Source organism: Prionailurus bengalensis, chromosome A1, assembly GCF_016509475.1.
Source record: "Prionailurus bengalensis isolate Pbe53 chromosome A1, Fcat_Pben_1.1_paternal_pri, whole genome shotgun sequence".
Lineage (NCBI taxonomy): Eukaryota > Metazoa > Chordata > Mammalia > Carnivora > Felidae > Prionailurus > Prionailurus bengalensis.
The window spans coordinates 72,308,233-72,795,819 of NC_057343.1; the positions used below are offsets into that span (position 1 = coordinate 72,308,233).

A 487,587-nucleotide genomic window follows, 5' to 3' on the forward strand; every position below is an offset into this window, starting at 1 on the left:
CTGGGGCCTTTGGGAGCCACTATTCTGCCTCTTATGTGGACTGACAGTGGGTCAGAGCACTTGCTCTGGACCAGAGGCTGCTCTGTGTTCTTTGTGTGCACTGTCGCACTCTGCCTGTCCAGTGCTGCGAGGCGGGACTGTGGTGTCCTTGTAAGCAGGTGAGGAAATCAAGGCTAAGAAAATGACTAGCAAGAAACTGTGGCAGGCTTTAAACATACCTTTTGCAGTGGAAAGAACATAGGTTTTGGAACAGAAAAGGCAAAGGTGTGAATTCAGGTTCACATCCTGCTTACCTGTGTGATACTTGGCTCTTCTGAACTTCAGTTTTCTTACACACACTATGTCTGCCACCGGGCATGTGGCTTTCATTAAGAGAACAGTGCCAATTAAACAAAATTGAGATATATTTCCAATTAAAAAAAAACTGGAAAAAAAAGCCAAACCCAAAACAAAAACCTGAATCTACCCTCCCCCCCAACCCCCCCTAGTTCACTGGATGCTGTGCTGGAAAGAACACAGGATTTGGAGCAAGACAGATTTGGGGTTGAATCCTGGCTCTTAGCATGCAGCTGGCTCACTGCTCCTAGACTGATATGGTTTCATTAGCTAATAAATATAAGGGACCTTTTTCTTCTGTTCATTCATTAAACATGTTTACAGCAGCAAGCTGAGCCCTGGAAGGTATAAAGATGGGCATGACTTTCATCCTCATTGTCTAAAGGAGTGGGCGCCTATATTTCCTGCCAAGTCTGTACCCCCTCACATTTTTAAAGGTTGGGACTATGGACCAGAAAAGGCCACATCCTAGTTAGCTTCCATCATTTCCTTCTCCTCTCTTCAGGAGTTTTCTCTGGTGCTTGCTGTGCATGCCCCCTTTATCCTAGTTTGCAAGACCATTACTCTCCCCCTGCTCCTAGCATCTGGCCTGTGTCATTATTCCCTGTGGAGTCTACCTCGTAAATGTTTCTCCTCCTTCCCCTCCATGCCCACTGTCTTAGGTCGCCATCCTCTCTTAACTGGGTGTGAATCCTCCTATGGAGTTTCCTGCCTCTGGGCCTGTCCCCTGTAGTCCATGGTCATACTTTGAAGACTGCTGGGCTCTCTAAATGAAGTGACACCCCAGTCCACCTAGAAGATGATAACAGAGTTTCTTGGTGAGGGGGATGGTGAGGAGGGTTATTTGGGTCTTATGCTCCCCCTCTTGTGTCCTAGAGATTTAGCCTCTCCATGGGATTGCCGTCAATCATGGCTGCTACCTTTCCTGGCTTTTATAGCTCTAGTTTCTTATTGCCACTTTGGGACATGGACCCTTTGTTTAATTTTCTATCTCACAGCTGAGACCAGCATTGACATGGAAGCATTTAAAAAGCCTTTTCTGCCCGTGAGAGAAACAAGGAATGACAATACAAGGAGCCATTTTGTATTTGTTATTCGGGATACCTAGTAGCCTCTTTGAGACCTGTAGTTGCTCTCTGTTGGCTTCTGCACTCCTGAACTAGGGCAGAAACCACATTTTCCCTTCAGGCAGGGAGTCCCTCCAAGCTTCCAGAATCTTCTTTCCCTTCCATCCCACAGCAAACAAACCTTTCAGAGCTCAGTTTTTGCTCTGGAATCTCAGTCTTCCCAAGAGAGCTGATACAGGGGCTCTACTCCGTCCAAGGCAACTGTACCCGTCGCCTAGAAGGGCATGGCCTGTCTCTGCAGTCTCAGCATGAAAACCACATCCAAAAACGATAGTCTAAGCCCATGACCAGAGCAACACGGAAAGTAGTAGGGACACTATTTTCTTAAATCCTCCTAAAATGCAAATCCAATCAAGTCAGTTACTATTAATGATCTGTCAGTATCTCTCCATTGCCTTCTGAATAAAGTCTCATCGCTTTGATGTGACTTTCATATATTGCTAAGAGGCTTTCCAGCATTTCGCACATTCTCTATCCATATTGAAATGCTTGATGCTTCCCGAGGACATTCTGCTCTCTCACGCTGCTGTGCTTTGCATCTGCTGTTCCTTCTGCCTGAAATTCTTTCCACCTGGCAAACTCCTATATTATCTTCAAGACATAGCATGGGCATCCCCTCACTCCTCCACGAGTCTGTCCCTGACCTTTCTCCCCTCTCCTTTCATAAAATAATCGCTTTCTTCTCTCTGTTCCTAATACCTATATACAGCTCTGTAGGGAAAAAAAACAACAACAAATTTGCTCTACTTTCTCAAGTTCAGTGACTGGGGACCTGTGAATTAAATTGAAAAAAGACAGATTAATAGGAGAAAAGGCATGTGTCTCTTTACTGATGTTAGTATTTTTACATGCATGGAGGCTTCACAGGAAAGAAGTGAAAACCTAAAGAAGTGGTTAGACTTGGAAGCTTTACATACCATTTTATGTAAAAGGTAGGGTAGTACATTGGGGGAAAGTGACTGTACAAAGGAAAGCAGGGTGTGGGATGCTAGGATGGTAAATTATGGGAAAGTAAATACATGGGGAGACTAATGAAAGATAAGGGGTATCTTATTAAGGCTCGTGTTATGCAGACTTACCTTGGTGCCGACTTTCCATCTTCTTCATGGCCGTAAAACTCCTCTGGGAGAGTTTTCTCAGAAGTTTCTGCTTTTAGTCAAGTAAGGAAAAGCTCTGAGAAAATTTGCATGTGTGGATTCTCAGGTAACTTCAGCTCAAAATAATCCATATGCCAAAGTGGCATATTTGGGGATGGCATTTTCCTTTTCAGCTTTCTAATATGGCCTAGGTCACACTGTTTGCTAGTCTGCTTATGTGTTTCCTCCTCTGGTTGGCCATCCAGAACTCATCCAGCACCAAGCCTGTGAATTATCTATTTTGCATCCAAATACCTACTGAGGCTTGAGTCTCACAATCCCAGATTCTGATGTAATTGATCTGGGATTCTGCCTGGGCACTGGGATATTTAAAAGCTCCCCAAATGATTCTAATCTGCAGGCAGGGTTGGGAACAACTGCCGCTGACTGTATTTTAGATCCTGCCGTTTTCCTAGCATTCTCCCAAGCTCTTGGGGAACTTGCTCTCAAGGGGTGTCAGTGATGGAGAGGTGGATGCTGAAACCAACCTCTGGCTTTGGTTTTGTTGTAAAATCAGAGTATATGTGGGGGAGAAGGTGGGGATGCTAAGTAGAGACCTAAAATCATATGGGTGTCATAGTAGAACTACCATTGCATTTGAGGCCTCATGATGGAATGGATTTTATGGTGTTGTCTACATCAGACTTCTGGCATTTTGGGTCTGAGATACTCAGGGGTGGGGGGAGACACTCCTACTGAAAAACGACTAGATTCTAAATAACCCCCTCCCCCCCCCCTTTTTTTTTATGAATTGCTTAGCTTGAAGCATGGAGGGGATTTTTCCACCTTGCTTTCTCCAAAGGAGGAAACTATGAGTGAGGCTGGGTAATAAGTGAGCAGGGGAAAAGGTTATCCTGGGAGCAAATGCCAACAGCAGCATCTTGATTGAATGACTGGATACTCAACTGAGGACCAGAAGCTGGAGGGCAACTAGCTTGGAGACTTGGCGCTGACTCATTGGAGCAGTGTTTACTGGCTAAAATGCACAGATTAAAGGTAGCACAGAGCTAGACATCACAAAGGGGACCTTGACCATGGGCTGTGGAGCTGTAAGCTGCATGGTTCAGAAAGAAGCACAGTAGCAATATGATGTGGCAGAACTTTGGCTTCAGCGCTGTTCTGTCAACTCCGTGTTCATGGATGAGGAAGTGCAGACCATCCCGTGGTATGGTCAGAGGGCTACAGGCCAAGCTTTGAGGCTGACTAGGATTGATTACCATATGCATTGAGCCATGGCTGGTTTCCACATTGCTTTGTAGGAGGCCAAGTCCTCTTTGAGGAGGCCAACCTTCAGGGACTCTGTCTTGGACAAGTTAACTCTTGCCACTCAGAGAGAATGGAATCACAGAGATGAATGAGTAATAGGAGACAACAGGAATGACCACAAAGGTTCAGAAAAGAGCATAATAACACCTCTAAAATGAAAACTATAATTGTTGGAATAAAAAAAAGAAAAACTGGGGCATCTGCATGGCTCAGTTGGTTGAGTCTGACTTTATCTCAGGTCATGATCTCATAGTTCATAAGTTTGGGCCCCATATTGGGCTCTCTGTTGTCAGCACATATCCTCTGTGCTAGAACCTTTGTCCCCCTCTCTCTGCCCCTCCCCCACTTGCTCTTTCTCTCTCTTTCTAAAATAAATAAACAGAGAATAAACATTAAAAAAACCTCAGTGGGGCTAAAGAAATAGTGAATTAGATACACTTAAAGAGTGAATTATTAAAATATGTATTTAAAATCATTACAGAGTACACAGAGACAAAGGAGATGGAAAGGAGATGGCAGAAAACTTAAGAGGAAGCATGAAATGAGAAGTTATATGAAAAATCTAAGAGATTCTAGAAAAAGAGAATGAAGTGAATCCAGTGAAGCAATGTTTAGAGAGACAATTGCTGAGAATTTTGCAGCATATTGAAAGAGATGAATATATAGATTCTATACCTAGACAAAGCATAGTGAAACTTCAGATACTAAGGACAAAGAGAAAAATTTAAAGTTGCCAGAGGAAAAAAAAGATCACAAATGAAGAAAGACAATTAGAGAATAGATTTCTTAATAGCCACAATAGAAGTTATAAGACAATAGAAAAATAGAAAAATAGCTTCATGAGAGAAAAATAAATGTCTTAGAATTCAGTACATAGCAAAATTACCTTTTATTTATTTTATTTTGTTTTTAATTTTTTTAATTTTAGAGACAGAACATGGGCCAGAGGAGGAGGTGGGCAGAGGGGAGGAGAGAGAGAATCTTAAGCAGGTTCCATGTTCAGTGTGGAACCCAAAGCAGGGCACGATCCCACAACCCTGGGATCATGACCTGAGCTGAAATCAAGAGTTGGATGCTCAACTGACTGAGCCACCCACCTGTCCCCTAGCAAAAGTATCCTTTTAAAGTATGAGAGAAATAATGGTGTTTTCAGTTAAAAACGTGGATAGGATTTACCACTACCAAATTAGCATTAAACAATCCACTGACAAGTTTATTTCAGGAAGAAGAAAACTGATCAAGATGAAGGTATAAGAGGCAAAAAGGAATGATGAGCCAATAATATGGTAAACATATACATTTAAACAAAGAGTTTCTAGACAAGAGAATAATGGCTAATTTTTGTTCTTAGAAAGACACAAAATGAAAGCACTTTTAAAATATGAGCTTGTAGGGGTGTCTTGTGGCTCAGTTGGTTAAGTGTCCAACTTTGGCTTAGTTAATGATTTTGCGGTTCGTGAGTTCAAGCCCTGCATTTGTCTCTGCACTGACAGTGTGGAGCCTGGAGCCTGCTTCAGATTCTCTGTCTTGCTCTCTCTCTGCCCCTCCCCTCTTACTCTCTCTCTCTCCCTCTCTCTCTCTCTCTCTCTCAAAAATAAACCTAAAAATTTTTTTTTAATAAACGAAAAAATATGAGCTTTTCAACTATATTAGGGAAAGGGTAGTAGCTATGTAAAAGTGCCCAATGTTTTTGTATTTTTGGTAAGAAATTTAAGATATAATCTATTATTTGACTTTGTTAAGTTAAATGTGCAATAAAAAATTGCAAAGGAATTACTAAAAGAACAGGTTTAGGATGCTTTAATTTTCCATCCAGTAAAGAGAATAAATGGAAAAATAATATGAAAACAGACAAACAAAAATCCTGTCAATTCAAAAAGAAAACCAAGAAAGAAAAAAGAGGAATAGAAAAGGAGAGACAAATAAAAATTATTTGGTAGAAGCAAGTTTAAGTGTTTCATTAATCTCAATGACAATAAATAAACTGGATTTACAATTTTAAAGAGATTACCAGAAAAAAAACAATGAGAATGGGAGGAAAATAACAAAACTAATGCAGTGCTATGATATTTCCAAGAAACATACTTATGAGAACAGAAAGCTTGAAAGAGGATGGAAAAATATATACTGTCAAATACAATTAAAAAGAATACTGGAACAGCCAAATTATTATCAGACAAAAGTAGACTTTAGGAGAAAAAGCATTACTAAGGAATGAGAAGGTCACTTCTTAATGACAAAGATTCAATTCACCAAGAAGATTTAATATTTTAAATGTGTATGTACATAATAAAATATCTTCAAAATATATAAAGCAAAAATTGTTAGAACTAAATTGAAGAACTAATTGACAAATGCACCAGCACAGTGGGAGATTTTAACACGTCTCTCTCAATTATTGATACGCAAGCAGACTAAAATACAGTAAAGATTTGCCTAACACAATCACCATGCTTGATTTATTGAACATATGTAGAATTCTGCTTCAAGGTGCATTCTTTACAAACACAAATGGAACATTTACAAAAATTGACCATATAACAGGTTTTAGGCAAGTCTCAACCACCTTCAAAGAACTGGTTATATTCAGACCACAGTTTTCTTTTCATAGTGCAACTAAGTTAGACATGAATATTAAGATTAAATCATAATATATCCCCACACATTTAGAAATTAAACCACATGTCTGAATAGCCCAATGGATTAAAGAGATCATAATACAAATAAAAAAAAAAGATGACCCATAGTTGGGAATCATCCAATCCAGTATTTTCTTTTTTTTGTTTTTAAAACTTGTTTATAATGCTTATTTATTTTTGAGAGCGCGCGCGAGAGAGACAGAGTGTGAGCTGGGGAGGGGCAGAGAGAGGGAGAGACAGAATCCGAAGCCGGGCTCCAGGCTCTGAGCTGTCAGCACAGAGCTTGATGCGGGGCTCAAACTCATGAACCATGAGATCATGACCTGAGCCAAAGTTGGACACTCAACCAACTGAGCCACCCAGGCACCCTTCATCCAATCCAGTCTTATATGCCCTTGACCCATAGAACAAAGTGGGAGGGATGACAATGGCTCTAGAGCAGGATAGATACTGAAGTAAGGCAAAAGCAACCAAATCTCTAACCCGTGGTGATTTAGTTCTCTTTATTGATTGGTCAAATGGTTAAAATTTCCTAGCTTGGGTTGCTTCTTCTCTAGTTGAGGAAAACAGTGTTTCTGTGTTGTATTGCATGATGCTGGGAAAATAGCCCATTGAGCAGACCATGCAGATGTTGGAAGGATGGTCTTACCTGGCTTTTGGGATGCCTGCTGGACTCTAAGCCCCAAGAAGGCATCCATTGTTTGGTACAAGGCTGCCAACATGTAGGCAGGGACTTCTGGGCACCACAGGAGAGGGCATTTGATGCTTGGAGGCAGCTGGCTATAATTTAATTATCAAAAAGATCATCCTCCACTCAAGTGTTCAGACTCACAGCTGAAATGCCTTTGGACTGGCAAGCTAAAGGAATTGACTGTACCCTAGGCTTTTCTTACTCTCCTTCCAAATTCCACTTTTAGTTCCTGCTTACGCTGGAGGAGGGCAGGGTAGAGAAGTCCACATTTGTTTTCCTGCCTTAACAGATCACAAGGAATGAGGGGCATGTCTGTGCCAAGCACTGTGCAAACTAGCAAGTTCAGAGAGCACCTGTCATTTCAACTGTAATCTTTTCATATGTTGACTAGAGAAACTCAGTGCTGTTTCTGTGTTCTAACACTGACCCATTAGTAGAATACTAGAGTAGTAGCCACCAATCTAAATTCTTTTTCAACTTGCTAATATTAGAATGCAAATCTGTAGATGATAGAGAATCTTTCATTTGCTCAGTTTTCTGACTCCAATTCCTTCATATTAATGAATTGACTAATCCTAAATGATTAATCCTAAAATTATAATGGAAATAAGGTCAAATCTCCCACTTCGCAAAGGCAGCAAACTGCCATATGAGCCAAAATGGTGAGTATTTCAATCATTTGTGGATGGTGCATAAATATGAACTCCTTAACCCAAAGTTTTGTGCAGATGGGATTGGATCTAGTAAAATATCACAACTAGAAAGCCTTTTCTTGGCTTTCTTACCTGAATTTTGAAGTACAACTAAATTTCCTAGAAATGTAAATTGTGTTGTCTGCCTTTTCCAGGTGGTTAGTAGCTGGCATTTACTGCTCAATATGTAATAAATTTATGAGCAAACAAATTACATCTCTAACCAAATCTTGCAACCAAATTAGAGCAAATATGCTCTTGCTGTACATTTCATTCGCAGTGCAAAAGAGGCAGAGAAAGAGGCATCTTCCTCTCCTAAAAGGCAATTTTAAAAAATGAATTGCTTTGAATAATAATGTCTGAATAATATCAATAAAAAGAATAGCCACAGGACACCCTATAAGTAAATGGAGACGTAAGATTACCATGTGTTGTTCAAGCAATAGCTGGGTCTAGAATGAGGGTGGGAAAACACACACGCATTTCTTGAGGCAAGAAAATGATGTGAACGGAGACTATTCTTTCCTACCCCTGACAAAATTGATATTATTTCCCTGTCTATTTTCCTGCTTGCTCCTGGCCAATACTATAATTAAAAGGCCTCCCTCCAAGGAGCTCAAAGTGCTTTGAAGACATGGTCTAATTAATCCTCCTGTAATGTCCACAAGCTCCAGACCCTACTCTGCTGGGAGAACCAGGCAGCCCCATCTAGGTTCATGCAGCAGCTCTTCTTGAGAGGCTTATGGAAAGTGACAGCAGCTGTCGAAACCAGCCTCTTTCCCAGATGCTGTGAACACAGCCCCTCTTCAGTGTGAGTGCCACTGTATCAGCTGAGGGGCTACAAAGCCTGCAGCCAGCCCCTATATGTGTAATCTGCACATTCATCCTTCCACGTAAATCTCCAGTTCCAGAATTCCTTCTACCTTATGCAGACCATCTGATCATAGCCCCAATCACATAGGACTGCATCAGTCCTTTAGATGTTGCCTCGATTGTGGCTGGAGCCAAACCTGTAAAAATGTAGTGGCGTGTTTTAGAGACTTTCAGCCAATTTGTCTTCCTAAATGATCCTTTTTTGACCCTAGATGTTGCTCTGCTCCTTATTATCACTTATCTGACTTTCTCTGCTTCTTTTCCAGTTTTATCTGTTGGGAGGTTGGAGACACCATTACTGCGTTGGCCGTGTTGATGATGATTAATGGTTCTGTTTTCTGTACAGTTCTAATCCTGATAGTGTTAAATATTCTCTTGGCCATTTCAACCCTAACAACATGTTGGGGTGATGTTTTCAGCAGCACTGTCAACTACAACTCTAGATTTGCTTTCTGTCCTGGGTTGGGTGACCATTGCAGAACCCTCAAAATGCGGTCTGTCTGGTAGTGAGTATGAATACTTAATAGGTGGATTTTTGATGAATCTCATCATTAGGTTGGTTAGTTTTCTCCTAAATACTTTTTATTTTCCCATCTGCCATTTTTTCCCTCTCTTCCATATCTTTGTCTGAGGTCTGTAAGAGTGATAAAATATTGGGACAGGCTTCTAATGAAGAGTTTCAGAGACAGTGCTTTCTAGAATCCCAAAGAATATTTTTCATTTTATTATTTATTCTATCACTTGATAGATAGCACTTTGATACACTCAAAATGATATTTTATTTTTTAAAGTTTTTTATCTGAGAGAGAGAGAGAGAGAGAGAGAGAGAGAGAGAGAGAGAATGTGAGTGGGGGAGGGGCAGAGAGAGAGGGAAAGGGAGAATCCCAAGCAGGCTCCACACTGTCAGTACAGAGCCAGACATGGGGCTCGAACTCACAAAACTGCGAGATCATGACCTGAATCCAAATCAAGAGTCAGATGCTTAACTGACTGAGCCACCCAGGTACCCCTCAGGACGATAAAGAACACTGTGAAGAAGTACAATGGTAAGAAGCATTGGTCTCATGTCCCATAGTGAAACAAAACTCAGAGAGGTTAAATAAACTATTTTTAAGATCAGAGAAATCAGATTCAGATTTGCTTCTTACAATATCAATTTTCTTTCCACTCTCATCTGTCAATATTCACTCTCTCTCCATTACCACCCATTATTTATTCAATGATTGTTTACTTTATGTCATTTTTTGGTGGCAGACACTGTGCTAGAGCCTAGATATACCAAGATGGACAAGATATTGTTACCCTAAATAATCCCATCAAATGTGGGAGTCGTTTAGGGATTGATGCAGTCCTGTGTGACTGGGGCTGTGATCAGAGGGTCTGCACAAGGTAGAAGGAATTCTGGAACTGGAAATAGAGTAATAAGCATAAAAGGGAAGAGTATATGCAAAACAGAGATGTAAACCAAGATGCAGGGTCTGAGGAACTCTAAATAGTTCAGTTTCCAGGGCTGGGTTGGGAAGCAATGGAAGAGAAAGGTGGAGTGACCTTTAGGACCACATCATGGAAGGCCTTGTATGCCATTCTAAGGAATTTGGACTTTGGTCTTCAAGGCCATGAAAAGTCATTGAAATCTTGTATGCAGGAAAGTCACATGATCAAAAATGCTGATTTGATCAAACTGTGTTCTTCTTGGAGCCTCCCCACTGGCAAAGATGGAGGAAGTTGCCCATGTTTCATGTCAGCGATGGGGCATAGACATGGAATTTCTGACAAAATGTTAGTAGAAGCATCTAGTGATGCATGATTACTGGAAAGAACTTTGGCAATATGTGCTAAAAACCTTAAAAAATTCATTCTGTTTGACTCAGTAGTTCTGCTTCTGCAAATACATTTTAGAGAAATTATCTCAAAAAATGAATATTTCAGGGCAAAGTTGTTTGGGAGACTATGTTTTCATAGCAAGACACTAGAATAACATAAAATGTCTAACAATGGGGTAGTAACTAAGAATATAATATAGGCCTCTATACTGAATCTGATTAAAAGTTTTAAATATAATGATGTAGTGGACAGCTGCCTGATGTTTTTGTTGCCCAACACCCATTCAAGCTTATTTTTATTTAATTTTAGTTTATTACTTTTTAAGCTTTTATCTAACTTCCAGTTAGTTAACCTACAGTGTAATATTAGTTTCAGGTATACAATATACATGCTTATTTTTATAAAAGAGTTTTGCTTTCTATCTGGCTCTAGGGGTAGATTATCAGGTTAAACCAGTCAGCACTCAGCACTTCATTTATGAATTAAATGAGTGAGCAGACAAAAGATTTATATGGGGGAGATTCTCCTCCTACCTTAAAACATGACTTTCCCATGTAATATACAACATTGAGAAGCTGGAACAAAATATTAAACAAGTTCCCAAAGATTCAACATTAATCCCATTGTCACACTCCAGAGTAACCTTTGTTAATTGAAATGGAAAAAAAAGTCACTTTCCTTTGAGCCTGGCTAAGCTTCAGTAACCAAAGCTCCAGGATTGTGGAATATGAAATTTAGGCAGCAAAATGTGGTCTCAGAGTATGACTTTGCTGATTTCACTTGTGTGACCTCAAGCAAAGTCTCTTAAATTTACCTCTTACCAAAGCATAGGTTGATTTCCAAATCTTAGTCACTTCAGGCTTACCATATAATGAAGAACCAACATATGTGGCACAAAATTAAGGGAATAATGTAGAAAAAATGTATTTTCCTGGGTATGCATTTCAGCCTCTATTTGCTCAGGAATATTTCGTTTGGTCATTTGGGGATATTAAGGTTGAAGGTGACTGGCACTACTCAAGGTCAACGCTGTTCCTTGCAAAACACAATAAAAGCTTGCAGGAGGCTGAGGGCTGTGTGAGAAAATTAAGTATTGATTGAGGAGTAGATATGATGTTGTGCAATGTAGTTATTAGGCTCAATTCAGTGCTGTTAATTGGAGGTCTCTCACTTTCTCAGAAGATTACATCAGTTAACAATACATTATTGAAGTCTGGGGAGCTTTCGTTCTCTGATCATTGCATCCTCTTTTCTCAGCTGTGGAAGACTATTTTACCAATCGATATGCTTTTATTGAACATAGGTGCGTATAACCACTCAGCTCAAATATGATCACTTTCAGGAGTTTGTGACACTTGGCAAAGTCAACTTTTCTTTCAAACACTCTCTTCCTATCAAGAAACCGAGAATTCTGAACTTAATTGTTCTCATTTACAGTTCCCATGAATTATAAAGGGACCCCAGAAAAGCAGAAGAAAGAAAATTCATGCTTTTAGTGAACCTCCCTGCCCTGAGTCTATTTAGGTCAGTACCATTTCCAACAAACCTGGACTGGACAAGGTCCCTGAACATGGGAGGGGGTTTGGAGTATCGGCTGCTCAGAACAGTGGATGGAAAAAATCCTCCATAAAATCTTAGAACTGGAAAGAGCCTTAGAAACCACCTAGTCAAGTTCTTTCATTTTACAGATGAGTAGTCCATATCCTGAATGGCTGTGACATGCTTAAACTCTGTAGCTAGTTAGTGGCAAGCCTAGGAGAGTAACTCAAGTGTCTTGACTCTGCATCTGATTCTTTCCACTGTGTATTCTGTCTGCACAATTGTCTTGATTATGGACAGGGAGGGGATCAGAGTCAACAATCCCTTTATGAACATTTACATTTATGAAAATTTAGATTTACATTAGATAACTTTCCCCCAACCCTTAAATGCCATATGCAAATGATATATAGACTTCTGATAGACTTGTGTATGGTTTTATTGCATTTTCTAATGATTCTGTTTAATAGTGAGGCTTAAACAAATTTTTTTAAATGTTTATTTTTTTGAGAGAGAGAGAGAGAGAGAGAGAGAGAGAGAGAGAGCGAGCTAGTGGGGAAGGGTCAGAAAGAGAGGGACACAGAATCTGAAGCAGGATCCAGGCTCTGAGCTTTCAGCACAGAGCCTGATGTAGGGCTCGAACTCATGAACTGTGAGATTATGACCTGGGCCATCTAGTCACCCCAAGAGTGAAGTTTTTAATTGTCCTCCACTCCTCTGAAGACAAAACTGAGGCCCAGAAAAGCTAAGTGGCTTATCTCGCATGGCGTAGCCATTTAGGGTAGACAGGTAGATTCTTAAGCATGAATCTTTATACTCTGAATTCGGTGCTCCTTCTTCCATTCTAGGCTGCCTCCATTGCTTACTCTAAAAGGATGCAGGTACTTTACACTTCTGTGGTTATTCTTTCCCCAAGCTGTATGCTCTGGAAGAGGCTATGTGTGCTCAGTGTTTTAGCATATACTCTGACTTAATGCTCAAGGTTGGAATTGAGGAGAGAACTATAATATTATTTCTGGCTTCTCTGGGCATGGCATATATTGTGCTGATCACCTTACTAGGTATTTGCAATCGTATTCATTATGCTTAATATGAGCATGACTTAACAGTATATGAGTCATTTCTTAACCTCTCTGAATTTACATTTGGTAATGTTCCTCGCAGCCTGTGCAGCGAATACATCCAACCTCAGTTGTGATAGGAACCACAGTCTCTTACAAACACTGTTCCTTCCTCTGCCGTCGTCTGTGACCAGCTCTTTCCTTTCCAAGGAAAATCACTCTGGTTGACAAGGGCTTCCAATGTGGAGCTTCCTTTTGAAGTGATTGCAATTTATCTTTTCTGATCAAATGGGAACAATTTGTTCTTTCTTACAACTCCAGAGCTGCCATAAATTGGGGTAATAGATTTTTCAGTGCCTAGTAAGATAATTGCACTGGGGAGAAGATTAACGTGGAGGCTGGGAGCTGTGTGAATGCAGTGCCCCTCCATCCTGTTCCATGTGGCTTCCAGGACGACCTAGAAAACAAGGCTGGAGGAAGACAGCTTTACGTTCCTCATGGTAAATTAGTTCTGAGCTGCTTCTGGGCAAAGACTGCCAACTGAACTCTGTTTTGACATTGGAAGTATTTATAATGAAACATGACGAAGTAAAATTTAAGTCCCAAATTGCCCCAACACGGCGGCACCGAAATTACAATTCTGGTTACAGTGACACCTCCAATTACTGAAATGTGAAGTAATTCTCTTTGGAAAATGACTTCACTTTGAGGAAATGAATACTGAGTAAGGGTTATGACACACACATCAGGGGCTTCAAATCCTCTCTCTGGTGCTACTGCCGACCTCAGACAAGCAAATTGGACTCGCCCTGTCTGTTTCTCCCTCTAGAGGCAAGAAAATTACCAACAAGCAGTGTTCTGGGGCTCATGTGATGGCTGTGAAGCACCGTCAAACAACTCTAGAAATGAAAGCACTGGGTACAGATGGGAGTTTTTGCAGCAATCCTAACAATTGATAGGATGTAATTTTCAAACCCCAATGCTATCTCTTCCTTTTGTAGGCAGTGCTCATTTTTGACAAAGATCCTCAGAGCCATTGCATTGAGACTGATAGTCAAGAGCAAAGAATATTTCTGATGCAAGCTGATGGTTGCTTTATTTATTAGTGTATGAATTCATTTATCCTGTTATTCAACAAATATTTACTGCACACTTACCGGTACCTTGAGACTGAGGATGTAACAGTGAATATGGCTGATGTGGCAATTTCCCAACCAGATATTAAAGAAATACATAGTTGATTTTTGATATTCAGGGTAGTTATGTTCTGTAAAGTTACACTGAATTAGTGGATACTGAACCATTGCTCCTAGGGGAAATACAGCATTAGGTTCCTGTGAGCCTCTGGTGTCAACATTTTTGTCAACTTATCAATACATAACCTTGTTTTATGTGTGTTTCTGTTGAAAGATTGTCACTCAGGTCTGAATGAAGCTCACAAGTATTTTTTCGTAAGGCTCATTGCAACTTTCTTTCTCTTGGGAGCACTGGAGAAAAATAGCTGAGCAGAACCAACCTGACCTCTGACAGATTTCTTTGGGAAACATAACTAACTCCCTGAGACTTGTAACATCTCAAGAAACTCCTTCCTGCCACTGCTCACAGAATGACTGAGACTTGATGTCTATCCACTGTAGCAGCTTAGAGCCAAGTCGCAGTCTAATTTCCCCACTAAAAGAAAGATATCATTTCCTATGCTTTAATGTTGTAAAGCAAAATCATACTGGCTCTCTAGTGAATTGAGCAAGAATCTTGGTTTTATATATTCAGGGTTTTGTTTTTTTTATGATTATAGAATGTGTCTGCTACAGTATTTATGACATTGTATTTACTTATTTATGCTGGCATAAATGATCAGCCTTCAACTTTTCTTACAAGCCTTCTGATTACCTTAAGAGGAAATTTCCAGTTTTCAGTGGTTTTATTTTATTATGGCAAAATACACATAATGTAAAACTTGTCATTTTAACCATTTTTAAAGTGTATGATTCAGTAGCATTAAGGACATCCACAATGGTGTGCAATCATTATCACTACCTATTTCCAAAACTTCTTCATCATCTTGAATGGAAACGCCACACCCATTAAACAGCAACTCACCATTTCCCCCACCCCTCTACTTCTGTCTTTCTAAATTTGACTATTCTAATGGCCTCATATAGGTAGAGTCGTACACTATTTGCCCTTTTGTGTCTGGTTTATTTCACTTAGTGTAATGTTTTCAAGGTTCATTCATGTTGTAGTATACATCAGAACTTCATTCTTTTTAAGGCTAAATAAAATTTCGTTATATGGATATACCACATTTTCTTAAATGTTTATTTTCGAGAGAGAGAGAAAGAGCACAGGGGAGGGGCAGAGAAAGAGGGAGATAGACGATCCAAAGCTCGCTCTGTGCTGACAGCAGAGAGCTCAATCTGGGACTGGCTGAAACTCATGAACCACAAGATCATGACCTGTGCCAAAGTCGGATGCTTAACTGACTGAGCCACCCAGGGAACCCAGATATACCACATTTTTAATCCATTCATATTATATTGTATTTTTGTTCTAATCCCCTACCATACTCTGAGTCTCTAGAGGTCAGAGAAAATACATAGTGTATCTTTGTACTCCTGGTACCTAGCAGAGTTGAAAAAAAGGACAGATGGTCTTTAGTGATCATTCAATGGTAGGCAAGGAGTTATAGCTCCTTTATCACTTGGAGGCACTTGAACTTGTCAGTAGACCTAGATCTATAGTCCTGAAAGATGATGCTGTCAACTTCAGCCGTGTCCTCATAAGATAGCCCTCTGGGGACCAAATGCTTATCCCACTTCAGTGTCTTGGAGGAAGAGGACAGAATACAATATATTTGTTTAGTCTGGGGCTTTGACTCACACAGAGGCAAACAGGAAGGAGTTGGGGGGGGCAGACGGAATTCAGCTAGAGAAGCCTCTGACTCACTGCTTGACAGTGTTAGGCAAAATGTAAGTGCATACATAGCTTTTGAAGGAAAATTTAATTTTTTGCCTCATCTTGCATTTTGCAATACCTGTTTCAATCCAGGTAATCAAATGTGACCTTTGGAACTGATCCAGTATTGAATGGAATGAAATAAAAATTGATCCTGTCAACTTAGTCAAAGATGGCCTAGTCAATCATATGCCTCAGACTTTAAAAACAGCTTAGAGAATTTCTACAAATACAGAAATAGCTAAGCTGCTGTGCTGTATGACAGAAGATATTTGCTTCAGTGCTGTAGTTCACTTGTGCTTTTTATCCTTTCCTGCCTGGGACCTGCATGTACATTTATTTCAAGTTTGACAACAGTCACATATGGCTTTATTAATGCCCAAGAAAGAAAGTCCTGGTGAAGGGAATTGAATGTGCGGACAGCGAAATCAAGAAACTTGTGAAGGAGCAGAGGCCGTGGCCCCCAGTATCTGGAGGCAGACAGACCTAGATTGGATTTTCAGCCTTCATTTTAGTAGCTGGGTAACCACAGGCAAGTTACTTTCTAAGACTGAATTCTTTCCTTGCAGGACCGATTGGGGGATTTACATATAGGTAGGAATCACACATGAAAAGTGGTTGTCATACAGTAGCTTTTAACATAACTGGTAATAATTCTTAATATAGTTTTGGGTCTGTATGATGTGGTTCTCTATTATACCAGGGAATGATGGACCTTGGAAATATGTCTGCCCTTTGGAGAGGAGGAATATGGAGCTGCCAAGATACTATAATTTAAAGAGGTTCTAGTACGTATAGTTGCAGACCGAGCTAATAAAAATGAAGGGTGCACAATTAAATATCAACTTTAGATAAGCAACAAATAATTTTTTTAGTTTAAGTATATTCCATTCAATATTTGGAACATACTTACACTAAAAACAATTGTAGTTTATCTGAGATTCAAACTTAACTGGACATCCTCTATTTTTATCTTGGAACCCTACAGGTAAGGCACCTTTTCTAAAAGATCTGTTTTAGATTCATTTCTGTGGTTCTTAGAGAGTTTTTAAATTTTTTTTCTAGAGCGTTCCTTTCTTTATTTTTTTAAAGTTTATTTATTTATTTTGAGAGAGACAGAGACAGCATGAGTGGGGGAGGGGCAGAGAGAGAGGGGAGAGAGAGAGAGAGAGAGAGAGAGAGAGAATCCCAAGCAGGCTCCATGTTGCCAACACAGAGCCTGATGCGGGGCTTGAACCCATGAAACCATGAGATCATGACCTGAGCAGAAACCAAGAGTCAGTTGCTTAACCTACTGAGCCACCCAGGCGCCCCTAGGGTGTGTCTTTATTAACGTGCCAGTTTAAATTCAACAATAGTAATAGTTTGGTGACACCTAGTTGAGAGCAGGCATTGTGAGAATGAGGCCCTATCTTTAGAACCTGTTCTGTGGCAAAGAAGAATTAAGGTTGGTAGAATTGTTTGCTCATCAGCTGACCTTAGACTAGGGGGGTTATCCTAAATTGTCCAGGAGGCCTCCACAGAGCCACGAGGGTCCCTAAAAGGGAAAGAGAAAGGTAGCAGAGGATCAGAGAGATGACAGTGGGAGAAAAACTCAGCCTGCTGTTGCTGGCTTGGAGGAGCCAGGGAGGGTGAGCAGCTTATAGAAGCTGGAAAGGACAAGGAAATGCATCCTCTCTGAGAGCTTTCAGAAAGGAAGGCAGCTCTGTCAGTGTCTCAATTTCAACCCCGCGAGACCCACTTCAACTTCAGAACCACAGAACTGTGAGATAGGAAATGTGTGTTGTCTTAGAGTGCCATATGTGTGCCACAGAGTTTGTTACAGCAGCACTAGGGAACTAATACAGGGAGCAAAGTGAGAAAAGAAGTGGCCTATGAAGTGGCTCAAAGTGGCTCTAGAATTGGGAGCCGGGGGTGTGCACAGGTGTCTTAAAAGAAAACCCTACTGGGGCACCTGTGTGGCTCAGTTGGTTGAGCATCAGACTTTGGCTCAGGTTATGATCTCACAGTGTGTGAGCTTGAGCCCTGCACTGGGATCTCTGCTGTCAGCACAGAGCCTGCTTCAGATCCTCTTCCCTGCTCCCCCTCCCCTCACCCTTCCCCACTTGCTCTCTCTCTCAAAAATAAATAAACATTAAAAAAATATTAAAAGAAAAGAAAACCCTAGTTGAGTGAATTGTCTACACCCAGAGAGTAATGGATTGAATACATATCCTGCCCACACAGAACCATCAAATAGAAGCCAAAGAGAGGTAGAGCCTGAGGGAATCCTAGAAATCCTCTAGTCTGGCCTCTTCGTTTCTCTGATGACACATCCAAGGCTCAAAGAGATAAAATTGCTGGAGTTCACAGAGTTAAGTAGGGAATGAGCCAGAATGACAATTCTGTTTTCCCGACCCTTTGGCCAGCACTCCCTACATCACATCACACTCGCAACATTATTATTTTATAGATGAATGGGTTATCTATTTAAACTTCAAAGAAATCTTTGAGAATATTTTTGAACCCTCCAGTGCTAATTAGTGAATTGACTCAGAACAGGAGAGGGGTTCTGCCTCCTAGACTCCTTACGGCTGTGTCTCTGCCCATAGGGCACTCTCCCTACTTCTTTTTTAAAAATTTTTTTTAACGTTTATTTATTTTTTAAAAAAAAAATTTTTTTTTTCAACGTTTATTTATTTTTGGGACAGAGAGAGACAGAGCATGAACGAGGGAGGGGCAGAGAGAGAGGGAGACACAGAATCAGAAACAGGCTCCAGGCTCTGAGCCATCAGCCCAGAGCCAGACCTGGGGCTCGAACTCACGGACCGCGAGATCGTGACCTGGATGAAGTCGGACGCTTAACCGACTGCGCCATCCAGGCGCCCCGAACGTTTATTTATTTTTGAGACAGAGAGAGACAGAGCATGAACGGGGGAGGAGCTGAGAGAGAGGGAGACACAGAATCGGAAGCACGCTCCAGAGCTATGGCCCAGAGCCCGACGTGGGGCTTGAACTCACAGACCGTGAGATCGTGACCTGAACTGAAGTCGGACACTCAACCGACTGAGCCACCCAGGCGCCCCCACTCTCTCTACTTCTTATTTGGACCCACAGCTGCGTGTGCTCAGGACTCTGCTCACCCAACTGTCACCTGCTCAAGGAAATAGAATATGGCATTAAGAGAGCATGTGTGGGTATTGGATTCAGATAGGCCTGAGTTCTCGTCTTGGTTTTGCCCCTGACATGATATCGTGTATCTCTTAGAGTAATGTGGGTAATTTCTTGGAGACTCAGCATCCTTATCTATAAAATGCAGATAATGATTGAATTTAATAGCATTAAATAAGATAACTTCTTATTGAATGGTATCTCACAGACCTGTAACTTACTTGAATTCCTCCCTGTTCTAGACCTGTGAGCAACAGAGGATCTATATTCATGGCTTCCTGTGTTTATATTTCCCAGTACCATGTACATACAGTACCTGACTTAAAATTTGACCAAAAAAAGTGCTCACATGTATTTTGTACTTATCACGTGCCACTGTTCTACATACTCCACATGTAAGAATTCATTTTATCCTCATGGTACATCTGAAATGTAGGTACTGACATACCCATTTTTTGGAAGGGGGAACAGATCTATCAGTTTTCCAGCGTTTTCTTTTATTCCCTCCTTCTGCATTTGTCAAGTTGTCTTTCAGATCGATCACTTCATCTACAGTTTCTATAGAAAGAAGCATGGCGGGGAGTGGCTGCTAAGGTTGGAGAGGCCAGTTTGCCAATACAAACTCCAGGGGGCTTATGTGCAGGCACACAGAGGCTTGAAAAATGTCTGTTGTATGGATTAATAAATGAACAACATATACATTTGATGAAAACAAAACAAACCAATCAACTAAACAAACAAAAAACAAATAACCTGGGGCAGCTTCCTTTACTACTCTAAAAATAGCTCAGTCTTTAATGTGGCCTCATTTGAAAATAAAGTACCAGTGTGAAATCTCCTAGTGTTTCTGGTTGGTCTTTCAAGCATAGCAGACAGGTAATGACTACTAATTAGTTAGCTATTGATTTTTTGGATTTGCTTTCCCAGTATGGGTAAATGAAATTCTCAGCGTGGACAGGAAGGAGGTGATGCTTGCTTTGATTTCTATAAGTTCTCTTCCAATTCTAAGAGCTTGCATGGTTTGACATTTTTATATTATACTTGTGTTTAATTGGAAATTTGCTTTCTTGCTACTACTTATATTCTATGCAGGATTAGATATTTAGTGAGGAAATATTCCTATGAGTACATGACACTTGAGGCGGGTAACTGACAGTTCCCAGTAGACTCTGGAATGGTTATTGCTACTGAATTCCCTATCAGACACACACCATAGTCCTCCAAGTGGGATAGGTATTCACATACTGTAGTTTTATGGGGAAATTTGTTTTCAAATGAACTCTGAGACTTGGAGAATATACTGATCCTTCATGAGCTAGAGAGAGTGAGATCTTTATAGTTTTGGGCATTGCAGAGAACTCTGAAAAGAAGCACCTTCACTTCCAAGTATAAAAATTAGCTGATACCAACTAAATTCCCTTGAGTTTTCTTTTGTCTAAGATTTCTAAGTCTGAGATATGAGGGGAATTTCATTCCATCCTCAAAGTGGGAGGCTTGGGATGATTAAGCCATTGGACTTGGTTTCAGATGGAAATACAGTGAAATAACCTTGCCCTGCTCTCACTGTGTGGTTCTGGACCTCTGGTTCCAGGAGCTGCCTGGAAGGGTTTACCATCAGCTAAAAATAACTAACATGAGGGCTGTTTTAAAAACATTTGTCTGCAAACTTATGAGTAGCTGGAAAGGGGTCAGAGAAGAATTACAAAAGGATTAAAATCTTGGAAAAGGAGATTTATTAGTAAGGATCTCTAATTACTCATAAGACAAGACCAAAGAGTTGAAATAATACTCCTAACGTATACTAAGAGTGGTTTGGCTCACCACAGTAGATAAGTGGGCAAAGGACAGGAGACGATTTTTCTCAAAAGAACTGATGGTTACTCTACTTTATTAAAAGATAGCATAATGAGCACTAGAAGATGAAAATTAAAGAGCAAATGTGGAATCGTTTTTTATGAATAGCACTGGCAAAGATTACAAAGATTTGCTCCCACCCAGGAGGCTAGGGTGAGGGAGGGGATTCCCTTATTTTCATACATTATAGCAGTTCATGAGAGTTTGTCTTAGTCTTCTTGGGTTGCCATAACAAAATACCACATAGACCTAGTGGCTTAAACAACAGAACGTTACTTCTTACAGTCCTGGAAGCTGGGAAGTCCAAGATCAAGGTGCTGGCCAATTCAGTTCTGAGTGAGAGCTCCCTTCCTGGCTTGCAGACAGCCACCTTCTCCCTGTGTCCACACAAGCCAGAGATTCTCTCTCTCATTCTTCCTTTCTCCCTTCTTTTTTTAATGTTTATATTTATTTTGAGAGAGAGAGAGCGAGCTAGCAGGGGAGGAGCAGAGAGGGGAAGAGAGAGAATCCCAAGCAGGCTCTTTACTGTCAGTGCAGAGTTGGAGGTGGGGCTTGATCTCATGAACCGTGAGATCATCACCTGACTGAAACCAAGAATCAGATGCTTAACCAACTGAGCCACTCAGGTGCCCCGCTCCCTCTTCTTTTAAGGGCATCAGTCCCATCAGAGTAAGGCCATGTCTTATGATCTAATCACCTCCCAAAGGCTCCACATCCTTATACTATCACTCTGGGGCTTGGGGCTTAAACAGGGCAATATGTATCAAAAATGTTAAGAAAGAGACTACTTCGTTCCAGCAATTCCAGTAATAGGAATTTATCCTAAGGGGAATTTGGACCAGTGTTCAAAAATATATCTACAGGTTGCTCTCTGCAGTGGTGCTTATCTTAGATGTTGAAGATGCCACACATATCCATTAATCTGAGATGAACCATGTGATTTATGATATATTTATACCAGAGGTCAGCACTTTTCTTAAAGTGCCAGATAAAAGTTTTAGGCTTTGGGGTCAAGAGGCAAAATTGAAGATATTATATAGGCACTAATACAATAATTTGAAATGTAACCATTTAAAAATGTAAAAATTATCTTTAGCTTGCAGGCATATCAAACCAGACAGTGAACTAGATCTCTGGTCTATACACTGGAATACCTTTTACAGCTTTATAGTATTCCAATGTATAGACCAGAGCTGTTGAAAATAATGATGTAGATCTAAATTTATTACCATGGAAAGATATGTACAATAAATTAAGGGAAATTAAGGGAAAAAAGCCTGTATAGAATGACTATGTACTATAACATGTATGTATACATACAAAATGGCACATTATAACTCTATTTTTGTGAAAATCAATTTTTGTGTACAAGTATATATGCATACAAAGTCTAAAAGGCCACAAACGAAAACATTCCTCTGTGGTTAGCTCTGGGTTGTGGATTGGGGTGATCTTTATTTCCTTCTTTAAAAATTTCTGTATTTTCTTATTTGGGGTAACCAATGGGCATATCTTAATTCTAAAATTCTTTTTTTAATTTTTATTTATTTTTTTTATCTTAGAGCACACACAAGCAGGGTTGAGGGGCAGAAGGACAGAGGAAGAGAATCTTTTATTTGTTAAGTTTACATTTATTTTGAGAGAGAGAGAGAGCACATACAGGGGAGGGCCGAGAGAGAGGGAAGGAGAGAGAATCTCAAGCAGGCTCCATGCTGTCAGCATGGAGCCTGACGGAGGTCTTAAACCCACAAACCCTGAGATCATGACCTGAGCTGAAAAGAGTCAGATGCTCACCCAGTTGCCCCTAAAATTCTAAAATAACATAGAACTATTATTATTATTATTATTATTATTATTATTATTATTTTAATGTTAATTTTTTGAGAAAGAGAGACAGAGTGTGAGTGGGGGGGGGGGGTGCAGAGAGAGAGAGGGAGACACAGAATCCAAAGCAGGCTCCAGGCTCTGAGCTGTCAGCCCAGAGCCCGACATGGGGCTCGAACCCATGAACTGCGAGATCATGACCTGAGCCAAAGTCGGATGCCTAACCGACTGAGCCACTGAGGCGCCCCAACATAAAACTATTATTTATGAATAAAATTAAAAAATTCATAAGCACCTCCAAGAAACAAACATAAAGTAAGAAAACAAAATGCCATTATGCAGAATATTGCTAATTGCTAAGTATTTTGCCTGAATTTGGAGGCAGGAAATAAAAAGAACTCAATCTGTTTCTCAGATGATAGATTTAAGATAATGTTTGGACATTGAGAGGATTAGGACTTTCCCCCCTGCATTTCCTAGAAAGTTATAAGTGCAAATTTGAAGAAGGGAATGGTCTGATTAAACCCTCAATACTTTTCCAAACATCTAATCATTGCTCTTGCTTATGTTAAACACAAGTTTTACAATCTACACCAAAATAAAAGTCTTGTAAGACAATCTTGGTGGGAATGGAAGACATGTTGATATTTTCTACCATAATGAAATTGGGAAAATTTTAATTTAACCATAGCTTTCAGTTTTAACATGAGAACATTGCAAAGTCAGTAAAAATACAGTTTTCTAGCCAGAATGAGAATGTGGCTAGGGAACAGAAATTTCAGAAACATGACACTTAGCTATTTAGCTAACACCAGTAAGTAACTTATTTTTCATCTTAAATGAATTAATTTCCCAGTGCTTGCAAAATATTTCTCTTGGATACACTCTTTAAAATTAGCTTTTCAAATTTTTCTTACCACCAGTGAAAGAAATTCCCTCTATGAGTGGATTCTTTGAATTGTCGATTATCCCTAATGATGGCAGCTCATCTTGTGTGGGAAATGCAGGCGTGTATGTATGCCCAATAAAAATGTACTGAATGAGTGGTGGTCTGTAACTTTGATGAGCTTTTAGTTTGGCAAGGAAATAGATGTTTAAATGTTTTGAGCTAAATAGTTCTGATATATAGCAAAGCCAAATAATGATAACCATGATAATAGCAAAAGCTTTGATTTTTCAGATACTTAATAGGCCAGGCACAATATGAGATCACAAGTCTGCTGGGACACAGGTGTTATTCTATTCTTTTTAAGATGTGGGTTAATGTTCAGAGAGGCAAAATAACTCTTTGGAGGTCACACAGCTCGTAAGTGATAGGGATGTAATTCAAACACAAACCTGATTTAATTTTATCCACTTTCTGCTATGCCCATCTGCCCACCATATACTACAAATATAAACTGTAATTGTATTATTTATTAGTATGTTATTGTTATTCTTTAGCACACCTAATGCCTTAGTCAGTTTGGGCTACTATAAAACAATACCATAGACTGGGTATTATTTGACTCAAACAATAAACATTTGTTTCTCACACTCTGGAGTCTGGAAATCTGAGATTAATTGAGTTCTTAGTGAGGATCCTCTTCTTGCTTATGTCCTCACATGGCCTTTCTTTGGCGCATCCACTTTTTATAAGGGCATTAATTCCATCAAGGGGCCTCCATCCTTAAAACCTCATTTAAACCTAATTCCCTCCAAATACCATCATATTGGGAGTTAGGGATTCAACATCAGAATTTGAAAGAGACACAATCAGTCCATAGAACATAATAATGAGTTAGTTACTTGTTTAAAACCATATCTGAGAGGAATATTATGAATCTTCTGAAACCATTAAGAAACTGTTAAATGCAGAAGGGACCCAGTCTTGATTATTAAAAGACAGCAGCCACATGCATTGCCTCAGTGAACATGTGTAGTCATCAATCCCTTTTCCTTCTCACAGAAATATGCCCTTGCCATCCTGTAGTCCTTGCTAATGGATAGCTGCTCTCAGACCCTCAGTTCTCTTATAATATGTGCTGCAGACTCAGGTCTTAGGGAAGTCACATGCTTGTGTTTCACAGACTGTGGACTCTGCAGCAACCCCTACTGCTGCCTGATATATGGTTAATTGCTTCTTAGATAATCCTTTGTTCCAAAGATATAGCATTTACAAAAAATGGACTAAAAAGAAATAGACATTTGAACATGCAGTTTCTTTTTTTTTTTTTTAATTTTTAATTTGAGAGAGATTGGACATGGGAGTGGGGTAGAGGGGCAGAGGGAGAGACAGAATCCTAAGTAGGTTCCATCCATGCTCAGGGTGGGACCCAACATGGGGCCCAATCTCATGATGCTGGGATTACAACCTGAGCTGAAATCAAGAGTTGGATGCTCAGTTGCTGGGCCACCCAGGCACCCTGAACATGCATGGTCAGAGGGAGGAAGAAGCCCAACAAACAGACAAACAAACAGAACTCCTCTCCTTTACGCATAAACTCTAAAATACACCCCAAATTTTGCCCTTGAGTTTTTAAAACCATTCATCTCTCATATTTCCTTGATTACTTTTCTTAGCCAGGGGCAGCATTCATTCATTTATTTGTACATTCCCTTACTTCTCTCTCATTCATTCATTCCACCATTATTTACTGAATGGCTGTTCTGGGCTAGGCATTGTCCTGGATATAGGGACAAATGAAATGGAAGAAAGCCAAATGAAAGAGGGCCCTGCCCTCCAGGAACTTTTGTTTTGTGTTATACAGTCCTAACATTTATATTGTGACTAGAAGACACTGTAACATGGATGAAAAATGGAAGTCTATATGATGGTTAGCTATTAATCATCACAGTGATGCTGGGTAATATCCCACTCCCAAGCTCAATGGCTCCAAGCAATAATCACTTACTGTCACTCATGGGAGAGTGTTGGGTAGTGTGTATTAGTTTCCTAGGGCTGCCATAACAAAATACCAGAGACTGAGTGGCTTAAACAACACAAATTTGTTTTCTCACAGTTCTGATGGTGATATAAGTCCAAGATCAAGGTGTTGGCAGGTTTGGTTTCTTCTGACACCTCTCTGCTTAACTCATAGATGGCCACCTTGTGTTAACTTGGTCTTCCTTCTATGCATTCACATGTCTGTGGCCTAATCTCTGATTATAAGGATATTAGTCAGATTGGAATAGGGCCCACCCATGTGAACTCATTTGGCTTTACCTCTTTGAAGGTTCTATCTCAAGATGTAGTCACATTCTGAGGTACAAGGGGTTAGGAATTTAACAATAAATTTTGGGAGGACATAATCCAGCCTATGATCAGATGGGAGTTTTAGTTGATCTAAGCTGGGTTCCAGTGGTCTTGGCAGGTCTCATGTCCCTCAATCTCCTGGAGATGTGGGTTAGCTGGGGCACATTCTTCTAGTGGCACAAGATGGAAGCTTCTAGAAAGGTGAGCAGAAACTTGCAGTGTCTCTTGAGGCCTTGGCTCAGGACTTGCACACGATCACTTCCACCCATATTCCATTAGCTGAAACAAATCCATAGTGAAATCTAATTTTAATGGGGTTGGGATTACACTTTGCCTCCAGTAGGAGGAACTGCAGAGTCACAAGACAGAGTGTGAGGACACAGGGAGAGCTGAAGAATGGGGAACAATAATGAAGTCTACCCCCAAAATGGAATGTATTAATTAATTCTGGAGTTTTCTCTACCTGACAAGAACTGAATATTTATTTTGCTTCTGAGTATTCAGCACTGAGTAGTTTCATTGAGATTTTAAAATGTGTGACAGTATGCTTGTACTGTTTGGGTAATTTGAAAATTATTTTCTGAAACAACTACATTAGCCTTCATCTTAGTTGAGTAAAAATGATTACAATCTAGTATCCAATTGTTTCCCTCAGTAGATAGAGCACCATCCATCCAGATACAGAGCAATGGGCTGGTGTCCCAGGTCTGATACACACATAACTGCTGGTTTACAGCTATAGATTGTGCTAGAAGGTTCTCCATCTGATGTATGGTGTGAGGAGAGACCAGCAGATGTTTGCTGTCATGATTGAAAACATTTCAAATTGGAGTTTCCTGATGAGGGGTCAGTAATATTTAGACAACAAGAATTAGGTCATAATGTGGTATAAGTCATTCAAATACCCTGTAAGCAACCTAAGTGGAAGGAACAGTATGAAAAAAACAGTATGAAAAAAAGTATGCATTTTCTGAGGGAGAAAATTAGAATGGCTCCTCTTATAGTTACCTAGTGGGTAGCCTTGGCTTTTTACACTCCTCAGCTCAGCCTGAGCTCCACCAGAAATAAGCAGGGAGGGATGGATAGGTGGGAAATTAGTATCTGTGGGGTTTGCTATTAGGTAAGAGAGAGGGGAGTAAAACAGACTAGGCTGCTTTACAGAAGGAAAGTAAATTTATGGGAACAAAATAATTTCAGCAGCTGATGTTGAGAAAAGAAGGTAGAGAAATGAAAAAAAAGCTAGATTAAAAATGTCCCAAATGGCTTTCTGGCCCCTGGGGCTTATGGTTACATTCTCCAGGGTCCATGAGTTTTGTAAAACTGTACAATCTTTTTACTTGCATATATTTTTGTTTAATAGCAAGCTAAAGAAAAATTAACTGAAGAATATCCTGAATGACCCTTATGATTATCTTTTAACTGAGTGCTGTTGGGAAGTTTCAGGCCAGCATTTTCTGTCTGTCACTACAGAGAACTGAATTATACTGTGAACTAGGTACAGTAGACAGGGAGGAGCCTAACAAGGCTTGTTTGATTAAAGTCCTCTATGTCCCATTGTTTCTTTTAAAAATTCAATAGGCGTACATATGGGAATCCACAGACATGGAAATTCCAAAGACAGTCAGGCAAAATGAGGTATATATGTAAGAAAGGGGTAGGGATCTGGGATTTCAGAGGAAAGGAAAGCATTTTACAGGGTGATGACAAGAGCAGCTGTTTGGTAATTAAATGTTTGCCCTACTATGCCGATGGGTCGCTCAGATAAAATTCATCTCTACCCCTTATTCTGGGAAAGACCCCCAATTTCGATTCTTCTATGTAGTTAATGGAGGGGCAAAAGTTTGTCTTGAGCCCTTGGGGTCTCAAGGTGCCTTAAGTTCAAAATTACCCACATGCCAAAGTGGCATATTCTGGGAAGGGGGAAGAGGGACTGTCCTGAACCCCTTCATACTTTCATAGGGATAATTGCCTTCTTGGTTATTTTCACAAGGGAAAAATTTCACAACTTTACTTTTGGACATCTCCAACTACAAGAAAATTCTTATTCATTCTGAAATACAGAGAAGGCCTTGCACACAGGGATACTTATCATGGCATCATTTAAATATATGAAGTGTTTGAAACAGTCTCAATAGCTAAGGATTGTGGTGGTACATCTACCACACTGTTATATAGTTACATAAATTACATTTATGAAGATTTTAATAATGTAGAAAAATTTTTTTATAATGTAAGTTATAATACAAAATTATTTACTTAGACCATGTGAAAAGTGCAAAAGACTTGAAGGTTAATATGCTAAGATATTAATAGAGGTGATCTCAGGGTTAAGGGTAATTGTGTTTCTTCTTTGTGTTTTTCTGTGCTTACTGAATTTTCTACAATCACCGTAAATTATATTAATAATTTAAAAAGGTAGATGGAAAGTATGTCATGTTATCCAATAAATATTTATTGGACACCTACTATGTGCTAGCTACTGTTCTTGGCTCAGGTAGTGAATAAGACTGAGACCTTGCCCTCATTTAATTTGTATTGTATAATTCTTATTTTAATAATTCTATTATATTTAATAATGTTATCATTATTTAGGCATCCATGCCAAGTCATAGACACTCTTGGATTTATAGGCAACCAAAACTTTAGTGTGTTTGTGTGTGTGTGTGTGTTCAATGAACTGTTAAGTCAGTCGTGTTCTTAGAAAGTTTTTTCATCAAATAAGCTCAGTCTCTTGAGTTGTTTTTACTTCAGGGGTTTTGATTCTGACAAAGAGTGTATCCCTTCTAGGATTGAGACATTTATATATTTTTCAAGCACATTTTCTCTGACTTTTGTAGGGGAGGAAAATCTGTCCTCTACCAATCTTAGGTTCTCTATCTGGGGCCCTTAAATTAGACCAATATAAGACAGATTATTATTAACTAGAGAAAAGCAAACAGGTTTATTATCATGCCCACCCCACCATGTAACACGTAGGAGCAGCCAGAGATGTGTAACTCAAAGGGTTAGTTAGAACTTGAGTTTATATAGCATCTTAGTAAGGGAACAGTAAGTTTTTAGAGAAGTGACAAGACAAAGAAAAAGGACCCAGTGTTGAAGGCAAACACATGGGAAACTAATGGATCAAGGCTAGTTGTAAAGTTTGCTGTGTGGATTCCTCTGGTGCCATCTCCAGGCTGATGAGGGTCCAAAGTTGTGTCTAGTGATTAACTTTTGTCTTTCCAGGTAGAGAGGGGAAGAGGGACACCTTTGTAAATTGATATCCTGCTTTTAGCAAATATGGGGAGGATGGGAAGCTTTTCTTGTATGTGCTGCTCCTTAATTGTCCTTAGCTCAGAACAATCCTTCTGTCAAAGATGCATATTTTGGGGGTGACATATTCTGGTTTCCTTCACTTTGTTCAGCACTAGAAATAATAAAGGGACAGTACCAAATATGGAGTCAGAGCTTCCCTAAAAGTCCCATCTTTGAGTCTCTGATAGTCCCATAAATTCTAGATGTGGCTATTCAAACAGCTGGCTCATCTGCTAAATATGTCTACTAGGAAGTCATGAAAGATTTTTTCCAAAAATCTTTGAGATATATTTATGGAATGCTCCTGTTAAGCCAGTTTGGAATTCAAAGAAGGAAATGACGGCAGTCGGGCATATTTCATTCTTAGAGAGCCCACACCACTTCTTAGGGTCTGTGGCCTGTGTGCAAGGTATTTTCTGAATACCTACAAACCATCTGTTAAGTAATTCGTTATAGAATTTCTCAGTGAATAATATTAAGTTCATCTGTCTACGGTTTGGGAATTTGCATTTTTGTAAATCAGAACAATATTTTCCCATAATAAAGTCCTTGATGGGCTGAATGGAGAATCACAAATACCTTGATAGGTGGTCCTTGAGATGGAAAATAGTCTCTAATCCTGATTAGCCAGAAGACCGTAGAGTATCTTGGCCTCCCTTCTGTGGTCCTGAAGGTCCTCTGAGAGAGGTGAGCTCTGTTAATTAAACACTCTTCATCTAAAACAAAGCTTGCCGGCACAGGGAGATTTCAGAAGAACCATAAATGTGAATTTCATTTTGCATTTAAAAAGCCACGCTTTATGCCATTGACATGTTGGAGAAAAGATTGATAGGGGAACTTCTTAAGAACACGAGAGGGCCTGGCAATTTGCATATTAATTTATGTACCCAAAATGAATGCAGACAGCCATAAAATGCACTTGTAATAATTATACTACCATTGAACTGTGGGCTTTTAATTAAATGGAATGTTTTTATCTTGTGTTTTTCACGTTAGCCACGTTGCTATGGGTGTCAAGCTGTTCTTGCAAATCAAAGCATTGGAGATGCCTGATCCTGGGCTTTCATCGCTCTGGGCCCGCAGTGGCCTGCATTCCAGGACTGTGGCAGCTGGGTCTGGTGCTCTGGGCAAGCTCTGGGCACCTCTGCTTTATGCACACTTTAAAGAAGGGCGCTGGAGACCTAGCTCAGTCACACTGGCACAGGACAGGCATGACAAACCCCGGCTTTGGAAATGAGAAAGAAAGGAGGCTTGCAACCTGTGAGCCTTTTAAATAAATCAGAAAACGAAACCATGGGTGTTCTTCTTGAGACCCTTTTGCATTATTTGTTTGTCTGTGCTCGCTATTTTGATCTCCATCTACATTGTGGGCATATCAGCGTTCAAGGCAGAAGCTGTGTTATACAAATGATCATTTTCACACTTTTCAATGCCGCAACAAGAATGCTCTTTTCTCCTCTTTTTTTTTTTTTTTTCCCTTCAAAAAGCCTGTTAAGTGGAGCCACTTGTGACTGATGTAAGTGATTACCATTGTGTTTTGATGTTCTGGGCTGGACTCTGCTGAGCCCCTTGGTGGTTTTTTTTTTTTTTTTTTTTTTTAAATCTGAGTTGCACTGTCCCAATCCATTATCATAATGACAACAGAAGAGCCTGGGCCTATCCCAGCCAATGACAACCAGCCTTGTTTTCCAGGAGGGCCTCGAGGGCACTTGACTTGGGGCTGGAGAATGTCTGTTGATATACAATGAGTGGCACACAGGCATTGTTCGTATGTTACAAGGAAATTCACAGTGGGAGTGACATCGTATATATGCAAGACTTTAGTGTTTGTGTGACTTTTTGTTTAAAAAAGTTTGTTTAAAACTTTTTATTTATTTATTTTGAGAGGGGTAGAGGGAGAGAGAATCCCAAGCAGGCTCCGTGCTCATATGAGGCTTGAACTCTTGAACCTTGAGATCATGACCTGAGCTGAAATCAAGAGTTGGACACTTAACCAACTGAGTCACCCAGGTGCCTGGTTCATGTGACTTTTTGCTACAACTTACACACCTAGGACTTTTTACAACAGTTCTGTACTGTACTGGTTTCTTGGTTTCAAGTAACAAAGCAACTTAACTTTAAAAGGGGGAATTAATCATAAGGGCACAGTGTTCAATTAATTAAATAGGGGGAGGGGCATTAGACTACAGTGACTCTAATGGCTTAGTAGCTACTTAAGCAAACAGAATCTAAGCCTGAAATGCCTAAATTGAAACTTAGGGACAACTGATGGCCAACGAGGCTTTAAGCTGTAGCCAATCAATCATTTCCTGGCTTTGCGGCTGCCTTTTCTCCACCGGCTCCTGTCAGTGGAAAGCTCCTAACCACTTCTGGTTTTCTGCTGCCTGATTCAAGATGATCTTTGCTTAAACAAACTTAAAAAATTTTAAATATGCCTCAGCTTATCTTTTAACAACCAGTAGATATGTTTAATAGAACTTAAGGGCAGGGATGGGGCTGAGATTCAGAAATGATCATTATAGGAGCCAGAAATTTGGCCAAAACCCAGGGAATGTTCTGCCCATCTCTTGTCTGTGTTTCTGTCTGTTGTTAGGTCTTCATTCTTTTCTCTTGCAAGACTGGGTCTTTCTGCTGCTCTGTCTACAGGGCAAGCCAAACCAGGGACCACTGAGACCACCCAAGTGATGATCCAGCCTCAAACATATTTCTATGTCATTCTTTGTCCAGAGGAGGGGCCCTGGCCCAACCTGCTTCTAGTCTAATCATTGGAGCCAGGGGTGGGGGAGGCATGAGCAAGTGTGAGTGTGTGTGCATGTCTGCACACAGAAGCAGGCCAGGCTGACCAATATGATTGTGACTGGTGGAGTCACCAGGTGCCTTTGTCTCTCTGCCTCTGCCTTCTTTTAGTGTGACGTGCTCATTGATTCCATCTAAGGGTTTTCCTAACATGGTGGATAATGAAAAGCAGGAACCATGATGCTGAGGTTTTGGCAACTCATATCTTTTCAAAGCTAAGGGAGCTGTAAATATGTGTCTTCAAATGAATCACTTAGGGGAGCATTAGTATAACCACAGTGTGGTACCCAGAGTTGACAAGCTTAGAGGGAGCAGAAAAGGATTGTGACCTCTCAGGCTGAGTCCAAGATGCTTTTGATAGTAGACCAATGCCAACACACCATTTCTCCTACATAAAAGAAGGATTTGGTCAGAGAGCTCTCTGAAATTATGTGCATCATATACTGAGTGGTCCATATCAAGACAGTCCTTATCACAGTAATGATGAAAAGTTTGAAAGTAAGGCCACAGATTTTATCTGTGACTCCTGCCATCTTCTAAAGTTTAGTTTCTGCTTTGTCCTATTAGTATTTCAAGCTTTCTTCTTCCTCTTTTTCAGCATCCAAATTTGTGGTGACAAAGTTGCATATTCTATGGCTTCTGCACCATATTTTTCTCAAAAATAATTTTCAAAAGCTGTACACATCCTTTTTAGGCTGTGAAATTAAAAACCGGAGAAGAAAAAAGCAGCAACTGTGAAGTTCTAATTATTGCTATTATGACATGAATTATCCGGGAATAATAAAAACATAAATTTCAGTCTAATTTAAGAAACAAGGTAAAATAAGAAACCACAATGGTGCCATGATTCATTAGGGAATTGGGAGTTATTTTGTCACCCCTGTCATTATAAATCCTGAGCGACATTGTCACAGAAGGTGCATAGACATTGTCAAGGAAGCACATACCAAAAGGGGACTGATCGTGTGGTTTGGTTTCTGTGTTGGTTACACATCTGACTTTCTGTCTCTGTCCCGTAACACTTTCTATCTCTATAGTACCACAGTCTGTTGTGTACTAAAATTATGTGTGCTTGTGTCCTATGTTACAATCTTAAAGATTGTAATGTCATTGAAGGTAGGGAATGTGTCAAATTATATAATTTGTGACTACGTAATTAGGTGTTGGCTTACCTTTTTTTCTTCTGTCTCTTCCGTTAAGACTCTGTGGGCATCTTTGAGGGAACCTATGATCCTTTCATATGAGTCTCATATACCATCTTTTCAAGTAGTTCTAATTAGTTCATTGTTTTAAATTCAAACCTAGAATTTTGTGCAGGTACTGTGTTAGGTGGGTGGTACCAACTGTTCTCCTGGCCATGAAAGAGTTGACTGGTTGAGGCAGGCCAATCACTCCTGAAATGGAGGCACTTCCTTTGCCCAGAAGAACCCCTCCAAAACTCGGGGTGTAGTTAACTTGTTTCCAGTCTCATCTTGGAATATCAAATAGAAAGGCATTAAATGCATCCCAGGCTCAGTTCAAGCTTACTGCAGTCTCAGAGGACAGTAAACAATTTTCCTATTTGCTTTTGGCACCTGCCATGTATGTGAGTCAGGAAAACTGAGGCCTGATGTGACTGTCCTATTTAGGGAAGCAGTTTTTCTCTCTTCCTCATTTTACTGAATATGTTTAAAATGAATTGTTGTGGGTTGAACTATGTCCCCCCAAAAGATATATTGAAGTCCTAATCTCAGAGGTGACAGAGGCAGAGATTGGAATGATGTGGCTGTGAGCTGAGGAAAGTGAAGAATGGATGGCCTCCACCAGAAGCTGGAAGAAGCTAGGAAGGATACTACCCTTCAGAATTTCAGAGGGAACATGGCCTTGGCAACACCTTGATTCCGGATCTCTAGTCTCCAGAACTGTATGAGAATAAATTTCTGTTGTAAGCCACGAGTTTGTGGTACTTTGCTCGGGCAACTGTAGGAAATGAATCCATAAGTATTCATGCCTGTGAAGTGATTCCTGTTGCTTGGTGCCTTGAGATTCTGAAGGTCTAAACCCTCCAGATCCTCTTAACAAATCCCATTTGCAAGTCAGGAAATTCGAGAGTCAGAGTCATTAGGTGTTCTTCTCCAGAAGGTTTGTCTGAGTGCAGAGCTTGTGTGCCATCCACTCTTCATGCCTGTGTGGCTTGACCATCTGTGCTCTAGGCTCTAGTTTGACACACTTGCGTGGTGGAGACAATCTGTGTAACTGCACTGGCTTCTCCTTTAATCATGTCTTTAGTGGGTGGTTGATGCCCACACACATGTGATGTCCTTCTTCTGAGTACCCCATAGGTGAGTTGTACCTTCAAGCTTGCTTTTGTAGCAGTAGTGATGTGTGATGTCAAGTTATTCACACCAGCCAGGAATGCCATGTGCCACTATCTGCAGTGGGACCACCAAGAGGTTGTAGGCAAACACCTCGGGCTCTAGGGCAACTAAGATTCTGCTTTTTGTTTTGTAACTAAATTTTCTTAGTAAAGGACATTCTGTTCTCCAGAAGAATCCAAGGAGTAAGCCAGGTAGTTATCCAGTGCTTCTGATTTCCACCCACAAAGATAAAGGGGAGGGTTTGGTGTGGTTAAGATAGCGAGCATTTCCTTGGAGCCTTTGGATGTTACACAGGACCCTCTGGTGTCATGAGGATGGACCACAGGAGGGAGAAGGCATAGTTCCTTATTCAGGCCTTTACAAACCTAGTCAGAGTGGGAGTGGAAGTAAATCCTGGCTGTTTCTTGTATTAATGTTTTCCCTGCATGTATTTGTAATGGCTGTTGTCACAAGGTATCACAGACTAAGCATAAGTGGCTCAAACAACAGAAATTTCTTTTCTTACCGTCTTGGAGGCTAGAAGTTGAGATCAAGATGTCTTCAGGGTTAGTTTCCTGTGAGACCTCACCTGGTGTGTAGACGGTCCACTTCTCCTTCTGTCTTCACGTGGTCTTCCTTCTATGCATTTCCTTCTATGCATGTCTTCTGTGTATGCATTTTCTCTTCTTATAAGGACACTCATCATAGTGGATTAGGGTCCACCCTGATGACCTCATTTTAACTTAATTACCTTTTTAAATAAATACCTTATGTCTGAAAACATTTTTTTAATGTTTATTCATCTTTGTGTATGTGTGTGAGAGAGAGAGAAAGAGAGAGAGAGAGAGAGAGCGAGAGAGAGAGAGAGAGAGAGGAGTGGGGAGGGGCAGAGAGAGAGAGGGCAACACAGAATCTGAAGCAGGGTCCAGGCTCCAAGTTGTCAGCACAGAGCCCAACTCAGAGTTCTAATTTAACTATGAGATCATGACCTGAGCTGAAGTTGGATGCTTAACTGACTGAGTCTCTCAGGCACTCCATGTCTGAAAACATTTTGAGGTACTGAGGGTTAGAATTTCAACATGTGAATCTTAGGAGGGCAAAATTTAGCTCCTCACAGTCTCCTTGACCAGGTAGGACCCCTTGAGAGCATGGACTGGTCTTGACACATTTTGATACCTCTGGATCCTCACATAGAACCTGGCCCCAAGTCACTGCTTAACTCTTTTGCTAAGTGAATGTGTTTTGATTCTTCAGGAAGAAACAAAAATGAAAACAAATCTGGTGTTTGCTTCTGTGCTTGCTATACGTAGCCCCCAGTCCCAAACTGAATTCCACATTACTTGTTGAACATGTACATACGGGAAGAGGAAAGCCAGGAGGAAAAAGAGACAGACATGGCAGATGGGCAAGGTATGCCAGCGCATAACAATAATAATAATGGCATATGGCTTGTTGTTCTCAGTACAATACTCTTAACTGGATGAGAGTTGCAAAATGAAAATATGCCCTTGGATAAATTATGAGCTTTATTTCGTAATCAAGATCATGAGGCGATAGAAAACAAAGAGAGAAGACATAGTCCACACCTGGGAGTTGTTGTTTTTCTCCACTATGTCCGAGCAGTGCCAGCTGGGCCCAGTTGCTCAGGGTTTTAAAAGCATCTCTCTTTTCCACCCACTCACTTGCTGGTTGTTCTAGTCCAGCCAGCTCTACAGAGTTGGTGGGCCAATCTCTGGTTATCCTATTATTAGAATAGCAAACTGCTTACACATTTGATTTCTTCCCTCCACCAAAATAGATAGAAGTAGGTGCAGACATGTTTGGTAACTTATGAAAATACGGGATACCTCCATGAAAGCAATGAATCCTTCATTCATTTGACTTCTTTCCTTCCTTCATTCATTCATGCACACATGCATTTGACATATCAAGAGCCTACATTATGTGCCAAGTACAGAGTTAGGCACTATACATCTAGAAGATTTTTCCTTCTTCTAATGTACCCACTCTTCCCTTTACTTGGTTTCCTTTCTGTCCAGAAGCAGGTTATTGTAAACTGTAAGCCAATGCTTCTTATACTTTTCTGTGAATGAGATTCTCCTGGAGAGCTTAATAAAAATGCAGAGATTCTGTACAGGTTTCCAGTTTTGGAATGAATAAGTCATGGGGATGAAAGGTACAGTGTAGGGAATATAGTCAGTGGTACTGTACTAGCATGTATGGTGACAGATGGCAGCTGCACTTGTGGTGAGTACAGCATAACGTATAGAGGTGTAGACTCACTATGGTGTGCACCTGAAACTGATATGACATTGTGGGTCAACTATACTTTAATTTTTTTAAAATACAGGGATTTCCCAAATATTCTGATTCGAGGGGTCTGGTGTGGAACCTAGGAATCTGAATTTTTAACAAATACTCTGGGAGATTCCCTTACAGGTGGTCCGTGGACAAAAGCCCTTTGAGAAACTCTGCTCCAGGACTGGAAGTATAGGTTGAGGGTGTGCAGGCCTGTAGCCACAGTAACTCCCTGCTGTCAGCACTGTAGGTGGCCCCCTATGGAAGAATGTGTGTTGGGATGACACCTGTGGGGTGTGTCCAGGGGGATGGAGCATGCGTCTGTGGGCTGGAAAGGGGGCTGGGCAGGGAGAAATGAAAGGGGCCTCCCCCAGCTGAGACCCACCTTCCCCTGTCTCTGTTTCCTCTGAGAAGTCTCAGGTTCCAATGGTCGGGCCACACATTTCTTTCTTGGCTGCACTTTAGTCCATGCAGCTCACCAGAGTCCAGCATCAAATTGTTTTCTTTAGTAATGGAATTTAATTTTCAGCTTGTGAAAATATAATCAAGTTGCATGGCCCTTTGACTTGGGCCTTATAGCAGCTTCTCATCGGTTTATACTAACTTGTCAGTGAGAAGATTCGAGCTGTCTCTGGAATTTCCATGGAGAGTTTTCCTTGGCGGCCCTGAGAAGCGATCGTTTTCACACCCATTATTTCCAGTGTAATTTAAAATGTTTGTTGTGGAGGGAAATAGCCTTCGCTTAGTATGCTGGGAGGTCTTTTGCTGAGATCTGAGGCGTCTATGTTTATAGAACGAATATTCCAGCTTGGATGAATAGTTATTTTTATCCCCTTCCTATGTTGAAAACTAATGGGAAATATACCCGTGAGAACTAATAGGGAACTGCACCACCTCTGGCAACTCATTTCAGCATATAAATTTGTTTTCTTTTACCTTCAACATAAAAATCCTTTGTAAGTCTCCCTTGGTAATATCCAAAATTGCATGTCTGATCTTTTATGCGCCAATCACTGCCGAAAATATCCCTGCAATTTCAATGCTATCTGGAGCAGTTACTGTCCATATTCTACGTAAAGGTCTAATGGAGGAAGAGGAATAAATATTATGGCAATTATTACTATGAGACTTTATTTTAAGAGGCAAAGCCCAAGATTTCTATGGAGATGCAAGTATATCAAACTATATTTTTTCATGGTCACATCTAAACTGGGCAATAATAGCATATCAATAAACTTCAATTACACTCAGGAAAATACCAAAAGTGAACCTTCAGTGATGCTCGATAAAGCGTACAGGCGCATTAGAGTTATATAGAGCAGTGACATCCATCTGGTATTTCCTGTGACTTCTAGTCAATTACTGCATTTCATCATGTGTAATCCTCTTTTATCTGCACTTCCTGCTGGTGCAGTAATTCTCACTCTGCTACATCTGTGGCTTTACTGTGAATTTTTATCGCCTACGAGACAGTGCGTCCCTTCCCGCTCCTGGATGTTGTTGAACTGTATCTGTTGAAGATTTAATTGCAAGGTGGTATAAAATATGGATTTAGAGACACATAGGAAGGCTGGAAAGCAATTGGTAACATTAGAAAATGGGCATGCTTTGAAATACAAAAATGTATTACAGGCAGAGTATGGATTCCACTGGAACAATTGGACGTGGAGTTTGCAGTGTTGTTTTTAGAGGGTGAAAAGTAAGCACAAGAGAACAGAAATAAAGAAGCAAAATCAACCCTGCCCCATGGTGGTCTTCTGGAGAAGAGATTTTGTATACATGTTTTACATATGTATGTAAAGTGTTCTGTGTGTATATGGACATGTACATGCGTGCACATGTTAAATGCATATATTCTTTTGTATAATTGTTTAAGGCATATTATTTATATTTTGGAAAGTTGACTGTGTGTGTGTGTTTAGTAAATTTTAGTTTTCAGAGCAGTTTTTGGTTCACAACAAAACCAAGAGCAGGATCCAGACAACTTTCACATACCCCCGACTTCATGCCCGTATCTTCCCTCACCGTCAATAGCTCCCCCCTGGGTGGTATGTTTGTTACAATAAATGAATTTACTTGCCAGAGTTATCACCCTAAGGGTATAGTTTATTTTATCATTCACCTCTGGTGTTTTGTATTTGAAGTGTTTTGACAAATGTATAATGATGTGTTTCCACTACTATAGTATCTTATATAGAGAGTTCTCAGGGCCCTAAAACTCCTCTGTCCTCCACCTGTTCATTACTCACTGCCCCAGTGGCAAAGTTTATTTTCCTCATCCTGTGATAGTTGCTGTATCATAACACATATCCATCTCTTCTTCCTTCCCTCTCCTCTTCTCCCTTTCCCCCCCCATTTTCCTTTCTTCGCCACCCCTTCCAAAGCGATTCATTATGCATCACCTAGTGCCATGTTCTCTGCTGGGCATTGCAAATGCAAAGGAGAGCAAGCTAGACACGGTCTCCGTCCTCATGGAGCTTAGAGCATGGTCAAGGACACAGATTTGAAACGGTGCTTACCAAATAAGGGCGTAGTGACATAACTTCTGGGAATGAGGAAAGGGTGTGAAGAGAGGTAACAAAGAAAAGACCCAATTTGGGGATTAGGAATAGCTTGGAGGAAGTCCCATCTCAGCTGAGATCTGAAGGAAGAATTAAGAGCTCACTAGGAACATAGTGTTCTCAGCAGAGGGGTCCATTCCCTCTGGATTGAGACCCACAGCCCCAAGATTTCCTTTTGTTTGTTTGCTTTGAAATAAACTTTTCAATTTAGAAATAGTTTCAGATAGTACGGATAGTTTAAAGATAGTACGGAGATAGATTTGTAAAGATAGTACAGAGAATTCCCGTGTACCCCTCATCCAGTTTCAGTAGGATGATGTTATCGTGTGACATTACTATAGTTCATTCGTCACAGATAAGGAATCAACATTGGTACGTACTCTTAAGGAAACCTCAGACTCTATTTAGATTTCACAGCCTTCCCTTAATGTCTGTGTTCTGTTTTGGGTTCCAGTCTGGAGCACCACATTGCATTTAGTCATCCTGTCTCCTGAGCCTCCTCTGGTCTGTGACAGTTTGTGACTTCCCTTGCTTTTCAGGACGTTGGCAGTTTAAGGAGTGCTAGTCAGGTAGTTTGTCATATGTCGTTTGTAGAGTGTAGGTAGTTTGTAGAATGTCCCTAATTTTGACTTTTATGTTTTTATCTTAGTTAGATTAAGGTTATTGGTTTGGGGGAGAAAGACAACAGAAGTCAAGTGTCCTTCTCACACATCCTACAAGAGGACGTGTGTCATGCTACCCACGTGACTTATCACTGATGACATCACCCTTCATCACCTGGCTCAGGTAGTTTTCATCAGGATTCTCCAATGTACTTTGCTCCCCTGCTTGCCATTTGCTGCTCACTGGAACCAAGTCCCTAAGTGCAGCCCACACTCAGCTTCCTTGAGGAGGGAGTATTTACATAAATTATTTGGAATTCTTCTGTATGGGAGATTTGTCTCTTCTTCCACATTTATTTATTTAGCCAATCATTTATATTAGTATGGATTCATGCATATTTATTTTATACATTGGGTTACAATCCAGTACTTCAGTATTTATTTTGTTGCTCAAATTCTTCCAGCTTTGGCCAGTGGGAGCTCTTTCAGGCTGGCTCCTGGATCCCTTTTACATACTTCCAATAGTTTATTTTTTTGAGCACTTCCTGACTTTCTGGCACTACAGGATGCTTGTTCTGTGTAACCTGCCCCAGCCCTAGAATGAGACATTTCTCCAAGGAGCCCTGGTTCCTTTTATTGGAGAATGGTATTAGAAACTGATTTGTGACACACCTACTGGAGTGTCATTGCTTCTAGATCTGAGAGAGCAAGGAAATATATGTGGGTATGCTAACCTGTATATATACATGTGTCTATAAATGTTTCCATATGTATCCACCTGTCTCTGTATTATGCTGAACACGAGTTCATATTCGAGTCTCCAATTCTCATCTATCGCTACATGGATCATTTTAGCCTTCCTTTGCTTGTTTGTAACCTCCTTTCCTACCATGGAAAACCTGCTCCCACCATCTGCTATCCATTTACTTACTTGTTCAATTCTAGGATATGGATCTTCTTTGACTTCGGATGGGGTTACATCCCCATAAGCCCATTGTAAGATAAATATCATAAGTCAAAAATGCATTTAATACACCTCATCTACTGAACACCATAGCTTAGCCTACCCTACCCTAAATGTGCTCAGAGCACTTACATTAGCCTCCAATTGGGCAAAATCATGTAATACAAAGTCTGTTTTATAAGAAAATGTTTATTATCATAGAATTTATTGAATACTGTACTGAAAGCAACACACAGAAAGGTTTTATTTTGGACAGAAGGGTTGTAAGTATATTAGTTGTTCACCCCTGTGATCATGTGGCTGCTGGGAGCTGCTTGCTGCTGATCAGCACCATGAGAGAGGGTCATACTGCATATCGCTAGTCCGGGAGAAGATCCCACTTCAGAATGCGACATGTGGTTTCCACTGAACATGCATTGCTTTCTCGTCAATGTAAAGTCAAAAAATTGTAAGCTGAAACATTGTAAATGGAGGACCATCTGCACACGTATCATGGTTTCAAAATTGTTAGCCTGTTTTCCTCTGGCAAAAGCTTTCCCAGCTGAAGCACCACGCCCATGTGCGGTTCCTTCCACCTGTAGTCTTGCAGCCTCTCCTCATTTCCAAAGTTACAAGATCAGCACCTTTCCCTCTCCCACCCCTTCGATGAAATCATTTCATACATTTGTGATAACGTTAGATTCTTTGGTCTCCATTCCATCCCAGGAAATCCTGACTTCCTAAGTAATTTTTAAATTTGTTTACGCTGAGTTTCCCTCTTTGTGCTGTAAGGTTTATGGGTTTGACAAACGCATAGATACACGATGTATCTACCACTGCTGCTCCAGGCAGGTTAGTGACATGACTTTAAAAAGTGTCCCGTTCTCCCACCAGTCAAACATTCCTGTTCAGACTCCTGGCAACCACTGATCTGTTTTCTGTCCTTAGATGTTCCCTCCTCCCCCAGAATGTCATACATGTATATACATAGCTATTCAGAGTAGTTTTTTTCACTTCACAAAATGCATTTAAGATGCATTCATGTTGTGTGAATTAATAGCTTGTTCCTTATTATCACTGAATAATATTCCATTTTATGCATGTGCCACAGTTTGTTTATCCATATCGCATATTGACGGACATCTTGTCTCTTCCAGTTTTGGCAGTTATGAATATAAAGCTGCTACAAACAATCGTGTAAATCTTAGTTCAGGCTGCTATGTAACAAAGTACCATAGGTGAGATGGTCTACAGCGATTTATATCTCACAGTCTGGAGACCGGAAGTCTGAAATCAGAGAGCCAGTATAATCAGGTTCTTGGTGAGAGCTCTCTTCTGGGGTATAGACTGTGACTTCTGTTGTGTCCTCAAACGGCAGAGTGCAGAGAGGAAAGCAAGCTTTCTTGAGACTGCTGTAAGGGCACTAATCCCATCTTGAGGATTCTACCCACATGACCTCATCTAATCCTAATTACCTGCCAAAGCTCACACCTCCTAACAGTATCACACTGGAAAAGGGTTGTGTTTCAATGTATGGATTTTGAAGGGAAATGAAGAAACTGCCAAACTGTCTTCCAAAGTGGCTGCATCATTTTGAATTTCCACCAGGAATGAGTAAGAATTTCCGTTGCTCTGCATCTTTGTTAGCATTTAATTTTGTCAGGTTTGGGATGCTAGCCATTCTACTAGATGGTAATCATTTTTACAATCTCCGTGGCCCGCATAGGGCATGCATTGTTGGAATGAATCAACGAATAACTGAGCAGAACAAGAAAATGTGATTTTATAATTTCCATCCTAGAGATTCCTCTGTTATGAAAGGGGGTGCATTTGGATAGGGATTATATTTGGGAACAGACTGCAAGCTCAAATGCTTTACAAAGTGAAACAGAATGAGTGTAAGGATGATACGGAGCATAGGGACTGTGGCATTGTGGAGACTCTAGGAGAATCCATGGATCTGGGTTTGCCAGATTTTCCAAATTTTTAGGTTCAGACAAAAAATCAAATGTATGAGAAATCTCACCATTTTTATATGTTGGTAAGCAAGTAAATATCAGATTTGAACAGTGAGCTATCAGTTTTAAACCTATGTGTGTGTGGTTTTTTTTAGCCTATATAAAGGGATGTGTTTAGTCCCTTATCATCAAGATAAGTGTCCACAATGGCCTAAGATTTCAGTCATTATCTGAGCAGTCTTTATTATTTGCAAGTAATTTTATTTGAGATAATCAAAAGGAGCTTGGGAATGTGGGCAATAGAACTGAGGAGGAGAAGAAAATCAATGTGAAGATTTCACTGTTAGAAGGGGGGCTAGAAAATGTGACTTTATGCCCAGTTTACAATTACAAGCTTATATTGAGGAGCACGATTTAATAGTTAATTATTTGAATCTTTGTGAGTATGAGAATTCTGTGTCTGGAAGTCACCTGGATCAATCACTTTTATCTTGGAATGTGAATATTTCACTTAAGCTCCTGCCTTCCAGAATTTTGAGAATCTCTTTCTTTCTCCACAATGGGGTTTTTGGTGGAGAAAAGAATCAGGCAGTCCCCGATGTGGGACAGTCATTTTAACTACCTGTTTTGTTCATTGTCTTCCTACACTTCCCTACCTCGTGATGTATAAAATGTGAAGATATTTTATAATTTATGGGGAGAGAGAAATTATATGTCACATGCAACAATCTGGTAAATATTTATGAATTTTCTGCTTCTTAATATAAGGATGTGAAAATAATTCCTGACTGCATATTAGCAGTTACCATAAGTCTGGAGAAGACAAGAAACTCACAGTCCTAAACAGGGTCTCTGTGTTTATAAAGAAATGTTCCTGTTGAATAGTCTCTCCTTTTTGACATGCCTGACTCCCTTCTGTTCCATTACTGTTCTTTCTAATAAACCCCGAAGCTGTGTTTCAATAGAACCAATACACTGTCTAATCAGAATGATGTTATACACAGTGAAATGGTTTCTACATTCTACATGGAATGGACAACAAGCAAGTAAAATACCCCCTCTCTAATTTTAATTAGAATTAGAAGGCTCCCCAGGCTGGTTAGCTGATTTAGTGAGAGCACCCTGCAGAGGCCACGTTCTGACCCTCCCATGGGCCAGTTAATTTTGCCTAGTTCAGTAGCCACAGCTTGTGGCTCTGACTGTGCAGTCATCTGGAGAACACGTCCCTTTAATCATTTAGGAAACAGAGTGCGCATGGAAGCATTGCCATTTCTGGCAAAACCACTTAAAGTGCAAGCCCTACTAATGTCTGTGGTCAGTACCATTATCTCGATAGCCAAAGAGGAGAATATTATATGGAGAGAAACCCACTTATTATCTGTGTGGTAATAGCGTTTCTTCCTTGACCTTTCAGAGCCTCTTCTTTCTTATCAGGAGGTTGGCAGTTAGGATTTAATGATATCTTGTCTGTGAACACCCTCAAAGAGCTCAATCCAAAACAGGATTGTTAACTATGGTTGCTCTCTATGGAAAAGAATCTCCACTCATGGCAGTAGCTTTAAGTGGAAAATCTGCTATTTCAAGAAATAATATGTTGATCTCATCCCAGTTCAATGGTATGAACAAGTGGAGGTGTTTAAGAGCTCACTTTGAACAGAAATCCATGCTTATGTATTAATTCTCCACCCGAGAGTTGTTCAGACCCAAGGCCCCACAGTAATTGTGGTGCAGCACCCTGTTCTGGTAGGGTAGATAAGGGTCACATGTGGCATTTCCGGCTCTCCCACCCTGCTTCACTCTGATAGGAAAGCCACACCTTCCTGTGATTTATCCACAGTGAATATTACTCACATAGTATTTTCTTTAAAAAGAGAGTTTTGTTATATTAAAAAAATCATATTTAGAAACCACCAAAGAAATTCTAAGTTATACCACGGAAATGCAAAGAGCAACATCCAGACTGTGGGAAACTCTATGAGATGAGTGATCTGGTGTTTTCAATAAATATATCCCAAGGGGGAAAAAGGAGGGGTCCATATAGACTACCTTCTCTCCATCAATTCTTTTCTCTCTTCTGCAAAAGTTGGTTTTGATCCATTTCCTCTCAGATTGTTCCCATCAATATGCAGGCATGTTATTATTTTTCCCATCTTGAAAAAAAAATTTCTCCTGGCCTGATTGAGACCATCAGTGCAATTCCTTTCTTTGCTTCCCTTTGCAGCAAAACTCTGGATGTATTGCCCATAATTGCTTCCAATCTTTCTCCTCTCATTCTTTCTAGAAAACACTCCAAATAGGGTTTTTTCTTTCATTACAATTGCTCTTATCAATGTCACCAAAGTCCAGTTGACATTACTGATTCCAGTGATCAATATCTGGTCTCATTGCACTTGAACTATCAGCAGAATTTGACAGTCTTTCCTTCTGGAAACAGTTTTTTCACCTGGCTTCTGGGACATGCCCCCATGTGATTTCCCTCCTATCATTCTGTTTTCTCAATCTTTTAAGTATTTTTCCTGGGTTCTCTTTCTCTTCCTGACCCCTAAATGTTCTTTGTCTCAAGGCTTAGTTTTTGGACCTCTTTCTGTTCTGCACTACTTGCTTCGATGAGTTCTTGTCTTTAAATACTGTCTCTGTGCGGAGAACTCCTGAATGTTTATCTCTAGCCCTGATGCCTCCCATAGCTTGGATGCATAACAGATATCTCAAATTTCATCACACTTGGATGTATAGTGGATATTTCAAATTTAACATGTTCTGGACTCAATTCCCAATATTTCTCAATAAGACTCGCAGTAACCAGTTTTTCCCACCATTAATGGTGATCCTTATCCTTTAGTCCTTCAGATGAACCATCTCAGTGTTATCCTTGTTAAAGAAAAAAAAATTCTGGGGTGCCTGGGTGGCTCAGTTGGTTGAACAGCCGACTCTTGATTTCGTCTCAGGTCAGGGTCTCATGATTTGTGAGTTCAAGCCCCACATCAGGCTCTGTGCTGACAATGTGGAGCCTGCTTGGAGTCTCTCTCTCTCTCTCTCTCTCTCTCTCTCTCTCTCTCTCTCTCCATCTCTCTCTGCCCCTTCCTGCCCCTCTCTCTCCCTTTCAAATCATATGACTTCACTCATATGAGGACTTTAAGAGACAAAACAGATGAACGTAAGGGAAGTGAAACAAAAATAATATAAAAACAGAGAGGGGGACAAAACATAAGAGACTCACAAATATGGAGAACAAACTGAGGGTTCCTGGAGGGGTTGTGGGAGGGGGGATGGGCTAGATGGGTAAGGGGCATTAAGGAATCTACTCCTAAAATCATTGTTGCACTATATGCTAACTAATTTGGATGTAAATTTTAAAAAATAAAAAATAAAAATAAATAAGTAAACTTAAAAAAATTTTTGGAAATAAAAAAATGAAAAATAAATTTAAAAATAGAAAAAAAATTATTTAGACCCTTGTAAAGACAGTAAGGCTGACTTTATTCATGGGGCCTACTACAGCAGTGTTTGCAGTAGGGGAGAGAGGCCAGACCCAACTCTGAATACAACAAGGAAAGTGGGAATTTATATCTAAGGAGTAGGGTGGGAATCTGTGCGTGGAAATTGCTAAGAGGAAGCATCAAGGCTAAGAGGATTCGTATTCAAGCAGTTCAACAGGGATCTTGCTAAAGGAAAGCCAGGGTGATAAGATACTGTCTTAGCTCAGCTGCTATAACAAAGTGCCGTAGACTGGGTGGCTCGTGGACAACAGAAACTCATTTCTCACAATTCTGGAAGATGGATGTCTGAGATTAAGGCACCAGGATGGTTGGATTCTCATGAGAGCTCTCTTCCGGGTTGCAGATTGCCAACTTCTTCATCTTCACATGGTGGAGAGAACAGAGAGAGAGAGAGAGAGAGAGAGGAAGTAAGCTCTCTCATGACTCTTATAAGGTCACAGACCCTCTTCCTGAGGGTTCCAGCCTCATGTGTTAATCATGTCCCACCACAATGGAGATTAGATTTCAACATATGAATGTTTGGTTGTGGGGGAGGGACACAAACATTCAGTCCATACAGATGCCCAGGATGAGGTAGTTTCATTAAACAAACCCAGCAGAATTCTTGCTGAAACTGGTCTAAATGGGCCAAGGGCAGAGTCCAAGGGTGGGGCTTTGGGGGCTGAGAGGAGCCTACTAGAGTCAGGTCAAGGAAAGCATCTTTGTCCTCCCGTCTCTTCTCTTTCACTGATGCCACAATTCTGGTTTGTCAGCAAACTTGATTTTTGGCCCTATCTTTAAAATATGTCCAGAATTTGACCACTTTTCGTCACCCCTGCTACTCCTCTGATCCAAGCCACCATTATATTTCACCTGATTTTTGCAAAAGCCTTCTGCTCTTCTGCCTTTGCTTTCCTTCCTTAGATTGTCAACTGCAGTCAGAATGACCCTGCTTAAACCCAAGTCAGAGTGCTTCTCTCCTCTGATCAGGACCTTCCAATGGCTCAGAATTGACTTGGTGCAAAAGCTGAGGTCTTCACTCTGACCCACCTGGCCCCCATCACCTCCCACTGCCTTCCTGTCTCTCAGCAGCCCCCTTGCTGGCATAATCACCCACTGTCTTTATTGTCACTGTTGCCTTCCTCCTCCCACCAGAATGCAAATTCCATGAGATTATTATTCATTCTCTGCAGAATCCCTACTCTCAGGACAGTGCCTCATCCAGGGTAGGCAGGCATCGAATGTTTGCTGAATAAACAAATAAATTAATTTTTAGTTGTGGAAAATATATTTAAAGATGCGTATTAAAAATTTAAAGGTAGTTATTTAAAGAATAGCACTAATACAGGTGATTTCCAAGTAATTAGAAAAGAAAAAGAGCATTTTGCCAACAAGAGATCAGAAAAAAAGAGGACTAAAAACTGGGCACACTAAACAGAAAACCGAAACAGGATAGCAGAAAGGAAAAACATGTCAGGAATCACAATCTTATTTTAATGACACAGACTCTCAGATTGAATTTAAAAATCCAGTTATGAACTGTTTACAAGAGGCAAATATAAAACCAAATGATGCAGAAAGTTTGAAAATAAAGGGAAAGAAAATTATATGCCAGGCAAACGTTAATAAAAAGAAAACAGGAGTAAAAAATGTTAAAATGACAAAATATAACTCAAGGGTGAAAGCACTGAGAAGGAAAAAGGAAAGATGCATTATATTAATAAATCACCTACCAAGAAAGAAGAATCATAAAGCAATTTACAATTTTCATCATTGCTTTGAAATATAAATAAAGCCAAAGAATAAATTGCAAATCTACATTCATAGTGAGAGATTTTTAACATCCCTTTCTCAGAAACTGGCAGATCAAATAGACAAAAAATGAGGACATTTGTATAGTCCGTTACAGGTTTTCTTGAGAACTGGGTGAAAATTATGGCACAAATATATATCTGGAGGATCATGGGGGTTTAAAAAACAAGGAGAGATATATGAGGATGATGAAAATAATCATATGTTGTATATACATTGTCTAAACATAAAGAGTCATTTGAGAATCCCAGTCCGTTTTCTTAATCTTTTGACACATCTGGATCCTCACATGGCATGGAAGAGTGATTCTCAAAGCAGGATCCCTGGATTAGCAGCATCAGCATCATGTGGGAGTTAGCTAGAAAGGCAGATCCCTGGGTCCCAGCTCCAGACCTTCTGAGTCAGCAACTCTGAAGATGAGCCCAAGTGTAACGCACACTCTGGGGGGCTCCTGATGCCAGCTCGAGTGAGAACCTCACTCACAGATCTAACCTCACAGATCTAACCTCAGAAGCCTTCCTGCTTTCCTCGGTTTGGGTATGCTCAGGGCAATAGAAAAATAAATGCTTACACATCGTTTGCATTTCTATTCCATAATTTTACTGACGGTCTGTTTCATGGTAAAGCTCTGGTCTGGGACTTCAGGTCTTAGATCATCCTGACAGTTTCCTGGGTAATTATGGCTCAAATCTTTATATTTTATTTAAGTAAAAACAGGCAAAAAAAATAATAATAAGGAACTCTCGTGCTGTGAATATTAGAAGTGTAAAGATTTTTAAAAAAAGAAATGGAGCAAAATCAACCTGTTATGATAATATGTCATGCCTGAATTTTGTGCATGGATTAGGGACATAGTTTTCACCCTTACCCATCACTGGCTTTCCAGTGGCTGTGTCTATACTCATGGAAATCTCTATGAGGGAGAACATCAAAAAAACAGGCAAAAGTGTGAATAGAGAGAAATTAATTCCCTTGGCCCCCTTCTCTTCTCCACCCCTGAGTGGCATCCCTTCTCTGCTACCCTTCAGGTACATGCTTTCCAATTAACATGGCTGAAACTGCTCACAGGGAGCATTTGTAGGAGTAAGAAGGGCATGTTCTTTGGGGAATGTTTTTTGCAAAAACGGAACAGTATAACATATGCAAATTTAAATTTTGCACATGGCTATGGACTAGTTGTGTCCACCCTAACTCATATGTTGAAGCCCTAAGTTCAGATGTGGTGGCATTTGGAGATGGGGCCTTTGAAAGGTCCTTAGGTTTAGATGACATCATGAGGGTGGTGCGTTCATGGTAGGATTAATGTCCTTATAAATGGAGATACCAGAGAGCTTTCTCTTTCTTTCTGCCATATGAGGACATTTTGAGGTGGCTATTTACAAGACAGTAAAAGAGCTCTCAACCGAAACTGACCATTCTGGCTCCTTGATCTTAGACTTCCAGCTTCCAGAACTGTGAGAAAACAAATTTCCATTGTTTAAGCCACCCAGTCTATGGCATTTTATTATGGCAACCTGAGCTAAGACAATTTTATCCAAGATACTACCCAAGATGCATATCAAACACATCACCCTGGGCATCCTTGGAGGAGAAGATAGGAATGAGGGTTGGGGATAACACAGAAAGAAAAAAGCCCAACAAAAACAAAAGAAAGCAAGAGAGGGTCCTTGAATGAAATCACTGTTAAAATATGCTCTGAATAAAGAGGTATGATTAATTCAAGTCTATGTATCTATGTACTTAAGATCATAAAAGAATTAGTTAATGAATGGCCTCGAACAAGTCCCTCATCTGGTCCTTCAGAGACCCCACCTGAGACTTGATTTCACTGATGGGCCATCACTGTGCCTCCCCCACAGGAAGCCTACCCAGTCTTCTCTCGCTAACTATGCCCACCCTCAGTTCTCCTTATTGTTTCTGTGCTTCTGCTGCAGAATGTTGTAAAAGGTGAGGCTTTTCACCAGAATGGTCTATTTATGCTCTCAGATGATGCAAGCTAGTGTATGTTCACTGCTGGGATCACTGAGCACTTATCTTTTAGATGCCACCCATATTATTTTTCCCACTGACCCTGCATTTTCAGACATGCAATGATTCCTGTTCTCTCTTCCTTTTATACCCACCTTTCATGATAAAGTGGACTTCCAGAATTGATTTATTCACCAATTTTGAGGTTGATTCCTGGTAAATTTAAAATTCTTATCAACCGTCACAGAAAGCTATTTAAGCACTCAAGTATGTAGGACATTTTTATGAGCTGGGGATTTGAAAGGTGTAATTGGTTTACTCCTTATTAAAAACTTAGCTTATTGAAAACAAGCTGAGAAAATGTGGGACAGGAAGTTTCTTTTAGAAATAACTTTAGCTTTTGAGAATGGAATGTATATAAACTTGGAGGCTAATTGTAAGTTGACTTAAGCTATGGCCTGATATGATTTTAGGATTAAAAACAAAGACATAGCTCAGGGTTTGAGGTAGGCAGCCATGAATTTGAGTCTTCACTAAGCCACTAACTAGCTGTATTAGCACAGACTTGGTACTTAATTATTTCAAATTCACTTTTCTTATCTGAAAAACTGGGATCACTCCATTTTACAGTTTTTTTTTTTGCAAGAATTAAATAGGATACCATATATAAAGAAACTAGCAGTGTGTTAGGTACAGAAAAGGTGCTATTGAGAAAGTCTGTTTCTTTCCTCTTTGGTGGAGAGACTTTTATTAGACAATAAGCATGGGATCTACACACATTACCTAGTTTTTCAGAATGTGATAATATTATTTACAAAGGAAAGTGTGGCTAGAAATGACAAAAATCATTGTGGATTGATTATTTGATTGGAAGCTAGCTCGCTCGGTTCTTTTCACATTGAAACTTTTTTCAATGTTTCTTAAAGCTGTGGAGCATTCTTCTTGTCTAGTACAGTTGTGCAGACATGAAAGAGACAAAGCACCCTCCTCCTTTCCTCCTCTCCACCCCCACCCAGCCCCAGCCCCTCTCCACTCCCCTTCATCACAGTGCACACACTTGTCTTGCTTTGCATCAATTGGGATCTGTGTTTTTGAGGCTGTTAAAAGGACTTCCACTACTCTGTAATGTGACTGTGGGTGAGTCCCCTAAACATTCTTTTTTCTTTCTTTTTCTTTCTTTCTTTCTTTCTTTCTTTCTTTCTTTCTTTCTTTCTTTCTTTCTTTCTTTCAGAGAGAAAGAGAGGGGCTGGGGGAGAGAGGGGAGAGAGGGGAGAGAGAGAGAGAGAGACAATCTTAAGCAGGCTTGATGCTCGGTGCAGAGCCCAATGCAGGGCTTGATCCCACGATTCTGGGAATATGACTTGAGCTGAAATCAAGATTCAGATGCTTAACTGACCCTCCCTTAAACATTCTTTAAACATGAAGCTTATTCTATGGGGTATCTGGGTGGCTTAGTTAGTTAAGTGTCCGACTTTAGCTCAGGTCACGATCTCAAGGCTTGTGAGTTCAAGTCCTGCATAGGGCTCTGTGCTGACAGCTCAGAGCCTGGAGTTTGCTTCAGATTCTGTGTCTCCCTCTCTCTCTGCTCCTCCCCCACCCCGCTTGTGTTCTGTCTCTCAAAAATAAATAAACATTAAAAAAAATTAAAAAAAAAATTTTTAATGTTTGATTATTTATTTTTGAGAGAGAGAGACAGAGACAGAGTGTGAGCAGGGGAGGGGCAGAGAGAGGGGAGACACAGAATCCAAAGCAGCTCCAGGCTCTGAGCCGTCAGCTCAGAGCCAGACATGGGGCTCAAACCCACAAGCCATGAGATCATGACCTGAGCGAAAGTTGGATGCTCAACCAACTGAGCAACCCAGGCGCCCTCCAAAAAAATTTTTTTTAAATGAAGCTTTTTCTAGATGATTTCTTAGGTCTCATCTCACTCTTACACTTTCCAATTCTGCATTTAACAAATATTATCCTCTATCAGTCTGAAGCCTAAAGATTATTCTTTGACTGTGGAGAATTAATGTGCTACTTAACTTTGCTACTGAAAAGGTGGTCCATAGATAGGCACCATCACCATCACGTGGGAGCTGGTTAGAAATGCAGAATCCCAGGCCTCATCCAGAGTCAAAATTTTAACAGGATCTCCAAGTGATGTGGTATCCCATTAAAGTTTGAGAAGCTCTGCTGTAGAGGGCCACAACTCACTTTTATTTGTTCACGTGAATTCACTGCTTTGATCTTCAAAGTATGTCTCCAGGAACCACATCAAATCCTATCCAATTCCCATGAGGAGGCTCACATTTTTGACCATTTTTATGAAGAGAAATGGAGTTGGAGAATAAAGGGGGCTTGCTGAGGGACTGGGGATGATGCATGTCATATAGAGTATGTGACTGCAATCACATTTAGACAGCTGTCATGGGCTCCCAGCTTGTTGGATGTAATATGGGGATTCCCGTTGGAGCCACATCAGCCTTTTGATACCTGAGTTAGTGAAACAAAATAGGGTGTGTCATTTGCACAACATGATCCCCTTTGGAAGTTGCCGAAGTTCCTTTGAAATGAAAGAGATGAATTTGTACACTGGTATTTTTAATACTTGATTAATGTCATTGTATTTATTTGGCCACCCCTGCTCTTTAATTATAAAATTACATGGTTTGTAATGAGACTGTTGGCTCTCCACCTGTGCCAAGTTTAACTGAACACGTTTCTTTCTGGTCTCTTGTTGTGGCGTGGGCTTCAAAGTCAAAAGCAAACTGTCTCACTCTCAGACTCTTGATTCTCTTTGGCAGTCTTGGTTTTTTTAGAGACAAACATTGATTGCTGCAGCTGTGGCCAGCTGCTTATGCAGACATTTCAAAAGGGCCGTGGAGGGAGACAAACTTCATTTGGCCACTAGGTGAGTAGATGAGCCTGAGCTTCTTCTGTCAGGCCATTGGTTCTGCACTTCCGTTTTCCTTGGAATGTGAATTCCCCCTCCGAAAAAGGAATTACCAGTGGGCCATAAGTAGTGTGTCCACTTAAATCACCAAGAAATGCACAGGGAAAATGGAAGCTTCTGCAAATCTAATGAAGAGGTGGGAAATCCTATCGTGCAATTTTCTCTTAAAGACCTTTGCCTTATTCTTCATGTCATGTGTACTTTCCCAAGCTGACTTGTCATCATCTGGAGACTCTTATGGCTCACAATTTTAAAGGGGTTGCCCCTGTCCCATCTTGTGTCCATCTCTGATCCCTAAGGAAACCACAATGATTTTTTTGAGGTAGAAGTAATGGGAAGTAATACTTGGACAAAGTCCTTTGAAATACTTCTGGAACCAGATGGTAGTTTTTAATGATACATTTCCTGACATGGTTATGTCAGATATCTTTCTGTCCTATTTGTCTCCACTGCCCCCCACTCATCATTCCTGAGTTTATTTGAAACCAAGCCAACCCCATAATCTTTATTGTATAGATAGTTTTGGTTGTGCATTCCTAAATCTTCTAAATAAAATTTCAACATGCTTTTTAACGTTTTGTCTCTGGTGAAAATTCAATGTTGCTTAAAATCACACCATGGCAGTTTTTTGCAGAATATGAAGCTTTCACACTACTTGATCCTATTATAAATCATTCATTTTGAGTAAATGTCAAAAATGACTAGGATTTAGTAGCTTAGGTAATAATATGCTTTTTTCTCCCCACTCTTATCCAAAGAATTCTAATGTAGTTTGAAGATGTTGAGAGATGAGTTTAACTATTGTATGATGATGGAGATATTCTCTGTTTGGGAGGTCCAATATGGCAACCACTGGCTGCATATGGTCATTGAGGACTTGAAATGTGGCTAGCACAACTGAGGAACTGAATTTTAAATTTTATTTCATTTTAATTAATTTAAATTTAAATAGCCTCATGTCACTAGTGGCTACAATATTGGTTTATATCTGAGGTTGAGCCAAATCCAGGCTGCTGCCTGTTTTTGTAAAGAAAGTTTTATTGAAACTTAACTACACCCATTCATTTACATGTTGTTTTTGGCTGCTTTTGAACAATAGCAGAGTTGTGTGTTTACAACAGAGACTTCTCCACAAGGCCTAAAATACTTGTTATGGAGCCGTTTGCAGAAAAAGTTTGTCAACTCTGGTCAAGACCAATGTTGAATGGAGGAGAATCTGTAGGGCATTAAGAAAAGCAGTCGTGCCAATCCAGAGATCTCTAGATCTAGGCACCAACTGTAGTCTTGAAAATTTTGAGATTGGTGATTTCTTAATTAGTATTTTTTCTGTAAATGTAGTTCATGGTTATGGTAAAATTTTAGGAAAAGAATGAAAAGAGAAGGTAAAAGTCATTTTCCATGCATAGATAAGTACATGTGTGTGCTATAGAACATATAATATCATTTTGAAAGGTAGTATCTTACAAATTTCATGTAAACCCCTTTTGACACTTTATCTTGACAGTTTAAAGACTTCAGACATTAATCTGTCCACTGATATGGCAAAAACTCACTTCAATGATTATTTCCTTTTTTTACTTTTTTACTCTCTGAGTGGGTTTTGTAGTATTTGTGTGCAAATATGAGAAAGGGAGTTTCAAGCTTTTGGCTATGTTTGAAGTCTCAAGTAAAGTTTTATACCTGGATGTTTGTGTATTCCAAATTTCAAAGGTAACCGTTTGATGATATTTCTTATTAGTAAAGGTTAAATGTGAGGAAAAATTTAAATTTACTATTCGCTCCTGCATCTAAGAACAATCAAAGTAAGAAAATTGACAAGTTTATGATGAGATTTTATTTGTACCTTTGGGAAAAAAATATGCAGTCTCATTTTTCACATAGTGGAAACTAGGCTCATTGTATAAGAAAGACACTGATTTCACCAAATTCTTTAAGCACCAACTCAGTGATGGCTAGTAGGGTTATAATATAAATGGAAGATATGGTAGGGTCTTGGTTTATGGTATCTCTGAAAATGCAATCATACAAGGGTAAAAAGCAAGACAATACATAATCAGAAGTCATTTGGGTAATATAGTAAATGTTAAGGAACATCTACTGTTGCTAATTTTAATCTGTGCTATGGCACATAAACCTGAACTGGGCACTTTTATGGGAAGTTCTAGAAGAAGAAATGAATCTTGCCTTCCAGGAGGTCAACATCGATTTGATGTATGGGAAAGATGTACAGTGGAGGATAATGTACAAGAGAAAAAAAGCGTAAAAGACTGTATGGTAGAAATGCCAGGGGGAGGTTCAAATGATAACTCTAAACATACAGAGACCATATATTGATGGGAATACTTCAAAATTTTCATTTTTCTCCATAGTCCTTTTTTCATAGAACACACACTATTGAGTTAAACTATATTGGAAGAAGAACCTTCTGAGGTTGTCTGAAATGCAACCTATTTAGGAGAGGCTAAAGAATCTGATTATGTCCAGGATAGAGAGATGAGAAAATCTGGAGGAGGCAATTAGCAGCCTATATATACTTAATGGGCTGTTTTAAAGGGTACTGGTGACGATTAGCCTGGTACTTATACTGTGCCAGAAGGAAGTCATTTAAGTTAACACCAAAGTTGCTTTGTGCAGATTTGCTATAAATAATACTTTCCTTTGGCTGGAAATGACTCAGCAATGTCCTTCCCCAACCCCATTAAGAGGTTGTCATTAAGAGGTTGTGAAGGAAACTTATTCCAGGTTCCCTGGGGACAAGGTGAGCAGGTAATGAAGACAGAGAATGCCTTTACTTGGGGACGGAAGAGCCTCATGAGCAAGATATGGCTGGCAATGTGAAGACATCAGTGTTCTGTGTTCTTGGGTTGAGTACCCACTGTGTGTTTTGGGGAAAGAATCAGAGAGGCTTGCTGAAAGGCCTAGACCCTGCTCCTGTGGCCTTGAGCAAGCTAGGCAAACTTTGTTTAGATCAGTTTTCATTTCATTTCACTGCCCCACCTACCTCACAGTCAATAAGAGGAGATGATGATAAAGAATACATTGGAAAAGTAAACAACAACAACAAAAAACCTATACAGATAAGAAGTCATCGTTATTCTACAGAAAGGTCTAAAAGTGAAGGTCAGAATTGGGTATGACCTTAGGGGAAGAAGGAGAGGGAGGTGTCACTTAAAACATGGATCTATTGTATTCCATGGCTCTATTGTATTGACCTACAGAGTGTTGACCATGAGTCTATAGAAGGTCCGCTGGAAAAGGCCCACCCTGGGCTAACTTAAAAAAGAGTCATCATCTCAGTGTGTCAGTATGAAGGTATATGCAGTGCTCTGTGAAAGATAAACATGAGTTGCTAGTTGTGGAAACAGACAAAGACCAACCTAATGAGAAAAGCGAAGGCTATTTATTCAGAGTGCTGTGATGGCAAGAGAGTCAGCCATTGCCACTTGTGTTTTGCAGAGACTCGAGAGAGCTTCATAGAGGAAATAAGGGAGGGCTCCAGGTGTGCCCTGATTGGAGGCCCTTGGCCTGGGGAAGCTGTAGGTGGGCCAAGTACGAGTGGGGTCCTATGTGATAGGTTAGGGTGTATATCTGGCTTTCAATGGTTGGCACTAAATTGGAAGCAAGGTCAAAAATTTGGAAAACTAAAAACAAGCAAATAAACCAAAAAACCAGTTAGGAAATTTGGCACTTATTAAGTCCTGGCCATTGGGGCCAATTTTTAGGGAAGTTACTGGTTAGCTTCCTGAACTGTCACTAAAGATAGCACTCTGGCTTCCTGCAAGTCTGGCTTACAGCAGGCTGGCTTCCTGGAATGTTTATTGCAGATAGGGGATTGGTTTCCTGGGCAGGCCGCTGCAGGTTTTGGGTCTAAGGTTCATTTCTCATATATGGTCTGGCCATTGTTTATTTTATATTCAGTCTCTCATAGTTAAGCCCAAACACTGAAGAATGTCTCCCAGTTCATGTTTTGCTATGATTTGCATGACCTTGAGCAAGTCAATTAACTTCTCTTATATAAATGAGATCAGATTACCTGCCCCAGCATAGCTCACAGGTTTGCGTGGGGGTCAAATGTGATAAACTACGCAATATGGTAGCCTGTTTTCTAGGGTGCTGAATAAATTCTAATGATGACAATGATAGAGACCACTATGGGGTAATAGCTGTCCTCTTTCCCCTTCCTTGCTCTATGATACATGAAACATATTGTTATTGATTGGAAAAGGCTAATTCATATTAACTTAGCCTTTTTTTTAAGATTGAAGTTTGTATTTATTTATTTTTTTATACATTATTTATTTTGAGAGAGACAGAGACAGCATGAGCAGGGAAAGGGCAGAGAGAGAGGGAGAGAGAATCCCAAGCAGGCTTCATTCATGCTGGCAAAGCAGAGCCTGATGCAGGGCTCAAACTGACGAAGCTGTGAGATCATGACCTGAGCTGAAACCAAGAGTCAGATGCTTAACCTTAGCACTCCTGGCACTCATTAAATTTTGAACTACTTCGCCCATGAGTCTCCCAGTTACTAAATAAGTAAGATGAATGCATTCTTTTTTATTTTATTTGTATTTTTTTGAGAGAGAGTGCAAGTGAGGGAGAGGCAGAGAGAGGGACAGAATCCCAAGCAGGCTCCACACTCAGGGCAGAGCCAGACACAGAGCTCAACATGGGGCTTGATTTCATGACTGTGACATCATGACCTGAGTCAAAATTAAGAGTCAGATGCCTAACCGACTGAGCCACTCAGGTACTCCAAATGTATGGTCTCTTAACCTGGCCTATTATTAACCACTTTTAAGATAACAGATCTTTTTGAGAATTTGATGAAAGTTATGGGTCCTCTTCTAGGAAGATACCTATATGCACAGACACCCAATTTTACATAGAATTTCAGAGGGTCCATACATGAGGAATCCATTCATATAGATGTTTTGAGGCAGAGATTCTCAACTTGGGTTACATATTAAAAACGTCTGGGTAATTTTTTAAAACCTTGGGAATTTTTAAGCAAACTACACTCCAAGCTAATTAAATCAGAATTATGGTGGGTGTGGGGTGGTGGTGAGACCCAGACATCAGTCCTTTTGAAAACTCCTCAGGTTTAAACTCTTCATCAAAGTCAGTGGTTCTCAAGCTCTAATGGACATTCTAATAACCTGGAGGGCTTTTAAACCTGGTTGCCAGCCCTCACCTGTGGAGTTTCAGATTCTGTAGGTCTGGGGTGGGACTTGGACATTTGTGGGTTAAAAAAGCTCCCGCACGTGATTCTGATGCTAATCTCTGAGATTCACAGTCATTGTGGAGGAAGTCCAGGTCCAACCTGGGACGTGGTATTAGAGTAGCTCAAAGGTCAAACTAATGCATCAACATACCATTCTTGGCCTCGAGGGGTCAAGGCGGCATCTTGACTTCATTCTCTTGGAGGAACAACTAGATGCTTGTGTCTCTCCAGGGCTCACCAGCTCAGAGGGGAGACCAGAGGATGGAAGCCACCTCCAGAGCTCAGTTCTTTTTTTTTTTTTTTTCAATATATGAACTTTATTGTCAAATTGGTTTCCATACAACACCCAGTGCTCATCCCAAAAGGTGCCCTCCTCAATACCCATCACCCACCCCCCATCAACCCTCAGTTTGTTCTCAGTTTTTAAGAGTCTCTTATGCTTTGGCTCTCTCCCACTCTAACCTCCTTTTTCTTTTTTTTCAGAGCCCAGTTCTAATGGTGGTTTGCTAGGCCTGTTCCCTCCCCTGAGCCCTTCCATTCCATGTGGCCTGTTGTCTCTCAGGCTCTGGACAGGGTGTCCATATTGCACTCTGATGGGGAAATAGAATTTAGAACAAAATCTCCCAATCCAGAAGTCCTCTCCACAAAGGTAGTAGAGAGAGAACCTGCTTTTATTATTAAGCATTAAATCAGAATGTGATGTGCATCAACGTGAACCTTAAAAAAATTTTTTTTAATGTGTATTTATTTTTGAGAGAGAGAGAGAGAGAGAGCGAGCGCAAGTGGGGCAGGGGCAGAAAGAGAGGGAGACACAGAATCTGAAACAGGCTCCAGGCTCCAAGCTGTCAGCATAGAGCCTGACGTGGGTCTTGAGCTCATGGACCGTGAGATCATGACCTGAGCCGAAGTCAGACGCTTAACCACCTGAGCCGCCCAGACGTCCCCAAGGTGAACCTTTAATATTGTAAAGACAGAAAGCAATCTCACGCTTTTATAGCCAAGCAGATCCAACTTGTTACAGATTTGTTCTCAAGATAAACAGTAACTAGTTCTCAAGTAACAGTACTTTCACATCTTTAGGACTGGAGGTAGTTGTGTAGCTCAGAGCCAGGCACCCTCAGAAATTAGGTTCCCATTCCCACCATCCCAGGAAATGGGAATAGGGGTGCTATCCATATATACATTTGCATTTCAAAGAGTTGACTCCCAGGTCTTTGAGAAAGACATTTCTAGGTTGTAAAACTGACAAAAGACCTATCTAGTTTTCAAGAGGATTTATCTACATTTTAAAGAGAGGAAAATTACTTATAGTTTTAGGTTTTTGAAAGTAAATGCTCTAAGAAAAAGGAAGGGAGGGGGATATTTTCTATTTTCAAAAGGGAGAGGGGCGCCTGGGTGGCTCAGTCAGTTGAGTGTCTGACTTTGTGGGCTCGAGCCCCGCGTCAGGCTCTGGGCTGATGGCTCAGAGCCTGGAGCCTGCTTCCGACTCTGTGTCTCCCTCTCTCTCTGTCCCTTCCCCGTTCATGCTCTGTCTCTCTCTGTCTCATAAATAAATACTCGTTAAAAAAAATTTAAAAAAGGGAGAAATATGGCTCTTATTTTAAATTAAATTAAATTAAATTAAATTAAATTAAATTTTTACAAGCTGTCTAGTTGTGGGCTGTCATAACAAAATTCCATAGACTGGGTGGTTTAAACAACAAATATTTATTTCTCACAGTCCTGGAGGTTGGTGAGTCCAAGCTCAAGGTGCTGGCAAATTTGGTGATTGGTAAGAACCCACTTTCCAGCTTGTAGATGGCCACCTTCTCCCTGTCCTCACAGGATGGCAGGGAAAGAGAGAAAGAGACAGACAGACAGCAGAAACTCTGGTGTGTCTTGTTGTAAGGACACTAATCCTATGATTCAGGGCTCCACCCATTTACATTAATTACCTCCATATAGGCCCTATCTCCAAATACGGTCATGTTGGGGAATAAGATTTCAACATATGAATTTTGGAAGGACGCAATTCAGTCCATAGCACATGCACAGTCCAAGGGCTGTGTCCACCCCATTGTGGGAAACTTTTCAACGTACCTTTCTGTGGCATTAACACCACTGTCAGTTGGGCGAGCATCTGCCAGGCCAGATCAATCCACTGGAATTGTTCTCTCTTGCCTGTCATGTCCCTCCCTCTTCTTCTTCCTCCTCCTCCTCTTCTTTTTCCTCCTCCTCCTTGGATAGCAGTCTTTTCTGCCTTTCCTTCTCTTCATCACTTAAGGATTTTAAGGGTTTTGAGGGGACCTCAGCCAGACTTTATTTAACATCCCAGATGAATTTTGAGAGTTCTTTTTGGTCCCCACTGGAGCATCCAGTAAGAATTCACGTATGGTGCATCATGCAGCAGGTTTACTTCTACAAGCCCCGCTCTTTGACATGGTACCTGGTCTCTCTGGATTAAGGGAGAGGACAGATAGGCAGTTTCTTGGGTTCTAGAACCTCAGTGGAAATGTAAGAAGATTCAAAAACTGGTCCTTACTAGAACTTCCCTCAGTGCATTTAATACTTCCGTGGGAGTAAAATTGAGACCCCCTACAGTACATACTTTAGTTACAAAAATAGGCTATAAACTTTCCTTAAAAGATGTGCTTGGTTAGCTGTAGGGAGAGTTGTTTTGCTAGTGAAGAGAACCCATCAGAGCCCCTATTCTCCTGCCTCTGAAAGCTGGTGCCCATTCTCTCTTCTGAGTAAGTGATGAACAAATATTTAAATATTTGGAGGCTTCCACATTATGTGTCTTTCCACCCCCTACCCACCGCCCCCACCCCCACCCCTGCCAAGCTTACCCATATGTCTCAGTCTGGCCCTTTACCTCTCTCTCTCCCCCTCCAAGAAGTCATCTCTCTCTCCCCCCCAAGAAGTCATCTCTCTCTCCCCCTCCAAGAAGTCATCTTTCTCTCCCCCTTCCAAGAAGTCATCTTTTTCTTGAGTTGACTGAAATCCTGTACTTTTTTAATATAAACTTTTACTATGCTTATGTTAGTAATGTGTTTAAGACTACCAAAATCATGACATATGGCAACATTCTTCAAATTCTTATTCTTTGTGTTTCTTTAGCCAGAATCTCTCTATCTATACTTTTGTTAACCTCTTGGTCATCTAGCTCAGTCCACATTCCCATCCCAGTAGGACACCAGAACTTCCAAGGTCGGGCAAGACTGAGCCTTGCCCCATGTGTTCTTAACAATATTCCTCTTCCACACATTTAAAAATGTGTAAGATAGTTGTCTTGCTACTTGACAGGAGCAAGGCAGAACCACCAGAATAGTATAAAATGGGGAAAAGAAGGTTTTAGTATATTGTTTTTTCCAGAGGTAATAATAGAAACAGAAAAATGACTAAGAGACATGAGAGTTCACTATGGGACAGCACCATACTTCACTATGCAATCTCACTTAATCCTCACTGCAGCCCTGTGAGGGGCTTCCCAATGAAGGAAGCACAGTTATGACCTAGGTTTTACAGATGAGGAAGAAGAGGATTAGAAAGGTGAAGTACCACGTAAAGGTTGGGGAATGTAGAACACCAGGTGGAGGCATTACCTTGTTGAAATCTCTTTACCCCAGAGCTTGGAGTAGAGGCTAAAACAGTGCCGTCTAATACAAATATAATGAGATCCACACATGTGATTAAAAATTTCCTAGTACCACATTTTTTATTTGAGAGAGAGAGAGAGGGTGTGCAAGTGAGTGAGAGGAAGGGACAGAAGGAGAGAGAGAGAGAGGAGAAAGAGAGAAGCTGGGCTTACCCAAAGTGGGGCTTGTGTTCACTTGAAGGAGGGCTTGAGCTCACCCAATGCGGGGCTCGAAATCATGAACCATGAGATCATGACCTGAGCCAAAGTCAGATGCTTAACCAACTGAGCCACCCAGGTGCCTAGTACCACATTAAAAAAGGAAAAAGAAACATGTGAAATTAATTTTAATAATGTATTGAACCCAATATATAAACAATGTTACTACTTTAAGATGTCATCAATATAAAATTATACGTGAGATGTTTTTCATTTTTTTCATACTAAATTTTTGAAATCTGGTATGTATTTTATATTCACAGTGCATCTCAATTTGGATCAGCCACAGGACAAAGCACCCAATAGCCATATGTGGCTAGTGGTTACCACCTTAGGTACCATATTACATACCATATTACAGTGCAGGTCTAGAATCCAGTAGGTGATTAGAGAAGAGACAATAGTGCTCAGCAAATATTCCATGTGCTCCACTGCATTTCCCTCTTGCACATAGGAGAGCACATCATTAGTTCTAGTCAATGGGCTGTGAGCAGTAGTTACATGTGCCATTTTTGGGTCAAAGCATTTAACTGTCCGTGACCCCTATCTCCTCTTAGGTTTTTCCTTTGGTGTAGCAACTGAGGAGGCCTGTATTATGTTGGTGAAGGCACAAGTTGAGGTAGCCTGGATCTCTAAGTTGCCACATGGCAGTGGTTGCCCTAGACACACTGGACTTTGCAAGGGGGAAAAATAAACTTCAGTTGTGTTAAGATACGAAGATGTTGGAATCATTTGTTTTGACATCAGAGCCTAGCCTTATCTGACTAATGAAATGATCACAGATTTTGGTGAATTAGTGAGTGAATGGACATAATGAGAAGAAGAACCGTATTCCTCCAGGGGCCAGAAGAACAGGGAGAGTTTGGACCAACCAGCTAAGGTGACCTTAACCCAGAAATACTGGTGTAATTATAGACTGTGCTAGACCTGGTGATGTCGTCTCTGCTGGATACAATGGAGCAATCCAGAAGAGGTCCAGAACACCAGGATCCTGGCAACTTAGCACTGATGATCTCACTTGAAGAAAGTTTGTGCCCTGACATTTCCTTTTCCTGTAGCAACATTTACTCCTTTCTTGAGTATCCTGTTTGCTCGAATGTACTGTGTAAAGTATAAAAAGACGAAAGCATCAAAAAAGCCATAATGTGAAGAAAAACTCTTAGACAAGAACTTCTCTTGTAGGTGAAAAAATTCTCCACTTTTGATAGAGGAAGCTGAAGAGAAATCTGATCTCATCCAGTAAACTATAAATAACAATCCAATAAGGTACAATGTCTAGGGTTCTAAGACCTAAATGGTTTTGCAATTAAAGGCTGCCCATCTCAGTTTTTAATATCTCTTGGAAAAGTTGTAAAAATTTATTGAGTCCATTGGATCAATTTATTCCTGAAAGTATCATATTTAACTTATGAGGCTGTCAGCAGAACCATTCATAATTTATCCAAGATACCTTCAACTCATGATCACTGGTGTTTCCTTGATGTTGAGCTGCTTATAGACTACAAAGATTGATGTTTTCAGCATCCAGAGAGATTATTTTATTAATGTCATTGCCGTTTGTAGTCATGTCCTATCAAGGTCAAAGACTTGTGAAGCCATCAATCCCGAGTCACTGTTACTGAGCACTTACCGTGTGCCCAGCATTTCATGTGCAGTATCTCCTTCAGTCCTCCGAATAGCTCCATGACATAGGCATTATTATTCACATTTTACAGACGAAGAAATTGGCCCCAGAAATATGAAGTACCTTGTCCAAGATCACCCAGTGAGGAAGAAGTGGTACAACAATTCCAACCAAGCTTTGTCTGATTCCCAACACATACTTCTACCCAGGGAACCATGCTCCTCCCTAGTGTGGAAATGGGCATTGCATTAGCTTGCTGGGGCTGCTGTTATAAAGTACCACAGAATGGGTGGTTTAAATGACAGAAATTGATTGTCTCACTGTTCTGGAGGCCAGAAATCTGAAACCTAAGTGTCAACAGGGTTGGTTGCTTCTGAGGTCTTTGAGGAAAGTATGTGTCCCTGGCCTCTCTCCTTGGCTTGTAGATGGCCATCTTCTCCCTGTGTCTTCACATTGTCTTTCCTCTATACGATGTCTGTGTTCCGATATTCTCTTCTCATAGGGATGACAGTCATATTGATTAGGGCCCACCTTAATGACCTCTACAAAGACCTTATCTCCAAACATAATCACATTCTGAGGTACAAGGGTTAGTATTTCAATATGCGGGTGCTAGAAGGGACATAATTCAGCCCATAAAGATATGCAGTCAATTTGTTTTTCTAAGAAGTTATACTACTGTCTACTTTAGGGATGTGACCTTCATTTGAATCCTTATGGCTGGAATTTCAGTAGCCAAGTCAATTTGAGTTGTGTCTGATTTGTATTCATCCTTCTTAAGGCTGAACTTGGAAGTGCCACCTAGCTGTGGCATGGAGGCATGACTGTCCTTTCTTCAGTGTGCAAAGGGATACATGGAAAAGATTGACTTAGGGTATTTTGGTTTATCAACTCTTTGAGTCACTGCTTCCTCCTGCTTCAAAGGACTATTTAGAGATTAATTGAATAAAAATTGCAACATGAGTGGGTAGCTGGGACTTGGAGGCAGTGACTCATATTCTTCACAGGACCTGGTATAAATTATAAGCGAAGGCTGTATGCTTACCCTTTTGTGTCACTATCTATGTGGAGGGCACATTTGATTTTGAGTGAGTTTGAATGGAAAGAATAAAGGATTTGGAACAGGTTTTGGGGTTTGTGAATGTGTGTGTATATACGTGTGTGTGTGTGTGTGTGTGTGTGTTTGTGTATGTGTGTTTGCATGAAAGTGTTTGAGATGGGCAAGTCAAGAACACAGAGATAATGAATGACCCAAGAGGAACAACAAGCCTGAGGCGGAGCAGGGGTGGGGAAGAGGACTCATTAAAGGAACACCAAAGACCATCTCTGTTGACCCTACTGACTTTTCCAGACACAGAGGTCTAAATCTAAGTCTCTGAGAGCAGTTTTAGGTTTCCAGAAGACAGAGGTCCCAAGTTGGCTTCTTTCCTCCTTTTCCTAAAGATGGAACTTTGGAACATTCTGAGGCCTGTATTCTCTTCCGTCACTGCTTCTTTCTAGTCTGAGATTTTGCAAAACTGTAACAAGGGGCTCATCTATCTGTTTCAGAAATGGACAAGCATCCTAATGGTGGCTGTCTCAGCTCTGTGCTGCTCACTGGATAGGAGTTCTAGAAAAAGTCAAGCTGTGTTATGCAGCTTACTCAGTCACCTTTTGTGTCCTCAAAACATAAGCACGTTGTGTCTGAGAGAGGTCATATAATAATCAGAGTTCTTTTGGGAGGACAGAGTTTCCTGAGTTATCCCATGGGGATGCAGTGCAAAGGAAGGAGAATTCTGTTTTATATCATTTTCAGAGTAGCCATCTTCTTGCTCTTGTTGATGGCTCACAGTGGCTCTGTGTCTGAACCATGCTTGGGGTATGGAATATGACAGAGTATGTAGAATTGTTTATTATTGTTAGGTAAAAGACATTCATTTCTCAAAAGGAAACCTTACTCTGTCTCTGTGTGATTCTGCTCTTGCATGAGAGTATCAAAGCTGTAGTCCTGTGCTCTCGTGAAGAGAAATCTTTGTTTTCTGATCTCTGGCTGAGTAGGCTGAGTTTAGCTGAGAGGAGATTCCAGCTTTTTCTTTTGTCATAGTCAAGCTTTTCAGAATGAAGCGTTAATAGATGCAGAAACACTTTTACATGGTTGGAGAATTGTTCTCATAGGAGGATGCTATGTAATGATCCCCGTAGAAGTCAGACTAGTCTTCAGGATGAAACCTGTCAACACCAAAGCTCCACACAGTGTAAACACCTACACCTTCCTCACTTGCACTCTTCCTGAGGTGCTGTCTCTTTGCAGTTCACTGTTTTCTCCTTGTTATGTATGCATGGGGGTTATTTCTTTTCTTTTTTCTTTTCTTTCTTTCTTTCTTTCTTTCTTTCTTTCTTTCTTTCTCTTCCTTTCTTTCTTTCTTTCTTTCTTTCTTTCTTTCTTTCTTTCTTTCTTTCTTTCTTTCTTTCTTTCTTTCTTTCAGAACGTGAACTCAATGAGTGAAAACAATGGTATCTTTCTAACATACTTGGTTTTGTGTTTACCATAGCACCATAGAAATGTACAAGCATGTTGACTGTGTATTTACCTTCATGAAAAAGTATCAGAAAGCTTCAGGGAATAGAATTTGAAACTCTGTAGACTGATCTGGCAAAACAATTAGCCATCCATCTGCTATCTGCCTTAGAAATGCTAAAAAGAACAGAAGATGGGTTTAAAATCTAATTCTGTATGAGTAAAATAGGAAAGAGTAGGACCCTAAAAATTGACCCAGGCACTGGCCACATGGTTCCACTATCCCTGGAGGCTGGACTAGCCCTGGAGTCTGGGAAGTGGCACCAGAATCTTGGTTCTGCAAGAAACAAGGAAGGGCTATGGTCACTAGTCTGCTGTGCAATGGAAGTTTCCTTGGTCAACTCCAGTCTTTCTGAAGGACAGAATAGTACTGGGCTGCCTGTTGACTAGCCTATACTGACAGCTAGAATAAGGTCAGGGCTGGAACAGTGAGAAACCTGTGTTTTGGGTATAGAAAGAGACAAGGACCACATGTATTAGTCATCTATTGCTATGTAAAAAGTTACCCCAAAATGTAGTGTCTTAAAACAACAAAAGTTTACTATATCATAATTTATATGGATGAAGCCTAGTTGGGTGTGTCTTTCTCTAGGTCTCTCTAAAAGCTGCCATCTAGGTGTCCCTTGGGGCTGCCATCTCATGTGAAAGCTTGGCTGAAGGAGAATCTGCCTTCAGGATTGCTCTCACCTGGGATTGCTGGCAGGATTTCAGAGTTTCTCATGGGCTGTTTAACCAAGGACCTAGGTTTCCTGCTGGCTGTTAGCCAAAGATCTCTCTCAGTTTCTTACCACATGGGCCTCTCCATGCAGCAGCTGGTTTCCTCAGAATGAAGAAATGAGAGAGCAGTAGAGGGTGCCCAAGATGGAAGCCAGTGTTTTTGTAAACTCATCTCACAAGTGGTATCTCATAACTTGTGCCATTTCTTTTCCTTATAAGTGAGTTGGTAAGTGTAGTCAGACTCAAGGGGAGGGGATTACACAAAGATTTGTGTACCAGGAGACAGCATCATCGGGGTCTATCTTAGAGGATTCCCACCATATCAAGGCAGAACAAGATAGGAATAGCAGAGTCACATGAGAAGAAATATGGAGAATTGAAAGCCTAATAATGAAAAAAAAAAACAACCCAAAAACCTCACAGGAGTTTGGGCTTTGCACAAACAGCCAAAAAGGACAGACATGAAACAACGAGATCTTACAAGCTAGAATAAATTTTGCTAAACTCATAAAAAGGGCAAAGAACATAGTCTTACACATATTCAGATTTCGCATAAGGCTAAAAAGAAAGTACAATGCCTTATAAATATTTGTTGAATGGATGAAGCAGAGAATTTTATATTTTTCCTTATAGTGCTTGATCTTTTTTGTTTCTTATAACGATTTGAAGAATTTGAGTCTCTTATAGATTAAACACAGATAGAATTAGCAGTTCTCTCATTAGTACAATGGCAAAATAATATGTTGCCCAAATATTTTGCCTACATTCACTTCTGAGAGTAAAAGGGGGTGCTATTAATGACTTGGCAAGGTCTGCTGATGTACATGTATGGCTTCCTGGAAACTAGGATATATAGTCCGTTTAGATGTTATCTAAACTCCCTCAACAAAATATCCAAGGACTTGGGACAGCCTTGCAATGACTCAAGAATCCTCTGGTTTGGGGAAGATCAAGGAATACCGGGCCAAAGAAATTCTCAGGAGGACCCTCTTCCTCTGGTCTGGGCCATGGCCACCTTGTTTGTGGAATCAGAAAAGAGTGAGACACTGTCCCTTTTCCCTTGGGAGTTGACCCTATTATGTTCTCCCTTCCTCTGGAGATTAATACAACTTTGGGGATCTCCTGGGTAACTAGCATATCAATCAACTAATGAAAGTGTGGGTGAGCATCTGCCCAGTCCAAGATCAAGTTCTGACTTTGAGACCGCTTTACTCTGATGGCTCTTGCTTTTCCTTTCCCTGTAATATTTAAAGGAAATCTCCTTGTTTGGTAAATAAAAGTAAACAGCTTATATCCTATGGTGATGGAAATAAAGACCCTAATTGTTTTAAAATATTTTGTAAATAAAACATATGGTACAAATGACAATTTACCCTCACCATTTATCACAATATTTACAAAGAGACCTAGATTCTCATCTCAAAATCAATACCTTTTGATGATCAGTCATTAAAAGCTGTGGGGTTGCTTTTTCAGACTAAGGCTGTGTCTCGTGCCAGAACTGCCCCTGATAAGGCACCGGCATCATGTGAGTAAAGCCCAGAACTAACTGAGATATTGGCAATTATAATCTTGAATGTAACATTGAGGAGAAACTACTCTCAGATGACATAAGGCTGATGCTCTGAACCATTTGATTTTCATTGGCCAGTGGCTTCTTGAATTTTCTGGAGATCTCTGAAGTTGAATCTGAATGTGTGTCTTGTAAAGCATTGATCTTTTCTCCCATGTGGAGCCAACCAACCTTAACAGGAGGGGAAACACGGTCATGTACCCACCTTAGTCTTTTTCCTTAGACAGAAGTATGAAATTATGAATTGTGCTACTACTGATCTAACTCCATTGATATTTCTAGGAAGAAGTTCATCTTATTTATAAAGTTGGAAGGAGATGGAAACCATGGAGAAAGACAATAGATTTTTATGGTACAGCCATGGCAAAATGACAAATTTTACACTTAATTTCGTGTAATGGAAAGAGACTCTTGAACAGAGAATCTTGAATAGAGTAATTTCTTTTAGCCCAAATTACGCACAGATAGATAAATGGTGCTTCTCTAACAAGTACAAGTAAAGTAACCATTTAACCCATACCGTTATATTCAACACTGTTGATATGAAGGTGAGAACAATGGGCTGAAAAATGCAAAGCTTCCTTAGGAAGGAGCTCTGCTGGATTTGGCCAATTTCTTTTGACATGCATCAAGAGTCGTATTTCCATGGCAGGCTCAGAATTTCACAGCTTTTGTGGCTTGTGACATTCTGATTTATGTGGAGATTAAAGAGGAACAACACACCAGACCAGAAGAGCATGATCACAGAATGAATGTGGCACAATTGAAATCCAAGATGCTTCTTTCTTTCTGAGGCTCCACAGAAATCTCTGTGGCTTATACATCATATTTGTGTCTTACCCACACGATAGGGCTTTGTCAGTGTTTTCTTGATGGACCTCAAAAAAGTCCATCCCATCTTGGAGAGTAGGCTTGCAGTGGGTACAGAGCCTGGCCTCCATTTCTTTGGAAGAGAGATTCCTGAAGGTTGGAGGCAGTGCACTGTGGTGGAGAGGGGCAAGGCATAAGCTACAGAGTTTGGGAGAAATGGGATTTAGACCCAGCCTTGAACTTTCTGGTTGTGTGAACTTGGCCAAGTCAGTTATTTCTGGAGATGGGTTTTCTTCTCTGTAAACAGGGAACAATAATTAAACCTATCCCAGACATGTGATGGAAAGTGAAAAGATTGCTTATAAACTGTGGTAATTACATGAAAGAACACATAAAAGCACAAGCACCATGGAGTCGTCATTAGCTGTTATTATCAAAGCATTCAGGGGGCATCTTCCAGATGGTTTTGAGTTGGTCTTTTGAAGGATGAATATTTACAACGTAATAATAGTTATATCCTTGTTTCCAGACCTAAAACTTGTATCACATGAAAATGAGGGAAATTATTTTCATCAATACCTCTGATTTGTGGGGGGGGGCAGTCGTAGGTGGAGATGAGAAACATTGAGGGAATCTCAATGTGGATTAAAATAATGCAGAGAGTTATTGCTTACTTTGGAATTGATGCAGTGTTCTCCCAATCTGTAGGCTTCTGGAGGCTGGGCTGGGGTTGGAGATCTTCATTACTTCCTGTACTTGGGAAGTGGGGAAGTTAGTGCTGCTTCCACTGCCTCTTATAATGCTTTCTTGGTGCACCATTTCAAAAACTTTCCTCCTCCAACATGTTAAGCAATAAAAGAATTGTCCCCTCCAAAGACTGATTACTGATCTTCCTCCCTCCTAGCTCAATTCTCAGATGTCCTTCATTTATCCCGTTAGTGCTGCCTACTTCCTGAGCTAGTTCTGACCAGCAGAATGGAGATGAAGCCTCAGTTCACCAACTTCAGCCCACTGAGAGCTTCTTCCTGGACAGATCCATTCATAACATTAGGCTCTTTCATTTTTCCTGCTCATTCTCCAGTTTCTTGTGGGTACCCCTGGAGGTTGGCACCCATGCTTCCTCTGCCCCTCAGCTGCTGGAGACCCCAAAGTTACCATCTGACGTACCATATTGCATGCTGCTGGTCTGGTGAGGGTAACTACACATAGTGGCTCCTTGAGACTTGATTTAGTGATGCCTGTCTGTTCCCACTTGAGTTGGGTCTTTCCTCTTCATCTTCTGTGCCAGGCACTGAGCACTGGACAAGAGTAAGTCTTCTGTGCACCTGGTAGTTTGTTCACCTCCATCCAGCATGATCCTGGTTTCCTCTCCATTCTCTTTAAATCATAATTCTGAAGCTCTTGCGTGCCTCATGCTTGAGAATGTCCTAATGACTGGTAAAAATTAAAAAAATGAAAATGGAGTCCTGTTTCTTTAGCCAGACAAAGGTTTAGTTACCAGCGATCAACTGGAACATCAACATAGAAGCCCGAGTATAATGGAATGTATGTAAACTTTGGGTCAGACAGACTTGGGTCCAAATCCCGACTCAGCTTTGTGCCCTTGAGCAAGATACCCATTCTCTGTCAGCCAAAATTTCCTCACTTTCAGGTGACGATAAGCATACTATATTTTCAGGATTGCCATAAGGGTTAAGTGAGACAGTGCAGGTATGTAAATTAGCTGGCACTTAGTAAATACACAGCAAATGTTAGATGTTATTGTCATTACCACATTAATAACTAATTACCATTGAAAAGAATTTAGATACATAACACCACTTTGTAATACAGTTTCTAAACTGGGTTTCTAAATAATCTCAGCCAAGGGGAAGGAACACATGGAAGGTTTTCATACAGAATCAAAACATTAAGACACTGAGTAAAATTTATTAATTCTTTCTTGAAGGAGAATAGCTCTTTATTTCGTTGGGGGGGGCATTGGAAACCCTTGGAATTCTCTAGTTGCAACAGGTTAACAAATTCTGATGAAAAAATGTAAGATTACAGACTATACTATGGCATCAAATGATAAATTCTGAGTAAAAGTTAACAGATGTTCAACAAATCAGTGATTCATTTAAAAGATTGTTCTATTGCTTTGTCACTATCACTCATCAAAACTCAAAGTAGTCACAGAAAAAAAATCTAATGTGTGTAATTTATCTTTGAGACACTTTTGTGTCTAATAAGTACACAATGTCTGGGTCCTCAATGGTGCAGTTTGTTTTTCTTCTTACAAAGTAGACAGGTTGGTGTAATGACTACTAAAGGAATATGAGACATAAGGAGGGATGTGCACCCTACCAATCTGGTAGAAACATCTGGAAATACATAATGGAATAGGTGGGGACCATTTCCATAGCCTTATCACCTATTTCCTGAGGAGAGAACCCACCTGTCTGAGGATATGAGTATCCTTACAGCTGAACTGAATGGTTCCATTTGGCCGCTCACAGTCAGACTGTGTCAGCAAAGGAAGAGGTATTGCTTTTTGGGAAAGTCAGACATTCCATGAACTGAGAACAAAATATGAGATCATTAGAAGTTTGTAATATGTCACATATATTTGAATACCTACTTCAGAAATATGCTTATGCTAAACTTGACTTCGCTTCTTCTAGCAAATAAAGGTAACATAGTTTACTTACACATCAAATAAACATCAATGTAAATGTGATAAAAAATACATATGTACAGATTAAAAATAATAATAACATGAATACCTGTGTACCCGTACCTTAGAAGCTTCTCTGTGAGACCTGTAGTCTGACAAAATCAGGTTCATTGGCCCCCTCCAATGAGGGAAACTACACACCAAGAATCATTAGGTGTCTCACGAAACAAAGGAAAAGAGTCTCATGAGTAGAGTGTGGAAAATGAGCTGGAAGCTGGCTGGAAGGGATGGGAAGTATCTGGAGTAGTGTGGAGCCCATTGTGGTATATCAGCAGAGCGATAAAGATGACTTGGCCAAGGGTGATGCACTGTGCCAAATAAAACAAATTCAGATAATGGAAGGAGAGACGTGACTGGAAAGGATTGTTTCAACAGGGAGAAAAGGGACTGCTTGCAGTAGGGCAAACTCTTTGGCTATTAGATCTCCAAGCATTTCCAAGGTTAGGCAGAAAAGGCTTCTCATATACAAGATGGGGTGCATAAGGCTGGGACCTACGACTGAGGTGGAACATCTATCCAGAACCAGGTCTGGGCCATGGAGTGAATAAGGAGGGTGGGCTGATAGGACAGTAATACAGAGAGTAATTCACCCTGAGGTTTGCCTATTTGGGGAAGGGGCCTGTACAGAAGGGCTATATGCTGACTCAGGCTGAGTCCAAGATCAGGGACCTGGAGGAAGGAGAGAAGCTTAACTAAAGTTTGATCAAATCATATCAGTGGGCATTTTATTCTGATTGATGAGTGGGGACAGACAGTTCATCTAATTGTTTATGAAGCAAAGAACGGGAACTTGGAGAGTTTGTGTCTGGTCTCGTCACAGGTGAACAAGGGGACATCCATGAGTCTTGTCTACATCATATGGAGAAAAGGGAGTTCTTTGCAATAAACTGTGTCCTAGAAGACAAGAGGATGGGGGAGGTTGTTAATCATCAATAATACACATGAGCACAGGGTTCAAATAAAATTCAAGACTGTCAAGTGGGTTGGAAGAAGTAAGCATATCTAAGAAATAATGAGCAGTTGATTTCTTAGGATTTGCTGATAGATTGAGTGTCAGTGTAAGGAAAAGAGAAGAATTAAGAATGTCTCCCAAATTTCTGGCTTGGGATTTGGAAGAGTTATAGTGTACGAATGCTGATAGTGACAGATAAAAGCAATTCAATGTGATGGCAAGATGGAGACATTGCCCATGGGATATTTTCAATTTCTTTTCTACACATACCCTCTTGGTCATCAATTTCTTTAATATTAAGTCTTAAATACATCTTAAAGCCAACTCCTCTGCTGCTGCCTTAATTCAGATTTCCATCATATGTTACCTGTACCATTAAATTAGCTTTCTAAACAGGCTCCTTGCACCTGGGTTTTCTTCCACACTCACAAAAATGTGTTCCACGTTCCACTGGGATAATATATCCAAATAAATTATAGCATGCTACTCATGCTTTCAGTTTCCCAGTTGCACATGTCTTTGGTCCTGGAATAAATGTTCTTTCTTAGTCAATGGCAAACTTTCATTTATCATGCAAAACACTTCTTACCCTTTTGTGAAGCCCTATCTCACCATACTCCCAACTCAAGTGAGTATCTCCCTGTTTAAAAATATATCTTCACATTCTATTCTCTTAAATTATTTGTCTAGAAAAGCCCACAGCTAACATCATCCTCAATGGGGAAAAACTGAGAGCTTTCCCCCTGAGATCAGGAACACGACAGGGATGTCCACTGTCACCGCTGTTGTTTAACATAGTGTTGGAAGTGCTAGCATCAGCAATCAGACAACAAAAGGAAATCAAAGGCATCAAAATTGGCAAAGATGAAGTCAAGCTTTCACTTTTTGCAGATGACATGATACTATACATGGAAAATCCGATAGACTCCACCAAAAGTCTGCTAGAACTGATACATGAATTTAGCAAAGTTGCAGGGTACAAAATCAATGTACAGAAATCAGTTGCATTCTTATACACTAACAATGAAGCAACTGAAAGACAAATAAAGAAACTGATCCCATTCACAATTGCACCAAGAAGCATAAAATACCTAGGAATAAATCTAACCAAAGATGTAAAAGATCTGTATGCTGAAAACTATATAAGCTTATGAAGGTTATTGAAGAAGATATAAAGAAATGGAAAAGCATTCCATGCTCATGGATTGGAAGAATAAATATTGTCAAAATGTCAATACTACCCAAAGCTATCTACACATTCAATGCAATCCCAATCAAAATTGCACCAGTATTCTTCTCGAAACTAGAACAAGCAATCCTAAAATTCATATGGAACCACAAAAGACCCTGATTAGCCAAAGTAATTTTGAAGAAGACCAAAGTGGGAGGCTTCATAATCCCAGACTTTAGCCTCTACTACAAAGCTGTAATCATGAAGACAGCATGGTATTGGCACAAAAACAGACACATAGACCAATGGAATAGAATAGAAACCCCAGAATTAGACCCACAAATGTATGGCCAACTAATCTTTGACAAAGCAGGAAAGAACATCCAATGGAAAAAAGACAGTCTCTTTAACAAATGGTGCTCGGAGAACTGGACAGCAACATGCAGAAGGATGAAACTAGACCACTTTCTTACACCATTCACAAAAATAAACTCAAAATGGATGAAGGACCTGAATGTGAGACAGGAAAGCATCAAAACCCTAGAGGAGAAAGCAGGAAAAGACCTCTCTGACCTCAGCCGTAGCAATCTCTTACTCGACACATCCCCAAAGGCAAGGGAATTAAAAGCAAAAATGAATTACTGGGATCTTATGAAGATAAAAAGCTTCTGCACAGCAAAGGAAACAACCAACAAAAGTAAAAGGCAACCAACGGAATGGGAAAAGATATTTGCAAATGACGTATCAGACAAAGGGCTAGTATCCAAAATCTATAAAGAGCTCACCAAACTCCACACCCGAAAAACAAATAACCCAGGGAAGAAATGGGCAGAAAACATGAATAGACACTTCTCTAAAGAAGACATCCGGATGGCCGCAGGTACATGAAAAGATGCTCAACATCGCTCCTTATCAGGGAAATACAAATCAAAACCACACTCAGATATCACCTCACGCCAGTCAGAGTGGCTAAAATGAACAAATCAGGAGACTATAGATGCTGGAGAGGATGTGGAGAAATGGGAACCCTCTTGCACTGTTGGTGGGAATGCAAATTGGTGCAGCCACTCTGGAAAACAGTGTGGAGGTTCCTCAGAAAATTAAAAATAGACCTACCCTATGATCCAGCAATAGCACTGCTAGGAATTTACCCAAGGGATACAGGAGTACTGATGCATAGGGGCACTTGTACCCCAATGTTTATAGCAGCACTCTCAACAATAGCCAAATTATGGAAAGAGCCTAAATGTCCATCAACTGATGAATGGATAAAGAAATTGTGGTTTATATACACAATGGAATACTACGTGGCAATGAGAAAAAATGAAATATGGCCTTTTGTAGCAACGTGGATGGAACTGGAGAGTGTGATGCTAAGTGAAATAAGCCATACAGAGAAAGACAGATACCATATGGTTTCACTCTTATGTGGATCCTGAGAAACTTAACAGAAACCCATGGGGGAGGGGAAGGAAAAAAAAAAAGAGGTTAGAGTGGGAGAGAGCCAAAGCATAAGAGACTGTTAAAAACTGAGAACAAACTGAGGGTTGATGGGGGGTGGGAGGGAGGGGAGGGTGGGTGATGGGTATTGAGGAGGGCACCTTTTGGGATGAGCACTGGGTGTTGTATGGAAACCAATTTGAGAATAAATTTCATATATTAAAAAAAAGAGAAAGAAATTGTGGTTTATATACACAATGGAGTACTACATGGCAATGAGAAAGAACGAAATATGGCCCTTTGTAGCAACGTGGATGGAACTGGAGAGTGTGATGCTAAGTGAAATAAGCCATACAGAAAAAGACAGATACCATATGGTTTCACTCTTATGTGGATCCTGAGAAACTTAACAGAAACCCATGAGGGAGGGGAAGGAAAAAAAAAAGAGGTTAGAGTGGAAGAGAGCCAAAGCATAAGAGACTGTTAAAAACTGAGAACAAACTGAGGGTTGATGGGGGGTGGGAGGGAGGGGAGGGTGGGTGATGGGTGTTGAGGAGGGCACCTTTTGGGATGAGCACTGGGTGTTGTATGGAAACCATTTTGACAATAAATTTCATATATTGAAAAAAAATTATTTGTCTATTTCATTGGATTTTTGTTTTATTTAAGGAAGAGGCCAGTATTCTTAATCTTTGTCTCCCCAATGCTGATAGAAGTGCTTGACATATTGTAGATCCTTAATAAATGTTTGCTGAACTAGTGATTAAACTAAGTACTTGAATGGAGTCTCCTTGAAGCTGTTTCATTTGAGCTTCTTTTTTTAATGTTTATTTAATTTTGAAAGGGAGAGAGAGAGAGCAAGTGAGTGTGTGAGTGAGCAGGGGACCAGCAGAGAGGGGGGGCGCAGAGGATAGAAGATCTGAAGCAGGCTCTGTGCTAAGAGCACAGAGCCTGATGTGGGTCTCAAACTCATAAACTGTGAGATCATGACCTGAGCTGAAGTCAGATGCTCAACTGATTGAGCCACCCAGGCATTCCTCATACCAGCTTATTAAATTCTACTTATCCAGTAAGTGAAAGCAGTCTCTCCTGTAGATTGTGATTTGTGGAGAGTTGTGAATTTCCTCACTACTTGGTATCTCCAGTGTCTCATTAGATGCTTTACTTGCTTGTTTTCATGTTTACCCTTTTCCTCTGGTCTTTCTAGAACTATCATGAAGGGGGTGAGCCATGACTCCTCTGCACCTCAGTGTGAGTGGGTTCATCTGGTGCCCTTTCTCCTCAGCAGCAGACATTACTCTGTGTTTGGGGAGTGGGTAAAGGAGCAGAAGAAGAGGTGGAGAGTGCTGAAGGCTGGCTTGATTTGAGTCGTGGTCTCTCTTGGATAGCCCTGCTTAGAAGCGTTCTTTCTTACTAGTAATTTAGTGCACTAATTATTATTATGGGCATCAGTGTTGAAGGACCAGTGTCCAAATGTGTTCTGTGGAGCCTCAGCCTTCTGTAGAGGGGCTTCTGAGACTTCAACTCTTGTTGGGTGGGGACAGCACATGACCAGTGAGTAAGGTCGTAGGCCTCTTGCCCTCATTGAACCAGCACTCTGACCTGGATTCAAGCCTGGATTTGCACCTGTCCCATCTAAGCCAGTTATCCATCCATAACTGTTTTATTGTTATTATTTTTTTAAATGTTCATCTCTTTCCTGGGAGAGACAGGTCCTCCTTTTCCCTTTAACTATTTTTGCCCATGGAGTTCACAACTTATTTCAGTTAAAATAAAATGGGAAATTTTCAGTCTTCATTCTCTTTGCTTAGTCTTCCCCATTAGGCTCCTGATTCTGAAGACTGACAGGAAAGGCCTGATTCTGTTTCCCGAGATGTATAAGGAATCAAAAGAGGCTCAAGAAATCTCAGAAGCCAACTAGAGAAATACTTCTCAAACCAGGCTCTTTTGAGATCTAGGGTATCGCAAAGGCACTTAGGGCCTCCCTGGAGGGCTGAGAGAATCCTTTGCATCTGTGTTTTGGCTGAGCAGCACTACTTTTAATCTTTTTTAATTACTGGGACTTTGTGGAATATTTCACTTGAAAACAGGGTTCTGCTGCTTAAAGGGAGTTTGAACACCACTGGTCTACAAGATTAACAGAAGCCTGTTTCAGCTAAAATATGTGCATGTTCTTTCCTATGAGGCAATGATGGAGGGGAAGTCATATTCTTTTTGTCATGTAGACCATAAACTATGGCTCACGAAGCACAGAGGTTGAGCTCTGATGGCTTTGACCCTGAACGGCAGATCCAAGTGTCTCGTGCATGAAAGAGGAGAAAGAATCTTAGTTTCTGGGAATGCATGGTGCACTCTACCAGTGTGCATTTTAATGCCAGTGTCAGGGCAGACTTCCACCAGCTGTCTAAACATTTACTGAACCAAATAATAGCATGCAAGATATGTGGGTTTCAGATATTTGCCATCTTAAAACAGCACTTAGTCATTAACTTAATCACAGCTGCTATATGCCAGCCAATGTATTTTGTTGGTAAACAATGCATTTGCTCCAGACAGCCATTGGGAGCTTTGTTATGGTAGGTATAGCAGGCTGGTTAATGCAGAGGTGAGCATTCAAACACCTGTTGGGAACAAACAGTCCCGTCTCCCAGACTGAGACCGTTGGTTCCAGGAGGGAAACAAAAACTTGCGGTGTATTCCATGTCAGGTGCTGCTGTCACAGTTTTACTCTGAACAGAATTAGACGTTCAGTTTGGAGAAACACCCTGATGTCCATGATCATGTGTTCATTTGAAATGGGACATATCCCCTAAATAGTTCACTGTTTGCCCTTTGTTATGGATGGAACGTTTGCGTCCCCTGTCCAAATTCGTATGTTGAAGCCATAACCCCCAATGTGATTGTATCTGGAGACAGGGACCATGAGGAGGTGGTAAAGGTTAAATGAGGTCGTAAGGGTGAGGCCCTCATCTGACTGGGCTCATGCCCTTATAAGAAGAGAAAGAGGGGTGCTTGAGTGGCTCAGTCGGTTAAGTATCCAACTTGGGCTCAGGTCATGAGCTCACTGTTCGTGAGTTTGAGCCCCGCGTCGGGCTCTGTGCTGACAGCTCAGAACCTGGAGCCCGCTTCAGATTCTGTGTCTCCCTCTCTGTGCCTCACCCCCACTCATAGTCTGTCTCTCTCTCTCTCCGTCTCTAAAAATAAATAAACATCAAAAAATTAAAAAAAAAAAAGAGGAAGAGACACCAGGGCTCCCTCTCTCTCTGCCATGTGAGGACACAGTGAGAAGGCAGCTGTCTACATGCCAGGAAGAGAGCCCTTACCAAGAATCCTGTTGGCTGGTACCTTAATTTTGGGCTCCCAGCCTTCAGAACTGTGACAAAAAATACCTGTTGTTCAAGCCATTCAGTCTGTGGTATTTTGTGATGGTGGCTTGAGCCGACTAATACACCTTTATGTTTCCTTCTTTAAATTCTTCATCTAACTTGTTTCTTAATGTCGATGCATAGCTCTGGGGCTTCCAACATCTTGACTCTTGCTTCTTACCACTCATTCTCTTCCTTTGGTACAGAATGAATTTCTCAGTGTCTGCCTGAGAGAAAATACCGTGACTTCTTGTGGGTCCTGCAACATGACTTAGGCCATTTGTTCTTGCTGTCTCTTCCCAGACTAGGCCCAAGGGAGTTAGATTAATTTGTTTCCACTTTGAAGTTGTATAGCTGACACTGCTAGTTGTCTGCGAGGTATCCATCCCTCCTGTCTGGCTTGCTGAAAGAGCTCTGATTTTGCTCTGGGTGGTAATACATCATCGCGCTAAGAGGAGAAATAAAAATTGGTCGAAATCAAGATTGATAATTCTCCTTTCTGGCTTTTATTGGGGTGGCTATGTGAACTGGTTCTGGCAAAGCATAAGAAAGCCAAAAAAGAGTTGTGAAGTGGAAGTCTGATGAGAAGTGGACAGATGGGACTGGTGTTGTCCTAACCCCTTTCTCTTGCCCTGGACATGAATGTGATGTGTGGAGCTGTAGCAGCCATCTTATGACCATAAGAATGAAACTCAGGATGGTAAGGTCAGGATGGAACAGAAAGAGGGAAAGAGCCTGGGTCCCAGAGGCACCACTGAACTATTGAACAATATCAGAAACTGCCTGCTCTGGACTCCTTCTTCTCGACATAATATTTTGGAGACTTATCTACGTTGCGGGAGGGTTGATTTCCTTTTATTGTGTATATTCTATTCTGTAGATATATCCCCACAATCCATTCTCCTGTTGATGAAAATTTGAGGGTTTTTTTCCCTCCAGTTTTTGGTTATTATTAATAAAGTTACCATAAATATTGGTGTACAAATCTTTTCTAGTCATCAGTTTTCAGGTTTGGTGTTGGTGGTGGTGGGGTAAATGCCTAGGAGTAGAGTAGCTGTGTTGCAAAAGAAAGTGTATATTTAATTTTATAAGAGATGGCCAAACTGGCTCTTCCATTTTCTGTTCCTATCAGCAGTGTATGAGGATTCCAGCTGCTTCACAACATCTGTCTACATTTGGTATTGTCAGGCTTAGTCATTTTAGCCTTTGTGTGGGTGCTCATTGGCATCTCATCTTCCTGTTAATTTGCATTTCCCTCATGCCTCATAATGTTAACCACTTTTTTCCCATGATCACTGGCTTTTTGTATATATATTGTGTGATGTGCCTGTTCAAGGCTTTGCCCTTCAAAATATGTTGGCCTGTTAGTCTTTCTCTTATTGAGTTGTAGGAGTTCATGATGCATTTGAGATACAAACTGTTGTTCGATGTAGGTGTTGCAAATATTTCCTCCCACTCCCACTCTATGGCTTGCTTATTCCTCTGCTCAAAAACTTTCTGTCATGCTCTAATGTCTGTGGAAAAATTTTTTTGCCATTCTCCAACATCTCTTGCCCCCATCAAGTTGGTTTCCTCTTCAGCTTTCCAAAGTGCCATGCTCGTTCCATGACTTCACTTCTTTGGACGCCTGGCTACCCCCACACCTGAAGGTCTCTCTCTTCCCTGAATGGCATCTGTACTTGTTGCTTATAGCACTTGTCTTTGCCTGCCATCAGATACCTCATTTATATTCATGCTTTAAATGTGTATGTTTTGTCTTACCACTTGGATGTTAGCTCCTTGAGGGCTGGACATGCTTCTTATTTTTTCCTTACTACATATAGAACAGTGCTGTGCAAATATCCTTGGAGTCCTCTATGTGCAAATATTTCAAGGTAGAAATCCTCTAAACAGGAGGCTTTGGAGAAGATCCTTGTTCAATTTCTTTGTTCAGTGCAGTTGGCTATTTGCCAATTTCTTCCTTCCATTTTAGATGAGATGTTGAGTCAGTTTTATACATCTGCAGAATTTTTCTACCAATTCATGATGCCTTTTTATTTTATTGCTCTAAATAGTTCATTAAGTATGTGCAAATTTGGAAGTACATATTACCTTTTATGAGACATTATACCACTATATTCTGGCTTTAGGGAATTGAACAAATTGCATACTCTCAAAATCAGAGTTTCCAGAATATCACTATAATAAATTTTTAGGAAATAATGGGAAGGAAAAAAACCCCTTTACTCATCTTTTTGTTGTTAATTTAAGGTGTCTAAGGGTGCTAGGTTAGGTACTTAGAGGCCATACTGACACCTTAATCAATTAACCAGGCAAGAACGTTTGGAGGAAATGTTACTGCTTTTTTTGGGAATGGAAAATTTAAGAGTAATGTAAGATGCTCTCGCCTTCTTGGGAAACTTATAATCTACTTACTAGTCCAGAATTTTTTTTCTCTCATCCACAAAACAACAGTAATAACCAAAACCCTCTTATAAAGTGATGTATTTCTTTGGTTCCTTGGGTTTCTTTTTTTTTTTAATTTTTTTTAACGTTTATTTATTATTGAGAGATAGAGGGACAGAGAGCAAGCAGGGGAGGAGCAAAGAGAGGAGGAGGCACAGAATCCGAAGCAGGCTCCAGGCTCCGAGCTGTCAGCACAGAGCCTGACGCGGGGCTCAAACCTACAAACCACGAGATCATGACCTGAACTGAAGTCGGACGCTCAACTGACTGAGCCACCCAGGTGCCCCTGGTTCCTTGGGTTTCTTATCCTACATAGCCACATTAAGAATTCTGGGCTATGAGTGATGATCCACTGGAAGAAAGAGTGAAAAAGTTGTCAAGAATTTTTCAACTATCTATCCATTAATTTATTCAGCAAAAGTTACTCGATCATATACCATGACTGAAAAGATGAAAGCCAAAGAGAGAGTTATAGATTCATGCTATGGATGATCAGGAAGCATAGCCCTAAATGTTGGAGATCATTTCACGAAGAGCAGCTATGCTGTCCTACGAAATGTCTAAACGTTTCTTGCTTTCTCAGAAACAACTTGCTGAGATTAGTGGAGAATTTGTCCAACTAAGCACAGCATTTCCTATGTTTTTTCAAAGTGGTAAGATATGAACTGGGTTTGTATGTGCTCAGGGATGCAGAATATAGATGTGACAATTTGCTTTTAATTTCCATGATTACAGGTTCATAGAAATCAGTAACCTCATTACAGGTTACTTTCCAAGTATACATTCTGGGAGCTTTATCTACTTCCAGGAGGTAAAATACCTACATGAGTGCATAATTTCTACCCGTTCCTCTAGATCTGTTCTCCACTTAGCACATGTTCTCTGCCTTGGACAGTTGGCCCATGGAAATAATATCATGGGCTTCCTTATCATCGGGCTTCCACTTGAGTTTGACCAATGGAGATGCTGGCAGGTCATTGGAAGGAGCAGGATAAAGATGTCATTTAAGAAAAAATTTTTAAGTTTATTTATTTATTTATTTATTTATTTATTTATTTAGAGAGAAGGAGAGGGGCAGAGAGAGAGGGAGACAGAATCTCAAGCAGACTCCTCACTATTAGCACAGAGCCTGATATAGGGCTCAAACTCACAAACCATGAAATCATGACCTGGGTGCAAGTCAGACACTTAACCCACTGAACCACCCAGGTGCCCCTAGGTCATTTTTTAAACCCATGGCTTTCTCCCTCTGAGATCATTCTAGGTTGGCTGTATCCCTTGATTAAAGGTCATTGCTCAAATCAAAGTGGATTTGAGAATCAAAGTGGATTCTCAACACATCTCTCACCTTGTGAGTGCAGGTGTCTTCTTTCTCCACTCATGCCTTTGGTCTAGGTGTGGTAATAGCTCTGGGTATTAACACCATGTTACTGTACTATTCCTATGTTCCTGGCCCAGACCTTTTTTTGTAAACAGACTCCTCCTAAATAAATCTCCTCAGATTATCTTGCTATGAGTGTGCCATCTTGTTAGTATCATGGTCGATATGTCACAGTATAAAACTACATTCTATTTATAATTATTTACTTTCTTTTTTTAAAAGTTTATTTATTTTGAGAGAGAGTGAGTGCATAACAGTGGGGGAGAGGCAGAGAGAGAGGGAGAGAGAGAGAGAATCCCAAGCAGATTTGGCACTGTTGGTGTGGATCCCTTCCTGAGGCTTGATCTCATGAACTGTGAGATCATGACCTGAGCTGAAATTAAGAGTCAGATGCTTAACCACCCCGGCACCCCAGTTACTTACTTTCTTAAACATGCAACTAAACTCATTGTGTTTAACTTCTGGCATCATTCATCCCCTTTGGCCCATCCTGTAGATCCTCTAAAATGGCTTTTCAGAGTCTCTGAGGGAAGTGAGAGGTAATTAGTAACTCAACCTATACTAGAGACCTTCACGTGAAGTGGTTTCTGTTATTTTAATTCAAGAGATAAATGGGACCTTGTGGCCAGTAGGGAGGTCTGGCATAAAATAAAGGCCCGTCTTCCAACAACATATAAAGATGCTGCATAAACTAGGGCAATGGTTAAAAATATGTCCAACCATTTCACACTCATGATGGCAATTATCAAAACATGGGAAATAGATGTTAACAAGGATTCAGAATCCTTGTGCATTGCTGGTGGGAATGTAAAATGCTGCAGCTGCTATGGAAAACAGCTTGACCATTCTGCAGTGAAATGTAGAATTCCCATATGACCCAGCAATTTCATTTCTAGGTATACACCTCGAAGAATTGAAAGTGGGCACTCAAACACATACTTGTACACCTGTGTTCATAGTGATATTACTCTTAATTGCCAATGATGGAAACAATCCAGTGTTCATCAACAAACAAATAAATACAATGTGGTATACACTAATAATGGAATATTATTCAGCCATAAAAAAGAAAGAAATTCTAATAAATACTATAGCATGGATGAACCTTGAAAGCATTATGCTTAGTGAAATAAGCCAGACATAATAGAACAAATATAATTCCACCTGTATAAAGTCATTAGAATAGGCACACTTGCAGAGATAGAAAGTGGAGTGGAAATTATCAGGGGCTAGGAGGAGAGGGCAATGAGAAATTTTTGTTTAATGGGTACAGAGTTTCTGTTTGGAATAATGAAAAAGTTATGAAAATGGATAGTGATAATGGTTATATATAGAATGAGAATATACTCACTGAATATAGCCACTGAACTGTATGTTTAAAAATGGTTAAAATGGCAAATTTTGTGTTACGTATATCTTAACACACACACACACACACACACACACACACACACACACACACACATCTCTCCCACAATGTGTGCAGCCTGAAAACAAGAAAGAGAAATCTGCAGGTGCCAATTTTTCTTTAATGTTTATTTATTGTTTTGGAAAGGGAGAGAAGGGGGAGGGAGAGGAGAGGGGAACAGAGGATCTGAAGCAGGTTCTGTACTGACAGCAGAGAGCCTGATGTGGGGCTCGAACTCACAAACTGTGAGATCATGACTTGAGGTGAAGATGGACACTTAACTGACTGAGCCACCCAGGTGCCCCTGCAGGTGCTAAAATTGAAGACAGATTAAGGAGCAGGGAGCCGGGGCTGAGTGCAAATGCCTTACGAAGGTCGTGAAGGCAAGATATCAGCTGATATTCACTGTAAGCAGTGGTGTCAACCTTGGCTGCACAGTGAAATCACCTAGAGAGCTTAATAAAGTACTGATTCCTGGGCCCGGCCCCCAGAGACTCTGATTTAATTGTCTTGAGAGTAGCCTGGGCTGCCTCTCTAACCAGGTGCTGGGCATTTCCTTGGAAATGAATCTTCTCTGAATATGAATTCACAGCCCAAATTATGAATCATATGAAGAAAGGAGGGAGGGTCAGCAGACATAAAACAAAGGGAGTATTTTCCCATCCAAACAAAAGATAAAAGAACAATATAAAAGAGATTTTAAAATAAATGTACTTTAAGGGACCAAATATTTAAAGAAAGGAATAGAAATCACAGAGTAGAAACTTGATATCGTAATGGAGAACAAGTTGATTTGAAAAAGGAAACAAACAAAAATTCTAGAAAGTCAATGAGAGAGACCAAGAGATTGAAAATTTGAAAGAGAACCTATGAGGCTTGAAAGGGAACTTCCAGGTAACAAGCTCCAACATAGACCTGATAGATATTCCTGAATGACAGGATAAGAAGAATGGAGGAGTGGAGAACATTATATATTGAGGACAGATACACATTCTCAAAGTGAAGAAATACACAGTGTTAAGAGAAGAATAATAATAATAGTAATAAATTTGCACCCCAGATGCATCAAAATTAAACTGTTAAAAAAACCAAAGACAAAGAGAACATCTTATACTCTCCCTGAGAAGGAGGTCTGATGACTTGGAATGGACAGACTCTAGACTGAAAGATGCTTCCCACGGCAGGGGGAGGTGCCAGGAGATGGTCTTCAAGACTGAGAGAGTACATGCATCATGCCAGTCATTCAAGGGTCAAGGCAAAATTCACATTCAGATTAGACAAATTCAGATCTACAAAGGAAAAGAAAATGTATTGCCTTCAAGCCTCCTCTGAAGGAGCTGCGAGGAAGGATTCGGCAGCAGGGACATCACATAATTTTTTCAGTTCAGTTAAAGCACTATCTGTCAATGCTTGTGGGCAAGCTAAAGCATATACTTAGGGAGATATTTGTAGCTTTGTATGCGCAAATTAGAAAATAAGAAAAATAGAAAAACAAAGTGTCCAAATCAAGAAAATGACAAAAAAACCCCGGAGTAAACCAAAGTAGAAGGGAAAATATAATAAAGATAGAATCAGAAATTAATGAATTAGAAAACAAAGAAATAATAGACATGATTAACAAAGTTATCTGGTTTATATAGCAGTCAAATGATTGCAGAATATCTATCTCTATAATCTATGTATCTGTGTATGTATCTGTCTCCTCCAAAAATCAGTAAAAAAGCAAGAGATAATCTAAAAGCACGAAGGTTATGAGCAAGCATTAAAAACGTAAAGCAACATATAAAGTGGTGAATCAACATGGAAAACTGCTCACCCTCACTACTAATTAGGAAAATGCCAATTAAACATTTGATGTAACATTTCACACCCATCAGACTGTCAAAAATTAAATGAAAATCTGTCAGAGCAAGTAAGGGCGTGGGGAAGCAGGAACTCGGATCCACTGCTAGTAGCCATGTAAATCGGTTTAGTGATTTTAGAGGGCAATCTGGCAGCCGTCTGCTAAAGCCGAAGGTGCACACACCCAGCGTTTCCACTGCGAGGTGAATTCCCTGATACTCACTGCAACACTGCTTTTGTTGTAGCAAAAAAGTTCAAAATTTAAATTTCCATCTCTAGAAAGGGGTAAATTATTGTTTCTAATGAACTAGAATACCATACAGTATTTAAGATGACTGACCTTGATGTGTATATATTGATATGTGTTGATTTTGAAAACATAATGTTGATTTGCTAAGTGAAATAAGCTAGTCTGAAGGACATATACTGTTTGATTCCACTTACATGAGCTTTCATGGAGGATTCATGGAGACAGAAGGTACAATGGTGGCTGTCAGAGGCTAGTGTGAGGAATTAATGTTTAATGGGTGCAGAGTTTCTCTTTGGGATGATGAAATGGATACTACAATAATGAATTAAAAATCTGTAATGTTGAAGAAAATAGTCTATAGAAAAATAGGTACATGTACTATTTAAAGACTTGTAAAATTGTTTATGATAACATGCATATGTATTAAAAGTATAACAAATAGACAGTATTCGCACCAACTTCAAGATGAAGGTTTCACCTAGAGAGGGAAAGTGCCGAGTGGGGGGAGGGGGGGCTCAATTGTATCTATGATATTTCTTTAAAGAATAAAAATTCTGAAGGAAACAACAAATGTCGACCCTTAACTCTTAGTGGTGATACATGCACATTTGAAATATTTACATTTAAAAAATACCCAGAAATACAGTTTTGGGGGGCTATTCTGATCATTTAGTTGACTATTGCCAAAATTTACAAAACAGAATGATGTTGGGGTAGAGGGGGTTGGGGGAAGGGAAATGTCAGAGTCCAGGTCGTACATATCTTTCAAACATCTGCTCACATCTTTCTTACTCCAAAGAATTTAATTACTAGACATTTCCATGTTTTGTGGTAGACCAGGGATGACAAGCATGGTGCCTGTATTTCAATAAATGAAGGCGAGCCAGTCTTTTGTGGAAGACCTTCCACACGAGGTCCTCGAGTGACGGGAAATCATCTGGCGCCTTCTGGCTGGCTGAATTGTACATGGATTCTAGCTAACTGTAAATAACCATGAACAAAGAGTATCTCAGTAGCCAATATTTTTCTCTGCTGGTATCAAATGAAATTCATTTGGTATCAGCTGGAGTTTTTATAGTGCTAATGGAAGTTATTTTCAGTTATCACGTCAGTCCATAAGTATACAAAGGCAGCAATTTCACTGGTAATCTGGAGATCAGTTTGTATGTAGGGGGTATGCTTTAGACTGTTTCTGCAGTGTAAGCTTTTATCTTAAGAAATGTGGGGGAATCATAAATAAAAAGGGAATGATGAAACAGAACATCCAACAAGGGCTAAGGTGGGGCTTGGCAACATTTCATAGCGTGAACATCTGAACTCCAAGATGTGGTGATGTCCAGGAAGCCCTGGGCACAATGGGGAGCTTGCGCATCTGAGAACTCATTCCACCAAATGTTAGTTAGTTAGCTCCCTCCCCTCATTCCACTGATAGCTCTTTAAATAGTGACGGTTCTTCCTCTGTGCAGCCGCTATTTGATCTCATTCCATGGGGTAGAGGAAGGAAGCTGGAACCATCAATTTTTGTTTTTTAATAAACTCATGTAATTTTGCCATCCTCCCACCAGGTACAAGAATGACAATAGAGCCCTGTAAATAAAAATCTGCTCTCTGCAGGATTTTAATTATTTATATTTTTTCAGCAAACAGAACCCCCATCCTTTGTGATGATAGCATATATGGAGATTGGAGGATCAAAATGCAGTGCCAAGGTTGTTAGCCCAGAGAAGGGCAATTTAATTTTTTCCCTTCTGAAAATGGACAGGCTGAATGCCTGAGATATTTGTACCAAATATCATAACTGTTAGCGTTGCATGAAAATTTTTTTGTACTAGGGACTCTGGAGCCTAAGGGATTTTTTTTTCCTTTAAAGATCAAAGGCAGGGTCATCTCATTCCCATTACCATGCTATGTATTCAACTTCTTAGAAGAACACTGCTTTTAGAAGGAGTAAGCAAGAATTGTACACCAAAAAATGGTTTAAATGGTAAATTTTATGTTATATATATTTTACCACTGTAAAAAGAAACAGGAAAAAATGAGTAAGCAAGTGAAAAAGGGTTAATAAATATTGGTTAGGCAAACACACTATGCCAGGGATTGTAGGGGAATGGTAAAGATTCCCTACAACAGGCATGCTGCCTTAATTCCCTTTTAAACCTGCTTTCCCTTACAATTCTTTGTTAGCTGTGAGTAGAGTGCCTGGCTAACAATGGGCAAACACATATTTACTGAATGAAATAAAAGATGGGCTCTGTGTTCTCAAAGAGCAGGGCAGAAAGAGCACTGTGTTTTTGTTGTTGTTAAATCTAAGAGGAATTATTTATCTATATGTATGTATTCTTTGTTTGAATGCATCTAGAAGCACGGGCTGGGTCTTAAGTTTGCACCCTCAACCCTTAGTCCAGTGCATGGGTGTGCACTGGGTGCTACTGAGACCCCACCTAGACCTCTGTCCCAAGCTGGTGCACCTGTACCCCAGCTGCTGGGATGTTTGGCACTTACATCTCATAACTTCCCTTGGCCAACTGATAGCCACCTGTCCCCCATCTGATGGCTGCATTCTTGCTTAGTTTTGTTTTTCTATCTTACTCTTCTCATTCTCCTTTGACATCTCTCACCCAATAGTGGAGCTTCTTGGTAGATGGTTGAGGTGGGTTATGGAAGTGGTCTCAACTGGAATATGCTTTTCGAGGAGTATAAGAGCCTGGAAAATTTTCAGGGAATCCGTGTTTAGATCCTTAAATTCTATAGTTCCTCTTTCCCACAACTCATTCCTGGAGCAATTGTCTGAGTTTACCACAGTCCTTTGACTGATAAACCAAAAACAGATCCCTAATCTATCCCAAATCTTACCCATGGCTTGTAAGTGTAAAGACCTCTTGGGCTTCCAACAAAGGGAGGACTTTTTAAAATGTTAACAAAGGTTCAATAAACCCATAGGGATTCTTTATTTCTCTATCTTAGTCACTATTCTATTGAGGGTGAAATTTCGTGGTTTAGACCTGGATTGGAATGTTCTGATTCAGCTATAGAAATAATGGGAGTTATGACAATTTTTGTTTATTGACTTTGTCTTTTCCTTTTGCCAAAAAGTGTAAGATTCTGTGAGAGCAAAGTAAAGCGCACTTTAAGATCTACTGAGTGGGGCACCTGGGTGGCTCAGTCGGTTAAGTGTCCGACTTCGGCTCGGGTCATGATCTCACGGTCCGTGAGTTCGAGCCCCGCGTCGGGCTCTGTGCTGACCGCTCAGAGCCTGGAGCCTGTTTCAGATTCTGTGTATCCCTCTGTCTCTGATCCTCCCCTGTTCATGCTCTGTCTCTCTCTGTCTCAAAAATAAATAAACGTTGAAAAAAAAAAAAGATCTACTGAGTGCTAAAAATGACCTTTCTTGTGTACTTAAGTGTAAGCGATTCTTTGTGGATATTCTTAGGACTCATCCTTAGTCTGTTTTATTAGCTAAAAAGAAGAGACCTTTGAACAGCCCAACAGTATATTGATGTTGCGGAATCTTTTCGATATAAGTGAAATGTTTCTAGAACTACTAAAATTCTTAGGATACATTACATAGGAACTTTGGGTAAAACTTTTACACAGCCTCCTTTAGATTCAAGATATGTTTGATTAGATAATTAAAAATGATTTTATCGCATCATATTATAAAATATTTAGTCTAGGTATAGTCAGTCTTTTTTAGTTTAGTTTGAGAGAGAGAGAGAGAGAGAGACGGCAGGGGATGGAAAGAGAGAGAGGGAGAGAGAATTCCAAGCAGGTTTTGCGCTGCCAGCATGGAGCCCAATGCAGGGCTTGAACCCACGAACCTGTGAGATCATGACCTGAGCTGAAACCAAGAGTTGGGCACTCATCTAACTGAGCCCCCCAGATGCCCTTAGGTATAATCAGTCTTAATCTTACTTCATGTTATAAAATGTTTAATATTTTCAACTTCTTGTTAACATCAATTATATATAGTATAATGTATTAATTTTTAACAAAATTGCATTAACAGATGATTAATTTCCAATAACTTTTAACAATTATCCATTATTTTTTTCAAATGTGAAATACATTTACATTTTTGATCTGTTGTTTGATAATAGTAATTTTAATGATTATACAATGTGGAGGAATTTTATTTTATTATTTATTTATTTATTTTTGTGTGTGTGTGTCTCGATTTTCTTTTTTTTCTTCAATATATGAAGTTTATTGTCAAATTGGTTTCCATACAACACCCAGTGCTCATCCCAAAAGGTGCCCTCCTCAATACCCATCACCCACCCTCCCCTCCCTCCCACCCCCCATCAACCCTCAGTTTGTTCTCAGTTTTTAAGAGTCTCTTGTGCTTTGGCTCTCTTCCACTCTAACCTCTTTTTTTTTCCTTCCCCTCCCCCATGGGTTTCTGTTAAGTTTCTCAGGATCCACATAAGAGTGAAACTATATGGTATCTGTCTTTCTCTGTATGGCTTATTTCACTTAGCATCACACTCTCCAGTTCCATCCACGTTGCTACAAAGGGCCATATTTCATTCTTTCTCATTGTAATGTGGAGGAATTTTAAAGACTTAGAACATTATGATCGTAGGAAATGAATCATGTTTTAAAAACTTAATTTTTATAAATATATTTTTGTTGAATAAAGAGCAATGGTATGATCAGTAAAAGATTTCCAAGCATTAAGCTCTACTACATTAGGGTACCAATCTAAAGGAAGCGTAATGGAAGTAGAAATAAAAGAGAGAAAAAGAAATTTATACATTTCTGAAAGTTTAGAAGCCTCATTCGTGTATTGTTAAATTGATAATAGCAGTGTCAAGAGCTGTGAAGATGCTATCCTTACAAGCTAGCAAGTTAGCCTGCCACAGTTTTATGGATGCTGGTATAAAACATGAAACTCTCAGGTCAGAGACAAAAGACTTAATTATTCAAGATACAGCAGGCTGCATGTGCTTCACGTCTGGACTGGCACCCCATGACTGACAAGGGCTATGGCTTTGTAATGTGCCTACTTGCCTAAGCTGAACCATGTCTCCCAGAATTCTCTATCTTGTATGTTTCTGGTTAGAGTGGGAGATTGCAGAGCTGAAGGGAAGTAACAGCCATTTTGTGTTTCATGCACATTGTTCCTGATCTACTAATTCACCCTGATGGCAGGAAGCAGTAGCTATGCCTGCAGGTATCCCACCTTGCCCTGGATCCTCTTTGGCTTCTCTGATTCCTGGGCCAGGTTTCTGTGTTCATCTCTGTGATAAAAGGCCCTGGCTTCTGCGGGGTACTTTTATCACCAGGGTCAGTAGCAACAAGAAGAGGCCACTGTCTCCCAACAGGTGGCTTTCGAACCATTATGAAACTTAGATTTCATTGCATATATTTAAAAGGATGCCATAGCTTTCATTTTTAAACTTCAGCATTTACAATGTGCTAGAAATCACATTCTTTACAATTATTTAAGCTTATGAAAAAAGAAGTTTAAATGTCAACTTCAAAGTGTGCAAGAGGGCACCTAATTTTTGAAAATAATTTCAGAAGGTGTGTTATAATTCATAATATTTAGGGCAATCAAGTTTGAGACTTTTGGTTTATAGGATGTTTTGGCTTATAGGATGGCTTTTGGGACAGCCAGATTCAAGTATGTGGATCTCTGGTGTTTCTGGTGCCCCAGGTGGCATCTGGCATCATGGTAGGGTTGGGGTCATCCTGAACTGCAATTTCCCTTTCCTAGAAACACTTCTGTTAGATGATCCTTAGAACTTTACTTTGAGAAGAAAATAATTTAATATAACGCTTTCTCATGTAAGCAAGGAAAACCAGTTTGTTGGTGATGATGATGAAAAACATTCCCCACAAAGGACATGGTTAGGAGTGTTGTTACAGAGCTTCCAGGGTGGTGAACCCATGGCAGTGTGGGGAAAGTGGCGTCTTGGAGGGGACAACACCCCTTCCCACGCGCTTTGCCCTGGGCATCTCTTCTATCTGCCTGTTTCTAAGATTTATCCTTTTATAATAAACCTGTGGTGTAGTGAGAAAAAAAAATAAGTGGTGTCATAGTAACAGGACCACATAATAATTTTAAGAAGAGCAGGTGAGATGGTGACAAGTGTGCCAGCCATTTGGTTTGTCCTAATCATGTTTGTGTCTGCAGAGTCTGCTCCAGGCAACTGGACCAGGGTGCACACTGGGTCAACTGGGACAATGAGAATCTTTTGTCTGGGGAATCTCTAGCAGGGGGTGTGGAGTTAGAAGACCTGATGTGAGTTATACTTCCTTTGTGCCCATGGGCAAGTCATTTAGCCTTACCTTTCTAGCTATCTACATCTCTAAAATAGTGAAACTAACAGAGCTACTCTGAGAATTAAACCAAGAATTTGTAAAACAAAAAGAGCTGCAGAATTTAATCTGTGATTCCTACCCAAGGTCTGTATTTGTCTGCATCCTTGCTTAGGGTTTGCTAGAATATGGACTTGTGCATTTGGCCCATCTGTGACCCACAGCACAACATTTATTAACGAAGTACAGGTGCTGATGGCCAAGCCATTGGCATGTTGATCTGTGTATAGCAATCAACTATAAGGTGTGTGGTTCTTTTCGTTTTTGTGTCCAGATTATGTTCTTAGTATGCGTGTTTCCGCGTCAACACCTGTGAACAGGTACTTGTTTTAAAGGTCTTTTCCTTGTTCTCCTTACCAGTTCCTGAAATAATTTCCCTCAGACTTCCCTCAGACTCCCGTATGTGAGCCTGAAAAGGCACGAAGACACTTAGGTTCATTACCCTGTCAAGTGGCTGTCCCTTATGGCCTCCAGCACGAGGATAAGGAAGCACAGGTCCCCCCGCTACCTCAAACACCAGGTCTTGCCTCCTGCACTTCAATCTAGAGAACTTAAAGCAGATACCATGAATGACTTTAGCCCTGGAGGATAAACTTTGCAGGGAGAACATTTTCCTTTCGCCTGTTTCTTTGAGAACAAAGGAAAAAGAGGTAGATTCTAAGGCTCCCAGAACCTAAGCCTCCTGCTTGAATTTATAAAACAGCAAATTATTGGTTAATGCAGCTTGTAGAATGTGGATACAGGTTGAAATTCTGGGAAGATAAGCTTCCATGTTTCAGACATCTGTATTCTAGGGCTGTCCTCACAAAGACTTAGAACAACAGAAATTAATTCTTTCAGTTGGCTCCTATTGGAGGCTCTGAGCTAGGATCTGTTTTGTGCTGCTCTCCTGGCTTCTGGAGGTGCCTGGGAATCCTTGGTGTTCCTCAGCTTTTGGACAAGTGACACAAATCTCTGCTTCCATCTTCATGTGGACTTCTCCCTGCAGGTCTCTGTGTCCAAATTTCCCCTCTTCTTTTTTTTAATTAATTTTTTAATGTTTATTTATTATTGAGAGACAGAGAAAGACAGAGCATGAGCAAGGCAGAGACAGAGAGGGGGAGATACAGAATCCGAAGCAGGTTCCAGGCTCTGAGCTGTCAGCACAGAGCCTAATGTGGGTCTCAAACTCACAAACCGCGAGATCATGACCTGAGCTGAAGTCAGACGCTTAACAGACTGAGCCACCCAGGCGTACCCCCTCTTCTTATAAAGGCACCAGTCATATTGGGTGAAGGGCCCACCTCACTCCAGTCTGACTTCATCTTAATTTAACTAATTATATTTTAATGACCGTGTTTCCAAATAAGATCACATTCTGAGATTGCAGGGGTTAGGACTTCCACATATCATTTTTGGAGGACACGATTCAACCCACAAGAATATCTAGGTGTTTTCTGTTTGCTCAGGGCAGGGGGTGGGGTTCCATCTGTAATATTCCCAAACAGCCGAGCTTTAGGTCCGAAGTCACATGTTACTATTTCTGCCACAAACTTTCGTATTCCACAAAGCCTTCATTTTTGTTATTCCTTTATTGGGAAAAGTTAAGAAAGAATTTTTCAGTGAAGATTTAATGATATTCATTCAATTTAGTCATGATTTTTAAACTCATAAGGGAAAGCACTGATCTCATAAAACAACAAATTTTATTTTAATAATGTTTTTTAATGGAAAGATTTGGGGGTTTAAAGCTCAGTGATTATAGTCTGAGGAGATATGATTGTCTCCTGTTAATTCCTTTAGGTGAGTGAGAGAGCTCCTCTAAGGCCTTGTATGATGCATTTTATTTTATTTTTTCTTCTGTAAGATTATCTCTTAAAAGCAGTTTGAGTTTGCGCTTTTTGCAAGCATCAGGATTTTTGGATTCCACACTTTAAATCTGTGACTATTGATCTCAAAGATATTTTACTTTCAAGACACATGATCATTGAGCTTTAATGTCTGGAGATTGAATTGCTGGTAAGAAATAATTTACAGAAATGTTCTTCATGTTTTTTGTTGTTTTTCAGCATGGAATAGATGAACATTAACATAACCATTTGGCTATAATTATAAATACATCAGATGTGATGCAGTTTTAATTATACAAGGCCAACTGAAAATGCAAAACATGAATATGTGATTTTAATTAAGATACATGCATAATTACAAGGGGACTTCTTACAGGGAAGAGCACGGGAAAGTTCATTTTCCCTCCTCTCTCCCCCTCTTCCTTTAAATGCTATTCTTGTTCATTAAATCCCCTAATATCCTCGGAAATGTTCTGCTCTACTTTTCCTTTATTGCTTATAGACACTAGGAGTTAAAACCCAAATCCAACTGGAAGCCAGTGTGAGAGGCTGAGAGCTTCACTGTTCTAAGGAGAATGGTAAAATAGCCTTACCTTTTTCATTTGTATTGTCACCAAGGAAAATCTTGACAGAAATGGATTTCTGGCCCATCAACAGTTTACTGAAGATATTTACAGGAACATATACATAGTAGGAACTATCTTACACTATAAATTCATAAGAGCTTTATACTTAGTTTAAAGATTGAAGGTAGCCCTTGTTGTGTATATGTCTTTATTAGTTTGTGTGAGTCTCAATGTTTACATCCTCAAATAAATGCATGAACTTTGCAGACAGTGAAGAATACTGAAGGCTCCCTAAGTACTCACATACCGATAACATTTCAGTTAGAGTTACCTTTATTCCCTTCAAATTGAGTGTGATTAAATATCTGTGTACTTTGTTATTAAGTAACACGAAGGGTGTGAGTTTCTCATTATCAGCTGTAACTATCAATAATACAATTAACCTTTAACAAATATATAAAAACTTACAAACCAATGGAAGGTGGTCTCCTTCAGTGTTCTCCTTGGAGACATAGGCCAATAATGATGCCACTTCTCAAGTCAAGGGCACCCAACAGCTGGTGCCTTGAACCATGAATCTCAGCGTTTCTGGAGATGGTTCAGATTTTCTTCCCATTCTTTCTTCTTCCAGGCTGATATCAGAGCTACTTTTACCTGCAATGTTAGCATAATGCCAAGTGCAATCATTGTCTTAGATCTGATTTCTAGGCATCGTAACAATAATTATTCATATCATTAAATATTAGTCAGTGTTGAGATAAGGTTTATTTATTGCCACACAAAATTCTATTCTCATATGATTGGTTCACATATTTTGCAGCTCAAGCAAAAACTGTGATTTTTGGTGAAAAAAACAAATCAAGGGGGAACACTTTCATCACCCTGGTAAAAACCTGATTTGGGATGATTCTTGGAATTGCTTAGCAACAAAACACTTTCATTTTATAACACTGGGTGCAATTTGACTGCTCAAAACACAATGAGATGGAAATTTTCATTCGTCCACTTAAAGATTTTCCACTGTTATTGCAGATGTTTAAGTGGATTTCTCAGAAACATGCTGGAATTAAAAATAACAGCTTCCTTTTGAATTAGTGCCTTTTTATCTTTTGGAGGCATTTTGGGGGAGAAACTTTGTTTTTCAACACCATTTTAACCAATAACACAATGATCATCATGAAGATCATTTACCAAAAGCATTTATTAAAAGCATTTTCCTGGACTGAAGAGGTCTGTTGCTATATGAAAGAAGTATTTCATTAAAGACTACCTTAACACTGCAGGAGCATCTACGCAGTCTTCTGTGTTATTTTTTCAGGAGTGTCAGGAGGCATTTCGATGAGCAGGTAGGGAGGCTAGTGAAAAGTGGTTTGTAGTTAAAATCCTGCCAAATTTGACTCCCCAACATTACCTCTCTCCTTAATTACAAACCACTAAGATGATTATCCTGTGTCAGTTTGGCATACAGAAGATTCTGGGTGTGTGACTGTGGGTGTGCATAGTTCAGAGAAGGATAAAGGGGAGAATTATTGCTGTGCCCAGAAAGTGCATGGGCTTCTTCTGGGTTGTGTGAGAAACCCCAGTTTGCCACTAACTGGTATGTCTCAGAGATGCACCTGGTCTGAGTACCAGCTGTGAGATCCTTAGAGATACAATTTTTTTTAGGTTTATTTATTTATTTTGAGAGAGAGGGAGGGAGTGAGAGAGAGAATGACACAGGGAGAGAGAGAGAGAGAAGGAGAATCCTTAGCAGGCTCCATGCTGTCAGCGCAGAGCTGACCACAGGGCTCTATCTCATGGACCCTGAGATCATGACCTGAGCCGAATTCAAGAGTTGGAGGCTTAACCATCTGAGCCACCCAGGTGCCCCACAACTTTCTAACCTACATGCAATACATGCTTGTTTAAGTGGAATAGATGGGAATTGAGCACTCTGTGTAATTGCCTTTTTTTAATTAATAGGAAATTACTAAAATACTATTCTTGCCTTACTAGTTTTCAATCACTAATTTTCAAACAATTAGAAAAATATATTTAGTATTAAAATGACAGTGGACATAATCTCAAGCATCACCCCTCTGGAAAAAGCCTTCCCTGACTTTCCCACCTGGTTACATCCTGCCCCCATTTTAACCAATTTCTAATCCCAGAGTGGGTTTTGTTTTGTTTTGTTTTGTTTTGTTTTGTTTTGTTTTGTTTTTCCCCAGAGCATTTAGCACCACCAGAAAGGATCAGAAGGGTGTTGGGTTACATGCCCACTGTATTTTCTCATCTAGAAAACAAGTTCTCTGAGGACCGAGGCACTGTGCCTGTCTCGTCCACCACAGCATTCCAGCATCTGGACAAGCTCCTGGCACATAGTGGGAGCTCAGTGTACTTGTTGACTGAAGGGATAGACTTCAAAGTATCTTGGAGTAAGGGTTTCCGAACTGTGTGTCAAGGAAAATGATTTCTGTGGAATTTTAGTAAATATTTCATGATAAAGGGGACCTGAGGTAAAATAAATTTGGGAAATGATGAGGTAAACAAAGCTAAACAGATGTAGTAAACATAGGATTTCTCAGAATCTTTGCAAATCCTCATTATCTCATCACAGAGCCCTCTTTTGTTGAGGAGCATCTTAACCAACATTCAGAGCACCAGACTTTGGGAAATGTTGCTGAATAGAAAATGAAGACAGCTCTGTTACTTGGGATTAGTGGTGACTTGGAATCCATATATACATAGGAATACAGTACAGGAGGTTAGATGTGCCCCTTTAAGTGAAGTAATCCACATCAAATGGCCAGTAACGTTGGGAAGAGTGTGGGGGAAAAAGGTGGAATTGTGGTATGGGAGCCTTGGGTATGGTTGAATCATACATCTGACCAACTTGTTCATTTCTTGAGCCTAATGATTCCCTGAGAATAGCTCAAGGTCATATGGCAAAGCACGAAGACAAGAGAAGCCAGAGCAATAGTTCTGTTTTTATGTCGTGAACTTCTGTGACCTTCATGTATCAGCAGTGTATCCATTCAATAAGATGCCTTTTACTTTTTTCTATGACAGTCCCTTTTACTTTGCTTTTTAATCACAATGCTTTCTATTTAAGAACCACCTTTTGACCTTGATCTTGGGTGTACATTTTTCTCCTGGACTTTCAATAAGTTTTTTAAAATGATCTTTTGACTTCTTATGGGATTTTTTTCTTTTTTACTTTTTTCAGCTATGCATTTGATATTATTTCCCTAACCAATGCTATTATTTTACAATGGCACCTCTTCCCAAAATTGAATAATCAAATGGTTTTTCTCCCCCTGGTCATGTCCCTCCTGATATTATTATGTTAAATTTGATCCTATGGTGGGAAAATACCACAGAGTTGTTCTACCTCATATGTTCTCTGCATCATTTTTTATTGCTCAAAGCCTAGTCTAATTTATTTCTTTCTCTTTGGTGTATCAAAATTACCTATTCTATGGAATGGTAACTTACCAAAAAAAAAAAAAAGCTCAAGTTTTGCATTTTGTTCCTGATGGGTTATTTGGCCACCATGTAGAAACCTAAGATGGTCCTTACCACTACATGGCCTAATTTTACCTCTTTCTCAGTTTGCATAAACATGTCCTTCTAGTCTTAATGGTGGTAGGTGGTCTATGTCTGAGGTTCCTCACGTGCAGACCATGAATTCAAGTGAGTCACTGAGTGAATTACTTCCCGAGTCTGAATAGCCACTAAACATGTCTGTAAGCTGAATAACGTCTTGGATGTGTTTGGATGAGTATTTTTCAAATGTAAGTGGCACTTAAAATTAATTAAGGTATTTAAAAGCATTAATACATTCATAGGGGTTTGTTTTTTGATGTATTTTCTTAGTAAATATTATAAAGTATAAATACTATCTTATAAGAGACTAGGAAATGTTTTGGTGTTAAAAGCATCCTCCATGTGTCTTCCCTCTTCCTGTAAGATGTTTACCCTGTTACAGTACATGTTGTTGTCCCTGCACATTATGCTTCACATAATTCTACATTCCCTCCTATTCCTCTCTTGCTTTTAGATTTTATACTCAGCAGTGTATCAAATGTTTGTAAGAGTGTGGTACCCCTTTACTTTAATAATACCTGTTCATTCATTTTTCATACATTGAAAAATATGCATAGGGCTCACACTGAGTGGTTCTCACCCCTGGCTGCCTATGAGAATCACCTGCAGGGCTTGAAACACTACAGAGGACCCCCATCCACTGGATGAGCATCTCCTGGGAGGAGAGGGTAGTTGGGCACCTCTGGTTTGGGAGGTCCCCAGGAGATTCAAATGCATAGCAAGTGGAGAGAAACAACTGCCAGCTGTGGGCCAAGTGTTGTGCTTGGTGCCCAGCTTCACAGGAGTGAAAAACGTTAGACGTGGGAATCATTTTGTTTGAGAGCCTGGCCTTGTGGGAAGTCTCCCAGCAACTTCTCTTTGAGTCCAGTCAGCTTGTCCACAATTGTATTGTATTGCAAGACCCTGCGATTATTGCACAGAAATGGTTTACTTAATTAGAAAATGCCAGATAGAAGCATTTGATTCTTGGCCTTAAAAGCTCAGATACCAGACTGCCTGGCTCTAAGCTGCATGCCTGGCAAAGTGCATGCACAATGCCTGGCACATAGGCATTAATAAATACTTGTGATGAATGAACAATCGACTAAAAGAGCAATGCTTGGTATAAAGGGCTTGTTGGCCAACTTCAGAGTTTCAGTTTTTCGTTGTGGGGGAAAAGTGCCCAGAAGAAAAATTCCTGACTCCTAGAAAGTGGTCACTTACATGCAAGGCTGTTTCTATTACATATCCCAAGCCTATTAAATTTCAAGCATATGAGAGTCCTTACTGCCAAAGATTACAAATTGTCCTTAATTCCCAGCAGAATAAACTAAATTGAGGCTTCTTTCCTCTTGAAGCATTTACCAATTTTTTTTTTTGGTTGCTGATATTGTTCTGTTTGGTTTCCTTCCCTCCCTCCCGCCTGCCTGTCTTTCTTCCTTCCTTCCTTCCTTCCTTCCTTCCTTCCTTCCTTCCTTCCTTCCTTCCTTCCTTTCCAGGCTAAGGAGACTTTAATTCTGCTACTTGCCCACTAGATGACTTTGGGCTATCTAGGGAAGCTTTGTCCCTTGTATTTCCTCATCTGTAAAGTAGAAATAACAACATCTACCACATCCTGTTTTAGGACACTAGATAACATATAAAAACACATTTAACATGATACATAGAAAGTGCTAAATGAATGTAAATCGTATTTATGCATACTCTAATCCCCTCATTTTACAGATGAGGAAAATGAGACCCAGAGAGTTTCACCAACATGTTCAAGGTCCCTCAGCTACTTAGGACTGGATACATGCTTAGAATGTGGTGGCAGAGGTAGATGCCTTGGGGAGGACTGTACCTTGATGATAGAAAGCATCTGTAATAACAGGAAAATGGCCTAGGTAGGACTCTGTAGGAAGTATGTGTAAATCTGTAACAAAATTCCCGAGAATAGAAGTGAGGGCGATGATGAAAATAATAGAAGAGGGTGACTACAGGTAAGAGGCACATAGGGACTTTGGCCACATGAAAGGTAAGTGGAACAAGCAGGAATGGTGTATCAGGTATTTATTTCAGAATCATACTGCACAAGAAACCACTCCAAAACTCAGTGGCTTAAAATAATAAGAATTTATTGCTCACATGTTGGAGTGGTTGACTAACTGCCAGCTGATCTGGGGCGAGTGCAGCCGGGATGACCAGGGCATCTCTGCTCCACTCCATACATGTCTTGCATCAGGCTGACCCAGGCACACTCTTCTGATGACGGCAGAGGGCAGGAGTGAGCAAGCAGTGACGCACACGTGTTTTTCACAACTGTATTTGCATTATACCTGTTAATATCTACTGGTCACAAGGTAAGGCACAAGGCCAAACGTGCTTTGGGAGTGAGGCATGTGCTTGATAGGACCTAGATTCTGCTTTCTAAGAGTGGTTCCTCAGTCTGCTGTCCCCCATAGCTCTTGTCTCTGCCTGCTGAGTTGTCCTCGGTTTTGTTTTCCTTCTTGGCTGTTTCTGAAGAGGGATTGGAAGATCTACTTTTGAAGGACTTTCTCAGCCTGCTTCTTGTGTCTTGAATAATCTTGGTTTCTTCTAAGGCATTCTTTGTGTCAAATACCAAACTCACAAATTTTTGTTAACATTTTTTATCTTTATTTTTAAAAATTATCAATTATTTTTTTAGTTTATATCCAAGTTAGTTAGCATGTAGTGCAACAATGATTTCAGAAGATCCCTTAATGCCCCTTACCCATTTAGCCCATCCCCTCCTCCCACAACCCCTCCAGCAACCCTCTGTTCTCCATATTTATGAGTCTTTTATGTTTTGTCCCCCTCCCTGTTTTTATATTATTTTTGCTTCCCTTCCCTTATGTTCATCTGTTTTGTATCCTAAATTACTCATATGAGTGAAGTCATATGATATTTGTCTCTCTCTGACTAATTTCGCGTAGCATAATATCCTCAAGTCCCATCCATGCAGTTGCAAATGGCAAGATTTCATTCTTCTTGATTGCCAAGTAATACTCCATTGTATTTATATACCACATCTTCTATATCCATTCATCCATTCATGGACATTTGGGCTCTTTCCATACTTTGGCTATTGTAGATAGTGCTGCTATAAACATTGGGGTGCATGTGCCCCTTCGAAACAGCACACCTATATCCCTTGGATAAATACCTAGTAGTGCAATTGCTGGGTTGTAGGGTAGTTCTATTTTTAATTTTTCAAGGAACCTCCATACTGTTTTCCAGAGTGGCTGCACCAGTTTACATTCTCACCAGCAGTGCAAAAGAGCAAACCCACAATGTTTTGGAGACATGCTTCTCTCTCTATGCAATTGTTGATGTTTTCTGCATTTTATATTGCTGCAGAACAGTGCCCTTAACAATTTTGAATGCCCATTTGTTGAGTTTAGTGAGTCTGCAAGGCACCACCTTATTTATCCAAGAGGTCTTTTTTTTTTTTTTTTTTTTTTCAAATTTTTTTTCAACATTTATTTATTTTTGGGACAGAGAGAGACAGAGCATGAACGGGGGAGGGGCAGAGAGAGAGGGAGACACAGAATCGGAAACAGGCTCCAGGCTCTGAGCCATCAGCCCAGAGCCTGACGCGGGGCTCGAACTCACGGGCCGCGAGATCGTGACCTGGCTGAAGTCGGACGCTTAACCGACTGCGCCACCCAGGCGCCCCCAAGAGGTCTTTTTTTTAAAGTGTATTTCGTTTTGAGAGAGAGCCGAGAGAGAGTGCACGCACGAGTGGGGGAGGGGCAGAGAGAGAGGAGACAGAGAATCCCAAGCAGGCTCCATGCTGTCAGTGCAGAGCCCAATGCAGGGCTCAAACTCATGAACCGTGAGATCATGACCTGAGCCAAAATTAAAAGACACTTAACCGATTGAGCCACCTACATGCCCCAATTATCCAAGAAGTCTTAACAAAAGATCTCACAGACACACCTTGATTTGTCTTTACCCATGGCCATGTCTTAATTTGAGAATCTTTTCTGGCTTGAAAGGTTGAGGATGAAAACAGTCTTATTTTCCAAGTTAGCAGAGTATGGCACATCTATATTCCAAGTTCAACTTGCAAGTTGTTCAGTTATTTTCTGGGTTCATCTCTTTCTTGTAATACTTCATTATATACAGCTAGTTCGAAACAGCTGACACAGTATTCTGCCTTAAACTTTCTTTGCTGAAGTCTAAAATTTCATCAGCAACATTTCTAACTTACATTACATAGTTTGCCACTATGATAACATGAGTCCCCAACTTGCCATTCTCTTAAAACAGTTTTCTTACCACTTTTCTAGGTTTCTACAGCAGGTTTATTTCCATTTTTCTAGACTCTACCTACCACCTGGTCAGAAAGCCAATGCCATTTACCTTGGGTTTTTGTTATAGCAGTATCTGTGCACCTGCCTACCAATTTCTGAGTCAGTTATTTATTGCTACAGTAATGGGACACAACCACCAGCCCAAATTCCCTGGCTTAAAATAATGTGTTTATTAGTTATGCCTGTAGGTTCTTGGGTGGACTTGTATATCTGGAGGTTGGTTGACTGTCAGCTGCTCTAGCTGGGATCACTGGAGCAACTTAGTCCTGCTCCATATGTCTCTTGTCTTCCAGCAGGCTAGCCTGGTGATGTTCTCATGCTGGTAGCAGTGCTGGAGAGCACGCAAGCACCACATGCAAGTGCTTTTCAAGACTCTGTGCTACACTGGCTAACATCCCATTAACCAAAGTGAGTCACATACCAAGTCCAGGGTTGGGGAATTCTACCCTGCCCACTAAAAGGTAATGATATAGGGACAGGCAAAGAATTAAGGTCATTTGTGTAACTGATACAGATAGAAAGTGAGAAAGGACGTTACCTCTAATGCTGGCCCGTGAAGGACACTTGGGGTCCAAGATCTGGTGTTCAACTGGGAATCAACAACGACTTTGCAAATCAGAAGAGACAATCGACTTTTTGTATCAGAGGAGAAAATGAGGGTCTAATTCAGCAGCAGGGCACCATGACCATGATGGAGACAGGACAGACAGCAAAATGAAAGTAAGGAGGGTGTTTGATATTACAACTTTGGTAATTTGTATATTTATTTTCACAGAAAAGATCTCATCCAGTAGGTAAGGGATGTTAGGAGCAGAATCTGGTGTTCTAGGAAAAGGATTAACAAGAACTAGTAGGGGCTGAAGGCTCTAGTCATGCTAGTTAAGAGTCAAGGTTATGTTTTGTCCTATGGCACGGGGGAGATTAGAGCACTTGGCAGGGAAAGAGTGGACTCTTGAAAATGGAGTCTCATTATCAAAGAAGGGGTTAAGGATGTGGAAATTATGGGAATCTGTGTAGAAAGCATTAAGTGTGAAACTTAGAGGAGTGTGAGATTTCACCCTTCTTTACAAGTTCACAGGTCAGCCTGCCACACTTATATATATACTGACAGGAAGCAAGCGTGAGGTCCCTGGATCAGAGACTGTTTATTACTCACAGAGCCTTGCGCATGGATTTCGAAGCCCCAATTCCTACAGATCTGCAGGAGAGCTACCTAGAATGTTGTAGTTAAAGCACTACAGGCCAGAGGAAATTGTTCTTCTTTCCCAGTGTGGTCACGGTAGCCCGACTGACAGAGGAGTGTGTGTGGGATTAGGGGCTTGGAGGGCAGAGGGAGGTGAAGTGGGGAAAGCAAGGATAAACTGGGATCCACGGGTACTAGCTGGGATCCAGGAGGATGGACTGCAATCTGTGTTGGTCTCTCCCTGCCTTCTAACCTCCAACTTTGGTGATGGATATGTGGACCTGCAGCAGTGGGCAGCCTTGGCAGCAGGGCTCCTGGCCTCGGAGTCACAGAGGTTGAAGCAGGGGATTCAGCAGGGGCTAGAGTTGCTGTAGGCCAGCAAGGTGAGCAGGCAGACCAACAGTGCTTCCAGCCGTGCTCTGACCTTCAAAGCCTTGAAAGCAATGTGGCTGCTACTTCACTGCCATCTTCCAAATCGCCCGCAAAATGTCTCTTGCCCTCCCTGCAGAATTACACACACACACACCCACGTGCATGCACACACATACACACACACACGTACTCACGCAGGAATTCTGGGAAATGTAGTTTGAGCTTATCTAAATTGATAGTCCTTATCCCCATGCCCTGATCTGTGTTAATTAGACTCAGGAGACACCTCTGATTCCTCCTTTCACTCTGGTCTTACATACGGGCTTTCAGACTGTTTACAAATCTTTCAGCCTTCTCTGCACTGTGCCATCCTAAGCCTCCGTCTTTTCCTTGTATTTTTGCTACTCTTGAATCATCCTCTTTCTCTTATTTGTATTCTCCTAGACTCCCCATCACTCCGTAGATGATGTGGCTGTGTGCCAGGTAGTACCCTGGCAAAGCCCCAGTGAGTCTCGGCTTATAGGAGTGAGAACCTCATGGTTCCCATGCTTTGTTCTATTTCCTTATGATTTTGAAGCTGTGTTTATGCTGAGCTAGGTGTGCATTGTGTTTCTGCAGTCAAGTGTGCCTTGTTAGGAAGCCTGTCTTCCATACAGATTTACTGAACCTGCTGCCGACTGCATGCCCTGATTGCGAGTGGGTCAGAGTGTTTTTCCTAACAAAGAAGAGCAGTATGCTTTGGCACAGCTGCTTGGTATTTTTCCTAGAATGCTAGAAGGAAGCAGACATTCATTTGGTTTTGCCAGTCTCTCTTTGTCTAAATTGTCCCGTTTGGCTTAGCCTGTTGGCTTTAGTCTATTAGAATAGCGATGTAGGAAACCATTCCTCTTGGTTTATGAGCTTGAACCCAAGTGCATCAACATGTGCCTTAGCAGGACAGAGATTTACATAAATATTTCTGGGCTATCAGATCTCTGTGAGGACCATTTCCACGTTCCAGATGTAGGGTATGAATGTGCAAATCCCACGTGGAGATCACAGTTCACTAACTTGTGGATGGCCCCGCAGAGTAAAGAAGTGATTCAGTATAATGATTCTGCACGCTGTAGATGAGAGACCCAGAAACCACCGTTCTTTTGGCGCTGTTTTAAAATTTGGGCAAGGAGCCACATTTCTGAGGGAAGGAAAACTGCATTTTCCTTTTTGTAGTCATAAAAAAAAATCTTGAGCATTTCGGAATAAGCAATATTCATCTCTCAATTAGTATTAACAGCTAATCAGGGTGCAGCAGGATAGTAGAGCTCTCGTCAAACAGCAGGCAGCTTGTTTTATTTTTTCAATGCCACTTAAAGATTATTTGAAAAATCTCCTTCAGAGACCAGTGTGTGGGGAGCCATGTACCCTCAGTCAGAATTTAAAGTGATCCAAAATACAATATTAATGATTGATGCACAAGCTCACAGTTTGGTGCTGGGGTTTAATTAGATAAGCATTGCAGCTGTTTTCGGGTGCAGGCAACTTGATGGGGAGCAAAGCTGTTATGTGACTTCCCATCTACAGGGTATCTATTGAAGCGGAAACAGAAGCAAGCTACTAGGAATTATGATGATGACATTCTTTTGCAGAGCTGAAACGAGCAGACATCCAATTGTGGGGGAGGGAGAAGCATTTTGTAATTAAAAAGGTGGTCTTGGATCTTCTATTCAATTTGTTGCTGAACTGAACAGTCATAAAAAGCAGCTCGTGTAGCCAAGCCATGATCTGGCGAGACACGTGCAAAGCTCTTGCATGTGTGGCCCCCTTGGTCCATATACCACTTTGCAGCGTACAAAATCCTCTTGTCTCAAATCCATCCTTCACCTTGTAGGCATCCCAGTTGCCATCAGGTCATCTAGTGTCTCATTCATGCAGACATATACCTGCAGTAGCTGCTTTGGAATCACTCGATCTCCCTGAAGACTTGAGAAGAACTTAAACTTGGTTCAATAGTGTTTCATTTCACTGAGTCAAAGAGATTGTCAACATCTAATTACTGTAAATTTGGAGTCGTCTGTGTCTCATACTAGAAATGACTAGAAGGTGCTGGATAGTGTCTGTCTGCAACTAAGCTTCAGCAGGTGTGTGTGACCTCTATCACGTGAGACAGCTAAAGAGTACAATTTGTTGAAGCTCATTGTAAATTAAATGTGCAAGACTTCAAGAATGCATCCCACTGGACTGAGGCTCGGAACTCTCACACTGAAAGTAGTATTGTTAAATTGATCTTTAAAACCTCTCTTTCCAACAAAAAACGAGCCTGTCTAGTCTAGGTGTTCTATGTTGTGAAATAATTATAATAGCCACCTATGAAATAAATTCTTGATGGCTCATTGTCAATATCTACAAAATGTGTGGTTACATATGACCGCTAAGTATTTTATTTTTATTGTGTAGTGAATTTTAATGAGCCTTCTCCTGATTGTTTTAAATCAATTTATGAAAATGTAGAATGAACCTCTTTCAATGTAAGTCAGGGAGAAATGAATCTTTTGGGAGGTACATTAACTCTCTTGGGTCATTAAGCTGTCATTCCTTGAACTGAGAAGGGATATGTGCACTGCTTTGTTCCTTCTTGTTAAAGGTGTCACAAGGGGAACAACCAGGAATTAGAAAAGTTAAAAGGTCCTAGTTTGGCCATTTACTAGCTGAGTGATCTTGGTCTGTTTGCTATGCCTTGAGCCTCTCTTTCCTCATTTGCAAATTAGGAAGAATGACCCCTTCCCTCCTTATATTCTGGGGCAATATTGAGTATCCAATTGGATGGAACGTGTCTTTAGGTTTAGACCTGAAGCTGAGTGTTTCTAATATTCTTCAGATGCACTTGTAATCAATTAATAGTGGCTTCTGTGAGGCAGGTCTCCACAGTCCACACCATAAAGCTACTGAGAACAGATGACTGTCTCCTAAACTTTCCACTGAGAAAGGACAATGGCTGTGCTTGGATTTCCAAAGCTTTTCCTAATGGTAATACTTTTACCACCTGTTGTTGGAGGGAGTTTGGAAGGAGAGTGTAAGATCATTCACACAGACACAAAGATGAGGAAAATCAGATTTTGTGCACAATTGATTAAATTATAAGTTAAAACCTGGACCCATGCCTTCTGGTTCCAAGGTGAGTGTTGTCCTCTTTCTGGTGGATTGTCTCTGCAGACAGCCTGCAGATAAATGGAAATGGAGAGGTGGACTATAGAGGAAATGTGTGTTTGACTTTGGAATTGAAGAGTGCAGAGAACAACAAAACAGTAATTCATTAGAGAAGGTCAGTAAGCTTAGCAGCAAGCTTGTCAGAAGCACACTGAGGATAACTGCCTTGTGTATGCATGACAGTTGGCTGTATGGAGGATTTTTTAAAAAGTAGAACGTACTCCACGAATATTCTTGTTCTGATTTTGTAATAATCAGGGGAGGCTAAACATTCGCTGTATTAAGACCATGCATGTGTCCCAAGATCTAGTTCTTTCCCTAGGTCTGGTTTTATCAATGCTCATGATAAACCAAGTCTGATTTATATGATGCATCTTATGTGGGAAATGTCTGTGACTCCATCTATATGATCGTCCTTGGGAAATGACAGCACAGCTGGTGAAATAACTTTTGAAGATAAACATTGCTAATTTGATGATTACCAGTTACTATTAAATGAATTGTAAAACTATTGTATTTTATTTTTTGAAAAAAGAAAAGTAGAACGTACTCCTCTTAGTGCATGAAATAGTGATTGTTGAACAGTTGCAAGTGATGCTTCTATACTTGTTCCCTTGATAAAATAATTGATAAAGCTATGGTTCATTTGTGTCTCTTCTTTTTTTTAAAAAAAATTTCTTTTGAAAGAGAGAGAGAGCAAGAGGGGCAGAGGGGGAGAGAGAGAGATTGAGAATCTTAAGCAGGCTCCACTCTCAGCGCAGAGCCTGATGCAGGGCTTGATTCCACAACCCTGAGATCATGACCTGAGCCAAAATCAAGACTCAGACACTCAACTGGCTGAGCCACCCAAACGCCCCCTTTGTGTCTTTTCTAATTGATGCTGATGGAAAGGTTGACAATAGTAAGTAGTAGGAATATTGCAGTACTCCATTATAGAGATGGATTATAGTGCTTTAAACATTACCATACATCGTAAAGGCAATCAGTAAAAATTACTGATGCTGGATTGAATTGATGGACCAAACAAAGCCTGGTGGTCTACTGAGTGAAAAGTAGTCATGAATATTCTGGGTGGAATGTAAGAAGTGCTATTAAAAAGTTAATGTGTAGGTAGTAAACACAGATCTTGAAATATACAAACAAGCACTTACTTGTTAAATAATAGTAATGGTGATGAATGATAATAGCAATTGCTTTTACTTGGTGCTTATTCATCTTCCAATCCTGTGAATATTTTTTCCCAGAGTTCTAGTTTAGATTCTCTTTTCTCTCTATATAAATACTCTCCTTGGGCTTCATTATCTGCCCTAAGGCTGAATTTACCATCTGGGTAGCAATGACCCAAGGCAAGCAACCTCCCATGTGCCTCAGGCATGCACACCTCTGAACACTCTGGTAGCATTTTTCACACGTCTTCTATATCAGGCAATTGCAACCATGGATCTGAATAAAATGGCCTATAGACACAAGATAAAGTAAGAAGGGTAGAAGGCCTACAATCAAGGATTAAGGAAGCCCAACATTTTAAAGGCTAAGTAAATGAGGATTTTAGAGACAGAACAAATGGGTGGCCAGAGGAGTGTAGGAACACAAACAGGAGAGGGTGGTGTGACTGTGGAAATCCAAAGGAAGAAAGTGTTTCACGACAAAGGTTGGTCAGTAGGACTGAAATGTCAAATAATATAAAGGCTGAAAATGCCAATAGGATCCAGCAACATGGAAATCACTAGTGGACTGGGCCAGACCTATTTGAGTGAAGTGCAGTGGGTGGATATTAGTTGAGGAGTGGGAGTTGAATAAAGGGAAACAAAGTACAGGCAACTATCTCACCTAGAGTTATTTTAAAATCAATGATGCCATTTTCCATTTATTCCCTCAGAGTCACAGTTAAGACAAGCTGTAAAGGATTCCATCCAGAAAGGCCTCCCATCAATCTGGAGCTAATGCTATTTCCAGCACTCAGTGAGGCTCCTGGGAACCAAACAGTCTTGTTGCCAGCCCACCTGGTCTAGGATTTCCAGGAGCAGCTGGCTTGTTCCAGAGAGGTCCAAGTCCTTCAACCCATCAGAGACCTCAATCCATCAGAGACTTACTTCCAGGCTCAGTTCTGTGGAAATTTCTAGGCCAGTTATTTTCCCCATGACTCATCCGTGTTTTTCACCCAAACTGAAAAATGCTCCTCCATTCATCATCCTCTCCAAAGTCCCAGTCCCTGTGGCTCTGTTCCCTTCTCTCTGAACCAGATGTGATTGTTTCCCTCCTAACCTTTCCCACTATACTCTTTGTAACCTTTACTTAATTGCAAATAACTTCACATTCACTCTTAATCTAGTCACAGATGCTTCATCCATTTCCTCCTGGCTCTCAGTGAAAACTTCCCTCTCAAGTGACACTCTCATTTGGGTTGAAGTTTTCCTTGCTTCCTGAGTAACTTGCAGATTTTTACTCCTCCACAGTGCTTGCTGGTCACTGCCCTCTTTTGGAGAACGTCTGGTCTCACTGTCAATCTTTTCATCTTAGGTGTGTAGAATCCACCCTTCATCCTAGGCTCTTAGCTCCTTTTCTTCCTCAGCAGACCAGGAACTTGGTAGAACCTACCATCTGAATATATCCCGAAGCTGACCGCTCCTTCTTCTGCCTTGACTGCTTCCACCTAGTCCAGGCCACCACGGTCTTTTACCTGGGCTGCTACAGCCTCATAAATCAGCTTTTCGTTTCTCCTCTTGCCTCCATAGTCATGCAAAATTGGTACTTTACTCTGTGGAGCCTTGGGCAAGTAACTGAACCTCCTAGTGCCTCAATATTCCCACCTTTGGAAAGGTGATGATATCCAAACCAGAGGGGCTGTGTTGAGGATTAAGTGAAATGAAGAACATTAAGCTCTTTGCATATGCTCTGTAAGTGTACCCCTACCTGTTAGGCCCTAGAGTTAGCTGTTTATCTCTCATTAGATGGAAAGCTTTGTGTGGACAGGGGTAGGATGATGTCCTATCAATGTCATCCCCCTGGAAGGCCTAGTACAACGTTTAGTAAGCGCTTAATAAATGTTTAACATATTAAGCCTGATTTTCCGTGTTACCTACCATATTTGTTCACCTCATGGTATTCGTAGAAAGCGATATTGGTATGGAACACTGGGGTCACCTGAAGTGCCTTTGGAGGCATCAATATGGGCTTGGTGCAAATATTACATACACTTCCTTTATCTTACATAACTATGATAAGGAAAATTAAACATTTAGAAATATATGAAATATTTTGTTTGCAAAACTTTAAAATTCTATCTCTTTAAGTTACTGGACTTGGGGGATTTATAGAGGATGCTATCAAAATAGAATTAAAAAAGAAGTCTGAGTGATTTGAAAATATTGTCAGTAACTGTAAAATATTTATACACATTAATAACTGCCAGGACACTGGTAGTCTGTTCTGGGGATCACCCAAACAGAAGATCAGCTTTAGACAATGTTTTTCCAAAGTTCCAGACTCTTTAGTAAGTAAGGAAAGTAGCCACAAGTGGTGCCCTGGTAGAAGGCCTCCAGGAGCCAGTGCAGGGGCAGGAGTGAGACGGCATGACCTGTCTGTGCCCGGGCACTCAGCCGACAATCAACAAACAACATTGCCCATTTTGACTTTCATCTGAGCCCAAGTTCCTCTGCTTTACTCTAAAAAGGAACATTTGATCAACTAATATACTTTGTTAAAATGAAGGGATAACCTGTCAAGGTCACTGATGTGTTTTTTGGGCATGGCTCATGTCTGTAACTCTGGGCTTCTGATTCTGGGTAGCGTGTAGGTTGGCCTCGATTACTGTAGCATTCTGGAATGACTTTGAAGGATTCTGTTGATTCCAAGGGACCCACTGCCTGCCAAAACCATGTTCCAGGAAAAGAGATGGAAGGGAAGCAAAGAGGTACAACCTCAGGGATTGGAAAATTAGACAGACATCGCCATCTGTTCGTGCTCCCATCTAGTGCATGGGCGGCTGTTATTACAGGGCTATTTTTATAGGTGCATATTTGTGTTCTGTTTGCCCTCCGCTTGTCTTTCTGGGTTCATTTTCAAGCACTTGAGGCAATGCAGGGTGCAAGCAGCAGGATGGCTCAGAGCCCTGCCTGGTAGGGGAAGATCTGTCCTAACATTCTGGTGTACTTCCACATCCAAGGATGAGAAGGGCATTTGGTGGCAGAGGTGGGAGCAAAGGCTCAATGGGGGCACCAGTTTGGTCAGATGAAAGATACTGAGCAGACATCTTGGGTTTTCTGCAAGATAATTTCAACTCCCTTATATATATGCCAGAATTAAATACTTGAGGACCATGCTAAGTCCAGCAAGGCAGAGTATCTTAAGAATAAAATGAACTCACATATACACAGGCACGTAAATGTCTCTACCTTTATAATCTGACCCTACAAGTCATAATGGGCCAAATCACCTGGGCCTCAACAAAACTTCTTTCCCAGTTACCCAGTTATGGCTTCATTTTGCTTTTGGAAGTTTCCATTCAGAGGAATGCTCAGGTTATAAAATCTCAAGAGTTCCAAGTTTCTTTGTGTCTGGCACAGATTTTTAGCATTTGTTTATGTTCTTCTTGTATTAAATGCAACGCAATTATTAAACATCTACTTTGAACCTAGCATTCTGGTAGGTGTTGGGGACATAGGGCTGGATAAAATGGCTGAATGGGGGAAACAGACACTTAAGGCCAATCCATCCAGTATGATGTGTACTATAATAAAGGCAGTGGAGTACCAAGGAAAGAGAAAAGATGGTTATGAAATCAGCCTGAGCTGTCAGAGGAGCTTCATGTAAGAGGTCGTGCTTGTGCCTGAACTGCTGTCTCCAGGAAGGAGTAAGTAAATATTAGGTGGCTGAAGGACATGCAGAGAATAGAATTGAGGTCAAAGCAGATGGAATAGCACATGCAAAGGTCCTGAGATATGAAATAGTCTGGCCCAAATAGGCAGTTTGATATGGCTAGAGAATAAGTGATGTAGAAGGAGGAATGACAAGTGAGCCAGGGGGTGTAGGTAAGTACTAGACCACCAAGGGTCTCATGTAACAAACCAAGGACTTTTTCATGAAAACAATGAGGAGCTGGAAAATAGTGTGAGTAGATAGTATCATGGTTATGATTTGAGGCAAGATGACCAAGAGATAATGAGGGCCTGAATTACGAAGGTGGTAGCAGGGATGGAGAGGAGAGGATTTTGAGAAATATTTACAGAAGACAGTATAGATAGGAGATAATGTCTGCTTAGATCAGGGACAAGGATATGTTAAGATGACTCCAAGTTTCTATGTAGGGAAACTGGTGGGTGGTGTTATTAAGGGCGATATGAATCAATGGAAGAGGATATGGAATGGGGAGGGAGAAGAGAATTCCAATGGGGCAACTTGGATTGAAATTGCCCAATGAATATTTCTTCAATTCTACTTCCTGCATGAAGAACCCCACTGTTCACAGAGTGGGCCTGGCATTTTGCATCTTTGGGAACTGACTCCTGACCTGCTCTTCTGTTCTCTGTCCCTCTGCTCCTCCACACGAACCCACTAATCTCCTAGGGCGATCCTCATTCTTCCACCTTGTCTGTGAGTACTTTAAGGCCTATTTGAAGGCCTCATCTCTATGACTTCCCTTGATAACCAACCTAAGGTTAATATCCCCTGAGCAGCTCCATGTGAAATTACATGTTATTCTATGTCTACGTCCTACCTTCTCTGATGGAGCTGGGGGTATCTGACATGAGAGGTGGCCGTGTGTAGCTGGGGTAAACATGGTTGGCTGAATGGAAAATGGTTCATGTCAGAGGACGTCGGAGGTTGCTGAATATCTGTTTGCAACATGAGATCAAAGTAGTGATGTGGGCTGGCCTGTGCAGGTGGGGAGACTCACTCTTTTCACACTTATCCTCTTGTTCTGGCAAAGGCACTCTCAGTGCTTTGGATCTTTGCTTTTATAAGGAGTCTGGATCTTTGCTTTTGGTTTGGTATATGGCTTATGCCTGCAAAGGGAAGACCAGCAGCTGTCCTTCCTCCCCTTCCTCCCAGCTGGCTGCCCGTGACCTCATCCAAGAACATACTTCTTCACCTTGCTTTTCCTTTGCTTTCCCTCTGTAGTAAGTAGTAAGGCTGAGCAATCTGGGAAGCCTATCTTGGCCTTGGAAAATTAAGACCTCTTGGTCATCAAGTCCTCCTTCCAGTAGGGGGCAGCTCTGCACTTCCACAGTCTGACTCACACCTTGGCCTGGGTGCTCTGGCCTGCTTTCAGGGTTCTCCCATCCTCCATCAACTGGGATTTTCACTTGTGCACTTGACCTTGTTAACAACATATGAGGCTTTGGAGAGTTAATATACAAATATTTCAGGTTACATCTAATTGTAGGGTAGAGATCTTGCCGTATCCTTTTAGTACCTAGCATTTGGCATATAATGATGCTCAATAAATGTATGCTGTTGTAAGGGTATGTGCCTAAGTAGGCTTCCTTGAAACAATCACTAATAAGAATATTTTGTATAGATACATATAAATAATACAATCCTATTTTCATTTTATTGGTTTTTTTTCAGTACTTATTGTGTGTCAGGCATTATTCCAGGCACTTTCTCTGCACTATTTCTAATCCTCAGAACACTTTCATTAAGTATGTTCATACTGTTTTAGACGTGTATTTATTGAGACTCCATGAGGTTAAGTTATCTGTCCCAGAGTCAAACAAAGTTTCCTGACATGAGGTTTAAATATAAGTTTATTTTTAGCCTCGTTCATGATCTTTCATGAGCTCATTCTTACCAGCAAATAGCTTTGACAATAAAGTCTGTATGTAACTCAGCGCCATCACATTCTCTGTTTGGCTTTATCTATGTTTCCCACCATATGCACCCACCAGCTCTGAGCACCCGCACGTGTGTACGTGCATTATGTATGTACGTGGGCACGTGTGTGTGCACACGCGCGCGCGCACACACACACACATATACTTCTCTCTGCCTCTCACTCACTCATACTCTACATTCCACTGGGGATGGGATCTTCACTCATCCATGAGATGTTCAGTGCTTTCTTTCCTCTGTGCTTTTTCACTTGTGCACGCTCTTCTCTCTCATTAGGGTTCTTGGTTAGTCAACAGTCTTCAGAAGAAATGCTCATTAATGTGTGAAATGTTAATAAATTGCTTTTTGCTAGAGTTAAATATTTCAGCTATTCTTTTAAATATTTATTTTTGAGAGGGAGAGACAAAGTGAGAGCAGGGGAAGGACAGAGAAAGAGGGAGACACTGAATTGGAAGCAGGCTCCAGGCTCCGAGCTGTCAGCACAGAGCCTGATGTGGGGCTTGAACTCACAGACCATGAGATCATGACCCAAGCTGAAGTCGGACGCTTAACCGACTGAGCCACCCAGGCGCCCTTAGTCCAACTATTTTTTGAAGAAAAGAATGTTGATTGTTCTCTGATACAAATCAGTTGGGTTTGCAATTTCTTTCCCTGATATGTTAGTCTTTATATTTCTCCTTCATTTTTTTTTCTCTTTAAGGCTCCCTTTCCTCAATATTTTCCTTTTGCATCTGTTGGGATGTGAATACTGAAGTCTCCTTGGAGACTTCTTACTGTAAAATACTGAGCCATTTTATCACAGGACTGGGTAAATACTGTGACTTATTGTGGTAAGACCAGTTTAATGGCAAGGAAATGCTTATGTTCCAAGACCAATAATTACAACCCATTCCTCACTGGCTTCCCTGCTTCTAGCATGGCTCCCCTGCAGTCAACCCTTTGTGTAGCTGCCAAATTCATTTTTCTGACCTGCTGCTCCGACAGTGCCACCTCTCTTGTCAAATCCCCATGGTGGCTCACTATTACCCTTTGTGTCCATCCATACCCAAAACTGTGCCCTTAGCATCAAGACCCTAACTCTCTCAGGTCTCCCATATTCTAGACCTACCCAGTGTTCTGCTGTGCATGCATTCACATTAGTCCTAGTGCCAGCCCTCCATGTGTCCCTAAGCCACTGGGGGCATGCCAATGAACTCTGAATGGATTTCTGAATGCTGCTGCCTTTGCTTTGAAATCCCTTCCAAAGACTCCCAGCCCCCAACCCCACTCTTTGTCAAGGATTATCTCCTGAAATTTCACTTCCTTCTCAAGGCCTTTTTCATCTAATAAATATATTGTGCTCTGTGTATTTCATTGTTTTAATCGTGGTAAAATACATACAAAATCACCATCTTTGACCAGTTTTAAGCGTACAGTTCACTAGTGTCAAGTAGGTTCGTATTGTCATGAGTTGAATCTCCAGAACTCTTCATCTTGCAAAACTGAAACTCTGTGCCCATTATACAACAATTCCCCATTCTTTCTCTACCCTCAACCTCCGGCAACCTCTGTTCAACTTTCTGTCTCTATGATTTTGACAATTGAAGATAGTTCATGGAAGTAGAATCATAAAGTATTTTTCCTTTTGTGCCTGGCTTATTTTACTGAGCATAATGTCCTCAAGTTTCATCCATGGTATAGAATGTGTCAGAATTTCCTCCCTTTTTAAGGCTGGATAATAGCCTAGAGGTATATGGCTAGACCACATCTTGTTTATCCATCCATCTGCCAGTGGGTATTTGGGTTGCTTCCATCTCTTGGCTATTGTGAATAGGGCTGCTGTGAACATGGGTGGACAAATATTTCTTTGAGAACCTGCTTGCAACTCTGTTGGGTATATACCCACCTGTACATCTTTAAACTTAAAAAATAGTTTTCGATATTTGCTTAAAGTGGGTTTAAGTAGAACAAGACAAAAGCAACTACTTTTAACTGAAGGGATTTGCTAATATTAAGACAGATGTCTCTGCTCCAGAGCCCAAGGGGAATAAATGAATATTTTATAATGAACTATGAGTGGCACTTTTAGAAGCAGTGGGAGGGATGCTAATCTGAAAACCTGTGGAGTGTAGTAAACCACATAAGTGATGTAAAGTAACTATACTTTAGGCTTTAAGTATTTTAATTCTTAGTCTTTATTTTTATGTCACTTATCGTAGTTTGATGATGTCAAAATAATATGTGTGTGGTAAAAAATTGGGAAAGCATAGAAATCTGTGTGTATAGCCAGTTTGCTAGGTGAAAAGTACACATTGCTCTCCTTGCCAAGACAACCCCCTCCCTCACCCTAGAAGAGGTGTGACTGCCTCTCCTGCCCCTCAGGGGTTGCTCCAGGTATAGAGAAAGCCCTGGGGAGCAGGGCTGGAATACTGTGAGTTACATGGAATACTTAGAGGATCTCTGCTAATGTGGCTCCTGTCCTCTCTGTTTACACCAGATTTTACCTCTGACTGTTAGTCCTCTGAGGACAAAAAGAGACTGGAAAGAGGACTCCAAGGAAAACTGAACCAAGGGCAAAGATTCTTCTCTAAGACTCCTGGCAGGGCTGGCCAATGTGCCCTTTCTCTCTTCCAGGCAGGAGGCCACTTGAGGCCATGCGTCAGAGGCAGAGGCCTTTCCATGTAGAGACCAAGTTTCCAGCATCTCCTCTGGTTGCTGTTAAGCTTCAACACTTGCACCATAGCTCTTTGTCCTTGACCTTGACTCTATTGCATGACACTACTCCCCAGGTGTGCCTGCAGTTGCATGGCCTTGGGCTTTTATCTACTCTCAGCCTGTGCCATTGCATGGGTCACGTGAATGTCTTCCTAAGCCTACAGCATTGGCCCCATATTCCCCAGTGAGGTTTGCCTGGTGTAGCTCAGATTTAAGAAAACAAAAGCACTTCACATTCAACAAGTACACTGCAATTTTGTACTTCTCTTGTCTTTCTTTAGCTCTCCTTATACAGATGCTAATATAAACCTATTTTTTGAGATGATTTTGTTATGCAAGAGAAGACCAGTATAACACATTTGAAGAAAAGTCCTCCCCACCCCCTTGCTTATTATTTCTTATATCTTCTTCTGGCTCTGATGGCAAATTCAATTGAAAAGGAGCTGATCTACCCACTTTTACTTCTAAAAGTGCCATAGAATTTCTCACAGAGCCAATCTGAAAAACCCAATCGATATGTGCTTACACAGCAAATGAGAGGCACGGTTCTCATTTGAAAGTTAAGGTCCCTGTGAGATCATATTGGAAAGCCAAGCTTCCTTCCCTTTCAGCCTACCTCCCTTCTGTCTCCAGGGGTTAGTTCTGGTCATTTCCCCTTCCTGCTTAATCCCCAGCCTCCATATGCCATCCATTCTCCTGAACTTTTTATTTGGGATCAGGATTTGGAACTGGCCCTCATCCTTACGGTTATTCACAGCAGGTCGAAGAAAATGAAAATAATAAAGGGATTCTGATTCCTTACGAGTCAGCAGTTTTGCTGAACAGACCTCTTGCTCTCTTTAATATGAGGCCAGATGTATATTGATAGGAAATTGTTGAAAAAAATATCTTCTAGGTTCTTTACAAGAATCAAGATGTGTTTTTCACTCCTATATCTTACTTTCTAGCGTAATTATTTTGGTGGCTTTTAAGTGACAGGGCTACAGCTTTTGAGATAAGCTCAGTAAACTGAATGAGGAGACCACAGAAGAGGGTCTTGGTGTGGCTGATGTTATACTGTAGCCACATTATACTGATGTATACTGTAGAGGGGGGGATCTCTGCTGCATCCTGTTTATCCTTTCAAGTATCTGAGCTCTTTATTTTAAGTGTATTTATTTATTTTGAGAGAGAGAAAGTGCACGGTGCATGCAAGCAGGGAAGGGGCAGAGAGAGGGAGAGAGAATCTCAAGCAGGCTCCATGCTGTCAGTACAGAGCCCGATATGGGGCTTGATCTCACAAACCATGAAATCATGGCCTGAGTCGAAATCAAGAATCAGAGGCTTAACACACTGAGCCACCCAGGTGGCCCTTGAGTATCTGAGCCTGTGAATCAATCAGACCCTGTATGGCATCTTAGTAGAAGTGACCAGTGCTCTTTCTTTGATTATCTAAAGCATCTGTGTATCCTAATGAATAGTTCAGGTACCTTTCACGTCACATCCTCCCCTAATGCCCCATTTGTAATAAAGTTCGAGCTAAGCTGGGCTGTGTGTGTGTGTGTGTGTGTGTGTGTGTGTGTATGAATACAAATAAAATCAGTTCTCACAACTACCTAGAAACTATCTATTGTTGTCCTCCTTTTATAGATATAAAAACTGAAGGTCAGAGAAGTGACATCGTTAGTGTGACAGGTCTCACAGTAAGAGACAAAGCTGGGATCTGTGCTAGGGCTCTCCATTGCAAAGCCATTGCTGTCTCCATTCACTATCATTCTGTTGTTTTCGGTTGTAAAAACAATGATTATCAATCAATCTCTCGCCCCACCATTTTCTCTCGAATAATGTGTGGCTGATAGTAGTTGCCCAACAGTTGTTAATTCCATTTCATTCTTTTCCTCCCTTTCCTATCTTGCCAATTTTCTTTGTGGAAAGCATTCACAGGCTATCAAAATTCCCCAAACAGTTCAAACAAGTTCTGTGTATGAGCAGAATATAGTATCTGTCATAATGTTGGCCACCCCCAAAATTATGTTTCTATACACTATGCTTTTCAAATTGGGGCCAATCAACTTGTCATTCATTGAAATGTTTTCAGCTGAGCGTATGCTGATGCACAGGGATGCATATGTCACATTTATAGGAAAAAAATTTTAAATATCATTCCACTGGCATCAATTCATTGTTAACCAAAGACGAGGTTATTTAGATGCATTGAGTGTGGCTTTTTTGGATCACTCAGCTACTTATGGTTTTCCCCAGACTTTAAAGAAATTCTCCTACAAGAATATATTGAAAAATGGATCCTTCTGGTGAAGTAGGGAAAAATGATGAAATATACTACAGATATTAGAGAAATGATGCCATATTCAAGAAATTACAAAGCCAAAGCCAGTTTTTTAAGTTTCATCTTACACAAAGTTGCATCTTTTGCCTGAAGTTCTGTAATGGGGTCTCTGCTATATGACATCAGGCAAGGAGGTCCTTGATTAAGAATCCCTGTAGGTAAAATGCAGGATTACTGGTTATGTTTCTTGGAAATAAGGACAGTACAGATTTTTAATTGTTTTTGTAATTCTTTTTTTAATATTAATTTATTTATTTTGAGAGAGAGAGAGAAAGAGAGAAGAGGGAGCATGGGCAAGGGAGGGGCAGAGATAGAGGGAGACAATCCCAAGCAGGCTCTGCACTCACAGCTTGAACTCATGAACCGTGAGGTCATCACCTGAGTGGAAATCGAGAGTCAGACACTTAACCGACTGAGCCATCCAGGCACCCCAGGCAAGTACTGATTTTGAGGGCAACAGGAAGGTACTGAAGATTTAACCTGACTACTGTGTTTCTCATCCTGGAGAAGTCCAAGCTGTGGAAGTGGGATGGACATGAAGCTGGGATGAGCACCCGGAGTTCATGTCCTAACCAAACAGTGTCTCCTGAAGTCCAGAGTTGTAGTCCTACAGACTTGTCGACGTCTCCTCCTGGGGGACATCTTTCACTTAACTTGTCTAGACTGACCTCCTGTCTCTCCTCCCCAGACCCGTCTCCTTAGTATCATTTCCCTCAGTGCTTGGCAATCCCATGCTTCCAGTTACTTAATGCTACCCCTGATTCCTCTCTTTCTCTTTCTCTTACACCACATACACAACCCCTCTTTTACACCACACATTTGACCCCTCAGCATATTCTGTTGGCTTTGTCTCCACAATACATCCAGATTCTGGTCCTTGTCACCATCTCTGCTGCCAACACCTTGGTCCAGGCCATCCTCATCTCAAGCCTGGATTACCACAATAACCTTCTGCTGGCTTTCCTATTCCATCCTTGTCCTGGATAGGTTATTATCAATCTAGCAGCTTTATTAAAACCCAAAGCAGATTATTCTCCTCCTCTTTTGAAGCTGTCTACTGGCTCCTCATCTTCCTTACAGTAAAAGCCATAGTGCTTCTCATGATCTACAAGGCTCCACAGTCTCACCTTTGTTCCCCTCTGGTCTCTGTGACTGCCACCTCACTCTGCTCCAGCCCAAGATGATTCTTTACTCTTTCTCTCAGCCATAAACCCAGTGTTGGTCTGAGTCTGGATTCATTGCTGATGTTCCATCAAGTGCCCTCAACTAGTGTCTTTTGAATCTGTTCCAAAAATCATCTCAACACCTTCTGGAGAAAATGTAAGTCATCCATCCAATTTATCAGTGAGATAAATCAACTCTACTTCCAAAATATGTGTTAATGGGTTATTTTTTCATCATCTTCGCTGCCTACCAACCCTCAGCCCCCCACCAGTATTATTTATTTCTGGACTAGTGCTTTCCAGCTCTGTCTTTTCTCTCTGACTGGACTCACGTCCTAGAGATATTTATACTGCTGATTCCCTCACCTCCTTTCAAGTATTTACTCAAATGTTTTCTTCTCAAGGAAGCCTATCTTGACTACTCTATTTAAAATTATAACCAGTACATTTTTCTATTAGAGTATAAACTCCATGGAAGTGGGCATCATTTCTTTTGTTTTTAAATTGATGTATCCTAGGAGTGTAGAACAGTGTCTGACAATAGTAAGCACTCATTGCATATTAGTTTAATGAATGATTAAGCTAGAAAGTCCTGGTTTTATATCTGGATTTGATATTGTGGGACATTGGGCAATACACTTCAATCTCCTGAAATCTGGATTTTTCACTTATGGAGAAACTATGGTATGCAACTCCTACTTCATGATTTCATGGTGATGCTCAGATTTTCACAAAAACATTTAAAAATACAGTCATCACTGTGCAGTTGTGATGTGGCTAAAGATGCAGAGGTCATGGATGGCACATTGAGTTCATGGATGGCACGGTGAGGTTATGGATGGCACGTGGGCTTATGCCCAGCCCAAGAGCTGCCCTGGCTGTTGGCCCACATGGTTCATACTGATCCCTGCAATCTTGAAAGTCACATCCCAAGTTATCATGTGCTTTGTGACCAATTCTTGTGTGAATAATTGTGCTCTGGACTTCAAAAATACTGTTACCTGGGGTTTACAATTTTAATTTTAAGTAAGTTCTTTATTAAACATACTTGTGTCAGAAACATTTGTCATTTTCTGAAACTGATGATTTGTAATTAGAGCAGGTTCACTGGTGCCTAGAATTTTAAGAATCTTGGTTTAGAGAGTTCTTGATCATTTTTAATGAGTTTCCTACCTTTGGGCATTGTGTTACATGCCTTTATTCATCCTAAGATTTGTTAGCAGCTTAAAAATAAAATTTTTAATTTTTAATGACAAAAGTAGTAGAGATTCAGCCATAAATCTAAGGGTTTTCTAGAAAGGAGAGATGATTTTGCTCATTCATCTTGGGGACTCCTAGAATTGTTTAGGGATATGTTGTAGGGTGGCTGGAATTTCTGTAATTATTGGTAGAGATGGAGGCAAAATATTTTGTTCATATTGCTTCTCTAATTTTGTTCAGAATGTTGTACTTGGGAAACACATAGTATAACACAAACAACAGCATTAAAAGACACCAACATGAAGATAGCCAACAATTAAGTGTTTTATGACTAAGGAGACCATATCATTTCATAGGTGAATGACAACTTACCGTATAGCTGTTTATAGAATAACTAAGTATTATTTTTACTCTGATCAAAAATAGGAAGTTTGGGGGGTTTGGGTGGCTTAGCTCAGTCGGTTAAGTGTCCAACTCTTGATTTTGGCTCAGATCATAATCCTACGGTTTGTGGGAGCCCCCCGTTGGGCTCTGCGCTGACAGTGTGGAGTCTGCTTGGGATTCTCTCTCTCCCTCTCTCTGTCCCTCCTCTGCTCATGTTCATGTGTGTTCTCTCTCAAATAGAGAAACTTAATCAATAGAGAGCTCAGTACATTCCCACTTAAATGTTTTCTGTGTGATGAGACTGGTATTAAACTTTCTTCTCTCCTACCCATGAGGTTTTTAAAAAAATTATTTTATTGTGTACATAGCAGAAGATTTACCATTTTAACCATTTTTAAGTGTATAATTCAGTGACATTAAGTATATTCACAGTGTTGTGCAGTTATCACCACCATCTGTCTCCAAAACTGAAACTCTGTACCCATGAAACAGCTCCTCATTTCCTCTATCCCCAGTCCTTGGTAGCCGTTATTCTACTTTCTGTCTCTATGCATTTGACTATTCTAGCTACCTCACATAAATGGAATTGTACTCTACTTGTCCTTTTGTCTGGCTTATTTTATGTAGTTTAAATATTTTTAAGATTCATCCATATGGTAGCATAAATCAGAATTGTATTCTTCTTAATGGCTGACTAATATTTTATTGTATGGATATACCAAATCTTGTTTATATATTCATATGTTAGTGGACACTTGAGTTACTTCCACCTCTTGGCTATTGCGATGAAAGCTTCTATGAATATGGGTGTATAAATATCTGTCCCTGCTTTCAATGCTCTTGGGTATATACTGAGAAGTAGATTTGCTGGAATATGTGGAAATTCTATGCTTAATTTTGTTTTTGTATTTGTTTTGAGGGACTACCATACTCTCACCAGCTTTTAAATAAAATTTCATCCTCCTCAACCTCTAAAGAGTGCTTGAGCTCTGCCTTCCCAATTCCCAGACTGATTATGAAGTAGAAGTAGGATCATGGGTTGAGAGAATTAAATGGTGGGGAAAGGGTCCCTTCATGTCTGGTGAAGCTCTCCATGTCCTTTTGTGGTGGAGAATGCAGATAATGAGCCAAGACAAGTAGAAATAAAGCCAAGAACTAAGATAATCACCATAATAAGAAAGCTGGGGTAGGAGAAAGGAGGTGAATGTCAGCAACTTGGCAAGGAAGAGGCATTGGCACAATTGCACGATTGACAGAAGACAAGGAGGAAGGAAGCTTCTAAGAAGTGTTCCTGCTGTGAGTTGTGAGTTGTAACTACTAATTGTTCTTAGATAAACCTAAAGTTTGGAATCCCTCTCAAATTTTCTCTTGGCTGCTGAGTTGGGTTCCTGACATTTGATTCTCTGCAGAGACTGAGTCATATGAAGCCCATAGATACATGAGACTTACACCTGAATTGGCCAAAGTGGCTAAACTTTATGCTATTATAATAGCCAAATCTTTAATACTTAGTAAATGGAAAAAAAAAAAAAAAGAAAGAAAGAAAATCACTAGGAGCACCTGGGTGGCTCAGTCAGTTAAGTGTCCATTTTGGCTCAGGTCATGATCTCACTGTTTGTGAGTTTGAGCCCCGTGTTGGGCTCTGTGCTGACAGCTCAGAGCCTGGAGCCTGCTTCAGATTCTGTGTCTCCCTTTCTCTCTGCTCCTCCCCTGCTCACGCTCCGTCTCTCTCTCCTTCAAAAATAAATAAACATTCAAAAAAATTACTTTTTAAAAAAAGGAAAAATATCACTCCATTAGAAGCAAAGCAACAAGGTAATAATAAAATATTAATTCTTTTTTCTTTGGCCTTCAGGCTACAACTTTTTACTTAAAATAAATGTAGCTTTGAGAAGATTATTTTTGTTGCCTGCAGCACAGCTTTTCAGCTCTGACTTTAACCAGAATTGTGCACTTGAATATTCATAAGTACAAATTGCAAACTCAAATCAGAATTATTTTTATAGGATACCAGCTAGAAACAATGTCACCATTTATTTGGAAAAAAACAATATGGTGAGTGGGATGGAATGAAGTTCTGGTAACAAAATTTTCCTAACCCTAAATTGGGCTGTGTTCTGACACATGGTCTGATAAGGCAAAATATTTTAAATCAGTAGAGTCCTGGAAAACCCAGGACATATGGCAGCCTTAGTTTGGGTACTAAAATAAGATCCCTTACTCAGACATGATTTTTTTCAGTAAATTAAACAGCAGTACCCCACTACATTTATGGATTTCTTGACTTATTGATTCAGTCTCTTCTTAGCAGGGTGTAGACTCTCTTCAATGTATGTTTCCAGTTTTATCTTTTGATGCTACCCTCTCTCATGGTCTACCCTCCACCCATCTGAAATTACTTAGTTTCACTGTATATGCCATGCTGTCCACGCTTTGCATGTGTTCGTTCCTCTGTATGAAATACTTTTCCCTGTACTTTTTGCCCAGATAATCTCTGCTGATTTCTCTAGTTTAAGCATATCTCCTAGGGGAAGGTGTCTTATGCCACTTTGTACCCTTATCTTTTTTTTCCTGATGCTTTCTCTATGCCTTCAAGTATTCCTGGTAAACCTCTATCACAGTGTATTGCACATCGGATGAGAAATGTTGGTTTACTTTTTGTCGTCTCCCTAGGATAGTAAGCTGTTTGAGGGTACATTCGTTTGCTAGGGCTGTCATTACAAAATAACCCAGACTGGGTGGCTTAAACAACAGAAATGCATTTTCTTACAGCTCTGGAGTTTAGAAGCCCAAGATCAAAGTGCTAATAATGTTGGCATCTCCTATGGCCTCTCTCCTTGGCTTACAGATGGCTACCTTCTTTTTGTGTCCTCACATGGCCTTCTCTCTGTGCACAACAGCATTTCTGGTATCTTTTCCTCTACTTATAAGGATACTAGTCATGTTGAATTAAAGCCCCACACTTATGACTTTATTTAACCTGAATTCCCTCTTTATAGATCCTATCTCCAAATAGCACTTTGGGGAGTATGGCTCTAACATATGAATTTTGGGGAGACAGGCACACAATTGAGTCCAGCTAATGAGGACAAAGTCCATTTCTTATTTGAATTCGTATCTCTGCTTCCTACCAAACTGCTTGATACCCAGTAAGCAACCAATCAACAAATACGTACTAAAAGATCAGTAACAAGTGGATGAATAAATGAATAAAGCAACAGAAGACTGCCTTGTCAAGGTTTGAAGGAATCGGGACTTAAGAGGAGATATTCACAGAGGCGACAGCCAGAGTTGTAGTAAAGGACATGATTATAAAGAGAGAGAGAGTTTGCAGAGAAAAAAAGAGCAATGCTGCAAATAGGGAGGGGTAAACAAGAGAAGGACACAGCAGAAGAGACAAGGCGCAGCATAGATTGAACCTGGAAGAAAAGAGTTCGTGAGGTAAGGGAGGACATCCGCAATGTTAAATATTGAAGGAAGATGAGGTTACGGGATCTCATAGATAAAAATCATTGGTGCCCACCCCCCAGGATGGCTAAAATAAAAGAGATTTAAAAAAAATACCGAGTTTTGGCAAGGATATGAAACAACCAGAAACTCACACACTGCTAGTGGGATGTAAATTGTTACAACTATGACAGGAGAAGATAGGATTCAGTAGGCAGAAAGGGAAAGATTAGCACCCGAGGTCCCTGGGTGGGGAAAATCACCTATTTTCGAACAATGCTGGGAGTGTGTGTGTGACAACAGCAAACCCCCTCAGGTGTAAGTTTCCTCTTAACAAGTAACAGACCCCACCTACTACCCCTCAGGTTTCCCTTCAGGAATTTGACAAAAGACCTAAGTATGGCCATAGACCACCCCTCGTGCAATGAAAACAAGCCAATCAGGAATGGACAACCCAGCACCTAGAGCTATCCAGCTAATAAGGGTAGAATTTGAGAAGGAACAAGGGGGAAAGGAAGGGGGAGGGCTGACCAGAGCCTTATAAAACAAGGACCCTCCCCTATAGTCCTCAGGCATTCACTTTCTAATGTCCCCTTTCTGTAAGGGGAGCTTTCCTACTAGTCTTCATTTCTAATCTTATATTGTAATAAACTTTTGCCTACTGCTCATTTTGTGTCCACCTCTTCATTCTTCGAAGTGGCGAGACAACGATTCCCAGGTATTGTGGTGAAAAAAAAAAATCCTGCAACACAACTGCTCTGGAAACTGGCAGTATCTATAACATTACAACTGAAGATATGAATACTCTGTGCCCCCTGCCCCGCCATTTATTTCTAAATGTATACTCAGTAGAAATGTGTGCGTGTGTTTATTGAAAGATATATACTAGGATGTTCATAGCAGCACTATTCATAAAATCTCTCAGATTGGAAGCTACTCGAATGCCCATCAAAAGTGAAATAGATAACACCTTGTAACATATCCACACAATGATAAGTTACAGGAACGAGATGGATGAACTACAACTACGCTCAACGTTATGGATAAACATATAATTCCAATGTTGGACAAAAGAAGACACATGCAAAAGAATACATATGGTATGTTTCTTTTTATAGGAAGTTTACAAACAAGCAACAGGACTGTATGGCTTCAGAAGTCAGGATAGCAGTTAACTTGTTGAGGAAAGGGGCAGTAAGTGACAGGAAGACATGAGTAGGAAGTCTGGAATTCTGCTAATGTTCTGTTTCTTGGTCTGGGTGCTGGTATATAGGTGTGTTCAGTTTGTATACATTCAATGAGCTTTTCATTTATGATTTGTCCACTTTGTGTATATTGCTCTTCAAGAAACATTTAAAAAGCAATTAAAATTCAGTAAGTAATGAAGTGACGTAATATTCTGATGATCTGACCTAAGCAAAAAGAAGTTTTAAAGTTTTGGTGTCTAAGAAAGCATTACTGAAGAGAGGATAACTATGAAATTTTGTTGGTGGAATGAAGGAACAGATTATGAGGGTTTTTGTCTGACTTAAGACATTTGGCAGCAGGAGAAGTAAACCCAAGCTATGTAAGCATAGCTGGAGCAGAGAAAGAGATTTTACTTCATTTCGGTTTTTTTCTTTTCATTTAAAGTAGGGAAGAACCCAAGAATAGAAAGGTATTGCAGGGGAAGGAAAAATATTTTCTCTTTTCTTCTAGGTTCTTGGCAGGGGCCCCTGTAACAAAAGACAGATTAATAAAAGAAAAACAAACAATTTTATTAACATGTATATGTCATAGATATGAGAAATAAGTGTGGTTAAAGAGATGGTTTAGAATTCAGGCTTAAATAACTATCTTCAGCTAACTCAAAGAAAGAAGGGTGTGGGGAAGGCCACTTAAGAGGAGGTGACCAGGAAAACATAGTAAACAAGGGAAAGGTTGGTTATGATTTAAGTCTTCTCCATTGATAAAGAGTCTCTTGTGACTTGGACCTATTTTCCTCTTTCTAGTACTGAAAGGGAGATACCCTTACAGATGGAGATTTCCTTTATAAATGTAAATTTCCCTTACAAAGGATAACTTATACCATTTTCAGAGCTTCTCCTGTGCCTGCTGTTTCTCAAAAGCAAATCTTAACTGGAGAGGCATATTTGGGGTGGCATACTCTGGATTCCTATAGTATCAAGGAGGGGGAAATTTGAGGTATCACTGAGGAGGCATGTTGAAAGTAAGTCTCAGAGAAGGCATTGATGAGGGAGCGTGGGGCAAGCTGAGGGCAAAGTACAGGCTAACAGCACCCCCCCCCCCCCCCCCCCCCACCAGGTAGGTTATGTGTGATATTCTTCAGACACTGGTGGCTGCCCAAGAACAGGGAAAAGGAAAGAAAGCAAATGGTTGGCTGATAGAGATCACAGTCCTACAGGACAGGAGTCTTCTGCAGTTTACAGATAATTTAGTAAACTGCAAGAAAAAGGCAATCTTATCCATAGTCTAAACTCCAGAAACCTATAGACTCTGTTTCGTAGAACCCTAATACCCTCATCAAGATGGAAAGGGGTTTAAGTGCCTGCCATTGTGATGTGGGGAACTAAGGCAAATGAAAAATTAAATTCCCTTACTGCCTATGGTCCATTGAGAAGTCCTTGAAACTGGCAGAGTGACCTCCCTCTGGGAGCTCAGCTGCCCTGATGATGACACTTTGCTATGGGCAAAAGGGAATCTTGGCTTTATATTTTTCCAACCCCCAGGATCTTGTAAGTCTATTTTAACATACAAAAATTCCTTTGGAAACTTCCTTTATCTCAACTTTCCCAAGATACATGCTGACAATCATACTTCAAGCTTATGGCCTCCAATATACATCTGAAGGGTCTCATGACTGAGATTTTACTAAATGGTAACAAATGGTGTTTCTATAGCAAAGGCTAGCCCCTCAAGGTCCCGGGAACCTTGCTTCCAAAATTCCTCAAAGACTACTCTATCCCTGACCCCCTCCCAACCTGAGGGTATGTAAGGAGTTATCTGTCACGACCCTAGTGCAGCTCTTCCTGCCCATAGGTCCTATCACCAGACTTTAATAAAATCACCTTTTTGCACCAAGACATCTTCAAGAATTCTTTCTTGGCCATTGGCTCTTACCACCCTACCATCATCCCCCAAAACATCAGCGTGAAGATGGGATTAGGGACAAAGGTAGAAAGTGTGGGTCCTTGGAAAAGGATCAAGCCCTCTTCCTTAGGTATAGGATGGCCAGGCAGCAAGGAAATTGAGGCTCCTGGGCTCCTGTAGGTGTCTGAGTCCAGTCTAGAACATTAAATGTGGGAGGTGGGTGTGAAGATGGGTCTTAAAAGAGTGCAAGATTAGCAATCATGTCAGCAGGGAACATACTGGTGAGACAAGAGAAGAATGCCTGCTTTGCATGACTCTGGAGGGATCCCATGAGCCTCCTATGCATTTTGTGGTACAATGGTGTGGAGTTCAGGGTGAAATGGAGAGACAGCGGTCAGAAGTGTTGCCCACACAATGTTGGGCATAAGTAAAGTTCTAAAAAGGTGAGCGGTTCCAGAAGGATCTTTACCAAATAGCTCTGCATGGTCTTCAGAGTTGCTGTTTGGCAGGGGTCAGTTGGAGTGTCCTGGGAGAGAGGGTCAAAGGGACTAGGGGTTGGGGAGTGCGTTCAGTCCCCAGAGGGAAGGGGGGAGACGGCAGGCCAGGCCTTTTCTGGCCTCAGGAGAGATTTCTTGTCCTTCCTAAATTTCAACTCTTTCACCCCACATGCACCTCAGAGTGAGCATTTTATTGTGGTCACAACCTCTTTATATAAAGCCCCTTAATAAATGGAAACTCAGGATAAACATTTTTTTACATAAAGAGATGAATCCCTCACATTCCGTGGCAGTGGTCTTCGTGGTTGTTTACAGATGGATTCACATCTGGAGATCCTATCAGCCCCAAGAGGCCCATGACATTGTGTCCGATATTTTTTTTTAATGTTTTTATTTATTTTTGAGAGAGAGAGACAGAGTGTGAGCAGGGGAGGGGCAGAGAGAGAGAGGAAGACACAGAATCCAAAGCAGGCTCCAGGCTCTCAGCTGTCAGCACAGAGCCCGACACGGAACTCAAACTCACAGACCGCAAGATCATGACTTGAGCTGAAGTCGGACGCTTAACCAATTGAGACACCCAAGACACCCAGGTCTAATATTCTAATGTAAGAAAAGGGTCCCTAAAATGTTGGTGACTCCAAGCGAAAGGTCCCTGTGCCACGGGAGAGCTGCAGATAGAATGGATTTCTTAACCCAGAAGCCAGGTCCCTCATTTATAAATAATACCATCAGTTATGTATGCTCTTTTTGTTTTCTAAAAAGTACACTTGAAAATATACTCTTTTTACTCACAGAGCCATTAAATAGAGGCTCATTTTACCACCTGGGTTATTAGCCCTGACTAGCCTTCGACACGGAGCTAGGTTTTTATCCACATGAAACCCTCTGTCACCACCATCATTATCTGCTGCTTCTACCCCAATTTCTCATATTACACACTATCTGCCTCATTACCCCAAATTGGAGAATTTTAGGCAGAATCATCTGAGAAAATATCGGAGGTAAAAAGAAGCCATTACAGGCTGTTGATGTCTTGTTTGCTACTTTTCTGCTCATTTTACTGCTCTTAACCCCCTAAAAAAGGAACTGAATTATAATCAACTGCAATTTATCAGTGCTAATGGAGGGGAGAAGAGACACTGGTAACACAAGATTGCAAGTAATGAGAGATAAATGTAGGGAAAAGACAACATATGAATATGTGCTTTTTAGGTATTATAAATATCTGCCCTGATAACTTTGGGATTCAACTAGAATGTCTGTGGCCTGGGATGGGGAAGGTGGTGGGATAAGACTAAGTAGGGCTAACGCAAACTTGATCATTGGCAGAGGCAGGGCGAGCCGTGTGGGAGAAAACAACAAACAGAAAATTGAGAGCTGATTTGCGGCCAACTACAATGGAAAACAGACGGTATATCTGAGCCAGGTTGGCATATGCCATTCATTTTCTCGTTTGAAAAAATTGCCACATTACTTTTATTCTATGATTGGTGTTGCTATGAACCACCTGAAAGTAGACCTTTCTTGTTGGTGAACCCCAGGGAAAATTCACGTGCAGTATGGCTCTCAAATTTTATTTCTGTAGAAATGGACATACAGCGTGGTGCATGTCAGTCTGATGAAGGGGCCCCAATCTGGACTGTCCTTTGAAGCATGCACATGTGAAATTGGAAGACCGGCTGTGGCTGTCTGTGGGTAGGACAATGTATTCTTACCACGCTGACATCTCATTTCTATAGGAAGGCAGGGATCATTTTGCTGGATTCTGCACATAAGTCAAAATAAATCAAGATCTGCATTAGAACTGAAATCTCGATTACTTTTTCCATTAGATTTGCATGGGCTGTCTATGCATTAGAAGGAGAGAAGGGGCAGACACAGAGTGGCAAAGAAACCTTTATTTATAATTTATTTTTTGCATTTTAATTCTAGCCAAAAGAATCAGCCATGTCAGAACTTAGGGTTTTAATGACTGAATGTGAGACAAATCTAAGCATTCCTACAATTGTTTCCCTTTCTAAAATGTTGTTTTCTGTCTTGTCCTTAACTGTCACCTATGGGGTCATGTCAATCCATGACACATGAGACACCCTTCATCCTTGAAAGCTCATACTCCAGAGTCACAGTTTCTTAATATTTGTTTGGTTAAGTGCCACCTTTCAAGACCCAGTTATTACTGTAGCCAATTAACTAGTTCACTGGCTCATGAAAGCTGTAATGCTTCTGGAAGCAATAAAATTAAAGCTCAGAGCTCCTTTAAAAAGGCAGAGAGAATTGGCAGGGCTTTCTGTTGTTGTTGTAGGCATTGTTAGCTGTCCTTCATGTCTGAGAAGGCTGAGCTATCAAGAGTTTTACTGTATCCTTTGATGTATGAAGAATCCAATTCAGAGCTTACCCTGTGTACATTTTGCTGAGACCAAGCCAGTATTCGGGTTAGAGAGTAGGTATTAGCAAGGTCTTCACAGCAAAGGTTTTTTGCCCTAATAAATGCCTGGTTAGCTCTTTATTTCTCTTTCCTCTGAGTCCAGAATTAGATCACATTGTCCAGCCTCCTCCCCCTTGAAGTAGGAGTGTCCCTGGGATCGAGATCTGTCTGATAGAATGTGCTAGAAAAGTAATGTTCATACCTGTAGGCCTGGCTCCATGGTCTTTCTGGCATTATACAGACAAACGTGGTAACTTAGAGAATCTGGTGTTGAAGGTGATGGAGCCATGTGGTAAAAGGAGCCTGCGTCCTTGAATCATTGCTCTGAGGACAACTGTCCACTGGTTTGGAGGAATCTTTATCGAGAAAAATAGACATCTGTTCTCTGAAGCCACTGAGACTTAGGTTTTATCTGTTAAATCTTTAGTTTCTCCTTAGCTGGAACTCTAGACCAGCATATGTCTAAATTTAATGCATGTTGACATTATTTTGGCCCCCTATGACAAGCGATTTTAGATTCACTCTTGTTACATGAAGGTCTGTGTATCTGCCAGAATTAACTATTCCAAATCCTTGTAAGACAGAAGTTTTTTAAAGATCAGTTAAAATTAGCGATCAGAAAGCCTCAGTATGCAAAGCACTCTGGAAGGTGTTGGGTAGGGACAATGGCTATGGAATCAATATGATACTGTCAGAGCACACGGAAACAAGGGTGACCTCATACGGTGCACACGCTCTGTAACTGAATGTTCAGAACTCAAAAACAGTGGTTACTAGAAGGGGTGGGGGGTCTGAGGCTACACTAAGCTGACGAACCAGTGCTTGAACTCTTGGAGCTGAGTTGGTTCGGGTTTCCTTCTGAGGCTGCCTCAGGCCCAGGGACACAGATGGAGACAGTCATAGCAAGAGTGACAGTGCTTTTCACCCACGGTCCCACCCACGAGGTTTTCTTGCACTCTTGCCAGAGATCTTTGTATTAGGCTCCCCAGACATACCTTAGCCCTTTCAGGCTGTTTTTGTGGAAATAAACAAAGACGAACCACATGAGGAAAAACATGCTGTTTATTCTGGGCTTGTTAGAGCAAGAGAGGCAGTGATGGTTGCTTGCATTTGGCAGAGATTGAAAAGCAGGCAGAGGATGGGACAGCTTCACAGAGGAAAAGGGGAAGGCTCCAGGGGTGCCCTGACTGGAGGCTGCCGGCCTCAGGAAACTAGAGGTGTGTTAACTAGAACCAGAAGACCTATGCCATTGGGTTAGGGGTGCGTATGTGGCTTTCTCTGGTTGGTCTAAGTTGGAAGTGAGGTAAAACAGTACAGAAGCTGTCAGTTATGAACTAAGACCTGGCCATTTGGGGTAGGTTAGCTTCTTGCATTGTTTCTAGAGATAGCACTCTGGCTTCCTGCAAGGCTGAGTTGCAGCAGGCCGGTTTCCTGGGCTATTTACTGCAGATAGGGTGTTGGTTCCCTGTAGATGGGGGGTAGGAGGGCAGGTTGCCATGTGTTGTGGGTCAGAGTCTATTTTTTACATATGTTTGGCCGTTGCTTGTATGTATATTCAGTCTCTTATTTGTTTATTTATTTTAACAATTTATTTTTAAACAGACCTCTTTCTTCCTTGCAGAGGACAGCTGACTGTCCCCTTCCACTGTCATATTAAAAACCTGCCCACCCTGCTGACCATAAACCTGTCCCTGAGGTTGAATCCCAGGAAATTCAATGCCCTCCCTGCCTGGGAGCAAGTCTCCTTGTCCTTCTTGGGAACCTCTCTCAGAAAGATTTGGCAGTAAAATTTATCTCATCAGTTTTAATCTCATTGGTCCTCAAAAACTTTTTTCTATTTCTGTTTCTCCTGGGGGCTGTGGCATCCTCATGCAAGCTGGTCTGTTGGTGGCTGCTCACTGTGGCCGCTCCTGGGTGGCCAGGCAGGGCAGGCCTCCCATTGTGTTGCATTTAAAAAAAAAAAAAAAGAAGAGAGGAATTAATGTAAAGAGCTGTGCTAACAAGTGGGTAGTACTATTGGGTGTGTATAAATTCATGCATATTTTTCTTTTTAAGCCTATTGGTTTATTCTGTTTTTAAATCAGAAATGGATCCAGTCAAAAAGAAAAAAATAAAATAGTTTGCATTTCCTTCTCATGCTCCCCTTTTAGTGGCTCAAGGCTAATGACAGAAAACCCCCCAACCCATTTAGCATTCTCTGTGTTTAAAAGACTCTCAAGTATTAGCTCTTGGGAAGCCCAGCATTTTAAAACTTGCAAAATAGGCAGGCAGGGCAAGATGCCATGTTTCCAACTCCCTGGGACTCATTTCAGGAGTTTGATTAACTCTTTGGTTCAAAGTATCTGCTTTGAAGAAGAGGTAGGGGGCATTCAAATGAGGGATGCTGTCTGCCAAGATCAAAGCGGCATTGCACATTTTAAAGAGTCTAATTCACAGACCCTTGGATAGTTGTAGCACCGACTTGAAGCCTATTTGGTCAGAAGTGGCCACTTGAGCAGTCTTGGGGGTGGGCGAGGGCTTCTTTGTTTTGGAAAGTGCTTCCCACCCAGAGGAAGGAATGTGAAGTGAGGGAGCCCTCTTTTGGACAAAAGCTAAGGAGGAAAGTCAGGGACAGTGGGAAAGACCCAGTCAAGGCTGGGGAAGAACACATAAGCTAAGGACTCTTGGTTTGCCTTATATTGGCAGGTAGCTCCTCAGGAGAAATAGTCTGAATTCAGATCATGGGAAAGCCAACGTGCATTTTTAAGACAGAAGGTAAAGGGTATACTGCCTACAGGGAAAAATCTTCCAAATATATCTAGACTATAGGTTACAGGGTTAGAATTTTTTTCTTCTTGTTTGTTTGGCTAAGATGAGGAACTTTAAAGGTGGGAATAGGGTTGGTGGAGGTGTGTGTGTGTGTGCGTGTGTGTGTGTGTGTGTGTGTGTATGTGTATGTGTTTTAGGGAGCTGGCATCAGGTACTGTCTTCTGTTGGGGCATGAACATAGGAATGCCATTCAAATGTATCCCATTGTGGTCCTGGATCCACTTTCTTTGCTTTCCTCAAGACCAACTGGCACAGGTGATCCAAGTGGAGATAACCCATGACTGTTTTGAGTACTAACTTTGATGAGTGTGGTCAGTGGCTTCTGATAGGGCCACCAAGGATCCCACCTCCTGGAATTCATACCTTCACTTAATGCCCTCCCCTTGAAAGTGGGCTGCATGGAGTGACTCACTTGTAATGAAAAGAACACAGAAAAGGTGTCGGGAGGTCACTTCTGGATAGGTTTATAAGAGACTGTGACTTTTATCCTGCTCACACTTCTTTCTCTCTTGTCCTCTACCTTGCTTCCCTTGTGCCACGGGGAGGCCCACATAGCAAAGCAGCCTCTGGCTAATGGCCAGTAAGGAGCTGAGGCTCTCAGTCCAACAGCCTTTGAAGTGTTGAATCCTGACAGTAACCATGCAAGTGGATCCTTTCCCTGGAAAGCCTTGAGGTGAGTCCAGTCCACTGTTCCCTTGACTTCAATCTGTGCCAGGCTGAGAAGGAGAGGGGACAGCTACACTGTGTCTGGGTTCCTGAGCTACAGGAAATGGGACACAGCAAATGTCATTTCCGCAGCAAGAGATAATGAATACATCGGGGTATTTCGCTCCGTCAATCTGCTTCTCCCTGACCCTGTCCATCCACATAGCTGCCAACTTCTGAAAGGATTTATCTTTCTTTAAAGTTTTTACCTCTTCCCCTGTCTCTGGTTTTACAGCCACAGCCCATTCCAAGGAAAGATTTAAAGTTCTTGGGGGAATTATAGGAAAATAGATTAAGAGCCCTGACATTTGCAGAATGTCCTCCAGCCACTTGTCCTCATTACCCACCCTTGGTTCTTTCGGTTCATCAAGTCTCATGTAGCTGTGCACCAATGAGATTGCCTTCGGCTGCAAGAGACATAAAATCTGGAAAAAAATATAGTGGGTTGTATGAGTAAAGGGTTTATTTTTCTCACACAACACAAAGTTTGGACTTAGGTGGTCAAGGATGTTATTTGAGCAGGGGTTGGCAAGATTTGTGAAAGACCAGAGAGTGTTTAGGCTTTGCAGGTTGTATAAGCTCTGTTGTAGCCACTCAAGTCTGCCCTTGTAATGTGGAAATAGCCATAGACGATAGGCAAATAAATAAAAGGCAAATAGATGGCAGCCATAGACAGTGTAAACAAATGAGCATGGCTGTCTACCAATAAAACTTTATTTATGGACCATAACATTGAGTGTCATATAATTTTATGTTTCATGAAATATGCTTCTTCTTTTGATCTTGTCCCAACAATTTTTTGTAAATGTGCATTTATTTTTGAGGAGGGTGGGGAGAGCGAGCAGGGGAGGAGAGGGGCAGAGAGAGAAGAGGACAGAGGATCTGAAGCAGACTCAGTGCTGTCAGCACAGAGCCTGACATGGGGCTCAAACTCATGAACTGTGAGATTATGACCTGAGCCGAAGTCGGACACCCAACCAACTGAGCCCCCGGGTGCCCCAGATCTCTTGAAGCCTGATTATGTAAAATACTTCCTCCCCATTTTTTAGCAGTAATTCATGTTATGTTATGTCAGGGCACACTGATGAGCTTCAAAAATTGGGATAAGCAAGTATTTCACAAATTTGACTCATGATTTTTATTTTTGCCCACCACGATTGCAACACACAGGCGTATCCCCAGGATCTAGTTAATGTGGGCACCTTGCAAGTCCCAATGCCACTTTAGCTAGTATGTCAGCACGGTTCTTGCCTTGGACAGCTTGTTATGGCTCATTTTATAAAAGCAGCAACTAAAATGCTTGCTGCAGTAGTTTCTAGTTCTTTCCTACTTTGAGTCCTTAACTTTAACAGGTTCCCTCGAAATGGATTGCCAGCGGGGAATTGAAATAATTCGTTGTTGTTGTTACGTTTTATGCTGGTTCCACAGAAGTATCTGTTTTGGGAAACCTCTGGAGAGACTGACTAACCCCACAAGACAGGGGGAAGTTAGCCCTTCACTGTATGGAGGGCTACAGAAATCTCAGGGTCTCTGCCTGTTGGCAATGTCTGCATGGGCACAGAACACCAGACTCTGGGGTCTACAGCTAGGACACTTTCTAGAAAGGGGAGATCTTATGTGGCATATTAAAAGAGATGGGCCTGGCACATTTACTTGGATTTGGACATTTAAAAATAAAACCTCTGAATAAAATAGCATGACAAATGTGATACTCACTGCAATACAACCACTACCTTCTGGCTCTCTGACTAGCTGTGGCCCTTAAAACAAGTCAGTCACTTCTTCACATCTCGCTCGGTTTCCACTTCTCACAACCTGCTCCCATCTCGCTTTAAAAGGATATAAAATAATGTGTAAGATCACAGGCTTTGGCCTCAGACAGACTTGGGTTCAAGTTTCGGCTCTGCCACTTTCAGTCTGGGTGAGCTTGGACAAGTTGCTTGATCACCAGGAGCCTGAAATCCTTCTGTAAAATGGGACTAACATGATCAATTTCCTACTTTGTTTTCAGGATAAAATGGGAAAATATATGTAATACTCTTAGTGTAGTCCTTGACAGCTAGTTTGCACTCAAAAATTTGTCACATACCAGGAGTCTTTTGGTAGAATCATGTGATCCTTTTACTTACTACTTACTAAGTCCCTTTGTGTGATACACTCTCAATTTAAAACTGTATTGAAGTCTTTGTTCTGAGAGTTTACTTCATTAGACAAGCCTAGTCAGCCTGTGTGATATTTTGGAATTCCTTTTCCAAAGAATAGCTAACATTTATTGAGTGCTTATGACAATCCAGGCACAGTTTTAAGCACTTTGCATGTATTATTTTATTAAAACTCACAATAACCACATAAAGACAGGAGTGTTGTTAATTCCCACATTAGGAAGGAGGGACTGAGGCATGCTCACCTTGTCTGAAGTTATTCAGCTGGTAAATGGTAGAATGGGTAATGCCACTAGGGTCAGTGGTTCCCAACTGGTGGGGGTCAGTGGTTCCCAACCTGATCCTCCCCACGGAACATTTAGCCACGTTTTCACAATTGTCCTAACAGTCAGTTGGGTGCTACTGACCACCCCAAAAAGAATTTTCTGGCACAATTGTCAATAGGGCCAAAGTCGAGAAACCTTTCCTGGGCTGTCTGATTCCTGAGTTCATGTTCTCAGCTATTTCTTTATCCAGTTTCCATATATTTTCTACAGATCACATAAGGACAACTTGAATACAAAGTGACAACTCCTGGGTCTCCTCGGGTTTTATGTGCCCTTCTGAAAAAACTTTAGGAGTAATTAAGAATGGCTATGATTTGGTTTTGCAAAACAGTTAATTGTAGAATGAATAATGTTAAACATCCAGATGTAACAGAGTACCAGAAAAAAAATTAAAAAAAAAAAACATCCCCCTCCTTCAATTCAGAAAGAGCAAGTTTCTGTGAGTAACACACTGAAGTGATGCTTCAGTGGAATTGCAGAATACTCAGGGGGTGGCCCCTTGGGCGGTGACAGTGACTCCAAGCAGAGGCTTGCCCTCCAGCTTTCTACTGAAGCCTAAAGAACTAGGCAACAGGTAACAGAATTTGTGACAGCCCTGGAAAAAAGCCACAAATACTTTTGAGGTAGAGGCATGACCACCAAAGAACACCAGGGAGAGAGGTAAGGTCCTGCCCTCATGAGGCTTGTACTTATAGATGAGGCAGAAAATAAACAAATGAACAAGTAAATATGTACTTTGATATCTGATGCTGACGAGTGCCAGGGAGAGAATTATGGCAGAATGGGAGGGCTGGTACTGTTTTAGGCAGGGTGTTTGGGAAACCCTTTCTGTAAAGATGGCGTTTGAGTAGAAACCCAAATGAAGTGAGGGAATGAGCCACACAAGGCATAGGGACAGGTGTTCCGGAAAGCGATGCAGTCTGGGGGCAGGAAAGGCTATCTTTTTTCGCTCCAGGAAGAGCAAGAAGCCCCTCATGGCAGAGAGAAGTTGGCAAGGAGAGGCTGAGAGAGGGGGAAGGTCAGAAGGGCCAGGCCAGCAGGGCCTGCAGGTGGTAGTGAGAGCTGAGGCCTCATTCTGTGTGAGGGAGAAGGGGTAGGTGGTGGTGGGCAGGGATTTGAACGCATGTTCAAAGTGCAGTTTTCCAAAAGAATCACCTTTGCTGCTCTGAGGAGAACCAGCAGGAGGGGCCAAGAGTGGAAGCATGGTGGTTAGTAAGGGGTATTGTTTGGTTACAGTTATTGTGTTGGATCCCTCTTTTGTCATTAAACGAAAAAGCATGTCAAAGATGGACTTTGGTTGCCCTTCAGTCCTGGGCCCGGATCTTGGCTCTATCATGCCACTTTGACTTCCATCTGTGTCACAGAGATAGTTATCTCACATGACTATTGAGAGAATTGATGGAGAAGTGTTATATCGAGCACCTACCGTGGTTCCTGGCATTAAATGTCATTGGTGTTTATTAAATGTTCCTTTCATTCCTGCAATGGATTGAATGTTTGTGTCCCCTCCCAAATCCATGTGTTGAAGCCCTAACCCCCAATGAGATGGTATTTGGAGATGGGGCCTTTGGAGATGATTAGGTCATGAATGAGACTGGTGCCTTTATGAAACAGACTCTACAGAGTCCCCTCACACTCTCTACCTCATGAGGACACAGCCAGAAGACCACTGTCTGCAAACCAAGACATGGCTCCTCCCCAGACACTGAATCTTGTCTTCATCTTGGACTTCCAGCTTCTAGAACTGTGAGAATTAAGTGTATGTTGCTTAAGCCATCCAGTCCATGGTATTTTTGTAATAGCAGCCTGAAAATACTGAGATAGTCATTTTGACCAAGAGGACAGCTCTAATCGCTACATAAAATGGCAACATCCCCCCCTTCTTCCCCAACACCAGGCTCCCCAAATGTCCCACACCTAACTCTGTTTCTCTGTCAGCCCCATCAGGAATGGGAGTGCCATGAAGGCAAGGGCTCTTATTTCCTTGGTCACTGCTTTCCTACCACCCACAGTGGTATTTGACATCAGTACTTATGCCTCAACTGATATCTGATGAATGAAAAAAAATGAATTTGTTTGAATATTTATTAAAATGAGGACCTTGGGCTTGGATCCCTGGCAGCTCCATATGTGGACCACATCAAAAGCCCCAACTACTATCCAGTCAGTAGTCAGGGTTGATTGGGCTAATGTGCACGATTCAGACTTATTCATTACCTTAATTATATCCTTCCCAAATCTGAATGGTTTAGCTGGGTGGATGATCTTGCCTATAGATTGTTCTTCAAACTAGAATAGACAATAACATTTACTCTCTTTTTAGTATCTCTGAAACTGTTTTGAAGAGATATTTTAGATGAGAAAAAAAAACCCCTCTCCATCCTTTACTGTCTGGTATGTGAATTTGGGCTCAGAAATTGATAATCAGAAGCCATTTCTGCCAATCAGCTTGACAAGAGAAAAGAGATACAGGAAGATGCTGAAAGTGAGATTCTTAACAGGACTTGATGATGTCACACCTCCCAGAATACCCCTATCCTCTGACAGTGATAGAAAGCAATGTTTCTTGGAGTAATTGAAAATAAGATGACATTGGCCTGCCTGAAAAATAGGGTATTAATAACCTTGAAGGACTGAGGTTATTACATGGTTAATGATATTCTTTCCCCCCCTCCCCCCCCCCCCCACCCCCGCCCTTGATAGGTCATCTTTGCCATTAGTAACTGGAACAAGAGTTAAAATGCATGTGGCACTTCTAAAATGCCATTTCTTGTTGAAAGGTTAGCACCATAATGAAGTTTCAGGGAAACTATGAGGCCATCTCTCTTGTTTTCTTATAGTATGTATAGACAAAAGTCTCGTTATCAGCCAAGCCAAAGATTATATGATTGCAAAGTTAGTAAAAGCTTGGTTTCTAAACCTTCAGTGAATTGATATCATGAATGGTTGGGGTGTTAGAAGGATGAGTTATTCTTTTTGCATGTGCATTCCAACTGTAGGGAGCTCTTATACAAGATGTATGTGGGGGGCGGTTCATGGTGATTGACATAATTCTCTTGAAACTTCAAATATATGTCAAAATATCAGAAGTCCAACACTTGAGGCATATGATACAAGTAATCTGTTCAAGAAAAATTTTGCTTGGAATAAGGGTAGTCCTTCAAATTGTTTCCTTTGACTATAAAGAACTCATTATAGAAACTATGTTTGCCAGAAACTGGAAGAAGATGAAGTTGGATTCGAAGTGTCACAAAATGACCGATAGGACCCTGTCATACCCGAATCAAAGTTCAAGGCAAGTGCTGCTTTATTTTAACCACACACCTTCACCAACAGTTATGAAGAATTAAGAAGGAGTAAAACGTATAGAATTTATGGAGTGCAGAGCAATGCAGTGGCATATGAAACGTAGATGTTTAGCACCTTTTCCTTTACAAGGTCCTTCCTATCTTTTAGCTTATTGAACACTCAAAACAACTCTCAGAGTGGCTGTTTATCTTCTGCTCATTTTACAGGTGCTCAGGGGCATTTAAGAAAGTATTCCAAAATAGTACTCTTAGGTGGCTGAGCCTGGGATCCCTGTGTTTTTTAACTACCACGTCATGCTGCTTATCTAAGTCTGGTAAGATTTTGCTTTGCACGGACATCAGCTGCTCAACGCTGGGTGTTGCAGATGTGTAAATGAAGATGGCAAGAAATGCTCACGTTACTGCAAGGAGGTGATAAAATAAATGTTTAAAAGATTGTCAAAGCCACTATAGGGAATGAGTCCTGCCCCAAAGGCTGAAGAACAATTGGGTATAATCATGTGCCGTTTACTTGAGCTCCTTTCTAGGCTGAAGTGGGCATATTTTGCCTACATTTTAAAAATCACTTATTCTGAAGGCAACTAAAAAACCAGGAGAGTATAAAGGGCTTGTCAGGAAAAGTAGTGGTTCCTGATCACAGTTTTCTCTGTATTCTCCTCCTGCCATAACCTCCTGATTTTTGGAGCTCGGCATTTGCATGAGTATTGCCAGCTTGCTAACCTCCACAGTCTGGGTTTTAACAGTGGTTAAGTCTCCCGTGCTTTGGACACAAATGATTAAAAACAAGAAACTGCAGTAGCTTCCTAACTGGTCTCTCTGCTCCCACCTCTGCCCCTTCTAGTCTCTTCTTTTTTAAAAAAAAATTTTTTTTTTCAACGTTTATTTATTTTTTGGGACAGAGAGAGACAGAGCATGAACGGGGGAGGGGCAGAGAGAGAGGGAGACACAGAATCGGAAACAGGCTCCAGGCTCTGAGCCATCAGCCCAGAGCCTGACGCGGGGCTCGAACTCACGGACCGCGAGATCGTGACCTGGCTGAAGTCGGACGCTTAACCGACTGCGCCACCCAGGCGCCCCTTCTAGTCTCTTCTTGATGGCACAGTCTGAGTGATCTCATTAAAGATCATGTCACCCATCTGGTCCCATTCCCTGCAGTGGCCCCCCTGTCACTGGGGGTGAAAGCCAAAGTCCTTCTAAGGGCCTGGAAAGCCAGATACAACTGCCCACCTCCCTCTACCCCACTCCCTGCCCACCTTCCAGCACTTTCTCCTTCTCATTTGCTCAGGATCAGCCAGCCTGGCCTTTTTGCTGGGCAAGAAAGCCTTTCATCAGAGGTTTATTCTTCACCAGATTCAGATCTGTCTTCAAATGACTTCTTCTCACCCAGTCTTAATATGCAATTTATTTCACAGTCCACACCCTATCCCCCTTGGCCTGTTCTTTCATTTCCCCAGTGCACATACCCCTACATAATTTCCTCAGTGGTTACCTATGATATATTATCTGTTTCCTCAAGGATGTAAAACACATGAATGTAGCTTACAATGGGAAGGCTCATTTGTTTTGTTTTCTGTCCTTGTTTGTCGATCTAGCCCGTGTACCTAGATGATGCCTGGCATTTAGCAGATACTCAGAAAACATTTGTTGAATGAATAAGTAGAAATTTCTATTCTTAAAACAATTTTTTAAAATGTTTATTTATTTTTGAAGGAGAGAGAGACAGAGCGTGAGCAGGGGAAGGGCAGAGAGAGAGGGAGACACAGAATCCAAAGCAGGCTCCGAGCTGTCAGCACAGAGCCCGACACAGAGCTTGAACTCATGAACCACAAGATCATGACCTGAGCTGAAGTCGGTCACTTAATTGACTGAGCCACCCAGGTGCCCCTAGAAATTTCTATTCTTAATGATTATATAAACATTATTTATTGAGAATTAAGGAACTTCTGATTACATTTCCTTCTCTGCGGTTCCAATGTCATTACCTCCATGCAACTTAAGGACAAATGTTCAATTGATTTTGCTTTCTTGTTCTCTTCTGAAGCAAACGCATAAAATAGAAGTAGGCATGGTCCAGATGTAAGGCAAATTGAAGGTGACATTATTTTAAGCAATTGTTCTTTTTTCATAATATCTCTCCTCTGCTCTATTGTAAAATGTCTTTAATCCAAGCTATTTTCTGACCAAGCTTGTGTACATTCCTATAACCCTTGTGACTATAGAAGGCAAGAAGTAGATGGTAAGAATATTAGCTACCTGCTTTTGGGTACCTACTGTGTGCAAGATTCTATGCGTAAACCAGCGTTCCAGCCCCTTTCATTTACTATGTGGCAGTCAAGTGTGAGCTCCTGTCCCAAATGATTGGGAAGTCACTCTCTCTCTCTCTGTGTGGTCTCTGGAGGGTCCTTGGGACTGGCTTGCATTCCACCAGCTCCCAACACCTGACTAATCCAGTTCCTGGTTTCTCTCCAGTCACCAGCAGCTTTCTCACCACACCCAGTGGTGGTGTAAGGAGATTAGACATGGAAAAGAAAGGGAAGCTCTCAGCATCATATATCATTGCATCTTGAGTCTGTACACCGTATTCCCACATGCAGTTTCTTTCATTGACTGAACCTCTTGCTGGGGCCCATTCCTGCTAAACGGACCCCTCTTCCTCATTCTCCCCCCTAGGAATTCCTGGACACTCTACTTGTGATCCTCTCTGACTTTGTGAAGTGCTTATTTCAGGCTTTTGTCCAATTTTCCATTAGTTACCTGTCTTTTTCCTTATAAGAAAGACAGGGTGAGTTATAGGGCCCACCATAACTAGCTGTTGGGGCCCCTCCAATCTAAGACAATCAACATTTATCCTGCAACTAATAGAAGAAATTAGAGGAAATACAGCAGATATTCAAAGTCTGCATTACTTCAGGTCTGTATTACTCCTAATGTTAAGCTCTGGGGAGTTAAGGTATTATAGACGTTTAGAGTTAATTGCATCGCGTCGTATATCTTAAACTAATTTGATTCTTTTTCATAAGACTGACTAGTTTTCAGCTTCATAATACTGCTTAAAATGAAACTGTTTGGAGGAACATATACAAGGCCTATCAGATAATAGCTTCATTAATAGCATCCCATAATATAAAAGTAATTTCTATTTCTGTTTACTATTCCCCCCCCACCCTGAAATCAATATAAATATCATTAGTCTGCAGGAATCTACCTTCTTTGTTTTAAATATCGAAACATAGTTGCCATGCATTCCTTTTCTAAAATAAATTTTTAAAATTGAAATACAGTGTACATGTAGAAAAGCATCCATGCTATAAGCACACAGTTTGATGTGATCCATAATTTATATAAAGAAATAGAACATTAGCAACCAGAAGCTCTCCTCATACTCCCTTTTAATTATTATTTTCCCAAAGATAACCACTGTCCTGATGTCTAACACCAAAGATAATTTTGCTTGTTTTTGCACTTGATATAAATGGTATCCATAGTATGTGATTCTGTGTGTATGTCTACTCTTGCTTTTGAGATCCTCAGTGTAGTTAAACACAGCCGTGTTTTCATTGCTGCATACAACTCTACTGAATGACCGACTGGACTACAATTAAAACATTCATTCTAATATGAATGGAGATGTTTTTTGTTGCACATGTGGATACATTTCTGTTGAGCATATGTATACTTTAAGCTTCAGTAGGTACCACCTAAGAGTTATCATAGATGCCCTGACCCCCAGAATGAAATGATAGTTCTAACTGCTCTATAGTCTTGCTAATAATGTTTACTATTCTTAGTCTTTTTTAAAAAAAATTTATGTTATTTGAGAGAGAGAGAGAGAGCATGCGTGTGTGTGTGAGTGGAGGGGAAAAGCAGGGTAGAAGAGAGAGAGAAAGAGAGAGAATCTTAAGCTGGCCACACCCTCAGCACAGAGCTTGACTTGAGGCACTATCTCACGACCCTGGGATCATGACCTGAGCCAAAACCAAGAGTTGGATGCTCAACTGACTAAGCCACCCAGACGCCCCTATTCTTGGTCTTTAAAAATTTTACTCATTCTATCAAATGTGTGGTGGTGCCTCATTGTAGTTTTAATTTTCATTTTTCTGATGACTAGTGAGGTTGAGGACCTTTCCCTGTTTATTGCCAATTTGGATGCCTCTTTTTGTGAAGTGCCTATTTAAGTCTTATGTGCATGTTTTATTATTTATCTGGCTATCTTTGTAAGAATATTTTAAATAGACAGGATATAAGTCTTTTGCCAGTTATATATATTGTAAATATCTTCTCCCTTTGTATTTTGTCTTTTCATATACTTAATGTTGATTTTTTTTCATACAGGAGTTCCTAATTTTAATAAAGTCAAGTTTATCAATATTTTCCTTTGGAATTAGTGGTGTAAGCACCTGTTAAGAACTTCTGGTTACTCCATCATCATAAATATATTCTCTTATGATATCTGTAACAACTTTGAAATTTTACTTTTCAAATTTTGATCTACAGTCTAATGGGAATTGATTTTTGCTTATGGTGTGAGTTAGGGGTGAAGATTAATGTTTTCTTCTATGTGGATATCCAGTTGATCCAGTACTTAGCATAATCTGCTTGACTAATAATAGTGGATTGATAACAGTTATGATAATGAAAGTCGAGAATTTGCAGGATGATACTCAGAAAGCCATATTACAATAAAAACAAACTAAAATAAATAAAATCCAACAAACAGCAAATACTGGGTGGTTGTCTATGAATGTAGGCCGTATTGGGGCATATAATAACATACCTTCAAATTTATTCCCCCTGTGGCTGGGAAATGAACATAGAACTTGCTTTTGAAAAATAACCTGACTTAAAATTTTTTTTGCATTTATTTATTTTTGATAGAGTGCAACAGAGCATGAGCAGTGGAGGGGCAGAGAGAGAGGGAGACACAGAATCCAAGGCAGGCTCCAGGCTCTGAGCTGTTAACACAGACCCTAACATGGGGCTCGAACCCACGAACCATGAGATCATGACCTGAGCCAAAGTCGGACACTTAACCAACTGAGCCACCCAGGCACCCCTAACCTGACTTTTTAATTTATCACACCTGGTACCTGTGAACATGACATCTACACAGGTATTCAGAATTCCTAACCATATATAGCCTCATTCCTTCCTTCCATTATATACTTTTACATTATATATCTTTCACATTCATGTAATATGAATTATTTGTTTCCAAGACTCATGTAGAATCAGATAATTTATCCTTCTTTCTATCCTATTGTGGGAGGTGAAGAAAAAAAAAAAACCTCTCATACAAAAATGCACAAAGAAAAAACTTTAAATTCTACTTGTTGATTAGTTCAAGGGAGTGCATCTATTTTCTTTTTTAATGAATTTGGAATTGCTATTGTGTAACACAGTAGCCCCCCTTTTCCAGAGAGAATACTTCTCAAGATCCCTAGTGGATTCCTGAAACTGCAGATCGTACTGAACCCTATATATATACTAGGTTTTTCTTATACGTACATACCTATGATAAAATTTAATTTACAAATTAGGCACAGTAAAAGGTTAACAACAATAACTTACAATAAAATAGAACAGGGGCGCCTGGGTGGCTCAGTCGGTTGAGCATCCGACTTCAACTCAGGTCACGATCTCACAGTCTGTGAGTTTGAGCCCTGTGTTGGGCTCTGTGCTGACAGCTCAGAACCTGGAGCCTACTTCGGATTCTGTGTCTCCCTCTCTCTCTGCCCCTCCCCTGCTCATGCTCTGTCTCTCTCTGTCTCAAAAATAAAATAAAAACATTTTTAAAAATTAAAAAAATAAAATAGAACAATTATAACAATATACTGTAATAGAAGTTGTGTGAACGTGGCTTTTCTCATATCTTATCGTACTGCACTCTCTTTTGTGATGTTGTAAGATGATAAAATGCCCCATGTGATGAGATGAAGTGGCATGAATGACATAGGCATTGTGACGTAGCGTTAGGTTACTACTGACCTTCTGATGATTCACCAAATGGAGGTTCATCTACTTCTGGGCCACGGTTGACGCCATGGGCAATTGAAACCTTGGTAAGCGAAACTACGAATAATAAGGGTGGGGGAGTACTGTGCATTTAAATCCCCCAGCATATTATTAGAACAGTCTATTAAATTGTGCTTCTATGAGATGTATCCATCCTTTTGCATATGAATATTATGTAAAACTATGGTCATGCATTTCATTTGCTCACCACACCATGACTTGTGGGGGTACAGTTTGTCTCCTGAGCACTTAAAAACTAGTTACAGGCTGGTGGATCAGATCAGAGAACAAAACATTTGATAACTTTTACTTTTTGTTAAGGATAATAAATGTAAATGCATGTTTCAGAAGTATTAAAGAGGAGTATCTTCTTGCTTCTGTTTATCAAGGGACTAGAGGAAGCTTACATAGAATTTAAAATGAGAACTATTGACTTTATAGGAAATGTCCTTCAGGAAGTGGTGTTGGTATGTGGGTGTATGGTGCTTTGCCATGGAGTCAATGGGGCTGGGGAACCCAAGGGTGAGGATGTGGAGTTTTAGCTCCACTGTAAGTGAAGCTGAGCTAGACATAATTTAAAAAAATGCAGCTTTTGCCATCCAGTGATTCTACAGTGACTTAGGAAACCTGCCCACCTGGACAGAATTCAGGCATTCATTAACAGAAAGACCAAAAAAGGAGCTTGTAAAGGAGGTGGGAGAGTTAAACAGGAGGGAGGATCTTGTTTCTCGAGAGATTTCAGGAGATGTGTCTCTGTTGAATGGCATGTTTTGAATTTAATTCAGTTTTTCTGCTGTCTTTGCTGGAGCAGACATCAACACGGAGTGTAAAATTGGGGATGACATCGGTCTTGGACTCGGCTCATATACACATCAACCGTAAAGTCTACCACCTACCACAGACAGAGCTCCAACTAACTAAAAGCAAATAAAAAATTAACTCTGTTCAGGAAATCTTCTCTGTAATCCATGGCCTGTAGTTTTATCTGGCCAATGAAATATTCAAGTATTTGGTTCTTTTAAAGTCCTATTTTGTGTTTGAAGTTCCTTTTACCTTTTTAAAATTCTTGCCTTGATCCCACTTCTCTTTGCAGCTGTGACTCTTTCCTAAGTTGACTTTCCAATTCATTAAAAAAATGAAACAAACAACTCCCCCAGCAAGAGTCATATATATTCCCCAAATGTGCCATTGCTTTATTTTTGCTTAATTTTTTTATATTAAATTTATTGTCAGATTGGTTTCCATACAACACCCAGTGCTCATCCCAACAGGTGCCCTCCTCAATGCTTAATTTTAATTTGTCCTGCTTTGTAGCAGGACATACAACTCTAGGTGTGGCTAGAGTTCTATTTTCATGTAGAATTGTGAGCTGACAGATGTTTATCATAGTATTAAATTTTGCAATTGCTTTTTCAACTGTTTCTTTGCTGAATAGTATCTTCATGTGAAGCCTTGAATTCTTCTGCTAGCATTTCACATATAATTATTTTAGTTGTCTCTGAAATACTATGCCTAGAGTGAGCATCCCTTAGACTCCTGGGAAATATATACAAATATTTTTTTGAGGTCCATGTCTAATATAACTGCAGCTGTCTCTCTCTTAGAAGAAGGAAGGGCGACAGCTCTTGAGTAAGAAATATTATTACTGAGGAATAAAAATACTAAAAAATATTTGTTATCTGCATTCAAAATATGGTTATTTAGACAGAACCTTTAGACAATGTTTTGGGGGTAAAGAGAAAAAAAATTGGGAGACAGGGCTTTCTACTGCTTTCTCCCTGGATGAGATCTATGAATACATGAAAATACTTTGCAAGGACACTAACTCTGCCTGTGAGTTTCACTGGAGAGCCACCAAATCAACTGCCAATGGGGATGTATTTAGTGATATAAATCCAATAAGGTGCAATTTGATGATTGAATGATAACAGCAGTATTTCCCCCAGGGAAGATTCAAATCAGACAATTAAAACAGAGCTCTTTAAGTTTTTGTATGTTTTTCTTTCAAGGAAAAGGGATATTAAAATTGTATTGTGTCCTTTTTCACATTCTTTGTTGTTTAGACCAAAACTGTGGTCCCAAATTGGTTGACCCCCTGCCTCTAACAATATATGGAGGGTCCAGCTGTAGTGGAAACACAATGCCATTTCCCAAATGGATTTTATATTGTCCATCCAGCAGCAACTAAGTGACAGAAAGCTAGCTTACTGATGGATATTTTGGAATATTCTAAGTCCTGTTTCTCAAGGAGGGGAAAGAGAATTAGTGAAACAACAACAAAAAGCTGTAGACCTTTGTCACCTCTTTGCCTCTAATTTCTTAAGCTCTGATGATGTCTCATTGATCTCCCATGTGAAATTAGGGTGAAGCTGCTGCCCTTGGGCTCACCTTCCCAGAGCCCCCTGTGCAGACTGCTGGCTATTAGCAAGAGGGGATTTGATGTCCCTCTCATCTTGGGATACAGGTAAGAAATTTATGAAAACACCGGGTCCTGAAGCCTAAAAGAGGAAATGATAGGTAAAAAACAAAGTAGTCTAGCTGGCTAAGGACTCTGTTCTTTGTAGGTGAGGGCTAGAAATTGTTTTTGAGGGTGGAAATGGCTGTAATACCTCCAAGGGAGGTGCCCGTGTTCCAACATGGAACTGGACATGACTGGGATTGGCTTAGGGTGAAGGAGATAGAGGACACCAGCCTGCCCAAGGAAACTTTCTCCTTGTAGAAGTTGGAATAACACACCAAACACCAGAAGGAACAACCGTCGAGGGCTGTCTTGAGACAGGAATGAGTACTGGCTGCATCCTTTTAGATATCTTATCATTTCCTCTAGGACATTATGCTTTCTCTCCCCAGATCTTTAAGTTGTGTTTTATCTTCAAATAAAAAAGAGAAACTGCTTCCAGAGCCCAGAGGGACCACTGTAACCACAGGATCACCATGACCATCTCTTTGGCCCCAGGAAAGGGCCCACTCAGATAGCATCAGACTGGATGAGGGACTTCCAAATGGAACAACATGTTGCTACTGTGTCCTGGAAGGTCCAACTGTCTCCACTTACAAGGGTCTTATGTATCTCCATAAGGTTTGGTAAGATGCCCACAATGCCTGCATTATTCTCTTCTGGCTATGAGAATTAGGAAGTTTTGCTGTGTGAATGTAAGGGTTTGTTTACGCCTCAAGTCTTACAGAGGATTAGAAACCATCATTCTTTAAAACATTTTTAAGATGTTATTTATTTTTGGGAGAGAGAGGGAGAAAGAGAGAGAGAGAGAGAGAGAGAGAGAGAGAGAGAGAGCGAGCCGGGGAGAGGCAGAAGGAGAGAGAGAGGGAGACAAGAATCTAAAGCAGGCTCCAGGCTCTGAGCTGTCAGACACTTAACCGACTGAGGTACCCAGGTGCCCCTAGAAAGCATCATTCCTAAGCACTTTTGAGGAAACCTGCTGTCCCCACTGCTTACTATTGAAGGACAAGGCGAGATGGGGACATCCTGCTGACCAGTATGAAACACAGTGAAGTTCACTGGAAGAATGGGGAACGTTCAGAAATAGGATCAATAAGAAGTGGTCGCCAATGATACAAAAGAGGGAAGAATCAAAGGTGATGTGGAGATTTGTAGCTTGCTCAAGTGAGTAAATGATGGTTCTTCCTTCTCATCAGAGGAAGACAGAGTGTGGAGCTGCTCAGTTGTGTGGATCAAACAGGCTGATGTCCAGCTGGTTTGACTGGAATGGCCATAGAGGTTATGGAATACTGAAATATTTCCATAGTAAAAATTTCCATTAAATTCCCCCCTTTCCATTCAATGCCACTGAAGCCCCACAACCACTGTCATCTCCTCTGGGGTCCCTTGATTTGCTTACCATTTATGAATAGGCAGCTAGTGATGGCCCCACTGCTATAATTGGAATCTGTTCTGGTTGGGCAGTGCCCATGCTACAACAGTTTTAAAATGTTTTGGATATCACCCATGGGCCCAAGGGTGGGGGCATTGTGGGGAGGGTATCCATGCTTGGTCTAGGAGAAGAAAAAAAAGATTAAAAAAATTGAAATTTACGTCTTAGAAGGCTGTCAAGATATATTAGTCTGCTTGGGCTGCCATAACAAAGTCCCACAGACTAAGTGGTTTAAACAGCAGAATTTTGTTTTCTCAGAGTTTGAGAGGCTAGAAGACCCAAATCAAGGCATCAGCAGTATGGACTTCATTCTGACGTCTCTCTCTTCGGCTTGGAGATGGCTGTCTTCTTTATCTCCACGTAGTCTTCCCTCTGTGTCTGTGTTCTAAGCTTCCTATAAGGACATGTCATGTTGGATTAGGGTCCACTTTAATTACCTCATTTAATCTTTATTACCTTATTTAATCTTAATTACCTCTAAAATAAAGTCACATTCTGAGGTCGTAGGGGTTAGGACTTCAACATATAAATTTAGGGGGGACAGAATTTAGCCCATAACGCAAGGCAAAAGACTAGAATGTAAATTCAAACCACATTGGCAAAAATGGGTTCAAAACCAAAATGCAGCATCAGGAAAGATAAGAAGGTGGGTAGGTGGCCAGGAGGAGTTTACCAGCTAGGGTGCCACCTGGAGAGTTTTGACAGACCCTAAGTAGTTTCCCTGATTGTAGAAAATCAAGAACCATTTGAACATAGAACAACTGAGGAGCCAGGCTTGATGGCTCTGGATTCCGTTAAGGGAAAGATATCTTTAGGATTTACAGTTGGAGATTTCCAGAAAGCCGTGGGAAGTCAGAGTTTGATCTGAGAAGGTGATGTTCCCTAGAGTGTAGATTTAGAATTCAGCCACTAGGGTGGGGGTCTGTAGGGTGGGGGTCTGTCTCAGGGAAGTGGATCACTTCTGGCTTGCTCCATGGGCTCTTGTCAGCTGCCATAAATATTATGCTTATTGGGGGCTCGTTGTCAGTCAGTTGGTGTCACCCTGAAATAACCAGCTGGGCTTCCTATGAATCAGCCATAGCCACTCAACTCAGAGATGCTGCCTGAAGGGTCTAAATTCAGAACCATTAATTAATTCCTTCCCAGTGTCCGGGGCGTGGGGAGCTCAAGCCCTTCCATTTCCTCTTATTGCTGCTGGCTGGGTAATGTCATGCAGGTCTCTCTTTTAATTTAGCAATGTCTTATTTGACAAGCATCTAGATCACCCTGACTCACCCTTATTTTCTTGAGCAAAAGAGACAAAACAGGAGATCAAGGTACTAATGCATCAGCCCTGCAGAAAAATGGCAAAGATTACAATACGTTATATTTAGATCCACAATTTACCTAAGGAAGATGATTGGGAAATTAAGTTGCCTGATTGGAAAGTCAGCAGTCCTTCTGTTTTTGTCTGGCTGTGCAGTCTCGTAAATGTTCAGGGCTTCAATACCTTCAGGCACTTTTAATTAATTTTGAAAACTGGAAGATTGTGTGTATAAACTGCCTGATTTAATGAGATAAGTCAAAAGGGGAAAAGGGAGGCGGGAGTTTCTTACGGTAATTGGTTGTTACATTTTTCACATTGCTTTTCTAATCCATTCTGTTGGGAAAAGCTAGGTTTTCAGATTGTAGAAGTCCATGGAAATAGGTACTATTTAACTTAAAGAGACAGAAGTAACCACTGCACCCAGGGAGGTCCCTGGGAGGTCAGCAGCCTCTCAGCTGGCCCTATTTTGTGGGTGAGAGAGTTTGACTCCCAGAGAACAGTTCCTGATGGCAGACCTGAAGTTCTGGAGTCACAGACTAGGGAGGAAGTCTTAATTGGAAGTTTCCAGCATTAGATTTTTCTGGGGACTCCGTTCTGCCAGCCCTTCAGCAGGGAACCAATCCTTTCTATACACAAACTAAAAAAGAAATGTCTTCTCAAATAAGGTCATCTCTGACTTTGAGAACCCTTAAGATGAAATGTTTTAACACTTTGCAAGGGCAGCCCTAACAGTGTACCACAGTCTGGGTGGCTGCACAGAAATTCATTTCCTCATAGTTTTAGAGGCTGGAAGTCTGAGATCAAGGTGTAGGCAGAGTTAGTTTCCTTTGAGGCCTCCCTCCTTGGCTTGTAGATGGCCATCTTCTCTCCCTATACCTTTACGTGGTCTTTCCTCCATGGGTGTCTGTCCTAATCTCCTTGTAAGGATTAGGGCCCATCCTTGCGACCTCATTTGACCTTACTGACCTCTTTAAAGACTGTGTCTCTAATACAGTCATGTTCTGTGGTACTGGGGGTCGGGCTTCAACATCTAAATTTTGGAGGACACCATTCAGTCCATAAGAGATGTGTATCTTATTTTCCAAAATAAAATTACAGAGGCTTTCCCTCTTATTCCTTATTTCCTTTTTCATCATCTCTGCATTTCCTATGTCAGCTTAGATAATAATTCAGATTATTAGCTGTCTCTCTCCCTCCCAGTTTTACACACACACACACACACACACACACACACACACACACACACAGTCTTTCCTACCTTCAAGCCATTTTCTGATTATTGAAAGAAAAAATGCGATCTTCTTTCACATACACCTTTCTACCATTTCTGCTTGGGTGCTGTGATCAAAGGTGGGCCAAACAACTTTATTAGGTCATGTCTGAATATAGCAAAATCCCTAAGTTCCATAAAAGATCTCTTTTGTTACCTCCCTTAGGATATTTCATGGAAGAGAGGCCCTGGGGAAGGTTGTGGCTCCCGCATCAATGACAGAGGTAGCCAGGTCCCAGGTTACTGCAAGAGCCAAGTGACCGTGCAATAAGATGCTTCTGTTTCTCCTGCTTTGGAGCTGTATTAAGTTGGGGACAACAATTACCAGCTGGTCAGGTGTTTCTGATGTCACCTCAAGCCTATTCTTGCAGATACACACAGTGAGGGCTTCATAAGTTTTGGTGATGTGGAAGTGGAGGTAGCGATCAGGTGCCTGGCGGTCTGTCTGATGTACATTTTAGAGTAGTCTGTCCGTAGGTGCTACTTAAAGCATAGACATACATAAAAATTTCTCCAGGGAGAACGTTTGGAGTGAGAGGAACATCATTTCAGATTCAGAAAAGGAGCTTGCAAAACAGCCAAGAAAGCAGAAGCCAGAGAACTGGGAGGTGCCATGGAGGTCCGGAGTGGAACAGGTTTTCAAGGTGTGAGTGGCCAAGGGTGGTTGGGGCTACTGAGAAGTCATGCCTATGCTTCCTGAGTAGCCAGGCCCATGCAAGGAACTCTAGAACACTTCTTCTACTTTTCTCTGGCCTCACTCCCCAGGGACATTCCTAGGGCCTCCCCTTGGGGAGGGGCATTTCCCTTGATGCTTTTGTCTAATTGTTGGCTCATGGGGAATGATGGGCCTCTTGGCCTCATCTTGTATTTTGGCCACTGTGGGGCAACCTGCTGTGCACCAGTTCCAGCCACCTTGAAGCCTGACTGTCCTCACCACAGGCCTCCATACATGGTCCTTGCTTTGTGCCTTGGGCCTCTCCGTTGTCCCAGCCTGTGGGGGAGCCACTAAGATCTAATCAGCTGAGTCAACTCAGTGTACTGAGTGATCACCTTGTGGGGAGCCTGTGATCAGAGGGGGCTGGATGGGCAGCAGCCGACGGATAAATGCTTCCTCCCTTCTTCCCCTGGGACAAGAGCCATACAAAATTAAGCCACCAGTTGCCTACAGTGATGGCCAACTTGAACTCTAAAAACACACCGGTATGTTGAATCACCCCTTCTGTGCATTGTTTACTCTTTTCTGGGTCCTTGGATCACCCTCCCCAGTAAAGTTCTAGCACTCAGCTTTGCAGGGAAGGGGGGGGCGGAAACTGAGGCTAAAAGAGTCAATCTGGGAAGAGCAGGATTTCTCAAGACAGACAGAAATAAGGATAACAGGTGATAAGAAGAGGGGTGATAATCCTTGGTGGGCAATAGCTTCACATTACCAAGGCTCTCACCTTAGCCTTAGCGTGGTTGAATGAGATGTGCCACACATGAAGGTGAAGCACTGACTTAGGTCAGGGGTCGGCAAACTGTAACCTATGGCTTGTTTTCCTATGGCCTGTGAGCCAAGAATGATGTTCAGATTCTTAAAGGGTATGATAAATAAAGAATATGCAATGGAAACTATGCATGTCCCACGAAGCCTAAAATATTTACTATCTTGCCTTTGCAGGCAAAGCTTGCTGATCCCCGGCTTAGGTGCTAGGGTGCTGCTTAGACAGTGAGAAAAAACAGCCATGGCAGCTAGCACATGACGCTACCAGTGGGGATGAACAATGCTCACAGAATATAAACAATATTTAGACAAGGCCACTCCGTGCTGTAGTAGAACGAAACAGAGACAAGAACACTCCAGGATTGTACAAAAACGAGATAGAGGACAAGAACACTCTACAACTCACCCCAAACAAGTAAACCTTCCTCTCTGCTCTTCCAACTAACACAAAAGATTGTTACTTCTTACTGATTGTTACCTGGTCTCTGCTTCAACCCTCCTGCCTCCTAATTAAAAATTACCAAGGCACCCAGTCACTGAATTATGCACCTATCCTGGTAGCATTTGGTCTCAAACCACTTTTGCTTCCTCTTTTGAATCCTCCAGCAGTGGCCAAATCCTAAAAGAGGCCCCTCTCAATTTTCCATCACTAAGATACCCATGCATCTGTGGAAATAAACAAAGATCACCCAAATGAGGACAAGCAGAGACTATTTATTCAGAACCCCCTATAACAAAGGAGTCAGCTGCCATCACTTGCATTTGGCAGAGTTTACGGAAGGCACGGGAGTGGAAAGCTTTATAGAGAATAAAAAGAAAGCTTCACATGTGCCTGATTGGGTCTTGGGGAAGCTATAAGTAGGCTAATTAGAAGGCATCCTATGTGATTGTTTAGGGGAGAATATTTGGCTTTCTCTGGTTGTTCCTGAGTTGGCAGTGGGGGCAAAAATCAAGGAAGCTGCTAGCCATTCATCAAGTGTTGGGTGTTCTGGGCTGATTGCTACATGGGTTGTGGTTTGGCTTCCTGGGCTGGTTGCTGCAGAGGTGTGGGTCAGGTCTGTTGTGGGTAAAACAACACCCACTAAGTTTAAGTTGATTTGTTTGACCACAACAGATCCCTGGTGGTTGTTGGTTACTGGACTTGGACAACTGGATGAGTGCATCTGGGTTTTGTTAAATTCATTGAAGCCTTAATAGAAGAAAATGATATACTGGTATCAATCAATTGTGGAAAGGCGGAGGCCTCGGAGGCGGGGGAGCTCAAGGGACCCATGACCTTCCTCAGCCAGGGCAGCGTGGAGATCTACGATCTCCTCAGGGTGATGCTTGTCCTCCTGGAGGCCTGCCACCTATTACCATCTCCAAATCAATGACCAGGATCAGGTCTCAGGGCCCTGCAAACACAAGGACAGAGCAGATCCTGGTCACCGTTCAGTTGAGTGTTCTGTACCCTTTAAGTATGCATCAGCTACTTCCAAACAGCTGGAATTTTGCCTTTTCTTTCACTAAAGGTGATTCTTTAAAAAAAAAATGTTTACTTTATTTTTGAGAGGGGGGAGGGGCAGAGAGCGAGGAAGACACAGAATCGGAAACAGGTTCCAGGCTCTGAGCTGTCAGCATAGAGCCTGAAGCAGGGCTCAAACCCACAAACCGTGAGATCATGACCTGAGCCAAAATCAGATGCTTAACTGACTGAGCCCCCCAGGTGCCCCTCACTAAAAGTGATTCTTACAGCAGGGGGAAGCAATTTTTTTCCATAAAGGACCAGGTAGTAAATAGCTTGATCTTGGCAGGATTTGAGCTTGGTTGCCCCTCCTCAACTCTGCCACTGAGGCAGCCACAGGCAACACATCAATGAATGGCTGTGGCTGTGTTCCAATAAAACTTCAAACAAGCAGTGTCCAGATTTGGCCCACAGGCTGTGGTGTGCCAATCTCTTAGATAATCATTCTGCCTCTGAGGTTTCATTTCTCCACTGAGAGAATGAGAGTGTTGATTTCACGTAATGCTTCTCACACTGAAGCAAGCATTAGAATCATCTGGAAGGCCAGTGAAAACACAGATTCTTGCACATGACTCCCAGAGATTCTAATGCAATGAGTCCGGGGGAGAGCTGGGGATTTGCATTTTGGACAGACTCGCAGATGAGGCTGATGCTGCTGGTCCCGGGACCATGCTTGTAGCACAGGTTGGAGACCATACTTGTCATCCCTGCTGCAGAGAGGATTTTCCGTAAGAACTGATGCCTGAGACCAATTGAGTTAGAAGTAGAATCAAGTTTCTGGGCGTTTTAGAAGTCCCCCCCAAAGATTCTAATGTGTAGTCAGGGTTGAGATCCACCGGTGGAATGGGTCTCCAAAGCTCTGCACTCCAATTGTGGCTCCCCAACCAGCAGCATCAGCATCACCTGGGATTTGTCAGAAATGCAGAATCTCAGGCCCCTCCTTGACTGAATGAATCAAGAGTTTGCATTTTCACAAGATTCCCAGCTGATTCATGTACACACTGACGTTTGAGATATGAAACTCTAAAGGAAGGGACCGGCTTACATTTACAGGTTTCTTTTTTCCTGCTATGTGCCAGGCACTGGGTGGCCTCTTTACCTCACTTTCTCCTAAACTTGCCTGTATTCATTTTCCACTGCTGCCCTAACAAATTACATGGACTTAATGGCTTAAGACCATACCCCTTTATTATCACACACTTCTGTAGATCAGAAGTATTTCAGAGGCAGTTGAGCTCTTTGCTTAGGGTCTCCCAGGCCCAAATTGGGGTGTTGGTGGGGTGGGGTTGGGGAAGAAGTCACTTCCAAGCTCATCCCAGCTGTAGGCAGAATCTAGTTCCTTGTGGATGTAGGATCGTGGTCCCTATTCCCTTCTGGACTGTTGGCCAGGAGTTGTTCTCAGCTTCTTGAGACCACTCTGAGTTCCTTTGTATGTTGCCCCTTCCTCTTGCAAGAGAGCAGCTATGCATCAAAGTCCTTCTTATGCTTCTAGTTTCTCTGATTTCCCCTCTGTTACCAGCTAGAGAAGATTCCCTACTTAAATTTAACAAACTCACATGATCAAATTAAGCTTACCTGGATGATCTCCATTTTTAGTAACTCAAAGTCAACTGATTAGTAAACTAAATAACATTTCCCACATCCCTTTTGCCACAGGCATGATATCCTATCATGAGTCACAATCCGGGGTGTTAGGGCTTAAGATCCAGGGGGTCAGTAAACAATTCTGCCTTCTACCCTGCCCAGACCACATGGCTTACAAATAACTCTTAGAGCTAGGATTTGAATCTAGGTTTGTCTGACCCCCGAACTCATAGTAACACTGTTTTGTAACTTGTCTCTCAGTGGGGAAAACAAATGTGTTGCAGAGAACTTTATAGTTAACAATGAGCATTCTCATTTATCGTATTGTTTGGCCTCATAAGAAACTCCAAATGGGGCACTGTTATTCCTTTCTGTGAATGATGAGACTGGGGATTAAGAATGCCTATTTGTTCAAGACACTATAGCCAGAAAATAGCAAATTAAGGACTGAAGAATAGCTCTCTTGATGCCAAATCCCATACTTTTACCTTTAAATCATCACAATCCCTTAATTTCTTGTTCAGATCATTCTCATTATCTAATTGAGAAACAAATTTACTGGGGCAGAATAAAGACACTAGAAGAGCACTTCCAGATTGGATGCAATGTTTGAATGATACAGTGGTTCTTGTGCAGAAAAATGGGCCCACCTGTTAGGCTAATTGAAGATGAATTCTACCCAAATGCAGAGAAATGCTCCATTCAAGTCCTAAAACTTACCGTTCTTAAAGAAGATAGTCGATGAATTCTCAGACATAATGTAGAAAACAGTCAATTCATGAAACAAAAACCTTTTACTGAAATTGCAAGCCAATCAAGTGATTGTTTGTGAGAAACAACAGGATTTTGGATACATCTCCTTAGTGATTAGGGAGTGGGCCCCTCCACAGAAAAAGCTTAAGAAGAGATCATAGAAACATCCTACTGCCAGTGACTATCTTCATTTCATTCCCTTGTTTCTAATGCAGAGAAAACAATGTAGCTTGAAAGAATGGAGCCACAATTAGAAAGCTAGGACTCTTTTGGAGGTCAGAAGGATGGTACGTGTTAAGCTTTTCCTGGCAGGGTCAACTAGGACGCAAGCCTACAGAGTATCTCTTAGCTGAGCCCCCATACACTTTAATCATTTTTTCATCTCCTCTTGGGGCAAAATTTGTATCTAGTGAGAAACTATCCTTACACTGCCAGCTCAGAAGTTATTTTATGTTAAAGAATGGCCGATCATTTGTTCAAAAAAAAAAAAAAAAAAAAGAGCTAGAAATTCAATTGTATCCTGGGCCGGTTTCCTTGTCATCATTTACAGATGCAAAGAGCTTTGTTATAATCTGGGATTCAGTCTATGATTTAAACAAATTATGAAAAGAATTAGGCCTCAGTCAGGTCAATTTTATTAAAAGCCTTCAGATCTTGGAGGATCAATGAATGTAAGAGATAGGTTAACCCCAAGGGCTTCTGGTTGGTGAATAAACACATCAAAGGGAAATCACATTGTTCCCTTGGCCAACTTCTGACATTGCTCTATTCAGTTGATTTCAAGAGATGTGGAATGATAAACATGAACAGGTTACAAACATGGAACTCTTTCATTATATCCATTTAGCTGGGAGTTTTATCCCTTTATTTTTCATGAGGTGGGTTATTTTAATAGTAAATGCTGATATCAACAGTCAATATTGAATCTGTAATCTCCAATACAGTCTTTCCTAAGAGGATATTTCTAACATATTTGATAGAAAGCACTATCTGTCCATGATTTACATAGACCACTGTGGTCTCATGGGAGAAAAGGTGGATATAAGGAAGAGTTGGTAAGTCATTTTGGGCTCTTATGTTGGTATGAGAGCATTTGGTCTTTTCCAACCTTTTTTTTTTTTTTTTTGGAGGGAGAATTGGTTGTGAGAACAATGTGGATACTGATGGAGAAAATACAAGGTGGGCCAGAGTGGTGAGTATCTATGTGACAAATGGTGGTGGAGATATCATTATTTGAGAATGTGCATATTCATGCTTAGTAGTGGATATGCAAAGATAATTGAGACGTGGTCCCCTCCATCAATAATACAATACTGATGAATTAACATTCTGGAATCAATATTCTAGATTTGGTCATTTAGGGAAGGCCATATGTACCTCCAGCGCAGTCATTTAAACAAACGCACAAAGTGGGCCCTCTCTCTAGGATACTTCTGATGAAATTGCTTCTGAAGGTTGCAAATTGGTGCTCAAGACCCTGCTTAAAAAACAGTTTCGGACATTCATTCAGGAAATCAAATGCAAAAACTGTCACATTTATTTGGGTTTTATTTATAGCAGGGAGAAGAACTAATAAACTGACATAGCATTTGTTCCAAATCTAAACCTGATGTCCCATTTGGGGAAGATCTGCGTCAACTCCACTCTGATAAATCAGCGAAAACAGAGACAAACAAAAAACCAGCCCAGATACCAGCAGTGGCCCGTGAACCAGTGGCCAGTCAATATAAGAATCAGCTGGCTCTTCCTCTTCCTGGATCAGCCTTCCCCTTTCCAACCAGGGGTTTTTTGGTTTCAGTCTCCTGAGTCAATTGCTTTGGGGGAGGGGAGGTCTTCAAATTGCATTCTATGTCACTCATTTCCCTTTCATATAGATTTTTCTCTTCTCTCCCTTCCAGGCCATTGATTTTCTTCCTTGGGTTTCTGAGAAAGCTTTGCTCCCTAGGCATCTTTATCCAGCTTGCTGACCGAAGCATTATTCACACTTCTCCTGTGGCCATGAGGGTGAGACACCTGCTGCTAGGGACTCCAGGCTCCTACCTCTGAAGGACAGTGGACTAAATTTCTGACAGGGGCCATGAGACACCTTTGAGGGAAAGAGATGTAAGAGCTCTGATCTCTGAGGACATAAAGGCTCTCACAGGTGCTTGCTTTAGTTATCACTGCCTTTTAGATGGCATTTTCCTTGAGGTTCTAAATTCTTCATCATTCTTCGCAGACTGGGAATGGGCTCAGAGGGGAAGTCATGCCCCCTTGTGAAGTGTACTAAGGGGTCTTCAGAAGGTCCCACCATGGCCTCCCACACAGCAAATGCATTACCTCTGTCTGTGAAGAATGGAAATGTTATGAATATCATAACATGAGGGTGAGGGTGATCTCTGAAATCCATTGTGAACATAGAACTCAATGGCCATTATCAGAGATAACAATTGTTGGCATTATTCACATGTGCTTTACGGGCCATAAAACACACTTGGCAACACATCTCATTGGATTCTCACACTCTCGATGAGAGGTAGGGAAGGCATGTATCATTCTAATCTCATTTTACAGAAGGGAAAAAAGAGGCCCCAGGAGTGAAGCAATGAGGGGGACACCTTCATTGCTATGCTCCTGGAAAATAGGGGTGTTCTAGGAGCCTCACCCTCTTGTATTCTAACAGCTGACTGAAAAGAGCCATCTTTCCCCTGTGACTTACACATGACTCACAGGTGTCTCCTTGTTTCCCTGTGAAAGAGCCAGACACAGACCCTCCAGATCCCTGCCTCATAAGGGATTAGGTATTTGACCAGTTGAGACAAAATACCTGCTAACTTGACTTGGTCACACTCTTACAGATTTCTCTCCTTCCTGGTTTAACCTTTGAACTTTGATCTCCTGACCTTGAGTCAGCATCGGGGTGTGGACCAGCTGCTCTCTGAGAGAGGGCTGATTTCAGGGAAAGACATTTCCTGATTAGCTATCTGATCAAGCCATCCATTCATACCACTCCCCACTCCTGGTTCTTCTAGACCAGCTTACTCCCCCCAGGAAAGAAAATTCCTTTTTGCCCAACCTTTGAGAGGATCTTAGGTCAGAGTGTTGCAACAGTCTTTTCGAGTGAAGTCCCCCTTCATCTAAGTCTTTGTATGTGATGTGGCACAGGCTAAGGATCAGAGAAAGCTTCCTGCCACCCAGTCTTGGTCACCCTCATGGTCTGACTATTGCACCTGCCGGGGTGGGTAGTTGAATTGTGGCCCTGACTCTGGGCCCTGCCTACTCCAAACTTGGTTCCCATGGCTCACTTGGGAGTCTTGCAGCATGGTGCCTTGCAAAGGTCTCTGGAATACAGCTCTTTCATGAGAACCGAGGAGCAATCTCAAAGGACATGGGTCCTCCAGGGAAGACTTATGCTGCTGTGTTTATATGGGTGTCTTACGTGAACCTGAGAATAAGTTGTATGTGTCCCATTAAGAAGTGAGTTAAAGGGAGGAATGGACAGGAATTTGGGATGGAAAAATGAGACATCTTTCCAGTGGTTATGTTTTGTTTGAGATGAATACCAGGGATGTCAGGCATTCTTATTTGGAGATGGGTTTAAAAACAATCCAAAGCAACACTGTTCTGTTCAGCTCAAAGAGCAGTGCTGGAACCACATGTGCGTCAACATGCCGTTTAGAGATGCCAGAGGTACAGAGATGGACAGACCATCCTTGCCCTCAAAGGCTTTATGGTCTCGTGGAGGATTCATACATGGCCCGGACTGGAGAAGCAAATGCATAATTACCCGCAACCTGGGCTTTGGTACTTGGTACTTGGTACTTTTTGGTACTTGGCTAATGGTCTCATAACTGTGTAGCTTGTTGGCCTGCTTTTTTTTTTTCCATGACACCAGCTATAGTGGAAGGACTTCATGTAGAAATTCTGAATTTTATTATTGTATCACTTTATAATGAGGATAATCTGTGGGCTTTGCAGCCAGTAGTTCTTTAGCTTGTTGATTCATGTGTGTGGCTACAGGTCACCACCTGTCCTGTACTCTCAAGTTTGCTCTGGAGAAAGCTTCTCTATGAGCCACCTGCAACATTACCTGCTTTTGTGGCTGGATTCCTTAAAATTCAATATATTCTGAAGGATGTGATCAATAAGCAGATGGTTCAAGCCCATACACATGCCAAGAAATGAGGCATCTAATTAGCGGTTAGACCAGGGTGTGAGGCAGTTGCAGAAGGGGGGGGTGGAACCCCTGCCTGGGCTGGGAGACCCCTGGATAAGACAATCAGGGCTGGTGGTGTGACATGTCAACACAAGGTAGTTGTTGGAAGTGAGAACACAGCCTGGACCTTCAGGCTGTGCTCATTAGGGCTTCGCAGAATTCCCAATTATCTTTTGACCTGGCCCTGAGCTAGGCCCCTTTTCATTGCCCTGAAAAAGGAGTCAATGGATCAAAAAGAACACCCAATTTGAAATTCTACATTGGTTTGGCTCTGAAGCTAAGTTGGTAGAACACAGAAAAGGGGCATTGTCTGCAGCCAGTGACGGTAGCAGGAGGAGGAGAAGCAAGATGGAGGCAGAGGCAGGTGTCCGCAATGGGGCAGTTTGGGGCCCTGCACAAAGGTAGGGAAGAGACAGTTTGGGGGAAGAAGCCAACATACCCCCTGTGATGAATCCCTGAGGGATAGATATTTCAGTTAATCTATGAGTCCCACTGAACATGTCAAGAGAGTGATGACTCCTTTCCATTCCCATCCTGTTGTCTCTTGGCTGAGACAGTAACAGATAAGGACTTTTCTCTCCTCTGCACCTGGGAGAACCCACTGCTGAGTGTCGCCTGGCACCAGAGGAGAGAGCTGAGCTCACTGTGAGCCTCTTGTGACAGGTGGAATATACTACTCCCCTGTTGCCAGCCTGATGTTCCCTAGTTGACTTTTTTGTTGTGTTTCCAGTGTTTTCCCAGGTAGAGCCTACATGATGTTTCTAACATGAAATGCAGACTCTGAAAGAGAAGAAAGTATCTGGAGTCTGGTCTATCCTATGACAACTGTCCTAAGGCTCCAATTAAGACAGAGAAGGTTAAGACTGTACCTGTGAGAAGGGATGTATCTCTCAAGTCCATTGACACAGCCTTGTGAACTAGGGTGAGCACCTTGACAACAAATAAACATATTAAAAACAATGTCAGTGCAACTTTTCTCTTTTTCAATCTGCTTTCCTTTTTTCCTTGTCATGCAAGAAGCTGAGAGAATAAAATCAACATTCTTTGGTTCTTGGGCTGGGGAAAAAAGACAATTGGTTGGATTCTGGAGGCACACAAGTGACTATATCTAAGGTTGTACTAACCAACTACAGGTAATAAAATTATATTCGTTATGATGGTTAAATTTATGTGTGTTGACTTGGCAAGGCTATAGTGCCCAGTTGTTTGGTCAAACACTAGATATTGCCATGAAGGCATTTTTTTTAGATGTGATTCACACTTAAATCATCTTTGAGGAAAGCTGATTACCCTCTATAATGTGAGTGAGCCTCATCCAATCAATTGAAGGCAAGAGTGAAGACTCAGGTTTCCAGAAGAAGGAATTCTGCCTCAAGACTATAAACATAGAAATCTTGCCTGAGTTTCTAGTTTGTAGATTTTGGAATCAACATTATGACATCAACTCTTGCTTGAATTTCTAGTTGCTGGCCTGCCATTTGGATTTTGGACTTGTCATCAACCCCACATAATCCCATGAGCCAGTTCCTTAAACTAAATCCCCCCCCCCCCGCCCCTCTATGTATATCCTATTGTCTCTATTTCTCTGGCAAACTCTGACTAATACACTCATTCTGTCTATTCCAGATGAAGTGCTCTCGCTGGCCAGACCCATTGGCTAACATTCTACTCTAGTTGCCTGCAAACATGAGATAGTACGTTCTATTTCCAAGAATGGAGTAATAGAGACTACTTTTCCCCCTCCACCTCCCTGTTCCCCTATCTTCTGTCCTTATTTTAATCTTTCCAACCTCCTCTTATGCTCCAAGAATGTTACCTACATTATACTGTTATCCCTATAAAATTAAATAAAGAATGCCTAAGAATATGCAGATAGTTCAAATCAAAAAGCTACCTTTCTTGGCCGTAATTTATGGGTACAATTCCCTTCCTTGAGATCTTTACTAAAGACTTTTCTGGAAAATGTTACCCTACTATTCCTGACAGCTCTTGGCCAAGTTGCTGATTTATTATTCTAGGTGGTTTTGACATGGCTTAGAATGTAAAAGTACCATCTTTTAATATGTGCTTATTTGCAGAGGGCCCACAGGTCTTAGCCCATTTCTATACCTACAGTTGGGTTTGCTCTCATTTAAATGCTAAACATCTCAGTGGCAGTCAGGCATTGGGAACACTGTAAGGGATGATGTATCAAAACAAGGGGTTCCACTTAGTGTGATTTTGGGGTCACTATCCACATCATAGAGGAAATGGAGTGACATACCCATTTGTGGAAGGAACACAATGAAGCTATATAATTCCTCTTATAGGTTGGTTGGTTCTGTAACCAAGCCTTAAAATTGACATTGACATTGAATCACTGCCCACGAAAGGAGAATGAAAAACCACTTAAAATCTCCCTCTAACAAACCATCCATGTCTTAATTCAATGGCCAGTGATGCCAGCCCTTTAAATGTTCAAATGGGATTCTGATAGTTACTAGGCATACTACAGGGAGATTTTTAAATTAAATGAGTGGCGTACAGCATTGGGGAAAAATATAAAATATTAAATGTAAACCAAGTATATGGATCAAATACAGAAAGCAAGCAGATATGAAAGAATAAGTGCAGCATTGGAATTGTTTTGCTATTTCAGTTTGGTCATTTAGCTTTTGGGATCAGATAACAGGATATATTAATTTTTTTTTACATTTTAATTTTTGATGGAATGCATATGACATGAAATTTTCTGTTTTAACCATTTTTAAGTGTATACTTTAATAGTGTTAAGTATATTCACATTGTTGTGTAAACAATCTCCAGAACTTTTGCATCTTGCAAAACTGACACTTTATACCCATTGCACTACAATTTCTCTCCCTCAGTCCCTGGCAACCACCATTCTACTTTCTGTTTCTTTGAGTTTTACTACTTTTGATACCTCATATAAGTGGAATCTTACAGTATTTGTCTTTTTGTGACTGGTTTATTTCACTTAGCATGGTGTCCTCAGGGTTCATCATATTGTCACCTATGTCAGAATTTCCTTCCTTTTTAACACTGAGTAATATTCAATTGTATGCATGTACATTTTTTCCATCCATCCATCCATTGATGGATATCTGGGTGCTTTCACTCTTGGCTATTGTGAATAATGCTGCCATAAACTTTCTCCATATCCTTTTTATTTTCTGTTTTGTTTGTTTGGATAGCAGCCATTCTAATGAGTGTGAACTCAAAACACACTTTTTAGAGGTAGTGGTATGGGAGTGATCTTACACTGAAGTGAGTTGCTGAGCTGGGATGATTGGAGACGTTTTCTAGCTGTGAGCTTCCAGGCTGCAAACTAGGATTTAAGGTGTCAGTGTTTTTTGTGCCTGTGTCCTTCCTTCCACAAACTGATTCATAAAAGTGGACCTTCCTGAAACTCTAGAAACAAATCTTGTGTGTTTCTGCACTTCTGGAAGGGAGAATACTCAGAGTTGAGTGTCCTGGTTAGGGTTCAGGTAGATTCAGGGCTCAACATTGCTGTTCCATGAAAGGCTCTTCTACTGTGCCCCAGTACCAGGGAGACAGACTCTGTTGTGGATTGGATTGTGTCCTTTTAAAATTCATATGCTGAAGTCCTAACTCCTGGTACCCAAAAACAAGACTGTATTTGGAGGTAGGACCTTTAAATGGGGGATTAAGGTAAAATGTGGTCGTATGGATGCACCCTGACCCAGTAAGACTGGTGTTCTTATAATAAGAGATTAGGACACAGGCACACAGAGTAGGAAGATATCGGGAAGACACAGGAAGAAGACTGCCATCTATAAGCCAAGGAGAGAGGCCAATATTTGCTGATGCCTTGACATTGGACTTCCAGCCTCCAGAACTCAGAGAACATAAATTTTGACTATTTAAGCCCCCAGCCTGTGGTATGTTATGGCAGCTCCAGCAGACTCACACAGACCCTCAGACTTCCTCTCTTTGCTCCTCTCTTTACCTCCTTAGGTTGTCTCATCCAGTTCAGGAATTTAAATACCATCTCTATGCTGATGCTTCTGGATGTGAATCCCTCTCTGTTGACCCTCAGGTTTTTCTATTCAACCACTGAATCTACGTGTTCCCCTTGGAAGCCTAAAAGACATCTTTTTTTTTTTAAACATTTATTTATTTTTGAGAGAAAGAGAGAGAGAGAGACAGCATGAGTGGGGGAGGGGCAGAGAGAGAGAGAGGGAGAAAAAGAATCCAAAGCAGGCTCCAGACTCTGAGCTGTGAGCACAGAACCCGACACAGGACTCAAACTCACGAATGGTGAGATCATGACCTGAGCCGACGTCAGATACTCAATTGACTGAGCTACCCAGGCACCCCAAGACATGTAATTGGTATATCAAACAAGCCCAGTGCAGGCCATAGTTAAAGCAGATGTCACTTTTAGTTTTCTACCATCCCTTTAAAATTTATTCAGCAACCTTCCCTTGGTCCTAAATATAAACTCCAGCACCTTGCAACTTTTCTGGTCATCCTTATGTATTAGAAATGTTCAGTGGTCACCTTACATAGCAGTACAGTCTTGAATCAGAAATTAGAATGGTCCAATTTGAGCTTGATCTAATATCAGATCTTTTCTCTTCCACAGACTCAGGCCTGCTTCAAGCTGGAAACCTGAAGTGGTAGACAGAAAAAAGGCTGGTCCGACAACTGGCCAACTGAGGATTCTGGTAGGGAGGTCAGACAGCTAGTTAATGATTTAGATTATGATGCACATGTGCTCAGAGTAAGCCCACATGGCAGATTTCATGAACCTGTTAGGTAAATTAAGTGAATAAATTCACATCTCCTGCCTTTTAAATTTTATTTACTTATTTTTATTAAGTAGGCCCCATGCCCAATGAGGGGCTTGAACTCACAACCCTGAGATCAAGACCTGAGCTGAGATCAAGAGTTGGATGCTTAACTGACTGAGCCACCCAGGCACCCTTCTTTTTTCCTACCTTTTGGAAAAGTGAGAAGCTAAATTTGGGCTCAGGCAGGGTATGAAACTCATCGGAGACTAAACAAGGAATAACCAGTAGATCCAGGACTTGACATGTATGTCAAACTACAAACTCAGAATCTTTGATCTGTACTAGTGTTTTTCCAATTAGGTTCTCCTTGGAGCACTGGGATGGTCGAGGGCACCTTTGGGACTGGATTGGGTTTGGGGGTGTATTAGTTTTCTAGGGCTACTGTAACAAAATACTACAAACTGGGTGGCTTACAATGACCAATATTTATCACCTCACAGTTCCGGTTTGGAGGCTAGAAGTCCAAAATCAAGGTGTTGGTGGGGCCATGCTCCCTCTAATGCCTCTAGGGGAGTATCCTTTCTTGCCTTTTGCAGTTTCTTGTAGCCCTAGATGTTCCTTGGCTTGTGGCCACATCACTCCAACCTCTGCCCCTGTCTTCACATGGCCATCTTCCCTCTGTGTTGTGTCTTCACATGGCATTCTCCTCCCTGTGTGACTCTCTCCTCTTATAAGGACACCAGTCATATTGGATTCCGGGTCTGCCCTCCTCTAGTATTACCTCTCCTTAACTAATTACATCTGCAAAGATTCTTCCCCCAAAGGGTCACATTCACAGGGGCCAGTTGTTGGGATTTCAGTGTATCTTTTTTTGGGGGGGGGGCACAATTCAATCACTATCAGGGGATGAGAAGAGACCATGTGAGTGGGGTTCTCATCTTCACCCCAATTTCAACTAGGGATGTTTGGCTTTTGCCTGGTTAATATTTCAGGCATTTTTGAAGGACTCTGAGAAAGAGTGCCACTGCCAAGCAGTCTATTGAAAGCCACCTATCTATAGTATGCCACTTTCTACAAAGAAGCAGGCAAACATGTCAATCAACTGGCTTTGAAAATGCTTTTGCTTAAGGCTTTATAACTGGTTTTTCTTCTACATTCCCTTATCTTATTCAGCTTGGACAGGACACAAATGGCCAGTCGCTGAAGATGGGTGTTACTCTCAAGCTACCACTGAGAATAGAGTGAATAGCACTGGTCTGGCCATTCTCTCCCTCCCTGCTCCCTTTGAGTCCCCTTGAATTGCCATATGTGCAATGCATGTGTGGTCTGTTCCCCTTGGGGGCTCTGTGTCAACTATTCTGCCCCTTATGCTTTCTGGTGTGCTTGGAACCAACAGCGTCCTTTAATTAAAGGCAGTGGGTGGCATGATGACAGGATTAGTATCAGTGTCTGGCTCCCTAAGGACCAGGGAACATTGTGGCCGAAGTTTTCCCATCTGCATAACTGGACTGTTTATATGTTGATGAAAAATCTAAGAGGGGTAGCACTTACCTTCTCGGCTTGCTGTCTGCTCTACTGGCTTCAGGAAACAGTAGAGAGGAGTCCCACAGGAACTGCTTGGCTGTCTCACTTAATTGAAAATGTAGGGTGCTATGGCTTTAAATGCATTGCTATTTGGCCCTTTGCTTCACTGCAGAATGAACAACGATGTTCTGCTCAACACCAGTTAACAGACGTTGTAGGAAGGGCTCAGCAGTTTTGTGAGAATGAAGCTGTATTACTCAAGTGTAATGAGCCAAAAAATAAAATCTCGTTTTCATGCAGCATGAGTACAGGCCCATGCCCCAGCCATGTAAGATCCTTTTCTGTTTTATTGTTGGCTTGGAAGGTATTCACTCAGCCTTATGGACACAAACGTGAAAGGAACATTCTGGCTTAGGAACTGAACTGAAATGAATATCAGGGACAGAGCTTTTGCCAACTAATTATAGACAGAATATTCAAATACAGAGTCTGCAAGTGCCTGCTTCCTAATGATCCCACCCCCAAACCCCCTTCCCTCCTTCCACACACGGGGAAGGGTTTGGAAATGATCATCAACTCAGAGTAAATTCTTTTACAAAGTCAGTATTTATTTGATTTTCTTTATGTACAAAAAGTAAACTCCAACTGAATGTAAAACCAAATAAAATCCTTTTGGCTTCACTGACTTTAATTACCCATTATCCTAGAGTCACAATTAATCATGTAAACAAGAGATGGTATCACAATGTTAAGTTTGTTATACAGACAGGATTTGGCTATTTTAAGGATGTTAAAAGAGAAAATAGATTATAAAGCAACCCGGGTGTCAAAGGACTCTGAGATAATTGCTGCATTAAAAGAAATCATCTAAACAGCAAATCTCGCCAAAAATAATGTAGGTAAGGGCCTGGATGTGCTTCTACTTGGCTGACCCAGTATAAGGCCCAGGTACTGTGTAATCGCTTTGCATTTTACCTTTCTCAGAGCACATGGTGTGTGGAATAAATACAGCTGAGTTGTGGGGTCCCTCAACTGTGAGTTCTAAGCACAATTCTACAAAATTACCATTATTTCCATAGGAGAATCTGGTAGGAGGGAGTCATTTTGAATTGAACATGGCACTGATGTGTTGGAATCAACTCATAATGTCTTCGCCAATTTACGGCAAAATCAACATACCCTGTGTAAAAAATGAAGCCAATGATACATCACGCACGTGATTTTTTTTTTTTAATAAGCTGAATCATGTAGTTTCACTCTTTTTGCTAAACTTAGTTATTAAAAGGCCTTCACAGAAACTCAACATCTTCAGGTAACCACGTGCCTAAAGCGATCTACGTGCACGTCTGTTTTAAACTTGTTGCTCCTTGGGGCAATTTCTTAGCCTGGTCCCTGCACACACAATTCTCTAGGAAGCAGGCAACAGTTTTTATTAGAGTGACTGAGTACAGAAACTGACTTGTTATCACTCGGAATATCTTTTGCCTATTTTTAAGAATACCATGAGAAAAGGATTATACTTTTAAAAATTCAGAATCTGTAGTTTGTAAAACTACTATCATTTTAGTATGAGCTCAGTGCTGACCTTTTCAGATCAATCATAAATAATAATTTTCCCAAGGGAAGTATTTCTAGTAGAAGTGGGAAAAACAGGAACTAAGACTATAGCTACCATACCATAAATATCAGCCACTTTGGGCTTAGCACTCTTTCAGGGGGTGATAATACTGAGTAAGAGCATTTATGAATATACACCTTAGTTTACAGACAGGATATATGAAATCTTTGAGTGATCTACATCTGGTATTGGGATAGTTCTCTAATATTACAAATACAACCATTAGGCAAATTTTCTCAAAACACGGTAATAACTCCCTGTATACACAACAGCCACCGACCAAGTTTTAGGCCTTCCTACGGCAGGACAAAAAGCAACTTAAAGACCTCTTGTGACGAGATAGAATTAAATGATTATCTTAAGTATAGACTGCTCGCCATGGTCCATGGTCCATGGTCCATGTTAGACCATAGGAGGAAAATGCTAGAAAACAGTGCTCCCCATTAAACCTTGCACTGCGCTAATTCCACCTAAACGTCCAGAAGGTCATCGCTGCTTTCATCGCTCTCCACCGTCAGCTGCCGGGTCCACCACTTCTTCACCTCGGAGCCACACGACGCCGTGTCGGTCATGGGGTTCATTTTGCACACTACGGATTTCATTGTTGTGCGCCCTGCAAATCGTAAGTTGACCGAAGACACTGAGTGGCTTATTGGTTTTGGTGCTGTGGAATTGACAAAAGTCCTATGAGCAACGTGGAGCTGTTCACCCCTTTGCAAGCCATTCCTGAAAAGCTGTGATAGTCCCAGCAGTAACAAGTAAACAAGTCCCCATAAACACGTCCTATCCATAGATGTTAAGTATGAAATCCTTCCAGCTCTCGGTTCTTTATATTCATCATAGACTTTAAAATTCTGTTCAGGGACAACTAGTGATACCATTTGAAAAACTGCTACTTGCCAGTTGCACTTTGAGATAACCACAAAAACTAAATAAGATAAGATACAATAAAATAAAACATTCCAGTCTGGGCAAATATAAGTGTCATAGGAATATGGGTGAGTAGGTGTTTGTTAGTATATACAAAGAAAGAAAAACTACAAAGGAAAAGGGCAGATAGTGTCAGCAATAGCGAAGGGAGTCTGTAAATCACTTTAGGGGTAGACTTGAATTTGAAATCTGAGACCCAAAGCCCACAGGGTGTAGACACCTCTAGGACCTGAATCAATGGAGAAAGGACTCGGGGCACACACCTGAGGGCAGCCGCCACTGCCCGAACTTCCTTTGGGGTTTTCCGGGGTCTGTGGAGTCCTGCCGACTGCCCCCTCTGTCCGACAGCGTGGGGCTCAGAAGCTGCTGCTGGCTGCTGGTCTGCATGGGGGAGAATAAAGCAGTTACTGGCTCTTTGTTAACGCTGTGCTCCCCTCCTGTCCTCTGCACCAGTCTGGACCCTTATTTTATTTTATTTTTTATTTATTTATTTTTTAGAGTTTAGAGTTTATTCATTTTTTTAAATATGAAATTTATTGTCAAATTGGTTTCCATACAACACCCAGTGCTCATCCCAACAGGTGCCCTCCTCAATACCCATCACCCGCCCTCCCCTCCCTCCCACCATGGACCCTTATTTTATTTTAAGAAAGAAAGAAAACACAATAGGAAAAACAGTACTGGAGCCCCAGAGTCCACAATGGGGAAAGGAAAAGAGAAAATGGGTTCAGAGAGTCCAGGAAAGTGAGATCCACCCCTGCACGCGGTGAAGGGAGGGGGCACAATTCTCCAGGTAGCACCTCCTCCAGGTATCCCTCCAGGACTCCTCCACTCCCACAGCTACCTCCCCTCTGCACCTGGGGTGTAGCTATGGACCAGGAAGGAAGCGGGAGGCAGCAAGGACTGCCCGGTTTCCTGAAAGTATATTCTTGCCAACCTATAGGTCAGTCCTAGCACTCCAGAAAGAGAGCTCAGCAGACAACACTCTCCAACAGCCCCAGAGGAGAATGAAGCTTATACCAGCCAAGACTAATGTCAGAGAAGAGCTGAGACTCTCCACACATTTTACTCAGTCTCTGGTGCCCCTCCCTTTCCTATCAGTGCCTCGGACCTCACATCTCTTCAGTATCCCCTCTTGGTTTTTTGGTTACCTCATGGATTTTTTGTTGTTGCTGTTGTTTTGTTTTTGGCTTTGTTTTTTTACCTGAAAGTAGACAGCTCTGCAATCATCACTTTGCCAGCCTCATCAGCCCTGCCTGGCTGGCTGTCCTGATCTTACCTTGGCCCCACACATGAAGCCTCTATGTCTCTGCCCTTTGCTGACTGTCCCTGCACAAGTCCCTGTTGTCGGTGGCAGTTGATTCCCACATGTTGGGGAGCCGACAACATGAAACCCACCCCAAACTGGGCTGTGGAACAAGGAATTCCCTTGAAGCATCTCGCTGGGCCATGGAGCCACAGGCTTCGGTATTTACTGCCAGCCCCTGACTAGGCCGCTACACATCACAAAGCCTTACTGTGCCAGGGGCTCATCTCAGAGTGCTGGATCGACTCCAGCTCATCCACAACTGCACCCTCCTAATGGGGAGGCCCCCTGCCAGCTGCTGGTCACAGAGCAAGGTTCTCCAGGGTGTCCATGCTAGGCTTTTTTATGGACACGTACATTGAGTCTGGAAATGGAAATAAGCTTTGCCCTAGTGAAGAAGGTCCTCCTGAATTCCATATGCTCTTCCAATGGCCAACTAAGGGAGGACAAAGCCTCAATGAGTCTGAGTGTTTAAGGAAGGTGGTGGTCAATTACAAACATTTTCACTGATTCTACTGCAAGTTCCTGTGACCTGGTAGAAGAAAGCATTTAGGGCAGCGCTTCGGGCAAACCATGTTCTAAGTCAAGTAATATCACTGGACTCCGTTAAACCTGTAGAGATGCGATATGAACTCTTTAGACAAAAATCAATAGAATTAATGCGTTCAGAGCATTAACTTTTTTTTTTAGTATTCATACAACTCAGAATCAGAATCTTTTGAAATAACCCCAAAGCATTCCAAGTTGTAAAGGTCCAAAGATAATCTAGATCAATATGTTCCTTTTTTTTTTTTTTTTTTTTTTTTTTTTTACTTAAAAACTTCCAATTAGAGATACTGTCACCTTGGGGTGCCTGGGAGGCTCAGTCGGTTAACCGACTCTCCGACTAACCGTTAAGCATCTGACTCTCGATTGTGGCTCAGGTCATGATCTCACGGTTCATAAGTTCAAGCTCCCTGTCAGGCTCTGTGCTGACAGCATGGAGGCTGCTTGGGATTCTCTGTCTCCTCTTCTCTTTCTACCCCTTTCCTGCTTGCACTTTCCCTCTCTCTCTTAAAATAAATAAATAAACATTTGGAAGAAAAAGAAATACTGTCACTTGTTTGAAATGGCTATGTGAACAGCACTGTTTTATTTTTTATTTTAAAAATGCACATGGGGCGCCTGGGTGGCTCAGTCGGTTAAGCATACGACCACTCCACTCAGGTCATGATCTTGTGGTTCGTGAGTTTGAGCCCCGCGTGGGGCTCTGTGCTGACAGCTCAGAGCCTGGAGTCTGCTTCAGATTCTGTGTCTCCCTCTCTCTCTGCCCCTCCCCCACTCACGCTCTCTGTCTCAAAAATAAATAAACACTAAAAAAAATAAATAAATGAAAAATAAAAAATAAAAAATGCACATAATATCCTTGGAGGAAGGATGCCTCATACACATACCTCAGGTTGCATATTATTATCCTGACTGTTAGCATTCATGTCCTCACTGGGCTGGGTGGTCTCGATACTGGGGGGATTGAGGAACCGGCTCAGCTCCTGCTGTTGGCTCTCCCTCAGACTGTGGATGATGCTGCATGACTGCTGCTGTTTCTATGGAAATATGATCATTCTCTCGGTAACGGAGAAATCAACCCAACATCCCCCTGTCCCCCAGCACTCAAATTGTATTTCCTTCTCTCCTCTCCAAAGAACCTGTATGCTCAGTGACCTCTTAGGAACTTCCAAATGAGGATGTTTAACTACTTCCCCTAGTTAAGTATCAGACTGCTATAAAGGCAGGCTTAGAGACCTCCCAACCCACGCTTATTTGCATAACAATGGGAATAAATATGTTCATTGATGCTAGCTCCTGTTGTATTGAAAACAGAATTTTTAAATCACTAACTTGGGTGTTCTATATTTTCCCTTCTTATTTTGCTCTGTGCTCATTCAGCCAATATGGATCGCCCTTTCTTTCTGTGTTGTTAGAGGCAGAGAGCTTTGGATAGATGAGTGAAACCCTTGCTCTTGTCTTATTCTGGATAGAGGCAGGCCTGTCTGTCTTGACACACACTTGGGAACATGGTCTGGTGCTGAGCCAGCTCCCTGTGCCTTCTTGGGGTCTGGGGGGGGGGAGGTTGGGTCCCCAAAGTGAACAGGGCTATGATATAACTATTGTCTTGTTATAGGAGGTTGGAGTGTTTTGTTTCCCTGGGGACATTTTCTCCTCCAACAGATATGTTTCTGCTGTTGATGTTGTTCTGAGAAACAGGATTTAAAAAGTGTATTATATATAAATGTTTAGTAATTAGTGTGATTCTTTCATCTGTGTGTGAAGTGTAAGTCAAAAGCATAATCATAAAAATAATTATCTAGTAGAAATGCCTAGTGTAAACACAGTGTATGCCAACACAGTATATGTTCATTGATTTATGAGTCAGAGAATCCTATAAGCTTATAAGTCTAAAGGCAACAGACAGATCATTAAACTCCCAGGAGACGTGGCCTTTGTTAAAGACCAAACAACATTATCAATGGAATGGTGGAATTTTTAGGAGCGATTTAAAAGTACTTTTGTAAACTCGGTTGCCAGTCATCGTATAGAGATTTGGGCATTTTGAACAGTTGAGTTTGATAAATGGAGATCACAAATATTTTAATAAATATTTGTTCAGTAAACTGCTTTTTAAACATCAATGTTCTGTTATAAAAATGTGATTCCATGGCAACGCCTTATGGACTCTGCTAACGAGGGCGCAGCTGGGTCTGGATGAGAGCTCAGGTGCGAACCAGGTGGCCATCACGAGGGGATGAAGCTGACACAGTTGAGGGGCTACGAGGCTAATCACAGAGCATCTCATTCCGCTGTTCCTGAAGCTCTTTTGTCCCTCCTCCTCCTTCTCCTTTGACAGGAGGAAAGAAAAACCCGGATGCTGCCAGTTGACTCACAGCTCTGATGCGCTTTAAACACTTTTTCAGCCACATGCGGATGGTCTGTTTGGCCACCTCCTCCTCGATGGTGTACTCCAGCTGCTCCCTGGCCAGCAGCTCCTCCAGCTGCAAGCTCTTCCGGATGTCAACCGACCTGTAGGACAGCATGCTGGGGGGGGGTGGGGGGGACACACAAGAGCATTCCAGGTCGGACTCATTTGGGACTCTGGTGGAGGTCTCAACTTTCAGAGAGGACACCACTCAGTCCAACCAAGGTACTGTTCCTGTGCCACTGGACTAGTTATGTCATCTCCTCTGTAAGATGGGGACAGTCATGGTCCCCACCTTATTAAATGACTGAGTTAATACTTGGGAGGTGCTTACAGTAGTAAGTGCCATATAAGTGTTTGTAAAACCGAAGGCCTAGGCTGGTCCCTGATCTACATTACCAGCTGCTTAAGGCTCTGGAATGTTCCCTGTAGAAGGAAGACTGCTCAGTCTGTATACTTCCTTCACCTTCAGTTCCAGGTGGGGATGGTCAGTAAGGGTTGGCTAAGGTCAGGCTTCCTGCCCCCCGCCCCTGCCATTTCCCTCTCCATCGATCCCATTTGTGCCCCTGGATCTTCCTCATTAATTCTAGTGGGTGAAAGGTCAGGGTGGAATACTCGCTCCCATTCTGCCCTAGGCGCAACAGGTTCAGGTGGGGGCAAATGAAGCCAACACAACCAATGTGTCGCCTCAGGGCCCCTGGGCAGTAAGGCAACAACTCACACTGCATCCTGGCTGAGGGGTCTACAGCCAAAGAAGAACGCAGCCCCTTCTGCCCCTGGTGCTTGCCGGTGCTGCCACAGGACCCCTGGTTGGCCCTCAGCCCCTGCCTGCCCCTCCCGTGAACTCAGTGCTGCCTCCACCGCCCACATCACAGCACGGAGGTGCTCGGGAGTCCTCCCCATGCAGCACTGGCACCCCGACCTTCTCTTCTTTGCTAGCGCTCTTCCCTCCTTGGAGGAGGGAAATGTGTCTGCCCTTCCTCTCTTCCCTGCCTCCTCCAGAATCTCATCAGTGCCAAACTGTTTTCATCACTTCCTGAGCTGTAGGGATAGGGAGGGGCAATCCAGACCCCCATTGGCTTTGCTGGGGTCCATCTTATCGGATGCCTCCCTGTGTTCCAGAGAGGCCGAATGAGAACTGCTAATGACAGCGGGTGTCTACGTGTCTCCCTTCGACCTAAAAATATTTGTCACCAGGAGGAAAGATTTGGTGACATTCTGAGATGGCGTCCTCTGCTAGTCATATGTATTTTCTGCCTCTTCTTTTTCTGCCCTTTGGCATGCTCCTGGAAGAAGGGAATAGCGGGAAGTAAACTGGGAAACTTGAGAGAACTTCTCCCGGGTCCTTCCTGTTCTTATTTTCAAATTTCAGTCCCAAGCATATTTCTGTATACCTGAGTGCTTCTGAATGTGTGACACCATACCCAGCCCTTCACCAAATATTTGCCACATGATGAAAATAGCCACTTCTAGAAGAGGGCCATGACTTTTCCTGCGGACAGACCTCTTTGAGAGTGGGGCCCATGGGACTTTTCATAGAATAACATTTTAAATGCATAAAACAAAATATCTCTTATTACCAAGGAAAGCAATTATATTCAAATACAGTGCTCATATTATTTTCTTTAAAAAGGTGATGATAGAACGGATAAAGAAGATACAGTATATATGCAATGGAATATTTCTCAGCCATAAAAAAGAATGAGATCTTGCCATTTGCGACAACATGGATGGAGCTAGGGGGTATCATGCTAAGTGAAATAAGTCAGACTGAGAAAGACAAATACCATATGATTTCAATTACATGTGGAATCTAAAAAATAAAACAAAGCAGAAACAGACCCATAAATACAGAAAACAAACTGCTGGTTGCCAGAAGGGTGGAGGGGAGGAGGGTGAAAGGGAGAGGGAGGGTACAGGCTTCCAGTTTTGTAATGAATAAGTCATGGGGATGAAAAGTGCAGCATAAAGAATATAGTCAATGACGCCGTAATAGTGTTGTATGGTGACTGATGGTGTCTACTCTCGTGGTGAGCACAGCATAACATACACAGTTGTGGAATCACTATGTTGTACACCTGAAACTAATATAACATTGTATGTCAACTCTATTTTAATAAAAAAAAGAAATGAAATTAATTTTAGAAATTTTTAAAAAGATGGTGACAGAGTAACGTAAGTGCTTCTTTATTAATGCATTAAATAATATCTAGCTGAGGTCAAAGGACTACTGTAATTTAGAAGCAGTGGTGAGTATAGAGGATATTGAAGATTATCGGCCATGTCAGCGATGCCATCTGAAAATATCTATGATTTCTGCTGGTGGCAGAGATGCAGGTTATTATTAACACTGTGGGGCTTGCTGCCTGCATTCATCACTGAAGAAAATGCTGCATTTCAGTGACTGATTAATGACAATAGAGATGTGATTGTTTCCAAGCCCATTGACCTCTGGATTTGATCCATGGATTCCTGTTTAAAATTTTTTTTAACGTGTTCATTTTTTGAGAAACAGAGACAGAGAGAGACGGAGCACAAGTCGGGGGGGGGGGCACAGAGAGAAGGGAGACACAGAATCTGAAGCCAGCTCCAGGCTCTGAGCAGTCAGCACAGAGCCTGACATGGGGCTCGAACTCACGAACTGTGAAATCATGACCTGTGCCGAAGTTGGAGGCTTAATTGACTGAGCCACCAAGGTCCCCCTATAGATTCCTGTTTAAAAAGCTGTTATGGATTGAATTGTTTTCCCCCTAAAAAATCTTTGTTGGAGTGATGACCCCCAGTACCTCAAAATGTGATCTTATTTTGAAATAGGTTACTACAGATGTGATTAATTAAGAAGAGATAATACTGGACTGGGGTGGGTCCCTAATCCAATACGAATGGTGTCCTTATAAAAGGGAAGATTTGGACACACATGTGTAAGCACACACGCACATGCACGCACACATGCGGGAAGAATGACACGTGAAGGTGAGGGCAGAGATTGGGGTGATGTTTCTACAAGGAAGGCGGCCAACCCCTAGGAGCTGGCAAGAGGCTGGAAGAGTCCCTCTCACAGCCTCAGAAGGAACCAGCCTTGCCGACCCCTTGAATTTAAGCTTCTAGCCTCTAGGACTGTGAGACAATACACTTGTTTCAACCACCCAGTTTATGGAATTTCGTCCTCCTTGTCCTGTGTGGGGTCTCAGTGAATGTCTGGAACGTGTGGTTTGCCAGCCAGCTGGGGGCAGAATCATGGAGCAAATGAGAAGATCTGGATTGGACTCCAGCTGGACCACCTAGTCACTAAACTCCCCCAGACCAGCTCCTCCCTCACAGAACGAGGGGAAGCTGTGCTCCCCAAAGCCCCTCACCTCTCCCATCAGGATCTCCTCAGTCATATGGGGCACCTCTGGGGATGTCAGGCCACTGCATCTACCCCCTCCTGTGTGCGGCACTCAGACACGGCCCTTACAGGACAGCGACAAAGGCCATGTGGAGCCTGAGCAGTGTGGCCTCACCTTATAATCTCAATGAGTGTGGCATCTTGGGCTGTGAGCCCACTTGTTGGTTGTATTTCACAAGGTCACAGCTTTGGTTTCTGCACTCACTCCAGCTCTGTGACCGAGGGTTGTATAAACTCCCTCGTACCTTAGGACATCATGGAAAGTGACGTCCCCGCCATTATGCAGTCTCTCCATTTCATAGCACATGTGCTTAAACAGAAGTTTGTCTTTGTCGAGATCCACCTCCAGCCTCCCCCGCAGGAGCCTCAGCAGGAACTTCACACGGAAAGTCGGAATCACCCCCTGGGGGGCAGAGCACAATAACTGGTAAATGATCTTTAGGCCATAACGATTCACTTGGGGTTCTGTTTTCACAGAAAAAAAAAATCACAAAAAAGAAAAACGACACCAGATCTTTTTCTTAAAAGATAGCATAATTGGCACTGGGAAGTAGTTGTCTGCCTCCCTGGAGGCTGGGTCAGGAGGGTGTTTACTAGAGAAGCACCACATTGAAAGGCGAGCACTTAGATTTTCCGCTGGTGCTTCTCTGGTTCTGTGGGATCTTGTAACCTGGCAGCATTGGGAGCCTAGGAGGCTCTCTGCCTCCCTGGCCCCAGCCCTTGCTTTACCAGGGTTTTCCTCTCCTGGTCTGTTTCACTGACTCAGCCTCTGCTCATCTATTTCTCTAAAACACACGCTGAGTGGGTTGCTAATGCATTATCGCAGAAAGTACAACATTCACATGTACATGATCCTCCTCTTCACTTAGCCTGGATGCTACAAACTTCTAAACATTTTTTATAAATGGTTCTTCTAGGGAATGATCACTCCTTTTCAGGTCTTCCCAATTATTAGCACAATTACATACAAGAGAATTTGGTCAGAGCAGCTCCAGATTCTGGAATATCAAACACGTGTCGCTCCCTTACGGGCAACACAATCTACCGTGCCAGCCTGGCTCTGTCTTTGAATTAAGGCATTGGGCTAAAGGCAGGGACATGGGTAACCATGTTTTCCTGTCAGTTAGAAACACCTTAACATGTGACTCATGGTGCCATCTTTGATGTGTGCATCCAAGGAAAGCAGGTTCCCACAGGCATTGGTCTTGGAGAGGCAGGTGGATCAAGGGGAGATAGGAGAGCTAGGCCAGATGGCCACACGTGCAGGTCACTGTCTCAGAGAAAGCCCCCCTGAGACTGGTGACTGCGGAAGTGGGGGGTCTTAGGGAGAGGGGAACAAAGGCGGTGAGGAAAGCCAGGCATTACTGTGCAGGCCCTAGCTCAAGATGCCCCCTTCCTTAGCTTGTTCTGGTTCTTTGGTCTTCACGCCCTCTGTGAACTCTTCCTGCAACTGTTTTTGAACCTACCCATGGTAGATTTTCCCATGATAGAACTTCCTTGTTTTTCAGATGTCGGGTTTAACAACACCTCCCCAGCCAGACCGTCATGGCCACTCGCTAAAGTAGCCTGCCCTCCAGTACGACTGGTGTCTACCATATTACCATCTGCAAAGTGCTTATAGCTTCTTGAGATAATAATGATTATTATTATTTCACGTTATATTGTTTGTCTCCCAATATTAGAATAGAAGCTCTGTAAGCATGGGTGACTTTCCGTTGCATTCACTGCTGTATCCCCAGCACCCAGAACTAGGTCTGAGTATTTGCTAGGGATGAAGAAAGGGAAAAAGAAAGAGCAGCAGCAGCAGCTAGAGAATGAGATATTGTTGCTTTGGCTAATTCCAGGAAATCTTGGGAAAGTTTTATGGTTAAAGCATTCAAAGAATAAGTCCAAAATAATTAAAAAAATAACCTTCAGAAACCACTAAGTAGTTCCTTTGCACTTCTAATCAGGATTGCTGTGTGTGGCTGTTTGTGGCTCGGTATTACACCATCGCTCTGGTGATTTGAACTTCACTACTTCTGCTGCTCTCATCCCAGAGCTGGTTTCCTCAGAGCTTCCTTGGTTTCCTCTCCTTGATGACTTTCTGAATGTCCAAGAAGAGGGCATCCTCGGTTGGACAGGGGACCATTCTGTCCCTCTCCCTTCCTAGCATATTTTGCTGAACGGTCAATGATGGCTTTCTATAATTCATAATGGCCATTCCAAATTCAATAGATGTCTACTGGTGACAGCAAGACTACTTAAATGTCTGCAGCAGGGCAGGGAATCTCTTTGGGGGTGGGCATGAAGTAATGGCCCCCTTTCCTACCTCTCGTTTATCATCCACCATATTCCATATGATTTGAAAGTGGCGAAGATCGTTGTAACTTAGAAGCTGGTCCTCCTCCGTGGAATAAAACAAAGAGAAGTTCTCCACAATGATGGCTAAGAAAAGAAAAAAGAAAAATGGAGAAGTTAGATAATTATGCTAATCTGTCATTTTTTAGAAAAAGTAAAACATCTATTATAAATAATGGATTTTATCACCTACATCACAAGCCAAATTTTTACAGTGTTTTTTAGTGTGTTTTCCAAGTTGGCATATCTTACTTACACTTGGATTAAGCTATTTATCCAGCTCCTGCCTTTCCAAAACATGAGGGTCATGAGCATAAACACACATTCTGTGTGTGGAGATATCCATGCCAGCTGGCTTTCACTCTTAGTTGACAGTTCCAGGGCAGTATTTAAAGGTCAGATTGGGTTCTGGGTGGCCCCACACCTGGGTGAACACCATGTATCTTTCAGAAACATAACTGTGATGTTTCAAGGCCATAAAGGTAGCCCTCTCTGAGATTTCTTCAACTCAATCCATGAGAAGAGCTCTTTTGAAATTAATGATCATAATTAATAGGACAACTCTTGAAACTGCAATCAACTGTCATTTACATGCCTTTCAAAGGTCTTTTCAGCTTCTGGATCGAGAGGCAACAATTTATAATTAATGCCATGAAATACCCACCCCAAGCAATCTGGGATAATTACTTGAAAATTGTACGTAATTATCTAAGTACCTGGGTTTAAAGATATTAAAACATATTCAGTGAACATCACTTACCTACAAGCAGATTTAGCATGATGTAGGCAATGATGACATAAAATGAACAGAAATACATAAGTGCCCCAGCGTAATTTCCGCAGTCTGTTGCCCAGTATGTGAATTCATCTGGAGTACAAAAGGGAGGCTGGACCTGCGGGCGATGGGGGAGAGGGAGGAGGGGTCAGAGTGAAGAATACGAATTTGTGCACATGCTATAGTTTGTGAACTATCCCTCACCATATAAAACATAATTAACTTCAAAGTTAATCTCCCAAAAGCCACGTACATTGAGTACATCATCCGTGGCAAAAATCAAAAAGAATCTTTCCTTTATTCTACACTTCTAGTCTCAGGGAATCTCAAGTTCAGTGCCATTTTAGAAGCACAATGAAAATGAACTCCTTTCTTCCAAGAGACATTCTTTCTGCCACCTGCACTAGTCCTGAATGGTAAGTAGTTCTTGTGATGGGAGCTGCAGAAAGTCAAAAAAAGCATGTAAAAAATTTCTTTGACCTAACGAATGGGTTAAGCTTTATGAAGATTTGTTATACATAGCAAATTCACATTCAAATTGTGTAAGAAGAAACCAGTAATCTTCATTCTTGGGGCACCATTATGGGACTTTACAGAAGAGCACTAGACTCAGGTTATCAAAAGTCCCCCCACCCCGTCTTTAGTGGCCCAATAAAATGCCGGCACCTCAGAGAAACCTGGCTTCTTTCAGCCAGAGAGACTAGCTCTTTCTTCTGCAGAAGAAGCAGTTGTAGCACTCTGCTTGTTGTATATTTAGAATCTATTTAATTCTGCTTCATATTATATTTGATTTGGTAAATTCTGTCCCCATTCATTCATGCATAGAGTTCTTTAGCTCCTACTATGTGCTGGATTTATACCCAATGTTGGAGACAGACAGGTAAGCAAGACATAGAGTCTGTCCCTCCTTCATGTTGCTGGCGGTCTAAAGCTATACATGGGAGCCAAGGACTGCATGTGGCTATTAAAATGTAAATGTATGTTAATGAACATCAAATACAGTTTGATGAAATTTAAAATTCAGTTGCTTAGGAGCACTAGTCCCATTTCAAGGGCTCAGTAACCACATATGGCTACTGCATTGGACAGAGCAGATTGCCATCATGGCAGAAATTTCTTTTGGACAGTGTTGTTCTGGAGGTTGAGAGAGAGGAAATAGAGATGGAATAATCAAGCCAGTAACTCACTATAGCTGTGATACATGCTACAAAGGAGAAACACAGAGTACTGTAGGAACATGTCACTGCAGTCTTAGTGTGGGGCAGGATTCCTGATGGAGCCGATGATTTAAGGGAGATGTGAACACAAGGAGGAAAAGGGAGGACCCAAAGGGAGGGTGTAGCTCAGGGCCTTGCCGTAAGCACCTTGAGCATGCCTTGGAATCAGGGAACACCGAGCTCCTAGCATATGGCCCAGTATAAACCAGGCGCTCAGTGAATATCTGTTGAATAAATTCAATTAAAGAAGAGGAACTCCCCTGTTTGTACTTGACTGCCAAAGTGTTAAAGGTGGGAGGGAAAGAACAATGCCAACAGAATGCGTATCTGCCAGATGGAACCACAATAGCTCAAGCTGGGTTCACTGGATATTCTTCCTGCACATGGCCATATACTGCAATGTAAAAGGATGCAACTTTATGGACTAAATAGCCAGGATAGGTGTTTTGTACACAAAGTCTTGATGCTAACGAGGATAAGGCTGGTGATATACTGCACTGCAAAGAGTTTCATTTGGTTCTAAGTTGATGTACTGTTAGTGATGAAGAGAAGTTTACCATACAGTCATGCATAATCTTATTCCAGTCTTCGCCTGTGACGATTCGGAACAGTACGGTGATGGCTTTGCCAGCTGAGGAAAAGTTTGCATGCCTAATCAAGGAGGAAAAACCAGAATGTGGGTAATATAGTTGGTCATGAAGTAGTAAGGTGTTACCACTAAAGCAGGTAGATTTTGGAGCAGATGTGGTTGTTAAGTCACCATGTCTGAAGGTTATATCTTCTTAATTTGTTATTCACACTTGCCCTCAAGCATAGCCGTCTAACCCAACCCTAGCATGGTGCCACCACTTTGTGGCCATGCATCTTGAGTGGCTAAGGGTTCCAATTTTGACAAGTAAAAGTGATTCCTTCTTTCACATGGATTTTGCTATAAAAAGTAGAGCTGCCATGTATCAAATAAGCAATCTCTGCAACAAGACACATCTGTATATAATGTGTTGTATAATTCCTTTTTAAAAAACTATGAAGTGCTTCCCAAAATTAAAGATAATCTCTGAAAAATGCTTTTCGTATATAGTAACCATTTTGGGAGTATAGTTTCCCATGTTCTGCTTTGTTAAAAAATAAAAAAAGAAAACCCCAAATCAGTTCAAAGTGTAATTTAAAAAAGAATATGTTGTTTTTTGGCAGTAGGTGGATAGAAATTCACCGGGAAATTACAAGTGGTTATTCTTGTGTAGTGGTAGATTTGGAATTATGGGTTCCCATTACATTTTGGTAATATTACGGAGACAAGGTTTCTAAAGTAAATGTGTAGACTGTTTTTAATTAGAAAAATGTCATTTAAAATTTGGACATTTTGTTTTAGTTTCCAACTCATTGTTTCCCCTTCCTCCTGTCTTTGATAGACAAAAGTCATTCAGGTTTTTATTCCTGATTTCATGACTATAAAAGTTTGCTTGATAAATGAATAGAGAGAGAAATCCACACCAACCTGTTAATGTTCTCTCCATACTTCACAGTACCAAATAAAACAACTCCAGCAAAAGCATAACACAATAGCAGTAGGAACATTCCCACTATGATAAAGAAGCTTTTGTACATGCTGACGACTACCGTCAGGAGAAGCATCTTTAGTGTTACCTATATGGAGATGTGGGGAGACAGAAATGAATATTTAATTCACTTAGCCATGGGGAGCCTGGGAAGTAAGTAACAGGTAAGCAGGTGGCACGAGAGTGACCCTCATTTTAAAATTGCTTTGAATTAGTTCTTAATAAAGGGTATTAATCTAAATATTATTCAAAAAACATTAGAGAGAAATTCGACTTGTATTTCCAACTGTTCAGCCTTTTCAGCCAAATTAATAAAAGCCTCTCCCTAAAATTCCTTGCTTCTATTTTCTCTTCTCTTGTTCCCCGAGTCTCTATGATAAGGGCTATATATTTTTGGCCTATTCCACCAAGTAGGCTCAGGATTCTCCCACAAACAGATGTTCACAAAAACAAACCTAACCAATGGCAAAATACTAAATACCATCAAATAGCACGTATTGAATACGTGAATATATGGAACGTATATGAAATAGTGTCAGTAGCGAAAAAGGAAATTACATTAAAAAATGAAAAATATATGCAATATATGCAATAACAAAGAATATAAAGAAATCTGGGGTCACAGAATCACGAATCTTCACTAAAGATGATTTTTCTTTCCAGTAAAGTAAGCTTATTCAGATAGAAACAATAAAAATAAAGAAATATTAAGAAAGAGCACTGGTTTTCGCTTTCATGCCTGAGATGTTGTCTTTAGTTGATGACTGAGTTAATTTAGCCAATATGAAGAAGAAATAAAAGAACAGAAATGTCAGGAGATGTATCACAAGATAACTAAGCTGCCGATTCATTTTAATATTTAATATTTGCTCATTTGGACTTAGGATGACTACCAATTTGTTAACTTCCGCCCTGAAGACCCAGATGGACAGCTGAAGTCAATCAGGCATCGCTCCTTTCTTCTGTGCATATGCAACCGTTGATAGTATCCTTTACAACATACTCACATGCTTTCCACAGATAGAGAAAAACCGGAAGACAATCACGCAGGCGCCCATCATGTAGGTATACGCGTTCTGAAATTTAAACAGAAGACAGCCACTCGCCATGTGCACAGGAGATCTTGTTACAATTCCAGTTTTCATTTTAAGTCTTCTGTGAAGTCTACTGAGTAATTAGTTTAATAAAATGTGAAAATTCTTATAAGAAATTTATCTTTAAAAGGTGCTGAAAAGGTCACTGCCAAAACTCATGAATAAATATTAGCTATAAAATCAAATCTTAAATGAAACTTCAGTCTCTGTTTTGCTCAGCTGAATTCTGTATTTTAAAACTAAAATAAGTTTTACATAAAATAGTGACCGGCTCCTTTGAGGAGCAAGAAAAACTCAGGGTAACAGTGCAACATGAGGATGTCAAGTGAGACCAAAAATGCAGGAACCCTGGCAAAGAAGGTCTAGAGTTGGAAATGATTGCAGGAGGTCCGCTTCCTCCTCTCAGAAGGTCTCCGGAGACTTTGGAGACCAGCCGGCCACATTCGTGTAAGCTGACTGCAGAGAATGTCTGTCCAGCCCAGAAACACATCCAGCTCATTCTTCAAGTGTGCAATGGGCAGCGAGAGATGACTGGGTGCACTTTATGACTAAGAAAGCTTCATCTCGGAAACAAAGATCCCACCAGCTAGAGCTGCAATAACAACTGTGGCATTAAACTGATGCCAAAGCGTGACTTTTCTCAAGGAGTCTCGCCTCGCCAAATGACAACTGTCACATATGGGCCCCCGGGAAGGGGGTCCGCTGAATATCCTTGAGGTACAAGGAAATGAATGTGTCTGCATAGAAATAGCTTAGATGGGAACAAATACTGCATCTCCCTTCACAATAGGCCATAGAGAGTGCAAAGTAGAGTGGAGGATGAGTATTTTTCCAGGACGGAAGCTTCTTGGGAAAGAACAAAAGCAGCCGGGCAGAATAGGCAAGTTAGTCTTTCCCGTGTGAGATGTCCTCTCTGGGACATCTAGGATTAGGAAGCCTGCCCTACTCTTCTTTTGGACCAAGTAGTTTTTGGCTATATTTGTCTAGGGAAAGCTAAAAACATGGACCTTGCTTCCCCTTTCTATGTTAGTTCCAGATTTGCTATAGAGGCTTTCTCACTTTGCATTCTGGAAGTGACAGCACCCCCATCCTTCACCTGGTCCTGAGAGGTCCCGTCCAGACCTTGTGCCATGTGTCCCTTGCTCCTTCTACTCCAGGCACACTATTTCCCTCCCATAGCATCCCATCACAGGGACAGCCGCCAACATACTCTCATCCTACAGGCTGAACCCAATCGTCACTTCTGCAGGGACATTTTCCAGGACCTCTCTGACGCAGCCACCTCCCACTCGTTTGTGTCATTGCAGGAATACGTGTCTTTCCTCCATCCGCCTCACTATGGCTGCAACTCTCATTGACTTGGGAGCGTTCCATGAATGCCTACTTGTCCCAAACCACACCTGCCCTCCCAGCCTCTTGGATCATGATGAAACATTCTGGTGTAAAACTTTGAAATGAAACAAAACACAAACTTTCCAGGCTGTGATGTCCATGAGAGCAATGACTGCCTTTGTTTTGATCTGTGCATTCTTCTCAATCTCCAGCATGGTGACTTACACATCTTTGGTACTCAAAACCACTCATTATTCGAGGAAATGGATCAGGGTGACTGAGAGCCCACCTAGGCTTGGCACAGCCCCTGATGCTGACGGTGACAGTTGTTTTAAGAAGGACACTCAATACCTATCTGCCTGAGCACAGAAATCTCATACTAAAGCACACCCTTTGTGAGGTACAAATGGGTTCTCTGTTGTTTTTTTTTTTTTTAATTTTTTTCAACGTTTATTTATTTTGGGGACAGAGAGAGACAGACCATGAACGGAGGAGGGGCAGAGAGAGAGGGAGACACAGAATCGGAAACAGGCTCCAGGCTCTGAGCCATCAGCCCAGAGCCCGACGCGGGGCTCGAACTCACGGGCCGCGAGATCGTGACCTGGCCGAAGTCGGACACTTAACCGACTGCGCCACCCAGGCGCCCCACAAATGGGTTCTCTGTTTGATGGAACTTTTCTGGCATGACTGTAACACTGGGGAGGATGGAAGAACAGATAGAAGAGAGCAGGAAAATCTGATAATATTAATTTTGGCTGGCGTTGAGGAAGACTAACAAAAAAGAGAAGGTATTGATAATGTGTTGGGGTGTTGTACTTTTTACAGTTAGAAAAATTTCACATGTTACGGGTGCCTGGGTGGCTCAGTTGGTTAAGTGTCCGACTTCAGCTCAGGTCATGATCTCATGGTTTGGGAGTTCAAGCCCTGCATTGGGCTCTGTGCTGACAGCTCAGAGCTTGGAGTCTGCTTCAGGTTCTGTGTCTCCTTCTCTCTCCACCCTCCCCCCTTGCACTATGTCTCTCTCTCTTAAAAATAAACATTTAAAAAAAGAAAAATTTCACATGCTTTATCTTTATAATGCCCATGTAGAATGGATAGATTATGAATTTATATCCCCAAGTTCAGAGCAGGGAGCAAAGGATCACTGAAGACAAATAACTTGATCAAGCCTGGAAAATGGTGGAGCCCAGAGTAGGGGCTTCTAGAACTCCACTGAAAACTCCATGTGGTTACTGAACACTTGAAATGTAGTGAGTCTAGATTAGGATGTGCTGTAAATATAAAATACACATTCAATCAAAGATTTAGTACCAAAAAAAAGGATGTAACTTGTTTTCTTAATAATTTTTATATTGCTGACATATTGAAATGATAGTACGTTAGATATGGTAGTTAAAATACATTATTAAATTCATGCCATCTGTCCCTTTAAAAAAAGTATTTATTTATTTTGAGAGAGAGAGAGAGAGAGAGAGCCCATGCAAGTGGTGGAGGGGCAGATAGAGAGGGAAAGAGAATCCTAAGCAGGCTCCCCACTCTCAGCACAGAGCCCAATGCAGGGCTTCATCCCATGAACTGTTGAGATCATGTCCTGAGCCAAAATCAAGGGTTGGGCGCTCAACTGACTGAACCACCCAGGCACCACAACATCTGTTCCTTTTTAATTTTTTTAATGTGGCTCCTAGGCAATTTGAAATTACATCCGTGGTCACATTGTATTCCTATTGGACAACACGGCTCTAGATCTCAATCAGGCATACCCACGGGTGTAGGTTTTGAGCTGGACCTCAGACTAAATGGAAGTTGGAGAGGCTCAAGGCATTTTAGGCAAGCTAGCGAGAACTCAGGTATAAACACAAAGAACGATATGCTTTAGAGAAAAGGCTGCTGGATGTTTAGTAGAAAATAAGGCTTCTAAAGTGCCTGAGAATCCCACTGTGAAATACTGATTATAATGTAGTCGCATTGATGCTACATTTCAATTCAAAAGACTGGGTTTGAGTTTTCTGATACCAGCTTGCATGTGAATTTAGGCAGGTCTCGTAATCTCTGTTTCCATTTTTTTTTCTCTCTCTATTTTCATCCTTTGGGAAAATGAGAGTTAAACCAGACATTTTCAAGTTTCTCCTTCTGATTTGCACACTCTAGGACTCTGAGGGGCCAGATTTTGTTTGTGTGAAGAGTGTAGGGGAATGTACATGCAAGCATGTCTGAGGGCCTATCACGGTCAAAGCTGGATGTAGGGAGGTTAATCAGACACCTGAGGGTAGGCTGACACACAGTGAAATGAGACTGGAAACAGGGTTACCTGAACTGAAGTTATTAGCTAAAATAAACTTTTATTACATGCATACCAGGAGGGCAAAGTGAAGTACCACCCAGACCACACCAAGCGATGTCACCAGCAGGTCGTATCGGTTTCTTCTGCTTTGCCAGAAGCCGGCAGGCGACATTGCTATGATCTTCATTGTAACCTGGGGGAAAATAATGTAGATAGTAAATAGAGGCTGAGTGTTCAACATATATTGAAATGTGTTAACTTGAGGCACATAATTTTACATCATTTTAAATTAATGTAAAATTTTGTTTAATGTTTATTTTTGAGAAAGAGAAAGAGAGAGAGAGGGGGAAAGAGAGAGGGAACGAGAACAGGGGAGGGGCAGAGAGAGAGAGAGGGAGAGAGGGGAGAGCTGTCAGCGCAAAGCCTGACATGGGGCTTGAACTCATGAACCATGAGATCATGACCTGAGCTGAAATCAAGAGTCTGATGCTCAACTGACTAAGCCACCGAGGCACCCCATTGAGGCACACATTTTTAGAGGATGTAGAAACCAAAGAGAGAATTTATTATTAAGAGATGACAGATGATAGGATAGATAGATAGATAGATAGATAGAGATACAGATATAGATTGATCCACTATCTAAACTTTAAAGTAGGATAGGTTACAAATCTGTATCTCCATGCTCTTTTCTCCTTGTTTTATGACTAGTTCTGAGAGCAAGACATTTTTCTTTCTCAAGTAAAAGACCATAGATTTTGGGAAACATCAACCAGTACAGGGTGAAATAAGAATCTGCTTGTATTTCAAAGAAGATTGTGCTGGAAAGTGATATTATGTGGACTATATATTAAAATAATCTTGTCTGGGCCAATTCCCTTCACCACCACATTGCAATTTGAGTCCCTGAATTACAGTGGTTTGTGCAGTTCGCTACAAATATTTGAACTCACATAACCAGACAGGCCAACATTCAGATACAACAATCAACAGCAGTTAGCAATTCCTGTGGTTAGAAAAATCTGAAATATAAAGTGAAATCTTTGTTCAAGTTAAGCACAACAGCCTAAAAAGGAAAATATCCTAAGAGCACGCTACCCCTCTCCCCAAAAAGACTTCAAAAGCAATGGAACACAGAGCTGAAAGTCAGTGCTATCAAAGGAGGGCACTGTTTTACTTTACAATGTGCACCACAGCCCCCAGAGCCAGCTGGCTCATTACCGTACCTCTAGAACAAAGATGAAGGTGAAAACAACTGACATTGTTGCCAAAGGAACGGTCACTGGGTCCTCCACATCCCACTGTAAGAGAAACAGCATCCAGGTCTTTGTCCATATCCATCAGACACATAAAGACCTTCCCCTCCTTTTCTCATTTGAACATGACTATGAATTTTAATTTTTTATACTAAAGAACGTAGACTGTGAATGGATATGGCCCCTTGCAATATTCTTGGATACACCAATGAACGAAAAAGTCCTTCTCAGAGCTTCACTGTGAAATAAAGTACCTTGACGGACAGCAGCACTGACTGGGCCAGGACAAGCAATGCAATTGTCCTCTTAAAGAATGGATGCTGGGTAATGTCATACATCTTAGCTCTAAAACCATCATTATCTGCAAAAGAAAGGTTGAGGCAAGGGCATTTCAGACATAGGTCACATTTACTTTCTTGTCTTTCATTTCCTTTAATGCTCATTTTAAAACTCATTACCTTTTTCCCCCTATAGTTCAATCTATTGTGTAGTGTTTTGCAGGAATGGCTGGTTCTGAATATTTAAGACGACGGTGCATGACGCCGTCTGTATTGGAAGGAGAACCGCATCATTCAATTTCTGTCAGTTTAATACATTTCACTCATATGTTTAAGAGCGAAGCACAAATATATTTTATTTAAAAATTCATTTTTTCATTAGGGCTTATCCTGAGAGCACTGAAGCACAGCCTTTGGGTGGTTGATTTTAATAGCCTATGGAGAGATCTGTAGTTTGGAGCCTGTTTCTATATTAACTTATGCACAACCGCCTAGTGGCCTCACGATTATTATTTTAATTGAAATCTTAGACTCCTGGGGAATCACGAACACTGGTGCCCAACATGAATAAAATCAGAGCATCTTTGATACCCGGGCGAGGTGGAAGATGAAGAGGCTGTGCTATCTTCAGTCGGCTCTTCAGATCTTCCCATCTTCTCTGATCTACAGTCAGCAGAGCTGTCCCCTTAATAAACAAAGGAAAGCAGAAAAAGGCCTTATGTCGTCTACTCCACACCAAGGTCATTGCAAATGGGGTGGTGGTGATACCAACAGGACTAATTTGGGAGTATATGATAAAGATATTCTTCAAATACCATGGTGGTTCGATAGACATGGTCACAATTCTCAAATTTGGTCTTTAGAGGGGTCCCAAAAAGGGTGGCCACAAGCCTCAGAGAAGATCCAGCAGCCTTCAGCTGGTATCTTCGAACATGTATAAATTTCAGGTTTGGGAACATCTAAAGAAGGTTCCCTACACAATCAAATTTTCAAAAAGGGATACCCACTCTAATAGTGGTTAGTTTCCCTTCATTTTGTGGGGAAGGCTGCAGTAAAATTGTAGCTTGTCAATCTGATTGTGTCTTTTAAAAAATCATTCTGCTATACACTGTCGCAAAAATTGTATTTATTTATTTTGAGAGAGACAGAAGGTGAGTGAGGGAGGGGAAGAGACAGAGTGGGAGAGAGACAATCCCAAGCAGGTGCCACGTTGTCAGCAGAGCCCAACACGGGGCTTAATCTCACAAATTGTGAGATCATGACCTGAGCCGAGATCAAGAACCAGACACTCAACCGACTAGGCCACCCAGGTGCCTCAATTGCAAAACTATTTTTAAACAGTATGAAATCACAGAATTTGAATCTTTAAGAATTAATGCTGTGACAAATGGCTGAGTGAGATCAGATATTCTTTACCATATATATATGAGTACTTTATTAAAATGCATATAAATATATTACATGACATTTCATGTATTTATACATGAAATTATTTGTATATGTATAATGTATACAAATTATACATTATTTACACACTAATTTATAAAGGCAGAAATTTATACATTATTTATACACTAATTTATAAAGGCAGAAATATAGTTTAAGAAACTGAACCCCCACCCCACTCCCATTCTTCCCTTCTTTCGACAGAGCTGAAGACTGTCCTTTAAGGATGTGTCCTCCCCACTGCTTTCAGACTTTTGCTGTTTGTGTATATATCAATACATAAGAACATATTTGTTTTGAATTTTAAAAAGTGATATAAATGGTATTCAATATGGGCTTCTTAATGCAGTTAGTTGTTATCTTCATTGAACACTATGTCTTGCATACCACTAGCCACCAGATCTAATTGGTTTAACTGCTCATAGAGTATCCCACTGTACAAATATATCAGAAGTTATTTGCTTTAGGTTTATGTAGTATAAAAATGCTGCAATAAGTACATGTCTACAGTCTCATGGTGAATACCTACGAGATTTCCTTAATAGCAAATCTCTAGGAGAGGAATTGCTGGGGTTTAGCAATTTACACATCTTTATGTTTACCAGATATTGTGAAGTTGCTGTCCAAAGAGAAACAACCAAGAAAATTTGCTGCTAGCCATCTCCAAGTGTTCCAATGTCTTAATATTCTTGCCAGTACTTGATATTGTTAGATATTTTAATTTGGCCATGATGGGTGGGAAATGTGTCCACTTTAGTTTTAATATCAATGAGATGAAATGTTTTTTATATGAGTAAATAGGGGTGATGATTCTTGTATCTTCCTATGTGAATTGCCTGTTCATATTCTTTGCTCATTTTTGTATTTGGATATTTACTTTTAGAGGTTTTATAGAAATTCTTAATATATTCTGGATATTAATCTTCTGTCAGTTATGTGAATTGTAAATATTTTCTCTTAGTCTTAGCTTGCTTTCTAAAAAAATTTTTTTTTGCCTTATCAAGTCTCTTATGTCTCAGAAACTTTTTATTTTAATGTAATCTAATCTGTAAATTTCTCTCTTTATGAATTCCACTTTATGGTTAAAGTCAAGAAATCCACAACTCCTCCAGGGTCAAAAATAAATTCTACAAGGTTGAAAATGGATTTTCACAGCTAGGTCTTTCATCCTTCTGGAATTCATTTCTGAGTATGCTGTGAGGTAGAAATCTGTTTAATTTCTTATATCTAGACAATGACCCCAGCACCTCTTATTGATGGTCTCACCCCCTCCACTGATTTGTCATGCTACTTCTCCTTTATATATACCTGGTCCTCCTGGGGCTTTTAGCTCTGTTCTAAATCTAACTTTCTATCTCTGTAACATTACCCATCCTGTTTGACTCACCATAGCTTGTTTACTTTCCTTTTCCATACTTTTGTTCATGCTTAGCCTTGAGAGAGGTTTGTCAATTTAATTTTTTTTAAAGAATAAGCTTTTGTCATTCTTGAATCTTTTATAATATCTTTGTTTTCTATATCATTAATTTATGTCCTTATCTTTTTTACTTTCTTCCATTTTACTTTGTTGATCTTATTATAATTTATTGATTTGGACATCTGACATATTACTAATTAATCTTTGAATTTTCTTGAACATACACTTAAAGTTACAAATTTCTCTAATTGATTTATCTATATCTTGTGAGCTTTTATATGTGATTTTTATAAATGATTTATCTGAATGTCTTAAGAGTTTCTATTCTAATTTCTTCTGTTACTCATAAATTATTTAGAATGTCTTAATATTTCCAACATCTGAGGAATCTTTTGTTATCTTTTTTTATTATTGTAGAGAATATGTTCTGTACATTACCAATATTTTGGTAACTATTTTTTATGATCTCTGGGCAGTACATTTTATACTTGAAAATTGCTGGACTCTGGGTTATTCATATGTACAGTAGATCAAATGTTTGTATTGTGCCAAATCTCATATTTTCTTTTTTTTCTGATTTATGAGTTTCTTAGGGATATATGTTAATATCTTTCACTATGATTTTGGACTTGCTGGCTTTTTAAAATAATTTGGTTAATTTTTGCTTCATATATTTTAGGGTTCAGGAGTTCTATACTTTGTTGGTAATTCATTTCTTCTGCAATTATCTAATTACACTGTTTATTCCTAATAATGATATTTGTTTTAAACTAATTTTTCTGATATTGATATTGCTAAGCCATTTTTCTTACTATCTGCAAACAAATATTTTGGTTTCTCTGGGTGCTAGAGATATTGATATTATTTCTTTATTCTACAAAACAAAATATTTTAGAAAGTTGAGCTCTGAAATGAGCCAAAAGAATAATAAGCGTGGTGGTATCATCTGATCATTAATATCAGAAAACCTCTGGAAGTTTATTATTGTGACATTAAGTTTATTAATCAAACTGTTATCTCATAATTGAGAAATTAAATATATATATATTACTAGTATAAACTTTGAACTTTTTTAAACAAGGTTCCATTTTCCAGGGAAGACATAAATTTGCATGATTCAGAATTGTGCAAATGTTGCCCCCAAAGCTTGCCTTATGTACTGTATCTTTATATTTCCCTATTGCCTATATATTTGGAAATCTATTTACATACTTTTGGGTTTGACCATTAGAATGTGAGCTCCATGAGGGCAGAAATCTTTATGTGTTTAGTGTTTAGTTTGTGTGTTTAGTTTTTATGTTCCCAGGTCTGGCCCCAGTCAAGTTCTCAAAGAAATCTGTTGAATGACTAAATAATAAATCAATAAATGCTGTTATACAGCAGCTCATGTGCTACCATCTGAAAAGCTTACTGGGAAAAAAAAATCCCTCCTAAATGGTTCATATAACTCATAAATTTGCATTGTCAATTAAATAATCAAGTTTGTCATGTTTTCTTCTACTTTTCCTCTTTCTGTAAGCACCCAGCACCCACTTGAGCTTAAGTCCGTGTTCCCCTTCTCAAGGCCAAGATGCTTCTTTCTTCCCTCAGCACATTAATACAACCAGTACTGTGAGTAGACCTCCTGATACTTGTCTTAACTTCAGCCAGGCCTCCAAACTCAAGAGCTGCAATTGATTATATATTTGTCTCTGGTTGCTGAACATTTTATGTTGCTGCATTTATGTCGCTGATTTGTGAGCTGCCATAGGACCTGATTCTCCTGAAAACAGGTGTCTGCTCAGAGGACCTATCATGGTGTTTTGAGCAAGCAGGGCCTAAGCTCTCTACTTGGCTGACTGGCTTCTGCTCTTGTTCAGGAATCTCCATTGTCTGCTCCAGTGCCAAGGCTCAATGGCATCTGAAGAGACCCATCTTCCTCCTTCTGCTTGGTATCAAATTGAACACACTTTAGGGCTTAGAGACACTCATTTATGAATCTGTTATAGTAAAATAGGGGGCTGGGCAATATGATCTCTCTCTATCCTTTCTTATTCTAAAATCCCATGTTTCTGTGGGTCAGAGTAGTGTTGGGGCCCAAAGTGGAGATTTTTAAGCCACACCCTTTGAAAGCCCGCACCAAATAACATCCTCATTAGGCACACATCAATGGTGGCCATCAACTGGGTAGCTGGAACCACACATGCAGAGCCCGGGGAGTGGGAGTGTGTGTGAATGATACAGTCCCATGTGCAGCTGCCCTAGCCAGTGGGTTCGGATATGCTTGCATGCGATCCTGTCCTGGTCACGAATCACAGGAGCGTCATATCTAGCTTTAATTCAGTGCAGAGTGACATTTTTATATTCTCGGAAGAATTTCAGACTCTGCAGAGTGGGCATCGCTTCTGAATTGTGACCCCATTTTCTACACCTTAAAAGCCCCAGAGAAGTCATGTCACCTCCATAAGCTCTGTGTTTTCTTCCACTGTGCATTTCAGAGTTGTGAGAACTGAAAATGGCATATGTAAACCTTAGTATGTAGTAAGTGCTCAAAAGCTGTATCCACCAGGGTACCTGGGTTAAATGTCTGACTTTGGCTCAGGTCATGATCTCACAGTTCATGAGTTTGAGCCCACCACCAAGCTCTGTGCTGACAGTTCGGAGCCTGGAGCCTGCTTTGGATTCTGTGTCTCCCTCTCTCTCTGCCCCTTCCCCCACTTGCATTCTGTCTCTCTCTCTCAAAAATAAAAAAACATAAAAAATTTTTTAAAAAGCTGTATGCACTTCAATTATGATTCCAGAAGACAGATCCTTACATACTAGAGTGCACATCAGCCACGGACAGAAGAACGACATAGAATGTTCTCTCCCAAACTCACTCTTTGACAGGAAACCACACTTGCTGTTTTCCCATTCGGGAGCTCTTATAGTGATTGTTAGAGTTGCTCTGAACTTAGCATGCTTCCCGAGTTCATAAAGTATGTAAAGTTTTTATATGAAATTAGAAAATCTTCTTTATATTCAATGAATTAGGATTTAACATTTCTACTGCACCCCAGCCCCATCAAAATTCTGAGTTCACCTATAGCGTTACAAAGAAGCATCCAATTTACATTGTGTGAAAGTAATATTACCTGCAATCAGTACACAGTTAGTTCAGCTATTGTATTTTAATAACTTGCTGCACATCCTTTCAATTTGAACAATAGGAGATGTGCCTTTCAGTTGTCAGCGAATTAATGACACCATCCCCAAAAGGGGAAATTTTGTGAGGGAACTGTGCTCTTAAATAATGTGCCTGAAAGGCAGCGATGAGGTAGCTTGTAAAATAGTTATAGAGATTATTTACACCAGTCACATTATGGTTTAATGCGACTTCATGCCGTGTGAGAAAAAGAGAGCTCAAAGCAAGTGGCTAGAAAAGAATAAACCCTGTGGTATTCAAACCAAGAATTCTTACCTTGTTTTCATTGAAATTAGCAATAACTACTCCAACAAAAAGGGTCAGTCCAATCATGCAACCCAGGAATACAAACACATGAATGTAGATCCCGTGCATCTGTATAAATGAAAAATACGGTTATTCATCAAAGCAAATGAGAGCAGCTGTTGACACATTCAAAGGATTCCGTGTGCTTGCTTACCGGCCCCACACGATGAATAATAACATCCCTCACTTCCACCCAGCCTTTCAGGGACAGAACTTCAAACAATGCCAGCATGGCATTTCCCACATTGTCAAAATTAAAATTCCGAGGATTTGCCCTGCAAGTCAGAAAGAAGAATGTTCTGTGAAATTCCGATGAGAAGCACCCTAAGGCAAATATCTGTAGTTCTTTCCAATCTTGGGTGCGGGGTGTACTTAGCATTTGGAAGGCAGGCTAGCTGGCATTCATTTGCTAAATCAGAAAAGTGCATGAATATGTTATTATTTCTTAAAATTTAATTAATTATTAGGTAATCATAGGGTGTTCTTAACGAACAACAAAACACAACAGTTCAAGTTCTGGCTCTAAAGGTTCCTTAACGTTTCTGGCTCGTCCTGATTCTATGGAGGGCTGGAAGTATGCTTTCTGGTTATAAACTGCATAGCATATTCTCACAAAGGGGCGCTGGAGTTTGGATACAAATTTTGCAATAGTTTTAAAATTGAAAACTTCTCTAAAGGATAAATTACAATTCCTGATGTTAATATAGCAAGTATAAAAAGAGTAGAATCTAGCCACTTTCTTTAATTCTGTGACATCATGGGAACATCACTTTGTAAAGTAGTGATGCATTTGGAAGTCCCTGAGCGGCCAGAGGTGTTTGCTGGTAGCCTACATGTTTCCAGATCATTCTCTCCCAGTTGGATTTTTTTCTCTCTCACTAACTCTGGGTGTTCTTAACAGAGACTTCTTGTAGACCCCAACATTGCAGTATGCTGTCTACATCCACACTTGATTGCTGGTATTTAAAACACTTTGGCTCCACTATTATTTTTTGTTTGTTTGTTTTTGTTTTCGTTTTTTTTTTTTTGAGGGGGCATATTGCATTTTTTGTTTTTTACTAACATGTTTTTACTTTTTTCTTCCCACGAAAGGAAGTGATTTTTTTTTAATATATTACATCTCCCTTAGTCATTATGGGTCTTGTCTAACATTTTTCTTGTCCATAGAAGATTTCACTGTTTTCCTTTTTCCTCTTATTAGACTATTTAAAATAATTACAAGACCTAGACAACTACACACTGCAAAGTCATGACTATCACTGTATTTCCTGAGTTTGATGGAGAATTGGTCCCAGGACTACTAAAAAAAGTGGCCCTATAGAAGCATGGCCAAATTATATTTTGATCATTTTTTTTCCTATTAGCTCATTTATCAAAATTTAACCTTCACAGAAGGTGATACTCTGGAGAAAATCTGGGTTAGTATTTTTCTACACCTTTTTTTTTTTTAAAGTAGGCATCGTGTACAGCACAGAGCCCAATGCGGGACTTGAACTCATGACCCTGAGATGAAGACCTGAGCTGAGATCAAGAGTCGCCCACTTAACCAACTGAGCCACCCAGGTGCCCCTCTACCACCATATATATATATAATTTTAACATCATAGAAACAATCATGCAATACACCTTTATAAGTTTTCTTTTTTAAAGCATTAAATAGATGGGGATCTAATAAGAAACCATACAACTAAACTGACTTGCTCCTAAGGTTTAAGGATGATTGGTAGAAACGTTTTCCACATAGTGCAAAAGCCCCACTCAGAAATTCCTATTTTGGGATTCTGATTTATATTTTTTACATATGAAAGTATAAGCATATTCTCTTGGATTTTTCCACCATTTCTTCCTTTGGGGTTTCAATTAAATTTAATATATTTTACAGCAGACAGAAGCTGTAAGGATTCTGCAGATGCCACAGTTTTCTTGAATAAGGATTTTTTTTAAAGCTAAGCAGGCCAGCTCTCGGATCTGATGTTGAACTTTCTTACCCATCCATTTTCTTTATGTAAAAGTGCTTTTTTAGCTGAATATGCAGCATCCCAAAGTACTTTCATGTTCCACATCCTTTAGAAGTTAGAATATGTTAAAAATACACTTTTAGGCTAAACCAAGAAAAATAAAATGGAGAATCACAGACTTAAATAGTTGGAAGAGTACATCACATTAAAAAAATAAGTATCAGTTTTAATCATCTAAGATGTTCATGCTATGTTCATGCTACTAAAATTGGAAAGTTTTAAACTTTACCTATAACTACAGAGGACTTCAATAAATCCCAAGCCTAATCCATTGTTGTAATTTTCCTGTCACCCTTCCTTGATGTGGAAGCCTGTATATAATATATAATCATATACATATAGTATAATATATAATAATATATGTATATAATGTTGTATATAATCTTTTCCAGTTAATTAAAAAATTTTAAAAATATCATAATCTTGTCCATCCAATTGAGAAAACTAAGACATTGGTTCTAACCTTACAGTTTTGTTAATCTTCTACCTCCCCGTGAAAAGCTCCCCAAGATCCCAAGATTGCGATAAAGAGGGTTGTTCCTTTGGGAAGAAGGAGCCCCCAGGAGGAGAGGAGCTCAGCCTGAGCCCTTGGATGTAGAAATACAGGGGGCAACACTATCCAAAATGGCCCTTCCAAGATGCTGGAAGTAGTCATGTTTCTGTTAAACTTACAAAAGTGAGATAGATTTATATTCTTCTCCTTAAAGAGCATACTCAAATTGTTTGAGCTGTAGACTCAACAAAAATCTGATCTTCTGCCTAGAATGTATCACACTATAATTTAAAATTACCTAGAATTCAACTCCAGGTAAGCTTCCAGTGAGCTAATTTGATTTATGTAGCATCAAAGCCTTTAGAAAATCATATTACATTATTTGTAATATTATCTCCTGTTCTCTATTACATTTCAAGTTCCTAGGGCTTGGGGGCCCTAGCTTGTCCCCAGTAATAGCGCAATGTCTGGAGAATAGTAAGCACTCAATGAATATATCTATTGAAACTGAATACTTTTTTTTGATATCTATTATGCATCCCATTTTCCTATGTCCCAGACCTCTGCTTAAAACAAAACACACAATATTTGTAATATATATATTTTATACTTTTTACCAAGGTAATTTTTATCTCATCAAGTCTGAGTGATTCAGAAGAAGATGAATGTACTCATCTGAACAAAGAATATAGAAGCCTGACTATCTCCTGAATTAGGTAGTGCATATTTATAGCCTTCCTAATTATAATTATCAAAGCATTCCCTAATGCCAGTTCTCCAGATATGTTATTTTCTTAATCATAAATTTGCCAATATAAAACTATAACATCTTGGCTGCTAACTCTTGATGAGCTTACTAACAAAGGAAAATGTAAAAATTATCATAGTTATAGCTGGTGTTTATTTGACAAAAGATTTTTATTTTACCAAAACTAACCCAAGTCATGGTATTCTGGACAAATGGACAAGCATTATTGTTATGGTGTTCAAGTGATGCCCCTCTATCAGCTTATGCTTTTAAAGTGCCATTGAACTTGAAACACCAAATAATAACTTACATGAAACATTGCATTTCAGTTAATTTGGATTTTTATGGAACAAGCTGAATGTCAGAGGGTACAACTGGCAACAGGTTTACTTTTCTCCCAACACTGCCTTCCAGTGGGTTCTAGCTCCCTTCCTGACATCTTGGAGATCCCAAAGCTTTTTTGTCACTTTCAGTTATATGAGTCTCATTCTGAAAAGTCCACTTTGTTCTACATCAAACCCTTGTTCCCATAACCCATTTAAGGACCCTATCCTCAGCCTCTCAGCCTGACCCATGGTTTGAGGAGGGAAGAAGAGGGCTGACCACTCTGTTCCCTCTTCCTCTTCAGGCCACCATCTGATTCTTAACAAGATGGCAGTGGGATGCAGTTGGACGTAGATAAATGAGGTTAAATTCCACATAGCTCACACTGCTGGCCACTGGCCACTGTTGCTCTGGTCATAGCAACTATTCTTTCATGGAACCCACTGCCTGCCATGTTCCTAGTTTCTGTACACTTGATACTTTAATGTCTGTCCTCCATGCATGTGTTGGACACACTTTGCTCTGGACAACCTGATAAAATGACTGAATCACCCTGCCTTGGCCTCTTGTCTCTCTCATCACCCTCCCACCTCCTTGGAAGAGTCCTTTCTAGGGCTTGCTTTTCTTTTTTTCAAAAAAAAATTTCTCTCTTTGGAGAGAGAGACCGAGAGCAAGTGGGGGAGGGGCAGAGAGAGAGAGAGAGAGAGAGAGAAACACACAGAATCTAAAGCAAGGTCCAGGCTCTGAGCTGTCAGCACAGAGTTCAATGCCAGGCTTGAACTCATGAACCGCGAGATCATGACCTGAGCTGAAGTTGGACACTTACCCGACTGAGCCACCCAGGAGACCCTAGGGCTTGCTTGTCAAATACAGACCAACCAACCCAGAGTCTACAGCCCCAACTACCTCCTTTATCAGGCTTCCACCCTTTGGGTCACTATCCACCTGCCCTGATCACCAGGTAGCAGAGCACTAGGGAGAGCCCTGTGTCTCAGAGCCCATTGAAGTTACTCAACTAGCTAATCCTAAGCCTGCTTGCCCTGACTCACCCATTCCAACTCAAGGAAACCACAATAAAGGCTCTGGTCCACAGTTCCCTTTTTCCCTCTGCCTCATGACTGACCCTGGGGCTTCCCTATGTGGCCTCCTGTGGTGTGGTTTGCCCCATAGTGGGAACTATGAGTAACAAACCAGCTCTTCAATGACAATTGTCTTTCGATCTGTTGACTTTATTATACCTCAAATTTTCTATTAATACACTAGATTCTGAAACATCCTCCAGCACGAGGGTGCCCCATTGTGTCATTCCTGCTGAGAGTAGTCTTCAGGTGACTCTCAGTTCCCATTCCTGGAAACATCCCCACAGCCTCTCCAATAGGAGCACCCCCCTCCAGCACATAGCCCTTTGGAGCAGAGTTCCATCACGATGGCTCAGATCACTGGCCTGAGGCAGTGATGATTTGGAGCCTCCAACACTGATAACTCCCCTGTCAGATGGTGAAGAGCGCTTGCCTACATGAGTGTCTCTTCTTGCCTCATCAATCTCTGATATCACGCAGTCCCCATGGGGACTCACTCAGCTGGGGAGACAAGCACCCTTGACCTCTTCCCATAGTAAAGCAGGAGCGACCACAGCACCGTCTACTGAATTCACTCAATTTCACGATGCTGTCTCTGAGGATATAGTGTTTTCTTTTCCTGGAGCTGGGTGATGGAGGTGGATAATCTTTTAGGAAGTTCAGCTGGGACTGGCAATGTTGCTTTCTTTGGAATATAATGAAATTTTATCTCTTAGTGACCTCAGCTTTGAAGCTTTTGCCAAAATTCTAAAACAGCAGGAAAAAAAAACCATTTGATGTCTTGATATAAATAAATTATTTATGGTATAATAATGCGTTTTCACCTCACAAAAAATAAACTTTTTATGTTTCTTTCATATTTTATTTTAATATAAATTAGACTTCTTTTATAGTTAGCACTGGGATAAGGATATCTTTGTGTGTTATGTACTTCCTGCTCCAGCTGAAGCCACACAGTCAAATTCATCTTTTTTTTTTTCATAATTCTTTGGTATTGAAAAAAATAAAAACCCAGTATAAGTTGTACTGAATTGTTTTTAAAAGTGAATTTCACAACAGTGAAATGCCAAAGCTGGTAGCAATGGGTCCTAAGGGTGCAACTGGGTGAAATGCAATTTCTTTTAAAGAGTTTTGACATTTCCTAGAAAACATCAATTGTGACAAAAGCAGAGTCTTTGCTGTGGTTCACTTGTTATTCTAAGAGGTAAAATGAAAAAAAAAAAAGAAAACAGATGACTATTTAAAAGGACAAATGAAGTTAATAGGACACTTAGTTCATCAATGAAGCCCACTGAGAGATTTCATTCATCGCCATTAGTAAAATGGATGAAAAAGAAGGTACTAGGCACTTCTAGCTTTGATGTAAGTGCTTTGAAAACTCATTTTCAGGAAAAATGAATTTTAAAGAGAAAGTTAGATATAATCATTTGTGTTACTGATTACTCCTTTCCGGCGTTTCAATAATGGAAATCCTTCCATGTAAATGCGTTTTAAAATTGAAACAGCTTTCTGATTTGGGCTTCTATACAACTGTTATGAGGATATCAGATTCTCCCTTAAAGATATAAACTCAGGACGAGTTTGGTTTTAATTTGATAGAAAATCTTTGTCTTTTAAGCCTCACTAATTTTTAATGCCATGCGAATCGAGTTACATACTTCAAAGTATTAGAAAAATAGAGGGGTGATAATCCATTAGTTACATGAAACAACATGGGACTCAGTGTACCACTTGCTCTCTCATTTACTGTATTTTTGCATCCTGTTGTAATTCAGGGCTTTGCCTTGTATTATTTAAAATCATTTTAGCACCTCTGGCAAAATTACTTTTCATGCCAAATTTTATTGATTTAAAACCTTATACTGATAAATATCGCATTCTTCAGGATCTTTTTCTGAAATGCTTACCAAACACGGGGCACCCAAAATCCAGGCTTTTTCTCTCCAGGTCTTAATTTTAAATTTAAGTTCTTGGACACGCTTACATTAATTCTGAATATGCCGTTACAATCCTCCTAAAATAGAAGAAAACAGGTCAGGGGGAGCCTGGTCAGAAAATGAACTCCAAAAAGATAAAGGATAAGAAAGCACATTTTAACCTAGAATAACAGGTTTTTAAAAAAATATTTATTTACTTATTTTTGAGAGAGAGAGAGCAAGACAGCGTTTGCACATGAGCAGGGAATGGGCAGAGAGAGGGGAGAGACAGAGTCCCAAGCAGGCTCCACGTTGTCAGCAAAGAGCCTGGTGAGTGGTCCCTCCCACAAACCATGAGATGATGACCTAAGCCAAAATCAAGAGTCAGAAGCTTAACCGACTGAGCCACCTAGGCACCCTGAATAACAGAGGTTTTTATGTGATAACAGTGTTGTGGGCAGCTATCCAGCAAACAGGGACAAGGACTGCAGAGATGAGTGGTAAAAATTTACGCTAGAAACATTTGCAAGTAGGCAAAGGATCTGAACAGACATTCCTTCAAGGAAGACATACAAATGGCCAATGAGAACATGAAAAGATGCTCAGTGTCATTATTCAGCCAGAAAATGCAAGTCAAAACCATGATGGGATAACACGTGCCATCCACTAAGAAGGCTATCATCAAAAATCAAATAAACTTTGACGAGGTTGTGCAGAAATTGGAATCCTCCTACTAGAACCCTTACACACTGCTGGTGTGAGTGGAAAATGCTACAGCCACTTTGGAAAACAGGTCCTCAAACAATCAAACAAAGAATTACTTGAGAACCCAGAAATTCCACCCCTAGGTATTTATCCAAGAGAAATGAACACAGATATCTACATGAAACTTGTACATGAATGTTTATGTCATTATTATTGTAAATAGCATTAATTATAATAGCCAAAAGGTGGAAATGATCCAAATGTTCATAGTGGATGAATAAGTTACATCAATAAAATATGGTGTATCCATGCAATGGAATATTTTTCAGTCCTACAAAGGAATGAAGCACTGACCTACGCTACAACATGGATGAACCTCGAAAACATTATGCTAAATTAAAGAAGTCAGCCACTAATGATCACATGTTAGATGATTCCATTCATAGAAGAGTCAAAAACAAGGAACTCTATAAGGCAGAAAGTAGTTTTGTGGTTGTTTTGTGATGGGGGTGTCAGGAGTATAAGGGTGAAACTTAAAAGATAATGTTTCTTTTTGAGGTGATAAAAATGCTCTAAGCCTGGGGCACCTGGATGGCTCAGTCAGTTGAGCATCCAACTCTTGATTTCAGCTCAGGTCATGATCTCACGTTTCATGGGATCAAGCCCCACATCAGGCTCCACACTAGAGTGTGGAGCCTGCTTGGGATTCTCTCTCCCTCTCTCCCTGCCCCTCCCCCATTTGTGCTGTCTCTCTCTCTCTCAAAATAAATAAACATTTAGAAAAATGTTCTAAGCCTGACAATTGTACAACTCTGGATATGCTAAAAACTATTGAATTGTACACTCCGAGTGGGTGAATTGTGCGGTATGTGAATTATATCTCCAATAACATTGTTTTTAAAAGACTTTAAAACTAAAACATGAGTAAGAAGATTTTCACTCATTTTCTGTCTTTATTCTTCTTTTTGTTTTATCTTTCTTTCTTTGCCTGTGATTGTCATGTTTTGAACCTAAACCCCTTTCCTGGGTATAATGTGTATACACTTGGGATATTTCAATGGAACTTCAAAGTCTAACCTAGTTAAAGTCACCTTCAGCCTTCAGCCTTGCGTCCTCCCAGCTTCCCGGTTTCTGTCCGTGGGCCAGCACCTTGTCGGCCCCCAGCATCAAGATGCAGAATTGTCTATGGCTTTCCCCATCCCGCTTGGGCCTCATCTCCATTCTTATTTCCACTAGTTTAGTGAATACCAATATTACTTCTCTTTGGATTGCCAGTAAAATTCCTTAGAATAAAAAGCCTTCTTACACCAATGATATCCCTTTAACTTAAAAAGCGTGGATAAACTTACCTACAATAACCCAAAGATAAACACAGTTGACATTTTGGCATATATACTTCCAGTTTTTTTTTTCCTATGCATATATGTGATCGTACAGTTTTTACTCTTCCATAGCCCACTTTTTCAGTTAAAATATATTGCAGTTAAGTTCTCATAGTAACCCTACACATTCATCTACAACATTATTCCTGTTGGCTGTGCTGTGGTGTATCAAATAGAGGCCCCATGATATATTTGGCCTCTTGGGCCTCTTCCAGTTTGTCTTTCTGAGCCCATGGGAGCCCAGCTTTGAGTGGGTGAGGCTGTCTGGCATCCTGGTGAAAAGCAAGGAATTTGGGGCCATGCTGCCTTGACATGAATCTTAGCTTCCCCATTTATTTTAGGGTGACCTTGGACAAGTTCTTTATCCTCTTTGTACTTCTATCCTTAGCCAGGTCTGGGTATGAGCAGAGAGTGTAAAATCACAATGCTCTTAAGCCGTTATTAATATACTGAGTCCTGCAAAATTCCTCGTAGGTTTCATCTTGAAATGTTGTTGTCATCTTTTCGGCCTCTATTCAGTGGGAATCTAAACTAACCCTTCTTGGCTTACCTGAGCTTGTGGATTAACGCATCAGTTCTTTATTACCTCCTTCGTTAGCTAATTTGATACATCATGACCTTTATGCCATGTTCCTTGTTATGTCTTCTCAGGTTTATCGAAGTTCCTGGAACGTCTGGAGACACAGGTGGTGTCTCTTCTGCTCTGCCACTTACTGAAATCCTCACTATTAACATAATTGATAATGTACTTTGGGCAAAGATGCATTTTATAACCATCAGAGAATGAATAATTTTTACAGTCAGTAGCTCTGAAAATGTAGAAATTTTCATACTGATGTAAAATCTGTATTAGATAGCCATATTTGTTGGAAACATAGAAATAGGTATTATAGTTCAGCTGTATTAGGCCTTTTGAGTATGTGCGTCTTAATGGACTTAAGGCATTATTTTACCTGGATGAAAGAGGAAATGCTTTCGCTGTTTGTACGTTAGCAGTACTTGGATCACTTCATGAATCTACTTGAATATAGGGCAGAATCCTAAGGGAAGGCACACTGGATAGTGTAGCAGTGATGGCTGATTGTAACCACACTCATCCTGTTTTTCTGCAGGACACATCACTGAGCCACCTGTTGCATTCTCCCACCTGCCTCAGGAGGCCAAGCTCTTGCTGGTGAAATGTGTGTTGAAGTGAGGTGTGCTGCTTTTGGCCCTGACCGAAACCCTCAGGCATGGAGGGAGTTCTATGCTCTTCTCTGCCAGCTGAACAGAGAAGACATTGAAGACAGCAAAGGGTGGACACACAAAGAAGGAAGACAAAAGGAACTTGAGGCTCTGACAGGTATTCAGAGGAGAGCTGTCCACCTTATTCAAGATGCAATGTATTCACTCCATTATGTTCAGCAAATAAAACCCTGGGGTCACCCAGGAGCCGGCCTCCACTTACTAACACTGACTGAAGAAAGATAAGGCAAAGGGCAGTAGCGGAGGAAGCAAGCTTGGGTCTTTGTTAGCTGTCTTATTGGGGAAGATTCTGGACTTCCCAATGAAGAGAATGATGGAGTGAGAAGTAATGAACAGTGGTATGACAGTTAAACTTTGCCTCTTGTCCTTTCTGGGGGGCTGTTTGCTGATATGTGACAGGATTAAGTTAGGGAAGTCCAAAGGGAGAGTGTCCGAGCCTCACAGCTACAAGCATCTGGAATCGTAAGTGGCTATTCCAAAGGTGTCAACAGAGGTTCCACACTGAAACAACAGAAGACAATAGAATAATCTGGAATGTGCTTTTAATCCCACAAACCTGTGCTAGCCAGAAGAAACAGACTGCCTCCTTTAAGCAGAAGGGGTTGGTGGAGAGAGAATTCTGAGTCTTACGTGGGGGTTATCAACGTAGTGTCAGCACATGTGTACCAAGGGGTGGTGAACTACTCAATTTTTTCTCCCAAAAGAAGGAAAGCAGTAACTTACCCTTCTAATAATGTTAGGATCATTGCACTTGGCCAGTTTTCCCGCAAAAAGCTGAACTCCAAAGCTTGCAAAAACAAGCATTAATGTCAGCAAAAGAATGGAGACCTGAAAAAAAAAATTGGTGAGACATCATATCTCCTGGTAAAAAATTAAACAGTAGGCTTGATTTGAACAGTGATAGGGACACAACTTTTTGGAGAACATGGTATGAAATTCTTGGTCTTTTCATGATATTATTTAACTTCTCCACCACAGGTCATTCAATTAGCCTTGCTGAAATGTTAAAAGGAGGGAATTAACAACAGGTTTTGGATTTTCAGAATAAAAACATATGACTTTCATGTAGGAAAATGGGCTAAGGTATTTTTGATATGGCTTAGGGTTTTCTGATTTTGAAATCTACATTAGTGGAACAAAAGAAAAATGTTTAAATAATTATATTTCCCCTATTTTCTCAAAATGAATTCCTCTCCTTATAAGCAGAGCATAAATTAGAGACAGAGAGGTTTTGCTTTCTTGTAAGCAATGAGGGCACACAAAAGTGCTATACACAGAGGATTGAGGTCATGGAGTCCTAAGAAGTAAGTCTGTTAATTGGTGCTCCCTCTGCTGGATGGTGCCTTGGTCTCAGCACAGAAGAGTGGCAAAGAGTAAAACACTGAACGAACCATTGATCTGTGCTGGTTGAATAATCTAAACATATATCTTCAATATACTAAAATGCTACAAAAACATCATCAGGAGAAAGGCACAAATAAATTCTCTGCTAAATTCTATCAGGGCTCCACGATGCATATACATTAGCTGTCAGGTGATGACATCCTTTTTTCCTTCATTTCCAGCTGTGTGAAAAGCCACCATGTTATGGCTTTAGCACAAAGAAAATGTGAGATTTCAAATATGTCTTTTAAAAATATCAACAACTCTATGCCTATGGAAACATCGCAACCTGTCTTTAAAATACCTCAGAATCAACTGTAACTACAACTGTTCTCTCCCCATAGGTGTGTTTCTAGAAAGCACGATGTAAAATAAGCTTATGTAAATTAATTCAGGATTTCCATGCATGAGCAGAACTCATCAATAATAAAAAGAACCCTTTGATCACTCCTTTGTAAGGCACAGATCCTTCTGTAACAGATTGCGAGCAATGAGCCTCCTACTCATTGCTTTTCTGCAGCCCAGCTCTTCTAAGGCCCTAAGTCAGTGCTCAACTAACAAGGTTTTCTCCTTCGATCACATTTTTAGTATTATTACTGTATCCTGAGGTTACTTAAAGTGGGGTATACCTGTATGTTACTTTTTTTTTAAGTTGTTTTATGTTAACACTCCAAAGATCAGAGACAGCGTCTACACTGTTAGAAACTAGGGACATACAAAATGAAATAATAAGCCCAAATCTATTAACTGCTAATATTTGTACAGTAGGTGGTGTTGAATCTCACCTTTAATTTCTAGATAAGGAAACTGAAACTCAGAATAAAAATTAGGGTCACGAGTTAAGAATGGAAGTATTAGCAAATTCTACCTCTGGGATTCTTGCTTTCATTATACTTTACTAAAAACGTTCATTGAATAAGTTATATCAAGAAAATATACTGACCAGTCAGAGCATCCATGGGTAAAGTTTCTGACTGTGTGTTGTGTTTTGTTAGTGCCTTTCTTGTCCTCTGGCAATGAATAAGATTGTACTTACCCTTGGCAAGCGAGGGTGTCCCCTCATTCACTACATTACAGCGTGGGGCTGTGTGAGTGGGAGGCAAAAGGGTAAATGTAACACACCAAGAAAATTTCCTTGAAGCCGCTGAAAAGTTCTCGAACAACTTTCCTCATCTGGGGCACCAGTTTGAATATCCGCAGAGGTCTCAGGCACCGAAGAACCATTAAAAGTTGAGCTCCTGATTCAGCAGGCACATTTTGAGGCATCCAACAAAGAAATATCAAACTCACCTGGGAGGGGAAAATAATCCCTAGAATTAATCCCTAGAATTAATATCTTTCACTACCTACACTTTCTGAGAGCCAAGTGCATACAACTTTCCTTGAGCAGAGATTCCACATAGCATGTAGGACAAGCTTTCACTACCTATATATGCAATCTCTTAACTCTGATCTCTCAACCCAATATCGACCTGTTAGTGGCCCCACAGGAAAGTCATTAGCTGTACACAGAAATGAAAAGCGGGTGTCCACACTGTGGGTGCATGTACCCCAGTGCATTCTGCACCTTATTTTAACTTACACATGGGAGGCTCAGATTGAAATTCCTTTGATCAAGGATACTAAACTTCATGCTTGACCTGATTCTCACTATTTTACTGATGATCTAAAGATACTACATGTTAACGGTCACAATTCTCCTTGTTATGTTGGAAAAGACATTGATTTTATGCCTTCTTGGACATACAGAAAAAATGAAATTTCTTTGAGTTCCCTTCCTATGGTTTCCCAATTTAGTTTAGCTGAACAGTTGAATGGTCATCTTGTCTAGGCAGATATTTTGTGTATAGGAATTGAAAGAAATTGGAATTGAAAGTGTCCAATCATACTCACATTAGGTTGCTTTTAGCAATGAGGAGCTCATCAATCAATTATATGGTGTAGATTTTTTTTCCTTATGGGAGCCACAAGATTGCAGGGTGCGAATAAGATTTCTTAGACCTTATTAATGTATGTCTTACATGTGTATTAATGTGGTTGATGTATGTGAACCATATCCATGGACATTTTTAATGCTTTTTATTTAGACTTTACATGCATGCCCTTCATTTGCCTGCAATAGATGACCTAAGAACTCAGTAATGACATCTAAACCTCTGGGACTCACGTATCTTTCTCTGGTACTGAGAAATGCAGGAGAGTTCACAAAACCATGACATCTTACATTTAGGAAATAACTGGAGACTTACAAGATATATAAATATGTCCATGACTCCACCAAAGTCCCTGATGACAGCAGTTGGAGTGAAAAATAAGCCATCTGCCATAATCTTCAGATTAAGCTCGATACTCATGAATATCACAAACACGTACTCAGCAATCTGAAATGGGCAAGAGGCAGCTGGGTCACCAACAAGGGGAAAACTGGAGCCCAGTTGTCTGCTGAGCTGTGGGCTGAGATTTGGCAGCCGTACCTGCAAAGTCGGGGCATGCATGACTCTTCGAAAGGGGGACTCAAACATCATAGAAATGCAGGAACAGATGGTTACGATGATCATGACCCAGTCCAGGTAAGTCACCAATCCCAGCAAATCACTGCCAAAGACCAAACAAAACCGAGAAACAACTGTTCTAGGGAAGGCTGTGCGAGTCAGAGATGATCCTTCTGTGATTCTATAAGCAGGACTGGCGTTTTTTAAAAAGCAAATGTTTATTTATTTTTGAGAGAGAGAGAGAGAGAGCGAGAGAGAGAGAGCATGCGCATGCGTGTGTGCATGAGCAGGGGAGGGGCAGAGAGAGAAAGAGGGAGAGAAAATCCCAAGCAGGCTCCACACTGTAAGCACAGAGCCCGACGTGGGGCTCAGTCCCATGAACTGTGTGAGATTATGACCTAAACTGAGATCAAGAGTCAGACACTCAACTGACTGAGCTACCCAGGTGCCCCATGACTGGCATTAAAAAAAAATCCCTAATTATCTATTTCACAGCACGATATGGCAAGAAAATACAGGTAATCTTTATATTTTTATGCAGCATAAAATAGTACATTGAAATTTCAAATGTGCACAGAAAACAGACTTTGTAATGCTTACTAAAGTTGATGGTACTTTGTATTTTTCACAGCTCCTGTGACAGGATCTGTTTTAGATCTGCAAGAGAGAACAAACACAAAATTCTGCAGCATAGCAAGCATAATTTGGCAGCATGGTATTTATAAACATCGTATCTACCTAAAATTTCTTTTATATCCTCTATAAAATTACATTATACAGGAACTGTGCCTTTGGAAGGCAGAGAGCATTAGATGAAAGAAAAAGCAGAAGGGTTTGCAGCTGATGTTTGTGAAAGTAATTGAAAATTCTCAAAATATTTGATTTTAGAATTCATGACTCCATTCAACAATTTCTTTTTTTAATGTTTGTTTATTTTTTTTGAGAGAGAGAGAGAGTGAGCGAGCAGTGGAGGGGCAGAGAGAGGGAGACAGAGAATCCCAAGAAGGCAGCACACTCTCAGTGCAGAGCCCGACGTGGGGGTCTATCTTGTGAACCTCGAGATCATGACCTGAGCCGAAATTAAGAGTCAGACGCTTAACCGTCTGAGCCACCTACATGCCCCTCCTCTGTTCAACAACTTTTTTTAAAATGTCTATTTATTTTTGAGAGGGAGAGAGACAGAGTGTGGGGGTGGGGTAGAGAGAGAGAGAGGGAGACACAGAATCTGAAGCAGGCTCCAGGCTCTGAGCTGTCAGCACAAAGCCCATGAACTGTGAGATCACGACCTGAGCTGAAGTCGGATGCTCAATCAACTGAGCCACCCAGGAGTCCCTCAACAATTTTTGACATGGATATGACAAAGTAGAATTTTGACTTCCATTTAAAAACACTCAGTTAAAATCTCGGCCTTAGCAGTTCAAGGATTTTCCTCATGATTATTCAATTAAATCTCCAGAAATTAAATTGAGCTCTTCCTACTGTATTTAACTGTGATCTTGTTGAGTGATTTACGTAGGATTTCTTGGTGTCTCCACTTTTAAGTTTTACTTTCTAGAAGCCCATAACCAACTTCAGTGAAGTCCCAGACAGTGTGTGTGTGTGTGTGTGTGTGTGTGTGCATGTGTGTGTGTGTGTGTGTGTGTGAGCTCCTGATTAACAAGTCTTTCTCAGTCCTTATCAGCTGCTGTGCTGACAAAAGGAGAGTCAGTCCACACTAAATGAAGTGGAGAATTAGCAATTAGATGTTAGCATGGAGGCAGCCAACAGGATAATTCCAGATGAAACACTCACTTGGGGAACTGATCAAATCAACTCTAAACTACTGGCTTCTTTCTTTACTTTGTGAACACTCAGGGAAGTATTTAATCATTATCATTCAGGTGCTTTAAACTGTGAGGGTCTTTCTAGAACAGCAGAGAGAACACTAGATTGGTAGTCAGAAGAGAGCCTTGCACTAGCTCACGTTCCCAAGAAAAGCCCTTAACCTCTACTGCCCTAAGTGCTCTCCTCTGTTGGAGGGGGGTGGGTACAAATGACACCAAATGGTTCCCGAGGTGCCCTCCAGCTCTGAAATATTACCACACTGCATTAGTTTCCTAGGGCTGGTGTAACAAAGTACCAGACTGAGTGGCTTAAACAACAGAAACATTTTCTCTCAGTTCTGGAGGCAAGAAGCCTGAAATGAAGGTGTGGGCAGGGTTGGTTGATTCTGGGGGCCGTGAAGCAAGGACCTGTTCTAGGTGTCTCTCCTTCGATTGTGGATGGCTGTCTTTTCCCTGTGTCTTCACATTACTCTCCTCTATAGGTAGTCTGTGTCCAAATTTGCTCCTCTTTTTTAAAAAAAAATTTTATGTTTATTCATTTTTGAGAGAGACAGACAGAGCACGAGCCGGGAAGGGGCAGATAGAGAGGGAGACACAGAATCTGAAGCAGGCTCCAGGCTCTGAGTTGTCAGCACAGAACCTGATGCGGTGCTCAAACCCATGAACTGTGAGATCATGACCTGAGCCAAAGTCCAACTGAGACACCCAGGTGCCTCCAAATTTCCCGCTTATAAGGACAGCAGTCATATTGGATTAGGGCCCACCTTAATCATTTTATTTTAATTTAATTACCTCCTTAAAGAGGCTGTTTCTAAATAAAGTCACATTCTGAGGTACTAGGGGTTAAGGCTTCAATATACAACCTTTTTTTTTTTTGCAGGAGGATACACACAATTCAGCCCATAACACATAATGATTATCATATGTTACTAATAATGGCATCAGGGAAGTTACAACCACTTAGAGGGAAAGCCTTCACACTTCCTCTGGGACTCTTAAGGTCTTCAGGGTATTTACTAAAGTTACGCAGGACAAAAATTCCATTTTATCCACTAGGCTGTCTGCTAAAATTGGCTTGGGTCCTCACAAATGCAGTGTCCTCCGTGTTGACCACACCGACAGACTCTTACACATTTCTTCCATGTGAGTAGGGACAGAGACATCAGCCAGCGGGTTTTTATCTCATAAGAGTTGGTAATGGAAGTACTCGTCAACTTTATTTCTGTTTACATTATTCTAGAAGAAACTAATTAGGGTATTTTGACAACACAGAAACTATAAGTCTAAAGGTGTGGGCAATGACCTTCCTTGTGTCATTCAGCCTACCCTTTGGTTCGGTATTTCCAAAACAATATATGGAGTTAGTAACGCTGATATAAACATGAACAAATAAAAATGGCTCTTCAGAGCTTTACAAACGTGAGTTTTATATAAATGTGAACTACTTGCAACCTTTGTTTGTTTTCCACCTGGTCGGCCGCTCAGCAAAGAGGAGCAGCATGATTAATTAGCCCACAGTTTATTTTGTGACCCCATTAGGATTACATGTTCCTTCTTCCTTGTATGACAACCCCCCCTGCTGTTTGTACGACTCAGGCCAACACCTGGCTGAAATGGAGTGTACTTACGCATTGAAGCGTGCCCGGACCACCACCCGGCAGAAGTTTCTGAACCTGTGCTCCCGTCCAACTATGAACAGTGGCTTGTCGAAGTATGGATGATTCTCTCTCAGCTCCTCTTCCTGCACTTTCCTTGAAGGGGAAATTGATGTACAGTAAGGCTAAGGGAAAGGCTGCCATCCAGAAACGAGAGATAAGAAACACCGTAGGACCCCGTACCTTTTCATTTCCGCTTGTTCCTTTTTTTCCTGGATCATCTTTATTTCACTGTCTTCTCTTTGTGCATTTCTGTATCTCACTGTATTGGAATGCTAGAAATATAATAAAAGGGGCATATAAAAATGGAAGATTTTTCTGAAGGCCTGAAAATATCACCTATAAGAAACTGAAAGAAATACCTTTATTTTAACATATACATTTTTAGTGGCCACAGTCATCTTAGCAAGGGTATTTTTTTTTCCTTCTAAAGGGTATTTTTTTTAAAAATAGAAATATTTATTGAGAACCTATTATGTGCCAGGCCCTGTTGTAGTGCTGGGGGTATGGCAAAAGGCAAAAATAAAGGATAAAACCCAGCTCTGTGGGGCTAATGTTCTAGTCAGGTAAGACAGATAAAAATTCAAACACAATATGGGGAGAGTTAGAAAATGTTTGGTGTTATGGTAAAAAGCAAAGGGGACAGAGAGTGCTAGGAGGCTCCAAGTTTAAATCTTTTTTTTTTTTTTTTTTAAAGCTTGTCCATTTATTTAGAGAAAGAGTGTGTGGGAGGGGCAGAGAGAGAGGGAGAAAGGGAATCTTGAGCAGGCTCTGCCCTGTCAGCACAGGCTCGATCTCACAAACCATGAGATCATGACCTTGAGCTGAAACCAAAAGTCAGACGCTCAACAGACTTAGCCACCCTGGCGCCTCTAGAAGGCTCCAACTTTAAACAGGTCAGAGCAGACCTCAATAAAAAGATGTTATTTGATTGTAGGCTGGAAGGATATGCAGGTCGCTGTGTATCTGCAAAAATGTGCTCTTCCAGAGGAGAGGTGGGTCTGCCTGTGTGCGGCCCAGCCAGCGTGCCCTGTGGGTGAGCGTCCACATGGTAGGAGACAATGAGGCCAGAAGGGTGGGAGAGGGCCTGGGCATGTAGGACCCTGACTCTGATTTTCACTCCCTGGGAGATGGATGGCCATTGCTCAAATAACCTGATAGATATTATCACAACTATTCCTTAGATTTAATTATCTGTATCTTCTATCATTTGGAATAAGTGAGACAACTGAAGCTCTGTTTTAAATTGCTTCTGTTATGGAGGAAATGACATCAGGGGGGATTTCTTAGGAAATTAGCAGAACTTCATAACCTTTTGCTGTGGAGAAGATGGGAGATGGGTTTTCATTATATGCCTGTGTAGAAAAGAGCATAAAAAGTCTTTGAAGAAGAACTAAGCCTCTGGAATTGAGACTATTCAGGGCCTTTTGTTGTGTATATTTAAACACATGTTTTCAAAGCTGTGCTCTAATTTGGTTCTTAAGTAGACTATATATTTCTACTGAATCACACTGAAGGGAAGTGCTTTGAACTAGTGTTGCCTCTCTGAATTCTCTCCTAGAAATCTTCTCCATGCAACGTGCCTGGTCCTCAAATTAAATGTATACAGGCCATGTGTTGGATCCGATCACAATTCCATGCAGATAATATGGTAGATCATATCAGACAGAGCTCTGCCTTAAAAATCATGGCGCTAACAGATGTGTCTGCCAATTAGAACCTTGTAAATTGGGTAATGATGGTATCAGGGGTTCTCATCACCAACGTCTTCCATTGTCAATTGTGCCTGGAACACTTAAGAGAGTTTAAGGCAGAAGTTTCTACAGATTGAAAGCAGTTGGATTATGCTGGAAACTCCAGAAAATCTTAACAATAAGAGATAAAGTGGTAAAAAAAAAAAGACAAGCAAAACCCCAAAACCCCTAAGGCTTGCTACCTTTCTCTTTCTAGACCTCCTTTCTCAAACACCATCCTTGGCTCTGAACATTCAGGACTCTGCCAATTTAGCCAGACTCAAGACCTGTATTTTAATGAGGACTCCAGTAATGATAATTACTTAATGTGTACTTTTCAAGTCTCTTTTAGAAATCGGCATGATACAGCCGCTTGCAAGTCTAACCCAGAGGTTAGAGTTCTGGTTGCGTGGGTTTCCCTGGGTTTTCATGTGGCTTGTTTTTTCCCTTCGTTCGGGTCTCTGGTCTGATACAGAGGCGCCAACACTGACCATCTTCTCTAGAATTTCCTGCCCCCAAATCTCCATCTTTGGTTTCTATACATTATTTGATTGTTCTTTATAGTACAGAGCAAAACTGTCACAGCAATGAAGACATAATGGGCAATAAGTTAAAAACACCCCCAGAAATGATTATATATTTGTTTCCTTGTTTAGTTTTTGTCTCTTTTCCTGGAATGTAAGCTTCGGGAAGGCAGAAGTTTTGTCTTCTTTCCCCACTACTCCTCATCACTTAGAACAGGGCCTGGCACGTGATAAGCACTTGGTAAATATTTTTTGAGTCCATTAATAAATAAATGAGTGACATAGTGTCGAAGAACAAAGAAATTCTTGGGAAATATTATGCAGTCTTTGACAGAAAAATTCTTCTATAAATCACATTTTATTTCTTAGTATGTAAAGCCCTGAAATTAGACACTGGCTCTAGATTCTGGAATATTTGGGAATCAGTAAATGTTTAAAGTTTATGATGCAAATCAATTCTATAAAATGCTTTAAGTGTTTTTAATGTCTGTTAAATGCAACTGACACATCACTTTTGTATTGTCATCTTTATTATTTATATTTTTGAATTTTTAAAATTTTTTATAATTTATTTTGGGGGGGAGAGAGAGAGAGAGAGGGAGAGCATGAGTGGGGGAGGGGCAGAGGGAGAGCGAGTGAGAGAGAGAGAGAGAGAGAGAGAGAGAATCTCAAGCAGGCTCCACACTCAGCATGGAGCCTGATAGGGGGCTTGATCTCATGATCCTGGGATCATGACCTAAACTGAAATTGAGAGTCAGATGCTCAACCGACTGAGCCACCCAGCCTATCTTAATGAAGACATGTGTTTTGTGGGATGTCTGGATTTTTGTACAGTTAACGGTCACTCTTCTGTACTGTCCATTGAATTTGCTTCTTGAGTTTCCTGATTCCCTCTGGCATAAAGTCTTATGGAGACAGGACAATGTGACAGAAGGACACAGGTGCTGGAATTGTCTAAACAGTCATCGAAATGAATTTTCATAATCATGCTTCCCAAATCCAAAGCATTGCTTAGAACTTACATCTTGAGTCAGGGTTTCAAGAGATTTCCCCCTGCTGATCCTCTGGCTGTTGGATCCATGTCTTAGTGATCTAAAACAACCACAACCAACAGAGCGATACATCTAAGACCAAATTTTGACTTTCAAGCAATGACCATTATGAGAACAAAATAAATCAACTTTTCTGTTGATAACACACATCACAATGACACACATCACAAATACTTATTATCTCTTTTCAGCAGAAGCTTTAGTTTATTCAAATGCTTTTGATCCCATCTAGAAAATTTCAGAATTTTTCCTTCTGATCTTAAAAGCAAGAATTTGGCCATCACCAAGGAAAAGGTTTTTGCGAGATTTTTTTGAATCTTTGAAACTGATTGTGAGTTTCATCATGGTTGCCATTGGCAAACAGAACAAAGTTCCTCACCCACGCCTGTCTGCTAACCAGGGCTGCGCACAGAGAACATTTCCTGTAAAACTCCTTTCCTTGGTTTCTCTGCAGCCTTGTCTCCCAGTATATTTACCTGCGCTCTTGGCGGATATGATGCTGCACACTGAGAATTGACCTTTCCTTTGCTGGCTGCCCCTCAAATGATCCGCTCAGCATGCGCTGTCGAGTGCAAGCTCTAGGAAAAAAAAAAAGAAGGAGCCCGAGATAAATGCATGATCTGTACACTTGGGATGAATAATACATAACTGCTCATTATTCTTATTATTTTTAAGGAAACACCAATGATAAGGCAAAACACAGCAAATGACCCATAACCGTAAAGGAAAATGGGCTTGAGGCTCTGTGTCAAGAACACTTACAAAGCAGAACTGTCAGAGCTTCGCGGTGGTGCTAGAAAATAAACAGAAATCTCCTGCCCACCACGACCTGCCTCCCCCTACCCAAGGGGAGAGCTGCCATCAGGATTCTGCTAGTGGTAGGGCCAGCCTAACCATAGGTAGGCATGATGTTGGTTTTGCATTTAGACAAGGAGGTTTCTAATAACAGCCCTCTGGGGAAGGATTTGTCCACCCAGGCCTCTGGGATGATAGAATATATGTTCCAAGGAGATTTTGCAGAACTCCAGGACAATAGGAAAGCATAAAGTTAGAGGCAAAAGTTAGTGGTAAAGACAAGCAATTACAGCTGTGATTAATACCTAAAGAAACCTCAGTCTAAAGTCTATGGCTTACAGGTAACCAGTTACTACTTTCTCTGGAATCATGAAACTCTGATGCTTTTTTAAGGCATTCCCTCTTTAAACCATACCTAGGCTGGTATAGTTTCAGATTTGCTAATGAGGGAAGACAATGGGGTGACTCGACACTTGGGGTGTGAATGATTTGAAGAGAAAACAAAATTTCTTTTCCAGAAAGTTCTCTCCAACTGGAAATTACAACGATTCCCTTGATGTAGCAGTCAAGTGGAAAGAAAATAATACAGGGGACTCGGAGGCCTGTGTTCCACAGGCGACACGGACTAGTTGAGTGACCTTTGGGCTTAGTTTTCTTATTGGTAAAGTGAGGACATGACCCTGATCTCAAAGAAAACTCACAGACCTCCAATGCAATGATTTTATGATATGCAAATCTTATGATGCTGTATTTATTCAACACTTGAACACATAACTTCTGTCATTGCTTTACATAAAACTTTCATATTTACGTTTCCTAAAATGTGTATCTAGATTGACTTTGAATTATATCATCACTGTCTCGGAGTTAAGATCTTCAAGAAAAATATCCATTTCTGTTTAGCATACTTCTAAGCAGCTCTTATGATATCATGTGTATATTCAAGTAGCTAAAAATGCTTTTGATGCCAATGAAGGTAATTATGGTAAATACCCATGAAAATCATGCAAATCCGATGAACGGAAAGGAGTTACAGGAAGCAACTCCCACCCCCTCCCCCACCCCAAATCACTCTTCTTAGTTCAATAAGCACATGGACCATTTTGAGATAAAATCCAGAGTCAAAATCTTATAAAAAACCAAGGATTTATGGCAGTGATAGACCGTGCTTAGTTCCATGACTAGAATGGTGTCGCATAGGAAGGTGCATTTATAAGTTAGGCTGAATTCACAAAGGTTTAGCACGATCTCATATTATGTATACTAAGATTTATTTTTCGGACTAAGGACTGCAAATCATGAAGCATCCTGAGCACATCCATTTGGAGAAGAGTGTTATCCTGGCATAGATCTATAGATCCCTCCTATTTGTGTAAACGTCAAGGCTTAACCTATAGGCACTGTCTTAGTAACCTTTATTTTTTGTCACAAGACTCCCCGCTAAAGCAGTTGAGCCCTTAGGCCTTAAATACAAAACACATACAACTTGATTACAGTATACAAGTTTGAGCTGGCCGTCGTCCGTGCTACGTCTGAAGTGGAAGAACTTCTCTGGCCTTGAGCTGCCTGTGATAAGGGACTGCTGGTGTCTGCCCCACAGCCCAGTGTGAGCAGGCCCAGGCATTCTTGCCGGGAAAGAGTTGGGAATGCATCTACTGACTCCAGAACCTCACGGATGTCCCAGCACCCAAGTCATCTTAACACACCCACGCCCACTGGGGTGGCTCTGTGGATCCTACTGAGACTCCCTCCTCTGACTGAACAAGACAGGAAGGTCCCAACGGAGGGTGGAGGTGTGCTCACCATTGGAAAGACTCCGAATCCCATGGGGTCTCTTCCATCCCCTCCACCAACAGCAAGGCTGAAGTGTGGTGAGAAGGCAACCCCCCTTTCCTTTCTGGCTCAAGATCAGTCCTTTCTTTCCCACTGGGGTCTATCTAGAGAATTGAGAACCTAATCGTAAAATGGGCTGGAATTTCAACCATACATGTGACATGTGAATCTTTGTTCTCTGTATGAGTAACTCATTGAGTTCAGGGTGAGGGGGACTGGTTTTTAGCTCGACTCTGCAACCAGAAAACATGTGCTTCATCAGACTAAGATAGCCACTTCTATGCATAAAATATATAAAAGCATTGGCTTCCATTTCCTCTTCCTATCACTTTCTTCTGTGTATATAACAGTGTTTGTTAGTACAATTTCAAACCAGATAGTGATGAGAAAAAGAACACTGGGCTCACCAACTCTGAGCCAGTAAAATCGCGTTAACGAGTGACTTCAGAGTTCTGCTCGAGCCAAGGCTACACCTTGGTGGTTTTCATTTCTTCACTCAGGGGACTCTGCCAGAGCCTTGTGTTCTCTGAACAGAGGAATTCTTACCCACTGCCTCTTTTCCTGGAACTCCAAACGTACCCTCGTGACCTGAGCAAAGTGAAATCAGGCAGACGCAGCGATCTTTCCATGGTGTGAAGAGGTCGCCTTTGGTGCCTCAGGCTTAGTGTGACTGTCTCTGACCCCTATGCCAGCCATGCACCCCAGCACCGCTGCCATGTCTGGTCCAAAATAAAGGTCAACAACCATCTCCATTTTCTTTTAGCAGCCCTCTTGTTGAGTCTCTTCTCAGACCAAATGCTCTGATAGCTCACTCTTGCCTTTGCATATCCAGTGGTTTTTGAAGTAGGAAACTATAGGTAAATGCTAGAGTTTCTTAGCTGAAAACTAGGGGCCACATTCATCTAGCAAATGGCTATATAAACACTTGGGTTAAGGCAATTTGCAGGGATTGAGGTTGGGCACGTGAAAGGCAGTTCATCTGAAGGCTCTTGAAGGCTTTTATTCCTCTTCTAAGGATGGTGGTGGATGTTACTTACGTTAAAATTCAAAATCCTCTTGTTCACACTGTATCCATTATAGTTAATAACTAGCTATTTGTCTATGATAATTTTCCCATAAAAACAACAGGTAATAGTATAGAAGAAACAACTTTTCTACAGATACATAAATCTGTCTAAAGGAAAACAAGGGAAAAATCTAATTACATTATACAAAAAAGCTAGCTGCCCAAAATGGGTTTCCTACGGATGAAAGGAGGAATTCATATGGAAAGACATAAATCTGGGATAGGAGAGGAGATGTAGGGAGGAAGGAAAGAAGTTGCATAATAGCTCTGCCCTGAGGACATCTGGACATTGAAGCAGGTAGAGAAAGAAGGTCATATTATGATGTTTCTGCATAAAGAAAACAGCCTGATACATAAGCCATTATCACCTTCTTTAATAATGTACAATATTTTGTTATTTTGGAAAATAACAGCCTTGGTAGAAAATTATTCACTTCAATCTGGCACGATCGAATTCCATGAAGACGTTACCCATTCTCTAATACAATGTGCCAAGGTTCACACGGAAGTATGGTAGGAGTTTGTTTTATTATTTTCAAAAGGAAATACAATTTTATTATACACAAGCATATATTGTAATCCAAACTACGAACTACCAAAAAGTATTTCTGACATGTGTAATATAGTCACAAACTCAGACATAAATGAGTCCTGATAAGTAACATAAAGTGAGAAATGAATATTCACCCACAAGAGAAATGTTTTATGTTCCATGTTTCTGTAGCATGTTATTAACCACACTTGTTCAACACTTATGGCATTTGGTCATCATTGGTCACCTCCCTTATTAGGCAGTGAGTTCTTTAGGGGGCCGTTTGATCACTTGTCCTCGTGTTCTAGGAAATGCAGTTGCTGGCACACCCATGAGCAGAGCCAGGGGACAGAATGGGTAAGTGCAAGGCGGGGAGGTGAAGGTATAAGGAGAGCACAGGACGCTGAGGGAGGTGTGGGACTGGTTCTCGAACTTGCTAGTCTCAAGGTTCAATTAGCACATCAGGTTAGTACTTTCCTACCCAGCATCAGGGCTTGAACAGAAACTTTTGCCTTGGACTGAAGACTAATGGAGGAGTCGATTTGAGAACACCAAGGTTTAGGACTGCGCAGTTCCGACCTCAGCCTTTGCTGGCTGTGGGACCTCTGGCAGGTGATGGGCATTCTCTGAGCCTCCGTGTCCTATATGTAAAATGGGGAACAAGAACACCTCTTCCAGCAACTTCATAGGGAGTGAGTTGGGAGGACCAACTATGATTATGAATGTGCCAGTCTTTGGAAACACTGACACTCTGTTTACATTTTAGTTGCTATTATTTACTTTTCTGTCTCGCCCCATGCCATGGTTGGTATTAAAACGTTCGACAGAGGGTGGAGGACAGAAAAGCAAATGTGATAGAGGTTCACACTGGGGGGTAAGTCTCCTCTGTTCTGACTCTGCTCAACAGCGATATATGTTACGGACTAGAGCTGCAGCTTCTTAACCTGTCTCTATGCATCCACGCTCAATAAACATGTTGCATTATTATCCCCAGCCACATGACGTCTGAAATGAACACCTGCAATGTTACTGTGTAGGTGTTTCTCAGATGGCCCTTAGTGATACCTCCTCCCTGGTTTTCATGCCCTTGTGCAACCCAGAAATGTGGGCAACTTGCTCCTCACCGATGTAAGGCAAATGGGATGGGATAGGTCACAAAAGACCTGCCCAAGCAGGCTGCCATGTCGTGAGATGTTCTGTGGAGAGATTCCCTTGTTATGGAATGAGGGTGGTCTTCCATTAACAGAGCATGAGGAATCAAAGCATTTATTTAACTGCTAGTGAGGCACTAAATCTTATTAAGAACCATGAGAGGGGTGCCGGCGTGGCTCAGTCAGTTGAGCGTCAGACTCTTGGTTTTAGCTCAGGTCATGACCTCATGGTTTCATGGGTTTGAGCCCCACATCAGGCTCCGTGCTGAACAGTGTGGAGCCTGCTTGGGATTCTGTCTCCCAATCTCTCTCCTCAACTGCCCTCAACTCCTCAACTGCCCTCCTCAGGGCAGTTGCCCTCCTCAACTCCTCAATCTGCCCCTCCTCAACTCACCCCCTCTCTGTCTCTCTCAAAATAAATAAATAAACTTAAAAAAAAAAAGACCGGTGACAGTGAGCTAGTTAGGGGATTCTTCCCAGGCAAGTCAAAAGGCCTGCAACCTTATGAGAGACCCAGCTAAGCCACACCCATGTTCCTCACTGAGGCTGTGAGATTAATCTGTGTTATTTCAATCACCAACCTTTGGAGTCACTTGTTACACAGCAATTGGCAACTAAGACAGTTGTCATTGTTGTCTTAAAGTCTTCAACAACCCTATTGCTCTTCAGAGTAAGACTAAGACAAGAAGCTCAGCATGACTTCAAAGTCCCATAGGACCTGCCTCATCTTTTACCATCAGGGACCCCCCCCCCCGCTCCGGCCAGTCAACCTCTTTGGTCTTTCAGTTCCTTGTGTGGGCCTCACTCCAAAAAGCTCTAAGAGAGCAGAGGTTGACTTAGTTACTGCTCACTTGTTACTTCGCCTTGTACACAGTAGGTGCTTAATAAATATTTGTGAAATGAGTAAATCGTGAAATATTGCGAAGATCAAACATTTTAATTTTTTTTTGGATCATTTCACGCTTATGAGGCACGGAAATAATCACAAATAGCACACACCGCATGTGTTTGAAATATGCTTTTCAAAGGGGAAGGTGATTTTATCTCCAGTTAGAATACTGTGCTACTCAAGAAATGGGCTGCACACCTATAACAGATGAGGCCCTGAGAGAGTAATAAAAAAAAAAAAATCAGACATTGCTTCTTGCAGGTAGAAAATTTATAAATCTTTATCTATAGTCTCTGTGACTGTGAAGGGAGACCTTCAAGCCTACATGAGGCAGAGCTGAACTCATTTCAATTTCTTAAATGGGAGATCTGATCTGTCCCTGGGAACATGGTCCCCATACACGGTGTCTTATATGAATCTACTACCGAGCTGAAATAGTAAATAAGTAAGGATTTTGAGACTTTTACAACTTTACCAATAAGAATGCACACATCATTAAAATTCCTCAGTAATAGACCTAGTCAGAAGGAAAAGTATTTGAATATTCAATTAAGTTATATTTTGCCACTTTAAATTTTTCATTAGAATTTAGATGCCTTTTGGTCTCCCCTGAAGGTAAAAGAAATACATTTTCAGGATGAAAACATTCACTTATTTGTTGCCTAGAGAAAAAGCAAAGCTGATAGATAGTATTGAAAATACACACCACGAACTTGAGGGACAGTCTAGCTTTCCTTAGGGGAAAGACCACAGAGTTGTGGTATTAGGATCTCATCATCTTCCCCATATCTCTTCATGATGGCAAGTACTAGCAAGCCAGTTTCTTAGAAACTCCATCTAGTGGTCTGATACAAAACAAATTGGTCTGCCTGCTTGTCTTCTGGAACTGGGACGCACAAGGCTTCAAGTGTCTGGTGAAAAATAATGAAGTCTTTTGTCTTGTCTGAGTGAGGAAATTCTCCATTATGCAGGCATGTGTAATCCCTTTATTCCTGCTCCCTGGAGGAGAATTACAGTGAGGCATTTTCCTTTTCCCAGTTGGGGTTAATGTTATGCCCTCTCTACCTTTGAAAGTAAAACAAGACTAGGACCCCTGACGATGATTCAAATGTGGGAATATTCTTCAGCAAACACACATTCCCAGTTGCAAAAATATTACCCCTGGTTTCTTGCCAAGCCTTTGAAAAAAACATATGAAAGATTGATTCTTTTTTTCTTCCTCTCTCTGCATTGCCTTTGTGCTGTGGAATTTCAATTGCCTCTTATATGACAGCTATATATATATATATATAGTCTTTTATGGAGGTGGAGGGAAGAGAATCATGTCTTAAGAAATTGTCTCTATTTTTCTTGACATTTCTCCATCACAAATATTTTTAAATTGGCCCAAAGATTATGGTTATAAGAGAGATCTTTGGAGCTTTATTAGCCTTTAAACACCACTAGTTGTTTATAGAAATAGTAGCAGGGGGTCCTCGGTTTCTTTCTTCTCTCTCTCCATATCTTCTTTCTTAATGTTCCAGAACAAGGGTGTGGGAAAAGCCTGTACATTCTGTAATGAAAGAGAGAGGCCTATGAGTCTTCAAATTATTTTCATTCATTATAGAAAAGTTAGATTGCATGAAACCATCTGGTATTAAGCGTAATTACCATCTAAAGGAACTGCAGTGTAAATCTGCAGAGCATTACATTGGAGGGATTTTACTCCAACCTTGGGCTCCACAAGTTAACACACTGCAAAGTATTATCAGATGTTGGTCAATATAATGTAATCACATCGACAGAAAACAGGAAAACAGTCCTTCTGTGGTAATTACGGAAACCGTGGCTGTAGAATGGTGTAAGAGAATGGGGGATGAGTATTTCCTGGAAAGGGCTCTCACCTGCCTCCAGGAGAGTGACAATGAGATCCTCCAAAGTGAAGACAACAGCGGACATTAACAGGTGAGCTCCTCTGTAATGGCCTCTTGCTGAGGTGAGGAAAAAGCTGCATTTTTATGGAGTGACTACCCCACTCCTTTGTGAATGGGCCCAGTCCCGAGTAAATGGATATGGCTCTTTAATAGCAACAGCAGATTTGTTCTTTCCAGTCTTGTGCTATTCATAACAATGTTGTCATAAGCACACATGTAAACATGTGGGCAACCAGAACCTTGTTGTAGACTGAAACATAAAAGAAGCCTTAGTGTCTTATCGTATGCAGGTATGATAAATAAAAAAGACAATCAGCTAGTGGGCAATCCATGCCTTTAGTGCATCTATTAAAATTCAGCAAATAGAATGTCTGAAACCCCACACCACACTAGGGTTTAAATTTGGTAATGCTCCATCTGTCTCAGAAAAACGTAAATTACAATGTAAAGATTGAACTTTTTATTATAACAAAAATGAAATTTTGCAAATGTTGCAGAAACCATATGAACCAATTTTTCTACTGAGATGAATTTTCTTATAGTACTTATTGCCAATGATAAAAGAGTAAAAGAGAAACCCTGTTAAAATAGTTTGCTGCATCTGTTGGGTAAAATTTAATAGTAGCTCTCCTGATCCATAGCACAATTATAATCACTTTGTAATAATGTACAAATCATGTGCAATCTCAACGAAATATAACATATTTTGATTACCACAAATCAGGAAACAACTAGGAAAACGTCTTTGAAATATATTACTTTACTGTGTATGATAATGGATGTTAATTAGACTTCTCGTGATAATCATTTCATAATACATACAAATCTCCTCGAATTATTATGTTGTACCCCTGAAATTAATACAGTGTTATATGTCAATTATATCTCAATGAAACTAAGAAAAGTTCAAGGAAAGTTTGATTTAATTAAAAAAATTTTTTTTTAGTGTTTATTTTTGAGAGAAAGAGAGAGCCAGAGCATGAGCAGGGGAAGGGCAGAGAGAGAGAGGGAGACACAGAATCCGAAGCAGGCTCCAGGCTCTGAGCTGTCAGCACAGAGCCCAGCGGCCGGGGGTGGGGGGGTGGGGCGGGGCTTGAACCCGCAAACCCTGAGATCATGACCCGAGGCAAAGTCAGATGCTCAACCAACCGAGCCACCCAGGCACTCCGGAAAGTTTGATTTTAAAAAAGCAAAAATATATATATTATTTTGCTTAAATGAAGTTCTATTTGGCCTCTTTGCCTCTTTATGTTTTATACAAATGCATATACCCACAGATCTTATCTTCTCATTGCTCTCTGAATACACTTAAGTTCCATATACTTAACTTAGTCTCTGTATCTCCAAATGGTCTTTTTTTTTTTAAATTTTTTTTTCAACGTTTATTTATTTTTTTTGGGACAGAGCGAGACAGAGCATGAATGGGGGAGGGGCAGAGAGAGAGGGAGACACAGAATCAGAAACAGGCTCCAGGCTCTGAGCCATCAGCCCAGAACTCACAGATCGCGAGATCGTGACCTGGCTGAAGTTGGACGCTTAACCGACTGCGCCACTCAGGCGCCCCTCCAAATGGTCTTTCAACTAGTCTACAAGAGTTTTTAAATCTCATAAATAAGAAAAACCAACAATGAAGCAGCCTTAATAGAATCACAGATAAATAGTTATGAAAATATCTAATATTTAATTACATATTTGATTAATATTCAATGTTTTGATGGTAATATATTCAATATTAATAATTAGTATTCAATACGTTAATATCTACAAATACATTACATATGTTAACAGAATCTTTAATAAATTAGATGTTAATAATTTAATATTTTATTAATATTGAGTATATTAATACCTGATACTCTGTTTCCCAAAAACTTTGGGTGATTCTTACCAAATGTTTGCCATAAAGAGTTATTGCTCTGTCAGGAGGCTGACCAAAACTCAGCTTCATGGGTACCTGTGCTTCTTCTCACCTGCAGGGTCCTTCTAGCATCCTCTCCTGTGCTGGATCGCATTCCACTGAGCGGTTGGCAAGTCTAACGGGAAGATCTGTGAGAGGCTACAAAGCACTCAGCCCCTGCAAGCGGTGCTAGTCGGGCCCAGAATGTGGGGCTGCAGGAAACTAACATGACCTCATCCAAAGCTGCTGAATTGCTAGGCTGAATGATGAAACAAGAATTTGAAAAGGAGAGCTTGTCAGATGGGAAGGAGCACTCGCGGGGTAAGATGCTAATGCTTTGCATTATTAAGCTCCCTTAGATTTCCATTTAATTGGGCCAGCTTCAGAGAGCTGGGAGCTCTGGGTCTAGACAGCGGAGGACAGAATAAGAATGAAGAGGGCCGTTTGTCCTTTCCTCAAATTTCCCTTGTCATATAGCTAATGATGTGCACAGGAACAGGTGGCCCCTTGGAGGGCTTCACAGGGGGTTAATTTGAACTCCTTCCTCTAGAAAACTCCACCATCTCCTCAGTCTCTGTAATATCAGGCTCATCTGTCTTCCAGAGGAATGTGACCTAGATGCTTCTGTTCTAGAGGAGAGCCCAGGTGTCAGTTCATCTGTCCTGAGCCCCAGGGAGGCAGCCGTGGGAGAACAGGACCCAAAAGGCCAGAGGACAAAAACACTCTCATTCAGCCTACAGCCTATGAAAGAGGAGCCCTAGCTAAGTCCTCACCGCCTAGAAGTTGCGGGGCTCCAAAGTGATGCACACACCTAAGTTCCAGGTAGGCACTTACAACCCATGCAGAAGACAATGTCACGCTTGTCTCCACCATGGCAGTATTGTTCTTCTGCTAATGGTGCCTCTGAGGGCAGGTCTATGTTCTCTTCCAGCCATTCCTCATGCCCGAATCACCAGCCTCTCTTATCCTGCAGAGATCTTGATTTAAATCCTACTCTCACTCTTCCACCTGCCAAGTCAATCAGGCTCACCTTTACCAACACCTGTGACCATGCCCTCAACGTCCCACTCTTCCTTTTCTTTGCAACATGCTTGTCTCTACCTGTTTGGCTAGGTCTCCCAATTCTGAGATAAGACCATTTTTTTCCTGGCCCATCCAAGCAGAGCAGAGAATGTCATAGTTGCACTTGAGACATTTCAAAGACCGTGGGTCTCCATTCCCAAGACTTTCAGTCAGTTACAGGTGATGCCAACTCTGGTTGATGAGTCTATGTTATTAGTTTGGGAGTATATCCACCAAATGATGTGAACAAATGAGCTGATGATGCTTTTAATGTTAGCAAGACTAGCACAAGGGTGGAGCCAGAATGCCAACCCAGACTGGCTACTGAGCCACTGAGTAAGTGATAGACACTGCTCATTTACTCCTATGAGGTTGCTTATACCTCCACTTGAAAGGCATAAGAAATTGAGACTTTCCAAGGACTTAACCATGACTCAGAGGATTCAAAGCCAAGCATGGCTAACTGCAAAGCCTGTCCTCTTTCCACTTCTACTATACTGCCACAGCATACTCTATGTGACTATTTGGATTTGAACAAGAATGAGGTGACCTTTGTAGCTCAGAGTCAAGAAGGCCACACAATTTCAGTCCAGATATGAGCTTTCCTGAGCTGACTTATCCATCAGGGCCCAAGGTTGGAGTTGCAACAGATACCCAGCAAAAGATCTTCCATGAAGACACCTCTATTAGCCCCAGATGGCTAAAGCTGGTTCCTCTCTACCACAGGAAGTTTTATGGAGAATATGGAGGGAGAGGAATGAGATTGGAGACGGTTATGGTCCTAAATACTTAAGCTGCCCCAGACAGCAAGGATGCCTGTAGACCACATAGTACCTTTGCATAAATTGGGAAAAGAGGCCTGTTCCTCTGGAGAGATGTAGTCCTATGCCAGGGTCACTGCCTGGCAAGGAGGGTGTGCCTTAGCAGGTACAGTGGGGGCTAGATTTCAGCTTCTAATTTCCCCTTGACCTGGCAACTCTGTATGATGCATAACATGTTTGTACACCCTGAGAAGCACTCATGAGTATGGGAAAAACAAAGGCCTTAGGGGTTGTCCATAGAGTGGATGAAAACAAAGGATCCTCTATAATTTAAAAGCACAGAGTCATAGTTAATACATGGATTTTGGAGTTACACCGACCAGGGTTTGATTCCTGGTTCTCTGGCTCCCTGATTCATTAGACAAGGTGATTTAGGCAGGTTAGCTAAGCTTCCTGAGACTTAATTTTTCCTCTCTAAAACAGAGCTAATAGTCCTTCCTTGTCTTTCAGGGTTTGCTATGAGGACCTAATGAGACAGAGGTTGTAAAATAGTACAGTGTTTAGTGCACAGTCATCTTCCAGTAAACGGGAGAGATTAGTTTCATAAGTTGTTGAGGACACATAAATATGGCTGCCTAATTGGGAAATCAGATTGTAGTTGGTATCGATGTGATACCCAAGACCATTTCTATGGTTTGTGATCTTGGGAGAAAGTACTTACCTAGTCTAAGACTCAGTTTTGTCACGCATAACATAGGGGTAATGATAGTATTTTTCCTAAATAGGTGTATTGTACAGATTGACTGAGATAATACGTGTAAGATCTTAGCATCATATGTGGGTCTTAAAAAAATATTCATTATTCATTCTTTTCCCATTTCCCTTTTCCTACTCCTCTATCTTCATGTTGGGAAGGCATTTTCATGCCATAATGTAAACATAGTTTAGGGGACAAAACACTTTATTTTATGAGACATTTTAGATAAATGATTTCAATTATTAAAGTCACTCAGTAAGGGAACCATGACTATGCTCTGTATGAATTTTCTCGTCACAGTTGTGTTCACAGAACTAGAGATATTACTGAAGACTCTTCCATCTGACTAGTGTCATAATCATGTGCTCAGGGCAAATATGAACTCTTTGAGGGAATAATCTATGTGTCCAGTATCTCGGAAAATGCCTGGTGCATAGAAGATGCAGCAGAAGTATTTCTTGAATGAGCAAGTCCTTTCCTTCCGGAAGAAAATCCAGCTAATGTCATTTGAAAATCTGTTTCTTAACAAATGTGTTCTGATTTTATTTATATTTAAGTAGTATAGCAAATGTATTTGTACAATTTGTACATTTGTACATAAAAACGATTCTCTTAGAGAAAAAATAACCCCACATATGTCATTAAATAGACTTAAAATTTTTTTGTAGTAAGTAGCATTCAACTAAAGGCTATTCCTTAGACTTTAAAGAATTATTAATATGAGTGCACGGCAAGGAAGATTTGGTTGTAGATCCAAATATCAGAATTCAAATACTATGCTAGGCTGATAATTCAAAAAAGATTATAAAGACACTTCCTAACTAGTGAATTACTGATGGAAAACCACAAAGGGATGGAATATTCTAAAGTAATATAAAATGTTTAATTATTTTATTCTGACATTTCTCTATGCATTCAGCCTAGCAGGAATGATAATGCATTTTTGCTCAATTTCAGGGCTCTGAATTAGAGAAATCTCAGTAGAGGCAGCGTCGCTTTTGAAAGCACACTGCTATTTGTTTTGATATCTTCTGATGTAGTGAAAAGGTCACTGCTTTTTGAAGGAAGCTTTCTTTAGTGGAGCTGAACAGTACAGGCGAAGTCAAAACAGAGTGAATTTAACAGCAACCCTGGATTTTACAGTTTAGGTGGTGGAACATCCTCTTTCTTGCAATCCTCTCCAGATAAGTCTTGAAAATAAAGAGAGTGAGAGAGAGAGAGAGAGAGAGAGAGAGAGAGAGAATACAGATGCCCATTTGCGCCCAGTGAATCCCCTGCAGGCAAGCAAGGGACCATTTTCTCAAGTTCTGTAAAAATGGCCCACTTCTGTCTCTTTCACAGAGTTCCCATAAATATGGAGAAGTTCCTTTCTATTTCTTACAACATAGATTAATTTTCAAAATTACTACCTAGGAGAACACAAATGAAAAAATTAGAGATGACTATGCGGAGACGGCACTGGTGACTCCAATGATTCAAATACCTCAGACTCTGGGCCCCTTTCTCTCTGACTTTTCCCTTTGTCGGCTTGAATTTCCTGTTCATAGTAAAGGTATAGAGCATACTTTTTCCTGGAATAACGTGGATCCTGTTTCAAACGGAAACACGGATCCCCTGAGAACTGAGACCCCGCAGCCCCGCAGCTTAATTATCAGTACTAAGAACTCAGGCCTCTCCATCAATATGACTTTACTATTCACTCCAGGAATTTCCTGTCTCAGAATGTAAGGCCGTTAACCAATAAGTAATTTCATTGTTAGCTTCAGGAACTTTCTGAAAATCCATTTGTCTGAGTTATGGGCTAATGGACCAGCCCCGGTCTCTAGATAATATGTCACTCAACTGGTCAAACCAATCACCTAAAAATAATAGGTACTCATCAACACTTAGGCCAAGACCCTGCCCAGCGGGGTCCATCAACCCTAAACATTGTTTTTTTAAATGCTGTTTCTAAAAATTAGTTGTATTGGGGCGCCTGGGTAGCTCAGTTGGTTGGGCGTCCGAATTCGGCTCAGGTCATGATCTCCCAGTCTGTGAGTTTGGGCGCCACGTTGGGCTCTGTGCTGACAGCTCAGAGCCTGGAGCCTGCTTCAGATTCTGTGTCTCCCTCTCTCTCTGCCCCTCCCCCGCTCATGCTCTGTCTCTGTCTCAAAAAATAAATAAAAACATTAAAAAAATAAAAAAATAAAATAAATAAAAATTAGTTGTATTTATTTTTAAAGGTAATACATGTATATGGCTAAAAATCCAAGGGTAGAATAGAATTGATTTCTGGAGTGAAGAGGACAGCAGAAACTCACCACTGATTTCTTTCTTTTCAGAAATCACCCCACATCAGGAAGGAAAGTGAAAAACAGACATGCAAACTCCACTGAACAACTGACAAATGAAAGGTGGAGCCAGAGGGGGTGGAAAGAACACTGGGGCACAGAGTGGCAAAGGGATGCCCTCTCTACTGTGCCCTCACTCCCAGTGCCGCCCTCCCCAGAAAAGTAATGGTACCTATCCATAACACGTACTTGTTACTTGTGTATCCAGGAGAGTCCTACACTCTTTTTTTTTTTTTAATTGAGGTATATCAGGGCACCTGGGTGGTTCAGTCAGTTGAGTGACTCACTCTTGATTTCTGCTCAGGTCATGATCCCAGGGTTGTGGGATTGAACCCCGTGTCAGGCTCCACGCTGAGCACACAGCCTGCTTAAGATCCTTTCTCAGGGCTCCTGGGTAGCTCAGTCGGTTAAGCATCCAACTTCAGCTCAGGTCATGATCTTACGGTTCATGAGTTTGAGCCCCAAATAGGGCTACGCACTGACAGTGCAGAGCCTGCTTGGGATTCTCTCTCTCCCTCTCTTTCTGCCCCTCCCCTGCTCGCTCTCTCTCAAAAAATAAACTTTAAAAAAGAGAAAAAAGATTCTCTCTCTCTCCCTCTGCCCCTCTCTTCCACTTGCATTCTTTCTCTAAAATAAAAAAAATAAAAATAAACGAGGTATAATTGACATATAATGTTGTATTAGCTTATAGCACACATTACAGCATTACAAAATAATGATTCGATGTTTTGTATATATTGTGAAACTGTCTAAACTCTTACATCAAGAATTCTGCCCAATATCAATCACTAACAACACTTAAACCCAAACCCCAAACCCTACAAATATCCACTCCTGACCTATCTCTTGTGAGGTATTATTAAGAGTGCTGCAGTGGGAGTCTGCCTCACTGTGATGAGTATTAAATTTTGCTCTGATTGACCAACAGATTATTCAGGTGACCATTTGGGGCAGTCTATGCTGCAAAGGCAGCAGGTAAGTGAGTGGCTTAAGGTTATGGAGGAGCAGAGCCAGATGCTGGTCCAGGCCTTCTGACACCAAGTCTAGTAGCTTACGTTAGAATTAGGTGGACCCTGAGGATCACCTCCTGCAATCTTTAAATTCCTGGAAAATCAGGGATTTAAATAATTAACCTGTTTACACAGCCTGGTCTTGAGATACCTTAGATCAGGGATTTGTTTTGTATTATTTCCCCCAAATATTTGTTATTTTTAAAAGTTATTTCTAAGACACTAATATTTCATGGTATCTTCTTAAATCACACTGGATTTAAAGTTTATGTGACTTATCTCTCTGTGCACCCAAATCAGCACAAATGCCCACCTGTTGCCAAAATGATTTGGCTGAGGTCTTCTTTCTGTGTCTTCCTATAACCTTCTGCCTACCTCCCTGAAGAGGAACCTCTTAGATGAAACTAAGGACAATAAGGCTATGAAAATAGAAGACTAGGAAAATCGAGAGTGACAGAGCACTAAAACAAGTCTCTGCTGCACTTCTTTTCTGTTGTATCAAGGCAGACCCATCCATTAAGATACAGAATCTGTACCTCCTTGTCCTTTCCTTCTTTCAAAGCCTCCTTCCAAAATGCAAAGGGTCATGGGAGTGGCCATTTCCCCCCCCCAGCTTTACTGAGGGATACTTGACAAATAACGTTGTGTAAATATAAGGTATACAACATGATTCGACGTACGTATATATTGTGAAGTGATCGCCACCAATAAAGTTAGTTAGCACATTCATCTGCTCCCATAATATAGGGTAGGCCTATTTAATTGCTTACCCTGAAGTGACTGCAAATGTTTTCCTTTTCTTTCTTTTTAATTTCTCTTGTCCCTTCTTCTTTGTTTTTCTTTCCATTTGTTGTTGTTGTTCATTGAAAAATAGCATAGAAAAATGCCCGTGGACCCATAGGTATTGACCCAATCAGTTCTTGACCTTCTTACATTATAATGCAGGTATGACATATTATTATTATCATCGTCATCATCATTACTACTACTATACAATTAATGAAAAAAGGTAAATACACCCAAAGAAACTGTCAGTTTGACATCTCGCCCTTAATTCTTGCAGAGACTAATGTAGCACCAACAAGGAAAACATTTTCACAGAAAAAGAGCTAAATGGCTTTTCTAAAGATCAAATTTGTATTCTTAAAAAAGTCTTCATTTTTTTCTAATTGTAGCCTCTTATTCCTGAGATTGACTAGGTAGCAGCTCTGGGAGCCTACAGTTGCCTCTCAGTTTGTAGTATGCTGGGCTGTAGTAAAATGCTACTGGATCTGGGTGTTCCTCAAATTACACAATTATTAGGCAAGACTGAAGGCATCCCTATTCCCTAATAGTCTTAAACATTTGGCTCAGGTAACTCCACAAATATTCTCTTTTTAAAACCACTTCTGCACATTTAAAAATCAACAGCTAAATCCCTCCCTGCAATGTTATTTAGCGGTAAAGGATGTGACGTCTAGCACAATTACATCTGTGCTTTAATATGACTTTGAGAAAACACCAGAGAGTTCTATCCATCCAATAAATTCACTTTTATGATATTGGGCACCATGATGTTAGCTTTCATTATCAAGCAGATGAGCCAAATCTGTCAGAAAAAGTCTGACTTTATTTTTCAACTCCTATAACATATTATTATTATTATTATTATTATTATCATTGCTACTATATTATGAGTGAAAAAAGGTAAGTGCACCCAATGAAACTATCAGTTTGATGTATTGACCTTAATTCTTGTAACGTCTGTGTTATTTCTAAGGCCCAACCCTAAGGTAGATGAATTCTTGGAAGGAGGTTTTCCAAAAACTTGTCACCTAGATAGACAATAAGCTGTTGCCCAATGGGATCCCCTTTCTGGAGAAACTTGCGTGGGAACAGTCACTGTGTTTGGCAACCCAGATCAATATGCACCATAGCTTCACCTTCCTTGTGCATGAATTACAGTCTCACTGTGTTTTTGTGTGTGTGTGTGTGCGTGTGTGTGTGTGTGTGTGTGTGTGTTTTGTAAACTGGGAGCAGGTGAATAAGGAAAAGGTAGTGGAAAAGAAAAACTGGAAGACCAAATTTAAGAAAATTCACAGAGAGGTGAGGCTCTGGAAGTGGATGCCTGTCTGTGCTCTGAAGTCTCTGGGAGCCCCAGGGTACATTCAGGAAGGTAGTTACTCTGGGTAGGTGAGTAATGTCGTTTTGGTTCCTAATTTGGTAAGTAGACTCTGAATACAGGCTCAGAGTATTACAATCCCCTCATGGGTCCTTTGGATTGGAGGCTGAATTCTCTTCCCCGTCAGTGCACGGCATGGTCTGTCTTGTGTGAACAGAGGAGCATCTTCAAGACGCTAGGGATTGATCCTGCCAGGAATTCATCTAGTATAGTAGTTACAGCTTGATAAAGACCCTGGAGTACCATGCAGCATTCAAGGCCGGCCCCCCATGACGTTATCTGATGGCAATGCCAGGATTGAGCCAATTGGACTCAAACTGAAATTGGGACGCAGGTTGTTAGAGATTTGCTGCGAAAGCTTTCCTTTCTCTATTTCAACTAGACCTTTTATGATCATCTCATCATATTTTGTGGTGATAATGCATAATAAGCCCAGAAATGATTGTTCTCCTCTCATAAAAGGCACTGCAGCACATACTCATATCTGCGCACGAACTGTCAGCAGATAAAAGACTGAATACCAGAATACTGTCTTGACTAGTTACTAGGATTGTTTTTGGCACACAAATTTCAAGTACTGTTATAAACTCAAAATAGTGTCTCAAACCATATATATTAGCCTTATTTCCTCATTACAGTCATCCAAGTTGTGATATACACTCTGGCAAAAACTCTTTAATGACCATTCCTAGAACCAAGGTAGACTAGAAGACAGTCTAACTCCTTCTTCTCAGCATAAGTTGGGAAGGGTCTTCCCAGTATAAATTCATCCATTCACCTTGTCAGCCATTCTTCTTCTAGCCTCCAGTATTTAGTTGTATTGTTACATGCGTCTGTGTAATACGTGCACCATAAATAGCATTCCGAATGCTCGTGCATTGTTATAAAGATCATGCTCTTTCACGTTATGACACAGTCTTGTAAAATACTCTTAAGTAGCTAGCCTGATTTTCCTTTCCGATACTTCATCAAGGCAGGTTTAAGAAACCACTGTTGAAATTACACATTTTCATAAGCATTTTAAAATGGATATGCTTTTGATTCTTATAGGTTTTAAATACATTTACTCTTAATAGGTTAATAAATCATAATTACTTCTAAAAAGCTTACCATTTCCCCCTTAGATTGTGATTTGTCCCTTATATATCACACAAGAAATAAAACATGGAAGAATAAAAGTAAGTTATAGTCATCTTTTTGTAAATGTTTATACTTAATGATTTATGTGTATGGGCATGAAAAGAAAAATGCATGACTGAGCTAATAAAATATTATTTTTCCAGGAAAGATATAAATGATGTATTTGACATTATTTGTAACTACATAGTTACCCAGACCTACTTTCTAGCAGAAGGTGCATATTGATACTCAGAAAATTAGTCCATTAAAGAGAAAAGAGTTTTTTTGCTGGATATAATCCCACTAGGGTTAAATATGTATCAGTGTTTAATGGTGTTACCTTAAGATTTTAGTGACGGCAGTCTCTTTTTCTAGAAGATTCCTTGCCCTGATGCTGAAGACAGACTTGCGAAGCTGAAAAATTGTAAGTGTGGGTTATTAGTTTTGGAATGTGAAGGGACAATATAATGACAAATCATTACATACATTATATAGAGAACAGTATTAAAACATCAAACATAATTTTTTTTTTACTGACGCATCTTTATATGAGTGATTCTATTCTTTAATTTTACCTTCTATTTTTACTTTTATTTGGGCAGAAATGCAAACAAGCTTGTGGGGCCACACGTCACAACTATGGTGGTGATACATTGGCTGTGCTTGTTAGTAATAATGTCTTACATCTGAATAGGCTTTTCAGTATCCAGAGAATGTATCATTGAGACAAATATTGGACTGCTTCTTGCTATCGTCCAGCAAACTGTTCTCTAATCCACTTTACACCTGTTTCAGGTTCTTTTATTTTTTTTAATGTTTATTTATTTTGACACACACACACACACACACACACACACGCACAGAGTGTAAACAGGGGAGGTGCAGAGAGAGAGGGAGACACAGAATCCGAAGCAGGTTTCAGGCTCCAAGCTGTCAGCACAGAGCCTGACATGGGGCTCGAACCCATGAACTGTGAGATCAGGACCTGAACCAAAGTCAGATGGTTAACTGACTGAGCCACCCAGGCATCCCCTGTTTCAGGGTCTTAGCCTGTGACTTGGTACTAATCTGAATGATGAGTTCAGGAGTTGCTTTGCCCACTGACATGGAGACAAATGAGATGAGCTTTCAAGGTTGCTTCCTAGCTGGCAATGATGAAATTATTCCAGGGAAAAGCACTAAGATAAACAAAACCCTGGAGGTTGCCTATAAACCAGAAGATTCCTCAAACTCAGCTCTGTCCTGCCTGGTAGTTGCAGAAGTCAGAGGGGTGACAGGTGCGCAGGAAACTCAAGTGGGCAATCAGAGGGCAGAGAAAGAACAGGGAAGCATGCCAACCTAGGCAGATTCATAATAACAAATAACTAGGAAGGGTAACTCCAATAGTCAGACCAGAGATAACACTTGGACAACATCCTGCTCATCTTTTTTGTTTTTTTTTCATCTTTTTAAATATTTATTTATTTTCAAGAGACAGAGTGTGAGTGGGGGAGGGGCAGAGAGAGAGGGAGACACAGAATCCAAAGCAGGCTCCAGGCTCTGAGCTGTCAGCGCAGAACCCGACACGGGGCTCAAACCCACCAACTGTGAGATCATGATCTGAGCTGAAGTCGGACAACCAACTGACTGAGCCACCCAGGTGCCCCACGACATACTCATCTTGATCAGTAGATCAGGTTAGATTTTCTAAGCACTTAGTATGATATTAGTGACTATTAGAGATACAGCTTACTCACAAATCAGAATTGTTTACCTGAATTGAAAAGCTTAGTTACAAAGGCAAGGCTATGATGCATGAGGTTACCAGTAAAAAGTAGACAGTAAGGTGCTGGCTGCTGTGTCCAGCAGAAAAGATGAGAAGGCTGCATGACTTCGGGTGGGCACAAATAGCTGTATCTGAAATAGCAAAGATGTCACTGAAGAAGTGGACACTGCACTAGGCCTTGAAGGATGGTTCAGATTTCCATAGCAAAGGAGGCTGTGAGCAAAGGACTGCAGTTGGAAATGCACGCGTGGGGCAAAGAGATCCAGCGCAGATGATATGCTTACGTGCTGAGCTCGGTGGAAGAAACACTGTAAGGCATACTGTGTTTCCAACAGATTTGAGGGAGGAAAAAAATGAGCAGGAGACAGAACAACTCTGTATCCAGTAAAAACAGACTGTCTAATTTCTTTTAAACAACATAGTGACTTCAGGTACAAAGTCACAGAGCTCCATTCTACAACAAACAAGCCTATAAACAAATACTGTACTGTCGACCGACATGTCCATATGGCCACAGCTGGAGAGGAAGTGACAGGCACAAACTGGTCTTTTCAGCCACACCTGACAACCTAGATAACACCATATCCAGCAATATAATTTTTGTATTTCACAGCAGATCTGCAATAAAGGGAAAGATCATTGAACACATTGGCAATTTCCCTCATATGAAGAAAGATGGAGCACTCATATATTTTCAATAATGAAAAACTGAATTGGTTTTTTTTTACTCATCAGAACTCATGGAAGAATAAGTTAATGTACACACAAGGAAATAAGGGTGGATGCCATTTTTTTCAGAAGTTACATTTTTAGGGTAGTGCACGGAAGGCTGTTTACCATGATGGATCCTAAAACTTTCTTAAATCTCCTCCCCTCCCCTTGTGAGGTGACTTTGGGCATGGATTTAACCTCCTAGAGCTGACAGCCTATCTCCCAAGGAATGTTATTTAAAGTCATTTGCAGAGACAGAAGGGTCTCATCATGGTGGTGCTTTTGCCCTTTGGTTCCTAAGCACACACATTGTCATGGGAAAGGCCCGGCTACGGAGGCCCCGAGACTGCAGGTTTGGGGAGAGGTCTGGACCCCACTGCCCTTATTTCATCTCTGAAGGACACTGACATGCCTTAGTCATCTTTCCCTTAGTGAAGGTGATGGTCTGAATTCAGTCACCTACCTACTGCCCTGTAATTGAGCAGCTGACACTTAACACAGAGTTCTTCATGTTAGAAAAAAACCTTTGCAGAAACTGGGGATAATATTTATTATATTGATTCCAAAATCATTTCTGTGCCATCTAAGATCGCTAAAGGGCTGCTGGATCTCCTTTGTCCTAAACCTGAACTAGTTAAAGTGAAATACACTATTAATCTGTACGAGGAACTTCCTGAGAACTGATTTTATAACAGCAGAGGTAGCAAAAGAATAAATACTCTAAATAGAATAAATACTCTAATAGAACTTCAGATTCAGCCTCAGGATCTACTGATTGATCGATTGGCTGATTTTTTAAGTAAGCCCTATGCCCAACATAGGGCTCAAACTCATGACCCCGAGATCAAGAGTCCCATGCTGCACCCACTGAGCCAGCCAGCCAGCCAACCAGCTACCTCTAGCTTCAGGATGTTTTAAAAGAAGAAACATTGACATCTACATCTATCTGTCATCTATCTATATCTAAACATATGTGATAGCCCAAATATGTATTTAGTTATATATTTTAATGGTTCTTTTTTTCTAGTAAATAAAGAAAACCTATAGTGATTATCTAGTACCCCTCCCCTTTTTGTTATTTCTGTAGTAGAGCTTTGCACATTTTTTTTTTTTTTTCTGCAAAGGACACTGTCTGCTAGTCCCAAGTACTCAGAGCTATGCTGCTCTGCAGTGCCCTCTTCTGGCTCCAGAAGATACTGACAGTCACCTGAAATGATCAAAACAAGGAATACAGAAATCAATCAATTTCAGGATAAGTAATTTTAGACCTGAAGTTTAAATTACAGGTAAGGCAGGTGCCAGTAAATGTTTCTTCTGGATGTAAACACATCAGACATGTAGGACTTAAAGGGAAGGGTATGGATGACATTACATGGAGTCTGCACTGAAGAAAATAAAAGATTAGTTGAAAAAGCCCTTTTTGGTGATTTTCTTTTGTTTGTAAATCTAATACATCCAACTCCAGAAGACAAACATTCTGTGACTGAATTACCAAAAATACATTTAAACATTCAAACAAGAGACCCCTGGGTGGCTCAGTCAGTTGAGCATCCAACTCTTGATTTCGGCTCAGGTCACGATCTTAGGGTTTGTGAGTTCGAGCCCCACATTGGGCTCTGCACTGCACTGATGGTGTGGAGCCTGCTTGGGATTCTCTTTTTCTCCCTCTCTTTTTCTGCCCCTCTTGTGCATGTGCTCTTTCTTTCTCTCAAAATAAATAAACTTAACAAAAATTAAATGTTCAAGCAGCACAGAGATTTTTTTTGTCTTAAAAATTTTAATTTAAAAGGCATTTCCAGAACTATGCACTTTAACGTGAAATTCAGGAAGTTCAAATTTGCAGTTATTTGTGGTTGAATAATTCGGAGCTGAAGGACACAGCAATGGATGGATCTCGCTGATTTTCTGGCAATTTCTTTAACATCTTTTAATCTACAGGTACACCTCCTGCCTGCCGCCCCCCTCCCCCAACCATATTTGAAGGACCGGGGGCATGTCACCTGGAGCTTCCAGGAATGTGGATTTTCCCAAGTGCACATTCATGCCATAGTTCACATGCTCCTCTGTCTTCTATACCTCTTGCAAATTGGTAGTTGAACCCAGAGTCTCATCTGGCTCATACGTGATGGTTTTGGCAAGACCACAGGTGGTGGTGTAGCTTTTCATCAGAAGGTGCACAATGATTGTTCCTCTTTTTGTGATGTTAGTAGTATTGATGTCTATTGCTTAGATCATTGATTCATTCAGTTTCTAAAATTGACACTTCTTTCTCATTTATTAGTTGGAACACCTTTATAATGAGTTACTTCCTCTCATGCACTATTTGGTTACTCATTAGTACAGTTCATATAGAAAAGGCAAAGTAAATGTTGATTCTTTACTTATTCATTTTTTATGTAATTAATTGGTTTTCTATCATCCTCTGAAGGTGACCAATTAGTAGTTTCAAAATGTCATTATTGGGGCACCTGGGTGGCTCCATCGGTTAAGTGTCCAACTTCGGCTCAGGTCATGATCTCGCAGTTTTTGAGTTCGAGCCCCACATCGGGCTCTGTGCTGACAGCTCAGAGCCTGGACCCTGCCTCAGATTCTGTGTCTCCCTTTCCCTCTGCCCCTCCCCTGCTCACGCTCTGACTCTCTCTGACTTTCAATAATAAATAAACATTAAAATATTTTTTTTAAATAAAAAAATAAAAATGTCATTATTGACTTAAGGACTTAAATATATTTGGTTTCAATCCATTACAATCATTATCCTCATGTGAAGTCAAAGAGCATTGGGAGATTTTTCAAAATGGCTCATGGGTTCTTTTGGCCTGACTTTAGTAGTCTTTGTCTAAGCTTCCTTGTTATTAGTATGGCCAGATATCCCTAGCTCATCTTGTATATGCTTCCTATTCCAAATTACCATTTTTCTCCAAAAAGCCTTGGTTTATTTATTGAGAAATGGGTTTCAAGAACACAATTTAGTGATACTCTTCGCTACTGAGTGGGTCACTGTTTCGAGGGCTTGGCCTGATTTTATTCTGATATTTTCTATTTAAATTCAGGACTCTGGGGCGCCTGGGTGGCGCAGTCGGTTAAGCGGCCGACTTCAGCCAGGTCACGATCTCGCGGTTCGTGAGTTCGAGCCCCGCGTCGGGCTCTGGGCTGATGGCTCAGAGCCTGGAGCCTGCTTCCGATCCTGTGTCTCCCGCTCTCTCTGACCCTCCCCCGTTCATGCTCTGCCTCTCTCTGTCTCAAAAATAAATAAGCATTAAAAAAAAAATTAAAAAAAAAAGAATGTTTGCCACCTGTTCTTATGTTAATGTCTTAGAGTCATTATTGGAATTCATTTTGGTTGTTTGAAGCAGGTTTTTTAGTAATTTCCTCAGGAAAGACTCATAGGAACAACATTACTTACATTCTTACATCTTAATAGTAGTTGTTTTCTTTTCTCCTTTAAACTTGAGAGGTGGTTTTCCTAGACATAAGAAAGCTGGATGACATATTCTTTTCCTGGGTATCCTATATATGTGATTCTAATTTCTTCTGACATAAAACATTCCTGCCAAAAAGTCTGATGGTAATCAAATGTTCTTCCCTTTATAAGTCACTTATTCATTTTGAGCTGATACCTATTTTTGTTTTATTTTATTATTATTATTATTGGTTTTAAGTTTTTATTTAAGTTCCAGTTAGTTAACATGTAGTGGAATATTGGTTTCAGAAGTAGAATTTAATAATCCATCACTTACATATAACACCCAGTGCTTATTACACCCTCCTTAATGCCCATCCCCTAACCACCTCCTCTCCAGTACCCCTTAGTTCTCTATAGTTAAGAGTGATATATTAAAGATATATGTTAAACATACATATGTATATATAATTTTAAGTTATTACATTATATTATTATATTATAATTATAATACTAATTGTAATTAGTATTATAATACTAATTATAATATAATGTTATAAAAATATAATATATATAAATATATAATACATAAAAATATATAATATAATAATTAATTATAATATAATAAAATAATATATTAAATACATATGTATATATAATTTTTTAAGTCCTGTAATTTGTCTGCAATATGTCTTATTTTTGGTCATTTGTTATTGATGTTTTCAGTTCCAATATATAGCTTCAAATCTTTTTACATTTCAGAAAAGTTTAATGCTATTCTGTGCTATGGCTTTTGTTTTCTTCTTTCAGGATCTTTATAATACAGATCTGGGACCTTCACTGAAATTCTTTGATTTGTCAGTTTCTTTCAAGTAATTTTCATTTCTTTCTTCATTTCTTTTTGATGTCTTCAAATTTCCTCTTTTTTACTTTCTAGTTTTCTAAAGGCATCATCTGATGTATGTAATCACTTTATGTTCTGCCTAGTTTAGTCTTCATTGCTTTCACTAATATAGTTGACCCTTGACCAATGCAGGGGTTAGGGGCACTTGACACTCCATTCAGTTGAAAACACACACATAGCCTTTGACTCCCCCCGCCCCAAACTTAACTGCTAACAGCCTACTGTTGGCTGGACACCTTACCAATAACACAGTCAACTAACACATTATTTTGTATGCCATATGTATTATATACTGTATTATTACAATACAGCAAGCTAGACAAAAGAAAATGTTATTAAAAGCATAAAGAAAATACATTTACAGATAGTACTGTGCTGCATTTATCAAAAAATCTGCACGTAAGTGGACGTGCACAGCTCAAATTCATATTGTTGAAGAGTCAACTGTACTTCTTTCCTGAATTCTAGCACCTTATGTATGAATTTCTTACTTTTGTTGCTATTCTAGTCTTATGTAATCTGTATGTCTTTTTAAATTTTATTTATTTATTTATTTATTTATTTATTTATTTATTTATAATTTACACCCAAGTTAGTTAGCATATAGTGCAATAATGATTTCAGGAGTATATTCCAGTGATTCATGCCCTATGTATAATGCCCAGTGCTCATCCCAACAAGTGTCCTCCCTGATGTTCCTTACCCATTTAGCCCATCCCCCCGACAGCCCTTCCAACAACCCTAAGTTAGCTCTCTGTATTGAACAGTCTTTTATGTTTTGTCCCCCTCCCTGCTTTTATATTATTTTTGCTTCCCTTCCCTTTTGTTCATCTGTTCTGTATCTTAAATTCCACATATGAGTGAAGTCATATGATATCTGTCTTTCTCTGATTGACTTATCTCGCTTAGCATAATACCCTCCAGTTCCATCCACATCTGTCTTTTAACTCATTTTCCCATATAATGCTACAGTTTGAGCCATTGGTAGGTAGGTCTTTAGGGTAAGTTTTACTCTATTGGGACAGTATTCTGCTCCTTATTCTTTGTCTCTTACAATTCTTGTAAGGAATTTGGCTGTGATAAATTTCCATTGCTCATGCTTACACACAGTTTTCCTGAACACCTTAGTATTTCCTTCTAGCTTCAGAGTGTCTTCTTCTGTGGTTTTAACATACTGAACCATATGGCAGCCTTCTTTCTGAGATTTCCTGGCTTTGTTATAGGGAGCAGACACCACCAATTTTATCTGGATCTACTTTTCCCCTCATCACTCTTGTCACTGGCCTGTCAAGTTTGTTTCCACTCCTAGATGTTTTTCTTTGTGTGGAGCTAGGCAGGTGTGGTCCAGTCTCAAAGACATTACATGCCCTGTAACTAACTTGGCTTCCTCCCCAACAGCACCAATACTATGTCTTATACCCCAGATTCATGTGTTGAAGCTCTAGCCCCCCAGTGTGAAGATATTAGGAGAAGGGGTCTCTGAGAAGTACCTATGTTTAGAGGAGGTCATGAGGATAGCGCCCCGTGATGGCATTTGTGCCCTCATAAGAAGAGGAAGACACCAGAGCCCTCCCTCTTTCTGTCATATGAACACGCAGCCAGAAGGCAGTCATCTGTGAACCAGGAAGAAGAACCAGACACAAATCTGCTGACACCTCGATCTTAGGCTTTCCAGCCTCCAGAGCTCTGAGGGACAAACGCTTGTTGTTGAAGTCACCCAGTCTGTGGTATGTGTTGTAGCATTCCAAACAGACCAAGTCACCTTGCAAACCATGTGGCTATTGTTTTGTCTGCAGCTGCTTTTACTTGTGGTTTGTGGATTACCTAATTTTGTTGTAAATATTGTCTATGGAGTTTGGTTGTTATCTAGGTATTCTATTTACTTTCATGTTATCTAGGTATTCTATTTACTTAATTCAAGGAGATTAAGAAAACTATGCCAATGCTTCTATCATTATGCTGGAAGACTCCTTACATATTTTTTGTTGAATTTTAATGCAAATTTATCATTTTTATTGGTCTTTTCAAAGAACAAAATGTTAGTTTTACTAATATTACTTATTGCTTCTTTTTCCCCTATTTGATTAAAATATACTTATTTTCCCCTTCCACTGTCTTAATATTTTCTTGGTTGGTATTTTTATAAATTCTTGAGTTAAATATTTGGATGATTAGTGCCAGCCTCTATTCTTTTGCTAAATATGCACTCAAGGGTATAACTTTCCCTCTAAAAATGCCTTTGGTTGCTTCTCATAGGTTCAATCTACATAGTGTTTATTAGTTTTCAGTTCTAGAAACTTTTTATTTCCATGTGGTTTCTTCTATGCTGTCTAAATTATTTAAAAGTGATTTTTAAATTTTGAAAAGTGTTGGTGTTTTCTGGTTGTTATTTAGTTTCTAATCTTACTATACTTCCCCCAAATAATGTCTTCTCTAGCATAGTGATTTGGTTCATGTTTAGAATTCCTTTGTGGTATGTAAGTGGTCATGTTTTGTAAATCATTTAGGTGTGCCTCAATCAAAATATGTGCTCTTGGAGGGCCTGGGTGGCTCAGTCAGTTAAGTGTCCAACTTCTGCTTAGGTCATGATCTGAGCTGGTGACTTCGAGCCCCATGTCGGACTCTGTGTGGACAGCTCAGAGCCTGGAGCCTGCTTTTGATTCTGTGTCTCCCTCTCTTCTGCCATCCCCCACTCATGCTCTCTCTCTCTCTCCAAAAAAATAAATAGAAAATTAAAAAAAAAAAGAATGTGTGTTCTCAAGTCGCTAAATGAAGAATTGTATAAATGCCCACTACGTGAAGCTAGTCAACTGTGTATTTCAAATATTCTAAATCCTTACTAATTTTCTTGGCTCTTTGATCATGTGCTAATGTATCTTACACATATTTGTAATTTAATTTTCAAATTAATACTCATAGGTATATGTTATTATCTCTTTTTCACAGGTGAGAAATCTGACAATCATAGAAATCATGTTGTTTAGGTCACTCAAATTATAAATTAAAATATTATAATTAAGTCTAGATTATATAGCTCAATGTTCAAATCTCATCATTAAACCATGTGTATCTAAAATGTCACAAGGCTTAACAGTATAAAAAAAGGATTTTCCAAACTATACTGTAATACAATGCTGTTTTTTCGACATGAAAGTTTTGGTTTATACACATAACTTGCTCTTATCCCAAATCTTATGCAAGATCTAAACTAGCATGTTTTTCCTTTGTTCCGCATGTATATGCATACCTGATTTTCAGAATAATGACCCTGAAGCACTAAAGGAGATCAATAACTTTTCTCACCTATTAATACCAGTATGATAAGAGTATTTATATTTTACATTTACTGATTGCTGAAATCTGGGATCCTTCACAACTTTCAATTAAGTAGAAAATTAATTCGTTTATTCAACCACCAGGGAGTAACCCTAGACTATAAGGGAATAGTAGCTTCCTTTGGAATGCTGCTGTGCTTAGTCTGAACACTTGTATTCTCTGGTAACCTCCTTCAAAATGAAGCCATTAGTATTTAGTATTAGACAGAAAACCATAGCTATTCTAAGTATTCAGCTCACTTTTTCTGATTTACGGAGTTGTTAACAACGTATTTCTGTTTGTAACTGAGAAAAAGTTTGAGGGTCATGTTTTTCCTTTTTTCATTTTGCAAATATTAACAGGCTGACAATAAATGGAAATGCATTTATAAAAACATATGACCATAAAGCACAAAACCATGGTCCAATGAACAGGGCTTGATGAATGTCATTTCTGCTGGAAAGGTGTAGTGTAATTATTGTAATTAGCTGCTTTATTGAATAAGTCTCCCACATAAAATGTCATAATTGGAAATAAGCAATTACTTAAAATTACATAGGTTGAAGGTGGTAGGTACATCATTCAGCCGTATTTTAATTTTTCATGCACCTGTGAACTGAAAACTAATCCCATGGCACATAGGGCAGATCATGTGTACGGCAGGATGTTTCTATAAAATCAACTTTTTATAAAATTGACATTATGCTTGGATAGGAAGAATTTAAAAAGGTTATTAGTGTAGGCAGCAGCAAAATTAAAATAGTCACATTACAATGTATGCAAAGGTGAGTACTGTTATAATAGCATGTTATGAAGCTTTGAAATATGCCTTAGAATGTGGATTTTGTGAAAAGGGAGTTTTAGATGATGGGTCAAGAGTTTTGATCTTGTTATTTCAACATTATAAATTCTGAACCCTGAAAAAACACCAGACATAAAAATTTAAAAATATATAAATAGGTACACACACACACACACACACACACACACACACACACCCTTCATAGTCGTCCTTTGGGGCCAAGGGCACCCATACCCATTGATTTCTGCTCTATGTGTGAAACACCTTTTTATCTTTCTGTGAATTCCACCAGATCATAGGCTCCATATGGTAAGGCTGGTGGATTCTTTGTCCACTACATTTCTCTCCACTGTCCAGTACTGCCTGTAATTTGTTCTTGAAATGTATTTACAGAATGAATTCATTGCTTAATATTAGAGATGACTCTTTTCTGTACTACATTTTTTTTCTTATGAAGTGAATCCTTGAAACAACAAATGTGAATCAGGTAAAAATTACAAAGGAAGCCTATTTACTTTGAAATGCACCAATTCACTTGATAGGAAAATCTTGTGAAACTAGAAACCAGATGATTGGAAACTTAATTGGCTTGACTGTTTTTGCACTAGATTGCATGACAATGCTTTAGTCACTTGAGCTTGTGGTGTTGGAGATTTGGCTGAATCTCCAACAACTTACACATCAGCTAGACCAGTGTAAGGATGCCGATGATTCAGAAGATGAGGGAGAACCAGTATCGTCAAAAACAGGTATGCTCAAAGTACGCTACCTACTGGTGGGAAACCATAATATACACTATAATATATACCTAAGCATATCACTTCATGCTTAGAGCTCATATAGACAGAAAGACAAAAACCAAAAACCTGCAGAGATTAAAAAAAAAAGAGTGGATTTATGATTCTGGGAGAAAATGCCAGATGCTTTTAATCATGCAGGTGTTTGTGAATTTAAAATCCCAGGCACTCTGGGAGCAGTGCTTGCTCTCCAATTATGATTCAATTGTATTTGAACTTTAGATCCAAATATACCAGCCCCAGCAACAACTGTAACACATTAGGATCGGTATTACACTTAATGGAAAGTAAAACTTAAGAGTAAACTATACTCAAAAGAGAAGAACATTGAGACAGGGGAGTTAAATGTAACTTTCACAGATAGGCTTAGTTGCAAAGTCAGCTCTGATCATTGCTTTGGAGACAGCACCAAAAAATTGTGGTTAAAAGCCTTCTGTATTATCTACAGATGATGCTTGATCCTAGATGCATTTACTTTTGCACTTCAGTGGGTGTACACCTAAGGAATGCAAAGTACTTATAATCCCAGACCCAAAATGATTATACCACTAAATATTCTGCAAGAAGAATCACTGACCGGGAATTTCTCTTGTGTTAGCTGACGGCAGGACGTGATTTTTACCTGAACCCCAGCTCACTGTGTGCATAGAAAGGGCCTCAAGAAATAACTGAAATGAAAAGATGTGCACTCAAACTCAGCTGTACTTTGATCTCAGCACGAAAACATACTGCAAAGGCCAATCAAAATGAAAGAAAAAGTTTTCATTTATATTTTGTATCTTTTTGTTTCCTCCCCATTATTGTGAATAAATGAACAATCAGTCACCTACTAATGCATTTGTAAGCTAAACACGGAAGTCCGGAAGTCCAGAGAGTTTTCACATTCTGTCTGGTGGCTTCTTCCCTCCCCCCCGACCACATGGTTTGTAACTCTGCTATCCGGCCCCTGGTGAGGTGGTGATGCCATGTAATCTCCCACTGTCCTCCTAGAGATGCGTCTTGAATAGCACCGCGGAGATGCTAAGCTATTATTTTAGAAAATCCTTTCAGAAGAGTAAAAGCCCTAAAGATGAAAATAGGCTGTTCTTCTGCACCCACCCCCCCCTTTTTTTTGGTGAGTAAATGTTCATCCTGAAAATTATAGATCAGTTAACTTGCTCTATATGTAGTTACTGGAACAAATCATCAAACACTCTATAATCACACAAAAAAATACAAAATGCTGTCTGGCAATCAACAAGGCTTTGTGAAGAGTAAATCTTTCCAGAGCAATTTAATTTACTTCTTGAGAATCTGAGACACTATGTAGGCAATGAGGGTAGTAACTGAAATATCACAAAAAATCAGACTAAAAAAAATCATATTCATGAGCAATAAGGAAAATAAATCAATAATTAATATATTGTGCTTAACTAGACTGTTAGAATTGGAGGTTAATTTGTTTATGTAAAAGTCCTTTGTCTTGACTGATGAATGTAAGTCTATTTGCTTAGTCTGAATTCATGGTATGGTTTAGTATCGGTAATCTTTTTTATCTGGTGTTAGAGCACGTGACATAAGCTATGCCAGTGCAATGCTAGGCATTTAACATATTATAATCTATTATTTAATCCTCATGACAAACACTGAAAATAAGAATTATCTCTAGAGATGAGGATCGGAACCGACATCACTTATGACGGTGACTGGTCATAATCACCATTCTACTCGGCTTCTCATGAAGTTATGTCAAGCATCTTCGGCGTCCTGTGCTTTTCCACAGGCTTCCCTCTCTGCCTGGAGCACCTTCCTCCTACAATGCTCAAGCTTCCTGCTCCTGTAAGGGATCCTGTCTCAGGTTCCTGCAACAATTTTTATCCCCCTGCATTTACACGTTTGTCCCCACGAGACTAAAAGCCTCTAAAGGGCACTGTTCACATTTTGCTCAGTGTTGAATTTTCAGGGCCCCAAAAGAGTGCCAGAGGAACAACAGGTGTTCCATAAACGTTTGCTGAATGACTGAGTGAACCTGAAGACTTATGGAAATGAAAAGGGCCAAGAAAACATAGTAATTACTTGTATCACTTCCCTCACTTTGTACATGTGTTAGCTGATAATTGTGGAGGCTTACTGTGGAACTTGCTGTATATGCTTAGCAGAAAGGAGGCAGGTAAGCAGAGGCAGATGTTGCCCTATTGTCAGAGAAATACTCTCTATTTTTTTTTAACTTTATTTATTTATTTTGAGAGAGACAGAGATAGCATGAGTGGGCCAGGGGCAGAGAGAGAGAAAGGGAGAAAGAGAGAGAGAGAGAGAGAGAGAGAGAGAATCCCAAAGAGGCTCCATGATGCCAGCACAGAGCCCGATACGGAGCTTGAATGCACGAAACTGTGAGATCATGACCTGAGCTGAAACCAAGCTCAGGCTGATGTGAGTGTGTAGTTCCCTCATGTTCTCCACATGCTGTGAGGTTTTGACCCCAGAAAGGGCACAGCAGCCAAGACAGCAGGGCAGAAGGATTGGCGAGCTCAGCTAAAGGGCAGAGAGAGTCGCCAGTTCCAGCCACAGTGCAAACCTTGACATTATGGAGACGATTCACCTGTGAATGGGCTGCTTTTATTACCAGGGCTACTGAAAAAGCACGTTCACACCTCACTTTACTAACAAACACTCTACTAAAGAATCCCAGGGTTTAGTTTCAATAATCTGGACAAAAAAATGGGTAGAAAACCATTGCCCGATTTCCTTCTGCTTGGAAAGTACAAACCTCCTCTCAAGAGATGCAGGTTTATCCTTTAACCATGAGAGGGAACCCCTGGCCGACGCCCCAGGTGTGGGAGAGTAGGAGGAGAAAGGAATGAGGGAATTAGCCTTGGGAATGCCATTTTCTATGGAGTCTGGAAGGGCAGCCATTCACCACAAGGGAGAGGTTGGAAAGCACTGTTTCCTGTCTTTTTTTTTTTTAAGTTTATTTATTTATTTTGAGGGGGAGAGGGGAAGAAGGGGGGAGAGAGAGAGAGAGAGAGAGAGAAAGAAAGAGAGAGAATCCGAGCAGGGTCCACACTGTCAGCGCAGAGCCTGATGAAGGGCTTGATCCCACAAACCGTGAGATAATGACCTGAGCTGAAATCAAGAGTCGGACACTCAACCACCTGAGCCACCCAAGTGCCCCTCTGTCTTTTTCCTTTAGGATCTGCAACAACAACTTAAAGATTTTATGTTTTTGTTTGCTTATTGTTTATGGGGAGAAGGACAGGTATTTTAAACTACATGATAAAGGTGATCAGGTCCCTGCAGCATAAGATTGCCATGGAATTATTTATGGTTGTTCAAAGCCAAGGTCATAACTCGGACAGTACCCTGCCCAGCATGTGCCTTTGTGCCTTCATGTTCCTCCAGTTGCATAACCAAAACCACCCCCACTGTTCGTTGTCGTGTTTTCTTTTTTATCCCTTAACTTATGATCTTCGTGTTCCTGGGGACTCAGTATTTTCCTTGACACGAGGTCAGCTTTGCGGGACTCAGAAGTTTCTCCTTACAGGTCAGCGTTAATGGAAAAGTTTTACTTTAGTGATCCTTTTTTTCATGTCATGGGAATCACTGTTAGACTGGCCTCACATTTTCTTTTTATTTCTTACTACTCTTTGAGGAAAAACAGCCTCAATCTGTGCCGTACCACGCTGGAGAGTTTCTTCATATAGAGAGAAAGCCTTTGCCATCCACTGGACACTGCCAGGCATTTCCAAAGGCAGCTGAGGTTGTCACAGAAATTTCCAAGTGCTCGCCAAAAAATATTTTATCACAAGCTACGAGGGGTATGGTCTCTGTTCAGGATTTTTGTCATGTGCTTATGTAATTTTATGTGGCTTTAGGGTTTTTAAGTAAAAATTTTAAAAAGGCTTGGCATGTTTACAAATACAAATACTAGACTGCTTCCTCTTCAATTTCTGCTCCCCTGGGGCATCCTCATGCTGACATTCGTTAAGCGGGCTTCTCTGTGTCGGGTTTTCTGGGCTAATGGCACTCAACACAGACAACAAATCCCAGGTACTTCTGAGGATGGCCAGGAAGCGATGGCAGCTGAAGCTGCAAACACTGGAACGTCAAAGGAGGGAAGTTGACTTTCCCTGCAGCCTAAATAAAGCCAAGGCTTTAAGAAGCAACAGTAGCGTGGGTAAACCTTCTTGCTGCTGCCATGCTAGGGTAGTGGCTACTGAGATGAAGAGAAAATATGTTCTCTACACCCCACCTTCCCAACTGGAGCATGTCTCCAGAGAATGGAGCTCACGAGGAGGTAAATAATATTCTCCCAATTGTAGATTATCCAGATATGGGCCAACGAAGCTTGCCTGGGGTGAAGGATAACCTAACCATCTCTATAATTTTCCTGGTACAAGATCAGATATTGTGTGTTTGAATCAACCAAACTTATAGACTGGGGAATGCCTGTTGTCATCAAAAAATTCTAGTATCTTCTATTAATTTTTTAAAAAATTTATTTATTTATTTTGTGAAAGACAGAGAGAGCTGGGGAGGGGCAGAGGGAGAGGAAGAGAGGGAGAATTCCAAGCAGGCTCCACATGGTCAACGTGCAGAGCCCAAATTGGGGCTCGAACTCATGGAAACCGTGAGATCATGAACTGAGCCGAAATCAAGAGTTGGATGCTTAACTGACTGAGCCACCCAGGTGCTCTAGTTCTGGTCTCTTTTACAATGCTGAGTGATTTAGATACCACTGAGGAGCAGTGCCTGTGCTAGTTCATTATATTTTAGGATATTATGAGAAAAGCACAATTGTACGATAATGGAATAAAATTGTAATTGTTATCTTACTTTCAGTTAGTTAAAAATAATGTGAAATGAGAAAGTAGACAGAAGCCACAAAAATATAAGGACATTGGAGAAGTCAGAAATGGCATCTGAAATTCTCAGACAGTGATCTAGCACAGGGATCGCTAGGGGAGGGAGATGGTGGGCACCCAGAAGGGTGATAGGGTGTGCCCCCCTTGGACCTCCACGCACCTGCCAAGAATCTTTATTTTTTCCTCACCAATTTCAAAATATTTTGTTCAGAAAGTGTGAGAAATGTCGTGTTTGCTTTCAGAGAGAAAATAAATGATCAGGGACTAATTTCAATTTTGTGTTTCCAGTGGAATAATGTTATTAGTGACTTAAAAGAGCATGTTGTGGATTTATGCCCACTTGGGGCATAACGGCCACCAGCTCTCGGCATTCTTTGTGGAGATGGCTGGTCACGACAACCACAGCCCAGGCTGGGGATTCATTCCATACCTCTGGCTTAAAGTCTGCATTTGAAATAAGATTTAAAAATAAACATTCTGTTCTAGTATGTAAAATGCGATTTCACACTGAGTGGCTGAAACCAGGCCACTATCCCTCCACTTGATTGTCCACTAACACATGCAGTTCCTCGTGTATGCCCTGGACACAGTATTGAATGAAATGTAACAACTGTGGACAAGAAATGTGACAAATTTAATATTTTTAAAAAAACAGTCAAAGTCTTTAATGAGGGTTAAGAATATTGCTTGTATGTGTACACATGCATGCAAACGCACATTTTGTGGGTTTTTTTTCCATTCAAAATTTAAAGGCAAAGAAAAATCTCAGTTGAGATCAATTCAGTGGCGTGGAAGATATAGTGGAATAAATATTTCAAAGCACAGAAGAAAAGCAGACCGACGGCAATCATGAGGGAAAAAGTAAGAGGGAAATAAAGGGCCAGATGGAAAAGTAATAATTGAACAAATAGTAAATGAAAATTTCCCTGACAAATATCTCAGTCTGCAAACTGAAAAGACTCCCCATTTGGGGCAGTTCTGATGAGAAACGACATACAAAGTATATCCTGGTAAGGCTTCTGAGCCCCAGGGATACGTAGAAAGTCTTAAAAGCTCCCCCAAACCAGAAAGCCTACCTGCCAACCACCCAACCAACCAACCACCAAAGAAAAAACTAATTATATTCATATGAAAAAAAAATGACAGTGGCATCAGACTTGTCATCTGCAACGTTGGAATCTAGAAGAGAGAGAAATAGCATCTGTAGGTGACTGAAAGAAAATAAACAGGAAGAGACATTGTACAAGGAGTTCATTATTGTAACTGAGAACAAAATCACCGGGCTGCAGCACATGATGAGTGCTGGGAGAGTTAGAGGGGAGAGGTGGGGAAGGGCAGGAGAAAAGCAGCAGAGGGGAAAGGCACTCTGTGGGGAAAGGCTAATCCTCGTGGGATGGGAGAGCAGGGGAAAGAGGATGAAGGGGCTGGTATTTTATTTTCACGTGATAATGAGAAATATGTATTTGATCCTAAGCAACAGAAAAAGGGTGGCCCCAATTTAATGGAATAAAAAGTGAGCCAGGACTTTCAAAGGAAAATGCCTGCAAGTGAACCCTAATGTTTAAGATCTGTTACAAACTCTGTAACTGGTCATTGATTTTCTAACTGTGGAATCCAAGGGAAAAAATTCCCTATCAACTATTGAATGACAGATAGATCACAACATGATTAAGACAACACATAGCGATAATTGCCACCACATACTAAGCACTTAATAAGCGGTAGTTATGTTGACTGATTTTTTTTTCTAATGTTTATTTATTTATTTATTTATTTATTTTTCAACGTTTATTTATTTTTGGGACAGAGAGAGACAGAGCATGAACAGGGGAGAGGCAGAGAGAGAGGGAGACACAGAATCGGAAACAGGCTCCAGGCTCCGAGCCATCAGCCCAGAGCCTGACGCGGGGCTCGAACTCACGGACCGCGAGATCGTGACCTGGCTGAAGTCGGACGCTTAACCGACTGCGCCACCCAGGCGCCCCTGTTTATTTATTTTTGAGAGAGAGAGAGACAGAGTGCAAGTGGGGGAGGAACAGAGAGTAGGAGACACAGAATCTGAAACAGGCTCCAGGCCCTGAGCTGTCAGAGCCTGATGCATAGCTCGAACTCATGGACGGCAAGATCATGACCTGAAACTTAGACACTTAACTGACTGAGCCACCCAGGAGCCCCTTGACTGATTTTTATAGGAACCTCCTCTGGTTTTTCTCCCTAGTGTAATAACTGGAATAAACATGGTCTCTTGAAAAAGCAACACACAAGCCACCCTTAAACCGGGCTGACCGCTGCCAATCAGAACCCTTCTGCAAGTAAGAAAATGCAGGGTTGGGACGGTCTCTACCCACCAAAGTCACAGGGCTGCTACCTGGCACGGCTCAGAAACTGACGTGTACAAATGCAAAACTGAAATTCATAAATAATACCAATGTCAGGTTTAACAATTTCTTCTACAAATAAAATCATTTTCTTCATTATTGTCCTGAGACCTTCGATTTCAGGACCCCATAGAGCCTTGCAATTATGTAAAACATACGTGCTTAAGAAAACTTTGGTAATTTGAAGCAGTGGATTCTTACTTTTTGGTCAATGTATTTGTTGTCTTCTATTGCGGACCGTTTGGAGTGATCACAGGACGAGGAAGAGGTGGAAGGGAGGCTCCGTAACAGGCAGCAGGTGTCCTGTTGCTGGCGATCGATGAACTGCTTCATGAAACTCTCCCTTTGCAAAGGAAGTACAGACACACACATGTCAAGCATTGTTAAATAAAATGGAGCACGTGGTGGCGTTTTACACCTGTGCATTTGCTTGAGCTATGATAGGGTGACAGAAGTTCAGAGAAAAAAAGACCCAGGACATTCACTTTCTAATGTCCCCTCTTTGTAAAGGGAGCTTTCCTACTGTTCTTCATTCCTCATCTTATATTCTAATAAACTTTTGCCTGCTAAAAAAGAAAGAAAGAAAGAAAGAAAGAAAGAAAGAAAGAAAGAAAGGAGACACATCATGCCAAGAACAGTGTTTAAATTTAATTAGCAAAATAATTAATTTATAGAAAGCTTCCTGAATCTTCAGTAGTTTTGTTTAAAAAAGCAATGTCCCTGAAATAACTTTTAAGCAATAATATTCAGTCATTGACGGTAGTTTTTTGAATCTCATTGTGGTAATAAGATACTTCTTTTCCGCCTCTAAGACTTAGAAGAATTAGTTCATCTCTCTGAACTTCCACTCATCATAAGAATTATTGAGAGATAATTTTACATTTAAAGATTAAAAATAACTCAAAGAAACTTGCTTTATCTCATCTCCAAAACACGGTGAGAATGCAAATAACACCTTTCATACAACCACTAATCTTGAATCTAATATGTGGCTCTTTTATACTTCCTATTTTCTTTTTCTTTAAAATTTTTTAATATTTATTTTTGAGAGAGAAAGAGAGAGACAGAGCACGAGTGGGGGGAGGAGGGGCTGAGAGAGAGGGAGACACAGAATCCAAAGCAGGCTCCAGGCTCCAGGCTTCTCAGCACAGAGCCTGACGGGGGACTTGAACTCATGAGCCTCAAGATCATGACCTGAGCGGAAGTTGGACGCTTAACTGACTGAGCCACCCAGGTGCCCCATACTTCCTATTTTCAAGTTAAAAAAATATTTTAATCAGAAATGCAAATATATTTCCATTTGAATTTTAAATATTATGGCACCATACCCAGTCTCACATTTTTATAACCCCCCCCCCACAGGATTGTTTTTAGAACTAGTTACATAAAAATGTCAAATTTCATACTATTCTGGTTCTATTTGTGATTTTTGAGCTACAACTGAAATAAAATCCTTTGATTATTAAAAATAAGGGTTTGAACACATCCTTTATGCAAATGCTTAACTGAAGGGCAAAGGGGTGGAAGATAAAATTAGTGTAAGTGGGAAATGCCACATTTCTTCTTTTAAAAGAGGAAGACAAGGACCCATTAGAGCCTAAGGTGAGTGTGCTGGGCAAGCCATGTCACCAGAATTTTCCTTCTAAGGTTGTGTCCATGCTACATTAAGGACAGTTTAAAGATTTGGAGGAACGACATACCATTCTCTCCCGCAATAGTTATGTTGGTTTATGATGCATAAAGAAACAATGGCAACACACTTTTGAGCAGGTCTTTGTAATGCACTACTTGTTCTCTAAGATGCATTAAAGAATTTTTAAACTTGACAAAAGCGTGAAAGACAAATTATACTGGAATCAGACATGACGTTCTAAACAAATGCTGTCACAGCAGGACAGAAACCTGGCTGGTGGCATTTCTCTACTTACTTGAAAATAAAAGGCTTCAAGAGGTAAGTTTATCCTTATATGGTTGAAAGTCAGGGGTTGGTGTCTACCTGCAGCTGTGAGCACCCGTGCCGTTACCTGGGGAGTCGAATCCCTGAGGAGCATCTCGGGAAGAAGCAGGGGGAAGCAGCCTAATGCCACCATCAAATGACTGCTCCGAATATATCGCTTAAAGGGGTCAATGGCTTTTAAAACAGAGGTAGAGAGAGTAGAAACATAAATAACTTAAAAATAGAAAAAAATACCCTTCTTTTAAACATGAACTTGAAAGAAGGACTGATGCAGATTCAAGATAACTCTTTGACAGTGTATTTGGCACATACGCTGAAATAAGTATATTAATACCTGATTTTAGGAACTGTAAAATCTGAAGGAAGCTTTGAGATTTTCACCATTTGCGGTCTGTTTGGAAATTTTTCAAAGATTCGAAGTCGCAAAGGGAGCTTCTCTTTGGTGTCTGCATTGGCTTCACTTTGCTTTAACTAAAGAAAAAAATAGAAAGAAGACAAGGGGGAACTTGGCTTACTGCAAGTCACGGAGTACTTGAGTTTTCGAATCAAGGAAACGGTGAGTTGGTGCACGACGGACGGTAGATGGCAGCAGAGACCCATCAAGTGCGTTACTGTCTCCCGCCATCTACCGCTCTCTCCGTGCACAAACTTGAAAACAAACCCAAAACTAAACCAAAGCAAAAAACTAGCCCAGAAAAAAAAAAAAAAAAAAAAACAAAAAAACAAACAAACAAACAAAAAAAAAAACAAAAAAAAACAATGAGAGGAAACACTTATTGTTATTTTATTCCCAAATATTCCCGTTAATACCAAACATCACTTTTTATTGTTTACTTCTTTATTATCACTAGCATATCCAATAACCTAACAATAAAATTTGTTTTATAAATATGTGTGCTACGGCAGAAAATCAAAAGAATACAAATAAATGAAACTCCTAAGTAGTAATAGTTGTAAAGAGGGAAAATGTCAAGAAAACGCATCATTTATTTTAGCAGATTAAAAAGAAAAGCTCAAACTGGAAACAACACATTTGGTACCTACAGGAAGTTCTCTAGTTAGTTGTAAGGATAGATGCTTGAGAATGATTATATTATATGCCATAAAATATCTTTGCAAGAAATGACAAGCAAATGGTATCTATCTATCATCTATCTATCTATCTATCTACAAGAGGGCTTTTAAATTTCTTTTTTTTTAAATTTTTTTTAACGTTTATTTATTTTTGAGACAGAGAGACACAGAGCATGAATGGGGGAGGGGCAGAGAGAGAGGGAGACACAGAATCAGAAGCAGGCTCCAGGCTCTGAGCCATCAGCCCAGAGCCCGACGCGGGGCTCGAACTCACGGACCGCGAGATCGTGACCTGGGCCGAAGTCGGACGCTTAACTGACTGAGCCACCCAGGCGCCCCATGAGGGCTTTTATATTTCTACAAATTAGGTCTCAGGGAGACTGAGACTTGAGGTCACAAACTGGAACCAGTGCTGAGCTAAGGAGCCGTCCTAAGGATGGATTTGGCTAGGAGAACTCTGGCCTGAAAAATGAAGAAGTGTGCTTCCTCCCCTTCTCAGAACGCACTGTCTTCCCAATCCAAGGCTGACTTCTCTTGCCAACCTGCCTTACTTCTTCTTTTTTTTTTTTTTTATGTTTTATTTATTTTTGAGAGCAAGAGAGACAGAGCATGAGTGGGGGAGGGGCAGAGAGAGAGGGAGACACAGAACGCGAAGCAGGCTCCAGGCTCCGAGCTGTCAACACAGAGCCCCACATGGGGTTTGAACTCAGGAAACGTGAGATCATGACCTGAGCCGAAGTCAGACGCTTAACCGACTGAGCCACCCAGGTGCCCCCCCTTACTTCTTTTTACTACTGCCTCCTCTCAGACCTCTCTGTAGACTGGGATGAACCTCTCTATGTCCACCCGACTCGTCCCCCTCTCCAGCCTGCATCTCGGAACGCCGATCCTGTTCAAAGAGTCCATCAAATTCGGGCAGTTTCTCTGCTGGGCTTAGGGAAGCATGTTTCAAAAGCCATCAGCTTCTTCTCCCTTGCTGGGTGTGCTTTTACTTTATAATTACAACCTGTCTCCAGTCTGTGGAAAGATTAGCATGGGAGGCTGAGAACAGTTTTCTAAGTCAGAGAGGTGCCAACTCTTCCCTCCTCCCTGAGTGAGGGTATCCACACTGGCCAGAGAGAACATGGGTGCTGCATTTGGGGGAACATACAATTTCAATACAATACACGGTTGTCCAATTGGCTGTGAGCTCATCGTGAGGTTATATGTCTTATTTCTAGTTCAGAAAACGTGCCTCATTTCTCATAAACTTCAGAAACTGTTCCTACATTTTTGTTGTATATAATATAAATATTTTGCCATAGCCATCTGTACATCTTAGTTAATTCTGGGGCCTGTCTGTGGTTTTTCTGACGGAGGTGGTGACCTCATTTAGAAAAGGGGCCACTGTTCATGGCTTTCCTCCCCTTCTACATGGAATGCAACACAGCATGCTCTCAACCATTTGATGGTTATGATGGTGACAGTGATGAAGAATTAGCTCTCAAAGGTGCAAAGCAAACATGGCTAGCATTTCCATGAGATGCAGGGAATTAGAAAAATGGCCCCACATGTAAACACAGAAATTCACGAGGAAGAGACTCGTTTTCCAAAAATTTATTGGGACAACTGGTATAAAAATATTTGTCAGTGGTAAGTAGAGCACACAGAGAAAGAAAAGGCAGTTAATATGTTAAGTCAGACCAGAGAGAAAGGCAATTATGTAGGGCCAAAGACAGGCCAAGAAGACAGAGCAGAAACAAGGTATTTAATGCATGTATTTGCTGACTCACTTATTTATATATCAATGCAGCCACTTATAAATCAAATCCCAGAGGCCAGATTCCATGCAAAGTTCTAGGGATATAAAAATAACTAAGACACTGTATTTGCTCTCACGGAGCCCACATTATAACCGATAGATGGTTATACAAACAGATAATGACAAATATAATAGCTCTTCTAGCTGAGATCTAAACAAGGTGCCAAGAGCTCAAGGTGAGGAGCAAAGGGAGAAGCTTTAAAAAATGACGGTGCTACTTTTATTTCCAGAAACTTCTCCTAGTATTCTGGAGGCTGGGAGACCTAAATCAAGGTATCAGCAGCATCATGCTCTCTCTGAAAGCTCTAGGGAAGACTCCTTTCCTTGACTCAGCTTCTCAGCAATCCTGGTGTTCCTTGATCTGTAGCTACATTGCTCTGTTATCTTCCTGTGAAATTATAAGGCTTCTTCCCCATGTGTTTCTGTGTCTATCTGACTCTCCTTCTCTTTTCTTACAAAGACACCAGTCATTTAAATCAAGGCCCACCCTAACGCAGTATGATCTTAATTGATCATGTCTGTAAAAATCTAAGTTCCAAACAGGTCCCATTCTGAGGCTCCAGGTGGACATGAATTTTGGAGGGACACTATTAAACCCACTAGATACAGTAGTTGAAATTCTCAACCACTGTTTCTCTTTCCGCTGAGCCTGTAAATTCTAGGATGACAAGGGTCCTCAGAGGACAAGGATGTTTGCAGGGGTTGGGTGTGTTTCCTTATTTCATGTTCCGGGGCTGCCACAATATTGACACAAAGTAACCGACACAAATATATGTTGAATGAATAATTATACAATCACCAGCAGAACTAATCTCTAGCAGATAACTTGGAAATAAAAAAAGGATTGTAGGTATATCCTTAAGGGTGGAGAGATAAGCAGAAAGTATCAATTTACTGATTGAAAAAATTTGTTGGTGTAGAGTGTAAGTATCCCTAGATTCACAGAATAGAATAAAATTAGACTCTGTGGCATTCAACCTGAACTTACATCTACCATCGATGAGCCCATAGATGTTTAGAGTAAGTTTAGGTGTAAAATTAAAGAAAAAGTTTTAACATTTATTCGTTTTTGAGAGACAGAGAGAGACAGAGCACAAGTAGGGGAGGGGCAGAGAGAGAAGGAGACATGGAATCTGAAGCAGGCTCCAGGCTCTGAGCTGTCAGCACAGAGCCCGACTCGGGGCCAAAATTCATGGACCATGACATCATGACCTGAACCAAAGTCAGATGCCTAACCAACTGAGCCAACCAGGTGCCCCTAGACAAAAAATTGTATAATATTTAATTAAGTACCCTAGCCTATGATGTTTGGCAAATGTAGGGTACCAGTATTGAAAAATAGTCACCTTGCCTGCATGTTTTTAAAATGGAACACACCTCATTCTACTTAGAGTTATTTATACTTCCCCAAACTTGTAAACTCCTCAGGGGCAAGATTCTGTGTTTTTTTACTTAAAAAAATTTTTTTAGAGAGTGAGAGATTGTGAGAGGGGAAGAGGGGGAGAGAGAGAGAGAGAGAGAGAGAGAGAGAGAGAGAGAGAGAGAAAGAGAGAGAAAGAGAGAGAAAGAGAAAGAGAGAAAGAGAATATCAAGCAGGATCTATGCTCATCATGGAGACCAGCTCGGTGCTCCATCCCACGACACGGGGATCATGGCCTGAGCCCAAATCCAGAGTCAGACACTCAACCAGCTGAGCCAACTAGGCACCCCAGATTCTGTTAAAAAATATTTTTAATGTTTATTTTCTTTTTGAAAGAGAAAGAGAGAGAGAGAGAGAGAGAGAGAGAGACAGAGCGTGAGTGGGGGAGAGGTAGGGAGAGAGGGAGACACAGAATTTGAAGCAGGCTCCAGGCTTAGCTGTCAGCACAGATCCCGATGTGGGGCTCAAACCCACAAACTGTGAGATCATGACCTGAGCCGAAGTTGGACGCTCACCCGACTGAGCCACCCAGGCACCTCATGTTTTTAATTTACTTCTATAGCACCTTGTAGAGAGTAGAAAAATAATAACTGCTTGTGAATAAATGAATTAGAATTTAGCATGAATTGATCGTGGAACCGTAAAACTACAAATGAGAAGCTCTTTCTGATGACTCAGAAGGTTCTTCAGGATCCTACCAATCCTCTTAAATGTCAGGCATCATGGCTCCACAGAAGGGCCAGTTAAGCCAGAGAAGGGTGGGTGGTTGCATGGGGGGCAGACATATCAGATCTCACCGCAGAGGCGCTGGACAGAATCTTCTACAAGCGGGGGAGGGGCCTCTTTCTGGACAGCACCTGCCACATGCTCTGTCTGCTGTTCACAGTTAAACAGCATCAACTACAGGTGAATATACACACATCCAGCAGCTCGGCACCTACCAGAAACATGTCCACATGCACACCACAGCCACGCTCACAAGCCCGCAGCCACGCTAAACCATAAGCTCCTCAAATGCCCATCAGCAGTTGAATGGAGAAGTAAATCGTGGTTTATTTATGCATTTGAGTCAATGAACTACTTCCAAGCACAAGGATTTGGGTGAATTTTACAAACTAACGTTGAATGAAGGAATCCCGACCAATGAAACAAGTACATCCTGAATGATCCCATTTATATAAAGTTAAAGAGCAGGTGACGCTACTCTATCTGGCTGAGCATCTGCTGAGTAGTTACCCCGGGATGGGGTGAAGCATCATGACTAAGAGGACATGTGGGGAGGGGCTTCTAAGGACAGCTGCTCTTGGTCTGGGTGCTGGGTGTGCTCGGTTTGGAAAAGTTCAGCAAAATCATCTAATCCTTACTCCACTGCTATTAATCTCCAAAACCTGGACCATTTCTCCTTCCCCAGTCCGTGATGTTGGTCAAGATACAAAATGAGGAAGAAATACAAGAGGACGATGGGACCAGCTTGCCTACCGAGGGGTGCAGGGTGGGATGAAGGTGAGGCAGCCAGAGCAAAGAGAAACACTGCATGGTACTTGGAAACCACAGTCAAGTTTCCTGACACACAATAAACCCTATTCTACCTTTTATCCAAATTCTTCCCCCTTCTTGCATTTAAGGACAGATTTCCCCAAGGTTAAACTTACTTTGATGCAAATGGGTGAGTAATATGGATTACATTGAAAATACGGGATGATAATAGAAGATCCTTATACTATACCACAAAAGCAGACCTTCTAACGTACAGTAATTGTAATTGTAAATGTTCGCTTGGAAATAATTTCAAAGATTATAACTCTTGGATGGAAGGAAGAGAATGCAGAATGCAGAGAACACAAGATTTCAGTCTTTATGTTGGAAATCTAATGTAGGGGCACCTGGGTGGCTCAGTGGGTTAAGCGTCCGACTTTGGATCAGGTCATGTTCTCGTGGTTCGTGAGTTCGAGCCCCGCGTCAGGCTCTGTGCTGACCGCTTGGAGCCTGGAGTCCGCTTCAGATTCTGTGTCTCCTTCACTCTCTGCCCCACCCCCACTTGCACTCTGTCTCTCTCTCTCTCAAAAAGAAATAAACATTAAAAAAAATTAAAGAAAAGAAAAATCTGATATAAAGAACAGTAACAAAGGAAAGAATTCCTAATGGCTTCGACTGAGCATGACGTGTGGCTGTAACAAATAGATCAGATGATAGATTTGTAACAGACTCACATGGTTTTAAAAAAACACATTTGCAAAGAAGAAATTAGAATAAAATAGAAAGATTCAAACCTTGAGCTTTAAAGTATATAAATCATCGAAGCTCAGGGCTATTCTATGGCTCAGCATCTGTCTTGTGGAGATATCATTACACGTCGGGCGGCTGAAAGCCTTTTGCTTTCTGTGTGCTTCTCAAGAGACTTGGGTGTAATCGCTCTGCATGACACATACCCTGTTCTGCCTCATCGCTTACATCTTCTGTATTCCAGCCTGTGCTTTCTTCTGTTAAAATATTCAAACATTATTCAGTTTCGGTTCCTTTCTAAATGCTGCGACAAATAACTGAATTGAAGGATTATGTTAAATAAAAATTTTTGTAATTTTTGGTGTGATTTTTCTAAAAGAAAACAACTTAAAAAGTATTCAGACTTGGGAATGATTCTCATTTTAAAATCTAGTTCATGCTAGTTTGAAAAATGTGCACAGACCTGTAGGTCAGTGTAGCTGAGGAGTATTTTTCTGGCAGTTCAGTATGTGAAAAACGGCCACATTATGCTCAATCTGGAGAAGGAAGTTTGTCTACGTTATCTGAGTAAATTAAGGCCGAGTTCTCTTTTCTTCTTTAGACAATGGGTTTGGCCGGTTTTCCTAGATCTATACATGACGCAGTAATTCAGAAGTGAGACTCTTCCTAAAGCATAAACTGTTATTTTTCAAGCAAGTTTCTCTTGCTATTTTGCATCTGTGATTTTTACAACCCAAACTGCACGGCTTCTGGGTTAAAACAGATGGGATATCTGGAGTAATGATCAAACATGTTGGTCTCTGTTAATATCTCTGTGTCCCAGTGTTACTATAAAACCTTGATATAAAATATAAAGAATATCCTTCACTAGGCTGTTGAGTCCAATAAGGAGTTTCTTAGAAGGGAGAATATTTTCTTTCTTTCTTTCTTTTTTTTTTTTTTTTTTTTGCCCTGGGCAATGGGCTTTCAGCCACATGATTGAATATAAAACAGCACTACCGTATGCTTTTAAAAATGCTTCCCTTAAAAAGTGTTTAAGTCACCTACTCTCCTCCGTTTTACAAAAAATCTGGAATACATCCAGAACTTCCAAGGTCAAATTGGGGTTTTATTGATACAAACCGGAGGGCTCTATTTCTTGGCTTCTGGGCCATAAATGAGACATTTTAATATGACAGCTGGCACCTCCAAATGTTCAAAGTAGTTTTATAACATCAGTTGATTCATGGCACTTGGTGTTTCCTTTCCTACATCTCTCAACAGACTCTGAGGGGTTCCTCATTCCTCCTTACAGCATGGCCCTGAAGAAAATGGGGAGCCGAGGTGTGTTCTCGGAGGAGCTGGTGCACTGGGGAGTTAAGTGGCTTCTGCACTTCCTGGTTTGGGAGGCCCAGCAGAGCACTTAGGAAGCACTCTGACATTTATATCGTCTTGTGCCATCCCTTGGATGTACACAGCACTGAACCTAAGATCGTACCGGCTTTAAGTGTCCTTCAGAAGGTGACTTTGTGAAGCAGTGTGAAAAACAGTTGCAACAAGGCGAGGCTAGCAGAAAATGCTAACAAGTTAGTAAGATGAAAATAAAAAAAAAAAACTATTCAAAACTAGAATGCTGAATTATGTCGAATGGGTAAGTTTTCCTCATATGATTGTCCCCTGAAATGCCATGAATGGAATTAATGATTTCTTTGAGACAGAAGTAACGAACAGTTTGCTTTCGCATGTTTTCTCTTCTAGGTCCCAAACACCTCTATTTTACATTCTATTTCTCTTGTGTTATTCAAGCGAGACGCAGTTGTTTCCATTAGGAACCTTACTGAGTCATAGAAACATGTTCATTATGATAAAAAATGCGTTTTTTTTGCTCCACTTCAGATGAAATTATATTAGAATTCTATGTAAACTAGATAGTTGATTCTTGTTAAGAGATGAATATTCAGTAAGTAATAGGATAAAGCCCACAACAAAGGGAATTCAGAATATATATATATATATATATATATATATATCTCCACACGTATATATATTACACTCACATAATTGTCCTCCCTGGTTTGATTTAGAAAACACAGGAGGGGGCGCCTGAGTGGCTCGGTCGGTTAAGCGCCCGAGTTCAGCTCAGGTCACGATCTCGCGGTCCGTGAGTTCGAGCCCCGCGTCGGGCTCTGGGCTGATGGCTCGGAGCCTGGAGCCTGTTTCTGATTCTGTGTCTCCCCCTCTCTCTGCCCCTCCCCCGTTCATGCTCTGTCTCTCTCTGTCCCAAAAATAAATAAAAAAAGTTGAAAAAAGAATTAAAAAAAAAAAAAAAGAAAACACAGGAGAAAACACAGTCTAAGTAAAAACAGTAAAAAAAAAAAAAAAGTAAGAAGATGTGGATTTAAAATTTTGTTCGGTTTTATAATCCCTTAAGCACTTTGGATTTCAATGTTCTCAAATGAAAAATGAGGATCTTCCCTCCTTTATATAAATGCCAGATATATAAGTGAGATAGCATATTGTCTGTAATTTGAATTACTCAAGGGAAATGTGCTATAAAAACCAAAGCTATCACTATGCCACAGTAACTGCTAGTTCTGCCTGAAAATGCTCTCATCTCAGCGAGTGGGGATAAATTCTGAGGACGCTCACATGCTGTGCTGTCCAAACCCTCCCCTCCATCCACGCTCCAACTTCTGCCCCTTTGATTGACTGATTTTCTCAAGACCCTTGATTTTAAAAATGAAAATGAAAAGAGTGGTGAACATTTCTCCTGATCCGATTCCTTTCCCTTTTCAAACTTCCTTCTCCAAAGTGTCGTCTATACTTGCTATACATGCGGCTTACCTGCACTAACTTCCTCGCATCTTCCACCCTCGCTGTCTCAGGTCTCTCCCCAGCACCTCAGGGCTGCTCTTAGCAGCCACCAACATTTCCCATGCTGCTGAAGCCAGCAGCCACTCAGGCATCCTGGTTTTACCTCACTGCCTCTACTAACCCACCTGCCCCCCAACTGGGTTTCCATCTTTGTCTTGCCCCTTGAAGCCCATTTTTCTTTATAGAACACCTGAAAAAGAAACACCATTGTGTTCCTGGTCTTTAAAGTAATTCAAGGATGTTCATTTGTATATAGAAGAAATTAGAATCTTCTAAGATGGCATAAACGACCCTTCGGTGCCTTGCACCTTATATTCCAATGATAGTGGTTTGCAGGTCCTTCCCACAGTCTTACTTCATGTATTTGTGCCTCTGAACATACTCCCTACTGCTGCCCCCTCCCCCCCCCCCATCGCTTGCAACACACTTTCCTTCTACACTCAGTTAACTCCCTCAAAAATCATCTCCTCTAGGAAGATTTCTTAGAATAACAATAATTGGTAAGTTGAAGTAGTAAACATGAGTGCTAGACTCTATGCTGAACACTTGGCATTGCTAATATTACTTAATCCGGTTTAGCCCATGAGGTAGCTCCATGCTCTAGCATGTTACAGATGAGGAAACTGAGGTCACAAGAGCTTAAGTCAGCCGCCCAAGGTCACACGGCTGGAAGTCATAGTACTGGCATGTGGAATCTTTCTGATTCCACAGCTTGAGCTCCTAAACACTGTTTTATATTGCCTCATTGAAACAACATTTTCAAGCAGTAGATGGGTTTTTACTTCTGCAATTTTGTACCTGCTATTTCTTTAACATGGAACGTCTTCTCCTATTTTGCTAACAACATTCCGGGTCATCGTTTCTAGATACATCTTCCCCACCTGCCTGCAATCCGAGTTAGATATATGTTCTCCTATGTTCCTTCTTCAACCTTAGTGCTCAGGTCTTTATGCCATAACTTCCTAATTATGTGTATCTTCCCCCCACTAAGATGACACATTTTAAATTAAGTGTGGGACTCTTAGTGCCCCATGGCCTCATACCATACGTTTACATTCACAGGACAAAGATAACACAATGATGATGAGATGGAGAATAAAACAGGCAGACTCAATGTGGTCTCATAAACAGGTGAAGTGACCCCTTTGTGGTATTTGTCAGCATTTTGTTATCCTTTTCTTAGGTTCTTTACAATGTGGAAGCAGCTATATTAACCAGCACAAACAAGTCTCCCGGTTTCAGAATGAGTTATTTTACTGATTAAAGATGAAGAGAAATGACAAGTCTCATCAGATTTTCTATTAGAAACAAAATCATAAAAAGCATTTGGCTCCTGATGACATGTATGCTCTCAACTTCTTAAGATCAGAAAAGCATAACGAACTATAAATTCTATACAACGTATTCATGGTATAAAGCTTCGCAGATGTACATGTCTTTGAACAAGGCCACATAGCAGCCAATTTATATGTTGTGTTATTGGACTTTACCATAGGAAATTCTTATCCCATTTTTAAAAAAACAACACTTTATTTTGAAATCATTTTAAACTTACATAAGAATTGCAAAGATAGTACAGAGAGTTCCTGTATGCCCTTGACCCAGCTTTTTCTTATGTTAGCATCTTACATAACCATAGAACATCTATCAAAACTAAGAAATTAACCTTGGTCGAAATACTTTTAACTAAAGCACAGACACTGTTTTTTTAAAAAAAAATTTTTTTTAACGTTTATTTGTTTTTGAGACCGAGAGAGACAGAGCATGAACGGGGGAGGGTCAGAGAAAGAGAGCGACACAGAATCTGAAACAAGCTCCAGGCTCTGAGCGGTCAGCACAGAGCCTGACGCGGGGCTTGAACTCACTGACCGTGAGATCATGACCTGAGCCGAAGTCGGCCGCTTAACTGACTGAGCCACCCAGGCGCCCCAGACACTGGTTTTTGTATCAGTGTCTTTTTCTGTTTCAAGATCCAGTCCAGGTGCCACACTGTATTTCGTTATCATGTCTTTTTAGGCTCCTCTAGAGCATGTGACAGTTTCTCGTACCTTCCTTGTTTTTAAAAGACCTTGGCAGTTTTAAGGCATACTGGGCAGGTAACTTGCAGAATGGCCCTCAGTATGGGGTTGTCCAATGCTTTCTCAGGATTTGGCTGACGTTGTGGATTTGGGGGGAAGAGTATTATGGAGACGCGAGGCTTATCTCATCATATCAGGGGGAACATGACACCAATGTGCCTTCATGTTGGTGACGGCGACTGTCATTACTGGGGTAAGGTGTCTTCCAGGTTTCTGTAACTGTAACGTTACAGTCTCTGTTTCCTTACACTACCAGGTAGAAGTAAATCACCAATTCCTGCCCACAGTTAAGAAGAGAAGACTTAGGCTTCACCTCCAAGGAGGGGGAAGTATCAAAGAATTTGCAGACATATGTTAAAAACCATCAGAATAATTTAAAAAAAAAGTTTTGAAGGAAGAAACTTTGAGGTCACGTAAATATCTATTTCTCCTTAGAGCCTCATATTGATTTTAGCACGCAGCAGTAGGTCCTGCTTATAAATATAATGTTCTAATGGCGATTTTCTATTTCCCTCATTTATTATTCTATTATTTCTATTTCTCTATATTGCCTCTATATTCACTCGGGATTATTCTGTAAGGAACAGTTGTCACTTCTCCACTTTTAAATTCGATAATTTATGTGTAAGTATGGCTTTTTGGCTGTTTATTTTATTCTTTGGGTTATAATCTAAGACCCTTATTATTTATTTGATTGCTCAATTTGTCATCGGGGGCTCTTTCAGGTGGCTTCTTACTCTTCCAGTTACCCTTTTCTTTTTCTTTTCTTCTCCTTTCTTTTTAAAAAGTACTTCCTTACTTTCTGGGCTCCACAAAATACTTAAGTCTTATCTTCTATTTCCCCCGACTCAGCTTGAGAATCAGCCGTTCCTCCAAAGAGCGCTGATTTGCTTTACTGGAGAATGGTATTTAGAAATGAAAATCTTAGGGGCGCCTGGGTGGCTGGCTCAATCAGTTGAGCGTCTGACTTCAACTCAGGTCATGATCTCCCCATCCGCGAGTTCGAGCCCTACATCAGGCTCTGTGCTGACAGCTCAGAACCTGGAGCCTGCTTTGAATCCTGTGTCTCCCTCTCTCTCTGCCCCTCCCCTGTGCATGCTCTGTCTCTCTCACTCTAAAAAATAAATAAACACTAAAAAATTAAAAGAAATGAAAATCTTAGCACCAGGTTTGCTTGTTGTTATTGACAGGTCACTGCTTCTAGGCTCACTCAGAGGAAATAATGTATGTATATAAAACAATGTATATATGCGTACCTATATTTAACACCTGTGTATGGATGGATAAGTCTTATGTAACCTTAGATTATATATATGTATCCATCCATGTATCTGTGTATCTGTCTATGTATCTATCTTCTATCTTAAAATAAACTGAGCTTATACTAATACTCCTACTCCAATCTGGTGCCATAGGGTTAATTCTGGCATCTCCCCTTCGTGTATTTGTAACTTCTTTCTCTGACAGTGTGACATTATCTACAGTAAGTTTTCTTATCTGTTCCAGCTTAGTGTACATATAACTAGTATCAGTGAAGGTATTTACCGCAAAACAAATACCACACTTTAAACTGGAGGTATGGAAGACACATATTTCGCAGTCCCCACACTGGCCTCGAACCTCAGCCGTGTTCTGTCTCCTTAAGTAATTCCTTTTCAGGAAATAAGCATGCATTTTCCAAGTACCATTCCTGAGTATGCTTATGGTAGATTGTAGAGTTGTTCAATTTTGCAGACTTTGATAAAAACGGCTTATTAGATGCACTATGAAGATTCACATTAATCAACATATTTTATGCAAAGCAAAATGGAAATAGGAATAACATCAAAACGAAATAGCATGCATGTACATTTCTCGTTTCCTAGAAATAACCTCAGTCACTCTTTTGTTCATACCAGAGTAGGAACTATTCGCTAGTCATACGGCTGTGTGTGAGAATGTCAGTCTCACCCCATCTCCCACTATGCCTACTGTTGAGCAAGCACCCGGAGTAGAATATAAGGAAAGGCCAATGATGAACTCATTAACTCTCGAGTACAAGGAAGCAGAATTATTAATAAAGAGAAAGAAGACTGGTTATTTTGATAAAGTCCATAACTCTCTGGCCACCTTTTATTAAAAATCATTCCAGTTCAATCCAGTCTCCTACGTGATTCAAACCTTCCCCAAGCCCCTACCTCATAGGGCTACAAGTGTGACCTCAGGTCTGGAACTGGGGAGGGGACACGCTCCCTTCCTTCACTGCTCCACATTTCCTTCTTTCGGGTCTAGCTTCTTGAGAGCAGAGGCCAAGGTGGAGGGTTAGGAGAAGAAAGGATTGTCTTAGGAAACCAGCCACATTTCAGGGTGGCCCCCTTTGTGTTTTGGTCTGGATCTAGACCTGTTGAAAGCTGATGACTTTCTGTAGGGATGACCAACATTGTAAGCAGTCATAGACATGAAATTCTGGCCTAAAAGGAGTGAGGTTGACTAGCTGGGCCAATCAGATCTTCTCTTGTTGGGAGTTTGAATTTGAGACAGAGTGTTGATTATTTGTAACAAAACCAAAAGTCAAAACTTACATGGAGAAAAATGAGATTATTTGTGTTGCCTTAAGGGTAAAGCACTTGGAGTTACTAAACATTTTTCTTCAACGTTCTAGTAGGTCTTTTCTTTCCATTCTGTATAATCTCATCCAGATTTACAACTTCCAGTATTATGTCCGTATAGAAAACCTCACTAGGACTGAAGAATCAAAGAGGGAGAGGAGTTTTGTCTGGTTTCTTCCCTGACTTACCCCATGTGCCTAGGACAGTGCCTGGCACATGGTAGGCACTGGCTAAGTGAAGATTACCTTGAACATCCATATTTGTATCTCTAGCCAGCCAGCCAGCCCTCACCCCTGAACTCTAGATGTACACATGCAGCTGTTAGGGGTCTCCACTAAGTCCCAAACTCATCACAGTCACAACATGCCCAAGACTGAATTGTTGATCTTTTCCCTCCAATAGGTTCCATGCTAATGTTTCCTGGCTCAGTGGATGTTACCATCGTCTATTCAAGGAGATGAACCTGAAACCAAGAGTCATCCTTGAGACTCTTCCCTTTCTGCCCTTAAATCCAACCCCTCACCACGTCCCTGCTGATTTCACTTGCCAAACAGCTCTCCAATTTACCACTGCCTCCCATCTTCAAGTCTTCTGTGGCTTCCCATGTTCTTAGGTAAAACATAAAATTCTTGGCTTCTCGAAGTGCTGCGTGGTCTATGCCCAGCTTGCTTGTCTACACTCACTTTATACCACTTGGCCCTGGGCTTTCTGGTCACTGTTGCTCATCCTTCAGAACTTAGCTCCAGTGTTTCTTTCTCCTCCCTCACTGCCCTTATCTCCACGTGGGTCAGAGTCTTCTATGAACTTCTCACTCAGAAAAATGTTATTATTTAAAAAAATTTTTTTAAACGTTTTTAAATTTTATTTTTGAGACAGAGAGAGACAGAGCATGAACGGGGGAGGGGCAGAAAGAGAGGAAGACACAGACTCGGAAGCAGGCTCCAGGCTCTGAGCCATCAGCCCAGAGCCCGACGTGGGGCTCGAACTCACGGACCGCAAGATCGTGACCTGAGCTGAAGTCGGACGCTTAACCGACTGAGCCACCCAGGCGCCCCAGAAAAATGTTATTTTCTAAAGGAAGTTCATCTCGGTTTGTAAACATTTATTCATTGGTTTGGATATTTGATTTATGTCCAATTTTTCCACTAGACCATAAAGTCCATGGAACAGAGAATTTTATTGTTTATTCCTGTTTCTTTAGTGCCTGGCCCAGTGTCTTACACACAGTAGGGACTCAAAGATTTGAGAAACAAATGAACAATCAGATAGTAAAAATGCTTTGGGAAGAATGAAAAGATATATGGACTGAGACTCAGAACAAGCAACAGATGGGCTTTGTAAATGCATTGACGTTCGCGTTTAGGTACACACGGGGTAACACTGATTATAATCTTAACTCCTTATAGTCTTAACAGTTACGAAGGAGTCTTTTTGCAACGCAATGACTGTGAGACACTGAATAAAACTGAAAACCAGTTGTCATGCTTTTCCCTTAGAACCATAACAATCTACTTTCCCATTGCCTGTGAAAGGATCTAAAGGAAAAAAATGCTGTTCACTTAAAAAAATTTTCTTCTCTTGATTTCAGAAAGCAAATGAGACAGGGCTGGGAATGTGGAGTTGAGGCAGAGCTGAAGGGAGAGCTTCTTCCCCAGTTAGGGCATGTTTTCCCTATGTACCTTCTCATTTTTTTAAAATTGAGGGGTTGCCTTACAAAGTGCTGTGGGAAAAAACGTAATGAAAGTAATTCTGAATTAGCACAATTGTAGAATGATACAACCAACAACTGATCAATGTAAACTTGAACAGTCTTAGGCAAGTCATTTTATGTTTGTTCAAAGGCAAGAGAGTCAGGTAATTTATAAAAAGTCCCAAGTGCCAGTGGAATGAGGCAAAGAACAAGGTTTCTGAAAACGAATCCTCTAAAAGTGATCTGGTTTGGGTCACTCATTCATGGAATGAAAATTTGAAAGGGCTTAGAGGAAACCCTTCTTCCAAGAGAGTCTCAAACTTATAAAACTCACTTTTTATGGGACTTATGAGATTAAGGGTGAAGGTAAATGATTCCACCTGCTGAGAAAGCTGCTCTTGGTCGATGACAGTTGGTCTGCATCCTGAGTTGCACCTGTTGTCCCCCACTGGACCACGATCTCAGTGCCAAAAGGGAAGCACTTCTTCTTGAGGCCAAAGAACATGACTCTGGAGGTTGTGTTCATTTGTGAGGGCACTGGGTAGCTTAAAACAACAGAAATTTATTGTCTTACAGTTCTGGAGGTTGGCAGTCCAAAATCAAGGTGTCTTTGGGCTTGGTGCCCTCTGGGGGCTCTGAGGGAAGGTCTGTTCCATGCCTCTCTCTTACCTTCTGGTGATGGTCGGCAATTCTTGGTGCTCCTAAGCTTGTAGACACCTCACAGTCTCTGCCTCTGTCATCAGATGGTGTTCTTGTATATCTGTCTGTCTGTCTCTTCTTTTCATATAAGGACACCAGCCTAAGCGGATTAAGGTTCACCCTAAAGATCTCATCTTAACTTGATTATATTTGCAAATACCTCATTTCCAAATAAGGTCACCTTCAGAAGTATTAGGGATCAGGGCTTCAATATATCTTTTGGGGGGACACAATTTAATGCACAACCAAAGGACATAAATTCCAAAAGGTACCTCCTCTGCTTGATGACTATCACCGGTTTAACTCCGAAATTCAGGTGGGCTGTTTCCCTTTTGGCACTGACTTCTAGATTTCTAGGCCATATCTAATGCTGATAATTGATATCCCCAAACTCTGAGTCTCTGTTGTAACCTATCGGCTTGAATCTTGATCTGAATTGTTTTCTGCCTCAGTCACTTCATCTCTTAGAACTGATCTTATTGCAGTCCGTGTCTTTATTGACATAAGCATGTATTAAGCAGAAGTCTAACAATGAAGCAATTTCAGAAATAGCAGAGCAAATCTTATATAAGATGACCTTCTGAGATTTAAATTATGGAAAATTATGGGTATTAATATGTGAATTGACAACTGAAGAGTCATTTCTGACTAAAAGATGAAGAGTGGCTTCAAGTGGAGTTGAGTAACATCAAAGGCTTCCAGTAAATACCACTTCCCAAACCCCAGTTGCTAATGATTTGTAGTTTCTTTAGGGTATTGAGGCTCTGGCCCCTGGGCAGCTCAGTGTTTCCTGGAGCAGCAGGAATCCTGGATCTCATGACTCCAACTGCCTGAGATTCCCAGCTGTTGATCCAATGTGTTGTGCAAACATCACTCTCTAACATGCCACAATGGAAAAAAAGGTTGGGTAGTCCTATAGTAAATAGTGGTGACATACTTAAAAACATTAAGAATCATCCAGTAACTAGTGGTCTGTCTGGAAGCTTAGAATATGATAAATCTAAGAAGAAAGGATCGGCAATTCATCCTCACTTCTTTAGCTGTCATTCACTGCTCATGTCTTAGAACCCAACTTCCACCCGAGTGCCTGAGCCCTACTGTCATCACCATCACTTACCACCTCCTTACTGCTAATATCATCACCATTTTTTTATTTTTAAAGTTTATTTACTTATTTTGAGAGAGAGAGAAACAGAACGCATGAGGGGGGAGGGATAGAGAGAGAGGAAGAGAGAATTCCAAGCAGGCTCCACACTGTCAATGGAGAGCCCAACACGGGGCTCGAGCTCATGAAACCATGAGATCATGACCTGAGCTTAACTGACTGAGCCACCCAGGTAATCCTACCATTTTTTCATTAAAAACTTTTTTTTTAAGTTGTGGTAAAAAATACATAACATAAAATGTACCATCTTACTCATTTTTAAGGTACAGTTCAGCAGTGTTAACTACATTCACTTGTTGTGCAAAAGATCTCTAGGACTTTTTCATCTTGCATAATTATAACTCTATAGCCATTGAATGACAACTACCCTCTGCCCCCTCCCCCTGGCTCCTTGCAACCACTAGTCTGCTTTCTGCTTCTATGAACAAGTCTACTCCAGGAACCTCACAGAAGTGGAATCATACAGTATTTCTCTTTTTGTCACTGGCTTAAGTCACTGAGCCTAATGTTTTCAACGTTCATCCATGTGTAACATGTGTCAGAATTTCCTTCCTTTTTTAAAGCTGAATAATGTTCCACTGTATGTGGAATATACATTTTCATTATTCATTCATCTGCTAATGGGCATTTGAGGTGCTTCCACCTCTTGGCTATTGTGAATAACACTGCAGTAAACATGGACTTGCAAATATCTCTTCAAGACCCTGCTTTTGATTCTTTTGGATATATACCCAGAAGTGGTATTCCTGGATCATATCTATTTTAATTTTTTGAAGGACTTCATACTGTTTTCCACAGTGGGTACACATTCTCAGCAATAGGGTATACGTGTTCCAATTGCTCCATTTCCTTGCCAATGTTTTTTTTTTTATTTTCTAGCTTTTTAATAGGGCCATCTTAATGGGTGTGAGGTGGAATCTCATTGTGGTTTTGATGATTAGTGATGCTAAGAATCTTTTCATATGGTTTGTGGACATTCTTATATGTTCTTTGGAGAAATGTCTATCCAAATACTTTGCTACTTGTTTTGTTGTTGAGTTGTAGAATTCTTTATATATGTGGATATTAACCCCTTTTCAAATACATGATTTGCACTTATTTTCTACCATTCCAGACAGTGCCTTTTCACTATGTTGATTATTTCCTTTGATTCACAATTGTTTTTAAGTTTGATGAAGCCCCGTTTGTCTATTTTTGCTTTTATTATGTGTACTTTTGATGTCATATCCAAGAAATCATTGCCAGTTTCAATGTCATGAAACTTTTTTGCAATGTTGTCTTCCAGGAGTTTTATAGTTGTAGGTCTTACATTAAGTTCTTTAATCAATTTTGAGTCAATTTTTGTATATAGTGGAAAGTAAGGATCCAGTTTGCATGTGGACATCCAGTTTTCCTCATTGTGTGGCTTTGACATCCTTGTTGAAGATCATTTGACCATAGATATGAAGGTTTATTTCTGGACTGTCTTTCTTCTGTTCCACTAATCTACGTGTCTGTCATTATGTTAGTACCAGGTTGTTTGATTACTGTAGCTTGGTCATATATTTTGAGATTAAGAAACATGAGGCCTCAATTTAGTTTGTCTTGTTTGGGGACCTTTGAGGTTCCACAGGAATTTTAGGATTTTGTTTTTCTGTTTCTGCAAAAAAGTACATTGGGATTTTGATAAGGATCGCACTGAATTTGTGGATAACTTTGGGTGGTATGAACATTTTAATAATATTCAATCTTCCAATCCATGAACACAGATGTTTTTCAATTATTTGTATTTTCTGTAATTTCTTTCAGCAATTGTTTTGTCATTTTCAGTGTAGAAATCTTTTACCTCCTTGGTTAAGTTTATTCCTCAGTATTTTATTCTTCCTGATGTTCTTATAAGTAGGAGTGTTTTCTATAATGACAACTTTTGACCTCTCTGAAGTCTTTCACATTGTTAACCATGACCTCTTTCTTGAATCACTTTTACCTTTGGATTTGACAACAAATAGATTCTGGATTTTGCTCCTATGTTTTGGGCTGTGACTTCTTGTTCATATTTTAGGCTCTTCCTCCTTGGCTTATATGACTCATTTGTTGTTCCTCAGGAGACTTTCTTCCCCTGGTAAACTCAGAACTTCTAAAGGCTTAAATTACCACTTGCATGTTGACTCTTGCTCCTACCCAATACCTATTTCAGTCCCAATATTCTATCTAAGCTTTAAACCTTCTAGCTACTCATAGAAATTGTCTCATAAATATCTCCTAGGCATCTCATGGAAAATATGACCAGCCTCTGTCCTCCAAAATAAAACAAACAAAACCCCATTTCTTCCTTCTACTGTGATCTCTGTCTTGGCACACCTTGGACAATCTAGAAACCTGAGTGACACCCTGGTCTCCTGCCTTTGCTCTGCTCTTACTTCGACTGGTCACCAAATCCTACCCACTGTATTTTCTCCTCTGTATTCCACCACCTCTGTATGTTCCCTGGTCTCAGTTTCATTTAGTTGAGGCCACGATCACTGTCTGACTCAGCAATGGTGCTCTTATCATTAGGTCCCTTCAGTCTATTCCCCATGCTGATGCTGGAATGTAGGGAACATTATGTCACTCTTGGGCTTAAATGCCCTCAGGATAATACCTAAATGCTCAGCACCGCTCACAACTTTTCACCTGCAATTTCCTGCTTACTTTTCCAGCTTACCATTTCTCCCTTGATCAACACTTGAGTCAGTGAACACAGTGAACTTCAAGTGACTTCCAAAAAAACACTGTGCTTTTTCTTGCCAAAAGAAAAAGCCTGCTGTTCTTTTGGTCCTGAGTGCCCTTCCTCATGCCACTTTCTCCTAACCCCCTTCACCTGGATAGGCATTACTTGACCATCAGAGTTTAGTCTACACCATACTTGTGAGAAAATGTCTCTGATCTCATCATCAAAATTGGGTATGGCTCCTATGTGCTCCCCAATTCCCTCATAACATCTATTTACATGTCACTTTCTCCCACCACCTCACAAGTGACTTAAGGCAGGAACAGTATCTTGGTCATCATTATGTTCCTTGACCCTAACATAATGTTTGAAGCATAATAGGTGAGTACTCAGATCTCCAGATTACGAAGTAAGTAGATACAGTCTCTGAGCAGTAACATCCTATCTATAAAAGGGATACCTCATACAACCTTAGCCTGATGCCATTACATATTTGAATCACACAGCCCTCCTCCCTCACCACCCCCCATACCGATTCCTGGCTTATTATGCTATGTTCTGATTATGATTTGACCTTCAGTGTATACACCCACAGTGAGAGAATATGCTAACCCATAGATGTAAGTACATCATCTAACCCACTTTCTAGACTCACATCTCATAATGAATGAATGAACTGCTTCTCTGAGCAGGCATCATGACGTCCTTTGGTGAGGACATTGGATTAGAGTGAGAGAGCCCAGGTCTTTTCCACTTACAAACTGTATGAAATTAGGCAAGAAATATACTCCTTTGAGTGTTAGTTTCTGTGTCTGTAATCTCCAGCATAAAATGCAATAATTTAACATGCAGTACCTTGCACGAGGTAGTTTTCAGTACGTGATATTTACCAGCACAGCAGTTATGTCTCTCTTTTATGTTACACTTGTTTAAACAAATTTACTCATGGACCCAAAACCAGGAAGACTGACGGCCTGACCCAGATCAGGAGACAGCAACCAGTGCTCAGCCGAATCGCACACTCCCCAATACCCTGTCTCCATGCAACTGCCCTCCATCTGGAAGGACCTCAGTATGGACACAAGGCAGACATGAAAATGAAAGCGCCCAGGTACAGCTAACGAGAAACATGACCCCAGAGCTCACATTTAAAGAGAATAAGTTTTTTTTTTTTTAAATCACACTTATACGAGAGAAAAGCTCCTCTACACGTCCATCCCCACTATGCAGTGGACATCACCAAAGACCAAACAGCATCAAGTTTGAACCAGAATTCAAATGAGACTTGATACCACACTGGGGAAACAGTTTTGATTTCAGAGGATGGAATTTTATCTAAATAGACTATCTATACTTCCCCTTCCAATGATTCTTTCCCTGAGGCTTCTCTGTGGGTTTTTTTCCCCCTCATAGTTGAATGAATTTTATACTGCTTGAAAGAAAGCCCTTTATACCTGTCTTGCACTGAATTTGCAAAAATCATTAAAGCTGTGAGGAGCCTCCCCATTTTCAAAGTTTGCAAAAACACCTACAACCTCTAGTGTCTTTGCTGCACCACCGAGGATCAAAGTCATCGTCTCCTGGAACTACTGTTCAGAGGACAGCATTGGGTCAAGGAGATTTTTAGCTTCTATGCAAACTGATTTGGCTTCTCAGCAGCCCAATTACACATTCATGGACAACCCCATTTCTAGTCAATTTTCTGGTCTTATATAGAAAACCATTACATGTCTATATCTTTATTTATATCTATACCTGTATCTGTATCTGTATCTGTATCTGCATCTATATCTATCTCCATCTCCAGGGTCTGGGCTGGGGTTCAGGGTGGTGATAAGAAAAGCATGGTCTCTATTTAATTAGGTATGGGAGCTATGAAAGGATCATTACTGCTATATTGCTTCCAGGAATCGGTTGAGTCTTATATGCAACACACAGGGAAAGCAAAAAATGAGTTTCATATGGAGCATCACTGTCATGACTTTTTAGAACATTACTTATTTTGAAGGGGGAAAAAATAAAGCTACCTTAGTGGCTATCAAGGCACAATGTTGGTGATACCGTGGAGAGGAGGTGTGGTGGGAATGGGTACTTACATTAGAGCCTGTCCAAATGTGTCCCCAAGGGGCCTTTTAGTATATTGCTCTGAATTCTACTAAAAAAAAGACACTTTTCTGTTTCAAAATACCTTTATTAAGTAATAAATAATTCAATGCTTTCTCCTTTCCCTTAAAAGAAGGCATATAGGGGGGACACCTGGGTGGCTCAGTCAGTTGAGCATCCAACTCTTGATTTTGACTCAGGTCATGATCTCATGGCTCATAAGATCAAGTCCCAAGTCGGGTTCTGCACTGACAGTGTGGAGCCTGCTTGGGATTCTCTCTCTCCCTCTCTGTCCCTTCCCCTTCTCAAAATAAATAAATAAACTTTAAAAAAATGAAGGCATGTATGAAGAGACTTCAGAGCATTAGCATTAGGGAAGCTTCACTGCCACCTAGAATTTGATTTGCAGATTTCCAACTAAAAGTATTAAAGTTGGCATTTGAGTTAGCACATCTGGTCTTACATTGGGTGCACACACAACTCTCTCTCGGCTTCCTCAAGTGTTAAAAATGGTGGCTGGCTCCATACTTTCTCCTGAAGAGTTCTCCTCCTGAAGATGGTCCCTAAGTGGAAGCCACTGTCTCAAAGTCCAAGGAGGTGACCAGAAAGTCATGGGGAAAAGAGATCTAGGATGCTTGTACTTGAGAAGAATGTGATTCCAGGATTCCACCAACAGTTGGTTGTGTTGACTTGCCTTCCCTGAGCTTCTCCCCGAAGGGTTCTGGTGTCCTTTGCCATCTGGCAATTTGACTTTATCACTTTCCTAACTCAGGGTTTGGCCCCATTGCTCCCCCTTCATCCCTGTGTTATATTCATAATCTGTGTTCTTTCCTTTGATTTCATATCTTGAATGATTTTATAGCACCTTACTTTACTTCTTCCTTCTTCTCTTCTGTTCTAGTTTCTTCACCGTACCTTTTAGCTTTCTCCTACCCTGTCCACCTTCAAGGTCATATTTCCTCTCCCAAGCATGAGAACAGATTTTCTCTTTCTAATAGCTTTGTCTAGTGTTTCATATTTAGCCTCTGTGTGTTAAAGGTGACTCACACTTGTTTCTATTACTCTTGAAAAATGTCTAGGAACCAGCATTTACATTTTAACACAATTGTTTTTTGACCACAATCAGAATAAAACACATTAAAAATCTCTAGAGGCATTGCTGAAATGTAATATGCTGCAAGCACACTGTGTCTGTGTCTAAAGAGGATCGCTACTCCAGAAGGTCACCGAGAGAAGAGGTGCCTTGGGCAGAGTCTGCCGTCGCGTGTACCGAGTGGTAAGCCTCTGAGCTCTTACCTGCTGCAAAAGTCCTAACTCCTGTGGCTCTGATTAGATTGTCTGCTTTCCCAGGGAAAACAAAGAATTATTTTGGATAGTTTTAATGACTGGGTTGCTTGATTCACTTCCGTTCCTCAGAAAACTGCCCCTCACACCAAGTTATTTCATGAATATATATTGATGTTTCTGCCATCTAAAACATGATTATTTATAGACGAGTAATTAACATTCCACAACAGGCATGACTCATGTTTGGCATTGACACAGCTTTCCTGTGACTCAGTCATGGAGCCTGGGCTTTAGGTCTGACTTGCCTGGGTTCAAATCCTAACTCTGCCATTTATTCGCTGTGTGACCTTAGGCAAGTTACTTAACTTCTCTGTGCCTTAGTTTCCCCATCTGTAAGATGGATATATTAATGATACCTACATCACATGGTTGCCATGAAACTTCAATAAATGAACATACACCGCCCCTGGAACTGAAAGTGTCCGACAAATGTTACTATAGCTATAGGAACCTACAGATTAGTGGCAGAAAGGATAAATGATGAAAAAAGGTTTGTACTGAACAAAGGCAGATTAGGGAGTATGTATGCTTTCTGGAACTTAAAACATTAAGAAAATCAAACATTTTTTACAGATTCCCCATTCTATTCTCTATCTGGGAATACTAAAAATAGAGCATAGGAATTTAAACCCTTGAAGGCTGAGGCTACACACAGAAAACGAAATCGGGATTTCAGGGAACATTTGTAATGGAGTTCTGTAAGAAGCTTGGAAAAACAGGCTACCATTTCAGGTATTCACATAATTACATGCACGTGTGTGTGAAAGTACATACAAGTGTGTGTACATTGGGGGGGGTGTGTGTGGGTGTACGTGAGTGTATTCTTGAAACTATGTAAATAAGCCTCATCTCAAAGACCAAGATGACTGGAAATAAGGGGGGGGCGTATAAAAATGATGTAATTTGTAGAAAGTAATGAAACACAAATATTCTTATACAAAATGGAAGAAAACAGTAAACATTTTAGTTTAGTGCGATAATCTTTGGTCCACAGCAATTAGTGTACGAATTAATTGATAAATTTAATAGGTATGTAGTGTTAGTCCAGTCATGGCCAAAGAACAATGTGAAAAGTACTAATGAAAATGAGTTTGCCGTTTTGTTTATGGTTGGGATTTTCAATGCTCGAATATCTCTAAATATTCAAAGAAGATACTTCAAATTGTAGGCTGGTTCAATCCGATAATTAGCTCTGATGTATAGGATTTCCAGAAATACAGAGCATTACTAATATATAGCAAGTGATTAAACAAAAACCATTTTATAACTAATGATAGCTCCTAAAGCAAAGCCCCGTGTAGTTTACTAAAACTGTATAAACGAAGAAGAAAGTCAGATGTCAGTTAAAATCCTGGTTTTTTTATTGTTGTTCACTTGGGGTCAGATAAAATGTGTGTGTATATATATATATTACGCAAAAATATTAGTAGGTTTGAATTTTACTGCAAAAATATTAGTAGGATTGAATTCACAAACTTGAAAAGAAATTGCCTACAGATTTATTTTACTTCTTTCTAGTAAAAAATGTGGGCTGGAATTATATGGCATTTTAATTGGCCAATGGTTATTTAAAACCATATTGAACCTGGCTGTAGCACCAATTTGAAGAAAATAGAATAGTTTTCATTTTATCTATAGACTACACATATTTATGTCGTCAGAAAGAGGACATTAAAAATCTATGTATAGTAAGCAACGTACACAGGAAAATCCACATCTAAATACCAGATTTGTAAAGCAAGGACTGAGGTGGCTATCCAACAGCAGATTTTCACTGGTTATGTCTAATGATATGGGTCAGTTTTCACTTTTGAACTCACTAATTACATGTTTTTTCAATAACTAGAAGCTGCGTAAAGCATTTGCATCAGTGGCAGAAGAGAAGTTCCCAACTCTCATTTGAATAATCTGTCACTGTTGCTGCAAACTGAAAAGATCTGGAAGAAATCATTTCCACTATGCCCAGAGGGCCATTTTGCTTGTGTAGCTGAAGCACAGGAAAACACTTAAATCCTTCCTTGATATGCTCACAGTGGGCATCCTTTCTATCAAATATATATATTTTTTTCTTTTGTTGACTACCCTTGGTTAGAAGCACAGACTTTGGAGATAAACAAAAGTAAAAGGATGAAATGCCTAAAGTGATTTTAGGATATGCAAATGACAAGGAAACCTTTTAAATAGGTTCTGTCTTTGCTTTTGTTAAATAAAAAATAAAACCCAGGGCACCTGGGTGGCTCAGTCGACAAGTGTCTGACTTCGGCTCAGGTCATGATCTCGCGGTTTGTGGGTTTGAGCCCGGTGTCGGGCTCTGTGCTGACAGCTTGGAGCCTGGAGCCTGCTTCCGATTCTGTGTCTCCTTCTCTCCCTGCCCCTCCCCTGCTTGTGCTCTGTCTCTCTCTCTCTCTCAAAAATAAACATTAAAAATTAAAAAAAAAAGACAAGTCAAATGCAATTTGAAAATTCTGAATGTATAGGGCCTTCTTATAATTCCAGGTAAGACTTGTTTTCTAGCCTTAGTTTTTCATTAACATCTCAATTATTATTCTTGCAGTGCTGGGGAGTGTGATCCAAGAATATCTTACCTCCCTCCTCAGGCAAGGAAAAGAAGAGCAAAGATAAACTATTGGACTGCATCAAACTAAAAAGTTTCTGCATGGCAAAAGGAATCATCAACAAAATGAAAAGGCAACCTACTGAATGGGAGAAGATATTTGCAAATGATCCATCCAATAAGGGGTTAAACATAAAATATATAAAGAACTTCTACAACTCAACATCCCCTAAAACCGAACAATCTGGTTAAAAAATGGCCAGAGAAACTGAATAGACATTTTTCCAAAGAAGACATCTAGGTGGCCAGCTCATGAAAAGATGCTGCACATCACTCATCATCAAGGACATGCACAATGAGATACCACTTCACACCTGTCAGAATGGTTAACGTAAAAAAAAAAACACAAGAAGCAACAAAGTTGGAAAAAATGAACCCTTATGTACTGTTTTTGGGAATGCAAACTGGTGCGGCCACTCTGGAAAACAGTATGGAGGTTCCTCAAGAAACTGAAAATAGAATTACCATATGATCCAGTAATTCCACTACTGGGTATTTTCCCAAAGAAAACACAAACACTAATTTGAAAAGATGTACGTACCCTTATGGTTACTGCAGCACTATTTACAAGAGCTAAAATATGGGAACAATCCAACTGTTCATCGATACATGAATGGATACAGAAGAGGTGGTATATATATACAATGGAATATTACTCAGGTACAAAAATGGATGAGATCTTGCCATTTGTGACAATATGGATGCAGCTAGAGGGTATTATGCTAAGTGAAATAAGTCATACAGGGAAAGACAAATACCATATGATTTCACTTATACGCAGAAGCTAAAAAAGAAAACAAATGAACAAACAAAAAAACCCCAGAAATAGATTCATAAATACAGAGAACAAACTGGTGGTTGCTGGGGCGGGGGGGAGGAGAAGTTAATAAAGGAGATTTAGAGGTACAAACTTCCTGTTATAAAATAAATAAGCCATGAAGATAAAAGTAGAGCATAGGGAATATGTTCAATAATATTGTAATAACTTTGTATGGTGACAGATGGTAACTACACTTGTGGTGAGCATTGCATAATATATAGAATTGTTGAACCACTTTGTTGCACACCTGAAATGAATACAACATTGTATGGCAACTATATTGCAATAAAAAGAATATCTTATCCACTGACCTTCACTCACACCAACTCTACTTTTCAAAGGGTCTCTACTTTTTGATAGAACCATATATGTATGCCAAGCATCTTCCATGTAACAGAAACTATGAGAATGGTCCATCATGCCTGTCATCTTTCTGCCATCAGCCATATAACCTTCACACATTTTCATTTACATTTTTGGGGTATGATTATCAATGCCATAACATCCAATCTGTTTTCATACATAACTGGGCACACAGTTGATCATTTATTCTATTCCATTTCTTATAATGACTATGGGCACCAAGACTAAATTCTCTTTTAGTGTCTAGAGGTCAGGCAAGTTGATGCTTAATATTTTTATGATGATGTTCAAGAGTATTACACACAATTATGCAAAATGGCAATCTGGCCCTGAAGCATTTCATTCTCAAACAACCTTTATGTAATGACAGAAGGGGAACAGTCACCAGTCCAATTTCCTATACTATGTGCATCTTACTTTTACTCAAAAGAGTAATTTAAAAATATTCCTAGGATAATTCTAGAGCCAAGAAAACTTTTTTTTTTGTGGATAATGGATAAAAGTCAAACACAAGAAAATTCTGCCAACATAGACTGCCTTAATTTATTAAACTATTTTTCTTACTTTGAAGCTAGCTCTATTGATAACATTATCTGTAAGCACATATTTTACCCTTATTTTTTTAAATTCAGAGTTAAAGAATTCCCCATACATTACTTACTTGTTTAAGCTTCTTAAGATCTTCATCAAGTTCTAAGTTGTCCAAAATAACGGCAACAAACAAACTCAGGAGGATCTATAAAATGGTTAAATAACAATGAAAAAACCCACATGCCGTAAGTATCAAAATACTATATATATATATATATATATATATATATATATATATGCTATAGAATTTCTGCCTAAAAAATACCCTATATAGAATGCATTAAATGAAAAATGAACATGTAGTTGTGAAGCACTGCATAAGAATTTTAAGGTATTTATCATGAATATGTTAAAGGCAATGCATATGCTAACTGAAATAATATAAAATATTATTTTGTTTTATGAAACCAATTTAAAATGGAAATTAAGAAATATTTTTTTATAACTCAACAGTCCCACTTCTGAGACTATATCCAAGGAAATAATTTGGAGTATTAATAAAAAGCTTTATATACAAAGGTGCTTGACAGACAGATAATACAATTATACAGGTCTCTATTACAAAAATCACACAACCATTAAAAATTCCCATTGTGGTAGCTGGTCTCTAAGAGGACCCCCTGGTGTTCACACTCTTGTGAGCCTCCTCCCAAGCTGAATATGGTTGGTCTATTGAATATGTTACGGAAATGATTGTGTGCGATTTATTAATAAGACCAGGTGATGAAAGACATTGTGGGTTTCAGTTTACTCTTTGTTGGATCACTCACTCTGGTGGAAGCCAGGTACCATGTTATGAGGACACACAAGCAGCCTAAAGAGAGGTCCATGTGGTGATAAACTGAAGCCTCCCACCATGTGAGTGATCCATCTTGGAAACTGGTCCTCCAGCTCTTGTCAAGTTGTTGTTCAACTGCAGCCCCATCAACATCTTGACTCCAAACTCATGAGACTTTCCGAGCTAGAATCACTCAGTTCAGCCTGTTCCAGATTCCTGACCCATAGAAAAAGTGAGAAATAAATGTTTGTTGCTGTAAGCTCTTAAATTGTTCATAACTTATTATACAGCAATAAATAACTAATGCACTCATGAATTTTAATAGTATTGAAAAAATGCTCACATTACAACACTAAATAACAATATACATGGTAGAAGTGCAACAAGAAACAAAGAAGAAGAATAGAGAAAATGCTAGAAGGAGGCACTTTAGAGATGTTAATGATGCCTGCTTTTGTGAAAAACAGTCTTTCCCCTTTTCTTTGTATTTCACCACATTTCACAAACTTAAAAAAAAAGCATATGCTTCTTTTTTGGAATGGGTAATTAAAGTAAAAGAAAGCAACAAAAAAGTAGAATTTTTAAAAATATTTAATATTTAGTCCCTTTTCAAGTTTGAATTCTCTAAAGTTCCACATTCATTTGATAATCTTTTTCATCCCTAATTTATGTTCCTCCTTTCAATTTCCCTCTTAAGAAATTATTCCCATCTGTTAATACTGGAGGGTTAAGCAAGAAGGTAAAAAAGTTAAGGCAATTCAGTCATGACTTTTAAGTACCAGAGAGATTTATTATGCAAAATTTAATAGCTAGCTCTTTTCCAAGTTCCATGGGTATATAACAAGGAGAAAAAAGCTTCCAAATATTATTAAATTTTGACAGTGTATGCTTGGCTTGGGAGAAGTGCCAATATATTTCTGTTTAAAAGCCATGTCCTTTGGGATCCTACCAGAACTTAAGGAAGATACAGAATCATCTAGATGACAGATTTTTACTGATGTCACCATGTCTGCCACACCATAGGCATCTGGGCACAGATATATTAGTCTTTCTCTAACCAGACATTATTCTCAACAGGACCATTCATAGTTCCCTTGAAGTGTAGTCCCCTTGCCTGACCTTGATATTCTCATCAACAGCAATATCAGAGGAGGAATCTACCTTCCCCTACAATCTCACTCCAAATTCAGAGATGTCCACCAGAGGGTCTCCTGACTCGAGGAAGTGCCATCCTTCACCATTTCTATTTCTCATCGGGCACTTAGGCAGGCGCTGCTGTGTCTAATTTAACCAGTTTTCCTATCTCCCCACTAAAGGACAAACACGAATCTAAAAAGAAAAAAAATTTCCTCCATGATAAAAGTGACTGCTCTCCTTCCTTTTCTTAGAGCATTTCCTTTAGAAAACATGACTTTGTAGATTCTTCGCCTCCCCCCTTGATGTATACACAGCACTTATTTTACAACCCAAGAATGGTTTTCTTGGGAGGGGGGTGACCTCTTTGATATATAAACACTAGCCAAACAGCACCCTATCTATCATTCCCTTCTCCCTTCTTCTGGGGCAGGGCAGGGGGGTGGGGCGGAGAGCGATGGGAGTGTCACTTAGCAACCTGGCTCCACATTCCAAAAGTACCTACTTGTCTTGAAGAGATGAGAAGTTTTCTTTTTCTTCTAGATAAAGGTAATTAGCTACCACAGATGGCCACCCCAATTACCAGGTGAATTTAGGGGGAACTCTATTTAATAAATGATCCTGTCAAGTCTTCTTATGTGAGGCCTAGCTATTTTCGTCTTGAGAACACAGCTGTAATATATATACAAGGTGAAATTGCTTTGTCTTTGTGGTCTCTTTAGTGGGTTGCCTGTGATGCCCACTGCCGTCTGGCATAGTGATTATTCAATAATAAAACTGTTTTCTTTCTCGTCTACCTTGATGGAGATGTTTTCTGGGTTGGCAGGATATTTTATTTTTAATGATTTTCCTAACACCAGACAGATGGCAGGCTACTTAAGGACAGTGAGGTTATGTTATTCGATTAAATTCGACAAGCAGTTGATTGGGCTCCATCGATGTGTCAGACACTGCCTGGTCAGGAATATAAATATGATATTGAGCTCACTGCTATGAGGTTCACAGTTCAACTGGGTTGCTGTAGGTGGGCGGCCTGGGAGAAAGAGCACTGTGGTGGGAGACCTCAGTTAGCGACCAGACACTGAGTTTCAGGGCCCTTGTCTGTGAAATATTATGGATAAAACAACAAAAGCTCAACGAATTGCAGCTATCGCTTTTCCTGTTTAATCTTCTCCCAACAACCCTGTGGTTTGGTGCAGCCTGTATGAAAATATACAGTCATAAACTTAGATATGCAAAAACTAAAATAATTTTCTTGATATTTCTACACATGAATTGAATTTAGTCCATAAACCCTCCATTTGTGCTGATGGCTGAAAGCTACATCTTGCTATATCAATTCAATTTAGTCTTTCAAAACTCAGTTACATTTGAATAAATATTCCTTTTGTTGGTCGAAGGTCAATGATGTGCTTCTCATCAGGTCTGGTCCACTGTGGCCATGTGGCCTGTCCTCTGTCCACCTTTGGGGACAGTGATAGTGCTTGTTTTGGGGGCTTCTGCTGAATTGGTCACCACCTCAGCTCCTGCAGCTCCTACTAAGATCTGATTCTCAGTGACACCCCTTGTGTTAGTTTCCTAGGGCTGCTGTAATGAGTTGTACAAGCTTAGTGGCTGGAAACAACATAAGTGTATTCTATGATTGTTCTGGAGGCCATTGTCCAAAATCAGGTTGTCAGCAGGAACACGCTCCCTCTAGAGACTCCAGGGGAGGGTGAACCTTGCCTTCCATCTTCCAGTGGTGCCAGGTGCTAGTTAGCTTGTGATGGCATCGCTCCAGCCTCCACCTCTGTCTTCATGTGGTCTTCTCTTTCTTCCTGTGTCTTGTCCTTATTTTGTTTCTCGTAGGGACACTTGTCATTGGATTTAGGACTCACCTGGATAATCTAGGATGTCTCATGTCAATAACCTTAATTTAATTACATCTGCAAAGGCCCTTTTTCCAAATAAGGCCAAACTCACAGGTCTGGGAGTCAGGATGTGGATGTATCTTTTTGGGGGTCTCCATTTATGCCCTTCTACTCTCCATCTAGTCTCCAGCTTGGGACATTGCTCTTATACTAATGCTGTTCCTATGCACTGGCTCTCAACTCTCAGGAAAGCTGAGAAGTTCTTCCATTCCAGGTGGGAACAGAGAGAGATTTGTTTCTGAGGCTCTCTCAGGCCTCCCCTCTCTTCCCAGAACTTCCCAGACCTCCAACTCTGTGCGGGCCACCCGCTGTCCATGCAGGGCCTCCAGCAAGGCTACCTCTTGCCAAGTTCTGGTGAGAAGTGGGGGCCAAGTCATGGATGCTGAACACGCCCAGGTTGGCACCACTACTGCTGCTGCCCCTGAGTGTGGCCGCCGCCCTCTGCTGCACCCCCCTGCTTCCCTCAAGCTCCATCCTGGAAAATGTCATTCCTTGTCAGAAAGGAGGAATGTGAAGCAAAGTTGGAGCAGGGGTTGAGAGTGAGGCTCATACCAATGTGAAGACTGACGACCAGAAACTAAGCCCAATCAGAGTATCACACATTTAGTTCTGTGCCATCTGAGCATTTAGATTTCTGAGAGCTGATCTGGGACAATAGGCCTCGGTGTGTCTTCTGAGTGCTACTTATTTAAGATTGTGAGGCACTGATAGGGTCCAATCCTGTGCTACTAAGATATCAAGATACTAAGGAGAAAAGATGATTTTCGCAGGAAGAGAATTATGAGAACGGATTTCCAGGTGGCATGAGCAAAGACAAGGCCTTGGGAACATGTGGCTTATTAGGGGCCAGGTGAGCAGTTAAGTATCACAGAGCACTGCCACCAGAGGCCAGAGAGGTAGGATGGAGGGGTGGCAGTTGGCCCAAATGCCACCAAGGGAGGCTGGGAGGTTGGCAGGTATGAGAGGGAGGCTGTAATAATCACTAAGCGATGACATTTGCTTCCTCTCTGTTAAATTTGTCCTCCCAAATGTAATTTTTAATGCATAATGTAGTTATTTTAAATTGGTTCACTGAAACAGTAACTACACAGCATAAAGTACAGTTTGACAAAGGGCTATTAAATATATAAGGTTTTGGAGCGCCTGGGTGGCTCAGTCGGTTGGGTGTCCGACTTTGGCTCAGGTCATGATCTCATGGTTTGTGGGTTCAAGCCCCGCGTCGGGCTCTGTGCTGACAGCTCGGAGCCTAGAGCCTGCTTCGGATTCTGTGTCTCCCTCTCTCTCTGCCCCTCCCCCACTTGGGCTCTGTCTCTCTCTCGCTCTCTCAAAAATAAGTAAAATGTAAAAAAAAAAAAAGTTAAATATATAAGGTTTCCCATGTAGCTGGGAGTTTGGCTTTCAAGGTAGAGAGAAGGCAAGACTCCAAAAGGAAAAGGTTTGGCTTTGCTAGCAAACTCGATGAAAGGGCTCTGAGGATTGAAAGGCCCACACCCACAGGACGAAGCAGCTGGGAGGGGTTTGGACAACAAATTCAAGAATAATGTAAAAGAAAGTTGAAAGCTTGCTTTCAACTGTCATTAAACCTAAATTCATTCAACAAATATCTCTGTTTAGGTGTTGCTGCTTAATTAACCTGACAACATGATGGCACATGCAGAATCTGTATTGAAAAATCTGTGTGGAGCTCTCATTTCCTCCCAAAACTCCATTTGGATATGGACTTTTAGCCTGGTCCTTGTTGCCAAGCACTGTGATAAGGTGGCACCTTGGCACTTAGAGTGAGAGGTGACCGACGACGTCTGGCTTTGATTGCCTGTTTGGAATGGAAACAGAAGGTGCAGGAGAGGCAGGGCTGAGCTGTGGCCGATTGCAAGGAGGTGAGAATTACTTTGTGGTTCTTTTCTCAGACTCGACTAAGGTGGCAATAACCACTGTGATAAAGAAATAGAAGTGAAGGGAGGGTGGCAGCTCGGCTCCTGTTTTATTTAATTCACGTTGTCAGTGAGACACTCTTCTCCTACAGACCCGGTGCTGTGCACAGGTGGGCTGAGTGGGACGCTGATCTGGTGTAGGCTATTCCAAAACCCCAACCCCTCCACCGCCCTGACAAAGTCATAGGAATGGGGGACAAATCCTAGTTCTGAAAGCAAGAACAGTTCCCAGTTCTCCCAGTTTCCTTTTGCACTTTTTTGTTCTGTTTTTATAGAAAGCTGAGGTGATGCTTATCGGAATCTGAACCCATTACATTGACGTCTGAATCTTATTTTCAGTCAGTGTTTACCCACAGGCGCCACATGTGTGTGCCAAAGGGTTTTCCGTAGCCAATATGTGTGATTCACAGGTGTATATTAAAATGTTATTGCTAGAATAAATAGGTTTTTTACAGGGACTCACCACATTGATTCACAAGAACTTCCTCATTTCCATGGAACGCTTTTACCTTTACACTTGGCCAGTTCTAAATTATGCAATTAACCTGCTCTGCTTTATTTACTTTTTTTTTTTAATATTTGGATTTACATAATACTTGGATTTATAATGTGGCACAGAATACTACATCACAATTTTTCTGAATGATGTACTTTCAGGGGCAAAAGAGGCTAATGGTCTATCCTTTCATTTTCTCTTGAGCTTTGTTAGGGCACACATATACTTTCAACACAGTGGTATTTAATTTGTTCAATGCTTTAGAAAAAGAAGTTCATCTGTATATTTTTGGGCATTGGCTACTAGTCACTTTTTAAGAGAGCTATATAACTTTCCATTATATTAATAAGCAACACAAGTATTTGTTCTACTATGTAATATACAACTGATGTAATACATGTACCTCCTTATTTTTGAGCAACACTGATACACTACAAATCACCAATTTCAATGAAAAAAGTGTAGAATAACTATTAAAATATCACAGGTACCAAATTCTTCTAGTTTGCTCAAGATATTTTTAGCATTGACAATACATTTAGTGGGGAAAATGCCATATTAAATCTCTGGGGGGCCATCCAATCTCGTTCCTAGAATTTTTATGAATGACATACCAACATACTAGTGAGATTTTTGACCTTCTAGCTTAGTGGATTTCAAAGCATCCATTTCTGGGTTCAATATGGCTCCTGTCCCAGTGTCTTAACAGGTGTTCAGCTACCATTAAATCCTATGGCCTCTCTATCCTTCTCTAACTGCTGTTCTCACTCCTTACATTGTACTGAAAAAGCCAGATTCTCCTGAGCTAAGGGTTTGCTAGGTATTTGCTATGTTTTAAGTTTTGTACATTCAACCGTAGACAATCTGTTTTCCTTCCTTTTACCCAGAACACATTTTAGCACAATTTGACAAATTACGGAAGCAGGTGTGTTCCCCAGTATCATTATTGCCTCCAGTTTTCTTGTGACAAGACCATTTTGCTCAGCACAACAAGGTTCTCCTCTACCGAAGACTCAACTTTTGGGGCAGCATGACTCAGACTACTGAAAGTCATGGTTTATCTTGAAAGAGGGTGGCCTTACCATTTTTTGAGTGGGTTTTCTTGGCTGAGAATGTCTACCTCTATTTTGCATTCTCTCTAACTCTGCATATAGTCTTGTCCTTGTCCTCCAAATCTTCCCCGTTCCCTTCCCACTTCTTCAAAGTGAACTTGTACTACTTTCTTTTCCCTCTGATGCAGCTTAACAATAGCCCATTAGCTGAAATGTCACCTTTAGTTTTATTTCTCTCTCTACAATGAGCTTTATTAATAATTCCTTTTTAAAAATTATTTTCAAGCATACAACAGGAGCACAGCAGGCACCTGGTCAACACCCCATAATCCCGTGTTTTTCTTTTTCCTTTTCACCATTTAGAATCACACTATCCTAAGTTGTCTCACAAGCTGTGTTGGAAACAATCTCGTTTTTTACACAGGTCAACAAAAAGTCAAATGCAATCAGAGCAATGTAAAATGGGGTATGTTCAACACAGATGCACTTTTAAATGAATTCTATAAAATCAAGTTATTTAATTTACACTTTGGAATGCCATTTTTGTCAGCAAAATATGACTATTCTCAGAAAACTGCCACTACAGAAGCAAAATCAAGAGATTGCTGTGTTAATTTAAGCACTTCAAAGGTAACAAAAAGACTATCCACAATGAACGCTTAATTACATTTTCTCTCTTTCAGTATTCACATCACAGGGCTTTCCTTTGAAACAATAATAAAGGGAAAAACACTGAGCAAAAAAAAAAAAATAGAGTCTTTCAACTGGGTAAGTCTTCAATAGCCCTTATCGCCTAATCATTGGCAAAAGTGGGGGGTGGGGGGGGGGGAGACGAATTTCACAAGCACTGGGCAAACCGCAATCAGTCAGGACAGAAATACAGAATAAATACCTGGTGGATGAGAGAGACATTTTAAAGAGACAATAGATAATGGTTATGAATATGCATTTGCTATACACTTAAGCTTGATTTTCATTGTGGGCTGACAAATTGGTGCCCCCAGGGGGCGATGGAATAGCCTGCTGTTTTTTATTCCAGAACAAACTGCAGCCAAACATTTTTTTTTTTCTTATTTTGCTGCCTGGCATATGCCTGTCCTTGAAAAGACTAAATCAGGGACTCCCTGGCTTGTGCAGCGCGACTTGGCCAGTGTGGATAAAAAACAAATCAGAGCTTGTATATTTATGTGGACTTTTTTTTTTTTTTCATTTGGATTAAAATGCTTTGTAGTATTTTGCAAAAAGAAGCATACAATTTAAGAAAAATGCTCATTTTAATTAAGTTCAAGCCTAAAGACAGGCTTATGGAATGGAGATTTTAACTTTAAGGGGATGTGATGCATATTTAACACAGGCCTAGGGCCTCCATCCACATATTTTATCTGTCAATCCACAGACTGTCTCCAGCTGTTTTACTGCCAATATTTTAACTATTTCAGATCAGGTAGGGCTGGAATGAGCGGGAATCAGAAGTATTATGTGGGCCCTAATAGAAGGCAAGCCACAGCCTTTTATCACTTGCGTCAGTAGGTCTTAAATCACAGGTTTTATTTGTTTGTTGGTTGGCTGGTTGGTCTGTGTTTACTTGTCCTACTTCTGTACTAGGTACAGACTCAAAAAGGGGAGGGATTGAGCTCTTTGCCAAGCTGGCCAGGATGTAGGTTAGTACTTAGACACAGCAGTTGAGATTCAGGAAAACTGGGCTAAATCAGATTGGGCTAACATTGTAGAGCCTGTCATAGTGACTGTGGGTTGGAGGATGTCCAGAAAAGCAGAGCAACTGCTGATCACGTTTTAGGCAAAATCTCAAGTGAACTGGCAAAGTGACTTTGGTCCCAAGACTTTTTGGGTAGTATAGTATGAAAGGGACACTCAGATTTCATGTCTTGTGGAGTGCCTTCTTTCAGTGAATTAATTAGGTCTCATTAAAAAAAAAATCATTTATAGGGGCGCCTGGGAGGCTTGGTCGGTTTTGGTTTCAGCCAGATCATGATCTTGTGGTTCATGGGTTCGAGCTCCACACTGGACTCCATGCTGACAGTGCAGAGTCTGCTTGGGATTCTCTCTCTCTTTCTCTGTCTCTGTCTCTGTCTCTCTATCTTGCTCTGTCTCTCTCAAGATAAATAAATAAACTTAAAAAAATTAAAAACATTAAAAAAATCATTTATAAATTTAAAAAATCTGAGTAGTTGTCCTTTTGGCTTTAGATTTCATAATCAGAGAACCCAACCAAATATCTCAAAGCTTAAAACACTTCACATAAGTCTGGTTAAGAAAAACCTTTGAGTTTTCTTGCAGCAGTGTATTTTATCTGGCTCACACTATATACAAGCAGTACGTTAAGATTCCTTAAAGACCAGAAATTTAAAACAATTAGAAGACAGAGGAGAATATTTTTCCCACATCAGGGTGGGAAAGAATTTCCTAAGCATGAATCCAGAATAAATATTGACCGTAAGTGAAAAACGGATGGTTTTGACCATGTCAAAATATAATGTCAAAAGCCATCAGAGGCAAATTGAAATAACAAAATGCTGCCTAACAGAGGAAATTTGCAACTCCTACAGCAGTCACGGGACTACTATCCCACAGGATATGTAGTACTCCGACAAATGCATTGTAAGAAGACCAACTAGCTTTTAGAAAAACAGGTAAAGCTTACAATATGATTGGGTGGGTCACAAAGATGGCCAGTAAGCATATGAAGAAGTGCTCCCTTATCAACAACTACTGAAATGCAAAAATGCAAGCTAAAGGCCAAGTGATACTACCATCCAACTCATCAGACTGTCATAATCTTAAGCCTAACCACGTCAACTATACATGAGGAAGGAAGAACATGGGGTTCTCAACTGCGGCACTTGGGAGGGTGAGCTAGTATAGCTTGCCCATTGAACAGGGCTCAGCAAGTGTCAGGTCCCTACAGTGAATATTTTAGGTTTTGAGGGCCGAGAGGCAACACTGATGATATTCTATGCGTACTTATATAGTAATTTTAAAATGCACAAACCACTCCTGTGCATTGCTCAAGGGCTGCATAAATAAGCCCGTGGACCAGATTTGATACATGGGCTTGCAGACCCATGCTATAGAGCCATCTGGGCAGGATCCAGGATCTGGAGTTCTACTTTCTGGCATATAACCTAGAGAAACACTCACACAAGTGGACACAATGTATACATGTATTAGTTGCAACATTGTGAGGGCAAAACATTGGAATACAACTTAAATATCCACCAGGAAGGACTGATAAACAAATATGACAGTCAGTCATATTCCATATATTCATGATTATATATACTAACGAACTTTATGTACATTAGGATAAAAAGATTTCAAAAACAGTATTTGGGGAATGTGTGTGGAGTTTGATCCCATTTACCCTGAAAATTGCTGCTACTAATGATCTTAAGGAGAGAAACAATGATCAAATATGACTTGGCCTCAGCATGCTGTGTGGCCATAGCAGTGAGAAAAGTGTACAGGGACATGCCTCCCAGGGACAGCCATCAGGGCACTGGAGCATAGCTTCTCAACTGGAAAATTAATATAAATCTTAAAAACTAATGGTATAAACTGTTTGTAGGTTATAACTTTAAATTTAAAACATTACATATTTTTGATGGATACATATATATGTGGGAAACTACTTCATTTCATGGATTTTTAGACACACGTTTATTTTTACATTTCAACAGTCTAAAACTGGCATGCAACTTATCTATGTGTGTTTGGTTTAATTGTTGTTTCTTGTTAATGTTAGCCAAAATAAGAGTCTTCCTATAGTTAATAGCATGTTAAATTCAGTAAAATATGATTTAAAACTGGACGATAGATTCATACCAAATACATCCCAGTCATTATCTGGGAGACATGGTACGGGCGGAAGAAGGAAACATTAAGGCAGAGAAGGACTCGGTCTAGGAATGGGCATCAATGATGCTTTAAATTGATCAGTAATACTTTACTTCTATAAATTAAAAGCATCTGAACATATTAAATGTTTAGCCTTTATTAATGTATAGCTTTAAATGCACACAACATCTTATTTAAACTCAGTGTTGGTGGTAGCTGTGATCACCCTCTTATCCCATGGCTAAAACATCCCCCAAAATACAGCTCCCATGTAGATGGCATCTTGGAAAGTAGGTATGTGGGGCATCGTTACCCTCATTTTCAGATACAACGCAACAGAGAGGTTGCGTTGGTTTGGTATAAACAGTTTACTAGGCCGAATCATTTTTCTTCTTGCTTTCGTATTGCGTGAGACTTTCACCAAAGGATCAAATTTGTGTGAAACATCTGCCATGAGGATAGCAAACAAATATATTGTTTTAATAGAAGAACAATTAGATTATTACTATACATAGATGATTTCAATCATATCTATCCTACCTTTAACTATGATCAATAGTCTCCAAGCTATTTCATAGTTATAAAGGAACTTAAACAGAGTAGGTACTTAATAAACATTAGTTGAATTGACAAATGGGTGTGTGGATGGATGAATGAATGGATGGATGGATGAATGAGATAGACTTAAAGGTCCCAGAAGACAGGATGCAAAGCCCTCAGGGCCAATGTCATGAGGCGCAGGTGGATTTGGCTCTGGAAACCAGGCCTCCATTCCTTCTGCAGAAGGTTCTCTCCTTTTGTGCATATTTTAAAAGTCACCCCACGTAAAAAATGCCAAAACTATTTCTATGTGGTTCTACGGTTTGAACCTAAAACGTTACACCATGTAACAATGTATTCCTATACACTTTTTGACCTATGTGCTCCCTTTGGAAAGAAAGGTTCTGCCTATAGCAAATGCAACCTTGAACACATCTAGTTTCTGAAGCACCTATTTAGTTCACATTTAGAATTGGAAGGAATCTTAGTGCCCATTTGTAATTTGTCTTATTTTAGTGACTCTTGGAGAGAGGTTTGATTCCAGGAAGACATTTTCAGTGATAATGCTAAACTTCACAATCTTAGGAAATAACAACGTAGCTGCCTGACCACAGGCTATGAGACCAGGAAGACATGGGAACGTCCTGGGTCTAGCATTTACACTGTACATGATGTTGGGTGTGTTTCATCATCTGTAAGCCTCAGTTTCATCATCTGTAAAGTGGGAACACTGCCTACCTTGGTTGTTCCAAATATTAGGAATGAAATTATGAAACGTTCTGCTTTTTAGCAACAGCAGGGCTTTTTGTTTTTTGTTTTTTTAATTTCATGTGTTTCTGATAAAGGATAACATTTTGGGTCCTTACACTAGAACTTTTAACATAATAGAGCTTAAGTTTGCTTCTTAAATACACACACATTTATTATAAGGGGATGTACTGTGGCCATTAGAAAGATCTGAGAATTGCATCCCTTACTATGTCAAGGCCATATTTCACAACCTTTTTCTTTCTGTTTAATGCACATGCATTGAAAAGAAAATTCTCTTTGTGTGATAGAAGTCAATTTTTCCCGGGTTTTGGTATTTTGTTTTCATGATGCTTTTTGCAATATTTGTGACTCTGTGTTTTAATTTTTTCTCATGTGTTTCTTTCAGCCACACAGCCCAGAAACACAGAGCTGACTTCTAACTGCACCCTAGAGTCAAGGTCTTCAGTTTAATCTCAGCTTTGGAATGGAAGCAGTGAAACTGAAGAGTGTGTCCCCACCTTATAAATAACAATAATAGCAGCAGCAGTAATAATGACATAGTTCTGGGAACACTTAGAGATGGTTAACCATGTACTTGAATATGGGATTTCATTATGTTTTATCTCGTGTTCCCTCAGGCAGACATTGGAGTATAGGATGGAGCCCTCCTCTTAGTCAAATTTGGAATCTAGTTCCTCAAGCAGTTGGAGTCATAGAAATTTAGACTGGAAGAAACCTCATGTGCCCGGACTACTCTACACTGGTTCTCCGACTCTCGTTTTGACATTGAAAAGAGGCCACAGAAACCGGTTGATGCTTACCCCACTACGGTACTAAGATATAATTGACAAGAAATGCTAAACTCACCAGAGTGGCAAAGAGGTGATAGAGAATGAAATAGATGGCTACCACAGGTGCCCACATGTGTCCCACAGCATTTAGGGTTTGGTCCATTACGTCTACCCATCCTTCCTGGGTGAGGATCTGGAACATGGACATAAACGCCTATGGAGGAAGAGAATGGAGGCATTAAACACCAGTTCAGACTTGCATGCAGTTTAAAACTAGTTTGTGGTGTTTGAGGACTTCGATCTCAATATTATTGATTTTTATCTGATTGATTGGGAGAACAGCCTTAATTCCACAGAGGGGAAAGAGCTGAGAATTAAAGATCCTTAAGGCTGATATCTAACTATTCAGTGTGGAAAACTAAAATAATCACCCTGAATTATTATTAATAATAATTACCCTGAATTAATATTAGCCTTGTTGGTGGTAAATACTGTTGAGAAAATAAAATAAAATAAAAAGACATCTTTTTATTTGACTTTCTTTTTTTTCCTCGAAGCAAGCTAATGAGTTGCTTAACATTTCCTACAAATAACTGTATTTTTTTTCTGTTGCTAAGTGCAACTTATTTTTATAGCGAATTGCATTTGATTGTCTACAGGCATATGAGAATAATAGCCTTGATTTTACTTTTATAGTACCCATCCATCAAATTATTTCAGTTATATTAAAAACACAAGACTCATTAAAAAAGAAACATTTCTAAATGGTATTACCATACCAAGAGACTTAATAAAGACAAACATATTTTCATGATTTTATTTATTATTTTCAGGGTGCATACTCAAGACCATGAAAGAGGCCAAGACCTAAATAAATAAAAAAAAAATGAATAAATAAATAAAATAGAGCATTCCCACAAAATCTAGCCAAGCTAAAAGACTCATACTTTCTCTGCAAAGACTTTGGCTAGTTCTATTCTTACAAGTTTTTCTTATTAAATATATGATTACATGTACATCTCTGACTCGTGTATCTTACATACATTAGTGAACAATAAATGCTTCTTAATGAGGATTTATTATGATAATGATGTCTGGAGAAAGTGACAATTGTAATCCAGTGACTCTTTAAAAATGTCTTTATAGGCTTTAGTACAATGAAGATGTAAATTGGATTCTCAGATTCCAAGAAATAAGGTCCAGGATAATACAGAGATGGACAGGCCCAAAATAAAAAGCCCTGTTACACTGATAGGATCTTAGAGACAAAATGAACCCTACAGAAAATCTACTCTGCCCTTTTTTTTTAGAAGATAAGGAAAATGAGGCTTAAAGATGATTGGTGATTAGCTCAAAGTCACTCTATTAATGTGTGGCAGTAACAAGTACCACTGAGTCATTATGACTCCAAAGTAAGTTCTTTTCCAAGCACTGCAGTCCATGTTCAGTGAGGTCTTGAATCTACTAGTTTCCAGGCTGCACCCCACACAGTACACACTCTTGGCAGTTTCCTTTCCTAGGGACACTTAAATTTTAACTGTTTTAGAAGTACGACATTCAATCCCAGCACAAAGCGGACTCATTTGAACAAAGGAGCAATTAATTGGTAAGTGATTCTTTTACTAGGAGATAAGTTTTTCCACCTATCCTTTGTCTATGTGTGAAACACTTAACATCTCCTTGAGTTAATTTTTTATAACCTCATTACCTACAACGTGTTTTGTTCCTGTAAGCATGAAGTAGGCTGTTATTGATGCTTGAACTCAGCATCGCCAAGGACAGACAATATAATACTTTCTTTGCCAGGGCGTCTAAGAGAATATTAGTCCTAACTCATCCGAAAAATGCTTCAGATTTTGCAATGCGTCATTTAACTTCTTAAGAATGCCAAAACTTATTGAGGACATTACTTTTTCCCTCTGTGTATGTTTCTGTCACATATTTATTACATCCAAAGACAAGGAACACAAATTTCAAAGACAATTCACATAAAAATATCAGACTGCTGTATTTTCTTCAATGAAGACGTCACCAATGTGAAAGTGTGTGTACATCCTCAAGACTCAACAGCACAAGGGGAAGAGTCAACACATCTACCAGTATAAACAGAATTTCACCCGACATGAATTCCTTTCCCCCAAAATGACAGGCCAGCTTGTGATTAAATCCAACATTTATTCTTGGTACCTAGAGACCAAAAAATGCAGGTGTACCTTTCAACTGCCTTGGGGACCAACCAAATTAATTTGTTTTCATCCACTGCATTAGCTTTCATGAATACTCAGCTATTATACATTCAGTAAATGTTAGGGAACATGGAGCAATGGGATTGTAACCTGTTGCTGGCAGATAAGCAATGTGGGCAAGAACACAGGGGTTATCTTCCACTCTTTTCAGAGTCTCAGAAGAAAAAAAAATCTCCTTTCTGCACAGCTCAGCCACCTGAAAGTGCATGTTGTAAGATGCTGTGAATTATATTTGAGAGCAATGCTTTGTTACAACGCGATTCATGTGTTTCCAGCTGCTTCCTTGAATAAACCAACAAAAAGTAGCGCCATGAAATATTTCAATCACGGGCTGAAAATTAATTTGTGCCTGGCATGAAGGCTGCTATGTCAGTTTTGTTGAAATCTTATCCAGAAATTAAATCCCAACGACTGGGAGATGTGACTCAAGTACACTTACTTATATTTATATTGTCAATGGAATCTGTGTCCCTTGAAGAGCCTGCTTAGTGTATTTATTTAAATGTGGGTTATTGGTGGTTACTGAAGGCTTGATGTGTTGGGGACTGAGATGAGGAAGACACAGTTTCTTCTACTGAGAAATTTATAATCAAGATTAGAGAAAAAGATGAAAATGACCAACTGTAAGAAAAGGCAAAAGGGAAAACATGGTATATAAGAGAATTGTGGTAAAGCTATCATGAGCCAGTTAGAAGTATCAATGTACTCCTCTTGGGTGAGGCAAGACTGTTTGGGGAAAATGATGGCAAGTGATTGTCATGATGAAAATGAGAAGGACTTAAATGGGGAAGAAGGGGGCCATGAACAAAGGGCTGGAGGAAGTTGTTTTCTCTGAGCTCCTTGTCTCTACTTAACGTCATTTTCCTATCCTGTTGACCTCTTGTCCCTCTTTAATGGCTTCTACCAGCTCTTTATAAATTAAGAAAATGGATCTTTTATCTGTTATATATGTTTAAAGTATTTTCCTCAATCCATTTGTGGTATTTTTGTGAACATAAATTTTACATTTCTATGTGGTCTAATTTGCTATTCTTTTATCTAAGGTAAAAAACTTCTCTCACTGGATGATTGGACGTAAATGCACCCATACTTTTATGAAGTAGTTTTAGTTTATTATGTTTAACATGCTTAACCAGAAGTCACATTTAAATCAGTTTGTATCTGGAATTTATTTTGGTATAAGAAGTGAGATAAGAATTAATCTTATTTTTTCTTTTAATAGATGATCAGCTGACTCAGCACATATAATTGAAAAAAAATTTATCTTTTCTTCACTAATCTGAAATACCTCTTATCATAAACTGAATACTCAGACAATTTCAGCTCTATTTCTAAATTTTTATTCTTTTCCATCAATCTATCTCACTCCAAATTGCCTAACAACTGTACATTCACTTTAATAATGATTAAAACAAATTAATAATTTGATTAATGAATTTAAAACATCGTAATGAATTTAAAAAGCTAGGGTTCCTAGCTGTTCCCCATAAACTTCTGTTTTCAGAATTCTTTTATTTACTTTTACATATTAACTCCTCAAAACATCCTCTTGTTTTATTTGTTGAGATTACATTAATCTAAGAAAAACTAATATTCTCCAATCTCATAGAAATGTTTACCTTTCAATTTATTAACTTTTTATTCATGATTCTGAGAAAATATTTCTACTTATATAGTTTCCACACACTTCTTGTTAAGCTAATTAATATTACCTTTCAAAAGCTTAATCAAGGTGATGTCATATCATTAAAATACTGTATAGTAAAGAAACCTGATGATGAGTTTCTTAATGGGTGATAAACTGCAGACTACAGCTATATGCCTAAGCACACTTCTTAGTCCTAACTGGTCTTTCATGCTTGCCAGTACATTTATAATCAACAGATTGATAAACTATAAGTTGACTATAAAAATATTGTTCACTGTTGAGTCGGGTAATGCTCTCAGATCTTACTTCCTTCTCCAGGGCTCCAGTATTATGAGGTATACGGTACCAGAAGGTCAATGCTCCAGGTAAATGCTCCCTTTCTCACTTTCCACTAATTGCTCAGAATCTGATTTAGTTTCATGCATTTTATTTGAATCTTGCTTTCTTACACAATTTTCAGTTAAGTTTAGTTTTGCTTGGTTGAGATTTTCTGATTGGTTTTGACAGATTTTGTTGGAAAAAGAAATACATACCTCCCCCCCTTCTATTTCCTATACTTTCCAAATTCTCATGAATTTTATCTATTGTTTGGAATAAATTCCACTCTTATGCTGCTGTAGATGTTCTTCCCAAAACCTTCTGTTACTCCAAAACCATTGGATTCTTGCTCTCGGATATTTTTCTTGGAGTCTTCTTATCACCTGTTTTAATGTGGACTAATTGCTTTCTAGATTTGCTCCATGGTGGTCAGAATCTTTGCTTTGAACTTTCTTCTTATTCTTTTTAAAATATAATTTATTGTCAAAATGGCTAACATACACTGTGTAAAGTGTGTTCTTGGTTTTTGGGGGTCAGTTTCCATGGTTCATTGCTTACATACAACACCCAGTGCTCATCCCAACAAGTGCCCTCCTCAATGCCCATCACCCATTTTCCCCTCTCCCCCACCCCCCATCCACCCTGTTTGTTCTCTATATTTAAGAGTCTCTTACGGTTTGCCTTCCTCCCTCTCTGTTTGAAATTATTTCTCTTCCCTTCCTCCATGGTCTTCTGTTAAGTTTCTCAAGATCCACATATGAGTGAAAACATATGATATCTGTCCTCCTGAAATACAATTAACTTTGTCTAGATCTTTTGTTCTATTACGGTGTCAGAAAGTGACCCCAAATCTCAGGCCTGGTTGTGAGTCCTGTTTCACTGTCAGCTGGGTTTTCTTCTCTCTGCTTTGCTGTCTCAGTATGAGAAGAGGGGTTTGCAGGGACAGAAGTATTAGCTACGCTATGGGAAGTCATGCTCGAAAGATCAGGCTTCAGGTATTTCTTCAGTTCAGTTATTCAGAAATCCTTATTGCTGCCAGAGCCTGTCAGTCTCTGGTGTTCGCATCCTCAGATCATGGGCTCTTCCAGACCTCACTCTCCCAGCACTGGCTCCAGGGGAGGACAGACAGGCTGATTCTGCCATTTTGGGTTCTCTGTGAGGAGAAAGAATACAAGAGGGGCTCTTGCTCCCAGGGCCGCCTGTCCCCTTGTGGCTTCTGTTTTCTTCTTTTCTCCTCATACTCTCACTATGCTAAATTTTTGTGTATCATGGGAGACAATTCGTTTCTGGAAATCATGATTATTTTGCTTTCACTCTCAAGCTTTCTTTCTGTCTTGGAAAAATAAAATGGTGAGATCTAGCAGTTTCTTTTGCCTCTTGTAAAAGGGCTGGAACTAGTCACTTCTACACTGGGGGGTTTCTCGTCTTTTTTCAGGCTTGTGCATGCTTCCGTGGTCAAGTCTCCTCAAACAGAAGGAGAGGAGGATGTGTTTTAAGATTTGCTTTTCCAATTTATTTTCTTCTCAATGTCTGGAAAACAGGCTTAAGGCATGAGCTTCAAGAGTGAATCCTCCCTCTTTGACTCTCTCTCTCTTTCTCCCAGCTTTCCTCCCTCCTTAGTAGCTGCTATTCAAAGATAATGGTATGAAACTGTGGCTTTGCCTTTGTGTGGTTGTTGCTGTATAATTTTTTCAGGCTGATAATTAACTGTTTCATTTGTTTCCTTAGGTTTTAGGGACAGAAGGTCTGTGGTTTTGCGATTTTACTCCTCAAGTCCAAACCTACAGATGTAAATAGGGGTAAACAACTTTGTTTACAAGTCCTCTTACTTTTTTTTTTTTTTAAATGACACAATCACATGTTAAACACCACTATACAGGTCAGGCCCTGTTCACACTGAAGGTGCCTGGAGGTACTAACTGGATCAGGGATGAGCAGTTAACTAAAGAATGGCCTTTGAGGTGATCAGGAACAAACAACTCTGCTCCATCAGGGAAGAACTAAACCAATCAAAAACATCTCTAATGAACCTCTAGCGGAAGGTACAGAGAAAAATCACAATACTGGCAGTAGCATCTGGAGGTGAACAACTGAAGACAAGCTGTGCAGGTCAGTAGGAACAAGAGGGATCATTAAAAAGTCAGAGTTATGAGTATGTTGATAAAACAAGGAAGCAAACGTCTCCGAATGAACAGGAATTAAGAGGGAAAGAAAACACACTGAGTAGACATGGCAATGATATTCACCAAGTGGAGAAGGAAGGTCTTGAAAATCACCAGCTCAGTGACCACCTTTTTCTAATTGGAGTGCATCACATCCCTCAGGTGTGTGGGAATAAAACAAAGGGTGGGACCAGAGCAGGGGGAGAAAGCCACAAGGCAGGATTGTGATGAGGAGAGCTGTTCCAGGGGTGATGCAGGAGAAAACACGTCTAAGCATAGAGAACAGGGTCCTGGAGTCACTGAATGTCCTGAGCACTGCAGGAGAGAGACACAAAATTCACCATCAGCCCTTCTCAGTTTCCTTTGTTGGCATCTTCTCACGTAATCTCTAAATGCTGCAGAGCCTCAGGGCTCAGTCCTCAGATCTCTTTTGTGCCTCTCAACACTTAACTAACTAGTTCAACTCACTCATCCCAATGCTTTAAATACCATCTATATACTGATGGCTTCAGCCTCACATCCGGAATCGACTCTGCTTCTCCACTTGAATGTCTATCAGACAGGAATCTCAAGCATTAGATGTTCCACATCAAACCCTTCATGCTCTATTCCCCAAATCTGTTCCCTCTGTCTCCTTCCCATCTCAGGAAATATCAGCTCATTCTCCAAGTTACTCAGGCCAATGACCTCACAGACATTTTCGGTTTCTGCATCCAACCTGTGAGGAAATCCCGCTAAATCTCACCGTGGTTCTTGGTCTCAGTTCCACATTTATTCTCAATATTCCCGGATATTACTACTAACACAGCTAATAGTTTCCCTGTAAGTAGCCCTACATTTTGGAGCTATACTTTCCTGTCATAAACTGAGACTGGGGAACTTGAATAAAAATAAGACCAAAGAGGGAGGAATAAGAAAGTATTTTTATAACTTCTCTTTTGTTCCAAATAATGCCCTTGAATGTCAATCACAGATGGGGTGAACAATGTCTCCTAGACCAGCTGCCACCAGGGCCACCAAGGGCCCATGCCACACTGTTGGTGGCAGAGATAGGTTTATCAATGACAAGACATCCTTTTCTCTCTCAAGGTCCCAGGGATCCCTTGATCTTTCTTTTTTTTTTTTTAATTTTTTTTTTAATGTTTATTTATTTTTGAGACAGAGAGAGACAGAGCATGAATGGGGGAGGGTCAGAGAGAGAAGGAGACACAGAATCCGAAGCAGGCTCCAGGCTCTGAGCTGTCAGCACAGAGCCCAACGCAGAGCTCGAACCCACGGAGTGCGAGATCATGACCTGAGCCGAAGTGGGACACTTAACCGACTGAGCCACCCATTCGCCCCTCCCTTGATCTTTCTGACAGACCTACCTAGACTTAGGTGAGACAGCAAAGCAAGGATCACCCTATGCTGAAATAAACAGGCTACAAGTCTTTGTCCGGGCCTTGCAAAGCAGTTCATAACCCTTTCAAAAGCATATCGTGGATGCCCTTTGATAACTTGATGCCCCAGTGCATGTTTTGGGTTTTGAGTAGGTGTGAATATAAATTTAGGTCAAACAATATTTAAATATTTTTAAAAAGTAGGATGGGTAAACACCTCAGGTTTTAGTCAACATATATCGAGCAGAATATACAGTATGATCCCATTTGTAATATACAAACTAGATGTGTTCTTGTGGGCCTCAAAATGCTTGAAAGCCTATAAAATAAACTTGGTACTCTGAGGACTGGAATGTAGAGGACAGAATGCGGAGGAAGTGGGGGGGGTAGATACTCAATTTGAACTTCTTAAAGTAATAGCTTTACTGAGATATATTATATTTTGTGTACCATAAAATTCATCTTTTAAAGTCTACAATTAAGTGTTTTTAGTTTATTCACAGAGTTGTATGACATTACCCCTAGTTTAAGAACAGTTCATTACCTCCCCCTCCCCTCAAAAACTATGTGCCCATGAGCAATCACTCCCCATTTCTCCCTCCTGCAGCCTTCAGGAACCACTATACTTTCTGTCTCTCTGGATTTGCCGGTTCTCAACATCTCCATCATACAATCCGTGGTCAGGGTTCATGCATGTTGTAGTATGCATCAGCACTGTATTCCCTTTATTGCCAATTGATATTTCATTATAAGGACATACCACAGTTTATCTATTCATTAGTTGATGTATATTTGGGTTGTTTCCACCTTTTTGGCCATTATGAATAATGCTGCTGTGAACATCCTCATACAGGTTTTTGTGTGGACAGAAAAATTGCTTTTCACTTAACATGCCTTTTATCTTTTGTATTCAAATACATGTAAAACAGATATTCATCTTTTTAAAAATAGACACTTAAAAAAATTTTAAATGTGGTGAAGAATACAACCCATATTGACATACAGCTTTCATTTTACAATATAATTTGCATCTACTTTCTCTAGCTCTAGCTGGTTTCGGGAACTCTTTCTCTACAATAGATGTGCTTTCAAAATGAAATCCACTTGACAACTTATATAGTGGCTCAACCTTCTTATTGAGAGTGTCCCTGCTGTGTCTTACTACCAGTCAGCCCTAAAATAGAAGACTTGGCTTGATGTATTCACTGAGTACAAAAGTGACACCTCCTTTGGTTTTAATTGCCTTAATTAGTCACCTACTCAATCTCCTTGTTTCTTTTTTCCCCACTCAAATAGCAGTAATAGGTAGAGGAGTTTTATCTTCTAAAAAATCTACTAGCATCATGATCCTTTAATACTTTGTGGTATAGTTCTTTTATTTAAAACTTAACTACTCAAAACTTTAATATTTAAAATGACTTCAATCAATAGCAAATGTTGGACTTATCTCATGTTGGCTGGCAAAATCATGACTGTCAAGATCGAGGTCTTATGGAGAGTTCGGTGGGGGGTGGAAAAAAACAATAAGATGACATTAAATGTACTTAAAAACCTAGAGTAAATTAAAGTTCTAAGAGCCACCACTTACTGTGGCTATACTAAGCTGTCCATAACTCCAAACTGTGGGTTTGAAATCTGGAACATAGCGCTGTGACGTTAAAGCCACTGGCGGCAGCCATTTCTTTACCTCCAATTCCTCTTTAATGGTTTAGATGGAATTCGATGGTCCATCAATTCAGTTACACTTTTTCCAGTTCTCCAAACTCCGATTGTCTTTTTTGGCAAACTCTCAGGAAAAATGCCTACTCCTAGGTGAATCTGACGTTTCATGGCTGCGCTTACCCCTCCATGTGCTCTGAAGACGGGGCTTATAGCAGAGGAAGACAGGCTCCCTTGTCCCAGGCCTCCAAAGGGGCCTCAACACTGTCTGGCAAGCCCCTTCCATGTTTTTGGTGAGTCCATTACCAGCCACAAGCTTTCCCAAACTTTTTGTCATCTGTCACCTGACTAACGACATCCACTTCATCTCTGCCCTCACCCTCAAGAGATGACCTTCCTAGATGGGGGAGCTAAGAGTGCTTTTTAAATTGGAGTTGCATGAACTGAGTATAAAGACCTTGACCTTCTGTGAGCGGCAGAGCAGTGAGGCAAAGAACACCTAGCGGTCCTGATACCCATCTTCCCCAAATGCATGATAGCAGCACTCTGAAGACTGTTTTGAGAATCAAACTAAATTAAGTATGTGTGAGTACTTTATAAACATGAAAGCACCATACAAGAAATATTAATAAAAATGAAAAAATCTCTTTCAAGGAAAAACTTCAATTACCCTCATTTAAATTTCAGAGTTTCTATACAGTTTCTATGACTTAAAACTCTTTATGCCATACACAGTATGATTCCATTTTTATAAAGCTTAATATTATATTGGATAAACCATTCATATTTTTTTAGAAGATATTTCCTTTTTGGGGTGCCTGGGTGGCTCAATTGGTTAAGCGACTGACTTCAGCTCAGGTCATGATCTCACAGTTTGTGAGTTCGAGCCCCGCATCAGGCTCTGTGCTGACAGCTCAGAGCCTGGAGCCTACTTCAGATTCTGTGTCTCCCCCTCTCTCTACCTCTCCCCTGCTCATGCTCTGTGTCTCTCTGTCTCTCAATAATAAATAAATGTGAAAGAAAAAAAAATTTAAATAAAGAAAAAGAAGATATTTCCTTTTAGATATATGATTTTGAAAGTGTGGTTATTTTTGATGGCATCATTTTGTTTCATCTTTGAACTAAATGATTCTCTAGAGAACCTCTATAGCTCTAAGTGTCTCTATTTTATGATCTATTAATTGGTACTAGCAGTCAATTGGAGAACTTTGTTTTCATACAGTAAATTTTCCAGCCCATTTTCCCAGACTATCTCTTACCTATAAATTACAGGAAAAGGCTGCGGTAAATGTTTTGTTCCTAATAGATCCGATAAATTACCTTCTGGTGCTGTCGATTCATCTGAGTATTTGTTGAATAAACAGTAAAAATCCTGGTGTTAGCAAATGGACTGATAATAGAGAGCTAAATAAAATAGGTGCTGTGCTCAATGTTATCACATACACTGGGATCTGAAAACAAAATGGAACAGTGGCTGGATTTTGTTGTAGGGCCCTGGTCTGGAGAGTTTAGTCGCTAGCGACCTTTAAATGGTAAAGGTTTTGAAGGCATGTCTCTCTTTCAATATATGAACTTTTTGGAATTTGAGATCTGTTGAAATCAATTCCCTTTGTTGTTAATACGAAACGAAACATTTAAAACATTAATCTCTCTGTAAAATGATTATGCCTTATACCTTGTCATTTAGAAAGAAATAAAGTTGAAACCAGGGGTTTCAATTCTGTGACTGCCTTTTATACTGTCCCAAAAGACCAAGCAGTTCTTTGTTTTTTTTTTCCAAAATGAACCCACATTATTTATTTCATTTCTATAATTCCTAAAATGTGCTTGTTGCCAAGCATTCCATTTAAATGAATAAAAAGAGAGAGAGGGAAAAGCCTGTTTACTGGTCAAATTTTAGACCACTATGGAAGAGCCTTACTGAATCGAGACTAAAGTAATTGGGCTTAAATGTCAAAATGAGCTTGAATGTAATTAGAAGCAGAGCAGACATCAGAACCTGATGCCTACGCCAGCAGCAAATTACTTTCGGTAGAGCCTACACTTAAATATAATTTCAGGAGTAAAAGGAAAGATGGCAGAAACTCATTTGCAAAAGCCAATGAATCCTTTTCTAGTCCTGAAAGTGTCTGGAGGTGTATCCAAACATCTCTTTTCTTTCAAATGGCCATGCTTGGGTTCACTTTTACATATAACACTGTAAGTGACAATACAGGCAAAAATCATGGATTTGTGCAGTGTCCTAGGATTTCTTTCAGGGTAATTGTCCTTAAAATGACATAAGGAGAGATACTGAGTCATGACTAGCATTTTACATGGTGCTTTACAACCCCTGAAGCATTTAATTGTCCATTATGCAGAGGAACTTGAACAATAACCCCGCGAATTACTACTGTACATATTATACTCCGTACGGAAGTGCAGAGGCCTTACATGATTAATCAAGGCCTGCAGGAAAGCAAATGGTGGGGCCAGGTATCTAGGCTGGTCTTAAAATTCCTGCTGTCCTTTTGAATATTGCAGGTAGTATAAATCTGAAGAACTAGTAATTGCCGACTTCTTTTCACAATCTAAATTAGTAAAACAAACAGTATAATATTCAACTTTTATAAATTTTGAAAATTTTGTAGTATTTAAAATTTTTACCTTCTTTGTCTTACATAGTATCGGGTACGTATCAAGAACCGCAGGTTAAGCTCAACTGATTAATGGAAAATAGGTATCTGTAGTATTTTCTCCTCTTTGCTAAAATAAACTCCACTCATTAACATTTTTCCACATGGAAAGGACATAATGTTTTCATTTTCATGAGAATCTAAAATTACAGAATTTTAATTTGTTTTAATAATAAAAATATGTTAATCATTTATGACTTAAATGTTAAAGTGCCCATGTTGGAAACATTTATCTTAAGGGAAAAAAAAAATCAACATGAACTGACTGAACTTAAATTTTTCCCCTAACAGTCTTTCTTGAGGAGCATGATATTTTTAGTTGAAAGGTATACTTCCCACCGATTATGTTAAAATAATTTTGAAATGCAGCCATCTCGCTGACAGAACAAACAGCTGTGAAAATGAGACCTGGAGGTTTATGCAAATAGGAAACTTCTGAATTAATTTTCTTCATAGAACAGACTGTCAAGTTTCTGGGAGTATTTATGCCCTATTTCTTAATTAGTGATTTTGCTAATGTCAGTCATATTAAATTTTCATGATGTAAATGATGCATTTCATTGGCAAATATGCGCTATAAAATTGCAGATGAAAGTTGACGTTCTACTTTTGGTGCAATAAAGATCTTGTAACATATACAGAAGAAACAGTGCTCCTGAAAACACAGCTGTGTGTCCTGTTGTTAAACAAGCAGAGGATTTATTAAGAAAACTTCTGTAACTAAAGTACCATGGAGTCTACCTAGGAAATTTCAGTGTTTCCTGACTATCGGTTTGTAAAACAATGCTTAAGAACGAGGTTTTTCAGGGCACCTAGGTGGCTCAGTTGGTTAAGCATCTGATGTCAGCTCAGGTCATGATCTCGAAGTTCATGAGTTCTAGCCCCATGTGAGCTTTGTGCTGACAGCTCAGTCTGGAGTCTGCTTTAGATTCTGTCTCTCTCTCTCTCTCTCTCTCTCTCTCTGCCCCTCCCCTGCTCACACTCTGTCTGTCTGTCTGTCTGTCTCTCTCTCAAGAATAAACAAACATTAAAAAAATTATATATATAAAAGAACCAGATTTTTCTATTTGGTTTCAAACAGAAAGCAACTCTGGTCAGAAAAAGCTTAGGGGTTTGCATTAAAAAACCAACCAAACAAACAATAACCCTACATGTTAGAAATGGAGTGTGCCACTGTTTGCTCTCTTTGAATGGGATTTGATGCTCATCTTTCTTCACTAAGTCCACAAAAAATGAGCTAGCTTTACCGCAAATTATATTGTCTACTCTTCTATCACACACATAAATTTCCAAGTTTTGCTTCTAATCTGATAGTGCTTATTTAGTTCTCTAATACCTTGAAAATAGATTTGATAGTTGTTTACAAATAAATATTTAATTGAAATGATTTGACGTTAATAAAGCTGATTTTACAAGTCATGAATTAAAATTAGTCTTATTATATGACTAAAATTAGTCTTGTAGGATTTTTTTTTTCTTAGGTAAGAGTAGATATATAAAGGGAAGCATTATATTCTACCATTCTTTTCTGGGTGTATATATGTATTTGAAATAAAACTGAACTCAGTTACAAATATAGTTTCTATTATGCTTTTTTAATATTTTATCATCACAATTAGTGTCGCCCATGGCTTACCTCATAAGTTAGGCTGTAAAAATACAGTTTTGATGACTGTATGATATGCCACCACATTTAAAATTTATTTAGACTTTCCAGATGGTTGGACATTAAAGTTGTCTCAAAATTTTCACATTAAATAATGCCACAAAGAGCATTTTTTGAAGATCAGTCTTTGTATGCATCTCTGGTTATTTTCTTGGAGTAGATTTCTAGAAATGCAACCATTAGATCAAAGAGTAAAAATGCTTTTTAGTGTTTTCATATATAATGAAAAACGGATTTCCAGAAAAGTTACACAAATGTTCACCACCACACGCAATGTGTGAGAGGGCTTTCTGCCAGCAGTGCACATGACCATTAGCCAAAAAATAAAAATAACAAATAAATCTTGTCCATTCAACACTTTCTTCCTGACATGCATTATAAATTAAGGTTGTATCTTCATGTTTTCCTTTGATCTGAAAAATTATTTATAGTGGTTATTTTCGACTTTTTTGAAAAGTCAAGTGTGTTCTGCTTTTAGGCCTAGAAATTTCTTGATCATCAAGAAAGATGAAAGATGATATTTTCTTTTTGTTTTCTACATTTTCACACTTCACATTTCCTTGCTCTAACTCATCAGGAAGATATTTCGATACATAGTATGAGGAGACTCTGGTATCGCCCATATTGCTTGTTTGAGAACAATTTGTCTTGTAATTGTGATGCTTTCTTTGCCAAATGTTTTTTAATGCATGTTTGTCCGTTCATCTATATGTTAACCCTAAATCACATTCTATTATTGTAGCCTTGTACATTTTCTTGTTAGTTCTTACAATTTTTGATGATGTTCCTTACTGCTTTTTTTTAAACAACATCTATAATGTGGGGGAAATACTTCCTTAATAGGTTGTTTTGGGGATTACATTAGATATATGTGGATATCTATGTGTGTATGTATATATCTCTCTTTTTCCCTATGAAAAGTTCTTGTTCTGAGGGCCTCACATGTAAAAAGTCTCATATATAGTAATTATTATTATTGATAAATGATCCCTGGGGAAACGTCTTTCTTGACTTAGTTAGGAATAATTATGCTTCTCTAGGAAAATAGTTCATTTTCATCTCATAATCATCTTTCATCTATCTAAGTCTACTTTTGTTAGAAAAACTGGAGTCACACTTGTGCCTGAACTCCAGCAGATATGGATGTCCTCATGATTCACTTTTGTGATTTGAATTTCGTTTTTGCATTCATTGTAATTTCAATTTTGTTTTCCCTTTAGATTAAATCTCTTAAATTTTGATTAAATTGGATAAGGATTATAGCCAGGTCAAATAAAAAGGTCTTCCTCAAAAGAGTGCCCTTCTGGGACTCAGGCTTGGACTCTAAGGATGTTTTACTCAAGGAATAGTTCTGGTAACTGCAGTTCAGTGGACCAGTGATGGTAATACACAACAGGAAAAGACAGCTGTCTGTGAGTGATTCATACTGCATTAAAACTGCCCTTTAAAAAGAAGCGCACCAGATATAATTTTATCATTATGCCAATGATGAATCGCCACACAAAGAAATTCAGCTAGAAGCAAAAACAAACAAAAAAATCCCAACAACAACAATAAAAACAAAGAAACTCAAAAACCAAAAAACAAGCCATCTGATTTTATAGCAGGAAGAAAATAAAATTAATTTTAAAACTTTTTTGGGGGGGAGATGGTGACATTAAGCTATGTCACTAAATTACTCTGGATTTTAAAACAAGGTGCTAGTTTCTATCACAGCGCCAGGTCCAGACATGGATGAAGGCCTTGGATGGCCTAAAGCCTTTGATGGGACCAACTTTAAGAGACTGTAGAAGATATGACACAGTAATGGCCACACAGAAAAAATGAAACTTACCTCCCTTCCTGCCCTGATGCTGCTGCAATTCCTCAATCATAAATTTTTGTCTTTGGTCAATAAAAATGAAATTTTGTTCAGTGAAAATACCTCCTCAGAGAAATAACATTTCTTCCAGTGTAACTAACCTTCCTTAAAATAGCTCATCTGCTCTTCTCCAGGAAGAAAATAAGAAAGAGTGAAATCTTCAACAGCTTCCCTCTGTCACGATCCCAACCTCTGAAAACACCCTGTTGTCTGGCTCCAGACCAACACTGCAGTTCCTTTTTCATCCATCCCTCCATGCCAGTGATTCTCCATGTCTCTGATTTACTCATTCTGTCTTCCTGAAATGGGATATTCTCATCTAATGCCGTTGCCCAAATTCTGATCTGTGGAAACCACATGCACCCCTGAAGACCACTCTTCAGAAAGCTTTGGAAGCAGACCCTTCCTCTTATTAAAACAAGTGATTTTTGGAAGCTCTGTGCTTAGCACATAGTAGGCTCCCAGAATTTTAAAATATTCTCCAGATAATCTTTGATGTCATATTTCACCTTTTGGCTTATTTGAGTTCTTTCTTATGTGTCTACTATGGGATAAGTTGACTTCTTCCTTATGCTCTTGACTATGTTACAAGTTAAAGAGGGCAGTTGGTATGTTTGTTCATGTGTGTATGCCTCATGGTTCCATTATATAGAGAATGTGGGCTAAATTACAAACAGCAACAAAACACATACACAATTTCGTTAGTCTTCATTGTGAATGGATGTATCTGGTATTTTGTGGAAAATGGATTTCAATGGTGTAGCAGATTAGGTGGACACAAAATGAGATTGTGAGAATCAATAACTAAATTGCAACCGAATGCAAACAAATATGAGGCTTCAGATGGTGGCCTAGCCTCAGGGTGTATCTGTAGAAAAAAAAAGAAACCTATCCATCTGAAAGATAGTCACTGGAGTGGGTTTTTTTAATTCTCAAAAATATATTAGTGAGCCTTAGTATCTGATCATATATGGAAAAAAAAACCTGATTAGCCCTCCCTCCCCAAATTCTGTATAAAATGCAATAAGCATCCTTTTAAAGGCCTACTTAAGATCCCAAGACAATAACTGAAGCCCTAGTACCAAAAACTAATATGCAGCTTGGGTCAAAAAAAGACAATCTTAGAGGATTTACAGTCTGTGGCAGACTTAGGTTTTTCATGTACTGTCAGGCATAAGGGGCAAAGTCACAGGCCCTGGAAAGATGGAGGTTGCTAACTGAGATCCTTGAGTAAGGCTGGATATTCACTGGACTTCACCAGAGATTGACAAAAAAAAAAAAAAAAAAAAAAAATTCCATCACAAAAGGAGATGATGGAAAGGAGCTTGTGTGTCTTGACCAGGATACACACATGTGGAATCCTATTACGACACAGCCAGCACAGCAGAACCATGGGGAATGGATAGACTAGTCAATAAATGGTACTGTGACAATGGGTTATCCAATGGAAATAAAATAAGATTGCTCCCTATCTCACAGAAACCACAAAAATCAATTCAGGTTAAATGAAGAGCTAAATGTTGAAAGTAACACACAGCCTGACAAGACCAAGTATGGCTGAGTTGTGAAGCAGAGAACATTCCTATGTCCTGCTGATAGCATATACACTGGGGAAATTGCGTTGGAATGCAATGCGAGTTTATCAATACCTGCTGAAGTTGGAGGTATCTTTATTCTAAGACTCAGCAATTCTATTCCTAGCTACATACCCCCCCAAATGTTCACATGTGCACAAGCTAATTTGCAATGTTCAGATTAGCATTATTTGGAATTATAAAATATTAGAAACAAACATCCAAAACCTGCATGCATTCATTTTCTATTTCTGTGTTACAAATCATTACAAACTTAGCACCTTAAAACAATATTTATTTCTTATTTGTAGTTTCTGTAGGTTAGAGATGTGGGCACAGTATAACTGGGTTCTCTGCTCAGGATCTCAGAGGCTGAAATAAAAGTGTGGGCTGGGCCGTGGTCTCATTTGGAGCCTCATTCAGATTGTTACCAGAATTCAGTTCCTATGGCTGTAGGACTGAGGATCCTGTCTTCTTGAAGCACACAGTCCCTAAAGGCCACCCACAGGTCCTAACCACATGACCCTTTAACATGACAACTTATTTCTTCAAAGCCAACAAGAGACTCTTGCTTTAAATGCCTCTTCAGAAGAGCCCAGTCCCTCCGAATAGGTCAGGCACACCCAAGATAATCTCCTTTTTGATGGATTCCAAATTAACTGATTAGTAGCCTATTCACAGATGTGAAATTCCATCCTATTTGTGAGTCCTGCCCAAACCCATGAGGAATTCACTTACCATGCAGGAGAATGGGAAAACAAATTGTCAAGTGTTTATATAAATAGTGCATTATAAATATAATGCAATATATAGTTGCATATTATACTGCAAGGAAAATAAATTTTATTTTTTTTAAAAAAAAATTTTTTTTTTCAACATTTATTTATTTTTGGGACAGAGAGAGACAGAGCATGAACGGGGGAGGGGCAGAGAGAGAGGGAGACACAGAATGGGAAACAGGCTCCAGGCTCTGAGCCATCAGCCCAGAGCCCGATGCGGGGCTCGAACTCACGGGCCGTGAGATCGTGACCTGGCTGAAGTCGGACGCTTAACCAACTGCGCCACCCAGGCGCCCCAAGGAAAATAAATTTTAAAAAATTACATGTACTCATCGGTAAATCTCACAAACATAGCAAAAAAAGCAATTAGCAGAAGAAACAGTATAATATGAGACCATAAAAGGCAGGTTTAAATTATGCAAAAAGATACGTGATTTTCAGTTGATGCTTCTTTATGCATTAAAGCATAAAGGAATGCACTAAAAGCCTAAACACAAAATTCAGAAAAGTGTTTCTCTATGAGCAAGAAGGGAGTGATGAAGAAGAGGCATTCAAGGCCTTCAGATGTGCTCTAATGTGCTTGTCAAGCTGTGTATGGCTACAGAAGAATACATTTTATTATTCTTTGCATGTCTGAAACATTTCATGAGAAAATAAAGTCTGAACTAATAATTCTACTTTTGAAGATAAAATGTACCTTGACTTGAGGCACCTGGGTGGTTCAGTCAGTTAAGTGTCCGACTCTTGGTTGCAGCTCAGGTCATGATTTCATGCTTGGTGAGATCAAACCCCATGTCAGACTCCACGCTGTCAGTATGGAGCCTGCTTCAGATTCTCTCTCTCCCTGTCTCTCTTTGCCCCTCCTCTGCACACTTGTGCTCTCTCTTTCTCTCAGATAAATAAACTTTATATATATATATATATATATATATATATATATACACACACACATATATACATATATATACACATATACATATATATGTGTATATACATGTATATATGTGTGTATGTGTGTATATATATATACATATACACCTTGACTTTATTAGAAATGTAATCAGACTCTCTTAACTACATCTGGCAAAAAATGCAAAAAAATTAAGGAGCAAGTTGTTTCTTTACATTTCTCAGTAATTCTTTCAGTACAGTTAAAAGCCATTTTGGTGGCGAGAGAGGGAAATTAATTTGTAATTAAGTGTTTTATCTCATTTACTGCTTATATTGTGTAACTGCATTGGATATGGTTTTATAAGTGAAAACTCAACAGAGCAAGTCATTTGCATTTAGAGAATGCAAATTAAGAAAACATACGAAATACATAATATTAAAATACAAGTACCTGCTCTCGTGGAGGGTAGTTTATTGCTTCTGAATAAAAACTCCCCATTGGAGGAACTGAGGAGCAAATGAGGCCCATGGATTATGACTTTAGTGAGAGTTTACAAGGAATAGAGATACTGAATTGGTGAAAGATGTACAGTGGATATTTACTGCATGTGTTTTAGTAACTTAGAGGCAATTTGTTTTGTACAATAAGTGGAGAGATAAACTGAACAAAGCCTTAGTGAAACTGCGCGCATAAGCTTTTGTCAGGCAGCTTTGGGAAACACACAATTTGTTTTTGTTTTTGTTGAAGAAAGACTGGTGGCTCTTTCCTGTGCCAACCGGTGGTCCTTAGGACCTGCACAGGCTGTTCCATCATGAAAGGTTAATCTAATTGTCCTCCTTCTAACGTAAGTTATTAGTCCCAACAATAGTCCAGAACTACAGGATCCTGCCTCACAGCAGGACTTGATCTTCCTTGGGAATTCTACTTAGCAGTGAAGTGTCTGTTTGGTCCAAATTAGAAGAGAAAGTTATTGGTTGAGATGACAAAATGGTTTTATTAAATTCTATCAATATATCTTCCTCCCCCCCCCCCCTCCATTAACAAATGTCAAGCTTCTCTTCTCCATCTCATGGGACTGTATGCTGAGGCTCCACTGGTTGTTTCCGCCCTGACCCTCCCAATGACTTGGATCCCAAGGCATTGGCATCAGCATCGTGGTACATGCTTTGGGAGAAGAGAGCACGGTGCTGCTACCCTCAAGATACTTGAGGTCTAGCAGAGGCAACAGGAGCTTGCACAAATATTGATGGTGTGTCACAGAAAGTGACAACTGCCATAAACAGAGGGGGAGCAGGAATCCACTCTGTGCCAGGCCTTGTGCTGGCTTCTCTGCAGGTACTATTTGGACATCTTGGGAAGGAGCTGAAGCCCAGGTGCTTCAGGTGAGAGAAATTAAACACCAGTCCTCCTCCTACCACGTGTCTATTTACATGCCCACAGGGTATATCAAAGCTTTAGAGATGAGAGATGCAAGAGAGAAACCTTGTCCAAACTCTGGGTCTGACCGCTGTAGTATTGTGGTGTTTCTCCAATAGTCATCTCTTCCCACATGACTCATCTAAGCCAATCCTCTTGGCTCAGCCATCTTGTGAATGATTCGTTTAGGAACAACCAAGTTACCCAATCCTGCCAATGAACAGTGACAGCAAGTGTGCTGGGGGAAGTAGAAAATGGTACCAGGAAAAAGTGTCCTTGCTCCTTGAAGATGACCCTCTTCTTCCTCAAGATTTTATCACAAATTCTGGAAATATTGCATCCGTTTTGCTAACATACTAAGACAACACATGGAGAAAATAACTGCAGTAGTTTTCTTGGGCTGCTGTAACAAAGTACCAAAAACTAAGTGTCTTAAAGCAAGGGAATTTATTATCTCACAGCTCAGCAGTCTGAAATCAATGTGTTGGCAGGACCATGCTCCCTCTTAAGGATTCTCCCAACGTTTTCTAGCTTCAGGTGTTTTCCAGCAATCCTTGGAGGTCCTTGGTTTGTAGATGCCACTCCAGTCACAGGGCTGTCTTCTCCACATGTGTTTTCATATCATTTCCCCTCTGTGTGTGTCTGTGTCTGTGTCCAAATCTCTTCTTTTTATAGAATATCAGTCATATTGGATTAGGGCCCAATGTAATGACCTCATGTTAACTTAATCACCTCTATTTCCAAATAAGGTAATATTTTGGGTTACTTAGACATATATTTTTGGGGCACATAATTCAGCCCACAACAGAATTTCAGTGAAAGATTCAGAGTCTTGGCTTTCTGGTTTACCTAATCTCAAGTTTTGTGAGAAATTTCCTAATTGTTCAAGTTGATTGGGGTCAAGATTTCTGCTACTTCCTGCCAAAGCATTCTGATAGAATTATGCAGACATTTCAGATGGGATAAGGGTTAGGGAGATGGAGAGTAAAGGGGTTCCCAGTGGAAGGGGACAGCAGTGGAAGAAAGAATCTGGGATGTTGAGCCTGATACAGTGTGGAAGGATCACAGAAGTTTTCTTTGGTCTAGCATTGTTATTCATTCCTCAGTGAAAACCTATTCACTGGGAAGTGTTGTGCGAAGCATGGAGGATTTAATGAGCAAGATAGATGCCCTCTCTGCCTTTGGAAGATGTGATGGGGGAAATCCAGAAATATGAGCCCAGAGAGGTAACTGGTGATAGAGAAGAGAAGATACTGAAAACTCTAGCAAAATGTGTGGTATCGTGAGGGAAAGATAGACCTTGAAACATTTTAAATAGGAGAGTTCCAGGAAACAGTTTAAATTTTGCTACAAATGGAGATGGGTTGAGAAGTGGCCAACTGAGGCAGAGACCCATTAGGGAACTTGTGGAATAACACAAGTGAAAATCCTTTAGGACCTCTCTGCCTTCAAGTGTTTCAGGAAGTAGCTGGGGTCCTTCAGTGTGGCTGGAGCTCTGTCAGAGGGTCAATGCAGTGGGCAATCACTTTGTGTGCCCAGGCTGCTGTTTTAGGAATTCACATGTTCCTCTTAGGTCCTCCTAGAGGGTTTCACAGTGGGCTGCTGGGCCCAAGATACAAATCCAATCAAACAGTGTTTAATTTCATAATCAGTCCTATTTCCTTAGAGAGAATATGCCACCCAGATGTCTGGGTCAAAATCTGGTTCACGAGGGGTGCCTGGGTGGCGCAGTCGGTTAAGCGTCCGACTTCAGCCAGGTCACGATCTCACGGTCCGTGAGTTCGAGCCCCGCGTCAGGCTCTGGGCTGATGGCTCGGAGCCTGGAGCCTGTTTCCGATTCTGTGTCTCCCTCTCTCTCTGCCCCTCCCCCGTTCATGCTCTGTCTCTCTCTGTCCCCAAAATAAATAAACGTTGAAAAAAAAATTTTAAAAAAAATCTGGTTCACGAAAGAGCCACAGAAAAACTCTTTGCCAGGCACAAAGACTGAGGCTGCTTTGCCAAGTCAGGCTGGCTCTGCCTCTGTTGGATTCCTTCAAGATGGGTGTTCTCCCAGCATCTCTCATGGGCACACATAGTTTATTCTGCATTCCATAGCTCTAAGTATGTATAAGAAAAATCACATGATGCATCCCAAAGTAAAACAGGAACTTGAAGACTCAGCACTTGTTTTTATTATCTTTACTTGACTCCCACCATCTTGGAGGCTGGTGCCTGCTAACCATGTCTTGTGCACTTTGGCTAACACCATAATTAACCAACCTACCACAACACCCAACCCGTGGATAATGAGGGAGATGCTATATAAGAAGGGAACAGAGTAAGACCCATGGATGAGTGTCTGAACAGAAATCTACCATCGACTATCATGTGTTTTTAACCATCTTTTCTGATGATTTCCTGTCAGGCAAGTGGCACCAACGGATGATGCTTTATGTGACTGGGAATGATAATGACTACTTTTTGTAGCTGCAATGTTTTCAACATTTCTTGCAAAATTTGATTATTTTTCAGGAATTTAATGCATAATGCGTTCATGTGCGAGGAAAATTCTACTCCTAGTCATTTCACACATTTAGGCTGTCAACCCTGTCAGCTGCAGAATCACTGATTAGGGGGCCCCATAGCTGCCTGGCTGCTTTCATTAAGATGGTCAAAGTAATCAGGCAGAAAGGCACAATTGAGTAATTGGAGACCTGAAAACGTAATGCTACTTGATTACTATTATGGCTGGAAAATAGAGCAAATCCCAAGGGGCTAAGTCGGGTGGCTCTGAAGCAGCCTGATCTTTTATACAGAATCTAATATACCGACTTCAAATATATTGTATTATATAGAATAAAACATTTAAAAATGCTTCTAAGAGTTGGACTTTGTATATTTTGTATGTATGGTATATTATTAAATCCACATAATGGTATGAGGAAAATGCTATTGTTACCTACACTTTAGATGTGAGAAAATAAAAGCTTAATGACTAATTTGTCTAGTATCATATAGCTAAGAAGTGAGGGAGCAGTGATAAGGAATCAGATCTGTATGACAAGAAGTGCAAACTCTTATCTGTGATGCCTTATTATATTCAAAAATTCTTGAAAATATCTAAAATTTCTCTTTCTTTTCTTCTTCTTCTTCTTCTTTTTTTTTTTTTTTGGTAGCTCATTTAGTGGCAGAAAGTCAATCTGACCTAAGACTTATTTATTGTCCTTATTTATTCGTCTTTGCCCAAAGGCTGATGTTTTGCTAAAGAAACATTTGTGTATTGATTACAGAGTGCTGACTCAAACAAATTAAACCAAGAAGGGAGTGATATCACCCTTGTAATATCTAGAATATTCTGAACTCCAAAAGCCATCTGGCTCCAAGAGGCTTTGGCTAAGAAATATAAAATCGGTGATGTGAGATTAGAGGAGACAGTAAAAGATGAAGATAAGATTTGACGTTAAGAGAAGACTGTGTACATAAAGAAGGGGACGGGGGGCGGTTTTCTTTTTAGGATCCCCTGTTCCTAGAACAATGGCTGGCCCTAAGTGGGCCTTCAATACTGTGTGCTGAATTAACCTGGGCTCAGAGATGGACTGTGACAATGACAGTCTCAGTGTCATTCTGAACGATGGCGCTCTGCAATTTTCATTTCCCCAGTGACGGGGCACACAAAGAGAAGGTGGGCTTAGTGACATCACTGTCATCTTTGCTTGCATGCCCCCAACCCTGAAGAAGAGCTGAGCCTCTTGTTGAAGAGTCTGGCTCCAGGACAATAGCATCCTATGTGGCCTGACCCCAGGCACCGGAGAGGCTCTGCCCCACAAGCTCGCAGGGTGGGCTGCCATCCCCACACCACATTTGGTGCACAGTCTGTGTCTGGAGGGAGATTCAGGCAGAAACTTGGCACCCCCCACTTCAGGTGGCCATGCTCTTAGGAACAGCCACATTCCTAGCTTGGGTGCTTCTGTTCTGAGAGTCACATCAAGAGGCCTCAGCTGAGGCACTTTTCCCTATTCTTCCTGCCACAATACACTCACCCATCTGACACTCACCCAGTGCTGTTCAGTGTGGAAAATGGAATGTTGGGAGCCAGTGGCTTGTACTGTGGTAGTAGGAAAATAAAGACTGGCTGTGACTCTCAGTTTGGCTTGCTGTCCTACATCACCACCTCCACGCAGGACGTGTCAACACTTGTCTAAGAGCAATCCTTGTGCCTATGCTCTGGATACCCTCTTCAAGAACCCTTTGCTATTGTCCTCTGTGTCTCCTACATCTTCAACCTCACCTTCTACTTGCTTGTTCTCAATGAACGTTTAAATACAACCACACTTTCATCCAACTTAACCCTTCCTTGGTCTTGTATCTTCCTCTTACCATTGGCCTTGCTTTCTCCTTTACCTTCTGGAGCAAGAAAGGCTCACCGCAGACCTTTAGCATATTCTGACCCCAAACCCAGGACACTGTGTTCCTCCACTTTGATTGTCTATGTACAACTGTTCTTTAGTGACTGTTCCAAGAAGACTATTTGGACGTTTCCATTCCTGGTTACAGATCTTAGTTCTGGGTTCTCAGAGCACCTCGTGCCTGCCTCTATCATGCTTTGCATTTACTTACTTGGCACGCCCTTCAACTGAGAATTTCCTGAAGACTGGGGATATAGTTGTGTTTCTGCCCTAAGATCACCAAAATTGCCTGGCTCTTTATACACACTCAACAAATGCTTGGTGATGCATAACAAATTTAGCACGAGGTTAAAAAAAATAATAACCAGCCTATATAAGACTACCATTTTGAGTACAGACACTTTTGCCTTCAAAGCTTAGTTTTTTTTAATGTTTATTTCATTTTTGAGGGAATGAGCATGAGCAGAGGATGGGCAGAGAGACAGGGGGACAGAGGATCTGAAGTGGGTTCTGTGCTGACAGCAGCGAGCCCAATGCAGGCTCGAAATTGCAAACCATGAGATGGTGACCTGAGCTGAAGTCTGACACTCAACGGACTGAGCCATATAGGTGTCCCACAAAGCTTATCTTAAAAAAATGAATTAGGGGAGCCTGGGTGGCTCAGGTGGTTAAATGTCCGACTTCGGCTCAGGTCATGATCTCACCATGCGTGAGTTCGAGCCCTGCGTCGGGCTCTGTGCTGACAGCTCAGAGCCTGGAGCCTGCTTCGGATTCTGTGTCTCCCTCTCTCTCTGACCCTTCCTCGTTTATGCTCTGTCTCTCTCTGTCTCAAAAATAAATAAAACATTAAAAAATTAAAAAAAAATGAATTATATACTGTTGTTACCCCAAGATAATTCTTCCCATATAAATGGGTATTTCAGCTTATGGTGAAAAAATACATATTTTTTTGTCTTGGTCATTACATTTTTTCATGTTTTTAATTCCACATGGAGTTAAATTTCAGAATCCTTGGTTAGGGGTTATATTTTCTATTTGAGTTCTGCTTATGATTGATTTTTGACTTCCTTTTTTAGCCTAAGTGAATTCCTGATGATAATGCAGAGGCATGAACTAGAGAATTTTCCAAAGACATTTCAAATCTGAAGAGTTTATAAATTTTCTTACATTGAAAATCAAAAACTTCCTTCTAGATTATGCTTGACATTAAAATCTATGAACTGTAGGGGCGCCTGGGTGGCTCAGTTGGTTAAGCGTCTGACTTTGGCTCAGGTCATGATCTCACAGTTCCTGGGTTTGAGCCATAGGGCTCTGTGCTGACAGACAGCTCAGAGGCTGGAGCCTGCTTCAGATTCTGTGTCTCCCTCTCTGTATGCCCCTCCCCCGTTATCACTCTGTGTGTGTGTGTGTGTGTGTGTGTGTGTGTGTGTGTCTGTGAGTGTCTGTGTGTGTCTGTGTGTGTCTGTGTGTCTCTCTCTCAAAAATAAATAATAAATATTTAAAAAAATTAAAAAATAATATATGAACTGTGAAACAGATTTTGAAATGTCAACTTTCACAGACACAAAAAACAAATTTTATTTTAAGATTCTGCTAGGGGCACCTGGGTGGCTCAGTCAGTTAAGTGTCTTGACTCTTGGTTTCAGCTCAGGTCATGATCTCACAATTTCATGAGTTTGAGCCCCATGTCAGGCTCTACACTGCCAGTGTGGAGCCTGCTCGGGATTCTCTCTTTCTCCTTCTCTCTCTGCCCCTCCCCACTTGTGCTCTCTGTCTCTCCCAAAATAAATTAATAAACTTAAAAAAAATACTCTGCTATAATTTCATCTATAGGTACTAAGAACTCTAGCTTTCAACTGGGCTGGTTTTAGCATCTCATTTTATCAGACTATTTCCAGAATTTTACAATTGAGGTATAATCTAACAGTGTTGAAAACGGGCTCAAGTGCCTACACCCTGCAAAAGAGACCATTTTAAATATTAAAACTGAATTATTCCAAGTTATCAAAAATATGCCAGTATTTTTGATCCACTGTTAAAGGGATATTATTTTGATGTTAACCATTATTGCTAAAATGGGAATGATGGATTAAATTGACTGCAGTTTTTATCCTTACCCTTGGAAACGTTGTAAACCTGTCCAGTTCTTCAACAAAGCAGAACATCTGAAGACTAATTGCTGACATAACAATCAAGAGGCTGGCAGTAAATACGACCAAACTCCCAAGCTTTTTTCCAGGACCAAATATCTTGTACACAAAGTCTTCTAATGCAGGTGAAATCTTAATAAGTCGAACTACCCGAAGAACCTGTTGTGGTGGAGGAAAACATATGTACTTGATCATTTACTCACACTGAATCTTAAACAAGTTCACACTAAAACCTCATTTTTCACAGTACTTCATAAAATCACACTTTTCCATGTGAGTAGCTACAGACAAAAAGTAACACTACAATAACTAAGATCTTGGTGTATCTCAGTGCCTGCCTTTCTGCCTTTTAGCCAGAGCTCAATAAATCCTGAATGAATGAAGGAAAATGGTGGTAACAAAAACTTTTTTACATATAATGTGATAATTCAAAGTGCTATTACATTTTCTTTCTTTCTTTCTTTCTTTTTCTTTCTTTCTTTCTTTCTTTTTAGAGAAAGAGAGAGGGCATGCAAGCTGGGGAGGGGCAGAGAGAGAGAATCCCAAGCAGGCTCCGTGCTGTCAGCACAGAGCCCAATATGGGGCTTGATCTTACAAACTGTGAAATCATAACCTGAGATGAGATTAAGAGTCACATGCTTAATCGACTGAGCCACCCAGGCACCCCTCAAAGTGCTATTAACTAATACATATTGTTGAAATACAATTGATATTTTTCTTATGTTCAAATGTAGATGAAAGGCTTAATCCAAGATTAGCTATATGTCTCATAAAACAAAGCTTCCTATATAGTATTGTACATATAGACTTTTTTTTTTTAAGAATCTACTATCAAAGAGTCCTTACTTATGCCTGAGAGTGATGCCATAATATCCATTCTATCCTCTCTTTAAATAATAGAACTATCAGAAGTTTAGCCTAACAAGTGGCTAGCAAGGACTATAGACTACATTTTCCAGCCCCACTTATAGCTAGGTGTGGCCAGTTGACTAAGTTCAGATGTAAGGAACATGAAAAGAAGTAATTTTTGCAACTTTTGGCACATTTAATTAAATAAACTTGCCCTGGATACTCTTTATGCTTTCCTCTGGCAGGGAAATTGAAATGAATGGAGTAGCCCCTTTGGACCAGAAATGGAAGCCTTGTATGGAAGCTAACAGATTCAATCCACCTCAACAGGCAGGCTTCCTGCATGACTGTGTGGAGCAGAGCCACCTACTTTTCCTGGACACCCACCAACTACTGGAGAGAAACAAACTTCTGTCTTATGTAAGACTTGCATTTTTAGATCTTTGTTATATCTAAATACACACACATATTTAGATGTTTTGCATATATATAAAGGCAACTCTCCATAGCTTACTGATTAATAAATTCACTTGCTCTTCACTTTAACAAATACTGATTAATTATTATGTGCCAAACATTGTGTTGGACAAATAAGATTCAATGTTTATAAATTACAGAGGGAGTATAATATAAAGGCAAAGCTCCTAAGGGCATATTTATAAGATTAAAAGTATAATTTAGTATGTAATTCAAGGTTGAAATATAAAACATGGAAAAGTAGCAATTTTTCATTAAGTCTGAGACGTCAACATTTTTATATGTGCCTCTGAAAAATAAAAAGTGCTCCCAATTAAAGAATGGCATACCACTGATTATAAGACAGATTCCAGGTTTAGAGATAGGAAATAGGAAAACAGGAAAACTATGGTCTTGGCACAAATAAACTATGGTAAGTGGAAAGGTTGTCCAAGATGGTTTGATGAGAGCTTAAGGTGACTGTGAATGCTTTTTAGTAGCAGAAAATAAATACTCTTCAACAGAGTAAGAGCAGGAAACGCTTTTAAAACCTAGTTTTTAGGGGTGCCTGGGTGGCTCAGTTGGTTGAGTGTCTGACTTCGGCTCGGGTCATGATCTCACAGTTAGTGGGTTCGAGCCCAGTGTCAGGCTCTGTGCTGACAGCTCAGAGCCCATAACCCGCTTTGGATTCTGTATCTCATTCTCTCTTCACCTCCCCCGCTCATTCCCTCCTTCTCTCTCTCTCTCTCTCTCTCTCTCTCTCTCTCAAAAATAAACATTAAAAAAAATTTTTTTTTTCTAATTTTTTTTTTTAACGTTTATTTATTTTTGAGACAGAGAGAGACAGAGCATGAACAGGGGAGGGGCAGAGAGAGACACACACACAGAATCTGAAACAGGCTCCAGGCTCTGAGCCGCCAGCACAGAGCCCGACGCGGGGCTCGAACTCACGGACCATGAGATCATGACCTGAGCCGAAGTCGGACGCCCAACCGACCGAGCCACCCAGGCGCCCCAACATTAAAAAATTTTTAACCTAGATTTAATTTTTACACATATAAAATAACATATGTTTGGATTTTTCCAGCATCCCTAGCTTCCTACTGTTCCTGATTTTCTTTTGGCAAATCATTTCTGCTCCACTCTTGGTCCATGAGGACCAGAAGAGACTCTGTGATGTCCACTATCCAGGCCGGGAGGGAGTATTCACAATGACCTGAGTCATCCTCAAAACTTTTGTTGGACCTGTAAGAGGTGTGCCATTGTTCATTCCCAATTCACATTACTGTGAGCACCACAGAAATCTTGAGCTCTGGGAGCCATCTTTGCCACTACATGGAGCAAAGCTAGCTTAGGAATAACTGACACAGAAGAAAAGTGAGTGAGGAAATAGACTGAGCCCCTGCGATACCATTTTAGCCTCTGCATCATGCCATACTTGAAGCCACTTTTACTTCCTTAGACTTTGAATTAACAGAATATATTGTGGTGAAATAATAGGAATGTCTACAGAATCCAAATGCAGCCACATGACTAGTAAACTAAATGGACACACATGTAAAGAAGTTGAGAAAATGTATATTTTCTTGTTGCTAATTTTAATTCCTCCCTGCAATACTGAAAAAAGAAAATTTATGTGAAAAATCATGTTGTTCCGAGTAAACATTATGCTATATACATGGTTAAGCTACCAGTTTTCTGTTTGAATTTATATATATTCCCAAATCAGAACATATTACACTCAGGTCATCTTTCCAAGTAATAAGCAAATAGCTTTATCATAAGAACTATTAAAATATTCGCATTCATATTAATATCCTGAATAATTATATGGAAGGATTTCACATTCTTATCAGATTTGTTATTCTCAGATATAAATGATTCAGTATCTAATTGTTAATAGCTAAAATGAGCAAGTTTACAGGAACAATTTAACTGGCTTATAGCTCAACTTTCAATACAGTGTGTTTTCTCCACTTGTACTAAAATCATATTTAAAAGATTGTCTAGGGGCGCCTGGGTGGCTCAGTTGGTTAAGTGTCTGATTTCAGCTCAGGTCATGATACCGCAGCTCGTCAGTTCAAGCCCCACGTCCGGCTCTGTGCTGACAGCTTGGAGCCTGGAGCCTGCTTCGGATTCTGTGTCTCCCTTCTCTCTCTGCCCCTCCCCTGCTCATGCTCTGTCTCTGTCAAAAATGAATAAACTTAAAAAAAAAAAAGAAGATTGCCTAAGTAATTTTGAGCCCTATCCCAAATTCTAATAAAACATCCTATGCACATCTGTGCAATTTTGATAAATTAAAATTTCATTAGTTGGAAGAAGCAGAACTTAACATGATTCCTACATGGCCGATTTGATCAGCATTTTCAAAGGGGAAAGGCTGCATCCTTGCAAAGGCAAAGTCCTTATCAGTGACTCTAGTTACGCCTTTTCATCTATTTGGGGATAAATATGCTTTTCACTCTGTTTACCCAATAAAGCCTTTTGATTTGGTGCTTCCGCAGACAGGAAATAAAGTAAACCATACTCTCAAAGATAAGCACTGCAGAACATTTTGTGGTTATTTCCAAAGGATATTTTCCTGGTCACATTTCTAAGTCTGTCTCTTCAAGATCACTCTGCTAATTACAAGTGAGATACTTCAGAAATTGTATGGCCAAGAATATGGACTATGAAATTAAATTTCTTAGTAATGCGTTTCCATCACTTGTTTGTTATGTGGTCTTGAGCAAGTTATCACGTGTCTTAGCACTTCAGCTTGCATGCATGCTCTCTGTCTCCCAGGATTGTGGTGCCTAACCAATAATAGCATGATGCTCTCGGCCCAGTGCCCAGCACATAGTAAATGCACAATAAATCCCAGCTGATATCATCATAATTATCCGGTACATCAGAGCTGTAGCATTTTGTAACACTTTATTTCTTCCTACAGGACAATGGTGCCCTATGCTCATTCCAGTCCAGCCATGCTGGCCTTTGTGCTATTCTTCGAACACAGCAAGCATGTTTCTACCTCAGGACAGTTGCCCTGTGGTTCTCTTGGCTTGCCATTTCATTTCACTCAGTCGCTGCTCAAAAGCAACTTCTTCAGAGAGGGCTGCCATGAGCAACCTATCTAAAATAGCTCCTCACCCTCAATCTCCATCCTTTTCACCCTTGTTTCTCCTTTACTGAATTTCCAGAACTTTATTCCACTTTCTTTTGTATCCTTGTTTGTGAACTATTTGCCCTCTAGAATGTAAGCTTACTGAGCTAGGGCTCTTCCCTGCATATTTACCTCTGTCCTCCGTTTCTGGAACAGTGCCTGGCACATAGTAGGTGCTCAGTAAATACCATTTGAATAAATAGATGAAGAACACCAATGATTGCTCTCAGAGATAACTGATGTTATAAAGGGAGTCATTTTGTACTAAACTGTTGACTTCACTTAAATACGAAAATGTGAAATTCACTAATGGAAGCCAGGCCGCCAACACGATGAGGAAAGGCCATGTCAGATGAGAAATGTGAGGACCCACAAGGGAGATCAAAGTGGACCCACGAAGAGCCAATCTGCTCAAGACAGTCAGTTCTTATATGTGAATGCGCAGAAATCCTTGTGACACTTAAGCTTCTCCACAAAACAATCCAGGCAGTGTTTAATTATTTCATTAGGGAAATATAAACATGGTCAAACAGAGAGAGATACAAATGAAAATCACTTAACCATTAACATAAATTAAACTGTTATCGATTATAATCCAGAATCAAAGATAACATTAAAGTTGCGGACTGGGGGCACCTGGGTGGCTCAGTTGGTTAAGCATTCCGTCTCTTGATTTCAGCTCAGATCATGAAATCACAGTTTGTGAGTTCAAGGCCCACATCGGGCTCTGTGCTGACAGTGTGGAGCCTGCTTAGGATTCTCGCTTTCTCCCTCTCTCTCTGTCCCTCCCCTACTCTCTCTCTCTCTCTCAAAAAATAAACTAAAAGAAAGTTGCAAACTCACTGAGTTGCGTACTGACTATGTCTATATATATATAAAACTATTAGAACCTTGCACACTAATTTTAGGTATTTTGGGAAAAATTGACTAATATAAAAAAACTAGACATAATGACTTAATAATCTGTAATAATTTGGTTTATTTCTTTCCTGTCATTTTTCCATTTATAGGTATTTTACATATAAATATATAGCTATAGATATACATACATATAACATATATATGTTATATAATTTTATACTGCTTTGTGTGTAAATAAAATATAATCATATTATTTTAATCATGTCTCTGAGTAATTACAAATTCATCATTGTCATTATTTTTGTGGTCAAATTCGCATATGACTTGCTAAGCTATTCCTCAAATGTTTACCATTTTAAAAGTTCTCATTTTTTTAAATCTCGTAAACAATTCTCAAATAAATATCTTTAGATTCAAAGATTACTCTATTTCTAACTTTTCACTAAAAAATTATCTGTGAGAAAGTATAGAAATTTTAAAACCATGAATATATTTTGTATATGTATCCTTGCTGAAATAGGGACCAATATATTTTTTTAAATTTTTAAAATGTTTTTATTTATTTTTGAGACAGAGAGAGACAGAGCATGAATGGGGGAGGGTCAGAGAGAGAGGGAGACACAGAATCTGAAACAGGCTTCAGGCTCTGAGCTGTCAGCACAGAGCCCAACACGGGGCTTGAACTCACAGAGTGAGAGATCATGACCTGAGCCAAAGTCAGAAGCTCAACTGACTGAGCCACCCAGGTGCCCCGGGACCAATATTTTTCTTAATTTGGTTAACTTAATAGGTCTATAAAAGATATTTTGTTGTTTTGATTATCAAGCATATTTCCTATAATTATCAAACATATATATTAAATACTCATGTTGATTTTGTGAATCTAGACAGCAGTGCCCAAGAGCATACAAAGGCATGATTGGGAAGTACATTTTGTACCAAGAGTTTTGAACATGTATATATCTCTTGCCCTACTCATCTCACTTATTATAACCAAGCCTAAGGATATAACCCAACAAATGACAAAGGGCTTATGTCAAAAGATGTTGATGTACTGAAAGCTTGAACCATATATCCTTTGTGATTTCAGTATGTTTGGCAATGATTATTAGAGGCCTAGCTTTTAACCCATGTGTTTACAGGATATTTGTTATCATTTCTGTGAATTATATTTTCATGTCCTTTCCCTAGGTATCAGAGGTATAGAGTTTCAGGTTGCAGTCTGGCAGCTGAAGTTAAAACTGCTCTGAAAATAACAGCTTTGGAATCTCTAATAAATAAAGTCAGTGAAGTTGGAATGCATCTTTTTTCATCTTAGGAGAAAATTTCATCTAAAATATCTCCACTGTGAATTTTCAGAAGTTTTAAAAACAATGTTATAATTTATGAATGCACTATTTTTGGCACTGAAGATGTCGCCGGGCCTATCTCAAGTTTGTGTTTATTATATAATAATTGTATATAACCATTTAATATAATTATGTATAGTTATTATTACATAACTGGTATTTCCTCTGGAAAGAAACAAATTCTACTGACAAATAGACATTATTCATATTACCTGAAAGTATGTGAACTGAGAATGATAAAGATCTGGATATACATGAAGAGTAGTTCCAATTACTAGCAGTAGCTCAAATTTGTGGAGAGATGAGCTAATATATCCAGTAAATCCCAAACACCATATCTTCAGAAGTGCTTCCAAATCAAAAAGTACTGTAAAAGCCACCTGGAGGAACAAAGAGACAGGGAAATTGGAACGTAAAACTGTAATTTATTTCAAAATGCCTCATACATTTGTTAGTGTGTAAATCTCAGCTGCTGTTATATAAAATGAAAAGCCCACAACAATCTACAATGACATGTTATAAAAAAAATGGTTTTGAAAAACACCAACTAGAACACAGAAGACCAAAAACATCTAAAGCAATCAGTAAAACGTGTTAAAATGTTAAATGTTTCTAAGTGGTATTATTTCTTTATTATTCACTATCTGATATTATTTAAAAGTCGTCATTTATTAAATTCTGTATACACAGAAAGTCTGCATTTTCCATACTTTATATTTTCTAAAGATAGTTTCTATAATGCATATGGCATATTGTAAAATGACTTGCATCTTACTAAGCATCATCAAACTAAAATAAAAAAGTGTAGATCTAATTTATGTTTTGGGCCACATAAACAAGCAAAGAAATATGGATTCTATATCAAGCATTATGTGTGTGTATATGCACACATAAATTAATATATTAATATGATTTATGCCCAGAATATTAATTAAGAAAATTAACAATGCATATTACTGTATTAATAAATTAGTATAACCATTTAATCTATCACATTAATTCTATGAATTTGCTATTACTAATACCAATATTATAAAAAGTACTCATAAACACAGCATGTTATTTTTCCTTTACTTGTCCAATGGGTAAAAAAACTCATTTTATAAAAAAGTTTGCAACTGGAATGAAAGTGTGTAATATAAAATTAACTTATAATTAAAGAGCACAAGAGTGGGTGTTGGAATTAGTCAAACATACCCTCTGAGAAGATACCAGAATATTTACTGGAAAATAGGAGTAGTGGAGAGCTCCCTTCTCTTATTCTTGGCCAACACAGAGTATCAGAAGGGATTTTTTTCTTACTCATATTACATAATAAAGCCATATGTGAAAAACCTACAGCTAACATCATATCCAAAGTTGAAAAGTGGAAAGTCTCCCCCTAAGATCAGGAACAAAACAAGGATGTCCGCTCTCACCACTTTTATTCAACATAGTACTGGAAGTCCAAGCCACAGCAATAAGGCAAGAAAAAGAAATAAAAGGCATCCAAATTGGTAAGGAAGAAGTATAAGAACTAGAACAAACAACCTTAAAATTTTTATGGAACCCAAAAAATCTTGAATAGCCAAAGCAATCTTGAAAAAGAAAAAAATAGGAGGCATCACAGTCCCAGATTATAAGATAGACTACAAAGAGGTAGTAATCAAGATAGCATCATACTGGCACAAAAATAAACACATAGATCAACAGAACAGAATAGAGAGCCCAGAAATAAACCCATGATTACATGGTCAACTAATCTATGACAAAAGAGGCAAGAATATGCAGTGGGAAAAATACAGTCTCTTTTCAACAGTCTCAATTGTGTCAGAAACTTGGATAGCTTCCATGTTGGATACATAAATATCTACGATTGTTATATCTTCTTGTTGGATTATTCCCTTTATGATTCTATAGTGTCCTTCTTTGTCTCTTGTTATAGTCTTTGTTTTAAAGTCTATTTTGTCTGATATAAGTACTGCTACCCTAGCTTTCTTTTCACTTCTATTTTCATGATAAATGCTTTTCCATCCCTTTACTTTCAACGTCCATACGTCTTTAGGTCGGAAATGAGTCTCTTATAGGCAACATACAGATGGGTCTTGCTTTTTTATCCATTCTGTCACCCTGTGTCTTTTGATTGGAACATTTAGTGTATTTACATTCAGAGTAATTATTGATAGGTATGTACTTACTGCCATTTTGTGACTTGTCTTATGGTTGTTTTTGTAGTTATTCTCTGTTCCTTTCTTCTCTTGTTATCTTCTCTCAGTTTGCTGGCTTTCTTTAGTGACATGTGTGGACTCCCTTCTCTTTATTTTTTACATAGCTATTACTGGTTTTTGGTTTTTGGTTATCATTATGTTTGTATCTAAAATCTTATGCACATAGCAGTCTATATTAAGTTGATGGTTGCTTAAGTTTGAACCCATTCTTTACTCTGCTCCCTTACACATTTTTATGTGTATGGTGTTATACTTTACATCCTTTTATTTTATGAATCCCTTGACCAATTTGTATAGATATACTTAATTTTACTGCTTTTGTTCTCCCTAATTTTTTAAAAAAGTTTTTAACATTTATTTATTTTTGAGAGACAGAGAGAGGCAGATCATGAGCAGGGGAAGGGGAGAGAGAGAGAGAGAGAGAGAGAGAGAGAGAGAGAGAGAGAATCTGAAGCAGGCTCCAGGCTATGAGCTGTTTTGTTAACACAGAGCCTGACGTGGGGCTTGAACTCATGAACTGCGAGAGCATGACCTGAGCTGAAGTCGGACCTCAGCGACTGAGCCACCCACCCAGGCACCCCTGTTCTCCCTACTTTTATTACTCCTACTTAGGGTCTTATTTTTCACTCAGAGAATCCTTTTTAACATATCTTGTAGAGCTGGTTTAGTGATCATTAATTCCTTTAATTTTTGTTTGTTTAGGAAACTCTATCTTTCCTTCTACTCTGAATGATAGGTTTATTGGATATAGTATTCTTGGCTACAGGTTTTTTCTTTCAGCACTTTAAAGCTATTAGGACACTCCCTTCTGGCTGAAAAGTTTCTGCTGAAAAATCATCTGATATCCTTATGTGGTTTCCCTTCTTTGTAATGCTTTTCTTTCACTGATTTTATAGAGTTCTTTATTTGTCACTACTTTTTTGCCATTTTAATTATTATGTGTCTTAATGTGGACCTCCTTGGTTGATTTTATTTAGGGCTCTCTACCTCCTGGATCTGTATTTCTGTTTCCTCCTCCAAATTTTCAGCTATTTTTTTCTTCAAGTAAATTTTCTGCCCCCCTTTCTCTCTCTTCTTCTGGGATCCTTATAATGCAAATGTTATTATGTTTGATGGTGTCATTGAGTTCCCTAAGTCTATTTTAATTTATTATTATTTTTTCTCTCTCCTGTTCAGCTTGATTGCTTTACACTCCTGTCTTTCAGGTCGCTGATCCATTCTTCTGCTTCCTCTAGTCTACTTATTCCATTTAGTGTATTTTTAACTTTATTTATTGAGTTTGTTATCTCTGATTGGTTCTTTTTATGTTTTCTTTCTCTTTGTTAGGGATCTCCTCACTGAAGTCTTCCATGCTTTTCTTAATTCTAGTGAGTATCTTTATGACTATAAATTCTTTATTAGACATATTACTTATCTCCATTTCATTTAACTCTCTTGCTGTAATTTTGTCCTGTTCTTTCATTTGGAACATATTCCTCTGAATCCTCATTTTGTCTAACTCTCTGGGTCTGCTTCTATGTGTTAGGAAAGTCAGCTACATCTCTCTTGGAAGTAGTGGCCTCATGAAGAGTTCCTGTAGTGCCCTGCTGTGCAATGTCCCCTGCTCACCAGAACTTGGTGCTTCAAGGGTATCTCCTATTATGTTGTGTGTGCCCTTGTGTTATGGCTGAGTCTTTTTTGCCTTCAGTCTAGTCATCTCCAATTGCTCTTTTTGCCTGTTTTGGGCAGGGTTGGGTCCCTGTGATGTTAGTGGGCTGGGCTGGGGCCGCCTTGGACTTGAGTTGAGTCAGACCAGGTTTTGCCAGAAATGCAGTAGCACCAAACTGTAGGGTCCTTCCCCTGTCTTGTACCCCTTAAAGTTTTCATTGATGGGTAGGACCAGCAGTCAGAGAGGATGTCTGCCCTTAACCCAGTGCTGGTGCCACAGTCAGACTGGTGTGTGTAGTTATCTTCCCCTCTCCCCAGGGTAGGAGTCACCTTGGGGTGGTGCTGGCCCCTGTTGGGGCTGTTTACATACTGCCAGGCTTGTGGCACTGCTTTGGTTGGGCTCCAGTCAAGAGTGTATTGAAGGGGGCAGGTCTACAAAAGAAGCATGGGTGGGGCACACTGTTAACAAATTAGGTAGAGAGTGTTGTCCCACAGGTATACAAATGCCTAAGCTAGGGGGTGGGGGAAGGAATTGGTGCCTGCCAGCTCTTTTGTTCTTGAAGTCTCCTAAAGACCCCTGCCCCTCTAGCACATGGTCTGAGATTAGTAAACAAATGTCCCTTCCATAAATCCCAGATGTTTTTCAAACTGCTGCTTCTATGCTGTATCTCCCTGGGGCTGTTTGTTGTGTTGTCCTTTTAAGGGTAGGGAGTCATTTTCCTATTGCCTTCCAGGCCCTCCCAGAGTGGGGCCTATTGACTTTTAAAGTTTCAATCCTTACACCCTACTGATTGTAAGAATTACTGAAATTAGGCCCCTCTGGTTCCCAAAGTCAAATTACAAAGATTCCTCTTCCTATGCAGGCTCCCTGTACCTGGGATGCCCGGTGTGAGGGTCTGTTACTCTTTGCTTTCCATGCCCAGGCATCCCTCCCTCCCATGGACAGTTCTCAAGGTCATTTAGCTCTTGACCATGTCTCTACCCTTCCTACTCTCTTCAATATGGCCTCTTTTTTCCATTTAGTTGTGGGGACTCTGTTCTGCCAGTCCTCAGGTTGTTTTCTGGATTATTTACACTGATGTGTGTGTCATCTAGTTGTATCTGTGGGATCAGGTGAGCCTAGGGTCCTCCTACTGTGCCATCTTACCCAGAAATCTTCAGTGTTTACTTAATTCAACATTTTCCTTACTGATTTATTGAAGGGTGGTACTTCCTTGATAAGGAATCATCAGGAAAAATGGTTAAGCACTTTGCTATTTCTAAAACAAGACTGCACTAACTATCCTTATGCAATACCAGTATTTTATTGGGCTTTTATGTCTATGAATAGATTCTCAAAGCTGGCATTGCTGGGGCAAAGGACAGGTTTGCATATTTGATATTTTAGAAAATATTAAGGGATTATTTTTAAAATGCTATAGTAAGTCTTTTGCCTTCCAGCAAGGTAGGAAAGGGTTTCTTGTCCTAAATCTGAAGAATCACCAGATGTAATCAAACTTAATCAAACCTTTGCTTATCTGTTCATATATGTATTGATCATTTGGATTTTTCTTTTTAAAACAATTTTCCTGTTCATAACCTTGCCAATTTTCTATGGTGGTGTTTTGTCTTTCTTATCAGTTTTTGGAGTTGCCGATATTAAGGACATTAATCTTTGCCCACTATATGAACTGCAAATATTTTTTCTCTAGTCATTAGTTTGATTTTTAACTCTGGTGGCATTAGTTCTACAAGCACTTTAGATTGTATATGGTCACATATATCTATATTTATCTTTTTAAATTTTTTCTTTACCTTTTAAAACAAAAATGGACTTCAGAAGGATTACTATCGAGGCTTCATATCCAAGAACACACTGTTTTCTATTCATTTGGACTGTGTTCTTTGATAAATCTGTGTTCTTAATTTCCCCCACAAAGATGTTATTGTTTGCTTGTGAAATTTATTTCTATGAATTTAATATTCCAATAACTAATTCAAATGTGGTTTTTTTTACCTTTTTTACTTTTTATTTTTTTACCATTTCCACCTAGTTGTTCCAGTGGAGAAAAAAGATACTGATTTATCTATATTGATTTTCTATACCTGCCATACTAGATTCTTCTATTAATTCTAATATTTTAAATATTATCTCCTGGATTTTACAAAAATATGTACATTTTACCTGCAAATGAAGATAAGATTTGTTTTTCAAGACTTATTCTGGAGTTTGCATTAATTCATTAGCTATAATGGTACAGCTGTACAGTTATACACTACCCAATGAAGTGGCAAAAAGAATCTATAATGTGCTCCTATTTTCAAAGAAAGTTTTCCAGCATTCATATATAATGGTTGCAGTGGGTTTTGGTAATTAATTGCTACCATGTTTAAGGACTTCCATTCACTTCCTGTTCTACTTACAGGATTTTAGCTTTTAATTCATTGAGGCAATGGGATATATCACACAAGTCCTTGATGTTGACCATTTATGTATTCCTGGAATAAATCTTAGATGGTAATGCTAACCTGCTGGACTTTATTGAATAACACTTTATTTATAATATTTGTAGCTATTGTTATATATGAAATTCGTCTATAATTTTACCTGCCTTACCATTATCAGGATTTGGTTAAGCTTATGGTAGCTTTATCAGACTTAGTGTGGAGTTTTCCATCTTTTGCATGATTGATAATTTCTTAAATAAAATAAGAATGATCTCATCTTTGAAAGTAGGTACAACCCATGGGAACTCCAACTCCATGTGAGGGCAGGCTTGTGCTGACTCATTTACAGTGAAGCTTATTCTTTTTTCTATCCATCTGGAGTCAATGTCAAGATTGAAGTTTTCCTCATCACATCCTTCTGAGGATGGACTTCATCCTTTTTTCATTGAAGCACAGACTCCATGTGTCCTATGTTATGTGGGGGTCTCTGTTCTGGCACCTCATGTTCACAGCCTCTTCTTCTACACTGGTTATAGCTCTTAAAATGGCAAGTTTTAGGTGACAAGGATATGCAAATGCCTAGAGGGTAGCCACTGGCATTAGTGTCCATCTCATGTTCCACACTCAAATCACACATAAGTTTTTGGCCTTGAGAATATTCCTTAATCTTTTGCATGTTCTGCTAAGCATTTACAATGTTTTAATATTTTAGATGTCACTTTCACTTGTTTCATAGAGACATGATTCTCAGCCACCTTTTAGGGCCACCTTGTATGTGTTTCCTATTATCAATATACTATCTGAGTTTGTGTTTAAGCTTTATTGGATTTTCTATGTCTTTTGATAAGAAAATTCAACCTGTACACATTTAATGTATCAAAATTAAACTTGGCCTTTTTCCAGTTTTTTTGTAAGTCATTGCTATTTCATCTTTTAACTTTTTCTTGTCTTTTCTGACCTGGTCAAACTGTTGCTGATTTCTTTCTCCCCATTGTTAATTTGGACATTCTACACTGCTTTTCTAATCCCACGGTTCAATTCCCAACTGTCAGAAATCAATCTATCTTTTTTATTATCGCATTAATATGAAATAATTATAAGCTCCTCTCTCTCCCACATAAATCTGCTTGCTCACCCATCCCTCACACCCCCACCCATCCACAAATTTCATAGCATGCTTCTATCACCCCACGCTCCATGGGTGTCATGCCCCTTCCTAAATCCTGCTTTTGCTGAGATTGTTTACACATTTACTTTTAGTTTCTTGAACCATCATTATTTCTTTTTTTTCCCTCAAAATTCTTATTTGGCATCTTTTTAAAAATCATCTTTCATTTGGATCTAATGCCTACCTCTTTTCTTTCCTTGTCAGCTTCTCTGATCTACCTTTCCTTTTCTATTTCTCTGATACACTTGGGATTAGCATACTTGGGAGTAGTTTGGTCAGATAAATATCACAGGTTGCATACTCTCTTAAACCTTCTCTATCCAAAATGCGTTTTTAACACGGACATGGCAATTCTGGCTGCATACAGATTCTTTCCTCTTAACGGTCTATACAAATATTGTTTCACTGCCTTCTATGTTCCAATATTATAGATGAATCATCTGATGCAGTGTATTTATCTTGTTTTCACATGTTATTTAAACTTGTTCAGAGGCTTAAAAATTTTTTTGTTTAATGTTTGCAACCAAGGAAGGTCACCAGCATATGTCTAGGAATGTTATCTTTTTTTTTTTTTTTCATTTCATCACCCTGAGATTTAGTGTCTCTTTTTGGTCTACTGATTTATGCTTTTCCTCAATTGAGGAACATTTTTCTATGTCATTTATTATTGCTTTTCTTCTATCCATTCTCTTTTTCCTCCAGGGGCTAATATATTAGTCACATTGAAGTGTCTAGTCTCTTTTGCTTTTTCCCCCTCATGATTTTTGCCATTTCCTTGATTGTTCTCCCCCACTTGATCTCCTGTATAACTCATTCTTTTTTGGGGCACCTGGGTGGCTCAATTGGTTGAGCATCAGGCTCTGGCTCAGGTTATGATCTCACGGTTCATGGGTTCAAGCCCCATGTCAGGCTCTGTGCTGAAAGGTCAGAGCCTGGAGACTGCTTTGGATTCTGTGTCTCCCTCTCTCTCTGCCCACCTCCTGCTCACATTCTGTCTCTCTCTCTCAAAAATAAATATTTAAAAAATTAAAAAAATAATTCTTTCTCAACATCAGCCACGCCCTTTTTCAGTTCATTTTTTGAAAATTTTAGCCAAAGTGTCAGAAAATTCATTTTGTGCCTCAATTGCCAGTGCTTGAAACATTTAAAAAACAAAACAAAACAAAACCCTGCTATGTTTTCCATCAATTGTACTTGATTGGGAGACTCTTGTACTGATTCATCTTGGATTTCTGAGTTTCATCTTCAGTTTCTGGGTCCCTTTTATGAGAATAATTTTTCTTTGCTTGTTCATGACTACATGTTTGGCCTTTATGCTTTCTTGAGCAATGATAAATGAGGAGTAGTAGGGGGCACTGCGGTTTTTGTGGTAAGTGACTTAACAACCCATGGCCCCTCTGATGGGCATCAAGGAGGGAGTTGCCCCATGTCAGGACTCTCATGGGCTGGTGGAATCCATTTCAAACCCCCTCTACCTGGAAGTAATACAACTTCTAGCAAGGCTCCTTTTCTGGCTCATCAAAGTCAGTGGCATTCTTCTGGCTCTCTCTGGACTACAAGTGACTACAGTGGGCAGGTATAACTTCTTCACAGGGTCAGGCCCAGGCAACAGAGGACCCAAATCTCTGAAATAAGTCCTAATAAATGGACGAGTCTTTTCCAGCCCAGGCTTGTAACAATATGAAAAAGTCCTCCAGACACTCGGGGGATCCCTGGAGAAACTGAAACACAGCCAGCGTGCAGCCTGACCTGGCTGTCGTATTAGCAGAGTGAGCAGTGACAGGCACCCACACATCCATCTCTAAGCTTCACCTGCATTTTCAGAGTTTCATTCCAAAGGAAAGAATGAAATCCATATCAAAGTGTTTTTTTTTAAAGTAGGCAACTAGTAATAAATACCTGAAATATGTCCAAATAGATAATCAAATTATATATAAACACAATTAATCACTTTAGTAACTTTGCATTTGCTATCAAAAAGACAGATGGTATGATCTCTTTAAAAGATCCTAATTCATAATTAAATATGCACCCGGATCCATTTGGATTATTATTTGCTTAGTGGGGAAACTTATATGCTTTTCAAACCTACTAAGAGCCACTAGAAAAAGATTTAGCAAATTGTTATGTGATTATATGTAAGTACTATATTCCCACTAATTTTCCTACTAGAGTTCCTGATTTCAATACTCACAGGATCAATACCTCATTTTTAACATAATTTGTTAATTATTATAATCTAACATTCTAGTTCTGAAAAACAGTAATCCCAAAGTGGTAAATTTTTGTGAAAAATATGATAAATGAAAATATATGTAACTTGTAACTATGGGTTATTCTGGTATAGGCAAGAACTACGTCAGGAACTAAAAGAGGGGTTTAGAAAAATTAAATTAGCTTACATGCTCATTGGCTATTTTAGCTAGAGGGTTTAGTGCCAAGATTTCACTTCAGAGGAATGTAACAGTTTAGTGGTATCAGAGGCAGGGGAAAGCTATAGCAACCCTTCTCAGTGGATGGCACAAGCTTGTGTTGGTGAACTGAGCCTTGACAATAGCCGGACAGGGGAGGAACTTGCCAGGGTCATGCTGTTGGCCATACAAAAGGGCTTTCTGCAGAACCCAACTACTTGGAAGAACTGCCCATAAGAATCATCTAGAAATGCGTCCAGCCTCGGACTTTCTATAAATCCCAGGCAGTCAGCACTGCAACCCATGGAAGGGTGGGCCCCCACTTGCCATTCCTGGCCGGGGGATGCACTCACTGTTGCTGTGGCGCCTCGCTCTGCAGCCCCCACATGGACAGGGCACCCTGGGACCCTTCCTCTGGCTCTCATCTTTGCAGTACATTACACAATGTGTGAGTGCTTACAAGTTGAAACTCACCTTCTTTTTTAAGAGGGAAGGTAAGACTTGTTAAGAGTGTGATAAACTCTCCATAAACATTCTTGTCAAATTACTTGAAACAACTTGGAAATAATGCATGAAGAAAACAAAATATTTCTTTCTCCTTATAATTTTTTTAAATCAGTGTTTTTCAATCTTTTTTTCTAATCACCCCCTACTCCCCAACCAGGAGTCATTTTAGATATTTTCTTCCCAATCACCACCCCATATGGAATTTTAATATCAAAGATATATATACATATATATGTATATATATATATGCATATAACATGCATATATATATATACATATATATATACACACACACATGCCATGTACCTATATCTGCTCTATAAATAGAAAATTAAGAATTTTGGGCCTCTCTAAGAACCAATTTTTACCTCTTTAGAGGTGTTTTCACCCCTGTTGAAAATGCATACTCTATAGATATATCTGGTTTGATGTCACCATGGCAGAGTTTAACTAACATTTTCAGGAATGCAGGTTATATGAGTTCTTTAAGCATCACATTCCATCACTTCTCCAAATTTTCATTTTGTAATAATACTTATGGAATTTAATATGTACTGTAACAAACCCTCTTGTCCTAATGAATATTACCAATAATGGAGTTCAGATTTAAAAATTAAAAGAGTTGTTTTAAGAAACAGTATTACATTTGTTTCCAGGAAATATTTTTTTCGGGTGAAAAGTAGGAGAAATTAATTTAAAATGCTTGTTTTCTAAAAGAAGTTGTAATTGGATTTGTGAGACTAGCAGGTAAAACAGGAAGATGACTGCCAAATTTCTGAAGCTAAGGAGAAAAGTAACCACGTGGAAAATGACATGTATAATATAAATGCAACAATAGAAATCATTTTGCCCTTTTAATTCGATGAATAATGTATGACCATTTATAGGTGACAAATTATAAATGAGCTGATGGTACCGTACAGGTCTGAGAAGATAAAATGGTAGAGATACCACCCACATATAGGAAAGATATTTGAAATATATCATCCAAGATTTCTGTTGTGGTCTCTATTTCATACTTTCAAAGAAACATAACGGATATTATGAGAAAATGAAGGCAAATTTGTCACAAAAAAGATTATAGGACAAAAATGAGAAATTCAATTCAGGTAACCTATTCTCCTAAATGAAATACAGATTAAATAACACCAAAATAAAGGATTATTTGCATCATTCTACAGGTGTCTGTAAATCACCTGCTCTTAGTCTACAGTGTTCTTTCAGTATTCTATATAATTAAAGAGCAAACTTTTGAAAAGTCACTGAATAGTAGAAAATGTCATTATTATATGATTTTTCACCTAAAAGGGTACTTACTGTCCATGTCCATTGGAAAAAAGGACCACAAAAGTTATTGCCAGCAGAAAGTTATTTAATGAAGTTTCCAAAAAGGAAATTAAACTTCACGATAATCTGAAATCATAACTGCTGTTATGGCAATGAGTTACTTTCTTAATTTGGTCATTTCTTGTGATTAATGAGCTGAAATATGAGTGTCAGATTTTGTTGGAACTAAAACAAATGGCTCTTTCATTTAATGTCATTTTAACAAATATCATAAAGCCAGATGTCCTCAGAGGGACACAGAATTACTTTTCTAGAAAGTGTGAGTCCACACTTTACAAAAGCCTTTCTGCTTCAAGCACACGGCTGTCATAGGAAAACAGAAAACCGAAGAGATATCCCGGAGTTCTAAACAAGGGAAACGTCTCTCCTGAACAGAAATGGCAACAGAGACTTCACTGCTCACTTCATTGTGCTTGCTCTCCCATCAGTTGGTGACTTTCTTAAGAGAGGAATTTTGTTAAAATTGTTAATCTTCTATGCATAACATTGTGCTGATAAATTTCTATTAATGGTACAGCCTAATGGATATGCAGATATGTTTATGTATTTTTACATAACGAGGAAAGTATTGTTCAAGTTTTATTACTTGATGAGAATATCCAATTTAAAATATAATTACGTTTATTATAAAAATGTGATTTTACATATAATATGTATTGTGTTTGGTCAGAATTAAAAATGAAAACTCTTACAGAAGAGAGTAAATTTACCTTTTTATGTTTATACATAGCCTAACAAAGAAAGAGACTTTTTTCCTATTTCTTAACTAATTTTAAATTTAGGCTAACTGGTCCAAAATAGCAAAACTGGTATCCAGCTATAGAATGGAAGCTGAGGAGCTTAATGTATGCTTAAAAGATATTTTGTAGACTGCAAGTTGACTTTCATGGGTACAATGGTTCATTTTGGATTTTGGAAATTATCCTGGATTATATGGGAACTTGAGAAATTATTTCTCTGAAAGCTCAGGGCCTTTTCTGATCTATTTTAAAAACAAACTTTCCAACACATTACATAACGCTATTGCCTTAAGTACTGGATCACTATAAGTCCATAAACTTGAATTTCTGTTATTATAGCTATTTTAAGAATCAAATGGGATAATGAATTCCTTTAAAACGGCAACATAATAGAATCTCCCTGAAAATAGCGGCTATTATTGTTGTTAGTATATTTAAATTTAACACATAAAGATGTCAGTTGACATACTGTTTCTATAGCTTAAATGAAGACTGAGACCACTGATTATTTTTGTAAATACAGTTTTGTTTTGTTTTGTTTTTCTCAGAACACTACCATTCTGAGCCCACACTCACTTTTGTACAATAATGGTAGAGTTGAGTAGTTGAGACAATGTGTGGCCTGAAAAGCCTACAGTGGTTACTATCTGGCTCTTCAAGAAAAAGTTTGCTGACCCGGACTTAAAGCCCCAACTGTCCTTGTAAACTTTTTTTAAAAAAGAGTATTTTATTAAAAAAGAAAGTAATTTTGATTAAAATAACTTATGAACACTCGTTTGAAACAAATGACTTTGATTCATGTAGAGGTTTCTGATATAAGAAGAGATCCTACAATTTGAATAAAGGCCAAACATGCTTTGGGGAAGTTCAGATACCCAAAATCAGTCAGTAGAAGTGGAACAAATTCTGAATGCTTCAAGTTCAAGAATAAAGCAATGTCTACATGGTTTTAAAGTGAACTAAGTCACCACTACCTAGTTTACCAAAATCAAATTTATTTTCAGTGGTTTGGGAAGGGGGCAACAATTTGTAGACACATAACAAACAGATTCTGCTGTAGAATCCTACCCGGCTGGGTTTTTTATTTAAAAAAAAAAATTTAATACTATATACAAAAAGCAAATGACAAGGATTTACCAATTAGACCTGGGCTCTCCCAATGCACTTAAATAGTATCAGTGAACTCTATATTAAATTATTTGAAATTTTGTTGGCATTTCATGATCATAAATTAGCTAACACACATAAATACATTAGGGAAGAGATCAAATTTATATGTGGAAAAATTAGGTAAAATTTACCAGAGGATTCTGTTCTATTCCTATGTTCCCAGGGGATGGCCTAGGTGTTTATCCTACGGGGCTGATTTAGCGACCAAGTTCCAACCCTGGGCTACACAAGAAATGTTAATGTAATCTCCAATATCCAGGACTTCTTCACCAGCAGATACAACTCACTCCAGAATGATTAGCATAGTCCCAATCACCGGTAGCCATTTCTGTTCGGATTCCCAGGTGTTTTGTCATCAGCCTTTTAACCTCTGGTTCTAAGACTATTGTGTAGTTCTTCCACCTCACTTATCTTCCTACCTCTCTCCAGCCAGAGCCTTTAATTAACCTTTGGGTCTCATTCTATGTTAAGCAATTTCTTCTACATTCTCTTATCCCCTTTCACTGAATTCACTGAATCTGCTTCCTATGTCCTTGCCTCAGCTGGTTCTGTTACAAATGTATGGCTTTCTCCACAACCCTTTCCAGAAGAGGATGCTCATGCTCCAATATCCCATACAGCCCAGGTAGGATAGCATATGGATGATGAAGAGATGCCCAATCCATTACCCTTTAACACTCCTTTGAGGTGTATTCCAACAGGTTAAGATGTCCTCTCACCTGACTCTCCCTGTGGCTGCTGTCCATTAATTTCTCCATCAGTCCCTTCTACATGCCCCTGCCTACACTCCTTCCCCAAGAACTGGTCTCACACTGAATGACTTCAATGTCATTGTGAAGATTCAGCCGACACCTTAGTTTGATAGCTCCCTGCCATCTTGCCTTAACTCCAACATTATGTTTGAGCCACTCATACCCATATAACACTCCATATTTTGTATTTAGTTTTCCAGGATTATTCTGAAATCCTAAATCTTGGATCCCACTCTATGATCACAACCATACCTTCGGGCTCTCTCAGTTCCACCAGCCTGAAAAAATTCCAAAGCTGGTTCAGGCTGAGTGTTGCCTTTCTCCCCTTTATGCAAGACCTTAAAAAGGGACAAATCTGTCTATATTGGCATCATTATGAATTTGTAGCCTCAAAATTCAGCTGGGTCTTCAGCACTGCAATTGATGTATCTTTAATTTACTTTTCTTTTTTTTGCATTCTCCACAGTATCCACTTCCTCTTTTTTTCCTTCATGACCTTCCCATTTTATAGTCTTGTTATAAGGCTGGACACAGACCTTGCTTCCTACTTCAGACAGAAGTCACTTTGTTGGGATTCCTTCAATGTTCGATCCTTGTGTTACAAATTCACCTGCAAATATTATTATTGGTCCATGTTTCCCTGTGCTTTTAATGACAATCCAATCTTTGTGTGCTGGATATGTAGCAAAATTATACCAATTTTTCAGGTGTCAGGCTGGATATCATTTCTTCATGCACCTCTGTCATTGGTACTCCACAGCATAAAACAGTTACTGCTTATTGTCTATATTTCTTGCTAAACTGTAAGCTCCATATTCCACACAGCAATTAGGCAGCATCAAACCACAGTGAAAGTTTAATACAAATGATATTTTGTTACAGGCAACAAACCTCCATGAAGAGGGAAATTCATAAGTGACTCCTTAAATGTTTCTTGATACCCAAACAGATATTACCATTCAATAGGTATACGCCATCAATTTTTTCTGAAAAGTTTACGTGTGGGGGGGATTGAATTTGTATTAACAAAATCCATTTTTAAATGTTCTGGGAGAATTCTGGTATCTTAGAGAACTCAACATATGGCAAATTGATTTTTTACATGGAAAATTCTTTTATAATAAAAATAATCAAATTACTATTTTTCTGCCTTTTAACTTTACTTTTTCATATACTGGATTTCTTGAAGTGTAGTTCAGGTGTATATAAATACCTCACTTAAAAAGACACATGGATTCTAAAGAGTTATACGTCAATCAATTTTTCCAAAAATAGGTAATCATTCAACTCTGAGATGTATTTTAGAAACAATTTTTCATAATAAAAAAGTAGTCTCTGGACATCATTAAAATGTATTAAAATATTAACAAAGTTACTCAGTCAATAAGAAGTACTATTACAGGGGCAGCTGAGTGGCTCAGTCGGTTAAGTGGCCGGCTTCAGTGCAAGTCATGATCTTGCACTTCGGTGAGTTCGAGCCCCTCATTGGGCTTTGCGCTAACAGCTCAGAGCCTGGAGCCTGCTTTGAATTCTGTGTCTTCCTCTCTCTCTGTCCCTCTCCTGCCTGCGCTCTGTCTCTCTCTCAAAAATAAATAAATATTAAAAAAAAAGAAAAGAAGTACTATTCCAAAACTCTAGTGTATGTAGTATGTAGGGTGCTAGAAAATGCTTATTTAATCACTAAACCTACCTGCTCCTGGCTTGACATCATTAGTGCAAGTGGGGACTCCTCAGTTTCTACAAAAGTTATCTGTGTTATCAGAATTTCCCTCCTGCCCTCTCCTAGGTATTGTTGAGCTGACTTGCTTATTTACAGTCTTCTGAATCTGTGCTTGCTTACACCGAGTAGGGAACAGACTAACACAACTTGAGAAAGGGAGTGACAATGAGAGGTGGATATGAAAACAGCAAGTTCCAGAGAGTAAGACACAGGGCAAAGGCGTTACCTCGGCAATGTGAAACTGTGAGCAAGATTACTCGGTCTGAGGGCAACACAAAATGAGTCAGGCAGCATGGTGACCAAAGAAACACGAAGAACACAGTGAATCAGCTTTGGCCAAAGTCAAGTAATTCACAAATGGCTTTTCCTTTTCAGATTTATAAAAAGTGCTATCTGAGATTCACCTTTACCTTGAAAAGTCATCTGCGTCCAAGTGAGCCACTTACCTCTGCGAGATAGAACTCGTCGTACTGCCTCCTGAAGCTTTCCCCTTTGTGGTAGTTGCTGGCAGCAACTATCACATCCACCGTCACCATGCTCAGAATGAACATGTGGAAAACTGATGACCGCATCATTTGCTGAGGAGGCAAAACAGATAAACTCTTAACAAGGAAAGCAACCGCTCTAGGAAGTCGCCTCAGTTTTATAGATTAGAAAATCGAGGCTCAGTGAAGTTAAATAACTTTCCCACTGTCACACAGTATTGCAGGTGGTGCCGTGATGTGGACCCAAGTCTACTGCCTACACTGAGATGAAATAATTAGGCATTCAAAGCTAATGACTGTTATGATAATGACTGTCATGAATTGAACGCTTACTATGTTCCAGGCCATACTAGAAGTGTGTTATTTACTTTATCTCTTTTGATCTCCACCATAGCCCTACACAGCAGGATATATTACTTGCTTTTCCCAGTGATTTCAGACAGAAAAAGTCATTTGTCCAAGATCACACAGCAAGTACACAGTAGAAGTGGGCTCCCTATCCAATCAAGTCTATGTAAAGTCCATTCTGGGACCCACTGCCCCCAGTGGGGTAGATGATATATGAAAGGAGAGAGTACAGGCCGAAGGCCTTGGGCAACAAAAAAGGAGAGAGAAGCTGGCCTGTGGAAAGGACCTGAGTGCAAAACAACAAACCACTAAATCCCATTCCTTGGTGCCAAATGCCAGAGACGAGCACCACCATGTGTTAAGGCCTTGTTGCTTCCTGGCATGTTAGGGACACAGATTCTTACATTCGACCCGACTTGAAAAGTCTTCAATCTTTGGAACTAAAATAACCTAACCAGAGCACAGCCTGGAGATGGGAAAGGAGAAACAGGACTCAGGACTGCTTCCTCTGAGTACTGTGAGTCCAGCTGCTGTCTTATGCATCCATATATGTGACCGTACACGGCCTTTGTCACCCTATGCTTGTCTATAAGGACATGGGCTCCCAGCCAAACTGCACACAGTGGAAATTCCACCACTTACAAGTTCTGTTGCCATTGGCAAGTTAGCTAAGCCTCTCTGTGCCTCAGTTTTATTATTAGTCAAGTGGAGATAACAGTGGCCAGTAAAAAGGTTGTTACCGTTTTAAAGGAGTCAATGTTGGTAAAGTGCTTAGAGCAAGTGCTAGCATATTATAAGTGTTCCATAAAGACTTATAATAAAAATAAATGCAGTTCTGTGAATCAGGCATTTTTCTGTCCAGGAATGGGAAATTAATTGTCTAAAGTCAAAGAATTAACTATGTTGTGTATTTGACTGAGTCCAGGACCAAGAAAGATAAACAAGAGTGATAAGATCTATTAATTTGAGAGATGTCAGAGCCACGGGAAAAGCAGATATTTCGTAAGGTTTTGTGTCCCCATGACTTTGGAGGCATTCTTACATCCATGTGACTTTGACTTTATCTTATAGGCAATACAAAATCAAATTCCAGAACTGACAACCAACATATGTAAGTGCACATCAATTTGCTTGCAGGAACTCCTGACCTTCATAACACAGATAAGCAAATCACTTGGCAAGTTTCTATTCTCACCAGTATTTTTATTGTTATTTTGTCTTTCTTGAATTGTGAGACTTAAATTCCATAACTATTATTCCTTTTCTATATTCTTTTCAACATAATGTTCTATTAAAAACATTTCAACGGATTTCTACTTTATCCGCATGACAGAAAAGCCACAACTCTCTCTTTCTATTTTCCTTAGCTATGGATTTGTGTCTTAAGTAAACTGTTATTACTGAAAGATCCAAACAAAGCTTTTAGCCATGGCTGTCAAAAAACTTTTAAATTGGTTTTGTAACTGTCACAGCTTCACTTTGGTGCTGTCATTATAATTAGGTTGTTTTTTGTCTGAGTGTCTACGTGTCCCTGTTGGTACAGAGTCATTAAAATAATCACTTACAATGGACTTTGATACACTATAATCACCATTGCTTAGCTGACTTTCTCCAAAGTAATGACTTTCAAATATTAAATAAGAATTAAGGTGATCTGTATGTGCGGTAGCTAAATCTGAGTATTAGAACCAGCGGCTCTAGCTTTGAAGTGAGGGCTGGTGACACGGTCCACTTCAGCTCAATTCAATCCAACCAGCATTTGAAACTGGCTGTCACTTTCCTTAATGCAGAGGCCTGGAAACATCACATTTAGACTCAATGCTTATATCTATAGGACACTCCAAATTTATGCTCTTCATTTTTTTTTCTTTTTTTAAAAAATATTTATTTTGGAGAGGGAGAGCACAAGTGGGGAAGAGGCAGAGAGAGAGGGGACAGAGGATCTGAAGCAGGCTCTGCACTGACAGCAGAGAGCCCGACACAGGGCTTGAACCCACAGACTGCAAGATCATGACCTGAGTCAAAGTCTGACACTTAACTACTGAGCCACCAAGGCACCCCAATTTTTTATTTTCTTATAAAAATTAACGTAAAGGGAAATGTTAAAGTTGAGTCAGAGCCACAACATATTATGTAACTTGAAATTTTTCAGAATTATTTAATATGGATGTGGGTATATATACATATATAAACACACATATACATGTGTGTATATGTTTCTATACATGTATGTATGTATTTTTATATATAATAAAAGACTCTTTGGATCATGCATACACATTCAATTTTTTAAGGTTCTCTTCAATTGCAATGTCACCTTGGTTTATATTTTTAAAAAATCATACAGGTTTTCCATATATTCTTAGCTTGGCTTTGATCCAAGAAATACAATTTCTGTATGCAACAATTGGAATTACCAAAATACAAGTAAGAGACTATAGTAAAACCGTCCCCAAGGCAGCAGTATCTGGCAGTAACACTCAGGAGTCTTACTACCCAGACTGTGGTCCCTGAACCAGGGGCTTCCTGGGAGCATATTAGAAATGCAGGTTCTCAGGCCCATCGCAGACCTGCTGAATCAGAATCTGCATTTTTAACAAGGTCGCCAATGATTAATGTGTGTATCGAAGTGTGAGAGGTTCTGTTGTAGAGGATCTCCTTGAGCAGCAGTTTAAACTGGGTGACCTATATTTTTTTTTTTTTTTTTACAAATTTACAATTTCATGACTCTAAAAAGTCTATAATCACTGATTAGAATAGAACACATACTGGCTGGAACATTATGGTAATATGTTAGGATACACCATCACATCCCCCCTCTCCAACCCCAAGATCAAAAACCAACTAAACCAGGTTCATGAAGACAAAAGTATGTGTTGACTTTTCAACGATTTGTGGGGAGTATTAAGAAGACACCATCACAGACTCATAAAGTCTAGGAATGCAAGTGGTGTCTAGAGTCTGGAAAAGGCAAGAAAGTGCTTTCTTCCTTGTATCTCCAGAAGTAATGCAGCCTTCCTGACACCTTCATTTTAGCCAGCTGAAACGTACTTTGGAGTTCTGACCTATAGAACTGTAAATAATGTGTTGGTTTAAGTCAATAAATTAGTGGTTATTTGTTACAGCAGAATAGGAATCTAATGCAAATATTGTTCATGACTTTGACATACACCAGTTCAAATTGTCTCCTATGGCATCTGATTGTAGAGAACACCAGTGCTACAAAACTCTACTGCACCAAGGAGTTGCACCCAAGGAGATATGCCAGTAGGGGTCTCTGTAAAATTCATTACTACAGATTTAAACTCATCATGGCAATCAAAGTTTACGTTTTGTTTGTAACGCGTTTCAGAAACACAGAATGAGACAATGGGTCTGCAGCAATGATACTGAGTCACGCCTCAAGTGGAAGGACAAGAAAGGTCACTTTAAATTATTAGTTCTGAGTCCTACCGTGAAAGGAATGTTCTCAAGAGACTGAAGTCTACCTCGAATATGAATAGGGATCCGCACTCAACCAACAAGATGTATTAACAAGGGCTACCATTTGGGTGCTTGGTTAGTGGCAAGTTTTGGTGCAAGCATATTGCACACCTCAATGCACTGCATGTAAAAATTTCATTTAATCCACAACCCTGTGCAGTAGGTGTTTCGTTATCCCCTTTCACATACAGAGAAAGGATAAGGGAAAGATAAGTAGGCTTCCACATTCCTAGAGGTAGAAGGTAGTCTCAGATGTTTTGAGCCCAAAGTAGGTGCTCTCTTGCCTTCTAACAGGCAGTCACAATGCCTCCGACGCGGCTCTACATACTCCAGAAGAAAGAACAGCAGCTCTCCCGCTAAGTGTTTGTGATTAAATAGAGGGAACAAGTTTGTGAACCTTATATTTGAAAGCTGAAGATGATCTGTTCCTTACAGAAGGGTGTAAGATCGCCAGTGTGGGAAAAAATGTTGGTTTTGCAGACAGGCTGAGCTGAGTTTGCATCTGGGCTCTGTGCATGAGTAAACCTCTCTGTGACTCAGTTTTCTTACATGAGAAATAGATGTCAGAGCACCTACATCTCCAGGTTATAACATGACTATAAGAGAGACTATTTAGTATAGAGTCTAGCCTGAAGCAGGCATCTTGCACTCAGGATTCTTGTTATTTGTAACTGTATTTGAAAACACTGGAAGGATCTAAAGGTAGAGATACAATTAATCGCTTGTGGTGAAAGTGAGAAGGTACAACATGAGAAATCAAGTGGGGGAGAGAACTAATCTTCAGAGGAAACATGGATGTGTATAGACTTTCGAAAAGGTCTTATGCTATCCCAGTTTTTGGCTTGACTACTTCATAGGAGCTATTTCTATTAATTTGTTCAGGAATTTTGCTTATAAAATAGTGCCATAAAGATTCTGAAGACTGTGCAGGCAAACATCCAACAAATCAAAACTGTGGCCTTTGAGGCCGCAATAAGGATAAATTAGGATAATGAATAGTACAGCTCAGAAATCAAATCTTTCTTTAAATTGCTGCTTGAGAGAATAAAATATACTACTTGGTAAACACATTTCAGGCACTGAACATTGCATCAGCCATGTACTAAAAACTGTGTTTTAATTAGATTTCAAAGTAAACATATTTGGAGAACAATGCAATTACCAGATGAAATTCTCAGAAACCATCCTGCATATGCAGCCATGAGCATATGAACAAGAACATAACGTAAAAGACCAAGTGCATAATACATCTCTCCTGTGCGTGCGGTACATTTTTTGCTTCCTGTATTTAGAAGACATCTGGATATATGTTACTTCTATCATCAATATACAAAATAATGCTGTCCGATATAAAGAATTTGTATTAAAAAAGCAAATATATTTATATCAAGACTGAAAACAGACCCAGCAGATGTCCTTAGAAACTCTGCCTTTCCCATCTGCCTGCCCCTGGCATGTCCCTGGAGAGCCAGATGATAGAAGGAAATCCACTAGTGACTTCTCTCAAAGGTACTAAACATCTGTGATACCTGTGAATACAGGTCAAGTCCTGACTGGGCTGCTTTCTTTCCTGGACAGTAAGCTGGGTAAGAGAAGCTCAAATATGGAAGCCAAATTGTGGAAAGAAGGAAGAGTTTAGTTTTCATCTCTTGGCCAGCATGAGTATAGCTTTCCCTCTACTCTGTAAGAGTAAGGTTAGATGTTAAATCACTAATTGCCACACAAATATCTATTACTGTAACTGACATTTTTCAAATGCCAACTCCAGGCTGTATAACCCAAACCAGATTTTGACGAGAACAAATACATGCCCAGTAGAAAAGGAATGCCACTAAGAGGAACTATAATGCTAAGCCAGTGACTGAAATTTCTTTTCGCCTGTGTGGCAAAGCCTGAAGTTGAACCTACCTCCTGCATCCACAGCCTTGGTAGCGCCCTCCCACTCTGACTCTGGACTTAGGCATGTGACTTGGTTTATTAGTAGGACAACAGCAAAGGTGACATGAACAGAGACTTAGAAAATAGCTGTGGGTTGAGACTTACTCTCGCAGCTCCTCACGCTCTCCAGGCAGGCCTGTTGCATGGTGGTCATGGGCCCTGTCTTCCCCTTTGCCCCAAAAGTCTCCTGCGCCCCAGAAGCAGAGATGCTAGCTCATGAGTTAGCTGGGGGTGCTGGCTGACTGCAGACACAAGATGAGCCTGGCTTTGACCAGCCGAGAGCTCAGACTAGCAGCTGAGCCACAAATTTGTGAGCAAAAATTAGTGTCTGTTTTATAAGCCATTAAGTTTTAGGGGTGGCTTGTTGTTTAGCAAAAGCCAACTAATACACCCATCAGGCCTGTTGCCTCAGGCACAGAGCTAGTGACATTACTTAGTCTATTAGCATCGAAGTGGGGCCAATACGAGTGGTTCTCATTGCTGGAATAGAAATGTGTCATTTTGAAAAGGGCAATCAAGAAAGCGTGTGGCTTCTTCAAACTCTCTCTGTCTTCCCCCCTATAGTGACCTTGGAAACTAGGTGCTTCAGATGGGATTACCAAAAATTTTACCATATATATATGTATTTATATACCACATATATATAATATATATATATATATATATATCAATGTCATGTTGTTAATTTGAAATTGGACATAGTGGGAACAGGTAACACCATGGAAACTAGCGAATGCTACCAATCCGGACTCTCCCACTTCAAGATGGCTGTTAAACATTTTAAACATTTGCAAGCATACCACTGCCCCTACACCAAGCTGCCCGAGCCCTCTGGCACCTCCTCATTGCTCTAGGCTGGAAGGGATATATATTGTGTCATTTTGATACTTAGAGACCCAGCATGACCCATAATGCCAAGGGCACTCACATATACCCTCTCACTCTTGATCCTATTAAGATGTGTCAATGCAAGGTAAGTAAAACAAATTAGGACACTTAAGTTCAAGTAATATAATCTTGTTTCAAGTAATACAATTGTCTATTTGCATATTCCAAGGAGCTGCACCATTCTCTCCTGGGCACAACAGGACCCGGGGTAATGACCGGCTGGGGAGGTACCGCACATATTCCAGCAATAGCCTCCATCAGTGATGGTCACCTGGGCCATTCCTTCCTCACAGTCCTCTGATTCTGACTCGCAGCCAATTGTAAGTGCAATGCCAGAGTGCAGAAACTAACATTTTCTAATTTCTCACGAGTGCTACACAGGCCATATAGTTACTACACAAGTCTCACCAGATGTGACAAAAGGTGCTTAGCCATCAGTAGGGTTGTGAATTTCTCTTTGTCTTCATGAGTACTCTAGTGAGAAGTTAGGAAGGTCCACAACAGGGCCGCTAGATAGGGGACACTTAAACTATGTCAATTTTAAGTTCTTTGGGCACTTTCATTGACATTCCCATAGCTAATTAAAATGTCTATATGTAGAATCACTTGAAATTTACTTGTGTATGTTTACTTTTATTTTTAGTATTAAATGGTGGGTAAATGAACATAAAACTTTTGTTTTAAATTCAAAATGGAAACCACAAGGGGCTCCTGGGTGGCTCAGTTGGTTAAGCGTCTGACTTTGGCTCAGGTCATGATCTCGCGGTCCGTGAGTTCGAACCCCTCATCGGGCTCTGTGCTGACAGCTCAGAGCCTGGAGCCTGTTTCAGATTCTTTGTCTCCCTCTCTCTCTGACCCTCTCTCGTTCAAGCTCTGTCTCTCTCTGTCTCAAAAATAAAAATAAACGTTAAAAAAAATGGAAACCACAAATTCAACAATGAATTTAAATAGTGGTCATGTTAAATAAACTGCAGATTTAACACAGTGAAGGGCTTAGGTTGGTACATTTGATGAATGCAGAATTAAACAAATATTTTTGAGCTATATAGTATCTTGAAGTGGGAGATTCATTTTGAGATATCTAAATTATTTAGGGAAGAGAGCAAAACAAATTTGAGGGATTGAAAAAATACTAAAGAATTATACCAACTATGAAATGACAAGTTTTTTTTACTCTGTCCAAACCTGTCGCCAGCTGTAGGGTAAAGAAGGATCACGGGGCTCCTTCAAACCCTTCAACTGCACTCATTGTGCTGAACACTGAGAAAATGCATAGCAATTTAAAATCCCAACTGAAGACCTTATGGACAGGACTGGACGGTTGCTTATTTAACCCCAGAAATCAAGACTCAGAAGAAGAACAACGTATCCTTCATTTCTTCTAAAAGTAACAATGTAACAAATATATGATGGAAAATTGTCTCTAAAGACTGTATTATGAATGCCTGGCATAAGTTAGTAAAGGTCTCCCAATTAATATAAATGTAAATACTGAAGAATCATGGGACTTATTCAAACTGGAAGATGAAAATATACAACAATATAGGAATTTAGTTTGGAATAATCTGAAACACAAATAATTTTAAAGATGTTTTGAATATTTCTTTCTTCCAGTGAGGCTCAAAAATCAAAGAGGCAAAACCATTTGGTCAACAGAAGGTAAATAAGTAAAAATAGTATTAATGATTTTATCTTATTTTTTATTATGTCTGGTCTCTATTCTGGATATGATTATTATTTGAAGTACATCTATAGTCTATTTATGTATGTAAATATTAGGATATCTACTTAAATATATATAAAATATTTAGAATTGAAAATCTGCACAATTGCCTCCCCTCTTTAGTTAATTTGGCTATAACTGATTTCAAGACTATAATCAGACTCTCAATTAAATTCTTTAAATGTTTTATTTATTTTGAGAGAGAGAAGGAGAGGGAGCAAGCAGCAGAAGGGCAGAGAGAGTGGGAGGGGGAATCATAGGCAGGTCACACACTGTCAATGCAGAGCCTGATGCAGGGCTTGGTCCCACGAACCATGAGATCATGACCTGAGCCGAGATCAAGAGTCTTAACCCAATGGGCCACTCAGGCACCCCTCTCTCAATTAACTTCTGAGCTACCTTCTTTTACCTTTTGTTTGTGCTGTTTTGCCTTTAGCTATTTTATTCTCCCTATTTTAATTCTCATTCCAGGTTCTCAAAGAATAATTTTTTATTCCCTTCTTTCTCCCAAAACTTGCCTTCCAAGCCCGGTGTTTTATGTTCTCCTGTTAGAACTGAAGGTGATCCTGTGTGTGCACATGCCAGGATTTGGGAGAGATGTCACTGGCATCTGCCTAACGGGGGAGTAAGAATATGTAAGGCCGTGTAGCTCTGTGCATGAAAGCACCTCTATTTGTACACTCACATATAATCCCCCAAATATGTGCCTAACACTTATCATGTGAGAGCTGTGCTGGAGGAAGCTGGAAGTCGAGAAGAAAGTGACCAAACTTTAATTGAGGAGTCAGAGATCACTGCATTGAGGAAGTCTTGTTTGACCTGATTTTGAAGGTAGGGGCATTCGATTGGGGTGGAGGGGATGATTCAAAGAAATTCAAAAGACGGAATTAATGATAGATTGAAGATAAGTTGGATTTGGGGAGGATGATGAGGGTGCATCACAAGTTCTGGAGATGCAAGAAAAGTCCTGCTTATAGGTGGGAATGGGGCAGGGCGTGGTGTGTTTGGTTTTTCAAAATGAGAGGGGTAATGTGCTCATGAGAATAAGCAGGGGCATGTCCATTGGGCTCTCAGAGTTCACTCCTAAGATGCAGACACCGGGCTGGAGCAAGGCTGTGAAGGCACTGGCTTGCAGGTGTGCATGAGAACAGGCTGCCCGGAAGTGCACAGAGCGTGCTCACAGCAATGACAGTCATTTCTACGACCTTGTGACCACAGCATCCCACACACTGGCTAGGCACTTTACGTACGACATTTGTAATTCTTATAAAACCCTCAGAGCTGGTATTAGCCCCATTTTTCAGGTCAGGGAGTGAAGGCTCCGGGAGATGCAGTAAACTGCCCCAGGTTCCCCCCGGGCCCGTCTCAGCAGGACACACTGTCTTGTCACCTTGGTCTATAAGTAGAGCAGAGGTTTGCTTGTGGATGGAAGCTACATTCTCCTGGGTTCAATCATTCTTGAGATTGTCTGCCAGTTTCCGGGAAGGTTCATTAAGAAGACAGACATCTGAGAAGTGCCTAGGATGTCACTTCATCACTTGAAATACACACATCACATGGTCTACCCTCTCCCCCCACACTCTCTGCCTTCAATGGAAATTTTCTCAAAAAGCATTAAAACACTAGAGTAATAATTTTGCCACCATTTGACCTACTTATGGTAAGACCTATTATCTCTGTTCTTTACGGATGGAGGCACACGATGCTACCAGAGAGAAAGTGAGCTTGAGCATGTCAGGTCTCATGCATACTTTCATGTTCTTGTCAGTGACTTCCTTCATGGGAATAGATCACTGGGTGTGTTTTGGAAGATGGCTCAACTGTGCAGCCACATCTGTCAAATTGTCAGGAGATGAAAACCCCTACCTGAGAGGCAGGGGAAAAATGGCTTGTCAGTGCAGAAGCTGAGGACTGAGGCTCCAATTTAACAGAACTTTTAATCATGCGTTATAGTGACCCCTTCATGCAGCTGTTGCCTATGCTAGAATGGAATTTAAACAGCTAAGCGACTGGCTGATGTTAAAAGGGTCTATTAAAAGTTTTCACTTTTCTGAGATGCACCATTAAGGACACACTGAAGAAACTTTCTAAATGGTTTTAGTAATAACCACGTAATGAAACTGCACTATTGCCTGAAGAGGGTGAGAGGTGTGCATTCACAGGCAAGCCCTAATATTTTAGCTGTATCTTTCTAACATTTCAATGTCTTCTCAGAAGTGATGCAGAATTGCACAGAATTCCTGGGAATCATTTGAAAAAAAAAAAGCAACAAACAAATGGGCATATCTACCAGATGAATAAGAAATCAACACAAAATATTAGTAGCCTATGACTATATATAAAAAACGCTCTGGGCACCTGGGTGGCTCAGTTGGTTAGGCGTCCGGCTTGTGTTCAGGTCATGATCTCGCAATTCCTGGGCTCGAGCTCCACGTTGGGCTCTGTGCTGACAGCTCAGAGCCTGGAGTCTGCTTTGGATTCTGTGTCTCTTTCTCCCTCTCTGCCCCTCCCCTGCTCATGCTCTGTCCCTCTCTTTCTCAAAAATTAATACACATTAGGGGCGCCTGGGTGGCGCAGTCGGTTAAGCGTCCGACTTCAGCCAGGTCATGATCTCGCGGTCCGGGAGTTCGAGCCCCGCGTCAGGCTCTGGGCTGATGGCTCAGAGCCTGGAGCCTGTTTCCGATTCTGTGTCTCCCTCTCTCTCTGCCCCTCCCCCGTTCATGCTCTGTCTCTCTCTGTCCCCAAAAAAATAAACGTTGAAAAAAAAATTTTTTTTAAAAATTAATACACATTAAAAAATTGTAAAAAATGCTCAACATTCACAGGCTGTAATTAGGGAGATCTAAATTTAATGTTCTATCTTCACACCATCAGGTGTAAAAGTCCAGTAACATCAATTGTAGACAAGGATGCGAAATGAGATTTCTGACAAGTTGCTGATAGGAGTAAAAAGTGGCACTGGAATCCAGGGGGCCATGAGGCAATATCTCATAAAGCCTAAGGTTCTTCCTTTACTCCAGCAACTGCTCTCCTAACTATGTACACTCAGATACTTCTCACCTATGTGCACAAAAAGTCATAGATAGGCAGTGAACTAGAATGTGTGCAAGAGAAAAACAGTGAAAAATGTCCATCAATAGGAGAATGAATGAATGGATGAACAAATTGCAGTGTATTTTTATAGCAGGATAATTCCCCATGTGAAAATGAAGTGGTTAAAAATATGACATAGATTGTGCAGGGCAAAGTCCCTGGTCAGCAACCAGCTATGTGGCTTGCACCAAATGACTTAAGCTTTCTGCACCTCGATGTCATTTGTTCAATAGATGTCATGATAGTACCTACCTCTGTGGCATTGTTTTGAGCATGAAATAATTTCACGCCTCAAACACACAGCATGGCTGACACATAGGGAGTGGTCCATAAACGAGAGTTGTTATTATTTCTAATGGTGGATACTTAACTATTCTTCCTATCTGTGTTTTTATATGACTTCATAATAATTTTTATGCAAGGAAGTGATTGAGTATGGTATTACGAAATGGTTCCAATTCACAAATTATTCACTTGCAAATACATGGAACCCAGGTGGTGTTTCTTCAAAGAAACTATCTTATACAGAGTGATTTGAACATCAGGTCAGACCGTTAACAATCTATTTAGCCCTTAAATTACTTCTCAAATCCTGTGAGGCTTAAAAGTTTACTAGTGAAACTACCTCTGGGTAATACTACCAGGTAGGTAAACTACCTCTGAGGTCAAGTCCTACTACTCACATGGCCAAAAAGACAGGTCCCTTCTCCACCAGCTCCATGAAGCTCACGGTGGTAATGAGTAGTGGCTCTTGTAGGTGGAGGTGAGACAAGGTTTTCAGAGGGAATGAAGGAGGGAAAATTACTTTGGGTTCCTACTGTGGGAAAACTTGGCTTAAGTGGACTTGCTGCTTTCATTCCATTCCCATGACCTACTGCCTCTGGCCAATTGCCCATTTTGGGTGGCCAACTAGGAAACGAAGGTCTCCCTGCTTCATGTTCATCTTTGGATGTTTTCCAGTGAGTCTCTTCAGGGCTCTTGAGTGAGAAGTCACCAAACTCAGCTGTAAGCAGCCAAATTTTGGCACTGTGCAAGAAACAGAATAAAACCAGTCTTCGGGGAGAAAACAGGCAGGATGCACAGACAGAAGCAAAGATGCAAAACTGTGTGGCCTCCAACAGAGAGTGAGAGAAAGACAAAGAAAGCACAGCTGCCTGGGGGGCCTGATTATATGCAAATGCCCCCTGTGAGCATCACGTCTGTTCCTTGCAACTAAACAATTCTTGAGTAGGACATAAATAGTCACTTAATCCTCATGACTGAGGAAGGAGACACTATCCCTATTTTATAGAAATATGCCCCAGGTCATACTAATAAATAGCATAGCTGAAATAGGTCTGTCTCCAGAGCCTACTCTCTAAGAGGTATAACAGGGTGATTTGTTCTCCTTTAGGAACAAGGCTGTACTGGGTATTGCTTCATGGATTACCTGGGAAGGCAGGTGTGAGAGGGAAGGGAGTCAGGAGCCATGTGCTGGAGACAGGTGTAGCACAAAAAGAAAAGGAAACCAGGTCTAAGTCTTGGCTCATCCTTATTCTCAGGCTTTTCCTTGTCATTTCCAGCCATCTTGTTCCCATCATAAGAACCAATAGCAGGAAGATGTGGGACCTCAGATGACGAGCAAGGCAGCAGTGCCCAGGGAAGTAGAGAAAGAAGCAGAAAGACATTCCAGGCAGCACCAGGGTGCAGAGAGGGAGTGTTTCAGGGGCTAAAGGAGGTTCGCTTATTTGTCCTTCACTTAGGAACGAATTTATAAGGAATTTGAGGTTTCCTATGGCTAAGTTCCTTATTAAACCTGGTATGAATTTCATTAATAAGTGGCTAAAAATGAAAAATGTCCTAGGAAAATTAAGTTAATTAAGTTAGCACTAAGTTAATCCATTGAAAATTTCAACAAGTGTTATCACAGAGCTCACCACACATAACCTAGCAGGTTTTGCTCTGAACTTGTGGTTTTGCAATTAAATTTAAGAGCATATATGCATTTTCGTTTATTATAAAAACAGAAAAGACCACCCTAAGGGTGCCAAATTGAATCCTTTCCCTGTATGCCTGGATATGACTCTCATTATGGTTATAATTATAGCTACGATTACACTTAAAATTTGTGTCTCACAACACAGAGTGGAATTTCTAAGTTTCTAATTGCAGATCAAAGGTGCCTATTTTTTTCCTCTACAACTGGCTCTTTAAAGCCCATTATTCTTTAGAAGAGTAAGAAGAACTCTGAGTTTCCTAACTCATTTGAAAGCACCATAATCAATATATGGAAAGAGGAAGCAGGGATACCATAATGATTGCAATGAATATGAGGTAAAATATGTATGTGTGTACATAGTAATGTAGGAAAACAATAAAAAAAAACCCTGTTCCTATTGCTCAGATCCCATCACTGCTCAATGGAATATATAAAATCTTAATAGATTTATTTCTGCAATGTAAAAACAAATGTATGTATAGATATACAGATGCATATATTGTATGCATATATATGCATGCATGCAGGTATATACACATATTATGTTGTATGTATATACATATACATAAATACGCACATATTTTTTTACATTGCAGGAATACATATGCACATATACACACACATATATCTTTTAGATACATACATACATACATACATACAAAGAGACAAACTATTACACATCAAACACCCAGAATCACAGAAGGATCAGTCTACTATGTATTTAGTTGAACAGTAGTAGGGAAGATTAAGCCAAATCAATCAATCTTATTTTATTAAATTATTTAATTACTTATGGTTAGCAGGAAATACACGTAGATGTTCATACCAATAAAGTAGACTAGCATATGGAAAACAGAATAGAAAATAAAAATATAGGGAATAATACCAATGAAGAAAGTAGGCAAACCCAAAGCTATGTCACAGGAAACAAGGACGGATATGGTTTTTAAATGTCCTTCACTTATAAAGGCATTCAAGTCAGTCCCCATTTACATTGTAGGTGGTTTTAAAATTTTGAATATTTGAAAACAGAATTTATGGAAAGGCTGTTTAGGAGTAATTGAAATTTATGCATTACTTACTATTATGCCATCTATGTGAACTAAAATCCTATTGCTATAACTTATTTCACTAGTTATCTATTTTATCAAAGCAGTAGGATATATGGGTTTCTGGGTAAAATATTTTGTGTTTTGAACTTGGAATCAGGGGCACCTGGGTGACTCCGTTGGTTAAACACCTGACTCTTGATTTTGTCTCAGGTCATGATCTCGCGGTTCCTGAGTTTGAGCCCCACATCAGGCTCGGGCTGACAGTGCAGAGCCTGCCTGAGATTCAGTCTTTCTCTATCTCTCTGTGCCCCTTCCCTGCTTGCTTGCTCTCTCTCTCTATCTCTCAAAATAAACAAATAAACATTCCAAAAAAAAACCTGGAGTCAAAGTTTAAAACAAAGTTCCACCCGCAGGACAAAATCCATGGTTTCTTCAATACTCAAATAGGAACTCTGGGCAACCAGTCTGCCATCTCTCAAATACTTATCCACACCTAATTTTTCTGATTTATTTTAATGATGGCCAAATTACTAACTCAAATTAATTACAGCTGTTCATATTTTTTATTCCAATAAATTCTACTTTTTTGTTAAGATAGGAATGGTTTTGGTTTTTTACAACTATGTTATTCCTGAGTAAGAGTACATTTCTTTTCTTTTTGTTTTTGTTTTTGGTTTTGGTTTTTTTGTTTGTTTGTTTTGACTTACATCCAAGTTAGTTAGCATGTAATGCTATAATGATTTCAGGAGTAGATTCCAGTGATTCATCTCCTACGTATAACACCCAGTGCTCATCCCAACAAGGAGACTACATTTCTAATCTTATACCCATTTATTTCACATGCTGAAGAAGATAAAAACTCCTGAAAGCTGTAGGAAATAATCAAAGTCATGGCTAGGTCCTGCTGACTGCCACCATGTTTGAGAAGAGACACACTGGCAAAAGCATCCAACATTATCCAACTTTGAAAGATGCCTTCAACCAACTCCCAAAGTATTGTTTGTTTTACACTTAAAAATAAATTATTGTATAGAAATAATGTTATTGGCATCATCCACTCAATTTCTGGTTCCTAGAAATAAGACCAAGAGAACAAATAGAGCTTCTTGTAGGTGAGAAGTCAAATGAATACTTGCACAAGCCAAGTATTAATGGCTTATTAATGGCATTAGTCATTAATAAAAAGCCAATGAGTATTTCATGGCCATTTTATTTTAAATATTTTTTTCTTTACTTGATTCTTTTCTTTCTCTTTTAATTAAATGATGAATGGTTAATCTATTTTCCACCCAGACCCATTGATCCCTTGGCTATCCCACTTTTCATTTGTACTCTTTCAGGTACACTCTTCTGGAAAGCTTGATTTTGGACCAAACATGTAAAGCTGAGCTCAGTGGAACTTTCTTCATATTGGAATGTCAGAATTTATTCACCTTCACTTCAAACCATATGTGTCATTATTCATAAAACCTATCAAACATGCCACCATATTCACAAAGATGTCTAATATGCAGGTCTCTTGGATCCAACATCGACATACTTCTAGCCTAACATTTACCCACCCCTTCACTGACCTTTATTTTCCTATATCCATGCACAGTGCTGTTCTTTCATTACACTCTCCTGGCCATTTATCTCTTGCCATCTCAAATTTCTGTGATAAGGAGGCTAATAACTTGCTTTCTCAATCCAGACTGCAACCTTGACGCATCTACTCAACAAGCATTTAATACATTTTAAGCAGCGTATTCAGGGCCCCTGTAAGACTTTGATTTGGTACTCATGGTTGGCCTGATAGTTTATTTCTATTACAAACTTACATTTCCTTGGCATATTTTTCTCCACTGGATACAGCATGGAGCTAGGAGCCAGAAGACCCAGGAGCTAGGAGCCAGAAGACCCAGGTGTACCCAGGGCCTCTCCGTTTGGTAGAGGTGCAAGTTTAGGAGCTCACCCAGGCCCTCTGGGTCCTCACATCCTCATCTACAAAGGCTGAGGGAGCATGGCAGTCTTTTTCCATCACTGGGCTATACCGAGTGAGGGCCTTCCTTGACCTCTCAGAGGAGGAGTGAGGACTCCAAAATGTAGATTGCCATAGCATCCTGCTTTACTTCTTTAAAATCCTCATTGCTCATGAGAAAGAATGAACTATGGCCCTTTGTAGCAACGTGGATGGAACTGGAGAGTGTGATGCTAAGTGAAATAAGCCATACAGAGAAAGACAGATACCATATGGTTTCACTCTTTTGTGGATCCTGAGAAACTTAACAGAAGACCATGGGGGAGGGGAAGGAAAAAAAAAAGAGGTTAGAGTGGGAGAGAGCCAAAGCATAAGAGACTCTTAAAAACTGAGAACAAACTGAGGGTTGATGGGGGGTGGGAGGGAGCCGGGAGGGTGGGTGGTGGGTAGTGAGGAGGGCACCTTTTGGGATGAGCACTGGGTGTCGTATGGAAACCAATTTGACAATAAATTTCATATATTGAAAAATAAATAAATAAAATCCTCATTGCTCTTGTAATTGCTCTTTAGACGCTGGTTTTTCTCCACCCACCCGGAAGTAATCTCCAGGAAAGCAGGACTATCTTAGTGCCACTAATTATCAGCTGATGACTGATTACTGAGTAACTTTTTAGGCAAGAAGCTACCACTACCATGCTGTCATTGCCATTACTGTCAGTAGCAATGGCAGTACCAGACACAGTCGTAGGAGTTAAATTATTAGCACCATCCAATATACAACAGAAAGAAGCCACAAAATAATATTAGGTCTTATCAATACTCCTTACAAATGTTTCCTCTTTTCCTCTTCATTCTTTTAACTGATAGAAACAAATAACTATATGGTTAAACGCCACAGCAATGGTCCAAAGTACAATACTTTGCTTATGTTATGTATCAATCTTTGAAATGTATCAATCTCTAATCCCCACCTAGAGTATGATCCAAAAGAAAGAAAAGCGTGTTCTTATCCTGAAGCAGATGAAAAACCCTTCCCCGATTTATGGGGACGGATGTAAAGAACTACAAAAGCAGCCCCTTGTAAGAAAAGGATTTGTAACTGAAAACAAAAGACAGTGAAGAGAATCAAATTCCACAGGAGGAAGAATCAATTCCCTCTCCCGGGATGATGTGGCTTGACTCTTCACCCTTAAAGAGTAAGGAAATGGACTAAGTGAAAATGCAGTGGGGTGGTAAGGATGCCACTTTTGGAAAGGTGATATGTTTTGAACACGAATTACTGATATTTGGAGGGAGAGAAGGAGAACAAAGCAAGAGAAGATGCCAGGGCAGTCCACCAAGGAAAAGGAGTTTATTGGGCTTTATGAAGAGATCAGTGTAGAGGATAAGTCCAAAACATCCACAGACCAGAAACCCGATGGGACGTCCCCTGATGGCTTCCCAAGGCCCTAGGATCCACCTGCCATCCCAAAGCCTTGTCTGCAGCAGGTGCAGTTTGTTAAGGAAGCACCTTTATTATGTCCCATTGCTCGGACAGCTTGCAGATGCAGAATAAGCTACCTATTAAAAATATTCCTTCCCAGTTCCTTGGGAAGGTACTCAGTTAAGTGGATTGTGATTGTGACCGCCCTCATGTAAACAATTCAGGCCTTTGTAGAAGAATATTTTTACATCATTTAATATGACAACAGAATATTTCACTGATTTAATACTGTTGGAATGCTAGCACTACCTGTGTGCATTCATTTGCTTGAAATTTACCAAATCCTTGCTGTGTATCTTCGGAAAAAAATAGGTAGATCCTGGGAAAATACTGCCCAGGATGGAGCAAAATACTGTCCCTGACTCCAGGACCATAAATTTGGACAGACATAGAGTTCGGAGAGCCGGGGATTTCCTTGGATAAAAGTCAAAGAACTCTGCTGTATGAGTTTAAAAATGGTATTTACTGCACCTGGAGGCAGGCTGGGGCGCGTCCCTGGGGCTTGTTGACATCCACGGCTACCAGCTGCCATCCACCAGCAGCGTCTTCATGGAACATCTTCAAGACAAAGAAGGAGATGAGTCAGAGACACTTAATATGGAACATCGAGAACTCCTACTTTATGTCTCCAGCGCTTACATATTTTATGTTATCAAAGATGTGTCTTTTTATGGATTTATATTTAGAACATGAGTCATTCCAATTATGTTCATTTGAACACTGAAAACTTAAGTGAATAATAATCATAATGAGAATGATGGTAATCGCTGGCCTGAATTTATTGAGCCCTTGCTATGCATCAGGTCCTTTCTGCTTTATACATCCTTGGCATATAATTGCCCAAATATTCTTCTTGACTAGACTTTAAAGTAGGCATTTTATCCCATTAGATTGGTTATCAATTATTACATATTAGCCCTGGAAGAAAATGAAAATGAGAATTCCCAAGCATTATGTCCGGTGTGATTTTTACTAGGAGTTGTAAATTTTTATCTTTATTTAGTGGACATTTCTCACTGAGCCAACAGAAAAATATTCTCTGGATAAATAATATAAGAAGCATGCATGTGGCACAGGGAATAAGGCTGGTGTTATTTTAATGGTAGGAGACTGACATATCACTTAGACTCTGTGAAATTATTTTAACTAGGCCAAATTAATCTGCTCAGCAGAATTTTATGTACATATTTATGAAGGGAAAAGTAGTTTCTTTTGCCTTAAAATACATAAGTGATGAAATCCAGAATGGTACAGGATACAAAAATCTGATATTTATTGGATTGGATATCTGGATTGTTGGCTGCCTAGTTTATTATCTTACTGCACATTCTAGTACCTCAAAAATTAGTCATCCATCAATATTACAGCCAGTGGGAAGACACTGCCCACTATTTCCCCACTAGTATATTTTCTTTCCAATTCCTTATGGGTTTGTGTGTAGCGGGAGGGGTGTGGTTGGCAGTGAGGTAAGTTGGGATTAACGATTTTTATTTTTCTAAGACACTAACTATAAGCTAGTTTTTTTTTTCCTGCCCAAGGCCATAGTTTCACACATGTAAGTAGACATTTCCTTTGCCATACTTATTCATGTCCTTGTGTTAGTCTGTGTTCAAAAGGGTAATTATCGATGGAAATATTAGCCTATGCAAAGATCCTATACCTAAGATTCCTGGGAGCAGATCATTTGCAGAAAGACAACTTTCCCTCTATAAAATAAGTGACATAGTCAGGGACAAGTGCCAAAATTCACAGACCATATATGTATTTACCAGAAAACAGTTTTTCTAGGGGTGCCTGGGTGGTTCAGTTGGTTAAGCGTCCAACTTGGGCTCAGGTCCTGATCTCACGGTACATGGGTTCAAGCCCCACATCAGGGTCTGTGCTGACAGCTTGGAGCCTGGAGCCTGTTTTGAATTCTGTGTCTCCTTCTTTCTCTTCCCCTTCCCCGCTCACACTCTGTCTCTCTCCCTCTCTCTTAAAAATAGATAAACATTAAAAATATTTTTTAAAAAAAGAAAACTTTTTTTAATCGTTGAATTGACAATTCTCTACAATGCCAACCTGCAACTCAGGAAAACGGTGTATCAGTTGTTTATGTCCTAGAATCAATACTTTTCAAAGACTGCATGGGGGGCTTTTTGCCAAGTATGCTACTTATTTTGAACTTCAAAACATATACAGAGAGCACCTTTCGTAGGACATCCTACAAAATATTGTTCCACATATGCTCAATTTAATTATCCCTTGAAACAGTACCCTGATTTATTTTTACATTATGCTATGTTCACCCCAAGGATAGCTACCATCTGTCTATATACCACATGTGTATTTTTAAGTGACAAGATGGGGGTGCACATTTACCCAAAGATTCTTTGATCAAAGATGGAAGTTACAAATTACTTTGCTCAGGTGTCCGTGTACAGGATTCTGATTCCCTTTAGAATGAATTTTGAAAGGTATTCTTAGTGGTAGAAGCAAGCACATCCCCATGAATAGGCTCATTCTGAGACTACATACATTGGTTGAAATGCAAACCTTTTACGGTGTCTTTTAAAGTTCCCGTCAAAATTCTGGGTGTCTCCTTTTAAGGAGAAAAGACAAAAGCAATCCTGTCAGTCACTAGCTAAAAATCTTCTGTATGTGCAGCCTACGGTCTCTTATCATGACACAAAGGATCCCTGGGGCATAGATTTGCTTTGATCAGTAGCAGACTAGTTTTCTCTGTTAAATTATTTTTTTTCCAGCTGACCAAAATCAAATGAATCAATTTAATTGTTAGTAAAAGTGTTCTCTCAAGGTCACCCCTTTGTATAAAAGGAAGTGAAGGAAATTCAGACATGTCCAAGGTTCCATTTGTCTTTAGTCCCCTGAATTATAAAACAACATTTAGATTGGTTAATGTGACAGCTATGTGAGGTAGACAACAGGACATCCCAAGCCAGGAACCCTCAGGGCTCGAGTCCTGAGCTGCCAGTAGTCCCTCCATATCCCTCAGTATGACCCTAGGGAACTATAATTTGTACATAAAGGTTAGGTACACGTTAATTGCCAGAGCCTAGCTCGAGTGTTTTTTGAGCACACATAACACAAATGTAGCCTTGTGTGGCCTTCAAGCTTAACAGTTTCGTTCTCCTCCAGGCAAAGTGAAACAAGCTTATCTCCACCATGAATCAGCGTAATCGGAAGACCACATGACTGGTGACTGGTGACAGGTGCTGAGGTGAAGCAGCTAAGGCGTGAGAACAGAGGCCTGGGATGGAGAGCGGCTAAGCTCAGGATGTTTCCTACTAGCACTCTGTGCATCCCAGCATCCAGCTCTGGGACGATACACCCACACTACTGTGGACCTATGCACGTGCTGTTTTATCACAGACCTATGGGTTTCCTGACCTTTAACCCAACACACAGCTGAGCATGGGGCAACTGTGACCCACGGCTAATAATTGTGCAGGTATGAAAGCCATCATCTCCATCAGAGCTCAGACAAACTAATGATTACTCCTCTGAAATTTTCCACATCATTTTCTCTTTGTTTTCCTGTGACATGTTATATTACGGTCCCTCCACAAGTCCTTTGGCATTATTTTTTTCTGTAATTTGTTTCTATGCTGTGAGTCGAAAGCAGACTGCTTTGTTAATAAAAACAACAACAACAACAACAACAACACAAACCCATTCAGTTCTCATCACCTGGTTCTCTTTTGCCTCTGTACGGTCCACATCAGAGGCAAGTCCTCTTGAACTAAGATATCAGAAAGCCCCTTCCTCATCCCATTAATATGTATAATTTTCTTTCTCAACACCAATGCTCCTGAAAAGTCAAGGGACCCAAAGACACCAACAGGTGCACTAAGCCTGAGATCCTCTTAGCCCTTCTGTGAGGATAAGTTACACAGAACCACTGCTTATGTTCCACATACTAGAGAATGGCAGGAAGTGGCTCCAGTTCCGCAAAGCTGCGTGCTTTGCAAAACAATAGCCATCTTTGTTTTATTCTCTTAATGCCTGTCTGTTTTATTAGAATTATAAACTAATAATGTAGTTAAAAAAATTTTTTTTTAATGTTTTATTTTTTTGATAGAGAGAGAGCCAGAGCATGAGTGGAGGAGCGGCAGAGAGAGAGAGACAGAGAGAGAGAAACACACAGTCTGAAGCAGGCTCCAGGCCCTGAGCTGTCAGCACAGAGCCCGACGCGGGGCTCGAACGCACAGACCAGATATCATGACCTGAGCTGAGGTCGGACACTCAACCGACCGAGCCACGCAGGCGCTCCAGTGATTTAGTTTTTACAACTATTCCACGTGAAGTCCTTGTGCACAGAGTTCTGCCAGATTTTGCAAATGTAACAGAATCGCAGGAAATGATGTCCCTCCTCTCCTCAGACACAAAAGCATCTGAGCCACTTGCCTCCTGGCTGGTGAGGGGCTGGGCGGGGCCTGCAGCCTGTTGCCAGGCAGCCCAAGTGATTTTTCCTGAGGCTGCTGCAGGAGCTCTGGTTGCCTAGCAACCGGGTCCTCAGCCACAGCATTTCTCTTAATGAAGGTTTTTCAGGATTCTCTGTGTGATTACCTCTGCTGAATACCTAGACGCATTACCTCTGAATTACCAATTTATTCCTCCTGATTAGGTATAATTTTGCATCAAAACCATTTTGCACAACTTTGTTCAAAGTCCCTTCCTATTTCACTTTCTATTAGAACTGCTAGCTGATTTGGTGGAGCTTCCAAACACGACTTTTCCAGCTGTGGCTTTATAAATAAGAGTTACTTAATAAGCATAATGTGGTTTTAAAGTCATTTTATTTTAGGTCATCTCTTAGGAACACTGAATGTAAATTCTGCGCTGAGTTCTTAGCTTTATGCTCTATTTAGTTCTCAACGTCTTATAGCAGAAAACACACCTTCCAGACATTGTCACCTGACTTAAAAGACAAGCCAGAGTGGACCTTGAACTTTATTATATTTCATAGTTCCCTAGAAGAGATGATAGAAGAAATAAAAACTAGATGTGCTTTTTTTTTTTACATCTGTGATATAACCTATATAACGTTAAAAAAATCTTTCATAAAAGTTTGAATAGTTGTTTGCCAAAATTGAATAGTATTAATACTATTTCATCTATAATGAATTGGCTAGTCAGTTCAAACCTTCACAACACCGTAAAGATGTTGCTTAAGGCTTTTCCAAATAATAGCATGTTTAATAGCATTTTAGCATGTAATTCATAAAAGCTCAATTTGAAGCTTTTCAAAGCCAGATTTGTACCTTGGAGGTTTCACAAATACCTTTGTCCACAGACTTGTATAATGATTTACAATGTTACATTAAATTTATCTTACAATTTAATATTAAAATAGTAGTCATGAGCATCAAAATAATTTCATGCTTGATTCAGGAATTTTTATTTTCTTTCTCTTATATAAAGATTCAAACTAGACTAAGATATATATATCTTCCCTTCCTTTTTCTTTTTTTTAAGTTTATTTATTTATTTTGAGAGAGAGAAAGAGTGACAGAGAGTGTGTGAGTGAGTGGGTCAGAGGCAGAGAAAGAGGGAGAGAGAGAATCCCAAGCAGGCCCCGCACTGTCAGCACAGAGCCTGATGCAGAGCTCGGTCTCACAAATGTGAGCTCATGACGTGAGCTGAAATCAAGAGTTGGATGCTGAACCGACTGAGCCACCCAGGCATCCCATCCCTTCCTCTTTCTAAACACACAAAAAAGAACCCCCCCCCCCTCCAAATCCACACACAAAACAAAGCCAAAATTAAAAACAAAGACATAGGATCTGGACTACCCTCCTAGTTAATAACTGCCCTGAAGCTTTTAACCAAATTCTAGGGCACTCCCAATTTCTTGGGAGCATAGGGCTCCCCTTCTGAATATGTAGTGATTCCTCAAAAATCAGATATGCATTATGAGGTCTTCTTCATAATTTGCTGTACTGTGATTGGATCGGTCTGAATGAAACATATTTCCTGTTTCAAAAAAAATTCTAATCCCATATATAAAGGCCATCATATTGGTTTTCGATCACATGAATAAATATTTTTAAAAACAGGAAATTCTACCATTTCCACTTTTATCTGCAAGTTCTCTGAAGACTTGTAATGACTGAATGAAATCAAAGGTATATAGTAAATGTGGGTTTTGTGCCAAACCCACCCACGGAGCTGATGAAACCATAGGTACCCTCACCCTATCACCCAGAAAAGCTGATGTGGTTGCTCTGGGTTTGGGCCTGTGCACGGGCATTGCTGAATAGCTCCCTCGGTGGGTCTGACTGCAGAAGGCACTTATCCCAGGGCTTTCCCACGTTCCCTCAGGGCCCACTGAGGGTGTGCCTGCGTTCCAGCGGGGAAAGGACATCACCCCCCATGGGTACCTGTGTGGTGGCCGTTGAAGTGGTGCTGCTTCTCGATCCCCACATCTGCTGAAACTGTACCCTGATTTCTGCAAATGTTTCAATGATGACAGCAATGAACACGTTCTGAAAGAAAATCCCGACCCGGATGAGAAAGTGTAGGGCAACGAAAAGCAAACAAAACATCATCAGAGGCTGTGGGGGGCGGGGGGGGGGGCAGACAGATTCCACTGGGGCCAGTTTCTATGGTACCTTCACAAGCCAGGCCAGGAAGAATATGAGCGTGATGAAGTAGAAGTAGGACCGCCAGCGGGGGAAGCTGTCAATGGCTCTGTACATGAGGAATACCCAGCCCTCCTGGGATGCAGCCTCATAGACGGTGAATATGCTGGTGCCTGTGGGGACACAGGAGAGCGCACCGACTTACCACGGGCTTTGGAAATGGGGAAACGCTTTTGAGAAAAAACAATCGATATTTATCCACACTCATTTTCTCAATGACAAAAGCTCTTCTAAAGGGACTCAAATAGCATGCAGTTTATTTTATTGTTCTTATTCTTAGGATTTTGACAAAGTTGTTTTTGACTTCGGGCCAGGGCCCTTTCATTAGCAATAAAATAACTTTATGTTATATCCGTCCCTGTTAAATGCATCTAAGAGCGTGGAAAAGGAAAGGAACCCTCAAACCAAGTAAGCTATAATAAAAAATAATGTGTGCAGTACAAGCTTGCCATTTGGGGCTTAACACTTTCAGTGTGCTGAAAGCACTTGTTATGGTTTTAGCCAAAATGAAATAAATTTGAGAACTGGGTTTCATCTGAAGTCACTTTCCCACAGGGACACTAAAGTACCTTAGGCTCCAAAAATTAATGTGACGGAGCCTGTCTTTGGATTCCATTGTGTTTACTGAACACCGAAATGTAAGGCAATAAATCATCAAAGAGCACTCTGTATCTCCACTTCTGGGAGAATTGTCTCATTGAAAATACTATTGATGATGGGAAGAAAGAGGAGCGAACAATATGCAGGCAGATTTTTGCTGTAGTGAAGAGAACCTAAAATGCCATTCAGGGGAAAGACAGTGTTTGCCTTTCATGACATTATGAGGGATGTGTTATTATTTCCCCACTTTATAGATGGGAAAACTAAGGCACAGAAAGAGTAAGTGATTTATCTAAGGGTGCACAAATAATAATAGGGGAACTTGAATTAATCCAGTCATTCTGGAAAGAGGCTCTGTGATGATACCAACTGTGATGGTATCTTGCCTGCTGACATCTTTTCTGTGGTTTGTTTTCCCCATCTGTAAAATGCATAAATAATAGCTCCTAGTGTGGTGAAGATAATTTCATTTCTGTAAAACACTGACACACAGTGGATACGTAATAAATTTTAGGTACTATTATTGTAAACATTGAAAATAGTTGCTTAATAGTATTTTGTGAGAAAACACATAAGTAAAAAGTACTGTACTGAGTTAAAGTTGTTTGTAAAACACACATGATGCATATTGTTACTCACAAAACTGGTGAACATTCGCACCCCAATAAATGCCATTGTTATAAATGGATTAAATATTATGGGATATAAAACCAATCCACCCATCTATGTTCTAATCGCACAGAAATTTAAAACTAGACTCTTTATACAATCAGATGTCCAAACTAAGAAGGGGGTTACTAAAGTTGGCTGATGGCCAGCTGCCTCTCTGAGCCTGTGAATGAGGGAAGAATAATTAGAGCATCGATGGACCAAAGCATGCAGGACAACAGAAAGCCTTGTGGTAAATGGAGACAAATGGGACATATGCAGCCTTGAAAGAAAAGCTGAGAGAAAGAAGGAAAGCAAATACTCATTGAGAGAATGCCTATTATGCTAAGTACTGTATATAAAATATAACGTCATAGAATCATATTTTGTGCATTGGAAAGTTGTTGCCATAACAACTAGTATTTGTAAATCCTACTTCGTTTTAAGGTTCTTTTACCTATTTAAATGCTCAGGAAAACCTCTGTCTAATTAGGCAGGTAGATGGGTAGGTGTGTGTAAGAGCTGGTATTATCCATCACATCCTTTTACAGAAAAGGAAACTGAAGGTCACTGGATAATGAATTTGCCTGGGGTAGAAAATGACAGAACCAGAAACTGAGGCCACACCATCAGTTACCAAGCCTTTTAAACTCTTTTCATCTTTACTATCTTACTTATATTTTCTCTTGCTCAAGACTGGGACTTTCCAAAGAGCATATTTTCTCCTACCAACCTTAATTTGAATGAAGTCCATTTTTTTTCCTGAGGGACTATGGTGGCTAAGGTTGTAACATACTGAGAAAATCATACAGGCAGATGATTTTTAAGGGTAAGATTCAGGGAAGAAAAGCATGCACAAAAAAATAAAATGCCAATAGAAAAACAGAAAATATTCTTTTCATTAATGATTCATACATACTAAAAATGTCCAAAATATTTGCTTTTGTGGACTGCATACGAAAGACAATTTTCACATAAAACAAGTAATTTATGTTCCTTATTTTCTTCTAGTTATTTGAACTACAACAGAAATTTGGCTACAAGAAATCCATTATGAGTAACTAGTAAAGCCTAATAGTTTTACCAATTGAGGTTTACAGGTAAAATATGAGGACTGTCAATGTAAGACTACATTTGAGAGGAACACTGAATTATCCTTCTTCTATTTGTCCAGGTCCTTCAATATTAAATCTACAGGGAAGATGCTATTTGAAAGTAAGTAAAAATAACAGTATGTTCTTATCTCAAAGAGTTTCCTTCATTTTTTCTAATTTGACACACGCACAAAGGGAAAGAAGTAGAAACCCACCATGCGGCTCAAAGAGCAGCATTTGTTGATACAAAGAGATCAGACATTTGTGAAAATGTAGCTAAAACACTTCCCAGAACAATGCTGACTGTTGAGGAAGTGAACTCCCCTGGGTCAAAGGCTGGGAGGATGCACCTATCAGTTGTAGAAGCGAAGGCATTTGGATAGGACCTTCCTCATCACTTTTCTGCTGCTGACTTTGCAAAGTGTACGAAAAGAAAATCCATTGGAAAGATTTTCCGATTGTTCAACATTTAAACGGACAAAAATGGAGTTTATGAACATCTTATTTTCTCTGGGAAGTGAACAATGCTGGGGAAGAAGCCAAAGGTACCTAGCTCACACATGCTGCTCTCTGGTGCCTCCTGGTGCTTGTCTCTGGTGTGCTTAGCGGAGTCCAGTGCAGCTCTTATCCAGCCCAGCTCACCTCCATTGCCTTCAGGCCACACTGGGTTCTCAGGTCTCCCAAGGAGTCCTCCGTGCACCTGTGTCTCCTATCACACTTACTCCTGCTGCCTAGTTTATCTCCCTCACTAGCATTGACTAGCTGACTAACTTGGCGAGCACTCTAAGTTAAAACTATCTTTCACTTCTGTACCTGGCATTGATGAGCACTCAATTGTTGATAAATGAAGCCATTATCATGGTATTAAGACACAAAGGCTTTTCTCAAATATTTGCTTTTTTAAAAAAATTAATTCTTCCTCACTGTGATTATTGCACAATTTGGAAGCAAAGGGGATAATTTTATGATTGACTTTATGTTTTGCTGACTTTCAAAATTCACTGAAAACACATACACGTATGCAAATTTCAAAGTCCACACTACATATAAACAAGAAAGTCTTCCTGTATTGTTTGTGCCACCATGGAAAATTTCTAGAAAATATTGTATTTTATATATACAAAATATTTTCTAGATATATTCCAGAATACTTTAAGTCCATTTTAACTATAGAACTAAACTTGCTACCTGAAAAGACCACATTTTGTTAAATGAATAATGATTCTACAATAGCATGTGGGGATAGAATGCATTCTCTTACTGGAGAACATTGTGGCCTGCTCCAAAAATATCTCTGTGAAGCTATTGGAATTGTACCACTTTCTTAGACTCCAAATTCTCAAAGCATAAATTCAAGTTGTATAAGAAACAAAATCACAACGACACTCAGCTCATCAATCCTCCTAATTTCATGCACCTTTCCTGACCTCTTTCACTGATGGTTTGAATTTAGTGGATAAGAAGACCTATTAGTCTATATTTGGAAAATAAGTTCCTGGGAACTTGCTATAGGCTATATATATTGAGACATAGCAGTGGATTTTTTTTTCTAGTTCTGAACAAAATTATATTTCCTTGGTTTTGACTATCTTTAATATTACATTTATTGCTTGGCTGTCTTCTGCTGACTCTTTTTCCATTAAAAAAAAAGTGATGAATTGACTGTCTCCTGGGAATATTGACTATTGTTTATTCTAGTCATAGGTTACAAAATACCATGGAGTCATTCAACTTTCAAAGAACAGGGCCACAAAACTGTGGTGACAACTAATAATAAGCTACTAACCTGGGGTCCCACCATTAGACTCCTCTTCAAACCCAAAATATATGTGATGCTATTCTAATGATGGTGATACCCAATCCATTGTGAAAATAAAAGGTGGGGGGGAGTTAGAGTTGGTGATGTAAGCTTGAGACAGTTGAATAAGTAAATACATCAGGCTTTAGTCTGGACAATAACCTTTACCTTCATACTCAAAATTCCCATAACCCAGAAAGTTCCTTTTAGGACCATCCATTCCATCCTCTCTCTCACTGTTCAAGGATCCTTGGGGAAATGTTCCTGAATTTTAATCCCTCCAGTGATAGAGAACACAGAACCTCTTGAGGCAGCCCCATTCCAGGTCTGACAACCCATCCCATTGGATGTTGGCTCTGGCTCGTTCCCTCTGGAATGTGCTCTCGGTTTTGCAAACCATAGCAAGCTACAGGAGTCTGGAAGTGGTCCCTTCACTTCCAGAGTGAATCATCCCTCCTTCTACAATCCTGCTACAGATACTTATTTTCTTATCTGGTCCTTTAACGTTCTCGACCTGCTGTACTTTTGATAAAATTGACCCAATTGTCTGGCTTCATTTCCCACCAGGCTCAGACTCTCACTTTTGGAGGGCACAGTGATAGTATTTTTGTTATTAAAGAACATCAGTTTCCTTCAAACTTATTCTAAGTTGCTCTTTCTGTTCCTCTGGCTGCCTTTGATAGGATCTCACTCTTTGGACATCAGCTGATTGAGTTTTCCTCTACTATAATCCAATTTGAGCATCCCCTTCAGTTGGAAGGGAAAAGAAAGTTACATGCTTCTCTACCACTACATTTGAATGTTTGTGATCAAAAAGTGCCTCAATAATCTGCTCTTAACAAGTATATTTAACTGTGGAAGGGTAGAATCACCATCCTAGACCCCAAAATGATGCTTATTTGATCAACTACAGTTGCAATGACTAAATATACAGTCCTGGAATGTGGTCCAATAAGTAAACACACATAAAGAGCTTGATCTTTGCATGTTTCCATTACTAAAAATACAACTCGTTCAAGATGGATTGTGCTCATTGGTGCTCATTTGTTTTGTCGTGTTTGCATTCATATAACTTGCTCTCCAATTAAATTGTTTTTTTAAACTCTAGAATTGCTCCATAGAATGATATTCTTAATAAACCACAAAAGTAATAGAAAAGAAGGGCTTTGCATAGCTTAAGGGGGGAATTGACTGAAGTCACTCAAAGGTAAGTTGTCCTGTCAGTTTGAACTGAGGTAGAATTCACTGGGTTTTTGTTTGTTTGTTTGTTTGTTTTGTTTTTTTGTTTGTTTTAATTCCTGAAGTGTCACTCACTGGCTTAGTTGACACTCTCACCCAGGGTTCCTTAACTTTGGCACCAGTGACATTTGGGGCTAAATAATTTGGGGGCCTGTTCTGTGCACTATAGCATCCTGACCTCTACCCACTAGATTCCAAAAGCACTACCAACCCCCAAGTTGTGAAACCAGAAATGCTTTCAGACATTGCCCAGTAGCCCTTGGTGGGCTGAATCGCCCCTGGTTGAGAACAACTCTTCTAACTTGACAGTCTTTTTGATTCTGTAGCTTTGCCCTACAGTGTCTAGCTCTGGGCCTTGCATATGATTTGTATTTATTAAGTATTTTGAATTGAATTGAAGTTCTTGACACAGGGAAAAATGGAACACTTGTGAGGTTTCTCAAATTTCTCCTTGGCTTATTATGAACGGTTTGGAGGTTAAACAATTTGAGGCCAAAGGAGAGACCTAAAAATGCATTTCTGGACTATATTTACAATAGTCTACATTTGAATTTGACATTTTATTCATCTCTACAGATTTCTGAAGGCTAAAAGCCTAGATCCTAAGACATCATTTGTTTATATAAAGTATTTGCCACACGGTGGATAGCTCAATAGTACCAGTACATTAATATTTATGAGTTTTCTGTTGGAAGAAAATCTTTTTTTTTTTTTTTGATTTCCTGCAATTTTATAAGATGACTGTACACACATGTAACCTGGGGGGGGGATATTTTAGTTTGCAGAATGAGATATTACAAGTGCATATTAATTACATTTTATAAAGAAAAATCACATATTTTGAATGAAATAAATGGCACAAAATCTTCCTCGCCAAAGATTATAGTGGCCCTTCCTGAATTATTCCAAAACAAACCACAAACACACATGTTTTACACGTTTTTCAGATTTTATGTCTGAAGAAGGCATTCGTTATATTCACAGACACAGAAGAAAACGGACACATCTGTAGTCTATGTTCACGACTCTGGGCTGTGGGGACCATGAAGCAGGGTGTCAAACAGAAGGCTGCTAACCAGCACGTGACATGTGTGGGTAGGTCTCAACAGTGGGATCTAAGCAGCCACGACCGAATTTCAAACCAAACGGTGGCTTCTCTAATTCAACTGCAACTTGTAGCTTGGGGTCACCTTTGACCACAGAATCTACTCTGAAATCCTTTATGAGATTTCCAAATTCTTTATGAGAGCTCCACATACATGACACGTGAATCAAGTCAGCAGACCAGCATTAGCAAGAAAGGTCCATCCTGAATTACAGATGTTTATTGCACAATAAACCAGCTAGAATTAAATTACCTGGAATGATGTCACTTTTCTGAAGAATAAAACCTTTATGAACAATGTTTTATATTCCTTGGGATCATGTTTAATTTTACTAAGATATATATGCAAAATAGTTAATTCAAGTGTTTTACCTGATAGAGAGTGATGTGACCTTATGATTATAACAATCTGCACAGAACTCATCCAATGCTCGTCTAAGGATCCACACACACATTCAGGCTGGGAATTGCCATGTGGCCATCAAAACAGCAAAACAAAACAACACTTCTTATTTGCTATTCCAGAACAGGGAGCAAACACAAAAAGGACTTCTTTTATTCTAAATGTTTTAAAATGTATTTATAAACCTTATTTGGGGGTAAATGTTAGCTTAGTTTTGTTTTGTTTTTATAGTTAAGCACTTCTTGGGAACTACATTGCCTCACTGCTGAAATCACTTTATCTATTACCTTAAAACCTCACTCAGAGCACTAAACTGCAATCAGATCAAAGGCCATATAGACAAAAACATGTATATGTTTCTATACATTTTCTAACTTAAACCTTTTAAGTAAGTAATAAAGATTCTTACTTGAAATGTATTTCTTCAGATGTAGAAAATTTCTACACTTCCAAGTTCTAAATGTAAAACACTTCTAGAAAAGGAGAGGTGAAAGCTTTAATACTATGGTATTCACAAATGGAAAAAGAAGTGTTGACAAGGCCGGATGCTGACATTGGCAGGAAAGTTCGGGTATTAAAGTAGAACAGTTCCAAGAGCGCTTAGTCCATGTGCCAATGAAAACACTCCCTGCCTCTGGGGCTGGGCCATTTCCATGTAGGCTGGGAATGAAAGCAGCAGAGGAGAGGTCATGACAGGTACTGGTTACCTTCTGCCTTTGAGGAGATTTGACTTCAGATCGAAAGAACTTCTTTAAAGTTATTTCCTGTTAGTTAACTTAAAAATACTACACTTAGCCACAATTAGCTTTTAGTTATCTTCCATAACATTCAAATTGTCCACTACGTCTTATCTACTGACACAGTATCAGCCAGTTAACCATTCTGGGCCTCAGCTCCCTATAAATAGAATATAATAATGATGATACGTGTTGGTCACCACTAACGCACTAAATAAATGTCATTTAGTAACCTTTTAATTTTCTCAAAAAGGAAGCAATACATACATGCCAAAAATACGATTTCTTTTAGAGTGTTGTAGCTTTATCACCAATCTTTGAAAATTTATTGGAAATGACAGTCAAAAGAAATGAAGGCAAAAAGGCCAGAATTTCATGTAAGTTTTGGTGAGTTAATAGTTTTGACATTAGAATTTCATAATAATCCAAAATTAGAATCAAGTACAGTATTTGGAAAAAGGACCAAGACTTTCTTGTCTTCATATTCTGGGACACATATAGTTCACATCTCTGTATCACCATGCATAAGCAATGAAAAATAAGAATTAACTCTAAGGTAAACCTGGTCCATCTGCCTCAGAATGGCCACAACAGCGAAAATTGGTTTCAATTTTAATAGGAAGGCTGACCGATTTATAAAGTAAGCATAAGATCAAAAGATCAGCCAAAATTAGAAATAAATAATTTGACATTTTTGCTCATAAAGGCATGTTAAAATTGAGTCAGGTCTACTGCAAAGGAAGTAAGATATCTGAGTGATATTAAACAAATGTAATTTACAATAAATATGATATATGAAATACAAATAACATATGGCTTTAACTAAGAATAAAGTTTTTATCTGTGCTATGATAAATATAAAATTTCCCTGATTTACAATAAAAAAAACTTAAAAAGTTATATGGTAATATAAAACTAAATATAAGAAGATGTTGGCGAATTCTTACAAACATTTAAAGAATACCTATTCTTCTGAAACTATCCTGTTTTTTTTCTTCTGAAACCATTCTAAAAAATAGAAAAGAAAGGAGGCATCTGGTTGTCTCAGTCGGTTAAGTGTCTGAATTAGGCTTAGGTCATGATCTCCCAGCTCGTGAGGTCGAGCTCCGTGTCAGGCTCTGTGCTGACAGCTCAGAACCTGGAACCTGCTTCAGATTCTGTGTCTCCCTCTGTCTCTGCCCCTCCCCTGCTCACTCTCTCTCTCTCTCTCTCTCTCTCTCTCTCTCTCAAAAATAAAGATTAAAAAATGTTTAAAAAAATAGAAAAGAAAGGAAAACTTCCAAATTTATTCTATGAGGCCGACATTACCCTCACACCAAAATGATATAAAGACACCACCAAAAAAGAGAACTACAAGTCACTATCTCTGATGAACATAGATGCAAAAATCCTCAACAAAATACTAGCAAACTGAATTCAGCAATACTTTTAAAAAAATCATTCACCAAATCAAGTGGGATTTATTCCTGGGATGCAAGGGTGATTCAATATTCACAAATCGATCAACATGATACATCACAGCAATAAAAAAAAGGATAAGTACCATTTGATCATTTCAATAGAAGCAGAAAAAGCTTTTGACAAAGTACAACATCCATTCATGATAAAAACCCTCCACAAAGTAGGTCTAGAGGAAACATACCTCAACATAATAAAGGCCATATGTAAAAAACCCACAACTAACATCATCCTTAATGGGGAAAAACTGAGAGCTTTTCCCATAAGGTCAGGAACAAGACAAGGATATTCACTCTCACAACTTTTATTCAATATAGTACTGGAAATCCTAGCCACAGCAGTCAGACAACAAAAAGAAATAAAAGGCATCCAAGTTGATAAGGAAGAAGTAAAACTTCACTATCTGCAGATGACATGATACTATATATAGAAAACTCAAAAGACTCCATCAAAAAAAAAACTGCTAGAACCAATAACCAAATTCAGTAAAGTCATAGGATATAAAATCGATGTACAGAAATCTGTTGCATTTATGTACACTAGTAAGAAAACAGCAGAAAGAGAAATTAAGGAAACAATCTCATTTACAACTTCACAAATAATAAGATCCCTAGGAGTAAGCCTAACAAAAGAGGTGAAAGATCTGTGCTCTGAAAACTATAAAACACTGATGAAAACACTGAAGACAACAGAAAGAAATGGAAAGACATCCCATGCTCATAGATTGACAGAAAAATATTGTTAAAAATATCTATACTACCCAAAGCAATCTGCACATTCAATGCCACCCCTATCAAAGTACCAAGAGCATTTTTCACAGAACTAGAACAAATAATCCTAAAATTTGGAACCACAAAAGATCCTGAAGAGCCAAACCAATATTGAAAAAGAAAAGCAAAGCTGGAGGCATCACAATTCCAGACTTCAAGTTAGATTACAAAGATGTAATAATCAAAACAGTATGATACTGGCACAGAAACAGACACACAGATCAATAGAGCAGAATAGAAAACCTGTAAATAAACCCAAAATTATAGGTCAATTAATCTTCAACAAAGCAGGAAAGAATACCCAATATGAGAAAGGCAGTCTCTTTAATGAATGGTGCTGGGAAAACTGGACAGCAACATGCAAAAGAATGAAACTAGACCACTTTCTTACACTGTACACAAAAATAAAATTGATCAGAGACCTAAATGTGAGACCTGAAACCCATAAAAATCCTAGAACAGAGCACAGGCAGTAACTTCTCTGACATTGGCTGTAGCAACTTTTTTTCTAAATAGTTCCCCTGAGGCAAGTGAAACAAAAGCAACAGTAAACTATAGGGACTACATCAAAATAAAAAGGTTCTGCACAGCAAAGGAAACAACCAACAAAACTAAAAGGCAACCAATGGAATGGGAAAAGACATCTTCAAATGACATAGTCAATAAAGGGTTAGTATCCAAAATATATAAAGAACTTATAAAACTCAACACCCAAAAAACAAATAATTCAATTAAAAATGGACAGAAGACGGGGCGCCTGGGTGGCGCATTCGGTTAAGCGTCCGACTTCAGCCAGGTCACGATCTCGCGGTCCGTGAGTTCGAGCCCCGCGTCAGGCTCTGGGCTGATGGCTCAGAGCCTGGAGCCTGTTTCCGATTCTGTGTCTCCCTCTCTCTCTGCCCCTCCCCCGTTCATGCTCTCTCTCTGTCCCAAAAATAAATAAAAACGTTAAAAAAAAATTAAAAAAAAAATGGACAGAAGACATAAACAGACATTTCTCCAAAGAATACATACAGATGGCCTACACACATATAAAAAGATGCTCATCATCACTTATCATCAGGAAAATGCAATCAAAACCACAATGAGATATCACTGCACACTTGTCAGAATGGCTAAAATCAACAACAAGAAACAACAGGTGTTGGTGAGGATCTCGAGAGAGCACCCTTAGTGGAAATGAAAACTGGTACATCCACTCTGGAAAACAATAGGGAGGTTCCTCGAAAAGTTAAAAATAGAACTACCTTATGATCCAGAAGTTGCACTACTCGATATTTATCCAAAGAATATAAAATTCAAAGGAATACATGCACTCCTGTGCTTATAACAGCGTTATTTACAATAGCCAATAGCCAATAGCCAAGACATGTAAACAGCCCAAGTGTCCATCAATTCATAAATGGATAAAGAAGTGGCATATATATATACATAGATATGTGTGTGTGTAATATATATATTACACACACACACACACACACACACACACACACACACACACACTGGAATATTCAGCCATAAAAAAGAATAAAATCCTGCCATTTGCAACAGCATGGATGGAGCTAGAGAGTACAATGTTAAGAGAGAGAGAGAGAGTGAGACAGAGAGGAAGAGAGGCGAGGAAATAGATGTTAATTATAGAGAACAAACTGATGGTTACAAGAAGGGGAGGTGGGTGGGGGATAGATAAAATAAGTGATGGAGATTAAGGAGTGCATTTTCGTGATGAGCATGGGGGATGTATAAAAGTGTTGAATCATACACCTGAAACTAATATAACACTATATGCTAACTCTACTGGAATTAAAATAAAATGAAAAAAAACCAAGATGTTTTAACATCATCCATACTAATACTACAGCTGAATAGTTACAACTTTAATAGGAAATATTAACGAATTATGAAAAGTTTAAAACTATACATGGAGAATTTTTTGCCATATATCTTCACATTTATAAACGTGTACAAAAATGTTCACAAAATTTTTCCTATATTTGCTGTCTACTTTCTTCCATAAACTTTTAAGGCCAAAAACATATTTATGGTTAAAAATGAAGTTTTCCAACTGGGTTAGGTTTATTATTTGGATGTGTCATAGATTCAATGATAGATTTATTAAGATTATACAAAGATGAGAAAAATGTTCATGCATTAAATGCTGTGTTACTAAGGAAGCAAGATACTGTTATTCCTACGTGGCCAGCATTTCCAATGTAAACCACAACTCTACTAAGTGAGATAAGGATGTGAAGAAATAGTAAGAAATTAACTTAAAAATATAATAGACTTCACTTACTTATAGCAGTTTTAGATTTACTTAAAAATTGAGCAGATAACATAAGAGAATTCCCATTTTCCCCCTCTCTCTCTCTGCACACTATCCCCTGTTATTAACATCTTGCATTAGTGGGGTACATTTGTTACAACTGACGAATTAATGTTAGTATATTATTATTAACTCAAGTCCATTCTTTGTGTTTTAAAGTTAGATGGATCTTGAAAACTACACAATATTATCTACCCACCATTACAGAATCATACAGGTTAGCCTCACCAATTTAAAAATCCATTAAGCTCTACCTATTTGACCCTCACTCCTCTCCTCTGAGCTCCTGGCAACCACTGATCTCTTTACTATCTCTACAGTTTTGTCTTTTCCAAAATGCAATATAGTTGGACTCATACAGCCTTTCAGAGTGGCTTCTTTCATTTAAAAATGTGCATTTACTACTCCTCTGTGTCTCTTGGTGGTGTGATAACTCACTTATTTTTATTGCTGAATAATATTCCATTGTATGGATGGACCACAGTTTATCTCAAGCTGTGCCCCATGGAGGGGCATCTTGGTTGCTTCCAATTTTTATCAATTACATATAAATCTTGAATTTGAGTAGTGTCAGCCCTCTGACTGTGTCCTTCTTCAGTGCTGTGTTGACTATTCTATTCTGGGTCTTTTGCCTTTCCATATAAACTTCAGAAACAGTTTGTTGATATCCACACTACAACATGCTAGAAGTTTGACTGGGATTGTGTTTAATCTATCCCTCAAGTTGGGAAGAACTAATATCTTTAATGCTCTGTTGATAGGTACATACACGTTAAGGATCGTTTCCTTGGAAATCGACCCCTATATAATTATGTAATGCCCCTCTTTCTCCCTGATAGTCAGCTTTGTCTTAAATTGATATGGCTACTTCTCTCTTTTTTTCCCCTAGTGTTATCATGGTATATCTTTCCCCACCTCTTTACTTTTAATTCATCTGGGTCTTTACAGTCAATGTGGGTTTCTTGTAGATAGCATATGGTTGAGTATTTTTTCTTGACTATCTTAGTTTCTGTTAATTGGTATATTTATACCATTAACATTTAAAGTAATTATTGATATACATCGATTAACATATAACATATTTATAACTGTTTTCTTTCAATGGTACCTTTTCATTTCTTGTCTTCTCTCTTTTTGCCTTCTCTGGTTTTAATTAGGCACTCTATGTGAGTCCATTTTTACTCCTCTCTTACTAGATTAATTACATTTCTTTAAAAATATTAGTGGTTGCCTTATAGTTTACAATATACATTTACAACTAATCTAAGTCCACTTTCAAATAAAACTGTCTTACTTCACAGACAGTGTAGGTTCCCTCTTCCTTTCTCCTCTCCATTGTGGTTATTCACCTCACTTACCTATAATCCATATCCATCTAATAAATTGTCACTATTATTATTTTCAACAAACAAGTATCTATTGGGTCAGTTAAGAATAAAAAAATAAAATATTTTATTTACTTCCATTTACTCCTTTTCCAATATTCTTCTTTATGTAGATCTGAGTATTTGATCTGTACCATTTTCCTTCTCTAAAGAACTTTTATCATTTCTTGCAAAGCAGTTCTACAGACAGAAAATTCTCTGATTTTGTTTCACTGAGGAAGTTTTTTATCTGGATAATACCTCTGGATATAAAATTCTAGGTTTTTTTTCTTTCAACACTTTAAATATTTCACTTTACTCCCCTCTCACTTGCATAGCTTCTGAAAAGAGGTCCAATATAATTCTTATTCTTATTCTTCTACAGGTAAGGTGTTTATTTTCCCTTTGGTTTCTTTCAATATTTTATCTTTTCTATTGGTTATTCACAGTTTGAATATGATATACCCAGGTGTAGATATTTTTGTGCTTACTCTGTTTGTGTTATCTGAGCTTCCTTGGTCTGTGATTTTGTGTCCAACATTAATTTTAGAAAATTCTCAGCCATTATTACTTCAAATATTTCTTCAGGCCCTTTTTCTCTTTCTTCTCCTTATGGTATTCCCATTACATGTATGTGAGACCTTTTGTAATTGTCCTACAGTTCTCTGTCATTCTGTTTCATGATTTTCATTCTTTTTTCTCTTCCCATTTCACTTTGTGAGGTTCCTGTTGACATCGTTTATCTCATTGTTTCTTTTTTTTTTTTTAATTTTTTTTTTCAACGTTTATTTATTTTTGGGACAGAGAGACACAGAGCATGAATGGGGGAGGGGCAGAGAGAGAGGGAGACACAGAATCGGAAACAGGCTCCAGGCTCTGAGCCATCAGCCCAGAGCCTGACGCGGGGCTCGAACTCATGGACTGCGAGATCGTGACCTGGCTGAAGTCAGACGCTTAACCGACTGCGCCACCCAGGCGCCCCTATCTCATTGTTTCTTGACTCAGTTGTGTCTAGTCTACCAATGAGCCTATGAAAGGCATTCTTCATTTCTGCTACAGTGTTTTTTATCTTTAGCATTTCCTTTTGAATCTTTCTTAGGATCTCCATCTCTCTGCTTATATTTCCCATTTGTTCTTGCATGCTGTCCACTTTTTCTATCACAGCACTCAGCAAATTAATTGAAGTGTTTTAAATTCCAAATTATTTAGAAGCTACTAAGTCCCTGTCATACCTGAGTCTGGTTCTAATTTGTCTTGCTTGCTCTTGTCTCTTCAGATTGCATTTTTATTGCACTTTTATCATGCCTTGTAATTTTTTTTGAAAGCTGGACATGATGTATTAGGTAACAGTAACTTAGAGAGATAGGCCTTTTGTGTGAAATTTTATGTTAATCTGGCTGAGGGCTAGGCCATGTTTAATGTATGCTGCATCTGTAGGTGTTAGAGGCTTCAATTTCCTCTAGTGTCCTGGTTTCTGTCTTTCTTGCTGTTTTTAGGTTTCCCTAGAAATTCCTCCTAAATAGAATATGTGTCTTGCAGCTGAGTTGGAAGCCAGTTATTATTTTGCTGCCATTAATGTGATGATAAGGTATTGGGGAAGAAAAATATTCTATAACTGTATAATTAAATCTCAGTGTTCTTTTTTTTAAGTTTATTTTTATTTATTTTGAGAGAGATAGAGAACAAGAGATAGAGAGATAGAGAGAGGGAGACAGAATCCCAAGCAGGCTCCACACAGCCAGTGCAGAGCCTGATATGGGGCTAGAACTCACAAACCATGCGATCATGACCTAAGCTGAAACCAAGAGTTGGATGCTTAACCGACTGTGCCACCTAGAGCCCCAAATCTCAGTTTTCTTAGACCAAGTCATAGGCTGTGGCCTTCAGAAAGTTTCTTCACCTATTTTTCTCAGCTTATGTGATACAGGAAGGCCAGAGGGGGGCTCCACTCATCTACCTGCACTCTCCTTAGTTCAGACGAGGCTCTGGGAAAGTCGATATCCTCAAGGGCATGACTTTATTATAGAGAACAGAAGGCTCTGGGTTTACTTCAGAAGGATCACTGCCTCTCCCCTGTGGGAAGCATGCGGGAATTTTTCTCTGATCTTCACCATAAGAACTTGGCAGGGCTTCTGATGGTAAAAGTCATGAAAGTGTGCCCCCACCCCTAAGACTGGAGGGATTTTTAACTCAAGCTCGTCCATGCCCAGCCTTCAGCAATTACCCAATTACAGTGTAAGTGCCTCTGGCTCTAGTGGCTTCTGCTCCTGGGGAGATATGATTTTCTGTATTTGTCATCCCAACAATTTTCAAAGCAGTGCTTTGCTCTGTGACCCCAATTCTCCGTTGGACCTGAGAAGCATTGTTGGCTTTTTTCAGGATTGTTGATTTTTAGTTTGTTTAGTTTTTTTTCTTCAGAAAACAAGATTGACAAATTCCAAGTTATTTACATGTTGGAGCAGAAATCAGAAGCTGTTAACTAACTTCTTTTTGATTTAAGATATGGGCCAGAAATAACATGGGTAAATGAGCACGTTTGATTAAAAAGAATTCTAGGGGCACCTGGATGGTTCAGTCAGTTAAGTGTCTGACTTCAACTCAGGTCATGAACTCATGGTTCATGAGTTTGAGCCCCGTATCGGGCTTTATGCTGACAGCTTAGAGCTTGGAGCCTACTTTGGATTCTCTCTCTCTCTCTCTCTCTCTCTCTCTCTCTCTCCCTTTCCAACTTGTACTCTGTCTCTCTCCCTCAAAAATAAATAAAGGTTAAAATAAGAATTCTTAAATTAATGTGTGCAGAGGCATGATTCCCTGCTCCTATGTAAGTTAGTCTGCTTGGTCACAACTTGGCCCACATTCTAGTACAGCATAGGAATGACACGCCATCATTAGTACAAAGTAAGACTAGGTTGTGATAGTGAAGCCTATCCTGGCTGGCCCCAAGTCACTGTGTCGGAATCTTACTGGGCCACGTGTCATTTCCCCCACTAATAGCTGTTTCTCTTACACCTTAATATCTGCCTGTTTTTCTGCTTGATTTGAACAACAAACTCTAAGGCAACATTAAACACAGACAACATAGTAATAATAAGACTGTGGAGAAGGAGGAAGGAAAAAACACTCATTTGTGGGATATGGTTCAAGTATCCATTATATAATGGCACAACAAACTTAACCAAAGCCAAAAAGCTTTGGGCAGCTGTGATCTGGCCTGCTTATGCTTGGAATGAAGTCTTTCTATGCTCTCATGAGGCACACTGGCAAGACAGAGTTCCTATGGCCAGCAATCATTCCTTTCTAGCAAGTATCTGGGCTCAGGACATTAAAAGAGCAATCAGACATTTGCACTGTGGCTGATGAAGTGATCCTAAATTTTCATCCCTGGTAATAAGAACTGCAGAAAAATCATCCCTGGAAATAGCACCTAGTATCCAATACCCAGAGAAATATGTCTGGAATATGAAGTGATTATTTAAAGCTTTAATAGTCTTTCAACTCATTACGTAGCAGGTATATAAGCACACTCTTCCATCAGTCATTTATTATTATTATTATTATTATTATTGTTTGTTGATGCAACCCACATTGTACAATTGATGGAGGGGTTTAATGAACATCCATCAAGGATTTATTCAACAACCCTGGATGTTTTATCTAAGTCTTTTATCTGACTCATACCGTGACTCATTCCATCAGTAGTGTTTATTTATGAATTGGGAATAAGCATCTACCTATGTGAGCTGTATTTTATACTTCTCTTAAACTTGAATAAATTTACTATTGTCTTCATGGACTAATATCACATTTCTAGCACAAATTACTAAAGCTTAAAGAAGTACAAGGACTTCTATCAATGACATAGCTACTTTAGTGAAAAGGCTCTTTCATTTGGCCCATTTAATTTTTCTAGCCTTTTAACCCCTGTATTTTGACCTAGAATTCTTGAATATCTCTTACTTTAAAAAGAGGCAGCAGTCAAAAGATTGATCTTCAAGGTTAAATCGTATTTGCATGAAAAATTCACACCCAACAATCTCTTGCTTTTTTCTTCCCCAAAGCTCTGCTTTTCAGGTATGCACTAATCAATCCTCTGTGATGTAGGACACACCACTATTTATCTTATTCTATGGGTAGAGTATAGTCTTTTTAAAAGTTTCTCCAAGTTTTAAGGTTTAACATTTACTTTCCCTCCCCCTGTGGACTGCAAGAACCACAAGAGTAATGACTTTGTCTTGCTCACCATCATGTTACTAGAGTGCGTGCCTGGCACATAAGGTAAACATGAGGGTAACAGAGCAGAGAGTGGGTTAGGTCAGGAAGAGGGGCTGGTGGAAACAAAGAGAAAATGGGCACAAGAGGGCAGGGGGGTGTGTTGGACGGTGAGAAGAGTAGCAATTACAAAAGTCAGCAGACTTTGAGAGCTGGCCAGGCTGCTCATCAGCCATCTTGGAGGGGATCCAGGTGTGGACTATCGGCATTAATTTCTATGAGGAGACGCTGCCTTGGGCCAACTGGTGACCCACACCAGCCACCAGGGCTCCCAAGGCTGGGATAGCAGACTTGTTCTGCCTCTTGAAGGATGCTCCATGGCCCTCATTTTACCATAGTTGCTGTCAATTCCCAACTCCCCACCCCCCAATCCCTCAAGCATCAGTCTAGCTTAGTGGCTTTACTTCTCCCCTGCAAGATCTTCATTCTATTGTCTCATTTGACCTTCCCCAATAAGAGTCCTCCCTGAGGTGCATGAATCCATTGTCCTTCTCTCCACGTTGGTAAATCCTTGAGTCCAGTAGTGCTGATGCTCACAGATCTGCATCCTCCACCTTGGTTTCTGAACACTGTAATATGTCTCTATTCACTGATGTGGCTGAGCCCTGTGATGAGTTGGCAGAGACCAAGCTTCAGCTCATTTATTCCTCACAGCCTTTTCTAGTACTATTAATCCCGTTTTATAGATGAAGAAACTGGGGACAGAGAAGAATTAAGTTTTCTGTCCAAAGTTGTGTGGCAAGGACGTGACAGAGGTGGGATTTGTACATGTGATCTTTTGAATGTCCTTTTAACCATGTGGCGCCTGACTTGATCTACACAAATGCTGCCATCACATCCATTTTTTTGACCTTTAAGAACCCAGGCTGCACCTGCCTGCTTGGGATTCTCTCTCTCCCCCTCTCTCTGCCCCTACCCGACTTATTATGTCTCTGTCTCTCTCAAAATAAATAAATAAATGTTAGAAAAAAAAAAGAACCTAGGCTGCCCCCTGATATTTTTGAGGTAAAAGGTGGGCTTTTGAAGAGATATCTCTAGTTGCTGGAAGAGTTAAGTATGCAGACCATGAACAAAACTTGCATAAATATCAGTGTCAATAAGAAGAAGTGAGTAGCTTCTTCTGGGCCATCACTGCCACGAACTTCTCAGTCAGAACAGGGTCTCAGCTCCATTTTCTTGTGGCATCACAGAGATCTCTGGTTGCCCAGCTCCTCTTTGTCTCATGGGGAAAAACCCATTGGGTCAGGAAGGTTAGGTTCCCAGCAGAACGATGGTAGGGTGGACTGCATGGGACAGCTCCTGCCCAGGGAAATCATGGATGACGCCTGGCCACAAAGCCAGAGGGACAATAACCCTGAGCCTCCGGGAATTTCACAGACTTACACAGGTGGAAAGAACCGTCCTGTTATATGCAAGGCTCTTTGTATGCAAGGCTCTATTCATATACTACCATGGTCATTCTTACTGTTCACATTTTATAAATGGGGAGATTGCAACTCAGTGAGGCTAAGAAACTTGCCCAATGTCCCCCAGAAGTGACTGCCTGAAGCTGTATTCCCATGCTTTCCTCCAACTGTGTTCTTTCCACTCTGCCACGCATGTCTGAACTTTCTGAAAGTTCTCTTGGCTTGGTTTTGAGGAATTTGAACAAATTCCTGTCTGGTATACTTTGCGAAAGCAAAATTCTGCTTTTAAAATTAAACAGACTAGCCCAAGGAAAGGGCAGGGAGGGAGGTGAAAATTCCTCCCTGTGTCTTTGGATTAGGAGTGGTTCTCTGTGTTTGTTCGGGGTGAGGAAAGAACGTTCATCTGCCATTTCTCCACCCCCACTAAGTTCCTCACATTATTGTCTGGCAAGAGTAAATGGAGATAGTTTCTAACTCCAGCTTAAACACCGAAAATACAACAAAGTTGTAATTACTTTCACTTATGGGGAGAATCTATTCGATAAATCAGGACACACACAAAATTTAAAAGCGACTCATGTAGTTTTGGGGTGTACCTGCTGGTCATTTAGCTGGACGACCTGAAATTCTGTAACTTTGTTCTGTGATGCAAATATAATCCTTTGAGAAGTAGAGCAGAAAACAGAGAAATGATTTACATAAAAAATAGATCTGTTTTTTACTTCCACTAAATGGGTAATTTTAGAAGATATTTATAATCGACTGGGCATTTTGTCCCTTGCATAGTTAAGCCTGTGGCAGATCCTGTCGTCATTCCTCCAGACTCATTTCCCCCCCAGGCTGCTCAGCTGGAGAATATATTTCCTGGAATTTCCTGCAAGGAGGTGTGGCCCTGTGACAAAGTTCTCCCTGATGTGGGCAACTTCTAAGCCATCCACAAAGGCTTTCACTGGATTCATTTTTCCCTTCTCTCCCGCCAGCTAGAAATAGAGAAGCCACGGGAAAATGTGGAACGTGTGTGTTGAGGATGGCAAGGCTGCCCCACGTGCTGTCTTTTGGGATGACCTCGTGGGCCAGGGCTCACCCATCAGCCACCCAAGACTATGACTTCAGAAAGAAATAAACTTGTATTTTACTTGCACTATTGCAATTTTGGGTTCTTTCTCTCGTAAGTTTACTTTACCCCAACTATTACACAGCCTAAAATTCAAAGTAGCTTGTTCCATGACCACTGTTGTCAGAATGGCTGGTGTCCGGAAGAATGTCCATCTAGAAAAATATGGTATCTGAAACTTTACCTACAGACATTTTATGATCTCATACAAATATGTGAAACAGATTTGATAGTTCAGGAAAATAAAACAAGGCAAAGTTCAAAAAGGCTTTCCATAAAACAGCTCTATTTTCCCCCACAAAAACCACTCTATTAACCTTGCCCTGAGTTACTGGCATGCTGAACCACAGGAATCCATACTCTACACATACTCCTAGCCCAGGAATGAATTCTAACCACAGCTCTTAAATAAAAGGTAAAATTAACAATTTAATGTCACATAAAGACTTGCTTAAGATTCTTTGAAATGTTCAAAGGAGGTACTTTAAACATGAGATTGTTACTTTTTTAAATATAGGGTTTTGGTTTCATGGCTAAATGGTATGATTCAACAATATGAAGCGATCCATTATTTCTCAAGAATAAGAATTGTACTTTAATTTATCTCATTTCAATGCTCTAAAAACTTGCCAAACGAGTGTTATTTCTCGCTGAAAGATGTTAAGATATCGGCAAAGTCTGAAGAATAATACACACACACACACACACACACACACACACACACACACTGCAACATTTCTAAAGTCAGTCACACCCACAGAAACTCACTTACTTGAAAGGACTACTACCAGTCTGAACCTTGTTAATCTAGGCAAAGAAATATGACAAATTTTTAGTACTGGAGTACGATGTTTTTGGCAAACCATCAAATGTACTTTGAACTCATTGGGGAGTCTGGGTGGCTCAGGAGGTGCCTGGGTGGCTTAGTCGGTTAAGTGTCCGACTTCAGCTCAGGTCACGATCTCACAGGTTTTGAGTTCGAGCCCTGCATTGGGCTCTGGGCTGACAGCTCAGAGCCTGGAGCTTGCTTCCGATTCTGTGTCTCCCTCTCTGTCCCTCCCCTGCTGGCACTCTGTCTTCCTCTCTCTCAAAAATGAATAAAAACATTAAAAAATTTTTTTGAAAACAGTACTTTGAACTCACAAGTGATGAGAGTAATGATGGCCATATCAGTGAGATATAAATCTGACTGTATGTAGTTTGACAAAATGTAGGGATGCATTGCCTTAACTGTCAATCAAAACATACTCATTGGCTACTTCCGCACATCAACCAACCTACATTCATTTTATCATTAGCAAAAATTCCTAAGGCAGTGTGTTTGATGACTTTCAGCAAGACTTCAGAATAATGTCGCATAGAGTAAGTGGAATTTGAATCATGCAGTCAAACTTTTGCAAATCTGATCGTTTTATTTTATAGGGAATATGCTCATCTCAGCCACTGTTGACTTTGCTTATTTGACCAAAATTGAACAAGTCTCACTGACCCACTGTAGAGTCAAGGACTTGAGTTTTTACAATCTAATCAGGTGTACTTTTCACTATTCAGTCAAGGCTTCTGCTTCAAAACAAAAAAAGGTAAATGAAGAAATTCCACCAGCTACAGCATTACCTGCACAAATCCCTCACACTTAACATGTAAAAAAGCTGAAGTCCTCATCTTTCCCCACAAACACCGTTCTTCCAGAAGTCAACAGCAACTCTATGTAATCACTCAGGCCAAAAACCTTGGAGTGATCTTTCTCTTGTACTCAACCTGCACAGCATACCCAGAGTGCCCCCCCCCATCCCCACTGCTACTATGCAAATCCAGATGACCACCTCTCCCTTGCATTATCACAACAGTCCCCCACTGTCCCTTCAACTCAGTAAGCAGGGCATTTCTGATCAGCTTCAGTTTCTCCTCTGTTCAAAATCACTCCCATGGCTCCCCATCTCACGTAAGAGTAAAAACCAAACACACTGCATTGACCTGTGCGGCTCTATACCATCTGCCCTTGTTGATTTTCTGTTTCCCCTTTACTCTCAAGACATGAGCCTCCTCATATCAAGAGAGAATAGGAGCACACTCCCTTTTGGGGGCCTTTGCCCTGAATGCACCATCTGCTTTGTACAATCCTCCCCGCGAGAGCCACGTGGTGCATCCCCTCCCATCTATCACATTTTTATTCGAAGGCAGCCTTTGTGGTCACCCTATCCAAAACTGCAACCCCGGAACACAGTATCCCCTCTCCCCCTCCTCATCCCCTCGCCCCCTCACCTCTGCTTTTCCTTTTCTTCCTGTCACCATTTAATGCACCACTTATTTTACTTGTTTGTCCTGATTATTTCCTGTTTCTTCATGTAGAATTTGTAGGCTCAACAAAGGCAAGGACTTCTTGTCTCTTTTGTTCCCTATATCATAGCAGGTCCCCAATAAAAACTGTTGAATGCTGAATAAATAAAAAGATTTTCTCAAATAATTGATTGGCCAGGAAGGGAACTCAGAAAAATAGTAAAAAACACATGCACATCTACTGGAAAGAAAATAAGATCAGGATTGAATCAAGTAATAGAATATGGAATGTGTAAAAATCTCGTTAGTTATTAGCTAGGGGCATGAATCAGAGAAATAGCAAAAACAAAAACAAAAACAAAGAAAAAAAGAAGAAAGAAAGAAAAGAAAAAAAAAAGCCCAACAAACCATGGGAGTACATGTGAAACTGTGAGGCAGGGGCCAGACTAATGTAGGAACAGGTGGCATTTTCCTAATGTGTTCCCTCTATGGCAGATGGTGTCTATAGTTTATAGCCCACATATTTCTATCACTGTGAGTTCTCTAGTCACTAGTAAAATACAACCACACCCAGGGGACAGCCACACTACAGCACATCTTTCTCCTCCATCACCCACATATGCCCAGGAATCATTCTGTTCTCTATTCTCTCCATTTGAACAAATGCACAGAAAAAAATTTTCAACGGAATACTAATCACAAATCATACTGATCAAAGTGAATTTCATACATCACAGATATACTAACGTGGTGGAGACCCATCAACTAAGTTCCATGAACACCTCGACAGGATCTCATACAAAGGCAGGTGAGCAGAACTTTGCATTCAGTGTGTCACTTGGATGCTCGTGAGATCTGGTGGGTTGTCTGTCCTTATGAGCTTATCCCAAGGCACAACTGTTAGTCACTCACACTTCTCACTGGTGGGCAGGGAACAACACAATGAAGGTCCAAAACCTATGCTTCCTAAAAATCATCTCAACTGAAAACCTAAGGAAGAGATTTTCAAATGGAGAGAAAAACTTTTCAAATGAAAAGGGCACAGGGAGAAAGACAGAGAGGGGCTTCAAGGAGTGACTCTTAGTCAATACAAAAACAAATGATCCCAGTAAAGAGGCTGAAGAAATTGCTAAAGAAACCCAGTTGACTACCGTGAGACTCTCTGAGGAGCTCATATTTCATGAACAAGAGGTACAAAAGGCATAAGGCTGGATATGTAACCAAAAAAAAAAAAAAGCATTAGGTTGGTAAATGAGGTTGAAATTCATAAAATTTCTAACAAATAATGATTGCTGGCAATGTGGAGCATGAGGATAAAAAAGGGAGCGACTGAACTATTGCGTTGAGGAAGATAATCATTAACTAAACTGGACAGGACACAATCAAGAGGAAACAGCTTAAAAAAAAAAAAAGGAACAGCTGATGAAGGGACATGATGGAAAGAAAAAGTGGGTAAGGTATCCTAACCACATGAATCTAAGAGCACCATGTAATGGTTATCAAGTAAATTAGCAGTAATTAAATAAGTTGTAATCCTTAACAAATTGATAAACCTGAGAAATATTCTGAAATTAGCAAAAAGCCAATGAGGCCTTGACTTTGAGAAAGAAAAATGGTCAATAGTATAAAATAACCATTACTCCTAGGAAGTCTAGACACTGCAGAGCTTTCTAAAGAGAAAGGGGAACCTGCCAAGGACCAACAAACTCACCAAGAGGCCATTGATTCCAATCTGGTTTACTTTCCTTTTTAAAGCTATATTTAGCTGTATTTTTTAGTTGTATTTAAAGCTGTATTTGAAAGATTAATTGATTATTGATAGGATTATTAGAAGAATAGATCTGGTGGCACCTAATTTCAAAATGTCATTTCACAGTTTATCCTTCAGAAAATACCAAGAAATCATCTTGAATGATAATAGGGCTAGGTGAATTCACAGCTGACCAAACAATATTTTCTATACTAAATTTCTATGTAGAAATTAAATAAGAACTTTTATGTTAGGATATAACAGGATATATAGGATATAATTGTTTATATAACATAAACAATATGTTTCCTCATCAGAGGAAAACTGCCCTAATAAGAATTTACATAGCACCCCCTAAAAATACAACTTTTCAAAAAAGCTATTAAAATTAATTTACCCTTTTAAATTGATTTCTAGTGATAATGATTCATCAGGAATAATAATTAATACCAAGTAATCACTAATATCAATTAATCTAATGATAATGTTTTTCAAATATAATAAACACAGGGATTAGAAAGAATATAGTTAGAAATTGCAAAGCAGATTTTAAGAGGGGAAAAATTAAGAATCCTTGCTGAGGTGTGTCTTAAGAGTTGGCAAGACTTGACTCCTCCTTTTAAAGCTGCTTTCCTTCTTATCTCCTATGCTCCTGATATAACCTAAGTCCTAGCACCTACCCTGAAATAACTGATGGACACACAGGGTTTATTACCTTCTTCCTTCCTTCTTAGGGACATAACCTAAGCCACCCAATACTCATACTCAGCCATAGCTCTGAAACTAAAGAAATGAATTAAACTTGTTGAGTCGATACAGTGAGGATATTTAGACTATGTGTGGGAAGGCACTCTGTAAAATGCAATTGCTACCCAATCATTTTCCTCTCATCAGAATGTACATATCCCATTCTGTTCCTCTCATACACAGCAGTAGATGACAATGGTCAAATTCATCATACCAATTAGCAAGTAGATCAAATTGTATACTATCCCTCTAAGTTCGAATGACCCCTAATCTAATTGAACTACATAAAGTCCCTCCAGGAGCTCCTAGGGAAATACCCTGTCATTTCATTTAAACATGTGAGAGAAACACTTTGATTAGAGAGTCTTCCAAGGACTCCAGATTTACTCCCCATCTACACATCTAATTGAACAGATACATCTTTGTGATTTCTCAAGATTACCTGTTTATGCCATGTTGTCAAGAACATCTTATTTCCACATTCATTTTTCCTGACTTTCAGTAGACACTGAAAATATTATGTGAAGTCCAGCAAAGAAATTTTCCATTTTCTGAAGTTCAAGCACTGAATTTTTCTTGGATGGAAGTTTAAGCCATCTGTCAGCATTATGGTTTCTTGTAAAGAATATACCCTTTTATACCTGTACCCTGGAAAATTCTTGTTTTAGTTTTTTGCAGGTATCACAAGAGAAAAAACAAATAACATTCAGTTTATATGTTCCCTTTCTAAAATTCTTAAGGGTTGGGACAAAATGACCACGATAGTCTCTAATAATATTTTTAAAATATGTCATTCTGTAGATTACCACAGAATACATTTATGATAAAAACTGCATCACTGACAGATGCAGATAATTAAGTAATCTTATGCTTGCTGCTAAATATGAAATATTTGATGTAATTTTAGTTATGCCTTTTCATTTTTAAAATGAATTATTACAACTACCTAGCATAATTAACCTAAATGTTTCTAGTTATTCTTAAACTCTTAATTAAAGTGCACAATATTCAATACACTTCCTCCTGGTATGCTCATTTGAAGGCTTTCTATTAATTCCCAAAGTGAAATGTAGTTTGGGTGAACTTAAGCGGCTTTCTATTACCTCCTGAAATTGTTTAGTCCAGTATTTAGAAAGTTCTTCTGGAACTGTTCAATTTGTGTCCACTTATTTTAATTTACAAAAGTCTTTTTAAGAAAATGTAATTATTGATATAAATAATACTGTTTGGTATTTCTAAGTAAGGATGCACTAAGGACAATTTTATGAGATGAAGGCAAGAAATGTTAAGCATGAATTAAATAACCTCTGGAAGTGCTACAGAATCAGTGAAGTTAAGAATTTTGACCTGATTCAGCCTGGTTAGGAACTGCCTTACTAATCTACATGTGAAAAATGAAGACCAGGGCCATTTTCCAGAAGACCTGACCTCTCCCATGGTAATGTCCTTGATTTAAACTCAGAGGAAATGGTCCAGTTAGCTTTGGTAACCAGTGGCTGCTTCCTGATTAATTTACTATTTCACTACTCAGCATGGGCCTCCATGTCTGCCTGGCTGGCCTGTCACATCCTCCTGTATCACTCGAGATTTCCTATGATAACACTGACCAAACCAATCACTTAGAGTGTCCTGCACTGTCATTTCTGTCGTGGTGGGATTCCCAACACATGGAAGGTGCTTAATTCCCTTTTGATCGTTCACTCTTTTTCCAGGAACAGTAACCTCTACAGGGGCCAGGGGCCACCCTAGGAACCTCAGGGTTTTAGGAAGGGTGTATTTTAAGTTGGTTGATGGGCTAACCAGTGAGTGTTTATTTTTAGTTATGCTTACATAACTCACATATATGTTACTTATGTTGACTCTTTTCATACATACATATGTATATACATATATAACATATACATATACATACATGTATACATATATATACATATGCATGTATATATATACACACACAAATATATACATATATAATGAAAATGAATTATCCCATTATTTTTTTTAAAAAGCTAAAAAAAATCTCTATTCCCTTTTTAGATACTAAAAAGTCAATTCTTCTGGGATGATGCTGTGATAGTGAAGGGGAAAAAATGCTACTTTCTTTGTGTTTTTGTAGCAGAAAGAAGTACATTATTTACAAAGCTATCAGCCCAAGTAGCTTGCAAATTCTTTCATCTGATCTATCCCATCCTCCACCCTTTCCCCAACCCTAGCCATGCATGCAGTGCTCAGTCTGTGTCTAATAAATGGAAGTGATGAAAAGATCGCATCTCCAGACAGACTATACCTCAAGAGCAAGATGAGATTACGTTGGTATCAATAGAAATCATCCTCTTGCTCCATTTAGTCTTTCTGAAGAAGTTAAGAACCCGTTAGTACTGTGTTAGAACACAGTGAAGCTGGTTCATCTGGCATTTTCTACTATCCCCAGAGAATAAGGTTTCCGGTTAGGGAAATCTAATTATGTGATGAAGCATCTAGCATTCTCAGGGAGATCTATCTGACATCAATTTTTTTTAACTTTTTAATTTATTTTTGAGAGACAGAGTGCAAGCAGGGGAGGGACAGAGAGAGAGGGACACAGAATCCGAAGCAGGCTCCAGGCTCTGTGCTGTCAGCACAAAGCCTGACATGAGGCTTGAACTCACAGACGGCGAGATCATGACCTGAGATGAAGTTGGAAGCTCAACCGACTGAGCCACCCAGGCGCCCCACCCCCCGACATCAATTTTTTAAAAATGACTTGACTCCTAAGCAGAAAAATATAATTAAATCCAGGATCTGTGTATTTGATGCCCCTATTACCCATAACGGGATAGAAACAAGAATTACATGGAACTAAGGAAATCCAGACCAGAGAACTCCTCAAGAAAACACTACACTTTTCAGTAACTTACCAATAAGAGATCCCTAAAATTCAAAACTAATGTTTAAAATTAAAACAAAAAAAGTTTTGTGGGTACAACTAAACATAACCCATTTGTAGAATAAGTAGGACACAGGACAAAATTGTTGTCACATTCTCAAAGCTGACAAATGACCTACAAAACCAGAAATCCCCAACTACCCTTCCAACTCAATAAACCTGAACTGAAGTTAAGAACCCAGTGAACGCCTGACTGTGGGTAAAGTGCGACCAAATGTGAGCATGAGTGGTAGACTGGGAATCATAACCTGGGCACAGGTAGAGGGAAGTCCCTGCAGACTGAGTGCACCTAAAGCTGGACATGAATGGGAAATCACAAAGCTGGGAGGGGGGGTGTTTCTTAGCAGGCAGGTGGAGGCAGCCCCCAGGGTGCAGCCAGATACATCAAGTGTTCAGAAACTCTTTTCTCACTTGGCAATTGGGCTTTTTCACTCCTAACCTGCAATAGTCAGCAAACCTCATCATAAGGATGTTCCAGGTCCTCTAACTTCTCCTGTGTGTTTTTCTTGGCCCCTGTGGTTGGACGCTGGCTTCACCCTGTGCCAGACCAGTGATATTAGGACTCATTTGACTCAATCATACAGTCCTGCCAGATGAGAGATACATGTTTGAAAGATGAAACATTCTGCTTTAAATGATGAAATGCTCAGAAAGTATATTACCCTCTGAATCAAGGAGATTTAATCGTGTTCAGAATGTTGGACTAAAATATATTTTATTTCATTTTCGGAAAATATATGAACCGTGCTTTCAAAGTGCCTTTTTCTGTTAATACACTTTTACATTTTCAAATATTCCTAGAATGCATTTGTTATAGTCTTGTAATGAGACAAATATTTTAATTCAAGAAGTCATGTGTATTTTCTGTACACACTAGGACTCATTTAATTAGAAAATACCCATGTATTGTGTAGAAGAAGGATTTTCTTGTATATGTAGGAAGCAAACAAGGCTGAATTTATATGCCTTTTATTTTTTATTATTTTTTTAAATTTTTGTAATGTTTATTTATTTTTTGAGAGAGAGAGACAGAGCACGAGCAAGGGAGGGGCAGAGACAGAGGGAGACACACAATCCAAAGCAGGCTCCAGGCTCTGAGCTGTCAGCACAGAGCATGATGCGAGGCTCTAACTTGTGAACCATGAGATCATGACCTGAGCCGAAGTCAGACACTTAACCAACTGAGCCACCCAGGTACCCCCAGATGCCTTTTAAAATGTGGACTCAATTAATATCAGGAAATGTATCTGGTTATAATTTTACTTTTATATGAAGTTGATAGTCCACTGCTATGAAAATTTATTAATATAGGGGGTGCTTGGGTGGCTCAGTTGATTAAGCCCCTGACTCTTGGTTTCAACTCAGGTGATGATCTCCCAGTTGATGAGTTTGAGCCCTGTGTTGGGGTTTGTGCTGACAGCTTGGAGCTTGCTTGGGATTCTCTCTCTCTCTCTCTCTCTCTCTCAGTACAAAATATACAATTTTTTAAGTTTATTTATTTATTTTGAGAGAGACAAAGACAGTGTGAGTGGGGGAGGGGCACAGAGATGGAGACAGAGAATCCCAAGCAGGTTCTACACTGTCAGCACAAAGCCCACGTGGGGCTCCACCTCATAAAACTGCAAGATTGGGACCTGAGCTGAAACCAAGAGTCAGATGCTTAACCAACTGAGCCACTCAGGCACTCCCATAATATACAATCTCTTAAAAATAGTGATATATTCCCTAAGCATTTGTGGATTTGTAAACAAGCATTTTTCTTTTGCAAGCGATCTCAAATACATAATCTCTAAAATCAAATATTTTTTATATTTTCCATAATAATCATTGGTTCCTATTATTCCTGCCTATCTCATTTCTCACTCCTGGGTGATGAGAATTTTTATTGGCATCCTGTAAGCCCTATTTTCCATCATTTTCAGCTTGTTTGTACTGCGTATACACTAGGTTATTCAGTGTACTCCAGCATTTAGTTTATAACATCAACAAAGCAAGTCTTGCATGTGTGTGGCAAATTCTAAACTATGAAGACCTTTACAAGACTTGCCCAGTTTCCTCAAATTAAAATTCACTGAAATTAATAGGAAGTGAGGAAATTATGAGTCCTCAACATTTTTAAATAAAATACATGTCAGAAAATGTCTGGCTGTCATTTTAGGTTCGGTTTCAGATTAAGGTTGGTTCTTTCCCCCTGCTGTATTTCTCTTTTAAAAGTAAAATCACAAAATCTGGGACATTTTCTGTGCTGAAGTCATTTGGTTTTTACCTTGTACCTTTTAGACACTTGAGATGCTCAATAATGCCACATAGCATAGTTCTTGCTGTGTGCTATTATTTCCTGCCACATAAAGTTGGCTTTTCATAGGAGAATATTAAGGTGGGGGAAGAAAAAAAAGGCTTTTTTATATCCCATTAGATAGTTTATTGCCTTTTAAGACATTGATGGTAAGGAATGGCCCATTACCAGTCTTTCAGGTTCTTGAATCTGTCTCAAAGACTTTTTGTTACTGATGGCAGTCAGCTTTCAGAGCTTCATCCTTGTTCCTGACAGACTCCCAAGATGAGCTTATCCATTATTATTTTTGTTTTCTATTCTATCAAATCTGCCTCTCTTACTACATCCATTTCTCCCCCCTTTTTTTTAATTCTAACATCCTCCTAACACAATCCTTTGTCACATAACTTTTCCCACTCTGGTAATACTTTCCCGGGGTAGAAAAGTAATGAAGGGTAATGAGATCTGCCAACCTACCGAGCAGCCCTGTTAATTTCTCTATCACAATACAGGTGATAATATCATTCTATGGTGCCCATGTTGTGACAAAGTCATTCCTGATTCTGTGTTGCCCATTTGTGCTAAGTCCTTTATCTATGATACCCCACACTCTCTTCTCTCCTTTCTTCCCACAATCCAAACCCTTATTTAGAACAAGACTTCTGCTTAGAATCCCTTAAACATTTCTGTGTTCCAGGCTTCTGGCGTTTTGTACTTTCATAACTGTAAAATACTGTAGCCTGAAAACAAATAATATATGAAAGTCAAGTGTCCAGAACATATATAAGAATAGAGCAAACAACCCAAGAGAAAAATGGGCAAAGAATATAAACTGGAAATTTATAGAAGAAAAAAAGTCTGAATGGCCCATAAAGATATGAGAAGATGCTTACTGATAAAAACCTCGCCAGTTACTAGAAAGGTACAGAAATACCTTTTCATGGCCATTTGATAGCTAAAATTTTAAAGTTTGATATCATCAATATCAAAAATTGACATGGAAAGCATACTCATAACACTAATGGGAATAGAGAGGAACAATTTAGGAATATCTATTAAAAATAAAAATGTGCATACTCAGCACTTCTATTTCCACATATCTTTTATAGAGAACCATTCACACTATGCACAAGGAAACTCATGCACAAATATTTAATTCGCCAATGTATTAATCACACACAAAAGAAAAAGTCATCTCTCAGTTATAGAATGACCAAACAAAATGTTTGATAGAATAAAAGATTACATAGGTGCTAAACTGAATGAAGAAAATACGTATTTATTCATGAGAATATTGAAACAACACTATGTATATCATATGCAAACATACTTATGCATATACAGATGAGTTTAAAGTCTGAAAGGGTATATATAGTTTGAACTCATAATAATGTTATCTTGGAAATAAATGCTGGAGAGGTAACCAAAACTGGACACAGTCATCAAAAAAGACTGCTGTGGGTTTTTTTGTTTGTTTGTTTGTTTTAATTTTATTTTTTTAAATTTACATCCAAATTAGCATATAGTACAACAATGATTTCAGGAGTAGATACCTTAGTGCCCCTTACCCATTTAGCCCATCCCCCCTCCCACAACCCCTCCAGTAACTCTCAGTTTGTTCTCCATATTTATGAGTCTCTTCTGTTTTGTCCCCCTCCCTGTTTTTATATTATTTTTGTTTCCCTTCCCTTAATGTTCATCTGTTTTGTCTCTTAAAGTCCTCATATGAGTGAAGTCATATGATTTTTGTGTTTCTCTGACTAATTTCACTTAGCATAATATCCTCCAGTTCCATCCACATAGTTGCAAATGGCAAGATTTCATTCTTTTTGATTGCTGAGTAATACTCCATTGTATATATATATACCACCTCTTCTTTATCCATTCAACCATCGATGGATATTTGGGTTCTTTCCATACTTTGGCTATTGTTGATAGTGCTGCTATAAACATGGGGGTGCATGTGTCCCTTTGAAACAGCACACCTGTATCCCTTGGATAAATACCTAGTAGTGCAACTGCTGGGTAGTTCTATTTTTAGTTTTTTGAGGAACCTCCATACTGTTTTCCAGAGTGGCTGCACCAGCTTGCATTCACACCAGCAATGCATAAGAGATCCTCTTTCTCCGCATCCTCGCCAACATCTGTTGTTGACTGAGTTGTTAATGTTAGCCATTCTGACAGGTGTAAGGTGGTATCTCATGGTGGTTTTGATATTTATTTCCCTGATGATGAGTGATGTTGAGCGTTTTTTCATGTGTCTGTTAGCCATCTGGATGTCTTCTTTGGAGAAGTGTCTATTCATGTCTTTTGCCCATTTCTTCCCTGGATTATTTGTTTTTTGGGTGTTGAACTTGATAAGTTCTTTATAGATTTTTGATACTAACCCTTTATCTGATGTGTCATTTGCAAATATCTTCTCCCATTCTGTCAGTTGCCTTTTAGTTTTGCTGATTGTTTCCTTCACTGTGCAGAAGCTTTTTATTTTGATGAGGTCCTAGTAGTTCATTTTTGCTTTTGTTTCCCTTGCCTCCAGAGATATGTTGAGTGAGAAGTTGCTATGGCCAAGATCAAAGAGGTTTTTGCCTGCTTTCTCCTTGAGGATTTTGATGGCTTCCTATCTTATAGGTCTTTCATCCATTTTGAGCTTATTTTTGTGTATGGTGTAAGAAAGTGGTCCAGGTTCATTCTTCTGCATGTCGCTGTCCAGTTTTCCCAGCACCACTTGCTGAAGAGACTGTCTTTATTCCATTGGATATTCTTTCCTGCTTTGCCAAAGATTAGTTGGCTATACGTTTGTGGGGCCATTTCTGATTCTCTATTCTGTTCCATTGATCAGAGTGTCTGTTTTTATGACAGTACCATACTGTCTTGATGATTACAGCTTTGTAGTATAGCTTGAAGTCCAGGATTGTGATGCCTCCAGCTTAGGTTTTCTTTTTCAAGACTGCTTTGGCTATTGGGGTCTTTTCTGGTTCCATACAAATTTTAGGATTATTTGTTCTAGCTCTGTGAAGAATGCTGGTGTTATTTTGATAGGGATTGCATTGAATATGTAGATTGCTTTGGGGAATATCGACATTTTAACATTTGTTCTTCCTATCCAGGAGCATGGAATCTTTTTTCCATTTTTTTGTGTCTTCTTCAATTTTTTTCAGAGGCTTTCTATAGTTTTCAGTGTATAGGTTTTTCACCTCTTTGGTTAGATTTATTCCTAGGTATTTTATGGTTTTTGGTGCAACTGTAAATAGGATCGATTCCTTGATTTTTCTTTCTGTTGCTTCATTGTTGGTGTATAGGAATGCGACTGATCTCTGTGCATTGATTTTATATCCTGCAACTTTGCTGATTTCATGAATCAGTTCTAGCAGTTTTTGGTAGAAACCTTAGGGTTTTCCATACAGAATATCATGTCATCTGCGAAGAGTGAAAGTTTGACCTCCCCCTGGCCGATTAAGATGCCTTTTATTTCTTTGTGTTGTCTCATTGCAGAGGCTAAGACTTCCAATACTATGTTGATTAACAGTGGTGAGAGTGGACATCCTTGTCTTGTTCCTGTCCTTAGGGGGAAAGCTCTCAGTTTTTCCCCATTGAGGATATTAGCATTGGGTCATTCATATATGGCTTTTATGATCTCAAGGTATGCTCCTTCTATCCCTACTTTCTTGAGGGTTTTTATCAAGAAAGGATGCTGTATTTTATCAAATGCTTTCTCTGCATCTATTGAGAGGATCATATGGTTCTTGTCCTTTCTTTTATTGATGTGATGAATCATGTTAATTGTTTTGTGGATATTGAACCAGCCCTGCATCCCAGGTATAAATCCCAGTTGGTCGTGGTGAACAATTTTTTTAGTGTATTGTTGGAGCCAGTTGGCTAATATCTTGTTGAGGATTTTTGCACCCATGTTCATCAGGGAAATTGGTCTATAGTTCTCCTTTTTAGTGGGGTCTCTATCTGGTTTTGGAATCAAGGTAATGCTGGCTTCATAGAATGAGTTTGGAAGTTTTCCCCCCATTTCTACTTTTTGGAACAGCTTCAAGAGAATAGGTATTAACTCTTCCTTAAATGTTGGGTAGAATTCCCCTGGAAAGCCATCTGGCCCTGGACTCTTGTTTTTTGGCAGATTTTTAATTACTAATTCGATTTCCTTGCTGGTTATGGGTCTGTTCAAATTTTCTATTTCTTCCTGTTTCAGTTTTGGTGGTATATATGTTTCTAGGAATTTGTCCATTTCTTCCAGATTGCCCATTTTATTGGTATATAATTGCTCATAACATTCTCTTATTATTGTTTTCATTTCTGCTGTGTTGGTTATGATCTCTCCTCTTCCATTCTTGATTTTATTTATTTGAGTCCTTTCCTTTTTCTTTTTGATCAAACTGGCTATTGGTTTATCAATTTTGTTAATTCTTTCAAACAACCAGCTTCTGGTTTCACTGATCTGTTCTACTGTTTTTTTGGTTTCGATAGCATTAATTTCTGCTCTAATCTTTATTATTTCCTGTCTTTTGTTGGTTTGGGGTTTTTTGCTGTTCTTTTTCCAGCTCTTTAAGGTGTAAGGTTAGGTTGTGTATCTGAGATCTTTCTTCCTTCTTTAGGAAGGCCTGGATTGCTATATACTTTCCTCTTATGACCGCCTTTGCTGCATCCCAGAGGTTTTGAGTTGTGGTGTTATCATTTTCATTGGCTTCCATATACTTTTTAATTTCCTCTTTAACTGCTTGGTTAGCCCATTCATTCTTTAGTAGGATGTTATTCAGTCTCCAACTATTTGTTACCTTTCCAAATTTTTTCTTGTGGTTGATTTAGAGTTTCATAGCATTGTGGTCTGAAAATATGCATGGTATGATCTCAATCTTTTTGTACTTGCTAAGGCTGGTTTGTGTCCCAGTATGTGGTCTATTCCGGAGAATGTTCCATGTGCACTGGAGAAGAATGTATATTCTGCTGCTTTAGGATGAAATATTCTCAATATATGTTAAATCCATGTGGTCCAGTGTGTCATTCAAAGCCATTGTTTCCTTGTTGATTTTTTGATTAGATGATGTGTCCATTGCTGTGAGTGGGGTGTTGAAGTCTCCTACTATTATGGTATTACTATCGATGAGTTTCTTTATTTTTGTGATTAATTGATTTATATATTCGGGTGCTACCACATTTGGCACATGAATGCTTACAATCATTAGGTCTTCTTGGTAGATAGACCCCTTGATTATGATATAATGCTCTTCTGCATCTCTTGATACAGTCTTTATTTTAAAGTCTAGATTGTCTGATGTAAGTATGGTGACTCCAGCTTTCTAAAAAAGACTGGTGTTTTAACTTTTCAACATAAGAATGAAATTATTTCTTAGGTAATTGAATTTTTTAATTAAAGAAACATACAGATTGTGAGTCAGACACTAAAATTTTACATAACCCCTGTACTTTACAAGTCAAACACACTGAAAAAATACAATATCTATTCATAGATTATAATTCACTATTAGGGAAAACTATATGCCTATAGGATTTTTTTCCAGTGAATTTATCTTTTAAGTGATACTGCTTTTGTATCTATTACTTGACTCAAGTTTCAGGGAGTGTGTATGTAACACATATGAATGTACGATTGCATGTGGGATATAGGGAATCCACACAAATGGATTTATAATTATATACTTTGATTCTCATTATTATGCAAATAAATTGATAATGCACAAATATATATTATACAAAGTAAAAGAGTGCAGATGATAAAAATGTGCAAATGATCGTGTGTAAATTATTTGACAAGGTACACTATACATTTTACAGCATGTAACATATACAAATGCAAGGCTCACAAGTATATAACTTCATCAGTATCAGCATAAAATTCTTTACTTTGATGTATGGTTTTGTACCATCCTCAAAGAACAATAATTTTAAAAATATTTTCAGCCCATTAATTCAGTATGTTTAAATGGACTATCAAAGAAAACATCTGTTCAATGTCTTATGTGCCTTTTACTTAAGTCTATGTCCTAGCAGAATATTAGAATTGATCTAAATATGATCTAACATATATAGTTTCATCCCTCATGTGTATCATTTGTGATTTATGCTAAAATCATTTGTTTAAACTGCTATAAAATTATTGAACATAACTTAGTTAAACATCTCTGAGTGTACACATTTTAAAAGATACCTCTTTTTTGTTGAATGAGTCTTTAAAAATTCTAAAACTGCGTTCCAACAAAATAACAATCATGATTCACCATTTTTATTAACCATTCCTTATAACTTCATAACATTGTGATTTCATTTCATATATGCTTACTTAACATGAAACAGCTTACCGCTAATTGGATCAGTGTAACAAACATGAGTCAACTAATAATTAATTCGTGTAGTAGGCAGTACATCGAGAATATAAATAATGAACTTGCCGACTTTCTTAGCAGAATGCAAGGCTTAAATAACTCGTATTTTTATGAGTCACTTGTCTCAGCCACTGAACTAGATTAAATCTCCCTGAGTTGCCAAGAGCTCATAAACAAATTACAAATTTAATGGTAGAATCTGTTGACATCACCAACTGATCTGTACTCAACGAATCTGGAAGGGAACATCTAGTGCAACATTACTAATTCAGCAAAATTTCCTGGATTCTATTTCCACGGTCCCCCTGTTATTACCCCATCTTTCAAAATTTATTTTTAAGACTGTAAAGTCAACAATTTTTAAAATAAAATTTTTAAGTGTATTTATTTATTTTGAGAGAGACAGTGTGAGCTCTAGTCAGGGAGGGGGAGAGAAAGAATCCCAAGCAGGCTCCATGTTGTCAGTGTGGAGCCAGATGTGGGGCTTGAACCCACAAACAGTGAGATCTTGACCTGAGCAGAAATCAAGAGTTGGACACTTAACAGACTGAGCCACCCAGGCACCCCAATAATTTGTTTTTTAAATAGCACCTATAACTAACCTTATGTGGTAATCATTTGGCAATATATACATGTAACAAATCACGTTCACACACCTTAAACTTACACAATGTTATATGTCAATAAAGCTGGAGAAAAAACTAAAGACTAAAAAATACATCTAAAAGTATTAAGTTAAGGGGTGCCTGGGTGGCTCAGTTGGTTAAGCAGCCAACTTCGGCTCAGGCCATGATCTAACGGTTCATGAGTTTGAGCCCCATGTCAGGTTCTGTGCTGACAGCTCAGAGCCTGGACCCTGCCTCAGATTCTGTGTCTCCTTTTCTGTCTGCCTGTCCCCTGCTCTCTCTCTCTCACTCTCTCTCTCTCTCAAAAAGAAATAAACATTAACAAAATAATGAAAGTATTAGCTTAATTTAAACGGTAGAACATAAAGTCTCACATGTAAATCTTATTATCTGCCAATAGCCTCAACAAGATCAGTTCAATTATTGGTTAGAATGCATAACCTGTACAAACAGAGCTTTTATAATGGGGTCTAGATGGGAAGGAAAAATAGGTCCCATGACTTGCCATGAATTTGGGAGGGATACATGAGGGCGGTAGTTACACGTTCTAACATGCAACTCATATATCTGCTCTCTCATGTGATCCTTTTCCTCAGATGCTCACTTTGTGTATGGCCTCTCTATATACTGTCTGAAGACTTGTGTTTGGTAAAACATGGTATTTTCCCAAATCCTTAACTTTGTGTTCTGCCATTTTGCTGTAGGTGGCAAAGGAGGTGCTGAGACAGGGTCCTGTATCATACAAAGGCACGTGTCTTCACTGAATAAACAGCATAGCACTGAGTTCATTGAAGTGCCCCATCACCCAGCAATCCAAGGGAAATGAAACTTAACCTGTTAATAACTTCATATGACACTAATATTGGGAAAATATACATTTTCAATATAACTGTATTTAGCTACACAACCAGAGGGTTAAGATGTTACCATCAGGGATAAAATGGCTTACATCCCTCATAATTCTCTAACTTTTGGTTACCATCAGTTCAGATATATCGAGTACTCATAACACTTCTCAACCAGCTTGCAGAGGAGTAAATGATGATTACATAACTCATACTACTGCACAGCAAATATTCAGCTCAGTAAATTAAAAATAATAGCAATAAGTAACACTTCAGCAGCTTCCATTAAAACTTAGTAACACCAGAATTTAAACTATTTTATCAGGTTACGTGGTAAATACGTTTTCAATACATTTTCTTCTCCAGCAGCTTCTTTTTTTCCCCTGACAATCACCATACTTGCTATACTTTTCCTCCAAGGATTAAACTCATGGTGCCTGGCATCTGTATCAGATTGACCGACCTGGAATACTATCAAAAGGCACACATCTTCCACTGGACAGACTACAGGTAAGAAATGGACGATCAGGTTGCTTTTATGAAATGTCTCGAACAAACATATAAACACAGATGGCCAAAGGCACTTAAACCTGCCAGGCTACACTTGACCCAAAGGAGCTAACACACCGACGGGCTGCTTTGCACACCAGGTTAGCTGACGAGATGGAAGTACCTCTCATAGTGCTTGGCACGGTGTAGGCACCGAAACAACGCTCACTTCTCTTCCCTTAGTAGCATAGATCATGGTCACTGTATGACACAACCCATAAGTCCTCTTGAATGTCGCCCCTCACACAAAACAGACAGCTGCTGCCCCTTGATCCCAGGCTGTCTGCCATCAAAACTTTCCTCCCAGGTTCCATTTCCGGGGGCCTAGGGCCTCTCAACCCCTCTGCAAAGGTCTCAGCCAAATGTGTGTTTCCCCACCAGCTGCTCCTTTTTCCTTTGTTCATCTTCCAGGCCAGTACTAGCGGCTTTCTTGTGGCTCATTTTCTTTTTAGTCTTTGCAGACTAATCGCAGACAGCTGCCAGCTAATGAGCCCCTCCAGGTGTCTGCCCCCAGGTTAAAACGTGGCACGGTCAGGACCTAAGCCGGTTAGAATTTGTACGATGTGTCATCCACTATTTTGACTCCATTTTGGTGCATTCTGGATTCATTTTAGACAGCTTTATAAAACTCAACTCACCGGCATCAACAAAAATGAACACAAGGCATTCCCTTTAAACTGATTAAAAGAAGAAAATAGTTTCATTTTTGAAATCTGCTTGAGACTTTGAGACTTTACCAAACTCTGCCAATGCCTAAATAATCTTATTTCATTAAATAACATAGTTTAGATGTTATTTATTTATTTTATATTATATATATTTATTTTATTAATAAAAAAATCATTTTGTTTGTTTAAATAACTTCATGCCCAGCACATAGCCCAGCATGGGGCTCAAACTCACGACCCTGAGATCACAACCTGAGCTGAGGTCAAGAGTCGGATGCTTAACCAACTGAGCCACTCAGACACCCTGATTTTATTTTATATTTTGTTTTGGCCTACATGTTTCTTTTTGAAAAAAAAATTAAATGGCAAATCCTGTTTGACAATTTATTTCTTGAAAGCTAGCACAATACTTAGGCTAGCCCAAAAAAATAAGTACACAATTAGAGTCCCAAAGTCTAATGAAAGAAATCATTTCTTAATAAGGAAATTAACTTATAAGCAAGAATGAATTTTTAATAAAATGAAAATATAATGCCATCCATCTGTGGTTCTGTATCAGCACTTACTTTGTGCCTTAAAGTACTAAACATAGTGCCTAACATGTGTCAGGTTCTTGATAAATATTTGCTGAGTGAATGAATAAGCAAATGCATGGCCCTTAGAAGACTATCTACAATCCTCACTTGAACAATTGCTCAGAGATGGTGACTGTTCCTGTCAAGTCTTGCAGAACATTCCTGATTTTTTTTCTTCCAAGATTTTACTTAATTCAAGTTAGTTAACATATAGTGCAGTATTGATTTCAGGAATAGAATTTAGTGATTGATCATTTACATATCATACCCTGTGCTCATCACAACAAGTGCCCAACACCCATCCAAGCCAGCCCCTGCTCACCTCCTCTCTAGCAACCTGCAATTTGTTCTCATAGTTGAGAGTCTCTCATGGTTTGCCTCCCTCCCTGTTTTTATATTATTTTATTTTTCCTTCCCTTCCCCTACATTCATCTGTTTTGTTTCTTAAATTCCACACTGAGTGAAATCATATGGTATCTGTCTTTCTCTGACTGACTTACACTGCCTAGCATAATACACTCTAGCTTCATCCATGTCATTGCAATGGCAAGATTCCATTCTTTTTGATGGAGGAATAATAGTCCATTTCACATATACTACATCTTCTTTATCCATTCATCAGTCAATAGACATTTGGCCTCTTTCCATAATTTGGCTATTACTGATAGTGCTGCTATAAACATTAGGGTGCATGTGCCCCTTCGAAACAGCACACCTGTATCCCTTGGATAAATACCTAGTAGTGCAATTGCTGGGTCATAGGGTAGCAGAACATTCCTGATTTTTAAAGTCCTAATAAGTGCAACATAGCAGCGAGCAAATTACATCTCCCAGACAAACTCTATCTTCATAAATGATTTTTTTACTGATCTTTTGTAAATATAATCTTTTCCCCCTTTTGTACTCATTTTAAGTAATTTTTTCTGGCTAACATGAGGCACTCAGGGATAAGAGTATTTTGGTTCTGACTTTAAAAAAAAAATTTTTTTAATGTTTATTTCTGAGACAGAGAGAGACAAAGCATGAGTGGGGGAGGGGCAGAGAGAGAGGCAGACATAGAATCTGAAGCAGGCTCCAGGCTCTGAGCTGTCAGCACAAAGCCCGACGCGGGCTCGAACTCACAGACTGCGAGATCATGACCTGAGCTGAAGCTGGATGCTCAACTGACTGAGCCACCCAGGTGCCCCCTGACTTTCTTTTTTAAAATGCTTATTTATTTATTTTGAAAAAAAGAGAGGGAGAGAGAGAGACAGAGCAGGAGGAGGGGCAGAGACATAGGAGAGAGAGAATCCCAAGCAGGCTCCACACTGTCAGTGCAGAGCCCAGAGTAGGGCTTGATCTCACAAATGGTGAGCTCATGACCTGAGCCAAAATCAAGAGTTGGCCATTTAACCAACTGAGCCACCCAGGCACCCCTGATTCTGATTTTCTAAGCAGGTTTTTTAACCATTGAGACTTATCCCCATACTAAAGAATACCCATTTAGTTAAACCTAATTAAGATTCACTGGAGTCTATGTCTAGCATATCACCCATTCTTCAAAAATTCCTTACGTCACATCAATCACAGATTCAGTAGCCTTTGTATTTATAAGACACAGGAGGAGGAAACTTTCAGGGTTGTATATATCCAGGATACCCTTTCTTTGCAAATCTCATGTTTAGAGTTTAAGGAATTTTGACTCAGGGAAGGAGGGCCAGCATTGGACTCTCATGAACCTAGACAAAAATCACAGATGTGTTGTGGTCTCTGGCTTTCTAGGTCCAAGGGATGTAAGAAGAGGTGAGTGTAAAAATCATCAAGGAGGCTAGGTTGCTGTGAGGATGTAATAAAAAGGAAACACGGGATGAGCACTTTTTCCTACCTTGATTCTAATGGAACGATTGGCAAACTTTTCTCTGTAAAGGATCAGACGGTAAATATCGTACATTCTGCGGGCCATAGGATTTCTGTTGGAACTACAGAAATCTACTGTAGCATCAGAAAGCAGCCATGAACCATAGATAAACAAATAGCCATGGAGTTGCAGCAAACTTTATTTACCAAGTCAGGCAGTAAGCAGGATTTAGCCCACCAGCCATGGTTTGCTGATTCCTGCTCTAGTCAATTGTAAACATACAACTTCAGCTTTGCTTTAACCCTTTAGAAGCCCAGCAAAGACAAAGCATCTCAGCCTAGAAATGGCTTTGCTGGCAGCATCTCAATGCAGGAGATAAGAAAATATTAACATTTTATTCCCAGTGCAAATGTACATGGACTAAAGGATATACCAGTAAATGCAGCATATAATAGCACAGTAAAATGTGAGTATATTGTTAAGTTATGTTGTATGATCCTGAGTGGTTTGCCAAGACTAAAAGAATGATGACTTGGAAAGAATATTGATATTGGAAGAGTTTACTTTCACATTCTAACTGTGTGACCTTAGAACACTGTGCTCTGTAATTCATTCATTCATTTACTTGATAATTATATACCTAATAAAATGATAATTAAAACCATAGTTAAATTTTACTGAGGATTATTTTTTTAAGTTTATTTTTATTTATTTTGAGAGAAACATAGAAAGCAAGTGGGGGCAGGCAGAGAGAGAGGGAGAGAGAGAATCCAAGTAGGGACATGGGGCTTGAACTCACGAACTGTGAGATCAGGACCTGAGCTGAGACAAGAGTCGAATGCTTAACCAACTGAGTCACCCAGGTGCCCCAAATTTTACTGAGGACTCTTAGACATAAGAGTGAGAATAGTCTAATCTTCCTACCAGTCTATGAGACATGTACAATTTTTACCCTGATTTTACAGGCAGAGAAACGTTAAGTAACTTGTTCTATGTCACTCACAACTGAGCTATGGAGTGCGTCCCGAAACCAAGTCCTTCTCTTATCTGGACCTGCGCACTCACAAGATGCCCACTTCTACACTGGAGACACTGGGAATACAATCACCACTAAGACCTGATGCTGTCCCCCAGAGCTTCTTTCCTTCTCTGAATCTTGGATGGTTAGGTGGGGTTAATGCCATGCACATGATGATATATGAGGAAATTACATTCCTTACCTAGATGCTTAGCTTCAAATAGTCTTTGTTTGAAAGTCTCCTTCAGTTCAACTTCGATGTGGTGACAAAGTCTGTAGTCACTAGCAGTTTATTTATTTTTTTATTTTTTTAACATTTATTTTTTTGAGAGACAGAGAGAGAGAGAGAGAGAGAGAGAGAGAGAGAGAGAGAGAGAATGAGCGGGGGAGGGGCAGAGAGAGAGGGAGACACAGAAACCAAAGCAGGCTCCAGGCTCTGAGCTGTCAGCACAGAGCCTGATGCAGGGCTTGAACTCACGAACCACGAGATCCTGACCTGAGCCGAAGTCGGATGCTCAACCGACTGAGCCACCCAGGCGCCCCTGGTTTTAAAATACAGTAATATAGGGGCGTCTGGGTGGCTCAGTCGGTTAAGCATCCAACTTCAGCTCAGGTCATGATCTCAAGGTTTGTGGGTTCAAGCCTCGCGTTGGGCTCTGTGCTGACAACTCTTCGGATTCTGTATCTCCCTCTCTCTGTGCCCCTCCCCTCCTCAAAAATAAACAAACAGTAAAAAAATAAAAATAAAAAAATAAAGTAATATAACTCCCTGGTAAAATATAGTATATCTTTTATTAGACACATGAGAGTAAGAATTGGCTAAGAACCTTTACTTGCTTTATAGTTAGGTGATTCCTGATTAGACTTTTTATTTTCATTTTATGTTTTTGCTTACTTGCTAAAGCACTTATGTGGTGGAAGAAATCATGTGAATATTTGCTGCAATTAATATTAAGAAGATTAGGGACCCAAATCTCAATCCATCAGGATTTATTCTCTCGGTGCTGTCACTGCTATTGCCTATCTGCAGCGCCCCCCCGCCCCGCCCCCATAGGTTTTTGTCTTCAAGCAAAGTAACTGCTGAGGGATAGTTTTACCAGGCTGCACAGAGGTTGGTGTAATAATTCAGTAGCATAGTAATAAAGATGATACTGATATGGGATTTTGTAAAAATAAAACTTCCTGTAAATATATACTTACCAAATATTAAGAATTAATGCTAAAAATGCATAAAATATATTTTTGAATGTGAAATAAATGTGTGATCATATCAGAGGAAGAAAAACCACATCATCATAATGAAATTATATATATATATATATATATGCGTGTGTGTGTATATATATATATATGTGTGTATATATATATATATATATATATATATACACACATATATATACACTGGTGCTCTTGGGGTGCATCTGAACACAGGAACAGAAGCAGACACTGAGCTGAGGTGTGTCTGCAGAGCTGGAAGTTCCACAAAGGTCACTCTGCATTTTAAATGGAGACCGGAAGAATGCTGCCCTCTGGACCAGGCAAGCAGAAAGTTGCTTGACTTCCATCCAGATCCATGTGGGGGCCTAAGACTCTCCTATGAGAAACCAGAACCCCAAATGTGGGCCAATCAAAGTTCTTCGTCCAAATTTACACTGTCCTCTACAACTCCAATGGCTCAAGGTTCTCTCCTCCCACAAGCCACAAAGGTAACATAAGGATTAGTCCAGGATTAGTTACTATCCCTGGGATTCCAGCAACACTGACAGAAAGAAATCCTCACTGGAATTGAGCTCATAGCCGAACATTACAAACCATAGGAAAAAATGAACTATTATAACGGAGAATTAGAAGATATGGAAGAATCAGAAAGAGATTCTAAAATAAGCATGTTTAGAATGTTTAATGAGATAAAGAAAGGGTTAGAAAGAAAATGGTAAGAACAGGGCTATGACATAAAAAGAACAGACAGATTTGGAACAGTTAAATAGAAATTCTAGATAAGCAGATCGTAGATGGTGGGATAAAAAACTCCATGAATAAGATGGAGAGCAGACTGGACACACTGAGGGAGAAAATTATACAGAGTTCAGCAAAGAAGCTAAAGAAGAAAATACACAAACAACTTTACGAGACATGTAAATACTACAAGAAGATGCACCAGGCATCTAATGGCAGGGTCCAGAGGGCAAATGCAGCGAGCAGAGAGAAGTTAGAAAGCAAGATCTACCAGCATGGAAAATGGAAGAAGGAGTTTTAACAAAGCTTTAATCAGTATTCCAGAAAATAAATAATAGAGAATGGAGAACACATATGGATTTGTAAAGATAATATCTAAAACTCTCCCAGAAAAAGGCATGAGCCTCTTATGCAAAAACAAAAAAACAAAACAAAACAAAAATCCTACTAGATAAAAAAAATAGATCCATGCCTAGACATATTATAGTTAAGACTATAACATTGCAAAGACAAACAGCAAATCTTAAAAACCATCAATGAAAAACCAGATATGTTTAAAAAAAAACAAGCAACATAAAAACAAAAACATAAAAGCACTACAATTAGACTCAAAGGAGGGGTGGTCGTTGGCAAAAACAGATTCCAAAATACAGTGGAATGATTTTAAACCTTGAGGGGAATCTAAATACCAATTAAGAATTCTGTACTCAGTCCAAACATTACTCAAAAAAAAAAAAAAAAAAAAGATAAAGAGATTCTCAGAAAAGTACCTAAGAAGCAGACATATTTGACCAGGGGGAAAAAAAAAAAAGGAAGGTGGCACTCTTAATCGATGTCATTCAATAACTTTTTAACAAAAGCTAAAGTAAAAATATAATTCTCAAGCCAGCATTTTCGATGATCAGACAGAACAAAAGCATTTGTCTCAGAGGTTAGACAGATTGTATAAATGTGAGAAATGCTGAATACAAGGCAAGTGGGAGGATATAGGACTTGTAGCAAATTGGAGTATTCATGGTCGGTTTGCTTGTACTCATACTCAAAAAAGTTTTAAAGGGATGTGTGGGCACACACACACTGGGGCATGAGCTCCTTCCTGTACCTGGCCCATAGCTGCAAAACTTACCCCAGTTAAGGATCAGCCCTTTTTTCTGACTTTACTTCACCTTCATTTATTTTATTTTAACATCTCCGTTTGGGGGAAGGAACTTGGTTACATTGACTTACCTCATTTTATTTCAGGCCCTGTATGCCTGGCATAGAGTAAACATATAACAAATATTTGTTGAGTACATTATTTATGAAAACATCTTTTTGCTATTTAAATAAGAACGTTACCCCTATTATCTAAAAATTCTCATACTTTCATGAAAATGGGAATTTTTTCATGAAAAAAATGTTACTTTTTCCTTATTATCTAGAAATAAATCTGATCAATAATAACCTTTGTAATACTAATTGTGGCAGTTATCTTTGTTTTAATACTGGCCACTGATATTTATTAGGCATTTGCAACTTATGTTAGTATATTTGTTTCATTCTCATTTTGTATCCTTTATCTTAGCATATTTAGTATGTGTTAGTATCTTCAGTATAATCCCGGAATCGCAAGGCCTATGCGTGTGGGAGCTGAGGGGTCCAGGAGCATAAAGGGGAAGAGAGGGAAGAGACTCCTTGTCTCCACAGCCCAGTGCCCCCTCAGGGTGGATGCCATCTTCTTTCTCACAGCCCTGTGTGGCTCAGGTTAGAAGTCCATTTTCGAGGGCCAGAGAGCTTTCTCCTCCAAGGAGGAGGCCATGCTCCTTGTCAGCACAGTTTTGCTAAGCAGGGCTCATGTATTAGAACATCCAACCTCAAGGGAGGTAGGAGTCGGCTTTCCTATGGCCTCATTGGCCTTGAGGGAAGAGCTGCATGGTGCTTCCCTACAAGACATTATTCCTTTTTGGTCCAACTGATTAGTTGGTGAGATTAATTTAATTTCACAGAATGTCAAGGGAATTATGTTCCACTGACTGCTGTTACCAGCAGAGAGAGTTTCCTTGACCGTCAACACAAGACTTCTGTGCTAGTCTGTTCACATTTGTTTCATGTGAATACCTGCCATAAGGCAGACGCCATTTAATTTCAAACAGAGAATGAACTTAAAAGGCAAGAGTTGTATCTGAATTTTATTTAAATTTTCCCTCATGAAGTTTCCACGGAATAATGATTTAAAAAGGCAATGTATCTAATATAAAATTCTCCCACATGCGATCAACCAGTCTTCAAGTATATAAGGAGCTCACTGAGAGTTAGAAAATGCATCATGAGAAGCGCAGGAAGCTTTGTTCCTACTCGAGGCACCTGGGATCTAATGAGCTCATTGGGAAGAAGAGGATAAAACGCACGCAGACACACAGATACACACACACATACATGTACATCAGACAGTGGGAACCAAACAGAAAGAAGCATTAACTTTCACAGACCAGCTCTGTCACAGTTCAGACAGAAGGCGACAAGGGTGCTGTATGGGAAGCCACATGAACTGAGGCCCTAGAGAGTGGGTCAGGTATTGGTAGGAGGAGGCATGCCAGGGAAAAGGGGAGGAAGGAATGCGAGGAAAAGGAAATGGGCTGCTGGTGTTCAGAAGAGCACAAAATACAATGTGGTCTCTGTTATATATTTTTTTTTACTTCAGTATCTTTGCATATCAAAAGAGAATACCTTATACTTTCTAAAATTCACTCTCACACAAAAAAAGCAGGATGATGAATTCTTAAAATCTTTTTGAGAAACACAACATTATTTATTTATTATGTTAAAAAATGTGCATACCCTTCAACCTAGAAATCGTCCTAGGAATCTATTTTAAAGAATACTGCACACACACACAAGATATATGTGTGTATGTGTGCGTGAGCATTTATTCAACACAAAATTACTTACTGTAGTCAATGACTGAGAACAGCTTAAATGTCTGTTAGCAGGGAAACAGTTAAAAGAATTTTACTAAATACCACAAAACTGATAAAGATGAAAGAAGGCAGGAAGAAAGGAAAGAAGAAAGGAAGGGAGGGATTTACATATGGCAGAATTCATTACTTTCTTTAAACCTCGTATGCTATTTGAAGTATGATTTTTATAATCTAAAAATAGTTTTTATTTTTTTAAATTTTTATTTATTGTTGAGACTGAGAGGGAGACAGAATCCAAAGCAGGCTCCAGACTCTTAGATGTCAGCACAGAGCCCGATGCGGGCTTGAACCCACGGACCGTGAGATCATGATGGGAGCCGAAGTCAGATGCTTAACCAACTGAGCCACCCAGGTGTCCCTATAATCTATAAATATTTAAAATGTAAGTATGAACATGCTAATTTCTTGGAAACCACTAGATATTGCCAAGGAGTATTGTCTTCTATTTATAATATGAAAAAAAAATCATTTATGCCCTCAAAATCCACTTTTAAAATTCCTTCTTTCACTGTCAAATGGCAAGTCACTCCAGCAGCTGTTTTTTCTAATCCATTCAACAAGAACTCCCCAACACCTGCTAGACACCAGGCAGTGCATAATCTTTCTTCCTTCCTTCCTTCCTTCCTTCCTTACTTCCTTCCTCTTTCTTTTCTTTCTTTCTTTCTTTCTTTCTTTCTTTCTTTCTTTCTTTCTTTCTTTCTTTCTTTCTTTCTTTCTTTCTTTCTTTCTTTTGAGGGAAATAGAGAAAGCAGGAGAGGGGCAGAGGAAGATAGAGCATCCCAAACAAGGTCTGCATTCAGCGTGGAACGGGATGCAGGGCTCAATCCCAGGACTCTGGGAACATAACCTGAGCTGAAATCAGGAGTCTGAAGCTCAACCGCCTGAGTCCCCCAGGCGCCCCTAGTGGATATCCTTTTTAAAAATCACTCTGCATTTGCTACCTTTAGACTCCCAGTTTTCCTAATATTCTGAATAATATCTGCGTATCTAATTTCAGTTTAAGTAAGTTTGTGACCCTGTTTGAGAATCTAATGAAGCCCAAAGACTTACTGCCTTTAGAAACCCTCAGGCACACACTTCTACGTGCAACCTGAGGGCGTTTGCTGATGCCTGGACCCAGGGATGAAGCCCCTGTATTTGACCAAAGGTTTTCACAACTATTCTCCTTGTTGAAGCCTCATGATCTTTTCCTCTATTTAACAAAATACAGTCAGGACTTCCTTGTCCCATGACAAAGGAATTCCTTCAAAGAGCAAGTCTAGAATTGGCATAGACTCGGGTAAGCACTTGTGGTCGAATGCTGTTGCCCTAGTTCTCTCTTCTCTATGTGTTTTCATAAAAATCGATAAGTAATTCCGGGAGCAATGCTGAACACAAAGATTAATGCAGGGAAAATAAGCCTTCCGTGCTTTTCCACAAAGTATTATAAATCTCAATTACATATTTTACAAATTAGTCTTTATGGTGGCTTTTTTGCAACTGCAATAAAAATGTACATTCTGCAATAAATCACAGTTATAGATACATAATAACTTCCTATTTTCTACTCATTTGTAAAGTTTCCTTCTGACACCACATGCTGCAACATGAAATACAGTTTAACATCGTTTAAACCTATGAATCAATTTTTAATAACGTCATCAGCAAAGTTCAATTTACATCTACTGTGATTTGAGTGAAAGTAATTTTCTTTCATCTTATTTTATGGACATATTTAATATCAGATGCAATAGAAGACAAATTATAAAAGTAATAGAATGCCAATAGAAAAAAAACATAGGGGGAATTTTAAAGTAAAGCAAATCCTGTATTAGAACTGAAACATTAGACCTGTGTAGGTGGCTTTATGGGCAATTCCATTTCAGCAAGATATGGGGTAGTTTCGAGCACGGAACACTACCAGTGATGAAAATAACCACTGATGCTGTTTCTCATCAATACTAAATAAAACTGATATGACTCATGCAGGGTGCTGAGCCTGTATAGTATAGTCAATACCACCCAAAGTCAAATAAGGAAAATACCACATAGTGGGTAATGGCTAAAATGTATTTCCCATTGGAAAAAAAATACCAGTCTCCAATTCCAGTACCCATAATAGCCTTCTTTAGAAGTGACTCGGGAGTATATGAGAATCTGGCAAGTGATAGCCACCCTGCTTTAATTTTCTTCATTTTCTCTAAAGGTTCATTAATTTATTATCAAAAAATTTTTCAAAGATAATAAGTCATCACCTTAAATTTATATATGTATCCCAAATTTACATCTTAACTTCTGTGATGCTGATGACCTATAGTTTTCCTACCTAATATTGTAAGGAAGGCATATAAGTTTTATGATTTTATTAACAGAAAGGTTTAATAAGGTAAATGCTTCTTATGTCATATATCTAATAAAGGAATTAATTAATATGCATCTACAAAATCACCTTAAAGAAACCTGTTGGTTAATTTGTAGTATGTAGAAAGCAAAATTAAATATCTGTATCTCAAAGGGAAAGAGAAAGTATATTCACATATGCAGAAGAAATTAATGCACGTAGCTATAAATTACATATACTACGCACATAAATCACAATGTGGTCAAATTTTGAATTTCCCTCAGATCAGTGTGAACCTCATGGCCATATACCAAATAACATATTTTTTCTTGGTTTCAGTGTTCTCTCCCACATCTCTAGCCTAAATGTCTACTATCTCTTTTTGTATCAAAAGCATATTTACTGATTTTTGCTGCCATTGCTTTGAATCCTTGCACAAATGTTGATAGCTCAATAAATTATCTTGTAAAACGGCACTGCCTCCCACGTATATTCTTTCATACTTTAATTCTTACATAAAACTCACACTTATCATGCACTGACCCTGTCACAAAGTATGCAAGAGGCTAGATGCAAAGTCAGAGACCAGCCCTGAGTGGCCCTGTTTCCAGTGGACATCACCGTCAGCCTCCTTCACCTTTGTCCCTCTGTCCCAAAGACACATGGTGGTGGGAGGAGAAGGCAGAATGTCTGGTGGGTTGTTGCCCTGGAGGACATGTCCCCTCCTTAATCATCATGAGACCCTCTGATGAGCCAGCTGTCCTGACAAGCCACGGGGAATGGTGGTTACCCATGGCCAACTTCACAGCTAACTCAGAGTCTGAAGTTCCAGAACACAGGCTTTGATCTCAGCACATGGGCAGCAAGACTTGGCTCCCAACTGTGGCCTGCAGGTGACTTTGGGCAAATCAGTTCTTTCTCATCTCATTCTCCTCACTTATCAATTGGGCATAATGACACCTTATGGATTTATTGGGAGGATGAAAAACACAATGAATAGAAAATCTTTTACCTAGTGCTAGAGATACATAAGTAATTGATAAATGAGTACTTGTGATAAGTAATGACAGTAATTGCAATAATGAAGATTGTGGGCAGCTAGTCACATAAGACCACAGTGTGTGCTTTATTGTACAGAAGGCGTAGGGGAAGCAGTCACCTCATGCAGTCCAGGTAGCATTAAAAGCATGTATAATTCAAATGTTTTTTTCTATTATTTTCAGAACATTCGGTTTATAGCCTGATCTTGCTTATGGACTTCCTCTGTCTGATATAAACTGTCTCAATCAAGTTTAGTTTATCCTGGATTTTTACAAATTTGGGCTTTTGTGTTTTGTTCTTATGATTTTGAAGGCTAATGACAACAACAAAAAATGCCTGATATCTATTTACTACCTAAATGACTTGTCAGGATGAATTTTATATGTCATTTACTGGGTTCTTCTATCATAGCTACCCAGGTTTTGGTCGCTTTGGTGCATATAAACATTGAATTATAAAGCTGGATCCCTTAAAATTTACATAATAAAAAATTAAAATAAATAAATAAGTTAAAGTGGACAACTTCTCTTCCCTTTTGGAAGCCAGACATCATGTAAATAGTCTGATCAGAACTTCATTCCAATTATGAGAAAACATCAGGTAGAACCAAACTGGGAAACATTCTACAAAGTGACTGACCAGTGCTTCTGAAAAGTGTCAAGACTGTAAAGGCAAAGCTGACAAATTTACAGATTAGGAGAGATTAGAGAGTTAATGACTAAGTACAATGTGGCGTCCTGGGTAGGATTTTGAGATAGAAGAAGATCATCAGTGGATCAACTAAGAAAGGTAATGGGATGTGCACCATAGTTAATAGCATTGTGTTATGCTAATGTCTTAGCAGTGATAATGTAATACAGTTGTATAAGAAGTTACCATTCTGGGAATCTGGTGATGTGTCTATAGGAACTCTCTGTACTATTTTGTAACTTTTTTTTTATGTGAGTCTAAAATTAATTCAAAGAACATTAGTTCAAAAAATTAAAGTAATAAGTAAAAATATATTTAAAAAAACACAACAAAAAATTCTGAACATGTTTTGTTTTTACCTGACTGTACAATGAATGGAGAGTTCAAACCTGAATAGATCTGTACTCATCTGCTATACCCAATTTCTTACATCTTTTGAAAGATCATGACAAGTAAATTGCCAGTTTAATGGCATTTGCTGTGATTTCCTTCCCACGTGTGATAGATTTGCTGTTGCTTTTTTCCCAACTGGCATATCACATCTGTTTGAATAGTTATCTTCTGTACCAGCATCCTACCAAAGGTGAGTGATACTAAACTTCTACTATAATATTAAGAATATAACTAAGCTTTGCAAGGTTTTTTTTTTTCAGTTTTATTCTTAATGAAATACTGATCTGCAATGTAAAAAGTTTGAGGGATAAAGTAAGTTTTAGTGGGAGTATGTGAGTCACAAGAAGTGAGACTCTCCCTGTTTCAATGGGGAATTCTCTAGAACTCTGACCTTATTCACTCTGAGGCTCAGTTGCCCTCTCTGTAAAACTGTGTGGGTGAACCAAATGACTACTATCTTTTCCAGCTCAAAATTCCTCTACTTTCATTTTCAGTGCCATTACAGAAAACCACAGTGTCTCAGATTGAATCCCCACATGTTGACAAGCATGTGGTAACACAGAGGAACAGAGAGGCTGAAGGTGGGGCGAATACTCGGAACATGGAAGCAGGGCACATTTTCCAAACAGGGTAAGCTGATGTGGTGTTTTGGTTTCACCTCTACGGTAGAGTTTTTGGGTGTCACCTGTCCCCAAACCTTTTCACCGTGTGCTGGCTCCCGACTTCCCCACACTCACTGCAATCACAAAATGTGAATGTTTGCTAAACAGATTCTGTGACCTCTAACTATGTCCTTCCAGGGGCGCCTGCGTGGCTCAGTTGGTCAAGTGTTCGACCTCGGCTCAGGTCATGATCTCACAGTTTGTGGGTTTGAGCCCTGCACTGGGGCTCTGTGCTGACAGCTCGGAGCCTGGAGCCTGCTTCAGATTCTGGGTCTCCCTCTCTCTCTGCCCCTCTCCTGCTTGTGCTGTCTCTCTCTGTCTCTAAAAAATAAATAAACATTTAAAAAATAAATAAATATGTCCTTCAATAATGTATATTCCTCAATATGTCTGGAATGTGGGGAGTATGTGATGTCTCAAGTGCCTAGGTTAACATCCTACAGACGATGTACTAGTTGAGGGTTCTAAGAATGGGTTGTAAAAAACGGACCCAGAAATAAAGATGGAAGGGTATTTGAATGAAAAAAAGGGACAGAAAAACCACCACCATTTCAGTCACCATTGGTACAGGGATTTATGGGAGGACAGAAAGTAAACCACTGAGTGCTGGGGACCATGCAGGAAATAGCATGGCTGTGGCTTCTGGCTCAGTGAGCCAAAGGATGCTTTTTTGAGGTCTATGGAAGGAGGGCCTGTTGGCACTCTGCTAAAGGACAGGGAGTGGCCCAGTCCAGGGTCACAAATTCAAATGCATAGGGATAAATAAAACTATAGGTGTAAGGCGTAATGAAACTATAGAAAATTCAAATGGCCTAGGCTAAATATGGATAAGTTCCTAAAGAGGAAGCACAAAGGAAGGATATTTCTGAGGATAACAAGAGAATAATAATTGATTAATGAAGACCAAACGCCATCAAAACTTGGCCCTCTGGAATTTTGTACATTGATTAGAGAGAGAGAAAATGCATGATATCAGTTAACAGGGACATAGTGCAAGGTGAACACTAGTCTCCCCACTTGCTCTAAAATCCTGAACAATCTGAATAGCAAACTACTACAGGCAGAAGGGAGTAATATAAACCACGGCTGTGTTAATCTGAAAGCATTGTGTTCTCCCCTCTCTTATTAAAGCTGCCTTTTTTGGGGTGCCTGGGTGGCTCAGTCGGTTAAGCAACCAACTCTTGATTTCGGCTCAGGTCATGATCTCATGGTTCGTGAGACTGACCCCCATGTCAGGCTCTGCACTGAGAGTGTGGAGCCTGGTTGGGACTCTCTGTCTCTGTCTCTGTCTCTCTCTCTGCCCCTCCTCTGCTCACTCATTTTCTCTCAAAATAAATAAATAAACAAGTTGCCTTTTTTTCTCAAATACCACAGAGGTGCATTCCTGTTTTGCCAATGCAGCTCTAATTTCTGGCTCACTCTGTGCTAAGTGTTCTAAGTGCTGTGTTTCAGTCCCTTCTCACATCAACGCTGTAAGGGAGGTCTATCCTTTATCCCACCTTACAGATGGGGATATTGAGGCACGAAGAGGTTAATTACTTCTCCAAGGTCACCATACTAGTATGTAGTAGAGCTGTGATCCAAACCCCAGGGCCATTATTTTGATTGTGAATTTTTTCTAAAGTAGTTATTTTTTACTTTGTAATTCATTCTTGTTCAACTACACATATACTTCCATTACATAAGTCATACGTAGCATAAGACAATATATTTCTTATTGCTGAGTATAAGGACACTAACATCACTACACTGCCTCCCTGGATTTTCTTCTCATCTCTTCTACACAGCCATAATTTGTAATATTTATATATTCTGTAAATCCTGAAGTTGTATTAGCTTTGTTTTTACACTGAGTAGATACTAGAGACTAGGCTCACGACCTGTCATTCTTGATTGGCCGAATGTCTTCAAGAAGGACTAATGGAAAATGCAGTCTCTGAGTTCTTGTTTCTTCAATGGTAACCGAAACCAGTTTGACATTTCTTTCTCTGAGGACTTTGTAAGCCCTGTGTCCTTGTATCCTGGACTTGAGTCCTGACAAAGTTTCAGTTCTCAACGATGGCTTCCCTTAGAACTGACTGGAGGCCCTGGGTTCCTCCCAGAGCTACACTTGTTTGAGTATTGCTTGGGAAAAAAAGAAAAAGAACTGACTTGATCATTTTTTTCTGGATGCGCATGGGATGCTTTCTTTAGCTCTGAATTCCAGCAACTTTAGTAAGAAATGCCTCAGCGTTGATTGTTCTATGATCATTTACTGCGACAGCTGTACCCTTTAAATCCATATATTTAGGTCGCCTTTTTCTGCAATTTTTAAAAATTATATCTCTTGGATTTTTTTTTTCAGTTTTACACACACCTAAATGTGCATTTTTATAGATATGGTCCTCATTCTTTTCGACCGTTCCTCATCTGTGAAATCACTTTCAGAGGATCAGGTATTTGTCAGGCAGGAGAGAAAGGAAGTTTTTTCTAAGACAGGTGTGTGTGGGTGTATCAGTGCTGCTTCAGTCCAAGTGTTCACAACGGTGCATGAACATTTAGAACACACGCCGAGCTTCTAAAAACCATCTATGCCTTGGATCATCCCAAGGTTTTCATTTAACTGGGCTGAGAGTGGTGCTTGAGAAGTGTTATGTTTTAAAAGCCTCCCCATGTCATCTTAAGGGATAGCCAGATTGGGCCCTTGTCTTCATCGACACGGAGCAGCAGCATCGGGCCCCTCCCCCAGACTGAGGATCTCGTCTTCTTTATTTCTCTACTAAATGCTTGCAGGAACGAGAGCCTCCACTTTGAGATGCCACATGGAGTCCCAGAAAGTTCCCATGGTCAGCCACACACTGATGTCCTGACTCAAACAGAGAACTACTCTGCTCCTCTGGGAATAGTCTTTATTTGAGAATGTCAGCATTCTGCTGGCTCTGCCTGAGATCCTCAGTTGCCAGAATCCTTTCAGGAAGTAATCTGTTAGACACCTGGTCTTCTGATGTGTGGTTTATTAGTGCCAGGTTTTCAGAGTCCTTAAATATGGAAACTGCATTTCTATTTCTCAGTCTTCTTGATATTTGATGACTTTAGAGATGCAAGGGTGTCTTTACAATTTTACAGTTGAAGCTCTTTATAAATTTTCTACTTTAATGACTGGCTTTTCATGTATTTTAAAAAGTGAGTTTTTCAACATCATCAATTTTAACGAGACATAAAGCTACTTATAAATGAAATGTTATAAATGAGTTGAAATTCAATGTATTATATGACAATTTGATTAGTAAGAAGAGGAAATGTGCTCCTTTTTAATTAATCATGCTTACTTACATATAAAGTACATTGACCAAATTTATATGCACAATAAATCACTAATTGTTTTAAATTCAACTGCATGCAAAAAGAGATGATCATGTGTGCCTAGTAAAATAATTTCTTTTCCTCATTTTGGAGGAAAATTTTATTTTGTTCCCGTAAAACCTTTGAGATGATCTAAAATATCACAATTTGTGTATCTACAAAGATGCATAATATCAGAAAGTTAGTTAGCAATTTCAGTCCAAGGTATAGCGACCATTTTAAACTTTTTGCGTTACAGTAAAAAGTCAACATTTCATTATGTAACCATTAGTCATACAGTGGTGTTGAACTCAAGCATCATTTGAGAAAAAGAAGCAAACAGACCAAATTAAGCTTGTACAGAAAAGCAAGTCATGAGGAATAATGAATACTGCCAACAAAAGCAGACAAAACCAGGGGAAAGAACAACAAGAAAACAATTTAATTCTCTATTATGGCTCTATATCCTAACACAAACATGACTGGTTACCATCAAATTCAAAAGGACATATACTTTGTTCAGTCCATTAGTAAATATTTATAGAGCTCGGCCTTGTGCCAGGCCCTGAAGGCATGGAGATGAAAAGATGTACTTCCTGTTTTCAAGGAGCTTAAATCCTTGGGAGATAAATGTGCAAATAAACAGTAAGATTATTGCCTTAGTGGAGGCCTGCTGCCCCCGGGGCAGTTCTCTCCTAGAATCAGGCTTCTGAAGCCAATACGCTCTGTGAGAAAACTTGCCTTCTCAAAGAGAGTACTGCACAGTGGTTGAAGTCATTGTAAGTCACAGCGAAAAAAGCTGAATCAGCTTGACTATAATTCAGTATTCTGAGTTTAGGCACAATTGCTGCATTCAAAATGGCCAGGAAGTGATTTGATTTAGCAATATGATTCTATAGGAATAGAGATTTTTGTGCAAGGAGAGTCTAACTACTGAATGCTGGCCACCCTCCATCAAGACACGGGCACACCCAGTTAGCCCTCTAAAGAGTTAGAGGCTCTGATGAGCCCATTCTAGCTGTGCCCAAGGGGTCAGGATTCCTGGAACTTGGTCCACGCGGCTTACCCAAAATATACGTCCCATCTCCCAAACCACGCCTGTGATTTCCTGCTCATCCCTGAAAGTCATCAGCATAATCTGTAAAAGTCCTTATATCCAGGGGAAGGATATAAGATTGATTCCAAAGCCAGATAAGTTGAAGAGAGTACAGCAAATCGAAATGCCTTCACAGCTGCTGGCTTCTAAATTTGGTGACGTAGGAAAGTGTACCATTGGCCAAAGGGGTGAACGATTACCCATCTAAACACAATGCTGGAAATACGCTCTGAGGGCATATTAAAAACATAAGAATACAAATTTAGGAACGTTATTTGCAAAACTCACTGTTTTAAAACTACCAACTATTTGTGGCTTTTAGCCCAAGTTCACTATTATACTCTATCTAAAGGCTTTAGCCTTGTGGTTTTTTAGTTCAGACAGCAGAAGAGTATTCCTCAATCAGTGCAAGATCTTCACATATTCTCTCTGAAATTCCAGCACCCAGCCCAGAGTTCATTATGCCATCCCGCATAACACCATCTGTGGGCTGCTGTGATGGAACACCAGGGTGAGAGGAAGATTTATCAGCTACTTTTCCTGATGTATAAAGACTGATTGGCTGTGTCTATAGCAGTGGCAATCCAGGGTTGACAGGAGCTCACGCTCTCTTGCCTGGCCATGACACCCCGCATTGTACAGCTGCTCGCGGAGTTATGAAACCGCACCAAAAGTCAGGAAGTAGATTTGGCTTCCAAAGAAGCACAACCACCACACTGTTAAACACTGAGATTCTCTTAGGTCCTGGGTAAAAGTGTCTAGAACTCTCTTAAATGCACCTGGGCCTTGAAACTTGAAGGGAAAATTGTTGTTGTTGTTGTTGTTGTTGTTGTTGTTGTTATTGTTTCCAAATGATTCTGATAACAATTCCCTTACGGACTGAACGTTTGTGTTGCTTCCACCCCAAATTCATATGCTGAAGTCCTAACCCCCACTGCGATGGGATGGTGTTAGGAGATGGACCTTTGGAAAGTTAATTCAATTTAGATGAGATCATGAGGGTGGGGCTCTCATGATGGGATTTTTTCCCTTACAAGAAGAGGTCAGAGAGCTTTCTCCCTCTCCCTCTTCTTCCTTTCTTCCTACTCACTGTCTCTTTCTCTCTCTCTTTCCCTATCCTCACCACCAAATAAGAATACAGCGAGAAGACACCCATGTGTGAACCAAAGAGAGGGGCTTCACCAGAACCAACCATGCTGGCACCCTGACCTTGGACTTCCAGGCTCCAGACTAGAGGGAAATGGAGAAATGAAGTGATGTTATTTATGCTACCCAGTCTATGGTATTTTGTCATGGCAGCCTGAGCTAAGACAAGTTCTCAAAGCATAAAATAATTGTTTAGAATGCCTAGGTTTTTGTTTGTCTCAATAATGAAACATGCACCCCTTGCATGAAATGGTAATAAATGCAATGATATAAACTAAATGGCAGATGTTAAGTAATTTCATTACTCTATACAATGGCACATTTCAGGACGTAACAGCACAAGCCACAGATAAATGTATACATTTGAGCATATCATCATTTCCCATATGTCTGTTATATAGTTGATGCATATTCATTAAGTATTTCATTAGCTATCTTCCATTCCAGGATTACTTTCCAGTTTTCATGCACTCATCAATGACTACTACTTCAGTTATTTAAGACTTACCTTGCCTACTGGTTCACAGTTACAAGTGGAACAAAACCCAACCCTGCTTATCTTTCAGTCAACAAGCCCTGAACCTTGCTCAACAAACAGTTTTAAGTGCTGTAATTAGGAATCAAAATACTCTAAAATAAAGGATACTGAACCCTCTACAGACACTGATGAATATCCATATAAGCAGACTGTCTTTACAGACTGTAAGGCAGACTGTATCACAACCCAAGAAGAGCATTAAAATCTGTGGTTGTGTTTCTTAAATGCTATAGCCAGTCTCAACAGCAAACATCAGTTAAACAAGTATTCTCTCCATTTCATAAACATTTTAAAACAGAAACTGAAAATGTGTTTTAGTGGTAAGACAGACCTATCTCATTAAAGCCACTGTAGCCCAGCTCTTGCCTGCTAAGTCCCAGGTCTTCGAGGTCCATGCATTTAAATCCCGGGGGGCACTGGTAGCCTTCCTCCAGCTCTGGTGAGCAATGTGTATCTGGGATAGCTAAGCTATTCCAGGTTACATTTCTGTGAACAAATTATGAAAAGGTTAGCCAATTTGGACAATTGTAAATGTTGATTAAAACGAATAATGTAATCACCCTTCACTATTAGCTGTTATATAGGGACCCAGATGTAAGATTCATGATTCATGAAGGGTGTTCATAGCATTAATGACATAGTGAGACATTCTCAAATGATCCCTGATTTGTCCTCACAATAGCTCTATATAAGAATACTATTACTATTATTGTTTTGGTCATTAAGGACCAAGACCCAGATAAGCAAAGGAAAGAAATCTGCTGTGAATTTTCAAGGAATGTTAACCTGCTTGGGGCTTCCTTGTTGTTCACCAAATACTTACCCTACTGTGGGCACAAATTTTACTTGCCTACTTCTAACCAAACAGTAAATGATGACGATCATAGGATGTCATCCTATGAGTGGCATAAATGACACTCAGTCTTCTTCTGTGTTGGCAGATGTGCAGTTGAGAAAGGAATCCAGACAAATAACGTGGGATTGAAGGAACCAATGGAATGGTGTTGGAAAGAGAGAGATTATAGGGTGATTTGATGATAGCTCCAGGAACATGAAGGTCTTTTAGGTGGATGGTAATACATCCCTGTTTCATTGTTCTGGAGGGCAAGGTGGAGATTAAATTGATGTATGAGGATTTAGATAAGTAATAGCTTTCTTGGGAGCAAGTATGGGTCATCACTGGAATGGTGATTGTGGAATCTCATTCTGGGCTGACCTTTAAAATAGGCCCTGGATAGCTGCTCTCTGAGACAATTCACATGGCTTGTGCCCTGGCCAAAGTTTAGGCTAGACGATTTCACAAGCCTTCTAAATCCATGATTTTATTACAAGTCATTTCCCACTACCTCGATGTTTGTAAGCATTTCCTAAGTGGGGATGGACCTCAGGACAGTCTTAGCCCTCAGCTTACAGCCAAATTGAGGCAGATGTTTTGGGTCATATTTCTTCTTTAATACCTTCTTATATTCAATTGGCTGGTTCCCTCCCTGTGTATAATGCGTTTTCTCTAGAGTCTGACACTCAACACTCTGCAATCCCTTCCCTGCTTGAGGTCACTGTGCACACACACAATTCACAGGTTTGCACATACATACCTGAGACCTGCTGACACCTCACCAGCTCTGTCTCAGTTGTAAACAAAGCTCTAAAATCCTCACCTGCATTTCAGACACCCCAAGTGCATTCCTTCAGGATTCTATTAGCTGCCAGGAGATAATCTGTCCACTGTCAGGGAATAAGTGTTGAAATAATTGTGCCCTCTGGTATATGGTATGGGCTCCTTTGAACCCCACACAGAAAACCCAAGGGAAAGTTCTCATTGTGGAAATTACTACTTGGTTATGTCTGAGAGATATGATTTTGGGTAGACGTATCACTTACTTCACCCTATTTCATATTTTTATATGTAGACCAACTATTCATCCTTGCTTAAGTCTGACCTGACTATGTTTCTGATGTGGACACCACACATTAGAGCTAAGTGTTAAGGGGACTTAAGTTTCAGAGTAGGTTTTCTGGGTTTGATCCCAAGGTCTCCCAATTATTAGTTGTGTGACTTGAATAAAGTTCTAAATGTTTCTAAGCTCAGTTTGTTCATCTGTCAGCTAGGGAGAGTAGCCATAATTAAAAGCAAAGCCTGTGTGAAGGTTAAGTAAACCAAGGAATGCACTCAACTTAGCACCTAGCATGTCACAATAAATAAATGCTCAACAATAATAATAATGCTCAATAAATGCTTATTATAAATATTTAGTAATCATTACAATAATAAAATGTAGCAAACAAAACATATGTAAAAACATAATAAAGATTTGTTAAAAGAGGGGCGTCTGGGTGGCTCAGTTGGCTAAGTGTCCGACTTCGGCTCAGGTCATGATCTCGCGGTTCGTGAGTTCGTGCCCCACGTCGGGCTCTGTGCTGACAGCTCAGAGCCTGGAGTCTGTTTCAGATTCTGTGTCTCCCTCTCTTTCTCTGACCCTCCCCCGTTCATGCTCTGTCTCTCTCTGTCTCAAAAGTAAATAAACGTTAAAAGACTTGTCAAAAGAACAGAAGGAATTCAGGCACGTGATACTGACAGCACTGGGCAGCTGAAACAAACTGCATAGATCACCTAATTCCTAACTTAAGGAAGGTTAAGGTGAAGTTCAGAGAGGGAAGCCCATCGAAATTAATAATTTACCTATCTGTGCCTCAGTTTCTTCCTCAGGAGATGGCAGGGAGATGCCTATCTCACAGGGCTGTGGCAAAAATGTAATGACTTAGTCTGTAAGGTACTTAAAACAGGTACTTGGTAGACAGTAAGTGTTAGCTGTTCTCGATTGCTATTGATAGCCTGATTGGATTGGACAAGATTAGAGTGGAACCCTAGTCTTGTTGTGTGCTGCCTCAGTTTCCATATTTGTAAAACGGGGATAGCGTTCACACCAACTGGTGGGAGCGTCTTATGTTTCAACGAGCTAATATTCAACTCCCAGAATAGCACTGGGAATCAGTTACTCACCCAATAACTGTTAACTATTACTGATTGATAAGTATTAGAGCAGTTTTCTCCTTTTGTATTCCATTTATTTTTTTTCTTTCATATTAACACTGATTCTCATTTCAAGCACAACCCTCACCAGCCCAGATATTATGTTGAAATCTTTTGGCTTCAGAGGCAGCAGATTTGAAACACATTATTTTTGCCAACATCAAGCTATTAGCAAATGCTTGTTAGAGACACATTTATTAGATGATTAATTGCCCTGGAACTCATGTATCTAAAACCACATGATAATTACTCTTTTTAAAAGTGGAAATAAACATTGGGAGTTTCAGAATGTATAGTTGTTTCATTGTCACCGTTAGCAAGAATCTTCTAAGTTTTATTTTTATTTGTTAACGTTAATTATTTCCTTGTTCATTTTCCATCAGATATTCACGATACAAAAAGAGGCTTTCTGGAATTAGGGAGGGTAGAATTCTTGCTACAACCAGCCAAACTCTAAATATAGACAATGAGTCTTCCAGTCCTAATAAATATTCACTCATGCTTAAGTGGGTTTCAAGACCTGCATTTCTTATTCACAGTTGGATTTCTTGAAAAAAAATTATCAATTTCTAAGCCCCCTAATTTAATTTTTTAGCCTATTTTGCATGACCCCGAATCCACTAGACTTGCTCTTGTTTATTTCCATGTGTCACATCCAGCTGGACCATTTTCAGTTTCTCTCTCCTGCGGCTTCTGATAGCACTGCACATACTTGTTTTGATGGTGGGCAGAACAACGTCCCCCTCAAGGTGTGCACATTCTTATGTCCAGAACACATGAATATGTTGGGTTACATGGCAAATGGAATTAAGGTTACAGATGTGAACAAGGCTAAAAAGCTTGAATTTGGTTGATTATCCTGGATTATCTGGGTGAGCCTGACCTAATCACATGAGTCCTTAAAAAGAGAAAAACTTTCCCAGTTGTGGTTAGTGGGGGGGGGGGGGGGGGGAAGAGAGAGAGAGAGAGAGAGAGAGAGAGAGAGAGAGAGAGAGATGCAACAGTTGCTGACTTGGACGATGTTACTTTTTTCCCTGTCTCTCAGGTCATTCTCCTTCTGGAACTGGCCCTCAGTTCTGAGTTGCTCTGAGCTCGGTCTTTGGCCTCCTCTCTTTTTTTATGATAGTCTCTCCCTGTGCAGACAAATCCATTCTCATAGTTGCAGTTCTCTCATCCTAGGTGTCTTGTAGACCCTCAGAGTTACATGTCCAACTACCTATTAGATGTCTCCACCTGGCTACGCCTCAAGTGCCTCCAACTCTACTCCCCTTACTGAGCCCAGACTCCTTTGCCAACATCCCTTCATGACAAGCAGCACCATGAGACCTTCATCCACAGTGCTGAGCAAGCTTGAGAGTGCGCAATCTCCTTGATGTCTACTTTTCCTCTAACTCCCATAACTAATCATCATGTGGCCCTAAATATCTGCCAAAATATCTTTTGAGCTCATTCAACTCTCACCATCTTCACCTCTACCTGCACCACCATCTAGTCCCCGAACTGGTCATCCTGCAGCACTCTTAACTCTTCCAATCCGTTAGCCACAGAACATACAGACAGGCTTTTCATAATCTTGGTCTTACCTGAAGCCTGTCCATGGCAAATCTCATCTAGAAGATCCAAGGGATCTGGCTTCTCCCCTTTCAAATGGCCCAGTACCCAACATGGTGGTCTTATCTCAGCTCTTGGTGTGCTCCTTCTACTTTAGGACTTTTTCCTCTGCTTGGAAACCTCTCCTCCCATCTCTGCTTGGTTAACCCATTTTTCACTTTTTAGGCCCCAGCCTGAATGTCACTTTCTCAGGGGAGCCTCTTCAAGTCCCTCAGGCTGGGTTAGGCTTCTCTGCTATAATTTCTCAAAGTACCCACACTTTTCATTTCTGGCACGTGGGAAGTGTGTAATTCATGTTTGAGTGGTCAGCTGTTCGTTGGGTGTCTCCCAAACTTGACTGTTCCCCAGTATAACCTCCAAGCCCACACAGTTCCTGACATGTAGTCTGATGGTTAAATTTATGAGTGAATTTGGCTACACTACGGTGCCCAGTTGTTTGGTCAAACACCGTCTAGAGGTTGCTGTGAAGGTATTTTTTAAGATGCAATTAACATTTAAATCAGTAGACTCTGAGTAGAGCAGATTATCCAACATAATATGGGTGGGCCTCATCTAATCAGTTAAAGGCCTTAAGGAAAAATACTGAGATCCTCTGAAAAGAATTCAGCCTCCAAACTACTTTTGGACTCAAGACCATAACAACAGCTCATTCTGAAATTTCCAGCTTGCTGGCTTGCTCTGAAATGTGGGTCTTGCTAGTCGCCATAATCACATATGCCAATTCTTTAAAATAAATCTCATTGCTTCCTATATAAACATCCTATTGGTTCTATTTCTCTGAAGAATCTTAACTAATGCATAGTAAATGTGTAATAATTATTTTTTTACTAAGTGAAGAAATGTGTCTTTCTACAATTATTTAAATTTATGACAAATCTACTAATGTGTTTGTTTATTTGTTTGCTTGTAAAGTAACCACAGAAGAAATTCTTCAGCAATTGGATCCTGTTGTTTTTATGCAATTTGTAAGTGTGATATCCAAAAATTGGCATGGATTTTCCATTTTTTAAAATTCTGGTTTCAGTAGTTTCCATGTTTCAAAATGAATACTAGAATTCCTTGGAGTAGTTAATTGTTTTTCAAAAGACATTAATTATCTGCCTGGCATATGCTTTTTAAAAAAATTCTTAACAAAATATCCTATTTACATATAACATTATGTAGGAGTTTGAAATCTAAGAAAATGTGTTCTGAACTTGTTGCTAAAACTGTTTACAACAGCCTCAAATAATACTTAAGTATTTAAGAGTTTTACGGTCTTTTAAAAATTTTTTTTAATGTTTATTTATTTTTGAGAGAGAGAGAGAGACACAGAGTGTGAGCAGGGGAGGGGCAGAGAGAGAGGGAGACACAGAATCCGAAGCAGGCTCCAGGCTCTGAGCCATCAGTACAGATCCCGATGCGGGGCTCAAACCTACGAGATCATGACCTGAGCCGAAGTCGGACACCCAACTGACTGAGCCACCCAGGCACCCCAAGAGTTTCATGGTCTTAAGTTAATTATTACTCCTGATGGTACAGAGCACTGATAGAGCTATACATTGGAACACAAGGATATCATTCAGTTTAGTGATTAACCAACTTAATTACCGTGGGCAATTCACTTTGACCATCTGAGCCTCAGTGTCCTCATCTGTAAGATGAGAAACTTTTCAGCTATTATTAAAAACAACTATTCCCAGAATGACCTCATCACATTTTCATTTAAAGGAAAAAAAAAGGTAATAACTAGAGCAAATCACATGCCCATTGTGTTCTGTTCTCCTCTGTCCATAGGACTCAACAATGCCAAATGCAATCGCTTAAGATTTTGTGTTCAAATTCTCCTCGTTACTCACAATCTCATCTTTCTCTACCGATATCAAACTGCTGTCACTGCTGGTTGTAATGCATTTAGTGTTGGCATTTTGTGGTTACTCTCACTTAAGAACATAACTATTCTTATTATTATTTAGCCCCTTTTCAGAAATTGTTTTTCCCCTATTCTTAGTGAGGTCACTTTACTGCATTTGTCTATTCACTCATTCAAAATGATTATATTTGAATGGCCCATTCTGTGCCACACAACATTCTAGGAACAGAGATGACCAAGAAGGTATTTCCAAATCAGAGGCTTTACTACCTAGCAAAGTCATGACCACAGTAGAGCATGGCGAATGCTTTGAGAGCCAGCTATATGTTGCTAGCGTTACAGGCTCACAAAGCAGAAACATCACATCTGACTGCAGGTAGTAGATGGTGAGCATTGGGAAGACCTTCCAATGGGGTTGTTGCTTGGAGTGACTACTTAAGGATCAACAAATGCTAGGTCTAAGGCAGATCTAGGGCATCCTGGAAAGAGGAAATGCCAGAGCCTCTGTGTGCACAGGAGAGAGAGAACAAGAAAGGTCAGGGAGAGAAAGAGAACAACGTTTCACCCTTTCATTGCTGGTGTGGCTATTCTCGGCTTTTTCTCAGGGATTATAAACAAGCACTTGTTACCATAGCAACCAATTTTTAAACTACATTCTCAGAGATTTTGCATATTGGGGAAAAAAGACAAAAATCTGTGCTTCCCCCAAACTGACACAGTGTGTCTGATACACTTTGAGCTTACTTACACCCTGTCCCTCATTTGTGAGAATGGCCAAAAGGTCAAAGACACTAATTGACAGAAGAAGTTATTACTTATTTGCAAGATTTTCATGAACTATACCTACAATGGGAATTTATAGATAGCTATTTTGTTTATATTTTTCTTACATTTTTTTCCCCTGAAGAACTGCACATAAGCAGAAAAACACTGAGTTCTTGTAGCCAAATTTGGTCCATTTGCTGTAAAAAAAAAAACATTCACAGAGGCTTGGCTACAATGAACGTGTTTCTGAGGTTTGCATTCCACGATGAAATTGTCAGTGATGCAAAAAAGGAAGTACATGGCACAACAAATCCATATGCAACAGACAACACTATATACTTGAAAAGCATTTTGTTATTTATTGCATCCATAGGTTTCTCTTCTATTTATATTGTATGTTCTAGAGAGAAGTCAAAAATAAATAGGAGAATACATTTCTGGTTAAACCCATGGAGTGAACACACACACACACACACACACACACACACACACACACAGTCTTTGCACCTGGAAGGACAGTGAATGTGCCCTTTGATACATTAGGGCATTGCTTGCCTCACTCTTAATGGCAGGCAGACAACAAGGGTTTTTTTCTTGCTCAAAACTTAGACCTGCATTTACAGGTTGTCCCTTTCCTTTGCTGACAATGGACTCGCTCTGGCTGCTACCCGCATTTTGGGTTCATTCCAGAGAATCATCTGGCTTCGTTTTCATTCCTATTTGGCCTCCTCTTCCAGGGTTAATTAAAAACTCTTATGAATTGGCCTGGCTACTTCCAATGCTGGATGTTTTGGAACATTTACCCCACCCTGGAATTTGCAGAGAAGAGACTATTTATTGATTTTGAAAACTTTTAATTGCCCTACCTGGACTTTTAGAGGGACTACAAAATAAGACAAATAGTCTGAGGTAGGAAATAATATTGACATCACCCACATTTTATAAACAAGCAAAACTGGCACATTTTGTAAGTAATTAGGGAATAAATTTCCCCTCACTGTTTGGCTGAGAGTATTTTAATGATTTTCCATTCCTTAATCCATTCCTGAATGGGTAGATAGACAACGCCACAAAGTGCTAAATTCATCATGCATCAAAATGGCAAAATTAAATACTTTTTTCAAATAGTGAATGTAATTTAAATGACAAAACATTATTTTCTTTTGAAACAAGTATTTTAAATCACCATTGTATCTTGTTATATCTGAATAGTTCTTTTAATTATATATTTTCCCCAACTGTACTCCCTTAATTCTATCACTCACTACTTTGCTGATATAGATAAGTGACAACACAGGTGACAGGGACCAGGAAATGGGCATCTGAACAAGGATTAGACAATGAGAGGTATCTGAATGTATTCAAAGAGTATCAGTAAAGCATCAGGACACAGAGTTTGCATTGATCAGCTCCAAACTGGAAATGTGAAAACTGATTTGAGGTCATAAGACAAAGTACACTACCCTTGACACTTTTTTTTTTTTGAGAGAGAGAGAGAGAGAGAGAAAGAGAGAGAGAGAGAGAATATGCAAGAGGGGCAAGGAGAGGGAGAGAGAGAATCCCAAACAAGCTCCGCACTATCAACACAAGAGTCCAATGTGGGGCTCAAACTCACGACAAACCGTGAGTTCATGACCTGATCTGAAACCAAGAGTGGGATGCTTAACTGACTGAGGCATCCATGTGCCCCTACCCTTGACATTTTGAATCTGGACCAAGGGCTCCTCAAGCAGTAACTCTTCTTCCTTTGCTTAAGAAGCTACAAGATCCCAGGGTGAGGAGTCAGCTGGCAAGGCGGAAAATGGCCACCAGAATTTGGGACAAAGATTATAGGTCTTCAATCGGTGATTCTATCAATTAATTAATGTGTGGCAAGGAGCTACTTCCTCTCCTCTCTCATGAGGATCCTAATGCCCAACATATGAGATCACCTTATGAATTAGCAATTAGGAATACAAAGTGCCTCATACCTATTAGAAGCTCCAAATATATTTATGTTTACCGGCTGTGGTTTGGCTGAATTGTACAGCTGGGGAACAGCCATACTCCCCACTCTGACAGGGTGCTATTGTTTGCGGTTAAATGATGTGAGAGTTCCACAGTGCTAAGAATCTGTAACTACCAACCACAAAGTATACCTGCCCCACTCAACTGCTAGATCTAAGACAGGTGAGTCACTAAATAAACAAAATTTATTTTATTTCTAGAGTTCCCAGAACACATGGGCAACCTGCTTCTTTGGAAGAATGACAAGAAGCTCTCATCACCTCTGGTGCTTCTTAAATATTTTTTTTAACTTAAAAAATAAAGAAAAAAATTATTTATTTTTTAGAGAGACAGAGACCGCATGAACAGGGGAGGGGTAGAGAGAGAGGGAGACAGAGACAATCCCAAGCAGACTCCCAACTGTCAGTGCAGAGTCCGACGCGGGGCTCCAACTGACGAAACTGCAAGATCATGGCTTGAGCCAAAGTGAAGGTCTTGTGCTTAACTGACTGAGCCACCCAGGCGCTGCTGACATTTCTAAGGACACAGTCTGAAGGGTCCAGGAAACTCAAGTTCCCCACAGGTGGAAGCATAGTAGCTAAAAGCTTAGCATTTCTTTGAAGATTCCAGATTTATCTTTGAAGAAGCCATGAAAAATTTGCCTTCTACTCTTAACACATCTTTGGGAGTTTTAATTGTAGAACCAAGGGTTTAAGTCACTGATTTCTAACCCAACCAATTCTGAGAGTCTCACCCCTGCCAATAGATAGGAATCCATGGATATGGCTCAGAGTTTGTATTTTTACAAAGTTGGCCAGGTGATTTTCTCTATCAAAGAGATCCCACCCTAGAGATGAATTCCCAACAGGTCCTCCTGGTGCTGCTATGGTCACTGCACGTGAGGGTGCTTTCTATCGGGAGGAACGCAAGCTGGTCCGATTGAACCTGAGATACCAAAATGATGCTCGGTAATGATTTCTACACAGACAACTACAGTGAACGCGATTTGTGAGGGGCTGAACTGTCAAGGCCCCTCATTTCCCATTCACACAGTAGGTTCAGGAGTGCATCATGACAGAATTTTGAGTCCTAATATAGGCGATCTCAACCAGGTACCCATCTGCTCATTCAGAGTTTGTCTCCTAAGCATGTGCTCCTTGCAACCGAAGGGAAACTAAACATTTTATTCAAACATGGACACACGCACATGTTGAAGATCATCTCACTTACGGACCATGGTACAACATGAATCTTTAAAAGCCTAGAAATCAGTGTTGGGGAGAACTGGGTTTCAACTCTGCTTCTGCCAGTTACACACTGTTCCATCTTGGATATCTTATTTAACCTCACTAAGGTTCAATCTCCTTGGCTGTAATACAGAGTATAAAAATAGAACATGACGCACGTAGAAAGCTGTTACAGGTATTGAATGAGAAGATAACAGCTATCAATTGTTCAATAAATATTTACCACTAATAGCAAGAGTTTTATAACCTATGTCATGACATTCTCTTCTTTCTGGGAAGTAAGATCAAAAGAAGTGCTATATTATAATTGATCAAAAAAAATCACTTGATTACTTTTAGACCCTTTTTCAAAGTGTAGGATTTTCTTTTTTTATATTGAAGACTCACGAATGTTTTTGCTGTTCTGGTGAAAATCACTTTGGTATTAATTTTCATATGGGAATTCAAGTTATTCTGAAATATTTACTCACATTTAATTTTTTAAAATTAGTAACAGATAAAAGGTGGATTTAACTGGTGGTTCGAATGGGCCACATCTTTGAGATGGATATGCACAATTTTAGAAGGGATCAATGGACTCATACAAATATATTGTGTGTCGCTATTTTATGGGCTTGGATGAACCAGAACCCCCGGAACACACCATCTCCATGGTGGTAGAAAGAAACCAGAGGTCATGTAGACTTTACTTTTCTCTATGCCATATAAAGAGTGTATCATACAGATGTGCGTCTGCATGTGTCTACAGGTTTACAAATATGGGATCCTAACAAGGTAGAAGTTGCTCAAATGGGAGAACAAGCAGGGGCTTGGAAGCCAGACTTGAGTTCAAATCCTGACGCTCTCACTTACCAGACCAACATATTATTTATGTTGGGACTGTGCCTTCATCTGCAAAATGGGGGAAATAATTCCTTTCAGGTTGTTCTAAAAATTAGTTATAGAAGCAGAATACATGAGGTAGAACAGGTGCTCCATAAATGTGGCTGTTAATTTAGTTAGAAATTTACATGCACCCATCAGAGTATTTTCATTTCTTCTTTAAATATTTTAAAGAAAAATCTCTCCAATATGCATTTATCCAAACTTGTTCTTATATCGCCCACCCAGCAGACGTCTCTGCGTGAGTCCTTCAAGTTAAACTGAACAGTGTGTCTTCATCCTTCAAAAGAAGTTTAAATATAAATCAAGAAGACTTCAAAGACCTTTGCATGAATTTGAGGCATTATGATTTTACATATTCTACAAAATTCCCTCTTGATAAAGTCCATAGAAATTAAAAATTAACATTTTAAGTTCCACCACGTTTCTATCTTTAATTCTTCTGACTTTTCCATTTAAAAAACTCATTATTTTGTGAACAGAATTTATAAGATAATAATTCATTTATTTTCCCAAGTACCCTAAAGGGTAAACTTAAATATTATTTGGGGCCAGTAATAAAAAACCCAAATCCAACTTTACCTTATCTCTAGGCTAAGTGTCAGTGATATTTTATAAAATACCACCAAGTCCTACAAGCTACCTTGGGGTGGGGTGGCCATCCTGAGATTTCCCTGAGATGGAAAAGAAAGCTATTAGTAATTACTCTGCCACAGCAAGGATACTCTAGGAATGTCCTGGGCATCTGTGATGTGCGGTTCCCTACCTCTGGGTCTCAAAACTAATGGCTCAGCCATTATAAGTATTTACTTGAATTCCTGGTGGAATCAACTTTTATATACTTAATATTCACATTTGCTTTCTTTAGGGTTTTTCTAATTATCTCACTCTTGGGAAGAAGATTTCATTATTTGATACTCAGCTAGAAATAAATTTCTCTCCTTTCTCAGGAATGGTAATAAGGTGGCAGATAAGTCTTCATCTTTTCTATTTCACCTACCAGCTCATTTTTACGTGATCATCTTGTAGCTTCAGGGAGATTTCTGCCAACACATTTGGCATTTTGTAACACCTGTTTCTGCCACAGGCCATCGCTTTTCTCAAATTTCTGTAGGATATGAACTGCTTTGCTGAGTCAAATCCCATTACCTGTGCCATAACTGCCTTAGGTCGCCCTTCATTATCAGAGGAGAATAAAGCTTTACTAGTAATGCTACTGAGGACAAAGCTAAGATTCCCTTCTCTCTGCTTTAAAAGAAATCAGCTTCACCTAAAAGCAAAACTGGGTGTATTGAGTTGCTTCCTTATTTATCCTGTTTGCCTCACAGGCTACACATAATCAATTCCAGAGGTCAGCCTGGAAACGCAGGATATACAGGTTTCTGAACAGACACAGCTCTGCCTGAAGACTCTCCCATTATTAGGCTGTTGTGCATGCAAAACAATTAAGCAGAAATCGGAAGGATTGTTAAAGGACAATAAATAAGAGAAATGAGGTCATGCCAGTGACTGGCAACACTGATCGCTGGAAACACAACCATCAGGATGTAGCTTAATATCTGACTCAGAGATGTTGATGAGAAATTCCTAGTTCAGAAGAAAAGGAAACAAAAAGGTTGGAATTTTTTTAATTGGGATTTTTTATGTGTTTTATTTTGACTTTGGACAGTTTTTTGAGTCTCTAAAAATAAATTAATGTCTGGCTGGAACTAATGGTAAAATGGCATCAATAATTTTTCTGCTTATGAGTGAAACTAAAACCCAGTTAAAACTGAACTGAAAATTAAAACAAAAAATGGCATAAATGATCGGTCCTTCAAATGAATCATCAAACTTACGAAAGAAAGCTGTTATTGTAGCAATATTCCTATCCTGCGGGTAGTTACATATTTTCTTCTCAGAGAGTAAACTGTCACATAAAAGGAAGGCAAGATATATGTGTATGGACATAACGCTAATGGGCAGATTTTATAAATACTTGGAAGAGAGAAAATGCAGACATTCTTCCATAACTGCTGTGTCTAGAGTAACCAAAAACTCTGCCAAAATGTATGAAATTCTTCATAGGGAATTCCATTTTTAGGATTAAGTAATGAGCTGGAGCTAATATTAAGAATACAAGAGGTCCTTTAATGGCTTTTTTTGTTTGCTGTTTTGTTTTTTGTTTTGTTTTGTTTTGTTTTGTTTCTTTGCCATTCATGTCCTAGTACTGCATATGGTAAGGAGATGGTGAAGAGCACTTTCTGCAGTGATGCAAGGGCCCTGAGGTCAGAGGTGCTCCTATCCCTCTTCACCATTTGTATTGTACTTTATGTGTCAAAATTAGGTTTGCCAGCAGGATGTCTGATCTTCCAAGTAGTTTTACAATTCTAACATGCTTTAGAAGTCTCGCATTCTGACTTGATTTTTAATAAAATGGAAACTTTAAATCAGCTTCCTGTGCTCACTGCTATTAGAACACAGAGGCTTTCTTATCCGGAAGCTTTCTCTGTTCAACTCTATTCTATTGTTTCCCACCCACACAATATCTTTTTCCCACCTCCATATTCATTCATGGAACAATCTAGACATATTTTACAGCCTACATACACTTAAAAAAAAACTACTTACAGGTTTTCTTCCACACATTTGTCTCTTCCCTCACCCACACAGACAGCCCCCTTACTCACTTCTTCCTTCAACTTCCTCACCATATTTGTGCTAGTTCACTGCCTGTCTCCACTTTCAACAGTGCTTTTCTACTTTTTAACTATTTCTCCTTTGTCCTATTTAGAAACTTGCTTTTATTCCTCTGTTTTAAATTTCCTCCTCTATATCAACTTGTCACAATGTTATTATTATCTGTGTAAATATAATGTATTGTGCACCATGCCTTCAATAGACAGTTACTAAGTACTTACTCTGCGCTAGACTACTAAGTACCAGACATAAGATGAATGTTCTCCACCCTTCTCCCTTTGTGTCCTCAAGGACTTCACAAGGTAATGAGAAAAATTGGGGGGAAAAATAGCTATGAGTGCCAGAGGGTAGTTCTGGCAAACTGAGCTGTATTAAATTCAACTCTTTCCATTACAAACAAGTAGACCTGTTGGATAAATGGTAACATTTAAAGATGCCTATCTGGGCTTTCAAGAAAGAAAAATACATTCCAAAAGGTCAAAAGGTAAGAGGGAACTAAAAACTAGAGAGAGGGAAATACATGCATTGAAAAATGGTATGAATGGGGTGTTAAGTGTCCAGGAGCCAAGAGCTTGGATTTTAATGCCCACAAGATGCAGATAATAGGGTTCTGAGCTTGTGTAAGGCTGGAAGCTGGAAACAGACCCCATGTATGTAGTAACCATGTTAGAATTTAAACAAATTCTAGAGTGTAATATGGGTGAAGGGGTAGTTAAACAGGGGTAGTCAATCAAGCACAACAGAGTCCATAGGTACAAACCCAGTATAAACAGGGAATTAGTAAATGAGAAAAGACGTTAAATTCAGTGGGTAACAGCACAAAATAAAGAGTGCTGAATCAACTGTCTAACTGTATGAAGAAATTTAGATTTCTGCTTTACACTAAAACATTTCTATACCATTTTAGTAAAATATACCTGACATAGAATAAATTGCACATATTAAAATATACAGACAGGGGGGTCGGTTGGTTGGGCATCCAATTCTTAATTTCGACTCAGGTCATGATCTCATGGTTGTAAGATCGAGCCCCACATGGGCTCCATGATGGGCACGGAGCCTGCTTAAGATTCTCTCTCTCCCTCTCTCTGCCCTTGCCTCAGTCTTTCTCTCTCTCAATAAATATTTTTAAAACATGTACAGCTTTGATAAATTTTAAGTGCACAGAACCACGATCAAGATAATGAACATGTCAATCAACCTCAAAGGTTTCCTAATGCCCCTTGGTAACCCCTACTTTTATCCCCATCCTTACTCCCAGGCTGTCACCGATTTCCTTTTTGTCATTACAGACAAGCTTGCATTTTTTAGAATTTTGAATTCATGGAATCACAGAATATGTAATTTTTTTCATCTGGCTTCATTCGCTCAGCATAATTATTTTGAGATTCATCCAAGATGTTGTATATATCAATTCCTCATACTTTTTTTTTATTGCTAAATACTATTCATCATATGGATATAACCAAAATTTGTTTATTCATCAACCTGTTGGTATAAATTTGGGTTCTTAGAAGTTTGGGCTATTATAAATACAGTCACTAGGTAGAAGTCTTTTTTTTTTTTTTTAATTTTTTTTTCAACGTTTATTTATTTTTGGGACAGAGAGAGACAGAGCATGAACGGGGGAGGGGCAGAGAGAGAGGGAGACACTGAATCGGAAACAGGCTCCAGGCTCTGAGCCATCAGCCCAGAGCCTGACGCGGGGCTCGAACTCACGGACCGCGAGAGCGTGACCTGGCTGAAGTCGGACGCTTAACCGACTGCGCCACCCAGGCGCCCCGGTAGAAGTCTTTTTTTATGGATATATGTTTTCATTGCCCCTGGTAAGATACCTAGAATGGAATAAACGGAATATATGGTACGTGTCTGTTTAACTTTCTAAGAAACTGCCCAACTGTTTTTCCAAGTAGTTACACCACTTCTCATTTCCATCTTATTTAAATAAGAGATGAAAATACTCAGATGGTATTATGGCAGCACGCTCCTCTTTCTGTCACTCTGAGGAAAACCTCCAAATGCACACTTGGAATCTGCTTAGTCTTCCTGCCCACAGGCTTACATTTTTCAGTCTGGCTTGTCTTGAATACTTATGTTAAAAAATCAGACAAAAAAATTTTGAGGAAGCAGAGAATATAGAACAGAGCCCATAAATACTGTTTTGTTCAGTTTAGACACAGATTTTTCTCATAAGAATTGCAGAAACTTTCTTGTTAATCACCTAGATTAAAATGCAGTTAGTAGATACACTTACCCTGGTTTCGTGTCATTTACTACACAGTGATAGGTAAATGTTCCAAACATCTGAACTCCTAAAATTCCATAAAGAAGTAGAAAGAAAAGTAGGAAAATCGAAACGCTCCATATTTGTTCTCCTGATCGCCTAGGAGGGGGGGGGAAAGTAGGTAAAACTTACAAAAATGTCATAGACTTTCCTCCTTAACATCTATAAAAACAGTGCTTACTTTAAAATGTTTGTAATTCTGGTCCTTGGTAGTTCGAATCGGAAATAAATCCGGAATGCCCGAATCATAATTAGCGGCCGTGGGATCCGCAACATGCCCCAAGGTGACATCTGGTCAACTATATCAGCAATTTCAAATACCTGTAAATTAAGAGGTCAATAAACAAGCTCAGGGCTTCCCTTAGCATTGTCTGCAGTCACAGCAAACACAGATGGTATCAGGAGGTTCACCCAGCACTCTGGGCTTGGCCCTGCATTTTCTTCCACTGAAATGGATTTTCTTTTGAGTGCACCTGGAAGCTACAGCTACCTCTAGAGAAAATGAATACATAAACTAATGTAAATGCCACTGCTCTTAGTAATTTCCCATGTAATTCATCAAAGCACAGTTTTTATTACAAAAACAAATGCCAACTTAGGATACAGAGCAAGTACGCTAAGTCGTCTTCACTAATAATAATAAACGTTCTTTGGTGGAACTTTTAAAATATCTAGAACATGAAGTAGTGGAGAAAGGGTTAAAATTACTATAAAAAATAAAAAGGAATTGCACCATTTACTAAACAGAGGCAAAATGATAATTAGAGAACGTCTGTCAATCACAGAATAGCTATTACATGGAAAAGAACACATTAATATGCAGGATGAAATCAGACTGTTGGAGAGGCGAGCTTTACAAAAATAAGGAGAGATCTTCAATAAGCGTTATGATGACTTTGCGGGATGGATGTGAATTTGTGTTATTCTAAATTTTTTGGTGAAGAATATGGTAACTTGCATTGAATTAAATGCAAAATCAAGCCTGAATGAATGCATGGAAATGAATTCTATTATCTGGCAAAGTCCCACCTTTAGGCCTTTTTAATATATGTTCCCCATTTCTCATAGTAAGGCATTTTCTATTTGGAATACAGTATTTTATGTTCATCCCAATGTATCTACACTTTTCAGCCATTTTTAGTGAGGATTCAGTCACATAAAAGACGGATTTTGAATTTTTAAATTCAATGTCCTTTATTTCAATAAATATATTTTTACACCTTTTTAGTAAGAAGTAATTTGCTGTCATATTGATGTTCATTACTGATTAAAGTCATTCACAGATGTGACAGACAATGATTAAAACGTTATGGTTTTTTTTTCTCATAAACATTTAAAATAACATAATGTTGTAGTAAGTTACACTATGACATTTGACATATATTTGTTACTATTTTTGTTGAGAATTTCAATGCAAAACAATGCACATTTTGGAAAATACCCCCTTGTAATTTAAAAGTTTTAATTACCTGCAATACCAATGAAACCCAAAGGCAGAAGACCATAAATCCATCAAAAACACACCAGCGATCTTTCACATAGGAACTATCCCCCTAAAAATAAATTGCATGTGGAGTTATCACACAAAATTAATAACTTCAAAAAAAATCTGTGGAAAGAAGGGCCAAATGTTAATTTGGTATAAGCTATCCATAATTTTTGTTTCATAGCTGAACACACTTTCCAAAGGAATACCTTTAGCATTTTAAATGAAGCATTTTTATATAAAGAAAATAATTTATAAAACACAAGTTACTGCAGCGTGAGACATGGAAAATTTCAAGTTCACACAAATGGAAATCATCATCATTTTTTCTCTTAGCCACACAGATTCTACCATTTGAGAAACCAGAGGCCATCCTACTCAGTAGGCAGCTTAAGCCCCCAACCAGCTCTCTTCCTACAAGAACTAAGAGCCACAGGGATCAGCATGAAGGCCTTTCAGACTGTGGACCAACCACCATCAGTAGGAAATCAACCACGAATTCACCGTGAGCTACATTAAAAGTGAAGAATACACTTGCCTTCAGTAGTAAATATATCAAATACATATTGATTTCAACTGTAATTGGAATCATATGTGATAAAAAAGACACACTACTTTCATCTTTCAATAATCAATCTACTCTGACACTAGAATGCATATTTTTTAAAAAATGGGAATTAAAAAAACATTTCCCTTTCAAATAACAAACCAGAGAACTCCATTAGTTGAGAATTGGAACCTTAAATAGAAAGACCTTTTCTTTCTTAGAATTGTCCCATTAAGTCACTAGTTTCATCACAATATATGAGACTCAATTCTGAATTCAGTGACATCTATTATTACCAATTCTGACTGAACCTGCTTAGAAAATAAAAATAGGAACAGAATGCCAAGATTTTTTTTTAATGATGAAATGTGTTATAGGATATTTGTACATAATTTCCAGAACCATCCACCCTTAGTAATAAATAAGTAATCAAAAAAGATTCCTTGAGAAGTTTCCAGGAATAATTTTTATTATTCACCAAACTAACAGTATGATAAGCCACTTAGTAAAAGTTATCTGACTCAGAGATGAAGTATAAATTCAGCTTAGTAACACGGAGGAATCATCTACTTTACACAGAGGATGTATAACACTGGGGTGCCTGGGTGGCTCAATTGATTAGGCATCTGACTTTGACTCAGGTCATGATCTTGCAGTTCATGAGTTCGAGCCCTGTGTCAGGTTCTGTGCTGACAGCTCAGAGCCTGGAGCCTGCTTCGGATTCTCTTTGAAATGTCTCCCTCTCTTTCTGCCCCATCCTTGCATGCACTCTGTCTCTGTCTCTGTCTCTGTCTCTGTCTCTCTCTCACAAAAATAAATAAACATTAAAATTTTTTTTTAAAAAAGAGGAGGTATAATGCCAACTAAAACACAAACACACATACACACAAAACAATCTTGCATAGAAAAGTGTATATGTACACACCCAGCTAATGTGTAAGATAGAATAACTTACAATAAACTTATAAACATAGTGGGGAAGACAGGAAAATTAATTCTATGCAGAGTTTAAAGAAAACAATGCTAGTTCCCAAACGCCTAAATAATTTTATCAGTGGTGAGAGAATCCACCAAATTTGGTAACTCATGTACTTGAGCAGATTCACAAAAGAGGTATGAAAGTAAACCCTGAGTCTTGGGGTCTGGGTCATGAGGAGGACAATGACCTGTTAAGTGTTATGATCATTATATGATGATTTAAACCTGAAGAAGAGAAAAATAGCACCTCAGAGAGCCACTGGTTCTGAGTATGTGCGTGCACACACGCTCACACACACACACACATCACATACAGAAGAAATAATTTAAGGATATGATAGTTGCCCTCAAAACCTTACAAAACATCTTTCATTATAAGAGTCATGTTTGCCTGGTATATTGCATAGTTAGCTGAAAATATGAATTAATTATAATCTAAATGTAGACAATATAGCCAATATAAAATTGAATTTTCTCTGAGCCTAATTTCACTTGACATCCAAAAGGATGACAAAATACAAATTACTTAAAGTTGCACTTTGAAGATTCCCTTGAGTTTCTTAATATACTAAGCAAATTTATTGTTCATTCATTCACTCAATGTATAGAATATCTTCATGATCTAGACAGTGTTTAAGGCTGTAATGAAAGGAGTGAAAAAAAAAAACCAAAACTCCTACCCTTATGTGATTTACATTCTCAGTTTTAAAAAATGTTGAATATACAGGGGTCCCTGGGTGGCTCAGTCGGTTAAGTGTCTGACTTCAGCTCAGGTCATGATCTCATAGTTCGTGAGTCCAAGCCCCACGTCAGGCTCTGTGCTGACAGCTCAGTCTGGAGCCTGCTTCAGATTCTGTGTCCCTCTCTCTCTGCCTCTCCCCTGTTCATGCTCTCTCTCAAAAAAAAATATTAAAAAATTTTTAGAAAAAAAGGTTAAATATACAATATATGTTGATATATCCTAGGAAGAAAAATAAAAGTGCACATTTTCAAATTGACTTTTATTAAACAAATGTACTTTTTACTGGAATGTTGGCAGAAAGAGACAAAAATATCACTTGATCTTTATTTTAAGAATGAGGCATAGTTGTGATTGTTTAAAAAAAAAACACAAAAAATTCCAAAAATGAAAACTGAAATTTTATGGGATGCAACAGAGAACTATTTTAAGCTAGTTCTTAACTTTTAACTTAGGCTAGTTTTAACTTTCTAAGGAACCTCCATACTATTTTCCACAGTGGCTTCACCAGTTTGCATTCCTACTAACAGTGTTAGAGGGCTCCACTTTCTCCACATCCTTCGATCTAGCAATTATACTACTAGGTATTTACCCAAAGAAGACAAAAATATCAATTTGCAGGGATACATGCACCCTGATGTTTATAGCAATATCTACAATAGCCAAATTATGGAAAGAGCCCAAATGTCCACTGACTGATGAATGGATACAGAAGATGTGGTATATTGGTATGGTGGTGAAATAGTCCACTAGGCATAAGTTTTATGTATTATTTTTTGGCTTAGGTTACCAAGAGGCATTTAATATATATAAAAACCTTTAATAGGCAGTACAGTGAGCTGGGATACTCAGACCTCAACACTCAGACCTCAACACTCAGACCTCACCCCCCACCTCATAAGTTTTGCTCTTTTCGTGTTCATTATTCATGCTGTCCTATCTTCCTGAAAAATCCTCCCAAGTCTGTGCCAACTTTTTCCTTCAGATTCTGATCTGACCACAGCCCACCCTGATCAATGCTTTAGCTCACACATAATGCAGCAAACAGCGTTTCAGCCTATACGTATAAAAAACGTTCATATTGTCTAACTTCCAGAATCGTCCTTTGTAATTCCCACCTGGTTGTTTAATGAATTACAATTTACTCCCTCCTGTTAATCAGTTCTTGTTTATCAGTTTTGAAGTTTGAGTTTTCCACTTAAATCCTTTCTAAACATATTCCCTGGTGTTGCATTAAAAAATAGTTTCTCCTCATTGCAAATGGGTCTTTTCTGAAGATTAGTAACACCTTGTGACTGGACAATTTCGGGCACCTTGCACAGAGTGTGACAACCAGAAGATATCAAATGAATTAGATAAGTGTATATATGATGTCTTACAGAGTTTCTGCAGATTACAATGCATACAGTAAGAAGTCCATTCATATGCCTCATGAATGCATCCATTTAAGCATCTATTCACTGAAATTAGTATTGTTCCTTAACAGGAATGATTCTTTGACTTCTGGCAAAGAGAGAAAGATGTATTATTATCTTTCAAGTTAATATCTAAAAGTTATGACTTTTTTCCTATATGATCATGAAAGACCACAGATGAAATTATAAGATAGCTTTTGGGTATTTCCTGGATGCATACAGTTTGACTGAAGAGAGGCTACAGGCCATGCAAATGGGAATCGGGTCAATGTGCATATACTTTGTGCACTATAATGTAGTTGCAAATATGACTGAACAGAAATTGATATCATGTTAATCACTATTGATAATCACTAAGGCTTCATAAGCTTAAAACAACTTTTTAAAAATATTTATTTTTGAGAGAAAAAGAGGTAATGTGAGCTGGGAAGGGGTAGAGAAAGAGGGGGGGCGGGACACAGCATCCAAAGCAGGTTCTTTGCTGAGATAAGACAGCCCAACTTGGGGCTTGAACTCACAAAATGTGAGATCATGACCTGAGCTCAAGGTAGATGCTTAACTGACTGAGCCACCCAGGTGCCCTTAAAACAACTTTTCATACATAGACTTTGAACCTGATGCTTTGAAATGTAATCTCATAATACATTTTGTGTCTGACACATTTACCAAATTGTCTCTTTTTTCATTTGTATTGTCAAAGACCTTTAATCATAATTGGTTATGTCCATATCCTTTTAAAATCCTCTTGTATTTTTAAATTTTTTTTTACATTTTACTTATTTTTGAGAGAGAGAGAGAGAGAGAGAGAGAGAGAGAGAGAGAGAGACAGAGCACAAGTGGGGGAGGGGCAGAGATAGAGGGAGACACAGAACCCGAGGCAGGCTCCAGGCTCTGAGCTATCAGCACAGAGCCGGATGAGGGGCCCGAACCCATGAACCGCGAGATCATGACCTGAACCGAAGTCAGTTGCTTAACCGACTGAGCCACCCAGGCGCCCCCCAAAAAATCCTCCTGTATTAACACCCAAGTTATAATATTCGCAAGTTATAAGCTGTCCCTTTTCCCTACCTCCAGAATATGTAACCAGAGCTTAACATACAGGTACTCAAGAAATGTTAACACCTCAAATATGGCAGAAAGGTTTTAATTTGCCTGTTCCATCCACAAAAATGGACAGCAGACAATGCTGAGGCAGAAATCTGCATGCTGGTGGCTGAGGAGTTATTCAAGAGTTGTCTGTCAATTTTTACAAAGGTAAATACTAAGAGGCTGCCAATCAATTATACAGTATAAGAGAGGAACCTAAATTGCCATGCAAGTATTTAATAAGCAGAGAAACCAAACACATTTATCTGAAGACATTTCTAAGGATACAGTTTGCCTTTGCAAAAATGATAGGCACTGGTCTAGCTTCCTGAGCACATGATTTATTGTTCCCAGTTCCCAGGGCCCATCTGTCACTGTGTCTTAGCCTTATTATTTATCACTTCAACAGTGCTCAGAGCATGCATGTTACTTTTACCTATGTTTATTGCCACATGAAAAATAGACAAACGAGGATTGTCTGAAGAATTCGCAGTCTGCAATACATGGAATGTTCTGCAACAACACAAACATCTATCACCCAAATGGTTTATTTCTGCCTCCAGGGATTTGGTGAGCTAGACTGCTTCTCAGAATAGGGATTAGTGGTGAGGCAATTAGAAACAAATTATTGGGAAGTGGCAATGAATTGGCAGACCTTCAAGCATGATGAACATTATAAAAGCCATGAAATCCTTAAAATAATACATACCTCAAACAAAAATTTTTGAAGACATTTCTTGCCAGAAGGATTTCCTGCCTCAGTTTCTCCTTCAGTGCACGGAGCATGTCACCTCTGGAGTGAACCACTCAAATCCAAAGCAGATCAGGTCACTCTCAGAGTTGAGTCCCCCGTGTACCTTTACTGACCCTTTACTTCCATCCCCCAACACCCCTGCCACAGACCACATTTACTCGGGACACTGAGTTCCTCTTTCTTCAAGACTTCTCCAATATCCCCAAGAAAACTTTTTCACTATTTCTTGTGCCTTCTCTCCCCATATATTTTACAAAATACCATTACAGCATTTTTGCAAAACTACAAAGGTGTGTCTCTCAATCTGAATTCTCACTATTTATATTTGCAAAAATATTTGTCCCCAGATCACTATGTTACTAGAAAATCTCTATAATGAATCAGCATGTGTGCCAGTGGAAACATTGAAGCTGCCCATAAATCCTTCAAGAAGGTCTTGGTACAATGTAGGTACAGCTCTGTTGCTCTTTTGGGCTAAATCTTGTCCTGGTATTGATCATCTACTTCACAAATAAGGGTCAAGTGCACCATAATCTTCCTCTGCCCATCGTCCCTCAGAGGGTTAGGTTTTCACAGGACCTGGGACTAAAGTCTACGAACTCAGGTCATTTGATCTTGCTTCATCAATTTTAAGACATCTTATCCCCCCACTCCATCCCAACATAGTTTAACATTTCTAAATTTAGGATGTATCTTGTAATCAATTGCATCAATTGATTGCATTCATTACAATCTTACATCTTACAATCAAAGTGTAATTAGAAGCACTTTTTCTTTCCTAGGGACTATAACGTGATGCCTCACCTTACAACGGATGACCTCACGGATTCAATCAAATGTGATAGATAGTCCTTTTGCATATTATTTCTTTGCTTATTTACATAAGAGCACATGACCCCACTCTTGTTTGGTGCATACAAAACATCCACTCCTGAATTCCTTAAGTACAAATAACTGAGCGATAGGTGTTTTAGATGTTGTTCATTATACAGAAATGTGGGGGGGAATTATACAGTGTTAGAGAACAATTTAGTGATATTTGGAGAAGTTGGTTGGGGTTTCTGTAATACATTATTAATTTTCCATTTAAACTTACGGAACACAAGCACCTGTTTTCTGCAAATATGCTGAAATATATTTGCAGGAATAGGTTAGATGCAGAAACTCAGAGGTGCTCAAAAGTGGTTTACAAGTCAGATCCACAAAGTGGAGTTCTGCTCTTTGTCTCTTCTCCTAGGGCAGTGGTGATAGCATTACAAGTGGTCCAATCAACGTCTGCCAACTGATTAAATGGAAACTTGGAAACAGTACGTGGGATTAACAATATAACTCTCTCTTATATTTATATTATACTTCTATCTTAAGCACCTTAAAATTTTAGGATCTTGAATATATATTTATGCATAGTTTAACATATGAGGCAAAACACTAGGTCAATAAAACTAGTGACCAATACTAGGAAGCCACAGTGTCAGTACTTTTGTTTCAAAAACTAAAGTTTCTGGATTTGGCTTGCTGCAGGTGATTCTATAAACTAGGTGATTAGTGGATCACATTCTCTTAAGCATTAGGTGGGAATTTTAGGTGTACCATAACATTGCCAAAGTAGGCTAGGTATAATTTTAGAGCATTGTATATGATGATGAGCACAGCACACTGGTTTGCTTCTATAAATATTTTATATGGACGAATATAGTTCTACCCATGGAAAACACTCTTCCAAAAATAAAAGACCAGAATTCCCCAAATCCCTGACATATGTGTACACCGACTCACTCATACTCTTCCAACAGAAGACACATGACATATTGGTGTTAATCACTTAATAACTAAATCTGACTGCTCCTCAGAAATATCGTGGTGAAATCAGTGCATATGGTACAATTTCCAACCAAAATATTTGTACAGCTCTGTTACAAAAAATGTAAAATGTTATTAACAAAAGTATAACCTGATGCTTAAAATAGAATATGAGATGCACATATACATTCATAATGATCCTGTATACGTGCGGAAAAAACACAAGCGTTAAACCCTATAAGTGAACAAACACAGCACGTGTTTGCAAATTTTCTGGGTAAAGTCACTAAAAAATCGGGAGGTAACTGTAGTGCTATTGGCCAATGAATTAAGGTAGAGAGAGCACGGAAATATTTTATGAAAACACAAGTTTTTTAGCAGACAGGTGTTTAATAAAAGTTTAAAAAATATAGCAGGGTTAATTAATGAGAGCACAGTAATTCAAACTTGAGCTCCTCTGGAAAATGATCATACAGCCCCTATATGGGCTGATGTATTTTATTATGGACTAATTTAAATACTTACATCTTTCTCCCTCAACTGTAAAACCAAAACAAATTTATAAATACAAAAATACAAGGCCAATAAAATTTAAATTGACAACATAAATTTACTGTAACCTGATATTTTGTTAAAATTAAGTGTTTTTTTTAAAGTTCATTTATTTATTTTGAGAGAGAGAGGCAGATCATGAGCAGGGAGGGGCAGAGAGAGAGGGAGACAGAGGATCCGAAGTGGGCTCTGTGTTGACAGCAGAGAGCTCCATGCAGGGCTTGAACCCACGAACATGGGATGCTAACCTGAGCTAAAATCAAGAGTCAGATGCTCAATCAACTGAGCCACCCAGGACCCCGCTAAAACTAAGTCTTATGAAAAGTCTGAGATTTGTTCCCAGCTTTAGCATATAATCCAAAAATTTCAAGTTGTATATACTTAAGGTGTACAACTTAGTTGTTGACATATGTTTATAACTCGATAGGAAAACAAATAACCTGATTTTAAAAGGGCAAAGGACAAGAATAGACGTTTCTCTAAAAAAGACATACACATGGCCAACAGGTATATGAAAAGGCACTCAACTTCACTAATAATCAGGAGAATTAAAATCAAAACATAATAAAATATTATTGCATATATGTTAGGATTTACCAAAAAGACAAGAGATAACGAGTGTTGGGAGGGTGTGGAGAAAAAAGAACCCTGTGTACTGTTGCAGGGAATGTAAATTGGTATAGCCACTATAAAAAAATATGGAGATTCCTAAAAAAAATTAAAAGCAGAAATACTTTATAATACAGCAATCCTACTTCTGAGTATATGTCCAAAGGAAGGTAAGTTAAGTTTCAAATACAAGAATGTAATCTCAAGTCCAATATACTCTTTGGTCTGTATCTGTCATAACATGCATGTTTGCAGAAATCCGTGTTACAAAAATGATAATAAAGTCATGGCTTTCTGCAGTGGGGGGGTACAACGGTGAAAATTCAGTGAGATGATAAATTTAAAGCTTGGTTCAGGAACATCAAACTTCCTATTTAACTACATTTAACCAAAATGTCAGCTAGCATTTAAATACTGAACACCAGTTTTAATGAGATATGAAGCTGTAACGATTACTTCAAGATAATGTTAGCAATGCAGCATTACTAAAATCTGCATTATATTTGTGTTTAATCCATATATTCCTAAATGAAAAATAGAAATCTGTGTTTGATATTCATTTTCAATTTTTAATTCTTACAGACTGAAAATTAAAAAAACATTTTTAGTTTTAGTCAATAGCTCATCATCCAAATATTGATGGAAGTCAGAAAACACTGGACATGACTCAATAACAGCATTTTGAAAACAAACTGGTCATAAAGCAAATATTTTATTTAACGACTGCTTTGACTTTTAATATTTGAACTATTAAAACCTCTGTTCATTCAGCGCTCTGTTCACTTGGCATGAATATATTAAGTCCACCTCTGTTCTTCTTGTCATTAGACTGTGACAGTGAAATGTCTGTCATTTTCATGATGTGAAATCCAAGGCTTAATTTATTAAATAACTTAAGAAACAAAACTTTTACTCTAGGAAATGTCATGCTTTTGTTTGTTCAAATTGGAATCTCAAAGAAATCAACACATGGTGATTTTAATCCCAAAGTACTCCATCCAGAATATTCAGAGATTGTCATTGCCTGAATAGCCAACATACACAAGTGCCAGCATCATCCGAGGCCCTCTGGGGAATCACAGAATTAAAAACAGGGCTAGGCTGTGCTGGGCATGAAGTTACAGTGGCATAAAAAATTCCTCCACCCTCACAAGACCACTTTTCCTCCAAGTTGACCTCCTGGCTCAGCTACCAATTTTGAGTACCTTGACATATCTAAACCTAATGTTTAAAATAACTGGCCTAGCAAGTTTGTGAAAAACCTAGACAATCTTCAAATCATTCTGAAATCCACTGGTTGAGGTATGGCAGGTGCCCACTGCTCCCATGAACCAGCACTTTTCCCGGTGGGCTGTGGGTCACATATTAGAGCCTTGTTGCCTTTTCTGGGGGCCATGCTTACTATACTCACAATAGGCTCTTGGTGATTCTCTGAGTTTACTGGTTTCTTGGTAAATGCAGTGGTGGTAGATTGTGGTGGCTTTGAGGATTCCTTTCAAGTTCAATTCTTGAACTTAAAACTGAATTTCTCTTTTACATGTGTACCCCAATTTTCTGTGAGTTTCCACAGAACTCAGAAGTTTCCACAAACTCTGTGAAGTTTCCACAAACTTCAGGAAACTCTTTTCAAAGCTTCTTACAATATCTAACAATAGCAAGCAGCTGCCTGGTCAAGTGGCTAGCTGAAACTAATTCTGCAGTGAGTTGAACAGTGTGCCCCCCAAAGCCATACCCACTCAGAACCTCAGAATGTGACCTTATCTGGAAAGAACGTCTTTCAAAAATGTAATTAGTTAAGATGAGGTCATACGGAATTAGAGTGAGCCCTAAATCCAATGACTAGTGTCCTTAAAAGAAGAGGCGAGGACGCACAGAGACACGTGGAGGGAAGAAATCCACATGAAGACAGGAACAGAGATTGGAGTAATGCAGCTAGCTACAAGCTGAGGAATCTCAAAAACTGCCGGAGCCACCCAAAGTGAGGAAGAGCAAGGTGGGGTTATTCCCTAGAACCTTCAGAAGGATCGTGGCCCTGCTGACATTCTGATTTTGGACTTGTGTCCTCACAGAACTGTGAGACAATAGATTTCTGTTGTTTTCAGCCATCAAATTTGTGTCATTAGTTATAGAAGAAGTAGGAAACTACTAAAAATTCCAAAGTACTTGTGAGCTCTTTGGAGTTTAATTCTTTGAAGGCCACTATGACTATGTAATCAAAGGCGGGAAGTCAGGCAATAACAAACGCTTTGAGAGCAGTGTTCAGGGAATTAATCAATGTATCTTTAGACAAGCTTCCAGCTTCACTCTTGTCCTTTTTGTCTCCACTATCAGGTGCATCAGACTGCATTTCCCCCGTGACTTCTCCTCCAAACCCTAATATAACCTGGCCAATCAGATATTCACTCTCACAATTGTGAACCTTGACTTCTGAGGACAAAGACAGAGAGAACCTGGGGCAATGTTCACAAAGTCAGCAGTGGTGGCATGTGGACCAGATTGCTGCGATGTGTGACCTGAGCTGAGCTCATTGCTGCCCTGAGTGCAGAGCTCCCTGGAGTGTACTGTGTAAGCTCGATATTCCAGTGCCAAATTCACTCAATATGCTCAAGAGACCTCCCACCACTTCCTTTAAAAAAAAAAAAAAAGACAGCCAGAATTTGCTTCTTTGGTCATAGAGTAAGCAGCTGTGTCCAACACAAAGTATATGCTAAATAAACTGCCTTAAAGGTTAAGCAGTTGACTTCAATTGGGGTAAGATCATAATGGTAGTTCTTTGAATCTCCCAAATTTCCTAAGAAATGAAAGCAAGTAAGATAGCATAGAAAAAAATATTCATGGACATAATCTTGAATAAAGCTATGTGACAATGCATTCCAAAATAAAGACCAAAACTATTGACAGTATCAACACCTACTCAAGATCGCAGCTTGGGGAGGCTATAGAAGGAAAGCATGCAGGGAAGTTATGGCTGATCCAAGAATTTCATACTGAAACTACTAACAAATACTAGTGAAATACTCAGAGAAAGCCTCACTAAGTGAATCTGGGAATACATAGCAAAATTCCTAGAAATGTAAATAGAGCACTCTACAAATTGGAGGTGAATATAACATAAAAGAACAAAACAAAAATAAGTAATAAAAACAGAGTGCCCACCAAAGGGTTGCAGAAAGATCAGAGGTAACAGAATATCCTAATCTCCCAAATGTACCTAATAAAAACTCCTTACAGGGAGACCAGAGACCCAAGCTAAATAAAATCTCCTGGAGTAGAATCCAAAGTGGGTAGGGCAGGGACATGAGGGACAAAAGATAGGAAGGATTAGAGAAGAGGACCAGCAGTTCAGAGGAGGTAGAGATATGACCTGGGATGGTCACCACACAGAGAAGCTATATATTTTCTACTTCATGGTAACAACGGGGTAGGGAATCCTCAACCTGATAACGTATGGAAGCTACTCTACCCATCTCACAAGAGCAACAACAACAAAGATAATAGAACAAAAGGATTATGACCAAGTCCTTATGAATATATTATAATCATATATTAGATTATATAATACTACATATATGATCATAGTCCTTATAAATATGTAAAATGATGTATGTTTTACATATAAATATGTAAAATAATGTATAAAATATAAGAAACACAAAAAATAAACATATAAAACAGATAAAAACTCCAGTAGTATATAACACAATGATCAAAAGAAATTAAGAAAAATAAATGCTGCAAAAGCACCACAAAACTGGAAACAGGGAAGTATAGAAATGATGTCTAAATAATAGGACACTATGAAAAAAAAAGACAGGAAAGTGTTCAGGAAATAATTAGAATTAGAAAGAAATGGAAAAAAAATTTTAGAAAGGGAAATAAACTTGAAGGAGCACAAGATGGGGAGTACAGTAAAGAAAACAGAATTTAAAAAAAGATAACAATGAAATAAATGAAACAAAACACATGGAAAGAAAATGATGGAAATAAATGACCAAAACGTGATCCTGGAGTAATTAGAATACAAAAGAAATCCTGAAGAACAACAAGACAGGATGGAATAAAATAAATATCATGTGATATACCTATATCCATAATAGTCAACAAAAGATGTATTCTCATAGAGCTACTGGCTTTACTAAAAAAGGAAAGACTCTCAGTATTCAAAAGAAAAGATTACACAGAAGGACAGAGCAGTCTCATAGTCACATTTATACCAGAGGCAATCAAGTACCATATTTAAAAATCTCAAGAAATGACAATGTAAAACATCTTCAAAAATCTAGGAATAGACCAAAAAAGTAAACCAAAAAAGCAAAAAATAAATTAATTAATTAATAAATAAAGGCAAAAGTAAAAATTGAGTTAGAATGATTAAGCTAATTCTAAGTAAACCAATTGGCTAATCTAAAACAAAATGAAACAAAACAAAACAAACAATACTAGCCAATATAACCTAAAGAAACTCTAACAAAAGATTCAAAATTCAGAGAAAGTACTAGTCAAAGAGAGAAAATTAAAATTATTTAAACAATCTTATGTTAACAAATTAAACTAAATAGTGGATAATTTCCTAAAAGAGTAACTTCACCAAACAGACCCCAATAGACCACACAAGTCTAGACAGAACAATTTCCATAAAAGAAACAGAAATAGAAAGGAGCTCCACCAAAAAAAAAAAAAAAAAAAAAAAAAAAGCACTAGGACCAGATGGTTTCATAGATTTGTACCAAACTCGTGAAGTTAAAACAATTTCAAGATAGAGCATAGGAGTGCATGTGCACCCCTCCCCCCACACACGGAAAATCTAATATCAAATCCTGACAAAGATCAGACAAAATTTAAAGAAGGAAAATAATAGCAAGTATAATAAATTGCACATTAAACCAGAATTAAACTGTGCCGTGACCCCACTCAGGTTTTTCCAGAAATGTAAGGATGGCTCAATACTAGGAAATCTACCCTATTACAAGAGCTAAAGAGAAAAATAATCATTCAACAAAATTTAAAAGCTATTCATGATACAACAGTCAAAAACTGTAATTGATGTTTATTCACCTAATCTGATAAGATATACATACTTCAAACTCCAATCCTTCCAATTATTTAATGAGGAAACATTAGAGATGTTCTAAAGAAGCCAGGGGTTAAGCAACTACGTTCACCACCTCTAATACTTTTTTAAATTGGGCTGACTCAATTAAGTAAGCAAAAGCAATTAGAAGCATATGCATTGGAAATAAAAAGACAAAACTGTCTTTATTTTTATAGGATTTGATGATATGGAAATGCCAAAAGAAATAATGGAAAAGCAGAATTCAGTAAATTTAGTAAAGTAGCAGGAAATAATATTAACATATAAAATAACAGCCTTCATTTAAAAGAACAATAGCAAGTTGCAACAGCTAATAGAAGATAAGACCCCATACTGATAGGAAAAAGATGAAATAACACACCAAAGCATAAATATAACAAAAAATGTGCAAAACATATATAAGGAGAAGTATAAAACACTGCTGTAAGACACAAGGGCAGACTTGGTAGAATGGAAAGACAGCACGTGATTTGGGATAGGAAGAAATGTGTGTGGCTTGAAAAACCATGAGCAAAGATAATAATAACTGGGGACAAGTAAATACAATTTACATCACAAAGGGCTAATATTCCTAACACAATGAGTACCAAAATTTGAATGAAAAATAATCACAACTTGAAAATGGCCTTTGCATACAATCGGACTCAACCTCACTCTCAAAACGGAAATGCAAATTAAAACTACACTGCGTTTCCATATCTCACCCATCAGATTGGCAAATATCCATAAGTTTTACAAAATACTTTGTGATGACCACTCGGGGAAAGAGGCGCCCATGTACATCGTTGTCTACAAAGTCAAAATGGTTCTGGGAATACGGAATATAGAGAAACTAATAATGGAACCACTAGGAAGCAATTCACCATTTATCTAGAATGTAGAACTTTCTACAGAAGACTCATTTTCCCAATGGATCCATGATATGAAAAAAAAAATTTTTTTTGCAAGGTTTGTGGAGTTGAGAACTAATGGGCTTAAAGAGACTTAAATGAGATTTAAAACTATAACAAATATCCTTTGTGGAGCCTGTGTGAGACCTGATTCAAAGAAGCTATCTTATTATAAAAGGAAATATTTTAGACAATTGGGAAAAATATGAATGTGAATTGGTACTGGCCTACATTAATAAATTATTGTTAATTCTGCTAGATGCAATAATAGCACAATGGTAATGGTTTAAACATTTTATCAGCAATGCATATGGAGTTACATCTGAAATGACCTGATTTCTCAGATTTGCTTTAAAATGAATAGCTGGGGGCGCCTGGGTGGCTCAGTCGGTTAGACGTCCGACTTCAGCCCAGGTCACGATCTCGCGATCCGTGAGTTCGAGCCCCGCATCGGGCTCTGGGCTGATGGCCTAGAGCCTGGAGCCTGCTTCTGATTCTGTGTCTCCCTCTCTCTCTGCCCCTCCCCTGTTCATGCTCTGTCTCTCTCTGTCTCAAAAATAAATAAACGTTAAAAAAAAAAATTTAAAATGAATAGTCTGGCAAATATTGATAATTGTTGATATTGAGTTATAGGGATTCACTACAACTCTAATCTTCACTTTTGTGTAAACTTAAAATTTTCCATAAGAAAAAGATTTTCAAAAAGTTAAAAATGAAAAGAGTAATGCATTGACTGTGATCCCTCTCTTTTAGGACAACGCACAATGAATTATGTACAAAGAGAAGCAGTGACCCGTAACTTCATGTTATACATCATCTCATTAGATTCTTAAAATCCTTGTACAAAATAAGGCCCTTTTCTACCAAAATTATGTAACTGGAGATGCTGGTACAGCCAGTAAAGGAAAGAGCTAAGGTTTGAGTCAAATCTGTCACTCACAGACCCTTACTTGTCCATTCTGCAATTTCATCACACCACTGTCTCCCTACATAGCACAATTTCAAATACTTTAGAGACGTCATCTACATAGTTTTATCCTCTGTGTGAAGGTCAGTGGTATAGAAGGGATATCTTCAGACAGAACTTTCCTTCCTTTGCTTTTTCTTTCTTTTCCTTTTTATTTATTTTTTGTCTCCCAATGGTGCCAATTGCATGCCACAACTTCCTTTTATTATACTCTTGCTTTCCATCTCATGTCCTTTCTCTTCACCGCTTTGTATCTTCAGGACACCTCGGACTAAAGACATTCTGAATACCATCACACTGTGACTTCATCATGTAACATTTATTCTGCATCCTGTAAATCCATAGGAACCACACGTGGGCTGGTCACTGCATCAGGCCACGGGTTCACCTGCATGTGGCAGAATCAACCCTACTCTGGCCATGAAGCCCGTAGTCAGACCATCTAGCTCCTTCCTGGATAACCCAAGGCTTTGCATCTTACACAATTTATTTCACTTTTTAAATATTCTTAGGCATCATATTTTCACTGACCCCTGGAGTTATGCCCAATTTTTAAAAACTTCAGTATGGATAAAGAGATGTTTTTATTTTACTGAGACGAAAAGGAAAATATTATTAAACTACTTCAGATTCTCCATGCATTTTGGTTAGAAAACACTCACCTTGACAATATCCCGGATATGCATTTTTGCTATCATCTCCACGGAGATTCTCAGTGCATTTTGGTTAGAAAACACTCACCTTGACAATACCCCGGATGTGCATTTTTGCTATCATCTCCGCGGTGTAGAGAAACATCAACAAAGTATCCAGAGTGAAAGTCACATACTGAAGAGGGGGGTAGTGTTCGAATGTCATGGGCGTGTTCATACAGACAGAGATAACGCTGATGATGGCACAGATGCGTAGCAAGGAGTGAACCCACTGCAAAAATGGTCCAAAGTTACCACATGACACCATAAAACGCTATCTTCAACTTGTGCTCTAAGCCACACTATTTGGAAACCACGATACTGAGATTAAAATATTTCACCAGCATGGTGAAGACAAAGAAGGAAACTAATGTCTGTTAAGTACATACAATGTGCTAAATATTTTCACATACTTTACATCATTTAATGCTGAAAGCAGCCTCCGGTCCACATGAACACACTAGGACTGAAAGTTTAAGAGACTCTTCTGTGGTCATGTAGTTCAGCCTTTAACGAAGCAGGAGGATTTGACTCATCAGAGGCTGGGAAAGGCCTCGAGGCAGGGAAACCATGTGAACTGGCCGGATATCTCGGAGGAACAGGAAGACAATGATGAGGCTCAAGTGGACAGTGTGCACATCCAGGAAGGAACAGTTGCTGGGCTCTTAGAGCCAGAATATAAAGAGTCTTCAATGTAACACTAATGCGTTTTAATTTGCAATGCAGGTAATAGGAATGTTTCAATGACTGTAAGGCAAAAGGGCAATGTGAACAGAAATGGAAATGTAGGGAGAAATCTGAGCATGTCAGACACGTAGTCTGGAGGGCAGCTTAGACGAAGATGACCAGAAAGCGGGGGGAGACAGGGCAGATGATACCTACCCAGGTGGGGGGAAAGACAATCACTGCCAGTGTAACAGTTCATTCCCTTCCTTCTGCCTCTGCTGTGAGTTCACTAATACAGTGGAGCTTACTCTGGTTGGTAGAGATGAGCTTTGAAGATCCGGGAACATGCCACTCTACCTTCTGGCTGCTACACTATCTAGTCCAGTGACATTGTACCAAATGTTCCCCTCAAGTTTTCATCACCTTAATTAGGCAAAAAAGGTGACAAAATTCTTCAGAGGCACTATGCACTATCTCATTAACCTTTACTTCTACTCAAAACTTGTAACTCAGAAGACAACTTTTAATTCCAAACATTTGATTATCCCCTCACAGATTCATGCACACTGAGAACCATGAGTAAAGGGAGTCTGATAGAACAGATTACTCATCTGGGGCTCCGGCTTTGGATCGGACTGAGAAGTGGCGTTATCGCTACGCTGAGGACAGCATGACGGAGTGGGGAGAGGCGGGAGCAGGCTACCCAGAAGACCTTCCTATGTGAATAACTCGCAGCGGCACCTCTTTATTCCGTCTGAATTGTTCTCAACTTCCAGACTCTGAGACTCATCCATATTCTACTACAGCTCAAACAGTCATTTCAAAGCCAAAGGTACATGATTTTTGAATTATATGAATCAAATTTCCTTTTCAATCAGCATGTGCTTCTCCATTCTTCAAAAAAGAAACTTACTGGCTTGTTAATCCAGAGTATGTCAGCGTTGTCTGACAGAGATTCATCCGGACCAAAGTCAGCAACTGGCTGGGCCTCCACCCTGGAGCTCTGCTTCCTTTTGAGCATGCTGGAGTTAGCTCTCGTGAGCAAGTACAAAACTGCAGTCTGGAAGAAGAGAGACAGTTATGTTAGTCACCTAAACCATCTTGACCGCGATCACTTCCAAAGCAGAGTCCCCTGTGTAATCATATGCATACATTAATTATACACAGGATCGATTATATTGTGTATGATAAGCACATGCAAAAAGAAAAAGAGATTTTAAAAGCATGAGATAAAACATCAATCCAAGTTTGAATTTCTTCTTCTCTCTCAACACGACAGATCATCCTGTGCACTTCATAAACAATTTGCATGCCAGTTTAGAGAGCACTAGTCTAGGTGAACTGGGGTAGATTAGTTTTGCCCTTTAGGACACACGCATTACTAGGAACTTTTTTGAGGTCTATGTTCATATACCCAGAGCTGTCCCCACTTAAAGGCGGTCTGTGCTAGAGCACAGGTGACCAATCCAGATGAAATATTCAGATCTTTGGCAGGATTTCCCCCCAGGTTAATTGAATGTGACATTCACAAACATCTATCTCCAATGGTAGTTCCAAACTGAGTTCCCAGCTGTCCTTGACACAGAGGATGTGGGGCAGACAGACTTGGGCAGAACCTACTCTAATTTTTTCTGTCTTTTACGAAGACTGTGACTGCATCAATCCTTCCAGTTATCTTGAAGTAAATCCAAATCACACTGAAGACTGAGAGGAGATGTCCGCTTGCCTCTTCAGTCGCCACAGTTCCAAGGCATCCACATCTTGCTATATGTGTCACCTCCTTCTAGCCATTGGCTATCACTTTCTACAGTCCAGCAGCCATTGAAGGAGGGCCTATTCTATGCCAGGCCTCAGGACACGAACAGCAAACAAGTACAATATAATCTGAGAAGAGACACAAAGGCAGGCGGTGCCTGGTTACCCTGAGTCCACAGACTTCTCATTTGATTAACACCTAGACTGAATCCTTTTTTTTTTTTTAAGTTTGTTTTTGAGAGAGAGAGAGAGAGAGAGAAAGCTGGGGAGGGGCAGAGAGAGAGGAAGACCGAGGATCCGAAGCAGGCTCCGTACTGCCAGCAGAGAGCTCTCCATGGGGCTCAAACTCACCAACTGTGAGAGCATGACCTGAGCCGAAGTTGTATGCTTAACCCACTGAGCCACCCAGGCGTCCCAACACCTGGACTGAGTCTTAAAGGAAGAGGCAAAGCTAACATTTTTTGGATATATACTATGTTTTGCACACTTGGCAATAATCTTTTACTTCATCTTTACAACTTACAATAGAAAGGAAGTATTTGTCTTTTCATGCAAGCATGAGATATGCCAGCCTCAGGGCGGTTAATAACTTGACTGAGGCCCCATCCAAGCAAACTTGAAATGTAAAAGATGTTCGTCTGACTACAAAGCCTAAGTGCTTGCCGTGGTCTGAACTGATGCTGAGGACTGATCAGGATTTTGAAAGGCAGGTAAGAGAGGAAAAATGTCCAGGCGGCGAACAGCCATGGAAATGTCGAGTCAGGAAAACACAGTAGTTTTAACACCAGGAAGGGGCACTGGCTCTCCTATCTGCTAGATGACGAACTCTAACTAAAGGGACAACGAGGGCCACTCAATTCTCGGGGGAGCATGAGAATAACAAGAAATGTGTCTGCAGTCTCTGTAAATATATGCCATGGCGATTTTCATTGGGAAAGAGAACAAACCACAGCAGCTCAGGACAAATCAGCTTTGACTTTGATTCTCTGTGTCTGGGTACCTCCTTCTATGCCCATGCTCTCCTGGATGCACCAGGTAGGTGTGTCTGCCCAGCCCTTGGATTCCCAGAAGAAATCAAGCTAATTGGCTTTAAGATGTGCTAGGTATTTCCAGGCTGTCTTGCCCTGAATATTGGATTTGAATATGGGCTTTGCAGTAGGCTGCACTAATTAATTTTATTTTACATAATTGGAGTTAGGGACTCTTGACATCGATATGTAAATATATGCAGAATATTCAAATTATGCTTGCTCTCTGATTTACTATGGAGGCAAACATCTGGTGGCCTCAATTTGGGATGCTTCTTGAATGACAGGCTCCTATGTACCCAAAAACAGGATACTGAATCTTTAAGAAATCCTTCAAGATTACACAACACAAAGGAAATAAAGAGTGGTTTTACAAAGTTGTTTGAAGACGATACAAGAACATTTTATAGACCTAGCCACTAATCATAATACCTTTTTCACTGAGTCAGTGGAGATTTATGAATGGCCATTTATTGCTCTTATGATCTGACCATAAGTTACAGTCTGAAAAACTTTTGATGTATAAATGTGATACCTTCGCATATGAATTTCATGCACCTTTTATTATAAATATACCATCTGAAGCAAAGCCGATTTTTTCATTATGGATTTCTTTTTCTAAAGAACTAGACATCCAAGATTATTTATTTTTTAATCTCTATGCTGGTTACATTTGGCCCATCAAAACCGTGCACCTATAATGAATGATATTAGTTGTCATACACTTTGTCCCAAACTTTACCTACTGCAAAAATGCCACCAAATTGAACAGGGCCCAAGAAAACCATCTGTTCAAACTCTCATAGAACCTGGTTAATCCACAAATACATTTAGAACTCAACAACTAGCTCCTGCATCACTGAGGTTTTGGCTAATTTAACAATATTAAATATTAGGTAAAGCACGCAAGTAGTAAAACGAATTAACGTTACAAACATGTGAAGAGTCCAAAATTAATTTGAGGCGATTGATTATAAAAACTTTTGTTTCTGCACAGCAATTACGATTTTACACATTCATTCATGTTGAAACAATATAACCAAGTACAGCAAACCCATTACTCCACAATAAAGACCAGCAGGTATGTTTAAATATCCAAGGTAAGCTGATTATTTTGATAGGAAATCGTTTCTGTGTATCTTAGCCTTATCACTATTATGTATTTATAATGCTTTTTTTTTTTCTGTTTAAAGAAGTGTCCTTCATAAGGCAGAGCACTAAATTTAAAAGAAGGATTCTGGTAGCTGTTCCGCCCTTATTAAAAGTGGTTGGTATTTAAATAGTTCAATAGCAGGAGAAGGCTGCACAGTTACAATATGTTCGTTGATAAATCTTTCATTCGGAAACAACTAACGGCAATTCAGGAAGAAAACCTATTTGGGTTCATTGCTCTCTTTTAAATGGTTAAAATCCAGTTTTGTATTCTGTAATATGAACATTATACTTTTATTGGCATACACTTTGCTTAGGACATTGCAGCTCTCTCTTGACCAAACTGCAATTGATACATCCAGTTTTCTTTTAACTGCAAAGTGCTTACAACAATATGGTTCAATTCTTCTCCTTGTAACTCTCTTGGGCTTGCGTTAAACTCTTTTGAATCTTCCATATTCTAAATGACGGTTTACAGTATGTCCTTCACCCGTCGTCCCCTGTGTCTGTCCTCTGTACTTAACCCCTTAAATGAGCATCTGTTCTTAGAGTTTCCATCACCGTCTGTTGGTGTCTGGATCCTGAGTCCTGGATCTACTCTGCTGCTTTGCAGGCCAGACACAGGCCGTACCAACACCGTCACCACTTAAAAATCACCGGGACAGGTCCATATCAGTCCCACATGCTCGTGCTTCACTCTTTCTTCTCAATTCCCAGATCTTCCTACTCCGAGCTCTTCGGGTCCTCGTACGTGCAGAAGGACTACACAGATTCTCCGTTCTGGTGCACATGGCCTCCTTCACATTTGCCCCATTACTAGAGTCCTTGCTTGGCCGTGGGCTTCAGGTCTGGACTACCACCGACATCAGCTTTTCAGCCTTTCTATTATGTCCCGTTCTTTATAATAGAAACCAACTTCCCAACACACTTAACGGTCTCTCCTGTAACCCAGAAAACCTCAGCCTATCCCCTTATTTCTCATTCATCCATCCATTCATTCACTCATTCACACAGAAAAGACTGCACATTCACCATGATATCAGGCACTGTGGCTCGTGCAGGGAACAGCAAAGGCGTTCAGAGCTTACGGACTGCCTGCCTTAATGAACTGTAGGTTGTAAGGACGCTTAGTTCCACTGAGCTTTACCTGCACTTCTGGTCATGCTCACATCCACAGGCTCCACTCGAATTGGCCAAGCGTCTCATCACTCCCATCCCCATCCTCCAACCTCCAATCTTTGTCAGTGATCTCAGCTCCTTTGTTCCAGCTGGGTTCTCTTAGTGATCTATTGTCAGTCCCACATCAATCCTTCGTATTCCCTAACTCAACTCATGCAGGGTTTTTAAAAGGAAATGAAGAAAATAAAATGTTCAATGATATCTCTCAGACTTCTTACCCCACACTTTAGTGTTATGTCTTTGGAAAATCAGCCTTCATTGCTAGCAGAAGCTTCTCATTCGTTCATGCTTGCATATATTTAAAAAAAATTATCCAGGAGTGCCTGGGTGGCTCAGTCGTTAAGTGTCCAACTTTGGCTCAGGTCATGATCTCCTGGTTCATGAGTTCAAGCCCTGCATCGGGCTCTGTGCAGACAGCTCAGAGCCTAGAGCCTGCTTTGGATTCTGGGTCTCCCTCTCTCTCTGTCCCTCCCCTGCTCTCTCTCTCTCTGTCTCAAAAATAAACATTAAAAATTTTTTTAGCCCAACCATTGTGTTAGGTGATGTGAATTTAGCACTAACAAAGCACACTTGGTCTCTTTCCTCCTAGAATCTCAATGCCCCGTGCTCCTGACACAGGCGACACGTTTAATTAAAGGAGAGCATGTCACCAGTGCATACTGATTCTTCAACCTCCACCTAATGATACTCTTATGTTTTCACTACCTTATTGCTGGCTCCACACTACCTCCCTGGGCAAGGGATATTTGTTGAACAGTTGATTCCCAACATGCACCTGGATCTGTGCTAACGAGATTCAGTTGACAAGTCAGGACATCTGACTACTGGTCCCTGCCTAGACCTCACATACCTACATCTTAAGTTAAAGGAAAAGAAATGCATTTTATTTTTATTCTACTTTCATTACACAAACAATGCAGCCTTGTTGCAGGATAATTAGAAAAAAATACAAACAAAATGAGAGACAAAGTGAAAACCATCAGGAATTGCACTCAATTGTTTTTGCAAAGTAGCTGCTGAGTGGACGCATTGTGCCAGCCCCTGGGCAAAACAGAGCAATAGTCAAATACACTCCCTCTCCTCATGACACTTCTTTTAGCTGGGACACTTACTCTCCAATGGCATATGGATTGTATCTCTGCTGTTTTCTTTTCCATATATATTTTCCCATGCATGTATTTTTTTAAATGGCTGCTTAAACACTGCCTTGTAACCAGCTGTGTTTTTTTCATTTGCAGTATCTTGTGAACATCTTTCTCTGTCAATAAATATGCATGCACAGAAAATCCTAACTGTAAATAAACACCACCTTCAAACATCTGCCTTTCCATGTCTCTCTTGTCTCCTAACCTCATTTACATCCTCATATGTGCGAGCCCCTGCCAGGTAAACAGGTAAAAGCACATCTTTCTAGATTAAGTATCAATGTAGGTGAGAAAGGTATCAACACGTATTTTGGGAGACAACTTAATTTGGTGTTATCAATTTTTTTGAGCAATACAATCTTAATTCTTAATTCAAGTATTCCTATTTCTCCCTCTTTTTTTGGTGTTGTTATTTTTTTAAATGGCCACAGAACCCAAAACAACCACTGATATCCGTATTTGAACAAGTTTGCTGCATCCTTCCATATGCACATTTAAATCTTCCATTGTACTTCAGCACATCACAATAACAGTTTGAAGACAAAGGTGATGTTTATTCCTGATGCTGGAACTGCCAAACGTCATTGTCTTTGTAAAGTCAGACTGCCCATTTTGGCTGGCCAAATTTCTTTCCCAATAGACGATATGTCCATTCAGAACAAATGAATATATTGGGGCGCCCGGTTCAAGCAGTTAGTTAAGTGTCCGACTCGATCTCAGCTCAGGTCTCTGAGTTCGAGTCCTGAATGGGGCTCTGTGCTGATGGTGCAGAGCCTGCTTGGGATTCTGTCTCTCCTTCTCTCTGCCCCTCCCCTGCTTGTGGGCAGGCGCGCACGCTCGCTCTCTCAAATAATAAATAAACTTAAAAAAAAAGAACAAATGAATATAGCATCACATATTTTATGTCTTCCTTGTAAATTAGGGGGGAAACTCCACTATTTTTGTCTATTACCTGTGATCCAAAATCTTTCTGCCCTGCCTCATGCTCCCCTGCCCCCTCATCCTTCCTCCTATTTCCAGGATATGGCGGAGCCTCAGAGCTCTTGATAACTGCACCTCCTCTTCAGCTGACGGTCCTCTTACTCCATCCTGAGTGCCTGACACTCCTTCCTGGTTCTGCAAGCCCAGATCACCTCAGTTCTTTGCTACAGGCACCAGGGACTGGTGTCCTGTGCTGTCTCAGCAATGCACAGCTGCTTCCGTGAGCTCACTTCCTGCAGCCTCTACAGCCTGGCACACAGCACTTCCCCACCTGTACTCCACCACCCAGCAACTCCTTCTTAGTGGTGCTCAATAACTGTCTTTGATCTTAATAATCAAAACTGCTTAAGGAAAAGCATTACAGACAGAACTTGATACGGAGCTGAATATATATTCCCCAGTCTGAGTGCTTTATAAAAAGGGTAACAATCCTCAAACACACACACACACACACACACACACACACACACACACACACACCCCTGTAGAAATTCATCAGGAAGCATGATGAATGCTTTGGAAGATAAGGAAGTTGCCAGGGTAAAACTGTGAGCTCATTAGTTGACTCCCTCTCAAGATCGGTCAACTGCCATGTAAAAACAGACTCCTTCCAACAACGTTTACTGAGGCCTTGTCATGTGTCAGGCTTTGTCCTAAGCATGTCATGTATCATGTCATTCCATTCTTATAAGGACCTTTTCACAGATGAGGGAGTTTAGGCACAGAGATGAGTCAGGATATGAACCAAGACAATATGGTTTATAGCACTATTAAAATTAACTATGGGGGAGCCTGGGTGGATCAGTTGATTGAGCATACGACATTGGTTCAGGTCATGATCTCACGGTTTGTGGGTTCGAGCCCCGCAACGGGCTCTGTGCTGATCGCTCAGAACCTGCAGACTGCTTCGGATTCTGTGTCTCCCTCTCTCTCTGCCCCTCCCCTGCTTGCACGCTGTCTCTCTCTCTCTCCCAAAAATAAACATTAAGAAAATTAAAATTAACTATGCTACGACTTAGAGTTAATTAAAAAAAAAACCCTACTTTTCAACATAGTCTAATCAGACAACCTGATTATAAACTCTTGGCATCGATTATTTTTTGTGAAAATAGTGCAGACATTTCTCATTTCTTAAAATTGAGTTTATTTGTTTATATGATTCATTTTATGGTTATTCCTGCCACATGTTTTTAAAAATGTGTCTTTTTAAAAAAATTTTTTTTCTGGAAAGAAATCATCAAATGTCTCATAGAATCTATCTAAATGTCACTTTCCGGTTTCTGAAGTCGTCATTCATTATCCAGTCTTTTTCCTCCAGGGTGAATTCTAGAAATGTTCTATTATGTTTCTATTACCTTTTCTCTACAATTTTGAAAAAAAAAGGAAAGAAAAGCATTTACTAACTCTCACCTGATAATCTTAACATCTTATAGTAGAGACGGCCATCTCAATTTCCTACAGATGACAGATTTCTTAATTTCCCAGAGTCTGTTTTAGTTTCATAAATTCTTGACTGAATATGCAGAGAATGTGAACTTAGAAAATAGATCCCACTGATGACACCTGGGTAAAAGAGGGTATGCTTTCTGCAGAGAATATACCAGGGCAGGAAGAAAGGGTTTATTGAAAGAAGTCCTTCTGCCATTCTCAAAATCCACACCTTGGAACATGGTCAAGGTTGTGATTTTATTTTGGAATGGCTGTTCTTCAGTCAAGGAAAATCCGAACTAAATGGAAGCTATCAATCAGAGGTTAGCAAGCGGTAGCTGTTTAATCTAAAATATCCCAATAATAAATAATGCACTGGGCCATGCTGAGAGGTGGGCCGGCTACCTTCTGAACATTCTAAGAGAATGACTACACATTGTGGAGTTTGCAGACAGGACTTCTCCATCTACATTTTGCAATCCATTACATCCCAAGAAACTTCCAATGATAAAAAATCTATTATCACACTCTTGAAGCTGCTCTTTTTTTTTGCATTTTATCAATTCTTATGGTAGGGTGACGGTCCATAAACTACTATACATAATTTTAGAAAAGAATAAAGCTTAAGCATTATGTATTCTTTCTCCCCCAACACACACTTGAAAGAGGAAAGCAAACATGTATGGAAAGTTGGCTCTGTGCCAGGCTCTATGCCAAGGCCTTTACATGTCTCTGAAGTTGTTTTTAGTATTATCCCCATTTTACAGATTACAAGTCTCTTGTCCAAATCCACAAGAGTTGGAAACAACTGTAGAATCCAGGAAGTCTGAACTTCAAGAACTTTTGCAAACTTCAAATGTTTGCAACAGTGATAAAATTCATTTGTGAAAATGTCTTTAAAACAAATAAAATATGAAAATAATTAGTTGTGAAGCTTACACAAATGACACCTAACATTTGCTGAGAGTTTATGATGTGTGAAGCTAAGAGCTTTGCACGGATGACCTCACCTCCTTCTTGCCATGCCCCAGTTTGGCAGGTGTTGTTACTCCTATTTTATAGGTGAAACTGACATTGAGAGATGGTAAGTGCCCTGCCCAAGGTCACTTCCTGATCTTTGCCCCCATGATATTCAGTTGTCTATGTCTTTCAGTCTAACCATTCCGAAGCTTGGTGACTAGAATCTTCTTTCCCAGGTATCAGGGACAGAGATTCTCCAAATCTTGCCTCTCCCATGTCTAAGGAGTAAAACCCAATTCGTGCATGACTGCCCCTAGTGCTGCATTGCAAGTCCTTCCTAGCCACTCTCAAGCAAGCCTGTCATCAGTCCCCTTTGCTCATGAATTTTTATGGGCCAGATGCCTCTTTCCCTCTAATTGCTTGCAGAAAACGCAGGTGGCTGTGTTGTTTTCTCTCTCAAAGCAGCCTGGAACTTAATAAACTTTAAAGAAAGGGGGTGCCCAGTGGGTTCAGTCAGTTAAGCATCGGTCTCTTGATTTTGCCTCAGGTCATGATCTCACGGTCGTGAGACTGAGCCCCAATCCCTGGGATTCTCTCTCTCCTTCTCCTTCTGACCCTACCATGCTCAAGCTCTCTAAATAAATAAGTAAATAAATAAATAAATGTTTAAAAAAAAAAAAGAAGCAGCCTGAGTCTTATGTCTGCCTCAGCGATCAGCAGAACACATCATTTTAGCAGGAAAACTAAGACATCATTGAAATGTTGACCCCTGGGATCACAGCAGCAAGATCTGACTCTCTCTCCAAACGCACTTTTCTTTTGGGTGCTTAGTCATCTACATCTTGGCCCTTGCCAAATCAGGATGCAATGATGCAAAAACAGACTGTTACACGTATGGTCCAGTCTCAGCTGACTACGGGGGCCACCCAAGGCGGGCCACCAAGCAGAGGAAGCCAGACATCTCAAAGGGCCACCCCCTAGGCCAGCTCCTCCTTTCTCTGCCCCTTTTGTCAGCAACACTGATCAAAAACAGAAAATGGTCCCCGCTCTTTAGACTGATTCTACTTCCCAAATCCCGAAGGAAAACCACATATTATTTTTTTCTGGTTCCTTCTACAAATGCCTCAAAACTGTCCTCACTTCACTAAGAATTCTGTTTTGTTTCAGTTTTAATTGTGAAAATTGAATTTTCTCTCATTTGAAAAATCACTGGATTTGGAAAGGAATCCAGGATAGACTAGGATGGCTTTAACACTCCTTTGTTGTTATACCCTGCTTCCCAAACCAAACTGGCCCATCAACAGGAGAGGGCACCGGGCTGTATTTGTGCCACTTAATCATTGTATCGATTACAAATTGGGGCAATCAGCCTCTCTCTATCCCCTAGTCTGAAAATCCAATCGATCCTTTGAACAAGCCCCTGCCATTCACTCTGAGTTTGGGAAGGATATACATTTATAATTTTGTGACTTATTCCGGGTACGGTGCAGGTGTAAGAACATTTTAAGAAAAGAATGTCAGAGATAAAAATCACCAGAAGGTTACATTTCTTAATCTTAATAGCCTGAAAAGGTCCTCCCTCTCTCCACACACAGCAGAGCCTCCAGGGGTGTTCATCTCCCAAGAGTTCAGTGACAGGCATTTTATCTTGATAAACTGCTACTCTCATTTAAACATTACGAAAAATCAGAAAAGAAGATTATCTATTTTTATTGTGGTTGCTTAATCTTGTAATGAATCTGCAAAGGACAAAGAAGATGGATGGTTTAAAATAGTGGTTGGCAAAACTTTAGCATACGGTCCTTAAATGGGATGGAAATTCAAAAGGAGTTACTTATTTCTTTTTCTGTGATCGTTTAATTTTGTAATAGGGATCCATAAAGTTGGGACAAAGAAGGTGAAAAGTTTCCAAATGGTAGTTTCTAATGACTACTGAATCTTTGCATCATCCAGGGAGATATTTTTTTAAAAATTTTTAAATGTTTTATTTATTTTTGAGATAGAGAGAGAGAAAGACAGAATGTGAGCAGAGGGGCAGAGAGAGGGGAGACACAGCATCTGAAGCAGGCTCCAGGCTCTGAGCTGACCTCACAGAGCCAGACATCGGGCTAGAACCCACAAACTGTGAGATCATGACCTGTGCCAAAGTCAGATGCTTAACTAGCTGAGCCACGCAGGCGTCCCCACCCAGGGAGATTCTTAAACATTCTCAACCCCAGGCATCCTTCAAGTCAAACATACTAAGTCAGAACCTTCTGGGATGGAGTATTGGAAGCTGTATTTAAAAAAACCCTCACCAGGCAATTCTAACACACTCTCCCAGAAGTGGTCCCAATTAGTGATGAGGTCACTGATATAGATGCTCAGAAGAGCATTTTAACAACTCCAGAGTTTATACTTCAGAGTCAAGACTGGTTTTTGGAGGGGTGGGGGGAATACGAGAGACTAGTTATAAACAACTGAGACAAAACAGAATCTGAGACAAAATAGAAATCTGATTTATAAGTGTATGTACATGCAGTATATTCTATTCTTAAGTCTTCCTCAGAGAACTTCAGAATTTACTAAAAAAAAAAAAAGAACTAAATGGAATATACTTTATATACAAGAATAAGATTTTGGTTTTTGTCTTATGAAAAAGTAAGAAATCTTTTACTTGGGTTTTCTACTATAACTTTTCAGTCTAGAATATACCTTGAAAATGGCTATTCATTTCTTGAAGTGAATAAAGCAAAAACAAATCGTGTAGTTCCACTAATTATTTTTTAATATTGCTTTAATTTTTACTTAATAAAAAGGAGAAAATTGTTTTGAGGTTCCCCAGAGTTTAATATTTTTTTCTCCATAAAGTATTGATATATCAAACTGAGGGAAATGGAAATAATAATTCAAGGAAAGGGGTTTCCAAACCCAACAAGCTCTATTTCTAAAAATTTAAAGCCCTTATTCACAATATTCACTTTAATCTCTGTGTTTTAGCTCCTGGGAGGAATAGTTAAGGAAGTTTCCATACCTGAGAGATTCTCACTCCAGTTTTACATCATCCAGGATTTTTAAAATCTCCACTTTTATAATATATATTTATTGGTTTCTTAAGCTATCACCGACTTGTATCTTGCCTGATAACATATATGTATCTTGTCTCATATAGGCTTCCATAATATGTCCTTTTTAGAAATAGTAAGTAACTTTTAAAATTCCTTCCTCTACTCCAGAAATGATCTGTGAAACCTATGGATTTCATAATGACAACAGAGAACAGAGAGAGAAAATAATGAAGCAAATGGCAAATGGTTTCATCTATAGATACCGTTGCCTGAAAGATGAAGAAATCATTAGTCGTTTTGTCTAGGCATAGCAAATATGAACAAAAACACCCACCATCACCCGAGCTTGAAGTCCTGGATTTATTTTCCACTATGCCCTCTCTTTCCTTCTGCTGGTTTGAACACCAGGATCTGTTAGCCTTTGTTCTGTTGATAAATCAACTACCCACTTCTCTGCTTCCATGATGAAAATCTGATTCCAGTTACTCATTCTCAAGACTGCACACCCAATTTCTCCAACATCTTCCTTCACTGACCCCCATTTTTATTTTTTTCCTTCTTCTTGACCTCATTCCTCAGCTCTTGGCATCACGTGTGGATGGCTATTATTAATATGCCTTAAACACTGAAATGTGATGGCTCTTAGCTTTTTTCTATCATGTCTAAAGCTTTCCCATTTTATAATGAATTCATGCATGATTTTAAATATCATGCTCTTTCTTGCCCTCTCTGGTTCTGTTGTGTTGTTTCCTTTACTTCCTAGACATGCAATGCTATCTCACTGTAGTTTGCGGAATCCTTTGAGAAATTACTGCATCTGTGGACCATGTCTCCTAAAATAGACACACAAAACTACTTTTGGCTAAAAATATTATATTGCTGTGATAGCTGGCATTGCTAGAAGGCTCGTAATGATAACTTTATTAAAGATAGTAACTTTCATTTCTTTAAGGTCCATTTTTTTCTCAATCATGTTTCAAACAGCTGTTCTATTATTTACATACTTCACCTTTTCTTTGACTTGCCTAATATGGATTTCCTTATCTTTTTTTCTATTTCATTTTGTTTCCAACATCAGTATCATGCAAGAATTGCCTTCTGGTATTTTGCAGAATTACACATTTTCAGAATAGTATTTTACTGCTTGCTGATATTTAATTTTGTATATGAAGGCAGTTAAAGGCAGTCAAAATGTTCCCTTTGTAGACAAACATTTTTTTCTCTTTTCCTTTCTTTTCTTTTCTTTTCTTTTCTTTACGAACACCACCATAAGTCTGGTTAATATCCATCACCATAGCTCTTCACGATGTTTGTCCTGTGATGAGAACTTTTAAGATCTACTTTCTTAGCAACTTTCAAATATACAACACAGTATAATTAACAGGCATCATCATGCCATGCATTATTACATCCATGACTTGTTTGTTTTATAACTGCAAGTTTACACTTTTGACCCCCTTTACCCACCTTGCCCACCCAGAAACATTTTTTAACTTGATCATGATACTGATGGGATACTTTTCCCTTTCCAGTTTTTCAGATGCAAAGTGCTCACTGGGCTATAAGACATTAGCTACTTTCTGTTAATATTTCCTGGTCCATTATAAGCCACCTCCCTCTGCATATTTGGATTATATGTTTTCATCTAAAAGAAAACAGGGATCACATTTCACTTCGAAGGAGGCTTCTGCTCCCTTGCTCTGATCTCCCCGTCAGGAAGAGCACTCCTTTGTGTGTGTGTGTGTTGGCTGCCTTCCAGACATATCACCCTGCTCCAAACAAAGTCTTTCCTCTCTTTCCTTTGCATAATTGGAGAGAAGTCCCACTCTCAGTCTCTGCAGACACTCTCCCTTTGGCCATGGTGTGCCGATCTTTGGTCTTCTCACCTCCTGACTCCCTCCACGGAAGCCCCAGTCCTATGCCCCTCTCTGCACCCAGGGGTAAGTCCCTGTCCTTGGAGCACATTCCAGCTGGTATGGCTGTGCCTGCCCCGGGGTCTCATGGAGAAACTGCCTCAGAAGTCAACTTTAGACTTCACCCCTTCCAATGAAGGAGTTCTGCCTGGAGGTCTGTTCCTGGTTTTTTTGTACAAGTTGCAAGGGAACTGTGGCCTGAACCTTAGTTTTGCCCATCCGTTCCATCTGTCCAATTCCGTCTGTGCCGAAACTACCAGAAATGCCTCGGAGTCCACACCCCACTGCCTTCCCCTCCCTGTGCCTGTGGGGTACAGGTTTCTCACTGTATAAAGTCCTTTGATCATTCTTTTCAAGTTTGAATAGGAAGTAGAAACCAGAATTAGACTCCTGAACTCAAACATCATCATTCATAAAAGACCTTGCATTTACTTACTATTTCCCACCCCACCCCAACTTACCACTACTGTAACATTATTATTTTGGTTTTACACTAACAAGTGTATTTTATTATCTTGATTTTAGATGAATTTGTTAAAGGGGTGCCTGGGTAGCTTAGTCAGTTAAGCATCTGACTTTGGCTCAGGTCATGATCTCATGGTTTGTGGGTTTGAGTCCTGCGTCGGGCTCTGTGCTAACAGCTCAGAGCCTGGAGTCTGCTTCAGATTGTGTGTCTCCCTCTCTCTCTGCCCCTCCCCCGCTTGAATTCTGCCTCTCTCTCTTAAAATAAATAAACATAATAAAAAAATAGATGAATGTTAAAGATCAACTCTACATAGTGAAAAGGTCATATATCCAAGATATTGTTTTATCTTCTTTAATTCCTGTAAAAAGAGGGTAGATGATCCACAAATACTAAAAACAAGGCAGACTTACTGCAGATAGCATATTAAACATCTTATCCAAATTTATATCTCTAGGAAAACAACTTGAAGATACATATACAGTATATCCATAATATATATTATGTATCTCCATAATAACTTTGATAATCCATTTAATTTTGATTATCAAATACCTTTGATAATCCAGGAATATCATTGTTTGGAACTTATTATGAATAAAAGACATCAATAAAAATAAATCCCTACACCCTACCTACCAGGACACTATAATGATGAAAACTGGAAATAACAAACTTCCAATGACAGAGGTATGGCCATAGAAGTGAGGCTATATTCATGGGGCATAGTCTTATACAGCTAGTTAGAATTTTTTTAGTAAGAAACTGTATAGAGTGAAAAAAATGCTTGTGCTGAATATTAAGTGGAAAAGCCAGTATAAAAATTATACAATGCCCTTATTCCACTACACAAAGTCATGTAGTTTTAAAAAGGCATAGATAATAGATAAAATAGATAAAAAGACATAAGAAGTACATAGATATTATAATCACTTGTGTTCATTTGTTAGACTGTGGATGCTTATTCTCTTTTGTCTCCCATGTCTGTCATTTCCATCATGTCTGATTACCTTAAAATTCAAAGGATAAATTTAAAAATGTTTAATGACACAAAGACTTTTGAAGGTATAAAGGCTTCTTGCATTGGTCTTTGAAGAAGATAAAATCATATAGCATGTATAGTTAACCTTTAAAGTGTCGTTGGGGCGTTGGGGTCCCTGGGGGGGCTGAGTCGGTTAAACTCACCCTTAATTTCAGCTTGGGTCATGACCTCCCAGCTCCTGAGTTTGAGCCCTGCATTGAGCTCTGCCCTGACAGTGCAGAGCCTGCTTGGGATTCTCTCTCTCTCCCTCTGACCGCCCCCCTCCCCCACCTCTCTCTCTCTCTCTCAAAATAAATAAAGCTTTAAAAAAAATGTTGTTACCAGTTTTGGGAGACAATTCATCATTTTTTTAAGCTCTGGCTCATAGTTTCCAAACCCAAACTAGCAAATAGGACATCTCCCTATCTGTCCACTTGATTACATGGTTGCCTTTCCTGACAGATTTTAGGGTTCCTCACTGAACTCCCTGCTCCTGGCTGACCGCTCGGCTTATAAGTAGGATATAATGTTGTGGGGAAATGTGGTTTTTTTTTCTTCACAAACTGGAAATCCACTTGTGACTCTTCCCCTGAGATAATTTATATAGCATGAAAATTCTGAAATTATCCCAGCATCACTGATAAAGGATAAAAACAAATATGTACATGCATGCCCAGGTATGTACACACACACACACAAAATGTATGCTGGAAAGAGACACAAATGGAACACATTTCAAAGAAAGGCCATAAGCAAATAAGAAAATGCCACTCAAACTTTTGTCTCTAAACTGCAAAGAAATTATACAATTTTGAGTACTTCTTTTTTCTTTTAAAAGTATTTTTCGTCTCTTGAATACCTTGCAAGCCATATCTAAAGTTATAACTGCATTACCACCACTTCACATGACCTGACTCATCTTCGTTTTTTTTTTTAATGTTTATTTATTCTTGAGAGAGAGACAGAGAGAGAGACAGAGAGAGAGACAGAGAGAGAGACAGAGAGAGAGGAAGCGGGGGAGGGGCAGAGAGAGAGAGGGAGACACAGAATCTGAAGCAGGTTCTAGGTTCTGAGCTGTCAGTGCAGACCCCAATGCTGCGGGGCTGGAACCCATAAGCCGTGAGATCATGACCCGAAGCAAAGTTGAACACTTAACCGACTGAGCCACCCATGAGCCCCTCATCTTCAGTTTTTATACAGGTTCTAGCACTGTCCTTATTAGGGACCCCACATCTCTTCTGCCAAGATGTCACATCTTCTATGAACAGAAAAGGGGTCCAATGAGCCTGTTCACTTTTTAATTTTCCTCTCAAGCCTGATTTTTCCTTCACTTTATCTGGCCTTAGCAATAGCTGGGTGAAAATATACCACAGAAGAATAAAACTCCAACCTAGAAAGGCCCACAGAATAAAACCCAATCAATTAGGAAGTCGATTTTTGTTGGAGAGGTTTGAGAAGCCATGATTCTTATTTAGAACAGTTGAAACTTAATCTTTTTAAAAAATTTTCTTTTTAATGTTTATTCACTTTTGAGAAAGAGAGAGACAGAGTATGAGCGGGGGAGGGGCAGAGAGCGAGGAGACACAGAATCCCAAGCAGGCTCCAGGCTCTGAGCTGTCAGCACAGAGCCCCATTCAGGGCTGGAACTCGTGAACTGTGAGATCATGACCTGAGCGGAAGTTGGACGCTTAACCCGCTGAGCCACCCAGGTGCCCTGAAACTTAATCTTTGAATGTAAAAAGCCACTGTTGCCATATACCAGCCTGGGGAATAACTGTCATAGAGCACCCTGTCCTTTCCTACTTAATATCGAATCAAATCATAGTCGTAGCTATAAAAATGTGAAGCAGAAACTGTAAAAGAATAACCTCCTGTTAATTTCCTATCCCTATTAAAGGTCTTCTCCTCCGACCTTGGCCTCCATATACAGCACAGTCAATCACTGGTACCCACCAGCAGGGAAATCTGGCCTATCTGATGGATACACAAACACGAGATTAAGACTACAACCTTAGGAGGCCTGAACCTGCACGTGTACGAATACAAGTCCTTGATAATTTATCCTATGATGCTTCAAGAATGTATAAAGACCTGAATTCAGAGTTATCAACCATCCTTAAAGAGGAAAATTCCGAGTCAGAGGGGCAGCCCCTTCCTTGTTCAGTATTCTGGGGGCCCTCTTAAGATTCCAGCCAGTCTCTTAAGGACTAAGGGACAAAACGCTGTTGCTTAGGCAGGACCCTGTGGCCACCCTAAGGACAGCTGCTCAACAGGACCAATTAATAAAATGAGGACTCTGAAGCTCCCAGCAAGCCGCAGGAGCAGGGAGCAGGGTGGGGTGGGCAAGGCCCCGGCCCCTTTCGTTAACCTGCTGGAGCTGGGTTGTCCCCTTCACCCCACGGCGCGCTCGCCCTCAGGTGCCGAGGGGCCGCCGTGGGCCGCGACCGCCGCGGCTTGCGCCACCTGCCCCTGGGGCGCCTGGCGGGGCAGGCCTGGATCTGGCGGCCCTGGCTCCCCGCGCCCACCGGAGCTCAGGCGGGGCGGGGAAGGCGCATCCCCCCGCAGGGGCAGGGAGGCGCCTCACGGCTGCCCGCACCCCCTCCCCGAAGAGGCTGGGGCGCCTTTTCTCCCCTTCCCCCCCAGCTCCGGGCCTTCGCCCCCCGCCCACCCGGCCCCGCCCGGCGAGGGCCACCGGCGCGCGCCCGGGGCCTCGGGCGGCCGTGACCAACCTGTAACCCCAGTGCTCGCAGCGGTCATGGTGCCGCGGGCGCGGCGGCGGCGGCGGCGGCGGCGGCGGCGGCGGCGGCGGCGGCGGGCCAGGCGCGGCGCCCACCCCGCGGGGACGCGGTCCCTCACCTCCCGCGCTCCGTCGGCGCGCGCCACCCGGCCGGGGCCGCGGCTCGGCGCTCGGCGTGCAGGCGCGCGCTGCTGCCACCCGGGCCCCGGGCCTGCGGGCAAGGGGGTGGGGGTGGGGGGGGGGTCAGGGCTTTTTGCTCTCGGCTTTTTTTTCTTTTTCTTTTTTTTTTTTTTTATCAGAGTTGTCTTTGCCGCAGGGGCTGCGACGACGCCACGGGCTGGAGGGAGGAAGCGGGAGAGGAGTCTGCACTGCAGTTGGTGGGGAGCAGGAGTGTCGGTGCTAGCAGGTTCCTTCTCGCTGGCTGCCACCGGC

At 39.9% G+C, this 487,587-nt stretch overlaps 1 protein-coding gene and 1 non-coding gene across 6 annotated transcripts; one reads left to right on the forward strand and one right to left on the reverse strand.

Annotated features, from left to right (window-relative positions):
- Positions 1-108,053: 108,053 nt before the first annotated feature.
- LOC122496715 lies at positions 108,054-108,182 on the forward strand. The gene has a single exon (XR_006300913.1). It is a non-coding gene; the product is annotated as a small nucleolar RNA SNORA72 (small nucleolar RNA).
- A 61,880-nt stretch (positions 108,183-170,062) lies between these two features.
- NALCN (sodium leak channel, non-selective) lies at positions 170,063-487,275 on the reverse strand. 5 transcript variants are annotated; one of them, XM_043582618.1, is made up of 45 exons: positions 469,967-470,225; positions 469,260-469,406; positions 467,730-467,912; positions 451,543-451,626; positions 450,255-450,394; positions 450,044-450,172; positions 434,068-434,222; positions 374,816-374,958; positions 374,585-374,689; positions 368,673-368,759; positions 350,217-350,348; positions 333,887-334,054; positions 326,982-327,173; positions 300,281-300,418; positions 287,038-287,112; positions 259,184-259,320; positions 257,094-257,235; positions 238,320-238,393; positions 226,853-226,939; positions 219,180-219,281; positions 218,674-218,743; positions 215,578-215,669; positions 215,368-215,490; positions 212,517-212,573; positions 211,899-212,019; positions 211,674-211,805; positions 210,547-210,714; positions 208,765-208,869; positions 204,701-204,807; positions 198,286-198,406; positions 198,102-198,200; positions 192,391-192,484; positions 191,776-191,882; positions 191,492-191,566; positions 190,339-190,458; positions 186,566-186,634; positions 185,498-185,646; positions 184,560-184,653; positions 182,771-182,903; positions 181,982-182,097; positions 179,916-180,073; positions 176,251-176,401; positions 174,763-174,912; positions 172,287-172,404; positions 170,063-171,757 (listed from the first exon to the last, which is right to left on the reverse strand). In XM_043582618.1, the coding sequence occupies exons 2-45, from the start codon at positions 469,365-469,367 to the stop codon at positions 171,564-171,566; spliced, it is 5,304 nt and encodes a 1,767-aa protein (XP_043438553.1). In that variant the 5' UTR covers positions 469,368-469,406; positions 469,967-470,225; the 3' UTR covers positions 170,063-171,563. The 5 variants fall into 5 exon arrangements, with proteins under 5 accessions (XP_043438553.1, XP_043438549.1, XP_043438551.1 ...); XM_043582614.1 differs by lacking the exons at positions 226,853-226,939; positions 469,967-470,225 and adding an exon at positions 487,148-487,275; XM_043582616.1 differs by lacking the exon at positions 226,853-226,939 and having other exon boundaries at positions 170,063-171,706; positions 469,967-470,224.
- Positions 487,276-487,587: the final 312 nt, after the last annotated feature.

What these genes read in the sequence shown, in the direction of transcription:
- NALCN (XM_043582618.1), bottom strand. Translation starts at nt 469,367, where the DNA reads ATGCTCAAAAGGAAGCAGAGCTCCAGGGTGGAGGCCCAGCCAGTTGCT. An exon ending in TTGAAACCCTGACTCAAGAT is followed by an intron (nt 215,670 to 218,673) that starts GTAAGTTCTAAG and finishes TTATATTTCTAG; the next exon opens with CATTCCAATACAGTGAGATA. An exon ending in AGATTATGCATGACTGTATG is followed by an intron (nt 182,904 to 184,559) that starts GTAAACTTCTCT and finishes CATCGCCCGCAG; the next exon opens with GTCCAGCCTCCCTTTTGTAC.